Raw genomic sequence first — 576,716 nt, 5'->3', positions numbered from 1 at the left:
GTGATAACGTGGTTTTTCACACTAAATGAAATGTAACTTGTAGCGGTGCTACACAACACGTCTTAACAAGTCGGCGACCAAACATCAAAGGTAATGCAGTACATGTTAACATATCGGCGACCAGAAGTACAACTAACTATAAAGACTCTAGAATTTTCCTAACAAATGATAAATTGTTCTTTCTTCTGTTTCGCAGCTTCTTGCTATCAAGCGCTGCGGCAATGATTTTAAATATCTGCGCCCAGCGAGTCATAGTGTTTAAAAGTACCTTTTAAACGCTGGCCGCGCGTCTTGGTATAGGCGCACATTATAAACAGATTTCGTTTCTTTACTCTCGCGTTGTCATGCTTAGTATCATTACAAACTACAGCTCGATGGCTGTCCTTTTCTCATATGCAAAATGTCTGAAATCCAATAATATCACACTACCGAGACATTCAGACTTATGTACTCCTCTGAAATTACGTAATCATTCTTGGTTGGTTGGTTTGGGGAAGGAGACCAGACAGCGAGGTCATCGGTCTCATCGGATTAGGGAAGGACGGGGAAGGAAGTCGGCCGTGCCCTTTGAAAGGAACCATCCCGGCATTTGCCTGGAGCGATTTAGGGAAATCACGGAAAACCTAAATCAGGATGGCCGGACGCGGGATTGAACCGTCGTCCTCCCGAATGCGAGTCCAGTGTCTAACCACTGCGCCACCTCGCTCGGTAATCATTCTTGTTTTGCCTTGCTGTTAATAAGGAAATAATTGAATACAGAGAAAAGTGGAAACACTACGTGAATAGAATGAAAGAGGAAACTGTACCCAAGGAAATCCTCAATTACATCCTGAAAGGAAGGTGAGACATAGATCGACCAAGGAAAAGGATGGACGCAAGCTTTGTGAATACATAACAGGCACATGTCTAACCCCAGTACTTAAGACAACATTGATGTACCAATGTTAATGTGCAATACTTGTTACATGCAATGATGCAGGGACGAAGAGCTGTTTCATGTATGAATAAATCGAAGAAAAATTGTTAATATTATATTTCGGTTCACAAAAGTTTTTCAAATAAAATAGACCGTTTTTTAAATTTTTCTTATTTATTTCTTTTTTCACTCACATAGGAGAAGAGCAGTCAGGGTAATGGTGTCATCCGGAGCCGGTTTAATGAATTTCAAGGCCTTATCGATGACTTCACATGGTCTTAGACTTCCTAGCAAAAATACATTCTAATTCAGTGAATTTTTATATGGAGTGTAACGTGTTAAGCTTGAGATGCAGTAACTCCAGATAGTGTAGATTTCATAATACCTCTGTTTATATTTTTTTTTTCGGATGTAAACATGACGGTGCTGCTACCCCATCCAAATCTCCAATTCGCTTTATCGTGTTAAATGTATGCATTTATGCATTAAAATATGTACAAAAAAAACGGAAATATACACTGAAACAAGGAAAATATGTACCAAAAATATACGAATATGCACTTAAAATGATATAATGTGTACGTAAAACAAATACAAAATAGAACTGGAAAAATAGGAATCTAAAAATTTATTATCGTTTCAAACACTACAGTGATACTAAACTAACTCTCAGTTGTTACAGTAAATTACCAAATATTTTTCCAGATCTTACAGAAAGGCTTTACTCACATCTATCAACAACAACAAAAAAAAAGAGTTTTCACATTTACAAAAGTCCTCTCTGTGCAAGGGCGCTCATACTCTCGAAAAGGAAAAAATACAGTGCAGTCAGGCATTTTTCATTCAAGAAAATTATTTAAAAGTCGGTATTACGCACATTTTTAGCAGGATCGCAACGGGAATTTTTTATGGCTACTTACACGTCTCCACTCATCTTCCAAAATACACACGTCAAAAAAAGTTTTGCATCACCTCGGTTCCGAGAGTTCCGGAACCTTTATAGAAAAACCACACATTGTATGTTGCACCACCGTACAGCGAGACCTTCTGAGGTGGTGATCCAGATTGCTGTACACACCGGTACGTCTAATACCCAGTAGCACGTCCTCTTGCTTTGATGCATGCCTGTGTTCGTCGTGGCGTACTATCCACAAGTTCATCAAGGCACTGTTGCGATTTGGCGTACATCCCTCAGAGTGGTTGGTGGGTCATGTCGTCCATAAACAGCCCTTTTCAATCCATCCCAGGCATATTCGATAGGGTTCATGTCTGGAGAACATGCTAACCACTCTAGTCGAGCGATGTCGTTATCCTGAAGAAAGTCATTCACAAGATGTTCCCGACTGGGGCGCGAATTGTCGTCGATGAAGACGAATGCCTCGCCGATATGCTGCCGATATGGTTGCACTATCGGTCGGAGGATGACATTCACGTATCGTTCAGCCGTTACGGCGCCTTCCATGACCACCAGCGGCGTACTTCGTACGTCGGCCCCACATAATGCCACCGCAAAACAGCAGGGAACCTCCGCCTTGCGGCACTCGCTGGACAGTGTGTCTAAGGAGTTCAGCCTGACCGGGTTGCCTCCAAACATGTCTCCGACGATTGTCTAGTTGAAAGCATATGTGACACTCACCTATACCGCGCTGCGTGGTTTCGTGGTTGCAAAGATGGACGTCGCCATGGACGTCGGGAGTGTAGTTGCGCATCATGCAGCCTATTGCGCACAGTTTGAGTCGTAACACGACGTCCTGCGGCTGCACGAAAGGCATTATTCAACATGGTGGCGTTGCTGTCAGGGTTCCTCCGAACCTTAATCCGTAGGTAGCGGTCATCCACTAGAGTAATGGCCCTCGGGCGGCCTGAGAGAGGCATGTCATCGACAGTTCCTGTCTCTCTGAAGTCTTCACCATCTTGTGCTCTGGACAAGCTTACGTTTTTCAATAAAGCTGTAAAATACCTTCTTGTCTCGCTATCCACAGGAAATTTTAAATTTTTTCTCTATTGCCTTGCGGAGCTCTTAATTACTCTTATCCTAAAATTATCATTCATAATATCTATCGAGGTTTCCGGCCATTACCTCCCTTGGACGATTTTCTTTCTTCCTGATGATGCTGGCTTGCTCTGGTTTCTTCTGCAGTAACACTATCACAAGCTATTCCCACAAGTGGAGCAGTTTCATCAGCCACAAATTCTTGCTTGCATGTAACGTACGATTCTCCAGCATTATCAGCTGATGAAGCTTTAGTAACACTACATTCTTTCGAAGCTTTAATGACACTACTTTCTATTACACCGCTGTAAATTCACAGAAACACTATCAGTTCAGTCTAAAAATTTATTTAATGAACCTCTTTGCTGTAACTGCTCCTTTAGGATGTCACACCTACGTTTCCTCATTTTAGCACCTGACAATCTACAGTCCTGCATAAATCAAATCACAGGCGCCGATAGCACCAGACACAGACACACCATAGACACACACCACGTTCGTACGTCACCCCTCATTGGGATGCTGAAACAAGATACCGGAAGCATTACGGCCCTTTATTCGAATGCGCCCGGACCGCGGATTAGCAGCGAAAATTTCAAACCGCATGCCAATCGCAAGGTTTGAGATTTGTCACCAAGCGTTTCTGATATAACTACATATGCCGGTGGCCAACAAGGAAGACATTCGAATTTTTCATTGTCTGTTCACATGGAAGACGACTGCCGCAGTATTCATCAAAGCTGTTCGGTTTAAGGGAAAGTAGAATCAACAATGAAGGTGCTCTCGGCAGCAGGACTATAATCGAATGCCTCTTAACATTCTAAATCTGGATTTCTTCTTTTAACAGGAAACCAGACAGATCGTTAAGTAAGGACAAATTTTTACAGGGATCATGGCGTGCCCCATCAAGCTCATCCCCCTTCTTCTCCCCCTCCCCCACACCCGTCAGACTACGGTTCTTGCGGTAACCTTATACGGGCCCTGGTGTAATTTAGTGTGTGTAAAAGGTGATTCAGGGGGAGTGTCACATACTTTGTGTGGTATTTCTACATAAATAAACCAAAAAAGTCCTGTGAACATGTGTCTGATTTTCGATAGTTACGGAACTGTAGTGGGTAGAAGATGACACACATGCATGAATGGATATGTAGACTAGTGTAAATATTACTAACCAAAATGCCGTGTAGGCACTGTGGTGGACAGAATAATGGTGGGACACATGACTGATTCATCCTACAGGAGGTATGGGGGTTCTGCAACAGACGCAGCACTGTGCTGTATGGCTCTGAGCACTATGGGACTTAACATCTATGGTCATCAGTCCCCTAGAACTTAGAACTACTTAAACTTAACTAACCTAAGGACAGCACACAACACCCAGCCATCACGAGGCAGAGAAAATCCCTGACCCCGCCGGGAATCGAACCCGGGAACCCGGGCGTGGGAAGCGAGAACACTACCGCACGACCACGAGATGCGTGCACACTGTGCTGTAGCACCGAGGCTACCGCTGCACGCGTACCCAGTGTGCAATCGTGAATTGGATCAGTGAGCGGTCGTGAGGCCTTGTGCATGTCGGGCTTGAGTGTTGTTTATTTCAGCAAGTGCACTGTGTCCGTGAATACCAACACGTCGCATACGTTCACCCACGCAGGATACGTAAACATGTTGTTTGTGTACGGGTGCTGTAATGGCAGTGCCTGTGGGGCTGTGACAGAATACCAGAGACATTCCTCTGATCGATTAACCTCCTTGCCAGGGTATTTCCCAAGATTTTTCAAACACTGAATCCGGAACACTACCCATTGTCATGTAACATCAGAACATGAGGCAGTCTAGTCAATTGAGGAAAGAGACGACATTATTGCATTAGTACAACAGAGTCCTCCCACCAGTATACACACCATATTAGCCATCAGCTTGGTATTCCACAAACCCTAGTGTGGTGTATGTTACGCTGCAAAGACTTGTACCCATTCTATGTGCAACTTGTGCAACATCTGCATCCACGTGACTCATTAAGCAGAATTCTACGAATGGTTGGCTGTACACAGAAATGTCGTGCAATACGCTTTATTTACAGGTGACACTACATTTACACGCAATGGAACATGAACGCCTGGAGTTCTCACACAGGGGCGATGGAGAAACCACGTAACACAAGGGAAACAAGATTCCAAGTTAGAGTTCTCAGTGAACGTCTGGAGTAGCACGACTGATAACTTAGTGATAGGGCCTGAGTTCCTGCCAAATCGCATGACAGCCGCAGCGTACACACATTTCCTGATTGAAGACCTGCCTGCGTTTTTGGAAGACATGACATTAGAGCAACATGATGGATCACCGTGTCACAGTACCAGATAAGTATACTTGTATCTGAATAACACAATTCCTCAACGGTGGCCTGCCGGATCACCCGACCTAACCCCATTAGAATTCTGTGTATGGTTAAAGAGGGATGCGTATACACGGATACACGTGAAGAATTTGTCGCTCGCATCACCCATGCTGTTGCCCACATTAAAGAAAGCCGAGATGATGTTTGATGTGCAACACAACACTTCATCCAATACGTTGACAAGTTAAACAGCATTTTGGTAAGTAATATTCACACTTGTCTACATAATCATTCATGGATGTGTGTAGTCTTCAACCAGCTCCAGTTCCGTGACGATTGAAAATCGGACACATGCTCATAGGACTTTTTCGATTTGTTTTCACATGTTGAATCACCTCACAAATTATGTGACATTCCTCCTGAATCACCCAGTGTCTGTGGGCAAGGAGGTGGCCTGACCGAAAGACGAAGTGTGGGTAACATTTTGCTGGGTTGGGAATGGGGTGGAGTGAGGATAGGCATTCGGAGAGGGAGAGTGCCCCATCTATGCGCATGCCTTAGAGCACCATGACTGTACTAGCGTCCACCGAACGAAGTGGCGTAGTTGTTAACACATTGGACTCGCATTCGGGAGGACTACGGTTCAAACCCCCATTCGGCCATCCTGACTTAGGTTTTCCGTGATTTCCCTAAATTGCTTCAGGCAAATGCGGGGATGGTTCCTTCGAAAGGGCAAAGCCGATTTCCTTCCCCATCCTTCCGTAATCCGTGCTTGTGCTCCGTCTCTAACGACCTCGTTGTTGACGGGTCGTTAAACACTAATCTCCTCTTCCTTCTCCTTACTAGCGTCCCTGCTAGGGGGCCTACATTTATGATATATCTCTGAAATCTTAAATATCTATTTTTTGTTGGCACATTTTCTATATTTCACCTGAATTTTGACTCATCGGGTTATTCGTAAGCCATTTGTTGCGTATCACACAGCGACAAAGAGTCTTTATTTTATCAGGTTGACCGTGTGACACAGACTCAAACTGAGACAAACGAAGTTCATAGGAACATTGCAATCAGAACTCAAGACCGTTTCTTGATGTATAAATAAATTTAAAAGTAGTCGCCAGAATCTTACTGAGCCAAATGCATGAACTTACTGGGAATATGTTGAGATACTTTTTTTATTTCATCCAAAAAAATTACTATGTTTGTGTCAATCCTATCAATGCACCGACATAAACGTAATGTTGTGTTGCATCGCTGTGGATAAGTTTTGTGGCGCGTGCCCCCGGACTCCAACCGCGTGCTGATGTAGTCGACGTCGTAGAGCTGCTACTGCCACAGTTCTCGCGGCAGAGTAGAGACACGATGCGATATACCATCAGTCCCCGCAGATTAATGGGAGAAAAAAAACCTGAAAAACTTCTGAAAAGGCGTTCCTCGCGTAACCGTTGTATCTCAATTACAAATCCGCAGCGTTTCCACTTTTGCGAACTCGTATAATTGATGCTTTTTATTATTAATATTGTATTGTTAATTGCCCGGATTTGCGGTAGTTATTAATTCTTCTCACGTTCGCATAGCACACACCACTGATTGCGAGGAAATATTTTAGTTAACGGTTTTTTCTTACGCTGTTGTCTCGTTGCTATGGAATTGTTGTGCTGGTATGCAGCGAGATCCAGAGATACTCTTTGATTCAGTCTTTGTAAGGTTGCGTCGTAATAAGAAAATATTTTAAAGTTCACTTCTCAACTAATGACGTGAATATTTGCGCATCAATGAAATAGTCTTTCATGAGTAGTCGTTCATTTAGTCATTTATCAAACTATTTAATGATGTAGTCCACACCGGGTATTTAACTGGTAACGAACAGTTTATTGTTATTCTGTCACTAAATATTTATAACTCCGCGGTTCTAGGCGCTACAGTCTGGAACCGAGCGACCGCTACGGTCGCAGGTTCGAATCCCGCCTCGGGCATGGGTGTGTGTGATGTCCTTAGGTTATTTAGGTTTAATTAGTTCTAAGTTCTAGGCGACTGATGACCTCAGAAGTTAAGTCGCATAGTGCTCAGAGCCATTTGAACCATTTATAACTCCCACACCACACGCACACGGAATAGTTTAGCTAAGTCAGTACGATTGAGTTATAGTTTCGTGGCAATTACCACAACTCAACACTTTAGCGTAATTGTTTTATCTTCATGATGTCGTGTACTTGGGTCCTACTCAAGACTAATTGCGTGTATTCTTTCATAGAATGTTCACTTCTCCTTAAGGTCCAACTAATTTAAAGTCAAGTCCAATGTTCACTAATGCCGTTATTAGTTTTCAATTAACCCGTAGTGCACAGTTAAATGAGTCTATCTGTACCTGTCTCAGTTCATAAAATTAGTTTCTTAAGCCGTGAATCCCGTCACGCAACAAACACTTCTAAACTCGAAAACAATCTCGTCACGATTCTCAATCTCAATAATTCAGATCAGAACTGCTCTCGTATGTCTGCACTGGATGAGTTCTAGCAAGCGACTTCTTCTGTGGAAGAGTATTGTAGGCGCATTGAATTTCTTCGTTGCGCTTACAACTCTCTTCCACCTAAAAGTTATCCCTGATGACATTACTTTGGGCTTAACTTTTGAGATATTAATTTCACATTCGTCACATGGATATTTGTCCATTGCTGAAATTCGATGTTTCTTCTTTCTCTTTCGCTAACAAATATGCTCAGTGATGTACAATGAAGTTGTTGACAAAACTCTTCCGAATCAGCTCATCGGCAAAGATGTCGTAACTGCCAAATAACTTTCCCTACTTCATGTTCTTTCTTAATTGACTTTAAGGTGGTCGTTGGGGCGTTACAGTTTGGAAAACTAGTGTAAATGTGATCCCAGTCATAGTAACAACCACTTGACTTGACCACTTGACTTGCCATTTTCGTCCATTCCAATGACTATCATTACCAGTTTCTCTTGCCGTGACTTCATGGAACTTTGAACAACGGAAGTTGGTCTAATCCAGAGCCATCAGATATCTTCCTGTAACAGCTGTAGTTATTTCTTCTGAAATGATAGGAAATTGCCCATGTTGTTGTTGTTGTTGTTGTGGTCTTCAGTCCTGAGACTGGTTTGATGCAGCTCTCCATGCTACTCTATCCTGTGCAAGCTTCTTCATCTCCCAGTACCTACTGCAACCTACATCCTTCTGAATCTGCTTAGTGTATTCATCTCTTGGTCTCCCCCTACGATTTTTACCCTCCACGCTGCCCTCCAATACTAAATTGGTGATCCCTTGATGCCTCAGAACATGTCCTACCAACCGATCCCTTCTTCTGGTCAAGTTGTGCCACAAGCTCCTCTTCTCCCCAATCCTATTCAGTACCTCCTCATTAGTTATGTGATCTACCCATCTAATCTTCAGCATTCTTCTGTAGCACCACATTTCGAAAGCTTCTATTCTCTTCTTGTCCAAACTATTTACCGTCCATGTTTCACTTCCATACATGGCTACACTCCATACAAATACTTTCAGAAATGACTTCCTGACACTTAAATCTATACTCGATGTTAACAAATTTCTCTTCTTCAGAAACGCTTTCCTTGCCATTACCAGTCTACATTTTATATCCTCTCTACTTCGACCATGATCAGTTATTTTGCTCCCCAAATAGCAAAACTCCTTTACTACTTTAAGTGTCTCATTTCCTAATCTAAGACACTCAACATCACCCGACTTAATTCGACTACATTCCATTATCCTCGTTTTGCTTTTGTTGATGTTCATCTTATATCCTCCCTTCAAGACACCATCCATTCCGTTCAACTGCTCTTCCAAGTCCTTTGCTGTCTCTGACAGAATTACAATGTCATCGGCGAACCTCAAAGTTTTTATTTCTTCTCCATGGATTTTAATACCTACTCCGAATTTTTCTTTTGTTTCCTTTACTGCTTGCTCAATATACAGATTGAATAACATCTTGGAGAGGCTACAACCCTGTCTTACTCCCTTCCCAACCACTGCTTCCCTTTCATGTCCCTCGACTCTTATAACAGCCATCTGGTTTCTGTACAAATTGTAAATAGCCTTTCGCTTTCTGTATTTTATCCCTGCCACCTTTAGAATTTGAAAGAGAGTATTCCAGTCAACATTGTCAAAAGCTTTCTCTAAGTCTACAAATCCTAGAAACGTAGGTTTGCCTTTCCTTAATCTTTCTTCTAAGATAAGTCGTAAGGTCAGTATTGCCTCACGTGTTCCAGTATTTCTACGGAATCCAAACTGATCTTCCCCGAGGTCGGCTTCTACTAGTTTTTCCATTCGTCTGTAAAGAATTCGTGTTAGTATTTTGCAGCTGTGGCTTATTAAACTGATTGTTCGGTAATTCTCACATCTGTCAACACCTGCTTTCTTTGGGATTGGAATTATTATATTCTTCTTGAAGTCTGAGGGTATTTCGCCTGTTTCATACATCTTGCTCACCAGATGGTAGAGTTCTGTCAGGCTCTCCCAAGGCCGTCAGTAGTTCCAATGGAATGTTGTCTACTCCGGGGGCCTTGTTTCGACTAAGGTCTTTCAGTGCTCTGTCAAACTCTTCACGCAGTATCGTATCTCCCATTTCATCTTCATCTACATCCTCTTCCATTTCCATAATATTGTCCTCAAGTACATCGCCATTGTATAGACCTTCTATATACTCCTTCCACCTTTCTGCTTTCCCTTCTTTGCTTAGAACTGGGTTTCCATCTGAGCTCTTGATGTTCGTATAAGTGGTTCTCTTATCTCCAAAGGTCTCTTTAATTTTCCTGTAGGCAGTATCTATCTTACCCCTAGTGAGATAAGCCTCTACATCCTTACATTTATCCTCTAGCCATCCCTGCTTAGCCATTTTGCACTTCCTGTCGATCTCATTTTTGAGACGTTTGTATTCCTTTTTGCCTGCTTCATTTACTGCATTTTTATATTTTCTCCTTTCATCAATTAAATTCAATATTTCTTCTGTTACCCAAGGATTTCTACTAGCCCTCGTCTTTTTACCTACTTGATCCTCTGCTGCCTTCACTACTTCATCCCTCAAAGCTACCCATTCTTCTTCTACTGTATTTCTTTCCCCCATTCCTGTCAATTGTTCCCTTATGCTCTCCCTGAAACTCTGTACAACCTCTGGTTCTTTCAGTTTATCCAGGTCCCATCTCCTTAAATTCCCACCTTTTTGCAGTTTCTTCAGTTTTAATCTACAGTTCATAACCAATAGATCGTGGTCAGAGTCCACATCTGCCCCTGGAAATGTCTTACAATTTAAAACCTGGTTCCTAAATCTCTGTCTTACCATTATATAATCTATCTGATACCTTTTAGTATCTCCAGACTACTTCCATGTATACAACCTTCTATCATGATTCTTAAACCAAGTGTTAGCTATGATTAAGTTGTGCTCTGTGCAAAATTCTACCAGGCGGCTTCCTCTTTCATTTCTTAACCCCAATCCATATTCACCTACTACGTTTCCTTCTCTCCCTTTTCCTACGCTCGAATTCCAGTCACCCATGACTATTAAATTTTCATATCCCTTCACAATCTGAATAATTTCTTTTATTTCATCATACATTTCTTCAATTTCTTCGTCATCTGCAGAGCTAGTTGGCATATAAACTTGTACTACTGTAGTAGGTGTGGGCTTCGTATCTATCTTGGCCACAATAATGCGTTCACTAAGCTGTTTGTAGTAGCTTACCCGCGTTCCTATTTTCCTATTCATTATTAAACCTACTCCTGCATTACCCCTATTTGACTTTGTGTTTATAACCCTGTAGTCACCTGACCAGAAGTCTTGTTCCTCCTGCCACCGAACTTCACTAATTCCCACTATATCTAACTTCAACCTATCCATTTCCCTTTTCAAATTTTCTAACCTACCTGCCCCATTAAGGGACCTGACATTCCACGCTCCGATCCGTAGAACGCCAGTTTTCTTTCTCCTGATAACGACATCCTCTTGAGTAGTCCCCGCCCGGAGATCCGAATGGGGGACTATTTTACCTCCGGAATATTTTACCCAAGAGGACGCCATCATCATTTAATAATACAGTAAAGCTGCATGCCCTCGGGAAAAATTACGGCCGTAGTTTCCCCTTGCTTTCAGCCGTTCGCAGTACCAGCACTGCAAGGCCGTTTTGGTTATTGTTACAAGGCCAGATCAGTCAATCATCCAGACTGTTGCCCTTGCAACTACTGAAAAGGCTGCTGCCCCTCTTCAGGAACCACACGTTTATCTGGCCTCTCAACAGATACCCCTCCGTTGTGGTTGTACCTACGGTACGGCTATCTGTATCGCTGAGGCACGCAAGCCTCCCCACCAACGGCAAGGTCCATGGTTCATTGCCCATAAGCCACCGATTCTTTAAGGAATCGAACTTCCACGTACAAAACTTCTTCAAACTTAAGATTACTTTACAAATGAGATAACGTCTTAAATATTTGACGTTAAGCATGTAAGCGAAAAAATGTTTACAAAATGTTTGAGATTATGAGTATAGATCGTTGGAAGTCGCTAAGTGTCATTGTCAAATACTAGATGAATGAAGTCCGATTATTTACATACCGTCAGTTAAGCTGTCTTAGGACAGACACGAAATTTCTAACTGTAACACTTGCCTTATTGAGTTAAACTTCTGACATAAGATTATACCTCTTAAGGAGTGGGTTATATTAGCGCTTTAAACTTTTAAATTCGATCATTTAATATTGAAAATCAAATTTTTATTGTCCCTGGAAGTCGTTAGATAGACAATCCGTCACTTGGAATGGTTTCTGGGTTCCAAAATAGTCACTTAGCAGTATAGATAGTCTGAGCACTTGCATGACCAAGAACACTGCTGAAACCATAATGCCAGGCTTGAAATATACTTTTTGTGGGAATAGCATTGTTCTCTCCAAATGAGGAGAAGCGTTATCTGATCCATCCCAAACAATTACATTCTAGAAACACTTTCTGCTAAAATACGTTATTCTTAATCAGCTTACTGATCAGCTAAATAAATTTGAACACCTCTCACAAACAACTAACTTTATTAGATTGTAGTAACAGATATTATGAAACAAGCACTATCCTTTAATTCAAATGTGACTACGATACAGAATTCAAGCCCCAAGATAACGTAAAAATTAATAAAATGTCATGATACAGTTATGCAGAGTCTACGTACATATTTTTTTTATTTTATATCTAGGAGAATGTACGTATACAGTGCAATCTGAAGTGAATTGAGCACTTAAAACGTCCGAAGCCAGACTGAGATTCGTTGGAAGGATCCTCAGGAAATCAATGCATCAACAAAGGAAGTAGCCTATAAAACACTCGTTCGACTGAAACTTAAATACTGCTCCTCAGTATGTAATCCGTATCAGATAGGACTGGTAGAAAAAATAAACCACTGAACAGACAGCTGCAGTGGCAGACGTTGCAAGAGAGGATTTGATGGGGGTGGAGGTGGTGGGAGGAGGGGGGGAAATTAATTAAAACAGAGGCGTTTTTCGTTGTGGCGAAATCTTCTCACGAAATTTCAATCACCAGTTTTCTCCTCCAAATGAGAAAATGTTTTGTTGATGCTTATCAACATAAGGAGAAGTGGTCATCATAATAAAATAAGGGAAATCAGAGCTCACGCAGAAAGACAGAGATGTTCGACTTTTTTCTACGCTCTGTTCGAGATTGGAATAATAGAGAACTATTGTAAATGTCGTTCGATGAACCGTCTGCCAAGCACTTAAGTGTGACTTGCAGAATATCCATGTAGATGTAGAAGTAGAGACGTTCTACACTACTGGCCATTAAAATTGCTACACAAAAAGAAATGCAGGTGATCCATGTGTATCCATTGGACAAATGTATTATACTAGAACTGACATGTGATTACATTTTCACGTAATTTGGGTGCATAGATCCTGAGAAATCAGTACCCAGAACAACCACTTCTGGCAGTAATAATGGCCTTGATACGACTGGGCATGGAGTCAAACAGAGCTTGGATGGCGTGTACAGGTACAGCTGCCCATGCAGCTTCAACACGATACCACAGTTCATCAAGAGTAGTGACTGGCGTATTGTGACGAGCCAGTTGATCGGCCACCATTGACCAGACGTTTTCAGTTGGTGAGAGATCTGGAGAATGTGCTGGCCAGGGCAGCAGTCGAACATTTTCTGTATCCAGAAAGGCCTGTACAGGACCTGCAACATGCGGTCGTGCATTATCCTGCTCAAATGTAGGGTTTCACAGGGATCGAATGAAGGGGAAGAGCCACGGGGCGTAACACATCTGAAATGAAACGTCCACTGTTCAAAGTGCCGTCAATGTGAACAAGAGGTGACCGAGACGTGTAATCAATGGCGACCGCATACCATCACGCCGGGTGATACGCCAGTATGGCGATGATGAATACACGCTTTCAATGTGCGTTCACCGTGATGTCGCCAAACACTGATGCGACCATCATGATGCTGTAAACAGAACCTGGATTCATCCGAAAAATGACGTTTTGCCATTCGTGCACCCAGGATCGTCGTTGAGTACACCATCGCAGGCGCTCCTGTCTGTGATGCAGCGTCAAGGGTAACCGCAGCCGTGGTCTCCGAGCTGATAGTCCATGCTGCTGCAAACATCGTCGAACTGTTCGTGCAGATGGTTGTTGTCTTGCAAACGTCCCCATCTGCTGACTCTGGGATCGAGACGTGGCTGCACGAGCCGTTACACCCATCCGGATAAGGTGCCTGTCATCTCGACTGCTAGTGATACGAGGCTGTTGGGATCCAGCACGGCGTTCCATATTTCCCTCCTGAAACCACTGATACCATATTCTGCTAACAGTCATTGGATCTCGACCAACGCTAGCAGCAGTGTCACGATACGATAAACCGCAATCCCGATAGGCTACAATCCGACCTTTATCAAATTAGGAAACGTGATGGTACGCATTTCTCTTCCTTACACGAGGCATCACAACATCGTTTCACCAGGCAACGCCGGTCAACTGCTGTTTGTGTATGAGTAATCGGTTGGATACTTTCCTCATGTCAGCATGTTGTAGGTGTCGCCACCGGCGCCAACTGTGTGTGAATGCTCTGAAAAGCTAATCATTTGCATATCACAGCATCTTCTTCCTGTCGGTTAAATTTCCCGTCTGTAGCACGCCATCTTAGTGGTGTAGCAATTTTAATGGCCAGTAGTGTACATCACAATATGTCCTAATGTTAAGGTTCCAGTAACATACGTAAGACGACAGGCGGAGCATAGATGTAAATGTAGATATATTTCAGTATATGATTTTTAGTTACTAGTGCTATTGTCCTTAATAAATTGCAAATTCATATATTAGACCGTAGGATAGCTTTGTTATGAGAGCTTGTATAAGAATTAAGAATACACTCTCTATAGTGGACAGTCAAGCAAGAGTTTGTAACGGAATTGTGTGGCTGACAGTTGCGTCCGTGTCCCAAGCCGCTGCTAAAGTGCTAAAAGCAACGTGTCAGCTGGATGAAAATGAGCATCAAAAGGACATTAATTAGCGTTGAAAAATCTGTGGACACTGGTGTTCAGCTGGATGGAGAAGAACGGTTTCACAAATTCTATAGATAAAGTTAGCATATTTTCAGTTGAAATAATGTGAGAAAGGAATTAAAAAGTCCATATTGGAAGAATTTCATCGAAGCAGTTACTTCAGTGTCCATTGAGAAAAATTATATTAGTATTTGGCATAAGCTATCAAACAAAAAATAATAACAGTAAAAGAACTGAATAATGATAGTGTAGTAGTAATTACTGGGTCTGCCCAACTTTTATCAAAGACAGCTTGGAATTAATAAGTAATACATTGTGCAATGAGTTCAACTTGGAGAGCATGTGTGGTGAGTCGCTATAGGGCATAAAGGCATTGTAAGTCTGCAATATTACTATATTTAAAGTGTTGGTAATTGTGATACAAGAAAAGGAAACAGTTTATTCATACGATTTCCATCATTTCTAACAAATCATTATCTGAAACAGAGACTTTTCTTAATATTTGTTGAATTATTCGCATGGTCTACTTGTAAAAGACATGTACCGACAGGTGGTGCTCCAGAGGGGAATGGTTGGCCGAAGAGAGAATCATACATCATCATAGTATGTTCCCTGTTCACTGTCTCACAGCATAAACTTCCTACTAACTGATATTTCAGATTTGCTGTGAAATAAGATATTTGCAATAGACTAGTCAACTTAGATAATGTAGAATCAGTATGAAGTAAAGTGTTAAATAGTAAATTTTTATTGCAAAATAGCCCACAATTATTTTGTGGCAACTATACAGTCAAAAATGTATGTCCCTAGATGCTAAAACATGCCTTAAATAAAAGTTAGTTTGAAGTAAATTATTTATGAACAGTGTTAACGTTCATGATGGGACACGTTAAACATTATCCTTTATATGAGCTCCACATCTTATTTAATTTATAAGGATACAGGCATAATTTTTCTGTCAGATAATCAGAAGATCGAATGGGCGATGACGATGGTGTTGCAGCACCACTACAGTCCTAACACCAGATATAAATACATTGATCAGCCAGTACATCATGAGCACCGACCCACTATCAATGTAAACCCATGCGGCGTTAGCAGGGTGACATGGCGATGAGTAACTGCTAGTCAGACACACGTGCTGTGCATGTAGTATCAGTGAGAGTGTTGTCCATGTGTAGAAAGAGCAAGGCGCAGATCTATCTGAATTTTACCGAGGGCAGACTGTGATGGTCTGGACGACGGGCACGAGCACTTCGGAAACTGCACGACTTGTCAGGTGGTTTGAGGAGTACTATGACAAGTATCTTCAACACGTGGCGAAACCGAGGCGAAGCCAAGTTCAGAAGTCGTGAGGTTTAGCGGCCACCCCTCATTACAGATGTCGGACGTTTAGATTACCCAGACTGATAAAATAAGCCAGATGGCAAACTATGGCCAAACTAATATCAGGCTTCAATGTTGAGCACAGTGCAAGTGTGAATGAACAAACAGTGAACCAAACACTCCTGATGATGGGCCTCCGCAGCTGATAACCCATACATGTGCCACTGTTAACACCACGACATTGGCAACTCTGACTGAAGTGGGAAAGTGACCATCGGCACTGGACATTAGAGCGGTGGCAGAGCGTTGCATGATCTGATGTATACCGATACCTTCTCCATCATGCCGATGGGAAGGCGCGAACCCGTCGTCTTCCAGGGGAACAGCTCCTTGACACCTGTACTGCAGCTGGCAGTAGTTCCATTACACTCTGGGAAACATTCACGTTGGCGCACATGCGTCTAGCGGAGTTCATGAAAGGCACCGTGGCGGCCATGGAGTAGTGTACACTGGTTGCGGACCACGTACACCCTTTCATGACGATCGTATTTCCCGACGGCAGTTATATTTTTCAATAAGATAATGCGCGATGTCACAAGGCAAAGAGGGTGACGGAGTGGCTCGAGAACACAGTGGCGAGTTCCAGTTGATGTGCTGGCACCCCAACTCGCTAGATATGAACATCTAGGATGTGACTGAACATGGCGTCAGAGCTCTTCACCACCTCCCCGGAATTTACGGGAGTTAGGTGACTTGTGTGTGTAGATGTTGTGCCAATTCTCTCCAGCGACCTACCAAGGCCTCCTTGCTTCCACGCTATGACATGTCGCTGCTATTATCTGTGCCAAGGGTTGACATACCAGCTATTAGGTGGGTGGTCATAATGTTCTGGCTGATCCGTGTATGCATCTTACAGATTCTGGAGACGGCTATTATATAGTCAAAACTGGTAATTCTGATCAAAAACCGCTGTGATTAAGACGAATAAATAAAAAATTATGTATTTCATTTAAAATATTAAAAATAGTTTACATTTATGTATTTTCGTTTAAGAACCATTCATACCTCTGTCATAATGTACGTTACCAAATTTGGCACCATATGAACGTTTTCTACAGAGTAAATAAGTATAAATACTGCTACCTGCTTGTGGCTTAGCGGTAAAGTGCAAGATTACAAATACACAGGACTCAGGTTTGATCCCCAATCAATCCTAGGCTTTTTGTCTGTCATTTACAATTTCTTCCACTTCTGGCAATGATAGTTCATGTGAGAAAAATGCCAAGATGCACCATGGTTTGAAATCCACATTAAACTCCAACGTTAGGCGGGTTATGGAGCCCCTCAGGAAAATAGCGGGTAGGTCGGGGAAGAATGCCAGTGTGCACTCGGTGTGCTTGCCGGGGGGTCTCGTCCGTAATGTGGAGGAGGCCCTTCCGGCAGCTATTGAACGCACTGGGTGTGACCGGCTGCAGATAGTAGCACATGTCGGAACGAATGACGCCTGCCGCTTGGGTTCTGAGGCCATCCTTGGTTCCTTCCGGCGGCTGGCTGATTTGGTGAAGACAACCAGCATCGCACGCGGAGTGCAAGCTGAGCTTAATATCTGCAGCATAGTGCCCAGAGTCGATCGCGGTCCTCTGGTTTGGAGCCGTGTGGAGGGTCTAAACCAGAGGCTCAGACGACTCTGCGACTATAATGGTTGCAAATTCATCGACCTCCGTTATTGGGTGGAGAACTGTAGGGCCCCCCTAGACAGGTCAGGCGTGCACTACACACCGGAAGCAGCTACTAGGGTAGCAGAGTACGTGTGGCGTGCACACGGGGGTTTTTTAGGTTAGAGGGACCCCCCCTTGGGCGAAACGATAAAATACCTGACGGCTTACCAGAGAGGGCATTATCATCGTTGATAAAGAATGTCCGTCCTCGGAGACCAAAAACAGGAAAAGTTAACGTAATATTGGTAAACTGCAGGAGTATCCAGGGCAAGGTTCCTGAATTAGTATCTCTTATTGAAGGAAATAGTGCGCATATAGTATTAGGAACGGAAAGTTGGTTAAAACCGGAAGTGAACAGTAACGAAATCCTAGACACACAATGGAATATATACCGCAAGGAGAGGATAAACGCCAATGGTGGAGGAGTATTTATAGCAGTAAAGAATTCAATAATATCCAGTGAAGTTATTAGCGAATGCGAATGTGAAATAATCTGGGTTAAGTTAAGTATCAAAGGTGGGTCAGATATGATAGTCGGATGCTTCTATAGACCACCTGCATCAGCAACCGTAGTAGTTGAGCGCCTCAGAGAGAACCTGCAGAACGTCGTGAAGAAGTTTCGTGATCATACTATTGTAATAGGGGGAGACTTCAATCTACCAGGTATAGAATGGGATAGTCACACAATCAGAACTGGAGCCAGGGACAGAGACTCTTGTGACATTATCCTGACTGCCTTGTCCGAGAATTACTTCGAGCAGATAGTTAGAGAACCAACTCGTGAAGCTAACGTTTTAGACCTCATAGCAACAAATAGACCGGAACTTTTCGACTCCGTGAATGTAGAAGAGGGTATCAGTGATCATAAGTCAGTGGTTGCATCAATGACTACAAGTGTAATAAGAAATGCCAAGAAAGGAAGGAAAATATATTTGCTTAACAAGAGTGATAGGGCACAAATCGCAGAATATCTGAGTGACCACCATCAAACGTTCATTTCTGAGGAAGAGGATGTGGAACAAAAATGGAAAAAATTCAGAAACATCGTCCAGTACGCCTTAGATAAGTTCGTACCGACTAAGGTCCAAAGCGAGGGGAAAGATCCACCGTGGTATAACAATCATGTACGAAAGGTACTACGGAAACAAAGAAAGCTTCATCATAGGTTTAAGAGTAGTCGAATCATAGCTGATAAGGAAAAGCTGAACGAAGCGAAAAAGAGCGTAAAGAGAGCAATGAGAGAAGCATTCAACGAATTCGAACATAAAACATTGGCAAACAATCTAAACAAGAACCCTAAAAAGTTTTGGTCATATGTAAAATCGGTAAGCGGATCTAAATCCCCTATTCAGTCACTCGTTGACCACGGTGGCACCGAAACAGAGGACGACCGAAGAAAGGCAGAAATACTGAATTCAGTGTTCCGAAACTGTTTCACTGCGGAAAATCGTAACACGGTCCCTGACTTCAGCCGTCGCACGGACGCCAAAATGGAAAATATTGAAATAAACGATATCGGAATTGAAAAACAACTGCTATCACTTAGTAGCGGAAAAGCATCCGGACCAGACGAGATACCCTTAAGATTCTACAGTGATTATGCTAAAGAACTTGCCCCCTTTCTATCAGCAATTTATCGTAGATCGCTGGAAGAACGTAAAGTACCTAGCGACTGGAAGAAAGCGCAGGTCGTTCCCATTTTCAAGAAGGGTCATAAATCAGATGCGAATAATTATAGGCCTATTTCGCTTACGTCAATCTGTTGTAGAATAATGGAACATGTTTTGTGTTCTCGTATTATGACGTTCTTAGATAATACAAATCTCCTTCATCATAACCAACATGGATTCCGCAAACAGAGATCATGTGAAACTCAGCTCGCCCTATTTGCCCAAGAAATTCACAGTGCCGTAGACACTGGCGAGCAGATTGATGCCGTATTCCTGGACTTCAGGAAGGCATTTGATACGGTTCCGCACTTACGTTTAGTGAAAAAAATACGAGCTTACGGAATATCGGACCAGGTTTGTGATTGGATTCAGGATTTCCTAGAAGAAAGAACACAACATGTCATTCTTAACGGTTCAAAATCTGCAGATGTAGAGGTAATTTCGGGAGTACCGCAGGGAAGCGTGATAGGACCTTTATTGTTTACAATATACATAAATGACTTAGTTGACAACATCGGTAGCTCCGTGAGGCTATTTGCAGATGACACGGTTGTCTACAAGAAAGTAGCAACATCAGAAGACTCGTACGTACTCCAGGAGGACCTGCAGAGGATTAATGCATGGTGCGACAGCTGGCAGCTTTCCCTAAACGTAGATAAATGTAATATAATGCGCATACATAGGGGCAGAAATCCATTCCAGTACGATTATGCCATAGGTGGTAAATCATTGGAAGCGGTAACGACCATAAAATACTTAGGAGTTACTATCCGGAGCGATCTGAAGTGGAATGATCACATAAAACAAATAGTGGGAAAAGCAGGCGCCAGGTTGAGATTCATAGGAAGAATTCTAAGAAAATGTGACTCATCGACGAAAGAAGTAGCTTACAAAACGCTTGTTCGTCCGATTCTTGAGTATTGCTCATCAGTATGGGACCCTTACCAGGTTGGATTAATAGAAGAGATAGACATGATCCAGCGAAAAGCAGCGCGATTCGTCATGGGGACATTTAGTCAGCGCGAGAGCGTTACGGAGATGCTGAACAAGCTCCAGTGGCGGACACTTCAAGAAAGGCGTTACGCAATACGGAGAGGTTTATTATCGAAATTACGAGAGAGCACATTCCGGGAAGAGATGGGCAACGTATTACTACCGCCCACATATATCTCGCGTAATGATCACAACGAAAAGATCCGAGAAATTAGAGCAAATACGGAGACTTACAAGCAGTCGTTCTTTCCACGCACAATTCGTGAATGGAACAGGGAAGGGGGGATCAGATAGTGGTACAATAAGTACCCTCCGCCACACACCGTAAGGTGGCTCGCGGAGTATAGACGTAGATGTAGATGTAGAAACTGTAGGTCCTCCTAAACTGGGTGGATTGATTACTGATTTACTTTAACAATAACTGAAGCATGTGCGGGATTTCTACCTCTCAAATTGGCTATATTTCTTATGGCTTCACATAATCATGTCACAAATGAATAATAGAAAATATATCTTTGTTATATCATAGTCATAGATAAATTCAGTAAGCACAGGAGTAGATATTTTGTAATTGTCTGCAGTAACAAATAGAACTGAAATGATAATTATAAACTGTATAAATCAAGATTTGTCTTAACGGTTTTAAGTCATTAACGGGCTTGTATGGGATGAACATACAATGTACACATACGTACGATGTACAGATATCACACTAATCCACCTCTATGTACTGTTGATATGGACCCATACAAAATTGTGATGACTGCAGAAACTAAGTATGTCAGCAACTAATGTGCTTATTACCCTCTTCAGTAGATAGTATCACAATGCTGTGGCAAAATACCATTCTGGCTTATGGATTATCAACATGCAATACTTTCAAAGATTATACTTTATAGTTGAGAATCTACTGTGTGTGGAAGTATTAGAAAATGAGTTCCTGCGAAATAAATCTAGGACGAACAAAAAATGGAATGAAAAGAATCAGTAAAAATATATGTACGCCTTTGTGTGGTCTTTAAAGATAAAGCACCCAGAATATGAAAATTGGAGGCCTGACGTTGTTAGAACAAGAGGAACAAATAGAACTGAAATGATAATTATAAACTGTATAAATCAAGATTTGTCTTAACGGTTTTAAGTCATTTATGGGCTTGTATGGGATGAACATACAATGTACACATACGTACGATGTACAGATATCACACTAATCCACCTCTATGTACTGTTGATATGGACCCATACAAAATTGTGATGACTGCAGAAACTAAGTATGTCAGCAACTCATGTGCTTATTACTCTGTTCAGTAGATAGTATCACAATGCTGTGGCAAAATACCATTCTGGCTTATGGATTATTAACATGCAATACTTTCAAAGATTATACTTTTTAGTTGAGAATCTACTGTGTGTGGAAGTATTAGAAAATGAGTTCCTGCGAAATAAATCTAGGACGAACAAAAAAGAGAATGAAAAGAATCAGGAAAAATATATGTACGCCTTTGTGTGGTCGTTAAAGATAAAGCCCCCAGAATATGAAAATTGGAGGCCTGACGTTGTTAGAACAAGAGGAACAGATATTGACTATAAATGGTGCATGTAGTGTTTCTCCAAATTAAGCATTGATGAAAACAATATCTACATCTACATCTACATGATTACTCTGCTATTCACAATAAAGTGTCTGGCAGAGGGTTCAATGAACCACCTTGAAGCTGTCTCTCTACCGTTCCACTCTCGAATGGCGCGCTGGAAAAACGAGTACTTTAAAAAAAATCACATCACGGATGGCTCTCAGGACTCAGTCCCATCCGCTGGTGGCCAAACTTCGGACATAGAATAAGTGTTCGGACGTAACGCGTGGTTGGTCCACCCGTGAACCCTATCGCAGATGTGATGCGTGGTGGGTCCGTCTCCGAACATAGCTCCGTATATACAGTCCATGGCAGATCCACACCTGAACGCTAACTCGGATGTCGTATATTGTGGATACGCATTCCAACACCACTTCGTACATTGCGTGTGACGGATCCACCTCCAAACCCTAATCCATGCACGGCATATTGTGGATGCGCATCTCAGCACCGATCCGGATATACACTCCTGGAAATTGAAATAAGAACACCGTGAATTCATTGTCCCAGGAAGGGGAAACTTTATTGACACATTCCTGGGGTCAGATACATCACATGATCACACTGACAGAACCACAGGCACATAGACACAGGCAACAGAGCATGCACAATGTCGGCACTAGTACAGTGTATATCCACCTTTCGCAGCAATGCAGGCTGCTATTCTCCCATGGAGACGATCCTAGAGATGCTGGATGTAGTCCTGTGGAACGGCTTGCCATGCCATTTCCACCTGGCGCCTCAGTTGGACCAGCGTTCGTGCTGGACGTGCAGACCGCGCGAGACGACGCTTCATCCAGTCCCAAACATGCTCAATGGGGGACAGATCCGGAGATCTTGCTGGCCAGGGTAGTTGACTTACACCTTCTAGAGCACGTTGGGTGGCACGGGATACATGCATTGTCCTGTTGGAACAGCAAGTTCCCTTGCCGGTCTAGGAATGGTAGAACGATGGATTCGATGACGGTTTGGATGTACCGTGCACTATTCAGTGTCCCCTCGACGATCACCAGTGGTGTACGGCCAGTGTAGGAGATCGCTCCCCACACCATGATGCCGGGTGTTGGCCCTGTGTGCCTCGGTCGTATGCAGTCCTGATTGTGGCGCTCACCTGCACGGCGCCAAACACGCATACGACCATCATTGGCACCAAGGCAGAAGCGACTCTCATCGCTGAAGACGACACGTCTCCATTCGTCCCTCCATTCACGCCTGTCGCGACACCACTGGAGGCGGGCTGCACGATGTTGGGGCGTCAGCGGAAGACGGCCTAACGGTGTGCGGGACCGTAGCCCGGCTTCATGAAGACGGTTGCGAATGGTCCTCGCCGATAACCCAGGAGCAACAGTGTCCCTAATTTGCTGGGAAGTGGCGGTGCGGTCCCCTACGGCACTGCGTAGGATCCTACGGTCTTGGCGTGCATCCGTGCGTCGCTGCGGTCCGGTCCCAGGTCGACGGGCACGTGCACTTTCCGCCGACCACTGGCGACAACATCGATGTACTGTTGAGACCTCACGCCCCACGTGTTGAGCAATTCGGCGGTACGTCCACCCGGCCTCCCGCATGCCCACTATACGCCCTCGCTCAAAGTCCGTCAACTGCACATACGGTTCACGTCCACGCTGTCGCGGCATGCTACCAGTGTTAAAGACTGCGATAGAGCTCCGTATGCCACGGCAAACTGGCTGACACTGACGGCGGCGGTGCACAAATGCTGCGCAGCTAGCGCCATTCGACGGCCAACACCGCGGTTCCTGGTGTGTCCGCTGTGCCGTGCGTGTGATCATTGCTTGTACAGCCCTCTCGCAGTGTCCGGAGCAAGTATGGTGGGTCTGACACACCGGTGTCAATGTGTTCTTTTTTCCATTTCCAGGAGTGTAACATGCGGCAGATCCACATGCGAATGCTAACTCGGGTGTACTGCGGGTCCTGTGAGCTATCCGTGATGCGTGCATATACACAGACATACACAAAATAGAGCAAACACACTCCGCATGTGGAGGTGACTGGATACATTCGAGTACAGTGCTATATTACAACCCCCCCCCCCCCTCACCGATCAATGCATTTGGGGTAGATGATGGCAGCTGTGCTACATTTACAAGCAATTTTCGAACACAGAACTAGATGTTATGTCATGATCGCATGCGTAGATCGGATCTAACATCGATTGGATTGCGAAAAATGAGGAGCTAATAGGTATAAATTGACCGAATATAGACTCAAATGCGGTGAAATTGAGGAAGTACTTTGCCATCTTCTGGTTCGCGCCGAACAATTTGTATATGGGACCAAGTAAGCAGCAACAGGAGGAATCTGTGAAAAAGTGGACATCGAAATGAAGGGAATAAGGGAGGCAGTCAATTTTTTCCCATTGAGGCAACATTATACAGCATGTCTATTGAGGTACCAGTGATACACGCGAGTTGATGCTTTTTGGGACGACAGAGAACGATTCATTTCTAAACTTAGTTCCATCTGCGTTAAAGGATAACAGAGAGTGGACCGGGTGATAGAGTGAGATGGAGTTGTAACGAGATACGATTTAATGGCTGACAGATTCATTCTAGAGAACGATAAATTGATGGAGGTCAATTTTTTTTCCCAGTGTTCTGTTTGGGTGCATCAGTCACGTGACATAGCCTGCATTCTACTCGTATACAGCTACGTGTTCCGTATGTGCTTTAAAGCACTGTCTACTTGCGATCGTTAACGGTAAACCTGTCGGTCATAAGAGGACTTCTACCTCATGTATGAAGAAACTTGACACACTCCTCTAAACAAGCTTTGATTTATGCGATCGCCCCTGTCGCATCCTGTGGGTAAAATCGAGACTTCAGCGTCATAACTAAGTTAGCGGTATGAGCTTGTGACGCGCTACAATCCCCGTGTACACATTTGCCCGACAGATGTTGTGTTTACAGAGTTAGTGGCGGAATGACGTAATTTTCACATGTCGGAGGCTGCTGTACGCGTTAATCTGTTTCCCTGTAGGATGTATCCTCCGCTACTAACTATCATTTTGTATAGGCCTGATGCAAGCATGGTATAATTTCTGAACTGTGATCGGATGCGACAAGTGGACACTATACGTCTCCGCAAAGCTATATTGTGCTCGTATGATGCAAAGTAAATGTTTTACAGAAGTAGTTTTTTCGTTTTACGATTCGATAAGATAATTCAGCGTAGAGAAACTGTAAAGAAGGATGTATGTCTGATAGGCCGAAAAGGTATTCGATCTAACATTATAACCCGTTTTTAAGTGCAGAACGTTGTAGTCTTAGGAGTGCGTGTCTTTATGTTATCTCTCTTACCCATACCTTCCATGTACACATCCTAGTCTCTAGAACAATAATTTAGAATTGATAGCTTCGTTCATTTAGGTAAAAATGTGTCCAACTCAATTCGTCTCGAACCTCATCGCGTATAAAAATAAGTCTTTTCTTGTTCTTCTTAACTGTATGCTATTACATTACAGCACTTTGAAATCTGTTACTATACATCGATAAGGAGTGCTAAGCTCCTCGACATGGTCACATCTCGAGAAATCTCGTGCACTTGGAAGGGTTAAGACTCGCAAAGCTCTATTCATTCACGAGACATGGAGTGTAGCGGTCTTCTTCTGATCGTTTGGAGATTAATTCTCTAACAGTGATGCAGGGCGGGTTGTCCGATGACTGTGTGAGGATGGTCTTTTACCCTAAGACGGGGGGAATGCTCTGTGACTCCCATACGCATAGAGATGGATAGTTCAAAATGGCTCTGAGCACTATGGGACTTAACTTCTGAGGTCATCAGTCCCCTAGAACTTAGAACTACTTAAACCTAACTAACCCAAGGACGTCACACACATCCATGCCCGAGGCAGGACTCGAACCTGCGACCGTAGCGGTCACGCGGCTCCAGACTGTAGCGCCTAGAACCGCTCGGCCACTCCGGCCGGCTAATGGATAGTAAATTAAGTACAATGCTCGAGGTCTTAGAAATATGTAGAGCGCTGTCTGGTATATTTTGATGATTTAAGTGTTCGAGAATTAACTGTGAATGGGCGTACTGAGTAGTCATTTATCCATGTTCGCAATGGTACTCGCAAAGTAGAGAACGGATGGTTTAGCTATGGTACTGGAATTGAGGAAACATGCTGTCACATGATTGGCCGGTGTTGAAGTTAGTGTAAAATTGTTTGCGCTATCAAATTTCTTGTTTATTATTAGAGTACATCGATGGTGTCTTTTCCATCCCATCCTTGCATTGGTTAGCAGATAGTGATTGACTGGTAAGGCTTGTTTGAGTTGGGGAAAAAGTTTTCGTGGATGAACGGCAACTTCCGGGGGTTGCTAGCAGCGTAACAGTGATCGCGTACATGAGTGCAATATGAGGATTGAGTCGAAAGGGGTCGCATAGTGGTCAGCTATTCCGTCTGTGTGAGAGACGAGTCTAAATGTGTAGGTCGTCATTCACTTTCGGACATCAGTTTGGAGACCTACGCCAACGCTGTAAAAGTCTTCTACATTCGTTATGTTGTAAGTGGGTTTTTATTTAAAATAAGCAGATGTGTGGCGTGTTATGGTAGTTGCAATAACAAAATGATTTATACCGTGCGATGTCTAATTTTCTGTGAGAGGCCGTGAATCAGGGCGTCTTAATGTTAGTTTAGAACATGAGACAGGCATTGAACTCGTGGCAAAAAAATGAAATGTTTGGCGTTGTACAAAAGCGTATTAAAAAACAGTGTTTGGGACAATAAACAGAACCAGAGGGAGCGTGTTATACGATAATTCGCCTAGAGTATAGGTGATCAAACTTTAAAGCGGCCTCGGCGGTGTCTGTATATTTAATAGAATCGTGTCATACATACAGCAGTCGTAGGAGAAGCAGTCTGAGGTGAGAGCCGGTGAAGAAGGGGGTATACGGCTAGGAATGCTTGGATGGCTGCACGCTACGCTATTGTGGGAAATACTATGAAATCTGTTTACCCGCACTGCAGGCTGACCGCAGCTATGCGTCATTGCGCCCGCATCGGTGCCTTGATGTCTTCTAATTCGTATGAGCTTTTATAGTTTGCAATTTTTATCTGTTGAGCTGATTGATTTGAATGGACTTGGATCTGTAGTACTTGTATCTAGCTTGGGGACGCACCACATTGCGTGCATGAAAACACGATCCTGTTGTAGTAATTCAGGTCGTTCTGTTTCTACAGAGGTTGCTGAAGGTGGTGGATATGTCTTTCTGCGACTTCTGCTCAGTTCAGACTTAAATTGGACCGATCACATGCGCGAAGCTGTAGAAATGGGATCAGTTGCATGACGTGTAGGGGGTTACTAAAAACAAGTTGAAATTTTACTGTAGAAGCTAGGTTCGGGAAAAGTGACTCGTTTCGAGATATCAGAGTGCGACAGATATGAAAGAGTAGTGCTTGTAATTTGATGCAGGTATATGTCTGAATGGACAGAGGTGATTCCAAATGATTGACATCATTTCGAACATACAGCGTAACACTAGAGATCTGAGAAGCTAGTGTACATTTTTCTTCTTATGACCTCAGTCAGCTACGTCTACTTCTACTGTTTGCGTTCCTTCTCAATCAGTCATTGCCTATAACTAGGTGGATATATCACGGAACCTCTGATATGATGTCGAGACAGAGTGAGTTATAACTACTAAAGAATTATCTAGTTGGGTGAAGCGGGGGAGGAGGGATTCGCAAATACCGCGTACATACCACGTTCCGTAGCCGAACCACTTTCAAAGATCAGTGATTTTATCACTAGGCTGCATAGTTGGCTGATAATATGTATTCCTACGATCACCGTCGCGGTATTTGTCCAGCAAAAAATTACACCTCATTCAGAGGTAATGTTGTACCTCGATTCGTAAAGCGGGTATAGATTTTAAGGTGGATACTTGTACGCACCTGTAGAGCGATGACTGATTGTGACAGTAACATGCGCTAGTTGCTGGGATCGGTTTTTTCTTTAACATATAGCCGATTATGTGTCTCTTTCTAGGACACAGTGGCAGGACTCGAAAGAAGAACTTAAGAGACATACATGCCCATCGCTGATCTTCTATCAGTATTATTTGGTATGGTAGGCAATCAGTTATTGACGAAGTAATATACTTAGTAATATTGGTGGGTGCGTGATATGTTCGCAATTGAGAATCATGTTTATAAAGTATGTGTGTTCGTGGAAAGGAGATGAGTATGTCCTGTTGTAGGGAAGGTAAGGATTTGACTTGGAGTACTATGATGGCAATGGGAGGAGTATGTATAGTTGTAATGGAGGTACAGCTATTTCGCCTGCCGCGGTGGCCGAGCGGTTCTAGGCGCTCAAGTCCGGAGCTGCGCGACTGCTACGGTAGCAGGTTCGAATCCTGCCTCGGGGATGGCTGTTTGTGATGTCCTTGGGTTAGTTAGGTTTAAGTAGTTCTAAGTTCTAGGGGACTGATGACCTCAGATGTTAAGTCCCATAGTGCTCAGAGCCATTTGAACCATTTTACAGCTATTTCCAGAGCCACTGCCGACACGAGGGTGTATTTCCTATACTTTGCTTATTCTCGAATGCTCTTCAATTGAGAGCGCGATCGTAACATTTAAGTAACATTTAAGTATAATGATAAACATATATGCGACCGGTTTTCCAGAATGAATCCGTGTATGAAAAGTCCGTGGTGGTAATGATTCACATTTCCTGTTAACAGCAGCATCCGTGCGAATGTAGAGGCCTGTTGGATTGTAGGAATGTATATGAGTTAACTTTGCCCTTGTCTGGACGGCCAAATAGCGAACTAATACTTAGTATGCGTTGGGCGGCTTTCGTGATGAAGTGGAACTTTGAGAAGATGGTATGATTGCCATGGAGTGTTAGTCCCGCCCATGTAAATTGTTCGGTTGACTGTTGGTGCACATTTCGCGTCTTTATTTAGTTGAGAGAAGATCGAATGTGGTGTGTGGAAGATACGTTTGCCTGTTCTCTAGACATGGGAAGGACCTTAGTTGGCTTGTAAATTATATGGATGATTTGGAGTATGTTAGATCACCGAGTTTGGTATTCGCAGTTGGAAATATGATTTTTCATATGTTTGTTTCTAGTTACTCAGTGGCCTAGAGGGCGCTCCACGTAGCTAAAGTTTCGTGTTTGTAGAGAAATGATTTCGAGTCTATATGTCGGGAATTATGTTGCGTTAGCTATTGGGAGGCTACTGCTGTGTACTTCATATCGAGAAGTATAGCGAAAATGGTGTAATATTATGGCGAAAATACGTGTGTTCTTGTAATCCCTGAATCTGGAGCTGTGCATAGAAAAGCGAGCAGGCGAGGAACAGAGACAGTAACGCGTTTGTGTCTAGGGTAAACGATCGCGAATTTGTAGAACAGTTCGCTGATGTAAAAGGGGTAATTTTGTATGATGGGGGATATGAACTGTATGTAAACTAGATCGACAAGGTACTCGGTGATATATTGCTAGGATGGTGATTGGTTTCACGCTCCAATATTCTTGCGAGTCTCGTATGTATTTGATGATCCGTAGACAATTTTGCCAGGTTTAGTTGTCAGTGCGAAATGGTGATCAGTGTAAAATAGTTTACTTCGGCTGAATGGCACGTCTGTAGAAACAAAGGAAAGGTGGATGGTGCTTTCCTAGGACTGGGGAGCATCGTGACATATAGCCTGTGTGAGTGTAGGCGTAGGATAATTTTTTCGGGTGCTGTAAAGATATAAATTGCACTGTTTGTGTAAAATGTGTATATATTGTATTGTGAAGTTACTATGGTTTATGTTACGGCATGACTAGAGAGGATGACTGTGTGTCCTATCGTGAGGGACGTATAGATTGAGCAGATTGACAACGATGAGGGTAAGAGAGAGAGTTTTTAAGTAGAAAATTATATGCGCTATGGATGCTGAAACACAGTCGTCAAGAGGAGAGATTGGTGTACATTGATTGGTGCCAGAGTGCAGCTGCAATGGTAATATTTAATTGTAGTTACACTGGTAAATATGTTCCTGGCTCCCAATATTCTTGTGAGTATGGTATGTATTTGATGATCTATAGACAAATTTAGGTGTTTAATTGTAATGTAATTTAGCGATCTGTGTAAAATAACCTCTGGAAGTCGGAGAAAGAAGAGGTGGATGGTGCTTCGATACAGGCGGCATCAGTAATTCGGCGAGTAAATTCGATAAGAACAAATGATAAAGTTGTATTCATTAACATGCTTTGTGCTGTGATATGGGAGCCTCTACATACCTTTGCGAACATTTGCATATGTTGAGAGCAGGATGGGTATCACGTTAGGCCCGCGATGAAGACGGCATTGGACGTTATTGTGAGTTATTTTCGTAAAGAGATTCTGTTAGGACAAGAATTTCCGTGCATAAAATCTGAGAGAAGACGAAAACTAGTACAGAAGCACACATTAAGTATTTCTGGGGGGGGGGGGTATGAAATTTACTAGAGTTAGACTTTATCATTTTAAATAGCAATGTGAATTGAGTATAAGATTGGTAATATTGCTAGATGCGTTTGCGATGGTATGTAGCTACACACGGTGAAGCGTCAGTCAAACGTGACGTATGGTCCGTTATAATCGCTAAGGAGAAAGCAGGTTCTGCTATTGTGGAATGGAGTTCTGCTGCGTCTTCGCCGGACCACCCCGCGCGCGGCCCTGCTTGGAGTGCACACTCTGTAAATAAGCACCCACCCCTGTCCGGTCGCATCATCAAAGGCGCTTACATACAACTTCCACCTGCATTCGGCTGCAGCTCTCGGCTGCGCTCCCGCCCGATCACGTCAGCGCGTCTGTCTAGGTGAACACGTATTTGGGTAGGAATTTCTCAGAAATGAAGTATGAAAGAGATCTCGCCACCTCATGCTTGTGGGACCCGGTCAGGGGGTCTGTGCATGGTTTGACATCTGACGGCTGCGTCACGTCGTTGGGCTGTCTGTGCGCTCTACTGGAGGGGGTATGTAGATTGTGCTTGCATGAGTTGATTGAATTATTTTGCCAGCAGGTCTGTAGACCGTGCTATGCGCTATTTGGACAGTTTACAAGTACTGAGCGTGTCTACACATGAGTGTGAAGCATTATTTAGGAGGAGTCTGAATGTCTGTAATTAAATTATTTGGGCAAATTAGGAGTTGTTTGTGTGTCTGCAGACTGTGTATTGTGAGCGCAAGCATAATATGGGGAGTGTTTTGCCTCAGTGTGACAAATATAATCGATCTCTAAATAAAATGTTCGAAAGTAAATAGAGTGGACTCCTTCCTTACTCTCCCCAGCAGCGTAGCGCAGCCCGAATAATTTTAGTATAATTCTCGCACCTACAGACCACCATTTGGGATTAGGTCATAGGGGGGATGACAGTACGATCTGATGGCAGTAATGAGTGCTATGTCAGTTGGACAGTAAACCTCATGGTGGAGACACAGCCTGCAAAATAAAGACTTGTGTTCAGATCTGTTTTCCTGCCATTTGTTCCCACCATCTTAGATTACATCATGCGCTGTGCACGTTAGTACACGTTAGTACAGGTTAGCGCACATTAGCCTGCCAACATGGGTCGGTAAGGGGGCGTGGTGCTGGGTTGAGGATCGTGATTGAGAATTTAACTATTTGATTCCAAGTCCAGGTGGGCGTGGCATTGGTGAAAATTGATTCCAAGTCCTAGGTTCTATGAAGTCGAATCACGTGACTAATGCAGTAGCCAATAGGAGTGCAGCATTTAGGTGTGGGGGGTGCTAGGTCATGAATCAACACCGCGCTGATAGTGGAAAAATGTGGAACTTCTCATTTGATCATTGAATATTGAACTTGTAAATTGACTTATTGAATATGAATAAAATTGAAATGGAATTAAGTACATAGGTAAATGATAGGTTAGATGCGCGATATGAGTGTTACTTTAGTTAGCATGTTTACAGAAGACTACGTCTGGTGCGAGTATAAAGGTACGGGCTTGAGGCTGTGATGTAAGCGGTCGCTCGCAAGCCACTGACGCGGCGCGTGTCCGGTTATAACGCGCGCACGCGAGAGATGACTCTGAGCACTATGGGACTCAACTTCTGAGGACATTAGTTCCCTAGAACTTAGAACTAGTTAAACCTAACTAACCTAAGGACATCACACATATCCATGTCCGAGGCAGGATTCGAACCTGCGACCGTAGCGGTCTCGCGGTTCCAGACTGCAGCGCCTAGAACCGCACGGCCACTTCGGCCCACGCGAGAGAGCAGACGATCTTGTGTCATCACCTGACTTCACGGTAGTGCCCTCTGGTGGCCACGATATGAACTAAGTCAGTTGGGCTCTGGAGCTCATGGTGAACACGGTGGGTGCCGTCATCTTGAATACCGGTACTTGCGTCATGATCTGATGTCAGGAGAGCGCCCTCTGGTGGCACCGATATGAACTAAGCCAGTTGGGCACTGGAGCTCGTGGTGGATACACTGGGTGCTACCATCTTGAATAACGGTACTTGCGTCATCATCTGACATCAGGAGAGCGCCCTCTCGTGGCACCGATATGAATTAAGCCAGTTGGAGTCCAGACACAGTGGCGAACACAACTGCTTGTAATTGGTTAAATAATAAAGACAAGTCCTTTTTTCCCGCCATTTTCTTTGCTTAGTAGAGATAAGTGTGGTGTGACACATTATCATGTTGGAGTTTGAACTTCCTGCCATTTTGCTTGGGGAGGGGGTAAGGTTAGTGGAGGTAAGCCAAGTGACCTATCTTCCAGTCAAAATTCAAATTTCCCGCCAAAATCCACCATCTTGATTGACGTCACGGCCGCCATCTTGGATGACGTCATCACCATCATCTTAGATAACGGTACTTTGGGCTCGTAGTGGGGTTCTTCCAACACTAATGGGTCAGTGTATCTGGGCATGTTGAAGCAGTTTATGTGCCCTCAGACACAAGACTTGCAAACCAACACAATTTTTCAATGAGATGGAGCTCCACCGCATTGGTCTACAGCTGTTCACAAGTTCCTGGATAGGAAATTTCCCAGTCGCTGCATTGGACGCGGAGGACCCATTGCCTGGCCACCACTTTCACCCAACATTATACCGCTTGATTTCTTCATGTGGGAATTCATGAAGGACCGCGTGCGTGCGACCAAAGTGGACAATATTCCTACATTGCGACATCGTACCACTAATGCGACTGCAACAATAACAGAGGAAAAGTTACAAAGAACTTGGCAAGAAACTGAATTTAGACTCGATATTCTTCGTGCTACAAATGATTCTCATGTAGAGGTATATTGATGATAAATAAATAAATTCTTTGAGATGCTCTACAATGTGGTGCATTTTTCACTATCGTATCTACTGTGGTTTTTATTCGTGGGTCTTTGAAATCAGGGAGGTTTGAGTGGAACACCCTGTATTTGTTCCAAAACCCTACTGCAAATTGACGTTAGTGATATGGACCTGTAATTCAGAGGATTACTACTATTTCCCTTTTTTGGTATTGGTATGACTTCAGCAATTTTCCAGTCTTTAGGTATGGATCTTTCTGTGAGCAAGCGGTTGTATATAATTGCTAAATATGGAGTTATTGTATCAGCATGCTCTGAAAGGAACCTGACTGGTATACAATCCCTGCGGCTTGTAAGTACATGCCAGAATCTCATTGTTGTTATGTTCCGGGGGGTGTCACAGAAATGTTCTGCAATAGCAGATTTCCTTGGCTGTTGTAAGCTTGTGTAACGTTATGCTCAATATGTGGAGCCTGTGCAGTTCTGCTGGTCTGACCACTGGTGATATGCCACAAATGGAAGAGATACGTAAACCAAGATGATCGTTTAATGACCCTAAAACGGTACTAATCTTGTATAGTGGTCCAAAACTATTTACATTTCACTTGTTTATTCGAGACATGTTGCCACGGGAGGATAGATACGCAACTTTCATTACTGAGGAAATAGGATAATTTACTTTTTTTTAATATCGTCTGTCTCAGTTGCATTGATATAAAATTTAGGTGTGGTGCTTGCCCGTTTCAGACTGACACACCCATTTTCAAACCATTCACCTTGCTATTAACCATAATTGTTCGTACAATATGGTGCCAAAAAGCACAGCAAAGTATACAGTGGGCAACAAGCATCCTTGTTGATCTTAGCCTATGTGTCCATTGCTACTGGCTGACAGTCAGTAACAATGGACACATAGGCTAATATCAGATTACCTATCCAGATAGCCAAGGCTGTCACTAAATATAAAGATGTTAAAATGAAAATTCTCAGTATAGGCATGGCTATTAATTTTAGAAAACATTGCCAAGAAATAGGTCTTGTACCTAATTATGCTAAAGCTTATCTAAATTTTAAGCAGTTCAAGAATGAACCACGCACTTTCCAATGCTTAGTGCAAAAAATAATGTCAGACAGAATAAGTATGCTTTATACTAAGAAGGTTGCCCAAAATAAAGAGACTTACTACCCGTATTTGGAACTAACTAAAATTTTTTGTGTTCATTACTATGCTCAAATCGATGATTCTTGGGTTCTTATTAATGACAGCCTAGATAAATGTAAGCAGACTATTGCTAATAGGCATAAAAAGAAATTAAGTAAACTGCCCTGTCTCTTACCCGTAAAAAAGGCTTGTAGTAATACTAATTTAGAAAAAGTGATCAAAAATAGTACGATAGAATTTTAAACATGAGTGACATAAATATTACAAAAGGCGAAGTCTCTTTGCTTGAAAAAGGTTTAAAATATAATTATATGTCACAATTGTCAAACAAAAATGTAATAGAAAATATGGTTGTAGACTTGAAAACTGGCTTTGACAGTGCTAAAACAGACAGCTCTCGTTAGAGCAGATAACACATGATGTGTGCAATATTGTTAGCAAAAGCTTAACTGTTTCCCATAATTCTGTTAGTAATGACACAAAAATAATTAAAGCCATTAATAATAAACTATAAGTAAATGATGGTTTAATAACGACTTCTGATAAAGGGAATGCCATCGTCATTGCTAAAAAGCAAGAATATGTTACAAAAACCTTGGTTATTTTTGAGGAAAACGGTATTCCTGAACTACATGAGGATCTATCTCCTGTTCTGCAAAAAGAAATCAGAGCTGCAGTTGTCGATACTAAATTTTTACTTAAACCTTACCAAAAAAGGCCTTTAATTAACATGAACCCTCAAACTCCAAAGTTGTGTGTACAATTTAAAGTTCATAAATTACGATATCTTGTACATCTCATTTCGAATAGTATAGATACTGCCTACCATGACCTAGCGAGGTTTCTGTGTGACAAACTGAAAAAATCTTTTGTTTTCCAGAATACTTTTTCTATCTCCAACAGTCAAAACTTAGTCAATAAACTTAAAAACGTACATTGTGATCAAGATACTATGTTAATTTCTTTTGACATTGAAAATCTCTACACGAATGAGCTAGTCAAAACAGCACTGGACGTAGTAGAAAAATTTACGGTTCTTTAAAAAAGACATTTCTGACTAAAGAATTACTGATTTAATGAATTTGCCTCAAATCATAGTTAAATATAATTATTTCGAGTTCAATGGACAGTTATGTCAACAAACTGATGGTCTTGTAATGGGAAACCCATTAGCAGGAATCCTAGCAGACATTTTTATAAATTCCCCAGAAGAATTTTTTTTAATTTTTTAACTGCTACCTTCGGCGTTATTTCATACTCTACATAAGTTGACGATATTTTGATAATTTCTAGAGGACCAAATAATGGGATTGATCACCTATCCAAAATTTTCAACGAACTTCACGAAAAATTAATTTCACCTGCGAGCTTGAAAACGAATTCCGGCAGTAACACTACTTAGACCTTATTCTGACAATAGTAGATGACAAAATTTCCTTTAATATCTTCCATAAGGACACTTGCACTGATCAAATTGCACCTTTGGCTCCAACACACTTCCAGTCTCATAAAAAAGTCTTCTTTCATTCAGCTGTCCATAGAGCTATTTCTGTTCGATTATCCAATGAAAGTCTTGAAGCAGAAATAAATTTGATCAAAACTGTTGCAGTTAATAATGGCTATGAATGCAACATAGTAACTAACATTTTCAACAATAAAACAAAGAATAGAATCACCAATCTGGGTGTTGCCAATAATGACTGAAATGATAAGAAAAATTTTATTTCTATGCTATTTCTTGGACCTGTCTCTTACAGAATACAGCGTCTTCTACAAGGTAGCTTTTGCCACCAATAATTCTCTAAAAAAAATAATCTTATTCACAATCTGGATTCAACACAGTCTCATTTACAAAAGTCAGGAGCTTATAAAATCGTCTGTGACTCTTGTCCCGCCTATTATATAGGACAAACAGGATGAGCTATATTTGTGAGATTTAGAGAACATCTATGAAAAAAGAGTACTAATATTCATAATTCATCCTTTGCCGACCACTTCTTAAACCCACAGGTCATAAACCCAAAGAAGTGCAAGATGTCAGTACTCTACACTCCGAATAAAAAAGGTCTCAGACTCGATATCCTTGAAGAATTGTAAATTTTCAAACACCTCTCGCATAAAGACGTTTAACAAACAGTTACAGTTGTGTAGTAAAAACTTGTTTCAGGGTTTAGAGACGTTACTTAGAATTGACTGATTTTCGAATTTTTCCCCACAGTAGCGTCGGGAATGTCGGTTTCCATTATCCAACTGCCATTGCCAGTTGCTTACTTTATTTAAAACTACCTGTAAAAAGACTGATTTACTATTTTTGCAAACTTTCATATTGCCTATCATCTGGGTATTATAGGTCAATAGTGTATGCCTACAGCCATGTAATTTTGCTCTTAATGCAGATGTTTATAAGTTTGCTGTTTTGTTAGTAGATGAAAGTATTAATCCTCGTGTTCATCTTATGGCAGTGTCGCTTTACATGCCATTTAATCTGATGCCTCTTGTGCTGTGTGCATGCCGATCTTAGCCGGCTATGGCAGTTAACTTGTGCTGCCACTTGCAACTATGGTTTTAACATTCTATAATAACCGTGTGTCTTTTTTATTACGATTTTTATTCTCGTGTCATGGAACACAAACGTGTCATTTGATGAGAGCACTGTTGCTGAAATTTAAAAATTGTTATGTGATTTCATGTAAGTATAGTTTTTTGGTTTTAATTGAGAATTTTCGTATATCTATCTATTTTATTTATAATATTTATATCTCGTGTGTTTTTCTAGGTAAATTTTACTATTCTGATGAAGATAGTCTTAGAACTATCGAAACATGGTTAATGTATTTTTCAAAAAAGTTTTGTGCAAGCGGTTGGCTGACTATTACATTTTGTGTAACTGCATACACATTTGCTGAGCTCACAGCCACAAAATGTTTAAGATATCGAGACTAACTCATTATAACTTGTCGTTTACTCAACACATGTATTTTTTTAATTTGAATCTCTGTACATGTGAGAGCTACAGTTTGAGATTTGAAGAATTTTCTTCATTTAAACCAGACCAATTATTTGACTTTGTAGGACTGCATTTGTTTGTAATACCTCACGAGATGTACTGTGGCTGCACTCCTTTCAAAGATACACTTTGACTTTGTTGAAGGCATCGATAGACGTCTGCTGTCAAGGTATCGTCACAGTCTAACATAACAGTCGCGACACTTCACCTCGATTTTATTGCCTGCTGCGCCAGCAGCACGACAAGCGGTCAGTAAGTTAAACTGTTGAAATCGGTGCGATCGTGAAACCGAAGGCGAATAGTAGTTGTTTATTTTGGTTTGTACAATGGTTTTTACAAATGGGAGCGTAGCGTAGCACCACAAATTGTAGCAACAACAACAAGAAGATACCACATCTGTTTTTTTTAGGTTTCCTAAGGACCCTGAGAGGTATATACTATCATGTTACTAATCTGTATCCTCAGGATTCATTGCAAACTACATGTACACTATGTGATCAAAAGTATCTGGACACCTGGCAGAAAATGACTTATAAGTTCGTGCCGCCCTCCGTCGGTAATTCTGAAATTCAATATGGTGTTGGCCCAACCTTGGCCTTGATGACAGCTTCCACTCTCTCAGTCAGCTGCTGGAAGGTTTATTGAGGAATGGCAGCCCATTCTTCACGGAGTACTGCACTGAGAAGAGGTATCGATGTCGGTCGGTGAGATCTGCCACGAAGTCGCCTTTCCAAAACATCGCAAAGGTGTTCTACAGGATTCAGGTCAGGACTATGTGCAGACCAGTCCATTACAGGAATGTTATTGTCGTGTAACCACACCGGCACAGGCCATGCATTATGAACAGGTCTCGATCGTTTTGAAAGATGAAATCGCCATCTCCAAATTGCTCTTCTACAGTGTGAAGCAAGAAGATGCTTAAAACATCAATGTAGGTCTGTGCTGTGATAGTGCCATGTAAAACGACAAGGGGTGCAAGCACTCTCCATAAAAAAAACACCTCCATACCATTAACAACTCCGAATTTTACTGCTGCACTACACATGCTGACAGATGACGTTCACCAGGCATTCGCCATACCCACACACTGCCATCGGATCGCCGAATTGCGTACCATGATTCGTCACTCCACACAACGTTTTACCACTGTTCAATCGTCCAATGTTTATGCTCCTTACACCAAGTGGGGCGTCGTTTGGTATTTACCAGCGTGATGTGTGGCTTATGAGCAGCCGCTCGACCATGAAATCCAAGTTTTCTCATCTCCCGCCTAACTGTCATAGTACCTGCAGTGGATGTTGATGCAGATTGGAATTCCTGTGTGAAGGTCTGGGTAGATGTCTGCCTATTACACTTTACGACCCTCTTCAACTGTCACCGGCCTCTGAAAGTCAACAGATGAGGTCGACCTGTATGCTTTTCTGCTGTACTTGTCCCTTCACGTTTCCACTTCACTATCACGCCGAAAACAGTGGACCTAGAGATGTTTAGGAGTGTGGAAATCTCGCGTACAGACGTATGACACAAGTGACATCCAATCACCTGACCACGTTCGAAGTCCATGAGTTCCGTGGAGCGCCCCATTCTGCTCTTTCACGATGTGTAATGACTACTGCCGTCACTGGTAGGGAGTACCTGGAAGTAGGTGGCAGCACTATGCACCTATAAAAAAAACCTACGTTTTTGGGGGTGTCCGGATACTTTTGATCACATAATGTATATTGATGATTAATGTTTCGTATTAGGAGCAGAAAACGGTTAGTGACTAGCAGAAAAGAAGATCTTATGAAAAACGACCCTGTTTATCTTTATGTTAATGTTTGTCCACTACACGTAGAACAAAACCAGTTTATGAATGCAGACAATAATAAACTCGTGTGGAATGCAGTTAACCACATTATTTGACACTCCAAATAACTCATCTCAACTGAAGATGAAGAGGAAACTGCCAAAAAGTTTCGACAATCCATCTAAAGATGTAACACACTGTAGGGCACAGATGCACTCAGTTCAACTCTCCTTATATCAGTGCCAGATTTATCTGAATCGTCAACACTGACTTGCTTTGACGATGAAGTGTTAAAATTAAGTGCAGTTATTCGTGTCTAGAAAAGCAAATCGCTAGACTTCGTGCAAAACTGTTATGGGAAAAGGAAAGTGCCAGTCACAGACAGCAACAGAAACTGTATCAGAAGGATCAATTGAAGAAGGACAAACCAATTTTTAAGACTATAGAATCCCGATAGTTAAAAAAAGATGTCCTTGACATGTTGTTAAGCCAGATTAGCATGCCACCTGCAAATTGAAAAGATGAAAATAAGTTGTCTGCTCTAAATTTGTTATATTGCAGCATCAGGGATACAGGTTTTGCCAAAATGTTTTATTTTTCCATCAATGCGTACACTACAGAGGTATGTGGAAGGCATACAAATAATATGTGGGTTAAGTGACAATATGTTCCACCTTTTAAAGCATAAGGTACAGCATTTCTCCGATACTGATAAACTAGTGCCTATGTCATTGGATGAAAAGTCTCCAATGGCAAATTTAACTTATGACACCACTTTTGACAGTGTTATTGGCTTTAAGGACTTGGAGATTACACTCACGGCATATTTTTCCTACTATTTGGCAGTTGCTTGTACCAGGTAGAATAATATAAAGATGAAAATCGTACTCGTGGCAACAGGTGACAATGACTAACACACAGTAGGCCTACGGAACGACAAATGTGGCGCCGATCCCTTTTGCATGTAGAGGTACATGTCTGTGCTTCTTATGTGTGAATCTATGTGTTTATATTCCGTTGATATCAACGTGGTAAGCTGCACTTCTGTCCAACGTCACAAGTGTTTCTTCGCGAATGTGTTGTAACTTGCCACTGGATTCACGATTTTTGTCTCTACTTGTGCGTATTTTAGAATCATTTTTAGAAACATCTATGTCATCTGATATTACACAAACTTTGAGGCAAAAAAATAATTCAAATATTTCGCAAATTACGTAGGAAAGGGATGTAAAACAAACATTATGCTTACGACACATCTGAAGTTCTCCTTTCTCGCCGCTTGGAGCGCTAGTGTCCCTCCAGATGTCAAACGGTAACAATTTTTACAGCAGTGAGTGTCGCGACTGTTAGACTGTTTGACTGTAGTGTCGTCGTGACTGTGGTAGATATTCTAGCAGACAAATTAAAGCAGAAACTATTTATATGTCCGGCTGGGTCATTCACTGAAAGTTTGAAAAGTATTACTGTCTTTTCTTTCTTTGAGAGTGTCAACCTGCCCATTTTGTTCTTGTTATTTACATTGCAGTATATAGTACGAAAACTACTTAATAAGCTCCCCTAACGCTACTTAAGTGTGCTGCTTGTATGAAGTTTGTTCTAATTACTGCGAAAAAATAAAACTATTGCGTTATTTTCATTCTTTTAAAGCGAGAACCTGTCAGCTACATATTAGTTATTTACAAGGTGGTATGCATTACAAAAAGTACTTAATGAGAAGCTCCCCCATTGCTAAAAAATGTTCTAGTTGTGTGAAATATGTTCTAGATTGTGCGAAATATTACAATTCATTGCCAGGAAAGTAAATTTCTTCCTTTGCTCTTGAAAGTAACAAACACCAGCAGAAATACGCCTCCACCAGTACCAGAAAATGTTTCGTTTGCATATGTCCTTAATTGGAAGACGTTCTTGTTTGGAAAAGAAGTTCAAATGGCTCTGAGCACTATGGGACTTAACTTCTGCGGTCATCAGTCCCCTAGAACTAAGAACTACTTAAACCTAACTAACCTAAGGACATCACACACATCCATGCCCAAGGCAGTATTCGAAACTGCGACAGTAGCGGTCGCGCGGTTCCAGACTGTAGCGCCTAGAACCACTCGGCCACCTCGGCCTAAAATAATACTCTTCTCATGGCACTACAACCCCATGTGGGATTTAGCCTCATCAACAAGTTTCCTCCATTCTACCCTCTCTAGTGGAGTTCTCTGCCATCCTCAGACTCTGAGAGATTTTATATCTTCTTCCACATCATCTAGCTACCGTTTTCATGGCCTTCCTCTCTGTCTTCTTCCAGCTGGCCTCCATTCAAAAATCTTTTTAGTTGTTGTTCCAGTATCCATCATGAGGACATAGCCAAGTCAGGGTATTTTCTACTTTTTATAATTCTTATGATGTCAGCTTCTTTTATGAGGCTGTCCAGCTCAGCATTAGTCCTAGATCTCCAGAAACCATTGTAATCCTGAACTACCCCACTGATCTTGTGTAGCACTCTACGTTCAAATATCCTGAGCTGCTACTCATCAACACTCATTAGCTTTCATGTTTCGCATCTGTAGGTTACAACTGGCCTGATCATGACCTTATATCGTTGCAGCTTCAGCTGCCTATTTAATAACCTAGAGGCCAACAATTTCTTACATGTCAGGAAACACAGTTTTATTTCCGTTGACATGGAACCTGTGCTGTTAAGGTTAGAGCCCAAATAGTCAAAGTTCTGCACATGTTCAAAACTGAAACCACTTGCTGAAAGTCGGTCCAAGTCATTATTTTCCTTCCTGGTGGAATTCATGTATTTAGGCTTTTTTTCATTTGTACAAAGGCCTCTAGGTTCTGTGGCTACTTTCAGCTCACATATTGTCCTCTCTAATGATACCCTTCTTCTACTAATAATTTGCTACATCACCAGCATATGCGTATATCTGAATCGACTTTGTGCCTATGTAACCAGATATCTGTAGCTTCCACATGGCTGCTTCAATAGTCAGATTGAAAAGCATTGTAGAGGGTCTGTCACCTTGTCTGACTGATTTATTAATGCTAAATGACTCGCTCAGCTCTCCATCCACTCGCACTGCAGCCTTCCAGTGTTGCTTGAATAAGTGAGACATACTTCGATGGTATACCAAGCAGCAGCAAGTCATTTAGCATTTGTGTTCTATTGAGACTATCAAAGGCCTGCTTGAAGTCTATGTAGATTTATGAAGCCCAATCTTATATTCATATGCCTTTTCATGTTTTTGCCTCAACGTAAATATCTGGTCTGTTGTTGACTTATTAGGCTGAAATCCACACTGATACTCCCCCAGAATCTCTTCTACACATTGTGCTAACCTGTTGTAAATAATACTAGAGAAGATGTTATAGGTTACATTCAGCAGGATAATTCCTCAGTAATTTGAGGTCTTGTGTATTGGTTGAATTACACTTAAGGTCCAGTCTTCTGGGATTCTTTCCTGGTACCATATCAGCTTAATAAGTTTGTAGATCCGCTTATGAAGATCAGTTCCCCCATCTTTTAGCAATTCTGCAGTTATTTCATCACTTCATGTTCCTTTGTAATTCTGTAGGCAAAACACTACCTTCCATATTTCCTCTAATGTTGGTTCCCCTCTTTCTGGATCTATGGTATAATAGAGTGGCTGATCATACCTGGTAGGATGGACCTCCAATATTACCTTGAAGTATTCTCTCCACCTCTTGTAGAATTATCTGCTTTCATTCCTTTGGTAGTTCTTTTCCATCTCCTCTATCTTTCTCTTCATGGCTTCACTCCCCCCCCTCTTCATAACCTTGCTGCCACTATTCTCTTTTCGTTGTTTAATACCTGATTTGATCTAGTATTCCACTGCAAGCATTTCAACTTTGCTTCGTTTTTCTGTTCCACACTTAGTCTGCATTCATCATCATACCAATCTTCATTCATAAGTCTCCTTGTTTCCCTGAGTAGTTCATGTGCTGTTGTCCTAATGGCATCTCCACTGTCTTTTGTTTGTAGCTCATGTCTCAATCTGTTCCAGTACTCCTGAACAGTAGCCCTATCCTTCAGCTGTTCTATATTCCATTTCTTTATTCGGATGCTAGGATGCTACTTCCTTTGGCAGCCATGGCAAGTTTCTGTCTCATTACAGCTCCTACTAGGTAATGGCCAGAATGAGGATTAACTCCTCAGAAAGCGTACTTATTTTCTATATCGAATGCCCACTTCTTTGATATCGATATATGGTCTGTTTGGTTTACTTCATTCGTTCCTGGTGTTTTCCATGTCCTTTTTTAGATATTTTTCCTTGGAAAATAGGTACTCAATGCCTTCAGCTTGTTTGCAGAAGCAAACTGGGCAACCCTCATACCATTATTATTAGTTTCATCATGCAGACTTTTCTTGCCAAATACACGTCTGCACACCTCTTTCTTTCCCAGTTTTGCATTATAGCCGCCAAGAACTCTTTTAGAATCATAGCTGGGTATTCTGTCACAAACCTCCCATAGTTGATCATAGAAGATATGCACAGTACCTTCATTTGATTCTTCCGTAGGTGTATATATAGTCACAAAGATCACGTTGTGAAATTTGCCTTTCATTTGCAGAGTACATGTTCTTTCATCATGTGTGGTGAAAGCAATAACAGATCTACGCATATCCTTGGAGACTACAAACCCAACACCATACTCCCCTTGTCTTTCGTCTTTTCCTGAATAGCACAGGGAGAATTTCTGCTTATAAATCTCTCCTCTTCCCTTCTACCTGATTTCCTGCTGTCCACAAAACTACCATTTCATACCTTAGCAGCTCTTCTGCAACACTCTTCATCGCTCCTGTTTGCACACAGCATTTGTACAGTCCATGTTCCAAATTTAAGCATCAATAAATCCATATTCCTGTTTGCTAGCACAGTTTGTCTTTGTAGGGGCAGTATGACATTCCTTGTTGAGTTATTCGCAATAATAGATTTTTTACAAGGCAGGTGTATCAACGCTGCACTGAATCCCCAACCTGGTGGACTGGGCTTTAATTTCAGGGTTAGCTCCCCTAGAGGGGTCGACGACCTAGCCTATAGAGTCTCCCCTACCCTGTGGTGTGAGACACACTTCGTCTGGCTCCTCAGTCGAGACCACTCTGGCTCGGGTGATATTGCCAGTAGCTACACTACCGTCAGCACTCCTCTCGACTTCATCACAGCACACAAATTCTTCCATCTGGCACTGAAGGAGTCCATGATAATGTGGTGTCCCTGAAAGGGCTCTAAAATGATTAGCTTATAAATTTTCTATTACACTTCGTAGGTGATTGGACGTGAGACTAAATCACCTTTTAATTCTTTCTCAGATGTGCCAGTCTTTTTTATATTTTTGTTTTGGTGATGAGAGGTAGTTTCTTTTTACCAGATATCAACGTGTTTTGAATATTCTCTCGCATTTCTGTGTTTCAAGCTTAATTTGTAACTTATTGACAAGTTCCAGAAGCTCTCAGAACCGTTAAGGTGAATAAGAAATTTTTTGGAGATGGCAGGACTAGAACCAAAACAACCCAACTTGCAATTCGACGGCCTTCCCGGCAATTAGCGAGGTTAACCTCTACAACAGAATGATCAACTGCAATTCAGCATTTCGTCGTGTTTCATACAACTCCTAAAACGCCAATAACTCGTTATATGACATTTAATATCAATAAATTGTATTTTTTCGAGAGATTCTCAATGTACTCGTGTTTTGGAACAGCTTTTGTTTATAGAACGTAAGTTATAATGCTGTTATAATATAAAATACACCCATTACAAGCTTGACAAATGCCAATATGGCCGCTCACAGGTGCTTCAGCCAAAGCATATGTCTGAGAGGTGCGCATCCACGGTACCTCTCGTAATGTACATGCATATAAAGGCACATCTTTGTAGACAAAGAAAAGTGCATCTGCGTCTACATGACAACATGCTTTAGTATTGGACTGCATTGGCTTTATTTGCCTGTAGATAATTGTTGTGTTGTATAAGGCATCATCATTTGCTACATAGTTATACAGTTGGTTTTAAAAATTATACAGAAGGTAGATATATAATTCTACAGATGGCTTTACAAATGATTATACAAAATGTTAACATATAGATACTATTACATAAATATTGCATATCTTACACTCTTCCATAATTAGTTTTTTTCACACTGGTTGCACAGACAAATTGTGTTGTATGTCGTAAGTTACAATTTTAGTAGTTCACAATCATGTTTATAATAAAAGAGCATCATTTTTTTCATCTAATAGAGCATCATATTTTTCATTATATAAAAGAGTATTATATTTTTCATTATATAAAAGAGCATCATATTTTCTCATTATGTTGGAATTCACTTGCACTATAGAATGCTTTCTCCTTCAGCCATGTCTCTACTATCATTTTAAATTTATTTTCATTCAATGTCCTTGTGCCATTTGATATAGCGTTAAAAATGTTTTGCCTGCATGTAGAACATTATTTTGTATTTTACTCAAGTGCGTCCAAGGATTGTCTAATAAGTTACTGTTTCTGGTCTCATATGAGTTCACATCTCACCTGGTTTCATACATGTGGGCATTCTGTTTGGCTTGCGTAAGTGGTTTGAGTATGTGTAGACTGGGGACTGTACGTGTTTGTGCTCAATAAAGTACTGTCCGCAAGAAGTTAATTTGCTCACACCAAAAATACATATAATGGCTATCTTCTGCCAGAGGAAGACATCTTTTGTTGCCCCAGCAGAGTTTCCCCAAAGAAGTATTCCACAACACAATTGTGTATGGAAAAAGGCATGCCACAGCCATGTGCTCCTTAGTGACACAATCTTTAAGTTTCCTAAGGAGATATAAAACGCGGTCTAAGGCGCTGCAGTCATGGACTGTGTGGCTGGTCCCAGCAGAGGTTCGAGTCCTCCCTCGGGCATGGGTGTGTGTGTTTGTCCTTAGGATAATTTAGGTTAAGTAGTGTGCAAGCTTAGGGAATGATGACCTTAGCAGTTAAGTCCCATAAGATTTCACACATATTTGAACAGATATAAAAACACTTATCAACTTACTGCACAGCTCTCCTTTTGGGGTATTCCAGCATAATTTGGTACCAAGATGTATGCCTAACAATTTTACTAAATCTCTAAGTTTATTTGATCCATTATTATACTTCTAAGGGAAAAGAGGATGTGTTCAGTTTTGTTTTTATGTAATGATGGTCTATTTTCATGGAACCACTGAGCTGCCTTTTCTGTCATTGAGTTGTTCATTTGTTTGGCAACATTCCCATCACTATATGATGCGATAAAAGTTGTCTTGTCAGCTTACATTACAGAGTTATATGGTAATAAGTTGGGCAGGTCATTCACATACACAATAAATAAGAACGGTCCCAGTACACCTTCTTGTGGGACTCCATATTTCACCTTGAGAAGGTCAGATTTGTTATTTGAATTTAAAACTACCATTTGGTTTCTGTTTGTCACACATGTTTTCAGCAATAATAGTTCTACATCGGTTATTCCATATTTTTCAAGTTTTTTTTTAACTAAAATACTATTTGGGACAGTGTCAGATGCCTTGGTTAAATCTACTTAAGTTGCATAGGTGTGTTCCTTATTTTCAAAACCACATAATATTGATAATACAATTTCCTGAACTGCCTTTGCTGTTGATAGCCCACTGCAGAATCCATATTGGGCCATATTTAGGAGGTTGTAAGACTCAAAAAAACAGTTTAATCGGTCTTTCATTAATGTTTCAATAATTTTATATATTATAGGTACTGTTCCAATGGATCTGTAATTTTGAGGTAAAACCTTATCTAAAGGGACCCTTCAGTACCTCACTTGTGTATTCCACAAGGTGCATGACAACACATGAAATGACGTTTTTGTTTATGAGGTAGTTGCAATGCTATAAATGGGTAGCTTAAAAATATATATTACAAGGAGTTTTTAAGTCCGTCTACTTGGCATATATATCGATTGTGATATAGTATCTGAGATGCATGCTGCGTATCTTTGACATTTGCGTGTGTCGTCTGCTTGCTGTTTACAGTAATTGCGTGTTGCGGAAAATAATATTTACATCAACAGAATTAATTATGGTATTTGTTTCTGGCGTCTTAAATAAATTGGAAATAAACTCTGCTCGTCAACTGTATAAATATCTGATACGGGAATGCAATAAACTGCCGAAAGACGCATCACAATTTTACAAGCATTCCATTAAGCAGGTATGCTAATCCGTTTGACTAATTTTGTCAATTGCACTGTAAAGAATTTTATGAAGGAGCATTGTACTGCGAACTGAACCTTTAGGCTGTCGTTGTGACATGTTGTCACTTGGAATTGTGGTAGATTCCCCTTCGCCCAATGTATGTTGTTACTAGCTACCATCTAACTTCTCTCTGCTACGGTAATGGACACTGACAACATATTTCGTTTTATGTAATTGCATTTATCTTTTGTCCGTACATTTCATACGTATTAATTATCTGATCACTTACGTCTAACTGTGTTCTAGTTTTTTTCTCTGCATTATGTTCAAATGTCCTACAAATTGTAAATTATGTGTTTTCCATGTGGTATTCCAATAATTGCCGTTATGAATCGTTGCATGTCGTTCAAATGAACAGTGTAAGCAAGTAATATGAGTAAATGGGGTTGAAACAGTTAACATGCCTTGCACGCAATAAATTTTTCTGACATTGGTTTTTTAATAACTTTTCTGTTATCAGTCATTTCACTTTTTACATTACTGCGAAAATTTAATACCTTCTGTTATACCACCGTTTGGAAAATGAATATGTCAATTAGTTGCTATGGTTGTTTTCCCATTATGTGGCTGGCAGCACTTTAACTTAGAGCCAAGTGATTAAACGGTACAAAAACGCTGATTGTCTATTTATCTGTTTCTGTCGCTGTGTAATAAGTGTTAAATAATGTCTAAACATTAAAAATGATTTCTATTGTTGGTGTAGTAGCATAGTCTCAACCTACAGTGTTTTAAAAAATGCAATTAGTATGGCTGTTGTTACATTTTTATATATTGTGAGCAATGTGACACAAGTGTTCATCATACAAAAATTACAGCAATATGTAATACTTTGTTCCAGAGCTATAAACAACATGTGTATGAAACAGACCCAGAAAGAATCCAACAAATAATAAGTCGGGCATTAGAAGATGCACAATGGGTTATGAAGAAGGTATTTTGTTTTTTACATGTTGGCAGTAATGACTCTCCTGACAATAAAGTAAAGGCTGCATTACCAATTTCACCATATTTATTTAATTGACTCAATATTTTTCATTTATGGAAGACATATTCTCTTTTATCAGTGTAGACAGTTTTTATGTTGTCCTAGCTGTATGAAATAATGTTTGCTATTAATGTGCATATATAGTCCTTGGTGTTGCCTCAGTACTACAATTATGATAAACTCACTTTCATCAACATTCAAGACCTTGAAGTGCCCAATTGTTTCATTGTAAACTGCTAAACAGCAAAATTAAAAAAGCTGTTTCATTTACTCCATGTAAACACCTTAACTCTCATTATTTTATTTATATGTGTCTAAGGTTAGCTTCTGTAATCTGCTAGTCATTGAAACAGTTAAAGTATAGCTTAATACAAACCCCAAACATGCTAACTGCAGTTCTACTTTCAGCACAGGCTCATGAAATCAGTAATATATTATTACCCCGCCCCTCCCCCTGTTGTCACGCTGATTGAGGAGAATATTGATCCAAAGTTAACTCAATTTTGGCAAGTCGCGCAAAGGTTCAGTTAGAGTTTTGTTAAATGGTTACTGGAACTCATAGAATGACAAAATCCGGCTAAAGTTATGCCACTGCCACCCCCACCCAAAAAAAAAAAATAATAATATCTTTGTGGTGACAGAATTATCTGTAGTGCAGCCTGAGGTAAAGGTTTGGTTGGAAGGTAACAATATGGTTGGGTGTTGGCAAAGCCAACAAATGTGAAAGCAAAAAATCTGGTTGTGGTAACAAATTGACCAGTAGAATAGCCAGGTCACTGGAAGCATCTGATTCCACCCATCTGCTTTGATCTGTGATGTAATGATGTTGTGGTATTTGATGTCACTGGGCATGGTGTTTTTTAGCTGGTTCATGTTAGTAGATGTCATGTGGCTGTATTTGGTGGCCCGACCTAGTGTAGATGTTGGCATGTGCAGTTGTTTGTGTAACCTATGGTATTGTGTTCACTTGATTCTTGGTTATCAATGTGGTAACCTGGATATATTTGAGTCTGGGTAGTCAGTGCTGCAACATTGGATTTGGAAGTGTGTGTCTTGTTTTCAGTGAGATTTTGTGGTTTGGCGTTTTTGTTATGTTTGATTAGCTGATGTTTGTCATGCACAATGAAATTTGATATTTCTATGTTTTTTTTTTTTTTTGGGAGGGGAGGGGGGGGGGGGGATGGATATGACTGATAATTTTACCAGCTTTTCATTATGTTCTTTGAGCAACAATATGTTGTTGACCATAAAGTTTCTGCAATGTTTTAAATTAACAGCAGAGTATGTAAGGTGCCATGTTTGTGGGCAGTGCTTGAAGTCGATGAGAGTTTCAGTGTCTCTGACCAGAGACCTATACAGGTGATGGTGTTGTCACAACATTTGGCAATTAATAGAGCATGGTATGTGGCTCCAAAAGTCTAGGTTAGCCATGAGGGAGATTGTGTTGCTTACATATTACTTTTGTTACAGGTCCTTTTTAAGCTTTTGTGTGTATGAGACAGGTGTGACTGTTACAGCTATTTTAGATTGGTTTTCTTTTTGTCATGAGATTTTTTCAGTGTATGTTACATCTAGGGGGAAATTGGGTGGGCCAGGAGTCATCGTTGAAATTGAAGAGTCAAATTTCAGTAACTAGTAGTGGAGTGGCCCTTGGTTTGTTTGTGAGTTTAGGGGATTGTTATTTGGGGGGGGGGGGGGGGCGTTATGCTGCAGTTTGGGGAGTCATCGTAAGAATGAACTTGTGGAGCTTACTAATAAGGAATATATTAAGGGGGGGGGGGGGGGAAGTTGTCAGACGTTTTTCACATTATGGGCTTTGGGGAAGGCACGTTATGAACACTTAGTTGTTAGCTATAGTACTCAATTTCAAGATTATGGCACTGGGGCTTGCACTGAAACCGAAAGAGGGGTTTGAGGGTCAATTAAATCTCTTATAGGGAGGGAGAAGAGGTGCTTTTCCAATGTTCAGTCCCATTCTAATGAGCATTGCATTTTTTTTGGGGGGGGGGGCGGGGGGCTGATATTGTGGGTATTGTTTGTGAGGTTGGTGGTTGTGGTGGGGAGGGGGGCGGGTTGTTTAGAAGTTATTTCATTATCTTTAGAGAGAATTGGTGTGGTGGTTCTTTTCTGTAAGGTGTGATTGATTTTGGTTTTTGTTTGTTCCTTTCATTGTTGGTTTTGTACTCCAGAGTGGTATTGGGTGGGTTGGGGTTGGTTTATGGCTGAGAGGTTGTGGCAGCTGTGGTGGTTTCAGAGAATTTAGTATTTTCTTTGTTTTATTGTGTGTGAGGTGTTTTTGTGGGGCAGGGGGACAACCAAGATGATTTTGCTCGAAGCTTTTTTGTTGGCAAGTAATTTTTGTTTTGGTTTTGTTTTAAGGTAATTTTTATGTTTTATATTTGTTATATTTCAGTTATATTTTCAGTGACATAGTGAATATTGGGGATCTTGTGTTTTTGGAGTTGTTGGAATTTTAGTATCAGTGGTTGTCTGTGAGCTATGTAGGTGTGTGAAGATTGTGGCTCTAGTTTTTTAATTGTGGTAATTAGCAGGTATCGAGGGCTATGTTTGAGCTATATAGGTCAAAGGATTTTTCTGATTCATCATTATATGGTTGTGTGTGTCATTTATTTGGTATTGAGGGCTTCTTTTGAGCTATATCAGTCAAGGAAAATGTCCGAATACACTTTTCAGAGTTTCGCATGTTGATTTTTTGGTGTCATTCCTGTGGGTTTTGCAGTTATGGCATTATGTTGAGGTTTTTTTTTATTTTGTGGATAATATTTGTTTTGGAATGGTGCAGATTTGTGTATTGTTCTTTATTTAGCGTGTCCCCATCCTAAACCCCCTACTTCCCACAGTTGCCCCATGTATATGTTTGTGCCATGTTGAAAAATGCAAGCAGATTCCAGTACATAACTTTTACCCAAAATCTAATGAGTAATATAAAGTCAACTGAAATAAGTAAAGAATCAGTGATGTAAGATATTTGTAAGACTCACAAACGTCACTGACACACTACAGTGATGACTCTGATGTTTTTATTTTTTACGTCACCTTACATTAGTTATATTGCACGGATCCCACAGAGAGTGGTCTCTGGGATGCTGAAAGAAATCAGAAAAGTGCATTCAGTTTTATTTAAGTGAAATATAATGAAATGAAATTACATTAGCATATTACAGGGCTAGTTCTAATTATGAGTTAACTGAAAACAATAAATTTTTAAGTTTTCATGGAGGTACTCTCCAATGGGGTAGAAGTTGTACAAGAGAGAGTTATTTAATTCACTATTAAACCTCAGTACATTAATCTTCTCTGGTAGACTACTGAATAAATGTGTAGCCATGTTGAACCCTCATCATGTCATCCAGCTTACAATCAGATGCAAACGGTGTGATTTAACAGCATTTCAATGACAAGAAAATCAATTATGCAGCTGAGGAGAACTCCTTCCATAGCTCTCCAATACTGAAAACTGACAGGTAGTTATTCAGAGTTGACCTTGAACCTATTTGCTAATGACGGTAACCAATAGGTTTATAGACAGTTGGTAGCAGATTATTAGATTGTTCATCATTTATGTACAAATTCCACAACTCACAGATTAGCACAGGGCAAAGTATACTTAGCATTGTACCTCATTTTATGATTTCTTTCCATTCCAATTCCACATGGAGTGCTGAAAGAATGACCATGTGAATACCTTTGTGCATGCTGTAATGAGCCCAATCGTGTCCTCAAGAGTTTGCCCTGTCACTCACGTTTTTCAGCATTTCCTTGATACTCTCCTGTGCGTCAAACAAATGTATGACATTTTACACTGCCCTTCTTTGAATACATTCTGTATCCCCTGTTGGACTTACTTGGTATGGCTCTTACACGTTTAAGCAGTATCCTAAAATAAAGTGCACAAATATTTTGTAAGTAGTCTCCTGTGTAAACAGACTGCATTTTTCCAGTATCCTACTAATGAATGAAAGCCTACCACCTGCCTTACCTATGACCGAGACTATATCATCATTCCATTTCACATCCCTACAAATAGTTTCATCTTGATGAATTGACTGATTCTAATTGCTACTCACTGATACTGTAATCAAAAGATACTGATATTCTGTATTTTGTGATGAGCACAGTTTTACATTTCTGGGTGTTTTAAATCTTATCAAGATCTGACTGAATATTTGTTCTGCATTTCCACATATTTTAGTACTTCCTTGTAGATCACTGCAACATCTGCAAAAGCTATGGGGTTACTGTTAATATTGTCTGCCAGGTCATTAACATACAATATATAATGCAGCCTGAAACTGTCTTGGTAAAAATGTGGATCAGGAGCAGTGGCATACTTAGGTGATTTGTGCAACAATGTTGTCAGCACTGGCTGTGAGATATGATTGGAAAGAAATAAGGTGTGTTATCAACTTGTTCTATGCAGCCAATGAGTGACCAGTGAAGAGATGTGCTTCAGATTAAAAGATGATGGAATATTGTCACATTCTTATATCAGTATACCACAACCAGCAAAATTATAAGTTAGTCAATTATGTGTTGCATAGAAAGATCAGTTGAATGATTATTTTATCAGAATGGCATTCAGTTAACAGATACATTTACATGATTGGTATTAATAGTAATGAACCCATTTTATTTTTATTTAATCGTACGGCTAGGGGCCCCCGTCGGGCAGACCGTTCGCCGGGTGCTCGTCTTTCAATTTGACGCCACTTCAGTGACCTGCAGTCGATGAGGATGATAGGATGATGATGAGGACAGCACAACACCCAGTCCCTGAGCAGAGAAAATTCCGCGACCCAGCTGGGAATCGAACCCGGGCCCAGAGGCTGACCTTTCAGCCACCGGGGACGGACAAGTGAACCTATTACAACCAAGATTGTCAATTACTTTAATCTTTAATGTGTGCTGTTAGGTACCGACCTGACACAACCCATTATGACTAAGATTATCGATGTAATTTAATATGTGCTGTTAGATCTCAACCTTACCAGAACCTTGTAATTCATTACATGTTGGGAAAAACCCAATCAGGTATTTGTGACAATCAAGGTTATAAATGCAAGTGTTGCTTGTTTCACTCATAAACAGTTAAGCTGTGCTATTAGGTCCTAACCTAACAACAACCACATAATTTGTGACATACCGTATTTAGAAAAAAGTTGAATATATGTGATAACAAAGATTATAACTTAATTTTTACAAATGTAGTGGTCACATTTCAACCCAAGACTTGGGCTAAACTACAGATCAGTCTGTCACCACAACCAGGCATTTAAGCTTTCACACTCATTGGCTTTGCCAACTCACAACCAAATTGTCGTCACATTCCTACATAACCACAGTCTTGTAACTCATGTCATACCCAAAAAAAAAAAAAAAAGGGGGGGGCAGTGAAATATTTGTGACAACCAAGATTATGAATTTCATTGCTGCTCATTTCACTCACAACTATTTAAGCTATGCTGTTAGGTTCCAATGTAATCACAACATTGTAATTTGTGGCATATTTAGAAAAAACAGTGAAATATTTGTGATACAGGAAAGAAGAGTGTGGTTTCAGTTTTGGTGCTAGAAAGTCACTGCCTCTTTTCTTGCCTCTCATTGGTTTGTTGGTTTGTGAAAGTGTCATTCCAATGGCTACAGGAAACTGACAAATTACTAACTTATTAGGAGTAGAGAAACACCATCATCATGCGGACTTTGCCTAAATGTCTTCAATGTACTTATGGGAATTAAATTAAAGGTGCTACTTGTTAAAGGTATCAATATAAAATATGCTGCTGCTCTAGTAAGAATGAATGGACATAGACAAGAAGTTTACATTTGCAGCAACATGTTTTATTTTGTCAGAGTGGCAAGAGTTGGAACATGTATGTTATCATTCAGTTGCACAGTGTAACACTCTTTCTTTCTTTCATTCCTTCATCCACATATTGTGTTCCATAAGTCCCATCATAAAGGAGAGCCTTGGGATGTGTATGAATAACAGTGTGCATAAACATACAGAAGAAGTTCATGCATGCAAGTGAATTATATTAACGGCAACTTACGACTAATGCTAATCAACTCACACTGGCACTTATGTGCAGCATAGCTTCTAGATTACTTTATAAATGTATATTAGGAGAAAGAAACAGCTACTTAGAAAAAGACCACTGTTCCTTCTCTTTTGTTACTCAGGTGCTAGACTTTTAACTGATTACTGACTACAGAGTTACAGGGGAGCCCAAATATTCCAGTACCATGTAAGAAAAGTGGTTAATGAAGTTTTTGAATATGTGGTGATTTTTAAAGTTTTTCCTTGATGTCTACTGGCAATCTGTTACATTCAGATTCTGTATTAGCCTTTGACCACATGGAGTGGAATTTTCTTTCCATTGATCTGCAATAACAATCATTACATTAATTACTGTTAACATTGCATGTACAAATAATTTATTTTACTTAATCTGTTGCACAGAATTGTAATCATAATCCTAAAATTATTGAAAGTTGTATTCATTGCAGACTGTTGTGGCAATTTATTAAAAAATTTCAAACAGTTCACATTGTATGATTTGCCTGTTTCTGTCAGCTGGTGTCTAAGAATATCAATATTTATGTTATTTCTGGTGTCATGCCAGTATATGTTCTCACTGTTGTTAAACTCTGTTATGTTGCTTTTTCCATAGATATAAAGAATTATCATTATTTTGAAACTTCCTGGCACACAGTTTTAATCTTCCAGGAAGTTTCATGTCAGTGCACACTCTTCTGCAGAGTGGAAATCTCATTCTGGATCATTATTTTGTTCTTAGTGAATAAAGGGTGGCAGTGTTCCCTTGGATTAGCTTTACACATTATTCTTAGCACCTTCTTTTGAATCCGTAATACATCATTGATATGACAAGAGTTATCCCATAACAATAGCCCATAGGATATTTGAAACTGAAAAAGTCCAAAGCAAACTACCTTGAGATCAGTTTTTATTATTATTTTTTTAATATAGGAAAAGGTAAGGTACAATTTATTTATAATAATATACAATATCAGCTACAAATTTTACTTTATAAGCATTTCCAGATCCTTTGGCCCAAACACATCCAGATTCTTTCTCATTTATTTTCTTGATACCTTGTCCTGAGTACAAATGGCATATTTCCACTGAAGTATGACTTTGCAAGATTACAATTATAGTTCTCAAACACTTGAAATGTACGAAAATAAATCACATTTCTGCTATTGAATGTTTCAAGTCCAGCAACACCTTTAACAGTATCACCATTGTACCAAACAATATTGTATATTATTAAAATAAATTGTACCTTCATTTCTCACTATGTCAGATAATTTCTGTATGAGATAGGACACCCTTGATATCTTTCTGCAGACATGATTAATATGGGGTTGCCAGTTTACTTGGGAATCAACCTGGTAGCTACAAATAGGCTGAAGCTTATCAACAATGTCAGTATAGAAACTGGGGTTAGCGATCATGATGTCATTATACCAACTATGATTATGAAAGGTAATAAATCAGTAAAGAAGTTTAGGAGAATGTTTCTGCTAGATAGAACAGATGAGCAGTTATTAACATCTCACTTATACAGTGAATTGGCATCACTTAGTTCTAGTAAGATGGGCCTGGAGAGTTGTGTGCCCAGTAAGTGGATAAAGGATAGAAAAGGCCCACCATGATTTAGTAACGAAATTCGGCAGATGCTGAGGAATCATAGACTGCTGAATTCTGGTTCAGAAGGGAATGCATAAATGATAACAAGCAAAGGTTAGTAGAGATTCATGCGTCTATGAATATATCTAGGCACGGTGCATACAACTGCCATCATCACACCTTAGCAAAAGATCTGGCGGAGAACCCGAGAAAATTCTGGTTGTGTGTAAAATCACTAAGCAGGTTTAAGGCTTCCATTCAGTCCCTTGTTGGCCAGTCTGGTGACGCAGTTGAAGATAGCAAAACAAAAGCCAAACTTTTTAATTTCATGTTCAAGAAATCATTCACACAGGATAATTGTCCAAACATACCATTATTTGTGTTGTGGATTGGCAAGACCGCCAACCCACTAGGAGGGAGCCGAAAGGCACGCGTTTAAACTCACGCAGGCTGGCGTGAGGTCTGGAACAGGACAAGGAATTTATAGTAGCAAAGAACGTACGTATCTTCTGGAATACTTAACTTTGATCCATAATTGGTGAACATCGCTCTTGACGGTACAGGTTTTACAGCATGGTAATGGCGCCTTGCTAGGTCGTAGCAAATGACGTAGCTGAAGGCTATGCTAACTATCGTCTCGGCAAATGAGAGCGTAATTTGTCAGTGAACCATCGCTAGCAAAGTCGGCTGTACAACTGGGGCGAGTGCTAGGAAGTGTCTCTAGACCTGCCGTGTGGCGGCGCTCGGTCTGTAATTACAGATAGTGGCGACACGCGGGTCCGACGTATACTAACGGACCGCGGACGATTTAAAGGCTACCACCTAGCAAGTGTGGTGTCTGGCGGTGACACCACATTTTGACCATCGGACAGACTCCCATATAGTTAACATAATAAGAAGCATACCTGGTATAGAGGAACAGCTGAAAGATTTGAAAGCAAGTAAATCACCAGGTCTTCATGGAATCCCAGTTCGATTTTACAAAGAGTACTCTACGTCATTGGTCCCTTACCTTTTGCATTTTTATTGTGAATCTCTCACCCAGCACAAAGTCCCAAGTGACTGGAAAAAAGCGCTGGTGACTCCAGTATATAAGAAGGGTAAAAGAACTACAGACCAATATCTCTAACTTCTGTTGAGTCCTTGAACATATTCTCAGTTCAGATGTAATAAACTCTCTCGAGACTGAAAAATCAGCATGGTTTTAGAAAGCACCGCTCATGCGAAACTCAGCTTGCCCTTTTCTCACATGATATACAGGGAACTATGGATGAAGGGCAACAGGCAGATTCAGTATCTCTAGATTTCCGGAAAGCATTTGCATGGTGCTTCATTACAGGCTATTAATAAAGGTACAAGCATATAGAATAACTCCACAGATATGTAAGTGGCCCAAAGACTTCTTAAGTAATAGAACCTACTATATTGTCCTCAATTGCTAGTGTTCATCAGAGACAAGGGTATCATCAGGAGTGCCCCAGGGAAGTGCGATAGGTCCGCTGTTGTTCTATATGTACATAAATGACAGGGCAGACGGGGTGAAAAGCAATCTGCGGTTTTTTGCTGATGATGCCGTGGTGCATGGTAAGGTGCCGAAGCTGAGTGACTGTCGGAACACACAAGACAACGTAGAAAAAATTTCCAATTGATGTGACAAGTGGCAGCTAGCCCTAAATGTGAAAAAAATGTAAATTAATGTAGATGAGTAGGAAGATCAAACCTGTAATATTTGGATACAGTATTACTAGCGTCGTCCTTGACACAGTCAAGTTGTTTAAGTATCTGGGCATAACACTGCAAAGCGCTATGAGGTGGAACAAGCTTGTGAAAACTGTGGTAGGGAAGGTGAATGGTCAACTTCAGTTTATGGGGAGAATTTTAGGAAAGAGCGGTTCACCTGTAAATTAGACCACATATAGGATGCTGGTGTGACCTATTCGTGATTACCACTCAAGTGTTTAGGATCCGTACCAGGTCAGATTGAAGGAACACATTGAAGCAATTCAGAGATGGGCTGCTAGATTTGTTAGTGTTAGGTTTGAACAACATGTAGGTGTTATGGAGGTGCTTCAGGAACTCAAATGTGAATCCCTGGAGGGAAAGTGACGTTCTTTTTGAGAGAATTTAGAGAACCAGCATTTGAAGCTAACTGCTGAATTATTCTACTGTCACCAACATACATTGTGTGTAAGATCCATGAAGATATGATACAAGAAATTAGGGCTTATATGGAGGCATATATACAGATTTTTGACCCCCCTCGCTATATTTCCGAGTTGAACAGGAAATCAAATGACCAGTTGTGGTGCAGGGTACTCTGCGCCATGCACTGGATGGTGGCTTGCAGAGTATCTATGTGCATTTAGGGTATGTATTCATGTCCTCGAGGAAGATTTTTCATCAGAATAAAAAAAACTCCATTGCAAACACAACATAGAAATGTGTAACCTACATGGAAACAATTTTTACTTCTAGTATTATGGTTGTGAATTGTGCAGTTCATTCCAAAATTCATTCTTCTTATTAAGCATGAATACCAGTAGGGAATACGTGTATCTCCATACATTATAAAAATGTATATATGTACATATGTATGTTCAATGTATCCTCCTAAAATACTGAATCAGTTTCAATCAAACTCGATACACAAATCTCTTGTTATCCGGAAGGAAGTGCTGTGGTGGCAAGAGTCACCTATCCCTCAGAATGGTGGAGGCTGAAAATAAGATAACACACCGTGTGCAAATATACAAGCTATATTCATCCATATTTGATAATGAGAGCACTTAGTGACTTGCAGCAAACTTCACACGTAATTTCAAACCTTTATAAAGCTTTTTCTTGCTCCACAAAATGATGAAAGGAAAAAAATTATTACTTATTACATTTTCATGCACTAAAACTGCCACCACTAAAACTGCCACATCTGGCATGATCTTCTAATTTATTATTTCTTTACCACTAACTCTATTCACAACACTATCCACATATATTACTGAACCTACCTGCAAAATTATATCATTGTACAACACACAGTCGAGGAGGTATGACATCATCAGTACTGAGTAGCTTCAAAAGCTAGGTTTTCTTAAAACAGAGCACAAATTACACAGAGTATACTCATCCAGTGTATGGTAATGAGAGCACTTAGCGACTTCCAACAAACTTTAAACATAATTTTGAACCTTTTCTAATTTTTTTTCGTGCTTACATACTTAATGTCAGATATTTAATGCATTAACGTATTTGTAAAGTAATCAGAATTTTGAAATTGTTTTATACAAGGGAGTGTTTACTGGGTACTTACTGCCTGGAAAGGAGGACTACAGGGGTGGGAATGAAAAGTGGACAACATTGTAGCATAACTCAGGAACATCTGAAGCAATTTCAAATATATTTATTAGGTACATGACTTATTATTTTTATAAAAATATTATGGGAGTAAGATTCCCCACTACAACTAGGGTGGGGGATATGGATGAAAAGGAGTGACATAATAAGTGGTGTGAGTTCACGAATCTTTTGTCGATCCCTGTTCATGAGTCTGGGTATTTTGACATTGGCTTCTTAATATATATTCCTTACTGTCATTTCTTGCTAATAATATTAGCTTATTCCCAAGAATAAGCAGCTTTCACTCAGTTAATACTTTGCATAAATCAAACCTGCATTTGGATTGGAGTTCCTTAACTCTTGTGCAAAAAGCTCTGTAGCATACTGCTGCATCCATTTTCAGTAAGCTACCACTTGAATTCAAAAATCTTAGCGGTAATCCATGCACTTTCAAATCAAAACTGAAGAGTTTCCTCATGGGTACTCCTTCTATTCTGTTGAGGAGTTCCTTGAAAAATTAAGCTGATTCTTATTGTATTGTTGATTGTGTTTACTTAAACTTATTGACTTTTTTTTGGGTTCAAGAACATTTATATTTATCTGTTATTACTTTTATGGTGTAACTTCATGTACTGACACGTTCCATGGCCTTGGATATTTGCTCCTCAGTTTGGTCCTACGGAACTTGACATGTAAATAAATAAATAAATAACAGGTGTAGAGATCTTCTATTGTGATGGATGTTGAGGGATAACCAAAGCAGGCAGAGTGCATCCTTCCAAGTTTCTATGTTGGCATAAATATTCACAACCTTGCTTGGTTATAGTATATACAGCATCATCACTTGTAAGTCTGATCATTTTATAACTGATTTGCTGTATCATAAGTTATTTCAGGTGAAGGTATTTTGTCAGTGCTCACAATTCATTGTTATGCATGTTGCTGTTGGTTGTTAGTTGCTTTGCTATATAGCAAGTAAATCAAGTAATCAAATCCAAGAAGGAAAAGGGATATCATAAAGAGTGTGCCACCTCCCTCCCTCCCCCCCCCCCCCATCTAACACACACACACACACACACACACACACACATGTATGCAGAAGGTTTAAACATTGAAAAAATGAAACCAAAATTTTATGATAGGGAAATTTGCTTCAGACCAAGTAAGTGACCACATTGCAATGATTTGAATGAAAAAAAAGTTGTCATGTCTAATTTCCGTCTATCATATTAAAGGAAATCACAGCAGTAAAGAATCTAAAATACAAAACAGTGAAACAATAAGAGGATATGGTTAAATAAATAACTCTTCTATTGTGATGGATGTTGAGGGCTAACCAAAGCAGGCAGAGTGCATTTGATCTGAATTGAAGTTTGTGTAGTGGAGGGCAAGGACTTGGGTAGTTTGTGCAGCAATGTTGACCATAGTGCTGTGGTGGTGTAATGGTTAGCATTTCTGTTAATAAGCAAGAAAACCAGGGTTTGAGTCCTAGCTATAGCAAAAATTTTAATTTGCTTCTTCTGCTTCCATCATTATCACACATAAAGATGAGACTTAAATGTCTCAGGGAAAACTTTAATTATAAGATCTATAAAATCTGAAATTCGGAAAGAAATGTTGAAAGATGTAGAAAGAGAAGTGTTTGCTTTCATACAAGTTACGACCTGCTGCATTCTGTCGTACTTGTGGTGGGAGTGTACAAACTGTTACCAAAAAATGCACAGCAGAGGGTACCACTCATTAGAGTTTCTTCCCAGTTAAGTCAGTTATGGAACACCAAAGTAATGACTGTTTACATACCTCTTTGTGTACCATAATTAGTCTGGGTCTTCATGGTCTGTACAGGTGTGATACCTTGAAAGTTGTAGAATATTTCTAGATTCCTTACTTACTATCTGAAATTTTTGTAAGCAACTTTCTGGAGATGATGGACATCCATCTAAAAGTGTCTGACATTTCACATTTATCAGCATTTCCCTGATGCTGTCCCATATGTCAGATTAATCTGTGACTATGTAATATGTGCAACAGGGTACTATTTTGACTGTATTTGTTAAGCTAAGACCCCACACCAGATTAAAATCCAGGTTCAAATCCTGGTCTGACATAATGTTTTAAGCTATCCCTTGTAGTCATTGTAGCAAATACTCAGCAATAAAAGAAAATTTAAGTCTCAGGGTAGTGTTTTATTAATGTATCTCTTGCCTGTATGTCCTTTCCTGTCTGTTGAAATTTTGCCACAATGTTGCATTCAGATATGCATGTTTTTGTAGACCCACTAGAGAGCCATTTGGTATATAAACACATATATTATATTTTATTTATTATTTTTATGCCATATGGCATTCCAGAAGGTATATGAAGGCGCACACATATTCACATGCAACAATGTGTTGCAAAGCATGGGTGAAGAACTGAAACTTCCTGGCAGATTAAAACTGTGTGCACCGACCGAGACTCGAACTCGGGACCTTTGCCTTTCGTGGGCAAGTGCTCTACCATCTGAGCTACTGAAGCACGACTCACGCCCGGCCCTCACAGCTTCGTCAGTCATGCTTCGGTAGCTCAGATGGTAGAGCACTTGCCCGCGAAAGGCAAAGGTCCCGGGTTCAAGTCTCGGTCGGTGCACACAGTTTCAAGCTGCCAGGAAGTTTCATATCAATGCACACTCTACTGCAGAGTGAAAATCTTATTATGGGTGAAGAACTAATATTTTTATTTATATAGGTGTGAAGTGATGAACCCATGTGTCACTCGGAGTAAAAAATTGTATGCAATATCAGAGAATTTAATTTTTCTTAATTGTATTTACACAGCATTCAGTAGATGTGGTGTCCATCTTGTGTGAAACGTACATTTGGTTAATTCTTCATATAAAAATTTATAGTATTCTTTCTTCTGATGTTCTTAAAGGATCTGCAATTTCATACATGTGAATCACTAATTGTCAAGTACAGTATCGTGTACTTTCTTCATGTTTTCACCTATGATAGCAGTTTTGGGATGTCCCTCAGATTAAATATTTGCAAGGGAACATATATTTGACAATGTAAACTTCACATTTTCTTGTAAATTTTAACACTCAGCAGTAAGGCAATTTAAAATGAATTTGTGGTTATATTCATTGAGATAATTCAGTTGTTATATTTTCTTTATTTCAGTACACTGGAGGAGGAAAGCATTAACGCTAATGTATGTTGCTTGATTACTGACAGTGAGGTAGTACAGAATCAATGACATAAGTATATCAGTATTGCTTTTTGTATTAAAACAAGCTAGATAGATTTACAAAGACTGCTGTTGGTGCTGTTTGTAAAGAAAAGAATGAAGATGGAAACATCATCTGCCAATAACCTTACGCAAGAAATTGAAGACAATTCAGAAGAGAATAATCAGAAGTGGACAGTCATAGAGACTGCAGAGCTTGAGAGTGTTGATCAGTTCTGGTCTTCCATTGAAATTTTGAACAAAAACTTACATATTGTGCTGCCCCGTGTTTGTGGTTCAGTTCTTGCATTTTCTGGCAAGTTACTAAGTCCCTTAAATAAAAAAGCTATTAATTTCAAAAGTTTTGCATCATTTAATCTTGGAGAAAATGGAGATGCTGTTGATATTCTGGAACAGTTGAAGGTCTGTGGAATGGATATTGAAATGATAGAAGATACTGAAATTTATGTCGCAGAAGTTTGTTATGTTACAGTGCAGAAGTTAATTCTTAATCTTCAAGGTGTTTCTACAAATCTTTGGGTATTAGCTGTTATAGGTGAGTATAAACAACAAATAATATTGTCTCTATATTAAATGAGTCAAAAGTAACAAATTAATAGAAAAACTAATAGTTTGAAAAGTACTGTCAATAATGCGACATAGTTTCTACCCTCTCCCTCCCCTCCTTCCCCCATTTCTCTCATGCACTGCTGACAATTATTTTAACAGTTTTGTTGGATTGTACATGTAGCAAGTCCACCTCTGTAGTACACGTAGCAAGTCCACCTCTGTAGCTGAATGGCCTGTGTAAGCGACTGTCCTGCAAAACACCTGCATTCAATCCCTGGTAGTGCCACAGATTTTTCCTTTGTCTGAGGTCCAGAACAGAGTGCACTCAGCCTCATGAGGTCAGCTGAAAAGCAACTTGAATGAGTAGTAGCAACTCTAAGTTCTGAAAAGCTGACCATAGCTGGGAGACTGGGAGAGCAGTCTGCTGATTGCATCCTCCCCCCATTTTACCTCATTTGGCAGATGATTACAAGATATCTGGCCAGCATCGCGTGGTCCTATGGGCCTGATCGTGGAGTTACTTTTTTATACGCATTGTAAATAAAACAAAATATATTAGAAAACAATGATCATGCATTTCAGTGAAACCTCCACTCACTAGTAACAGCACTTCTTGAATGATTAATTTTCACTTTTTCTGTTTACTTTAGGGATCCCAGTAGATTATTGTAACAGATTTGTTGTTTCAAAAAGCCAGTGTATGCAGGGCACTTATGTGTTCATTCAAAATAATGTCATTTGTATTATCATATGACAAATTCCACACTTTTATTAAATAGCTTTTTCTACAATCACTAGTCTATATTTTGAAGCACACCTTGATTGTCATCAGCTTACTAATGAAGAAACTTCATTGTAATACTAAAACAAAGTGCATGTAAGTGGAACGATATTTTCTGCCAGATGGTATCACAGTGAACTGTCTCTTAGTAGGTAACAACAACAATGATCTCCTTGCTAATGTACATTGGTTGTTAATTAAATGGTATTTTAAACACAGTTGTCTGAATTTGTTCTACAATATTACATTTATTTCTCATAGTTGCAGTTCCAAAGGAAACTGAATGGAATATAATACATATGTATGTAGTGTAGATGCTACCCACCAAAATGGAGAAGGCGCTGCACTGCACTGCACGCCTATCTGCTGCTCTGTAGTTCATGTATTTGGGGAGCAGCAGTCTTGTGTTTTACATGTACTAAATGCCTGACCTAAGGATCTTGGGACATATTGTCTGCATTTTCAGAATATATTTGCAATTTAATTTCTTCAGTGTTTAGATGGGGAATAGGCCAAACAAATACTGCTTGACACATTTCATGTGATGCTCATTCTCAACAGAAAATGTTGATTTGTTTCTCACTAAAAAAAAAAATAAATAAATAAAAAAAAGTTTTTTTTTCCAGTCGAATTTTATGTCCCAAATTAGTTTAATATGATAATTGACTTAAGAATTCGTCCTAAGAGGTGCAGAAAAAATGTAAAGAATGACCAACAGCAACTGAGTAGTGTTGCTACATGGTGAATAACTGCAGTGCTTCCTGTTTTTGGTGGGTTATCACCTATGTTCACATACTTATTGTATTCCATTCATGTTCCAGACAGGTACTACGCAAACTCATTTGCTTTATCAGCATATATTTTCCTTTATTTCATTTATCTGTCTACTTTTTATTTTGTTTCTAATTGTTTTTGTAATAGTCTTCAAATTTATTGAAAGATTATAGATATATTGCAATATCTAGTATTATAGTTGTGCTGGATCCTATCTAGAGTATTCAAATAAACAGCTGATTGGCTAAAGGTACATAGTTGTGTAAACAGTCAATAAAGAAATGATGTGTTATTTCAAAGTATAGCCATCCTATTATGCATAAATGAGAACCTAGCATGGAAGACACCTATGTGTTTGGTCTTCATTTACTCTTGCTGATGGTAGGCTTTTGATTATATAATACACATGGAGAAATACAATATTTGACAAAATTTGGAAATTTCAAGTGAAATATGACACAACTCCTGTCAGCCAATTGTTTTGTTACGATGGCATTCATACATTTATCATTAAAATTAATGACTTTATTTCTCGGATGTTCTATAAATAGTTTCTTCTTTCCAGATCATAAAGATAATGAAGCCATGTATGTGCTTCTTGAAAGCCCAACTCAAGAGACCACTACTGCAAAATTAAAAGTGCAGTCTGTTTTCCCATTCAAAATTTGCTATGAAGATTGCAGTATAAGACTGATGAAAGTGGAAAATGATAAAGAATGTGATAGCTATTGGCTTAAGAACACACTGCTCACAAAACTGTTAAAGTGGGCCCATTCATTGCCACCTTCAAAGACACCAGTTAAATCTCTTTCATTGATTGGAATTGAAGAGTATGTTAAGCTTTATCACACTCTCAAGGAGAAATATGGATCTCATATGGTTAAGGTAATATTCCCCTCTCTTGATCCATGCATTAACAATTTGAAATGTCAGATTTTCAAAGAGATCGGGAATTTAATTTTGCTTAAAATACTTCTGTGCCTGCTATTTGACAGTCTTTCTCATTAAAGAATTTCCTTAATGAACATGGTTTTCGAGAAACCAATAAAAACAAAATTTAATATTGCATTATTTTTAGATTGTTAACCAGATAGTTGTAATATTGCTGCCTTTTTTTTAGTGCAACAGCATGACTTCTATTTAATGTAAAATGATAAAGTAAATCATAAACGCTCTTCCTAAGAAATTGTGTTCAACGAGAAAATACTTTAGTTGAGAATAGTATGGAAGTGAATTTTAACTTTTATTTTTTAATACTTACTGGAGGACACCTTTAAATGAGTCAAAATTTAATCTGTATCCCTTTATTTTTTAAATCTTCTGAAACATAATTGAATTTTACAACATAAATGTAATCTAAAAATAATGAAACACCAGACTATAAGGTGTCTGTAAACTGTAACTTGCACACAGATAACAATACTTGTTGCTAAGTACTGTTACACATGCAGGATTCCTTGCCTGGTACACTTTTATAGCTAGTGCAGAAATTAAATGAAATAAGAACGTAGGTGATGATACTTTACTCAGCCCAGAGATATCAACTGATAAAAATAAATTTTACAAAATACAAGTAACAGTTCGTCAAAATATACTATTTGAAGAATCATTCTTTTGTAATGCTGACATGCTGAGTATCCTAAAAATAATCACCACATTGGAGTTGAGAGGAAAAACTTAAATTTTTATAATTTAATTTTAGTTACAAGAGCATATTTTTTCACGATTGAAGTTTGTTTCAGAAATTGTTTGGGTCTGTGACTCTATCATAGCATTTCAGTTACCATTGCAGGGAGCTTTCATTAGGGCAGCTTCTTATGGTTACTCTTTTAAATAGATTATTTTGGCATATTATGTTTTGATTGTGTGATAATATCAAGGAGGTTACACTAAGTATGCCGTACATCAGGAATATATAACTTGTTCTTTATGGGTGAAAAGGTTGTCCGATCAACATAAATGTTGTGGAGCACAAGTGATACATGTTGTTGAATGTCTGCTTCTTCCTCAGCAACATAGTTTTTATTGAACACCGATTAAATACAAATCAGTCAAAGAAAATAATAGATCTTAACTCATCTTGAACTAAACAAAGACAGAGACTTCTAGAGGTGGATATGCCTGGCATTTACTGTGGAGTTTTACTGAATAACTTAACTGTTAATGATGTGTAACACTAACTTCGTCAGGCATTCCAATACAGACCACTCCCTTTTTGCATGCACATGCCATCAATGTACTCAAAGTAGTCGCAACATGCAGCCAGACAGAGAACAGAGACTACACTGCATTAGGAAAATAGACATGTCCACTTACAAGCCAAACTTCAACAGCCAGAAAACAGAATGGAGGAATAACAGAACAATATCTAAAAAATAGCCAAATATTGCAAGTTCATCATAAATAAGCCCATCAGAGAGTAAGCAGTACACATCAGCCATCTCATACAAGTAGGATCAATCTGCCGGTGTTCACCCCTATGGCTTGGTGCTGGCAGGTGTATCCCTCTATGCTAGACCTCATTGGATGTGTGTGTAATTATGTTGATAGATCCATTGATACCTCTGGCATGATGACAAGGCCTATGGCATGGTCAACATACTACGTTAGTGATGATGAACATCAAGAAAAGTGTGGCAGATTCTTGCAGTCAAATCAAGCCCTTGTTTTAGCTATTCAACCATTTACCTCTAAGCAAAACAAAAAAAACAAAGTCAGAGGGGCCATCAAGATAGCAAAGCAATGTTAAATGTGAACTGCGGAAAGGGGTACATTGGTTGCCAGTTATTGCAGCATAGCGGGCCCGTCATTCTTGCAGAGCTGCCCCACTGCCCATCGTAAACACCACCCTGTGGGCACCAGGGGCCACCAGCTAATTTGTAAGCACACTGTGTCATGATGGCAGCTTTCCACCAGATTTACTAATGATAACCAAATAAAAATTAACATAAATTAGCCTCAGCAATAAGGATGTGATGTCCTTCTTCCTTCAGCATGTAACCCAACCGAAATGTTATATGCCAAGGGCCTGCATCTACATCCACATCTGTACTCTGCAAACTGCTGTGAGGTTCATAGCAGAGGGTACATCCCAATGTACCAGTTATTAGGGTTTCTTCCCATTTCATTCATGTATGGAATGCAGGAAGAATGATTGTTTGAATGCCTCTATGCATGCAGTAATTATCTTATCCTCAGGATCCCTATGTGAGTGATATGTAGGTGGTTGTAGTATATTCATAGAGTAATCATTTAAAGCTGGACCTTGAAACTCTGTTAACAAACTTTTTCGGTATAGATGTAAACTATCTTCAAGAGTCTTCCAGTTCAGTTCCTTCAGTATTTCTGTGACACTCTCTCATGAACTAAACAAACCTGTGACTATTTGTGCTGCCCTCCTCTATGTTTAGTATCCCCTTTTAGTCATTTCTGGTATGATTCCAATACACATGAACAATATTCTAGATTTTTAAGCAATCTGCTTTGTAGACTGATTACACTTCCCCAGAGTTCTACCAATAAACCAAAGTCCATCCCACCTGCTTTACCCATGACTGAATCTATGTGATTATTCCATTTAATATCCTTACAAAGTGCTATACCCTGGTATTTGTATGTGATGACTCTCAGACATATTCAGATAATATATATGAAGCAGTAACTGCACAAACAACAAGTAGGCATCTTGACGAAAGCTGCCTCCAACAGTAGTTGAAACACCAGTAGTCTCAACACATAATGTGGGCAATACCTAGAAAAAAATTACTTTAGATACATTTGATAAAAACTTCTTATTAAACTTGAAGAACTCTTTTTTTTCTGCTCCTTTTTAAGTACCACGGTGTATGCCCATTCTCTAATTTAATACTTGGTTTCTATTGTTTTCAGATTTGGCCAGAAAGAACAGATCCACAGAAATTTGTTTATGAAGATGTGGCTATAGCAACTTATTTATTGCTGTTGTGGCAAAAACAACGGGAGGAAGCCGGGAGACCACAATGGATGCAGAGTTTTGTTGATCTTGGCTGTGGAAATGGATTGCTTGTGTATATATTAAGTAGTGAAGGCCACGTGGGTAAAGGCCTAGACATTAGAAAAAGATCCATATGGGATGTTTATCCTGAGTCCACACAGCTCCAGGTGAATTAAAATTTGTACAGGAAGAGAGTCTGTTTAAATGTTACTGTGGCTTTATGAACAAAATGTAAAATTTTGAAAAAAGTTCAGCCTGGTGAAAAGCTGCTAATTTAAATAAGCTTTCTTTTCTCTTAACCACATGAGCTGTCAGTTCATTCCAAGGGTAATTTCTTCCCTGTAAGTGTAATTCATGGGGGCAATCACTAGATTGCAGTGTAATACATTTCCTTAGCTAGGTGTTTACAGTAAATAAAACACTTACCTACTGTGTTTCATAGGCATCAGTGAGTTCACTGTCCAGCCACCAGATCCATTCTTGTTTCAACATTGGTGGTTGTTTTATTTAGCAATGGTCCATGGGAGTAAGCAGTGAGAATCCTTGTGTAATAGATACATATCATACTTAGCATTAATTTACTGAAGTTTGTAAGTTTCAAGTTTTAGTTTATATTGTACATCTATCTGTTAAAATTTTGTTGTTCAGAGTTATATGAGTGCCAATAATTTCAATAATTTGTGTGCTATCACAGCTGAGGCACTTGAACACAGGTGTATGAAGTTAAGACGGATATCGCCACAACTGCTCTGACATTGGTGACCCCAACATTAGCAGTCTACAGATACTAGAAGAAGTAGTACAATGTATCATGACTGACCAACGAATTTTCGAAACACTGAAATGCAACACTCCAAGGGCACTGAGTGCCTGACAGTGTCATGACTTGCTAAGCAATTGTCGTCATTCTGGTCTCACAGTCTGACAACACTCTGGTTTGTACATATTAAAGCTAGTTTTCATTATGCAGCATATGCTGCAGGTAGCCATCTTCCAGATAAAGTTACAGCTGTTGTAATATCTCAGAGAGAAATTCCCTGGGATGCCATCACAGATCTGGCTGACAGGATTCAGGATTCATCAATGTCACTTTCAGTCAGTAAAGTAACATCAACACTGACTCATCATCACCAGTGAGGTGGGTGGATTATGGTTACCTGTCAGATGACGTGGACACTATGGCTAGTCAAAGGAGTGAACTGCTGGCTTGATACAATTACAACAAGGATAGAGGTCATTACCACAGAAGATCATGCAGTCATTCCAGAACAAACTCACTGGTTCTAAGTGACACAGAGCAGTCACTTACAACATGTTGGTATCACTTGAAATTTGGGGGTCAGGTGTGCAACTGCACCTAACTGCACTTCTACCCAAACTTAGTGGCAGCCAGACTTACATACATTTGATTGCTGGACAGTCTCTCAGCATCTCTATATTAGTGACCAAAAAATAGGACAGAAATTCCTTTGGAAACAGGCTCAGATTTGTGCAGTTTCCACAGATTTTCTGTATAATTGCTGGCTGCCAACTATGTTCTGCCTTTCTGCCAATAACCATTCATCAGTAGTCACATACAGAACAGAACATGTTGAGGTGGACTTGGGGCTGTGTCACACCGCCATCTGGAATTTAGTGTCACAGATATCCTATAGCCTCTAATTGGAGCTCATTTCCTGGCATACTACCATCTGTTACCTGATGTAGCAACTGTACAGCTCATCAAGAGTGTCACCAGAATTTCTATGGCTGCTTTCTGACGTAGTACCATGATTCGTAGTGCAGGTGGCTGAAAACAGATATGCTGAGTTGCTTGACCAGCTTCCAACCATAACTCAATGACCTGGCATGCTGAGGGAGGTACATCATAACACTATGTGTTTTATCCAAATTACCAGTGGCCTACCAGTTCCATGCCATCTTAAATGTTTAGCTTCCCATCACAAAGGTGAAGCTTAACTCAATGCTCAGGGAAGATGTTATTCACCCTTCTCTAATCCTTTGTCTTCATTCCTCCATCTGGTAACCAAAACGGGTGGCACATGGTGCCCATGTTGTGACTTCCATGCATTGAATGCAAGGACAATTCCAGGCAAATATTTAGTGCCTCTATTAAGGAAATGCAATTGTACTCTCACTGGTGCAGCTGTGTTTAGTATACCAGACAGTGCAAGGACCTTTACGCAAATTCCTGTGGCAGACGGAGACATTCCAGAGACTACTATAATCACACCATTCGGCTTATTTGAAAGTCTTTACATGAAATTTGGTTTGCCCAATGCTGCTCAACCATGACAGAGGGTCACTGATTCTGTGCTGCAGGGGCTGTCATTCTGCTTTGCAAACTTGGATGATATCCTCATATTTTCAGTCACAGCAGAATGACATCAGCAGCACCTAGTAAGATTTTCAAATGCCTAGAATAGCATGGTGTGGGGTTGAACACTGCTAAGTGTGTTTTCAGTAAACCTTCGATCACCTCTTCTGATTATTTAATTTTGCATGCAGGGTCATTACTGCTTCCAGAAAAAGTGGAAGCTGTCATGAAGAGCCCACAGCCTGAAACCATCAAAGAGCTACATTGTTTGTCAGGGATGCTAAATTTTTATTGGTGACACCTACCACCACCCCCCTCCCCCCTCAACCAACTTGAAAGAACACTAAACGCAGATTTACTGGACCCAAGACTAAGGGAAATTCACCCATCCACTGGACAATTGAGATGAACTCTGCTTTTAAAGCAGCAAAGCAAAGTCTAGAAAATGCTGCACTTCTGCAACATTCCACACTGGATGCACCTCTTGCGTTAGCATTTGATACCAATTAGACGACTAGTGTGCAGTGTTGCAGCAGCAAGTCAATGGTGCTTGGCAACCACTTGCCTTTTCCTCACAAATTCTCCATGTCTCAACAGGAATGGGGTGCATATGATTGTTGGCTTCTGTCTTTATACAAAGTAACCTGGTACTTTCTACCACAGTTGGAAGTAAGAGAATTTACAATAATTACTGGTCAGAAACTGCTTATCTATGTCTTCGAATGGAACAACAACAACTGTTCACCATGGTACTACAACCACCTGGCATTTATTTCTCTACTCAGCACTGATATTTGCCACATTTCTGATGTAAACAACATGGCCACCTACTGCCTGTCGCAGATTAATAGTGTGACAAATTTTATTGATTTTGTACAGCTCACAAAGGCACAGGAATCTGATGATGGACTCCAGAAGCTACTGCATATTGTCCAGCCTTCAATTACAACTTATCACTGTTCCTGGTTTTGACGTCAAACTGTATCGTGACATTTCCAATGGAATGTCTCACTCGTTTCTGCCATCTGCTTTCCGCAAAACATCCTTTCAACAGCCTCAACAACCTATGCTACCATGGTGTTACAGTATTGACTCATCTGGTGTCGAAATGTTTTACTGCCTGGTTTGCAGCAGAACTGTCACGAGTACACTAGTGCATGCCTTCAATGGCAGTGCAGTAAAATAGTCCATCATGTGCATGCACCCATTGGTGAATTTCCAAATGTGACACTGCACTTTCAAGCATGAGCACATTGATATTGTAGGTCCACTTCATCTATTAACTGCCATTGATCATTTCATCCATTGGCTGCAGGCTATATCAGTTGAAAACATATTGGCAGAGATGCTAGCCTTTATTTTAATTTCAAACTCGGTTTTTCTTTTCAGTAGTCTGCTGCACATTACTAAGTGCTGTGCCGACAATTCAAGTCAGAGTTATTGAACCAGTTCAGTACCTGTGATCTTACTTGGCCGTACCCTACTTTCAAACCAGATACTCGTATATGGTGAAACACTTTGACTGCCCAGAAAATTCATCAATCCAAGATCTGCACAGCTACCAGGTCATGATCCATTAGATTTCATTTGTTGCCTGAGGAACCATATTGCACACATTGAGCCTAAAGACTAGAACAACTACCTTCATGCTTCATGATCTGCAGACATGTGCATGTTATTTGCTTACAGACAGTTTCAAACCATCTCTGCAAACTTCTTATACTGGCCTCAGGTAATCAAAACAGGAGAACAAACTCTGAATACTGTACTAAATGGTAAAACTGCTACTGTCTCAACTGACAGGGTAAGACTGGCATACTTATGTCGGGAAATGCTGCCTAAACTTGTGCCTCAAAACCAGCCTCAGCCTCAAATGCAGTACTACAGTTTCAGTACTACCATCCAAAACATTTCATGAGAACTTCCCTTACCTTGTTTAAGACTTTCAGTATGTCAGAGATTTGCATATAGTGATATGGCTCTGAAAAAAATTGAGGTAAGGGTGGATGGTGAAAAAAATTACAAAAATTAACAAGTAAATGACAGGCAGGTATCATATAAAAACAATATACCAGTAAAAGTAAAATAAATCCTATCATAATATTAAGAAGAGGATAGTTGCAACTCAACATATAGTGGAGATGCTGAGTCATAGAAAAGCATAACAAAAATACTGTCAGAAAGTTAGCTATCGGCCAACGAGGCCTTTGTCAAAAATAGACAACATACAAACACAGAGGAGCATTCCCCTCATGACTCAGTACCATCCAGGACTGCAGCAACTGAATTACATTCTCTGCCAAGGATGTGACTACCTCTCGTTGTGCCCTAAAATGAGAAATGTCCTACTCATTATCCTTCCCACCCCTCCCACAGTGGTGCTCCACCACCCACCAAACCTACACAATATCCTCGTCCATCCCTGCACAATCCGTGCTCCCAACCTCTTGCCTCATGGATCATGTCTCTGAAATAGATCTAGAGGCAAGACCTGTCCCACTCATCCTCCCACCACTATCTACTTCAGTCTGCTCACAAACATCACCTCCTCCATCAAAGGCAGGGTTACCTGCGAAATCAGCCATGTGATCTACGAGCTAAGCTGCAACCACTGTGCTGCATTTTACATGGGCCTGACAACCAACAGACTCTCTTTCCACTTGAATGGCCATTAACAAACTGTGACCAAGAAACAACTGAACCACTCTGTTGTTGAACATGCCACCCAACATGACATTCTTCATTTCAGTGACTGCTTCACAGCCTGTCCCACTGATGTCAGCTTTTCTGAATTTCATAGGTGGGAACTCTCCCTGCAATATATCCTGCATTTCTGTAACTCCCCTGGCCTCAACCTTCATTAATCATAGTCCTGACCCATCTAACGCCTTCCCTGTTCCCATTCCAGCACTACATAACCCTCTATTCCACCAACACACACAGCATTTATACTTCTCTCCTTTTCCACTAACGCCCCCCCCCCCCCCCCACTCCATCCAACTGCCCCACTGCACATAGCTGCTCTACTCTCTACTTCATCCCTGCATGCTTCCAGCAGCACTTTAGTGCCCTCACGCCTACCTTGCTATCCCTCCCCTCCCTGCCCAAGCCTCCTCCTTACTCCCACCCAATTGCCCCTCCCATAATGTGCTGTTGCTCACAGTCTGGTTCCAGCTGCCAGAGATGGTGGTCTCGTGTGTGGGGAAAGGGGGGGAGGGGGGGAGATCTATTTTTGACAAAGCCCTTGTTGGTCGAATGCTGACTTTCGAACAGTCTTTTTGTTGTGCCTTTCTGCAACTCAACATCTCCGCTATATAGAGAGAAGCAACTACCCTTTTCAGAAATCCATTCATCTCATATGCATTTCAATGTGGTACCCATTATTCTCCCATTTTCTGCTCTCTCTCTCTCTCTCTCTCTCTCTCTCTCTCTCTCTCTCTCTCTCTCTCTCTCTATCTCTCTATATCTCTATCTCTATCTATCTGTCTCTCTATCTCCCCATCCCATCACCCCCTCTCCCTCCCCCTCCCCCTCCACCAAAAAAACCCTTGAACTTCTTTGCTAGTCTTTGTTTACCTCCCATCGTATATTTTAGTTTCTTTTCCTAGCTGTATTGTCATTATACCACCTTTTACATGTGATGTCATTCTTTTAACTTTTAATACTGCTATTCCCTACCCCTTCCATCACTAATTTCCTCTTTTTGTCATGCAGCATTCAACCAATTCATCACACTGCACCTTCTTTCTATTTCCTTGAGTTCATATCACCTTTGCACTATATGCATACTATTATCATTCTTTTCTTACATATCCTCATGTTTCACACTTTATCAACATTATTTCTGCTACTGAATCGTACTCACTACTTTTGTCCTTTGGTGAGTGTGCCATATGATTTTTATTTGCCATTCTGTAGTGAGTATTTTGTTAACATGCCTGCCCTTCAGTCTTACTACAATTGTTGCTTTGTCTGGTGAGCATTGTCATTTAATGTAATACTTTTCATTTTATACTTTCATAATGGACCCTATAGTATCAAATAACTTGCAGTTAGTTAGCAAGCCTAATAATGTGTGTGTATTTGCAGGTTGACACTATCACACCTTCAGATAACTTCTTGTTTCCTGACACTGACTGGATTATTGGCAATCATTCTGATGAACTAACACCCTGGATTCCTGTAATAGCTGCCAGAAGTTCTTACAAATGCTGCTTCTTTTTACTACCATGTTGTTTTTATGACTTCACTGGCAACAAATACCAGAGACAGAACACTGAACTTAGCCAGTATGAAGATTACTTGGAATATCTAAAATATATTTGTGAAGTTTGTGGTTTTAAAATTCAGATAGATCGGCTGAAAATACCATCCACGAAAAGGATTTGCCTTATTGGGGCCAAACGAACTCACATTGAAACAGAAAGTGACATGATTCACACAAATATTCTTCAGCTTCTAGAAAGTAAAAACGATAAAGGAAAAAATGTAGGTGAAAATAGTAGTTCTGAGTGGATGTCAGGATTTAAAGCACGTGAATCTGTTGAGAGAGTTCGTAACTGTACTCAGCTAGACAGCGGACTGCGAATCCAAATTGTCAATATGGTAACACAGCATCTGCTTGCCAAACGCCGCTTACTTAAAGTCATGACAGATAATGGTGAAAAAAAGATGTGGAATGCTGGTGGTGTTATGAGCATTGGTGAAATAGCTGCAGCTATACCCACCAGTCTATTGCAACAATTGAAGAATGAATGTGGAGGACTGCAAACATTACTAAAAAACAGTCATCATATATTCTTTGTGCACAATGGAAATGTACAATTTAGAACACCAGAAAATGTGCACAACAAAACTGCAAAAAATAAACACAGAAAAAGAAAAAAGGAACCTTCTGTGTTAAAGCATAAAATTAAGCCATGTTGGTTTCATGAGAACCACCCTGATGGATGCTTCCTCCCAGATGAAATATGTACTTTTAAACACTAATTTTGTTTCCATAATAACATGGACTTTAAATTCATACTGAATAATGAAGTATGGTAAGTGAATTCAGGATCTGCATTTTTGGTAATAAATGGGAGGCAAAGCTCTATGAATCTAAATGAAGAGAAAAGATATGTGTAAAGACTGTAATAGAAGAGTTTTGAAGTAACTCTGTAGAGAATATGCATTAGGGTGACAAAGTTTAACTTCACTGAAAATTTAAATCCTGAGAAAACTGCTAAAGGGGACTCCATGTGATCATAAATAATTATTTTAAAGGGCAGATTACTAGGAGTCATTTCACTCCAAAACAAATGTGTTAATTCCAGAAGTCACTTGAAAATACATGTTCTATAATTATAGCATGTATTATGCAAATCTGAATGTAGCAAAAACATATCTGTTCACACACTATCTATCATTTTGCTTCATAATATATGTGATATTCTGAAGAATGTAACCCAAGAATAGAATTCTAAAATTAAGGGTGCAGGCTGGTTTCTTGATCAGTCAGCTAGTTTCGTTACATTTTGTCAAAATTTTTATTTTTATTTCCTACTTTTTTCCATACATTTCTTGACTCACACTGAATGATTACTAGAATCTTCTCTTTTTTGTATTTTCCTATCTAACGACTATGTAAGTTAAGAAACCTTTATTATATGTTGTATGTCACTCTTGTTTATGCCAGCTTTCTGTCATGTGAGGTTTGTAAAAGTATGCTAGGCTGTGAAGATAATGATTATTAAAAGAATGTATTGTCTGTGCCAGATGTATTTTCAGGTAAATACAGATTATTTTCACTGTATTTACGAATGTTATTTTCATAAATTTTTTTGTGGTCCAGATGATAACCCCGTTTGCTTATCCAGTGAGTAGTTTTGAATGTTTAGCCCACACACGTTATTGCACAATATTGAGTATTACTGCTACTTCTGATTCCAGTAATTATTTGAATGAAAGTTAACTGTAAATTTAATTTGATTTATCTTATTGTACTTATTTCTTTCACTTGTGGCTTTCTCACAAGGTTTGGTGAAAGGGCGGGACCCTGGTGATGGTTAATGACTGGGATCAATTAGCTTCTCACTAAGTTATGATTTGATTAAACAACACTATAACATTTAAAAAAATTAACTACTGTGCTGGCAAGCCTTGTACATAACTAAAAAATAATTGGCTTGGCCTTACTTTGTGGCGAGTTGCCTTCATTACAGTGTAATTCTTTTTATGGTATTATTGGCAGCAGGCTCTTCTTGGTTAGCAGACATCTTGAATAACTTTGTGCCATACAGTAATCTTCCTCATTTACCAAATCTGCTAACAACCATGTACTGTGTCCATACATTTGTATATTTTGCCTGGCCACATGGACTCTAAAACAAAAAAATGACACACCATGAAGAAGTTATGCAAATTGATCAGAAATTGATATTCTTACAGGTATCAACAGAAAATGCAAAATTGTATACTTTGGTGGCTGATAAATGGATGTGTGATGCTACAGTGCAATTTCACTGGGCAGCTGGCAAGGACTGTAAGCAGCATATGTTGATTCCATGGCATAAAGTCTTTGCAAATTTTGTGGTCATTTGGACAGTAACTATGCCACACAGATATGTATGAACAATATATGCATATGTCTAAGAGAGGACATGTAACTGGACTCAAAGAAACTGGTTGGAGTAATTGAAGAATCACCCCATATTTGAATACGAGCAATGGCAGCATTTGACAATGTTGGCACATATGGGTGAACCAGGGCTGAATACAGCATCAAGAAGGAAGTGTTCGACCTTGTTCAGTGACAGAAGGTGAGGACCGAGCAATCATCAGAGGAGGTACTCGCAGCACTGGATTCATCATTATCATCAATCTGACATGCAACTGATGCCTCAATGACTACAAGGACCATTAATAGGCAGCCCACAGAATGGAGACTGCAGGCTCCACAGTGTCCCCTGTGCTGACTACTATTGACCTGTGTTCACCAACAGTCCCATTTTCAGTGGTGTTGGGCACATTCAGTCTGAAATCTCATTGACTGGAGGAGTACTGTCTTCAGTGTGAGTTCTGCGTTGAACTGAACCCCAATGACCAGCAAAGATGTATCTGGAGAAACCCCAGACAGTGGTGAGATACCTACATTACTGTCACCAGCCATACAGCCCAGCAACCAGGAATGATGGTCTGCGGTGCCACTTCATTTCATGGCAGGATCCCTTGCAATTCCCTTACAGTACAGAGGTATGTCGATGATATTCCATACCCTTTTTGTTGCCCTTCATGGCAAGCCATCCTGATCACCAGATCTCTCCCAGATTGAGAACATTTAGAGCATTAAGGGCAGGTCCCTCCAACAAGCTTGAGATTTTGATGATCTAATATGCCAATTGGACAGAATTTTGCAACTTGAGGAGGGTATCCAACAACTGTGTTGATCATTGCCAACCTGAATAACTGCTTGCACAAGTGCCAGAGGTGGACCAGTGCGTTACTCACTTGTTCAATATGAAGATCTTTCTCTTCAACAAATCATCCATATTTTCTGAAATTGTAATCATTTGAGTGTCTGCACTTGTGCATCACATCTACAAATTCCGCCCCATTCGTCCCCCCCCCCCCCCCCCCCCCCCCCTAGATTGTATTACAAAACCAACTCCAGAACAATCTCCATTTGTCATTTGTGTGCCAACACTTCACTTCACTTCACATCTGTATCCAACCAGAGATGATTTGTAGCTCTCTACTTTGCCTCGACTACTGTGGTTGTGTGCACTCACTCAATGATGTTATTTTTAAGGAAGGTATTCTTTGGGCTCCATTCACATAAGAATTTCCCTGACATTGCCAGCATGTTTACTACAAAGCTTTTGCATAATTAGTTCTTAGTTGTTGTTCTAGCATCATAATACAGTTTTTATAAACACTAATTACTGACAAAACTCATAAATACATATAACTACAAAAAATGATTTTAAAATTGTAGGCCCAAGTGACTGTAAAATAGTGAGGCACTGTGTTGTAGTCTAATAGCCACAGCTTTGCACAACACAGGCTTTTTACATTGTAGCCTCACACAGCCTCCACAGTGTTGGACGACACCAACATCACTGACAGGCAATCAGTGTGCCTTTGTATAACAATCAATGTGCCTATCACAATAAACGGCACTGCAGTGATCACCACTTTCCTATGAAAGATCAAACACCCACTCAATGCCACATTAAAATCCCTCCCCTGGAGCATATTTAGACTGCCACCTGGCTGTACTGTGGCAGTGCACACTGTAGGCTTCACATCAGCCATGTATGCAGCCCACCAATTGGAATTGTTTTCGCACTCACCATGAGCATCTACCATTGACACTGCTCTGGACGTATATCAGCCATTCTGAAGTGCCACGTTTTACCGGACCATCTCATGTTGTCCAACCAGCAGCAACCATCGTAAAGCCACACCCCCGACAAACACAAACGCTTGACGTTATGGAGAAACTGTATTCCTACCCAGCAGCTATCTTTGAATGACCTACACTCATGTCGACATCCTGGAAGTCTTTGAGGACAGTTATCTTGCCTGTGGTATCCCGTTGCCTATCATCTGCTACACCCTTCTACTCTGCTGTGTACTACATCTTTACAGACTTCGCCATTTCAGGTACATACCGGGTAACATCAGGGATTGACTTCTCTGTTTGTAATTAAGTAGTATCGATATTTATCCCCAGAAACAGTATTTTTAATACTGTTTCTTAGTTCAGTAATAAACAATTGTTACTGCTTTGTTATCAATTTTGATGCACATTGGTTTTGTAGTTGCTCCTGTTGCAGTCGATGCAGTGCAGCATCCACTTTCTCTTGCAGCAGCCACTTTCTCTTGCAGCAGCTCATCTGCCCAGCCACTATACCGTTGCGGACATAGCCACTCCATTGCCTGCCTTTATAAGCCTTTGATGACATTGTGGAGTCACAGTCAGCTTTTGTCATGTGGCTGGTACAGTATTTAATGATATCTGCAATCAATGTGGACTTTCATCACTGAGCATTTCTCCTCTTCTGGTCTGGTGCTTTGGCATATAGTATCCTTCAGACTTTTAACACTGGGGTCAACCTTTCTCTTGTTTTGTATGTGCACCTGCAGGACCAGCTCGCAACCTACTATGCTGCCCTTTGCAGGTCTTCTCTCCAGGATCCTCCACTTCCTCTGTCACCCCCAGATTCAATGATACAGGTACCGCTGCCTGTCAATACACTGGCATCAGTCCAGGCACCTGCGGGGGGCAAATTCCCCTCCGACATCCTCAACACTGCTCACCACCGGTTTCTAAGCAGCCACCCTGTTGCTGCGCCATTTTCATCCCAGACATCTACAGAGATGCCTTCATCTCTGACACATCCTACGCCACTCACTGCCAGCTCTTTTGCACCTGTGCATGTCACTGCATGGATGTCAGGCTGAACTGACATCAGCTACAGGTATCAACGAGTCTCCCCCTGCTACCACCACCATCACTGTGGTCGGCCCACAGCTGCCAGCATGACTCTCTCGCCCATTGACTGTCATTGGCCCTTTTGGCGCCATATATGCCACCGCCTGTAGCAGCCACTTTCTCTTGCAGCAGCTCATCTGCTGTTCCAGTTGATCAGGCATCTGAGGTGATATTTTTCCCTTGACCATCCCCTGCCCACCATTCGCAGGTTGTATCCCTCCACTTTCTGCTCTGATGGCCATCTCTTGTGCCCCCAGTGCAGCCTCCTGTGCTGCTAGCCATTTTGTCATTGGCCCAGTTGACACAAGCCCAGTCATGGCAATCCCTGTCAATGCAGATGCCAGTCCTTTTGATGCCGGCCCTCTCGTCATCGGCCCAGTTGACAGTGACCCTGTTGCCACCGACACCAGCCCTCTCTTCATCAGCCCTCCTGTCCTGCTTCTGGCCTGGCCTGCCAATGCCACCAGCACTGTTGCGGCCGACAGTGGCTATGCTGCAACTGTCCCCTCCACCACCACCACCACCACCACCACCACCACCCCTTTTGGTAGCCCACCTCTACAGATGTCTCTGCAGATGGTCTCATTTTCCCTGTCAAATTGTCAGTTCCTTGGGTTTCCTTGGCTCCTTGCCACTTCTTGTCTCCTACATCTCCTGCGGCCGCCGTTCATACGTATTCTGGATACTCCTTCCTTCTGTTCAGAGGTGACAGTGCTCCTCCTTCTGCTGGCTGTGCTAATTGTGCATTGCTCCACTATGGTCCCATGCTTCAGGGTCTTCGTTCCTGAAACATTTGCCACAATTGCTAATTGGTGCCAGGCCCTGCCCTGTCGCTAGCACCTGGTGACAAGGTGGTCTTTCTCCAGGCTGACCCTTTCTGCTTATGGTATTTCAAGTACCAGTTAAGGTGGCCTTTTTTGTGGTCACATCGGAGATCTCACTGGCCCGTCAGCATTGTCACATCTTACTCGGCCACCATTGATCAAGCGTTGATCTTGTTGGCCATCAATGCTGGCTGATGCCGCTGCCAGCTCTCTGTTCCCAGGGCTACTCTTCCTGGTGGCTGCTGCTTTGCTTTTGAGCTGGCTGTGCCACCTTTTTTAAGAGGGAAGGGATATTGTATCTGCCTGAGCTATATTGCCACTTACAACATACATGTACTGCAGGCTGCCACTTCTCCTGGAGATCAGACGTCAACAGCTCTCTTTTCCAGGAGATCACACATCAACAGCTCACATAAACATGATTCAACAATCTGTTTACACCCTACCCACACATGACTTGGGCTGTTTACATTGTAGCTTCACAGAGCCCCCTACAGCATCAGGCCAATCTCGCTAATTGGTGGCATGTCCATCATTGTAAACAGCACTGCAGTCGTGTACATAACTTTCCTATTCAAGGTCTCATGCCCGCTCAGTGCCACGCTAGTACTCCTGCACTGGAGGGTATGTAGGCTGCCACCCAACCACTTCTGTACATTCTGGGCTTCATGCCAGCCGCATCTGGAGCCCACCCATTGAGTTGTCTTTGCCCTTACCAGGAGCACATGTCATCAACGCTACATTGGCCTTCAATCAGTTGCTCCCAGGTGCCACTGTTCGTTGGACTGCCTCATGCCATCCCAACTGTGGGTGCCATCATCGAGCCATGCCTCTGACATCCACCAATGCACCACATCCCACAGACACTGTTGTTACACTGGAAGGTACCATTAATGGTCCATACTTTCATTGGCTACCAAGGCCCAATATTCTGGAAGTGCCATAGTTTTGAGTGCACACACCTCACCTTACAGGGTCTTAATGCTGAACATCCACAGCGTCCTTCTGTACCACCACCTTCTACAGCTTTCTGGACTTCATCATTGTAGGCACATTCCAGCTAATGTCAAGGACTTACTGTTCTGTTTGGAATTAAGTACATTGGACATTCATCCCAGGAAACTATGTTTTAAGTTCTGTTACTGCTACTTGCACATTTCAATTGTTGTCCGTCGCACCCATCAGTCATTGACACAAAAGCTGCAAAGACAGAGTTCAAACTGATGCCACCTGGCATAAATATTGTGTCATTCTTGACTTCGCACAGTATATTGACACAGTATTATTGCACAATAAATACTGATCACGGGAAGGCCCCTTTACACCACTCTCTCTTGTTTATAAAACTGTTAGTAATTTTCTGTTGAAACTGCAGTGGGGAATTGTATATACAACAATGGCAACATAGTGAAAATAGTATTTCTGTGGCTGCTGATTTTGCAACATGTATTCCTCAGTAGGAATCAGATCCAAGTGTGACAATCTTTGGTAAGCACTTGGTTGCTGGAGGGATACATGAGTGCCATACAACTGTTGGCTGAATTAATAACCAGTGGTCAAATATGCTCACCAGAATGGTGTGATTTATTAGCAGTATACTGGACAAATTTCCGTGATGTAAAATGGAAAACTGACCTTCTGTGGTTTTTTGTCCATGCCTTTGGGCACTATTTTTTTGTCATTGCTATCCATACAATTTCTCTACACATTCAGTGGCAAAGATCGTTACTGAGCTCCACAAGACCTTTGTTGCACTGTCATATTGTAAGTCACGTTTCGAGCATAATTTTTCATGCATTACTTAAGATTATACTGAAGTGGTAATTCAGCTCATCAGTCTGCAGTGAGAATGAATGTGAACAGAAATTATGTCAACCTTGAAGTACAACTGTCTTAATGAAAATGTATTAGAGAAACTTCCTGTTAGCTGTGAAGTAGGCATTCTTAATTATGAATTTAATTACAGTGATAATGGTAATAGTAATTCATGTAAGATTGTGATCTGAGTGAGGAAAGTAGTGAAATAAGTGGTTATGAACAACAGACTGATTGTTGGAGGAATTGCAGAAGACAATGAGAATGCATCCAGTAAAGAGGGACTTTCACTAAAATCATCCAGCACTAAAACACCATGGTATTGTATTGTATGGAAGATCCCCAACCCCTCCAGGGGAATGTCTCACACCAAACGAGTGTAACCCCAATGTTTGCATGGTAGAGTAATTATGGTGTAAGCGTACGTGGAGAAAGTGTTTGCGCAGCAATCGGCGACATAGTGTAACTGAGGCGGAATAAGGGGAACCAGCTGGCATTCTCCAAGGCATGTGGAAAACTGCCTTAAAAGCCATCCACTGACTGGCCAGCATACCGGACCTCGACACTAATCTACCAGGTGGGTTCGTGCCGAGGCTGTACCGTCCAGAAAGTAGTGCGTTAGACCGCATGGCTAATCGAGCGTGCAAAACACCATGATTGTGTTGTAATGGTTTTTTTTCTCCTCACCACATAGGATTACATACTAAACAAACTGATATGCTGCACCAAAACTAACTTTTTCACTACAAATGTATTCTGTGTGACGTTAGTTGGAGAATCGAAAATGTTTATTGGGGTGAGGAAAGATACCACTAACTAGATATACATACCAGATTGGCTCATAAGCAAGGCACACAAGCATATGTGTGCTTGTAGTGTGCTACACTGTCACAGAGAGTCTCAAAATTGGGTGCCATGTCAGTTGGCTATATGTTTGAAAGCCTTGGTTAGATGCGTGTGACGAACTACTGTGCCATTTTCAGATTAAAGGTAATGGATTCCTAGGAAGCATAGGACTTCCAATCTGATGAAGAGATGAAAGTCGCAGTGCACACAGATGCAAGTGAAAGACACTTAAAAAGGAATTTGCATATACAGGGTGGTCACAAAATCTCGATACAATTTCTAAAGAATTGTGAATGCATCTGTGTAATGCATAGTTAAAATCCATTTATGTGATGATAGAGCTCTTTTTCTGCTTTCAACAGGAGACCATGTGGCTGTTGTTAGTGCACAATTTTGCACTCTGTGTTATCTGGAGGTGCAACAGGAGTTCACTTGGGGATTTCACAAGCCAGCACTAACAAGAGGAAACATCTGGCTACTTGTCAGTAAGTTCCAAGGAGCTAGAAACAGGGCCAATGAATGATGCTGCAGAAGACCTCTGTTACCACAAGAAACCATTCAGCTAATCAGAGGAACACTTAGATACAGGTCCGACTGCATCAACACATCGTGTAAGAAATGAGTTAGACATACCAATATCAATGATTTTTAAAGTTTTACACTTTACACTGAAGAAAGTGTACAATGTTTAGGTGCTTCACAAATTAGACCACATAAATTACACTGCTTGTCAAACTGTGTTTTACAATTTGATGGAAGGTGCATGCAAGAAAACACTCTGTGGATCACATTTTGTGTATTAATGAGGCCACAATCCACATCTGCAGAACGGCCACATATGGGGTAACAAACCAATTCAGGCTACCAATGAATGCAAAGAGACACATGTAAAGAGAATGGGTGGACCGATTCACAAAGATTAAGGTTTATGGACCCTTCATATTTGCAGAAAACACCATTACGGGTAACCTGTGTCTTGAGAATTTGGAGCAATTCCTGGAACTGGAGCACCCCCTCATTTTGATCACATGCTAAAGGAGCACATAAGTCCAAGATTCACCTACAGATGGATAGGCAGAGTTTCAGTAAGACTGTGGCCATCATGTTCTCCTGATTTGACAACCTCAGATTTGTTTGCCTGGTGGTACATGAAATCAGTAGTTTACAACACGAGGGTAAGGGACCCCCACGATCTAAGAGACTGAGTTCAGGATGCAGCATCAGATATTTACAAGATAAGCTTCAGAATGTATTAGAATCTGTTGACGAGCAGGCCCGAATGGGAGCAATGCTTCAAAATAGGAGGCGGCTATGTCGAAATTCGATCAAAATAAATACATAGATTGACAATAAACATACATGAGTATTATGTATCTGCATCAGAAATGGACTGATACTTTATGACTATCAAGTACTTTTAAACATTGCAGCTACATGTCGTGGACATGATACTGAGAATTAATGCAACTGCATTTTTTCTATCCGTAATAAACTGTCAGATGAATTTGATTGATTTAACTGACATTCATAAATAGTAAATGTGTCCAATAAGTAAATATACCAGGCTGCAGTTTTCGCAAAGTTGGTGTGACAATGTGGCGAATTTCTGACATATACAAGTAATTGTTATAGTTTATAGCTGCTGAATTACCATAGCATATTTGCAACTTGATGAAACAGTAAACACTGCTGCAAATCACTGCCAAGTCGTAAGGAGGTCCCACAAGCAAACATTGGTATGGTTCATGTGTTAATCATTATGACAGTCATATCAAGTACTCTAAGTGTTTACCTTAAACAATGATACATACTGCACATTGAGTTTCATACAGACTCACCACACCGCAGGCCCATGTATTGCATTTCATGTCTTTGTGCATTGTCAGTGTTTCCATGCAGACATCGTGTCTTAATTTTTCTCATAGATAAATATTCAGAGGTATCTAGACTATTTCATGTTTGCTGAATGACCAATCCAGTGATCTCCAAATGTTCTATTGAGAAGGTCTGTAATTATCTGTGTAGAGTCAACAGGACACCATTTGGGTTGCTATCATCTTGGTCACCTTAGCTCAAGTAGAATGCCTTCGAGTAAATGCGGCATCAATTATGTTATGAACTGTAGATATTTGTGGCTACTTAAGATTCCATCGATAAAACAGGGACCATGGACCGCGTTGACAGACCATGATTGTTGTTTATGATTTTCCCACAGTTTGCAGACAATGTTTCATCCATAAACAAAATCATGCATAGAAATGTTGCATTCCCTTGCAGTTTTTGGAAATATCATTTGGATATTGTAACCTATTTTGAAACTCATGGCCATGAAGCTGTTGACGGCATGAAAAAAGGAAAGAATGAAATGTATTGGAATATACTCTTCACAGAACATTCCTTTGGCTGGTGACACACTTTCAAGCTGTCTCATAGTGACACTGTAGTGCTTGAGAATTTCCGCATAAATTCTAGAACCACTCGTCCTTCTATCGCCTCAAACATATGATATTTTAAATATATGTGGGAGAGTGGAAACACATCTACTGCGCCACCTCGCCACCTGTTTCTGGATACAGGTTGGAAGTTTGTTATGAGAAGATTGTAAGTGAGGCAGTCGAATGACGCCAACAAGTGTTTGCCGCTAGTGCCACAGAAGCCATGATGAAAGAACAAGGAGTAATAATGTAGTATTCTTTGATGTTTTAGTGACTGTGATTATTGTTAAAGAAAAATAAACAATTTAATATAGGCTTTTAAGTACTTCACGTATTGGACTCGTTAGAGGCAAGACGGGTTCATAAATTATGTAGTTGTTAAACCAATTTTATTGCAGACATATTTTATCAAGTCTAACGTGAGACAAATCAGTTGACTTGTAAACATTCAATTATTAATGTGAGAAATGGTGAATATGTGATTGGTGGATGTTGAAATATACCAAGACTGAACTAAAAGTATCCTTCAAGTACTAAATTATTTCAAAAGTAGAGAGAGAGTCTTATAAATTCCTGTAACCAGCATTATTCTTCAGAGATGAAGGTTTTGGAGGTTGACGGACTTGGCAATCCAGAGAAGAAGATCGTCTGTGCAGATCAAGTACGTCAACTGATGTGGGAGAGGTGTGAATTTTGCAATCCAACTTCACATCGCTTCAGGTCGTCTAAAGCATTATAACGTAGTGACCAGTAGAAAGGACTCGAAAAAATGGGAATTTTGAGAGGAAATTGAAGCAACCAGATATAACAAGACGAGGACTGTTTTGCATAATTGGATTAAATCCAAAAACCAAATGAACAAATTTGTGAATGCAACATAGTGAAAGATGTACAAAAGGAATAACATTAAAAGAACAGAAAGAAGACCTCAACGTATTAGACTAAGAAGAGATACAATGAGAATAATTCAACTAAGAAGATCTGGTGTGGGAAGTGTACAGCTCTGACACACATCCAACACCATCAGCACCAGTTGCTGCTAACTGGTGCTAATTCTACAACAGCTCACCAACAGCGACGTGAAAACCAGCAATCGACGCCACTGGCACCAGGAACTGTTCACCAGTGCTGATTCCACACCTGCTCACCAATGCAGCCTAAAACTCTACACTGGGTGAGCAAAAAACAATAATTGTACAAGTATAAAGTTGAAGAAACCATTCACTAGACTGTTTTAGTGTAGTTATTATGCTCAGTTTTTTTAAGTGATTACTAGAACTTAAGTTGGTAAAACCATGGAAAATGTACAGCCAACTGAAGAGACTTCCGAACCAGCAGTGGCTTTGAGTATTAGTAAAGAGGGACCTGATTGGTCTGAGTTGGCGAACCTCATCAGAGCTCAGAGTTTATAATTAAATTCTAGGTTAGAAGCACAAAGTAAAGAATTAAGCTTAATGAATGCCTAAAATGCTTCTTTAAGAAAGGAACTAAGTCTTAAATTAGACTCAGTAAATACTCAAATGATCAAATAGATAACCAGGTTGCTTCTTTGAGAAATGAAATAAGTGCAACTTTAGGTGAAAAACTCGGTGCACAGAGAGCTAATTTAAGTAGAGAATTAGATACAGTGAATACTCAATTAAATAATAAATTGGATGTTCAGAATAAACCTTTAGGATTGTTAAGTGCTAAGGTAGATTCACAAAGTAAAGACTTTAGTAATTTATGTGAAGGTATGGGAAATTTGAAAACTGAATTTGACACTATAACTACTTAAGAAGAAAATCTTAAAATAGATTTGAAAAGTGAATTAACTAGTTCTTCAAGCAGTCACGTAAATCAACTGTTCACTGACTTTAATCTGAGACAGGATGATCAATTCCAGAATTTGAAAAAAAAAGTGAGAATTTAATATTGAAGATAAATGTAATAGTGTAGAAACTGAACTGAGTGAAAAATTAGGATCATTTCAAAATGTATGTAATATTACATTTGATGCTGTAAAGCAGAGTTTGCATACCTTAAAAGAAAATGTTGAAAAGCAGGATAAGTTAATACCAATAGTTCAATTGCAGATTGCAGGCATTAACACTCGAGTAGATAACGTGGAAAAAATTTTAAAGAGTAACTAGCAACCTCAGACATAATAAATATAAGCAGTCTGGAGGAACAGATAGAAGAGATGATAGACCAAAAAGTTGCCGTGAGAGTAATCTCTGAGAACATAGCTCCTATTTTATCTTCTGAGCTTAGTAATGCCAAGAGAGGTATGGATGAACTATGGAAAGAATTCAAACTTATCCAAGACAAAATAGACAGTATGGTGACTTCACCTAATGTGGTATTGACTAGTGAGGTAATGACGGATTTACAATGGGAAGCAAATTCTGGATTATCCAGGCAATTCCCTAAGTTTAAGCCAGAAGGGGAAGTACATCCTACCTAGCCTTGCCCAAGAACTGGGAGGATTCGAAAAAGATTGAGTTTGCGGTGGGGTATCTATTAGGGGAAGCCTCAGAGTGGGGTACAGTAAACACTGAGAGCTTTTCCTCTTGGAGAGATTTTCAAAAGAAGTTTAAAGAGAAGTATTGGTCAGCAAGTGCCCAGGAAAAATTAATATTGGGCTTGTGGGACCCGAAGTATTACAATAATATGTGGGGTACAATGAGAAAGTATTTCGACTGGCATTTAACATGGATAAAGCACTTAGATAAGCCAATGGAGGAAAAGGGGTAGTTCAAATTTTAATAAGACGATTACCCATTTACGCAAGGAAAGATATATTATGTAGGGGGTGGAAAACAGAAGAGTTGTTGACCTTCGTGGACACACTGAATACCTTAAATGAAAACCACAATGAGAACATACACCAAAGTGAGAATAAGAATTACAAAAGCAATAGTAATAATAATTTTAAAAAACGTGAGGCCAACTTAGCTAAAGTACACCAGTGCAATAGAAATAATGGTAACAATAATTATCAGAAGAAGCATCCACCTTCGAATTTAGGTCCAGTAACTTCACAGGAACTTGTGCAAAGTAATAATAGAGCACAAAGTGGTAATGTAGTACCCCAATTTGGTAACCAACCAGTGATTACTAATAATGAGGAAAACGTAGTGTGATCTGGATCCAGGACAAGGGCCCAGGTCGTAGAGATACACTAGGAGGCCTGGTTCGTAATAAGTATGGCAATTTCACGCACAAAATACCTACAAAAGAATGGTTGTTATTGGAAGAACAAATCTTGACTACCAGTAATCCACAACCAACAATAGCAGGAACCGTGGAGACTTCTGAAGTTAACATATTTACAGATTCAGGGAGTGAGGTGTCAACTCATTTCTAGCGCATTCTTTAGCACAGTACAGACTAGACATCTGTTACCAGTAACGGGAGTTTACGTAGTTGGTATAACAGGACTGAAGAGCAACGTGAAATGCAAAACCCAGGTGAACTGCCACATTGGAAATAATTTGTTTTGTTAGACATTGTTAATAGTAGAAAATATCAATAGAGATGTATTATTTGGGTTAGATTGGCTATTAAAATCTAAAGTCATTTTAAACTTTGAGGAAAATCTTCTATGTTTTGGGAAAGGGGAAAGCAGATATTGGGTACTCTTTGTGACAGATAGCTACATTGGTAAACAAATAACTGAGTGTCAATGATGATGATTAACTGCTACAGCACGATTGTCACCAGAGATTGATCATGTAAATTACATATCACATTGAGCTGATGTACAAAACAAAGTAAATGAATCTCCAATATTAATCAACAAACAAAAGCCAGATTTATATGTAATTCTAATGGAATATGAAGAAGTATTTTCCAATCGTCCCGGTAATATCAGCGATTACATATGTAAGTTTTAAATAAAAAATGACACTCCATTTTTCTGTAAACCATATCCAATACCGGTAAGTTTGAAAGAAGCAGTTAAGGAGGAAACTGACAAAATGATTGACAACAATATAATAGAACGTAGTTCTAGTGTCATGAATAACCCTTTAGTAGTGGTAAAAAAGGTTAGAAAAGGTGTGTGTTTAGTGCTAGAAGCGCGTACGTTGAATAAGCATATAGAGACAGAACGAGACAGACCCATTAACGTCAATGAATCGTTATCCAAATTTGAGAAAGCAAGGTTTTTTGGCACAATGGTCCTGACTGCGGGATATTGGCAAATTATGTTACATCCTGAATCAAAAAAGCATATCGTGTTTCTGTTTGATGGTAAATCTTATCATTTCATTGTTTTACCATTTGGACTTAATATGTCAGTCTCAGTATTTATAGGTGCGTTCGATGAGACATTAGAGAGAGATTTGTTAAAGGATTTAATAGAAGGAAACATTCCACGTGGAAAAATATACCTGTCCTTTTTTCCTCCTAAGGTAAGTCTTTCTGCTCCCGGGACTGGAATGACTCCTTACCTTCTACCTTAAAACCCACATCATTTCGTCTTTCCCTCTCCTTCCCTCTTTCCTGATGAAGCAACCATGGGTTGTGAAAGCTTGAATTTTGTGTGTGTGTTTGTGTTTATTTGTGTGTCTATCAACATACCAACGCTTTCGTTTGGTAAGTTACATCATCTTTGTTTTTAGATAGATTTAATAACATATGTAGATGATATCCCCATAATTTCAGCTACCTGGGAAGAACATTGTCTAACCTTGAGTAAGACTGAAAAGATTTAAAGAAGAAGGTATTACAGTGAAATTATCTAAATCGCATTTTGTGCAGCAAGAGCTTTGGTTTTTGGGGCATATTGTAGGGGTGCAGGGGATTAGACTGAATCCTGAATGCATAAAAGCTATTAAAGAATGTCCACTGCCTGGAAACATACGACAATTGAAGGGATGTGTAGGAATGGCTAGATACTATAGACAAGTCAAGAACTGAACGACCCAAGAATTTTACTTTTGTTAAGAAATGGAATACCGTGGGTTTGGGATCAAGAGGCAAATGATGTGTTTGGAAACATCAAGAGAGCACTAGTAGAATCACCCATACTACATTATCCGATTATAGGCAAGCCATTTAAAATTTCAACCGATGCATCTGATTGTGGTATCGCTGCAGAACTATTTCAAGGAGAGTGGGATCTAGATCATGGAGAACATCGAACCGTAGGCTTTGCTAGCTGTAGTCTGAATAAACATGAATTAAATTACACAGCTACTGAAAAGGAACTGTTAGCATTTGTGTGGAGTCTCCAGAAATTTCAAACACTATTATGGGGGTCAGAAATCCATATCTATACAGATCATCAAGCTTTATCTTTTCTAATGAGTAGTCGATTGTTACATGGTAGATTAATGCGATGGATGTTGTTCCTACAGGAATACAACATTAGGATACAGTATGTAATAGGTTCTGAGAATATAGTACCAGATGCTTTGTCTAGGTTACCTATAGGTATGGAAGAGTTTAAACGTACAGGAGGACCTAGCATAATTTTTGCAATTAACTTTATGGCTGTAGAATATCTGCACACCAGGGTACAAGAAATGGCTCGAAGAATAACAGAAAACATCCATTATGTTCCCTATCTTACAGAAATGTTTGCTACGTGTATCAGAAATTCCTTACCTCCCAATCAAGGAGGAAAGTGGAAAATTATGGGGCATAATTTGTTTTGGAGAGACAGTGTAACATTGCAATGTTGGCACATATGCATTCCGAAGTTAATGGAAGACAAAATTGTGTGGCATGTTCATACAGGATATGGACACTTCGAGATAAAAAAGTGTATAGCTCATATGAATAAGTTCTATTATTTTAAGAAGCTAGGACATAAAGTAGCATCTTTAATTAGGACCTGTGAAACCTGTCAGAAGGTGAAGGAGAGTAACACTCAAGTACAAAATGTATCCAATTATTCCTAAGTCGTTACACAATCTTACAGCAGCAGATTTTTTTGGACTGATTCCTAAAGGAAAGGGAGGAGTGACATACATTTTGGTCATCATAGAGTACTGGTCAAAGTATGTTAAGTTATATCCTATCACAAGAGCAAGTATACAGACAGTTATACACTGTTTGCAACAGTACTTTCTGGAGGTAGGAAAACCAAAATGATATCTCACAGATAATGGACCATAATTTGTCAGTAATGAATTTAAAGAAATTCTAGTTTGGGAATCTATTCATCAGGTATTAATATCCAACTATGACCCATCCTCGAATCCATGTGAAAGAGTTATGAAAGAAATAGGGAAATTATGCCACACCTACTGCCATGAAAAGCATACTTTATGGGCGACGAAAATTAAAGACTTTAAGCTTACTTTAAATGAATTACCACATTTATCAACTGGATTAACACCTTTAGAAGTAATAGGCAAATCTTTTGTAGGAGAACCTCTGGTTAAATGTTTTAATTGGCCTGAACACCCTACTGTTGATTACGATCTTAATCAGGAAATAGTTTCCAGAAATTTAGTTGAAAAGACACAACAAAGAGTGAGTAAACATAATGAGACTGTGGTTGAACTTCAGTTCAAGGTCGATGACCTAGTTTTGGTAAAAAACATCTTCAGAATTCTGCACTGAAGAAAGAGTCCCACAAATATTTTTCAGAAATATGAAGGACCTTACTGAATACAAACGGTAATACATCCCAAATCCTTATTCTTGGTAGATCCTACAACTGGATCAGAGAAGGGACATAAAGTTGTATATCTCCCAGAGACGTTAACGTTTGGTGTTAACGGGCGGAGTGACAACCGTCGGACCCGAGTTGTTTTTGGTGTTTCTTCTGTAATAAAATTTTCCTGCACTGAATTCCTCCAACTTCTTACACTACCCCCCCCCCCCTACTTCTTACACTATTCCATCATCCCCCACTAACAATTTGTTAGAGAAACATACCAGTGAGGAATTGTTATTACATCACCCAAAACTGCTCCTGGTGGGTGACTGTGTCATCCTCAGTTGTTAGAGAGTTGTGCCTGCTAGGAGTTTGACTGTATCACTTCAGTTGTTAGAGAGTTGTGCCCACTAAGAATTTTGATTGTGTTGTCCTCGGTTATTCCAGGCATGCCCCTACCTGTCCTCACTCGTCCCGTCTTATCCCAACTTATTCTGACTTGCTAGGCAGCGACATGAGATGAGAATTGGTGCGTACATTACCCCTGAAGTAAGATAGACTAAGTCTGCCTAACCAGTCAGTCTCTCCCACTCTCCACGTATAGTTAGGTTTTATTTTTGCCTGAATTAGTCTTTGAAAGTAATCGCTTCACCAGTCTCTGTGCAAATCTGTGGACAGAAGTCTGGGTGAAGTCAACTTCATTAAATCTATTAATATGAATGATTCCAAAAAAATGGTTTTCTTGAAAGCTGCTGGGAAATCCTAGTCCTAAGTAAATAGGGAGAACCATACTTTTGAAACAATTTCCAAATTCGTGAGAATACCATTCTCACACTGAATGTAAGATAATCGAGTTTTCCTAGTAAACTGAATAGAATATTATATTTGTGGAAAACAAAATATTGTGTGACTAGTTAAATGACTGTGATAATGGAATATATAATTTTATACTTGGTTCAGAATATTTTATACCTTTTATGAGGTGTGACGTAGAGGGGAGGGTTTGTATCAATTTTGAAAGGGCGTGGGTGTTGTAGGTAAAAGCATGATTTACACTAACACACAAATCATGACTAACACAAAACACATGTCACACCTTTCAAACGACACTCACAAACAAGTGTGCCTGATTCTTCACCATTTGCTGCTTTCGTAGGGTTGCCAAGATTTTCTTCGGGGACCTCAAAGGTGAAGGTGGGAATGTTCATTCTGTAGGAGACTATTTAACACCATACCTCCTCCAGCTTCTCACTCAAGTACCGGTGCGGTAGGGGTCCTGGGGAAGGGGAGTGGGAAGGGTTTCCTGTCTTTGGGACTGTCTTCTTTCTCTTATTCAATCTTAGCAACCACATCTATTTTTCTCCCTTCTTACTTCTCGTTTGTGGATCTATCTATTTCTCCCTCTTTCCATATTCATCTACTTCTATCGCAGAAGTCCTTCCTGGTTTCTGTGGTTTGCAATAACCTACTACTTATCTTCAGATAAGAAGGCCGGAGAATCAGGCCGCACACACTCTCACACACATCAGCATACACACAAAGATACACGGGTAAACAAACAATGAAACTACTGACTAGAAACGTGTCAAAAGGTGAGAACTGTCAAGTGTTGTAGGGGGAAGGTATGTGTACATCAGGAAATATGCCCACATTGTTGTTATGATTCTACATTGCACATATATAAAGATGTTGATGGTATGAAAAAAGGAAAGAATGAAATGTATTGGAATATACTATTCACAGAACATTCCTTTGGCTGGTGACACTCACACTTTCAAGCTGGCTGAGACTGCTCAGGGTGTCTCTACAGATAAGAAATGACTCGCCAGAGCATGAATGGATATGCTCAACAGCACGAGATATGGACACCAGCTCTGCAGTGAAAACACTGCAGTCATCCAGCAAGGAGTGCTGTTCAGTATGTTCTCTGTGAATAAAGGTGAAGCCAAGGTGATCATCAGCCATCGCGCCATCAATGTAAACCACTTCAGAGCCCAGGGACATGTCAAGAATGAAGAGGAAGTGACAGAGGAGAGCCTCAGGAGGAACTGAGTCCTTAAAGTCATGCAAAGCTGCGGCCTAGGCATACACCATGGAGGTGTACATGAATGGACCTGGAGTAGGGGTGGTAAAGGGAAGGACTCCAGTTCAGACAGAAGGGATTGGACGCGAAACGCAATCATAATCCCTGACCTGGGCCGCCGATGCAGGAGATGAACCACCATGGTTAGGAGAAGGAGGCATTAATTTGGATGCTCAGGACAGCTACAAATGTGTGCAACATGACCGGTGAGGAGTTGTGCACGCCTGATTTGCAATGGAGGGACTCCAGCCTCCTCCAGTAAGCTGGATATCAGACATGTCATAAAAGCTCCCATCACTAGTCGAACTCCGCAGTGGTGCACTGGGTCTAGTAACTGCAATCCTGAGGGCACCGCTGAACAATAAACCAGACTCCCACAGTAAGGGTGGGATTGAACAAGGGCTCTGTAGAGCTGCAGCAGTGTAGAAAGATCTGCACCCCAGTTGGTGTTGCTCAGGCAGCAGAAGGCATTGAGGTGCTGCCAGCATTTCTGCTTAAGCTGATGAAAATGAGGAAGCCAAGGCAGTCAGGTGTCGAAAACCAGTCCTAAGAATTGATATGTCTCCACTACAGTGAGTGGATTGTCATTAAGGTAAAGTTCTGGTTCTGGATGAAGGGTACAATGCCAACAGAAGTATGGGACACACAACATCACAGCTGAAAACTGGAAGCAATTTGCTAGAGCCTGTGACTGTGTCTTGTGGATGGCTCCTTGTAGGCGCTGCCCAGCAACACCAGTACTGGAGGAGCAGTAGGAAATGCAAAAGTCATCTGCATGCAGAGAAGGTGAGACAGGCAGCCCCACAGCTGCTGCTAGACCTTCAGTGGCCACTAAAAATAGACACACACTCAATACAGAGCCTTTTGGGACTCCATTTTCCTGGTAATGGGAGGCACAAACTTGGGCACAGAAAGGACAGAGTGAAAGGAAGTTTGAATAAAAACTGGGAGCCAGCCATGGAGACTCCACTCATATAATGTAGCAAGAATATGATGTCGCCAGGTCATGTCATAAGCTTTTCTTAAATCAAAAAAGATGACAACCAGGTGTTGGCATCTGGAAAAAGCCGTTCAGACAGGAGACTCAAGGGGTGCTAGATTATCAGCGCATGGAGCCAGTGGGCTACGTGACTAGGAGCCAACACAATCACCGACTCACCATATGTTCTAGCAGCTTACAAGAACATTGGCGAGGCTGATGGACCAATTTCACCAGGTTTGAGCACTGGAACGCTGGTGCTCTCCCACCATTGTGACGGGAATACGCCATCGCTCCAGATGCTGTTCAAGATGACTAGGATATGTCGCTGGTAGTGCGACGAGAGATGTTTAATTATCTGAGTGTGGATCCAATCTGGCGCAGGAGCTGTCTCAAGGCAATGTGCAAGGGTGCTGAAGAGGTCCCAACAGTAAATTGAGCATTATATGGTTCACTGTGGCATGTAGTGAACATACAAAAGGCCGAGGGGTAATTCTCCGATGCTGAGGCTCAAGCATAGTGCTCAGCAAAGTGCTCGGTAATTGCGTTAGCATCAGTAGATGACACTCCATTTATATGAATGCCAAGGATACCTGTCGGGGTCTGTTACCCAGAGACATGTCTGACCTTCATCCAGACTTGTGAAGGCGACGTATGGTACCCAATGGTCGAGACGTACCTCATCCAACATTCCTGTTTCCGTCTTTTTATGAGCTGGTGAAGACAGTCACAGAGGTGCGCCAGGGAAGGGTGCTGCTTATGTCATTGTAGGGCCCACCTATGCTCTTTAATGGCATCAGCGATTGCCAGTGACCACCAAGGTACTGTGTTTCACTGAGGGCGCCCTAAGGAATGAGGGATCGCATTTTCCACTGCAGAAACGATAGTTCTGGTGACCTGCCCAACCACCACAGCGATGTTACTGTGTGAGGAAGATTCAACGGTGACAGCAGAGGTGAAAGCTGGCTTGATTAAAGCCCATCTGGGTAGGCGTCCGGGGCAATGATGCTGGAGGAGTGACAGGAAGATGGGGAAGTGGTCACTACCACACAAGTCATCATGGGCTTTCCAGTAGACAGATAGGAAAAGTCCTGGGCTGCAGAGTGATAAATCAGTGGCCAAGAAAGTATCATGAGCCACACTGAAATGTGTGGTTGCCCCAGTATTTAAGAGGCAGAGGTCCAGTTGAGACAGTAAAGTTTTGACATCTCTACCTCAGCCAGCAAGCATGGTGCCACCCCACAAGGGGTTATGGATTTTAAAATCTCCAAAAAGTAGGAAAGGTTTAGGGAGTTGATGAATCAGTGCAGCCAATATGTTCATGGGTACTATACTATCTGAAGGAAGATATACATTGCAGTCACTTATTTCCTGCATTGTCCTTATCTTGACAGCCACAGATTCAAGAGGAGTTTGAAGGGGCAAAGGTTTGCTGCATACCAACTGCAGGACATACACGCCAACTCCACCTGACCCTCTATTACATTTGCTACGGTTTTGTAATATCCCGTATAGTTGCGAAGGGCAGTGGTTTACATTGCCAGGATACAGGTTTCTTGGAGGGCAATGCACAAAGCAGGTGTAAAGCTTAACAGTTGTTGTAGGTCAACCAGGTGGTGGAAGAAACTGCCACAATTCCACTGGAGGATGACATCATCGTGAGGCTGGGAAGGCATCAAGCGATAAAGGAGGCAGTTTACTCCTCAGGGGCATCTGCTGCCACTGACTGAGTACCTGTGCATTCGACATTCATTTTGTCTGGAGGATCCAGTGAGATCTAGGCCCTCAGCAGATGCCAGAACCTCCACCTCCACCTCACATGCAGAGCTTGTAGGTAGTGGTGGTGTGGGTGCCACCGCAATTGATTTGTTCTAGGGAGGTCATCTTTTTTTTTTTTTTTAGATTTCTCTCACTGCTCCTTGTGTTTCCTTAGCTTGGAGGGCTTCACTGATCCAGTCTCAGGAACTGAGAAGGATCATGAAGCCCTACAACCAGCTACCTGTGGGTGCTTCAGCCAATGGCGGGTGTCCTCTTTCCGACTTGTAGGAACTTGGGAAGGAAGTGATCCAAGGGACCCCTTCCAAGCAAAAGGAGCCAAATAAGACTGTAGAAGTAACTTCAGATATACCCCAGGGAAGTGTGTTGGGAACCTTGCTGTTCTTACTGTATATTAATAATGTGGCACATGATGCAGTTATCCATGATGTACTGTATGAAACAAACTGCATAAATGTTCAGTCAGATCTTGATTAGATGTGTAAGTGGTGCAAAGACTGGCAATTTACTTTAAATTTTCAGAACTGTAAAACTGTAAACCTGACAAAACAAAAATATGTAGTATCCTATGATTACAATACCAATTAATCACAACTGGAATCAGGTGTTGAGTATAATAATTTGTAATGATATGAAATGGAATGATCAGACAGCTTCATTAGTCACAAAGCAGATGTCAGACTTTGTAGAATACTCGGAAAATGCAATCAGCCTACAAAAAAAGAGTGCTTAGAAAAAACTCAGTCACCCACCCTAGAATATGGCCCAAATGTGTGGAATTCCTACCAGATAAAACTGTCAGGGAACATTGAATTTATGCAAAGGAGACCAGCATTTACGGTCACAAGTTTGCTTGACCCGAAGGAGAGCATCACAGAGATACTGAAAAACTAGAACTGGCAGACACTTGAAGACAGACACCATCAGATGAAAGCCTGCTTAAAAAGTTTCAGGAACCAATTTTGAAAGAGGGTTCTAGGAATATGCTATTTCCCCTTAAGCATTGTTCTTGTAGGACTGTAGTTCTCCTCTGTTCAGTTTTCCTCTTAAAAACACAAAAAGTTGTAGGTTATGGCTTTCCACACAATGATATTCATGATGGTTGTGCATGTCACTGTGTGACACACCTTGGAAGTGTCCACTCTCCTCGTCAATGTTGCATTCACAGATGACTATCATTGATCACTAGGCAGAATCTGCTATCATCACCAAATACAATACTGGGTTATTAATCACACAAGATGCATCTCTCACTTCTTTGGTGGAAGTTGGCTACAATAGTGATGAGATGTTACGGGAAGTATGGGGAGCAGCATCCTTGCCTCTAGCATTACTTTCAACTATGGTCCTACTTAGTGTGGTAAATTGATATGGGACCAAACTGCTAAGGTCATCAGTCCTTAATCTTACACACTACTTAATCTAACTAAAACTAACTTATGCTAAGGACAACACACACACATCCATGCCCGAGGGAGGGGGCTTGAACCTCGACGGGTGGGGGGGGGGGAACCGCACAAACTGTGGCAAGGTGCCTCTGACCGTGTGGCTACCCCTGCATGACTCATCTTTAAAGGAGACCACATATAGGACACTAGTGTAACCTATTCTTGAATACTGCTCGAGAGTTTGCGATCCATACCAGGTCGGATTAAAGGAAGACATTGAAGCAATTCGCAGGGGGGCTTGTAGGTATGTTATTGGTAAGTTTGAACAACACGCAAATGTTATGGACTTGCTTCGGGAACTGAAATGGGAATCCCTGAAGGGAAGGCGACGTTCTTTTCGAGAAACACTATTGAGAAAATTTAGAGAACTGGCATTTGAAACTGACTGCAGAACGATTCTGTTGCACATAAGGACCACGAAGATAAGATACAAGAAATTCTCATAAGGGAGCTTATAGATAGACATTTTTCCCTCATTCTGTATGCAAGTGGAATAGTAAAGGAACTGACTAGTAGTGATACAGGGTACCCTCCATCACACACCGTAAGGAGGATTGAGGTGTATCAATGTAGATATTGATGTAGGTGTAGATGTACTGCAGATGTAGTTACAGGACAAGAATCTGTACATCACAGTCATATGGGGTCAGTATGTGTGTGTTCCTTGAACCACTGGCACAAAAACTGGTGCACAGAGGATACCTCTCACCCAAAATGTAACAAAGTTCTTTGGCAGGCTCATGCAGTCCCTGCAGACTCAACATACAACCATACTGAAAAGTCATGCATCATAGCATCTTATTCAGACTACGACTGTCTAAACAAAACTTGGAACAGTGACAATATGTGTGTTAGATGCTATGAAAATAATAATGAGCTATATATAGCATGCTGTAGAAATCTTAACACTGCATCTAATGGAAGCTATATATACAGAGAGTGAAAATAATGTGGGCCATGAGTGTGTAGTTATCTAACCTCTCTACTTTGGCTATGCTTCCTAATTATATTGTAACTGCCATAGATTCATGAAAAGGAGAGGGGGAGGGGTGTTGTCTGCAGTATACTAGTAAGTACTGCAAGTGCCATAAGTGACCACTTTAATTGGTAACTGTAAGAAAATGAGACACATTCAGTCTCTCAACCATGTGTTGGTAAAATGTAGTGTTTTACTCTCATATAAAAGATATGACTAGTATTGGTATCCTTAAAGTAGATGGTTATATTGGAAATTTGATAGCTTTGTATCAAACAACACATTATACAACTGTTAAACACAGCTTTGTTCACTTTACAGATAAAGAGGAATATTCTATACTAGTCACCATCTTTGACCTGTGACACAGGAAACACTACACATTTTTTGTAAAAAGTGACAACTTTAAAGTGATATGAGTGGTGATTTTTGCAGGTGGGCTAAACTACAGACGAACCTTTCACCACAGCCAGGGTTTTTGCTTTCACATTCATTGGCTTCACCAACTAACAGCCAGACCATGAAAGTGCACCTGAAAAAGTGAAGTCCCAGCAGCCACTGGTGAAAGCCGTCACCTAGTATCAAATATTTGTCTTTACCCCACTTTGCTTATTTTTATATCACACAACACTAAATGACTTATTCCTATATAGTTTCTTACTGCCGAGAAAGAGAGCCATCAAAACGGGTTCATTTTTTTTATTTTATTATTTTTAATAATGTAACTGTGCCAATAATAGAACATATGTTCATTGTGGAACATTCAAACAATGAAGTAAATTCTCTGTTAAACAACAGTATTTTGAAAATATAAACTTTGCATTTTGAAAATTAAAAACTTACCAAGTTATTTTGAAATAATTGGGTTATTTTAAATAGATGGAACTAGCTTTTGGGAGAGAGTATCTGCTTTGGAAGCTAATATCTGCCATTAGCCATCCAACATCCACTGCTGCATGTAATTCCTTTAGACTTATCCATGCATTATAGTCTTCAGTTGTAAATCTTCATGTTGTTCCTGCATATTTTCTAATGCCATCCTCTCATCTTCCTTTACATCATTTCCATAGTCTGGTCATATCTCCTGGAGTCCAGCAATGAAATTTCTTGGTCCATTTATCACCCACTTGTCCAACTACATAGTGACCTATGGGAAACACAGTTTTTACATTGGCCAGTACAGCACTGTAAGTGATGGGAGGTAGGCAGACCATGTGCCATCCATTTCAGGACTGTTTTCAAATTTGTATAACAATGGAACAGTGGATGAAGAACATTGTGTGTTCATGTACAACACCTTTGTCCGAAGTGCTGAGTCTTTCGTTGCAACACGGTGGATCCTACAGTTGGGTTACAGTTCTCAAAACAACAGGATACATTCTTAAGAAGGAGCCACCAGTTACTTATAAAAAAGTGAGGACAGTCCTTCCAGAACAACAGGATGCATTCTTAAGAAGTAGCCCCCAGTCCCTTATAAAAAAGCACCTGAAAACATCATCATTGCAAGAGAGACTACTATCAGGGGTCTGAAACAATCTGCATGCACACAGTCTGTGGATGAGCAATGAGTCTGTGGCAAAAATGTTATGTTTTGAGTTAAAACTACATCTGTACAAAATGTTGGTGGTTTAACATATCAAAGATAGGGATTTCGAGTAGCAAGAAGACTGTTCATTTGCAGGTAATTTTTGAAGCAGATACAGATGGTATAGTGCTTATGTGCGATGAGGTACATTTTCAATTAAATGGGTTTGTTAACAAACAGAACTATTGGTTTTGGGCCCCTGAATAGCCTTGTGTAATCCACGAAACATTTCTTCACTCTCCAGATGTGAGTGTGTGGTGTGGCGGAGTTGCTGTGGGTGTAATCAGGTCTTACTTTTTTGAGGAGGACAGCAAACAGTGGCAGTGAACACAGGATGTTACACATACATACTGAACTCATTCTTCCATCCAGAACTGAGGAGATGACAGATAAATGCTGGGAGTGCTTATTTGCAACAGGAAAGTACAACCTCATACGCTGCTAATGATTCAATGTCAGTTGTGAGGAACGTTTTGTCTGCATGCTTCATTTCTCATTTCAGTGAAATGATCTGGCCACCACAGCCAGTGGACTTGTCCACTTACAACTTTTTCTTGAGGTATTTGAAAGAATATTTCAATGTTAATGAACCCCAAAGTTTAATGAAGTGGTGGATTTGACTGACTGAAGCATTTTGACCCAACTATTTCCAGACAGATAGCTGAAAAGAGTTTGAGTGAATGGCTGTCATCTGGATGACATGATTTTTCATAAGTGACTATGTAAATCAAACAGAAGATGTCAATCTTTGATTTTCTATTAAAATGTTTTGTTTTTCTTAAAAATCAACATACTAATTTTCATTTGGAAAACCTGTTTCCCATAGGTCACCCTGTACGTGTGATGTCCAACACAATTTCCTTCTAATTGCAGTCATTATTGTACCTTCAACTGCAGACTCTTCCCTGACCCATTTGTTTGTTTTCCTGTCTCTCCTAGTCATTCCCCACACGCATTTCTATTGTTCCCAGAGCAACCCTCAGCTATGGATTGGTTTTTGCATCAAAAGTTTCACTACCATAAGTCAAAATTCATAATACACATTAGATCTTTGTTTTCCATTGGTTTGCCGCATCAACATCCTTAAATACAAAAACTCAAGAACTGGTTCTATTATACTACATTTGTCATTGTTTTTATTATAATTTCTAAGTCCTATTGTGATTGATTTTCGTGTCTCTCTTCAAACCTGATATATTAAGTTCTTCCGTTAGCTGTTGAAGTTTATCTGCACTAGAGGCAAATGATATAACATAAAAAAAATTGCTGTTCCAACGTTTTCAACTGAGATCTATTACTCCTCCTTTGTCCTTGACATACAACTTCCTCCAGAAATCCTGAGATTGGTTTTTATGCCACATTATCTATTTGGCCACTCTCCTGATGAAGTCTATCTTCAGTATATTAACAGACCCTGAAGAAGTCTCATGTACCGAGAGGGAGGAGACCAACATTCTTTGGATAACATGAGACGTACCTCGATCAGTGCAATCAATGAAGGATGACAGTGTGGGCAGCTTGTAAAACTCCAACTGTGACTCACCTACAAGACTCTGTAATTCTCAAGAAAGCCCACGGCAAATGAAAGTTGCAATAACCTTATAACTGGAGAACTCTGTTCCTGACACTAATGCCTATCTCCTGTGTGATGGTAGTATGCGGATATCTCTAACTATTCTAAGTGCACAGCATGGTGATGACTGGCACAGTGGTAGCGAGTAGATGAATACACAGTACCTCCGCTGCTTTCTGAACACAGCTTTTACTATAACTTGGAATTAATGCCTGTTTGATACAGTTTCATCTCTCGATGCTGTCTTTCACACCACCACCTCCCTGCTACTCACATATAGATCAAATTAAAATTGGGTCCAAAGCTTCCTCAATGGCACTTCCTACTCGTTGCCCATTTCCATAATGTCATTCATGATTTGCAAATGGTACATAATGCTATATCTACTTATAAAGCCTGCTTTTATTAAAATCCATTGCTGTAATTATATGGAGGAAATTATAATTTTTAAAACTTTCTTGTAAGTATGTTGTTCTTGTGGTCCTTTGTCTGAAGAGAGTTTTGATGCAGCTTTCCACGCTAGTTTATCCTGTACAAGCCTCTTCAACTCTGCATAATTACTGCAACCTGCATCCATCTGAAGCTGCTGCTTGATATAGTCAAGTCTTGGTTTCCCCCTACAATTTTCACCCTCACACTTCTCTCCATTACTACGTTGACAATTACTTGATCCGCCAGATGTATTCTATCAACGAATATTTAGTCAAGTTGTACCTTAAATTTATTTCTTGCCAGTTCTGTTCAGTCCTTTCTCATTAGCTATACAATTCAATCTTGAGCATTATTCTGTAGCACCATGTTTCAGAAACTTCTGTTCTCTTCTTGCTGGAACTGGCTATAAACCATGTTTAACTTCCTTACAAGGCTACACTCCTGAAAAATACTTCCTAACATACAAATTTTAATTTGAAATAACAAATTTCTCTTTTTCCAATTTTAACCCTTGCTATTACCTTTCTGCAATTAAAAAAAAAAACACATGTACTTCTTAATCTAATGTGACAGGTTGATGATTTAAATTAACTACACTCCATTACTCTTGTTTTACTTTCGTTGATGTTTATTTTATAATATCTTTTCATGATCCTATCTATTCTAGTCAACTGCTCTTGAGGATCCAATATAGAATCACATTAGATCAAGCTATAAAAATACCACACAGCACAGTGAAAATTAAAGGCTGTAGAACTGGTGCTTTCTTTGCATTGCTGGTCCACAGTGTTTGATGTATACATATTATTTCTGATACCCTAAAATGCCAAATTAGGGATAAACGTATACGTAAAAGTTATTGTATTACAGCTTTGTGTAGCTTACAAGTGACTAACACTCTAGTCCTCAAACATTAATGAAGAATGTGAAGGCACACACCCAATGAATTTCTATTAGTGCAAATGAAAGGGGAGGGGCTTTTATACACGTTTAGCAAACCTTCCTTCCTGTCTAAATCGCTTACAACGCCCGTATCAACACATTGAAATTTATTTCATTTGCACTTTCCTATGTATAAAATCCTTGGGCGCGCCTTTATAAAGAATGAATATTTTGTTGAATGACACCGTCATCTGAAGCTTAATATATGTTGTAATGAAACTTCGTGATGAAGGCAGTTTGCCAAGTCGCAAATATAACCCTGTAATAAATTCAAGCAAGAAAACTTCTGACTTATAAATAATGTACAGGGAATAATTTTATTATGTTACCGATTACGATTCACATTTTATCAAACATGGCTAAGATTCAAAATGTATTGCTTTAAATGCGTGGCGAAATTGTGGGCAAATGTAAATAATTACACGAAGTAAGTTGTTTTATTTCAATGAAATTCACACTGACTACGAGCTCTCTAACTTGACCTGCAACAACTCAGTAGCTAGTTGTCATACAGTTTATTCAAAACGCCGCTAGATGTCCGTCACAATCCACGGCTACCAACGTGATGACAGGCTGGGCCGTTCATTCTACAGCAGTTACGGCAAGAAAGCGACGAGCAACAGGTGTCGAATTCATGTGGTGGAGCCCTGGCGTCCCATGTGTAGAGATCGTGCTTCAGGTAAATCTGCGACTGCTTGAATATAGCTATGAATAACATTATTAGCTGCCTGCCAGATATCATTTGTCTGAATCATCTTTTTCTCGAGAAAATTACTATTGTGTTCGGAAGATGTGTAATGACAACTCTTGGCTGTCATCAAAAGTCTGATTTTCTGCTTCCTCGTTTTATTTTCGAATAGTAACCTGTGAGAGCCCGTTGATTCATTCATTTACTCCAAAGCTATTCCAAATATTTCGTGTTCCACACCCATTTTCGCCGATGTGCATAATAGTGTCTTTAGCTAGCAGTATTGAATAATTCTGTTTTAAATTAGGAAAGAAATAGTGAATTAATGAACAAAGAACGATAGCGAAAGGATTTATCCATTTCTTCTGATCCAATTTTAAAATTCTCTTGCACATATTTCTATATGAATAATTTGACGTCTTGCATAAATGTTCGTTTTGAAAGCCGACGAACCGCATAATTTACAAAAAAAATAATAATTACCATAGCGGAACTTGTCCCAGAAGTATCTTGTCATTTTTCAATAAAAGCAAAACTGCGTTCCTCCAAAAAGTTTGTAAAAGCTAAACAAGTACGTTTTTCTTGTGCTGTGGCATTTATTCGTGATGTTTTTGATTTGCGGATAAGTGAATAAATCAAATAGCGTACGAAAAAAGCACTTTAAAATAGGAATCACTTCCCGAAAAGCATAGTGCAAAATATAAACATAATTGTGATTGGTAGCGTAGCAGGAAGTTATTTCGTAAACAAACCCATTGTTTTGAGAGTAGCAGTCTTCCACCAACCATTTCCAGTGAATGAAATCAATATACACGTGTCAAACTCACAGAAAAAAACCACGGTAAGAACCCGTTGTTTGGCAAAATGTTTATATCTCAAGGTGATTTTTTTTCTAATTTTTATACTTGGATAACAATTATTAACCTGGTGGATTCTACTGTGGTGAATTTAAGTTTCGAGCAGGCAACTCTACACATTTTCGCATTTTTCTTCTGAAAGCAGTAATTTTCGTTAAAATCCTAATATTTTATGAATTTACACGTTTTTGTCAGCAGCCCTTTAATCTTCGAAAGCTTACTTGCCCCTTCTATCTCAAGAACAGAATGCCTTTTTACTACCAACTTTGCGTCGCCCTTTTTTAGCTCTCATTTTGTTTGTTCTTAGTGCATTAGCTAGAAATTAATGCACAGGTTATTTTCAGGTTCGAATCTCCGCGTGAATGTCAAGTTTGTGGTTCTCGTGTAATTAATGTCCCATGAACATTGATTGCTAAATTGCCAAAGGCTTCTTTTACACAAGCCATATTTTGTATCAACATTCAAATGCTTGCATGGATTCGCCGGTAACTACACAAGAATATCTGGTTGGCAGCAGTTGCGGTTGCAACCAGCTGTTTGCGGACATCCGTTAGAATATACTTTCCCAGGTTACTTTAATCGAGCCGTCACGTAATATTTCCAAGGTATTAGCAATTATTTTAGCTTGCTGATAACGTCTTTCTTCTAGTGAATTAATTACAGCACCAATTTTAACGAAGCAATCAGCTACGGAGTACTATATCTTTACAGTGGACAATAAATATTTGCTCTATAACAAATGCCCGTGCTTGATAGCAAAGCACAGACTGCCGACGAAGCAAGATGTCGAAATGTTAAAGGTATTTAAATCTTAGGAACTTGCAATGAAATGAAACTCTAGAATCCGACAGCATATCACATGCAGTTTCGAAGTGCGATGAATACTTCCAGCATCCAGCATCATTTTAACGAAATGTGAACGCTTACATTGCGTTTTTGAGACTGCCTCGCGTCATACCTGTAACCAGACCGCAGGAGTTTGTGAAATAACGAATGGAAATGGAGTTCTCTTAAAATGTCAAAGGCAGAAAAAAGCTGTAAAGCGAATTTTCGCCCCAGCTCTTAGGCGTCATTCTCACATAATGAACTGTTGTCCATCAGCAATGTGTTCGCTGAACGTGCGGAGATGTGGTTCTGCTAACAATGCGGCTGTTTGAGAATGCTGGACTGGATCTAATAGTGAACGAGTAATTACACCGTCAGAGGTCGTATTTCGTTGGAAAGAGATTACCGTGATTTCCCGTTATAAATGAACTCTCGAGAAGACGAATAGATGACTTACTTCCAAAATAACACAAATACTTGATCGTTTTTAGTTCCTACAGCGGTGTTAAAATGTACTATTGAGAGGTCGTCCTCCAAGCGGCTCAGTTCAACAGTAGCTTCCTGTTGTCTAAACTAAGCTTAGCACAATAGAGCAATATATTGCTGGAAGGGATTTTATGACCGGAACCCGCAGACACGGTGTCTTATCAGCACCTAGTCAAAGGCCATTCAGACGAGTGGTCATTATTATCGCACGGTGTCATCTGTAACAACCACTTTTTCAGCCACTGTCGGATAAAGGCATTTTCCTGACATAACATACCATGGTCATTAATGCCGTGTTTCCATTCTTATGTCGCCGTCACTATAGTTTTTGATCACGAAGAATTAAGTAAAGAATTTCCCCACTTCCTCATCTGCCATTCCATGTGGCTACCCCTCGTCTCAGTTTCGGTGTTGTAAATCACTGACACTTTAAAGGCCTTGACAGTTTAATACTGGAATGAACACTTTAGTAGCCAATTTCCGCGTCTGTCAGTTTCATCCTTCTGCCAAGGCAGTAGTGTTATTGAATAGGAAATAAAAGTGAAAGTACTCACCCGTATGAGTCCTAGTTATTAGGCTGCTTTCGTAGCAATGTCCGCATTTAGTAAATAGCGACTGATACAGAAATTGACGTAGAGGGTCTATACAGGAGCGATGTTCTTGAGGACAATATTATGGAAATGGAAGACGATGAAGATGAAATGGGAGATATGATACTGCGTGAAGAGTTTGACACAGCACTGAAAGACCTGAGTCGAAACAAGGCCCCGGGAGTAGACAACATTCTATTAGAACTACTGACAGCCTTGGGAGAGCCAGTCCTGACAAAACTCTACCATCTGGTGAGCAAGATGTATGAGACAGGCGGAATTCTATCAGACTTCAAGAAGAATATAATAATTCCAATCCCAAAGAAAGCAGGTGTTGACAGATGTGAAAATTACCGAACTATCAGTTTAATAAGGCACAGCTGCAAAGTACTAACGCGAATTCTTTACAGACGAATGGAAAAACTCGTAGAAGCCAACCTCGGGGAAGATCATTTTGGATTCCGTAGAAATGTTGGAACACATGAGGCGATACTGACTCTACGACTTATCGTAGCAGAAAGATTAAGGAAAGGCAAACCTACGTTTCTAGCATTTGTAGACTTAGAGAAAGCTTTTGACAATGTTGACTGGAATACTCTTTCAAATTCTGAAGGTGGCAGGGGTAAAATATAGGGAGCAAAAGGCTGTTTACAATTTGTACAGAAAGCAGATGGCAGTTATAAGAGTCGAGGGGCATGAAAGGGAAGAGTGGTTGGGAAGGGAGTGAGACAGGGTTGTAGCCTATCCCCGATGTTATTCAATCAAAAGAAAAACTCGGAGTGGGAATTAAAATACATGGAGAAGAAATAAAAATTTTGAGGTTCGCCAATGACATTGTAATTCTGTCAGAGACAGCAAAGGACCTGGAAGAGCAGCTGAACGGAATGGACAGGTTCTTGAAACGAGGATATAAGATGAACATCAACAAAAGCAAAACGAGGATAATGGAATGTAGTCGAATTAAGTCGGGTGATGCTGAGGGTATTACACTACTGGGCATTAAAATTGCTACACCAAGAAGAAATGCAATTGATAAACGGGTATTCATTGGACAAATACATTATATTAGAACTGACATGCGGTCGTGCATTATCCTGCTGGAATGTAGGGTTTCGCAGGGATCGAATGAAGGGTAGAGCCACCGGTCGTAACACATCTGGAATGTAACGTCCACTGTTCAAAGTGCCGTCAATGCGAACAAGAGGTGACCGGACGTGTATCCAATGGCACCCCATACCATCATGCCGGATGATACGCCAATATGGCGATGACGAATACACGCTTCCAATGTGCGTGCAACGCGATGTCGCCAAACACTGATGCGATCATCATGATGCTGTAAACAGAACCTGGATTCATCCGAAAAAATGACATTTTGCCATTCGTGCACCCAGGTTCGTCGTTGAGTACACCATCGCAGGGGCTCCGGTCTGTGATGCAGCATCAAGGGTAACCATAGCCATGGTCTCAGAGCTGATAGTCCATGCTGCTACAAATGTCGTCGAACTGTTCGTGCAGATGGTTGTTGTCTTGCAAACGTTCCCATCTGTTGACTCTGGGATCGCGATGTGGCTGCACAATCCGTTACAGCCATGCGAATAAGATGCGTGTCATCTCGCCGTTAGGACCCAGCATGGCGTTCCGTATTACCCTCCTGAACCGACCGATTCCATATCCTTCTAACAGTCATTGGATCTCGACCAACGCGACCAGCAATGTTGCGATACGATAAACCGCAATCGCAATAGGCTACAATCCGACCTTTACCAGAGTCGGAAACGTGATTGTCCGCATTTCTCCTCCTTACACGAGGCATCAGAACAACGTTTCACCAGGCAACGCCGGTCAACTGCTGTTTGTGTATAAGAAATCTTTTGGAAACTTTCCTCACGTCAGCACGTTGTAGGTGTCGCCACCAGCGCCAACCTTGTGTGAATGCTGTGAAAAGCTAATCATTTGCATATCACAGCATCTTCTTCCTGTTGGTTAAATTTCGCGTCTGTAGCACGTCATCTTCATGGTGTAGTAATTTTAATGGCCAGTAGTGTACATCACCGTATCCTTGTTTCAATAGAGAACGGGTTTCTGTGGCGGTCTTTCTAAGTTTCTCTTGAATATTCATATTACTCTGCTGCTCTTTCAGAATTTGTTCGACAGGCAGCGGATACAAGGTGTGGCACAAACGAAATGCCACGGTCCGACTGATTGGTCTGCAGGTGATTGGGTAGCTGTAATGTACAGAGGAGATTTAATTTCATTCAGCGATGTGGAGTTTAGACTTTATGGCCTGCGCTATTTGTCTGTTAAAAAATCGGTCCAACTAGGTTTTTAGCCAGACCCCGTAACAGAGGAAACACCACCACTCGCTTTAACCGTTTAGGGAGACCATAATCGTATTCGTGCGAATATCAGGCTAATAACTGTTTTCGTAGACTGGTTCAGCTTGGATTTTAGCAAATTTAACTCCAAGCATTTGCCACGTGTGAGCAGATAAAATGTTCGTGAATGAAATGGTGTGTTGATAGTCTTTGTTATCTGATTGTATGCAGATGGCTGGAGATTTCGTATATGAGCTAATGTAATACATATATGAATTGGTAATTATGAGAACTGGTTACCAAAATTGGTATTTTATCACCCTCATTTTCAACTAAAAATGTAAAGCTGAGCACAAAGCAACTGGCCACTTTTACTGCAGTTCTCTCATGATAAATGTTCAGCCACAAACTGCGTTTTAGTGTCGAGTCCTGTGAGAGAAAAACACAGCATGTAATACAACACATGTACTGCGTTGGTAGGACACGCGCGCATCACTTTTTTTTTCTTTTTTTTCCTATGGTGCCAGTTTTCAGTTTCACGTTGGTCTGATAAAAATCGGTGCGCAGCTCCGTGAATATTTGTTGCAGAACATTTCAAAGCTGCCGTTCAGTCCGCCGACTTGACTCTCTTATATACATACAAAAAATATTTTCAGAGACTGTTAAATCGACGAATTGCCGCAAACGCCCAGTCCAGTATTAAAAGGATTACTGCATGTCGTAGTAATAGGCGAGAGGATTTCATTGCACTGAAACAAAAGTTTATATATATACACACAGGGTTATTACAAATGATTGAAGCGATTTCACAGCTCTACAATAACTTTATTATTTGAGATATTTTCACAATGCTTTGCACACACATACAAAAACTCAAAGTTTTTTTTAGGCATTCACAAATGTTCGATATGTGCTCCTTTAGTGATTCGGCAGACATCAAGCCGATAATCAAGTTCCTCCCACACTCGGCGCAGCATGTCCCCATCAATGAGTTCGAAAGCATTGTTGATGCGAGCTCGCAGTTCTGGCACGTTTCTTGGTAGAGGAGGTTTAAACACTGAATCTTTCACATCACTATGCGTGAAACTTGCCCGCACGTGTTCAACCGTTTCTTCGCTCACTGCAGGCCGACCCGTTGATTTCCCCTTACAGAGGCATCCAGAAGCTTTAAACTGCGCATACCATCGCCGAATGGAGTTAGCAGTTGGTGGATCTTTGTTGAACTTCGTCCTGAAGTGTCGTTGCACTGTTATGACTGACTGATGTGAATGCATTTCAAGCACGACATACGCTTTCTCGGCTCCTGTCGCCATTTTGTCTCACTGCGCTCTCGAGCGCTGTGGCGGTAGAAACCTGAAGTGCGGCTTCAGCCGAACAAAACTTTATGAGTTTTTCTACGTATCAGTAGTGTGTCGTGACAATATGTGAATGAATGGAGCTACAGTGAATTTATGAAATCGCTTCAATCATTTGTAATAGTCCTATATATATATATATATATATATATATATATATATATATATATATATATATATATATATATATAGTCAAACAATACACATTGACTAGGATAGTGCACTATCAATCACTAGTGAATGTATAACTTCACTGCCAAGAGGTAAGGATTGTGTTAGGAATAACAAAACAGTCGTACTTCGGAAGATGCATTTGATCAACTGTAATTTGAAAACATAGTTATTACGTACAATTCATTTACTGCAGCAAGAACGTGCACCGCTTCACTTCGACCTGCACAAGACATTTTTGTTTTTGCAAAAGCATCTCGGAAACTCACATTTTTGCTGGCAGTTGCGTTTGAAGAATCCGTGGCCGCTTCCCATCGACTGAGATGTCGCATCTGCCCTCAGGGCAACAGTTTTCTCTGCTGTAACTTCCTCCTCTCAGATTATTCTTAGAGGGCAAGTACCGAACTGGGACCTGAAACAAAACGTTCTAGTTCTAGCCGCAGTGGCATATCGTATCGCCCATTCCATAAATATTTAAAAACAATAAATTCATTATCGTGCGTATAGTTGACTCAGCATACCATTTCTCGTCCCGATTCGGTAGAAGCCATCGGCCGTTGTCCCGAGGACGACACCCAAGATCGACCTAGCGCCTCCTGTTCCTCTATCGAAGTTGGGAACTGGAACTCTCACAATACAGCCCTTTTCCACCGCTGGAAAGCAGCGATCTGAACCCTGCCGCATTCTTTGCGCTTGCTCTTCTAAGAATCTGTGCGTTTCAGTTCTGTGTTTTATAATAGCACGAGTCGACTCTTCTAAGTCAGTTAGGCAGTAGTCATTATTGTTAGGAATACTTTTTCTCTCTGTTCTCGACCTCTGTTCTGTTGGTATGTTACGCTCTTGCAATGGAGAGTTACTGTGATCATTATCCTGCTACGTTTCAGTCCCTGTCTCACTGTTAACACTCACTTGATTAATTATATTTTCGAGGTCATCCTCAGGGTGAACGTTCCTCAATGCTTCAGAAGGTAAACTTGTTGAAGACAAACCATGTTTAGGAGGGCAGCCAAACATCGCTTTGTACGGAGATCTTTTAATTCCAAAATGTACAGCGCTATTCTTCATTAGCTGCACAAATCTGCGGTGTTGTGCTCCTGCATCCATGTAGTTAGCGTATTTTCTATATCTATTTTGCTCGCTCTACGCTGTCTTGGCTCTGGCTGTGTCTAGGTTTACCGTTGGCAATATTAAAACTGGGCCATAGTTCAGTTAAGCTGCTCATTATTTTGCTAACGAACTCTCTACCATTGTCAGACTGTAATACTGAGGGAGCGCCTAACAACGTAAAAATATCAATAATGTTATCGCATACCCCTTCAGCTGCTTTGGACTTCAGTGGCCTGGGAACAACAAATTTAGTGAGGTGGTCCTGATAAACTCCATTTGGTTGCGATTGGAAGTCGATGAGATCAACTTCACCTCTGGAATGTAGCTTCTTGTTCAGCGTTAGCTTCATTACTATCCCGTTTCTCTGACCTTTTTACTTTTTTAAACAAGGCTGACACAAACTAAGACAAATTTCGACATCTCTGTATGTTATATTACAGAACTTTGAAGTCAAGCATTTCATCATTCGATCGCGTCTATCGTGACCAGTCATTACATGAGCATCACGCAGAATATCATACAGTTATTAATCATAAATCTAGTATTTAATCTTACCTTCTTCAGTTACAGGTTGTCTTAATTTGGTTACTCAATTAACTTCCAGCACTTCGTATCTCTTCAAAAACTTTTAGTCGTTGCTGTCCCTCTTTCGTCCAGATTTTAGTGATTTAGCCTTGCTGATAAGTGGCTTGTACTTTTCTGTCCATGAACGGAGAATTATAACGGAGATTTCCCCGATCCTCTCTAAGATGTTCGTAGAACTTCACTGATCCGACCATAGCTGCACTGATGTGTACTGTAACTGCACTACTGTCAACCACAGCTGTGTCCGCAGCTCGTTGTCTAGGGGCTAGCGCTACTGCCACTGGATCACGTGGTTCCAGGTTCGATTCCCGTCTGGGTTGGGGATTTTCTCTGCCCAAGAACTGGGTATTTGTGTTGTACTCAACATTTCATCATGATCATTTGTGGGAGTAATGGAAGTGAGCGTTTGGCGTCATTGGACGGGAGGCTCCTTGTGGGGCAGGTGTCATTACATTCGACGCCACATTGGGCGACCTGCGCATCGGATGGGGATGAAATGATGAAGAAGACAACACCTAGTCCCTGAGCGGAGAAAATCTCCGACCCAGCCGGGAATCGAACCCGGGCCCGTAGGACGGCAATCCGTCACGCTGACCACTCAGCTATCGGGGCGGACTTTTGTGGAAGTGACTAGACCGGATTGTGAAAAGAAAATGGACTGTGTAAAAACTGAGACTTTGTACGGGCGCTGATGACCGCGCAGTTGAGCGCCCCACAAAACCAAACCGTAAGCAATCACAGCTGTACCACTGTAAACCGCAACTGCACTGCTATCGACCATAACTGCACTGCTGTATAACATAACAACGACAACGACGAGCTGCCGATAATTACATTCATGCTGATGCGTGGTAGCAATGTTGGAAGCACCGTTAATAACCCGGGAGCAGCGATGGTACACCTTCGCTAGCACATGATACTGTACACTTTCCCTAGCCAAGTACAGTGATAGTTCACCTTCACTAGTGGATGTGTTTTTTTTTCAGTTTATGGTAAACTCTCACTTATCATTTTAGTGATGGTGTTCAACCACCAGGGAAGGTTTACCTTCCCTAATCTTCCATTTCCACTGTAACATAAACACGGAACTGAAGTAGTGAGACATTATTTAGGACCACAAAAATGCTAGCCGGCCGGAGTGCCCGAGCGGTTCTAGGCGCTACAGTCTGGAACCGCGCGACCGCTACGGTCGCAGGTTCGAATCCAGCCTCGGGCGTGGATGTGTGTGATGTCCTTAGGTTAGTTAGGTTCAAGTAGTTCTAAGTTCTAGGGGACTGATGACCTCAGAAGTTAAGTACCATAGTGCTCAGAACCATTTAAGCCATTTTTACAAATGCTAAAACCTAGGTTTGCTTTTTTTAATCTATTTTGTAAGGTAAGTCATATGGTCATTATTGTTACTCATGTTCCTGCATTTCTCCTGAACACAAACTGGTCTTCCCCTAGGTCGGCTCTTATATGTATTTTCATTCTTCTGTAAATAATTAGTGGTATTAATTGTAGTTAATGTAATTGACATAGACAGATTCACTGTCAGAAGACTTAGAAATTGGAAGTTAATCTACAAAGGAACTTCCTTATATAGATTTTTAATATCAGGGTTAGAACTTTAGTAAAATGGTTCAAATGGCTCTGAGCACTATGGGACTCAACTGCTGAGGTCATTAGTCCCCTAGAACTTAGAACTAGTTAAACCTAACTAACCTAAGGACATCACAAACATCCATGCCCGAGGCAGGATTCGAACCTGCGACCGTAGCGGTCTTGCGGTTCCACACTGCAGCGCCTTTAACCGCACGGCCGCTTCGGCCGGCCAGAACTTTAGTAGTGGCAACTATTTACTTATAGCTCGTACAAAATAGATACCTGTTTCAAAGTGTTACTGGCCTTCAAAGTAGTCACTAGCATTGTGTATAACCCGTTGTCAGCGATGTGGAAGTCGTAGGATACTCTTAGCAGTGCCAGTTGTGTTGACAGTTCGAGCGGCGCGGTCTATTCCCGACGAATTTGTAGCAGTTCTAAAGCGAATGCCGTGAAGTGTTTCCTTCAGTTTAGAAATAGAGTTGAACTTAAGCCCTCGTAATTTCAACTCTATTTCGAAACTGAAGGAAACACTTCATGGCATTCGCTTCAGAACTACTACAAATTCGTCGGGCAATAGACCGCGCTGCTCGAACTGTCAACACAACTGGCACTGCTAAGAGTATCCTACGACTTCCACATCGCTGGCAACTGGTTATACACAATGCTGGTGACTACTTTCAAGGTCAGTAAAACATTGAAAAACGTATCTAAGTTTCAACCCTAGTATGACGTGCTGTTCGGGGACGGTGAAAAACAAACCAGTATATTTTGACGGTTTTCAAAACAAAATGGGAGCGTAAATATGGATACTCGTCCCCCAGAGCTCAATCCGCGAGTACCTAAGTAAGACAATATGATTTTTAAATCTTGCGTTTGTGAAGTGTGATTCACTAAGGATTGCTTGTCGTCTGAGTAGTCCGTCAGTTTTATAATCCTTTCCACAAGATGTTTGATTAAAGTAAAAATTACCTCATGTATTTCTCTGTTTCTGTTCGGTGGAATTTAAGCTCTCCTGGAATTTCTGTTCTGGTAACTAGCCAGTAAACATAATCGTCTCAGACTGACATTTTCATCTCCAGTCTCGTCAGGGTGAGAAAGATGACCCCGTTGCTGACAGGTCTTAATGTTCTAAACTTCTTTCTTTTCCTTTGCCATATGAACATTACCTCCTCATCTATATAAAAGGCGAGGGGAGGGGAAGCATACTTATTATTACAACTGCCATCTAATGACCACATTGAACTCAGACTTTCTGTCGTCACAACTACCAGTATTCACGTCACAGAAGCCTACTGCAGTGTAAATTCTGTAAAAATTACTGTAGGTTGACTTCATTCGAAAGAATCACCAAAAAACGGAACAACTCAATGTCTCGATCCTGTGATATTGTGACAGCTGACGTAAAGCAGCCGGCCGATGTGGCCGAGCGGTTCTAGGCGCTTCAGTCTGGCACCGTGCGACGCTACGGTCGCAGGTTCGAATCCTGCCTCGGGCATGTATGTGTGTGATGTCCTTAGGGTAGGTAGGTTTAAGTAGTTGTAAGTTCTAGGGACTGATGGCCTCAGATGTTAAGTCCCATAGTGCTCAGAGCCATTTGAACCATTTGACGGAAAGGCTCAAATGGAATTTTCGTGGCCTTAGATCCAACAAGGTGGAATTACGGCTGGTCGTGGCATCAAAGTGTCCATTTGTTCTCTGCCTCCAGGAAACAAAATTGTGTCCTCACAACCACTTGCATTTCTCTCTGATCCGCTTTGACCTCCCCGCCCCTCCCCCAAGGATGGAACTCCATGTCATGGGGAAGTCAACCTCCTCTTCTAGGATTACATTCGTCGTCATACTATCTCCTCAAACCATCTCCCTGACTACCTGCCTTCAAGCTGTTGCAGTCTGCATTTTCCTTCCTCACTTCACCTTTTCCCTCTATGTTGGTTTATGTCCGTCCATCATTTGGTGTCATCAGGGCAGACTTCCTACAGCTTATTGGGCAACTCCCACACCCCTTTCTGCTGCCTGGTGACTTTAATTTGCACCATCCCCTTGGAGGCTCTCCAGGGACCTGTCTGAGTGGTGCTCTCTTGGCTGACCTTCTCAATCAGTTTAACCTCCTTTGTCTTGACACAGGAACACTCACATTCCTTTCAGACTCCACGCACACCTATTCCCATTTGGACCGCACCATCTGCACTGCCCAGCTTGCCAGTTGTTTCGAGTTGTTCGTTTTCTCTGGCATGTACTCAAGCGACCATTTCCAGTTTGCTGTCCGTTTGCTGACTCCTACCCCACCTACTGCACACCCAAATGGCAACTTTCTAAGGTCAGCTGGAGGCTTACTCCTCCATGGCGACCTTTGATGAACAACATTTCCCCGGTTGTGATGACCAGGTAGAATATCTTACGAACGTTATCCTTACTGCTGCAGAACGTTTCATTCCTCACATTGCTCGCCGTGTCCTCGTCCCTTGGCGGACTGACGCAATTCGCGTTCCCCAATTTCCCTCCTGACAGTAGCAGATGATGTCATAGTCGACCCTATTGCAATGTCCAACATCTAGGGCCACTATTTTGTGGAGATTTCGAGCTCCATCAACTATCACCCTGCCTTCATCCATCGGAAACGAGTGGAGCAGGCTCGGGTGATACCCTTCTCTTCTCAGAACCTTGAGTGCTGCAATTACCCATTAACTATGAGGGAGCTCATCATGCTCTCACTCCGTTCCACTCTTCCAACCCAGGGCTGGACGATGTTCACATTCATATGGTGCAGCACCTTTCTCTCGTGGGCAAGTACTTCCTCCTTCATACTTACAATCACATCTGGGCAGGGCCACATTTCCCAGACACTGGCGTGAAGCCACTGTCATACCAATACCCAAACCAGATAAGGGCAAATACTTCCCTTCTAGCTGGCAATTTGCTTACCACTGCGCAATGTGGATTTCGAGCACGCCATTCTGCAGTTGACCATCTCGTCACTTTGTCAACCCATGTGACGACCGGTTTTCTGCGGAAGTACTAAATTGTCGCCGTGTTTTTTGATTTGGAGAAAGCCTATGACACCTACAGGAGGACTGGTATCCTCCGTACTATCTACAAGTGGGGCTTCCCAGGCCACCTGCCCCGTTTCCTTCAGGAGTTTTTAAAAGACAGTTTTCAAGATACGTGTGGGTTTTGCCTTGTCAGATACGTTTATCAAGGTAAGTGGTGTGCCTCAGGATTCCATCCGGAGTGTCGTCCTCTTTGCTATCGCCATTAACCCGGGTGTGGCCTCTCTCGTGCAGAGCATCTCTATCTCCCTTTTCGTTGCCGATTTTGCCATCTATTGCAGTTCTCCACGGACTAGTCTCCTTGAGCGGCGTCTTCAGCGTTGTCTCGATCGTCTTTACTCGTGGAGCATCGACAGTGGCTTTTGCTTTTCCACTGAAAAAACCGTTTGTATGAATTTCTGGTGGTGCAATTGCTTTTTTCCACCGTCTTTACATCTTGGGCCTGCTGCTCTTCCTTTCGTTGAAACTACGAGATTCCTGGGGTTCATGCTCGATAGGAGCCGCTGTACACAGTCCTTCAATGTTCTACATGTCATCAGCAGTACTGTCTGGGGAGCGGATCGAATCACTCTCCTCCGTTTGTACTGGTCCTTGTCGTTCGAAACTAGACTATGGGGGTTTCGTTTATGCATTTGCACGTCCGTCCATCTTTCACTGTCTCAATACAATCCATCATAGTGGCATCCATTTGGCCGCTGGCGCCTTTTACACTAGCCCAGTTGAGTCAGCATACAGAAGCTGACGAACTACTCCTGTGATTTTCTCTTCAGCAGTTACGCATGCCGTTTGTCTACCATTCCTGGCCATCCATCCTATGCCTCCTTCTTCGATGACTCCTTTGATCGTCAGTACGAGACGCGTTCCTCTTCTTTTACCTCCTGGAGTGGGTTTTCGGCTGTTGCTCCAGCAGATTAACTTCACGCTACCTGCCACTTTCTCAATGGGTGTGAAACATTCATCACATTGATTTCCTGCGAATGTCCGTGTTCACCTTGGACTTCATTCGCTCCCTGCCGGGGGTGCCTTTGTCATTGGCACCGACGATTTTCAGTATAGGCTTCCGGAACATTGCTCAGTATCTACAGCAGTGCTCTGCGCCCTGCATCAGGCCACACAGTACATCCAGCGACACAGGCTTTTCAATTGTCATCTACTTCGACTCTCTCTGTGCCCTTCAGAACCTCTGTGTGCTGTACTCCGTCCATCCCTTAGTGCAATGGGTCCAAGATAGCTTGCATTTGCTCATTGTTAATGGAGCCACTGTGATGTTTATGTGGGTCCCTGGTCACGTCGGTCTCACGGGAAACGATGCCGCCGAAGCTGCTGCCAAGGCTGTAGTCCTCGTACCTCGGCCCGCTAGTTTTTTTCTATTCCCTCCAATGATCTGTGTTGCCATCTGTCAGCAGATGGTGTGACTTTGGCATCACCACTGGTCTTCCCTTCATGGGAACAAACTCCGGGGAATTAAACCCCTCCCAGCGGCCTGGCCGACCTCCTCTCGGCCGTCTTGCGGCGGGGACTGTCTTTTTCGCCATCGTCATTTGTTAAATGGTGATCAAATGGCTCTGAGCACTATGGGACTTAACATCTGAGGTCATCAGTCCCCTAGAACGCAGAAGTACTTAAACCTAACTAACCTAAGGACATCACACACATCCATGCCCGAAGCAGGATTCGAACCTGCGACCGTAGCGGTCGCACGGTGCCACACTGAAGCGCCTAGAACCGCTCGGCCACACCGGCCGGCCAAATGGTGATCCCCCACCACTTTGGGCTCATTGTCCTCAACCTTTGAAGCAACGCCCTTCTTTTAACCACTTACGTTCTAATTTATGTTTGCCGTCTGAGTTATCGGCCGTTTTATCGAACGACGCGCGAGCTGTCGACCGCATATCACATTTTATCCTTCGTAGCGACATGCCGAAAGATATTTAATCTTCAGGACGTCCGTTTCTCTATGGCGTATTTTATGGACCTTTCTGCAAGCCCCTGTTTTTAGCCATCTCTCCTTCCGTCGATTGAGCATAACGTGTAGTCGCTTTTAATTACTTTCTCGCCGTCATGTTCTACGGTTCTGACATGGGCGCGTATGACCCTAGTTATTTTTTCGCCCTGAAGGAAAACAGCATTGTACCACTAATATCATCTCTTCCTGTGATACGCGACTTCGGAGCGCTACGGTATGGTGACAGAGAGGCAGAAGCAGCGTAGGACGTGTGGCAGCGGCAGTGTTGTTACCTGACGTTACTGGAATCGCCTGCTAAGTTTCCTCCTGAGTGACTTCAACTCTTATTACTTTCCAACGAATAGATTTACTAGTTCAGAACGACTACTTGACTGTACATGAACCTGTCATTTTCAAACGTCTCTGAAACGTATCCTTCACTGGTTGCTATTTCTGGTGTTCCTATTTCTGCCTGTAACTGAAAAAATACTGTTCATATGAGCTTAACGGAAATTAGAGTTTGAGAATTATGTGTAGTCCGGTAACCTAAATGCAGATACAATTTTGTGTGTTTCTTTCAGAGTTGTGAACATAGCACACTGTTGTCTGAAATTATGTCTCAGTGCACAGATAAGTCAGGCTTCCACGTCCTCTCAAACACTGACATTGTCACACATGCTCAAAAAAGACGCTAAAGCGTATGAACTTTAGAAAGTCAGTTACACGTGTGAAATTCTGACTTTATATGGATAAAATGTAATGTCACGTCCAGCCATAGAGGTACCAATTTCACCATAGGTTGTACAGACGTCGTTAATACTGGCGGGAAGTGCAGATTTTGCACCACGTGATTTGATTTCAGTCTTTCTGGCAAGCTGAAGGAACACTGGGGGGGGGGGGGGGGGGAGATTTTTCAGCGTAGAGGACGTTCAGTGGTAGTTTTTGAATGTGTCTGTAACCAAGAGCAGACTTCTGTCGACGAGAAATTGAATGCTTGGTAGAACCTCGCGGCAATTTTGACAGACTTGGTGAGTATGATGAAAAATAGTATCTGTATCTGTGCCATTTCGATGTATAGTGCAGCATCCAATAAAAGTTACTTGCTCTACAGCAATAACAGACATCAGCCTCAAACAACATCTGAGTATGCGTGTGGAACGATTTAAAGTGGAACAGCCACTTAAAACTAATCATAGGAAAGGAAAAATTCAGAGATTCACTGGGAGAGCGCAAGTCATGTCGACCGAGTCTAGAATTACATGAATTGTGGTGTCTTCTTTTGGACATGTCCGAAAGAACAGACTCCACGCGGAATCCGCAGCTGTGAAACATACGAGGTGTGGCTAGAAAAAAACCGGACTAGTACTGGTGAAACAATAAAACGAATGCAATAAGGCTGAAAGTCGTGTGGCCTGTCACGTGACTCTCGCTCCGCCTACTGCTCGAGTTTCATCTGCCTCCTGCACTCAGTCTGCCCGTGGCGTCTGTTTTAGGTAGTTGACGTTTTGTCTGTGCGTCGGAAAATGTTGAGTGTACAGAAAGAACAGCGTGTTAACATCAAATTTTGTTTCAAACTAGGAAAATCTGTAAGTGAAACGTTTGTAATGTTACAACAAGTGTACGGCGATGATTGTTTATCGCGAACACAAGTGTTTGAGTGGTTTAAACGATTTAAAGATGGCCGCGAAGACACCAGTGATGACACTCGCACTGGCAGACCATTGTCAGCAAAAACTGATGCAAACATTGAAAAAATCGGTAAACTTGTTCGACAAGATCGCCGTTTAACAATCAGAGCAGTGTCTGAGTTAACAGGAGTTGACAAGGAAAGTGTTAGGCAGATTCTTCATGAAAGTTTCAACATGAACAAAGTGTGTTCAAAAATGGTTCCAAAGTGTCTCACAATTGAACAGAAGGAACGCCGAAGAATGATTTGTTCTGACATCCTGGAAAACATTGAAAGTGATCCCACCTTCTTACAAAATGTTATTACTTGCGATGAATCGTGGTTTTTTACTTACGATCCCGAAACTAAACGCCAATCGATGCATTGGAAAACTCCTGGTTCTCCACGACAAAAAAAAGCACGAATGTCAAAATCGAAATTCAAGGCAATGATGATTGTTTTTTTTTTTTTTTTTGACATCAAAGGGATTGTGCACATTGATTGGGTACCAGAGGGACAAACAGTGAATCAGCATTACTACATTAGCGTCCTGGCTACCCTACGTGAGCGAGTACGGAGAAAACGGAACGATTTGTGGAGAAAAAAGTCATGGATCCTTCACCAAGACAATGCCCCAGCTCACAGTGCGTTGTCAGTGAAGACGTTTTTGGCAAAACACAACATTCCCATCTTAGATCATCCACCTGTTTTGGCCCCCTGTGACTTTTTTCTTTTCCCTAAAGTCAAGTCAGCTTTGAAAGGAACTAGATTTGAGACTGTTGAAGCAGTAAAAGAAAAGACGACGGAAGTAATGTATGGACTTACCGAAAATGATCTGCAGCATTGCTATGAACAGTGGAAAATTCGTATGGAGCGGTGTAGAGACCGAGGAGGAGAGTACATTGAAGGAGATAACATGAAATTGTAAATAATTGTAAATAAATGTTTTTTCCAGCATCAGTCCGGTTTTTTTCTAGCCGCACCTCGTATTATGTAAATTGGAAGGGAAGGGAAGGGAAGGGAAGGGAAGGGAAGGAATTATCCACACGGATTGTGGTGGATCTATTGCCCGTCGATGCGATTTATATGAATCCATGGTGTCTGTTCTTTCCGACATGTCCAAAAGAACAGACACCACACATTAATATCATTGATTCGCCTCGATGGGCAATGGATCTCCTACATTTAGCTCGGATGCACACTTACGTCCGACCCCTGCGGGAATCTCAAGGTAGCGAACATGGAGGACATAGACAGGGACAGCAGATAGGTGGCGCTAGTTGGGAATGTGGGTCGGCCAAAAGGCGTGCCGAGATAGTCCGCGCAGTCGTGATAAACATTGTGTCTGGGTGGCACAGTGGTTAATATAACTGGCCTAATAAGCAGGAGATTCTGGGCTCGAATCCTGGTCCAGTTCTGGCTTATATTTTCTCTCGTCGCCGCTGATTACGCATTAAGTCCCGATGCAGCTGATATCAAAATTCCTTTACCTTTGCTTTCCATCCCTTCCCTTCTCTTTCCTTTCCCCCCTGCAGGTGCGGGATTTGGAATAGGTCCAAGGTATTCCTGCCTGTCGTAAGAGGTTTATAAAAGGAATCTGATACATTTCGCCCTTTATTTGATGGTCCCCTATAAGGTTTGACATTTTGCAAAATTTTCCCGAAAAGTGAGCCAGTTGGGGAAGGGCACCTTACATGTTACATAGTGTCCATCATGCACTGAGACCACTCGCATCCTTCGTTGACATGGATCTGCACTTCCTCTCATTATCCAGCTATTGGGCGAGGTCACTCTCCTGGGTGCGTTTTCCTCCATGCTTGGTACAGTATCGCTTTCTGCACTCTCGACGATAATGGATTTCTTAGCTCGTTTGCGCCCGATACCCAGCACAGTAGCCAGTCCGCTGTGGAGGGGCCACCATGTACCCTGTTGGTTGTAGCCTCCAGACCACACACGGATCGCTCTGCTGATGCTTGCGCTGTTAACTCCCCACATATGCCAATGAGTAGATGCCCATCGCCCAGGGCATTGGGACTCCTCGTAATGGGCATCCTGCCAGGTGGCCTGTGCTGTGGCTGAGTGGCGCCCAACGGGAAGGCCCCTTGGTCGAGTGGGTGGCATCAGGGTGGATGACATGCCATGAAGTGTAGTACGTCATATCTTCCTGGTGGTCAAACACCAGCAGACTCTAAGCGGTCAAGGTCCAACTTCAGTGCTAAGAAATAAGACTGCAAATCATCGTCCTCCCCCACACCACACCATTGGAGGAACGCCAGGCTAAAGATGGCAGCAAAGCTTATTCACCCCGGTACCTCGAATGTACGAGAGTTGATGGGGAATCTTTCTTGTCAGTGAAACCTCAGTTTTTTGTGGAGCATTTAGAGGACAAGTTTGGGGAGGTGAAGGGCTTGTCCAAAATGCAGTCTTCATCAAAACAGCATCCTCTGCCCAGTCACAGGCACTACCCGCCTGTGACAAGCTGGGGGATGTTTCTATCTCGCCACAAAAGAGCTTAAATATGGTTCAGGTTATCATATTTCACAGTCTGACGATGAGCTACGCGCCAGTTTAGAGCGGTGAGGTGAGGTGTCCATTTCGTCTGGTACATCCATCAGGGTCTGAGGGATAATCAGGTTGCCACTGGTGCCTTCATCTTGGCCTTCGAGGGTGACACATTACCCAAATAGGTCAAGGTGATGGTCTACCGCTGTGACATACAGCCATCTATCCCTCCCCCGATGCGGTGATTTAAGTGCTGGAAGTTCAGCCATGTCTCCCCTCTGTACTTCCAGAGTGACCTATCGGGATTGTGGACGTCCTTCACATCCCAATACTCCCTGTGCCCCACCTCCCATCTGTGTCATCTGCAGAGAGCACCATTCGCCTTGCTCGCCAGACTGCGGGATTCTCCAGAAAAAAAGAACAATAATGGAATACAAGCCCTTGGACTGGCTGATCTACATTGAGGCTAAGAGAAAATATGAGAGGCTACACCACCAAGTACAGTTGGCTCGCAGAGCTATCAGACTCCACCTGCCCCCTTGATGGTGTTGCTGCTGCACAACCTACTTCAGGAGCGACACCCCCCCCCCCCCCCAACCATCGGGGATGTCAGTCCCCACTCCTCAGCTGGAGAAGCGTAAGTCTTCTTTGTCTCCTCTCACCAGGAAGTGATCCCTTGGGTCACTTCCTTCCCAGGTTCCTACCAGTGCAAAGCTGACATCGGCCAGTGGCTGAAGCAACCACAGGTAGTTGGAAGTAGGGCTTCTCGGTCCCCCTCAGTCCCTGAGACTGAATCAGTGAAGCCCTCACAGCCGGAAAAACCTAAGGAATACCGACAGAAACCTAAAAAGAAAAATACCCCCACGAACCAAGGCACTGCGGTGGCACCCACACCTCCACTACCTAAAAGCTCTGTGTCTGTGTGTCCGTGGTGGAGGTGGAGTGTCTGGTGTCCGCTGAGGACATAGATCTCTCTGGGCCCTCAGACACAATGGATGTCAATCGCACAGGTACTCATATGGTGGCAGCAGGTGACCCTGAGGCGTTGACTGCCTCATTGAATGTTTCATGTCTTCCCAGTCTCACAATCACGTAATCCTCAAGTGCAATTGCGGCGGTTTTTTCCACCACCTGGCTGAGCTACGGCAACTGTTAAACTTCACACCTGCTTTCTCCATTGCCCTCCAGGAAACCTGGGGAATGGCAATGCACACCCCTGCTATCTGCGGCTATAAGGGATATTACAGGAACCATAGCGGCTATAATAGTGTGTTTGCATCTAAGCTCTGAACACAGTATGTAGTGAATCTGTGCCCCTTGAAACCTCTCTTGAACCTGCGGCTGTCAGGTTAAGGTTGACGGAGGAAGTAACTGTCTGCAATGTATATCTTCCTCCAGATGGTGCCGTACCCCTGAACGTATTGGCTGCACTGATTGATCAAGTCCCTAAACCTTTGCTACTTTTGGGAAATTTTAATGCACATAACCCCTTATGGGGTTGGCGCCATGCTTACTGGTCGAGGTAGGGAGGTCGAAAATTTACTGTCACAACTCGACCTCTGCCTCTTAAATACTGGTGCCCCCAGACATTTCAGTGTGGCATATGGCACATATTCGGCCATTGGTTTGCAGTCCTGGCCTCCCCCTGTCCATCCACTGGAGAGCACATGCCGACTTGCATGGTAATGACCACTTCCCCATCTTCCTGTCACTCCCCCAGCGTCATGTCCACGGACGTCTACCCAGATGGGCTTTAAACAAGGCAGACTGGGAAGCCTTCACATCTGCTGTCACCGCTGAATTTCCCCCACATGGTGCCATAGATGTTGTCGTCGAGCAGGTCACTTTTTTTTTTTGTCATCATTCTACTGACTGGTTTGATGCGGCCCTCCACGAATTCCTTTCCTGTGCTAACCTCTTCATCTCAGAGTAGCACTTGCAACCTACGTCCTCAATTATTTGCTTGACGTATTCCAATCTCTGTCCTCCTCTACAGTTTTTGCCCTTTACAGCTCCCTCTAGTACCATGGAAGTCATTCCCTCATTTCTTAGCAGATGTCCTATCATCCTGTCCCTTCTCCTTATCAGTGTTTTCCACATATTCCTTTCCTCTCCGATTCTGCGTAGAACCTCCTCATTCCTTACCTTATCAGTCCACCTAATTTTCAACATTCGTCTATAGCACCACATCTCAAATGCTTCGATTCTCTTCTGTTCCGGTTTTCCCACAGTCCATGTTTCACTACCATACAATGCTGTACTCCAGACGTACATCCTCAGAAATTTCTTCCTCAAATTAAGGCCGGTATTTGATATTAGTAGACTTCTCTTGGCCAGAAATGCCTTTTTTTGCCATAGCGAGTATGCTTTTGATGTCCTCCTTGCTCCGTCGGTCATTGGTTATTTTACTGCCTAGGTATCAGAATTCCTTAACTTCATTGACTTCGTGATCATCAATCCTGATGTTAAGTTTCTCGCTGTTCTCATTTCTACTACTTCTCACTACCTTCGTCTTTCTCCGAGTTACTCTCAAACCATACTGTGTACTCGTTAGTCTGTTCATTCCGTTCAGCAGATCATTTAATTCTTCTTCACTTTCACTCAGGATAGCAATGTCATCAGTGAATCGTATCATTGATATCCTTTCACCTTGTATTTTAATTCCACTCCTTAACCTTTCTTTTATTTCCATCATTGCTTCCTCGATGTACAGATTGAAGAGTAGGGGCGAAAGGCTACAGCCTTGTCTTACACCCTTCTTACTACGAACACTTTGTGCTTGATCGTCCACTCTTATTATTCCATCTTGGTTGTTGTACATATTGTATATGACCCGTCTCTCCCTATAGCTTACCCCTACTTTTTTCAGAATCTCGAACAGCTTGCACCATTTTATATTGTCGAACGCTTTTTCCTGGTCGACAAATCCTATGAAAGTGTCTTGATTTTTCTTTAGCCTTGCTTCCATTATTAGCCGTAACGTCAGAATTGCCTCTCTCGTCCCTTTTCCTAAACCCAAACTGATCGTCACCTAGCGCATTCTCAATTTTCTTTTCCATTCTTCTGTATATTATTCTTGTAAGCAGCTTCGATGCATGAGCTGTTAAGCTGATTGTGCGATAATTCTCGCACTTGTCAGCTCTTGCCGTCTTCGGAATTGTGTGGATGATGCTTTTCCGAAAGTAAAATGGTATGTCGCCAGACTCATATATTCTACACACCAACGTGAACAGTCATTTTGTTGCCACTTCCCCAACGATTTTAGAAATTCTGATGGAATGTTATCTATCCCTTCTGCCTTATTTGACCGTAAGTCCTCCAAAGCTCTTTTAAATTCCGATTCTAATACTGGATCCCCTATCTCTTTTAAATCGACTGCTGTTTCTTCTTCTATCACATCAGACAAATCTTCACCCTCATAGAGGCTTTCAATGTGTTCTTTCCACCTATCTGCTCTCTCCTCTGCATTTAACAGTGGATTTCCCGTTGCACTCTTAATGTTAACACCGTTGCTTTTAATGTTACCAAAGGTTGTTTTGACTTTCCTGTATGCTGAGTCTGTCCTTCCAACAGTCACATCTTTTTCGATGTCTTCACATTTTTTCTGCAGCCATTTCGTCTTAGCTTCCCTGCACTTCCTATTTATTTCATTCCTCAGCGACTTGTATTTCTGTATTCCTGATTTTCCCGGAACATGTTTGTACTTCCTCCTTTCATCAATCAACTGAAGTATTTCTTCTGTTACCCATGGTTTCTTCGCAGCTACCTTCTTTGTACCTATGTTTTCCATCCCAACTTCTGTGATGGCCCTTTTTAGAGATGTCCATTCCTCTTCAACTGTACTGCCTACTGCGCTATTCCTTATTGCTGTATCTATAGCGTTAGAGAGCTTCAAACGTATCTCGTCATTCCTTAGTACTTCCGTGTCCCACTTCTTTGCGTATTGATTCTTCCTGACTAATGTCTTGAACTTCAGCCTACTCTTCATCACTACTATATTGTGATCTGAGTCTATATCTGCTCCTGGGTACGCCTTACAATCCAGTATCTGATTTCGGAATCTCTGTCTGACCATGATGTAATCTAATTGAAATCTTCCCGTATCTCCCGGTCTTTTCCAAGTATACCTCCTCCTCTTGTGATTCTTGAACAGGGTATTCGCTATTACTAGCTGAAACTTGTTACAGAACTCAATTAGTCTTTCTCCTCTTTCATTCCTTGTCCCAAGCCCATATTCTCCTGTAACCTTTTCTTCTACTCCTTCCCCTACAACTGCATTCCAGTCTCCCATGACTATTAGATTTTCGTCCCCCTTTACATACTGCATTACCCTTTCAATATCCTCATACACTTTCTCTATCTGTTCATCTTCAGCTTGCGACGTCGGCACGTATACCTGAACTATCGTTGTAGGTGTTGGTCTGCTGTCGATTCTGATTAGAACATCCCGGTCACTGAACTGTTCACAGTAACACACCCTCTGCCCTACCTTCCTAATCATAACGAATCCTACACCTGTTATACCATTTTCTGCTGCTGTCGATATTATCCGATACTCATCTGACCTGAAATCCTTGTCTTCTTTCCACTTCACTTCACTGACCCCTACTATATCTAGATTGAGCCTTTGCATTTCCCTTTTCAGATTTTCTAGTTTCCCTACCACGTTCAAGCTTCTGACATTCCACGCCCCGACTCGTAGAACGTTATCCTTTCGTTGATTATTCAATCTTTTTCTCATGGTAACCTCCCCCTTGGCAGTCCCCTCCCGGAGATCCGAATGGGGGACTATTCCGGAATCTTTTGCCAATGGAGAGATCATCATGACACTTCTTCAATTACAGGCCACATGTCCTGTGGATACACTTTACGTGTCTTTAATGCAGTGGTTTCCATTGCCTTCTGCATTCTCATGTCGTTGATCATTCCTGATTCTTCCGCCTTTAGGGGCAATTTCCCACCCCTAGGACAAGAGAGTGCCCTGGACCTCTATCCGCTCCTCCGCCCTCTTTGACAAGGCCGTTGGCAGAATGAGGGTGACTTCTTATGCCGGAAGTCTTCGGCCGCCAATGCTGATTATTTATCAAAATTTAGGCAGTGGCGGGGATCGAACCCGGAACCGAAGACGTTTTTGATTATAAATCAAAGACGCCACTGTCACTACAACGATCTTTTCTGCGGCGGAAAACGCGATCCCTTGTTCTTTAGGGTGCCCCCAGCGAAAGACATTCCCTTGGTGGTCGCCAGAAGTCGCTGAGGCAATTAGAGAGCGTCAGAGAGCTCTACAGCGCCATAAGGGGCACTCTTGCCTGGAACACCTAATAGCCTTTAAGCGGCTCGTGTAAGCAATCGCCAGCTTATAAAAAAACGGAAACAGGAGTGTTGGGAGAAGTATGTGTCGACCATTGGGTGCCATACGTCACCTTCCCATGTCTGGACGAAGATCAGACGTCCTTTTCGGTACCAGACCGAAACAGGTGTCCCTGGCATTAACATCAATGGCGTGTTATCTACTGATGCAAACGCGATTGCCGAGCACTTTGCTGAGCACTATGCTTAAGCCTCTGTGTTAGAACCCTCCCCCCCCGCCCCAGCCTTTTGCACTCTCAAACGCCACAGTGAACCCTATAACGCCCCATTTACAGAGTGGGAGCTTCTCAGCGCCCTTGCACATTGCCCCGACACAGCTCCGGGCTATACCGGCTCCATAGTCAGATGATTAAACATCTCTCGTGTGACTACAAGCAACATTTTCTAGTCATCTTCAACCAGATCTGGTGCGATGGCGTCTTTTCATCGCAGTGGCGGGAGAGCACCATCATTCCAGTGCTCAAACCCAGTCAAAACCCGCTTGATGTGGATAGCTACCGGCCCATCAGCCTCACCAACTTTCTTTCTAAGTTGCTGTAATGTATGGTGTGTCGGCTGTTGGGTTGGGTCCTGGAGTCACGTGGCCTACTGGCTCCGTGCCAGGGCGGCTTCCACCTGAGTTGCTCTACCACTGATAATCTTGTGTCCCTCACGTCTACCATCTGAATAGCCTTTTATAGATGCCAATACTTTGTTGCCATCTTTTTTGTTTTACGTAAAGCATACGACACGACGTGGCGATATCATATCTTTGTCACACTGTGTGAGTAGGGTATCTGGGGCCCGCTCCCGATTTTTATCCAAAAATTCCTGGCGCTCCGTACTTTCCATGTCCAAGTTAGTGCCTCGCATAGTCCCCCCCCCCCCATATTCAGGAGAATGGCGTTCCACAGAGCTTCGTATTTTAGTGGCTATTAACGGTCTAGTAGCAGTTGTGTAGATGTAGGGCCGTCGGTCTCACCTTCTCCGTATGCAGATGACTTCTGCATTTCATATTGCTCTTCCAATACTGGTGTTGCTGAGCGGCGCATACATGGAGCCATTCACAAGGAGCAGTCATGGGCTCCAGCCCACAGCTTCCTTCAGCGGCGAAGTCGTGTGTCATGCATTTCTGTCGGTGTCGCACCATTCATCCAGAACCAGAACTTTACCTTAATGATGATCCACTCGCTTTAGTGGAAATATATCGATTCTTAGGACTGGTTTTCGATGTCAGATTGATTTGTCTATCTCACCTTAGTCAGCCTAAGCGGAAGTGCTGGCAGAACCTCAATGCCCTCCGCTGTCTGAGTAACACCAACTGGGGTGCAGATCGCTCTACGCTGTTGCAGCTCTAGAGAGCCCTTGTTCGATCCCGCCTTAATTATGAGAGTCTCGTTTACGGTTCGGCGGCACCCTCAGCGTTGCGTTTACTCGACCCAGTGCACCACTGTGGCGTTCGCCTAGCGATGGGAGCTTTTAGAACGAATCCAGTGACCAGTGTCCTGGTGGAGGCCAGAGGGCCTCCATTGAAGGCTAGGCGTGCACAAGTGCTAGACAGTTATGTTGCACACATTCGTAGTTCCGCGCATCTGAATTACTGTCTCCTTTTCCCAACCACGGCAGTTCATCTCCCGCATCGGTGGCCCAGGTCAGGGCTTTCGATCGCGGTTCGCTTCCGGTCCCTTCTGTCTGAACTGGAGTCCTTCCCGTTACCATCTCTCCTCGAGGTCCATTCACATACACCTCCATGGTGTACACCTAGGCCGCAGATTTTTGTGGACCTTTCGCATGGCCCTAAGGACTCCATTAACCCTGCAGCTCTCCGCTATCACTTCCTCTCGATACTCCACTTGTACTGGGGCCATGAAGTGGTTTACACTGACGGCTCGATGGTTGATGTTCACTTAGCCTTTGCGTATGTTCATGGAGGACATATTGAAAAGCACTCCTTGCCAGATTGCTGAACAACACTCCTTGCCAGATGGCTTCAGTGTTTACACTGCAGAGCTGGTGGCCATATCTCATGCTCTTGAGCACATCCACTCATGCCCTGGCGAGTCATTTCTCCTGTGTACTTACTCCTTGAGCAGCCTACAATCTATCTATCAGGGCTACCCTCGCCATGCTCTAGTAGCGTCCATTTAGGAGTCCATCTATGCCCTGGAACGGTCACGTCGTTCAGTGGTGTTTGTGTGGACCCCAGGACACGCCGGAATCCCAGGCAGCGAACTTGCTGACAGGCTACGCGGAAACCGCTTATGGAGATCGGCTTCTCCGCAAATGACCTGCGTTATGTCTTACGCCGCAGGTTTTTTCGGCTTTGAGAGACGGAATGGCATAACAGTACCCACAACAAGCTGCGTGTCATTAAGGAGACTACGAATGTGTGGAAGTCTTCCATACGATCCTCTGGCATGGAGTCAGTTGTCCTCTGCCGGCTCCGCATTGGCCATACGTGGCTAACGCTTGGTTACCTCCTCCGTCGCGAGGACCCACCTCGGTGTCGCTGTGGCTCACAAATGACTGTCGTCCACCACTTGCCGCTCTGCAGCGGACTTTTAACTTTCCCAGCACCCTACCTTCGGTGTTGGGCACAATGCCTCAACAGCAGCTTTAGTTTTACGTTTTATTCGTGCAGGTGGTTTCTTCATTTGATCTAATTTTTAGTGCATGTCCTTTGTCCCCATATGTTTTCCACCCTAGTGCTTTTAGGGTGGAGGTTTCAATGTGTTGCAGAGCGGCTGGCTTCTCTTTTTTATTCTCATGGTCAGCTAGCCATGGTAATCTGCTCTCTTGTTTTGATCTCTTCTACATGTTTCTTGCGTCTCTCTGTGGTTTTCTTGCCCGATTTTGTCCGTTTTAGTGTTCGTTGCCCTTCTGTTATTCTTGTGGTTTTCTGCTTTCTTCCAGCTGTCTTTTGAATGTCTCGAATATTTTACTCCCAGCCTTATGGAATTATTTTAATCAGAACGAGGGACCGATGACGTAGCAGTTTGGTCCCCCCCCCCCTTTCTCTTTTAAACCAACCAACCAGCCAGCCAGCCAACCAACCTTTCCTTTCCTTTCCTTTCTCTCCTCCTCGCCCCTCTCCTCCTCCACCGTCAGGTTGCATACTAGAATACTGCTTGTCAGTCTGGAACCCATACCTCGAGGAATTGGAGAGGATCCAAACAGCAGCAACACGTTTGGTCAAGAGTTCGTGTGATAAGCGCGAAAGCGTCACGCAGATGTTCAATTGCAGCGGCAGACGTTACAAGAGGAATGGTGTGCGTCCCTGTGTGGTTTATTTTTGAAATTTCATCAGCGTTGTTTCCTAGAAGAGTGGACCAATGTACCGTTTCCACCTACCGTAAGTGTATCTCGCGAAATTGTCACGAAGGTGATACGAGTGATTCGATCTCACACGAAGTTGTTTCCGCCAGCCATTCGCAACTGAAATAGAAAAGTGGAACTTACAGTGGTACTCAAAGTGCCTTCCGCCTCACACATTGTGAGGTGGCTTTTGGAGTGCAGGCATAGATGTCGTTTTCCTTAGGCAGTTGGTAGGAATAAATATTGGTAGTACTGTATGACCAACCGGGCAGTTCCTACAATTAGGCAAGAATAGGCGGTCGTCTAGGGCAGCAAAATTTTTGGAACGGTAAGGAGCGGAAAAAATTGTTTTCATATCAAACGGCGAAAAAATTGATCAAATCAGGAGAAAAATGAAAAATAGGAGAAATTAAAATAACGAATTGTTTTCAAAAGCATACGGAAAACTTACTTGAGAAATTTCATTTTGGCGAATGTGAACACATTGCCTCTCCCTATCTAAAAATCTAAAGCTGGCGCTACTGAGTACGAAAATAATACAAACATGACCTTGATTCGTCTCCTTCGAGCGCTGTAGCGGAGTGAGTGAGTGCGCAGGTTTGCGATCATGTTGCGTCTTGAAACCGTACTTCCCTCAGTCCCTCTTTTTGCTTTTCTCTCCGCCGATCATTTGTCAAGTGTCAGTTACATTGGGTGTTTCTGTTGATGTTTTTAGTTCTATTATTATTTACTGTCGATTATTTATCACGTATTCACAAGCTAGGTTTTGTAATTTTCTTTCAACATATCTAAACGGTAAGTGGAGCTAATCATACACTTGCATAATAATGAGTTGGTGTCGGTATGTAAGTCTGCCTCTAATAGTCTGAGACTCGCATCACGAGATATAAACTATGTTTTCTCTTCTCTAACAAATTAACTGTCGTTGCCTTAAAATTTGACGTGTACGCAAATAGCAACCAGGAAGAGAGTGTCATGTCTTGTTTATCGATGGGACACAATTGTACAAAGTGTGTACCTTTTGGTAGTAAGTTGTTGTCTCAGTATAATTTGCACATTAGTGCATATTGCAATCTCTATGTCGCATATTGGAAAGTACTTACAGTTGCATTTATACGAGTTTAAGGCGTATATAGACTAGACTTGGTGCACTTTCAGGGCAAGAAATCTTAGGAGAATTAGTAATCCTGAATATTGGAAAAGATATTAATAACAACACTGATGATGTGTTTCATGGTAAAATTAGAAACGAATTTGATGCGTCGTCCAAAACTTTGATGAAGTTGTTGATTGATTTGGCAAATTTCAATAAAATTCAACAGGTGGGATAACATCGTAGAAACGAGTTCAGTATTTTTTATAATTTTGTCATTAAACTACAATTTACAGAATAGTTTTAATTTAAGTACTACCTGTTTCAAAACAAGAATATCACAATTTGTGGAGTTCGTTGTTTCAGGTGCCTCGAACTATTATTGTACACAGTTTCCAACTAAAAATTAGAATTTTAAAATGCAAGAAAATCGTATTGAAATATTAAAAGCTTGTCGCCTTCAGTTGCCCGGAGTGCCAACAGCCGCTCCCACCCCCTTGCTCGATTCGTACTTTCCGCGGACCCCCTTGCATCAGTAAACAACCCGGGTCCTTTGTACCCACTCATACCAATAGGTTATCCAGATGATCTAGTTTGATACTATGGCATGTCTACCATCTGTATAGCACAACTTCCAAATTGAAGGAAAAATTAATTCGCACCGGAATATAGTTCCACAACTCTATTAGTCCAGTTTCTTGCAGTTACGTTCAGTAAATAACTGATGCCAAGTTCGGTTGCACTGGTCTGTTGTAGTTCAAAACTTCAAAACATTCTTCGTATTTCAAATATTTTGGGACATTTCGGAAACGGAGGGCAAAAAATGAGAAACTGAGGAAATCTGTTGTCCTCAGCCAGTTTTAAAGGAATTGGGGACAAAACATAAAAATTGAGGGCTCTCCCCAGAAAATGAGGACGTGTAGTCATCTTAGTTTAATCATTAGTGTGTATAACGGGAGATTTGCATTGTTGTGCCGTTGGATGTTGATGATGGGGGAGGGCTTGGGGGTACCAGGGAGGCCGATGATAGTAAAAAAAATAGCCGGCTTCACCTAGCAACGGCCCTGATGACGGACCCAAGTGTTTCACTATGGTGCTCAGGAAGTTAGGTGGAAGAGGCTGTAAGGACACATCACCCGGTTCTACTGCCACAAAGCCTTCTCGCCTCTTCCCTTTAATGAGAATACTGAGAAACGGCCTGCTACGCGTTAAGCTCACGCACGCACGGGCCAACACAATGGACCTGGCAGCGTTAGGGTACATATAGAGGCAGACTTTCATTCCCTTATTTTCTTCCACCATCTTTCCGGAGCGCTCCTAGGACATTTGTGATCGTCTCTTTCGCTGTATCGTTCACGAACCATATAGCCATTGGGAAGGAGTGGCACTGACTTCTGAATGCCACGCTGTTCCTCTTTATTCCCTTAGACGCTAGCGAGATTAAACAAAGAAATTAGTTAGCATGCACTAAACGACGTTCAAAACACACGCATGATTGAAGGAATTACAAACTCGTGCTGGTTCTGCTATGTAGTTGGTCTTTAAAACTGTCAGGCTGTGCAGACACAGGATAGAAATTCTATGACAGCGTGTAAGAGAGATGATTCCATGCGTTATTTAAATTCAGACCTCCGTCCCAGTTGACCAGACTTCCGGCTTGTTGTATTGATGCCAGTTGTTTAACAACAGTGTCAAAAAAAACTTTCTGTGCTCTCTGTACTTTGTTGTAATTGATGGGGTACCAGTGGGGATACAGTGTTCTGCCACTGCAGATTTTTTTGACTGAAGGAGATGGGTTTGTCGCTGGTATCGGATGCTCCAGTCTTGTACAAGAGTACTGTAAAGGGTGAGTCAAAAACAAAGAAGAGATTTCAATTGTTTATTACAGACAAATTATGAAAGATAGAAACATATTCCGCATGTGACTGGGTAGAGGAAGGTTCAAAATTGTCACTCAGCTCTGTTGTTGATCGTATCAATATGGCACCTACACCGCAAGGGAAATCATTTTGTGTATTGGAATTTGCGCGAAGTCAATCTATTGTTAAAGTGGAACGAGCATTGCTCAGGAAGCCGCCTCTGCACAAGAAGTGTTATGACCGTCATAAAAAATTCTTGGCAGTCGGTTGCATATGCAAAGGAAAGAGCACTGTCGGCCACGCAAGTCTAATGAAAATGTGGGGTGTACTCGTGATTGTTCACACGGACCCCCCGGAAATCCACAAGGTGGGCAGGCCAGAATTTCAGGTTCCTAAAATAACGGTGTACTTCAGTATTTCAACTGTGACTGATTTGTTGATCTATTCTACTCAGTCGTTTAAGTAATATTACTATATGGGCTGTTTTATTGGAATTGGTTTATCCTTCCATTTTGTATAATACGTACTATTCCTCCTGAAAGTCCCTGAATAATCAGGTGAGATCGCAATTTACAGGACTGAAGACTCAGAACTAAATTGTCTCAGAGATCGTGTAAGAGATATGACCTGATGATTTGCGTTGTTAAATTGACCCCATGTTGATTAGGTTGTCCGTTTTATTTCGAATACCGTCACGACTGAATGCCAAAAAGATTTATCGGTAACATTTATCTGCTAGTTGTCAAAATTCACTGAGTGGCCAGTAGTTATACAGGGTGATTCAAAAAGGAAGGAACAATTTAAATTATTTATTATAGACAAAATGTGGAGGACAGAAACAAATTGCGCATGACACTGGATACAGGAAGGTTCAAAGTTTTAAGTTTGCAAAGGCACTACACCACGCACTCAGCGGGAGCGCCATGCGTTGATAGAGAAACAACGAAACGGCAGTCCATTTCATTCCACACACGAATCAACAGGTCCCTGTTCACTGAATCGACAACTTTAACTGTTCGATTTCACAGAACTCTAAGAGTAACTGCCATAGGTGGGAAAAAGACTGTCTTCTATGCACCCCCAGAGAGAAAAAAGAATCACAAGGTGTGATGCCTGGGAACCTGGGAGGCAAAAAACAGTAAACAAGGTCTTGTTGTCCACCTCTTCCAAACCAACTTTGCGGGATGGTATTGATAAGATAATCCGCACGTCAAGGTGAAAGTGAGGTGGGGCGCCGTCATGCATAAAATGAAGTCACTGGAGTCGTCGTGAAGTTGAAACAACCAATTCTGCTGCACGGCCAGCTACAATATTCCTATCACAATTTCCTCCGTAAAAAAGTAAGGTCCATAAATTCTGTGAACAGAAAAGGCACAAATATATTCTTTCGGTGAGTCTCTTTCATGTTCGACGACGCCAGGATTTTGTGACACTCAAATTCTTACATTATCGTGGTTTACTTTACCCCATATACGAAACATCTATTCGCCGAACTGCATAACTGAAATGCAAAATTCATACCTTCTATTATGGTCGCGGGGACGCAATTATTGCAGTAACTGCAACTTTTAAGGCTTCATATGCAGACGTTTCAGAACATTCAACCAGTGTACTGGTAAAGCATCACCTCTTGTAACTTTTTGCCAACATTGTATGTAAGTACGGTCCATTCTTTGTAGGTACCACGTGAAATAATAGCCGAAACTAGCGAATAGTGGTGGAGATGTTGCTACTTCCGAAAACATTTCCACCTGCCAGCCCCCTCAACCCTTTCCCAAACTACATTTCAGATTCTGAGTGTCTATTTGTCCTCTGCCATGTACACTTTAATCCACATTATGTGCAGGGTGTCAAAAAAAAAGACAAATCTTAGAGAGATTCCTTACGCCAAAACAAGAAAAAAAGTCTAGTAAACAAGGGCCCTAAGGCGCACGCCTTAAGAGCTACGAGCACTTGTTCGTCTTCGATACTACGAAACACATCTCTTCTACTGCAAGCTCTTTGCTTTTCATATTTTGGGAGGAGGTAGTATGGATCAAACCAATAAAAAAAAAGTATGTAGTAAAAATGGGTTCTAAAACGTACACCTTAAGGGCTATGAGCACTTGTTCAGTAGAAGAGACATGTTTCACACTAGCGGAGGTGAACAAGTGTTAATAACTCTTGAAGTATGCATTTTAGACCAATGTTTACTTGACATTTCTTATTTTTGTCAATACTTCCTCCTTGCAATATATGGAAAGCCAATGTTTACTAGATATTTTTATTTTTTATGTCTAAGGAACCTTTTCCTAAAATTTGTCGGGGTTTTCGTGGGACACTCTGGATGTGTAGATATGCACTGGCCACTGTGAGATGGTACGCCGCCCGTTGGGGTTGTGGGAACGTGGCACTGTGAGGAAAGTGTAGAAAGCGGATCAGAGACTAATGGGGAATCATTCTAGCGACGATTCGGGCCCCAAATGGAGATATCCACGTATGCGACTCTGAGAAAGGGGAGATTATGACCCGGAAACTGGGAACGGACATCTCCGAAACTGCGAAGTAGTTGACTGTAGGTATGCCTCTGCTGCGAGCACCTACGGACAGTGCATGAAGGACAATGAAACAACAATTTGGTGTTGGACATCCACGCCTCGTCGTAGAATGTTGTCGTCCGAGGCTTGCCCGTTCAGTAAAGCAGGATTAGCGGCTATCTATGGCAGATGTAATGACAGGGTACAGCGTTGGTGCAGATTTTCGGAGCACACCGTTCAGCGAACTTATTTGAACGTGCGCCTCGGCAGCAGCGATCGCTACGTGTTCTCATGTTCACCCAACGACGTAGTCAATTATGATTGCAGTGGCCTTGCTATCATCGACATTGGACATTGGATCAGTGGAAACGTGTCGCCTGGTCGGATGAATCACCTTTCGTGTTATACGAGGGCGACGGTCGTGTCCAGATAAGTCAGCATCCACGGACGCAGGCCGGGGGCCCCTAGTATTACGATATGGGGGACATAAACCTGGGTAACTATGGGACCACGATAGCTCTGGATCACGTCAACATAATTTTTGATTATCTGCATCCCTGTATCGCCTTCCCTGGCGGCGATGGGACCGTCAAGGGGATAATCTCATAAGGCCAGAATCATGCTACATTGGTTTAAAGGGCATGGCAGAGAATTCAGTTTGATGTCTTGACCACCATATTCGAAGCTGTTGGAACACACCTGGAACGCCGTCATGCGCCAGTTTCGCGTCCACAAACCAGGGGCGCGTCATTTGCGGAAATTGCATGTCTTGCGCGTAGCATCTGGCGGCACCTACCTCCGGAAACCTGCGAAGGACTCGGGTATACATGTCACGCACAGTCGCTGCTGTGTTACTAGAGCTGCACTCTACCAGAATTACGGTTGTGTACTTTTCGTACAGCACATAAATGACGTAGTAAGTGCATCGAGCGAAGTGGCGCAGTGGTTAGAACACTGGTCTCGCATTTGGGAGGACGACGGTTCAAACCTGCGTTCGCCCATCCTGATTTAGGCTTTCCATGATTTTCCCTAAATCGCAAACCTTTCCCTGATCCGAGATTGTGCTCCGTCTCTAATGTCGACCGGACATTAAACACTGATCTCCTCCTTACGTAGTAAGTGATAGGATTACCGGTAGTATCGGTAGAAAACAAACTAAATTGAATATGAGAGAAAGAAACTAGGAGCTGACGATTTTTTTGTTTCTTTGCCCACCGTGTATTTTATATCCTCACAAAATGTAAACTGTAATAAAAATTAGTTGATCGCTTAACTCTTTTTTTTTGTACCCAAAGAACTGCTTTTGATGCAAGTACAGATTACATGCTCAAATGTAAAAAAAAAAAAAAAAAAAAAATTATTTTGTACTCAATAGAAAGTTCGTAATCATCATTAAAGATAAGGGTTTCCTGTTATTATTGATAAGTGAAAGCTGTTTGACTGACAGACTCGACGAAATGCTGAAGCAATGTTTGATATGTTTTTGTTCTCGGTTTTTACTTTACTTGTTTTGTTTTTTACTTTTACTACAACGTTCCTCTCTAAATACCGTTTATTTTTTAGCAAAAGACAACACGATAAAAATTTAGAACAAAAATGCTACGTAAGTTACACAGCGCTTTATATATCCTTACTCAGTGTAGACGGTTCACCACTTCCAGTTTCTACAAGAACCCATGAAGTCCGATCCACGAACAATGGCGGTTCGCGCAACTCGAGAGACGGACGGACATGCACTGTTGCCGGTTCCAAGTAACGGTTGTGGTAAGCGCATGCCTGTGCTCTGTGCCTGAACAAAACATGAATACTGCAAACAGTCTCTCTCTAGCTTTTGCAGAAGCTGCCGCTTACCAACACCATCAAACTCGCTTCGATCACGTTTAATGCTCACAATTCAAAGCAGTGCGCTAAGAATACTACTGAACCCTCACTGGTTGTCTGAGAATGCGTGGCGTGGATGCGCAGAACAAGCCTAATCTCGACCGCCATCGTTCGTGACTCCTAGTAAGATGCTGATAGCATACGGAAACAAAGCGATCGAAATAATGGAACAGTCGATAGGTATACAACACGCGTAACGTACGGGTAAACCGATGGTTAACTCATGAATGCTGCTAGGACAACAACCGTAGTCTACGCCTACTTACGATGGTCTACTGTAGCCTCCGGTAGTTTAACATCTCTCGTATTGCATACCAAAAGTGAACCAACAAGCAAGTCGTCATAATATTTTTGGCGCATCTGTGTAGGTGCCTAGTATGGTAACAAGCAGTTCATCATTGGCTACGTGGAGCGTCTATTCCGTTCTCGATTATGTCGAATATCTTTGTAATAAAGAATGCCGGTCCCTCTCTGACACTTGCAGAGTAAGAACACAAAGCCGGTAAATTGCGTACCGGCGCGTCACAATGCCTAGCGCAGTTATGCGCGCCTACAGGTGCGCACACAGCAGAATGGTTGTTAGACTTCTAGTCCAATTGCAGCAATGCCCTTACGAGTAAGGAGCCTCACACGTGCTTTGTTAGCTCTGCATTCTTCCTCCATGATTTTACAGAAACTATACTTTACAAAAAAAAAGTTCTTTTCGGTATTTGCAGCTTTACATGTCAGCTTCATGGCAAAGTGCTTGTCATTTCGTTAATGGTCATAGTTGTTGTCATATTTCGCATTTAATGAAGATACTGCGTGCCATTCAAAAAGGTTACAATCAAAAACAGGGCTGGCTATGATTTTTACGTTTGGTGCGCATTACACCATATGTTGTTGCTTATGAAATTTAGCTACCATATTTAATTTGTCTTTAGAATTGGGAGGTGGTCTGTACCTATCTGCACTCTTGAGAAAATGTTTCTTTTGTACGCAGTTAGTTCCGAATCGCGTGCATCAGCGATAAAGCCAGAATGAAATATTCATAACATCTGTCGTTTCTCGTAAACTGTTGGAGATATAGAAAAGAGATTTTGGAAAATGACGATACGCAAAGTGAGTATTTTCCCATATGGATAATGTGCGAAACTTCACTACCTACTGCGTTATAGAAGGAACTACAGATTTTTCTGTAAAACAATAAAATTTGATAGCTTGTGAAACTAGAATTAGTGAGAGTTTTGCAACAATCTAAGTAAAGAAATTACACGTTTATTTCTATTCAGAGGATGCGCTTTTTTCGCAGGCCATTGAACTGACATGTTCTTAGTTCGTCATTCAATAAACGGGTTTCATGATTCTTTCGCAGTTGTATCTGCACAACTGCACTGCCTTTCGGCAAACGAGGCAAATTTTAAAATATGAAAAACGTACGTTTTTTAGTAAAAATTTGCTACTGATTGTTTCTCTGAAGAAGGAAAAGCGGAAAGGGATGTCCATTAATTATGTTTATGTGAGCTCAAATTGGGTCGGGGAGGGTCCGGCAAAATCTCATTTATAGAGGGGGGGGGGGGGGGGGGAAGAGGAGGCAACGAAAGTGTCACGTCAACTTTTTAATTCAGAGAATAAGCGTTATTGTAAAGGACAAGGTTAAAGTGTCCTCTACTGAAGCGCTTGTGCATGCCTGGTATTCCCAGACCTGAAACAAGTGCCACAGAAGCGTCAGATATCATTCGGGGAGTTATCTGCCGCGCTGGTTTGAACCACTGCGTGTCAGTCATTGAATCATTAGTGATATTCTGTGACGCATATAAATCCGATGTCGTTTTGTTCATTATGAATTTGTATCAAAACTTTCACGGTGCACACATTAAGGGACAAATCGAAACTTGTGTGTGAACAAGAACTTAATCGTTTGTCGAAGAAAGCTAAGCCGAATTTCGCCGAAAAGAAGTCTCTTGGTCACAAATCAAGATGTTGGAAAGCTGCATAATCATACTGTTCAAAGAAAGAGACAAACGATGCTGTCTTTATAAAGTAAGTAAAGATTTAGTGACATTTAATGTACGTAATATTTCAATAAAGGGTCAGTTTTTTATGGATCCGTCAAAACAGTTAATACTATTTTCGTGGAGTCTTTTTGTGTGTCCGCCCGTTACTCATGAGGAGAAAACGGCTAGTATCATAACCCGAATGCCAAGAAAATTCGCTCAGTGAAAGAGGGGTCAAAATAAGTGAACACGAATCGCGGCTTATTCGTAGTTATTTAAAACGACGGTCAAAATTTTCGAGGTAATTTATGTGTCTTTTACCGAGTAAACAGTCCAACCGTAGCGAAGGCACAGTGGCTAGCGTCGCGGCTTAGCACATTTGCGCCCCGTGTTCGAAACCCGATTATTATTTATATTTTTGCTTTTCATTTATCTGCTCATGTCTGTGAAAGATTACTACAGAATGTTTTCCAATGTGCATTGAAATAAAATAACATTGTGCTTGTTGGCGTACTCCGGGTCGGACTGGCCGTAAAGTCGAAGCGGCGTTTGCCAGCCAGGCCCTAATCTGCGCACGCCCCCTATCCTACATACCCCTGGCTTACGACCGACATGTAAAATAGTTCATACGTACTTAGAGAGGGAAAAAAAACAGAAAAGTCTGAAACATGGTTGATCGTGAGGCCGTCTCTGAAACTTCGCGTTATTTTCGAGCTCAAAGAGCTCAAACATCTGGTCGTAATTATTAAGCTCTTCGAGCTCAAAACTAGGACTTTTTTTGTTCATTTTCGTGCTTCTTGAGCTCGGAAAATAATAATGGCGCTTTTTTAAAACTCTATTTACCGAACGATTAGTGGAATTGTGGAATTCGGTTCTATTTTCAGTACAAGAAATAATGCCTATTCAAAAATATTGCTTCTTCAAGGTATTTGAAAGTTACTTCGAAAAGGCACTTCTTTGAAAACTTTTCGTAGCAATCCCCGATTTTCGAACATCAGACTGAAATCAATAACTTCTCCATTTTTGAAAATTTTCAATTTTCATAGCGGAAATTTGAAAATTATACATTAATTATAATGAAACTCTTATTGGGTTGCCATTCTTTTTATTAAAATGTCATTTTAGGAAATTGTCAACAACATTTATAAATTAAGATATGGAACATAATGTATTTATTGACTTTCATATTGCGCGCGCGCTCCCGGCATCGTATGCCATTGTTTACTTCTGCCGATACGCCAGTTCGCGAAACTTTATAATATTGCTTGTTTTTGTGATTTACTAATGTTGTTCAAAGTTGTGGGCCGTGTAGTTGGTCGTTACATACGTTAAATACATAGAAAACCTAAATCGTCCATTACAATGGAAAAGGCAAGTTACATTTTAATTTAAAAGACTTCCGAAGAAATATTGGTTAATTTGAACATTTTGTGTGTAAGTTACTCGAATTAATATGTTTTTAGTCAGTTTCAGCCTCATTTAAACACAAATATGGTTCCGAAAACGAAAAATAAGAGATCGAATAACAAACAGTGGCTTCGAATCCGAAACAGTCCAGCTTTTCTTCCACTCAACACCTCAAGAGCTTGAAGATCCTGAAAATAGGAACGAAACTCAACCAGGATATTAAATTAGATTTTTAATAGTCATTTTTTCTCGTTTAACAAGTCCAACTTATAGTTTAGTGGCAAGATGCTTTACCCATGTTTTCACTTTTTTATTCCTTTTTATCTTCAAAATTGAAGCTATTGGAATTTGTTAAAGTTACGTCTATCTAGAAATAAACTACTCAAGAACTGTAATTTGATATATTATCTACCATAAATTGTACATAAACAACAAATATAGAAAATGACGATTTATATTGTTTTTTGTAAGCTGGCAGAATTAATAGGACAATAATTTGTTTCATATTAATTCTACCAGTATACAGAAAACAAGATAAATCGGCATTTTCGGTATTGTTGTTTATCTACAGTTTATGGGACATAATATAACAAAATCCAATTCTTGAACAACATTGTTCTAACAATAGGATTATTTTTTTGACTTTGTAAAATATATAATGTTTATAGGACCATCAATATTGCAGTCAAACAAAAAATTATACTGTTTCGCATGGATGTACTTGAGAACAGAGTATTGTCAGCGGCGTCGTGACACAAGAATAAGAAACAAATGTATGCATTTCTTATCCTAAAGAAACAATTCTCTCATTTTTTTGCAATACCGGAATTAGTGCAACTCTCGACAGTGTCACGCCACCGCCAGTTGCACTGACACACGACGGTTACAGTGAAGTTTTCTGATTTTGCAACACCAAGAAAAAATTCCACCACTGCAGAGAAATTGTTTGTCCGTCCACCTTACCGAGCCCTCGGGTGATAAAAACAGCTTCCCCTGTGATGGAAATAAAGTTCACTACCGAAAGGTACTAACCGAGAATCTGTGTATTATTTTCGAGAATTAAATAAGGTACTTTGTATTGCCTGCTTGTATTTTGCGTTCGACGATACGAAGAGAGTAGGAGGAGGAGGAGAAGAAGAAGAAGTAGAAGTAGGAGGAGGAAGTAGTCCATTTATTGATGGTGTTACTCCGTCAAAAAGACATTTATGAAGAACTCGTTAAACACGAAGAAACAGTCATCAATTAGCTGTAGTCGCCTTGCTAACGGCAAAAAAGAGGAAATATCGATCATCATCCAGGGCGAAAAAATGTGCAAGAGGTTTCCAATATGCGTCTTGTTCTGAAAAGAATCATTGATGTTACAATATTTATATCTAAACAAGGAAAAAAGTGAGGCCTTGTCCTCACTGACGTTTATCACCGACGGCCAAAACCAGAATTCACGAAAACTTTCTAAATTTATTTGTCCTATTATCGAAGTATTATCCATTTCTTAACCCACGTATCCGAGACAATTATTGAAAGTAAAAAGAACTCAGGAAAAGGTGAGGCTAGAACTAGTCTTATTACCATTTTGTCAAAAACCATTTTAGAACTAGTCTTATTACCATTTTGTCAAAAACCATTACAAATAAATTAATAAATATATGTACATGTTAAGTTAAAGGAGAGGTCGTCAAAGAAATCCAGGCTGTGGAATCTTTTAGCCTCAATGTGGATTCTTGTCAAGATGCAGGTGTTGCTGATCAGGCTGTAGTTTACGTACGGTATGTTAAGAATGGAATCCCACAAGAACGGGCGATCAATATTGTTCCTGTTCGGAAATTAACAGGAAAGGCTTAGCGAGCTCTTTTAACTCATGAATTGGCCCATTTAGGCTTAAATTGGCAAGATCTTATTAGCATATTTAGATAACGCAGGAAATATGGCAGGCAGGTATATTGATCTTAAAGAGACACTGAAGGAAGGAGTACGAAAATTAACTTTCACGCATTGTTACATACACCTTTTACACTGAAGTGCCAAAGAAACTGGTATAGGCATGCGTATTCAAAAGAAGAGATATGTAAGCAGGCAGAATACGGCGCTGCGATCGGCAACGCCTATATAAGGCAACAAGTGGCTGGCGCAGTTCTTAGATAGCTTACTGCTGCTACAATGGCAGGTTATTAAGATTTAACTGAGCCTGAACGTGGTGCTACAGTTGGCGCACGAGCGATGGGACACAGCATCTCCGAGGTAGCGATGAAGTGGGGATTTTCCCGTACCATCATTTCACGAGTGTACCGTGAATCTCAGGAATCCGGTAAAACATCAAATCTAACATCGCTGTGGCCGAAAAAACGATCCTGCAAGAACTGGACCAACAACGACTGAAGAGAATCGTTCAACCTGATAGAAGTGCAGTCCTTCCACAAACTGCTGCAGATCTAATGCTGGGCCATCAACAAGTATCAGCGTGCGAAACCATTCAACGAAACATCATCGATATGGGCTTTCGGAGCCGAAGGTCCATTCGTGTACCCTTGATAACTGCACGACCCAAAGCTTCACGCCTCGCCTGGGCCCATCAACACCGACATTGGACTGTTCCTGACTGGAAACTTGTTGGCTAGTAGGACGAGTCTCGTTTCAAATTGTGCAGAGCGGATGGACATGTACTGGTATGGAGACAAACTCATGAATCCATGGACCCTGCATGTCAGCAGGCAACTGTTCAAGCTGGTGGGGGCTCTGTAATGGTGTGGGAGGTGTGCAGGAGGGACCGAGACCCCTGAGACGTACGTCTAGCTGGGACTCTGACAGGTGACACGTAGATAAGCATCCTGTCTGATCACCTACATCCATTCATATCCATTGTGCATTCCGACCGACTTGGGCAATTCCAGCAGGACAATGGGACACCCCACACGTCAAGAATTACTACAGAGTGGCTCTAGGAACACTCTTCTGAGTTTAAACACTTCCGCTGGTCACCGAACTCCCCAGACATGAATATTAGTGAGAATACCTGGGATGACTTGCTATGTGCTGTTCACTCCCTCGTACTCTTACGGATTTATGAATAGTCCTGCAGGATTCATGGTGTCATTTCCCTCCAGCATTACTTTAGACATTAGTTGAGTCTATGGCACGTCATGTTGTGGCACTTCTGCGTGCTCACGGGGGCCCTTCACGATATTAGGCAGGTGTACCACTTTCATTGGCTCTTCAGTGTAGATTTAGTGGTGGGAGGCGCGACCTCAAGCTGTACAAAAGCAAAGAATTTGTTTGGGCTCTTGGAATCTATCCGTGTATTCATTCACGAATCATTCAAGCGCAACTCTTTATGAGTGGACAAAATTTCGGAAATAACAACTGGTCAAGACAAACTGAGACGATTACAGAAAATCAGTAAATGAGATGGTGGGCCAAAGTTGGAGCCTTGACCACTATTATGGAGTTCGAGCCAAAGGTTTCGTTTCAAGAAAAGGCGTTGATGTATTCCTTTTTGATATTCGAAACCATCCTGACAGCCTTCTCATTCAAGAAAATGTTTGACCTATCAACCCTGGTAAGCCAAAATCTTCAAACCCTTACATTAGACTTCCTTAAAGCTTGGGGGTTTATCAAAAGTTTGGAGACGAATTTGCGAAAACAATTACATAATTTTGACGATGTTTTCAGAGCTGCAACTTTGTTTGCATCGCAGGTTCAAGGATTAATGCAAGCTTGACATAGACATACAGGCCACGCTGCCATTACGAAGAACTTATGAATAAAAAAATAAAAAAACTATGAGTTACGCCTTGATGAAGTGGCATTACTGTCTGTGGACCCGAAGAGATTCTATTGTTTCTATTTACAAAGTCATCATTTAACGTAGCTTTAGTTAAAATGGATACAAAATTCAATTGCAACGAACATTTAATGAAAGATGCCGCTTATATGGAGCCGAAACTTCAATGAAATTAACAAAAATCGGATTCCTAATGACACATTAGTCTCTCGCATTGATTGCAAATGCCAATCGAGAAATGCTATCAAAAAAATTATAATCTTTTGCAAAAAGTTTTAATGAACTGTCCAGATTCTCAGAGTGGAAAAGAAGACGTACATAACGAAGATGTCTTAGAACAAATTGCAAAGGAGCCATTTGTTTTACCCGAAGCGGATCGGACGCGTGCAAAATTTGCATACCGTGTGAGTGTAAAGTTTTGTCACAGCGTAACGTACGTATCAGTACGTACTCCATATTAAATGTTCCTTATTATGTAATCCTCTCAGTTTCGTTCACGCAGGTGACTTGTGAGAGACGAGACTTGCGTCTTACTGGGGCAAGAACTACTGGATTCGTTGATTATCATAAACATAGAATGGGATCTAATCAAGGTGGACGGGAATAGCAGGTTTTACGACCGAGTTATTCAAAGCTTAACTGAAGCTGTTCCTCTTTTTTAAAAAATATTGATTGGCTACCTTCAGATTTGTTGTAAGTAATTGAAACTATATGTACCTAATAATATATGTCATAGAAAATTAATAATAAATGAAAAGCACTAGTTTGCTTTTGTTCTACAGTACTACTTTTATTGTGTTAACCGGTTTTCGGCTTACAAGGCCATCTTCAGACATTTACTGAGTATTGAACAAAGAAGTTACAATGTTCGTAAACACCATTGGAAGAGAAGTTACACATATGAAACTGAAGCAGAAACATACAGTAACATCTTTGACACCGTGGAGGTAATGCAATGCAAAAAGTAAAAAAGTTTGAACAGTAAATAAATAAAAACGGAATAGATATAAATAAACTTTTAACACAAAGTAGGAACAGCACGCCTACGTAAGTTCGTATTAATAAGCAAAACTAATAAAATAAAAAAATAATACTTGACAAAGCTACTTCAGGAGGAATAAAACATGGATAGAGAAACCAATTAAAACAAGAAAGAATTATCAATGTCACTACAGTATATATAAGGAACTTAAGCAATATGTAAGATAAACAGAAATGAATAAATGCAGGAAAATGGAGGAGTGTGGGGGAACATACTGTAAATGCAATCTTTGAGTGTGTGGTGGTACTGAATTTTAAAACGTAAAAAAGAAGGCTGAACAATATACAAATACGAAAGTAGCAAACAGGGAAAAACATTAACATTATACTCAAAACTGTGACAACATCCAAGAGAATGTACCAAATCTTCCTCAAGGATAAACAAAAAATAGAATATAAGAACTAAGAATTGATGTAAGAATGAAATGTAACAATATAAGAAATTAAGGAGGTCGTAACCCCTGAAAATACCACACACACACACATATATTATAAATGCATGGCACTTATTGTGAAATCCAGTTGTAATGTTACAATTCAGATAACGCCCTTGTATCCCCTAATTTGATAAGAAACATTGGTGAAGTAACCTTTTACGGACGTGAGAAGATAAAGGAAAAAATAAAGTAAATGAAAACCGTAATCAGTTTCGAACATGGGACGCAATACGCAGAGGCCACGACACTAACCACTATGCCAACAGTGGGGCTGAGCTTATCGCGCCCTAAAAGGCATCTAAATGTGGGAAGCGTCCTCAGAATTGACCTCAGCGTGAGGCAGTGTGCGGATCGTGCATTATGCTAACTCGGAATTCTACAAAGAATCCCCCTGACATGACGCCTAACGCAATATCGGCTTTAATCACTTGCCCCTGTTGAAGAATCATGCCAGGTGAGAACGCACACCGCACATATAATAAGAATCAGTTTAATAAAAAGACAAAAATAATCCCCAAATGAATGACTGGGTTGAGGGACTGGCGAGTAATTTTTAACTGAAGACAGAAATGCTGTGTACAATGAAACGTTTTTATTACTATTAGGTTTTTACATTAACATCAATATGCATGATTAATTATGGCATAGTGAGCGTAGATAAAAATGACAACACAAAAATCCTGACTTTTTTCAGTTTTCAGTACGGATTGGCATCTCTCCTGTCACTGACAGAGCGCACTGGATTCTGGTTGATTTACCTAACAACATGAAGGTTATTGAGATATAGAAGAAAACTACACCTTGTGTACTCACATACGGCCCACAACTAGCTCTTTATACCTCTCTTGGCAAGAGAGATTTGAATACGACCGGAGCTGCGGATATTTACCCTGTGACGTTCTCTGCAACGTCGAAACTTCAGCAGGCGGGCCCCCGTGGTGTCGAGATGTAGATCGGCGTCTTGTTGCAGCTGTGACTGTCCCATGCGATCGCGTATGTGCAAGACTAGTGTCCGGGCTGCCGGACGTAATACAAAATTTCGCTATCGCTCCGTTGTAAGGACCGGAGCAAAAGTGACCGCTTCCCTTCGAAGACAAAACGCAAGTCCTTAATTTCTGTACCTATCAGACGGACTTGGCGTTCCGCGCCAGGGGCCGTCCAATAGCAACAATGTTCCTATGAACGAACCAATCACCGTCACTCCCGCTCGCTGTCTGGATGCCCAGCTGTTGTCTTGCTTTTGGGAGGCGCCCGTTGTCTGAGGTCACTGGCCCGACCACCACACCAGCGCCGTTTTCAGAATTGGAGGACAGTCCCTCTGCTGCCCGGTGACGCCACCTTGCAAATTACGGTCATTACCGCAGAAACCGTAGCGTATGTACGCATAAGTCAAAACAGGTGTTCGCTTATTTTGACGGCGCCGCCACTGTCTGGTACGGGCGTCCGGTCTAGAGTAAGATCAAAGGGACGCTTCTGCACAGGATGCCGACTTGGGCGGCCCTCCCTGTGGGTGGTATAAAATCTCCCCACCTCACCCCCCCCCCCCCCCACCACCACCACACTCCTCAGTACCGGGCCCACCTGCAATGGTTTCCGGAAGACAACTCTGCACGGAAGAGTTCTTCATAGTACGTGAGTTTTACTGCAATGCAGCTTGTGCTCATAGTGCGTTTTAATAGACCTATGATAGTTATAATTACGCGTGCGGAACCCTTAACTTGATCTCCGCACTTTGCTGGTTGCCAGGGCAACCCTCAATTCAATAATAAAAATGTAAACTGACGGATAATGTGGCCCTTGCACTTGCTGTGCATGTGTGCAGATAGGACGCCACCTTGCAAATTACGGTCATTACCGCAGAAACCGTAGCGTATGTACGCATAAGTCAAAACAGGTGTTCGTTTATTTTGGCTCCTCTTGTACTGAGCGAAGTCTCTGGGAAATAGGGTTGTGGCACTTGCCGTGTTCTCCTCGCCATGGTCAGTATTTTTAATACACTTTATAAACAAAAGACTTAAGAACGAATAAAAAAAATTCTTTTTATGTACCGGATGATCAAAAAGTCAGTATAAATCTGAAAACTGAATAAATCACGGAATAATGTAGATAGAGAGGTACAAATCGACGCACATGCTTGGAATGACATGGGGTTTTATTAGAACAAAAAAAAAGTTCAAAAAATGTCCGACAGATGGCGGTTCATCTGATCAGAATAGCAATAATTAGCATAACAAAGTAAGACAAAGCAAAGATGATGTTGTTTACAGGAAATGCTCAATATGTCCACCATAATTCCTCAACAATAGCTGTAGTCGAGGAATAATGTTGTGAACAGCACTGTAAAGCATATCCGGAGTTATGGTGAGGCAATGGCGTCGGGTGTTGTCTTTCAGCATCCCTAGAGATGTCAGTCGATCACGATACACTTGCGACTTCAGGTAACCCCAAAGCCAATAATCGCACGGGCTGAGGTCTGGGGACCTAGGAGGCCAAGCATGACGAAAGTGGCGGCTGAGCACACGATCATCACCAAACGACCCGCGCAAGAGATCTTTCACACGTCTGGCAATATGGGGTAGTTCTAATAAAACCGCATGTCATTCCAAGCATGTGTGTCAAGTTATAGCCCTCTATCTACATTATTCCGTGGTTTATTAAGTTTTCAAATTTATACTGACTTTTTGATCACCCGGTAAATTTATCCGATTACATGGTAAACCTCACTTTGGGGGGGGGGGGGGGGGGATAGGAAGGATCCCACGAGATCCCACCAAGGGGGGAGGGGGTAAATTTTAGAACCCCTCGTACAGGGTGTTACAAAAAGGTACGGCCAAACTTTCAGGAAACATTCCTCACACACAAATAAAGAAAAGATGTTATGTGGACATGTGGCCAGAAACGCTTAATTTCCATGTTAGAGCTCATTTTAGTTTCGTCAGTATGCACTGTACTTCCTAGATTCACCGCCAGTTGGCCCAATTGAAGGAAGGTAATGTTGACTTCGGTGCTTGTGTTGACATGTGACTCATTGCTCTACAGTACTAGCATCAAGCACATCAGTACGTAGCATCAACAGATTAGTGTTCATCACGAACGTGGTTTTGCAGTCAGTACAATGTTTACAAATGCGGAGTTGGCAGATGCCCATTTGATGTATGAATTAGCACGGGGCAATAGCCGTGGCGCAGTAAGTTTGTATCGAGACAATTTCCAGAACGAAGGTGTCCCGAAAGGAAGACGTTCGAAGCAATTGATCGGCGTTTTAGGGTTCACGGAACATTCCAGCCTATGACTCGCGACTGGTGAAGACCTAGAACGCCGAGGACACCTGCAATGGATGAGGCAATTCTTCGTGCAGTTGACGATAACCCTAATGTCAGCGTCAGAGAAGTTGCTGCTGTATAAGGTAACGTTGACGACGTCACTGTATGGAGAGTGCTACGGGAGAACCAGTTGTTTCCGTACCATGTACAGCGTGTGCAGGCACTATCAGCAGCTGATTGGCCTCCACGGGTACACTTCTGCGAATGGTTCATCCAACAATGTGTCAATCCTCATTTCAGTGCAAATGTTCTCTTTACGGATGACGCTTCATTCTAACGTGATCAAATTGTAAATTTTCACAATCAACATGTGTGGGCTGACGAGAATCCGCAGGCAATTGTGCAATCACGTCATCAACACAGATTTTCTGTGAACGTTTGGGCAGGCATTGTTGGTGACGTCTTGATTGGGCCCCATGTTCTTCCACCTACGCTCAATGGAGCACGTTATCATGATTTCATACGGGATACTCTACCTGTGCTGCTAGAACATGTGCCTTTACAAGTACGACACAACATGTGGTTCATGCACGATGGAGCTCCTGCACATTTCAGTCGAAGTATTCGTACGCTTCTCAACAACAGATTCGGTGACCGATGGATTGGTAGAGGCGGACCAATTCCATGGCCTCCACACTCTCCTGACCTCAACCCTCTTGACTTACATTTATGGGGGCATTTGAAAGCTCTTGTCTGCGTAACCCCGGTACCAAATGTAGAGACTCTTCGTGCTCGTATTGTGGACGGCTGTGATACAATACGCCATTCTCCAGGGCTCCATCAGCGCATCAGGGATTCCATGCGACGGAGGGTGGATGCATGTATCCTCGCTAACGGAGGACATTTTGAACATTTCCTGTAACAAAATGTTTGAAGTCACGCTGGTACGTTCTGTTGCTGTGTGTTTCCATTCCATGATTAATGTGATTTGAAGAGAAGTAATAAAATGAGCTCTAACATGGGAAGTAAGCGTTTCCGGACACATGTCCACATAACATATTTTCTTTCTTTGTGTGTGAGGAATGTTTCCTGAAAGTTTGGCCGTACCTTTTTGTAACACCCTGTATAATTGATGGGACGCTCCCGAAGTAGTGTGAGGCTTTTAAATCGCTCCTTTTGTTGCAGTTTCGATAGAGTTCTATAGTCCTATAACCCATTGTGTCTTTTATAATCTAATGTCACGTCGGCGTTACTGAGAGACGGTAACGTTGTGCAGGTGCATGGAGGTGATAAATAGCAACAGCCTTCCGCGGTTAGCGACTATGCACAGCGGGGCGCTGTCGTCGGAGGAGGGCCAGCGTCTGCTGGGGGCGCCGGCCGCGAAGCCGGTGGTGGCGCCGGCGGGCAGCCTGGCGCCCAACGGGTCGGTGACGACGACGGCGGCGGCGGCGCCGCGCGACCGCGCCGACACCCTGAGCCAGGGCCAGGGCCGGCGGCCGGACCTGCTGACGCTGCGCGCCATGCGCTCCGTGCCCGCGCTCGACTGCCTGCCCGCGCAGGCCGGCGGGGCCGCGTCCGCCGTGGTGCCCGGCACGCCGCCGTCGGCGCCCGTCACCTGGCGCAGCTCCTACTGCTTCTCCGACGACGCGGCCAGCCGCGCCTCGCTCGCCACCATCAGCATGGGCTCCACCGACGGCCGCCGCGTCGTCGTGCGCCGCGTGCCCACCTCGCCTTCCGATCTGCTCAACATCGTGCAGCCGCGAACGTGAGTACTCGGCTCCTCTCCACTACTTCTAGTTGCAGAAGGTTGGAAGAACTGGCAGAAGTCCTCCTCGTGGACCATCAGTTCAGATTCCGAAGAGATGTAGGAGCACATGAGACGGCGCTGATCCTATAACTTATCTTTGGAGATCCTATAACTTATCTTTGGAGATAGGTGAAAGAACGGCAATCTTACTTTTACAGCGTTTGTAAATTTAGAAAACGCATTTGACGATGTTGGCTGGCCTACACTGGTTGATAGGTAGGGAGCGAAACAGAAAGCAGGCTGCAGTTTTGAGTCGACGGACGTGTGGGGGAAGCAGTGGTTGCGAAGGGAGTGAGACAAGTTTGTAGTCTAGACACGATATTGTCAAATCTGTACGTAGAGTAAGCAATAAACGAAACTAAGGAGAAATTTTGAAAGGGGATTAAAGTTCAGTGAGAAGGAATAAAAAAAAATGTAGTACAGGAAAAAAATGGGTCAAATGGCTCTGAGCACTATGGGACTTAACAGCTATGGTCATTAGTCCCCTAGAACTTAGAACTAATTAAACCTAACTAACCTAAGGACAGCACACAACACCCAGTCATCACGAGGCAGAGAAAATCCCCGTATAGGAAACAGCCGACGGGTGTGAGCTCTGCAAGATCCATGAGCTATTTTATGTTAACGTGACAAACCCTAATTCTAGGGCTGTATTTTATTTTTGACATATGGATCTATGCCGACAATTGTAAAAACAGCGATGATACATTAGTACTTACTAATGTAGAATTGTTACCTTCTGAAGAAGACAAATTTATATTTGTCGAAACCTAGGTAAAGAATTTCTTTATCCATTGCAACTGGTCGGCTGTTTATAATTTTATTACGTGAAACCGTTGCTGTTGTGTAGCTATGTTTAAACTATTGTAGTACAGGTAATGTATTGACAGTGGCAAAAATGAACCACCATCGGCTGTATATTGGAATGATAATGAAAATTTGTCGGACTGGGACCCGAATCCGAATTTTTTCACTTTACGCGAGCGGTCATTTTAATGCTTCGGCTATCCGTGCACGAATCACGGCCAGACACACACTTTCTGCAGTCATCGTCCACTTGTCACAACCTGCCCTCCTATGTTACGTATATTCCCGTCCAGGAAGTACATTTATTAAAACTAGACGGCCTGATATTTTCGAATAAATACGAAATAGTATCGCCTGTATTATTACGAGTAAGTAGTACGATGCAATCCTTCGGGCATGCATGTCTGTCCGAAGAAACATTGTATCGTACTTGTCAACAACACAGCAACGCTGTTTGGTAAACATTTTTAGGGTTTTCTGACAACTTTGATTTCTTCTGTCAGAGACGGCAAGGAACCTGAAAGAGCCGTTGAACGGAGTGGAGATATTATCTAATGAACACCGACAAAATTCAGAGCAGCGTAATGGAATGTGGTCGAATTAAATCGGGCGACGCTTTGAGGTAATTAGAGTAGGAAACGACACACTAAAAACAATTGATGAGTTTCGCTATTTGGGCAGAAAAATAACTGATTATGGCGCAAGTAGAGAGGATATAATATACAGACAGCGAGAAAAGCATTTCTGAAAAAGAGAAATTTTGGCTGAACTTTACAATGGTTCGTCCACGCGCTGCTCTTCGCGATATGGCGCAAATACTGGCAACGCCTGTGCTTGTATTGTTGACGGCAGCCAATTGGAGGCAGGTTTTTGTAGAGCCAATCACGAGCTACTGGCCTGAAAATACGATAGGGCTGTTAATATATAATAAAACATCAAATGGGAGAACTTAAATGTAATCCTTGAAGAATTGTTTGAATTTGCATTAATGACCGCAGATGAATGCAGAGTGAGCCTGTAATCTTTTTCTCTACCTTTCGCTTGGAATCTTCTACTTTAGGGCTGTCAGAGAACAAGTCATGGAAGAAATTAAACTTGATTTTAACGCCCCTCGTCCGTCTTGTAGACTCTCATTTACCCATTTTAGCATTTTAACCGCCGAGCGATTTGGCGCAATGGTTAGCACACTGGACTCACATGCGGGAGGACGACGGTTGAAATCCTCGCCCGGACATCCTGATTAGAGTTTTCTGTGTTTTCCCAAAATCGCTCAAGGCAAGTTTCGGGATGGTTCCTTTAAAAGGGCACGGCCGATTTCCTTCCCCGTCCTTTGAACAATCCGAGCTTGTGCTCCATCTCTAATGACCTCGATGTCGACAGGACGTTAAACCCTAATCTTCCCGCCTTCCTTTTAGCTTTCTAGCTCACTATATCTACCCATCCTTTCTGTTGACACTTTCACCCAACCAATCCTTGTTTCCTTTTCTTTTCTGTCCATCATTTTTTTTCCATCTGCCATGATATCTGCCCATTTATTCTACATGCCCTTTCTTTCTCCTCCCCTTTCCCCCTCACCACTCCATGTTTCACCCATCTGTCATAGTCACCCCATCCATCTTGGCACATTAATCTCATGTCTTAATAGCTCAGCATAAATTGTTGTTTGAAATATTGTAAAATAAAGATTTTTATCGTTTTAACAGATATGTCTGAATATGAACGTCAAAAGTTTGCACCCGCACCACAAGACCTGATATATATTCGTATATTGTTACTACACTATCAGATGAAATGAGAGCAACTCCGATAAGTGGCATTGATATGTTTGTAAAGTGTTAATTCCAGTCGAATATGCCCACATTTTCTAGGCGACAACTTTAGGTAAACATCAGTAAAGTAGTGGTATTTTTTTTAGTGCGAATTCAGTTTACGACCAAAAAAATAGGGACTGAAGAGTGATAGAAATCAGTGCAGAAAAATTGCGTTACGTGTTCAGTACCACATAAATAGTAGTATTTATGTGCTGACAATAACTTTAATGTTCATCATATACTTTCGACAGAACAAAAAGCTGAAACCGTATTTAAGAAAGTTGCCAACATTAGTAACATACTCTCTGCGTTAGAAAAGTTTCAGGGTAGGTTTTTTATTCTGCGTTTGCAGTACTAAAAAAGAACTTACGTTGTTTTCATGTTACTTGTTATGTGTGCGTCCTTGAAATGACCTTGGCCATGTTTCCGCGCAAACTCACCAAATGGCAGGACTGTGCTTACTTAGCATTACACTGTTGGGGTTCTTGGCGCATTAGTTACGGTGGTCGGTGAAACAATAGATGCTGATGGTGAGCAAAGAGTGAATATTAAGTTCTGCGCCAAACTCGGAAAAACATCTAGTGAAACGCAGATAATGATTAAACAAGCATGTGCAGGCGAGACATTTTCAGGAAGTCTTGTTTTGGAGTGGCACAAAAGGTTTCATGAAGGCTTAGATTCAGTGCAAGACGATCCTAGAGCTGGTCATCCGTCTACAGCACATGCTGATGCAAACGCGGATCGTGTAAGACAGTTATTGCAAGAAGTGTGGCATGTGCCTGTGCATGCGATATTAGAACAACTACTTGAATCGTGATGTGTGTCATAAAATTTTGTGCGACAATTTAGGGAAACTGATACTTAATGCAAAACTCGTCCCTCACATACTGGCAGACGAACAGAAAGAGAAAAGACGAAGAATTTCTGCTGAACTACTGGATACAGCCAGATATTATCACACATTTGTCAAAGATTACTGCTGGGGGTGAAAGTGTGACCCTAACACGAAGTATCGAAGTGCTGAACAGCGGAGTCCTGGATCACAAACCTCGAAAAAAGTCAGACTACTGCCTCCGAGAACACCAATGTTCATTGCATTCTTTGATAGTAAGGGATTAGTTCACCATCAGTGTGTTCCTCCAGGTCAAACAGCGAACCAAACTCTTTACATCCTGAAATGTTTGCGACAGTCAATTCGACGTCGCAGACCTGATTTGTGGCATTCTCAGGACTGATTCTTGTTGCATGGCAATGTAAGACTTCAAACTGCTTTATCTGTTACCAAGTATCTGGCCAGACATTCTAATATTGCCATCCCACATCCGCCGTATTCGCCAGACCTCTCGCCTCGCGATTTTTTCTTGTTTACGCGAGCGTAAAGGTGACTGAAGGGAAGCTTCATCAAGATATTGCAGACATCCAACGGGCTGTAACAAATGAGTTTACAAGCATCGCAATTGAAAATTTCCCTGCCTCCTTCCAAGACCTCCAGAAACGTGGGCAACTGTGTGTAGATAACCAAGGTGACTACTTCGATAGGAGCTAGGATCATTACTTGGTAATGCAATTTTCTGTTTTTACAGGAGACTTGTCCTGGAACTTTTGTCAGTGGGAGTACACATTTGAGGAATCTTACGTAGGCTACCAACATACGCGATACGTTTGCAGCATTGACAGCTCAAAGGGGCCAGGATTAATATATTTCGAGAAATGACTTGAGTCTCATCAACGTCTAGAGAATTGCTTATGCAAACTAAAAGATGGCTAATGAATCTGTCATTCCTGTTACCATAGAAGACGACAGAACCACAGTAGAAGGCTACGGTGTCTTCTTTTGCTACGAACGGTGCCTTATTGTCATAACAGGTCTAGGTTTGTCATAACAGGTCTAGGTTTGTCACGTCATTAATGGAGAACGAGAATTAGATCTGTGCGTAGCAATCAGTATAAGGAATCACTCTACTTGCCCGCTCATAGTCGACAGCAAGCATTATCAGCGCCTTGTTAACGGTGCTTTCTTGTAATGCGACTGCATAAGCGTTCGAAAATAATTTACAGACTCTGTCAACGTTCTTGAAAATTGATTATCGTTTAGATTGTGCATTCCATCGTCTGTCAAGACTTTGATATGGTATCAGTCAATTTTATGCTCATTTACGAGAAATAAATTTCAGGTTTGAGTACTGTTACAAGCACGTAGTTGGCAAGTCATCCATGATAAGTTTCCCTTCCAGCGGCAGCGACATATAGCTTGCCATTGGTTTCGGTGTGTTCCACACACAAATTAAAAAAATAACGTGGCAGTCAAGACTGGCGACTACGGACCATGTACAGTAAAAAAACAAGAGTTTTGTAACTTAAATTCAACAATCAGTCATGCAGGAAAAATGCAGGGTGAACCCGAACTCCATTGACAAAATTTCGGGGGTGGTTCAGAAATAATTTCGACCCGTCATCTCCGGTGTCTCGTTACAGAGTGACAATGTAAGTACGATTTGTTCTGTTTCACACCCCATGAAAAAGGCCGTAATATGCAATTACCAAAACGTAATATCCTCAAACAAGAACTACTGCTTCCCTACTTCAGATAAAATGGAACAAGTTTCTACTTTGTGTGAGAATCTAGAGGAGACACTTCACCATAGATTAAACGCTGTGATATTAGCAGGAGGAGATATACGCTACTAGCTGCAAAGTACCAGCTTCGCTTGGTTCTTTTTCTTACTCTGAAATGAAAAAAATACAGTTAATCATCTCATTTTTTCAGCGCCAGACTTACTACAGCATGTATACTGTTGTAAGCTAAATTTGGAGTTTGGATTTGGGGAGCAAAGAAGAATACGTTTTGTGATTATCTGAAATGAAGACACGCTTCGTATGGTTGTACTTTCAAGAAACATCGTTCTTTTACAATCAGTCTGTAAAATTGGAATGTTTTTCCTTGTGTTATTAATTATACAGTACGCTAATCTCACCGGAAATGGAGTCCTCCAAAGTTGAATGGTAAGTCAGTTGAAATGAGTGGAATTCGTGGTATGAATATTGACCTGCCTCTCTCTTTCCCGGTTAATTTTTTCATTTTTGAAGTGTTTAGTAGGTCTGCTGCGAGGGCATACCGGAAACACTGAGTGAATTTAAATTTTCTTTTGGGAAGTTTACGCTTTTGTCTTGGTTCATTATTATATCAGTGGATTTAAATATTTATTCTTTTCCTGGTATTATATTCTGTATCGCTGATTTGTCTGTGGAACTATGTCGTCTTGAGGGTGCAGCTCCTCAATGTGTAAAATCGGAACCGTCTTGTCTGTCTGTCTGTCAGACTGTAAAACCCGTTTTGTCAGAAACTGGTAGAGGTATCAACTCGCTATTTGTCGCATATTAAGGTCTACGGTCACTTGGTGAAGTAAAAACGTGAAGCACCTAAGTCAGTGCAATCAAAAGAAAAGGCCATTTGTGTCACATATTTTGAGTCTCGACAACTAACTCATCAAAACCTGTAGCATTCTTTCTCTTGACGTAGAATCGTGAAATATGGCAAGAGAAAAGGTTTCACAGTACAAATAAAATATAAAATTTTAAACTTATTAAAGTGCAAATATATCACACACAAATTTTGTGCCATTTGAAGAAACAAGGCATTAATCATCCGTCAAAAGCGCAATAAATGAACAGTATTGCATGCAAACACAAAATTTAAGTTGTCATGTTTCAGTGAGTAAATAAAAACATTTTATTACATCTTCTCTTTCTCCATATATATAAGCTGAAATCCCCTGCTGGCTTCTCTCTGTGTCCGGGCTAGTCTGAGAAACTACTGTAGAGATGTTGATACGATCTCGGAATTCACGGAACTGATAACTTGTCAGTATCGATATCGATAACAGGCAAAAACCGTTGATATTTTCGATTCTCAGGATGGCTGAACGATCCAGATACGTACTTAAGTTTGTACGGAACTGTCAGGGCGCGAGCCCTACTTACATGTGGGCAACTGTTTTGTTTCTAAAATTGTTCACTTGCACAACTATTTTTTGTTTACGTAGCTCGTCTCTGTAAGCGGACCTACTTTGTCGATGATTTGTTCCTGTGTCTTAACTGCATTACACAACTCATCTGTGCACACCAATGCGATATGTGCCGTTTCCAGCTTGTTTTCTAGAATATTTTACAGCATTCGAGATTATTCTTAAAATCTTGAGGACGTTACAGAACTCTCTCGAATTTTTAGCCGTTGAAAATGACATTGATGTGAAAGACGCAGATGTTTCAATGATCACCACGATGTGGTGGCGGCCTCTTCACTCATATCTCCACAACCACAACAGATACCACCGCACGTGCACGAAGTGAAAACCGAAGGTAGCACCAGATATAAAGCAGTGATTGGTGGTCTGGATTTTGGAGGTGTCTTCAACTTCACTAACAATTTTACAACTCGTTGCATAATTCTTCATAAGAACATTTATGGCACACAGCAGCTGTTTGCTGCTGTATGTTATAATCATTCTGTATTGCGTAACAGTTACGACAAAAATTTCATTCTTTGACAAACTAGCGTTTTGTATTTTTTTAAAGGAATTTCCTTTGTAATACCCCATAATGATACCTTCTACGATATAAGATGTTAATAACTGAAATGTGAATGGCTGAAACAAGTTTTCGAAGTGGTCCCACGATTTAATGTTAAACCAATAAGGTTATAAGTATCAACAGTCTTACCTAATTGTTATGACAGTTAATGTATTGTAGTAATAAATTAACTATGCGGGCAAGGCTGATGCTGTGCTTAATCTATGTTAAACTGTTTAGTTTCATTGACAAGACTGACTGTTACATTGAAGTTCATTAAGAAAAGTACTTGTCCACTAGTTGTTATGGACCTGCTTCCTTTCTCCTTACGTCGCCTATTTGCGAAATAATTTTGTTCGACATGGCCGGCAACAACTGTGCAGACGTGTTCAATCACTGCAAAGCAATAGCTCGTCGAAATAACCATAAGTGCTTCTGCGGATGAAAACAAGTGGCGCAATACTGATAGTCATCTGTCGACTGTCATTATATTTTTGTTATCGCGTCGCCTCACTGCTCAGTTAGTAATTCCCGTGATTGTGCTTATAGTACTGGTACGATGCAGATAAAACCGGTCGTGAACAGTTGCCGAATCGTTCAGGAAAGCCTCGCGGACTGATCGAGAACGCATGGTGTATCTAAACCCTAATAGAAGTGACAGCAATAGTATTGCGAGAAATGTCTAGAGTGAGGGTCGAGGGATCGAACGGCATACGCTGAAGTTTATAAATAGAACGGGAATTCAAATTTTGACCCACAGTTGTGGAAAATCACTGTGCTCCTTGAAGAAATATCGTCTGATTTTGTTTCGCCCTCAACAGCGTCGTCTATTGGAAATTGGCCAGGTTGTAAAAGCAGTCAGGCCATCGTATAAAGAGACAGTAACGACAGTAGAGTCGTTACAGACTGAGGATGAGTTCAATCGGAGAAGGATGGGGACCATGGTCACATGAGTAAACTGGCTGAATGGCAAATTCATTATACCAGTATATGCTCAGTTCAAAGTTGTTTCTGGAATGAGACTATGCAGGTATGGGAAATCAAGAGCGTAATTTGTTCTGTATTATTGTAAACTAGCTTATAAACCCGGCATTTCCTGGGTATTCATTTTGCCAGTTTTGTGTTAGAAACGAAAGCAAAAAAATGAACTGTGTGTTAGTGAAATATCGAAAAAATTTCATTTACATGTACTCGTGGAAACACCCTTGAAATTATGAAACAATCCTGCAAAGAAATATGCATGATGTACGAACGTATAAGTATAGTATCCACATTAAGAAACATGATCTCTGAGAGTTTCGGTACGCAGGGTGCGCCTGTTTCACGTGTCTACAACGCGAGTTTCTAAACGTTTCTATGGCAAGACTTCTTCGTAGCTCTATAGAAGGCTATTTTCGCCAACGGTCATTTGCGCTTCGCAGCTGAAAACTGTCAAAGGCGCTGTCAGATGTCAGGGATTTCCTTAAGTTGACTATACTGTAAGTGTATCTTATTACACCATGCATGAGGCGCTGTTTTTTTCACGCACCTAATTGTTTACGAGGTATGTTCAGTAAATTCCAGAACTTTTTTCATTAAATTTTTCTACGCTTACCTTTTACTTATTGCGCAATTGATATACCGCTCCCAACGCCATTTCAACTTCGGAAGCAGTCGTGCTGCGCCTCCTGCTGGATCGCACGAAGCGCCGTCAGCGAATTTTCTTTTATCTCGTCTGTCGTTGCAAATCTTCGTCCTTGCAAAGGTGTTTTCAACTCTGAACATAAAAAAAAAAAAAAAATCAGCAGGGGCCGGGTGTGTAGAGTACGGAGGATGAGGCAGCACAGTGATTTCATTTTTTTGTTTTTGAAACAGTCGCGCACCAACAGGGATGAATGAACAGCTGCATTATCGTGATGCAAGAGCCATGAATTTCCTCTCCACATTTCAGGCCATTTCCTTCTCTCATTTTCTATCAGGCGTCACAATAACTCCCGACAGTACTATCGATTAACAATTTGTCCCTGTGGCACGAATTCATGATAACCAAACGTTCAAAGTCAAAGAGAACTATCAGCAAGGCTTTGATATTTGACCTGGCCTTAGGAGCTTATTTTTGGCTTGGAGAACCGTTCCCGACCCATTGTGAAGATTGAACGTTGGTCTCAACATCATAACCATCACCAGTTGTGATTCTCGTTCTCATTTGCGCGATCCAAACGCTCTTCACAGATGGCGGGGCGAAGGTCTTTCTGGTCTTGACTCACGAGCCGTGGGGCGAAAACTTGGCGGCAACACGATGCATTCCAAGATGCTGTGTCAGGATTTTGACATGATCCAACTGAAATGTTACATTCCTCTGCAATCTCTCGGAGAGGCTTGTCTTCGATTGGCACGCACAATTTTGTTGACGTTCCTGACATGAGCGTCGTCGGTAGACCTCGAAGGGCGTCCTGAACGAGGGTCATCTACAACTTCGGTCCGGCCATTTTTAAACAGTGTGAAGCTTTCGTAACACAGAGTACAGCTTAACCCTCGACTCAAGAGGTGTGGTCTCTCAGACCGCGCCAGAATTTTCCAAGTCTCTCTCGTAGATCAATTACGGTGGAACGTTTTTATACACCATCTAAATCACCAACCCTACAAATTGTTATTGTCAGTTGAGTTATCGCCTTATTTGATTGTTGTTGACATTGTTGCTGACATGTGATGGGGTCTACTAGACCGCGCCTCGTAAACTACGCACCTGCTTTCGTCAGTTTAGTACAAAATGTGTTAGCAGGAATGTGACAATTTTACATAATTTAAGTTCGATGAAATTTTTAGTCAGTTGATGGAGAATGACGTCAATGATACAGAGCACGAAGTAGACGAAGAAAACGATTTTTCAATAGCCAGTGATGACAATTCTGCTAGCGAACATGAGGACCATTCAGAGAAAGAGCTTCAGGACAATGGTGATGAGGACCTTTCTGTTTCTCCAACAAAATACTTAGTGTTAGTTAAAATTAAATGTGTTCCGAGTGGTGGTAAATAAAGATGTAGATCTCAGTACTGAATATTAACTTGGCAGCCTTTCTTTTTTCTGGCTATCGAGTTGTTATTATATGCAAGTTTAAGCCCCGGAAATTAGTTTTATTCGAAAATTTGGTTTCTACAGAGATACCATAATTTTTCAGGATGTAAAATTCAGTTCTCTAACAATTCGTTTTGTGTACTTCTGAAAAATCTTCACAAAAGTATGTGATTTTTGCTTGATACAAAAATAAAAAACTGTTGGCTTTATTTAGTGCAATAAAATCAACAAGTATTTACAGCTTATATCTTTGTTTAAAGATAGGAGTCTCAGAGACCACATCTCGTAGTATACGTTACAGAAAAGTCACCTCGTGAGTTAAGCCCTAAGCACTCATTACCACAGGCTTCCTGCATCATTTGGTGTGTCTTTGTAAAGGTTGTCTTGGGTTCCACGCAAAATTTAATGCAGACGCGTCGCTCTTCTAACTCTGCCATCTGGAAATTCGCAAACTGAGTGACACAACGATCTTCTCAATACAGCACTGAACAATAACAGGCATACAACAATGAAACTTCCTGAAGTTACGCATTAAACACAGGCGTGTGCAGAGATGCCAACCGCATTTCGCTCCAGCACGCCATTGGTGCGTAGTTAACGAAAGTTCTGGAATTTTTTGAAGTCTTCGTATCTCCTTAACTATGATAAGCAGGCTGTTTTTAAAACCACAGCGATTGTTGCCTGACGCTAAGGGATATGTATGCCATATTTTTATAGTATATATGGAATTTGCTTGCGCCTATCAACAGGAGTTGTAACAATAAAACACAGCTTGTCAGGATCTCCCAATTTACCTTCACCTGCACTGTTCCTACACCTGGCGCTTTCGGTAAATGGGAATTGAATTCAGTTTCCGTGGTGTTTTCCATACAATATGGGCAATTCTGTCGCAGATTAACATATGTCAATTTTCTCTTGGTATACTTTGTATTAGTAGTAGTAGTAGCAGTTTATTCATCCAGAGACAATTTACATTGCATGGATTTCGTCAAAAAAAAAAAAAAAAAAAATATATATATATATATATATATATATATATATATATACACACACATATAGGGTGAACAATACTATACAAAATACAGATGTGCATAGTAGACTACGTAACATGAGACCACATTGAAATAGCATGTACAACTTTGATTATTTACATTGATGTATGAGAAAGACTTTTTACATGGAATACATAGTTGATATTTAGATATAACACATACAATTCTAGCACTGTTGTACATATTATTTATTTAGATCATAGCAAGAGTCAGATAAAAATTACTATTGGCACATAGTACATAAATATAATTGTTTAGTATGGAGCTATTCCAGGTATTCTTTTACACTATAATAGCAGTTGGTCATTAAAAATTTGAATACTGCTTCTTTAAATGAAGACAATTTTTTTATTTCTTTTATCTTTACTGGTAGTTTGTTATACAATCTACTTCCTTGTATGTTTGTTTGTTTCTGCGCCAAAGCCTTGTTAACTCTTTTTATATGAATGTCATTGCACTTTCTTGTGTTGTAAGTATGTAGATCCGAGTTGGATTGGAAATTGTTAATATTTCGTATTACATTAATTACGCTTTTCTGTATATAGAGGCACGGTAGGGGTAGAATATTCAGCTGTTTAAATAATTGCTTTGAAGGAGTTAGCCTTGAATTGTTGGTAATTATTCTAACAGCTCGTTTTTGTAGAGTGAAGATGGTTTTGAGATTTTTCTTACTATGACCCCAGAAGATGAGGCCATAGGTAATAGCAGAATGTATATAAGCAAAGTAAACAGCTCTGCTACATTCCCTACTACATACAAAGCTAATAACGCGTAAAGCAAAGCAAGCAGAGCTTAACTTATGTGACAGATACAGGATATGGGATTTCCAGTCTAAATTTTCATCTATATGTACACCTAAGAATTTTGTGGTAGCAACTCTCACAATTTCTTTATTTTGTATTCTGAGATCTAGATCAGAGTGTGACTTTGCTTTCCTGTAATGGATATAATTAGTTTTAGAGATATTTATGGTTAATTTGTTCACTTCAAACCAATTTTGCAAATATTCTATAACTCTGGTTGCAGATGTTGGCAATACCCGGTTTATGTCAGTTACTACAATGTTTGTGTCATCCGCAAACAGGGTTATATGAGTACCATTTACTGGAATCTTGATATCATTTATGTAAAGAAGAAATAGGAGAGGTCCTAGAACACTCCCCTGCGGTACCCCTATTGGCACAGTCTGAATATCCGATCTGTAAACAATACTTTGGTTTTTACTGTTTGTTGTTGCAATTTATACTACCTGTGTCCTATTATGGAGATATGACTGAAACCACTTTTTAGCTACTCCTCGTATACCGACATATTCTAATTTGTCTAGCAGGATATCATGTTGGACAGTATCGAATGCCTTTGAGAGGTCCAAATTTATTCCTATTGTACTGTTGTTCTTATCTAGCCCCGTTACAATATTTTCAATGAATTGGGTGATGGCTGACTCTGTACTCATTCCTTTGCGGAAGCCGTGTTGGTTTACAGACAATAGATTGAATTTCTCGAGGTAATTTGTAATTCTGTTTTTCATGACTGTCTCTATTACTTTTGAAAATACCAATAATAAAGCTATTGGTCTATAGTTTCCCACTTCATGTATATTGCCCTTTTTATACAATGGTTTTACTTTTGCAATTTTTAATCGTTGTGGAAAGACACCTTCTGAAAATGATATGTTTATGATGTGTGAGAGTGGGTCTGATATGACACTAGCACATCTCATCATGACTGCGCAAGGTATCTCGTCAATCCCTGAGGACATTTTATTCTTCATTGTTTTTATTATTTGATTAACTTCCAATTTGTTTGTGGGAGGTAGCAATAATGAATTCACACTTTGTTCTTCTGGGATTGATGTTCTACTAATCTTAGGACAATTTTTATGCAGATTGATTGGACTATTTATGAAGTAGTCATTAACGTAATTCGCTAAAGTACGATTTCTGACTAGCACACCTTGATCATCTTTTAAAACAAAGTCATCTGGATTTCTAGCATTTTTGCTTGGGCCTATTTCTTTTTTTACTACATTCCATATAGCTTTTGATTTGTTTGCTGACCCAGCAATTACACTGTCATTGTGCATTGTCTTGGCTTTTTTGATCACCTTCCTGTAAATTTTCTTGTATGTCTTAAGATAATCTGTGAAGTGTTCATCTTTGTTATCTTTTTTGAGATGGCTGATAAGTTTTAGTGTTTGACTAGATACTCTAATAGCAGGTGTTATCCACTGGCTTGTGTTCCTAGGCATGACATTGATCTTTGTGAGCTTTTTTGGGAAACACATCTCAAATAGGGACATGAATGTACTAGAAAAAGCATTGAAAGATTCCTCGGTTGTAGTTTGTGCAAAGACATCTTCCCAGGTTTCATTAGCTAACAACTGGATGAAAGTATTTACTTTTTCTGTATAGAAGTGCCTTTTGTATCCCCACTTATATTTTACTGCCTTGGAGATAGAGTAATTTATGTATGTTAATAGTGTATTGTGATCTGAAAGAACTAAGTTTACATTTAGTGGCTCAGTGATACCATTCTCCATATTTGAGAAAATATTGTCTAAAAGAGAAGATGACAGTTCTGTTATTCTGGTGGCATCTGTAAAGAGTGGTTTCATGTGGAAGCTGCTGAGTATACTCAAAAGCTGTCTTTCTTCATCACTTTCAATTAACAGGTTAATATTAAAATCTCCACATAAAAATAATTTCACTTCATTACTATAAAAAGTGTTTAATGCTGCTTCTATTTTTTTGAAGAATATGTTTTTGTCACCCAGTGGAGATCTATATACTGTAATGACAACTAGTTTTTCACTCTTCTCCTCAGTTTTTAACTCTATGGCACATGATTCAAAATGTTTTTCTATATTTAGATGGTCCAATTCTGTTTTCACTTTGAACTGCAGTCCTACTCTAGAGTAAATGCATACCCCACCACTTTTAAAAACACTTCGGCAATAATGTGTTGCTAAATTAAACTTGCTTATATTTATGAGACTTAATTCACTAGCCTTGCACCAGTGTTCAGATAAACAAATACAAGAGACATCAGCAAGATTATTTAAAGCTACTTCTAGATCTAGTACTTTGTTTCTGAGGCACTGAATATTCTGACACATTATCCTGACTGTTTTACAAGTATTTTTTCTTTTGTCATTACCTGGTAATGTGCTGCTTTTTCCATAGTGGTTGTGACTTATCTGCAAATTTTCTTGCTGATTTGTCACAATCTTTTCCATTTCTTTGTCTGAATCCATAAAAAATCCTTATTTAATGATGTAGATGTACCTTGTCTTTGACTCCTCCTTAGGCAGTGTTGTGTTGCTGCAACTGTCGTTGATGGTTTTGTTGCTGCTGCTACTGTTGTTGTTGGTTCAGTTGCTGCTGCTGTTGTTGCTGCTGGTGCTTCTGTGGCCGGAGGTGGTGGTGGTGGTGGTGGTGGTGGTGGTGGTGGTGGTAATGGTAGTGGATGTGGTGGTGGTGCTGACAGGATTCTTCGTGCTGTTGGTTCAGTACTAGGTTCCTCTGTTGCTACTGTTTTTTGGATGGTCCATTTGCGTGCTGCTCCTGTTTTTGCTGGTGTTTCTGCTATTGGAGATTTATACCATCCCAGTTCAGTGGCTGTCACTTTTTAATTGCATTTAATTGCTTCCCTTATTAAGTTTCCTAACCTGGCCTTTCCATTTCTGTTAAGGTGAAGCCCATGTTTCGTAAAACATTCTCTGTCAAGTGTGCTTGAGTCAATTAATTTCACATTGCTGAATAGCCTACAACTACTTTTAAGTTTCGCATTAGTACTGTGAATTTCCTTATTCACACATGACCATTCAGGTAAATCATGCCTGTGGGTAAAGTTCACCAGTAAAATGTTTGTATTTGACAGTACTAGCAAAAGACTCAAGAGCTGTTTATACATTTTCATAGCATTGTTTTCGTAAATGTCTTTAGCTCCTGCGCAGATTACAACACTGTCCTGCTTGTCATAGTTATATTTTACGATGTTTTCCGTCACTTCTTTGAAACCAGCACCTGGTTTAACCATGCCTGTGACTGTCGTTGACTTACTATTTTCTTGCAGTTCTTGAGAAATTCCTTTGTCGTGACTGTCTCCAAAGACGTCGACTTTTGATTCTTTCTTCTTTGTCACACACGTCGGTTTTTGTTTATTTGTATTTTCACTTTGTTGCAAAACGTCGTATTTGTTTTTATCGCAAAATGTGACAGATTTTACGGAGTTCGTTATTCTTTTAGTGGACAAGGGATTACCTTTTAGCGACACTTTTATCCACTCGGACGTTGTTTTACTGTCTTGCATCACTTCACTAGCGTTTTGCATATCCTTATTGCAGGCATCACTACTATTCGACAGAACACTGTACCTGTTTTTATCTGTAATTATAATTTCATTTGCTGCCTTTGATGCCTGTCTATCGCTTCCTTTCCGCTTCTCATAACTCACCAGGTTCCCGTTTTGTGGCTTTATTGTTTTATCATTTAGAATATGGCGCAACTTCTTCAGCTCACAGTTTTCATTAGTTATATACGAAATCTCTCGTCTTAAAACATCTACAACTTTTTGTAAACTTGAAATGCGTTCGTTTAGTTTTTCGATTTCACTTTTACAGTTTACACAGGATTCCTTTTTTACGACAGAACAGTAACTTTTATTCACTCGTTCACTATGCATCACTACACTCGTCGCCATCTATTTTCACTGAGCGTCGGAAGTGATACATTTGTACTGTCAGCGTCTATATTTTCCAACGCTTTCCTTCTTTCGCCGGTTTAATCTCACTGTCTATGTCTATATCTGCAAATATATAAAATTGCCTACATCCGGCGTAAGTAAGGAGACACCACGACAATAATACAAACACAGCTACAAGCATGGCCTCATTTCTTCTCAGCCCCTTCGTGGACGTCACTCCACATTATTTTCGTGTTGTTATCCGAAATGTAAAACACACAGCGTAAATTCGATTGCGACACAACTGGGTGTCTCATAATTCCTAGTTTTAATTTTTGACATTTGGTGTAGAGATGTAGGAAATGTTGTGCCCCATACAGGATTTTTTATCTGAAACATGATCAACCTGAGAATTTCGGTGGGCTTAGATCAGTTATCCTCTTCTGACATTGTTTCAGGCATAGTCCGTGTCAAAAAAAAATGGCTCTGAGCACTATGGGACTCAACTGCTGTGGTCATAAGTCCCCTAGAACTTAGAACTACTTAAACCTAACTAACCTAAGGACAGCACACAACACCCAGCCATCACGAGGCAGAGAAAATCCCTGAGCCCGCCGGGAATCGAACCCGGGAACCCGGGCGTGGGAAGCGAGAACGCTACCGCACGACCACGAGATGCGGGCATAGTCCGTGTCACTTCAGGCAGGGTGGTTACCTTCATAGTCTCGGATGTTATTGAATTCAGCGTATGTTAAAATTTAGGAGTAAGTAAGAAATATGTATTTTTTGTTTTCTCCAAAAAAAAAAATATTCCAGCCCCGAGATACACGCCTCCAAAGGTCACACTGAGAACACCATTTTGAAGATGCTACTTTGGGAAAAAAATTTAAAATACTGTATCTCCGTAACAGTTCTAGACATTTTGTTAGTTTTTTTTTTCATTTGAAAGATAATTGCTTTGTGATTAGAATGGTATCCTACTTTTGAACATATGTCGAAGTTCGTTTACTGTCACCTTTTGAATTTTTTATAATTTACAGAAAAAATCTTTTTCAAAAATGCGATCCAGTAAAGTTAGATTTTTTATGTTGATTAGTGATTGGCTTTATTACCAGCTGAGGTGTTTGTGATTGTTCACGAAGTTTTTGCGAATATTAACAGTTTGGAACACTCTTTTAACAAAGAAGAAAATAAATGCAGGAAAATAAGGAAAAGTACTACCTGTGGAGACAAAGTAAACAACATTCAGTGTCTGAATTTTACTTGAGTTATTAAAGAAAATAAATATCTTAAAATATCAAAAAATTGCATGTCTTCTGGAGATAAAAAATTCGGTTTTAAGTTTGAAGAATTTTACTGCTGTTAATTGAATAAAAATTGTGATTATTTTCTTTGTGTATTAGGACCGTCTCTCTGATTAAACACACAGAGTCGTGTATGCCACACATTTGCCTACCTTCGTTTATGAAGTATCATCAGTGCAGACTCAGGCTTCTTGCCATCTCTTTTTCAGACTTGGGACGTGGTGAAGCTGTGGTGGCCCTATATAATTCAAGTCTTAGCATAGACATATGCACGCACATTTAAAAATTTATAAATTGTGTAAAACAGAAACATAATTATGTCACAACAGAAGCACAACAGGAAACCTCACGTTAAAAAGACAGAGAAATTAAGAGAAAGAAATACATTCCGTTTTAGTGATCAGAGACTATTTAGGGGGTACGACGGTTCTCAGAAAGAATAGTATATCTCAAAAAGAAAACAAAAAATCCTCTCCACTGCAGCTATTCAGATCCATACATTAAAAGAAATGTGAAATGCAGATTTTCGAGAAGTCCATGTGCAGAACATACTGAACTCTGCAGTTCCACAGAAGCACAGATTAAGCTTCATAAATAAAGGAATAGCAATGCTTATTACCGACAGGTAAATGCCTTTGTTTAGTTATAAAACGTTCATCATATACAAAGATAATAAGTGACTTACCATCTAAGTAAAAACAGCAGACATACAAAGTGATGAGAAAACAAATGTTTCTGGAACCACTACGCCTGCCGTAGTTATAGATTGGTTTCAAATTTAGGGTATTAGTGTGGAACTGAATCTTGTTAAGAGGCAAATCGAAATCGGAACTGTCAGCAATTAAAGTTTATTAATGAACAAGTGGAATCATTGTCATCTTAATACAGAATAAGACTGTCGATCTCAGAACACAAAAGGCAAAATCAAATTAAAATTATGCTTTGGCGACCATCGACGAAACACATCCCCTATGAGGGTCCACGAGTGCCTCCATTTATGGGTCGTTCTGAGATAAGAATTAAGGACTGTCTGGCCCCAAGCCTCGTTTATCTCTAGGGACAGCATACCTCGCTGCCCTTTGTCTGCTCCTGCCCTCTCCCTCCGTACATTTCCGTCGCTCTGCAGGCCTCTGTCGTGCTGACCTAATTCCTGGAATGTGGCTGGCCTCTGCTCCCAATCGCGATAAGTATCTGTGAATAAAGAACCAAACAGGCTGGCTTTTCTCTCTGTCCCATCTCATACGAGATATTAAAATGAAAACCTTGAAAGCTGTATTAAGCAATGCACTTCGCACTTTAAACTGAACTTTCTACCATACGCAGTTTCCTACCCTACGCGCTCCATCATCGAAATTAAATTCCCTTCAGTTCTTCAATATTTCTCCCTATCTGAGTACGTATTCATCCGGCCGGATAGCTGCTGTTTCTCAAATCCTATTTGGTGAATAGCGCACTGTTACGTTTATATGAACTGTGTAGCACCCTACACCCTCTACCCCATACATTGCCAATTCCAGTTATTAACATGTCGATCTTGTCTGCCTCGGTAGATGCGTGGTCAGCGCGGCGGATTACCAAGTGAAGGGGTCCGTGTTCAGTTCCCGGCCGGGTGGGAGACTTTCTCCGCTCGGCGACCGGGTGTTGGGTTGTCCTTCGTATCGTCATAACTGACATTCCACTGCTGATCTGGCTGAAAGGGCAGCCAATAAATTGAAAAAAAAGTCGACCTCAAGATACATGACAGAGGCCCGGAAACAGAAGAAGAAATGAGTGAACGATTCTTTGTCATACGAAGTTCGAGAGCGGGATTACAGAGTGAAGGGATATCAGTAATAAGATCCGCCGATGACATTGCTATTTTCAGTGAAAGTGAGGAAGAATTATAGGACTTATCGAATGGAATGTGGAGTAGCACGAATGGTTTTAGCGATAAACTTGACATAGACTAGAATGGGGACAACGGAATGAAGGAATTCTGCTACCTTCGAAGCAAAATGGCGCGTCATGGACGAAGCAAGGAAGGCATAAAATGTAGACCAGAGCAGACAGAGTGGTCATCCGTGCCCAAAAGAAGTGTACTAGCATCGAGAACTGGTCTGAAATTTTAGGAAGAAAGTATATGTTAAGAGCACAGCATTGTATGAAAGTAGATCAATACGTAAAGATAAAGAATCTAAGCGTTTGAGATGCGGTGCTATGGAAGGATGCTAAAAATTGGGTGGACTTTCAGAAGTTGTGAACGCTCTCCGCAGAATTGGCAATGGAAGGAAATGTGTAAACACAAGAGAAGAGGACTGTATGGTAGGGCAGATTAAAACATCACGGAAAAATTCCCACGCTACTAGTGGGAGCTGTGGAGAGTAAAAACTACAGGAGAAGAGAGATTGGAGTATATCCAACAAATACACTACTGGCCATTAAAATTGCTACACCAACAAGGAATGCAGATGATAAACGGGTATTGATTGGACAAATATACTAGAACTGACATGTGATTACATTTTCATGCAATTTGGGTGCATATATCCTGAGAAATCAGTAGCCAGAACAACCACCTCTGGCCGTGATAACGGCCTTGATACGCCTGAGCATTGAGTCAAACGGAGCTTGGATGGCGTGTACAGGTCCATGCAGCTTCAACACGATACCACAGTTCAAGAGTAGTGACTGGCGTATTGTGACGAGCCAGTTGCTTGGCCACCATTGACCAGACGTTTTCAATTGGTGAGAAATCTAGAGAATGTGCTGGCTAGCACAGCAGTCGAACATTTTCTGTATCCAGAAAGGCCCGTACAGGACCTGCAACATGTGGTCGTGCATTATCCTGCTGAAATGTAGGGTTTCGCAGGGATCGAATGAAGGATAGAGCCACGGGTCGTAACACACCTGAAATGTAACGTCCACTGTTCAAAGTGCCGTCAATGCGAACAAGAGGTGAGCCAGACGTGTAACCAATGGCACCCCATACCATCACTCCGGGTGTTAAGCTAGTATGGCTATGACGAATACAAGCTTCCAATGTACGTTCACTATGATGTCGCCAAACACGGATGCGATCATCATGATGCTGTAAACAGAACCTGGATTCATCCGAAAAAATGAGGTTTTCTATTCGTGCACCCAGGTTCGTCGTTGAATACACCATCGCAGGCGCTCCTGTCTGTGAGATGCAGCGTCAAGGGTAACCGCAGCCATAGTCTCCGAGCTGATAGTCCATGCTGCTGCAAACGTCGTCGAACTGTTCGTGCAGATGCCGCGCGGGATTAGCCGAGCGGTCTAAGGCGCTGCAGTCATGGACTGCGCGGCTGGTGCCGGCGGAGGTTCGAGTCCTCCCTCGGGCATGGGTGTGTGTGTTTGTCCTTAGGACAATTTAGGTTAAATAGTGTGTAAGCTTAGGGACTGATGACCTTAGCAGTTAAGTCCCATAAGATTTCACACACATTTGATTTTTGTTCGTGCAGATAGTTGTTGTCTTGCAAACGTCCCCATCTGTTGACTCTGGGATCGAGACGTGGCTGCACGATCCGTTACAGCCATGCGGCTAAGATGCCTGTCATCTCGACTGCTAGTGATACGAGGCCGTTGGGATCCAGCACGGCGTTCCGTATCACCCTCCTGAACCCACCGATTCCATATTCTGCTGACAGTCATTGGATCTCGACCAAAGCGAGCAGCAATGTCGCGATACGATAAACCGCAATCGCGATTGGCTACAATCCGACCTTCATCAAAGTCGGAAACGTGATGATACGCATTTCTCCTCCTTACACGAGGCATCAGAACAACGTTTTACCAGGCAACGCCGGTTAACTGCTGTTTGTGTATGAGAAATCGGTTGGAAACTTTCCTCACGTCAGCACGTTGTAGGTGTCGTCACCGGCGCCAACCATGTGTGAATGCTCTGAAAAGTTAATCATTTGCATATCACAGCATCTTCTTGCTGTCGGTTAACTTTCGCGTCTGTAGCACGTCTTCTACGTGGTGTACCAATTTTAATGGCCAGTATTGCAATTGAGGAAGCAGGGTGCAAGTGCTGCTGTGAAATGAGGCGGTTGGCACAGGAGAGAATGTCGCGGAGGGCCGCATCAAACAGTTCAGAAGATTGATGCCCCAAGAAGTCATTCTGTTCTCCATTGACTAATAACTCATTCCATATCCACTTCTTGCCGTTCAGACTGCACTCCAACATGGCATAGACAATTTGCTTCCAAGCCCATATTTAATACATTTAATAAAAAAGACTTATCTGGAAACTTGCACATCGATGTCAGCCTATTAGAACGTGCCAGTCACCTACTTGGATACGCTCCCCAATATTTCTGCAGCGTACTATCAGAATGCGTAAACCAGTGCGCGTAACAAGACCTCCCAAATTCTCGTAATGTTCCTTCTCTTCTTGCCGCGGAAGGACTTCGCCGCGTCCACGTGTTTCAGACACCGGCGTGATAAAATTTCGCGACGTAATCTTACCACGGTCGATGAAGGCAACATTAATCGAACCCTGCGCATCTGTTGTATCTTATCAAAAACAGATTTACGAAAGATAATGTAAGATTTTTTTAACTTACATATTTCAGTCTCAGGTCAAATTAATTACCGGTTTCAATCATCAGACAATCTGTTTGGACAGGAATAAAAAGAGGAATAGTAAAATAGTGAGAAACTAAACCACAAATCAAAACAACTTTTATCCTGATTGTTAGAACAGAAGACTAGAGGTAACTGTTTAATAGTATAAATTATATACGGAAATTGGTAAATCTTCAGTCGGAAATATAATATCGAAACTACTCACAAGACAAAATATATTCCGAGAGAAAGCCTTCTCGAAACGAAAATTAGTAAGAGATTACGTAAGTACTACTGTAGATACTTAACACATGCGGCAGAAGCAGTAAGGGTGATATCCGAATGCGGGTGCAATAGGAGGCAGATGCGATCACGCTGCGAGCACCTGTTCAGGTCTTTGCAGCTGCTGAGTTACTATGTGACGCATTCAAGATACCTGCTTGCAGTTAGTAGTCAGTAAATTTGTGATTTAGTTTCCCAGTATTATTTTACTTACTCCATTTTTCTTTCTTTTTAAATCAGATCAAATGCTGATGTCTTACTAATAAATCGAAACGGTGATTATAACATTCGTGTCATCTGACTGAACAGTGCATTAAAAGAATTACGAGACGGCCACTGTGTTTTCCTATGGCAGTGTGCCCAGTCTGTCTACGGAATGTAACGTGTGCTAGCACGTATTGAGGCCACAATTACACAGAGATGGCATCAAATCACTTAACATTCGAACTGGCGCACGTTGCATAGTAATGCAATTAAAATGTCAATTTTATCTGCGAAATAGTAAAGCTTCATATGTTAAAAAAAAGTCCCGCGCGCGTGTGCCTGTCGTCAACATGGATAAACAGGAAAATTACTGATTCTGATCTGTTTATGGCAGTTGAAAATTCATCAATATTGGTGAAGATTCATAAGCAATTTGCTGCAGTTTCAACAATTAAGAAGTGGGCTGCTCATTTCAAGCGTATCTCACCTCCTACCTTCCAAACTCCACAGATGTTCTGCGAAACTTGCAGGAATAGCACTCTTGGTTGGTTGATTTATTTGTGGCAGGGGTCCAAACAGCGAGGTCATCGGCCCCATCAGATTAGGAAATGATGGGGAAGGAAGTCGGCCATGCCCTTGCAAAAGAACCATCCCGGCTTTTGCCTGAAACGATGTAAGAAAAAAAAGGAAAATCTAAATCAGGACGGCCGGGCGCGGATTTGAACCGTCGTCCTCTCGAATGCGAGTTCAGTGTGCTAACCATTGCGCCACCTCGCTCGGTTGTACTTCTGGAAGAAAGGATATTGCACAGACATGGCTTAGCTACAGTCAAGAGATTGTTTCCAGAGCGAATTTTCACTCCGCATGGGTGTTCACGCCAGTATGAAACTTCCTTACAGATTAAAACTGTGTGCCGTACTAGGACTCGAACCTGAGACCTTTGGTTTTTGCGGGTAAGTGCTCTACCGAATGCGGTACTCACGGAGGCAGTCACAGAACCCATCCTCACAGCTTGGGTAGCTCAGTCGGTAGAGCACTTGCCTGCAAAAGCCAAAGGTCTCAGGTTCGAGTCCCAGTCCGGCGCACTTTAAATGCACCGGAAATTTCAGAGTGCGGATATATTAATATTGTTAGCAGTTCTTCAGGCCTCCTCAGTTGACGAGTTATTACGTGGCATGTTCAAGTACGCATAGTTGTGGATAAAAGTTAGACTTACAGATTCCTGGCATTTTACTATGCTCCCTTTTTTTTTTTTTTTTTTTAAACAGTCATGTTGACGTGGTAGTTAGCTGAAACCGGCAGTGATACCACCATTCATGTAAACTATATATTCTTATGGTTTCGTGGCCCAGTCGGTAAGAATGGAACCCTTATGCGATCGCCTTGTTGTTCGTCTGTCTATCCGATGGTTGAATCCTTTTTCTCAGGAACGGGCGCACGTATCAAGTTGAAAATTGTCACGTGCTGTAGTCTTTGTGACGTTGGTGTAAAACGTTAAAGCTTTTAAGTCAGCACACTCAAAAGATACCGCCATTTATGTCACACATTTTAACACTCGCAAACCTACTCACCAAAATCTCTCTGGTACTTCCCCTTGATCTACAGGGTGTCTTAAAAGCAAGCTTATATTTGACGTGTCAAAATAAAATAACACGCAGTTCTCTCCCGAGAAGCGCTACATATCCATGCCAGCCAGCGTGGATTTCGAAAACATCTATCATCCGAAACCCAACTCGCACTTTCCTCACAAGACATACTGAAAGCTTTGCATCAAGGCAACCAGGTAGATACAGTGTTTCTCGATTTCCGAAAAGCATTTGACTCGGTACTGCACGTACGCTTATTGTCAGAAGCACGATCATATGGGGGTTGCAAGTCACTCGTATGTGCCCCATGGAACTGTGTTGGTATCCTTGCTGTTTATGTTGTAAATTAATGACCTTCCAGGCAATATTAATAGTAACATCAGGCTTCTTGCAAATGATGCAGTTGTCTATAATGAAATACTATCTGAGAGAAGCAGCACAAATATTCAGTCACCTCTTGATAAGATTTCAACGTGGTGCAGAGATTGGCAACTCGCTCTAAATGTTCAGAAATGTAAAATTTTGCACTTCTCAAAACGAAAAAACGTAGTATCCTACGAGTAAAATACCAGTGGAATCGGCCACCTCAAAACACTTCGTAGGGACATGAAATATAATCGTCACATAGGTTCAGTCGTGGTTAACGCAAGTGGTAGACTTCGGTAGAATACTGGGGAAGTGCAATCAGTGTACTAAGAGATTCCTTAAACATCCTAAAATATTGCTCAAGTGTGTGGGACACGTACCAAGTAGAACGAACAGGGAATATTGAACATACACAGAGGAGGACAGCACGAATGGTCATAGGTTTGTTTAATCCGTGGGAGAGTGTCACAGAGATACGGAAGGAACGTAAGTGGAACACTCTTGAAGACAACCGTAAACTATCCCGAGAAAGTGTATTGACAAAGATTCAAGAACTGGCTAAAAATGATTTCTCTACAAATATACTTCAGTCCTCTATGTATTGCTCACATAGGTACCGGTATTGTGTGTATAAGATTAGAATAGTTACTGAATGCACAGACACATTCAAACAAAAATTCTTCCTGCGCTCCATATGTGAATGGCACAGGAAGGAACTCTAATAACTGGGGGCCAACGGCCATACCATGTTGAATACACCGGTTCTCGTCCGATCACCGAAGTTAAGCAACATTGGGCGTGGTTAGTACTTGGATGGGTGACCGCCTGGGAACACCGCGTGCTGTTGGCTCCCCTTGATGCCGGCCGCGGTGCTCTTGCGGTTCTAGGCGCTGCAATCCGGAACCGTGGGAATGCTACGGTCGCAGGTTCGAATCCTGCCTCGGGCATGGATGTGTGTGATGTCCTTAGGTTAGTTAGGTTTAAGTAGTTCTAAGTTCTAGGGGACTGATGACCACAGATGTTAAGTCCCATAGTGCTCAGAGCCATTTGAAGTTCTGCGTTCAGGATGACTGGATCACAATGGTAGAAGTCAAACATGAGGCATGGAATGACTTTATTCCTTGCCTGCTGATTGACTTGCCATTGCGACCCGGTACTACTGACTACTGACGTATGATAATGGTCTCCTGTCTCCTGCATGACTTTGTCACATTTATATTATTGAAATTAAAACATCCACGAAAGTACTGTAAGCCCTTGGGTCGATATCTTTGCCAGTATAAGTGTCGATAACAGGCAAAAATGGTAGAGATTCTAAATTCTCGGAATGGATGAACTGTCTTCATACGTAATTAAGCTCGTACGGAGGGTGGCACGCGAACAGCGGGTCAGCTTCGCCGTTTCAAAGATGCTCCTTCCCAGGTGGCGGCATTTAACGGGCCGTCCTTTGTCAAAGTCGCTGATGTCACTGGATTTACCCATTTGCGGTTCATATCGTTGCTAGAGTGATTCCCCATTTGTCTCCGCTCTGCCTGTATATTTTCCTCGTCGCGTCACCTGAGCGCAGCTGCTCCATGTGACATCTAACACGCCGTGGGCAGTGCTCGTAATGTTTTGGCTCATCAATGTAAATCGTTGTCAGAGATGAAATTAGCAACAACTAATAGAAAAAAAAAATTCTAAGACCGACTAACGACTGAGCCACAGACATTTCGAAACGGGAGGAGATGGAATATGTACAACACTCAAGCAATGTGGGACCTGTAGATCTGCTTGGAGGAGGGGGAGGTGGATGAAGAGAAAATGTATTTGTTGCTCGTACATCTTTCTCTCATCGAAACACAGACAGGCATTTGAAGCAACTGCCACAGGAATGCACCTATTCTTCTGCCGATCTCTTTAAAACTGTCAACAAACATATCAAAATCAAGCGAACAAGCTACAATCGTGACAGAGAAAGAAACAACCCTTCAAACTACGCCCTCATACCATTTAGCACCGATCAGTTACTTAGATAGAGCTAAATGTAGTTCCACATCCGCATCACATCAAAATGTTCAGTTATTAACGCACAGTAGCCTAACTGTCAATCAAAAGTTCAGCTTAGTCGTATTACAAAGCTTACACAGGAATGGAAGCACTCAAAACAGCTGCAGCTGAAATATGATACGCAGTTCATTTTGTAGCGCGTTTGACAACTGATACGGAAGACAGTAGTGAGAGATAGGGTATCGCGTAATTGATTGTTGCTCCATTTTAATTACACACAAGATTATCACTCTTACTACTATTTCGTTTTCTTCTTACGCAATTACCGGTTACACGATGTGTTTAAATTACTTATCTTCCGCTGTAATCAGCTGCTTGCCCTGAATTGCATTCGTATTCGTTTCGTGAAATGGGGTCTTACCACTGAGTATCAAAGAATGTGTTGTTACGAGCAACTCAGCACCTGCCGCGTTAGCTACTGTGTATGCTAAATAAATTACAAGACGCTTATGAGCTTTCGTATGAGCATAAGCATTACAGTTTCGTGGGTTGTGCCACAGAGTTAGCGGTATTACTGGAAGAATTTCGGCGTCAGCAAATATTAAAAAAAATTTAAACTGGTTCTACATTTCAAGCAAAAAAATTGTCAGTCAGGTCGAGCTGACCAAAACAACCGGCAATAAGACACTTCCGTTGACGCACCCTCTCCCGCACTGATCAGTATGCTGGCCTCAAATCAGTGACGGAAACAATGAACAAAGCAACATTTTTTGTAACAGTGTTTTATCGATGCTGAAAATGCTCTCCTTTAAATTTTGTACACTTTTGCTTGTGTTCGAACCAGTTCTGAATCATCTTTTCGCTCTGATGTTGGTACCTCCCAAGTATGGATTTGGAAAAATCCAGCAGCCTCGTAAGGTCATGAAAAACGCCGAACAAAAAAGTCGCAGTGCGATAAGTGAGGTAAAAATGAGCAATGAGACATTAATTCCATGTCTCTCTCTCTCCATGTAATAATTGTTTGACGTGCTGAAAGGCAGCAGCCACTGTTACGATGAAGAATGATGCGAAATTTTCAGTTTTGTAGTCGATGACCTGTGGCAAACTGATTGTTCTATATCATTCGTCATTAACTGTTCTTACATCCTCTCAAACAGGAGATCACTTCGTGTAAAGTGTTTCAGGAACGAACCATTTCAGCTGGTTTCCGCTCATCTTGACACATCCAACGGTTGCTTAGTTTTGGGCTACACTATCTGATCAATACTCTGGCCCCTATTACAGGACATTCACATGAGATATGTTCACCCTTTGCCTCTATGATGGTTTCAACTCTGCTTGGACACTTTCAATGAAGTATCTAAACGTCTGTGGAAGAGTGGCAGCCCAGTCTTCCTCAAGAGCCGGTACCGAAGAAGTAGGAGTATGGAGTGAAGTCCACGTTCTAACCCATCCCCCACAAGTATTCCTTTGGTTTCAGGTCGGGACTCTAGACAGGTCACTCCCTTTCAGAATGTTACTGTCCGCAAACCACTGCCTCGTAGACGCTGTTGTATGACAGGGTGCACTGTCACGCTGATAGTATCAATGAGCGTCGCTCAGCTGTTAAATGGTTCAAATGGCTCTGAGCATATGCGGCTTAAGATCTGAGGTCATCAGTCGCCTAGAACTTAGAACTAATTAAACCTAACTAACCTAAGGACATCACACACATCCATACGCGAGGCAGGATTCGAACCTGCGACCGTAGCGGTCGCTCGGTTCCAGACTGAAGCGCCTAGAACCGCACGGCCACTCCGGCCGGCGGTCAGCTGTTACTTTGCTGTAAACAGCACACGGTGCTATGAAATGTGTTCGTGTGGCCGTCTCTCGTGACATCTAGTGGAAGATTTTGCATTACACAGTGTTTCTGGGCACTTTTGATCGGATGGTTGTGTATCCAAGTTTCGTCTCCTGTTACACATTTTGCATTTTTTCAGTCGTATGTTTTTGAGCTTTTCACCTCCACCAATTTACACTAGCGTGTTTTTGAGTTCCATTTGGAAGCGATGCTTTCCACAGGTAAATGTTCATGCCTGTGGATACCTCTCTTAAAGAAACCACGTGCCGATCCTCTGAAATGTTGGGCACAGCATGGATGTCGTGTGGAAAAACCACTGATTGTTGTCAGCGTACACGGAATTCATCTTTGATGACATTCTGATAACCAGTTAACTTTTCTTTTTTTTGTAAAGGCGATTGATTATCAAACTGAACGAAGCGATTCATGGCCATGTTGTTGAGTTAGACTTTCACGAAAATGATAAAAAATCACCCAAAGTGAAAATTCCATTTTCTTTAATCGATTACTGTAAACAATCGACCCGTTTCTGAGTTGTCACTATTTTAACAATAACAAATGACTGGTTTTAACACAATAACACTGCACATCTCGTTAACGTCAGTACGTACTTCGTTAGTGAAGCGCACACGGTGGCAGACTGGTAAAAGCCGTGGAATGCTCGTCGAGAGAGCACATCAAAGAAATCTCACGAAAGTAACTTATTCCGACAGAAAGACCTGAGTTTCGGCACTGTCTCGCAATAAGAAATACCTTCTTTCTCCCTTAAGAAGAGTATTTTCGTGGGCGTTTGCTGATACTACGTGTGCACTTGTCATACATAAATATAGGCGATGATAATAATAATAATAATAATAATTATTATTATTATTATTATATTATATATTTTATATAATATTATATAATAATAATAATAATAATTATTATTATTATTATATAGACACATTTTAACATAAACTACACGCTTAGTGCATAATGGAGCAGTCATAAGATTCATAACAAGAAGAATTCTCCTCCGCTTCCCCCCGCACAACTATTGTTATAACGAACAAACAAAAAGTCCTTTTTGATCCTGGTTGAGAAAATGTTTCTAATTGACTAGATGCGTAAGGAGCACAGATATACAGGAAGTTCTTTTCAGCTGGGAAAATTAACTCACTGGAGCAGTGGTCGGGAAAAGAATTGGAATCCCGTCATGGCACACCGTTCGAATGTTTCGCGAACTATTGTTGTAACATAAGTGATGGTGTGTCATACTTCAGTGTCCTCCATGAAAATACCAGCAAAATTATTGAAACATAATTGTAGCTCTGTAATGTTGAGGGACGAAAACAGCCTAATTTTACGATAAATATGGGTGAAACATCCATGGCCTACTGAAATTATTTTCCATTAAATTTTGATGTATCGTGATCTAAGATATTGATAACGAAAGAGTATCATAGCAAAATGATGCTGAACGAGCGCGGCGGATTCCATGGCTGTCTCAAAGAAAATGTTTCGCTCACTCAAGTGTTTTTATTTGAATTTATCAACTCTGAAGTAATATTTGGTGCCAAATGACTTGGCACTTGGTATTAATTAACACTTCTTGCCTACTTGCGTGTATACATGCGGGACAGATACGTCTTCGGTTCTTTTTTTGGAGTAGCGACTAGCAACAGCTGTTTGTGGCATAGCTGGTCAAGAGTTATCACCGCGACGAGCTTGGAACGTAAACACTCGAGATACGGCGGGCATCGTGCCTGTCGTGACGTCACGCTGTCTTCTGATGCATCTAGCAGGTGTGTCAGCTTGTTTGTCACTTCTGCTGTTCTCTGATTGAATCCATTTCGGTCTAAAGCTCGCAGCATTCATCTGCATTACTGACACACACAAATGGTCCCGGCTGCAGTTTGCCTGTCCAGGGCAAAAAAAAGTATATTTTCAACATTTCATATAACTACTGTCCAAATTTAACCCTATAACACTAAAGGGAGGAAAACGTTACATTGCAGCTGTAATCTTACCTTCCCACTCATCACTATTAATTTTACGTGTCTCTTCAAATGTTCCGAAAGCTTCGAGAGCCATAAGATATAAAAAAGAAAAACTTTTTACTTATCTTCATTTCCTCTTATTGTTGGCTCCAGTTCTTGCGTTTAGGGATACATTCTTGCGGCTGAATAACAGATGAAGCACTATGGGTTCCTATGATTTTCTTCTATTTTATCCCATTTTTCTATAACATACTGACTTCACATCTCCATTTTCATAAAACCATCAATTACATTGTTGTAGACAAAATTAAAAAAAAAACACGTGCGCTTCCATCAGAGGCATGCCCACTACTACCTACATTCTCCGGTACTCACAATATTCCAAAGAGTATACAAATTTTCTTGACAAAAGAAAAAACTTCGCTAAAATATGTCATTATTTTACAAATGAACCCAGAAATAAATTTTACAATTATAGTCAGATTGTGCAATAAAAAATAGGAATTTTAAGTATGCCAGATATTTCGTAATTTCAAATATTGCTAAAAGAAGAAAATTTTAACCGTACATACAGAGTGTAACAAATTAATTTTTTATACGTTTTAACCTGAGATGTAATACATTGTAGACAGAATCATATGAAATTCTTTAAATGAAACAGCCGAGAATGTGTACCTATACAAGAATCGATAGTATACATGGTATCGGTTATTTCTGTAAAAAAGAAAAGAAAATGCTAGAGGAGGTTGTCCCATTATACAGCTAAACCATTGTTAACTATTCCGAATTTATTGAAAGGAAGTCATATTAGTAGGTTATGCATTACATAATCAATTACAATTATTGGATTTCCAGTGGTATGTTGCATACCAAATTAAGTACAGAATGGTATTACAGTGTCTGTTATTCCGATTACGATGGCCCTGCCGCGACCACAGCCGTTACGAAACACATCAAATGAATTCGCTATTGCGAATAAGGACTACCATCAGCTGTAGAATGGTTGCCGACATATGAATGTTTGCACAAATTTCATTGTCACTTCATTCTACAGCTGATGGTAGTCCTTATTCGCAATTGTGATTTCATTTAATGTGTTAAGTATAAAATGCACTGTATTATACCCTAGTGCAATCGTAAAATTTACGTGAGTTAAGTAATCTAGGCTTAAAAACTGAAAATGCTGTCGTACTCTTCTTCTTAAGAGGCGAAGAGGCTGAAAAATCAACCAACCAGTTGCAAAACAAAGGTTTATTAGCCCTTGACCTAGGTTTCGATAGTTTCAAAAATATGTTCTTCAAAAGGAGTGGACCTTGTTACATCACATGATGGTGCATAAGATTATCTGAAGCCGAGCGTCTCTTGTCATATATAAAATTGACAAAAGAAGAATTGTCCCAAGCCGTGGCTTTAGATAGCAGCCAGATTACATATATCGTACTTCAGAGTGCTCACTAGTAAATGCCTACAGGTAGAGGATTTCGTCGACATAAAATTGCTACAGGCGTCACGGATAACTTATATGCATAAGTTACGTATACATCATGCCAGAGCCTAAGACCAGATTAAGAGGTTCGTTAAAGATTTAACGCATTAAGTATTACAGTTAGAAACTGTGTATATTTCTTGTGGCAGCGCAACTGACCGCGTGCGGATACGCAGGCTATGTCTATCCAACATTTGAGAATCAGAGCACTTACGACTTGCAACAAATTTCACATACAATTTCAAACTTTCACGGAACTACTACTCGCTGACAGACCCCCACGAAATGACGAAAGGAAACAAGGTCATCGCTTTCTACATTTTCGCTGTTAGTGCAGTAAACCTTCTGCGTCAGGCATGCTGTGTTAATTTATTACTTCTTTACAACTAACTCCATTCTCAACACGTTTTGCGTACACTGTGTACTTATAGCACTGATGTACCTGTAAAATTGTACCATTCTACGACACACAGTTCAGGAAATGTGAGATCATAAACATCGAGAAACGTAAAAAATTACTTTAGCTTAAAAGGTAACGCAAATTATCCAGACTATTTTCACCCCTGTTCAATAATAAGACCACTTAGCGGCTTCCAGCAAACTTTCAACATTACTGACCTTTTTTAAACTACTTGTTGCTTACATGCCTAACGCCAAGTATTTGGCACATTAACTCATTTGTAAAGTAATCAGAATTCTGAAGCTGTTTCATGCGTGGGAGTTTCGAAGCTCGGGGGTGTACTGGTACGTTAGATTGATTGTTGTTGGCAGCAGTTCGCTGGAAACAATAACTGCTGTTAAATATCTAGGAGTAATCGTACAGATTGTCTCCACGTACGTGTTCACTTTAATTGCTCTACCACGCAAACATTTGGGGTTACACTCGTCTGGTGTGAGATGTGCGCAGGGGTCCACTAAGGGCCGAACCGTACAATAACCCTGGGTTCGATGTGGGGCGATTGTGGGGTGGGTGGACTGCTGTGGCCTGTTGGGGGTTGTGTACCGCCGCGGGCTACGGCGGGACGAAACCTCTCCGTCGTTTCTAGGTCCCCGGTTCAATACATAATACACAGTCGTACAGAGCGACCGTTAGTGGAATGGCCACGTAAATGATGGAAAAAGCATATGCGTTGCTGAGATTCGTTTGAAGAATCTTAAGGAAATTTAACACATCCACGAAAGAAGTGGTTGAAAAAACACTTGTTCCACCGATTCTTGACTATTGTTCACCGGTATGGGACCCTTGACAGGTCAGATTATTGGAGAAGGTACAGAAGATACGACGAAGAGCGACAAGTTTCATCATGAAGCCGACGAACTCCACTGGCAGACCCTACAAGAGAGGCTTTATCCATCACGGGTAGGTTCATTACTGAAATTGTGGGAGAGTATATTCCGGGAAGAGTAGGGCAAAGCATTGCTTCCTTCCTTCCTTCCTCATACGCCTCGCAAAATGATTACAATGAGACAATCAGAGAAACTGTAGCTAATAAGGAGATAAATCGACAATCATTCTTCCCATGTGTTATTCGCGAATGAAACGAAGAAGGAGGAATAAAATACTGCTACAGAAAAAATCACCCACCATACACTGTGAAGTAACTTTCGGAGTGTGTATTGAAATGTTACCTACATTAACCCCAGACCAAGTGGCCGTACGGCAAAGATAAGGCTAGACTTCACAGTTCAGGTTACAGTTCAGCTCTCTGCAAAAGAATTAGAGACAAAGTGTTCCCACGACGATTACTTCAAATTGTGTTCATACAGTTTTAGCTTTTGCAACAGACCATGTTATCTAATTATTTGTTACCGCCCTTATTATTTAAATCGCGCAATCAAATATCAAGCGCATTTGGACACAGATACTTCCCTTCCGCCGGATGACCAGAAAATGTTTCCGGTAGACTGTCTTCACAGCATTTGACAAATCGTTGTTCTGCACCCTGGTCTTCTTAGGGAGAAGCCTGATTGTCATAATGTTGGCGTATCACCTTTCGAAGTCGCGTAAGATTTCATTTTTCGCTCTGGATTGGACGGTATGCTGTTATGAAGCCTCCAGATGGAATATATCTGTGTGCAGTGCAGGGGCTCGGCCGTTTTCATACGCGGGCAATGCTCTTATCGGCTGATCTAACCATCACGTCTCACGAACCATCTCACAGCTTAAATTGATTATGAAAGCAACCCATAGGCTTTGACTATACTATTCTCCTCCTACAATGGTGTCCAAAATTAAATCAACAAACCGCTATTTACCCGTCCCCTATCTAATTCACGATATAATCATACAAACTGTCAACAAATGTCATGTTATACACGGAAGGTGGCGTTCCGGTCAACGGAAAACCACGCCAGTGATGTCAGGGCACCTATCAAACAGGGTAGCGTTTGCCGGATTGTCCCACATCCACAATCGATGTGTACTCCGTCAGAGAGTGCAGTATGGTATAGAGAAGACGCCTAGCAAACTCTCTGCAGTGGAGGACCATAGATAGAATGGAGGTAGGACAATCGCACACTGATGTTGTTTGATGGCTCAATGTGAATCGTTTTGTTCTTTCTCGGATGCGGCGACAGTATAGATACCGAAACTGTATCCCTAAGACCTGGCCAGGGCTGACCACGTGTGACATCGGAGAGAGAGGACCTTTATTTGGCTCTAAGGGAACGATGGTACCGCCCTAGTACTGTACGGCAACTGGCATCTGACGTCGCAGCATTCACTAGACGCGTTATAATGAGACAAATGGTGGTTACAAGGCTTCGGCAGAGTGGCCTTTGTTGTCAGAAATAAGCTGTATGTGTACCTCTGACGGGTCTTCACAGAAGGGAACGTCTACAAAGGAGCCCTCAACATGCCACCTGACGGTGAAATAGTAGGCCAATGTTACTTTCAAAGATGAGACCCGATTTAGTCTGGAAAGTAATTCTCGACGGCTTCGCATTTGGAGGGAACAGGGAACACAATTTCGAAACCCAAACATCGTGGAAAGAGACCGATATCGAGGAGGATCCTAATGGTGTCGGCAGGGTTTAGGTTGACCACTCGAACACGCACTCATAAAATTGTACTGGTGAATCGGCAACGATTGACTGCTGTCAGATATCGTGACGAGATCCTGGTATCCCATGCACAGTTGTTGCAAGGCACAACTTCACATTGATGGACGACAATATTCGATGACATAGGGCACGGGTGGTTGATGTTTTCTTGGAAACGGAAGATGCTGCATGAATTGTGTGGCTTGCTCGCACTCCCGATTTGAATCCCATAGAGCATGTCTGGGATGCACTAGGGAGACAGGTTGCATCGCCGGCCGGAGTGGCCGAGCGGTTCTAGGCGCTACAGTCTGGAACCGCGAGACCGCTGCGGTCGCAGGTTCGAATCCTGCCTCGGGCATGGATGTGTGTGATGTCCCTAGGTTAGTTAGGTTTAAGTAGTTCTAAGTTCTAGGGGACTGATGACCTCAGAAGTTGAGTCCCATAGTGCTCAGAGCCATTTGAACAGGTTGCATCACATCAGCATCCACCACCTACTCTCCAAGGCTTGTGAGCAGCGATGCTGGAAGAATGGGCGTTATTGCCGCAAATGAGACTGATGACATGAATCACAGAAGGCCCAGTTGTTGTCAGGCCTGTATTCCTGCCACAGTAGGTCACACCCCATACTGAGCGCATTAACCAGTTGTCGAAAAATGTTCAAATGTGTGTGAAATCTTATGGGACTTAACTTCTAAGGTCATCAGTCCCCAAGCTTACACATTACTTAACCTAAATTATCCTAAGGACACACACACACACACACACACACACACACACACACACACACACACACACACACACCCATGCCCATGCCCGATGGGGGACTCGAACCTTCGCCGGGACCAGCCGCACAGTCCATGACTGCAGCGCCTTAGACCGCTCGGCCCAGTTGTCGAAATTGTGAGCAAATCCGTTAAGTTGGATAAAAGGAAGAACACTTTTGTCTACCGTTATGCATGTTGCAGTTGTTTATGCTCTGTATTCTTTACATTGTTTCTACTTTACCATCACCTGTTTATGTTTTGTGCCTATTCGAGCCAGGGTACAGAGAGGATGAGATAGGTTCAAAAAGCTTGAAGCTGGAGGATGGGTTGTGACGCGTACAACTCAACTGATAATATGCTACACGAAACGAAACGCTGCAGTTTTGAATCCCGGTATGATACCCAACTTTAATCTAACAAGAACTTTTCAAAGTTTTATTTGTTGTATTTAATCAGAAGGCTGAGATACTGTGTATCACAAACCGTTCTTGATAATATGGAATTACATGCTTCCGTGCGTTAATCACATTTAACTTGCTATCAGCCAACATGTCGGCGGTTATTTGAGGAAAGCGATGGAAAGTGCACACACTTTTCAGAGAGGTAGACGAACATCTTGGATTGCTTCTATGAATTTCGATACGGGAACGGTTTTTGTCACAGGAACGAAGATGATGATGTGTCGAAGTATTGACACTCTGAAACAAAATTAAGCTGTTGTTGCTATAGGCACATTTCCTTGATTGTGCTGTTATTACCTATCTTATCTATTGCGTGCTCGAGCATGCGACAACAGCGATCGTAGTGCTTCGATGGGTATTTAGACGGTAATTTCACTTCGTTCTGCTCGTCGAAGTCAATCCGAGGATGATTTGAGCAATGCCTGGTGCAAGAAAACAGTGCGTTTATGTTTCCTATAGCGTATGCAGAAATCAGTATGAAAAGTAAGCCAACAATTGTACTTTCCTGCAGTATCACTGACAATTTGTTTCAAGTTGTAACTGGTACACACATAGCAGTCTAATGATTCCATAAAAACAGACGTCCTGTGAGAATGTGGCCACTACCGAATATGTTACGGGTTGACCGGATGAATCGCTAAGAATGATGAAGCGGATGCAGGAAGCGGAGAAACCCTGTGCGATAACGAAGATCAAAACTGAAGCAAAAAAAAATAGTCATATGTTGTGACATTACAGCGTGACATGAATTTGGCGTCTCGGCGAAGAAAGATGGGAAAGCTCGCGAAACGTGTATTGCGTCATGTTGAAACATTAGTTAAATTCGTAACTAGCGGGAAAGGAGAAGCCGTGGTTGGTTTCCAACCAAAAAACACCCCATCATATATCCAGACATTTCTTAACTGACATGTCAAGTTAGGGTGTACACTCGGAAAACAGCTTTTACATTGACGTTAACTCAGTGTGATTTCTTCATGAGGTGATTTGCCGGTAACGAAGCATACATCCCTTCACTTCTTGTGACGTTAATGGACCGAGAAGGTGCTTTATTCTAATCATAGAGAACATAGTACGCCACACTAATTGCGGCTAGGTGACTAGAACTGAACTACCGCCTCGATATCTCTTGCGTTATGCAAGGAACTTACGCCGGATGTATAAATATGTGTAAATATTTAAACTTCTCTCTTTGAGATGGATTTTCACGTTCAGAGTTGATGAAAATGTAGCCTTACGAAAATGTCGAATAACTGTCGATCACTCTTTTTTAGACTGCTTTGCACAGAAAGCTGCGTTCCCATAAAACATCCATTTTTTTCGCCTATTAGCAGTAAAAACGGCTTCTTCTTTGTGGTATTTGGTTGCAACCCATCTTAGGGCCAGTCTTTCCAAAGAGCTAACGAGCTTGTCAACGCAGTGATTAATAATTGACGTCGCTATTTTCAGGTGTTTTGTTTGGAAAAAAAAGCTCCAATCTTACAGTCTGAAGCTATGTTATGACCCTGCGAATTCTTGGTAGTTCCTAAAATCATTGAAGTCGGCGTACTTTCACCTTCTCAGTGTATTTAATAGAATGAGAGCCTAAGACACTGTAGTAATCACTCCGTCAGATCGGGACGTACATCTCGACGTGCCCCTCAGTATTACTCTAGAGGAATTAAGCTACATGCCTGCCTGAGTTTGCCTCTCGTCCTTCATAATAACGTTAATACATCTACGTCTATACTAAACAAGCCGCCTTACGTTGTGTAGCATAGGGTACTCTGCGTAGCAGTCATCCCCCACCCCCTTTTCTTCACCAGACACGAATGATTCTTAAGAAGAAAGAAGCTCCTGTGGGAGATCGAATCTCTTAGTTTTATCTTCATGGTCTCTTCGCGAGATATACAGGGTGTTTATAAATGAATATCGGGGTGTTAACGCTTTATAGTATTTATTATATTAAACTTATAGTTATAAATGATATATCAAATGAAATAGCAACTCAGTTTTACCAAGAACCTTATAAATGTTCAATGTGAGCACCATTTGTCACACGGCACACACAGTCTATATCTGAGTTCTTCCCAAACGTTGATAAGTGTGTCTTCAGTGATTGTAGCAACAGCTGCTTCAATACGGTTTCTTAATTCAGGGAGGTCTGCTGGTAGCGGAGGCACGTACACACGATCCTTAATGAAGCCCCAAAGGAAAAAAATCGCATGGCGTTAGGTCGGGTGAACGTGGAGGCCATGCAAAACAAGCCTTGTCATTGGGCTCCTTGCAGCCTATGCAGCGCTTGGGTACAGTGAAGTTCAACCAATCATGTACTTCGCTATGCCAGTGAGGTGGCGCACCATCTTGCTGGAAAATGAAGTTCTCTGGCTCATCTTCTTCCAACTGAGGGAAGAGCCGTTGCTCTAGTGCATCAAGGTAAGAAATGCCTGTTACAGCAGGTTCACCAAAAACGAAAGGCCCATAAACTTTCCGCTGGGATACGACACAAAAAAGTCACTTTAGGAGAATCTCGTTGCATTTTTACCAATTCGTGAGGATTTTCTGAGCTCCAGATGCGAACATTGTGAGTGTTAACATGTGCACTAAGGTGAAAGGACGATTCATCATGGAAGACAACATAATCCAGAAAATTTTCATCGTCATGAAATAACATTTCGTTTGCGAAGTTGGCACGTATTCCATGGTCTGCCGGCTTTAGAGCCTGTAATAACTGTAAATGGTAAGGACGTAGTTGTACGTGTTTTCTTAAAACTTTCCAAACAGTCGACTTGGGAACTTGTAATTCACGACTAGCCTTCCGGACTGATTTCTTTGGGCTACCAGTGAACGACTCTGTCACTCGCTCAACAGTCTCTTCACTAACTCTTGGTCGTCCTGTGCTCTTCCCTGTACAAAGGCAGCCGGTATCTTCAAATTGATGATGCCATCTATGAATGTTATCATCACTTGGAGGATCACAACCGAACTTCAGCAGGAACACACGTTGCACAGTAACTACAGATTTGGTCTTTGCAAACTGCAAAACACACAACGCTTTCTGTTCACTAGTCGCCATCTTCGCTACTACCGCTGTCGAGCGCATTGCGGCGGAATCACTGCGCGCTGCGCATGCGCACTGGTGCCAAATACAACTGTTCGAGTTGCTTTTCCATTTGACATGTCATTTATAATTGTAAGTTTAATGTAATAAATATTATAAAGCGTTAAAACCCCGATATTCATTTATAAACACCCTGTACATGGGAGGAACCAATATATTGGTTGACTGTTCTGGAAACATATGCGATTGGAATTTCAACAGTAAACCACACCGTGATGCGGAACGCCTCTCTTTTAGCGTCTGATACTGGATCTGGCTGAGCGTCTTGGTGACGCTTTCGCACTCTCTACAGGGTGGGGCAAATACGAGGGCTATGCCGAAAGTTTTTAGCAGCCCGTAAACCGTAAGGCGGAGGACAATGGGGCTGTTTTCATTCGAAAGAGCGATGTTTTTCGACCTTGATACTTGAGCGCGCAGCCCCTGGCTAGCGGTGATCCCCCCACAGCACAGTAAGAAAGCACAAGCAGTACTGAGTCAGAGACGGTGCAGGATGGAGCTGTCGCGCCGCGACTTTCGCGCCACGATTTTTTTACGATTATAAAAAGGGTTTAAGCGCCGAACAATGCCATTCTTCTTCGATGCATGTTTTTGGTGAAGCTTCCCCTTCTAGGGCCATAGTTGGAACTTGATTTCGCGAGTTTTCGAGGGGCCGGCAGTCAATTGAAGATGAACCTCGTCCCGGTCGGCCAGCAACAGCTGTGACTCCTGAAAACATTGATGCTGTGAGGAAAATGATCAAAGATGATCCACATCTTACATTTTGCGACATTGAAGGGACCGTAAATATTGGATCAACAGCAGCACAGACCATCGTTCATAGTCACTTAGGCCTTACTAAGAGATGTGCCCTTTGGGTGCCACATTCCCTGACAGAAAGCAAAAAGGAGACGAGAGTGGACTGGTGTCGTTTCATGCTCGAAAAATTCAATGGAGGGAAGTCCCAAGGCACCTACAATATCGTCACAGGTGATGAAACGTGGGTCTACCATTACGACCCTGAAACGAAGACACAGTATTCTGTGTGGTGCTTTCCAGGGGAGGAACTACCCACAAAAGTTCGACGAAGTCGGAGCTCTAGAAAAAAGATGGTGGCAACTTTTTTCACAAAGATCGGGCCTCTCACCTCTGTGACATTGGACAAGCATCGTACAGTCAATGCTGAATGGTACGTGAACGATTGTCTTCCAAAAGTCATCGCCACATGGAAGTCACAGCATCCAAAGTCCAAGAGTGGGCACCTTCTGCTGAATCACGACAATGCATCTGCGCACAGGGCTGCCAGAACGATGGACTTTCTGGAGAAGGAAAAAGTGCGAGTGTTACCCCATCCCCCCTATTCACCTGACCTGGTCCCCTGTGATTTCTTTCTGTTCCCTAAGACTACGGAAAAAATTCGAGGGCAGCGGTTTTCATCAGATGAAGAGGCCATTGCAGCGTACGAGAGTGCTCTAAGTTACATCCCAAAAGAAGCTTGGACTGACACATTTTCTAAGTGGTTTCAGAGAATGGAAAAATGTATACGTGCTAATGGAGAGTATTTTGAAAAGTTGTAAACGTTTTTTGCAAATAAATTTTTTTTCACACATTCTGCTAAAAACTTTCGGCATAGCCCTCGTAAAAGCGGCCCGGAGAACTTAGTTCTAGGATACAAAGAAACACAACATAGGAAGGGAAATACAGTACTAACCTGACTATGGCAGATGTTGAAAGTGCCCATCATTCATCTTTTGGCACTTTTGGACCCTGGTCAGTAAGTTGCTGAAGGTAGAGCGAAGCTGGCTGCTGGAGTTGCTGCAATGTCATCCGAAATGTTTTGTGGCAGTTCTTAAAGACTATGAGGGTTGTTGCGATACACCTTAGGCTTGAGAGTTCCCCGCACAAAGTAATCGCAAACTGAAAGGTCAGGTGACCTGTGTGGCCAACTGGGCCCGCGACTAGCGTGACCTCTGCAAAATTGTGTAAGTGTGCGCCAAGGTTTTCCCGGTTGTACGGGCAGTTGCTCAATCCTGTTGGAAGTAACTGTAGGTCTTTTCCTCTTCCGTTAATGCTGCCACAAACGCAGTGTGCAGACACTGCACACGAAACCCCAACCTTCTGATCATGCATGATGTTTCGTGGAAGTTATGCTGATTCTCCACTGTCCATAACTTGTGGTTCTGTGAACTGACATAACCACTCAAGTGAAACCGGCTTCATCAGACATAAAGAAAGATACATGTCTAAGCCGTTCATTGTTATCTCAGTGAACAGCCACCCATAAAACTGGAGGCGCTGAAGAGCATCTGCTGCTTTTAATGCATTAACTACAGACACTCGGTAAGGATGCATGTGCAGGTCCAGATGGAGCATTCTTCAATATGATCGACGTGATATGCCGGTCTCTTGTGACAGGCGTCGGGCTGATTTGGTAGAACTCTGATGCATTTTCTGGTGAACTGCACCCACATTTCCTGACGTGCGGGCACTTTTCGGAATGTTTTTTGACTTGTTCACAACCGATCCTGACTGGCGCCATTTTCAGATTAAGCGTTGCACGACACTCTCCTTGTTGACACTTTGACACCATTAAACTTCTCAGCAAACAACTGACCACACCGTTTCCACGACTTCGTTGTCAAGTAACTCTCCGCAACGAACACCCGCCGCTCCGCTGTGAGTACCATCGTCCCCTTTGCACTGCTCCACCCCGACAGTCCGCACCATGCTCTGAAACGGTGTGGATTACGTAGCGGGTGTACACGTGGCGTGCGCATCACGGGGTGTGGTTACATGCATACATTCACGTCCAGTCGTATCCACTCGATCTGGCCACTTTTATTTGCCCCAACCTGTACATCCCTAACTTGGCCATTGGATTACTTAACGTACGGAATAATTTTTCAGATCGTTTTATAATTATAACCTAGAACCTTTTCGAACGAGGGATTTGCAAGTCACCTAGTTTGTGGCAGGAACATACTTCGCGATTAGACTTCCAATGGAGCTGTCTAGCACCTGCTTCAACTGGCATTAGTTTTATCTGGCACCTACACATGCGAAAAACAGAATACAGTTCCACAGTTTCTAACAATACTTGCGTTAACAACGTAAGAGAAAGTTTACGTAATGAAACTGGAGATTCTGTATACAGACCAATATGTATATTTTAATAATAACAAATTTCCGTTTCAAACTGCTGTCTAATTACTAAAAAAAATCCTTGTATTTAGAAGTGCTGTCTGTATAGTTATGCTTAGGCATGCAACAAAAACCTGTTTCGAACCTCGGGTCCTGTTCCTCTCACGTGCTATAATAACCGTAGTTCACTCAGCGTATAGTGGACAGTTAGTGGCGTGTTCTGCGGGGATAAATTGCAACTATAATAGAGCAGTCGTGAAAATTTACAATTACAGAATGTTCCTGTACTGTAGCAGTCCATTCCGCGCTTTCAGTTGGTCTCTCCAAATCAGATACCGCACCGGTATCGCTGAATGTCACAGCGGAGCACGAGAGCATTATTTTCGTCTTATACAAGAGTCCCACAGTAAACACGTTAATGCAGCAGCAAACGCGTGTAGCTGGCAGAACGTGTGCGCTGCTCTTCAACCACGCTCCCAGCGTGTCATTCCAGTTTTCCACATAACAGGATTATCGGATGTGAAATCCGCGTGCTTAAAAGCCTTCGAAAATTAGCAGTTGATGTTACAACTCCCGTAGATTGCCCGTCACGTGCAGAACACCTGCATTCCGTTCCAGGTCAAATGGTATCTTAAATGACTGTGAGGACTGCGTGAGAATCTGGAATCCGCCGGAATCACCCAGCTACAGCTAGAGGTACGTCGTAATATGCAAATGTGAAGTTCAGTAGCGAGATACGTTTGCAAAGGGACGTGCGTTTATCAGTCTTCCAGTGGTAACGTGGGAAGTTTCTTACTGTGGTGCTGAGGCCTGTGGGGTGATGGGGATTGATAGCAGAGGATCTGAGTTTTTGGAATGTGAAGAGTTACTATCTTGTACGCCAGTGATCAGTGCTATGGAGTAATTTGGTCGGCGAGTGACTAAAACATCGATATGGTGCCACTGGCGTCGGGGAACTAAGACACAAGAAGAATGGTGAGTCCTGTTCCGTGTCGTCTCTAGCAGAAATGATGATGATGGCGATCTTTCCATTGCTACAGTTGTCTGTAGATCCATGGCGTTAGCGTTAAGCTTAAGCAGCTGGGAGGACCGGCATCGCGTGTGTCCAAAAGGACGTTCTCGAGACAGCGGTACCGATCTTTCAGACGGAGCCTTTGCGTAATAACCTGTCACTGCTTACCCAGTATATGTAACGTGAAAGCAAAACCACCCCAATTACTATACTTCTTAGCATTATTTCCACTACTTAATCCATCTTTTCATCCCTCAAAGCCGTAGGCTAAATCATTTTTCGTAGTGACTTGGGCTTGTTCAATGTGCGACGCCTACGGTAGCGTATTTGTTGAAAATTCGTGTCCAAGAATACTTACGTGTGGAAACAAGATCGGGTTTCGAGAGAATTGTCAAGAAATGTGTACCCATTTGATTACTGATATTCTGGAAAGAGTCGTGGTGATAGAGGTACCAAAATTGTTCAAAAAGTGGTTCAAATGGCTCTGAGCACTATGGGACTTAACATCTGAGGTCATCAGTCCCCTAGAACTTAGACCTACTTAAACCTAACTAAGCTAAGGACATCACACACATCCATTCCCGAGGCAGGATTCGAACCTGCGACCGTAGCAGTCGCGCGGTTCCAGACTGAAGCGCCTAGAACCGCCCGGCCGGCGATGGAAGTATATACTGATTATAATTATACTTGTTTTGTAAATAAAACCGCCTTTTTGCTGCTGCCACTTAATTTATTTTTCCTAATCGCGTTTCGCCTTTTTCTTGTTCTATGGCATCATCAGTGCGATATATAGCTATACAGTTTTGTTATTTTTAGATTATCAAACAATTCACGTCGCGATTTTTTTATGTAGAAAAGTAATTACTTACGATGTGCTGTGATTTGCGTTTCCTCTCATCCGGTCTGGAGGTTGCACTACCACCTTGTTAGCGACATGTAGCACAATTTTGAGTTCCGACAGCAGGAAAAGGCGGTTTTATTTACAAAACAAGTAGTCCTGTACTTGCTGTGGAAGATGGCCACGCGAACAAACTGGTTATAGTTCTTTGATGGTTTAACGCCAGTATGATTAGAAGCAAATAATAGTCTGCGCTTCATGTTTAAATATTATTTTTCGAGAAGGGGTCAAGCACCATTCTTTTGCGGACATTTTTTGAGATAGTTGTACCACATCTTCAAACATCCTTTGCCTTTTGCGATTTCGTTGTAACGTTCTACTAAGAAAACCATGTTTTGTCGCCTCTAACGATGTAACACAAGCTGCTCTTTCGAATTTTTTTGAGTATTTACAAGCCCTGTGAGAAATCAGCTGTTATATGCGAAGGAATGTGGAACTCATTCACTGTAGTGTCGTTTTTCATACTCGTACGAACCGCAGATAGGGACAGTCCTAAGGCTACACATGTGGTGTGTGTTCCTTGGGTCACGCACACCAAGGTCGAACTCTTACGGGAATCGACGAGATGCCGCGTGTAATGAGGTTCAAATGGTTCAAATGGCTCTGAGCACTATGGGACTTAACATCTTAGGTCATCAGTCCCCTAGAACTTAGAACTAGTTAAACCTAACTAACCTAAGGACATCACACACATCCACGCCCGAGGCGGGATTCGAACCTGCGACCGTAGCAGTCGCGCGGTCCCGGACTGACGCGCCCAGAACCGCATGGCCAGCGCGGCCGGCCGCGTGTAATGAGGCTAACGAGAAGAGGGGGCACTGCATCAGCAGTGTGATATAAGTTGAGAATTTGGATCTGACGGGAGGCATGCTAGGGTAGTCTGTGCAGTTGCGGTGACGACTGTGTCCGGATGCCTAGTAAGCAGGAGACCCGGGTTCGAATACTGGTCTGGCCCAAATTTTCAACATGCCCCATAGATACAAACCAATGCCCTTTGGCAGACAATGCGTTTACTTCCTTTGTGTTTTTAGTCTTGGGACTTTTCTACGTCCGGCGGTGTTAATACCCGTTCAAAATGGTTCAAATGGCTCTGAGCACTATGAGACTCAACATCTGAGGTCATCAGTCCCCTAGACTTAGAACTACTTCTATCTAAGGACATCACCCACATCCATGCCCGACTCAGGATTCGAACCTGCGACCCTAGCAGCAGCACGGTTCCGGACTGGAGCGCCTAGAACCGCTTAGCCACCACGGCCGGCGTTAATACCCGTCATCATTACTTTCCATACTGCTAAAAAAATCCAACTTTCGGTGAAATTTGCCCTGACTGGGGTGTGTTTTTTGTAGCTGGTGTTTCTTCCCCGTTTATCTACCCTTGGAGTAAGGTAAAAAAATCGTGACACTGCTAATAGATGGGATCGCTTGATAGCACATAAGGAATCGGTATTTGCTCATAGAGGAGAATGTGGGGGTAAAGTTGTAAGCAGATTCTAATTGACGCAGTTGAAGTAGTTAACAGAGGTGAGAAGGCTTACATGGGGGAGACTCACTCTGAGAGCTGCATCGACCCGTTTTCGCAGTGAAAACAACAACAACAACAACAACAACAACAACAACAGTGCCCTGAAACAGTGGCACATTGGCGGCGGGCGAGAAAAATTATGCTATAGAACTGCTTACCCTCTCCTCTCTCTTATCTCCAGTGTCTCTTGACTATAACCCAATTATTGCTACCAGAAGTGATAAGAGAAATTCCACCTAACGATTGCAGTTGTCTCCAAGATGTCCGTAGCTTTACAAAATTATTATAGTTTAATGTAAAATAATACAAACTTTGCGCTCAGTATTCTATGAAACAACAGAAACCATTGCAAATTCTCACGTTTTGTGAATCCACAATAACCTTTATATATAAGATGAAATATGAAATATAGAAGTTGAACTGGTAGGGAGCTTGGATCTGGGAGCGGTAAGATGCTAAATCAAAATTGAAATAATAATAATAATAATAATAATAATAATAATAATAATAATAATAATAATAAGATGAAATGCCTGAAGTGATAATTTTGCAACATGAAGTCACCCAAGCAATTAATTCTACTCACAATTGGAAAGCCCCTGGAAATGACAAAATAGCAAATTTCTGGTTAAAGAAGTTCACCTCAACACATTCACATCTAACTAAATTATTTAACAGTTACATTGCAGACCCATACACATTCCCTGATACACTTACACACGGAGTAACATATCTGAAACCTAAAGATCAAGCAGACACAGCAAACCCAGCTAAATATCACCCCATAACATGCCTACCAACAATATACAAAATATTAACTTCAGTCATTAAACAGAAATTAATGACACATACAACACAGAACAAAATTATAAATGAAGAACAAAAAGGCTGTTGCAAAGGAGCATGAGGATGTAAAGAGCAACTGATAATAGATGCAGAGGTGACATATCAAGCTAAAACTAAACAAAGGTCGCTACACTACGCATACATTGATTACCAAAAGGCTTTTGATAGTGTACCCCACTCATGGTTACTACAAATATTGGAAATATACAAAGTAGATCCTAAATTGATACAGTTTCTAAACATAGTAATGAAAAATTGGAAAACCACACTTAATATCCAAACAAATTCAAATAATATCACATCACAGCCAATACAGATTAAGCGTGGAATATACCAAGGAGACTCATTAAGTCCTTTCTGGTTCTGCCTTGCTCTGAACCCACTATCCAACATGCTAAATAATACAAATTATGGATACAATATTACTGGAACATACCCACACAAAGTCACACATTTGCTATACATGGATGATCTAAAACTACTGGCAGCAACAAATCAACAACTCAACCAATTACTAAAGATAACAGAAGGATTCAGCAATGATATAAGTATGGCTTTTGGAACAGACAAATGTAAGAAAAATAGCATAGTCAAGGGAAAACATACTAAACAAGAACATTACATATTGGATAACCACAGCGACTGCATAGAAGCGATGGAAAAAACGGATGCCTATAAATATCTAGGATACAGACAAAAAATAGGAATTGACAACACAAATATCAAAGAAGAACTAAAAGAAAAATATAGACAAAGACTAACAAAAATACTGAAAACAGAATTGACAGCAAGAAACAAGACAAAAGCTATAAATACCTATGCCATACCAATATTGACCTACTCATTTGCAGTAGTGAAATGGAGTAACACAGACCTAGAAGCACTCAATACACTAACACGATCACAATGCCACAAATATAGAATACATCACATACATTCAGCAACAGAAAGATTCACATTAAGCAGAAAGGAAGGAGGAAGGGGATTTATCGACATAAAAAAACCTACATTAAGGACAGGTAGACAATTTAAGAAAATTCTTTCTAGAACGAGCAGAAACTAGCAAAATACATAAGGCAATCAGTCATATAAATACATCGGCTACACCACTGCAATTTCATAACCACTTCTACAACCCTGTAGATCACATAACATCAACAGACATGAAGAAAGTAAATTGGAAAATGAAAACACTACATGGCAAGCACCCGTATCATCTAACACAGCCACACATCGATCAAGACGCATCCAACACATGGCTAAGAAAAGGCAATATATACAGTGAGACAGAAGGATTCATGATTGCAATACAGGATCAAACAATAAACACCAGGTATTACAGCAAGCATATTATTAAAGATCCCAATACCACAATGGATAAATGCAGACTTTGTAAACAACAAATAGAAACAGTAGATCACATCACAAGCGGATGTACAATACTAGCAAATACAGATTACCCCAGAAGACATGACAATGTCGCAAAAATAATACATCAACAGCTTGCCTTACAACATAAACTTTTAAAACAACACATTCCTACATACAAGTATACACCACAAAATGTACTGGAGAATGGTGAATACAAATTATACTGGAACAGAACCATTATAACAGATAAAACAACGCCACATAACAAACCTGACATCATACTCACCAATAAAAAGAAGAAATTAACACAACTAATCGAAATATCCATTCCCAATACAACAAATATACAAAAGAAAACAGGAGAAAAAATTTAAAAATACATCCAACTGGCTGAGGAAGTCAAAGACATGTGGCATCAGGATAAAGTTGACATCATACCAATTATACTATCAACTACAGGAGTCATACCACACAATATCCACCAGTACATCAATGCAATACAGCTACATCCAAACATATATATACAGCTACAGAAATCCGTAAATTATTGATACATGTTCAATTACCCGAAAGTTCCTAAATGCAATATAACACATACCGTACAGTTAAAAGTAAGTGACGCTTGATCAAGGTCCGCGTCACTCCATTTTTAACCGGACTTAACGTCTGAGAAAGTGAAGATAATAATAAAGATAACAGAAGTATTCAGCAATGATATAAATATGGCTTTTGGAACAGACAAATGTAAGAAAAATAGCATAGTGAAGGGAAAACACACTAAACAAGAAGATTACATATTGAATAACCACAGTGACTCCATAGAAGCGATGGAAAAAACAGATGCCTATAAATATCTAGGATACAGACAAAAAATAGGAATAGATAATACAAATATTAAAGAAGAACTAAAAGAAAAATATAGACAAAGGCTAACAAAAATACTGAAAACAGAATTGACAGCAAGAAACAAGACAAAAGCTATAAATACTTACGCTATACCAATATTGACCTACTCATTTGGAGTAGTGAAATGGAGTAACACAGACCTAGAAGCACTCAATACACTTACACGTTCACAATGCCACAAATATAGAATACATCACATACATTCAGCAACAGAAAGATTCACATTAAGCAGAAAGGAAGGAGGAAGGGGATTCATCGACATAAAAAACCTACATTATGGACAGGTAGACAATTTAAGAAAATTCTTTCTAGAACGAGCAGAAACTAGCAAAATACACAAAGCAATCACTCATATAAATACATCGGCTACACCACTGCAATTTCATAACCACCTTTACAATCCTTTAGATCATGTAACATCAGCAGATACGAAGAAAGTAAATTGGAAAAAGAAAACACTGCATGGCAAGCACCCGTATCATCTAACACAGCCACACATCGATCAAGATGCATCCAACACATGGCTAAGAAAAGGCAATATATACAGTGAGACGGAAGGATTCATGATTGCAATACAGGATCAAACAATAAACACCAGATATTACAGCAAGCATATTATTAAAGATCCCAATACCACAACAGATAAATGCAGACTTTGCAAATCAAGTGGATGTACAATACTAGCAAATACAGAATACCCCAGAAGACATGACAATGTAGCAAAAATAATACATCAACAGCTTGCCTTACAACATAAACTTATAAAACAACACGTTCCCACATACAAGTATGCACCACAAAATGTACTGGAGAATGATGAATACAAATTATACTGGAACAGAACCATTACAACAGATAAAACAACACCACATAACAAACCTGACATCATACTCACCAATAAAAAGAAGAAATTAACACAACTAATCGAAATATCCATACCCAATACAACAAATATACAAAAGAAAACAGGAGAAAAAATTGAAAAATACATCCAACTGGCTGAGGAAGTCAAGGACATGTGGCATCAGAATAAAGTTGACATCATACCAATTATACTATCAACTACAGGAGTCATACCACACAATATCCACCATTACATCAATACAATACAGCTACATCCAAACTTATATATACAATTACAGAAATCCGTAATTATTGATACATGTTCAATTACCCGAAAGTTCCTAAATGCAATATAATATATACCGTACAGTTAAAAGGAAGTGACGCTTGATCAAGGTCCGCGTCACGTCCCATTTTTAACCAGACTTAACGTCTGAGAAAGTAAAGAAATAATAATAATAATATTTATTTGTCTAAACTTCATTTTAGCATTGAGAAAATAAACCAGTCAAAAGAGAAGTTCGAACAGCCACTATAAAATCGTTAATAATTAAGACAATGAAAATTACACAACTTTTACCTAAATTCTTTAAAGTTCGTACACATGACTTTCAGATCAGATAAACAGTAAGAGAATAAATGTTAACTAGCTTACAAGTTTCAAACAAAGTTCACAAAACTGTAATAAATGGTGGGTTTACATAACTTTCCAGCTTGAACTAACTCAGACATCACTCGGGTCTTTCAAATATTAAACAGACACAGAGTAACATTAAAATTATAAAGGAAAACAAACAGTGCAAACGGTTAGTGGTTATAACACATAGGCCGTTAATGAAAGCACAGAAGTAAAAAAAAAATAACTGATTGTAAATGGATGGATAAGAAATGAGACTTCCACAAAACAATCAACATTAAAATATAAAATTCTGTTTTCCCTTTACAAAGAGGCTGAAAATGCTCGGGCTTGAACTGTTGACACGGAGTGCTGGGCCACACAAAAATCTACGGCTAATGTAACTGTCGGTAAAGAAAGGTAAGCTGCGTTACATTACCCAAACTGAATTTTGCTCAACGAATGTGGGATTTCGCGAATGCCAACAGACTTTTAGATGAATCCCCCACAGCACAGCATACAAAGCAAGGCAGCAGAAATAAAAATTGTGGTGACCGCGAAAACGGAATCCCGCAACCATACAAGGCGAGGAAAGCAATAATTTTTCAACTGCGGTATGCACATAGTTTCCACAGCACCGACAGCGCGAAGAATCGTACTTACGTCCTCAGTGAGCCACCAGTTACTAAACCGAACGCCAGACAAACAAGGAGAGCAGAAACGAGTGCGAATGTTGTCAAGTGAACTCAGAGAGACTCTACACGCCATTTCGTGAGACGCCGACCAACCAGACGCTTGGAAAAGACGAGCAAAGAAGTTTCATGAGCAGCACGAATCCATTCTAATGCGCGCATGGCTCAGAATTTATAGTGGCACACTCGGCATCAAACAGCGGCTAGCGCTTCCAGCGTTTGATAACTTTTAACGCCTGGTATTACTGACCTCAAGCCATGTCGAAATACCCCTATGAAATAGTTCTGTAGTACTTTCCGTAACATTCAGTTGTGGGGCGGCGGGTAGAAAATTTACTGTTGTATAAATGTTTGAATGTAGAAACACTTCACGGCCGATTAACCATTTGTGGGGCGGCGGTGGATCTTGTTATTTATATAAAATTTTGTAGAATGTTATTTATGCTGTCTTTCGCCGTTCTCAACATTGGCTCTCTAACTACAATATTGGCAACCAGAAAGTGATTAGCAAAACGTGAAGCCTGTAATTAGAATTCCTAGTGCCCACTTCATCTGAGAAACACACTTATAGCTGCAGCTTATAGCTCTGAGGAATTAGGAGATTGTCTGGGATTCATAATCAAAAACGATTTTCTAAAATAGTTGAGTATATTCTGAAAGTCACAGATGAAAAAAAAAAAAGAATCCACACAATCTGACTAACAGAGCAGTTCTGAGTCTAATGCGCTGATGCAACTATAACTGTCCAAATTAAATATTTAAATGAATGCTCGCCATAATTTGATGATAATGTTCATCAAACGCCACGCTAAATAATGGTAGAATGTCTGTCCCGCGGCGGCACGTGAAAATACGACATACGCAAACTGAAGATCGATAATTAAAATCATCCCAGAATTAACACTTCACTCGAAAATGATTTCATGGTTACGCATATCTCGAGTAACTTAATACGGCATCCGAGGCTGTTTATAGCAATGATACCGACGCGACGCGACTCCCGACACAGATAGTGTGCTATTCAGCTTCTGGAGAGAACTGGGGCCTTGCTTCCTCGCGCAGCGTTCTTATATATAAAGCCGCGGTGCGGACGGCTAAGGGAACGCCCGATCAAATCGGCTCTCCCGACTAGCCGCTGGGCTAGTAATGCACCACATTAAGTTATTGAATAAATCACAGCTTCTTTCGCTGATAGCCGATGAAGCTCTCAATTGAAATGTGCATTCAACACACAGGTAAGTAATCATAATAAAAGTTTGACGTGGCTAAGTTAAATATTTTGGGCGAGAGAATTAATTTAATTACACTACACGCAGTAGACCAGCTCTGAACTTGCCCTTTGGAGATACGCTATCGCTATAGTTTTATAGTTATTCAAATGAAACTTATCACATCTTTATGGTTATAGCGGATCTCCATTCTGCTTAAATATAAACATCCTAGCCTTATTTATTAACCTACTTAATCTATCTTGCTTCCTTAATTTTTAAGACAAAAACCAGAAAATTATGAATATCAACTAAAATCTTAATTTGTGAAATACAAAGTACTGTTTCTATTAAGTTATTATGAAAAAGGAATCTAAATATAAATTTTTAAGTCTCTAGCTCTTTTCTGTTGCGCCAATGATTTTTACAGAAAAACGTCCAAATTTCGAAAATGGTTAAAGTTATCGAACTGATATTCAAAACATATTAATTTAGTATTACTCCTGACATGCTAGAAACATTTTAGGTTATTTACTTGATTTTTAAAGTATTGCGCAACATTTATGACGTCAGAGCTAGTTACAGCGGACTGGCTAGCACACAATGGAAAGACTGATGTGAATTTATTACGGCGTGAGTAGGCTGCTCCCCTGCACAGTGTTTAACGTCAAATAGTTCGAAATGTTTTTGTAAAATCACCAAAGGCCGAAACTCTTCTTGTTCGCGTGATCATAGCTCCTCGTGATACTGATAACAAGCAGCCTTAAACTAAAAACTTAATTGAACGTTTTCAGTATAGAACTAGCGGTGTTACAAGCTTTGCTCTGGTGAGTTGCAGCTGACTGATACGTTAAACTAAGACAATAGATTCCCCTGTAGCAGACACAAGCCACACAAACGACAGAGTTTCTTGAACTTTTAACATATTACTCCCTTTTGACATAACTTGGCGTCGTTAAGTATGTTATATCAAGCGGGTGCTCATGACAGGATGATCATACTTGCAGATCCACCGTCCGCCCCTTGATTTCAGTAAGGCATTTGACACCGTCCCGCATTGCCTTTTAATGAAAAAAAATACGAGCTTACGGAGTATCGGTGCAGACCTGCGACTGGATTCAAGACTTCCTTGCATATAGAACTCAACACGTCGCTCTTAACGGAATTAAATCGACAGATGTAAAGGTAATATCCGCAGTACCACAGGAAAGTGTGATAAGACCGTTGCTGTTTACAATATATACACAAAATGTTCTAGTAGGAAGCGTCGGGTGCTCTTTAAGGCTATTCACAGATGATGCATTTGTCTATACCAAAGAAGCAACGCCAGAAAATAGTAAGAATTTGCAGAACGACCTGCAGAGAATTGATGAATGGTGCAGGCTCTGGCAGTTGACCCTGAATGTAAATAAACGTAACATATTGCGCATACATAGGAAAAGAAATCCACTACTGTTACACTATTGATGACAAACAGCTGGAGACAGCGTCCGCCGCAAAATATCTAGGCCTAATTATCCAGAGCGACCTTAAGTGGAATGACCATATAAAACAGATAGTGGGAAAAACAGACACCAGACTCAGTCATCGGAAGAATCTTAAGGAAATGTAACTCATCCACGAACGAAGTGGCTTATAAGGTGCTTGTTCGCCCGATTCTAGAGTATTTTTCATCTGTCTGGGATCCCTGTCAGGTAGGACTGATAGAGGAGATAGAGAAGATCCAACGAAGAGCGGCGCGTTTCGTCACGGGATCGTTTAGCTGGCGAGAAAGCGTTACAGAGATGCTAAACAAACTCCACTGGTAGACGTTACAAGAGAGGCGTTATGCATCACAGAGAGATTTACTATTGAAATTTCGGGACAGCACTGACCACGAGGAGAAAATTCGAGAAATTGGAGCCAATACAGAGGCTTACCGACAATCATTCTTCCCACGCACTATCCGCGAGTGGAACAGGGTTGTAGGGATCCGGTAGTGGTACCGAAAGTACCCTCCGTCACACACCATTCGGTGGTTTTCGGAGTATGATATAGATGAATCATTCCCTTTTCCACACTTCCCTTCCATGCCGCAATTGTTTTGTTCGTACAGTGGAATTTTTTTAGCCTATCTCTACTTTACTATTCCAAAAATACGTTTTAATTATGACATTTTTAGACAAACCTCACAGATAAGTCCTCTGATTTAGTTGGCATCATTTTCTCATTGTCTTGAGGACAAATAAGAGAAAAAACAACATTGACTAAGAGTTCAAGCTGAAATTTAAAAAAAGATCTGTTCGTTATCTGTTACCACTCGTTCTCGCTTCTGGCATAGTTTTTCCTAGTGAGGGATCCTATTTGCAAGAAACGGTTTCGGGGTTGCAGTTTTTGCAATATACGTTACCACATGAAATGATAAAGGTTATTTGTTTCATTTTTCTACATTTTATTTATAACCCTCCGCTAATTACTTCCAATCCACGTTACACAATTTATAATTCGAACAAGCTCGACATAAAAACAACAAGAGTTCCTCCAGAAATTTACATCAAAGGTATCTATTAAAACACAATTATTCCAGGTCTTCCAAAGACAATATTTTGTGACAGACACAAAAGAATTTAGTTTCCTATGTATTTTAATAATAATAATAATAATAATAATAATAATAATAATAATAAATTTTTTTGGTCCAACACCGCTCTTTGTAGGTACAATCGACATGTGTATTTTCACACTGACAACTTTAAATATCATGTAAGTCAGAAATACAGATATAAAAAAATTATTGTTCGTGAAGTTTTATTGGAACGTTTTGCCGCGCGGAGGTGCAGGGAGAGAATCAGTGACGATCTGGAAGGTACCGACCGGGATATGGGGCCATACCGACTCCCGGTTTCGCAGTGGAGCATCCGTAGCACGACCAACACGATCGAGTTAATCCCACATATTTTTAATTGGGTTTAAATCGGAGGGGATTTGGTGGCCAGGGGAGTACGGTAAATTCATACTGGTGCTCTTCGAACCACACACGTACACTGCGAGCTGTTTGTCACATTGCATTGTCCTGTTGGTAGATAGCACGTAGGAGTGAACATGGTCCCCAAGGATAGATGCATACTTGCGTTGATGCACTGTGCCTTCCAGAATGAGGCGGCCAGGGAATGCCATGAAAACATTCGCCAGGCCATAACGCTCCTTCCTCTGGTCTGTGCCGTTCCGACGATTGCTGCTACCAGCGATCTGTCCGATGGAGCACAAAGCATGATTTATCTGAGAAAGCCACCTGTCCCACTCAGTGGACGCCCAGTGCGGTACTGGCGTGCAAATTCCAGCCTTCGCCGCTGATGAACAGCTTTCAGCTTGGGTGCATGAACCATGCGCCTACTGCAGAGGCCAGTACGCACGAACGTCCTCTAAACGGTCCTTGAGGAGACTATTGGTAGCACCTCGGTTCATCTGGGTGGTAAGTTGCCCAACAATTGCACGTCTATTCGCTCGTACACATCTGCGCAGCCGTCGTTCACCTCAGCCATCCATGGCCCGTGGTGCACCATAGTTACCTCGGTGCCTGTTTTGGATGGTGCCTTTTTGCCATGCACGGTGTACTTTATGACGGCGGCACGCGAATAGTTTACAGACTTAGCCGTTTCGGAAATGCTCCCACCCATGGCCCGAAAGCCAATGATCATGCCCTTCTGGACGTCAGATGAATCGACCCGTTTCCGCATTATCTCAACGACTACACTGTTTTCCGCGTCCTCACGAAATATTCATACACACTTCAATGATGGTGCTGCCTTTGCACGTTGACGTCGAACAGAGGTGGTGGTCACGTTAATATGACTGCACCGTGTATGAGAGATTGTTGATTTTCGTGCCGTATGTTGCTGATGAAAACTTTCAATGTTTCCAGGGTGGCAAAGAAGATAATGACAGCGGTCGAAACACAAACTGACTTCCTGCTGGAAACCCAAGAATTGCCCTAGTCGTCTTTGCGAGCTTCCTGAGCTACAGCTAAATATTTGATAAATTTTATTTTGCATCCTGAAATCCAACATACTCACCACTATCACCACTACTAAATTTAAGAGTTTAAATTTACACATTGATATATAAACCATTGGGAATTACACAATCTTTTCTGACCATCGTGTTTGTTTTGACGTCTTTCTATATCCTATTTTCCAAAGTATAACATTTTTATGGAAGTTTCCACGAATATTTTTCCTAGACTTATTTCCAGTATTTTGTAAACTCAGGAAAGAATGGAATTAGTATAAATCCTAATATCATACTGGCTCTTCTTTTTCATCTTCATTTTTGAAAAGGGGGAAACACCATGAAATTAACTAGTCGGTGTCTCCAATCAAATGGTTCAAATGACTCTGAGCAATATCTGAGGTCATCAGTCCCCTAGAATTTAGAACTACTTAAACCTAACTAACCTAAGGACAACACACACATCCATGCCCGAGGCAGGATTCGAACCTGCGATCGTAGCGGTCGTGCGGTTCCAGACTGAAGCGCCTAGAACCGCTCGTCCACAACGGCCGGCCGTCTCCAATCGTTAGGTCGTATCACTGGTTTCCGTTGTCTTATTGTTACCACATTTTTATTTTTATTTTTATTCTTTCCCCTTTTGGGAAGAGTCTCCTGACTCAAAGTGAAAAGAGCCCTAACATACCTTTCCTTTTATTTTTAAACGGCCGGTATGTCAGCAGGAGCACCCCGTCTCAAAAACATTCAGTTACCAAGTTACAGATGTTTCTAAATGGTATCGATAAAATGAGCGAAGGATCAACAGAAGCCAACTATGAAACTTCCTGGCAGATTAAAACTGTGTGCCCGACCGAGACTCGAACTCGGGACCTTTGCCTTTCGCGGGCAAGTGCTCTACCAACTGAGCTACCGAAGCACGACTCACGCCCGGTACTCACAGCCTTACTTCTGCCAGTACTTCGTCTCCTACCTTCCAAACTTTACAGAAGCTCTCCTGCGAACCTTGCAGAACTAGCACTCCTGAAAGAAAGGATATTGCGGAGACATGGCTTAGCCACAGCCTGGGGGATGTTTCCAGAATGAGATTTTCACTCTGCAGCGGAGTGTGCGCTGATATGAAACCTCCTGGCAGATTAAAACTGTGTGCCCGACCGAGAGTAAGGCTGTGAGTACCGGGCGTGAGTCGTGCTTCGGTAGCTCAGTTGGTAGAGCACTTGCCCGCGAAAGGCAATGGTCCCGAGTTCGAGTCTCGGTCGGGCACACAGTTTTAATCTGCCAGGAAGTTTCATTTCAGCGCACACTCCGCTGCAGAGTGAAAATCTCATTCTAGAAGCTAACTGATTGACTGTAACTTAGATAAAATACAAGAAATGATTATGTAAAAATTAGTATGTTCTTTGGTAAACACACATTCTGAACGCATTTGAAGTGGAACTAAATAATGTACACCATCAGAACTGGTAACAAATTTGAATGGTGGACAGCACCATGACTCAAATCTGCAGCGTATCACAAGCTCCGGTTCATATATTTGAAACTACTCACAACCATCGATGCCGCGTGTACGGCCCTTTAAGAAGGGGCGGCGGGGAGAGTGCAGCGGAGACAGACATCTTGGAGTTGTCGTTGCGAATATGCCTCTAAAAGCAAGGCAGTTCCTATCAGTAATTGTATTTTAATTCGATATTTGCTGTTTATTCGAGGAATTATGGGTGTCCTTCGCGTCGTGTATTTTGACCTAACTGCAACTGACCTGGAACGAGAGATTGTGTCCTTAAGAGACCTTTTTCTTTCTTCCTGACTGTCGTGAGCGGACATAACAGGCGGCACACGACCGACGGCCCAGACTTTGCGAAAACAGAAATTTACATTTGTGTGCACAACTCTGGTCTCTCTCTTCGCGGTAGACTTAAGTGATAAACGCCAGCCTGCGAACTCGTGCTCCAGTGAAACGAGACAAAACAGGGCCCCTGCCTCCCGCGTCGGGACAAATATTTGTCGTCCACTGAAACAAGCGACCATGGCCCGTCCACGGCAGCAGAAGACCACTATTTGCCCGTTATTAGTATGCCGTTTAGAGCACTCGCCGCACGTGTGTGTTTGCCTGTTTTCTATGCTCTGCCGCCGGTAACTGGTTCTTCCGGATAGTGACCAACCTGACAACAGAATGGCAGCTTGGGATCCGTGCCATGGGTGACGTCTGTAACTAACGAAAATACAGAGATGTCATGCATATCGTAAAACTAAGACTTCTTGTTTATTTTGTTATTAGTGATGACTAAGAGCAAATATTAGGAACTAAATTGGTAATATCTCCACTGGCTCTTCAATTTTTGCTACAGTGCTGATAATTAAAACTGCAACGCCACGATGACGTTATGCAACAAACGTCCATTTGACATGGAGTATACTACACGTTTGGATATGCTAATGATTAGCAATTTAGTTCAACTTAAAGCAGAGAGGAGTAACGCCATCTCCATGTGCATGACTCCTCGCAATTCACACTTCAGTGCCTGGCAGAGGGTTCAGCGAACCATTTTCACTCTATTCCTCTACCGTTCCAGTCTTAAACAGCACGCGGGAAAAACGAACACTTCAATTTTTCCTTGCCACACCAACCTGCGTGTCATATCAGTGTCACAATCCTTCCTATTTCGCGACATCATAAAACGAGCTCCCTTCTTTGAACTTTCTCGATGTCCTCAGTCAATCTTATCCGGTAAGAGTCCCATACCACACAGTAATACTCTAGCAGGGGTCGGACACGCGTGGTGTAGGCAGTCTCTTAGTACACCTGTTTCATCTTCTAACAGTGAACCCCTTGAGTGCAAAAGGCCATGATGTTTACGGTATTTAACGTCCCACGTATTGTGTACCGTACAATCACAATATTGGCTGTTAATGACAACATGGAGCAGGATTGGAGGTATCCAATGGCGAGCACAGCATGAGGCTACGGAGCGTAGTTGAACTGCTTTGTCGACGAGTAACCCACAGTAGTGCTACAGTATTAGCGTTGTTGATACAAAGCAGAGCAATGGCAACGATAAACAAAGCTAATATTGCATTATTTCTAGAGAACCAGTTGCAGAACTTGACATTTCGTCAGAAAGGAACCCAAGGAATTTTGTAGATTGAGAAAGAAGTGACAGATAAAATAGCGTTTCTGCAAGATGAGTCAGTGGAATGTGTGCTGTCGTATACGCTCAAAAGCGCGGACAATGTTCATGAGGAGTACAGCGATGACAATACGTGTGCATGGTTCAGGGAATGGCAATTGAATCTCAATGTGGACAAGTGTAATGTGCTGCGAATACACAGAAAGAAAGATCCCTTATCATTTAGCTACAATATAGCAGGTCAGCAACTGGAAGCAGTTAATTCCATAAATTATCTGGGAGTACGCATTAGGAGTGATTTAAAATGGAATGATCGTATAAAGTTGATCGTCGGTAAAGCAGATGCCAGACTGAGATTCATTGGAAGAATCCTAAGGAAATGCAATCCGAAAACAAAGGAAGTAGGTTACAGTACGCTTGGTTGCCCACTGCTTGAATACTGCTCAGCAGTGTAGGATCCGTACCAGATAAGGTTGATAGAACAGATAGAAAAGATCCAACGGAGAGCAGCGCGCTTCGTTACAGGATCATTTAGTAATCGCGAAAGCGTTACGGAGATGATAGATAAACTCCAGTGGAAGACTCTGCAGGAGAGACGCTCAGTAGCTCGGTACGGGCTTTTGTTGAAGTTTCGAGAACATCCCTTCACCGAGGAGTCAAGCAGTATATTGCTCTCTCCTACGTATATCTCGTGAAGAGACCATGAGGATAAAATCAGAGAGATTAGGGCCCACACAGAGGCATACCGAAATCTTTCTTTCCACGAACAATACGAGACTGGCATAGAAGGGCGAACCGACAGAGATACTCAAAGTACCCTCCGCCACACACCGTCAGGTGGCTTGCGGAGTATGGATGTAGATGTAGATGTTTAACAAGTGACAGTGATATTGAAAAAGGTGTCGAACCATGTAGTTCATCAACCATCAACCTTGTCGGGCAGGGAGTCAATAATCCCGTCTCCTGTGAAACGTGGTAAAGGATAATCGTTGTCCGGAGCAGTATTACCATGCTGTGCTAAGAAAAACTAAGGATATTAAAGGGAGGACAAGACGCACTTGTTACAAAAACTGGTGTCTGCGCGTTTCAAAGGTGCTAGATTCAATTTACAGGAATTTTTTTAGATGGACACACCGCCATTTGACTGAATTGTTGTTTGTTTAATTACGACCCAGGTTTCGGTCGGCCTTTTATGCCATTTTCAAGTAATTGGGTTTTGTCATTGACATATATTGTAATAGGTCGAAACTAAATAAACGACAGTGTAGTCAAATGGCGGTGTTTTCATTTACAGCATGTGCATGATAGCGACCTACTACGTCGTGCGCATCAAACTGCGCGCGACGTAAATAAAGTGACTTCAAGGGAAGCAGTGGCTGACTGCATAACTTCAAACAGTGCTGCAGTATTGGAAGAAGTAAGGCAACGAAATTTCAAACAAAGCGTCAACTTGACCACGTGCAGCAAACTGTGAAATCCGTCCGAAAATTTGTAGATGAGATAATCAAACTTATCCCATTGTTCAGTAAGGAATTTGTTTTCAACTCCGGCCAGTCGGAATTGAAATGCCTATGAAATGAACCCTCGAAATTAGAGGTACCAAATGAACTAACATAAATATCTTAACGCATTCGTATTCCGTTAGGCTGACTGTTAATCTGGATGATAAATTGGCTGGAAAGTTACTTATTGCGCTGCGCGAAGTTGGAGGTGCTCTGTCCCCTAAGGTTCTTTCTCGTGTACGTGATCTTGCAACGACAATAGGGAATATCACGTCCCAGCAAGGAAGAGTGGGAAAATATGCATAAGAAAACAACTACTTTGGTATGGGCACAGCTTTTGGCCAACAACTGGTCAAAATAACCCGTTTGTGTTTGATTCATGGTCTGCGTATAAAAATTGCTCACTTAGAGCAAACTATCCCTCCAGAAAAGTGTGTGACATCGCAGTTCATACCACCTGGAACCAGAGGACAAATTCACCCCGGACAAATTCATCCTCAGGATGTTTGTTCTTTCCTTGCCTATAAAACATATCGCAGTTAGGCCTTAAAGGATACCTAGCTAGTTTCGCGATAAGCTCAACGATAGACCGTCACATTCCATTAGTTATCATTATCCGATTACACCAATATTATTCCATATCCATCCTTCGTGTGAATACGTAGGTGAACGTCTTGCTCGGTTTATAATTCCCAAGGAGTTCGTCTTCTGTTTTGATGAACCTTTGTGTTCACTGTGGGGCTCCGTTTTTCATTCGGTGGTCGCGGTCCAAGTTACTGGTTTGTTCTGAACATTTCCTGACTGTCCATTTTATGAAGTGTAACAGATACATCCCATAGAAGGTCGATCTCTGCACCTCCTGGACACTTTCGCCCTCCTGATGCACATGGCGACTCATTAGCAGTTAACATTTTTCGTGTCATAATGGTTAACACAACCCTTTTAATTGAGCCTTACTAAAGATTAAACTTGCGACCTCGCACCCGAGGGGTTCCTTGTACATGTTCTGACAATAAAACGCAATCTTTGGATTGCCTTCGCGATAACATTACCTGCGTGATCCTTCGAGTTTAAGTTCGTAATTTTAATTCCTAGGGACTTAGCTGAATCGACAGCGTTTAGATTTGTGCGATTTATCCTGTAATGGAAAATTAGCGGACTCCTTTTAGTAGTCGTGTGGATAACTTTACACTTTTCATTATTTGAGGCCAATTGCCACTTTTCGCAACATACAAATATTTTGTCTAAATCATTGATTTTGATCTTCTGATGACCTTATTAAACGGTAAAGACAGCATCATCTGCAAACAACGTGTAAACGATCGATAATTGCTTAATACGTCCACTGTGGTGACAATGGTGTAGGGGAAGTGGAGATGGGCAATTTTTTATGGGACATTTGTCGTCTGTCAGTCCGGGAAATAATTTAAAGTTGTCCTACAAAAGCCACTTTAGCCACGGTGCGTTTGCCGCACGGGATTTTAAATATCCTCTCGCCCTCTCACGCCACGGGCATAGCTTGTGTTGTCCTTTCGAAGCTCATTTCTTTTTCTCGCCAAGATCGTCCTTGAATATTAAACGCACCGTCTTCTCGTACTTACAAACTGCAAAACTGAATTTCGTGCAAGTTTCATCTTAAAATTGTCCCAATTTTAACCATGTAAAATTAGTTAAATCCTTTTTTTTCTCTGTCCTTTTTATGTAAAGTTAATTTTTGCAAAACGTTTACGAGTCTCTTTCCTGCGATTATCCCCCAAGGAAAATTTTGGATTATTAATGTTAAAAAAAGAACTGAAGTCTGACTAAGCCATGGTGTAAGGGGCTGAGAAGATACTAAAAATCTCGCGCAGCGCTATAGCTTATGTGACTGTAGCAGACCAGTTTGAGGCTGTTTCCCAGCTTGATGGACCCCAGGTGTCCTGTATAAGACGGTTATTTTCGACTTCCTTACATAACTGTGGTACGTGTAAAGCAGTTGCCGTTTACACCACGTAGAAGGACGATTGTGCGAATGTCTCTAATTTGCAAGTTGTTCGTTTGTGAGAAGATAGTATTATGCCTCATGGAAGAAGAAGAAGAAGAAGAAGAAGAAGAAGAAGAGCGGCCACCAGCATCTATAGGAATTAGACAGCTGCAAGATCGTTACTTATCAAAAATGTACATTCTCGTTCTACGATGTTGTTGGTAGTACTGGTTAAATACTAGAGACTGCCCTGCAAATACTATGTATAATCAATGTATTCAGGAGAGTGACACTCACAGCCATGCAGGATCTCAACGGCTCCACAGCGACTAAGAGTATTAGCGCCGCCTGTTTGCAGTTAAGTTCATTGTTCTACTATAAAACCAAGTGCACTTAGAGTATGTTCACAATCGTAGAGCTAACAACCCATGATCTTGTATGAATTTAAAGAGAGGTGTTACCATCTAATATATCTCGATTTACAGTATTTGGCAGCTGTAGTGTCTTTGGACAGTGTATATGGGGAGTCATACTAGCAACACTTCGTTTCCTTTGCCCATTGTGAAAACTGGTTGTGCTCCACAGATCACAAACCCTTTGTGAAGCGCGTCGGGATATCAGTGTTCCTACATATAATGGACCTAGTCTGGAGACGTACACGCTGATTAGTATCAGTATAGTATTTCTTTGCGAAGCAAACGCATTAGGGTTTACAGTGGAAAAGTTATTGATCTGCTAATTTCAAAGATTCCTGCAATTCTCAACTGCTCTAAGAAGAGCTTCTTATAGCTGAATATAATGGCTGTAACGCCAGAAATATTACATTTGCTAATATTTGTTACTGGGCACCGGTCTTTCGATATTTTTCTCGCGTGTTTCAAATGTCGTCGTCCCCATGCCTCATTTCGCCTATTTCATGGCTATAAGCGGCGGTTCTTTCGTTCCAGGTGTTTATTCATTTTGTTCTATAATCCTTCTTGTTTGTAATTTTGCCCTTATTTCTGCATGTCTTTTCCCGTATTTTATTACGTAACCTGCTGGTTTCAAAACTTAAATTTTGGTCCATCATTAATTTGTAATGAATACAGAAAAATTAAACATGCGTCACTGAAAGAATTTTTGAAGTTCATTTTTAACGACTGGTGCTACTCCGGCTAAAACACTGCTATAACTTTTTTAATTTTACTATTAAATACATTGTGTGAAAATTTGGGAATAGCTTTCTTTAGGTGGATGGTGCTCTTCTATCATTCTTCATTCATTACCTAAACATGCGCCTCATGCTATGTAGATTGCTGTAAAGTCATGGCAAAAAGGATACATGTTTTCAGCCCGTTCTGTTAGCAGTTCGAGCGTGGAAAGGTTGATTGAAAATGTATCAGTCTAATTTTTTCCTCTTCGTGGGGCGATAAGTAGAATGCTTGAGGATATTCTTACAACCCCTGCATTACCCTTATTCTCTCTCTCTCTCTCTTTTGTGTGTGTGTGTGTGTGTGTGTGTGTGTGTGTGTGTGTGTGTGTGTGTGTGTGTTTTGGTTGTTTGGTAGATACTAGCTTATTGAGAGTGTGTTGAACATTTTCGCCTACAAATATAATCACCGTATTTCCGGTGTTGCAAGGGAAACTATGTATTGGTATTTTCAAACCCGTTAGTGGCTAGTTTATTGAGAAGAATACACTAGAAGTTTAGTGGGTACAGACATTTCATTCTCAAGCAAGTCTTGCTAAGAACTCATTTTAAAGCTTGTAGACTATTGGCACCTAAAGCAGCTGCCTTTTGCAAACACGGGTAACGCAATCAAGAGATAATTGAAAAAGAAAAAACTGAGATGCTGAGAGTGATTCCCTGGGTTAACCCACTTGAGATATTGATTATTCCACGCAACTTTTTCCTTTGCTCGCTGTATAAAATTCTTAAATCGTCTCCTAATTATTACGTCACAAAATTATATTTAGCTGTAGTTCTGTAAATCAAATCTTCATCATACTAACGTTTTATTTTCATTTATATTTACTCTTTAAGCCTCTTAAGTGACGTTTAGTAGCCACATTACTGTGCCATGCACAAATAGAACGAGTAAATTTGTAATCCTAAGACGTTTCAGTATGTGTACGAAAATATTGTACATGCTCTCGTCGCCCGTGCAAGAAGTGTTTTGGAGGCGGTAAATCATTTTATATCAGCTTTAAATAAACATTGAATAACTGCTTGTTCACAAGAAAAGTTTAGTTTTCTTTCGAATATTTCCATGTAAATTCCCTTAATGGCATCATAACATTTCCTTACTGACTTAACTGACTGGTATATCCAGCAATAAACGTAAGATTTCCTTTGTTTCCACTTTCAGCACAACTTCATAAATGTTAATGTCAAATAGCATGTGGCATCCTCTGGTGGTTCAGCCGCGTAAATTGAGAAGACTTCTGTGCTTCGCACCCTTTAGGTATCTATTGCAAAGCTGTTATCTTAAGTGTGACTTTGATTCGAGGACGTATTTGAAGTAGGTGAGTCAACATGGACTTTGTACTGCAGATCAGTGGAACACCATTCTTTTCACGGATGATTCACGGTTTAGTTTGAAGAGTGACAACAGGCGCGCTTTGATTTAGCGAGTGTCAGAAATCGTTATCATCCATTCAATATTTGTCACAGGGTTGCCTTCGAAGGAAGCACTGTTTGGGTTGGTTGTTTTCTGGATGGGTATACACATCTCCTTGTCACTTATGGAGTTCCAAGCATTGTTCAGAAAAAAAAAACCTTGAACGACTAGCGATAGGACGTTCAAATTCACCGGACGTGTACATTAGTACGTTCTGCAGAAATGATTAGCATTTCAGTCAGCTCGGTTCAGCCACGCCATGGGCCCTGATAACTTGTCCCATGCGTGATGGCATCGATGCGGATAAGGCCGAAAGGTGTCCTGTGGTGTAGCCATCCATGCTGCATTCACCTGGTTCCATCTATAGTTCATCTATAGTGGTAGGCATTGGGTCACAGCGCTGCAGCCTTCGTTTCGCCATATCCCACACATTTTCGATTGGCAACAACCCTGATGATCTGGCCGGGCCAGGGCAAAAGGCTGACATACTCTGACACCAAGAAGGCACGTGTTCGTGCAGCAACATGTGGGCGTGCATACTCTTGCTGAAAAATGATGTGTGGGCTGTTATGCAGAATGGGTTTGGCTACAGGTCACAGGATGTGGTTCATGTAAGTCACACTGGTCAAAGTTCCCTGGACACTCTCCATCTGTGATTTGTGGCTGTACCCAACAGCACTCACATGATAAGGCGTCGAGTTGGCGCTGTGTGTATTGTGCGAATGCAGTCACTGTGATGCCGCTCCCCCTGTCTGCGACGAACCTAACATGTGGCCATCATTTTCAAACAACCAGAACCTGGATTCGTCCGAAAATACTATCTGATGCCATTCATGTCCCCAGTGACCTCGTTCCATACACCATTGCCACCTAGCATGTTTCTGCACATTCGTCGAAGGTAGGCACGAAAGTAGGCGACGCGCACGTAATCCATGCTGTAATAAACGGCAATGGACTGCCACACCTGATAGTGTACGATGTGTTACACTCTTCCACTGTTGCGCCAGAACCGAGGAGGACGCAGCTCTGTCGTGTAATGCCATTCGGATGAGGTGTTGACCTCCTGGGGCGGGGGGCTCTGGGTGGTACCACCTGACCTATCTCGTCGTGTTCTACGGCCTTCCGTGAACCATTTTTCACACAACCTTTGTACTGCAGAAACACTTCGTCCTACACGAACAGTAATTTCACAGGTGAATTCTATAAATAACGCGCCTTGTTAAAAACTCACTGATTTGACGGTAAGATTCGCCTATACGTCTGCGAGGCGTCCTGCACGCCTGGTCAAGTCACACTGATCCAGTACCTTCGGTTTGCAGCGACAACGAGAGCCGCACGCACATTTTACCGGTAGGTGGGTTGCTCCGCGATTTCGATATAGATCTTGAACCCGCGAGCCGACTTGGTTCAAATGCTTATCATTTCTGCAGGACATACTAATGTACATATCTTGTGCATATGAACGTCCTTTCTCTAGTTGTTCAAAGTGTTCTGTACACACACACACACACACACTATATATATATATATATATATATATATATATATATATATATATATATATAATAATCCATGTAACACTATAGGTCTCTCCATAACTGGCTGGGTAATTTCCGTTCAAAGATTGGAGGAAAGCAAGGTCACACCACCTCTAATGGTACCATATATGAAAAAGCACTGTGATGTTCAAACCAACCTTCGGTTTCATGATTGCTCTACTTTCACTTGCCTGCATTTCACGTTTCATTTATGTCATGTCATGTCGTGTATTCAAACACTGGGTGTGTTTAATCACATTCAACAAAAACATTTGTAGTTAAATGAGTTTCAAGATAATTTGCATTGATTAATGCGTACTCTATACGGAAAACATAAACCACCTAGCACTTCTAATTAGACCGCTTCTCTAGTGTTATCGTTACACGTGATAAACATTGTCGTCCAGGATGATGTATCAGATTCTGTCAAACAAAGACGATACGTTAAAATTCAGATATTCGTCAATGAACAGATTAATGTATAACTGCAGCAAAAGATCAGAGTTGGAATATTAACCTTGGTAAATGAAAGATTTTATGTGGTGATGTAGATAGATTGCATGAAATTCCGGTACGTAATGATACAGACAGATTTGAACCTCCATTTACTCGAGTATAGTCTGTCACCACCTCACCTAACCCACTCGCAATCTCTTGTTTGTTGGGGAGACTTTACATCTGTGACAGTCATTTTCTTATACGTTCTCATCTTCAGCGATGTCAAGTCTCCAAGTTTAGTGGAGAACATTTTTTTGGACTTCTGTACCAGTGACATGAATCAAGATGTATATGTACAAATTGTTTCCAACTATCGTCATTAAGTACTCCAGGTCATAGACATACACACAGGATCTTATTACACACTATGAAACGTGGGAGCTTTTCTTGACTGATACGTACGTGAAGAATATTAATTGTGTACAGAGTCTTAATTGACTTCACGTCGCATTCGACAATTAACTTAAGTTCGTTATATATATGTCAGTAGCTATGACGAGGTTTATTCTTTCTATGAAGAAAGAGTTGCGGTGAAATTTTTCTCATATTAGTAATAAACGAAGAGAAAGTAGATAAGATTTTTCAAATCGTGTATAGAATATTGATGGTTCCGACTTATTCGTTTACTAGTAATTTTCCAAAACACCGTAAATTTTGGTTATTTAGTGCAATAACAGGAAAACGTTTTTCTTCCTAATCCCATTTTGTTCATGGGTATCAACCTATCACAAAGTTTGACGCTGCCCTACATCTTTCCCAATCGTAGGCAAATCATCATATGCTTTCTTTACGTATATTACGCTGTGTGTCATAAGTACTATGCTGCTGGCACCATTGCTAAAATTCTGAGCTCAAACTAAGGTGCCTCGCCAACCTGTCTCTTCTAGCAAAGATTTTCTGATATTAATTCATTTAGAACTCCTCGCCAAGTAAGACAATAGTGAAATTTGACAGTATGGAGGTAAACATCTCTAATTCTACGGGTTAATTCAGCACACGCAGTGAAACACCCCGTAATGAGCTTGTTACTAACAGGTTAATCTGAGTGTGGTGCGTTCCCAGACGTTCTTTTCTGATGAGATAAGGCAGTGACTAGAGTGTCATACTTCAGGAACGTGACTGTTTACAGCGTGAGAAATGTGGGCGAAGTACGGGGGGGAACCCTCGAGAGCCAATACGTTATCGTTAGTCAGTTTTAAAATCCTGGACTTTTCCTCAGGTGATATAATATCCTGCCTTGTATGTTGGGCGTTACGTGTAAACTATATTTACACTGACAAAGTGTCTGGATGAGATGATACGTGTCGTATATCTGTCACACATGAGAAAGGTCTGGCGACTGACAGATTTTCTCACTTAATCGTGCAGGTTTCAAAGCCTGATGGGGAAAACTTAAGGTCAGTGGAGTGCCATGTACAGCAGTGTATCAGATAATAATATTATTTCCTTTTGTGAAGCATATATTTGAATCTTCGTGATAGCTCAAAAGTGAAATAGATTCTTTACCCTCATGCATACAAGTAATTTTAGTGCGGTGAAGTTTGAAATGACAGTAGAAACGCACTCGTTTTGTGCTTTATTTTAGCAGCTCAAGATGGGGGACAAAGAAACACAAGTAATCCGGGAATAGGAAGGCTGACAAAATTATTGGACATATTCTGCCATCTGCAGCACCATATAGTCCGTCCCCGGTAGCAGAGTGGTCAGCGCGACGGAATGTATATCCTAAGAGCCCGTGTTCGATTCCTCCTGGGTCGGAGATTTTCTCCACTCAGGGACTGGGTGTTGTGTTGCCCTAATCGTCATTTCATCCCCATCGACGCGCAAGTAGCCGAAGTGGCGTCAAATCGAAAGACACACTCGGCGAACGGTCTACCCGGCGGGAGGCCCTAGTCACACGACATCACCATATAAACTCCGCAAGCGTCTTTGAATTCGTTCGATGTCTATTGCCATGCCTACTTAAAAGAATTCCAAACTCTGGAGTAGTACGCTAGAGTTGATAGCACTAACGTCTTGTACGCAATTTCCTTTACAGGTGCGTAGCATATTCCCAGAATTTTTCCAACAAATAATAGTCTTCCATTTACGTTCGCTATTACTGACTTTTCGTGGTCGTCCCATTTCGTATCGCATCTTAGTATTGCCCTTAAACTCTTATGCGCTTTAACGACTCAAGATGTTCACAACTAATTTTGTGGTCAGGTACCATTGGGTTCTTTCCCCTTGTTACAGGCATCATCTTACATTTATCCTCATTTAAAGATAGCCGCTATTCATTAGTGGAATTGCTGTTAAATTCTTTCACAAATTCCTTAAGATGGTCAAACAAGGATATTTTTCTGTACACAAAAGCATCGTTAGCGAACAATCTATTTACATATATAACAGCAGTATAGGCAGGTACCTGTCTAACAGAAGTCTGTTTCCTTACGATAGAGTAATACAAAGCAGAGTTAGTTACCTATACTTTAGTTAGAGTGAAGAAAACGCTGTCCATCTAGCTTTATTACACGAGCGTTCAGCTACAAGTTAATACATCAAACATTAAACTGGTGGTTTATGTAAGTATGATACGCAACGAGTCGCTTTATGAATTTGGCAAGATTTATTGCACTATTAACTAGTTTTTGAGCCTACATAAACCTCCAATTTAAATCATAATTGGAGTTTGTCATTACAGTTGTTATGGGGAAAAATTAAACGGTTATTTCCTTGGTTTTGAGGCAAATGATAGACCTTAAAATCCCCTCCCAGATCTTCCAAACTGGAAGAACGTTTTGTCCATCTCAGTTCCCTTTCAGCAGGGTGTAAAGAAATAATTTCAGAACGACTTGGATACACTTTGCACATAAGGCATGAAATCTTGAAAGAAAAAAAGAGAGAAATTGTGCACAGATAAAGAGAGGAATTCTCTCTTCGCGATAGCTAATCAGTTAGTTGAAATCAGTTGCTGTACGGATATATATTCAAAGTGTTGACTTCATAAAAGGAGTGTGGATTTTAGGAAAATAATCTTTCAGTTTCTCCCCACAGTACTAGATGCACAACACACTTGAGTTTTCTGAATTGCAGCGGAATAAACTCAAAACAGTGGTTGTCGTGATTAAAAACCATCTAAGTCATCCTCCTTTGTTTTACATGGAAAGTGGTACTACTTCAGGCTGGTCTCGCATATTTTTTTTCAGATCACTACCGAAATATATATTTTTGCGAAATGATCCCTCGTATTTATTTACTGAAACAGTTGTTGGTCTCATGCTGCTCATTGTCTTTTATTTCGTCTCCAGTCGATATTTCTGACCACGACACAGTGGACTGTAACCTGAAATGACGGCGATATGTGTAAGATTTCAGCTGCCTCTATGTTCGCATTGGTGATAACCAGTGATGGAAAATAGTTCAAAGAAGTTCTCGAGAAATGTAATTTTATTCCAACGCCTTAATAGATGATTTACTTGGTCCGGCAGTGTCCAGTTACCAGTACTGTTATTAGGAATACAGTACCATTTTAAATACTGTGAACTGCAGAAAGAAGGAAGTCAAGCTAAACGAAAATTCTTTCTGCAACATTAAGTATGTGTCCTTAGAATAGTTCGCTAGCTTAGTGGGAAAAAAAGAAAAATTAATCAATGATGTTATCTTATGTAAAGCACCCGTTGATAAATGAAATACTCAAGTTTATTGGAAAAGAAAGTAGTAAGAGTGTAAAACATGCAACGAGAAACAAAATTCAAATGGGTGAGAGAGGAGGGGGGAGGGGGGGGGGTCTGTAAGGAAATCGAACAAGATGGTCGTTGCATAACAGAAGGAAAAGCAGTTTCAAGGAAGTAAGAAGTAAAGGCGTAAACGAAGTAGTGCAGTGAGAGACTTCTGTCAAGTGCAGAAGACAAGCTAAATTGATAGCAGGACGTCATCGAGGTTTTTACGATGCAGGATTGTATAGAAATAAAATACAGACAGTAGGAAATGCGAGAAGAAAAACGTGATAGCATCTTAAGTGTAGTGGTACACAATAATTTTAAATTAAGAGATAAGATACGAAATTAAGGAGTAGTAGAATAACTAATGAAGTCTGTGGGGAAATTCTGGCCATGGGAAGATATTAAGAATTAGTTAACTAGATGCTAAAAATTTCTACAAATGGAGGAGAAGAAATAGTAATGTTTTTGGTCTCTGCTTACCTACTACATTGACGATGCATAGTCAGTCAGTTTCTTGCCCTACTAAGAGAGAAGGTTGACATCATACCGATGAAAGACAAAGGATTAAAAAAGTTATTTAAAACTCAGGAGTAAACGTGATACTTCGTTCTGTGTATAAAGAGGCAAAATATGTAAAAACAAAAAGGAACGAATACTGGGATATAACGTTCTGTTGGCGACGGAACAGAAGCTCGGACTGGTGGGAAGATAGGGAAGGGACTCGACTGTTCCTTTTCGAGGGAACCATCCAGGCATTTGTCGTACTCGACTAACGGCAACCACGGGAAACCGAAATGTGAATAACCGAGCGATGATTAAAACTGTCTTCTCGAATGCAAGTCCAGTGCGCTAACCACCGCGGTGTCTCGTTCGATAGGCAAACTCAGCGTTTACGAAGGACATGAAATGTATTCGCAATTGTGAGTGTAGACCATCATCAGCCGTATAGTGGAATGACTACAGTGAAAATTTATGCCGGACGGGGACTCGAACCCGGATCCCCCGCTTATCGCGAGCGGGCGCCGTACCACTTGGCAATTCGAGGACGCCTCATGGCCAGACCTAAATTTCCATATGTCGTCAACAATGTGTCTGCAACCTTTACTCGTATATACCCGCACAGGGGAGCCATTTTATTTGAAAACTAGCTGACCCGGCGAACTCTGTTCCGCCTTAAAGCCAATAAATAATCAGATTTTGGATGTTAAGTTCAATTTTTTATTAGGACAAATAAAAATTAAGTATTTTAATGATTCTTTATGTTTTTTGGTGCATAGCTTCCATTCTTCAATTCAGTACCTTGTGATACACGACATTTTTTGTTTTATTATCAGGCGCAAGAACAAACAACGCATATGGTCTTCCGACCCGTGAACATGCCACATATAATTGACCATTTGAAAAATATGGATATTCCAGATTTAAACCAGAAACTTTCAAGGATTGGCCTTGTGATTTGTTAATGGTCATGGCGAATGCAAGACGGATCGGAAATTGAAGTCTTTTAAACTCAAACGGCACATCGGTTGGGACCATCGGGATCCTCTGAATGAGAACTTCCTCACCCTCGAATTTTCCTTTGAGTATCGTCGCGTAAATAACATTGGTCATCAATTTACTTACCTCAAAACGTTTACCGTTGCACAGTTTTGGTTGGTTTATGTTTCGAAGCATGATTACTACGGAGCCAACTTTTAGGCGTAAATTGTGCGGTGGTATGTCAGGCACATCCTAAGAGTTTAAAAATTCAATTGGATAGTTGGTGGCTTCATCTTCATTTGTTACACAGTCAATAGATTTGAATGAATGCATTTTACCAATGATCTCATTCTGAATTATGTAGTTTAGGTCATCTACATCTTTATTCTTAGCCGCTAAAATTGCTCACTCACTCAACCATTCATTACTTTTGTAGTTAGTAATGATGTTTGGGAATACTTTGTTGATAAGTTCGTCTTTCGATGAGACAAAGTTACAGAAATTATGAGGAAATGAAATCAATCCGCTCGATTCTTCGACAGGTACTCGACCATTACCGATAATCAGCAATTGCTCAAAGAAATCTTCAGCAGATGTATCATTAAGCAATGCAACTCTCATGTTTGTTGTCAGTTAGTTTCTTCACAGAGCGCCATAGATTCGATGATTTGAGGCAAGCATTTATTTCATCTGCAGCCAATGATCTTGGAACTACTGGCAGTGTTTGGCGGAATTCGCCAGACAGTAAAATCATTGCTCCTCCAAAACATCTCGAGTCATTGCGTAGATCTTTCAATGTTCGGTTAAGTGCCTCTAATGCACGTTTATGAGCCATTGTGCATTCGTCCCAGATCTTGGATGCTGATAAAACTTCGGCCACTGCTGAGTTTTTTGTAATATTACATGTTGGTTATTCAATAGCTTGAAGATTTAACGGTAATTTTAATGGTGACTGAGCCGTACGGCATCTTTCTAACAATGTGTCTGCTATTCCGGAAGAACCAACTGCAACCGCAATGTTGGATCTCGCACGAACAGTGGCTAAAACTACTGACATGAGGAATGTCTTGCCAGTTCCACCAGGGGCATCCAGGAAATATAAACCACTATTTCCATCATCAATTGCCTTCATTAATGTATCATAAACTTCCTTTTGTTGGGGGTTCAACAGGGGTACATTCGTTTGAACTACTAAATCTAACTTGCGTTTTGTTATTCCACGCCAGATGCGTTTCTGTTATGCTACGTTTTATAGCGGTCGAACGGGATAAAAAGTATCCTATGCCCGTCTCCTGGTTCTAAGCTACCTCTCCACCAATTTTCAGCCAAATCGGTCCAGCCGTTCTTCAGTTATAAATAGTGTAACTAACACGACTTTCTTTTATATATATATAGATTAAGTATTCATTATACATTTCTGAACGCACGCGTAATATTTTTCAATCTTTTTTTTAAAAAAATACACATAATAGTTTATTCATCCATTTTAAATAGTTTATGAACGCATGCATAAATGTCAATCATTACTTACAGATTTTGACAAAAAAATTTGACAGCTCCGAAAATAAAGAACTTTTAGGGAAAATAACGCATTTTTCAAGTATTCGTCAATTTTTCATTATTTTTAAGATGTATTCTACTATTCGGGGCGGAGACAAATCCAACAAATCAAAAACCACGAAAATTTTTATTCGTCAATTTTTCATTATTTTTAAGATGTATTCTGCTATTCGGGGCGGAGACAAATCCAACAAATCAAAAACCATGAAAATTGGTACAGCAGATCTCGAGTTATAAGTGTTGTAACAAACCCGACTTTGTTTTATATATATATATATATATAATAGAAGAAACAAACCCGACTTTGTTTTATATATATAGATAAAACACGCCCGGTATCGGCGGAAAAATCAGTGCCTTTGTTGCTCCGAATTACGATCCAATGTGCATACATGCATGTTCTAAGAAACACTGCATCGTAATTCGGAATAACACAGGCACTGCAGTATCGTATTTTTACGGAAGAAGTCGCACACTGTATAATCGTATTTATTTGTAAATCGATAATGATACTGATGCTGAAATGTGAATCGCGTACTAACGTCACGGTTGGCATGAATTTTTAACGGTTCTTTTAAGTGAGAGACCTGTTACAGCAATACGCCAGTAGCGAGAGAAGTGGTCTCTGACGTGAAACGACGCCAGTTACTGTTCTGTCGGCAAGTGCATGTTAATTGGTCATCTGTTGGGTGATAATTCATTGCTTCACAGTGTACTAAGCGGCCAGTGGCACTGCCACGTCATGGGAGCTACTTAGCGAGACATTTTGTCACCTAGCGCGCAGGCGCCACTCTTCGCCTTCTGTACAAACGATTCTCGCGTGGATCGGCCCGTCACCTCGCCGGAACAAGACAAGATTTATGGTAGCCCCACCTGTTTCAGGCGGGACGCAAACAGCATGAAGTTAAGAGTGGCTGAATTCAAAATGAGTGACAAATCCAAAACATCACTTACAGTAGCTGCAGAAACTTATTGGATGACTACTTTGGCCATCCCCGGATCTACGATATTTCCGAACCGGAGCAAAAACTTGATAGTGGCACATCTTCCCCTCCCCCGTCCAGCTTTTGAGATAGGACGTCAAAAACTTTTAAAAAATCTGTTTTCCAAAGATATGTTAATTTTGCAGCTCACACCTTTCTGAAGAGTTTCAGGAAATGTAAGACATGTTATTAGGTCTTAAGTGTGCCAAGTGCAGTGCCACGCCTTTTCACACAGCATTCCTCTATCGCACGTCACTGTATTTCGCTCAGTGGAATTAAAGCGTGTATATTTTCTAATGGAAGTTATCAAACCTATATTCAGGACAATGGGAATTAAAATGTCCTCTGGTGCCTCTCCTCCCAGTCGGCCGGTTTGACATGTACCTCCTAAAAAAGAACTCGCAATTAATACTGGATGGGATTATTTGTAACCGGGAGAATAAGAACTCTTCAAAAATTTGCATTCTTTATTGCCTATTAGCTAATAGTTTTCTTTCTCTTTTGACATGAAATATAGGAAACATCAAACCAGTAAAGACAAGAGACAACCACGACAGTACATATTCCTTCAATCCTTAGGTTCAAGCATTTTTTCCTCTCTAACCTTGCTACGGCTTTAAACGGCGTGCTTTCCTTTCTGCAAAAGAATCTATTACCTCATCGGAGTTCCTCAAACGTTTTGGTACATGATAAATCAAAATGCCATCGTCTAATACTGAGAAAGCTGTTGATAAGAATAGTACTCAAGACTAGTGTGGTTTCTCGATTTGATTACGTGGATTTTCGCAGTGTCCTCTGAGAACACTAAATGGGCCTTTCTAATACTGCACCAGCTGTATAAAAAAAAAAATAATAAAATAAAAAAACAGATAAGCGAGACTGTTATCGCACAATTTATCAATTTTATCTACTTTGTTTACATAAATGACACGACAGAATCTAATCCACGAAGTACCAATATCAAATGTCTATGAGGTCTACTACTAGCAAAAAGTTTTTATGTTAGGAAATAGTTTCACATTTCATTCATACGCTCTAGTTTCTGAAGCATGAGATCGAAAAGTAGTAGTACGAAATTTTTATATAAATTTGGAACCGTCATATTGTTCCATATAATTTGTGTGTTGTCCCCGTTTCTTGTCCTTCCTCGTTCTAATAGTCAATCTCGTCATCACTAATTCTGTAACTATTCCTGCCATTGTCAAAAACGTACTTTCCGGTTAACTTCACAAACCCTGCCAAAATCACCAGTTCAGTTATCCTGCGTTTATTCTCCGAGTTAGGCGTTATTACGTGTTCATACAAAACATTTGCGCGCTGTTCCGAGAATAGAACTTAAACGTCTGCTAACCGGGGACTGTACAATTGGCCCTTAGTAGTATAGCGACCTGGTAAAATATTTTTTGTCAAAATTTCATTTTCTTGGAAACATAGATCAGTATGTAATTTTTCTTACCTGATACTTCTGTTAGCTGTTTATTTTCACTCTGGTAGTCTGAATCTATGGATTTCGCTAGTAATTATAACAACAATGATCATTTGCACACCCAGTCAACGACATAAGCAAGCAGCGATTCGCATTCACCCATTCGGGTTTATTCGGCTCAGCTCGTATAGCCCTGTCCCCTTACGTCTGCGGGAAAGTTAATTTCTAGATGCGGGTGGGGATTCCCCTGGCAGAGACATCACGTACAGTAAGCACGCTTTGAAAAATAAACTTACGATTCGTTCACAAATAACCTTAGAATGTGTTCAAAAACCAACTGGAAATCGTTTCAATATCTTATGAATAATCGATAGAGCAATGTGCGCTGGAAGCTAGGCGGTCTGTGAAACAAGGTTTTTTCTTCAAGGAAGTGAATTTGCCCCCCCCCCCCCCTGAAATTGCCTCCTGGGGCACATACCCCGGTTTGCCTCCCCATCCCCACTAGATGCTGGCCTGAGTCTTTGGCTTACAAAAAAGTTTTTCGCACCTCTCTTCTGTAACTGTATCAAATATTAATTATTCAGAGTGCCACTCATAACTGACGGAAAAAAATTGCAACACCTAAATACAATGCAATGAAATTTCGGGAATACATTTGTCTAGGCACATATTTAATTAATTAACATTGGAAGGTTACACGATTATGTAAACACGAGATAAGCCATTACCAATGTGAAATGTTGGTACTGTAATTACCAGTGTGACCGCAAGACTTGAACTCAAACATGCAAATATGTATGTATTGTGTTGTACAGGTGCCGGTTGTCAGTTTCTGGGATGGCGTTCCGTGCCTCTTGATCGATCAATACGGGGACATTTAATGCTGTTTGTGGAGTTGTCGTCCGATGATGTCCCACCTGTGCTCGATTGGACACAGATCAGGTGATCGAGCAGGCTAAGGCAATACGTCGACACTCTATAGACATATTGGGTTACGACAGCGATATCTGGGCAAGCGTTATCCTGTTAGAAAACACCCCCTGGAATGCTTTCATGACTGGCATTACGACAGGCCGAATCACCAGCTTGAAGTACAATTTTGCAGTCAGGGTACGTGGGATAAGTACGAGAGTGATCCTGCTGTCGTACGAATTCGCACCCCCAGACTGTACCTCCGAGTGTAGGTCCAGTGTTTCTAGCACGCAGACGGACTGGCCTCCTCCTAAGACATGGCCATGACTGGCACCGAGTCAGAACCCGTTATCATCAGAAAACACAGCAGGACTCCACCCTACCCTCCAATGAGCTCTCACTTGGCACCACTGAAGTAGTAAATGACGGTGGTCTGGTGTCGTTGGAATGCAACTCTACAGGGCGTCTGCTCGGAGCTGTCCTTGAAGTAACCTGTTTGTAACAGTTCGTTGTGTCACTGTGGTGCCAATTTCTCCTCAAATTGCTGCTGCAGCTGCAGTACGATGCGCCAGAGCCCTACACCGGAAACGATGGTCTTCCCACTCGTAGTGCCACGTGACTGTCCGGACCCTGTCCTCTTGCGGCTGTACATTCTCGTGATCAGCGCTGCCAACAGTAATGTACAGTGGCTACATTCCTGTCAAGTCTTTCTGCAGTATCACAGAAGGAACACACAGCTTCGTGGCCCTGTTACACGAACTCGTTCACTCAATGAGATGTTGATACGGTAATGGCATCTTTGTCGCCTGGACTAACATAAACTCACTGCGTCCAGTTTCAGATATAACTGACGCTCACGACCGTTGCAGCGTGTATTTAAAGCAAACCTAATTTGCATCCTCTTAGTGACGCTACAGGCATCGTATTTCAGATGTAGACATATGGCTACCGACTTTCATTTACGTCGCACGACTCCTCATTGGTGATGCGATTTTTTCCGTCATTGTATTTTCATTGAATGCGTGGAAAACCATAGTGCCTGTAACACATTTGTCGTGTAATTAGTTTTACATTTACGTGTGTTAACGTGTCCTTGCGTTCTCTACCTATCTACCTGTCTCTGCAAAAGTGAGTACTTCTTCATAAGGCTCATCAGATGATTCTATATACATTAACAACAGGACGCATGCAGTGTTGTTTATTACTGGAAATTTCACGTTGCTAGCTATGCATAATAGCACATTTTCGTATAGCGTAAGATAACGCATTGTGTGTTACATTGGGAGATGAACAAGTGAGATAGATCCATATCGACTTTTGAGGGAACAAATTAACATAGAAGCACATGTGAAACGGACAATAAGCGGATAGTGGTTGTGTGTGGATCTGGCAGTGAAAAAGATTGCAGTTATTCTTTGATTCAAATAATGGTAAGCTATATTGTCTCGTATAAGAAGAAATAAGGGAAGAGAATGTGTCGTGAGGTTAACATCTTAAAACTTCATAATGATATTTTCACTCATCAGCGTAGTGTGCGCTGATATGAAAGTTCCCGGCAGATTAAAACTGTGAGCCGGACCGAGATTCGAACTCAGGTCGTTTGCCTTTGGCGGGCAAGTGCTTTATGGACTGAGCTACCCAAGCACGACTCAGGATCCGTTCTCACAGCTTCTGGAAGGTAGGAGACGAGGTACTTCAGTAAGATCTTAATTACGTACCTAGTGGTGATCTGTGCAGTGAATAGCAACTTGCTTGTGAACCACTCCAGACATAAGGCAATATACGCTGAAATTCAGACAGCTACAGTGAAGGCAGAAGGGAGTGCAGCCCAAGAAGACGTCTAAGACTTGCTAAGAAAAAGTTCCATAGTAAACGTAAAAAATGAAGCCATAGAGGAATCAGTGTATATCGGGGATAAATTATTTTGTATTGTCATTTTTGTCTGACACTGAGATTTACGTCTTAAGACATGTTACAGAAATGAAATTTAAGCAAGATAATACAAATTGTGACTGACTGTGACGACTGTCACACGTATTTACGAGTATTAATTTTGGCAAACGGCCACAGTTGGAAAAACAGCCAATATGGCGATATTATTTCATGAACAGCACCAGAGTGGTCGCCTATTTAACGTCTCCATTCTGATGGTTCGCTTATCTTTACTATGCAGTACCAACAAGGAAAGTATAAAACCGTCGTGTCTGTCAGTTTGAACAGGCTAATCAACTGCTAGAAAAGTTTTCTTGTGGTTTTTCACAGGTAACTTGAGCGTATTCAGAAGAATGTAGGTTGCAGTAAGTACTGGGCGATGAAGAAGCTTGCACAGGATAGAGTAGCATGGAGAGCTGCATCAAACCAGTCTCAGGACTGAAGACAACAACAACAACAACAACAACTTGAGCGTAGCTTGTACAACCTATATGTTTTATTTCATCAAAGTCGGAAAACGGAAGAAATAATAACGTAACTTAGTTTTATCTAAAATCGTCTGCTCACTTAGTACTCACTTAGTAGTTAATCGTCACAGCGTAGCACACCAAAGAACCTCAGTGACAGACGTATTTTCGAAAGTTTACGTCAGTGATAGAATTTAAGCGCTGCAGTCTTATCTTTACGAATATAAGCCAACACTGCATTTACTTGGCTAAGATACACCGATTTAGTGATTTCATTTTGCGTATTAAAAACTTACCGACATTGCTTTAAATCTTTAGATAGGTTTTTTTTGTATTCTTTCCTACGAAAAACGAAATTATTAAGTTTTCTTTGTGATTTTGGTGCCAACTCGTAACATTTCTGTTTTGTTTAACTTAAGAACAAAAAGCCTAGTAAACGGTAGTCTATCTGAATACACGATAACGGCTGAAAGACTGGGGACTACGCGGTCTCACGACTCCAGTGAAGATTGTGAGGAGAGCTTTGCTGCTGCTGGAAAACATCGCACTTTAACTCGCTCTTTGGAAACTCCTTCCCCAAGCGAGGCGTGACGTAACTCTGATCGAGAGCGTCACGCATAATTTCGCTCTTCAGCAGTCTTCACTCACAGAGTATGAAAGTTACTTCTCTCCAACGTAGCATCATAGAGACGGAAAATTTGATGGAAAGTGATGTAGCCGAGCTAGTTTTTGTAAATCGAATCCTGCCAACTCCTAACAGTTCACCATTTCACTTTCAACATGTACGATTTTCGATGAGCTTGTGTTATGCTATGACCGTAAACAAAGTGCGAGACAAGACGCTGTCTGGCCAGCTGTGCGCGGGTCCCTCCCGTGTTAGTGAAGCAACCAAGCTCTTCATTCATGTCCCCCGTCACACTCTTCAAACGTTGTATACAAAGAAGCGTTATAAGTCAAAAATACATTCCATATGTACAGAATATCAGGCACAGCTATAAATAAATACCCACCCAATGCTGGGTTTTTCATCTAGTCAACAATAAAGGAGCCGGCCACGGTGGTCTCGCGGTTCTAGGCGCGCAGTCCGGAACCGCGCGACTGCTACGGTCGCAGGTTCGAATCCTGCCTCGGGCATGGGTGTGTGTGATGTCCTTAGGTTAGTTAGGTTTAAGTAGTTCTAAGTTTTAGGGGACTGATGACCAAAGATGTTAAGTCCCATAGTGCTCAGAGCCATTTGAACCATTTTTGAACAATAAAGGATTGTGCCCTGCTAGTATAAAACTCTCCAAAGTAGCTTGTAATTTAATCCACATCGGTCCAGAAACCAGAAAATGCCTGTAAACACAGTCCTTGGGATAGAAGTTTTTTCTACAACCAGGACTTGAACCAACTACCTTCTGGCAGAGCGCAACACAGTTTCATTTGTTAAGGATCTCGGCTATTAGACTACACTAACACGGCGAAGCGTGAAAAAATTGTGTAGTAAAATAGTGGAACACTTCGATGATGGAGTAAACGCTGGAAGTTTTTTTTTTTCTCTCTCAAGGAACATGTTTTCGTTGTGAAAGCAAAGTGTGAAGTGTTTGGTAAGGTATATTCCTAATAATGTGATAATAATTTGTTCCTCAAAAGCTAGTTTTAGGTCTATAACACGTGTTAAGACAAGAGAGCAATTTTAATTAGAGAACTTTTTGTGCGAGAACTCATCTGCTTCGAAGAAGTACCACAATTTGAACGGATAAAACCATATAAAAATTATTTTAAAATATGGCTATCCCTATTTTATCAGCTAACAAGTTCCCTTAACTGTAGATTTTTCTGCAATCGATGTTTATGGGTTAACCAATCTAAAATCCATGAAGCACACGACACTGAAGAAACAGAACCCTATTTCAGACAGTTACGGCGAACAGATTCACAAGAACCGTGCATGAATTAGCATGTGCCAAAAAAGCTAAACATTTCCGTGAAACAATAAATGTTAACCCATGCAGTACAGGCGGTCATATTTCCCACCGGCTCGTGTATCTTAGGTCACAGCGTGCTGTCGTGCGAGACAGGGAGGAGAACCACATCCCGATCGAATCAGTTACCGACTGTTGGTCTGATATGCCGGCCACCTCGAGCGTGGTATTTAGACTGTTTTCCACCCTCGTTGAAACAAATGCTGTGCTGGTCCTCGTCTCCGCCACAGACAGTAAGATACACTATACACAAATGATCAAAAATATCCAGACACTCCTAAGTAATTCTGAACTGGCTTCTAGATGTCAGGGAGAGGCGTATCCGCCAGTATAAAAGGAAGCGAGGAGCACTGCGTTGTCAGTCGAGAAGTGGTAAACGGCAGAATGTGTCGGTCGGGAGAGAGTGACTTCGAACGTGGACTAGGCACTGGATGTCACCAGAGTAATAAATCAGTCAGTGTCATCTCAACCTTTCTAAAGTTGTCTGTCCAGTGCTGGTGATGTGACTGTGAAGTGGAAACGTAAAGGAACAACCATAGCTTAAAAAAGGCCATACCGACCTCATGTATTGACTGACAGGGACACTCAAGCATTACAGAAGGTGTCTGCGAAAAATCTCATGAAATCAGCGGAACGAATCACTCTCGAGTTCCGAAGTGCTAGCAAAAGTCCAGCCAGCACAACGACCGTGCGTGGAGAGTTATAAAGAATGGAATACAGTGCTGGAACAGATCCTCATAAACCACACATTTCTGTACTCAATGGGAGGCGGATGATTGGAGTGATTCTGAGTGATTAATCACTCTAAACCTAGTGACCATCCGACGGAAAGGATTGAGTTTGGCTAATTCGTGCCACTTTGTGCAGTGCCAACGATGAAATTCGGTGGAGGTGGTACTACGGTACGGGGGTGTTTTTTGTGATTAAGGTGATGTCCCGTTATTGCGCTTAAGAAAACGCTAAGTGCGGAAGGATATGAACGTATTTTATAGGACTGTGTACTGTGTACAGCTAAAGAACAGTCTCGAGACGATTATTGATAGTGTCAGCAGTGACTGTGAGGCAATGGTTTGTGGACAGTAGCATTCCTGAAATGGACTGACTTTCCCAGAGCCCCGACTTGAACATAACTGAACATACATGGAACAAGTTCGAACTTCAACTTTGTCCCAGACCCTAGTGTCCAGCATCATTACCTTCTTTGGTTTCGGCTCTTGAAGAAGAATGGGCTGCCGTTCATCAACCAACCTTCACGCACCTCGTTGAAAGTGTCTCCAGCAGAACTAAAGCCTTCATAAATGCGAAGTAAGGTCACACATAATACAAAAATCTACTAATACATGCCCCAGTACTTTTAATAGACAGTGTAAGTTCAATACGGTAACTCACGCCACAAAGTATACACCATTCATAAACAGATGGCGCATACGAATTGTGTCCTCCGGTTAGCTGACGGCAGTGGCCATAGGAAAGGCATTCGGCCAAAAAGTTAAAATAAAAAGTTAAATCTGCCAAGTAATGTAAACAGTGAACCACGTATGACTGGATAAATACATGGGAAGAGAGAAGTTCTTCCCTTATTTGCCATCGAAGTACAACTATGAAGTAATAACAAAGCGGAATGGAACGGCTCAAGGCAAAGACTTGCATAATGTGATCATTGTGGCTTTTTATGTTGGACTACTGCAGTGCGAAAACACCAGAAATGATTTTGCAGAGGAGGAGGTGGACAAAAATGTGGAAACATCAGAAAACAACACATTGACATGGCTAATAAGGTATAGGAAAACAGAGTTCAAAATAACTTCCAGTCATCTCGGAATGCATAAATACAGGTCCTACATCTACATCGATACTCCGCAAGCCCCCGCGCGGTGCGTGGCGGAGGGTACCCTGTTTCTTTCTCAAACAGAGCGAGGGAAAAAACGACTGTCTATATGCCTCCGTATGAGCCCTAATTTCTCGTGTCTTATCTTCGTGGTCCTTAAGCGCACTCTGTATTGGCGGCAGTAGAATCGTTCGGCAGTCAACTTCAAATGCCAGTTCTCTAAATTTTCTTAATAGAGTTTCTCGAAAAGAACATCGCCTTCCCTCCGGCGATTCCCACTTGAGTTCCTGAAGCATCTTCGTAACACTTACGTGTTGTTCGAACCAACCGGTAACACATCTAGTAGCCTGCCTCTGAATTGCCTCGACGTCTTCATTCGATCCGACATGGTACGGATCTCAAACACTGGAGTAGTATTCAAGAATAGGTCGCACTAGCGTCCTATAAACGTTCTTTATAGATGAATCACTCTTTCCTAAAATTATCCCACCAAACCGAAGTTGACCATTCACCTTCCTTACCATCTCAGATGCTCGTTCCATCTCATATTGCTTCGCAACGTTACGCCCAGATATTTAAACGACTTGACTGTCTCAAGCAGGACACTAGTAATTCTGTATCCGAACATTACAGGTTTGCTCTTCCTACTCAGCCGCATTAACTTACATTTTCCGCATTTAGGGCTAGGTGCCATTCATCAAACCAATTGGAAATCTTCGACACCTTACCGTACACTACGGCATCATCAGCGAACCACCGCAGATTGCTGCCCACCCTGTACGGCAAATCATTTATGTACACAGAACAACGGCTGTCCTGTCGCACCTCCCAGGGGGACTCCTGACGGTACGCTTGCAACGTCCCCTTAGAAAACTTAATGAATTACTATGCAGATAAACCTCATACATTATTTGTTTTTTAGGCAGCTGAGCAAAACTGAACGTACTCAGACATTTCGCTCTTTACCTATTCTGGTCAACACTAAACTGACACACAATATTTCTAGCGCAACGCAATCTGACTTTCAATAATTCCTACAAAAAAATGGCCCTGACTAACATTAACCTATACCTTTCACAAATCACTTACCTCACAAAAATCTTCGTTACTGGAACTACTGCAATACAGCGAGCGCCACTACTGCCAGCTAAATAAAAGATTCAAACTACTGAAGGCACTAACTACTGATAGGCATAGTTAGCAAATGAAAGATTTTGATAGAGAAAAAACAATGTATTTACCTTAATAGTGTACAAAAGTCATAACATATATAGCAGTTCATGACATCCAGTCTTACAAATTTACTGTTTCTGATGAACACACGTCCAGATCATCCGCTCTCAAAACTCCGCCATTCCTCTCCCCACATCCACCACTGCTGGCGGCTCATCTCCAACTGCGCAACGCTACGCGCAGTTAACAGCCAACTGCCCAATACTACAATGGCGAATATTACTCCAACAACGCAAACCAACCACAGCCTTCACACAGCACAGTTAGTGATTTTCATATGGAGCTCTACATGGCGTTACCAACATAAAAACCTAAACAGCCTACTTACACCCTTGTCTCTGATGAACTTTTGCCGCCGAGGACAAAATACCTGGTTCTATTATTTAACTGTGCGGCTGGTCCCGGCGGAGGTTAGAGTCCTCCCTCGGGCATGGGTGTGTGTGTGTGTTTGTCCTTAGGATAATTTAGTTTCAGTGGTGTGTAAGCTTAGGGACTGATTACCTTAGCAGTTAAGCCCCATAAGATTTCACACACATTTGAACATTCTTTCTATTACTTAAGAAATCTTCGAGCCATTCTCTTATCTGTGAACTTATTCCAAATGCTAGTTCGTTCGTTAACAACCTGCAGTGGCGCACCGTGTGAAATGGTTTTCGGAAATCTAGAGATATGGAATCTGCCTGTTGCCCGTCATCCATAGTTCTCAGTATATAATATAAGAAAAGGGCAAGCCGAGTTTCGCACGAGCGATGCTTTCTAAAACCATGCTGATTCGTGAACATCAGCGTCTCAGTCTTAGGAAAGTTTGCTACTGAAATTTTTCCTATATGGTTTTCAAAGGAATCTCATACCATTTTTCCTGCAAAATAGTAGCCAGTTCAGGTAAAGATCATGGAGGCGGATAGCGTCCACGCACCCTTCTCTCCAAAGTAGACCACGAAGGTTCAATAATATTGAGAGCTTGTGACAGTGGTGAGCAGGCGAGATGCGACAATGCATCCACATGCTCACAAAGCCAGTCCTGGATGATGAAAGCCGTGTGAAAGCAACTCAGTCCTATTTAAATAAAGCAGCGCCTTAGAGGAACATACAGTGTACAATTGGATGGATCAGATCAGCCAAAATGTACACAATCCTTCACAGTAATTCGACCTTGCAGAGTAACCATGGAGCCCACGGAGTACTACGATATGGCTGTCCAATTCATCACCGAAAGCCCAGTACGTTTTACTCTTGGTAAACTAGTCTTGCGTGGGCTTGGGACAGCGTACGATAAACTCGTTCAGAAGTTGGGACACTATGGAACAATTTATCCGACCAAATAACTTCATACTGTCGCCCTGTAGTCCAGTTTCCATAGATTCGGAACCATGTTTTCGTGTTACGGGCATTTGCATCACTGATGTGTAGTTTTGGAATTCCAGCTTGTACTGGAATTCCCAACTTATAGACTTCCGATCCTGTTGTTTTGGTGCTCGCAGTGTCCCTGAGTGCGACATTCAGTTCTGCAGTGATTTTTGCAGCTGTCGTCCTCTTATTTTTCGTCACAATCGACTTCAGCGATCGTCTGCCACGATCACTCAGCACATACATTCGCCCGCGTTGCGATTTAGCGGGTATATTTCTGCTATCCTTGTTCTCTGCATGCAGTACGAATCTTCGATGCGGTGCTCTTGAAAGATGAAACACTTCGGCTGCTTTGGCTACAGAAGCACCCACCATACGAGCTTGACGATTTGACCACATAATGCACTCACAACTGCACATAACACTGTTCTGACCATGACAGACACCTGCAACATATTGAGGGCATTGTGTAGGTGCCGATCGTGGTCAAATAGAACAGTGTCACCTGCAGGCTTGACTGGCATCTGCAGTTATTCTCAAGCAAAAATTTCTCACGGTGTTTCCATATTCCTGTCAAAACCCTGTATTGCCTTTGTTAAATGCGCATACTGCTTCGCGTAACTGTGTTTTAGGCATTTCACGGAAATTCCACATATACATTTCGTTCACGAATAATAACACAGCAAATTCTGTTTGGGAAAATATGACTCTTTACGTAGCGCATGTGTCAACATATATTGTTTAAATCAAATGTTTAACTTAGTGTCAAATAATATTCATTCAATGGTTGTGAAGTAGGTAATCATTTTGTAAAGAATAAGATGGATCGTAGAAGGATATAATTGCAGGGTACTGTGGACCAGGTTTTCCTTCACAAAATGTTTAGAGGCTAAGGCCCCACGCAAAGGCAAAACTATTGGTCATAAATGTCTATTACTCGGTATTAAGAGTCCGGCGACTTGCGCTTCTGCAGGCTGCAGATTCACCAACCCTCAAACGTCCAATGTACGCAGACGTAGAGTTTTACAAATGAATGACCTCGATAGATCCCAGGACAGATTCAGCTCGGTATTTCAAATTTGTTTGCACTCATATTTAGCTGTTAGAACAGGGCTACTCTCCTTCTCAATGTGGTTTGCAGCGGTAATCACTGAATTTGTATTACATTGCAAGAAAGCTGAATTTGGTGAGGAGGCAGGGGGCCGACTGTGCCGCGTGGGTTCTCAGCATCGTGAGATCCAGAGCTCGAGGTCAGAGCTGCTATTCGCCACACTTAAGAAATTGCGACAGTGCCAAATGAAAGTGAGACCTGTGGTTTCCGCAAATGACGGGTGAGGAATGCCGGCCCCGTTGCGTGCGCTCTTCGGGCAGGTTGCCGGCCTCTCTGCCAGAAGACAGCTGGTGGCGCGGCGAGTGGGCCCGCCCCGCGGCCCTACAATTGGATAATCGCGATCCTCTGCCAGCGAATAGGCCTCTTTCTTTCTTCTGCCTTCCTCCACGAGCTCTGCAAATAATAATTGCCGCGTCCGTTTGTGAGGGCGCACGCGCGCGCGCGCGCGCCTCTGTGCCAGATGCAGCCTCCCACGTATCGGCTGACTCAGCCCTGTCTCAGGATTCCCCTCTTCTGCTTGGGCAACCAAGAGCTGTGCGCTTCTTTTCTTAATATGCGACTGAACCTCAGCTTGTTTTACTGATGTTCGTTTCTCAGGAAGTCCAAACTCATGATAATTGATAGAAGAGCACAGGTCCAACTAGCCGGTCGATTAAAGAAACTGCAAGCCGCGCATTCTTTCAACTATCTCTGGTCAACCACCTGCAACACAGAAAGCTGTGAAGATGTCACGAGAAGGCGGATGACGCTAGGGCGAGTGGCTGCGAAGAAGATCCCAAGGATATGGCGGAACAAAGCGATAACGAACAACACAAAGATGCGGCTTGTTGAAACACTTGTATTCTTTGCCTTCAGTCATGGTTGCGAAACATGGTCCCTTAAGGCCAGAGATAAGCAGCGTCCTCATGGATTTGAGCTTTGGTGCTGGCACAAGTTGCTATCCACTATTCACAAACTGTGTCTCCAGACCCATTACTTCACGGATCAGCCAAAACTATCTCCATTTCTTTGTCCGTATTGTGAAAAGACATGGACACGTGGTGGGGTTTCGATGATGATTTGGACAGACAATCCATGGGCTCCTTGGTTACTCTGCTAGATCGAATTACTGCCAAAGATTATGTGACCATTTTGGCTGATCAGATCCACCTCATGGAAGGAAAGATAGAGGACACGAGAGTGAGGGGTAGTGCAACGAAGACTTAAATTTTTATTTTATTTATTTATTTATTTATTTTTGAGTCGACAATCTTCTGACTGGTTTGATGCGGCCCGCTATGAATTTCTCTCCTGTGCCAAACTCTTTATCTCAGACTAGCACTTGGAACCTACGTCCTCCATTATCTGCTGGATGGATTCCTCTCTGTCTTTCTCTACAGTTTTTACCCTCTACAGCTCCAGCTAGTACCATCGAAATTATTCCTTTGTCTTAACTGGTGTCCTATCATCCTGTCCCTTCTCCTTATCGGTGTTTTCCACATATTCCTTTCCTCGCCGATTCTGTGGAGAACCTACTCATTCCTTACCTTACCAGTCCACCTAATTCTCAACATTCATCTGTAGCACCACATCTCAAATGCTTCGATTCTCTTGTGTTCAGGTTTTCCTACAGTCCATGTTTCACTACCATAAAATGCTGTGCTCCAAACGTATATTCTCAGAAATTTCTTCCTAAAATCAAGGCCTATTTGTGATATTAGTAGGCTTCCCTAGGCCAGGAATACCCTTCTTGCCATTGTTAGTCTGCTTTTGATGTCCTCGTTGCTCCGTCCGTCATTGGTTATTTTGCTGCCAACGTAGCAGAATTCCTTAACTTCATCTACTTCGTGACCATCAATCCTGATGTTAAGTTTCTCGCTGTCCTCATTTCTGCTACTTCTCATTAATTGCGTCTTTCTTTGATTTACTCTGAATCCATATTCTGTACTTATTAGACTGTTCATGGAGGGGGATGGATCAAATCAAAATCATCTCTAGCCTACCTCTTCTAAGAGACGCTGCTAACCGTCCGGGACGAAGACGTTTGGTTAAGGGGGTCGGTCATAAGCTCAGCAACGACCACAGAGACTTGTGATGAGACTCACTAATTAAGTCTGGTTTTCTCATTATTATCTTTCCGAATTTTCATCCTGGCACTATTGGTCTATCGTCGTTCTAGTGTAAATGAGCTTTTTTCTGTTGGCATTTTGAGCGTAAACGTGAAGAGTCGGTTTGCCTGTGCATGTCGTGCGCCTAGTTGCCTGTGGATCAACAGCGAATTCCTAAGATCCTTCTCGATATCGGATAGCTTTCGCACTTCGGTCCTTCTGACTCCATTTATGATTATCAAAATTTTCTTGGTTAATCGTGAATCGTTAATAAAATTTTTGACGGTTTTTTCTTGCAATGAAACTGTATCACTGACTGTGAAAATTGCAGCACTCCAAAATCGGAGGGTTTGCGGAGCAGAAGCCTGGTCGTAGAACACCAATATTCACAACTCAGAATGAAGTTAAATTCGCCAATAAATGTTAAAAAATTGAGGGTCAAAACTAGGCAGAGTACTGGAAACAAATATTGCGAAGTCTTGCACGGGACACAAGGTTGCACATAAGACACTGCAGCAACTGGGAGAAGGTCTGTCCATCTCGACACTTTAGAGTACAAAGTTGCAGGAAATGTAGCCACTGTACATCATCGCCGGCACGGCGGCAACGAGAATGTAGGGTCGCAAGATTGCTAATAACACACCCCACGATGACGTTCCGTCTAGTGATAATAGAACGGAATCTGGTGTGTGGCATTCGAGTCGTCCATTCTTCTTTGTGATCTCGAGGAAGTACTTCGCCAGATATCAATCACTCAGTAGGTCGAACCATGGCACGCCATTTCCATAGTATTGCTGTGATGGGTTGAATCCAGTGAGAGCCTCATTTCTTTCCTTAAAATTCTTTCTCGACTCCGATTGTGACCATGTTCCCCGTATCCGTATAGATGCTGAAATATAGACATCGGTGCCTTTATGGTGTCGTTTATTTTCTGACTGATGCTTTTCGTCGAAGATCACGGTGAACAATTCCAGCAAGGGAGTGTAAATTCCCCAGAGAAGTGGGCCATTGGAAATTGGGTAAAGATAGCGATTTTACTCGTACCACTGGTGACCACAACGTATTGCGAGATCTGTGCTGCACCTAGAATGTGTACTCAACTGTAGGCTACTGCCATCAAAGAAAGACGAAATAATTCGAATGTGCTCTGTTCCAGAGAAAACGCATTTACACATTATGACGACAGCTCAGCTATCCCCCCTTTAGAAAATATCTGCTTGATGAACTCGATTCCAGCGAAAATGGTATCTTGAAAATCAATGTTGCAGAGCCTTCGCAGTGTCTTACAGCATGAGGGTATAAGGCAATGTTGATGATGGTCCGTCCGTGGAATGGATATATATCGTCTTTAGCTTGGGCCTTCTAAGGAGGGTTTGGTTCTTTCGGTACCGCATGGACCCCCTTATTCTTTCATTGTGAATAGTAGAACATTCATATCAGGAGATTGGAAGCCGAGTTTGTAAGACGTGGCATAGCGCACGAGTTTATAAATATAAAATACGTCCTTGTAATATGACATTAGTACAGCAGTGAAGCTACCTGACGCGATTCAGAGGTATCGTCAAGAACTGAAGTGACTAGAGCACATCATTTCAGAAATTTTGTAGTCAAGATCGATTAATCGAACATCACTTTGGGAAACTTGCAAGCACAAAAGCAGCGCATCTTCGCTTCACAACAAGCTCCCATAAAACCAACTTAGCCAGCTCAGAATAAATTCATTTCGGCAAAGTATTAAGATTTCGTTAGGGAAGAAAGAGCAGTTTTAATGAAATAGGATATCAACGAAGAGTGGTGGAGCGTTTCATAGAATTTTACATCGGGAAGCAGTACATTTGACAAAAACCATTCAAAGCGCACATATGGTGTGACGCATAGCAGTAGTTGCACTTGCAAGGGAGACCGAAGTGGGCCGCCTCACAGACATGAGGTGAGGTGAGATGGAGGTGAGTCAGTAGTGTGGCCTCGCGCCTCGATTGTCCGCGGAGGCACCGCACTTCGGGACCTCGCACTTGTTTGAGCATGATGTCAGTGTCCGGAACCGGTTTTTCTTCATCACTGTGGTGCCCGCGGCAGGTAACGCAAAGTTGCAGTTACATAACAAAATTACTTGCGAATAGTCGTTCAGTGACAGAGCCACTGCAAGATACTGCTGAATGATTTCTCCTCTAACACTACTTGTTACGTGATGCATCTTTTGATTTTGCATGTTTCAAATTGAGTCACGTTAGATTAAGGATAAGGAAATGGCTCTCAGATCCCTAATATTATCAGTGAAACGAGGCAAGAGAGAATAGTAAACGCATGTATGACAAGTTGGTGCTTTAGAAAAAAGGCTGTAACGTCCTGTTGACGGTGTGGTCATTAGAGCCGAGATAATTTGTAAGTGCTTGCGACTACTACTGATTATCAGTTTGCAGATCAGTTTATATTACGTTAAATTCACAAGCAGTCGGTCATTCTTCACGCCTTGTAGGGCCAATTTAATCTTCATTCATTTGCATAATTCGATACCAGTCTCCCTCTCTTCTTGTCCTTGTCATAAACTTTTCATACCAACTGACCTACTGCACTCAAATCTTGTAGCATGTTTCTTTCATATCCAAGTCTTCGAAAGCTCCCAAAATTTTACCACTCTGTTGCTTCCTTCACTGCCGATCGAGTATCTGCCCAGATGCCTTAGTTCTCCTACAAAATTGACCATTCTTCTACCCATCTACATGAGTACTCTGCAAGCCAGTGCATGGCGGAGGGTATATCGTACCAGTACAGGATGGCAGGAACAAATGGTTCAAATGGCTCTGAGCACTATGGGACTTAACACGTGAGGTCATCAGTCCCCTAGAACTTAGAACTACTTAAACCTAACTAACCTAAGGACATCACACACATCCATTCCCGAGGCAGGATTCGAACCTGCGCCCGTAGCGGTCGCGCGGTTCCGGACTGACGCGCCTAGAACCTCTCGGCCACCGTGGCCGGCAGTGGCTGGAACAATGTGAAAAGCTTTTAAGGATGTTGCACAGCAGATTGTGCTGAGAGATAATTGTTAAGAAAGAATTAGATACATTGCAACGTTTCCGAGGTAATTAGCTTTGAAATAAGCCAATCAGGCCGTTGCGCTCGCGCAAATTCAAGTGATCCGCCAACTAGAATTAGCCCACGAGACTCTTCAGCCTTTGGCTCGAGTTCTAGCATTACTGTATGTACAGTTTTGTCTGGCTCTCTTGTTTGGTTTTAGGAAACCAAACAAAGTACACCTTTGCCGACACCGTCTCTGGCGGGCCGCTTGAAATTGCGCGCGCAACGGTCTGATTTTCTAACTCCAGTGCTAATTAATTCAGAAACAGCGAAACGTATCGATTTTTTTCTTAACAGTTATTTATCAGGACAATCTGCTCTGCAACACCCATACAAGGTTTTTGTACTGTTCGTGACCACCCTTTCCTATAGACTAAAAATGTCTAAATGCCTCTGTACACATACGAGTACATTTCTCAATCTTTCTCATGACCGCTGCTCTAGAAATCGTTGGTGGCAGCACAGTGTCCACACAGTCACCTTCAAAAACAGGGCTTTGTAAATTTATCCAAAGCACTCTCGGGAGAAATACGTAGTCTTTCTACCAAGGATTCCCACTGAAGTTCTCCGACCATTTCTATTAGACTTTCGAATGTGTTACGCCGACCTGTTGCTATACTAGCAGCGCGTTCCTAAATTCGTTCGTCTGACACAGGACCTACGCACATCACTGTCCGTTGTTTAGTGTACTTCTACATTGCCTACTTTCTGTTCGCTCAGTTTTTAACGTATTCTTATAATTACATCATTAGGGCGCTCCCCTCCACCCCGACCCCTCTCTGCTGCTTTTTCCAATGTCTGCATTTCCCTCTCGTGCATTGAAGAGTTGCAGTCACAAACAGACGAACCAAAACATTATGACCACCTGTTTAACAGGCTGTTTGTCATCCTTAGAAGGCAAGACAGCATCGATAATGAGTGACATGTATTCGATTAGTCAGTGACAAGTTTCCGGAAGTATGTGGCACCAGATGTCTATGTACAGATCACAGATTTGCCGTGCATTTCGGACCAGTGGCTTGTGGGCGCGAAGCTGGCTTCCGATAACGTCCCAGATGTGTTCTGTCGGTTTCAACCCAGGTGAACTTGGTGGCCAAAGCACCAACTTGGGTTCACTATCATATTCCCAAACCACTGTAGCATGAAGGGATGTAGGTGGTCTGCAATAACGTTGAAGTTGTCAACAGCAACCGTGGTGCCTTCGATTACTACCTCACGTCCTGTGGAACCTTAGGTGAGCGTTCCTAATAGCATAATCTACGTCTACATCTACATCTACATACTCCGCAAGCCAACTGACGATGTGTGGCGGAGGGTACCTTGAGTACCTCTATCGGTTCTCCCTTCTATTCCTGTCTCGTATTGTTCGTGGAAAGAAAGATTGTCGGTATGCCTCTGTGTGGGCTCTAATCTCTGATTTTATCCTCGTGGTCTCTTCGTGAGATATACGTAGGAGGGAGCAATATACTGCTCGACTCCTCTGTGAAGCTATATTCTCGAAACTTCAACAAAAGCCCGTACCGAACTACTGAGCGTCTCTCGTGCAGAGTCTTCGACTGGAGTTTTTCTATCATCTCCGTAACGCTTTCCGCAGCTACTAAATGATCCTGTAACGAAGCGCGATGCTCTCCGTTGGATCTTCTCTATCTCTTCTATCAACCCTATCTGGTACGGATTCCAAGCTGGTGAGCAGTATTCAAGCAGTGGGCGAACAAGTGTACTGTAACCTACTTCCTTTGTTTTCTGATTGCATTTCCTTAGGATTCTTCCAATGAATCTCAGTCTGGCATCTGCTTTACCGACGATCAACTTTATATGATCATTCCCTCCTAATTAGTACTCCCAGATAATTTATGGAATTAACTGCTTCCAGTTGCTGACCTGCTATTTTGTAGCTAAATGATAAGGGATCTTTATTTCTGTGTATTCGCAGCACATTACACTTGTCTACATTGAGATTCAGTTGCCATTCCCTTGCACCATGCGTCAATTCGCTGCAGATCTTCCTGTATTTCAGTACAATTTTCCATTGTTACAACGTCTCGGTATACCACAGCATCATACACAGAAAGCCTCAGTGAACTTCCGATGTTATCCACAAGGTCATTTATGTATATTGTGAATAGCAACGGTCCTACGACACTCCCCTGCGGCACGCTTGAAATCACTGTTACCTGTACATCGGAAGAGTGACATTGACAAGGAACTCTTCAATCCAATCTCACAATTGGTCTGATAGCCCATATGCTCTTACTTTGTTCATTAAACGACTGTCGTGGAACTGTATCGAACGCCTTGCGGAAGTCAAGAAACACGGCATCTACCTGGGAACCCTAGTCTATGGCCCTCTGACGTGGACGAATAGCGCGAGCTGGGCTTCACACGATCGTCTTTTTCTAAACCCATGCTGATTCCTACAGAGTAGATTTCTAGTCTCCAGAAAAGAAATACTGGCGTTCACGGTGCGCTGCATGTTTTGAGCTCTCGTTCGCTTGCATGACGGCGTATCCGGACACAACCATCGACCTAATGTAACAAGTCCTCCGAGCAACCGACGACTGTTTCCCTTGATTCACGGTCGAATATCGTTCATCCTGTGTCCACTTTAGTCGACGATTACTGGTATCCTGTCGGACTTAGGGTAGTGCAGCATCGCGACGTGGCATAGATTAAAAATTCGTTGGAAGTACACTGTAGAAATATAGAACCATGCTACCTCTATGCCATCCATAATTGCGAAATTCTTGCCGGTGCAGGATCTTGTGCTCGAACCAACCTCTCGATTAAGGCCTATAGATGTTCGATAATATTCATGTCGGGCGGTCTCAGTGCCAAATCATTCGCTCGAATTGTCCAGAATATATTCCAGACCAATAGCGAGCAACTGTGGGCCGGTGACACGGCACATCGTAATCCATTAAAATTCCATAGTTGTTTGAGAATATGAAGTCCATGAATGGCTGTAAATCGTCTCCCAGTAGCCAAACGTAACCATTTCCAATCAATGAACGATTCAGTTGCACCAGAGGACCCGGTCCATTCAATGCAAACACAGCCCACACCATTACGGAGCACCAACAGCTTGCACAGTGCCATGTTGACAACCTGGACCCGTGGCTCCGTAGGGGTCTGCGCCACACTCGAACTTCATCATCAACTCTTACCAATTTGAACTGGGACTCGTCCAACCAGGCCACTGTTATCCAGTCGTCTAATAGAATCCAACCGATATGGTCACGAGCCCAGGAGAGGGGGCTGCAGGCGATGTCATGCTGTTAGCAAAGGTACTCGTGTCGATCGTCTGCTGCCATAGCCCATTAACGCAAATGTCGTCTCTCTGTCCTAACGGATATGTTCGCCGTAAGTCCCATGTTGATTTCCTTGGTTATTTCACACAGTGTTCTTTGTCCGTTAACAATGACAATTCAACGAAAACGGCGCTGATATCGGTCGTTAAGTGAAGGCCGTCTATCACTTTTGTCCGTGGTGCGAGATAATGCCTGAAATTTGGTGTTCTCAGCACACTCTTGACACTGTGGATCCCGGAATAATGAATGCCCTAACAATTTCCGAAATGGAATGTACCATGCCTCTAGCTCCGCGTTCAAGATCTGTTAATCCCCGTCGTGCGGTGATAATCCCGTCTAAAACCTTTTCACATGTATCACGTGAGTACAAATGACAGCTCCGTCAATGCACTACCCTTTCATATGTTGTGTACGCGATACTACTGTCATCTGTGTATGTGCATATCACTATCCCATGAATTTTTGTCACATCAGTGTAGTCACTGTAGGGATAACGTCACGTTTTTGTTGGAACAGAGTTTGCCATCGCCACTTTTCAATGCGTTGTAAGTTTGTGTGGATGTTATGAGCAACTGTAGCTAGAGAATGAAAGAATTAAGAACAAAACGTAACTTTAATTTATATTTACTCATTCCGATACTGATTTCGAACTGGAAACCCTATTTTCAAATATCGTGCATGTGATGACTCATTCAAGGCGTAGGCAGTATTACAAAGAACGATACAACCGCAGTAGAGTGCTCTTTGCAGGTTGTTTAATATGTACGTGTTTCTTTGGAGAACGAAGTGGTATTCGCTTCGAAATTTTTCCGACGAATATTTAATTTAAATTCTTCTCGGGTGCTCAGCCGGGTATAATCGTTCACATTGTTTGACTTCTTATCAGCGTGGTCTTCAGATGATATCTGAGGAATAATTATTGTTCAGTAGTTTCCTGGATTTGGTTGTAAGTCTCGTTGCGAAAATTCGTGCAATATGAGCGACTATACCCTGTTAAATAACAGACAGTAATTTAAATTACCAACTACTATTGTTCGAGGATATAGAACATTCTTATGCAGCCTTTCTTAGAAATATATCCCTTCTCGTGGTACGTTTAGAACACTATTCTGCTGAGGGTTTGGGCGCAATTACGTTTCATCTTAACGTTCGTGGCGTGCTCATTGAAAGTTGTGCATTGTAATTCCCTATATGTTATTAAGTTTGAAGTGTTTTCGGCTTAATATTAAATCGGGATATTTAAGCTTGTTCGTCAGTCTCGAAAGTAACTAGGAAATTTTAAATACAGTAGTCTCTATTTGAAGTAATTTGTGTTTTCATTTCGGAATAGCCTCTGCAAAAAGGTTTGTCAAATTTATGTGAAATGTTATGGGACTTAACTGCTAAGGTCATCAGTCCCTAAGCTTACACACTACTTAACCTAAATTATCCTAAGGACAAACACACACACACACACACACACACACACACACACACACACACACACACACACACACACTCGAGGAAGGACTCGAACCTCCGCCGGGACCAGCCGCACAGTCCATGACTGCAGCGCCTTAGACCGCTTGACTAATCCCGCGCGGCCAACCTCTGCATGCACGCATCTTTTCCCAATGGCAGAGTTTTTAATCTCGGTCACCAAAACTTTAAACATACTTGTTATGACAAAGAAAATCGTCACTATTGTCTAATGAACTGTCGGGGATTTTTGGATTTTTAGACTGCTACACTCTCAACTCAAAACATTTTTATTTTATTGTATCTGGCTGCAACTGCGTAGTAATTAATCTAATAGCCGTTAGTAGTGCTACTCAAAACATTTTTATTTTCTTGTATCTGGCTGCAACTGCGTAGTAATTAATCTAAGAGCCGTTAGTAGTGCTAACCTATACGAGGTCCACCGTTTCAGAATTAGTACTGGCATCCACTTGAAGTACGAGTCACAATAGTAGTACGGAAAAATATGGGATGAATTAGGCGCTTCAGTCTGGAACCGCGCGACCGCTACGGTCGCGCGCTACGGTCGCAGGTTCGAATCCTGCCTCGGGCATGGATGTGTGTGATGCCCTTAGGTTAGTTAGTGGGAATCCTGCCTCGGGCATGGATGTGTGTGATGCCCTTAGGTTAGTTAGGGGGCTGAATTAAAAGCAATATAAAATTAATACCAGAATTGATCAGGTGAAACAGTTTTGTTATCTCTCGGTAGTATAATCATAGAGGGCAAGAGACGGATAATGAAAATGAAGAAGAGTGCATTGACAAAACAGACATTTATGACTCAGAAAAACATCTTAATCACCCAACATATGTATATAGATGTCACAAAATCCTTTACAGAATCACTAGTATGATAGGTACAAAGCTCTATGAAAATGAAAGTTGGGCCCTGGGTGGATTTGAAAGAACAGATTTGAAGCCGCTGCAATGTGGATATGGTGGAAAATAATAAGAATGAGTTAGACAGAAAGAAAACGAACCTGAAATTGTTAAGGGAAAAGTTAACAAACAGAGAAGTTCAGTAAAAGAAACGGAAAAAAGAAATTGGAAGTTTCATCAGACACACAACTTTCATCAAAAACATTATTGAAGGGAAAGTGCTGGGAAGAAAGTGAACGGCCTAGGATTAAGTATTTAGAAGCGATAGGGAAGGATTCCTCTACCGCTCGTATGAAATATAATTATCCGCGTCTACTAGACGACCTCTGAAATAATGTGAAGTTGTGTATATGGCAGAGCGCTGTAAGTATTCGCCAACAACCACTTGAGATATTCCACGGAGCATTGATGCACAACCATCCTCGAGACAAATTTTTCGTCTCAACTTGCCTCTTTGATTTTCGGTATGACATCCATATATCCTAACATTAGCTGAAACACTAATGGTAAGGGCTCAACATTTTCGTTACAGTGCACATATGTTTAAGCTGCATATCCTATGTATCGACAGCCCTTGTTAGCGCCACATTTGTTCGTTGGCGCGCGGTCGGTGGCGGTTGCACGAGCAGCAAAAGCGAGTACGGTACAGCTGGCGTTCGCCTGAAATGTGTCGATTAATTACGTCGCTAACGCAAACATTAGGAAACGTTACAGTTCAGTCCGTTATCACAGCCTCTGTTTGGCATTCACATTCGTTCCCTTATCCATCTCACAACTAAATTATTACCTTTAAATCTAACCTAGAAATCGGTCGATGCTACATGTCAGTCTATCAGCACAACCAAATCGATCAGTTACAGCCGAACGCCAGTTGTACCGTACTCATTTTAGCGAAAAGAGAGTTAGTATCCACCGAGATACTATATGGAAGCCTGGCTCCGTTTTCGGAGCACGGATCGGGACGTGAAGTTAAGAAGTTTGTGGTAAAAGGCACTATTTGGCGGTGGGTGTACGCATTTGCCGCGTAGTACTGCAGACGCTACATAAGATCTGCAGCTTAAGCCAGTTCGTGCATGTTATAAATAGATATTCGTATATATCTGTGACTGTACCAGGAAGATCGTGAAAGGTGCAGAAGATAACAATCAGGAAGCTTATGTGGTTTGAATGTGAAAGTAAATTAGGCTTGTAAATGAGCATAACGTGTGGACAGAGGGGGCCTGAGGACCAACAAATTTCAGAACAGAGTTTATTTTACCAGAAATATGTTGCATTAATCTGTATAATGGCACCCATCCCATATGTGTCAAATTTTATATTGTGTTGAAACATATGTGCTTATCTACTGACGGCAGTAGCACAGAGGAAGCAGCAGCCTGTGCTGAAGCTGCCGGTAGATGATATAGGCCAGTGTCGTAAAACAAATTTCACAGCACCAGCCGAAGTGCAGGAAAAAAAAAGAGAAAACGCGGAGTATCATTCACTTTGGAGTCTCTTATCGATAAAAGCTTCCAGGCATCTTTTGTATGATAACCTTTTTTTCGGCAGGTTTTCAAAAGTAACAAGAAAGCTGTGTTGGTGGGCTCTTGCCTTGCTTCGCAAGTTGTTTGGACACTTTCGTGCACAGCTTTCACTGTACTAAGGCTTGTTTTGTAATGAGAAGAGAGCATGTACCCGTGTCAAACAATCGGAAAGTAAATGGTAAAGCACTTCTGGTTCGATCGACACTGTTTACTATTCCGGTGCAGCTAGTGTGACTTGAGTCGCCAGTGCTGCGCCGTGCGCAAGCGCTGTTTGCTCGCCTTATCTGGCGTCTATCTGCTGTGACAGTGAATCTTTCCTTGGAACGCGTGTAATTTCCCTCCATCTCAAGGCTCCTGATGTACCGTGCCGCGGTAGTACCTTGCACGCATGACAAAAGATTACTGCATCGTGTCGTCCGTATGTTGTAAACCATCGAACGAGGTGACGCAGTAGTTAGCACACGGGACTCGCGTTCGAGAGGGCGACGGTTCAAATCCCTTCCCGGCTATCAAGCTTTAAGATTTCCGTGATTCCCTAAATCCCTCCACGCAAATGCTGAGTGGTTCCTATGTAAAGCGCACGGCCCATTTTCTTCTCCACCCTACCCTATCCAAGTTTATGCTCCGCCTCTAGACGACACGGTTGTCGTTGGGACGTTAAGCTGTAAATCATCCTTCCTTCCTACTTTGTAAAACAGTCATTTCAACGGACGCGAAGTTTAAATTCTGATTTCCGCTGATGTCTGTACGACTATAATCACCGAAAGTTGGTGCAAGGACTAGTGGCAAACTAACTGGCCATTGGCAGTACCTTTCGTTACTCTAGCGACTGGATTAGATGATTCCTTAAAAATAAAGCTGATTCTCATCACTAACCGAGCAGGATGGCGCAGTGTCTGAAGCAGTCGACTCGCATTCTGGAGGTTCGGTTTCCAAAACGCCATCTAGCGATCCAGATTTATGACTCCAATGGTTTCGCTTAAGGTGACAGGTGGCTTGGTTCATTCGAAAGGACACCGTCAATCAGGGCAAATGCTCCGGGTCTGATGACCTCGTCGACGATAAACGTAGAAACCCTAACCGTCGTTCTCATCTTCCTGTCTCGACTTTTATTTGCCGTACTGGATTTCGAAGCTGTAGAATTCCTCACTTATTAAACAACAACTGGCTTGACTCGTTTGTGGACAACGTTCTGTCTAGTGTAGTTTAGTATCTCTGACATATAAAATACCTGACATCGACAACTTTACCATTTTATTATGCTGATTGTTACATTCGTTGGTATTTTGATACTCGAAATATATGGCGTCCTTTCAAATAGTTCTCGTAGTCCATTTATAGTGTACTAGACACTGTGACTACCTGATCGAGCATGACGTTAATCGATATTGGCCACTAGGGTATCTTTCAGTGAATAGCTACTAGCGGAAAAACATTATCCCGTGTAGCAGACATAACGCATTCGACTCCAATGGCGACGCCACTAACTCTCTCTAGTCTCCTGACGCTCGACACAGAGGCAGCCAGTGTGAATGCCTGTGGTGGAACGGGAGGAGGTCACTACGCCTTAGGTTAAATTCAGAACATCCTTGCAATATATAGTGGAGTGCGAGCACGAGAGACAGTAGACTGTGATGCAACAACGGAATGAAGATATCAAAACAATGTGATATCCACCGTACTGGCACAAAAATAAGTTGCATCAAATGGTTCAAATGGCTCTGAGCACTATGGGACTCAACTGCTGAGGTCATTAGTCCCCTAGAACTTAGAACTAGTTAAACCTAACTAACCTAAGGACATCACAAACATCCATGCCCGAGGCAGGATTCGAACCTGCGACCGTAGCGGTCTTGTGGTTCCAGACTGCAGCGCCTTTAACCGCACGGCCACTTCGGCCGGCAGTTACGTCAACTTCTTTGTCTCCATTGGAAGAAGCTTGATCAACATGCTTACATTTGTCAAGTGCAAAATACGAGGACGCGGACGACAAAGGAACTATCGGAAATGTGAATCTTCGAGTCATAGAGATACTTAAGGATAATGTGATTGGTTGGACACTGCCTGCGGCTTTCGGCCTAGTCTTAGTTCTATTCTGTCGCTTGCGCCTTGTCCCGCAGTTACGCAGGGTCGGCCATTGTTAACCGTATTTGGCATGTTAAGTGTAAGGGATGGCCGGATGCCCTTCCTGCCGCCACCCCGTATCCCCCAGGACGGAATTAGTGTACCCCAGCTGTCTAGTGTAAATCGTGAAATAGTGTGAATGTGTTTCAAATGTCTGTGAGTCGTGTAACTGAGGCGGGATGTGGGGACCAGCCCGGTATTCATCTAGTAGCATGTGGAAAACCGCCTAAAAACCACATCCAGGCTGGCCGGCACACCGGCCGTCGTCGTTAATGCGCCGGGCGGATTCGATCTGGAGCCAGAGCGCCCACCCGAGTTCAGGAAGCTGCGCGTTAGCGCTCTCGGCTCTCTCTCTCTCTCTCTCTCTCTCTCTCTCTCTCTCTCTCTCTCTCTATCTCCAGTCGGGAATCGAACCCGGGCCCCTTGGCGTGACAGACTACCGCGCTGCCCACTTTTTTTTTACGCGTATTTTTCCCATTATATCAATTGTAATATAAATAGTAAAGAAAATGACTGTGTTGAAAATAAAAGAAAGAAACTGACGAAAGGGACTCTATCCATCAATACAGCGATTACGGTGCTTGAACGCTAACCACTTTTTTTTCTAAAAAAACGTTTCTCAAAGCCAAAATCAAATTTCTTTTTCCTTTAAGAACAAATTATGAGGAATAAATAAGGAAAAGTTTTTTCTTTAATGTCGTCGTGCGACTTGTAGTTAAAGACCAGTTCTTACAGGAACTCCTGAAGTGTCTCCCCCCACAGCATGCCAGCTCGTCCAAACGTGTCTTCTTATGTCGTAGGCGTGGGTTCTGGGTAGCAGATCTATTCAGTTCGGTTCGGTTAATACAGTTTTCAGCATCTCAGGGCTTGGACGTTCCAGCTACGAGGTGGGTCATCGAAGGTTCTCCGTAAGAAATTGGAAAAATATTGCTTATAGCGTGGGTTGCTATCAGGACGCAGTGTCGTTCGTTGAGATAAGTCCAATATCCTAGCGTAGACTTGTCGCCAGAAGTAAAAAGATAGCGGATCGTGTGGTAAGGACCGGTAGATATAACTGAACTCCAGGAAAAATCGTTGGATGTGATAAAAGGGGGTTGGAATGGTCGATACCAGTACTGGGGCGGACAAGGAGGCCGGCGCAAAGTTGTGAAGCAGGAGGCTAGTAAGGCTCTGCGGGCAACGATGCCAAAGTTTTAGGTGGGAGCTGACGTATAGTGCCTTGACACGAGTCGGCACGTGGATGAGTCCCACCCCGCCACGATCTCGTGGCAGTGCAAGGGATTCATATTGCACCTTGAATAACATCCCCGAGCTGACGAAGGCGCCGAAAGCCATCAACAGTCGTCGCGCCAGGAGATTTGGGACTGGTGGTACTTGAGCCACGTGTGGTATACGGGAAGCATGATACATGTTCACGTATTGCGCGCGTTGGATAACGTCGAGAGCTCGTAGCCGGTGATCTGCGAGACTTGCTCTGATTGTCTGTAGCAAGCGTCTACCATTGATAGTCGCTGAGCGGCGCAGATCTGCTGTGAAATCAAGTCCAAGACATCCTGTGTTGGCGGCGACACTAAGGGGGCAGCGAATCTCCGGCAAGCCCTCACCAGTGAGCAGGACCTTGGATTTTGACTCGTTGAGGGAGCTCCCCGACGCTTCGTCGTAAGTCGCCACCCATGTCAGTGCTGCTCGTACTTCATCTTCACTGCGCAGATATAGTACTATGTCGTCTGCATAGGCTGTACAACAAAAACGGTGGCCGTGCACAGCCATACCTTCCAAACGTTGGCGCATGCCCTGGAGCAGGGGTTCCAAGGCGAAAGCATACAAAATCGTGTAAAGTGGGCAGCCTTGCCGCACAGATCGTGCGATGACCAGGGGCGGTGTTAGGCGACCATTGTACATGATTTTAGAGGTTGCACTACTCAACAGGCGCATTCGAAAGCCTGGCTAAAGTCCAGTGAAGCCAAGGCGCCAGGGAGACGCTGATAATGCGCTAATGCTATCATGTCTCTGTAACGGCAAAGGGCCATACGGATGTTGTTGTCGCCTCCTAGGGAAGTCTGGTCACGGAATGTGACGTAACGTGCGACCTTCTTGAGGCTCGATGCCAGTAGCCGTGTGAATATTTTCATGTCGCTGTTGAGCTAAGTAATTGGTCGATAGTCCTGGACCCTCTATAACCCGCGCTATTTATGTACGGCGATAATAATGCCTTCTAGAATGGCGCTCGGGACCACTGTCATCGGTGACATCAGTTCTTGTGCGATTGTCGTCCACGTGGAAGCCAACAAATAGTGGAAACTTTTATAAAATTCGATGAGTATACCGTCAGGTCCAGGAGATCTGTTATCGGGACCCGCTTTGATAGCATCTACCACTTCATCCGTGGTTACGTCGTCTTGGAGGTCATGCACTGCGTCCTCCGGAAGAGTGTTCGTAGTAAGCCGAGCGACTTCTGTGATCAGTGCTGCAGAATGCGGTACGGCTGCGTATAGCCCGGCAAAATGAGCATGGAGAGTACGACCGATGCTTTATTGGGTGTCGTGCCGGCGCCCTTCCACATCAGTGAGGACTTGGATCAGAGCTCGTCGTCGTCGTTGTCTTTCCTGAAGGAGGTGATTCATCGACGGACGTTCTTGAGGAATTCGATTAGAAGCTCGAGAACGGACTACAGTGCCTTCCAAGTGACGCCGCATGATCACGGAGATCTGCGCCTTCGTGCGATGGACCATCGACTGCCGGACTGGCGAGAAAGGCATCGTCGTACAGTCACGTAGTATGGTGTAGTAGAAGCGCAGGGTATTAGTTTGCCACGTCTTTAATTCCTTCCCATAGCTCATCAGTCTTCCTGAGGGTCGGCTTTGCACAGGAGAGCCACCATGATAAGGTGGAGTCATAGGCTTCTCGACGATGGTGGCAGCGTGCCCACGCTTCTTCGACCATACGGCGACAGTCTGAGGAGGTCAGGTGAGCGACATTGAGTTTCCACAGACCACGACTATGCCACACTTGCTGTCGGGCGAGAGTGACGTCACAGAGGTACGCATCATGGTCTGAAAAGGCCAAGGGCCAGACTTCCGCATGACGTGTCCCATCAGCAAGGGAGCGGGTAACGTAGATGCGATCTATGCGGCTTGACAAGTGAGAGGTGTAGAATGTATAGCCCGGATGAATTCCGTGGAGCTTCTTCCATGTGTCAACAAGTCGTGGACGGTCGGTGACCACTGAGAGAGATGCACAAGGGGAATGTCGCGGGAGTTGGTCCGCGGACTCTTGTTTCGAGTTAAAATCCCCACCGAGTACCAAATCGTCCTGCGGACCGGTGAAGAGGGGTGTGACGCTTTCGGCAAAAAAATTTTGTCGGTCATGACGGCGGCCAGTGCGGACGGAGCATAGATATTAATAATACGCACGCCGAACAGTATGAGGGCCATACCTCGCGCAGTGGGGAGGTGGATGACGTCCTCTGCAGGGAGTCCGTCGCGTAGCAGGATGGCGACGCCGCTACCGCTGTCGGATGCGGGGGAAACATGGGCGTTGTATCCGGTGGGAACTAGGAAGTCAGCCACAAACACCTCTTGTAAGAGTGCTATATCCACATCCGCAGAGTAAATAGTGTCTCGGAACATGGCCAGGTTTTGGGGGGCACGAATGGTGGCAAGATTCATCGTGGCGATACGATATTGCTGTGTACGGCCATCCTCAGTATTTGCAGAATGTGCGGTAGAAGTAGCCGGCAGGTGGAGACCCGCCGGTGGTCCCGCAGTGGTGATTATTACTGGCGGGGCGCCAGCCCTAGTGTCGCCGTGGTGGACTCCTGTGCAGACACGCTGGCAGTCTGTTCCACTTCGTCTTCAACGTCATCGGCCCAGGAAGCTGACGACGTGGACATGTGACGGTCACGTACTTCCGGAACGGGTGTTGTGGATTCCGCAACATGAGTGGCAGGGGGACCGCCGTCATCATTCGTTGACAACGGCGAGGACACGTCCCAGGCTGGGAGAGGAGGCGTCACAGGAGGGGCGCCTAATGCTGCCACATCGCGTGACTGGACGCAATGTGGGAGATCACCGTCAGACATCAGGTCGACATCTCGCGGGGCCGTCTGAGAAAGGGCGTCATCGGAAGGCGTTCGTCGTCGTTTCCTGTGTTTGCGAGGCGACCGCTGTTTTCTGATGTGGCCTTCTGAATCAGAATGTGGTCGCCCGTCATCTGACGCCGAACACGTCTGGACAAAGGCAGACGTCGGCACGACACCGAGGTCGACGTCCATGGTTCCAACAGGAACATCGGTTTCGGTCTGCAACCCGGACGGTCCTGAAGCGATCACTGTAGGCGACGCCGTGCTAGTGTCGTCGGCGCGTTGTGCTGCGGCGGGTGGCGTTGACGATGCTGCTGGCGCAATCGGGATTGGTACGACGGGGTCTTGTGCAACCTTGGCGTAGGTGATGGGTAAGGACGTGACCATCGAAGCCTGGGTCTCTTCACGTAACGGCGTCCGTATTAAACGGCAGTGTAAGCATTCGGAACGTCCATGTCCCTCCTGGCCACATCCTGCGCACGTTCGTGGCTGCCCATCGTACATGACGATGGCCCTCACACCGCCAATCAGCAGGTACGATGGGACATGTTTCGTCAGCTCAATTTTTATTTGCCGGACGCCATTTAATACGCCGGGGTAGGTCGTAAATGTGTGCCACTTCTCCGCGACGTGACCCAAGACGGTGCCATATGGTTGGAAAGCGGCAATGACCACATCCTGAGGTACCTCAAACGGGAGCTCAAACACCCGCAATGTCCGGAGGCCGAATCCAGCATGGGCGACTGTCACAGCACCCATATGTCCATCAGAGTGTTTAAATTTTAGTCCGGTAGCATGACGGTGAATTATGTCATTGCAAATTTCCTCCGGCGACATCTTGATGTAGACAACACTTCCAGTGATGGAAAAATGTATGCCGATTACGTCCTGGGGGTTCAAACGTAGATCCTCACGTATGAACTGTTCGACTTCGAAAGCTCTGGGTCGTGGATGTTCGGTCTGAAACGTTACTTTGATCGTTGCACGGCGGTACGAGTGCGCCATGGAGTACGTTAGTACTGGACTCCATAGACACAAACACCGCGACGCGGAAGTAAACACCGCCGAGAGCGGAGCGTCGGACGGCGCGCGGAGCAGCTCCGCACGCTAGCACGGCTGCGAGCCGACTGACTGGCTATATGGCGCGTTTCAGCCTAGTCTAGTCTTAGTACACTACATAATTTTAAATTCTTCGCCGCAGCATGTAAATAATAATGAATTATCAATAATATAAGATAGTGTTATCAAGCTTTATATCAAACGATAGTATGCATTCTCATTTAAAATAATTTGCCACAGAGAGTAGAGTTTAATCGTGTTTGGTATTGAATGAAGCAAAATCTACTCTCATGCTGCAGTGAAAATGGAGAAAAATGAAAACAAAGATCATAGTGACTGCCAGAAAAACTGAAAGTAGCAAGTGAAAATAATGTGCGATGTCTGACCGACAATTAATTGACGCAAAGGCGAACTTTTAAGACTGATCCATTTAATAGTTTGACTTTTTATCGTCATAAAAGACGTCAGCGTTTTTTTTAGAAAAAACTTATCAACTGCAAGTGATATTAGATAGAAGTGGTATTTCTGGTCTTCGTGAGAAGGAAAACGGCTTTTGACGAAAACCGCAGAACAGACTTCCTTGTACGAAATAGTTATCTGACTAAGCAAAGTTGAGAGATGCGTAGTTTGATGCATTTAGCGACATAGCCAGACAACGAACGTATCGACGTTGAATGGAATTATCAATCATCTCTGTAAATCAGTTAATGGTAATGGGATTATTAGGGAGTCACGACATAACTAGTGATTTTAAAAAGTCTTACAACGCGTTGATTTTGCTACTGATTCCATTAGCACGGGTATCAAAGTTAAAAATTAACAACATTGTTCGAATAATGTGCACATCAACTGTAAGCATGTGTACTGATGTGTGTGTTTCTTGACATGATAGGCAGCCTAAGAACTGATATTCGAAATATTAACTGCTGTATAGAGTGCGATATCCAAAAAAAAAAAAAAAAAAAAAAAAACCACAGAGACACGAAAAGCAGATATATTATGATTCAACGGGAGATGCAAGCATAAAGTATTTTCATTACTAATAGAATGTAAGTTCGGCTTGCCGTGTTGCGACTTCCTAGCAAAACAAATGAATGTTTCATGAAATTTCGTGTAGTTTATATCTCTCTTACTAATTAAATGTTTCTTCTTTGTGGGCGTTGTAAGTATTCTCTCTGTTTAATTAACATTCGTTCTTCAATCACTCAAATTTTGTATTTCTTTTATTAAAAAAATTGGAAATTGCAGCTTTATTCAAGGAGGTTGTGAATTCATTCTGTTTGTTCGCCGGTTTGATTTTTCACTTTACAGTTACTGAAGCAGCTACTCGGTACAGAACAGAATTTGATCCAAATTTTAATTATCTTTTTTAATAATTAAGAAATATTACCCTTGTCGCCCTACATATTAGTCCTCTAAGTTGGTGGAGCTGTCTGCAGAAGTCTACATATTTTTCGTCTCAAAATTGAGTGTTACTAGCCATGGTCCTATTGGAGATGGTTTGCCGTAGCCTTCGACCGATCTATGAACTGACTTACCCACCCGATTGTAGGGGGGGTTACAGTTTAACGTGGATTCCGAACCACTGTGCAACTCGGCATGTTTCACATTAGTAAACATTGGCAGACGTGATAAGTGAGAAAGTCGGGTCAATAAGTGAAGGATTGACCAGGTATGGGACTCGATACCTTGGGATTTATCTTTACTAGTGAGACACCAAGCCTAGCCTCTAATCTAACTCTCTCGTCTCCCGTCCATCGTACAACCAACGATGCCAACAAGCTTCATGATTGTTCTACTCATGAAAGACTGCGCTTAAACAACTGTCAAATCTGTCCCTCTGTTATTTTTCTAGTGTGCTAAAAAATCGTTTTGCACCTCATGCGAGGCCAAAATTGTTTCTATGCGATCAGTGACCTAACTATTAAAATTAGAAAGTGTGTATACGTCTTGAGGCAATGCAACTCACGGCGCGCAATTTACCCAGTCTGTAGTCGTCCTGCGGGCAACGGCCTTGCCGCAGTGGATTCACTGGTTCCCGTCAGATCACCGAAGTTAAGCGCTGTCGGGCGTGGCCGGCACTTGGATGGGTGACCATCCGGGCCGCCATGTGCTGTTGCCATTTTTCGCGGTGCACTCAGCCTCGTGATGCCAATTGAGGAGCTACTCGATCGAATAGTAACGGCTCCGGTCAAAGAAAACCATCGTAACGACCGGGAGAGCGGTGTGCTGACCACACGTCCCTCCTATCCGCATCCTCATCTGAGGATGACACGGCGGTCGGATGATCCCGATGGGCCACTTGTGGCCTGATGACGGAGTGTTTATTCGTCCTGTATTTGAGAATGAGAGCACTTACCGACCTCTAACAAACTTAACTCATAGTTTCAAACCTCGTAGAATCTTTTTCTCGTCGACACCCCCTGCAAAATAATGAAAGGTTAAAAATTTATCTCTTACTCAAACTTCAGTATACACGTATACTACTGACAGTACCTACAGAATTAGTGTACGACCCACGGTTGAGGAGACGTGACGTTATAAACACTGAGATGCGTGAAAAACTAGCTTTTCTTAAATCGTAGGCAAATTACCCAGATTATAACTAACTAGGGCGGAGAGGGGGGGGGCAGCGCAAGGGGTATTGATCTGTAACAAATCGTGACAATTTTGATAGAAAAGAAAAGGTAAGCACATTAAATAAAATATGGATACCAACTTTGGTCAGAACAGTAATGGTCGATTATTTTTTAATCTACGAAGATGTCACCGGCGAGAGATAATCACGCATTCGGCTCGCGTGACGTATTGTGATGGCTTTCATATAATTGTATTAATTCAGAATCAGTTTAAGCTTTCGATATAGTTGCTGATTTATCTCCGAAGATGTCTCCTGTTGATGGGCGCAAAAAGTGATTAAATAGTTTGTATATAGACCACGGCCTCCCAACACGGAAATTTTAATTGAAGTAAACACAGGACGTGAAAGCCTACATTATGTTACAATGGTACAAAATTTCCCCTGTACTGTATCTTTTAACTGCTGAACAATTGCTACCTTCTTTAGTAAACTATTATATCTCCAAAGATAAACTGATTCTTACTATTCTTCACAAAGTTTAATGTCGACGAACTTCTAGTACGCTTGTACAGACAATAAGATGACTACATCATACGTATAAGGTAACCAACTCTGTTAAAACATTGCCTCTGTTTTCAACATAGAGACTTTATGCGCTCGTACATACCTTCATTCATTTAAACAGACCACAAACGCATTACTTGAAGTAGATGTAGGGAGAAAAATTAATCAGTGGTGAAGTTTAACTATACAGTATGACAGACAGTGAATTTATATATAAATAGAAATTGAAACGGTTGTCTGAATTTTATGATACATGAAGAATTCTGATAATTTAACCTGCTAATTGTTCTGACTGACATATTAAACAAATTCTCATTTACCAGGATGAACTGAGCACAACAAAATAAAACTTACCGGTACTATATACTTTCTGACATCGCTCGGTAAACACACACTTTTAGGAATGGTTATGAGTAACAAGAATTTCACTGTGATTATGTAAGGGTGTTGTATATACTTTTCGGATGTCAAGAAATTTCTGTTCGTCTGTATGGCAACAAACTAGTTAACTTCCTACGTCGACAACGTCAAACGGCTGCGGCACATTGCTGCATCTCTGTTCCTCTTCTTTAGTCCTATGAGGTAAAGAAAAAAAAAAAAAAAAAAAACCAAAAGAGAGATGGCGCTATAGACTTACGCTGTATGCTGTTTTGAAGCCAGTTGGCGGGGCCTGCCGCCATCTTAAACAGCCCAAAAATTCAGCAGACTACTGTTTACGATAGCTTGTTCATTATTTCTGTCGGTTGCACGCAACAGCTGTTTTAAATACTAAAAATTACAATGCTTACGTTCATAACATGGTGTCAGGAAGACAGTTTCGAACGTTTTTCTGTTCTCGAATGTATGTTTGCTCTACTAATACGACACATGCGACCTCGTTAACGCAACTGGTTTGTTGTTAATATACTTTGACAAAACAAGAAGAGAAGGATGCGATTTGAAAAGGATACTTTCGTAATCCATTTAATTCCACTTTTATTGTATTTATATCGATAGCAAATGAAGCTGGAACTCCAAAACCAATGTTTGTTTGCTTAATGGTACTACTTCTTCTTAGTTACATTTTGAGCTTTCAACTCGTGTGCATAACATTTTTAATGTTCACGTTTGCAAAAAACTTAGCTACCTGTTCTTTGTTAGTCCATAAACGTATGCAATGACGAAAGAAGCAAGGAACGCTATATATCTTGTGCATTTCAACAAAGTGAATGGTTATTGAAATGTGAAAGATATGGAAGGGGCATTCGAAAAGTTTTCGTTTGATGGCATTGGTGCAGGGTATATTCAACATAGAGCGACTCCGGCGCCGGTATATAAACACCGACATGTAGGTCAGAGCATTCTTGTCTTTCCTATGTGCGTGCGGTAAATGCCTCCAAACAGGACCAACGTGCTGTTATTCTTTTCTTAGCTGCCGAAGGACAAACACCGGTAGACATCTGTAGAGAATGAAGAATGAGTATGGAATCCCACGATTGTCGAAACACGCCGTTCTGGAATGGTGCGCCAAGTTCCGTGCTGCTTTATAACAACACACGTCCCCCATACTATGTATTACAAAATACTCGTACTCTCATAAAGAATTCACATACACTATGTGACCAAAAGTATGCGGACACCCCCAAAAACATATGTTTTCCGTATTAGGTGCATTGTGCTGCCACCTTACTGCCAGGTACTCCATATCAGCGACTTCGTGAGAGTGGGGCGCTCCGCGGAACTCGCGGACTTCTAACGTGGTCAGGCGATTGGGTGTCACTTGTGTCAGACGCCTGTACGCGAGATTTCAACACTCTTAATCATCCCTAGGTCCACTGTTTCCGTTGTGGTAGTGAAGTGGAAACATGAAGGGACACGTACAGCACAAAAGCGTACAGGCCGACCTCGTGTGTTGACTGGCAGACCGTGGACAGTTGAAGAGGGTTGTAATGTGTAATGGGCAGACATCTATCCAGACCATCACACAGGAATTCCAAACTACATCAGGATCCACTGCAAGTACTGTGACAATTAGACGAAAGGTGAGAAAACTTGGATTTCATGGTCGAGTGGCTGCTCATAAGCCGCACATCACGCCAAACGACGCCTCGGATGATTAAACGGTGGGAAAACGCTGTGTGGAGTGACGTCATCTGCCAGCTTGTGTAGTGCCAATAGTAAAATTCGGAGGCGGTGCTGTTATGGTGTGAGCGTGTTTTTCATGGAGGGGGCTTGGACCCCTTGTTGTTTTGCGTGGCACTATCACAGCACAGGCCTACATTGACGTTTTAAGCACCTTCTTGCTTCCCACTGTTGAAGAGCAATTAGAGGATGGCGATTGCACTTTCAACGCGATCGAGCACCTCATAATGCATACCCTGTGGTGGAGTGGTTACACGACAATAACATCTCTGTAATGGATTGGCCTACACAGAGTCCTGACCTGAAGCTATAGAACAAATTTGGGATGTTTTGGAACGCCGAATTCCTCCCAGGCTTCACCAACCGACATAGGTACCTCTCCTCAGCGCAGCACTCCGTGAAGAATGGCCTGCCATTCCGCAAGAAACCTTCCAGCACCGGTCTGAACGTATGCCTGCGATAGTGGGAGCTGTCATCATGGCTAAGGGTGGGCCAACACTGTATTGATTTCCAGCATTACCGATGGAGTGCGCCCCGAACTTGTAAGTCATTTGCAGCCAGGTGTCCGGATACTTTTGATCACATAGTGTGTGCATGGACAGAAATATGCCAACCAATACAAAATGGACTTGCACTCGAAACAAAGGACGACGACTGAATCAGAGAATAATGGTAATTAAAAAAAAGGTATTAAGAGTGAAATATTCCAGACAGATCCTTCCAAATTTTTGGTAACATAGGAGGGCGGGACCACCGCCATACTCGTAGATCAACGTCTTCCAGTAAAAGCACATCATTTTACTGAAGGGGACTGATAGTGTCTGACGGAGTGAAAATTTATGACAGAAGGGGGTTGAACACGAACGCTTGCCTTTGTGTGCCGTGATCTTAGCACTGAGTCATTCATAAGATGCCTCCTGGTCCAAATTAAAGAATACAATCTGACACTACCCCTCTATTTCCGAAATATATCTTCTTAATTGTGTTTTGACGCGAAACAATGACACATCATCTCAGTTCATGCCAAGTGTTTAAAATAGAGCTTAGTTTCATCCTAGGAGGACATTTTGTTGCTTTCGTATTAGTGTGTCTTCTGAAGTGGCAGAAAATGCATACAGAGCTTCTGGCAGAGGGACAGACGGTCGGTGCGAGGTCAGGAACGTGTTGCTGCAATGGCCGGCCCAGATCCACCAGTCGATTAACCTACATTAGGGCCAGCTTAACTAACTGCCCACATTCGCAGTTACTAAAGCGGTAGCCTGTGGTGTTTTTCCGGACGGCCATTTTCTGCGAACATAGCAAACAATGTCACAATGCTTTCCGAAATCACACATTACAGTACAGGTAAGGTATTCTTGAATTTTATGTAAACATTACGGGAGCATTTGAAATACATAGGTTTCCCAGGAGGAATGGTCAACATTCAGGAATACTACAGCGACGATCATTCGGAGAGAGGGAAAAAAAAACATTGAAAATGGGCTTTAAAATTCATATCTTACGAGCTGCGAGCACTTGTTCACTAGAGTAGATGTTTCTCACAGTAAGCCGGCCGCGGTGGTCTCGCGCTTCTAGGCGCGCAGTCCGGAACCGTCCGACTGCTACGGTCGCAGGTTCGAATCCTGCCTCGGGCATGGATGTGTGTGATGTCCTTAGGTTAGTTAGGTTTAAGTAGTTCTAAGTTCTAGGGGACTGATAACCACAGCAGTTGAGTCCTATAGTGCTCAGAGCCATTTGAACCATTTCTCACAGTAGCGAAGATAAGTGTTCATAGCTTTCAGGGAATACACTTTTGCTTCGAGTAATTGCCCCTGTCGTATCCTGAATAGAGACTGTCCCTCCTGGAACAGCATGTGTATATATGGGTTATATTTTAATTCTTACACCGCAATTTGTCTTCAGGTGCATTGCAATGTACTTGTTTCTAGTAAAATAGGTGTTCTGTTATTCCTGTGTGTGTATCTCAGCATATGAAGACGAAGGAAGATTAGATTTTATCGTTCTGTCGACTTTTGATGTTTTCACAGACGGAGCAAAGGCTCGAATTAGACGGGGATGGAAAAGGGTACCTGTCGCGTCTGTTGCAAAAGACCGGCCCAACATCCGTCCTACGTGATATAGGAAAACGTAACTTGGAATGGCCCATAGAGGATTTGATCCAGCGTAAACAATGTGCGTTTTTATCGGGTATAAAGGAGTGAACACATTCAACTACGTGTCCGCATTCTCCTAGATGATGTGCATAGCATTTGGTTTTGATAGCCAATTGGGGTGATTTCTTGCTTCCAAATTAAGGAGACGATTTCAGCAGAGAGAGAGAGAGAGAGAGAGAGAGAGAGAGAGAGAGAGAGAGAGAGAGCGACCTTCTGGATTATAGCAATGTATGGTGTGGTAAGTCATATGGTAAAAGACTAAGCCTGATGAAACACTTTAGACTGTTGTTAGCTTCCTAAGAAGCGCAACATTCTGCTATGTGCTCGAAAACTATCCACGCTGATACCAAATACCTCGAAGGTAATAAATTGTTAGTTACTGTACCGCAGAAGTTGTTGTTAAAGAAAGCACTGTTTAAAAAATGTGCAGTCGCCTGCAAACAGAAATGAGACAAGTAAGGTAGCTACTGAATATAGAATAGGCACGAAAATAGTCCTGTAGTTTACATCGTGAAAGCCAGTTTAGTTACACTTATTGGGTTCCGGTAAATTAGGACAAATCAGTTTAGAGTTTATATTAGCTACTGAATTAACGGCATTCACTGTAACATTTTCGTGCGAATATATTCTCGGTAAGTTTTGTGGATCACAGCTCATAAAGTGTCAGCGAAAGAACTAAAGATACTTAGAGACAGCCGCTGCTGAAGTAAAAACAAAATAAAGAAATCAATGCGCAAAGTAGTGGGTTACGGAAATACTAAGGAATGAAGAGATACGCTAAAAGTTCATACTGCGGTAACGAATAGCTCAGCAGGAAGTTCCCTGGAAGAGGAATGGACATATCTAAAAAGGGCACTCACAGAAGTTGAAAAGAAAAACGCAGGTACAAAAAGTAGCTGCGAATAAACCATGGCTAACAGAAGAAATACTCCAGTTGATCGACGAAAGAAGGAAGTGCTTAGCTGTTCAGGGAAATTTAGGAATACAGAAGTACAAGTCACTTAGAAATGAAATAAATGGGAATTACACAGCAACTAAGGCGGAAGACTACATGAAAAATGTCAATAAATGAAAAAAAAACAACCTTCGGTGTAGTTAAAAGCAAAGGCGGTAACATTAACAGTGCAATGGGAATTCTACTGTTAAATGGAGAGAAGGGAGCGGATAGGTAGAAAGAGTACACTGAAGTCCTCTGTGAGGGGGACTTGTCTGATGACGTGACAGAAGAAGAAACAGGAAAGAATCAGAATTTAGAAGAACTTTTGAAGACTTAAAATAATTGGGGGAAGTGGCAACAGAACGACTATTCACTTCGGTGTGTATAATGTATGACACTGGCGATGTACTACTAAAATTCCGGAAAAACATCGTCCACACGATTACGAAGATAGTGATTGTCGCACAATCAGCTTAGCAACTCACTCATCCAAGTTTCTGATGATAAAGATGGAAAAGAAAATGGAGGCTCTGTTAGATAATGATCAGTTTGGCTTTAGGAAAGGTAAAGGCATCAGAGAGGCAGTTCTGACGTTGCGGTTGATAATGGAGGCATAGGATATGTTGATATGGAAAAAGCGTTCGAAAACCTATAATAAATGATACAAAATGTTCGAAATTCTGAGAAAAACAGCGGTAAACTATAGGTAAACACAGGTAATATCCAAAATGTACAAGAACCAAGATGGAATAATAAGACTGGAAGACCAAGAAGGAAGTACTCGTATTAAGAAGGGTGTAAGACAGGGCCCTACTTTCAATCTATACGTCGAAGCAGCAATGACGGAAATAAGAGGGTTCAAAAGTGGGATTAAAATTCATGGTGAAAGGATTCAATAAGAAGGTTCAGTGATGACATTGTTATCGTCAGTGAATGTCAAGAAGAATTACAGGAATGGAACGAACAGTCTAATGGGTGCAGAATATGGATTGAGAGTAAATCGAAGAAAGACGAAAGTAATGAGAAGCTGCAGAAATGAGAATAACAAACTTAACATCATGATTGATGGTCACAATGTAAATGACGTTAAGGAATTCTACTACCTAGACGGAAAAATAACCAATGGCGGACGGAGCAAGGAGAACATCAAAAGCAGACTAGCAATGGCAAAAAGGGCATTCCTGGCCAAGAGAAGTCTACTAATATCAAAGATAACCCTTAATTTGAGGAAGAAATTTCTGAATAAGTACGTCGGGAGCACATTATTGTATGGTAGTGAAACGCGGACTGTAGGAAAACCGGAACAGAAGAGAATCGAAGCATTTGAGATATGGTGCTACCGAAGAATGTTGAAAATTAGGTGGATTGATAAGGTTAGGAATGAGGTGGTCCTCCGCAGAATAGGCGAGGAAAGGAATATGTGGAAAACCACTGACAAGAAGGGACAGGTTGATAGAGCATGTGTTGAGACGTCAGGCCGTAATGTCCGTGGTACTAGAAGGACCTGTAGAGGGTCAGAACTGTAGAGGAAGACAGATATTGGAATACATGCAGCAAATAATTTAGGACGTAGGCTGCACGTGGTACTCTGAAGTGAAGAGGTTGGCACAGAAGAGTAATTCGTGGCAGACCGCATCAGTCCAGTCAGAAGACTGATGATTCAGAAAAAAAGGAAGTACGAAAGCCTGGAAGTTAAGAGGCAAAGAAGAAATATTAAATACAGGGACAAACAAACAATGGGAAAAAGAATACTGATAATTTTCAGACACTTGTACGCGATGAATAATAGGTTGACGAAAGAGATCTCAGTGTGTTCAAATAACTTACTGTAATGCAGCCGAGCGAAGTCGTCGACAACGGCCGAAACTTAGACAGGAGCACACTGTGCCATTTTCGAGGCAAAACGGCAGCAATAAGCGCTGTGCAAGCGAATTCAAAGCCTTGGTTGTCAGAGAAAAAAAAAAAACACACACACACACACACACACACACACACACACACACACACACACACACAGTAAACACCAGTGCCATCACAAATCAAAGATGACCGACATCAGAACTTACCGATAGTCAAATTATTAATCAAGGAATGGGGTAGCATAAACTCTGTCCCTCTGTTTTTTGACAAATGAGACTGCAGGATTCAATGCAGAATTTAAACAGAAACCACCATCTCTATTCATAAAGTTACTTGCTAATTTAATTTCAACAGCTTCCTTAGATGGAAGTGCATGCCAGAAAAGCCGTGTTATATTCCATAGGATGACTGGTGCCAAGGAAATGTTCTGCAGATGCGGATTTGCTCGTCTGCTGTAAGCGTGTGTGCCGCTTATGCTCTATACACCGATTCTCCACAGTCCTGGTAACCTGTCTATTATATGGCGTGCCACAACTGCAAGGAATACGGTACTCTCTTCCCTTACGAAAACAAAGATCATCCTTTACGGAATCTAAAAGGACAGTGATCTTAGATAGTGGTCGAAAAACACCGAAATGGTCCCTTCGTAACCCTCGGCACTATCATCATTCACCCTGTGCGCAGTTGGTCGTTACCACAACGCACGTATAATCTTTCTTTATAACCATTCTGGCGAAAGGTGACTTCGACATGGGCTAACTCAACTGACAAACTCTCAGGGTCTGATACAACATTGGACCTGTGAACCAAGGTACGAAGTACCCCTTCACGTTGAGCCAATGGAGGAAGGCTTCTACTAGTGAAAGCATTTCTAAACAGATTTTATAATATTGTTTGTATCATTGTATGAAAAGTACCTGTTGTGTGAGATTTCTTTTTTTTATAGTTTACATTACTGTTTTATAGTGCACAAAAATTCCCTCACTTGTAAATCACAAGTTATGCGAAAGTTCTACTTTCCTCAGTTTGTAGATACAAGTCAATGTCAGTACACTTCCTACAAACGTAAAGTCCCATTGTGCCATCCACTTTCCTCCTGACACACACGCCAACGAAAGAGAGACAGCCATTCTTTTCCATTTCCCGCTTGAAACGAATATTCCGGGGATTGAATTCAGGTTTTCTAAAAAGTCGTTCAAATTCTCACTGACATGAGGCCAAACAACAGAAGTATCGTCTACATATCTGAAAAACACGCAGGTTTCAAAGCCGCCGACTCCAAGGCACGTTCCTCGAAATCGTCCATAAACAAATTGGCAGTAACAGGTGACAACGGCCTTCCCATCTCAACTATATCTAATCGACCTAAAATCCGGCGAGTTCTTAATGTAGAGTCCACACTGACCTACTATAGAGCTCAACAGAGTAGCAAAGTATATGCCAGAGAACGATCTCGAAGTCACCTTTCGTCAGAATGGTTACGATGAAAGACTAGACGTGCGTTGCGTTATCGACCAACTGTGCACAGGGTGAATGATGATACTACGGAGGTGACACCAAAGTCTACGGCCTTTTTGCCTTACGAAGGGAGCACTTCGAATAGGATTGGTCGTATTTTCTGGAAATATGATGCGAAGTCTGTTTTTCGACCAGGATCTAAGATCAGGGTCATTTTAGGTTCCGTAAAAGATGATCATGGTTTGCGTAAGTAGGTTGTCTACCGTATTCAAAAAATGGTTCAAATGGTTCTGAGCACTATGGGACTTAACTTCTAAGGTCATCAGTCCCCTAGAACTTAGAACTACTCAAACCTAATTAACCTAAGGACATCACAAACATCCATGCCCGAGGCAGGATTCGAACCTGCGACCGTAGCGGCCACGCGGTTCCAGACTGTAGCGCCTTTAACCGCTTGGCCACACCGGCCGGCTGTCGACCGTATTCTTTGCAGCTGTGGAACGTCATATGTTGGGCAGACCTTCAGGACTGTGGAGGACCAGTGTACAGAGCATAAGCAGCACACACGCTTACAACAGTCGAGCAAACCTGCCATCAGAGAACACTGTCTTGGCAACGATCATCATACGGGATATAACAACGAGGACGTTCCGGAAGGCGCTTCCAGCTATTGGAATAGTGTTATTAAGGAATCTATTTAAATTAAAGTAGCAATTAACCTTATGAACAGAGATTTTTTTAACAAATTTTTCTTGAAATCCTGCTGCCTCATTTGCCAAAAAACAGAGGAACAGAGTTTGTTTTACCTCACCCGTTGATCATTAATTTCACTATCGATAATTTCTGACGTCGGTCGTCTTTAGTTTGTGATGGCGCTAGTGTTTGCTCTGTGTGTGTCATATATTGTGTGTGTGTTTACGGAATTTCTCTGAAAACGAAGGTTTTAAATTCGCTTGCACTGCGCTTTCGTACAGCAGTTTTGCCTTGACAACGGCAGGGTGTTCTCTTGTTGACATATCGGCGGTTGTCGACGACGTCAATCGGCTGCATTCCCGAGAGTTATTGACGTATGTTTATCCTGGGAGAAACTAAGGTCTCAGATGTTAGATTATCTCTGGGAAAATAAACGAGCTATCTGGATCCGAGAAATTAAATATTTACGAATACACGGCATAAAGAGGAAGAAGAGGTAATATGTTGTAGTAGTAGTAGTAGTTGTTGTTGTTGTAGTAGTTGTAGTTGTAGTTGTCTCCAGTCCAGACACTGGTTTGATGCAGCTCTCCATGCTACTCTATCCTGTGCAAGCTTGAACATCTCCCAGTACCTACTGTTTAGTGTACTCATCCCTTGGTCTCCCTCTACGATTTTTACCCTCCACGCTGCCCTCCAATACTAAATGGGCGATCCCTTGATGCCTCAGAATATGTCCTACCAACTGATCCCTTCTTCTAGTCAAGTTGTGCCACAAACTTCTCTTCTCCCCAATCCTATTCAATACCTCCTCATTAGTTATGTGATCTACCCATTTAATCTTTAGCGTTCTTCTGTAGCATCACATTTCTAAAGCTTCTATTCTCTTCTTGTTCAAACTATTTATCGTCCACGTTTCGCTTCCATACATGGCTACACTCCACACAAATTCTTTCAGAAACGACTTCCTGACATTTAAATCTAAACTCGATGTTAACAAATTTCTCTTCTTCAGAAACGCTTTCCTTACCATTGCTAGTGTACATTTTATATCCTCTCTACTTCGACCATTATCAGTTATTTTGCTCCCCAAATAGCAAAACTCCTTTACTACTTTAAGTGTCTCATTTCCTAATCTAATTCCGGCAGCATCACTCGATTTAATTCGACTACATTCCATTATTCTCGTTTTGCTTTTGTTGATGTTTATCTTATATCCTCCTTTCAAGACATTGCCCATTCCGTTCAACTGCTCTTCCAGGTCCTTTGCTGTCTCTGACAGAATTACAATGTCATCGGTGAACTTCAAAGTTTTTATTTCTTCTCCATGGATATGTAGTAGAAAGTGATATTTTCAGAAGGAAATTGTTAAATTCAGGATTCCATGGCAGAAGCAGAAAAATTTGAAGTGGTCTGAAGAAGCGACACGTTGAAAAATTGAACGAATATTAAAGGAAAGGAAGAGAGCAAATATACGAGTAGAAGGAATTGAAATTGTCATTAGTTGATCAAAATTGAAGGGGGAAAAATAAGAAATAAAAAGAACAGCAGCGCAAACTAGATTACTGTAACATGCGTGAGCGCAACGAGAGCAGATTAAATAGCAGTGCTGGCAGACAACGTCGTAAGCGTTCCCGTGTCAACGTAGAAACTGAAACTATTCCAGAGAGTCTTTGACGGAATCTTCCCATCGAGTTTCGCTCTCGCCAGCTGAAGAGCACTGAGGAATGTTTTGACGTTCATGTGAGTGACATCCGGCGTGAATCGACATAAACAGTAACGAAAGACCAGCGTCACGTGACAGACTGAGCGTCTAACTCCTGTCTCTAAGCGCAGTGGATTCGCAGAGCTGTGGACGCGCACAAATCATCGTCAGCGCTGCGGGAGGCAAATGGCTAAGTGTCGTTGGCAGCAGTACCAGCAGCAGCCGTATCGGATAACGAGGCCCACGGGTTGTGCGGCCAGGAGGGCAATGAAGCAGTCCGCGGAGTGGAAGCGGAGACGGCGTCTAGAGTTGAGGACGGCCAGGATGTGGGCGATCCAGCGGCGCGGCAGGAAGCGGGGGACCTGCGCTGGCCCGGCGCTCTTCTGGCGTTCACAGGGAAGCGGGTCAAGTTGACGCCCTGCGCAACGCCCCCCGGCCCGTGCACACGCCGCGGCAGCGCGTCCCTGTCCTCCCCTCCACCCTCCGCCTGCGCGCGGGGGGGAAATTGCTGGCACTCCCGGCGGCCGCCTGATACCTAGCGACACGGCCATCTGCTATTTCGAAAGCTCGTTCAAAAGGCCAATTCCCGTGACATGTCAACGGAACGGAAAGGCAGGCGATGTCACCGTCAAATGGAGTGTTCACACGAGACGGAACGTCAATGCTATGTCACTCCGCTTAGCTTAGCTCAGCACCAAACAGTGATAGCGACGTTATGAGATACCTTCCGTGATACTATACCCCGTCCGAAAAGGCCTCGGAAGGCCTAACAGCACCGACCGACCGCCGTGTCATACTCAACCGAAGGCGTCACTGGTTGCGAATATGGAGGGGCTTGTGGTCAACACACCGCTGTCTCCGTCGTTATGACATTTTGTGATCGGAGTCGCTACTTCTCAATTGGCCTCACAAGCGCTGAGTGCACCACGCTTGCCAACAGCGCACAGCGGACCTGAACGGTCACCCAACCAAGCGTTAGCCACGGATTTCTCAAGCAAGGCCGTGCACGTATCAACAAAGTTTGTCGATTTAATCCCACTTTTGTAGCGTATGCTGTATTTAGACACTAGTGGTAATGACTATAAATACATATAAAACATTTCTAACATCGAATTTGGCATTGCGTTTCAAGAAGAAGAAGAAGAAGAAGAAGAAGCAGCTGGTTCCGGGAATGATTTAAAATGAGAGAGGAAAATAAGCATCAAAACCTGATAAAGGAAATGTTACTCTCGGGATTTGAATATTACAGTAATTTCCAGGGAAGAGACAGTGAATCTTTTAATTACTTTATAGTTAATTCGGCCACACACTGAAAAGAAAAACATACAAGTGTGCGAGAATTTATTCTCTCTTACTTTTTTCTCTAATGACAGTTCATTAAAATACCACATCGTCGGAACGTATGACCTACATCGCCCATGGAAGAACCGGAGAACATCAATTTTTATTTTTCCTGTTTTATTGCACTCTCGCTTGTATATTATGCGGAGAATACTGATTTTCTTCTTAACCTCTTCCTTCCTAATATATGGCGCAGAAGTATGGACACCTCTACTATTCTGGTAATTGCCATTGTGCTACTATGATTTTATCCTAGATACTTCCACAGTTTTGCAAACTCAAGATACATTGGAATAAATTGTATTAAAATTGTTTTTCACTGAACGCATGCTGCGAGACAACAACATCAAACAACGTCCATCATTTTGTCAAATTTTCCGTCGATCAAAATTATCACGAAGACATAAGTTATGTTAGAGAAACACGACAAACAGCAACGTACACGGTTAAATATGCGACTAAAATTGTAAAATTTGACAGATTGTTTGATCGTGCACGGTTGCCTTAAGTCGGAACAGAGCATCAGGATTAAGGAACTACCAATAACAAAGATTATTAATAGCCAAAGCAAACTTCAGAACGCACTTTCTCGAGAAGTTTATCATACAAATTTCTGAGAAGCAAGAAGGAGAAGCAGTGGCCGACAGCCTTCACTTAACTACTGAAAGCAGCCTCGTTTTGATAGAGTTGTCAGTGCTAATAGACAATTAATAATACGTGAAATAACTGCAGAAATCAATGTGGGACGTACGACGAACGTATCTGTCACGACAGTGTAGCGAAATTTGGCGTTAATGGGATATGGCGGCAGACAAGCTACACGAATGCCTATGCTAACCGCACGCCATCGCCTGCAGCGCCTCACCTGGGTTCGTGATCATATCGATTAGACCTCAGACGACTACAGAACCGTTGTGTAGTCAGGTGAGTACCTATTTCGGTTGGTAAGAGGTGATGGTAGGGTTTGAGTATGATGTAGATCCCACGAAGCCATGAGCCCAAGTTGTCAACAAGGCACTGAGCAAGCTGATGTTGGCTCCGTAATGGAGTGGTTTGTGTTTAAATGGAATGGAATGGATTCTCTGGTCCAGCCGAACCGATCATTGTCTGGAAATGGTTATGTTCGGCTATTTGGCCGCCATTTACAGTCATTCATGGACTTAATGCATCCAAACAACAATGGGCTGTTACCAGAACACAATTCACGATTGGTTTGAAGAACGTTCTGGACAGTTAGAGCGAATGACATAGCTATCCAGATACACATATATGAATCCCTTCGAACATTTGAGAGACATAATCGGAAGATCAGTCCGTGCGCAAAAATCGTGCACCGGCAACACTTTCGCAATTATGGACGGTTGTAGAGGCAGTATGGCTCAATATTTCTGTAGGGGTCTTCCTACTACTTGCTGAGTGCACGCTACGTTGAGCTGCAGCACTACTCCTGGCCAAAGGAGGTCCGACACGATATTAGGTGGTGTCCCAGGACTTTCGTCCCATCATTGTACATACTTACATGCATTTTTATAACACATAGAGATATTTATACCCAGCGTTGGTGTTTTCTCTGTCCAGTTATTCTGATACAGTCACTTTTCGCTTTCAGATATTTCGCCCTCATTGTGTAAAAACAATTTAAGCAATTTCCAGGCAGTTGTGTAAAAGTTGCAGCCTATCACGAAAACGAAGAAAAATAATAAAATAAATATAAATGAGAAGTACAATATTCACAACATTAGGTGTGATCTACAGAATTTATCATCAAATTGTAACTGACTAGAAGGTGGTAGAGTATTCGAGAACAACACTGAAAAAGATGTTAGTCATCAAAAGTGGGGCAAGGGCAATGTCATCTTTGACAGTACAGTAGTAATGTAATTAAAAAATTAAAAGTTAAACACTAAATAAATGTAAAAGCAAGAAAGCAAGAAAAAGACATAAACAGTAAACCCGAAAAAGAATGCCTAATAACAGTGTAAATTAAATTAACAATACGAGTAAAATAATGGCAGTACTTTCCGAGAGTACTAAAGACTAGCTTGAAAATGTGTTAGGAAACTGATACAGAAACAGAGTAAAATATAGAATTAACAGTTGTAACAACAGAATGTATGGAGTACACAGATAATTACTACAAAATAAATAAATACAAGAAAAAAGGAGAAATAAATATTCTATACATGTATTAGTTTTCTTAACTGTCCATGGTGTGTTTACGAAGATGGTTAATGTTCGGAAACTATGGAACAAATAAATGAAGGCGGTTTTGTGGGAAACAAATCGATCATAGGCACCTTTTCGTGTTGCTCACTGTTAGTAAAATATATCGTGATCATTACTGGGCTTCGTTCTTCGCTCTTGTTTTTGTAGGAAGCAGTAAACTGCATCTAGAGTATTTAATCGATCGTCTATGAGGAGACTCCGAGCAAAGCAGGTTATCCGTGCCGGTGCAGGACGACCACGCATCGCGGCGTTCTCTTGGAGACGTTCCAACGCTCTGATGGAGGCCAGAATCCTACTCAGTGTGCAGACAAACATTCATAAATTACAGAAGAAACGCGGAAGTTTTGTCACACGTTACGCGCAGCAAACGTCCGACATGTCTTCGCAGGCGTACAACTCTCTGGGAAGCAAATATTGTAGTCTCACGCCCAACGATGAACAAAGCTAACGCTCTTCTCTCTCTCTCTCTCTCTCTCTCTCTGTGTGTGTGTGTGTGTGTGTGTGTGTGTGTGTGTGTGTGTGTGTGTGTGTGGGAGAGGGGGGGGGGGGGGGAGAGCAGCTTCATTTTTCTTTTTTCCTGCACTGCTGCCAAGTACTCAGTACCAGACTGTCGTTCGATCTGGACTGTACCTCGGTCATTTCTCATTTAGAATGACCTGGCAACATCGAAACAGTTAACGGATCAATTTCTTCCGCGACTTGGGCAAAATGACTTTGAAACACTTTTTACTGCAAGTGAAATGTGCTGTAGTATCAATATTCTTACCAAAACATTCTTTATGATATTATGAAACACGATTCTCAATGCGTTTACAGTTATCTTATTTAAGACTTCATAATTACAGATTACTTTGCTTTAGTAAAGTGACGAATCCTGTTATAACCGACAATTTGAAAATGAGTATGCTGTTCACTTAAGATGTTGCATTCGCAGTGCTACAGTTCCAATTATTTCCACACGAGACCCAGTTCTTTCGTTCTACTATCGTGGTTACTCTACAGCTTTCTAATAGATGCGCTCGAGTTATTTATGCTTACACGTATGTAAGAATATTCTTTCCGCGGAACTTCGAAGTATATGATACACTGTGTAAAAATCGTGTTCGCCTACTTCAACTGCACTATGAACTTAAATTTCAAACAAAGCAGGAATTCTTACTTGTAGTATCACGTATAGAAATTTTATGATTTCAAAAACAAAATTATATAAAATGAGTTCTCGATATACCTATGTTAGAGCGACCCCATTGCTCCAACCAAAGTTCGACAATCTTCCGCCGTTTAAAATCCGAGTGATTTCCGACAGCACTGATGAATACCGTAGCTAAACTTCCAACACTACAGAAACTAACAGCTGACGTGATACGTGGTTGCGGCTATACTCTAACTGCATTCGGCGTTTTTTGTATTTCAAAATATGCAGTGAAAGCCAGGAATCCAGAAATCCGCCTAGTGTGTGTGTGTGTGTGTGTGTGTGTGTGTGTGTGTGTGTGTGTGTAAATTCCCTGGTTTATACATCAAGGGTAATTACTTAAGTGGAAGCACATTTAAACTGTTCACTATCTTTTTACTTGATCGAGACGGCGCTGATGGTTAAACTGCTATACGTTGTTTTCATGCCCATAAGATTTGGAAGTTAGGTTGGTGTTCAAAGGAGCAGTCTGAAGGTGACAGTAAACCATATTCCTTTCTGTGGAAAAACAAATGTGGATGGAGTGAGTATGAGAAAGTTGTTGATGTTAATTTCTGTGGCAGAGTATATGAACTACGACTCGACGTACGATCTAGAGAAGCGATAAGTAAAAACGGTTAAAAAAATCCTCCGAGAAGCATTTCAGCACTCCCACTGAATATCTAATTAGTCTGTCAAGTCAGTTACTAAAGACCATTTTGCCAAAAACAGTCATAACAGTCCTCAACATTGTAGATAATATGTACTGCAAGAGCTACTATAAAAACAATCACGGGAAGATAAAATCAGTTACTTAAAATTTCATACTTGCTAGCAATCGAAGAAACAAAGAATCTCGTCTGTACAGCTTATTTGTCGAGGCATCTTTTACATTTATTTGGTGTCAGTAGTTTCGATCACACAGAATATGAAAGCACTGAGCACAAAACATGAATCCGAGGAATAGTTCATTCCTTCAGGATAAAACAGCTGTTTTCGGTACGATTATTGATCCGTTACCCCACAATCTCGCACTTCAGCTGCTCTGAGTAGTAAGGTTAAAGATACCATAATCATGAGATGGTTTAGCGAAAGTCTGTATTGTTCTATCAGAGATTTTTGTAGCTTTTGTTAATGGCAATGCAATAGATAAGCTTCTAGAACGGTGTCACCTATACTTATAATGGAGATCGCCTCAGGAGGTAAAATGCAAAAATTTTTGGACTTACACTGATTTTAAATTTACTGCCTTGAAGGCTAACGCTCTGCTGGGTTGTATAATACATATGTTTTACTAGTATTTTTGAAACTTCTTAGCAAATTCAAACTGTGTGCCGGACCGGCACTCGTCTCCGTCTGTAATGCCATTAAAATTTCGTTAAGTCTTGGAGAATACATACGGCTGCGTTCATTACTTTTCCATCATCATCATCATCATCTTTATCGCGTGAGGGCGTTTGTGTATGAGTTGCCTTATCAGATATTGCAGTTTAAAATAGGATACGTCGACACTGAAGAAGCGGAAAATTCTTTTAAAAAAACTGTTTTGAGTGTGAAACGTGTGCAAGGTACTGGCACAGCGCATAGGCCGCATTGGCTTGCGAATGCTGCCGCGTGTCTTGAGGCAACTTTGCCAGTCCTTGCCTGCGGCCAGAGTGTGTCCGACATTGATTCTCTTTGAAACTGATTTTAGCGCGTTTCATTACTGGCGTCCTTCGGTGTCGCTCGCCTCTCAGCAGCAAGTTCCTTTGCGCTGCTCTGGCAGTTCCCCACCGCTTCTTGTGTAACGCCGCACCTGGGCGACTCGCAACAAGAGCGAAGTTTGGCATCTTTGAAGTACGAGAGGTGATGTAAACGTCGTAAAATACTCGTATGTTTCCGTACATTGTCAAACGCCACAACTATCGTAATTCTCTAGTCTTCATGCGGTCATAACTTGTAAAGAACAAAAGGAATGACAAGTGATCTGCCATGGAAGACTGTTCTGCTGTCACTTCAACCTGTCATTTCTCCAAGTACGCGAATGATCACTGTAGCTTTAGGTCTTCGTGGAATTAACTTCTAGGAGCATCATTCTTAGTTGTTTAATGGTATAATATTTGTAGCTAGCTGAAATTTGAGATTTAACTCTGAATCGTTAAATGCTGTTTGCATCTCTCTATAGTCTATACGGTTTGCATTCTGGAAGCTTTGAGGAAGTATTCCTTTCCCGTAAACTTCACATAAACTTCACATAAATTCTTGTTAAAGATACGTGCTCCAGATTCATATTCTCATGTCAGTCAGCAAGCGCTCTCCCCCCACCCCAAGGGAAGCATCATGAAAGGTTCAGCAATAGCAACTTTACAACAAACGGTTTGTTCATGTAGCTAGGTTTCAAAGAGAGCATACGAAGTCCAGCAGTAACTTTCGTAGCATTGTTTTTGTTAGCAGTAACATTGTTCTTTAGGCCTTTCTTATCCCCATCACTATGTTGAGTGTTCTTATACAGATGTGTTTAGCAGACAATGTGCCTCCATGAGCTCTGTATGTGTAATTCTACAAACTCTGGATAGATTGAAGGCTAATGTATGCATCGACTGAAAGGCCATCAAAATATTTTCCGTTGTTGGAAGCCTCTTTAGTTACATACGACCGTGATCGGCCCAGCATGGTTCTCAGGCTGATGCCTTAGAAGGCTCTCAAAGATTTTTTGGGTCAGTTGGAGTAATTGGCGTAACAGCATGAACATCACCACTAACGAATAATGGAAGTGGGACGGAAATTGTTAGATGTGATGTACGTGTACAGACAAACAGTTCCAGAAACGTGTACAGACAAACCGTACATTCACGAGAAAAAGCTTCACAAATTGAACGACTCAATAAGGCGATGGTCCTTATGCAAGCGGTTATTCGGCTTGGCACTGATTGAATGACTTGTTGGATGTCCTCCTGAGGGATTCCGTGCCAAATTCCGTCAATGGCGCGTTAGATCGTCAAAATCCCGAGGCGGTTACAGGGCCCTGCACATAATGCTCCAATAGTTATCAGTTGGAGGGAGATCCGGCGAACTTACTGGCCAAGGTAGGGTTTGGCAAGCAGAAAGACAAGCAATAGAAACCCTAGCCGTGTGTGGGCGGGCATTATCTTGTTGCAAAGTAAGCCACGGATGGGTTCCCATGAAGGGCAACAAAACGGGGCATAGAATATTGTCGAAGTAGCTCTGTGCTGTAAGTTTGCCGCGGATGACAACCAAAGGAAACCTGTTATCAAAAGAAAAGGCACCATAGACCATCACCCCTGGCTGTCGGGGCGTATGGCGGGAGACAGGTTGGTATCCCACCGCTATCTGGAGCGTCTCCAGACACCTCTTCGGAATGGAATCTCATTGACTGGAGTAGAATTGTCGTCAGTGAAGAGTCCCACGTCGAACTGAATCCCGATGACCAGTAAAGAGGTGCCTGAAAAGCCCGTCATACGGCTCGACAAGCGGGAGTGATGGTTTGGGGTGCCATTTTATTTCCTAGAAGGACCCCTTTCGTTGTCATACGCGGCACTGAAACAGCAGAGCGGTATCTCGACGATATTCTACGCCCTGTTTCGTTGGCCTTCATGGCAAGCCAACTTGTGCTAACATTTCAGCAGCATAATGACTGTTTATGCTTCTTGTCTTCAAAATGGCTCTGAGGACTATGGGACTTAAAATCTAAGGTCATCACTCCCCTAGAACTTAGAACTACTTAAACCGAACTAACTTAAGGACACCACACACGTCCATGCCCTCTCCCCAGGGGGTCCACAACTCTTTTGTGGACACGTGCGTAGCGAGCACGGGACCCCGAGCTAATGTGGCCCTCCTTCCTTTCCGGGCTGCATACCTTCCCTTCCCTTTCCGCATCCCTCCCCGTCCCCCATCTTCGCCCCCCCCCCCCCTCACCTCTGGCTCTTTCCTTCCCTTTCTCCCCCTCTGGGAGTATGGTTTGTGCCTACGTCCAGAGACGGACGCTCGAATCTGTTCCAAATTCCTTGCTTTCTACACTTGCAAGTCCTCGTCCTTCCTCTGTCCTTCTCTTTTCCTTCCCTCTTCTCCTTACCCTTTTCTCCGCTGCGGCGTTTGAGACCCCCTCTTCTTTCCTTTCCCTTTCTCTTTTTTCCTCCCTGTGCGTGTCTGAAGGCCGACCCACGCACTTCCATGCGTAGCCGGTGACGGTGTAACGCGTAATTCCCCGCCCCGGGTAGACAGGTAGGACACGTACGTACCCCCTGGTAACGGCCAGGCCCAGGGAGGGGTGATTACCCGAGCTGATACCTTCCGAAAGTGCCGATTGGTCCCTCCGTCCGTTTGTCGGGAGGTGTGACCTGAGGTGTGAACAATCACCTAAGGCGGGTGTGCCCTCGGTGAGGGCCCCCACAAGGGAGGAGCGCGCCATCGGAGACGCCGGTAATCATGGGGGATTCTTCCGCAATGGTTTCCTCACCTTCCACTATGTCTGCTCACAAACGTAAGTTCACTGAGTCTCAGCCACAGACGGTTCTTCCATCGTTGCCACAGTTCCTTGTTTCTCGGTCTGACGAACGTCACGACTTTTCCACGGTCAACCCTTTCATTATTCAGAAAGGTGTCGACGCAATTGCGGGTCCTGTAAAGTCTTGTTCCGGGTTACGGAATGGCACCCTGTTGTTAGAAACACACAGTGCCCTCCAGGCTCAAAAATTGCTGCGTACTTCTCTGCTCCACACCTTCCCTGTCCGGGTGGAACCGCACCGTACCTTAAATTCCTCGCGTGGAGTCGTTTATACACGCTCCCTCGATGGATTGTCTGACGAAGAAATTCAGCACTACCTGTCTGACCAGGGCGTCACGGCTGTTCATCGGGTTATGAAAAGGGTTGACTCGAACATCATTCCAACCCGCACTGTCTTCTTGACATTTGACAAAGTTCAACTCCCATCAAAAATCAAAGCAGGCTATGAGATAATTTCCGTTCGCCCTTATGTCCCAAACCCTACGCGTTGCTATCGATGTCAGCGGTTCAATCACACCAGCCAGTCCTGTTCCAATCCGGCCAAATGTGTTACGTGTGGCAAGGATGCCCATGAGGGTGCTTGTCCACCTCCATCCCCTCGCTGCATCAACTGTATGGGTGACCACGCTGCTTCCTCTCGAGATTGCCCCGTTTTTAAGGACGAAAAGCTCATCCAGGAAATAAGAGTGAAGGAAAAGGTGTCGACCTTTGCTGCTCGAAAGTTACTCGCCAGTCGACAGCCCACTGTGCCTCAGAAAGGAAAATACAGCACTGTCCTTGCTTCTCCTCGGCCAACAAAGGAGGCGGCCTCGCAGACTTGCGACCTCACCTTTAGTACCACGGTCGTCAGATCGGCCAGCGCAAAGATCGCCCGTTCAACCTCACCACTTTCGCCTGCCCACTCTATGGCTCACCCTTCGTCGGGTTCTGCTAAATCTCGAGCCCAAAAGTCAGACGCCAAGTCTTCGAAAAAAGAGCATTCTCGTGAAGAGTTTTTACGTACCGCAACTTCACAACCATCGGTTCCTCCTTCATCTAAACATCATACTTCCAAGAAGGCTACGAAGAAACACAGTTCCTCTCCTTCTCCGCCAAGGAGTGTCCCATCTACAGCACCACCTGGCGGAAATCGCCCTCGGCCGTCTTCTGTGTCGCCGAGGCGCACTGCTGGTGGCCGGTCAACTGGCCGATCGTTGGTGGCAGGAGCTGCTCCTGACCAACCTATGGCCTTCGACTGAATGCCATTCCATGCTGTCGGTCGCAAGCTCTGAGCAGTCGTTGAGTTGACAGCACCCTTGGTCACGTTCCTCCATTTTCTGTTCACCCTATGTCCATTATCCACTGGAATATCCGCGGCATTCGAGCCAATCGGGATGAATTGTCGATCCTCTTACGATCCTACTCGCCGGTCATCTTCTGTCTTCAGGAAATAAAGCTGCGTCCCCATGACCGCTTTGTTCTCCCTCATTTTCAGTCCGCCCAATATGACCTCCCCTCTGTTGAAGGCACTCCAGCCCATGGAGGACTCATGATTCTGCTCCATGATACTCTCCATTATCACCCAATCCCCTTAAACAGTTCCTTCCAAGCTGTCGCCGTCCGTCTTTCCCTTTCTGGATACACGTTCTCTCTTTGTACGGTATACATTCCATCGTCCACACCACTGGCACGAGCTGATCTCCTTCATCTTCTTGATCAGCTTCCACCCCCCTGTTTGCTGGTTGGGGACTTCAATGCCCACCACCCGCTTTGGGGATCTCCACATCCTTGTCCACGTGGCTCACTATTGCTAGACGTCTTCCACCAAGCGGATCTAGTCTGCCTCAACACTGGGGTCCCCACATTTTTGTCTGCCTCCACGACCAATTTATCTCATTTGGACCCTGCGGTCGGTACTGTTCCGCTAGCTCGGCGCTTCGAATGGTTCGCCCTTGATGATACACACTCGAGTGACCACTTTCCATGTGTTCTTAGACTGCAGCCTCAACTGCCATATATGCGCTCGCGACGCTGGAAGTTTGCCCAAGCCGATTGGACACTTTTTTCGTCTCTAGCGACATTCGATGACCGTCGCTTTCCCAGCGTCGACGATGAGGTCACACATGTTACCGACGTTATTCTCACAGCTGCGGAACGTTCAATACCACGCACCTCCGAATTGCCCCGGCGCCCCCCAGTTCCTTGGTGGAACGAGGCATGCCGTGACGCAATACGTGAGCGGCGACGTGCTCTTCGCATTTTCCGTCACCATCCAACTTTGGCCAACTGTATCCGATATAAGCAGCTCCGTGCGCGATGCCGTCGCGTCATCCGCGATAGCAAGAAGGCAAGCTGGAAATTCTTTATTAGCTCATTTAACACCTTCACTCCCTCCTCGGAAGTTTGGAGTCGGCTTCGACGGTTCTCAGGCGCGCCTAGTTTCTCCCCGGTCTCTGGGCTCACTGTCGCGCATGATACCTTAGTGGACCCCGTCGCAATTTCTAACTCATTACGTTTAGTGTCTGGAGCTTTTTACACCAGCCCTGTGGAAAGCCTTTATGCTGAGACTGCTGAACCTCCGCTGTCCAATCGGCGGGCAGTCCTTCTGAGTCGTTATGCTAGCCATCTGTCTTCCATGCCTGCTAAACCAGCCCATGACCTTTTTTTCGACGCCTCCTTTGATGTCGGGTATGCAGGCCGCTCCTCCTCCCTACTACCCCCGGGAGTCCGCTTCCGTCAACTGCTCCTTTCTCTTTCCTTCCGCTTTCCTAAAACCTTCTTGACAACTTGGGGTACAGCACCGCCTTGGCTCCGTCCCCGGATCGACTTGCTCAGAGACCTATGTCAATTTCCCAAGGATGGTACCCCTACACTTGTTTACCGTCGGGCATTTGCTGTTCTATGTGCACAAATGACGGAAGCCACATTTATTTACACCGACGGCTCGAAAACATCGTTAGGTGTAGGGAGTGCCTATATTGTTGGCGACACCCCAAATCACTTTCGGCTTCCCGACCAGTGTTCGGTTTATACTGCGGAGCTTTACGCTGTTCTCCAGGCTGTCCACTACATCCGCCGCCATCAGCGGATACAGTACGTAATCTGCTCAGATTCTCTCAGCTCTCTCCTAAGTCTCCAAGCTCTTTACCCTGTGCACCCTCTGGTCCACCGGATTCAGGACTGTCTGCGCTTGCTCCACCTGGGGGGCGTCTCAGTGGCGTTCCTCTGGCTCCCGGGACACGCTGGTATCTGTGGGAATGAGGCGGCCGATATAGCGGCCAAGGCTGCAGTCTCTCTTCCTCGGCCAGCTATTCAGTCTCTTCCGTTTACCGATCTACGGAGCGGTTTATGTCGCCAAGTTGCTCATTTATGGCATGCGCATTGGTCAACACTTCCCCATAATAAATTGCGGGAAGTGAAAACCCTTCCTTGCGCTTGGACCTCTTCCTCCCGAAAGCGTCGTCGGGAGGAGGTAATTTTAGCTAGACTCCGGATAGGGCACTGTCTTTTTAGCCATCGACATCTTTTAAGCGGTGATCCTCCCCCACTCTGTCCCCACTGCTCTCAGCTGTGGACGGTCAGACACCTTTTAATTGAATGCCCCTATTTTAATCCGTTACGCTCCCGTCTACAGCTATCGCCTGATCTATCGTCGATTTTAGCAGATGACACGCGCTCAGCTGATCGCGTTCTACAGTTTATTAGTGACAGTGAAATGACGTCAGTCATTTGAAGCTCAAATTTTATGACTTTGTTCCCATTGCTGCTGATTTTAAATTTCGTTTTTTTCCTGTTTCCTACGTCACGGGCTGGGCGCTAATGACCATAGAAGTTTTGCGCCCTAAAACCACAAAAAAAAAAAAAGTCCATGCCCGAGGCAGGATTCGAACCTGCGACCGTAGTGGTCGCGCGGTTCCAGACTGAAGCGCCTAGAACCGCTCGGCCACAACGGCCGGCCTTCTTGTCTTCGTGCTTGCCAAAACTGCACCTTGGCCAGCAAGGCCGGGGAACCCTCCAACGAGTTCTGAATTTTGAGGATCTAAGGCGTCGATTGGGCAGAATTAGGCACGATATTCCTCAGGAGGACATCCAACAACTGTCAGTCAACGTCAAGCCGAATAACTGCTTGCATAAGGGCTCGAGGTAGACCAACGCGTTATCGATATGCTCAACTTCTGAAACTCTCTTTCTCGAATAAATCATGCAATTTTCTGAAATTGTAATCCTTTTTTGTGTACACACGTGGACCACACCTACCTCCGTCCCACTGGAATAGTTCCTTCGTGTACCATAGTCTTTTTTATCTTACAATGTATAATGAGAAAATAAGCTTTGGGAATAAGATTTCTATTCCGAGTTTTCATGTTATCTTGTCCTGTGTCTATAGTAAAACAGCAGAAGTAGTTGCGTTTTTTCATTTTCACGTTGGTAATCTGTCCTAATTCTTGCGAGTTACGTAATTAAATCAGGATTCATCTTCGGTGCATATTTTTTCGCTTCGATTCTGAGGTGTGGCTACCATAAGATCTACGAACTGTACGCGCTGACACGTAATATGGAAAAGAAACGCTCAGATACATCTTTCCATTTAATTTTGCTTTTTCTCATTTCTAGTTGTAATAAAAAGCTTTTGCTTTTCTACCTGGAGATTACGTACCTCCAGTTAAAGAAACAAAAAAAAAACCTCTCTCTCTCTCTCTCTCTCTCTCTCTCTCTCTCTCTCTCTCTCTCTCTCTCTCTCTCTCTCCCCCCCTCTCCCTCCCCCCATCGCGTGGGGGGGGGGGGCGGGCGGGCAGGCAGGCAGGTATGCGGCGGTCACAATCCGCGGCGTGCATGTTTCTCACGGAGCTGCAAATAAACCAGCTCAAACATGGGATGTCCGAAAGATGGTAGCAAGACTCGAGCCGGCTGCGATTACGTGACCCGAGGCCGGCTGGCGCGGCACGCTATTGGCGGCGCGGCGGGTCCATTCAGATGCGTGCCGGCGCGGCTCAACAGGTCTGACCCGTAAGCCGTTCACATGTGCCGCGCGTCCCCTCGGCTCCGCGGCAGCCTCGTCAGTCGGTATGCCCCACACGCGCTCCAGCCGAGCGGCAAGCGATCCATCAAGTTTATCGAAGCGCGGTGTGATACCCGTTGAACCATCTGACCAGTTACCGATGTTTCTCTAATTTTTATTGGGCTTAAAAGTCCATTATTCACAGTGATGCAGGGCTTAGATTGAACATTATCAAGTGACAGAATAAGCGCCTGGAAAATCGTAGACTTGGCACCCATTCACGCGGTTTTTGCTGCGAAAGCTGTCGCCGGCTAACAAATACAGCGTAAATGTTCAGTCCACTTCTAGAATCCGTTCTTTACTTATTATTCTCCCTAGGGAAAGCTCTGCTCTTAACGTGCGCTGTGAAATACTATTTGTTTATATCTGTTAACAACTGACATGTTGTCTTTGACTCGGTGGTAGTTTCTATCGTGCACTAATCTCAAAAGTGTGAAATAGAGACGTGGTTCGCGGGATGGAACTGTTTTGAATACAGATTTTCTCAGGTGTACTTTATTTTTGTACACGTAATGATAATCAGTACTTCGTGAAGGGAAGTGGTATTGCCGAGGGTGCTCCACAACTGTCTGTCAGCTCTGTGCATATAGCCTGAAAGAATGTGTTTGCAATGCGTAATGTAAGTGTGTGTTGAGGTCCACAATAACCCTTTCTGTGCATATGTGCACATACTTACGCTCGAATTCATACGGTAATCAGCGAATGCTGCGAGTATAGAGGCTTAATAGGCGGGGACACTACGTCAGTAGTGTGAGGATAGGTTAGAAATTTGCGCCGACCAGGGACCGTCTCGGGATGGCCGAAGCGGGTTCGAGTCCAGGTCCGGCACAAATTTTCAACTTTCCACGTCGATTTATTCAATGACCACTAGGAGCCAGTCTGCCATTCCTTAGAGTTATATAAGGCTGAAGGATTAAATAAATGGCGTCTGCTGTTTCGAACAGATCCGAAAGAACACACTATATACGTAATTTGTATAGTGCATCGGGGCTTAATTATTATGCAATAATTTTAGTAGCTGTGTGTCCGGTCTCGCAACCGGTTGGCCCTGACTAGTATTAGTACGCAATCTGACTGCATAAAATAACAATAAAGAATGAAAGGAAATTTCCGTTAACACAAGTGATTAATTAAGTCCCTTGCAACTATAAAAGCTACGAAACTACAAAGCACAAGTGTAACTGTTCTGTGTGTGGAAGTGTGATTCAACGTACGTGTATTTGTCACGGTTCTTCCTCAATACGACAAGATATTTTAAACATCATTTACAATGAACTACTTGAAAAACCAGAAATACTATAATTGCACATAGAAACCAGAATTATAAGTCTAATACATGAACACGAGCCAGATGCTTTGTTGACTGAACCTGTGACCGAGAGGAAGGAAATGTGAAATTAATTTTTTTTTTTACCTCCATATATATTGACGAAAAATACACTGTGATCATTGCAACATCTTCCATCTATACATTACACCAACCGAACAGCGTCTACCGTCTCGCCCAACAGAACAACAACTGCACCCGGCAACCTCTGAACTACTACTGCCCCAGTGGAGGCAGCGGAATAATAATCTTCGGCGCAATCTCTGCGCTGTGACTCATTGTAGCCACCTTTCAATAGCACATAACTAATTCACTGATACGATAACATAGAAACGTTTAAAACAACCCTGGCTTATGTGCGTTATCGGTACAATTTTAATGTTCGCTACACATTTTTTAATAACTGATTTGATCTAATAGTTACTCTAACAACTGTACTGCTATATATGTGTTCCCTGCTATAACTATAGCTACGAACAATGATGTAATCACACTTCATCTGGCTCCAAGACCACTCACAGTCTATACAGCCATTAGACGGCGCATTCTTTAAGCCACTTGAAGTTTATTAGAGCCAAGCAGCTGACAAATGACTCCATACCAACTCTGCTAGCATTATTACTCAGACAAAGATTGCTTAGCTGTTGAGTCATATGGCAGGGCTGCGACCACACACAAGCTGGAATCAGGCCGCTGGATCCATATATTTTTCTGAATCCGGACTTCGTGGTGACGACTCCAATTCGTAATCAAAAGATAGAAGTGAGGAAGAATAAATGTGTGAATAGACAAGTAAATAATTCCCAGGAAAATAAATACAAACTAAAGGCAATGATGAACTCCTTCACCTCCCACAAAACAAACCTGCACTAGGAGGGCTTTAGTAGGCTCACAAGGTATCTTTTTTACTCTAACTCCATAACAAAGAAAAAGAAGCAGAGCACAGTCGTACGCTGTTGATATCACCGTTACTCATTACAAGAGGGAGCTTCTTGACAAAGAACCTGAGAGAAAAAAAAAAGATGGGCGTAACAGAACGAAAACTGGAAACCTAGCTCTGCAAGATCGACGAATAGGAAGAAGAATTGATTAAGTTCCCCAAATGTTGTGTATGATTCCACATGTAATGTGTACAGTAAGTGCGATTAAAAAAGAATTTTGCTGTGATAGCTGCAAATCTCAATGAGCGGTTAATGTAGAAACTGTTCAGTGTAACTCCAAAAGCAGCTTCATATTTTAGATAATACTATGTGTTTGGGAATTCAAATTCGTTTGTTACTGTCTTGACAATAAAAATGAATATTGGTCCTACTAATAAAATGCCTGTATTTCTTAGTATAGTTGATAAAATATTTTGTACTGCAGTTTATAAATCCAGTGGCAAAATTTAGAAGACATGCTTCTAAATTGTACCACTCTGGACCTCACCAACTATTTTGTTATGTCTTTTAAATAGTAGAAAACTTATTTTCGAAATTTTCACCATATGTGTCTGAGAGAATTGGCTACACATTAGTACCGGTACTAAATTCCTAAGGCACGATCAAATGATAATGAGACAGACGGAAAAAGTAAGTAGTCTATCATTTCAAAGGAAACCGCCGTAACTAATAAATACATTTATCTTGCTCTGAGACATGACGGTCAGTATTTTCATCAAAATGTTTGCGGTTGCTTATGGAACCATTATCGTATTCAGACTTGTACCTCTTCTTTTTTTGTTTCTTTGTTTTTTGTTTTTATCAAATAGTTCAAATGGCTCTGGGCACTATGGGACTTAACATCTGAAGTCATCAGTCCCCTAGAACTTAGAACTACTTAAACCCAACTAACCTAAGTACATCACACACATCCATGCCCGAGGCAGGATTCGAACCTGCGACCGTAGCGGTCGCGCGGTTCCAGACTGTAGCGCCTAGAACCGCTCGGCCACCTATGCCGGCTTTGTTTTTATCGTCCGTAGCAAATCTACGGCTACGAATGTCTTACTTCAGAGTCCAAAAGTATTGAAATCGCATGGGGTGAGGTCGGCACTTGTATGGAGGACTTCCTAGAGCTACTTCCACAGTGTAAAAGTCAGTTTACTTACATCTCTCTTGTTGTCAACTGACTGCTCCTTATCAGAAAAATCAGAAAAATGCTGAAAGCGGTCCAATTTGAGATTTTATCGTACTTTATGTCCACCTGATTTTTTTATAGCTGTCTGTTGCAACATATTTTAAATACTATATACGAGGTATGTCCAATAAATAGTGCAACTACGTTTCTTATCGATCAGTTTCGACTGAAAAAATGAGGAGTTTGTTGCTAGACATCACGGAATATCCCGGCTTCAGTCCCTGTAGTTTCACGAAGTTCCGGCAGATGGTGGCGCTATAATAGCCTTCTAAATGACATCTGCAACAAAGGCGCGTTCCAAGCAGATAGCTGCCATTGAGTTTCCTTCGGCGGGAAACCAGAGCATCGCAGATACTCATAGGCGCTTGCAGAATGTCTACGGCGAGGCGTCTGTCATCATCGCAACAAGGTCGCGCAAACCTGTCCGATCTGCCGCTTGCCGGTCGGCCGAACACAGCTGTGAATCCTGCAGTGTTGCAACGTGCAGACTCTTCCATTCGAGGTGAGAGCACACACACTTTGTTGCACTGCTGGACGTCTCTGTTGGTAGTGCTGATACACACGTCCACCAGTCGGGGTACTCGAAGGAGTGTGACCACCAGATTTCTCGCTGCCTAATAGAAGACCATAAAGAACAACGAAGAACCGTCTGTGCGGAATTGCTCGCGCGTTACGAGACTGATGTGACTTTTTTTGTCGGACATCGTCACATGCGGTGAAACATGGGCTCATCACTTCGAACGGGACACAAAACGGCAATCCATAGAGGGGCACCACACCAACTTTCCTCCGAAGAAAAAGTTCAAAGCTGCATCCTCAGCTGGTAAAGTAATGTTGACGGTCCTCTGGGGCTCTGAGGGATTCTTTCTGTTCGATATCCTACCTCATGGTACAACGATCGACTCTGCAGTGTATTGTGCTATCATAAGGAAATTGAAGAAATTACTTCAGCGTGTTCGTCACCACAGAAATTCAAACAAATTACTGCTTCTCAATGACAACGCAAGACCTCAGAGAAGTCTGCGCATCCGTGGGTTAGCCGAGCGGTCTAAGGCGCTGCAGTCATGGACTGTGCGGCTGGTCCCGGCGGAGGTTCGAGTCCTCCCTCGGGCGTGTGTGTGTGTGTGTGTGTGTGTGTGTGTGTGTGTGTGTGTGTGTGTGTGTGTGTGTGTGTCTGTCTGTCTGTCTGTCTTTAGGGTAATTTAGGTTAAGTAGTGTGTAAGCTTAGGGACTGATGACCTTAGCAGTTAAGTCCCATACGATTTCACACACATTTGAACATTTTTTTTTTTTTCTTCATCCGTGGGGAGCTCAGAAAATTACACTGGACTTTTCTTTCTCATCCACCATACAGCCCGGATCTCTCACCTTCCGACTTCCAGCTGTCTGGCTCAATTAAGGATGCTCTCCGCGGGAACCAGTAGGTTGTTGATGGGGAGGTTATCGACACAGCGAAGCGTTGGCTCCGACGTCGACGCTGTAGTGGTGGTATGCAGGCATTAGGCTTTCTCAGTAAGGTGGCGTCAGGCCTTCGCGCTCAACGGAGATAACGTTGAAAAATTCAGTTTTGTAGCCAAAAGCGTGAGGAAAAATATGGTGTATTGGAATCCTGGATAAAACCAACCAGCTCTCAGGAAAAAAGTATTTCTTTCTTAGTGAACGTCTCTCCTACATGCTTACCGAGCTAGGCGGTGGAATTTTAAGAGACTGGACTCTCATTCGGAAGAACCGCGGTGCAAAACTTCATTAGTCTATCGAGATCAAGGTTTTCCGTCGTTTCGCCAGGAGGCATTCCCCTGCCCGATCTTCTGCTCTGTATCTAATGATTTCATCGCCGAAGAAACGGTAAAACATTCTTTTTTCCTTAATTTTCACGTGTTTTTATTATTAGCTGTATCGTATATGTACGTGCCCTGATATGTTGTTCTAAGAGGAACATGTCCACGCTACAAATGAGTCACTGAATACAGTTACTTCTAGATTTACTACGATACTGAATCCTCCGTAATTTTCCTGCTTTAGCCGTCTGCCTCGCAGACTTCACTTTATCCGCAGGTCATCTATGAATTGCATCACTAAGCTTGCCACGTATTTTTTCGCACAATTACCCATATTTTAAAAAAAATGGTTCAAATGGCTCTGAGCACTATGGGACTTAACATCTGAGGTCATCAGTCCCCTAGAACTTAGAACTACTTAAACCTAACTAACCTAAGGACATCACAGACATCCATGCCTGAGGCAGGATTCGAACCAGCGACCGTAGCGGTCACGCGGTTCCAGACTGAAGCGCCTAGAACCGCACGGCTACACCGGCCGGCTGCCCATATTTTAAACCGATGACATGGATTCTAAGATGGTTTCAGTCGTGCTCCTTTGCCCTGTGGTATTGGAATTGCCTGGCAAACTGAGATTGGTAACGTATATACACTCCTGGAAATTGAAATAAGAACACCGTGAATTCATTGTCCCAGGAAGGGGAAACTTTATTGACACATTCCTGGGGTCAGACACATCACACGATCACACTGACAGAACCACAGGCACATAGACACAGGCAACAGAGCATGCACAGTGTCGGCACTAGTACAGTGTATATCCACCTTTCGCAGCAATGCAGGCTGCTATTCTCCCATGGAGACGATCGTAGAGATGCTGGATGTAGTCCTGTGGAACGGCGTGCCATGCCATTTCCACCTGGCGCCTCAGCTGGACCAGCGTTCGTGCTGGACGTGCAGACCGCGTGAGACGACGCTTCATCCAGTCCAAAACATGATCAATGGGGGACAGATCCGGAGATCTTGCTGGCCAGGGTAGTTGACTTACACCTTCTAGAGCACGTTGGATGGCACGGGATACATGCGGACGTGCATTGTCCTGTTGGAACAGCAAGTTCCCTTGCCGGTCTAGGAATGGTAAAACGATGGGTTCGATGACGGTTTGGATGTACCGTGCACTATTCAGTGTCCCCTCGACGATCACCAGTGGTGTACGGCCAGTGTAGGAGATCCCTCCCCACACCATGATGCCGGGTATTGGCCCTGTGTGCCTCGGTCGTATGCAGTCCTGATTGTGGCGCTCACCTGCACGGCGCCAAACACGCATACGACCATCATTGGCACCAAGGCAGAAGCGACTCTCATCGCTGAAGACGACACGTCTCCATTCGTCCCTCCATTCACGCCTGTCGCGACACCACTGGAGGCGGGCTGCACGATGTTAGGGCGTGAGCGGAAGACGGCCTAACGGTGTGCGGGACCGTAGCCCAGCTTCATGGAGACGGTTGCGAATGGTCCTCGCCGATACCCCAGGAGCAACAGTGTCCCTAATTTGCTGGGAAGTGGCGGTGCGGTCCCCTACGGCACTGCGTAGGATCCTACGGTCTTGGCGTGCATCTGTGCGTCGCTGCGGTCCGGTCCCAGGTCGACGGGCACGTGCACCTTCCGCCGACCACTGGCGACAACATCGATGTACTGTGGAGACCTCACGCCCCGCGTGTTGAGCAATTCGGCGGTACGTCCACCCGGCCTCCCGCATGCCCACTATACGCCCTCGCTCAAAGTCCGTCAACTGCACATACGGTTCACGTCCACGCTGTCGCGGCATGCTACCAGTGGTAAAGACTGCGATGGAGCTCCGTATGCCACGGCAAACTGGCTGACACTGACGGCGGCGGTGCACAAATGCTGCGCAGCTAGCGCCATTCGACGGCCAACACCGCGGTTCCTGGTGTGTCCGCTGTGCCGTGCGTGTGGTCATTGCTTGTACAGCCCTCTCGCAGTGTCCGGAGCAAGTATGGTGGGTCTGACACACCGGTGTCAACGTGTTCTTTTTTCCATTTCCAGGAGTGTAGTTGCCATATCACTGGGATTTTCTCTTCGTACTTACCTGAATTGTCTAGCCTCCGTTTGAATTAGCCTGTGCAGATTCTCCCATTTCTTTTTATTTCACCAAGTAGTAGTACAAATTCGTCCCAAACAGGCTAAACTAATTGCTAGCTATTAACTCTTCTGACGGAATACAACGTAATGATAAAACGACGTAGCAAATAAGAAATGAAAACTAACACTCAACTCAGGAATTAGGATATGTGAGCGATGAGCGCTGTGGTTATCAGGAGCTCTGAAGTACCTACAATAATCGAAAATTTCGTTAGTAAGAAAGCCCTATTGTGTTCTCAAACTCATAAAAAATTACGTTTATGGACGAGACGGTGGAAATATAACGAGAGACACGTGTCTTGCTAGACATGCAATCTAAATGCTGGTGACATTGTACACTGTTGTACCGACTGCTCTTTTAATGTACGTAATGATTCTTTCCTCATCCTTGCGAGATACACAGATCGCGGTGGATAGACTGATGAAATAGAAGAGTGTGCAGTTAGCAATCTTGTGTACCATAGTAGACTAAGTTAGTTAAGAAATGACTTCATACGCTTAGACAAAACATATCGCTTGAAAATTTGAGCTCACACTATTAAATGAGCACACTGGTCCCTTTGAAGCACTGAGAACGGCGTAGCGACGGTACCGGTCACTGCAGTCATGGCAGTGAAGTGAAGTGCAATGTATGTGGCAGTCGCTTGAATGGAATCATGCTCAGTAAAATGGGTCAAGTATGGCACAAGCGAGCTATCGTGTTTTTGTTGCTATGACCTCCCGTGAACGAAGTTGCCCGATTTGTTGGAATATCGACGCAGACTGTCCAACTTGTCTACAGTGAATTGTGTACCAATGATAGTCGTGAAAAGATCCTAACTGGCAGGGATCGCACTGTCAGTGGCAGTCGATTTCAAACCTCGATAGAAACTGCTGCTGTGAATCAATACATCTCAGGCGGATACTGAGCGAATATTGCAAAAGGAATTGCTTCCAATCGACATTTAGAGTCTAGTACACCGTAAAATACTATTGCTCACAGCAACCGACAAAGCTGCAAGTCTACAGTGGGACAGTAGCTGACTGGAGGTGTGTGTGGGTTCCGACGAGATGCGATTTTTGCCTCTTTTCAAGCGATGCGAGGCGCTGAGTGCACCGACGGCCGAGTGAGGTGTTTGATCCGCAGTGTGTGGAATGTTTAATCCAGGTCGGAAGGAGTTCTGAGATATTTTGGGGTTGTTTTTCGTACCACGACTTTAGTCCATTAATTTAGGTTACCAGGATTTTATGGTAGCCACAGTGGCTTTTAATGACAAACCGAAACAGCGAAACAAATGGAAGACTTAATAAATTCCGTGTACTGTGTTTCGAAGTCATAGCTGCATTATCAGGACCTGTGCGCCTGGGCGTAGTAAAAATACTGTAAAGACAGTAGATGGAATTCATTACGTTTTCCATGAAGCAAAATATTCTATTATTTATTGGAGTCAGAAACACACATGATTATCACCATTAAAATCAAATTAAAGGAAGAATAACGAAATTACGCTACTGTTGACCAAAATCTTGCAACCTTATTTGCGCTCATGGTTGCAAACAGACAGTCCAGTACGTGTTCCATGGTCCGTGGTTCTCTGCAGTCACAGTCCACGGGGAAGTGTCATTTCTGGAGATTATTCTGGGATCTTCCAACTCCATAATAGAGAAGGTTGACTGACATCCACACGTACATGGTGGTCGGAAACAAAACTGAAAACATTGTAAGAATGTTGTGCTGAGAAATATTTCTTAAGAAAAAAAATTTGGTACGTTGAGCTGTTTCAGAGTTTATTAGCATTAAAGTCAGCAAGTCAGCGAGTCAGGCCGTTTGGCACTCAAATTTAAGCGGCAGTCGTTTTCATAACGCAGATGATAGCGCACGAGACGCCTCACCCTTTGGTCGTGTTCGATCCTTACTACCGTCCCGTTCGAATTCCTGTATCGCTGTCTTGTTCGGATGTATTTATGTTTATACTCGAATGAACTTACATGCATTTCGACAAATAAATTAAACGTTACAGCAAATATTGAAAACTTAAAGGACCAGGTATCTAGTTTCTCCATTGCCCATTTTTTTTTTTTTTTAATCACTAAGGTAGATCGCTGGGGACCAGCCATTCCAGTGCTTCGGTAGTGACATCGCGGATCTCTTGCAACGCATCATTGAAGGATGTATCGGAACGAACCAGGGACAGATGAACGATCGTTTGCTCTTCAGCTCCACATCAGTCTCTTCAGGGACATTCTGAAGCTCCCCATTGAGCTAGGCCCTTGTTGCAGATACCATGGTTTGCGTGAATCCTGTTGTCACATCACTGTCCTCTGGCAAGAGAAAATCCTAGTACCGGTACCTTCAAAGTTGGTCTCTAAAGAGATGAGTGCTCGAGACATTCTGATCTTGCTATGTGATGTCTAGTGATCACTGACGTTGAAGTTTTTGAGCCGCTTGGCGACTGTTACAGGTGGCTGTCTTGACTTCAGTCTCATTTGCTGCCGTTTAAGGAAATCTGCATCGACATGAATGAGAGGGGATGGGCTGGCATCACATTTTTCCAACTTTGATTTGAGGGCTGCCAGTCCAGTTGGGGATGTGCGATGCTACTCAGTAATGGTAGTCACGGGATCGGAGTTTTTCTGATAGTTTCAGTTACAGTTCGCATTGCCTGGTTTAGTTGTGTGTCGACAAGGTCTATATGGCAGACATTGATCCAGACAGTAGCACAATATTATGCATCTGAGTGTACGAGGGCTATTGTGCTGATAAAGTTTCTGCGGTAGTACCTCACGACTTATCGGCCAACTTCTGAGTGAGGTTGGTTTAGTTTTGACTCTCACTGATAATTTTTCCAGGTGTTTTTGAAGGTAAGTGTTCTGTGGTGTGGGACACTGAAGTTCGTAGGGTGTGGGTTATGCTTTAATGTGACTTCACACATAGTAAACGTCATAGTTATTTGCGCTGTTCTGTTGTTAAGAAGAAACGATGTGGCTTTAGTTTTATTGGGATTCGGTTGGGGCACTCATTTTTTTAAAAAAATGTCCACTTTTATGCCATGGAATTCTGTCAGTATATTCTCAGTTCGGGCAAAGCGCGAACTTAGGGTACCGATGGCAGTATCAACCGAATACATGAATTTTGGTGGTATGCCGGAGATATATATGTTGTTGTTGTAGTCTTCAGTCCAGAGACTGGTTTGATGCAGCTCGCCATGCTATTCTATCCTGTGCAAAGTTCTTAATCTCCCAGTACCTACTGCAACCTACATCCTTCTGAATCTATTTAGTGTATTCATCTCTTGGTCTCCCTCTACAATTTTTACCCTCCTTACTGCCCTCCAATACAAAATTGGTGATGCCTCAGAGTATGCCCTATAATAAGCAATGGAAAAGTTATTACACATAATTGTGGTTGGCCATTTTGTAGACTTTCAAAAATACTTGACATCGCACTGTGTTGTACTTGAAGGCTGCCATTGAGCATTTGGTTTACTGTCGTCCTTCTTCCCAAACTGTATCATAGGCTGAGTATTGTTTATCAGTCTGGGATCCTTACCAGGTAGGACTGATAGAAGAGATAAAGATCCAACGGCGAGTGGCGCGTTTCGTCACGGAATCATTTAGTCGGCGCAAGAGCGTAACAGAGACGCTCAACAAACTTCGGTAGCAAACGCTACAAGAGAGGCGTTGTGTATCAAGGAGAGGTTTACTACTGAAATTTAGAGAGAGAAATTTCTGGGAAAAGTCTGAGAACAATTACTTCCTCCAACATACATATCGCGCAATGATCTCAACGAGAAAACTCGAGCAATTAGAGCTAATACAGAGCATTACCGACAATCATTCCTTCACTCGCGCCCTTCGCAAATGGAACGAAGAGGGGATCAATTAGTGCTACCAGAAGTACCCTGCACCACACACTTTCAGCTGGCTAGTGGAGTACTTATGTAGACGGAGATGAAAAATCAGTAAGCGCAGCAGATGTTGGCATTCTCTCTCTGTAGGCTGTGAGCGAAAGGACCTGATCGCAACAGCTTCTTCTCAGCTTAAGGCCAGCTTGGTCTATTGGTATGCTGTTGTTCAAAGGATGTTAGACGCGCACCTTCATGCAGACGCTTAAAAGTGAAATTTGTCTGTAGCTTTCTGGTGAAGCGGTGTTTTTTTCTCAGGCTTAGGGATAGCTATAACTTCGCTTCTCTTGAAAGGTTTTGGTAACTTGCCTCTTCGCAGGTTATCATTGCAAAGATATAAAAGTGATTGTCGCTTGTTTGGACACATACGTTAGTCCCATGCCCAGGTGGAAGGCTAGGCAATTTTAAAGTTGAAAAATCCTACTGTTTTCTTGCTGTTGCTGCTGTTTCTTGCAAGACTGAAGAGGCCTTGAGGAAACTTCTTACGGGCCTCAAATTTGGGTCTGCCGCAACGTCTCCAAGTACTGAATGTGTTTCCTTACGAGCCTGATCTGTACTCTTCACGTCGGCAGCTGCTTCATGGGGGGTATCTGGTGTTGCTAAGCCTGCGAGCAGTTTAGATGAGCAAGTGTTCTCTCTTCTACAACTTCTTTGTGAGTATACTATGGACACTACAGTCTAACAAGACGATAACATCCGTTTCCGTTGTGCCGAACGCACGTGTTCCCGGTGTGACGAACACTGAGGCATCCTACCGCACCTCCACCGGTCGTCTTGATCGTCCGATCTTAATCCCGTCGACAACGTGCGGGACTATTTGGAACAGCGAGTGAAACGTACCAAGCTACATCTTCCCAGTTTGGTAGCTCTAGTAATCTGGTTATCAGTGTGTGTCTATAGCTGCATATGACGTATTTATGTATCCTCTTCCTCGCCGAAGTGAGGTGTATATCAAGGTTGCTCGGCATTCGCTTGATGTCGCCTGTGGGGATTTGCTTGTCCCACGCGCTTAAGTACGACTGACAGGTGGACGATGTCCTCTTGAGCCTCTATTACACGATGCGCCTAAGGTGTACACCTACGCAGCAGTGCTCCAAGCCTATATGTTCGGAACTGCACGCAAACAGGTTCACTTCGCCCGACCACACGGTACACGCCGGATAGTCCTACCCCGAATCGACGCATGAGCAGTAGACGTCAGTATCGCGTGATTATCGAAGGGAACTGCCTGATTTCTTGTAAAAGTCGTTCATTCAAATTGAAAATTTCTGAGCTCAAGCTTCTTTTTTTATTGATTCTCTATAATTTTGTTATCAATATTTATTAATGAATTGTAGTTCTCTTATATAACTACCACAGAATTATCGTATTAGTGTTCTGAATTAAGAACTGAACTGTTCGTTTTATGTTATGACACTTGGAACATGTTTACACAAATTTACGTTTGTAAAAAAAATGGTTCAAATGGCTCTGAGCACTATGGGACTCAACTGCTGAGGTCATTAGTCCCCTAGAACTTAGAACTAGTTAAACCTAACTAACCTAAGGACATCACAAACATCCATGCCCGAGGCAGGATTCGAACCTGCGACCGTAGCGGTCTTGCGGTTCCAGACTGCAGCGCCTTTAACCGCACGGCCACTTCGGCCGGTATTACGTTTGTAAAGCAATTTACACAAGGAATACGCAGTTGCTTTTGGAGCTATTGCCCTGCCAGCGTCTGTGACCCTTAGGATTAGGCATGATAACGACGACGAAAAACCAGACGTTGATGAGTTCAAACCTGGCTGGGGAGAAGGGGCGAAGGCAGTGGCATATATTCCCTGTTCAATGAAGGAATTGAGACCCAAAGACCCGCAAGAACTTCGGAAGTTTATGAGAATGGACGTGACTTATTTCGACAAGCTGGTGTCGTGATATAGAAAGTAATTCGCTCAAGTGACAAAATGTAGTTTCATCTAGTCGAAAGTGAGAGCCAAACCATTCGTTTATTGATTTTGTGATGCGACTTTCTCGCCGACTGTTGCCAGTTTGTCCTTCATAGCATGCTGAAATAAAGCAAAATATGCAATCAAATCACACGTAATCTTCTGTCAGTTACAGCACTACATTGTTGTGGTCTTCAGTACTGAGACTGGTTTGATGCAGCTCTCCATGCTGCTCTATCCTGTGCAAACTTCACATCATCTCCCAGTACCTACTGCAACCTACACCCCTCTGAATCTGCTTAGTGTATTCATTTCTTGGTCTCCCTCTACGATTTTTACCCTCCACGCTGCCCTCCAGTACTAAAATGCTGATCCCTTGATGCCTCAGAATATGTCCTTCCAACCAGTCCCCTCTTCTAGTCAAGTTGTGCCACAAACTCCTCTTCTCCCCAGTTCTATTCAATACCTCCTCATTAGTTAAGTGATCTACCCATCTAATCTTCAGCATTCTTCTGTAGCACCACATTTCTAAAGCTTCTATTCTCTTCTTGTCCAAACTATTTATCGTCCATGTTTCACTTCCATACGTGGCTACACTCCATACAAATACTTTCAAAAACGACTTCCTGACATTTAAATCTATACTCGAAGTTAACAAATTTCTCTTCTTCAGAAACGCTGACCTTGCCATTGCCAGTCTACATTTTATATCCTCTCTCCTTCGACCATCATCAGTTATTTTGCTCCCCAAATAGCAAAACTCCTATACCACTTTAAGTGTCTCATTTCCAGCACTACATATACAAATCGAAAACCACAATATAAAGTTGTATGCATATTTACTCAGAAATAAATGATTGCCGAAGTACCTTTTGATATAGCGGACGTGGTGGTGATGATGATGATGATGATGATGATGATGATGATGATGGCACACCTTTTCTCACCATACGCCCGAATTGGGACGCTTATTGCTTGTTTGGTACATTCCATTTCTAGAATACGAAGCAATCAGTACAAAGGATGCTACTTGTAAACGGCTTGTGTAAAAGATAGTTTGACGGCAAAAAGTATTGCTTTCTTTTAATTACTGCATTCATAAAAAATGTAATCGCTGAAAAACGCTCAGGATCTACAACATGAAAAACTGAAGTTAGCTGCTGGTCAAGGATGTCAGTAACATTAAAAAAAGTAAACAGAAGCAATAACATGAAGAAAGCACACTGTGATTACTCCCTTCTGCGAATGCGCGAGTTATCGCAACCTAGTGCGTATGCGCGGATTCGAGGAAGTTAAAAACTGCTCTCTTTATCCGAGCGTGCAATGGTGGATAATGTCTGCTAATTCTTTTAGTTCCACCCGGTCTACCGCCAGATGGCTGTCGCGTTAAACCTGTACCGTTCGTGGCGGATCGACGTCTAATACCCCCAGTAACAGCAGCAGATAAGGACTGATCCAGGTACCCATAAGGTTGACTACAGAAGCGACGTGCACGTCCGTCAGCCCAGAGCCACTGTAACGTCCTTGGCGTGGCTTTGTCCGCGGCGCCGACAGTTGAGCTCGTTAGCGGGCGCCCAGGCACCAGAACGGGCGCCACGCGAGCCTGGCTGCCCTGCGGCGCCGCTTCCGGGCGCAGGCGTAGGCTGCGGCGTTGCATCGCGCCCCGCTACTAGAAACGTGCTGTACACAAAGTGATACGCTACGGGGTTCGGAATTACACCGCGATAAAATAAAGCTTGAAATTCATAACTAGTCACAGTTTGGTTTGTTAGTTTAAATTTCCACAGAAGACACAAGGTGTCCAGTGAAAGAGTCTCTGGATTCAGACTTGAACATCTCGAAAACTAAGATCAATAGACGAGGGCAACAAAAGACATATTTAGTGTGAAACCTGTAAGACTTTTCTACAGAAGTTTCTAAGTAGTTTGAAAAGCTGCTAACAGGTGGTGTTGTACGCTGTGCAGTTCGTACTGTATCAGCGTGCGTAGTTAAATTAGTTCTTGGCAAGTATCTTTGCAGTCAAACCACAATCTTTCCGAAATGTTCACTACTCGCAGCACTCGGTCTGAACAGGCCTCGGAAGGCCCAACGGTACCGACGGCCGTCGTCTCATCGTCAGCCATTGGCGTCACTGGATGATGAGATGGAGGGCCATGTGGTCAGCACGCCGGTCTCCCGGTCGTTGTCAGTTTTCGTGACCGGAGCCGCTACTTCTCAATCAAGTAGCTCCTCAGTTTGCCTCACAAGGGCTCAGTGCACCTCACTTGCCAACAGTGCTCAGAAGATTCGGACATTGACCATCCACCATCCAAGTCTAGACAAGCCCGGTAGTGCTTAACTTCGGTGTTCTGATGGGAAACCAGTGGTACCACTGCGGCAAGGCCGTTGGCAGTCGCAATACGGTGGTGGCGGAAATGAACAACGAAATCTGCCATCACATCCTGAAGTGTCTCAACGGAAATGGATTCAGATCCCACGCATACTCGTCGAGCAGGGTGCGATGGTTATGATAGTATTTCTCAATGTGTCCCGTAGAAACTAGTCACAAGGAGACACATCGGGCAACTATGAAGGCCAATCAATCGGTTGTTGTTGTGGTTTTCAGTCCTGAGACTGGTTTGATACAGCTCTCCATGCTACTCTGTCCTGTGCAAGCTTCTGCATCTCCCAGTACCTACTGCAGCCTACATCCTTCTGAATCTGCTAGGTGTATTCATCTCTTGGTCTCCCTCTACGATTTTTACGCTCCACGCTGCCCTCCAGTACTAAATTGGTGATCCCTTGGTGCCTCAGAACACTTCCTATCAACCGATCCCTTCTTATAGTCAAGTTGTGCCACAAACTCCTCTTCTCCCCAATTATATTCAATACCTCCTCATTAGTTATGTGATCTACCCATCTAATCTTCAGCATTCTTCTCTAGCACCACATTTCTAAAGCTTCTATTCTCTTCTTGTCCAAACTATTTATCGTCATGTTTCACTTCCATACATGGCTATACTCCACCAGTCTCTGCACCAGAAAATGTGCAATAATCCAACACATTTACTGTCCAAAGTATTCATCAAAAAGCGAAACACCTATTCAGTGTGATGTGGTCTGAACCCAACTTGCATGAACCACTCGGTGCCTGGTCGATCCTCCAATGCTCTGTGGCGACAAATCGTTCCAAAATTGCAATGTAACGTTCACGATTGATCCTTTCTGACATGAAAAAGAGAGCCAATAATGCCTCTGCTGCCTTCTGTAGCCCAGACATTAACTTTAGGAGACTACAGTGGTTTCGCTTCACTAAAACTGGGATTTTAGGAATTCCAAAATCATGAGCTTTGTTTATTCACGACTCCATTCAGGTGGAATTGTGCTTCATCTCGATAACTGTGAGAATCTGGTTTGCACAGTCAGTCCTCACAAAGCTGGTATATGTGTGGCCTGGTGACTTTGGATTTTGAATGGAAAGCTGCATAGCCTCCGTCTCAGTGTTTCCTGCAAGCTGAGTTTGCGTGCGACCCACTAGATTGTCAGCCACACTGCTTTTTCGTTGGAATTTGGCGAAGAGCTTGCAAATGGATTTTGCATCGGTTCTTTCAGAACATCAAATTGTCTGGAAACTGTGTCTTGTTACCGTAGTACATGTTCTAACCTATAGTGTTCCAGTACCTTTATCATTCCAACGGCGGAACTGGTAGCTCTGAGCTGCGACACATTTTATAGGCACTACACATTGCGATAGTGCATTTTGAACTGTTGTGTAACTTCGGTTTAGCATTCTTAGCAGCTTGCACCGTTTGTTGCACTCGTATAATGATCTTAGTTGTCGACATATTTAATTTTGATGTTAGGGACTTCTCGGTGGACATCCTGTAGATCCTTACCCAATCATATTTAAAAAAATCAAGCTGTTTTGGCTGGTTTCCTTTCGTTCAGTTTGATTGGCAGATTCGATTTAACAGGAGTAAACTATCGCAGATCGTGCAAACACATTTCTTTGTGTTGGATAACAATTATTACTAGGGGCAATTACATTTTCTTTAAGTTAAACGAAACTAAACTCTGTCCGAACAGGTCTTGGAACTGACCGACCGCCGTGCCATCCTCACCCTATAGGCGTCACTGGACGCAGATATGGAATAGCGTGTGGTCAGCACACCGCTCTCCCGGCTGCTGTTAGTTTTCGTGACCAGAGCCGCAACATCTCAATCAAGTAGCTCCTCAATTTGCCTCACAAGGGCTGAATGCACCCCATTTGCCAAGAGCTCTCGGCAGACCTGGACGGTCACCCATCCAAGTATTGGCCAAGCCCGACAGCGCTTAACTTCGGTCATCTGACGGGAACTGCTGTTACCAGTGCGACGAACCGTTGGCCTTCCTTTTCCTTTTCTTTACGGTCTTATAATTAACCTGATGCATGCTATTGTGATGATTTCTTTGAGAGAACTTTCAAGCTGTGGCATGATGGAGATAGGACATGCACGGAGAACTGCAAGTGAACGGAACCCTGAAATAAGGGCAAGGTGTTCTGAGAAATGACAAAGGGCCGCTAAGATAAAAGCAGATGGAGGCCGTTTGCATTGTTGGTAGGAATGGTCACCGGGACAGTAGCGCCTACTGGCCAGAGCCAAGGTGGAAAAATACAGTAGAAAGGCAAGGTCCATCTAGGTAACGGTGCTTTATGGCCTGTGTCCTGTTAGAGAAAGGAGCACTGAAATCCTTAGGTCTGCAGCAAAGAATTTTGCATTCTAGGCCTATGAGAAAAGAACATTTTGTGAGAAACATACCTTAGCCGTCCAAAAAATACACCAAAACAATATTCTAATAAGTTGTAGCTTCACATGGCCAGCATTCTGTCGCGACGTAATGAAAGTTATTTTTTCATTAATTCTTTTTCCAAAGCCAGAGGCCCCCACATGAACAGCAAAAATGACCATTGATTGGTAGCTGTAGTATGACGTCGGAATGACGTAGTGCTTGAGATGATTTTTTGAGAGCAGAGGGGGGGCGAAAAACGAGCTGATTGGATCTGACGTCTAATTGGCGTCTGAAGGAAAATTTTGAAGAATAAAACAGTTACGCCATTGATAGAGAGAATGTAACTTTTTAAGGCTTGCTGGACGAAATTCTGTTGGAGCAAAACGCATAGAGACGTCACTCTAACTTCTAAAGATGGACACTTTGCTTCTGAATCTCAGAAATTTCACTTCTGGCTATTTTTAACTGAACACTGTGACTTGGCTTTGGAGACATGGGACAGCAAACTTCGAAGGCAGCCCTCCTTGGCAGCGGAGACTGACGGAGTCCAGTGTACGAGTCCACAGCAGCACACTACTAGGTGCGCATTTGATGGCATTGGGTGACGCCATCAACAGTCTGCTTCCATTACATTGGCCGGTATGGTGACAGTAATTTGATGCCCTGGCACGTTAGGACAAATGGACCTTAGGGATTCATCATTTGTGGTTAAGCCTTCCCTTGTTACACAGCTCAGACTCAGTAGATAACTTTAGCTTTTCTTTCTAGCAATGCAATGACTATTATTGATGCATATAAAGGTTGCGGCAAATTCATTCGGAAAACGATATGATTATCAGAACAGCCCCTTTCCTCACCAATTAACTTTGTCCGCCATTAATCATAGAATCTCAGTTTCCTTTTTATCAATATTTAATTGTGCATCAAGTAATTTCATGTCATGTCTTTTTCATATTTTGGGCGAATAAACTTCTGGATTACATGCAGAGTCTCATGATTTTTATTGAAACAGTTAGCCAACCCTATCACGAGCAGTCTTTTAGAATGAAAGTATTGTGAACGCCCCATATTAAGTTGCACTACTTGGCCTGAAAACTTCTCAAGAGTTAATTCAGTCCATTGTAGACATTGAGTCCAGCACATATTCTTAAGGGCGACTATGTCTCTCAGTTAATTCCAACACAGATTGTATCACAGACGTGGGTTCACAATGTTTCATTTGTCATACTGGCACATGCTCATACAAACTGTTTACAGAAGGATGGAAAGACTGGTAGTAGCTAACCTTGAAGAAGATCATTCAGCTTCTAGAGAAACTTAAGAATATGCGAAGCAATCCTGACACTACTACTTATCTGAGAAGAGATATTAAAGAGAGTCAAACTTGCAGTTATCGCATCCATAGGCTTACAGAAAGTTTTTGAGTGCGTTGACTGGACTGCACTATTTAGTAGCAGGGATAAAACAGAGGGAGCGAAAGGTCATCTGCAACTTGCACACAGGCCACACCACAGTTGTAAGAGTCGAAGGGCATAAAAGAGCAGCAGCAGCAGTAGTAGTAGTAGTAGTAGTAGAAAAAAAGTGAGACAGGGTTGTAGCCTCACGTGGTGTTATTCAGTTTGCACATTGACCAAGCTGTGAAAGTAAGCAACAAGAAATTTGGAAAGGGGATGACAGTTCAGGGAGAAGAAATAAAAACTGAGTCTGGTAATTACGCGTAAGTTGGCGCCAGAAAATGTTGAGTGGAATGACTGGACCTCGGGTAACTTAAATCATCATTCAGCATTGAAAGGAACAACACCTTTATTTAACACTCGTGATTTAAAAGGACTGACAATCATTTCGGACTTCAGAAAAGTAAAAAAAAAAATATTCCTTTTACTTCACTGTCCAAGAAAACAGTGTGGGTACTTAAATTTTAGCAGATTCAAATTATGTGAACAACCTTTTAACTGTCAAGGTGAACAATAGGCGGCCTGAGATTTATAACTCGAAATTACGTGAAACAGTAACGCTGCAGTAATATAAATGAGCAGTAGTAAATAACCAGAATACTAACCCAAGGAGAAAAACACCCCTTAAGATTCAAACAATTGAAAGAACCACAGAAACAGATGTAAAAATTCAAGGGTTTTAAAATCAGAAAAACACGTAACTCCTCCTGTGGTCGTGACAACAGGCAGCCAAAACTACTAATTTGCAGGATACATGCAGCCCAAGCTGCCTGATAGCTGACTTTACTGTCTGTGCCCAAACATCAAGGTGCTGGTCTGAACTGACAGACAGGACTGAACGTCGGCCGTGATTGCAAAACAAAATCCAGTGCTGAGATAGGTCAAAACACAGCAACAGTATAATCTTTATTAATCCTCTAAATGACAGATGTATGCCCAGATGCACCTGCAGTAGAGATAAGACTATTTGTTAAAATACAATAATTATTCAGTCCCAGATTTCACAGGGAATAGTGTATAGATTAGGTAAGTTTTTAACACAATTAAAGCAAGCTGCAAATAATTAAAATTTACTCCCTAACTTTGATCATGACTGTGACAGTAGTTCATTAACAACCATTGTGGCCAAATTAAGAAAAATGTATCAATTAGTGTTGGCCATAGCACAAACTGCACCTTGAATCAGCTATTAATGACACTTATCAGCAGATAATACGTATACCTAACTGTAGTGCACTTTAAAAATTTGTTGACTTAGCAACACAATAAACGAGAGCGATTTCATATAATAATTATGTACCCTAAGAGGGCTTGCTGATAAGAGGTAGGTATTCGTCACGCTAATAACTCTAATAATATTAGCGCAACAAAATATCATCAGCTTTCAGATGAGCTCAGACATCGAAACTGAAAGCGGCGTTTAAATAGTCAAAGACACAAAGAGGCGTGCAATTTTTAATACCAAAATTGCTTACAGTTTTTCAAAGGATTATTGTAGCACACAGTTTACCCTCAATATCAGAGAAAGATCTCCTTTCTCGTCAAAATCAAGTTAACGCCAGCTCAACGGGCAGCTTAAATAACACACGGAAATCAGGTGTATTTTTTCCTTTTTTTAAAAAGAAATGGAGTATACAATGTATCGAGACTCGGTGAAAGCAAAATTATGTTCGGCTACAATTTCAAAAGAACAATTTCAAATATTTATCGAAATTGCAAAAAATTGTAATATAAAACAAAAATATCGGCACTCGACATTGCCATTTCGATGCAGATATATCTATAAAAAAACGCCGATACGTATCGATGTTTTTTGAAAAAAAATCGATATTTTATCAATAGCCCTAGTCAGTACACAAGACGTACACTACCATAACACATTTTATCGGCGTCAACGCCATCTCTTTGCCAGCCCAAAATCCTTATTTTTGTCTTGTATTATGACGTTTTGAGAGGACACCAAAATTATAATTATAAACGAAACCGTGACTGTTACGTCTTGCAAAAACTCGAAGTACTGTCGTTTGGATGGACACCAGCTCAGATATTTTAAATGAAATGTACCTTAAGGTGTATTACACCTCCAAATGTGTAACACAGAATTAATAAAATCTGTTGTGACCAGCTTCTGTTCATTTTCTCTTTTTATACCATTGTTTTACGCAATCACGGTTGGTCTGATCTCTCAATGCCTGCTTCCAAAATCAGAGGATAGTTTTCAGCTCCTTATTTCGTCGATGTTGTATTATTTATTGGGAAGCATTTTTTTAAATTTAATCCAGCGTCCACAGTTTGTTTCGGGGATTAGATTTCCGTCTTCAGGAGGGTGAAGTTGATTATGAGGCATGTGTAGCTTTATGTTTCTTTCTGTTATAAAATAGTTACGCATCTCACGTTACTAAGAAATGGGATTGAAATCAAATACAGTAACTGGCAATAAAGATACAAACAATCCCACTCAACTACAGTTATCACGTACAAACGTTTGTGTTACAAATGTAAACATGGGATAAAGCTGTACTATATAGAGACTAGGTACATCTTGGAGTCTGATGGTGGAGACCTCCGGTGACCCGTGTGATACGGAATTACCTGTGAAAGAGGAAGATCCGGGGTCAGTTCGCGATCATACATACTGTTTTATTCGACCATAAAGGATTATTATTGCTATATAAAGATGGAAATACAATTAACAAGTTCTTGCAAATTCCGTAGCCTTATTTGTACAGTTGTTTTGAGAGTATGTTAGTAGACGTTTGCATAAGACCTGGTCAGTACACGTGCTGCAACGGTTCCGTCCACTCAATATACTCGTTGTCACCAGTTGTTCTTTCTGGGAGAGCAGCTCGTGCAGCTAATTTACCAACACCCCTGGACAAGCAGTGCTATTAGACGATGTCATGGTAATATAGGCCTGAGCTGCTTGTAAGATCAGTGTCGCAGAGTGTATCCAGTTATCGTTTAAACAACTCAGCCTGCAGTTGTAATAACCCCCAATGAAAATGAACAAAAATGCATTTACGTTTGCGCATCATATGACATAATCGTTCCCAAAACCGATAAAAAAGATAGATAAGCTACTGAGTTGCTGCTCAGTGATTTTTCACTGAACTTCCATAAATCATTCAACTTTCTGCGATGTTATCTGGCGCACTTTACTTATAATGCAGATTACTGTCTTACCTGATAGTTATTATTTAAGAATAACAAGTCTATTCATAATTCTCTTTTTCCTGGAAGCTTCAAAGAGCGTAAGTGTCATAAAGCGTATTGATTCATTACTCAGACTTGACGTGATGTGAGATTATCTTTCGCACTCTACTTCCAAGAACTCCTTTGACCAACTGACCTTTTGCTGATAAAGAGAGAGAGTCGGAGAAATAAGGGCAACACATTTATGTTTAACTTTGTTAAAGAAGCATAGCAAATTACAAAGAACGTGATGTAGCACTTTGGTACAAAACGTCCCCAACGTTATATCAAGAAAATTAGAGCGTGCGTCAAGTTGTAACTTCAGTGTTGTTTCAGAGCGAAGGAAACATTATTAGATGCATTTATGAGTCGGTATACTGCTACATTTTAGTTTCAGCGTGTTTGAGGTTGCATGCTTAAAAATTTACCGCTTGCTGCAGAAATAGCCAAACGACGGGGTGCAACATCAGGAGATACCGAATTTTTGTCCATAAATAGCATCCGACTTATTATTTACACACAACCAAATTATCATTGTCAGTTACACTTCTGTGCACGTATATTTTATTATTTTAAAGAGCAAGTTTATAAATAGAAATTGTCGGATCTACTGTCACAAGACTCACGTCGGTATGAACTCTATATAAAATGTTAGAATAGGAAGTCTTCTCCGACCAAGATCACTTGGTATTTTTATTTCATTTCGCAATGATCAGTTTCGACAAAAATTTCCTGTCATCGTCAGATCTTAAAAAAAAAAAAAAAAAATAGTTCAAATGGCTCTGAGCACTATGGGACTTAACTTCTGAGGTCATCCGTCCCCTAGAACTTAGAACTACTTAAACCTAACTAATCTAAGGACATCACACACATCCATGCCCGAGGCAGGATTCGAACCTGCGACCGTAGCAGTCGCGCGGTTCCGGACTGAAGCGCCTAGAACCGCTCGGCCACCGCTGGCGGCCGTCAGATCTTCAGTGTACCAAAAATAATGCCACTGCAAACAGAATTTATAATTGTGTATGAACCCGAATCTCGGTGATGTAAATAAGTATTAGTTTACGTACGACTAGAATTTCTCATTAACATGTGTACATGCTACCAGTATAATGAGAGCAATTTCCACTCATAGAAAACATCACGTTGGTTCGTCACATACACCAAAAAGAATATTTCAGATAAACATTGCAACAACTGTGTGCCCCGGCGTTGGGTAACCAAATAGAAAATGAGACTGTAGGCCAAGCACATCAATAAACAGTATTCTATCGCAGCGCTAAACAACCAACTGTTAAGCGCCGACAGTCTCTAACAGAGCCATTCGTCAGGTATCCTTGACAACTGTTGGCAGTGAACTTAATGTTCCAGTGTAGTGGTGGGACGACACGTACAGAGGTGGAATATTGATTTACAGATGGATGAGTTTTCGTTCATGATCTGCCTCACAGATCGGCGTATGCGGGTCAGGCGAATACCAGGAGAACGGTATTTGCCTGACTGTTCCAGCGATCGTGTAGTTCGATGGAGGTGATGTGCTGTCGGCCCATTGTTGTTTTTTCCTTTCATTGATATACGGAGTTTTTGAAAACAATAACACGCTTTCCACACTGTGGCGACCGTTGGTCACTTGCTCCCCTCCTTCCCCTCCCCCTACCCCATCGTAGGCGAAAAATGATCTTTGCAAAATGAATTCGCGCACAGTCCGGCCACTTAGACAGTATAAATTTAGTATCAGCCTGAAGAAAGCTAAACTATATAATGCATATTGACTAGTAGCAAGTTTACACTGAGCCGTTTGTCGTGAAGTCACACAACCTTTGAAGTAAATACACTCGAAAATTAAATCCATGTAGGAAGCCGTACTGCGTAATTTCGGCACTTATGTTGGTCTTCCACACGTTCATGCAGTAACAAAAAATATAAACAGTATTGCCGGAATAATAATGTCATAAATAAGCTGTACATAAGAGTTGTCCAACCATAGAGTCTATCTCGTCACAAAATATGTTTGATTCTACATTTATTGGTTGTAAATGGTGAAGACCTATACTGAAAAAAATACATATTTCTTTCAAACGCTAGTGAATTTTTTAATACTTGTTTCATAGACATACAAATTTTTATTTCATATTTGGAGTGGATTTGGTTTAAAGCTTTGGAGAGCAAAATCCATGGGCATTTAGATTGTTAAGGCAAGTCTCAAAGGTTATAGCATAGACAACGCTACTTCGTAGGTTTTATTGTTAACTTGTTGCTGGGCCTTCTCTAATAAATTATGCTGCGACAGCATTGCGAAATGTCTTAATAATATGCCAAATGCCTTAAGTGTCACTCCCCCCTTCCCCCCCCCCCCCCCCAAAAAAAATGGTGCTCTAACATGTAGAGAATTAGGGATTCAGATTATACATCAATTTCTCCCGATTTTTCTTTTTTATGGGTAAACATAATGCTAACATCTTAAAGAATTTATTTGGCACAGTGCTGAAGAAAATTAGAACATTTTTGATAATTAAGTGTTGATATATGAATATCTTACAGTAATTTTCCTCCATTGCTGAAACAATCGTTACAAAATGCAGTTGGTACTTATATACTCTCATCGTAGAGATCTACCGCAAGTGATAACAAGATGTTTATGATTATTTTGACTTTCGTCATCGTCTTTCGTACCTACTTCTGTGGACAAAACGTCTAGTTCCTGTCGCATAAAGTGTGGGCAAAGCAGATGCGTGCTCATTACGAGAACTAGGGCCTAGTTGCTTGCGCTTTTTTAAGACAAATTGATCACTCGTGGGTAGTGGCGTAGCGAACATAAATAGCGCCCGTGGCACGAATCTACGAGTATATTGGCGGTCCCCTCCATCCATCCTCGGTGCCCTAAGTTGGACACAACATTTCATTGGCGCTTCCCACTGTCCCGCCAAATGCACATACAGTAATATAAAATGCAGATTTTAATTATGGCATGTTTTCCAGAATATCTTGTTTGTCTTGGAGACCATTTAGCGCCTCTCTGCAAGTGGCGCCCGGGGTATGATAGACCCCCCCCCCCCCTGACCGCCCTCTCGCTCGGCACTGCTGTTGGCGATGATTAGAAATTATCAAACTGGACGTAGTGAGAAAACAAACATTTTACGCATATCCCTGTTCACCGCATCGACCATATCCACGACTGTTTTCTGATAATTGACCTCATCACTCTTCATCGTGACCTTGGTCGTATAATAATCGAAACATTCCACAACCTATAGGCAACTGATTCTCTCATCCATGTCCCTGTGAATACATGACACTTCCATCGTCTCTCACCTGTCACCGCCTTTTTTCTAAACGAAAATGTGTATTACATGTTATAACTTCCTCGTTTACGCACATTACGCATAATGGCAGCCGAAGTGCTATGTTACTGTGATTCATGAGGGAACTGGCCTTCTAGTTGACAAATCGAGCCGGCCAGTGTGACCGAGAGGTTCTAGACGCTTCAGTCTGGAACCGCGCGACCGCTGCGGTCGCAGGTTCGAATCCTGCCTCGGGCATGGATGTGTGTGATGTCCTTAGGTTAGTTAGGTTTAAGTAGTTCTAAGTTCTAGGGGACTGATGACCTCAGATGTTAAGTCCCATAGTGGTCAGAGCCATTTGAACCATTTTTTGACAAATCGTGAAACAGACTGCGACCGATAGTATACAAGATGTCTATCAGATTATACGGCCATCATATAACTCATTTTATTTCATGGATGGAGCGTCCATTCAACAAAGACGACGTTTATTACCTCTATTGTGTATTAGGTCGTACAGTATTTAATATGTTCAGAGTGGCGGACCTTGTTAGGTATAAAGTGATTATTTCGGAATTTAAAAAAAAATCCGTTGTAACTGCCAGTGCAGTGGGCAGCAGCATTTAGTCTATGAATGTTTGCAATCGATATTTAAGTGTTTTGTAAACCACAACTGCACGCTGCTTACAGTGTCCCGTAGCAAAACGACATTCTCTCTCTTTTTAGAGAGCTAAACTCATGGAGTCAATGCTTTGCAACAAACTACACCAGAAGTCGAGCGGTGTTGTTATCACAGTTCAGAAGTACGCGTGGATGTTTCAAGCGAGACACAACGCTTGTTAATATTCCAGATATTCGTTGAATTATCAGTTCATGTTTCTGGACACTTTCATCATATCCTTGCCGTTTTCTTAGATTTGGCATTGGTCCTTTCCTAAACTCGAGCTGCTCTATGAAACAACTAATTCGTGGTAACGTGGTGTAGTAAATCTGCCGGTATGTAGTGTTGTACATTGTGACACAGTGCCTCTGCAAGGTCACAGGGCGACCCTGAAATCGGCGAGTGTACCGCGCTTCCCGTCACCCACAGTAGTTCAGACCAGAACTTGATGATCGAATATCATGGACGCGACTTTGTCTGTCATAAAACTGAATAGAGCAGTTCATACAGACAGCATTCAGTACGCTATATAAAGTAACTATGTTTAGTCGTCAGATTTTTTAGTGCGTGTCGTTCTCCATTTATTTTTTCTGCTCCTATCTCTCCATCTCTGTAGCCCTTATTCCACAACCTGTGCTGATGCAGTCCTCGTATTGCCCTGTGGCTTTCCTTTTCCAGTGCCTTCTTTTTGATCTTGCAAAGCAGTAGTTCTGCGCTGACGTCTTAGGTACTGAAGATCCAAAATATAATGACCATTGTACAGTTGAATGGCACCTGGTGGCGTTGCGGTCAAGTCACGTCACGTGACGCTGTAAGGAATTTGTGGGTGCGGTGTCAATAGCCCGTGACCGGCATGCGCCACATGCTTTACCATTTTAACAAATGTTTTGGCTTATCAGGGTGTTTAGTCGACTGTAACCGTTATGTTTAAAATTTCCCTTCACTTTAGTCATTCATTCATACTTAACCAGAAACCTGTATTTAATAGCGTGTTGTAGTTCAAAGTAAGGGGGACAAACGGAAAATTTTTAGGTTAAAGTAAGGGACACAAACCGAGAATGTTAAGTCATACACGCTAAGATAACAAAAAGACGCACCACGAAGGTATTATCGGAAGAGGACTGAAATCGGTAATTGTGATGTACAAACAAATGATTACCAGCCGGCCGGGGTGGCCGAGAGGTTCTAGGCGCTTCAGTCCGGAACCGATCGACTGCTACTGTCGCAGGATAGAACTCCGCCTCGGGCATGTATGTGTGTGATGTCTTTAGGTTAGTTAGGTTTAAGGAGTTATAAGTTCTAGGGGACTGATGACCTCAGATGTTAAGTCCTATAGTGCTCAGAGCCATTTGAACAATTTGATTACAATTTTTTTTTTAATGGACGATTTATTCAAGACAGAGACATTCATAAACTGAGCAAGTCAATAACGCGTTGGTCCATCTATGGCCCTAATACAAGCAGTTATTCTGTTAGGCCTTAATTGATAGAGTTGTTAGAGGTCCTCCTGAGGAATATCGTCCGAAATTCTGTCCAATGGTTGCGTTATATAGTCAAAATCCCGAGCTGTTTGGAGAGCCCTGCCCTTAATGCTCCAAATGTACTCAGAGAGATCCGACGGCCTTGCTGGCCAAAGTACGGTTTGGCAAGCACGAAGACAAGCAGGAGAAACTCTCGCCGTGTACGGGCGGGCATTATCTTGCTGAAATGTAAGCCCAGGATGGCTTATCACGAAGGACAACGAAAGGGGTGTGGACGTGTCGCTGTGCTGTAAGGGCGCTGCGGATGGCAACCAAAGGGCTCCTGGTATGAACAGAAATAGCACCTCAGACCATAACTGCTGGTTATCGGGCCGTAGGTTGGTATACCACCGCAGTCCGGGAGTCTCCAGACACGTCTTAGCTGGTCATCGGGGCTCAGTTTTAAGCGGAACTCATCACTGAAGACAATTCTACTTCAGCCAATGACATTCCAGGCCGAAGACGTGTCTGAAGACGCCCCGGGCAGCGGTGGGTTACCAACCTGGCTGCCGCCCGCCATCCGGCCCGATAACCAGGAGTGATGGTGCATCCATGTCCGAAGGAACATTGCATCGTAATTCGGAATAACTCAAGTATTTCTGCATCACATTTATCCACCGACATGGGGCAAGCGACTTTAAAGTAAAATGTCTCCCCTGTACAGGAACATACGTAATGGATGTACGAGTACAGGTTGTAGACACATGGTTGCCGACGTATGGAGGTCTGGGTCTGGCCGTGAAGTGTACTTGGGTAGCCTAATTGTAAGGTGACCACTCGCGATAAGAGGGAAATCCGGACTCGAGTCCAGGTGCGACCCAAATTTTCATCGTCATTCCATTATACAGCTGATGGTTGCCCGTACTCGCAACTGCGAATACTTTTCATGTACCTGGAGTGATGGTTTGGGGTGCCATTCCTTTTAATAGCAGGATTATTTTGTCAGTTATCCGCTGCACGTGTACAACACGGCGATACGTCGATTATACTTTGTTGTCCCTAACGGCAAACCCATACTTTGCTTATATTTCAGCAAGATAATGCCCACCCGCACACGGCGAGAACTTATTTGCTTATCTTGGTGCTTGCCAAACCCGACCTTGGCCAGCAAGGTCCCCAACTCGGAACGTTTGGAGCGTTTCGGCCAGGCCCCTCAAACCACCAGTTGTACAGAATTCGACAAGATATCCCTCAGAAGGGTATCAAACAACTCATAAATGCCAAGCCGAATAACTGCTTGCAAAAGTCCTAGAGGTGCCGACGCGTTATTGACTTGCTCAATCTGTGAAGTTCTTTCTTTTGAACACAGTTTCTCTGAAATTGTAATCATGTACCGATTTCAGTCTCATTCGGATAATTCCTCGTGGTGTGTCTTTTGTTTTTGTATTAAAGAGTGTGTTCCGAAGCTCCGTATACAGAGCTTGAATATCTGCGCCAGAGCAATGTCCGATGTTTTCCAAACGCTTTTATTACAGTTCTGCACTCTTCCATGACTATTTCCACATCTGCATCTTTCCGTAATCTTTTTTTTGTTTAGTTTTATAACTTTTTCGACTTCCCATTTTTAGTGTGCCAATTTTTTTTTTTTTTTTTTTTTGTAAATATTCTAAATTACTGGTTTATCGATGTTTTTCGTGATTGTTCTCCTCAGACAGCGCCATGTGCCGCAATAGCCAGGACACTACTCACATTTGGCGGGCGCGGCACTCAAATCCTCGTTCGACAACCCATATTTAGGTCTTCCGTACTAACCTCAAATCAATTAATGCACATCGTGGGATGATTCCTTTCACAAGAGGAGAAGTATTGTTTGCTGCCCCATTTTTGCCCAATCCGAGCTTGGACGTTAAACTCTCACGTTCGCAAAACTGTACTCCCCGCCAAGTCATACTACTTGCTCCGTGTTAATCTTTCCGTATAGATATTGTAGATTTGAGCTCTATTCATGTGCTTGTCAAGAAATAATTGGATACGCTTTCTTGAAGGAACACAGGTTTTTTGTTTTTGTTTTTTATGTCAATCATCTTACAGCACTTTCTTGGCATAGTCAGGAACGTTTCTGCACAAATTCTGAAAAAAAAAGATGTACAGAGTGATCACAGACCCATTACCCCTATCACGTGAGTGATCACAGACCCATTAGCCCTATCACGTGTCTATGTATTCATAGATGGACGCATTACATTAATATGGGACGATGGTAGAGGACAACTTTGAGGCAGTTATTCCAGAATGTGTTCTCCATGGCATTCATAATGGAGTATGGTTCTCCTACTGTGGCGCGCCATCTTGCTGGCAAATAAATACTGTACCCATATCCCGTTGTAATTTAGGCTTTAGGTAATGTTCCAGCATGTCGAGGTACGCTGTGCCATTTCCAATAGACTTGGCCAAAGACAAAGAATCATAAATCATATTAAACCTCACAGAGCAAAAAACATTTACGTTATCCAACTCCTGAACGTTTTCGATTATGTGAACATCATGCCGATTCATTTTACTGAACTGGAGTAGAGGGTATGAGTTCATGAAAAAAAAAGCAATGCGCAGGCTTCCACCGTTATACGACTCCATGATAACTGTGGGAATAACTCGTTCGCCCATGCCACCTAGAAGCAACGTCAGGAGCAGTGTTAGGCCGGAAAAAAACTTGAAGATATACTGCATTCACTAGTGTATCAACATTTCTGTAAGTTATTTACCCTTTTCACAATTAAAGGTCACTTTGGTGTAATTAATTTACAAACACCCTATACGATAACACACAGAGCAAAGTTTACACACAACACTTGCATCCGTTAGGTAAACCGACGACTGTGGCGACAGGAAGGGCATCCAATCAAAATGTTAAAATATATTTTCCGAAATCATGAAAAACAGCAGAGTAAAAACAGAGAGAGAGAGACAACACACAGAAATACGATCTCCCCGATGCTTTGCTTTCCCTTATAGCTCGTAAAGGTGTTGCAGGGTAGATTATGCTGAGAAATAATTAAGAAAAAAATCAGCAAACAGTTAATTAGCATTGAAGTTAGCAATGAGGCCGTTGCGCCCCCAAATTCAAGCGGCCTGCCAAATACAGTAGCGCAGAATCGTAGGTGATAGCGCACGAGAGTGATCAGCCTTTGACTCGGTTTAGATTCTTACAGAAGTACCAACCCATGTCCAATTTTTGTATCGCTCTCTTGTTTGTTTTTGGGAAACGAAACGAAGTACACGTCTGGCGACGCGGTCTCTGCAGGGCCGTTTGAATCTGCGCATGCAACGGTCTGGTTGACTAACTCAAATGCTGATTATCTTTGAAATGGCGCAGCGTATCAAAAATTTTTTCTTAACAATTATTTCTTAACAATTATTTCTCAGTGCAACCTACCCTGCAACACACACTCTTACAACCTTCTCAGGCTGTTTGTGACTACCCTGTATAATGCAAATAGCAGTGAATTCGCACATTGACTTCATCTATGTATCCAGAAATAAAAAAGTACGCCCACTACTAATGCGACGACTGCGGTTAACCCTTCCATTGCCGAGTGTGCCATAATAGTGCGAACATCCGTGTGCGTTCGAGACTCTCAACAGGGCAGTGTTCGCCGTGCTGGGCGCGATGTGGTGCTGAGTCGTTATCATCGCAAGCTGTTATGTATTTATGCTCACCGAGAGGTCTTAAGATAAATATCCCTCCTTCTTGAAGTCTCTATAACTAGTAAACGTTAAAAATAAGGACATTTCAGAAAGTTTCTTTGCGTCTGATATATTTCGAAACAGGGCACAACACGCAGATCCACATCACATTGTTTACAAGAGTAACGCGGTCCCTTTCGTTTTTTGTTGTTACTGCATATAATGGCGTCTCCTTGCAGGTCCGTGTTGTTTTGCTGATGATTCAACGGTGCCGCAATGGATTTTCCTCACCTGAACGACGACCTCCGGATGCTTTGTTTTCCTATAGTATGTCTCTCAAATATAGCAAATGAGGCTGGGACGAAACTCGCTAAAAGTTTTCTTTCCGGTATGAACCTTGTTAATAACTTGGAAATAGAGCAGTCTCAGGTCTAACTTGTACCATTCCGCTGTTTTGCAAACACATTCCGTTGAGCTAACTAGCTCACCGTATTTTTTCATTGCACCGTAGACTCACTGTAAGCAACACATATTTTGGTTTAAATTTTTAGGTATTAATTTGGCGGTCAGTTATGGCAGCTGATTTCATTGGTGCTATATGGCATGGTTCAAATGGCTCTATGCACTATGGGACTCAACTGCTGAGGTCATAAATCCCCTAGAACTTAGAACTACTTAAACCTAACTAACCTAAGGACAACACACACATCCATGCCCGAGGCAGGATTCGAACCTGCGACCGTAGCGGTCGCGCGGTTCCAGACTGTAGCGCCTAGAAACGCTCGGCCACTATATGGCATGTCGTTAACATACATACATCTCTTTTGTCACGCCACTTCAAAGGCATCGTACTGTCTATTTACCTAAATTCTAACTCATGTCTTTGCAGTTAGGCTTCAAGTTCTGGGTACTTTTCTTGTTCATGCGAACTGCACCTGCTGTATTTCTTGTTGTTTGATCCAAACAACGGTGCAAATTGAGAAGTTACATTTTATTTTCGCTACGAGTTTCGGCAATTCAGTATGCCATCGTCAAGCTACATATGCATCTCTCAAAAATTATCGGTATTGTCATACTGGGGCCATCTGTTTCTGTATGACGTGAATTCTCAAGTGCTTCCTTCGAAGGCTTGACTGCAGTGAGATTGAAAATGGAAAAACAGTGTTTCGCGCTGTTATTAAACATCGTAATATGAAAGGTTGGACTACCACATAAATCAAAACGGATTGGATGAAGGTAACGCAGACTCTGCAACCTCGTTGAAGACGATTTACTTTTGTATTAATGAACTTAAATATGGTCGAAAAGCCGGTGTGGCCGAGCGGTTCTAGGCGCTTCAGACTGGAACTGCGCGACCGCTACGGTCGCAGGTTCGAATCCTGCCTTGGGCATGGATGTGTGTGATGTCCTTAGGTTAGTTAGGTTTAAGTAGTTCTAAGTCTAGGGGACTGATGACCTCAGCAGTTGAGTCCCATAGTGCTCAGAGCCATTTGAACCATTTTTTTGAAACTTTCGTTGGCTGAAAAAAGACAGATTGGTGCGCAAAAAAGTGCTCTTTCACCAGGATGATGCACAATCCCACACATCAGCGATAACAAGGCGAAAGTGGCTGAACTGGGCTTTGTTTTTGTTCGGCATTAATCCTGTTCACCAGCCTTAGGCCGAAGTGACATCATCTTATTCCATAACTTGAAACTTTTTCTTGGCGGGAAGAAATTTTCATGAAATGAAGGTTATTTGCAGTCGAGTATTTTGCAGACTTTGACAGCGCCCAGTTTTTCGATGGGATGAAAACGGAGGAGGAGCTATTGACCAAGTTTTTATCTCTCAAGGGAGACTGTTTCGTAAACAGCTCATCTTACTTATTGATATAAACATTTTTTCTAGCATTTTTAAGAGACACATCATACATCTACATCACACTCCGCAAGCCACCTAATGGTGTGTGGCGGAGGGTACTTTCGGTACCACTCTCTGATCCCTCCAACCCTGTTCCACTCGCGAATAGTGCGTGGGAAGAATGATCCTCGGTAAGCCTCCATATTGGCTCTAATTTCTCGAATTTTCTCCTCGTGGTCAGTACGCGAGATGCATGTGTGTGTGTGTGGGGGGGGGGGGGGGGAGGGAGGAAGTAAGTAATATGTTGTCTAACTTCTCCTGAAAAGTGCTGTCCCGAAATTTCAGTGGTTAATCTTTCCGTGATGCACAACGTCTCTCTTGTAATGTTTGCCAGTGTAGTTTGTTTTGCATGTTCTCAACGCTCTCTCGCCAGCTACAGCTACATCTACATTTATACTCCGCAAGCCACCCAACGGTGGGTGGCGGAGGGTACTTTACGTGCCACTGTCATTACCTCCCTTTCCTGTTCCAGTCGCGTATGGTTCGCGGGAAGAGCGACTGTCTGAAAGCCTCCGTGCGCGTTCTAAACTCTCTAATTTTACATTCGTGATCTCCTCGGGCGGTATAAGTAGGGGGAAGCAATATATTCGATACCTCATCCAGAAACTCACCCTCTCGAAACCTGGCGAACAAGCTACACCGCGATGCAGAGCGCCTCTCTTGCAGAGTCTGCCACTTGAGTTTGTTAAACATCTCCGTAACGCTATCACGGTTACCAAATAACCCTGTGACGAAACGCGCCGCTCTTCTTTGGATCTTCTCTAACTCCTCCGTCAACCCGATCTGGTACGGATCCCACACTGATGAGCAATACTCAAGTATAGGTCGAACGAGTGTTTTGTAAGCCACCTCCTTTGTTGATGGACTACATTTTCTAAGGACTCTCCCAATGAATCTCAACCTGGTACCCGCCTTACCAACAATTAATTTTATATGATCATTCCACTTCAAACGAACCCGTGACGAAACCCGCCGCTCTTCGTTGGATCTTCTCTATTTCCTCTATCAGTCCTCTATCAGTACTCAAGAATCGGGCGAACAAGCGCGTTATAAGCCACTTCTTTCGTGGATGAGTTACATTTCCTTAAGATTCTTCCGATGAATCTGAGTCTTGTCTGCTTTTCCCACTATCTGTTTTATATGGTCATTCCACTTAAGGTCGCTCCGTTAGCACTGGAGGCGCGACGACTGTGCACGGGTATATACTGTAGTTCGTTTGCAGTGAAACGATTAAACACGTAAAATTGCAGAAAAATTGCGTGGCTGAATTTGCTGTTATGCACGAAAACGTCAGAATTGCTTTATGAATACCATTTCTCTCTTGAAACTGGAACGGTAAGCACGCGGTTGCCCTCGGAGGTCACTTCTGTATAACATTCCAGGCACAAATCGAGGCCGTCCCAGACGCAGCTCCATTATAATAGCGGGCGCAAACTGAGCTCTTCCTCCGCGGAGCGGCGCGGCCTCGGACTTGGACCTTGAGCGCCGCCCACGGGCCGGAGCCTTCATTATGGAGACGTCGGTCCACTTCCACCTCAACCTCCACTCGCGTGAGAATGGCGCCGCACGTCTGCAGGACGCGCGTGTCTGCCAGGCAAGCTGATGGCGTCCGCTAGGTCGTCTGGCTAGGCGTGATACGGCCAACTGTTTCTGGTAGGAGCTTCCAAGTAGCATGCCGTATGACCGATTTGTCCGTCGTCGGCAGGCTTAAGATTTCATTTTTTTTTTTTTTTACTGCGAATGCCATTCATTCGTTCTCATCGTTTTCCGTAGAGCTCATCGTGAGGGGAAGCTACAGGGATTTGAAACGAGGCAGATATTCATAAACGTAAGACAAAGACACAACAGAAATTTAATCTGTGTACCGTATGAACAATACACGTCACTATACTTCTTAGTGCTATTCACGTATCTGCCATGTTCGGTTCCACCCTTGGATGCGCAACAATATGAAAAAAATAAAATTTTCAAACTTTTTGCAAAAGTGGTCTTTATCATCATAGCAAGCAGCAAATAAAAAAATAAACTGGCCAAAAAATAAACCTTCAGTTGTTTTAAGGAGGTGGTTTCACTTTGGAATATAATTTAAAAAATTTTACAAAAATGAATCTTTGTCGTAGTATGCAAAAAGAAGAAGAAGAAATTGGCTAAAAGTAACCACTAAATTGTTTTAAGGGGGCTGTTTCACTCTGGAACCTGTACGACATAGAATTTTCAATCACCTGTCATTACATGTGATATATTTAAAACAAATTCACATTTTTCCTAGACAGAATCCCACGTCTCGAAATTTCGATAATGTCTAAAACAACTTATAGTTCTAAATAAGCCGGCTGAAGTGGCCGTGCGGTTAAAGGTGCTGCAGTCTGGAACCGCAAGACCGCTACGGTCGCAGGTTCGAATCCTGCCTCGGGCATGGATGTTTGTGATGTCCTTAGGTTAGTTAGGTTTAACTAGTTCTAAGTTCTAGGGGACTAATTACCTCAGCAGTTGAGTCCCATAGTGCTCAGAGCCATTTGAACCATTTAGTTCTAAATAACAAACAAAAATGGGCGTAACATTTACTAACTTTGTATCAAAACTACATACTCCCCCAATGGTTTCATTTCGAACTTCACATAAAAGTAGAATAAAATCAGATTTACGTTACAGTAGCTTTAGACATACTTGTCTTGTACTGTATGTTAACCGGTGGCCTAGAAACGACGGAGAGGCTCCGTCCCCGCCGCAGCCGCAGTGGTCCACAACTCCACGACAGCTACCGCAGTCCACGTCACCCCTCCGCCGCCCCACGCCGAACCCAGGGTTATTGTGCGGTTCGGCCCCCAGTGGACCCCCCCAGGGAATGTCTCACACCAGACGAGTGTAACCCCTGTGTTTGCGTGGTAGAGTAATGGTGGTGTACGCGTACGTGGAAAACTTGTTTGCGCAGCAATCGCCGACATAGTGTAGCTGAGGCGGAATAAGGGGAACCAGCCCGCAGTCGCCGTGGCAAACCGCCTAAAAACTATCCACAGACTGGCCGGCTCACCAGACCTCGACACAAATGCGCCGTAAGGATTCGTGCCGGGGACCAGGCGCTCCTTCCCATTCCGGAAAGCCGTGCGTTAGACCGCACGGCCAACCGGGTTGGCCTTAGACATACTTACTTCCACAGTGAATGATCTCCATATGGCAACGGAAAAACACGCACGTCACAATCTCTCACAATCACGTAGCCGACTACTGCTTTGAACGCTGTACGTGACTGCTACAATGCACCACATTCGTAGAAATACCTCAGTCTTCCACTAGATGTGTGTGTTGCTAACCCTCTTTGGTTTCATGCTAAAGGGGCTGGTACTTCAAATAAAGCCGCGAGGTCTGGGGCGCCTTTTCATGGTTCATGCGGCTGCCCTCGTCGGAGGTTCGAGTCGTCCCTCGGGAATGGGTGTGTGTGTTGTCCTTAGCGTAAGTTAGATTAAGTAGTGTGTAAGCTTAGGGACCATTGACCTCCACAGTGCCCGCATCTCGTGGTCGTGCGGTAGCGTTCTCGCTTCCCACGCCCGGGTTCCCGGGTTCGATTCCCGGCGGGGTCAGGGATTTTCTCTGCCTCGTGATGGCTGGGTGTTGTGTGCTGCCCTTAGGTTAGTTAGGTTTAAGTAGTTCTAAGTTCTAGGGGACTTATGACCACAGCAGTTGAGTCCCATAGTGCTCAGAGCCATTTGAACCATTTTGACCTCCTCAGTTTGGTCCCATAGAACTTACCACAAATTTACAAATTTTCAATTAAAAATTCTCAAAATGGTGGTTTCAGGCAGAAACCACTGGTACTCAAAGGGTTAATCGAGTAAATTAGTAAAGATCTGCTACTTTTGAACAAACCGTTTCCCCTCAGTTTTAATATGGGTGATGGTTAAATGCTATGCGTAGTTAGAGACAAGGTCCGGTCACATTAATGTGACCACCTATGTTCGACACCAATGCGCAGTAACCACTCAAAGGCGGCAGGCGGCAGCACTAGCAATGCAGGATATATAAAGCGTGTCTGGGCGGACGCGAAAAACAGTCATTGTGGTAATGCGGTAACGGAGCGATTTATCTGACGTCCAGAAGGGCATGATTATCGACTCTCGGGCCAACGGTGGTACTATTTCCGAAAGGGCTCTGTTTGTTAACTGTTAATGTGCCGCCTTGGTCCAAGTATACCGTGCGTGACAAAATGGCACCATCCAAAACCGACACCGAGACAACTGTGGAGCACCGCGGGCCATAGATGACGGGGGTGAACGACTCCTGCGGAGATGTGTACGGGCGAATATACGTGCAACTATGAAGCAGCCGACTGCCCAGATGAACCAAAGGACTACCAACGACCATTCAGCGATCGTTGTTGCAGATGGGCCTCCGCAGCAGGCGCTTGGTTTATGCACCAATGCTCACTACTTTTCATTGGCGACGAAAACTGGAATGTGCACGCCAGTACCGCTACTGGACTTTTACTGAGTGCCGACAAGTAGCCTTTTAACAATATAGTTACCACAAAGATGAAGAATTTGCCGTGATTACTCTGGAATTACCAGTATACTGAAAAGATAATATATTTATGTCACACAATATTGACGCAATTGCTTTAACAATAATAATGTTCTTTTGAGCGACGCATAGCAGTCTACCGTAGTCGACATCGCAGTGCACATCTGAGTGGCTTCTGCATTCCTGTCGTGCACATTCTTCCGCTGTTGATCACTATTGTTTGGCAACCACCTTCAATAATTTTATGCATGAATACAGCGCACGGTGTTGTCCTTTAGACATTTCCTCCAAGCCTACCGGATTGCTGCGTTGTGGGTTCCTATGTATTAGGTTTCTCAGGGCAGACTTTAAAACCTCGCGTGCCTTTCTTAAAAATACATTTCTTATCTGTAGCCAGTGATTACTATCTTTGATGTTTTAGTTCTAAACTGATTAGGATCACACTGTCCTAATCTATCGATCCGTTCGTTGAGTGTATGGTTTATTTGGATATGGAACGCTTTTGTTTTCACTCTTTGTTTTTTTTTTCATTTTCTCAGCGCCCAAAGCAACGTGTAGGTCCGCTGTCGGCAGTCAGTCATCTACGTGGCACGCTCTGTGTAGAGCCATATTTTACACTGTTTACAGTCTTTCTACGTGAGTTTTTGCAGCGTATCCCTAAACAGCAGACATATCGGTCGCATGAGACAGCACTATATGCTAACCCACTATTCATATTTGGTATGGGATAGAGTACGTTCACTCTCACACTATATTTTTTTCTGATGTTTTCGAAGTGCGTCTGCCACACAACTCATCGATCCATCTCAGTAAATGCGAGTGGTTACAATTAAAATGCAACTACTCACAGAGTTCCAGTGTGGACTGTAATTACCATATGGCAGCGACACTTGGTAGATGTTCTAAAGTACTACTTCAGAACCGATTTACGCTGGGGAAAATTAGTTCCATTTTTGGCCGCCAGGTCCAAACATGGCACTGTGAATGCAAGAATGACATACAGAGATGTTTCCATATGTAATGGATTAGTAAGGGGACGTAGGCAGAAAAGGTCAGACAAGTGAGAAAGACGTAATGTTGATTTTGTTATTTACCGTCGCATAGACAGTTTGTTCAGTGTGAGCATTGCAGACGTCGACGAGATGCTACATCCGTAAAACGAGGTGATCAGATGCTCGCAGCAGTACCCGTGTAAAGTGTATACTGGCCTTCAGATCAGGTAGAGACTGAACGTGACCCTGGAAACGCGTTCTTTTAGGTATCCCTAGAGTCGAAAGTCACATGGATTCAGATCATGTGATCTTGCAGTCCATGCATCTGGAAAACGCCTGGTTGTAACACGATCGTGGCGTTAAACAGATCTTTCACTGGGCGAGCGACATCAGCTGCTGTCCCATCTTGATGAAAACAATTGTGTCCACGCAGGTGCGCTCTTCCAAAACTGGAATCACATAATGTAAAAGGTCTCGATAACGTGCAGACTTCACGGTACACCTGACAGGCCCTCTGTGTGTTCTCTCTTCAAAGAACAACGAACCGACGGGAAAGGTGCCTGTGAATGTACGCCATAGAGTTACTAACGGAGAGTGCAATGGCCCTGTGTGTTTACTGCACCCTGTAGTGTAAAATGTGCCTCGTTACTCCGTAGAAGAATTGCCTGGCCACATGTCATCAACTTCGATCCGTGACAGAAACCGAAGAGCAAATTCAGAACGTTGCTGCGGTTCGTGAGGGTCCAGTTGCTGCACCGTGTGGATCTTGTACGGGTACCAGTGTAAAGTAGACAGCAAAACCCGTACTGTTGACCGTGGGATGGGCGATTCTCGTGACACGGAACGAACACTAGCAATACCCGGGTACGTGTGCATGGTCAGTTACAGCTACAGCAACCTCGTCAGTAACTTCCACTGGGTTAGACGCCTTCCACTTCCAGGTGCTACATCAAGCTCACTCGTGTTTCCGAATGTCATTATCATTTGTTAAAAACTATTCAACGATATCTCCTCAGACCTTTTAGTCATTGATACTCTCTCAGTTCAACACTGTAATTGAGATATTGTTCGGAAGAAAGGTCCATAGGTCTATGTGCCTATTTTGAGAAAGTGTTTAAAGTTAATCAGCTGCTTATGTAGAATATTATACCAATCGAGTGCTTATATACAGGTCAATTTACTTGGAGCATAAATAGTAGTAATGGGTAGAAAACGACAACAGTCTTCTGGCAGTTGCACAATATATACCTTTGAGGGTTCCCTAGGTGTGTTATTAGGAATAATATCACTGTCATACTTTAATGTAGAGTAAATGTCTTTGATTTCCTTGTATGACCACATACTAGGCCAAAGCGTTGGCGGAAATCTTGTTAAAAGTGCTATTGCTAATGACAAAATGCGTATCATATTTTAAATATGTGCGAGATGCTAAGCTGATTTTGTGTGTTTCTTTTGACGATGCCACTACGGCTTCATTATATTAGGACATATTTTAAAACTGATCCTTAGACTGCCAGTTTCGGTCAGTGATGATTATCTTCAGACCTAATAGTTTTGTGATCATAGACGGAAATAAAAGAAATTTCTTCTACACTTCTCGATCACTGTTCTATTCACGATCATGTCGCAGCTTGCCATGTTTTAATGTGTTCGAATGGTTAAAATAACACTTGATGAAAGAAATGTTTGCTGATTATAACCTGCTGACACTGATTTACAGGGAATGGGCCTATAAATGAGTCTCAGATACATTATTTTTCACCTTAAAAACAGAGGTTAAAGTACCTAGAATTATGTAAAGATTTATGTAATAGTAGTACACGTCCTATCAAAATATACTTCTATATTCTAATCAGTTTATTATTCAGATATATTGACAGTAAGCATTTAAACTGCTCTGTCTCAACCAACCATTTTGTCCCATGAGTCTTTCTTCCGGAAAACGCCTCAGTCGCTGCCACTGATATAAACCGGTTTCACTAAAAGCGCACAGTCACTTTTTCTCGATAGCCATACTGTTCACTCACGTTACGGCATGTCAAATGCCAGCCTGAATGTCATACCGTCATAAACACATTGTACAGCGCCAGATTAGCACCTGGTGTCACAACTGGAACTAAGTTTGTTTTTCCAGAGTAAATCGGTTCTGCATTAACACATTAGCATATGTAACGTAACCGGTTAATTATTTTTCAGGGGATGAACTCAAAATACTGAGATTTCATTGTCGATGTTTGTAGGTGTGGTGTCTCTCTTCGCTGCAGCTTGCTCCACCCGAAAATTATATCCTCAATTTAATGTATGGTCTGGCGATTTATGTCGTAGTTAATCTACTTCTATAAAATGATGTAGCAGAAACAAAATCTACTTTATAACATCTTTATTGCATCACAAGATTGTCACACACACAACTGAGTCTTACAGAATCTCTAATAAAACTGACTACTTCAAAACCTGTCACTAAACTGATTGCCTCCAGATGTTAGCACCGAGGTTAATATAGATTCGAACAATCGGGACATAAATATAACATAGTAATTTTTAAGATTTCAGTTAAAACTTGAATAGTTTTAGAGGGTGAGTTACAGAATTTGGATTATTAAATCATTACAAACACTCCAGAACAACCAACAGGTCAAAGTATATCGTTCGTTCCCAAAACGTACAAAATGTAGTAGTACAATAATATATAATTTACAAAACTAAAAAACTTTTTAACTACAGAATGGATTTTATTACTAACATGTTTCTTGGGTCTTGTGGTGTATTTCTTTTTTAAAAAAGATATTTATATTTTGATCAAATTATTATCCTCTTGTGAAGATTCAGAAATCTGTTTTGAGTTTTGCCCCACTTCTTGGCGGGAAGATCAAAGACTTCTCAAAAAACTTAAGTACTGTAAGTGTTGCTCATGTTTCACCTGCAATCGTTTGCAGAAGGCGTAGCGTTCTCAAGATTAAGAACAGAGTCGCATGCCACTTAATTTATTTGTGTAGTGATCATGTTCGATCACGGCCGGATATGAGACATAGCAACTACGAACAGAGAAACCTAAGGGGCCAGACAGAGCTGGAAATTTTCTTTGCCATACTACACCACACTTTAAAAGAAGTTAGATTTAAATCACTATCAAGGTAAAGTAGCAATGCGCCTTCTGCCTTAACTACGACATTTGCCGACATGCAGTCAGTCCCTGGTAGCTGTATGAAAACTAGAAAAACACCGTTATTTCTGTGGCTATTAATAGATGGATAGCATGGAAATACTTTAAGTAATAAGCAGGCACTACAGCATTTCAGAGCACAATAACCAATTCAATTACCTTAGTCAGTATTGCTAACAATACGCTCCGGAACATTTCAATTTTCTATCTTGCTGGCTGTTTCTTTAAATAAAGTCTTTTAACATTTTCGACATTTTTATCTTAGCTGCACGCAGAACAAAAGTAATATTTTATAATAAATAATTAGTGATTGTGGACCACGCCGGACCGTCGTCTTTCAAAAATATATCAAGACTGTGGTAACAGAAGAGGATTACAATTCTTCAGCTGTCAAAAAATAAGAAACACAAAATATCTCTATCGATACAACTTATGAACAATTCGTATTCCGCGCCGTGGCGCGTAAGGTATTCTTTGAAATATCAGGTGGTCGCTGCTCAGCGACGATCTAAGAAATTTTTACACAAATTGTACGGCTTTTATGAGCCTGCATGGTTAGATTATCGAATGTAAGTTTGTTTAAGCTATCGAAACAGATACAATATTACAGTCTTTTCATTAAATTGAACGATAGTAACAAATAGGCTTTATTGCACGAATTTTATAAACGTATGTCTTAGTATTCGTTCGCATTCATTGTGTACATCCTGGAATAAAAATTATATTTTACAATAATTTAATTATATTTCGTCATTACTGTGTTCAAAATACCTTAATTTAGTCAGTTTAGCCTATTAACAACATTACAAGATATATATGCTCATTAAGATCCGCGTCATCGCGTATACATCGCGAAGTCGTATCGAACGGTTCAGTTGACCGGTAATTGCCGTTTTCATCAAGAGTTAGCCTATTCTGTTCCAGTTTCGCTGCCGTACGTAAATTACAGCGCACACTGGACCTCTGTGGATAGCTACACTTCAATTATAACCATTCGGTATAACCGTCTGGTTTTTTTTGCCCCCGTTTAACGTTATCTTCCCTTTATTGACCCGTGCCTGTTTCTGGTTCAGAATGCTTTGGAGGCGCCTAGTGGCCAAGCCGCCTGTCGCGCACATTCTTCTCGGCAGCGAACAGTGGCTATTCGTCGCGTCGCAGGCCGGTGAGCTCGGTGCAGCGCAAGGCACTCTCGGTGAGCGCCGCCCGCCGCCTGTGGAGGTGGCGGCCGTTCTCACGAGACAACGCAGCGCGGCGGCCCAATTGGCAGTGGGCGGCGGCTGAGCTGAGCTGAGCTTGTCGCCGGCTGGCAGGGGCCGGCTGGGGGCGGGCAGGGCTCGCATGTCAGGTAATTGTGCGCAGTTCACGCGCCGCGCCCCCCCGTGTGTGCTGCGCGTGCCACTCGGGCCGCGCTCATTATTCAATCAGCCGCCAAGACGTCCCGACCGTCGCAACGAGCATTGCGCGGACCACCCGCGCCGCTGACGCCTGTCAACGCAGAGTGCGCTCTGCCCCACACCCAAACACTCTGTCCTCGCCTTGCGTAACTTGCACACAACCCTGAAACTCACGATTACGTACCAGAAGTGATGTCAACCGGATTTTTTTTTTCTTTTTTACTGATGGTGGGTACCACAGCTGTAAATCTGTTAAATGAAGTGCACGTTTTACCACTAAGGGTGTAAAATACCGGGTGATCAAAAAGTCAGTATAAATTTGAAATCTGAATAAATCACGGAATAATGAGTTAGAGAGGTACAAATTGACACACATGCTTGGAATGACGTGGGGTTTCATTAGAACCAAAAAATACAAATGTTCAAAAAAGGTCCGACAGATGGCGCTTCACCTGATCAGAATAGCAATAATTAGCATAACAAAGTAAGATAAGGCAAAGATCATGTTCTTTACAGGAAATGCTCAATAGGTCCACCATCATTCCTCAACAATAGCTGTAGTCGAGGAATAATGTTGTGAACAGCATTGTAAAGCATGTCCGGAGGTATGGTGAGGCATTGGCGTCGGATGTTGTCTTTCAGCATCCCTAGAGATGTCGGTCGATCACGAATACACTTGCGCTGGCTGGAGTGGCCGTGCGGTTTTAGGCGCTACAGTCTGGAACCGAGCGACCGCTACGGTCGCAGGTTCGAATCCTGCCTCGGGCATGGATGTGTGTGATGTCCTTAGGTTAGTTAGGTTTAATTAGTCCTAAGTTCTAGGGGACTGATGACCTCAGAGTTTAAGTCGCATAGTGCTCAGAGCCATTTTTGAACACTTGCAACTTCATGTAACCCCAAAGCCAATAATCGCACGGTCTGAGGTCTGGGGACCTTGGAGGCCAAGCATGACGAAAGTGGCGGCTGAGCACACGATCATCACCAAACGACGCGCGCAAAAGATCTTTCAAGCGTCTAGCAATATGCGGTGGTTTTTTAGGTTCTAATAAAACCCCATGTCATTTCAAGCATGTGTGTCAATTTTTACCTCTCTATCTACATTATTCCGTGGTTTATTAAGCTTTCAAATTTATACTGACTTTTTGATCACCCGGTATATTGAGACATCATCATCATCACGTCACATACATAACTACCGTCCAAATGTTTATCAGACTAATGTGTAAAAATTTGAAGTGATACATACAGGGTGGTCCATTGATAGTGACCGGGCCAAATATCTCACGAAATGAGCATCAAACGAAAAAACTACAAAGAACGAAACTTGCTAGCTTGAAGGGGGAAACCACATTGCGCTATGGTTGGCTCGCTAGATGCCGCTGCCATGGGTCAAACGGATATCAGCTGCGTTTTTTAAATAGGAACCCCCATTTTTTTATTACATATTCGTGTAGTACGTAAAGAAATATTGTTTTAGTTGGACCACTTTTTTCGCTTTGTGATAGATGGCGCTTCAGTGTATATTAAACTCCATATTTATTGAAAAACATGTAGCTGTGTTATTCCGAGATTATCATGTAAAAATTTGAAATGCATTATCTAGAAACTTTGTAGATTCTTGCTAACGTTCCCCAGGAGTAATGATCAATACACAAGGTTACGACTGGAACGATTATTCCAAGCAAAACAGTCTAGTAATTATGGGCTTTAAAATCTATACCTTAAAGGCCATCAGCACTTGTTCAGTACGACAAATGTGTTTCACAGCAGCCAGCCGTTGTGGCCGAGCGGTTCTACGCGCTTCAGTCTGGAACCGCGCGACCGCTACTGTCGCAGGTTCGAATCCTGCCTCGAGCATGGACTTTGTGTGATGTCCTTAGGTTAGTGAGGTTTAAGTAGTTCTAGGGGACTGATGACCTCAAATGTTAAGTCCCATAGTGCACAGAGCCATTTTTTGTTTCACAGCAGCGCAGATTAACGACTGCTTGTACCTCTTAAGGTATGCGATTCACAACTCAAGTTTATTTGACTGTATTTTTATTTTTTTTTATTACTGTTTTGGTCCATGGTAACACTTCTCACAATGTGGAAAGCAAAGAGCTTGCACTACAAGACATTTGTTTCACAGATCGAACATGCAGTCCTCGTAGCTCGTATCATTTTAAAGCCCATGTTTACGAGACAGACTCTTTTGCTTCGAATGATCGTCTCAAGTCCCTGAATATTCGCCATTCCTCCTCAAACACCCGCCCGCCACGGGTTCCTTTTCTGTGCCAGCTTCTCCATTTCAGAGTAACACTTCCAAACTACGCCCTCAATTATTTGCTGGATGTATTCCAATCTCTGTCTTCCTCTACAGTTTTTACCCTCTACAACTCCCTCTAGTACCACGGAACTTATTCCCTTGATGCCTTAACAGATGTCGCATCATCCTGTCCATTCTTCTTTTCAGTGTTTTCCGTGTATGCCTCTCCTCGCCGATTCTGCAGAGAACCTCCTCATTCCATATCTTATCAGTCCACCTAATACTCAACATTCGTATGTAGCACCACATCTCAAATGCTTCGATTCTGTTCTGTTCTTTTCTGCTTTTTCCATAGACCATGTTTCACGACCGTACAATGCTATGATTCAGACGTACATTCTCAGAAATTCTGCCTCAAATTAGGACCTATGTTTGATACTAGCAGACTTCTTTCAGCCAGGAAACCCCTTCTTCCAGTGCTAGTCCGCTTTCTGTGTCTTCGTTGTTCCGTCTGTCATGGGTCATTGTACAGCCTATTCCTTAATTTCATCTACTTCGTGCTCACCAATCCTGAGGTAAAGCTTCTCTCTTACTTTTCATTGCTTTCGTGTTTCTTCGATTCACTCTCAATCTATATTCTGTACCCATGGGACTGTTCATTCCATTCAACAGATCCTGTAATTCCTATTCACTATCCACTCAGGATAGCAAAGTCATCAGCGAATCTTATCACTGATACCCTTTCACCTTGAATTTTAATCCCAGTTTTGAACCTTTCTTTTATTTCCATCATTGCTTTTTCGATGTACAGATTGAACAGTAGGAGTTAGACACCATCGTTGTCTTACACCCTTTATAACCCGAGCACTTCGTTCTTGGTCTTCCACTCTTATTGTTCCCTACTGGTTGGTAATACACAAATTGTATATTATCCTATTTTCTGACTACATGATCGTAAATAACAAATAACAAATTCACTTCATCTGGCAAGGAGGAGGAATAGGATAATAGGATGTGTGTTAGAAAATCAAGGAATATCTTCCATGCTGTTAAACAGAGATGTAGATCGTAAGACAGATCTTATTACCTCCAAGAAATAATTGAGGACATAGGTTGCAAGTGCTACTCTGAGATGAAAAGGTTGGTACAAGAGAGCTGTTCGTGGCGGACTGCGTCGAAACAGTCAAAAGACCTATGACTTAAAATCCCGCACACTGAACAAAAATTTTGTGGTCCCCGTAGACATGATGCTAATACCGTATAACGCGCACTCTTGCCTTCACAGTGACCTCAATTCGTCGAGTAAAACTCTCTGCAATTTAAAGTATACAATATCCAATAGCTGAGGCCACTAATTGATGATTACATCCTCTAGACATACATTACGGAGATGCTGACTTCTATGTGTCACCTACTATTACAAAATGTCCCACATATTTTCTGTGAGACCGTGTGATATGGCGCGTGTGTGTTCCTCGTACCAGGAACGTACGAGTTCAGCCCTGTGGACTGTCGTCGTCTGAGAAGACTGGATGTCCACAGTATACTTATCAGTAAGACGTGAAAGGAAGTGAAACACTTGGTCACCGAGATTGTTGAAAGAAACATGCTGGTTCATGTTGACGGTAACCTGATTGAGTTGTTCAAAGCCACGGTGCAAATAACACCCCTAAAACAATAGGAAACGCCTCCGACCTGCATTACACTCTCCGCACACTGCGCGTTATACGCTTCATCGCGCCGTCGGCGCACTCGACGCTTGGATCATTTGAAGAGACAAAATCGCTACTCGTCGGACCACCCCACAAGCCCCCAGTCCGCTAGTGTATAGTTCCTGTGTTGTTTGGACCACAGTACACACATGCATAACCCATTATCCAACTGTTATTCAAGCAGTATCGAAGACATCCAGCCCAGTTGTCAATCGTGTGATTATTGCCATATCATGTTTCGGGACAACGTTATCCCATTTTCTAGTGCTAAAAACAAGGAATTCCGATAAAACATTCCTCCTTATATTGACAGATATGAAGGATTACAGACGTCCATAGTTGTAGCCTATCTTAAATTTTTTATGCCTTTAGGTCTCCTCATAACTTAAAAACAACCTGCAAACGTGCATTGTCAACTCAGATCATAAAACATGAAACATCACAAGCCGGTGCATTCGCCGTTGCTGAGGTCCAGTTGCAAGCTTGAAAGCAGCTGCCGTCACCTACCAACGATGGTATCTAATTGCAATTTAATTAAAGTCTAATGTTCAGCATAAACGATATTATTCTGTCATAAAATCTTTGAGAAATGCTGTCTGGTCCTAGCCCATTCTAACTTAAAGCTACCTCTACGTTGCAGTTTGAACGGAAATAGCATGCGGAAATACTGTCATTAGGTAAGCTGCTTCTCAAGGAGGATATCGCTAAAGTGTGCTCAGAAATGCCTTTTAGAAACTTGCGTCCTGACATTTAAAAAGCCAATGCACTCCTCTTTCAAGGCACAATAAATTTCCACCTCTAAATTTTGTAGCAACCGCACTTTTTCTTCAACGTGCAACATCCTCATCCTTTCTGTCATAGCCCCGAAAGAATGCTGTTCATTCTTGAGATGCATTGCTACAGCTGACAAGCCATTTACTCTCTTATGACCTTTAAATCTAACTTTAAAATACCGTCCCATCTGCCCCACGTATCTCGCTTCAAAATCCTGATATTTTGCTTCATATGTTCCCGATTTCTTCGTCTAGTTCTCGTATGTGTCGATCTCATGCCGTAGCCTCTGTCCTAATTTGTTATCCGTCTTGAAAGCAATTCTAACCCGTTTCTTGTTGAACCTCGCTAATTTATGTGAGATGGTCCCCCAATGCGGCATGACTCTATATTTGGCTGGATTTTTATCTTTTTGGTGATTAGCATGCCTAACTGCGAAATCCAACCGATTATCAAACCCGCTTCAAAGCAATTTTCTACCGCTATTCGTCTAAGGGTTTTCATTTCCTCATTCTTGTTTTCCTGATTTAGAGCCGCGGAATTAGCTCTGTACACCGAATTTTTGAAAAATGCTAATTTATGTTTTTGGGGGTGGCATGACGACTTATCAATCAAGGTGGATTATAATTATGGGCGTCTGTCACTGTTATGTGTCTGTTGGTATAAGGAAGATTGTTTCATCTGGTTTTCTTGTTTTAATCACTTGAATATGAGATAATGTTGTCCCGAAACATGTTGTGCCAATAATCACACGATGGACAACTGGGCTGAATATTCTCAATATTGCTGAGGACTTATAGTTTTATGTGCCACAATGATCAATGGCCTTTCGCGAAGTATCCCCCTCCAAATGTCCGTTGCATGCAGTTCCATTCGGAATATGAGTTTGTAAACTGGCTGAGATGGACCTGCACGCACTAATGTCAGTCATCCCTGTCGAGTTCGATTGTCATTGACAAGACATCAGCCCGTATCAATTAGGACCTTTTTACGAGCACTGGTTCGTCAGTCCGCATTGTTGTACCAACAAATCTGGCAATACCGTTCACGGCGTGGTCATGGGCACGTCCAATCACGATAGCTAACCTTCGCGTCGACTCATCTCACTGCGCTGATCCTATACAACCGACTTTCCCTTACAGATCACTTCTCTGTTATAACTCAAGTCAGCGATGGGGCGTCACATGACCCTCTGGTTCAAAAATGGCTCTGAGCACTATGGGACTCAACTGCTGTGGTCATCAGTCCCCTAGAACTTAGAACTACTTAAACCTAACTAACCGAAGGACATCACACACATCCATGCCCGAGGCAGGATTCGAACCTGCGACCGTAGCAGTCGCACGGTTCCGGACTGCGGGCCTAGAACCGCGAGACCACCGCGGCCGGCATGACCCTCTGGCACCAGTTCTACGTCAAAGCGACCAACGTGCTCTTCAAGTGGGTACCTATTAACTCTTAGACTACCAGTGGGACATATGTCTCCAACGAAGGTTATTAGCGTCCAGTTTGAATTTGCTATCTGTGTCCCGCTGGTAGAGGGAAACCTGCTAATGATTACCAGAATTCTTATAATTACAGATTTTTACCTGTATGTTGTGCTAACCTTGAGTTCGTTGTTAACCCACATTTCAGAATTGTCGCATCCAGTTAGTTCGCACCTGCAGATAGGCATCCCAGTTACCACATGCGCAAATCAGGCTGCCTTCTCGCCTTCCTGGACCATTGTGTCAACGAATTGCACCCACAAATTGATGTTTGCCTCATCACAAACGAAGGCCATATCGTACACACATGTAGTGTTAGTTACAAACGTGGGAAGATGCTCTGTCCATTGAGGTATGTCTGGGGTCTGTACGTCTTGCGGTTTCTACACAGTCGTCTTCTGAAACCCAGAGATACTGGTGAGTAATACTGCATGTATCATCCCCCTTCCCCACCCCTATGCAAAAGAACACGGCGGGAAATACTCATTTCATATTGTTACTTCTGACTATGACATTAATTAAAAAACCACAGCCGGCCGCGGTGGCCGTGCGGTTCTAGGCGCTGCAGTCCGGATCAGCGGGACTGCTACGGTCGCAGGTTCGAATCCTGCCTCGGGCATGGATGTGTGTGATGTCCTTAGGTTAGTTAGGTTTAAGTAGTTCTAAGTTCTAGGGGACTGGTGACCTAAGATGTTAAGTCCCATAGTGCTCAGAGCCATTTGAACCATTTTTTTTTAAAAAACCACACAATAATGTTACTGAAATGAAATTGGTAGTCAAAGGGTTAAGGCACAAGATGTGGAAAAGTCCTCGTCTACTGCACTACAGCAGCCCATAAGAAACGTCGACTCTACAGATTGATGCCAGGACTAGTTTGACATTTCGAAGCCAGACCCAATTAACGCAACGGCAATGGAACTCGTCTCACTATCATGATGCGTGCGTGGCGTATACAGATGGATCTGTGTCTATTGAACGTGCTAGTAGTACTTACTGGGTACCCCGAATTATACAAGCCGGATCCACACTCCTCTACTATGACAGCCGAGCTGATTGCCATTTTGGAGGCCTTACTATTCACACAGTGCACAGTGCACACAATAGCCATCAACTCCTGGAATTTGTCAATCATACAACTGATTAAAAACCGTCATAGTTGCACCAATCCCACTGTTGCAGCAATTGTCTACGTTGTGTTCGACTGCAGAGGAACTGTCATAACATCGTGATGGTGTGGATGAAAGGCCACTCTGGGATACGTGAAAATGAACAAGTAGATGCTTAGCGAAGTAGGCGTCTCTTCATGGAGCTATTAAATATATTAAACTTCTGCTCATCGATGTGGTACCCACGTTCAAAAAACGGGTGTCCTCGGACTGGCAAGAGGGATGGTCGCGGACAGTAAAATCAAAGTCAGTCACTACTCACGGATTCATTCACGATTCCATGAGTACCTTTGTATAGTAGTACGGCACAAACATCAAAGAGCTTCACGACAGTTATAGCACGGCTGAATCTTAAAAAATTCGTAGTTCAGCAAACTGTCGGCTCAACCTAACGCCATCCCATTCGAACCACATATTTCTACAATGCCCTCGGAATACGTATCACATAAACGTACTTGCAAGTAATCTTCGGGCTCTTGGTTATCAGTTTCCAAGCATCCTCGAAACCTTGTTAACATCCAACGATACTGCCAGGGGAAGAGCAAAGCTCAGTTAATTGTCTATATTCTCACGTGCTACTCAGCAGAATATGGAACGCTCAACCATTAAATATATGTAACCACGTACTTCCTACATATGTATGTCTGAATAATGGTGCAACTATACCTACGACTGCAACACCCAAATCTGGTTCTTTTAAGCTGTTCGCTGTTCTGTCTAGACGGTACGTACAGAACGCAACGACTGTGGTTATATTGGGTTAGATAGAGCAGCAATCAGAAGTAAAATTCAGTTGATTTAATATGACATTTATAGTCACAACGCAGATCAGATTTCGACCTGTGTCAGGTCATTATCAATGCAGTGCGGAATTGTAGCAGTTGTTCGTGCTAAAGTGAATGCTTACACAGTTCAACCATGGTTGCACTGCATTGATAATGACCTGACACAGGTCGAAATCTGATCTGCGTTGTGACTATAAATGTCATATTAAATCAACTGAATGTCATATTAAATCAACTGAATTTGCTGCTCTATCTAACCCAAGTAAACTGTTGTTCCACTGAATCAGTAGAAGAAAAACGATTCACTTGTCGTTAATTTAGATACCTAGTCATTAATACGAACTGAAATTGGAATATCCCAAACGTGAACCAAAGGCGATTTATCATTTGTTACTGTGTTATCAGTAGGAGCTTCGTAGCATTCGATCCCTGTGTATCCTGTGTTACATTTTCGTCTTGTTTACTCGTTTCAGTGTACTGTATTTGTAAAAGCTGTTTCATCTCTGAATCAGTACTTTAAGCCAACGTAACTTCGTAGCAGAGTACTATGTAAACTAATGTCTACTTTGAATTGTCACAACAAACTGTAATTCTTAACATAACATTTCCAACGTTGAGATAGTTGCATGGGCACGAACCGAAAGCCAATAAATTTAAGAATAAGTGCATGTTCAATATTTTGTCTGTTGAGCTAAATTACCAAACAGTGAGTTGCCACAGACATTAAGATTGCAGCGAACGCCCGCCATACGCTACAGTTAGTGAGGGCTACCTTTCGTCTTAAGTGCTCTAAGCGTTTGCAAAATAGTGTACATGACATGACGAAGAGGTGGTCTTCATGAACACTACAGCGTAAGTGGGGGCCGTAACGCCTTAATTTTTTTAATTGAAATTATGGTGCCGTCCAAACGTAACAATAAATAACAGTATATTGTTAAGCATTCAACCAAGAACGCACTTTATCTGACTACACTCAAAACATGCTCCTTCTATCGATTTAAAGGGGTACAAAGGAGTGTTCTCAGGCAAGGCAAAAAACTGCTTTGTGGAGCATGCGGTATAATCTGAGAAGATAGTTCCTGAATCGTTGCAGCGAAGTCCAGAATCTGGAAGATGAGCGTAGTGATAAATAAGAGAAATCTGTCATCTGTAGCGACTTCATAAGACAGATCGGCTGTTTCTCCAAATATATGCTGTATATTCACTGATTCATCCCTCTCCAGATAATGCTCTGAATTCGCACTGAGGGTTGAGGCTTGAGCTTCTCCTTGGCTGGAGAAGACATATGCCGCCGTTCTGTAGACGGATTGTTGGTAGATACGACGGTTATCGCTGAAACAACCTATTTTCGGATTCATCGTTTTTCTCCCCGCCAGTTTAACCTGATCGTTAAAAACGCTCAGTATAACCGGTTTCTGAAATAATCAATTTTCGGCTTTTATTTCTGTTATTTCAAGTAATAAACTTAGAAATCGAGCGAAGATTGAAAAATCTTGACCCCGCTGAGTTTCAAGAGACAAAGAATCAAAACATTAAATTAAATGGCGAATAAAAGAAATCTTAGTCCGTCCATCGTTCTCTGCATTTCCCGAAAATCTCAAGTATTCTCCTAACGATTCTAATTTTTCGAAACTTTACTCAGAAATGATGATCCGATCGAGGAACATGCCACTATTTCAGCGTTACGTACAGTGAGAGCTAAAGGCTGAAAGCTGATGTTGAAGAACTTTGTTTTTAATGTTAATTTGCCCATTTTAAAGGGCTACAAGAGGATAAAGGCCTATTGTACAGACACAGGCAGCAGATGAGCTACCAGGTGGGGAAAAGCCTTGCACAGTGCACTTACACACCTACCTTAAGCCATAACGCACGGCAAAAGGAACATTATTAATAAAGGTGTACTACAGAGACACCCAGAAGGGAGGCGATTGTGGTGAATAACGTCCATAGGCAGCAATTTGATAAACTGGTTGCAGATGAAGGAACTATAATGGAGAGAAAACTAGAAACCAGTATTCCTTCATTTCTAATCCTTTACGCATTTCGGCGCTGGCCATCATCAGAATCCTGCTTTTTATCTGAACCAGGATTTTGATGACGGTTAACGCCGAAACGCGTAAAAACTGATTAATAACTGAACGAATTCTGGTTTCTAGTTTATCTTTTTTACAATTTCTTCGTCTACGACCAATTCAGGAAAGTGCAAACAAAGCAAGCTGATTAGGAACAATATTATCTCAGAAATGTTGTACCAGTTCTTATGCCATGTGTTCGTTGCTCTTTTCTGCCGGCATTGTCATTAAAATAGCACTAATTGCTTTTTCCCACTTTCTATAATAGTGCAATATTTCAAACCAATGCAGATTTTACGAATAAAAATTATTCTGTTTTTAAAAAGATTTATTTAAAAATGAAACATTTTAGCACCTGTCGGTTTTTTCCATCCCTAAGTCTGTTGCTCTCTGCTTCATAGTGATGCAGTCTAACTCCATTATCTGTTAAAATATCTGTAATTAAGACGAGGCTTTCGGCATCATATCCTGCCAAAAGGATGTCCAAGTCTTTCGGCGCCTCATATTCTTCATTGACCAGTATTTGTGGAATCTCCGTAACAATACGTGTGCGGATCCGATACTGACATTAGATGCTCTGACTGAAACTTGTAAAGAAATACATCTTCTGTCGCGAATTAAGGTGTCTGCGGGTCCTCAATATTCATCGGAAACGGCTGTGACGGGATGACCATTGCAAGGACCATCAACGACTAAAAACATTTTTTTATTTCATATAAAGTCAACTGGATCGCTTAATACAGTGTTTTTTAATATTATGGCGTTTCGGGTACCGCCATCGTCGGATCAAAACTTGTAACCATTTCATATTTTAATATGAAATGCGATTGTTTTTTAAAGCATCTACTTCCTCTTAAATTCTTCCTTAGCTAGCTGCTTTCCTAGCTACAACATTCGGCGGTCGGGATCCTCTTTTGATACTACGCACCAGTTGCTCACGCCTCGGGAACATCAGGTGAGGGAAACAGTGGCTTGCTTAGCTTCTTTGGCGTTGAAGCGACGCCTGCGGTGCTGGGGGGAGACGGCACAGAGAAGCCCGAAGAGCCGTATTACGAAAGACAGTGCACGCCTCGCGAAACCTTGTCACCGTGCTCGTCTGCAGGTTACGAGGGTCGAGGTCGCGAGACATAAATTACGGGACGAGTTCCTATATACAGAGCGTAGTCGCAGGTTACATGTATTACCACGCTTTGTGCGCGAAGCCAAAGTCCCCTCGCTCCTATTTCAGCAGCAATTCGTTTAGTCGAAGCTGGTAATCATTTTCCACGTAAAAGCAAGCTGCTGTCTGGTCACTCTTTCATTAATCTCACCTTGCACTCTGCACGAAGCGTTATGTGAACCAATCTGAATCCTGTGCTAGGCGTGTAACGGTTCAACAGTACTAAATTTCTCCCCATGGGTTAACATTGGCTGTTCAATAGAGCGTCTGCCGAATCGAATCCGGCGGTGAATCGAGCCAGTTCTGCAAGTATCCTCCCGATTATCACATACGAAGTGGGAAATGATTGACATATATACGTGACTTTTGGAATTCGGTGTTTAAGTCAGAAAGTATGTTTATTACTGCGTAAAAATTTGTGGAGGATTGTGCTGTTTGTCGGGAAACGTTTTATTTTGTAAAATAGTTTTGGAATCAAATCCATATATCTCTGATAATTCGTTTAGCACTTTATTAACTATCCATTGCACACTAAGTTCATACACTGAAGCGCCAAAGAAACTGCTATAGGCATGTGTATTCAAACACAGAGATATGTAAACAGGCAGAATGCGGCACTGCACTCGGCAACGACAAAAAGTGTCTAACGCAGTTGTTAGATCGGTTACTGCTGCTACAATGGCAGGTTCTTAAGATTTACGTGGGTTTGAACGTGGTGTTATAGTTCAAATGGCTCTGAGCACTAAGGGACTTAACTTCTGAGGTCATCAGTCCCCTAGAACTTAGAATTACTTAAACCCAAATAACCTAAGGACATTACACACATCCATGCCCGAGGCAGGATTCGAACCTGCGACCGTAGCGGTCGCGCGGTTCCAGACTGTAGCGCCGTGGTGTTATAGTCGGCGCACGAGCGATGGGACACAGAATCTCCGAGGTAGAGATGAAGTGGGGGTTTTCCCATACGACCATTTCACGAGTGTACCGTGAATATCAGGAAACCGGTAAAACATCAAATGTCTGACAGCGCTGCGGCCGGAGAAAGATCCTGCAAGAACGGGGCCCACTCGTGTAACCTCGATGACAGCACGACGCAAAGCTTTTCGCCTGGCTCCGTCAACACAGACATTGGACTGCTGATGACTGGAAACATGTTGCCTGGTCGGATGAGTCTCGTTTCAAATTGTATCGAGCGGATGGACGTGTACGGATATGGAGACAACCACGTGAATCCATGGGCCCCGCATGTTAGCATGGGACTGTTCAAGCTGGAGGAGGCTCTGTAATGGTCCGGGGCGTGTGCAGTTGGAGTGATTCGGGATCCCTGATACGTCTAGATACGACTCTGACAGGTGACACATAAGTAAGAATCCTGTCTGATCACCTGCATCCATTCATGTCCATTGTACATCCCGACGGATTTGTGCAATTCCAGCAGGACAAAGCGACACCCCACACGTCCAGGATTGCTACTGAGTGGTTCCAGGAATACTCTTCTGAGTTTAAACACTTCCGCTGGCGACCAGACTTCCCAGACACGAGCATTATTGCGCATATCTGGGATGCCTTGCAACGTGCTGTTAGAATAGATATACACCCGCTCGTACTCTTACGGATTCACGGACAGCCCTGCAGGATTCATGGTGCCAATTCCCTCCAGAACTCCTTCAGAAATACGTAGAGTCCATGCCACGTCGTGTTGCACCACTTATGAGTAATCGTGGGGGCCCTACACAATATAAGGCAGGGGTACCAGTTTCTTTAACTCTTCATGTATAACTGTGAAGCGGTTATGATATTACCGGCACGTTAATACACTTGCGTGGGACTAACAACTTAAGAAACGAATGGTATTGCGTTTCCGGCAAGTCTGGTCAACACAATGCAGGTGAATACGGTCAATATACCTTACATCAATTCATTGCAGTTGCTATTTCGTTTTCGTTTTGAATTGTTTTGTTTCGTTCGACACTGCAGATAGGAACACACAAAAGGACAATTGCTTAGCGGACCGAGAATGTCACGCAAAATACAATTACAGCTTCATGTGAAGGTGAAAGTCCGTGTCACGCAACAGAATTATTTTGAGTGTCACATTCTTTTCTGTAAAGACGACTGCAAAGTGGAAACATTCCCCAACAAAGGTACAAGATGGCGAAACAGTATTTAGTAAGGAACAAGAAAGATCAAGGGACAAGGAAAAGCTATAAACTAATATTTGGAAACATTTTCGGTGCTAAATGGATGACACAAGCGGATGCTTGGATTTCGTCCAGCAGACGTTCTTTCATTGAATGAAAACGCAGTGACTGGTCAAGAGTTCTTTCTAGCCAGTTCATCGTAGAGCCAAGAAGACATACTAAAGCAAATTGAACTTCGGCGTTTATCACCTCCCGCAAGTCCAGTTCATTGTTATCATGATATGGCAAAATCTTCAGCCAAGAAACAGAAGGCATTGCTTCTTAGATCTCCATAAATTATGATAAAAGACTGGAAAGATAAAGAAATAATTCTTCTCAGCCAGACAGGTCGAAGAAACATCAGATTAAGCAGAGCCTACATCTGAAAGTTGAATCGTCGGAGTTCAGATTCATCAGAATCCTCCGAAGCAACAGATGAAGATAATAACACATCTTGTAAACCCTGCAAGGTTACACACGGCGATCAAGTATCGGCAAAAGTTGATGATTGGATTCAGTTTCAATAACATGGTAGGGAATGGTACCGTGAGAAATATGTTGTTGCAGTGGGTAAAAAGTGATTCGTTCGTGCAAAATGCATTGTTTATTAATCTGATATATACATTTTTGTACTGAACCTATTCGCCAGACTTATGGCTCTATTCACTTTACTTGAAGGCGAATATATCCACGCAGCTCATTCTTCAGATTGATTTTGTGGACCTGTGAAAAACATTTACGTAGTATTATATATTAAAATTCATGAGCAAAATGGCGTAGTTCTTATGTATTTACAATAAAAATTCGTTTGTGCGAAAATGTGGGTGCTTTTCACTTAAATTTTGACCCGATTCAACCGATCTTATCCTATGTCGGACAGAGTCAGCAGTTCGAATTGTTTCCGGTCGAAGCTGTAGTTGCTAGTAAACGTTATCATCGTTGTTGTTGTTGTTGTTGTTGTGGTCTTCAGTCCTGAGACTGGTTTGATGCAGCTCTCCATGCTACTCTATCCTGTGCAAGCTTTTTCATCTCCCAGTACCTACTGCAACCTACATCCTTCTGAATCTGCTTAGTGTATTCATCTCTTGGTCTCCCTCTACGATTTTTACCCTCCACGCTGCCCTCCAATACTAAATTGGTGATCCCTTGATGCCTCAGAACATGTCCTACCAACCGATCCCTTCTTCTGGTCAAGTTGTGCCGCAAACTTCTCTTCTCCCCAATCCTATTCAATACTTCCTCATTAGTTATGTGATCTACCCATCTAATCTTCAGCATTCTTCTGTAGCACCACATTTCGAAAGCTTCTATTCTCTTCTTGTCCAAACTATTTATCGTCCATGTTTCACTTCCATACATGGCTACACTCCATACGAATACTTTCAGAAATGACTTCCTGACACTTAAATCAATACTGGATGTTAACAAAATTCTCTTCTTCAGAAACGCTTTCCTTGCCATTGTCATCCTACATTTTATATCCTCTCTACTTCGACCATCATCAGTTATTTTGCTCCCCAAATAGCAAAACTCCTTTACTACTTTAAGTGCCTCATTTCCTAATCTAATTCCGTCAGCATCACCCGACTTAATTAGACTACATTCCGTTATCCTTGTTTTGCTTTTGTTGATGTTCATCTTATATCCTCCTTTCAAGACACTGTCCATTCCATTCAACTGCTCTTCCAAGTCCTTTGCTGTCTCTGACAAAATTACAATGTCATCGGTGAACCTCAAAGTTTTTATTTCTTCTCCATGAATTTTAATACCTACTCCGAATTTTTCTTTTGTTTCCTTTACAGCTTGCTCAATATACAGATTGAACAACATCGGGGAGAGGCTACAACCCTGTCTTACTCCCTTCCCAACCACTGCTTCCCTTTCATGTCCCTCGACTCTTATAACTGCCGTCTGGTTTCTGTACAAATTGTAAATAGCCTTTCGCTCCCTGTATTTTACCCCTGCCACCTTTAGAATTTGAAAGAGAGTATTCCAGTCAACATTGTCAAAAGCTTTCTCTAAGTCTACAAATGCTAGAAACGTAGGTTTGCCTTTCCTTAATCTTTCTTCTAAGATAAGTCGTAAGGTCAGTATTGCCTCACGTGTTCCAGTGTTTCTACGGAATCCAAACTGATCTTCCCCGAGGTTGGCTTCTACTAGTTTTTCCATTCGTCTGTAAAGAATTCGTGTTAGTATTTTGCAGCTGTGACTTATTTAGCTGATAGTTCGGTAATTTTCACATCTGTCAACACCTGCTTTCTTTGGGATTGGAATTATTATATTCTTCTTGAAGTCTGAGGGTATTTCGCCTGTTTCATACATCTTGCTCACCAGATGGTAGAGTTTTGTCAGGACTGGCTCTCCCAAGGCCGTCAGTAGTTCCAATGGAATATTGTCTACTCCGGGGGCCTTGTTTCGACTCAGGTCTTTCAGTGCTCTGTCAAACTCTTCACGCAGTATCATATCTCCCATTTCATCTTCATCTACATCCTCTTCCATTTCCATAATATTGTCCTCAAGTACATCGCCCTTGTATAGACCCTCTATATACTCCTTCCACCTTTCTGCTTTCCCTTCTTTGCTTAGAACTGGGTTTCCATCTGAGCTCTTGATATTCATACAAGTCGTTCTCTTATCTCCAAAGGTCTCTTTAATTTTCCTGTAGGCGGTATCTATCTTACCCCTAGTGAGATAGGCCTCTACATCCTTACATTTGTCCTCTAGCCATCTCTGCTTAGCCATTTTGCACTTCCTGTCGATCTCATTTTTGAGGCGTTTGTATTCCTTTTTGCCTGTTTCACTTACTGCATTTTTATATTTTCTCCTTTCATCAATTAAATTCAATATTTCTTCTGTTACCTAAGGATTTCTACTAGCCCTCGTCTTTTTACGTACTTGATCCTCTGCTGCCTTCACTACTTCATCCCTCAAAGCTACCCATTCTTCTTCTACTGTATTTCTTTCCCCCATTCCTGTCAATTGCTCCCTTATGCTCTCCCTGAATCTCTGTACAACCTCTGGTTCTTTTAGTTTATCCAGGTCCCATCTCCTTAAATTCCCACCTTTTTGCAGTTTCTTCAGTTTTAATCTACAGGTCATAACCAATAGATTGTGGTCTGAGTCCACATCTGCCCCTGGAAATGTCTTACAATTTAAAACCTGGTTCCTAAATCTCTGTCTTACCATTATATAATCTATCTGATACCTTTTAGTATCTCCAGGGTTCTTCCATGTATACAACCTTCTTTCATGATTCTTAAACCAAGTGTTAGTTATGATTATGTTGTGCTCTGTGCAAAATTCGACCAGGCGGCTTCCTCTTTCATTTCTGTCCCCCAATCCATATTCACCTACTATGTTTCCTTCTCTCCCTTTTCCTACACTCGAATTCCAGTCACCCATGACTATTAAATTTTCGTCTCCCTTCACAATCTGAATAATTTCTTTTATTTCATCATACATTTCTTCAATTTCTTCGTCATCTGCAGAGCTAGTTGGCATATAAACTTGTACTACTGTTGTAGGCGTGGGCTTCGTATCTATCTTGGCCACAATAATGCGTTCACTATGCTGTTTGTAGTAGCTTACCGCATTCCTATTTTCCTATTCATTATTAAACCTACTCCTGCATTACCCCTATTTGATTTTGTGTTTATAACCCTGTAGTCACCTGACCAGAAGTCTTGTTCCTCCTGCCACCGAACTTCACTAATTCCCACTATATCTAACTTCAACCTATCCATTTCCCTTTTTAAATTTTCTAACCTACCTGCCCGATTAAGGGATCTGACATTCCACGCTCCGATCCGTAGAACGCCAGTTTTCTTTCTCCTTATAACGACATCCTCTTGAGTAGTCCCCGCCCGGAGATCCGAATGGGGGACTATTTTACCTCCGGAATATTTTACCCAAGAGGACGCCATCATCATGTAATCATACAGTAAAGCTGCATGCCCTCGGGAAAAATTATGGCTGTAGTTTCCCCTTGCTTTCAGCCGTTCGCAGTACCAGCACAGCAAGGCCGTTTTGGTTATTGTTACAAGGCCAGATCAGTCAATCATCCAGACTGTTGCCCTTGCAACTACTGAAAAGGCTGCTGCCCCTCTTCAGGAACCACACGTTTGTCTGGCCTCTCAACAGATACCCCTCCGTTGTGGTTGCACCTACGGTACGGCTATCTGTATCGCTGAGGCACGCAAGCCTCCCCACCAACGGCAAGGTCCATGGTTCATCATCTTCCTTTTTTTGTGAGTAAAATACAGTCGAAACTTGTTACCTGCAATTTGTCTCCACTTGCTGACATCTCAACTTCTGTACTCAAAAGCAGCTATTTTTTCCGTTACTCCGAGTGGAATCTGGTTGAAACTGGCTTCAGTGTAACAAAAATATCAATTTAAAATATAAAGTAAGTCCTTCAGGAATAAACTCTATGGCGATTCAAAATCTGTCCGTGCACTAACAGGTTATTTACAAAGTTCGCGTAACAGGTTCTACGCAACATCGTGGACGCTTGGAATTGAAAAGGCTATGATGGCTCCCTAGCACAGCACAACCATTTGAAAGTTATTTGCTGGTAAACTCAGAAGGTATTTGATCACCATAAAGTGGATACTTGGTCAAATGAAGTTACACTTGGCACGCAATATGTAACGCAGGCGACACACAGTAAAAGCGTGAAAGTTCATATTGCCTGAAGAGTATTTGCTTGTTATTAGACCACAATTCCATAACGTAGCTACTAACATGAAACTTCTGTTAACAAGTCCTTCGTGACCCAAGGAAAAAGTTCTTCACGAGATACTGAACAGTGATATTACTCCGTAAATTATCAAAAGTTCAATCGCGACACGAAAATGTCGCATGACTGTATATGGGGGACTATGTGGCGGAATACCGCAGAGCGGACGTCATAGGGGTAGGCCTAGCTATTAGGTCATTGACAATCAGCGTAGAGGCTATGAAATGCCTCTAGTTCTTCACTTAATAGCTTGTAGCTTCACTTACTGAGATCCCGCTGAAGCGACATATTTTATTTGCTAGAGCGGTATTTCCTACTGAAGCTGGAGAAATACCACCCGTCTCCTACAATAAACCTCAATAATATAATCTGAAATATTTTCTGATTCATAACTGTGCGCCTCCAAGACAATATGATAAAATTCACTCCACTCCACATTACTTTGACTTGCGATAATTTCCGGAATATCACTGAGTAGTCTCTCGGGAAGAACTACGTTCTTGGGTCACGAAGGGCTTGTTAACAAAAGTTTCGTGTGAGTAGCTTTACTTCCGGAAGGCGATCGATTCCGATCCGCACTACCCGCCTAATGAGTAAAATAAGAACGTATGCAATACCAGACCAACTGTGGGACTCGACTGCAGAGTTTCTAACAAACAGAACACAGCATGTCACTGTAAACGGAGAGAAGTCTTAAGACGTAAAACTAACTTGGGGCGTCTCCCAGGGGAGTATTAAAAGACAGATATGGCCTAGCAGATAACATCGTAAGTCCCACGAGGCTTTCGCGCATGATGGCGTTGTATACAGATAAATTAAGACGCTAGAAAATAGTAGCAAATTGTGGGAAGACCTGCAGAGTATAGACGCTTGGTGCAGTGTGTGGCAATTGACCCTAAATATAAACAAATGTAACGTATTCCGAATACGTAGAAAAAGGAAGATTCTTTATTGTATGAATACAAATTGCAGAATAATGACTTTAAGCAGTTATTTCCATAAAAATCTAGGACTATGCGTACGGATCGAACAGAAGTCGAATGACCACATAAAAGTAATCGCAAGTAAGGCAGATGCCAGACTGAGATTCGTTGGAAGAATCTTCAGGAAATGTTATCCAGGAACAAAGTAAGTGGCTTAGGAAACACTCGTTCGAAAAATGCTTGAACATTCCTTCTTAGCATGGGATCCGTACCACTTAATAGGACTGATAGAGAGAACAGAGAAGATACAAAGAAGAGCAGCACATCTCGTTACAGGTTCGTTTAGTAAGCCCGAAAGCGTCACGGAGATGCTTAGCCAACTCCAGTGACTGCAAGAGAGGCGTTTTGCATCACCGTGTGATTACTGTCAAAGTTTCGAGAGCGTACATTCCTATAAAATCAAAGATTCGAGCTCCCCCCTCGTAGGCTTACCAGCAATCTTCTTTCCCGCGAACCGTACTCGCCTGGAAAAGGGGGAAGTGATACTGCTACACAAAGTACCCTCCGCCACACGCCGTAAGGTGGATTGCGGAATATAGATGTAAATGTAGCTATAAAATTATAAAAGACGGTACATTTTTATGAATTTCTCAAAATACTGCTGAAATATCTACGCGAAAGAGTAATCAATCTAGCGTGCTTTTAGTTTTTCAGTAGAAAATTACATTTTCTCTACAACTCGGAAGATAATGAAAATATTAATATATGATCATTAAGATCATTTTTCATGTTAATACAAATTTAAATTTTATAGCAATTGTGTGCAACGACACTGAAATATACAAAAGAAGTAAAATTCTTCTTTCAGATGCATTGTCAACTCAGATTTATATTTTCCCGATAAGATACTTACGATGGTTTATCTTTAAATCACCCATCTACAGAAGTGCGCAGTTCCTGCGTATGCGAAAGTTAGTTTTGCCTCTGGCCAAACATGTGTAACGTTTACTGTAGTTTTCCGGTGCTTGTTAACGTTGGCATATTTAGTCCGAGATTATAAACTCTAACATCGCTAAACTTCAATTTTCTTTCATGAGACATGAGTAACTTGGCTCTGATAAAAGCGAGCAGCCTTTTCGCTCTTTGATTTTGTGTGATTTTAAATCGCTTGACTTTCAGAGAAGACATTTCCCACTCTTTGGAACGCTGGAAACACGCCAAGACTTTGCTGGCATTTGTCAGCTTCCCGAACCGTGATACTGTACATCCGTTGCCTTTGAACAGAGTTCTCAATGGAAACGGAAAACATTTCAGTGAGATTGTACTCTTCAAGTATGAAAGAATTCAGTGACTAAGATACGTGCGGACTTCTGTTAAACTGTTAGATTCAAATATGAGAGAATCGTGGCTGCAAATGGTGAATTCTTCTACAATGCAACAAAAGTGCCCTATTAGGCATCTAACTCAATTTGAGAGCTGAACGCTTTTACTGTACCTACAGTTGTGTTCCGTGGATGAAGAGGCTACAAGAAACAATCAGCAATTGTAGACAACAAAACAAGTGCTACATTTCTAATTTCCGTGCAGAGATACTCACATTGGAGCTTATTGGGGATGGGAAAATGAACAGTAAAAGATCAAACAATTTTCCGAAAGCGATCCTTTTTAAGGATATGATAATTTTGCCTGATTTGGATTCAGAATAGACTATCTAATTATTCGTAACTGCCTAGCTTGGAGAAGGAGAAGATGAGGGGAAAATGTACATAAACATATACATGACTAAAACAAGTGATCCATGTGCGATACAACAACATTGGAGAGAAAGAGAGCGGGGGGGGGGGGGGGGGGGGGGAGGAGAAGATAGTTGTGATACTGCGAGTTTCTTTCTAGTTGGTAACCAGTTTATTTAAGATTTGAACTAGTGTAATAATAAGGTGGGAAGGGGTCTAGAAAAAAAGTTAGTCAACAACAAATAGTAACAGCTGAAGGAATCCACGATTAACAAGTTACTTTCATTAGTTTCTTCACCAGTTATCAGAAATTAAGGGCGATATTTTTCTCTTTCAAGACTGTGTATTTGCTGAGAATAGTGTTCCGCTATACATACACAATCTTGGTGAAAATAATGTGGTACTTCAAAAAAAACTTAATTTCCGATAGATATTTGCGGCTTAGAGATATACACAGATTTTTGAAATTGGAATTCACTATGTGACGCGCAGTCGAAGTCTGTGAAACACCAAATGTAATCATCTCATCGTGGTTTCTTTTGAAATTTCCAGTTTGTAATCTAATGGAGCGTTGTCTGGTAGCAACGTAATCTGCCTTGACTACAACCACTGAGAATAGTTTGCGCTACATTCAGTCCTGCATTACCGAAAATGAGTAATTCCTCTACTGGTAATTACTGACACAATTGCAACCGATAAAGTTGCTTTCTATGAAAAGATTGTGATACGCACGGTGAAGGGATTTAAGTTTCCTACACGATTGCCCTAGTTCTGTTCCTGAGGCGGACTCCATTCCGTTATCTTGACATTGTACGCGTCTAGTGATTCAGTTCAGTTCGATAACTTCCCCATGGTACAGCCGATAACTGTGCATGTGGCAGATAACGATATGACACAGTGAGTTGATAAAGATATGACACAGTGACTTGCGGTACAGGATTTATAGAGGATTTGAAAGTGCAGCGTTAAAGGGCTTAATTTGTAAACTGAAGGAGCAGAGTTAGTAGGACAAGTGGTTCAAATGTCTCTGATCACTATGGGACTCAACATCTGTGGTCATCAGTCCCCTAGAACTTAGAAGTACTTAAACCTAACGAACCTAAGAACATCACACACATCCATGCCTGAGGCAGGATTCGAACCTGCGACCGTAGCGGTCACGCGGTTCCAGACTGACGCGCCTAGAACCGCACGACGGCCACACCGGCCGGCTAGTAGGACATGTTGAAGTAGTCCCGCCAGAGTGAAATGGCACAGTGGCAAGAATGTGAACTTCTATTCGGGAGGACGACTTCAAAGCCCCGCCCAGATTTAGGATTTCCACGATTTCCCGAAATAGCTTAAGCTAAATGCTGGTATAGTTAATTTGGAACGACACGGCCGAATTCCTTCAAATGTTCAAATGTGTGTGAAATCTTACGGGACTTAACTGCTGAGGTCATCAGTCCCTAAGCTTACACACTAATTAATCTAAATTATCCTAAGAACAAATACACACACACACACACACACACACACACACACATACACACACACACACGAGGGAGGACTCGAACCTCCGCCGGCACCAGCCGCACAGTCTGACTGCGGCGCCTTGACCGCTCGGCTAATCCCGCGCGGCCGAGTCCCTTCCACAAACAGATCTTTTGCTCAATCACTCATTACTTCGCTGTCGACGAAATGTTCAACCCTAATCCCCCTCCGTTTTTTGACACAGTTCCACCTTGGTTATCCCAAATTTTCCCTTCAGTATGCCCACGTCTTGTTTGATGGAGCTCCTGCGTCTTTCAGTGTCGAATTATTTGGCGGTATTTCGCATTAGCAAGGTAACTCTTATGGCCTCAACGGCAACTAAAGGCACAGACATATGACTTTTTGAAAGATTCTGGAATAGGATTTCCAGCTATTGTATCCACTCTTTCGTGCAAAAACACCAGACAGTTATGTCCAGTGCTGCAACCAATAAATACACCTGTACTTCTTCACGCGTATGGCATTCGGTAGTTCCTCGGACAAATCAGTCAGTGGCAGCCACATGGAGAATGGAAAACACTCGTTGATATCCTGATGTAATTTACGAGGTAGATTCAAAGAAAGAAACGAGTCTGAGACTGTAAAACGAAAATCGCCGAAGGGATCGTAATACCAATTCTTACGGAAGGTGGTGTGATCCCTGTAAGAGCGCCGAAGCTTCAAACTCGCCGTAAAGGGCATAGGGGCGCGCGCACGCGCGCGCACACAGACATAATGAAAGAGCGAGCACGTGACCGCGTCGACCGTCTAAGCCACCCAGTCGTGATGAAAACGGTGAAATAGAGGCTTCAAAAGAAGAGCGAGGGGCGAAATGCATTTCGTGACAGAGGGAGGGTTGCGGGCGGAAATTCATCAAGAAGTGTCCGCAGCTCCTGGTCCAGTGGGTAGCGTTGCTGCCTCTGGATCACGGGGTCCCGGGTCCGATTCCCGGCCGGATCGGGGTTTTTCCCCGTCCAGGCGCTGGATATATGTGTCTTGTCCTCATCACTTCATCATTCTGGAAAGTGGAGAGATAGGACAGTGCAAAGATTGTGAATTTGTAGGGCGCTGATAACCACGCAGTTGAGCGCCCCACAAACCGAATTTCATCATCATGATCAAGTAGTCTCAAAAGCATACGAGTAGCACTGCATGTCCGTTGCAAGAGTCAAGCCGTGGTACATGCGACTGAAGATGAGCAACAGAATTCCAACGGACATGCGGTGCTCTCCGTACACTTAGGCCATTCTTCGAAGGATTTCCGCTCTCCGCACTCTTTCTCCTGTAAGAAAGCACGCTACATCTCTTGGTCTTTCTTTGAAGTCCGATTTCTTTTTTCAGCACTACTAACAAGGGGAGGCCAAGACGTTGGGTTCACAGATTTACTTCAAACTTCGTACACCTTTCGTAGAAAGTTAAAACGACTTATGTGAAAGTAGTAAGGTGCACTACTCCAAGAAAATCGTAAGAGACGTTTAACGCGTCTATTTATGTAGCTGATGTATCTGCGCGTAGGTTCGCGCGTTAGAGTTAACGGTGGTGAAATGCTTAGCGATCGAGCGACGTAAGACGAACGTGTATGAGGCGACTGTTCGACTCCCGCACCAACATAATTTTTGATCTATATTTGTTTCATCACTGGTCACATTATTCAGTTTGTATGATATTTGAGAGGCAATATAAATTAAAAATAACCACCTGTATTTCCATGAATTTTTAGTGAATTTCATGTTATTTGACTAGTTACTATTATTTAATTAAATTTATTAGAACAAACATATAACTATCAACGAGTAAATGAAGAAGCGAATAGAGTTTTCCTGAAAATGTATACCTGCCGTGATTAGCGAAATCCCTTATACGAGTGTCACTCCAAAAGAAATGCACACTATTTTTTTAATCCATCTTTTATTCCACATGTTTGAAAGTTTTACAGTGTGTAGATACATCCTTTAGGAACAATAGAACCAGCGCCTGTATACCCGCACGGTAAAATTCTGGACCAACCTGTTGGAGCCACTGTTAGGCGGCGTGCACAAGGGAGTCATCATCTTCAAACCTTGTTCCACGAAGAGAGTCTTTCAATTTCCCAAAGAGATGATAGTCACATGGAGCCACGTCAGGTCTGTAAGGCGGGTGTTTCAGAGTTGTCCATCCGAGTTGTGATCGCTTCCACGGTTTTTTGACTGACATGTGGCCGTGCATTGTCGTGCAACAGCAAAGCATCTTGCTTTTGCCGATGTGGTCGAACACGACTCAGTCAATCTTGAAGATTCTTCAGTGTTGTCACATATGCCTCAGAATTTATGGTGGTTCCACTTGGCATGATGTCCACAAGCAATAGTCCTTCGGAACCGAAAAACACTGTAGCCATAACTTTTCCAACAGAAGGTGTGGTTTTGAATTTTTTTTTCCTTGGGTGAATTTGCTTGATGCCACTCCATCGATTTCCTCTTCGTCTCTGGTGAAAAATGATGGAGCCATGTTTCATCAGCTGTCACAACTCTTCCAAGAAATTCATCTCCACCATTCTCGTACTGTTCCGAAAGTTCGCTGCATATTGTTTTTCTTGTTTCTTTGTGAGCCACTGTCAACATCCTGGGAAACTACCTGGCACAAACCTTTTTTAACGCCAACACTTTCAGTATTCTGCAAACACTTTCTTCCCCTATCCCAAAGTAGCGTGAAGATTCGTTCACTGTGACGCGTCTGTCAGCAGTCAATTGTCTGGAGTGTGTGCAGTACGAGACCTGCCGCTGCGAGGACAATCCTCAATATTGCCGTGCGCGCTTTTATCACGTAACCTGCTTGCCCACCGACTGACTGTACTGCGATCGACAGCAGCATCTCCACACACCTTTTTCAATCTCTTGTGGATGTTTCCCACTGTCTCGTTTTCACAGCACAGGAATTCTATGACAGCACGTTGCTGCTGACGAAAGTAAAGTGTAGCAGCCATCTTGAAGACATGCTGTGACGGCGCCACTCACGGGAACAGGTTGAACTAAGTTTGAAAACAAGCGGGAAGGATGTATCTACACATTGTAAAACTTTCACACATGCGGAATGAAAACTGTATTTTTACAAAAATAGTGTGCATTTCCTTTGGAGTGACCCTCGTATATGTGATCTGGTACGGTACCCGGAACTGCTTTGCACCTCGACGTTTCGAGCTGCAGACACAGAGGCAATCTCCATTTGGCAGTTAGCGATGAGGCGTTGCCAATGTAGCAAGAACGAATAGTGTAGGTGCAAATGTTTTGAATATCACATAATTTACACTTTTACTACGAAAATGAAGGTTTGAGTGGGAGTCGAACCGCCACTTCATACACGTTCGTCTCAAGTAGCTCGGACGCTAACTACTTGATCACCATGAAGAATAACATCCGACACCTGCGCAAAAATACGTCAGTTACATAATAGACGCGTAAAACTTCTCTCGCGATTTTCTCGGAACTGCCAGAGTGGAGCACCTTACTGCTTGCTAGAAAAGCTGCACGGTAATCAATACTACCTCTTCTTTCAAGAACAGTTACTATCTTCATATATGTAACTAAGAATATTTGTTTTAATGGCATAATAAAGGTGTACGAAGTCTGAAGTAAATCCATGATGCCAATGCAGTGGCCTCCTCTTGTAAATACCGTGGAGGACCGACGCGTGCAGATGCTCGCCCTGTCGTCACGTGCGTGTGCGCCCATGGCCCTCTCGCGGCGAGTTTGGAGCCTATATCGTACAAGCAGGAGTGTTTGTCTTCGGAAAATTAATGTTAACGGAAATTATGCTGACTGGGCATAATGAGTAAGCGAAACACAGTGACCGTCTTAGAGCGAAATTCTTTCATTGTATTTCTCAGCCTCTGGTCAAACAAAGTATTAAAAGGTTTGTAATTGAAAATTATTTGGATCAAACTATGACCGGTTTCGCATCTTTTACAAATCCGTCTTCAGATGGCTGTTTTCTCACTGGGGCCTCGTTTTGTATCCCTTATTGTTTGCTGCACTAGGATAGAAAATTTTCTGTTCACTATTTGGGAAAGTTTACAATATATTTATTTCTTATGATTTCTATCAAGGCATTTATGAAGAGGTTTTAAAATGTATTAAAAAGTGATTTCTGGTGAAAACTTACGTGCTGTATGCGTCTGTGAGACAAAATCGCCCTTTTGTTGTGACTTTTGAAATTAACACATTTGTGGACGTGCACTATCGAGTGCTGTTCAATTTACTGAAAAGCATCTTGCACCACACTAATCTCTCTTTAATGGCGGCACACGTGATAGCCATTTATAAAACGTGGCCTAGTTTCTGTTCCAAACAGTTAGGAACATTACGTATGTAGATTGTGGACAGTTGGGAATGTGGGTCTCACGGGAGGCGTGCAAGGGATAAGTCCCTGCAGTCGCGCTATTCATCTGTGTCCTCAGTGGCTCAGATGGATAGAGCGTCTGCGATGTAAGCAGGAGATACCGGGTTCGAGTCCCGGTTGGAGCACACATTTTCAGTTGCCCCATCGAGGAATATCAACAACACCTGCCGGCAGCTGAGGGTTTCAATTAATTATCATTCAGTCTAGAAAAGCTGCACGGTAATCAATACTACCTGTTCTATCAAGAACAGTTACTATCTTCATATATGTAACTAAGAATATTTGCGTTACCGTGAGACTACCTTTAGCAGAAACGGCGTTTTTTAAATGGGTACATCATACAAAAAAATTTGTCACCACTAGGAGACATCACGCTAATACCCTGTAATACCGCCTCTAGCAGCGATAATCACTTAATTTTGGCAAGGAAGTGTGTCCATAAACTTCTTCATGCAAATACTACATGTGCACTGGCGCGCGAAGCAAATTCTCGATATCTGCGATTTCACTCTCAATAGTTGCCCGATTCACTTTCTTTTGTAACAAATTTACTCGCAGCCAACATTACATTTCATTACATGCATGCTACAGAGACGATTAACTTTCGGCCTGCATTCTGCAACTACTACGACGAAGTAGTTTTGCGTTAATATAAGGGTTCAGTCCAGGGTGGTGCACGAAAAACCGGCCCCGAGTACAGACAGTTAGCAAGTTAGGCACGAGCACGAGCACGTACAACAACAAATAGATAAAAATGTAATATTTAGATAGCCGGCCGTTGTGGCCGAGCGGTTCTAGGCGCTTCAGTCCGGAACCGCGCGACTATTACGGTCGCAGGTTCGAATCCTGCCTCGGGAATGGATGTGTGTGATGTCCTTAGGTTAGTTAGGTTTAAGTAGTTCTAAGTTCTAGGGGACTGATGACCTCAGGTGTTAAGTCCCATAGTGCTCAGAGCCATTTGAACCATTTTTGTAATATTTAGATAATAAAAAAAATAATCTAATGAAACAGCCTTTATTTACTGAATTGATCTTGTCTTTTACATTACGTTAGGTGCTGAAAATGACCTCCTTGTGCTTCAGTGCACGTGCACGTGCACGTGCCCTAACATGTTAATATACACTTCACGCAACTCTGCCGCATCAGTTGTGAAAACTTCATTACGGGCATTGTCCTTCAAGTCTTGTAACGTTATTGAGTTATTTGCGTACACTTTTCGCTTTAGACTGCTCCACTGGTACACTGAGGTCACTAGTCATGGGATAGAGATACGCAAGTACACGGATTGCGGTTGTGTCGCGTACACAACCTATAAAGAGGCAGAGCAACGGCGGAGCTGTCGTTTGTGCTCAGGTGATTCATGTGAAAACGCTTTAGAAGTGATCATGGCCGCACCTTGGAATCAACAAACTTTGAATGCGAAATGGTATCTGTGGCTAGACAAATGGGACATTCTGTTTCGCAAATCGTTAGAGAATTCAATATTCCAAGATCCACAGTGTGTCGCTAATACCGAATCTCAGGCATTACCTGTCACGACGGACAACGCAGTGGCCGACGGCGTTCACTTAACGACCGAGAGCAGCGGCATATGCGTAGAGTTGTCAGTGCTAACAGACAAGCGACACTGCGTCATATAAGCGCAGAAATAAATATGGGACGTACGACGAACATATTAGTTATGACAGTGCGGCGGAATGTGGCGTTAATGGGCGATGGCGGCAGACGACCGACGTAAGTGCCTTTGCTAACAGCACAACATCGCCTGCAACGCCTCCCCTGTGCTCCTGACTACATCGATTGGAACCTTAGACGACTGGAAAACCGCGGCCTGATCAGATGAGTCTCGATTTCAGTCGGTAAGAGCTGATGGCAGGGTTAGAGTGTGGCGCAGATTACGAAGCCCTGGACCTAAGTTGTCAACAAGGCATTGCGTAAGCTGGTGGTGGCTTCAGATTGGTGTGGACTGTGTTTATATAGAATGGTCTGGGTCATCTGATCCAGCTGAACCGACCATTGACTGAAAATGGTTGTGGAGACCATTTTCAGCCATTCATGGACTTCATGTTTCCAAACAACAGTGTCATCTCACCAGACCACAACTGTTCGCGATTGGTTTGAAGAAAATTCTCAAGAATTAGAGTGAATGATTTGGCCACCCCTTGAACATTCATGGGGGCATAATTGAAAAGTCAGCTCGTGCCAAAATCCTGCACCGGCAACACTTTCGCAATTATGGCTGGCTATAGAGGCAGCAATACCATACAGAACTTATAAGGACTTTATTGATCACATTATTGAAAATGAACATGAAACATCATGAGTATGTGCGGTCATTTGATACGACTCTTGAAAAGTCTTTTAGTATGGTTACACCAGTCACGATATTCATGAGTATAAATGAAAGAGTGCAGAAAATGTAAACGAAAGTAATAATAAACTCGGAGAATATTTTCACAGTCGATGCACCTCTTCCTATTATATTACAGGCAAGTTGGCTGACCGCATTGCGTGCCACATTCTGTCAGTTGATATTCCGCTAACATATTCATCGAATAAATTCTCCTGTATTTGAGAATTAGTGGGTATTTACGCAAAAATTCGGATCTTTCAGCCCAAGCACTCCTTCTTTCAAAGTGTTGTTCTGAGGGGTTTTTCTTGCTCTAACAGACATTGAACGTTCCTACTTGAAATTATCTTTGTCGTAGTTGTGTTGTGTTTGCTGTGAGTAGTAATCTGTGGTACAGGATCTCCTTTCAATGAAGTATTTTCTTCGCCAGTAACACTCTGTTTCATCAGCTACCACAAAATCAGAATCAACATCAAAATAATCGAAAATGTCGTCGTCGCTCCCATTTTCCTCTTCATCTACGTCACATAGTTCCTCTTGCTCCAAGCTTCAAAATTTTGATCAACTACAGGTATATTACTCCTCTTAGAAATTCGCTGCGTGCTATTGCTGAAAATATAATAAATTTAGTCATATAATAAGATCCTGTAAAATAAGAAAATCAGAAACAGCAATTTAATGCAAAATATGCAACTAGGTACATGTCACGTATTGGACTTACGACACACAATGCGAAGCATGCGGTCAGGCAGGGACCCAATATCGCGATGGTTTCTAAATATACTTTATCGCTAGACTGACACAGTCAAGCTGATTGTTGAATGTTGCTTTACATGCGGAAAGTATTAGAACGAAGATACTGAAAAACAGAGACCGTGGTTTTTCGCAGTGCTACCGCACTCTACGTTTAAAATGAGCAATGCGTCTGAGAGACCGATGTTTTGTGTTAAGGGTTAAAAAGAACTGCATGACTGTGGCTCGACGTCATCGAAAATTCCTTTATGAGCTGTCTAGAACACGGGGCCGGTTTCTCGTGCGCCGCCCTGTATTTTGATGTATGAAGCTATAGAAAATTTTCATCATTTTCCATTGTATGAAGCTTTATAAAATCTTTGACAAAGATATTCAACACTTTAATGCGCTCGTAAGACGTTGAACTCATATTAGGCAGGATTGTCATTTATATCCCGATTCAGTAATTCAGATTTAGGTTTTCCTTGTTTTCTGTCATTGTTCCAGACTGGTTCCTTTAAAAATGAGACAGCTCATTCGCTTTTACATCTTTTTTCACTCTGAGCGTGTGTTCGTCTCAAATGATGGCGACTGGACGTTAAACGCTGAGGTTAGTTTTTGTTTCCATTGTAAAACAGACACCAGCTGAGATTCACGCAGTTCCAAGGGACTGCTTAACTGAGTCAGGTGCCTAGTGTGCTGATTATTGTATGGCTACTAGTAAAGTGGTTGCTAATACAATCATTCTGACAAAGCTGCTCGCATACATTATTAGTCTAGTGAAATTGCGGTAATTCTGTGGCGCGAAAAAACTGCAGAAACCCTGTCGTCGACCTCGGTCCACGCAATTGCAACTTTCCCTGCGGAAATACGTGAGAGACCTTGGGGAGGGGACGATTTCTAGCAATTCTGCAGTGACGCAGTTCACTGGAACAGCTGCTGTCACTGATTGCGGGGTTACCTGATTCACCGCCGTGCGTAACTGAGGTCGTTGCCCTACTGGCCCACGTTTATTGGCAGCTCGTGCTTCCAGTACATGTATCAAAAGCTCGAACCGTTTTAACGCACAGTGAAATGAAGTCCGGCTGCTAGCATTCTTCACGAAACAGCTGGCTGTTGGGCAGCCGATGCAGGCGGTCAGCGGACGTCCGCATTAGCACTGCTCGATGCCATTACTGGGAGGCTACAAACGTGCTCATGCACCCAAAACTACTCGAGAGCGAGACAAAATTACTAGGAAGTTACATCGAAGCAAACGCCTCTCAGTTCTTTGCACTTATTATACTGCAAATCAATGTCGGAGGGTTTTTTCGCGTTCCTTATTTTTTAAGGGAAATAGTGTGGTAGTATACTCAATTCAATTCAGTAACATTCTTCTACGCGCATCACAGCGTCAGGATATGGTAAAACTACCGACGTTCCGGCTAGCCTTATCAGAGTGGCTACTCGTTAATTTGTTGTTGCTGCTACAGCGTCTCTATCCTTCCAGTTGGAAGGGAATGTACATCCTGGAATGTCCTGTTTTGCAGTATAAGCAGCTGTTCAATATCGTAGTCTAGTACAACAAAATTAGTAACAGCATGCATCTCCTCATTTTCAAGAAAGCAACGACTTATATAGAGCACTAAAACATAATAAACAGCTGTTCAGTGACAAGTATACTCCGCTCAATGATTTTGTATAGTGTCTGGTTTCCATCACCTCCTTCTCCCTTCTTGTATTTAATGTCATTTCAGGGCAGTCCACTTTCTCCCCCTACTGTTCACTCTCTCTTGCACTCACCTTCAGTCTGTCCCTCACCCACCTCCATTTAGAAATCTCCCACACTTAAATATTTAAACAAATATAAATATACTTGTACGTAAGTAAAACGACATAATACAAATACAGTGAACTACAGAGAAACTTTGTTTTGGATAGATAAAATGAAGATCAGAAATCTATTAACTGGTAACACCAAACACACACACAAAGCGGACATACGCTTAGCCAGCAAAACGTAAATATACACTGCTGGTGCAGTGTTTTGTTGTAATCAAAATGAGTAGTGTTCCAAGCTAACTTGAAGTTAGCCTAAAAATATCAGTACCAGACCGTGGAAATTTGAGAAAGCAGACGACACTTTCAGAGGTAACGAGAAATCCGACAAAATGCTATCAGTATAACTCCTACTCAAATCATACTCCTGTCTCCTCCGTGACGAAGTGTTTTTAGCTCTAGAAGCAAACCGAAGCAGAAATATGTTTCATTCCAGGTAACTGGCGATGTTCTAAATTAATAAATCGATGCGTGTTTGGTGAAATAACTACATATTTTTAGCAGTAATTGCATATACGAAATTCAATAATATTTAAGCTGATTGTATGAGATCATAATGTATGAGAGGGTTTGAAGTGATATTTATGTAAATTTTTCGGAGCTGTCATCGGATAATCTGATGGATGCTGCTATCGTGACGGGGTTCTGCTCGGGTGTTAACCGGTGGCGCCGGAGGCCTATCATTGCTCCTCGTTACTTCCATCGCAGTGTTTACACAGGAGGCAAACCAAACACTGACCAAGCCTACGACAGCCATTAAAAATTAACATAAAGCGGTTAAACACCCAGAAGAATTTCTCTGAAATTGATTCTGCTCTCGAAAGCGTACCTCCGTATACGATCAAATTAATTACAATTGTAGCACATGCGTGACTCTAAATATTTCGAAACTCCAAGCCCATTGACAGCTGAAGATGGACTGTAAATTTAAAACGGATGATGAAAAGATATTGTTGTGCCAACTGCTGCTACATAAGCAGGACGCCGCGCGAGAGTCGTACTCTGAACACGATGGTCTTCCCTCTCGGTAGTGCCACGTGGCCGTCCGGAGCCGTATCTTCAAGCGATCGTACATTCTCGTGACCACCGCTGCCATCAATAATGTACAGTGGCTACATTCCTGCCAAGTGCCAAGTGTTTCTGCAGTATCGCACAAGGAACTTACAGGTTCTCGTAGCCCTATTACACGACATCGTTCCAACTCAGTGAGGTGCTGATAGTGGCGTTTTTGTTGCCTTAAAGGCATTTTGACTTTCATCAATTCATCACGTCCAGTCTCAAAGGTAACTAACGTTCACGACCGTTACATCATGTATTTAAAGTAAATCTACTTTGCATTCTGATAATTGCGCTACTAGCCCCACTCGTATGCGACTGGTGCGAAATCTGGATAGACGTCGTCTTTCAGATGTAGAAACAAAATGGCTCTGAGTACTATGGTACTGAACATCTGAGGTTATCAGTCCCCTAGAACTTAGAACTACTTAAGCCTAACTAACCGAAGGACATCACACACATCCATGCTCGAGGCAGGATTCGAACCTGCGAGCGTAGCGGTAGCGCGGTTCCAGACTGAAGCGCCTAGAACCACTCGGCCACACCAACCGGCTGTAGAAACACTCCCACCAACTTTTATTTACACTACTGGCCATTAAAATTGCTACACCACGAAGATGACTTGCTACAGACGCGAAATTTAACCGAGAGGAAGAAGATGCTGTGATATGCAAATGATTAGCTTTTCAGAGCATTCACACAAGGGTGGTGCCGGTGGCGAAACCTACAACGTGCTGACGCGAGGAAAATTTCCAACCGATTTCTCATACACAAGCAGCAGTTGACCGGCGTTGTCTGGTAAAACGTTGTTGTGATACCTCGTGTAAGGAGGAGAAATGCGTACCATCACGTTTCCGACCTTGATAAATGTCGGATTGTAGCGTATCGCGATTGCGGTTTATCGTATCGCGACATTGCTGCTCGTGTTGGTCGAGATCCAATGACTGTTAACAGAATATGGAATCGGTGGGTTCAGGAGGGTAATACGAAACGCCGTGCTGTATTCCAATAGCCTCGTATCACTAGCAGTCGAGATGGCAGGCATCTTATCCGCATGGCTGTAACGGATCGTGCAGCCACGTCTCTATCTCTGAGTCAACAGATGGAGACGTTTGCAAGACAACAACCATCTGCACGAACAGTTCGACGACGTTTGCAGCAGCATGGACTATCAGCTGGAGACCATGGCTGCGGTTACCCTTGACGCTGCGTCACAGACAGGAGCGCCTGCGATGGTGTACTCAACGACGAACCTGGGTGCACGAATGGCAAAACGTCATTTTTTCGGATGAATCCAGGTTCTGTTTACAGCATCATGATGGTCGCATCCGTGTTTGGCGACATCGCGGTGAACGCACACTGGAAGCGTGTATTCGTCATCGCCATACTGAGGTATCACCCGGCGTGATGGTATGGGGTGCCATTGGTTACACGTCTCTGTCACCTCTTGTTCGCATTGACGGCACTTTGAACTGTGGACGTTACATTTCAGATGTGTTACGACCCGTGGCTCTACCCTTCATTCGATCCCTGTGAAACCCTACATTTCAGCAGGATAATGCACGACCGCATGTTGCAGGTCCTGTACGGGCCTTTCTGGATACAGAAAATGTTCGACTGCTGCCCTGGCCAGCACATTATCCAGATCTCTCACCAACTGAAAAGTCTGGTAAATGTTGGCCCTGCAACTGGCTCGTCACAATACGCCAGTCACTACTCTTGATGAACTGTGGTATCGTGTTGAACTGCGTGGGCAGCTGTACCTGTACACGCCATCCAAGCTCTGTTTGACTCAATGCCCAGGCGTATCAAGGCCGTTATTACGGCCAAAGGTGGTTGTTCTGGGTATTGATTTCTCAGGATCTATGCACCCAAAGTGCGTGAAAATGTAATCACATGTCAGTTCTAGTATAAAATATTTGTCCAATTACCCGTTTATCATCTGCATTTCTTGTTGGTGTTGCAGTTTTAATGGCCAGTAGTGTATGTCGCACAACTCGTTCTTGGTGTTGCAATTTTATATCAGTCAGTGCATATTGAGAAAGGTCATTAAAATACAACATGCACACACGTACATCATTTGGTATCTGATGGCCCTGGCAACCAATTAGGTGTTGTTGATTTGTTAACGAGTTGGGCGGAGCCACAATAAACCGTGTGGATGTGAACTGCGAGTCGCAGCCCCTCGGGAACCAGCTGTTTAGTGGCACTGCGGAAATCTGGTGAATACGTCATCCGGCGAAATGACGACATTGCCGTGGTGGGGACCCTGCGCTAATTAGACGGCTGGCGCCGGCGGCCGAGGCGCCCTGCTTACCAGGTGCGAACTGCGCGGCGAAGGGGCTCACTGCCTGCCGAGTGCAGAGTTCGCGCCATGGCGTTCGAGAGGCTCGAGATCCAGGAGCCCGGCTTCATCGCGCGGCGCAGGCTCGCCAGTCAGGGGTTCATCCGCATCGAGAGGCGGTGAGTGCGCACTCCATCTGGTAGGGATGGGGGAGAAACCGATCGGATAAGACCGATACCAGTATTTTTGTTCTGAGTAACCGATTATTTTTCGATGTTTGTTTGTTAGAACGCAGCATGTCATTCTCAATGGAGAGAAGTTTTCCATATATATATATATATATATATATATATATATATATATATATATGACCTTGCGGATAACATCGGAAGTTCACTGAGGTTTTTTGCGGATGATGCTGTAGTATATCGAGAGGTTGTAACAATGGAAAATTGTACTGAAATGCAGGAGGATCTGCAACGAATTGACGCATGGTGCAGGGAATGGAAATTGAATTCAATATAGACAAGTGTAATGTGCTGCGAATACATAGAAAGAAAACATTAGGAACAGGCCTGGAACAAAAGTTTGTCTCGTCATGTGTGTTCGTTTAGTGTCCAAACAGTTCGTTCAAACTCCCAGGTCTTCCCTGTTACAAAATCCATGGCTTTAAGTTAATAATACAGAATCTTACTACTTGAATATGACGTCATTTAAGTGCTGACCTTTTGCGCTACGCATCCTTAGTCTGCTACCGAAGCTGTCAAACACGCTCCACACTTGAGTCTTCATTTGGTATGATGGAAATGTCCTGCTAACGGCATATTTTATTTCGTCCAGTAAACCCTGTTTTATTTACGTGCATCCAGTTGAACGTATCCTCACCAAATTTCCCACAACGTATATGGAACATGTACGTCGAGCTGTATCACCATTTCGAGAAATTAGACGACTAGACAATTGAACCCTCATGAATTCTTCACATTATCGATGTAAGCAGCTTGTTTGGGCCATATTAGGCTTCTCCTTAGTTCGGATACCAGGAAATTATGGAACATCAACGAGCAACGCTCCACAGTCATCATAACTGTTCGTTTCCTCTCAAACAAGTATGGTTCAATTACAGTTTTCTTCATAATAGTACACCACACTACACTCATATTGTCACTCTGAACGGGACGTTCTTAAGAGTTCCACAGCGGTATTCAGATTACGAACAAAGCCAGTTAAATGGAATTACGCATCGTCACTCGTCTTGAGTACCAAGTCACCAGTCATAACCTCAAGCATTTGTTCTGAAACTGTTGCGAGTTTTACGTGATATTGGCCGTCAGATGAACCACAGCCTAGTTGTAAGGCTGAAAACGTAAATTATAACGAAGTATTCGCCTAGCGCTGCGATTGCAGATGCATCTTGGCAAGCGCCAGATCGCTAAGCAGATCCTCATTAAAGTCAAAGGCAGACGCCTCAAGATAGATGTTGCGCATCACGGAGAGGTTTATAGTTAAAATGCCCAAAACCTTCATTCAGAGAGGAGCCATGCAACATTATTTCCTACGTCCCACGAACTGGTCATTATCGGAAAGCCAGTGAAATAAGAACTCGTACGGAGTCCGACCGAAAGTTGATTTTCCTACGGGCAGTACCGTCTGCCATGCGCAGGAAGGTGGCTTGAGCAGTACAAAAGTGGTTCTGGACAGTATAGAAGGTGGAGCATTCTATGAGCAGTGATATTGTCAAACTAAAAAACTAAAGCTCCGCGTACTGGCCCTGATGGGCTATTCAGACCGTCCGTCAGCCGTGTCATCCTATGCCAGTGGCGTCATTCGGATGCGGTGTGGAAGGGTATGGGGTCAGCACACCACTCTCTTGCCCATTCATCAGTTTCCCAGACCTTGACGTCGCATCTTCTCACTCAAGTAGCTCGTCGGTTGGCATCACAAGGCTGACTGCACCTCGTTCCAGTCCTCCCAACAAGGAAAACTCATTGGTGGTATCCCGAGTCGAACATTGGTCCTCTTCACAGTAACCAGACAAGCCGACTACTCTATTTTTTAGGTATGCCTGCTCCCTGAAAAATATTCTCACTATTCAAAAGATATATACGTACGATACACCAGACGAAATGGGAACTCTGCTTAGATGTGGAAAGGGGAAGTAAAACATTACTAGACACAAACTAGACACGGCAGTTACTTGAGCGCCAATGGTGGGGCGGAAAGTTACTGTATTTGTTTCCTTGAGGTTCGAGCGCGCTACCAGTCGCAACGCATCCACGCAACGATACCAGAACTATCAAGCATTCGCTGTCTCGCGTAAGGCCACCGTCAAGCCGCGACCCTGCTCTGATATTTATTGTTAATGTGACAACACGTCCTCACTGGCGCACGAGACAGAGGCTTCCAAACTCCGCTTCCTGTCACGCTCTTGACATTTGGGCACAATGTCGCTAGTGTAGTATTGGCGCTACGTTCTCCGGTTTGGAGTGATTATTTCACCCGGTTTGGAGTGATTATTTCACGACAGCCTCCAACCTGGCCTTACGCGTGAGGGATCTGCAACTATCATTCCACCCAACCATGCAGTGTAGCTGTTTCCTAATATGCGCCTACAGATTTGTCATGAAAGGATAGTGATGTCGTGATTAAATTAACAACCGATTACAGTATGATACTTAAAGTTCCGTGCCGAACTGAATATTCAATAAACCTTACAAACTGTTACGTTGTTGTACATGTCACAGAAGTAGACAACAAATTATTAGAATTTGAAAATGTCCTTCACTACACTGCCACGTTATTTCGCAGAAGCCCACATGAGTTTTGTTAGGTTCTAGACCTGTTGAATTCTCTGCAGTTTTTGCCGTCCGTGCCAAGAGTCGAAACCTGTTCCTCTTTGATTAAGATCCGATCGTGTGGCGGTGAAATGTCAGTGTTCTAACATGAAGCGCGCATACAAATTATATTTCAACAAAAGTTGCCTTATAAGGTAGCACTTCTAATTGATACAGTGTAAACCTTGCGCTTTCAACTCAACTTACTTCTTTATGTTTGATGTTAGAAAGAATTAAATTCGGCAGGGGGGGGGGGGGGCGAGAATTTGACAAGTAGGTTTATTATTCCAATACTGCGTGCAATCAGACACTTTTCTATCACTACAATCATAGACTCTCATTGAAAATTGGCGTATAAAATACGATTTACAATTTCAGTACATAGTGGGATAGTTTCGTGCTCTTGCTTTTCTTCTTCAGCTCAGCTCTATTCGCAGTGATCAGCAGCTCCCATAAAAATATCTCGAATGTACAACAATTACCTTTGACTCGACTGATTAATATACTGTAGTTTATTCCTTTGATTATTCACTCCCCTCCCCTCCCAAAATCAAATAACTGATTCGACTTTGTGTTAAGCTGTTGTGTATATTATCTCGGATGCATGCGCTATTAAACTGATTGTGTAATAGTTCTCGCTGCCCTTGCTGCCTTCGAGATATTGCGTATAATATTTTTGGGAAAAGTCCGACGTATACCTCCAGTCTCATAGATTCTACCCACCAATTTAAATAGTTTTTTGGTTGGCACTCCCCCCCCCCCTCCCCCAACGATTCTAGAAATTTCGAAAGAGTGTTATCTACGCCTTTCGCTTTATTTGATCGTGTCTCCCAAAGCTCTACTGGATCCCCTATCTCTTCCATATCGACTACCATTTCTTGTTCTACCACATCATCATACAAGTCCTCCCCCTTACACAGCCCTTCAATGTAATCTTTCCATCTATCCGCGCTCTCTTCTCTACATTTAGGGATGGAGTTCTCTCGCACTCTTAATGTTGTCGACCTTGCTACGTGCTGTATCAGTCCTTCCGACGACCATTTCTTTTTTATTTCTTCATATTTTTCTTACAGTCATTTCGACTTGGCTGTCCTGCGCTTTCTAATTATTTCATTCCCAAGCGACTTGTATTTTTCTATTACTTAATGTCCCTAATCATTTTTGTATCTCTTCCTTTCGTCGAACAGTTGAAGTATTTATGTTACCCAAGGTTTCTTCCTTGTGCCTCAGTTTTTCATTCCAGCTTCGGTGATTTGCCTTTTTAGTCCTGTCCATGCCTCTTTGACTGACCTGCCTGTTGTGGTACTCCTTATCGTAGTATCTACATCCTTCGAGGACTTCAAAAGCATCTCCTCATTCTCAGTACTTCAGTGTCTCACTTCCTTTCGCACTGGTTCTTCCACACTATTCTCTTCAGTCTACACTTAATCTTTACTGAATTACGATCCGGGTCTACATGTGCTCCTTTACGGTCCAGTATCTAATATGAAATGTCTGTCTGGCCGTGACGCAATCCAGTTGGAATCTTGCTTTGTCTCCAGGCTTTATCCAAGTATAACTTCTTGTGATTCTTTAACAGGGTATTCGTTATTACCATCTGAAATTTAGTGCGATACTCAATTAGTCTTCGTACTCTCTCATTCCTAATGCCTAGCTCATATTTTTCCAGCACACTTTCTTCTATTATTTCCCAAAAAAACCCCTTCCAATGGTCCATAATTATTACTTATAATGTTTTAAATACTGAATTACCCGTTCATTATCATCGTACAATTTCTCTCTCTCTCTCTCTCTCTCTCTCTCTCTCTCTCTTCCCTTTTCAAGTTCTGCTTACGACGTTGACATGTATATCCGAATTACTCTTGTCGTTGTTGTTTTCCTGTCGATTCTGGAAACAGCCGTGTCACTGAACTGTTCCCAGTAACTTACTCTTCGTCCTACCTTCCTATTCATGACGAACCCCATTTCCGGTACACAACTTCATATTGCTGTTCAAATGGCTCTGAGCACTATGGGACTTAACATCTATGGTCATCAGTCCCCTAGAACACAGAACTACTTAAACCTAACTAACCTAAGGACAGCACACAACACCCAGCCATCACGAGGCAGAGAAAATCCCTGACCCCGCCGGGAATCGAACCCGGGAACCCGGGCGTGGGAAGCGAGAACGCTACCGCACGACCACGAGATGCGGGCATATTGCTGTTCATATTACCTTACACTCGTCTGTTCAGAAATGCGTATCTCTTATCCTTTTCACTTCACCGACCTCCCACTGTATTTAGATTGAGGTGTTGCAGTTCCATTTTCAGATTCTCTAGCTTCCCAGCACGTTGAAAATCCTGGCGTTTGAGGCCACAGCTCGTAGTATATTAACCTTTCGTTGGTTATTTCATGTTCTTCTCGTGGTTACATCCCCCTTGGCGGCGATCCGAAGAGAGAGGCTAGGCCGGAATCTTCCGCCAATGGAGAGATCATCATGACACTTTGTAAATTAAAGGTCACACGTCCTGTGAATACACTTTGTGCGTCATTAACCCGGCGTGAATAAGGTGAGAAAGTAACACCAGCTAAGAGGTGGGTATGAGATACGCGAAATCCTGATATCGAATTTTTATACTATAATCATGTATTAAATATTTTTTTACTTGGGATATTAATAATGGTGTCTATTAAACGAGTAAGTAAAATACTATGTTTGAGACATAAAACCTTTTTTGGGTGAAATAATGAAGTGTCAATATTTCCTCAGAAGTAGTTAAACTTCCAGAAGTTTAACATTTTTTCTAACAAAATTCGAACAAAATTAGTTTCTTTGATGAATTAACATAATGATATTGTCTTCTAATTATAAAACAGTAAAAGAAAATAGGTCGTCTTATGAGATCAATTAGTTCAGCACCAACATTACACCTACAGATTAGCACATTTACCGATTTACCGCACATAAAAATCGCATGCTCCATACATATTGGCTACTCACACTTCGAACAACAATGTTTTGTTTTCCCGTCCCTTTTTTTTTCCAGAAGGTCACCACGCCAGACATATCTACCAATCCTTTTTTTAAATATATATAGTATATATATACACGAGATGAAGTTTTTCCCAGTTGATCAGCAATTCTCTTTCGAATTTCCCTTGGAAGACGTACGTATTCTTATCTAATGCGAAGACTGTCATTTATCAAATTCAAACCCAAATTACGAATGAAATCACGGCGCTTCATGCGTGTTTTGTCAGCTTAGTTATTTTCTCTGTAAACTGTGATGGCATTTATGGCAGCCATATTGAGTATACCATAAAAAATTGTCATAGGCAAACGTTTGCAGTTGCGGGCAACATCGTAAGTGCCACTCAGTTCATCTGCGACATTGACACCGGCTTTAGTTTCATTGTAATAAGTAATCATTTCCGGTTTTCTTTTATCGCCTGTGATTGGTCTATGTTTTTATCATGGTGTAAAGTTGACATAACCAGCACAACTTTATTTTTTTAGGTGCGTAAGACATCAATGTAACGCCATTTTGGAACCCAAATCGAGAAATATATACTTCTGTCCTTTTTTTTTTTTTTTTTTTTACTCTCAGGTACACTTGGTTTGTTTTTACGGACAGTGCCGACAGAAGTCAATGAATGTCCTTTCAAGAGATGGCTCGTAAAGGGATAACTAGTAAACCAATTACCGAACATCAAATTCCTATTTGTTTTCGTTATTGGCTCCACTAAACCGTTCACGATATCATATGCTATATTATTAAGCTGGTAAGTTCCTCGTAGTTGTTTTCCCGAGTATACTTCCAGTTTGAGGATATAGAATGTCTTCGCATCTACAAGAGCATATATTTTTATGCCGTATTTGGCTGGTGTGTTTGGCATGTATACACGGAAAGGACATCTCCCTCGGAAAGATAACAGCATCTCAACGATAGTAAGGTTCTCAGACGGTATATACTGTTTCTGAATATTTTCAACAAAATTATTAAAAATTTCTCTTATAGTAGCCAGGTTGTCAGTCTATTTCCTTTCGCCTCGGGCGTTCTTATCATCGAATCTCAAACATTTTTGGAGAAAGTAAAACCTCTGCAGTGACATTGTAGTCACAATTCCAGTGTACGCAACAAATCGTTCAAGTTTTGTCTGTTTGAGCGGTTTATGCGCGCTACATACAAAAGTCCCATTTTGGCTCTTCCGAATCATACAAAACACGCTCTTGCTCCGAATCACTTTCTTCACTTCTTTGAGAAATTTTGTCAATCTCTTTTTCGCTCTCGGAGTCACAGGAACTAGCATCTGAATAATTTTTAAAACTGCTTCTAGTAGTTATTGTAGCCGACGTTCGTTTTCTTCGTAACACATCTGGAGAAACATAGAATCTAAAGATAAATCAAAGAATACTATAAATAACTATATGTCTCATAAAATTGCTGACACTCAAAAATGTAACACCGAATACGAGGTCGGGTGTGACGTACCCTAGCCACTTTTCCACACGTCTCTCTCCCGTACCCCCAGCTTCTGTGACAGCAAGATTTATGTGGCAACAATGACATTCAATAATAAGTTCGTGAAAACACCTCGAGTATGACATACCCGACATTACTTAGGCCGGGTTAATGCAGTGGCTTCCATTGTCTTCTGTACCCTCGTACCGTTGAGCATTGCTGATTCTACCACCTTTTACAGACAGTTTCTCAGCCAGGTGAGAGACCATGCACTGAACCACAGTTCACTCCTCCGTCCTCTTTGACAAGTCTGTAGGGTAGAGTGGGCCACCAGTGCTGATGATTATTATTCCAAAATTTCTTCAGTAGTGGCTGGGATCGAACCTGGACGCAAAACGCTTTCGTTACTAGTCAAAGACACTACACCTAGACCCTTAAATCAGTTAAGGCAGATCCCGAGATGCTTCATATGTAAACGAAATAGTCGATCTCCTTCCACAATCACGCTATCCGAGTGTGTCTTCCGTGCTGGCAAATTCGTACATTCTTCAGTTCGGGTAAGAGTTGGTCATAGGTAGAAAAAAAGTCGGTTCATCTGAATTACAGTTAAAAAAAAGCTGAGGCAGGGAGACAGATCAGTTCCATGGGAAGGGCTTGAAATCTACTACTGATGGAATAAATTATTACCATCACACTATTTGAACGACAGTGACAAAAGAGACGATAAATTTTTGCCGTTCCATTTTAACTGGCAGACATCTTAGTATTGTCTCAAAACTGACAACATGTGGAATGTCTAGGACATATCCCTCAGATGGCCGTGTTAATCTCGATGGCCTTCGCACCTCCTCCCCCCCCCCCCCCCCCGCGCCCCTCTTCCCCGTCAGCACTGACGTCAATAAGAAATAAGCAATACAAACAAAAAAGTAATCACCCCTTGGAGACATCACACTAATATCGTGTACCTCCGTCTCTAGCCTTGTTTAACTGACTCAGTTCGACAAGGAAGTGTGTCCACAAATTTCTTAAACTGTGCAGTATCCAGCAGTTGAAGCCACTCATCGATAACTAGATTCTGTAGATATAATAAACTACGGCCATCATGTTTCCTACTTTGCACCTGCTGTTCCAAACAGTCCCCTCATTTTCTACGGGGTTAGAATCCGGCGGTTTAGCGTGCCAGTGAGGTGTGGTAGTGTTCGTCAAACCAGGAACGTAAGTGTGCAGCCCTATGAACAAAGGTTTGTCATCGGGAAGATGGTAGTGTCCACTATATGTAGAAGGAAGGGAAGCAGTTGGTCATCGAGAATGTTGAAATAAATATCCTGGTTCATGCTCATTTGAATGAGTGGGCCCAAATCGTGGTGCGAAAAACACACCCAGAGAATTACAGTACTACTTCCAATTGAATTACGCCCTTCACGCACTACGTGTTACACGCATCGTTGGCCTTTCGGTGTTCTCAACGCTTTGAATCATTCTGAAAGAGTCAAAACCGCGAATCGTCGGAGCACACTACACGAGCCCAGCCAGCGATTTTCCAGTTTTTGTGTTTTTTTTTTTTTTTTTTTTTTTCTCACGGAAGACTTGCAGTTGATGGTGCCGTTGTAGGCGGTGACCTTTTTTCGTGGTATCCCAATTCAAATACCCGTTGCATGCATTGTCCTTTGTAATCATCGCTCGAAAATTGGTTGAGATAGACCTGCATTGACTGACAGCTATTCCTGTAGTCTTGGAACCGATTTTTATTGATAGTGCGTGACGCTTCTCTCAGTCAATTAGGATCATTTCACGATTACTGCTCTTGCAGCAAGTTAGCAAGCTGCAAGTGTAACACGGTTCCTTGTAGATACGTTGGCGTTGATGCACCAACAAATCTCGTAGAGGGTATGGGCACGTTCAGACATGGTAGATTTCTGTCATTCTGTCACGTCTCCAGATGACTCTCTCTCTCCTTCCTTAAATCGGCAGTCTGGCTGCTGAGCATGTAAGCTAAGTCAGAGTTACAACAAATGACTAGGCACAATCAACGATTAACTACAAGCAGTACCACATAAAGCTGGCGATGGTGGGTGCAGATATTGACGCAGTAGAAATCTATATGCAAAGCACGCCGAGCTTTGCAAGACCCTGTCCCCTCCCCATCTCCCCCGGTACGAACTGCACCACCACCAGCTATGTGCCTCATTAGGATGCTGGAGGCGTAACGCGTAGGTCTGTCTGTTCTGCTAATGCAGACCATTATGCGAGCAGCTCCTGAGCGGAACATGCGCCAAGAAACACGGCGCGGTCTGTTCTTCGTGTTTGAGGGTTTCAAGAGCAAGCGCAGCCTCATACTCAGCAATCTCAGCCGCGTATTATAGTCATTATTGTCGTTGTTACATATAAGCAGTGTAAAAACAGTATTGGTAGAATACAACTGAAATACCTGAATGTCAGAAAAACCGAACCGGTAGCTGATTCAGTTCCCTGTAAAAACGCGACGGTTTGCTGTATTCTGATAGTAGGACGACTCGTTTCCGGGCGAGAATACTCAGTATTTCATAAATTTTCCTCGATGTCATTCAGAGCTACCCTACCCCACCCCTCCTCTCTCTCTCTCTCTCTCTCTCTCTCTCTCTCTCTCTCTCTCTCTCTCTCTCTCTCTTCCTATATTAGCATGCGAAAGATTTTGCAACGCTGTAGATGCTGTGCGGAGGTGTAGCTCAGTGGCTTGATCCACGCTGTGTGTGTGCGTCAACTGTCCTACTGCAGCTCACGCGTGTATCGAGTCGCTAAATCGTACAACTTGTGAACCTACCTCTGACTGTTTCTGCTCACCTATTGTGATAAAACCACAGATAACGCTGTCAAACATCTGTAGTACTTGAGCATGACATTGTCTGATAATTTCACTACTGTTCGATTGCACTATTGGGCGATTTATCCCTGGAAACAGTAACAACCGTGAAATGTGTAGGTGTTGCCTACTGGAGCATCTTAAAGTATGGAATGACCGCACAAAACAAATAATGGAAAACGCAGATGCCAGGCTGAGATTCACAGAAAGAATATTAAGGAAATGTAATGGTTCAAATGGCTCTGAGCACTATGGGACTTAACTTCTGAGGTCATCAGTCCCCTAGAACTTAGAACTACTTAAACCTAACTAACCTAAGGACATCACACACGTCCATGCCCGAGGCAGGATTCGAACCTGCGACCGTAGCGGTCACGCGGTTCCAGACTCTAGCGCCTAGAACCGCTCGGCCACTCCGGACGGCCAAGGAAATGTAATAAATCCACGAAAGAAGTGACACACACACAACTCTTATTCTACCGAATATTCAGTATTGTTCCTGATTCTGGGGTCCTTGATAAGAAAGACTAACAGAAGAAACAGAGAAAACCGAAGGACGAGTGACTCGTTTCGTCACAGAGTTGTTTACTAGACACGAGAGCATTACTGAGACCTTAAACTACAGTAGCAGATGTTACAAGAGAGGAGTTTTGTATCACAGAGAGAAATTTGTACAGTGGACGTTCCAAGAGGAGTCCGGTAACGTATTATACACTCCTGGAAATGGCAAAAAGAACACATTGACACCGGTGTGTCAGACCCACCATACTTGCTCCGGACACTGCGAGAGGGCTGTACAAGCAATGATCACACGCACGGCACAGCGGACACACCAGGAACCGCGGTGTTGGCCGTCGAATGGCGCTAGCTGCGCAGCATTTGTGCACCGCCGCCGTCAGTGTCAGCCAGTTTGCCGTGGCATACGGAGCTCCATCGCAGTCTTTAACACTGGTAGCATGCCGCGACAGCGTGGACGTGAACCGTATGTGCAGTTGACGGACTTTGAGCGAGGGCGTATAGTGGGCATGCGGGAGGCCGGGTGGACGTACCGCCGAATTGCTCAACACGTGAGGCGTGAGGTCTCCACAGTAAATCGATGTTGTCGCCAGTGGTCGGCGGAAGGTGCACGTGCCCGTCGACCTGGGACCGGACCGCGGCGACGCACGGATGCACGCCAAGACCGTAGGATCCTACGCAGTGCCGTAGGGGACCGCACCGCCACTTCTCAGCAAATTAGGGACACTGTTGCTCCTGGGGTATCGGCGAGGACCATTCGCAACCGTCTCCATGAAGCTGGGCTACGGTCCCGCACACCGTTAGGCCGTCTTCCGCTCACGCCCCAACATCGTGCAGCCCGCCTCCAGTGGTGTCGCGACAGGCGTGAATGGAGGGACGAATGGAGACGTGTCGTCTTCAGCGATGAGAGTCGCTTCTGCCTTGGTGCCAATGATGGTCGTATGCGTGTTTGGCGCCGTGCAGGTGAGCGCCACAATCAGGACTGCATACGACCGAGGCACACAGGGCCAACACCCGGCATCATGGTGTGGGGAGCGATCTCCTACACTGGCCGAACACCACTGGTGATCGTCGAGGGGACACTGAATAGTGCACGGTACATCCAAACCGTCATCGAACCCATCGTTCTACCATTCCTAGACCGGCAAGGGAACTTGCTGTTCCAACAGGACAATGCACGTCCGCATGTATCCCGTGCCACCCAACGTGCTCTAGAAGGTGTAAGTCAACTACCCTGACCAGCAAGATCTCCGGATCTGTCCCCCATTGAGCATGTTTGGGACTGGATGAAGCGTCGTCTCACGCGGTCTGCACGTCCAGCACGAACGCTGGTCCAACTGAGGCGCCAGGTGGAAATGGCATGGCAAGCCGTTCCACAGGACTACATCCAGCATCTCTACGATCGTCTCCATGGGAGAATAGCAGCCTGCATTGCTGCGAAAGGTGGATATACACTGTACTAGTGCCGACATTGTGCATGCTCTGTTGCCTGTGTCTATGTGCCTGTGGTTCTGTCAGTGTGATCATGTGATGTATCTGACCCCAGGAATGTGTCAATAAAGTTTCCCCTTCCTGGGACAATGAATTCACGGTGTTCTTATTTCAATTTCCAGGAGTGTACGTCTCGGACATGCCCGACTGAACAGACACCATAGACGTATATACGCACACTGGGGTGACCTGCCTCTGTAGCCGTCCGTTATTGCGGAAGTGTTGCCGGTGCAGGATATTGTGCACGAACTGACCTCTCTATTATGCCACATAAATGTTCGACGGACGATCTGGGTGGTCAAATCAATTCGCTCGAATTCTTCAGTATGTTCTTCACACCACTCGCGAACAGTTGTGGCCTAGTGACATGAGATGACATTGTTGTTTGGGAACATGAAGACCACTTGCAGCATTCATGGGCTTAAAGTAGCCGAACCTAACCATTTTCAGCCCTGATGGGTTCAATCGGACCAGAGCATACAGCCCATTCAATGTAAACACAACCTGCACCATTATGGAGCTACCACCAGCTTGCACAGTACCTTGTTGACAACTTGGGTCCATGGTTTCGTGGGGTCTGCGTCTCACTCGAACCCTACCATCAGCCCTTACGAACTGAAATCTGGACTCAGATGACCTGGCCACGGTTTTCCAGTCGTCTAGGGTCCAATCGAAGTAGTCAGGAGCCCAGGAAAGGCGCTACAGGCGATATCGTGTTGTTAGCAAAGGCACTCACGTCGGTCGTCTGCCGCCACAGCCCATTGACGCCAAATTTCGCCGCACTATGCTAACGGATACGTTTGTCATGCGTCCTACATTGATTTCTGCGATTATTTCACGCAGTGTTGCTTGTCTGTTAGCTCTGACAACTATACGCGAAGCCACTGCTCGCGGTCGATAAGTGAAGATCGTCGGTCGCTTCGTTGTCTGTGGTGAGAGGTAATGCCCGAAATTTAATATTCTCGGATTTCTGAATATTGAATTCCCTAACGATTTTGGAAATGAAATATACCATGTGCCTAGCTCCTACTACTATTTCGCGTTCAAAGTCTGTTAATTTCCCGTAGTGCGGCCATAACCACTTCGGAAATCCTTTCACATGGATAACCTGAGTACAAATGACAGCCCCGTCAGTGCACTGCCCTTTTATACCATGTGAACGCGATACTACTGCCATTTGTATGTGTGCATAGCGCTATCCTATGACTTGTCACCTCAGAGTATATCTGGCAAAGCCCGAGGCATATAATTCGCAACCTCTTGTCTTTCAAGGCCTTATCCGAAGTTTGTGATCCGCATGTTGGCAGCGCCAAGGCAGCACATCAATGTGCAGCTACTTACGTTGACATGTTTTCTTTCTTAATCGCTACCTGGTACTGGTAAATGCCTTGTAACAATATCGGCTCACACGATCTCCGCAACTTTTACCTGAGCAACACGCGGGTTCTGTAACTGTCCAGTGCTGTGCAAGTTTAATGCGCCGTAAAGCTGTTGCCCAGCATTATCGCTCAGTCTATGTGCATGTACACGGCAAAAAAAGCATCCTTGGCTATATTGGACACAGTTTGGCTTCCACTCCACGTGAAACAAAATCCAATGAGATTCCATCAAACGCGGAAGAATACATGCCGTAATGTTTACATCAGGTTTATTCTTATGATGAACATAATACAGTAGCAGACTTGTGATATTGGCTTGACCGCTCTCCTTAGCACACTGAGCGATATTTTAACTTTGCAGCAATTTTGAGGTGAAGAATTCTATTACATTTTCATTACAAAATTTACATAAAGGTAAGTTATCGTCTTAAATATGCTAATTAACATGTGGCTGACGGGAAAGTGTTTAAAGGAAACAATTCATATATCAACGAGCCTAATTGCCAGTACTTTCATTCGGACTAAATTTTTAAGCAAAGGATAACATTTACGTCTTGTACAAGACACATGTCAGAAAACGCAGTCTGTCACCATTTTGCCATTGCACAATTACTACTGACTGGTTTGTTTTCCTCGTCAGTTTCTGGCCCGGAATCAGAATAAGAAGTCTGCAAGAGTCTGTTTTTGCTTTCTGAAGTTACTCAAAAATATCAGCAGTAGATTTCAGTTTCCTATAATGTCGAAATCTGTGCCTGGCCTCCGTTTCCCTAAACATTACCTTTTCAGTATTCTTCATCATCACTATCCTACATGTCCACCAGCGTTTCTCAGTAACTTAATTTCTCGGCACCAAATTCAGCGGTACTGTGCTCGTCTCTCTGCCGACTGCTACAAATTAGCTAATTCTAGGGTGACGATACTGAACGCAGATGTTTGTCGAAAATGAACTCTCCTAACTGACAGGAAATTTGCGGAATTCGAGAAGAGTGATTAGTAGACCTTTCCTGCTCCTTTTCTGAGGTGTAGAGTTGGCGATAATGTCGACAGTGTGTGTAGTACTGCTGACACTGATGTCCCGTTCTTGATTCCAGGTCCTCTCCCTCCTATTTCGCAGCTGGGTTTCGACCGCAATGTAATTTTGTTTATTTAACCTGAATAAAATCATCGGTTTTACTTTTGAAATTAAAACCTTCATCTGTGATGTACAGCCTCCTTGAGCACTGTGTTTGCAGCATAAGAAGCATCGTGATACTGATCTGCAGATGACTGTGGTGGTGGTGGTTAGTGTTTAACGTCCCGTCGACAACGAGGTCATTAGAGACGGAGCGCAAGCTCGGGTTAGGGAAGGAAATCGGCCGTGCCCTTTCAAAGGAACCATCCCGGCATTTGCCTGAAACGATTTAGGGAAATCACGGAAAACCTAAGCCAGGATGGCCGGAGACGGGATTGAACCGTCGTCCTCCCGAATGCAGATGATTGTAAATCGCAGCTGAAGCGTATAACTATAAAAGTAAAATAAATGTTTGTCTTCCGGTTAAATAAAAGAAGAGACGATATTGTTTCAGCACGGCGTTTTCCAAAAAGGGCAGCTCTATTTCAGAAAAGTTGTCATTGGTTCCGTAATCCAGCCGAGTGAAATGTCGTCCCGTTGCTGTCATATATTTGTTATGTGACAAAACATAGCGGCGTTAGGTTAAAAAAGTGCACGATATTATGTAGCGGAGATAATAACAGAAAACAGGTAAGGTTGTCTGATCCACTGACGGGTAAAAGACAATGCCGAAGAAAAGGGTGGATAGACGATCTGTGGATATTACACAGCTATTGTCACAGAGATGTATTTCAAAAGTAGCAAAGGGGTGTGATCCGGAAAAAAGGGGGAAAGAAACCAGGGTTAAACAACTGTGTGCGATGATGAAAAATAACAAAATTTTTTTCGTGAGCGCTTTTATTGTTTCGACGACGGACGTGTGCTTTCATGGACAGTGACTCAGAACACTGCAATATCGAACTTTAGTAAACGAATATCGTTGCCAGCTGTATCGACAGAAGGTAGTTCCACTGTCACAAGTATTTGAGAAAGTGACATTGGCGTAGAAAGTAGTTGCATGTACGCTACCAGCGAAATAACGTATCAGGAGGAAAATATTTACGTCCTAATATTAATCTCGCAGTATTTCGGTGTGATAAGTGATGATTTGAAACTTGCTGGCAGTTTGAAACTGTGTGCCGGACTGGGATTCGAACCCAGGAGCTTTGCCTTCCGCAGGCAAGTGCTCTACCGACTGAGCGAACCAAGCGTGACTCAAGCTTTACGCCCTCCAGTACCTTATCTCCTACATTCGAAACTTCACAGAAGCTCTCCTGCGAAACTAGTACTCCTCGAAGAAATGATATTGCGGAGAATTTATGTGAAGTTTGGAAGGAGGGAGACGAGGTTCTGGCGGAAGTATAGCTTTGAGGACGGGTATGAGTAGTGCTTGTGTCGCTTAGTCGGTAGAGCACTTGCTCGCGAAAGGCAAAGGTTCTGGGCCCAAGTCCCGGTTTCATATGCTCTCTCTCTCTCTCTCTCTCTCTCTCTCTCTCTCTCTCTCTCTCTCTCTCTCTGCTTCCCTGTCCCCCTCCCTCTCCCTCCCATCTTCCGTGTATGACGAAACCACGAGGGTGCTGACACACTGGCGGACTAAATCCAAACAGTTCTGAGCCGTAACGCTACACTTTTCAATTGTGTGTTGTCTCTTCTTCTGTGCCCTGGCATTACCTTTGGTCTTCGGAAGATCGGCAGGTTTATTTGGATTTGGCAGTGTTAGTAGTAGACGGCGGCCGAATGCACTTCCTGCCGCCACCCTTCCACCGCCTGCCCTGGGGGAAGGTATTTGCGTACCCCCTCTTTATGGATCTAACGTTACCCCGTGTGATAGTATAAGAACGTTTCCTAAATGTTTTCGAATCGTACAACTCAAGCGGGACTTAGGTACTAGCCCGGAATTCCCCTGTCGTATGTGGGGAAACAGTCTAAAAATCACATCCAGGCTGAAACTTCCTGGCAGATTAAAACTGTGTGCCGGACCGAGACTCGAACTCGGGACCTTTGCCTTTCGCGGGCAACTGAGCTACCCAAGCACGACTCACGCCCCGTCCTCACAGCTTTACTTCCGCCAGCTGTATGCCACTCGTCGCTTAGCATTACTTTAATCCGCCGGGCGGATTCGATCCGTTGCCTGCACTTCTCCCCGAATCCCGGAAGCGGCGTCTTAATGCGTGCGGCAATCCAGGAGCGTCGATTTTGTGAAGTGGGTTTTGCCCTTCAGAGTTTCCAAAACAGATATGTGTACGCTAGACTGAAAAGCTCGAGAACCGTTATTGTTTCTTTTCCTCTGTTTCGGTCCTCTCTGCTACCAGCTTCCTCAACAATCGTCAGTTGTTAATTAAGTCTACAAAACCATTGGGAACACCCTCGTTTTCAACGGCACGAAGGGTCCATCGTTGCGTCAGGACAGGTATCCCCTAATTTGCGAAGCCGGCCGCTGCCTGTTACAGCACCGTTTAGCGCCCGCCGCGCCTTCAGATTGTCACGCGCGTCCTCGTCCCGTGTCACTCCCACTTGTGACGCATCATCGCCTCGAGCACAGTGATTAGTTGTGATTTACTGCTCGCGATAATCTGATAATCCTCTCGAGAGATCACCTCTAGTGTAACTTGCCCGCTTATCAGATAAATCGTTTGCTCCCATTTCAGAAGAGATTGCGCTGTTCAGATAAAGAATCCTGTTGCTGACCGTCCAAGATCACACAAACATTTGGTTTTTGTCTGGGATAACTAGTAACATTGTCCCACAAAAAATTAAAAACATTTCCTATCCTCCGGTTCTGACACAGATTTTTCAGAAAGCTTTCCGTGATCATAAGGAAAACACCGGAACTGGTAATAACCTCCTAATTTATTCCCAACTGCAAACCCATCTGCACCACTACCAGCTCGCCAAGTATTTGGTTAAAATAACCGGCGCTCTGTAACGAGTCGGATCTTCAGTCTGCTTCATACCCTAGGAGGAGAATAAAAAGTACGGCAAAATGGCCTAAAACGGAAAATTTCTTCGTGTAAACTACTTTCTCTGAAATTACTGCAACCAGTCGCCTTTTATGTAGATGTATTTTATTTAACCATGACCGGTTTCGAGCTGCCTAGCAACTCATCATCAGATGGTATATACATTTAGTGCTTTTTTGTACCCATTGTGTGGGTGGTTGAGTATCTGTGGAGATAAATCTTTCTGCAGGTATATATATATCTCTTTTAGGACGTATTTTTGAAACCATTGTGTCTTGTTTTTCACAATTTCACAAGTTAAAACTTACACTAGATGTATATTACTTTTATGAGGCACTGTTGGAAACATATATCTTGTTTTTCGTAAACATCGCTGAACACACTTAGCCACAGCTAAGCTGTGCCACGGCGTCCGATCGGAAGTAGTGTCCACACTACTCGTCGGATGAAGTGGCCAAAGTGGTCATCCCAGTAAGACCTAGTTACGTCAAAAAGAGAGGAAAAAATACATCTGATAAAACTGACTTCCAAACCCTTTTATATAAAGCTATCGTGCGCCATTCTGTCACTTTGTGACAATTTTGAATTAATTAATTACACGTAAAACCGTCTCTGATCTGTTGTACAAACGTTCGTTTGTAAACGTTCTGCCGCAGCCGCTTGGTATTCTTCCAGATAGTACAGTATGAAGATGCCTAGAAAATGTGCCTGGAAATCAGAAAAATAAACATAGGATCTGTTGCGATGGCACTGGCCACAGTAGCGTACGGAAAATTGGTAATTATGTAAACCCTCAGAAAAATGCATGTAATTACAATGTTTTTTTTTTCACTTAAGAATATTTGGTGTGAGCCGTATAATATGTAGATCCAAATGTGTAACAGGTAAACTTCTACCAATAATCTTGGTTTGGTGAAACTTGAATTTCTCTTTGAGTGGTCATTTTACCCTCCCTCCTCCCCACCTGTGCGGCCCGATGTGTCGCACTACAGGCCTGCAGTGTCAGTATTGGCTCTTCAGCATGAAAGTTTGACGACTACTGGTTTACAGGGAGTATGTAGTGGGAAGTGGGGAGAACAGTGCGCACGTGACCAAAGCTGTTATTTTGATACATTCGTAATAAGTGACGAAAGACAAACTTTGTGTAAGATCGCTGTAGTTTCTCTAGTTTTACTACGTTAAGTCAGTTTAAATGTGAGAAACAGAACAACGAAGTTTAACTGTAAATATCACAAAATGATATTGCGTACGATTCTCCACCGCACTGGGTAACACTCTGCAGTAGTTGGGGAGTTGTGCGGTTGAGAAGCGAAGCTTACATTAAATACACGTGAAGTCTTTGCCTTCTAACGGGACATCCTCCTCTAGCATTGCTTTTCCGCAAAAGTAGTTGTCGACACCAGTATTATTTTTCGAATTTTGGACAGGTCAATATTATATCAGCTGCTTTTCTGAAAACCTTTATGTAATTTTATACTTCATATGCTATATTTCTAGCTAAAATTTATGGAAAGGAATTACTTTATTTTTGATGTTACAATCGATAAGTACAAGCTCTCATATATAGTTGAAAATTTTTATAGAAACATTTGAAATTACCAATTATTTGGCACAATTATTAATCACGCAATCTAATTCTGTTTATTATGTTCATTTCTAGTGTCAGTGATGAAATAATAATCGAAACTAATAGAAATTCATTTGCCAAGAAAAATTATAAAGCCTTTCGAATATGGTTATTACCGCAGAGTGGGTAGTAGTAAGCATGCCTCTAAACGGACGTATTTTTCTATTTTGGGCGAACAACGTAATTTCGGCTTTGTTAATGTGAAAATACAAAAGACTGTGTCATATACTAAAATGTGACAAAATACATATTACGTAGCAACAAAAATTCTGAAACGACCACCTTCAAATTTATTTAGTTCAATTCAACCATGAGGACCTAAAATGTGAGAATTTCAGCTTCAGGAATCAGACCCCTAGACAAGAAGAACTGGAGCCAACTCTACGCGAAAAGCTAAGGTAAACTAGAAAGTTTATTGTAATCTTCGCTCCTCTCATATCTTTCAGAAAAGACTTCGTTTATCGTGGATTATAGCTGGAATTAAGGAGGAGGGGGAGCTTACAACCCACTTCTCCACAAATACAAATACTCATTAGTTCTTTGCTACGTGTAGGTAGCGATTTCAAGGCACTTGTAATCTTGTTATCATTATCATCGTCGTCACCACCACCTCATAAGCTGGAAACACTCGATTATTTCGTATGACTCTGGTTTTTCTCCCTTACTTTTAGTTTTCTTTTTTCTTCTTTTCTGACTTCTGGCTGCTCGGTAAAGCACCGACGTGCACTATTCCCACTCTTGATCTTCAATCCAGTCTTTCGTTTTTCATTCCTTACTTTGTTCTTCGTTTCAGCTTCTTCCAGATTCTTTTTTTACGAGGTGTGCAACACTACCCCGCTCTGCCATTGCATAACAACGCGATCAGGTTCTGTACGTTAAACTGTCATATTTAGAACGTAAGCCAGTACTATGATGCAATAAATTAAAAGTTTTAATAGCATACTCAGATAAAAGTTTATTAGTAATAACTGTAAGGGTACCTTCTTATTTTCTGCCTGCTGAAAATAACAAGAAACTGGTCTGTTTAATTTGCCTCGCACTTAAGCTCTCTGCAGCTCAAAATGCGCCTGTCTTATTATTCATTTCTGTCATATAAAGGACTCTGACAAAGGAGCAGACACGGAAACCGTCATATTTACCGCGAACTTCAGAAACTGAATACGTACCAGTACCCGCTGCGCTCAAATTACTCAGGTCCCCCCCTTACATGATTTTGTCCTCTTAGCCGTTTATAACACTGTGACATAAATTTGATAGAAATGAGTATATTAGCTCTTATGCTCGTCATGTAGCGATTGAAGCCCATAAATTTGGCATTTATTTACTTATAGCTATATCTGTTACCAGTTTTTAACCGAAAATTGGTAAAGAATCGCCTCATCATTACTACGCTACATTCGTGGAATCTTTTGTGCAAGTTCGGCGGGAACACTTTTACAGCACCATAAGTGGTCACCGACCTCAGATACATTACCTCCTCCTTCTGACCTGCAAGCAGTAACTAGTTTTTCCCTGCCTTCCTGGTGGCTGCAGTGTCATAAAAGGCGACGAAGAGCGACTTGCTTCTCTATTGCTTTGGGATTTAACACTATCAGTCCTCAGCATGGAGTGAGACTTGATTCATGTGCATGGAGATCCGTGCTCTAACTGCGCGCCTTCGAGTGTTCACGATGGCGCAAACAGTACTGATTATGTGTTTAGAAACCTCCATCTCTTGTTACGGTCAGCATCTGTGGCTTAGTGGTCTGTGGGTCTGACTGTCGTGCGGAGGACGCAAGTTTGACTCACGGTACTGCTGGGAGTTTGCCTTCGTGGGAGGATTGGAAGGTGCACTGGTGATGCCAACTGAAGAACTACTTGAGCGAGTAGTAGCGGCTCCAGGTCACGGCCTGGAGAGCTGTGTGTTGACCCGACGCTTCTCCATCCCGCATCCATTGACATCGTTGGCGGAGGATGACACGGCGGTCGGTCAGTACCGATGGGCCCGCCAGGGTCTGCGGACTTATTTTACGTTTATCTTTCATTATAAAGTAAACATCCCCATAACCATGAGTTCTAGTAGCGCATAACGATTAAAAATAAACGTCATTTATAGACTGCCAAAATGACACAACTAATCATGTATGATGTGTACCTGATATTTATCAGTTTGTCGACAGTTTTTTTTCCAAAATTTCATATAAAAATGAAAGATATTGTTACCAAACCAGTTATGTGAGTAGATATTTCATTAACAAGGCTGCAGAGAATTATTCCAAAATATTGTAATAAAATTTTATTCTGCTCAGTTCCTTTGTATACGGCCCATACCCAGTAGTGGTGATAAATCAGCTAGTACAGCTTTGAACTGTTCCCTACATTTGGAAAAAAAAAATCTGCATTATTCTCCCGTTGTCTAGAAAATCTTTTTGTCCGTTACATAAATTTGCCGAGGTCTGAGAGTGGTGTAGACAAACGTTTGTTTCCTAATATATACCCTCAATTCTTGAAGTGGGATCGAAGAACTGTAGTTAAAGTTCACAGAGTATGTGTAAATTTTCTTAACGTACTTGGACGTTAGGGACTTTCAGTTTGACAAGATAGTTATGTCGTATTTTCTGCTAGCTTCCTTGAGTAGCACTTCATTACTTCTATTTAAATGGTGAAGCAAAGGAGTCGTATGACAACTAGAAGGCGTTCTGTTAACAGAAACGATTAATATTAGTTCATTCAGTTACGAGAACCGTTCCAGACTATTTAGGGTGTATTGTCTTTTCTGGAATTAAAGTTCATCAGTAAGATTGACTGGTCGCCTTGCTTCGCTCTCTTCACCCACACAAACACACTCTCTCTCTCTCTCTCTCTCTCTCTCTCTCTCTCCCTCTCTCTCTACGGCACAGAGTAAATGCCGTTTTCCTCTCTTCACGGATACAGTTTTATGAGAGGAAGAGTTCCATTGCATGTAATTGGCGGTCAAGACCAATTTTCACACGGAGCGGTGCTAATCTGAAACTCGTGTCGGAGGTCGAGGTTTCTGACAATGAATGAGCGTCTGTCTTGCGCTGTACTTCCACAACTATTTAGTATGAATCGTTTCTTGAATTAACCTCTCTTGTTTTCGATAGAATACAGTCTCGTGATAATAAGTTGCGTCTTGATCAATACATAATGACGGCAGCAACACTGTCCTTCCTTTAACTACTTGCGGTGTTAAACGTAAATATTGTTTTGATTCCTGACAAAAGTTGCTAGAAATTCTCTGACATACTTATCAGGATCTCATTACTGATAACTACGATTTTCTGCTGCTGTGAAATTCAGTGTCACTCAGCCACCACATTTGCATGCAATACAATTTCGAAAGACAAAATCTGGATTTCGGAAACCGTTTTTCGGAAACCGTTTTTCGGAAACCGTTTTTCGGAAACCGTTTTTCGGAAACCGTTTTTCGGAAACCGTTTTTCGGAAACCGTTTTTCGGAAACCGTTTTTATGTCACGCATGATTAGATTCTGCTACCTCGAACAAATGTTCATTTTCCGAAGTCACTTGTTTTATTCGTAGAGAGTTTGTAAATCAGCTGTCCGATTTCATGTGTCCGATGAAGCGAGATTAACGGTACTTTAATATTATTTTTAATAAAGAGAATGTATTTTTCTTATTATTGGCTGTGAAGTCTTGAGTAGGAGGAGGATGACATTGTTAACGAAGAGACATTTAAAAATCTTTCCCATGCCAATAGATTCGTTCGAAATTGTTCTAGTTACCCGACTGAATTATGTGCGTTGTAGAAAAAAATGTTTGCTGGTGGAAGGGTGTTAGTCTTCGACGTTTATGCGGCTATAAGACTTCCGAAAGAGTAAAGACACTTTCATTATCCTGCGTACAGTATCTGCGAATGTTTTGGCATTCGCCATTTATTGCGTACAAAAGCCCTTTGCATCACAAGAAAGAGCGGATATAACAGTTTATAAATTAACCAGTTGAGCGGAACGTAGCTTTATTGCCAAACAAGTCGATTTTTATAATTCAGCAAATAGACTGATTAGCCAAACCGTTATGACCACCTGGATAATAGTGTGCTGGTCCACCTTTGGAACGCAAATACAGCAGCGATTCTGCTTTGCGTGAATCCGACGAGTCCTCAGTAGGTTTCGAGAAAAGTGGCGCCAGATTTCTACGCACAGGTTGTGCAACTCACTTAAAATATGGGTCTGTGATTTTTTTGTCCAGAGCCGGCGACCGATAGGGTCACAGATGCAGGGTGGCGCACGATATGTGTTACCATTTTTGTTTTTGAATATAAACATTATTGTCAATACAGTCTGAAAGGAACATGTACTACAATGAAGAGCCGTCCATGGAGATTTGTTCTAACTCAGTACATGCTCAATATGTCCACCATTTCATTTCCTAACTTCCTTCAAACGAACACTGAAGTTAGTGATCACCCTACGGCACATGTCTTCCGTAATTTCGCTGCAAGCTTGGAGAATAAGTCTTCTGAGCTCCATTAAATCACGTGGACGTTTCGGGAAAATTTTTTCCTTTAGGTATCCCCAAAGAAAAAAGTCACATGGATTGAGGTCTGGACTATTGGGGGGCCAATTTTGTCCGTCACTGAAGCGACCTGGAAACCTGAGTGAAATGATCCGCATGTCGAAATGCTCGTGTAAAATCTCCAACACAGTGTTTGCAGTATGTGGCCTTGCTCCATCTTGCATGAACCACTGCGTGTTGAAGGGCAAGGCAGTAGCAAGAAGCTGTGGAATGAAGCTATTGCGAAGCATGCTCAAATAACGCTCGCTGTTCAGTTTCTTCAAAGAAAAAGGGTCCAATAAGTCCGTGACTGGAAATTGCTGCCCACGTTGTAATCCTCGGAGCATAATGTTGTCGTTCATGAAGCACTTTTGGGTTTTCAGTGGCCCAAAAGCGTACATTTTGTTTGTCGTCTAAAATAAAATGCGCCTCGTCTGAAAACCAAACGTTGTCGAGAGTTTCTTCCCGATCCCCCGCCCACTGAGCAAATAGTAGTCTCTGCTGCTTGTGTTCTTCAGTGAGCTTCTGTGCACAGGTCATCTTGTATGGGTACATATGGAGATCACTTTAAAGAATGCGTTGAACGGAGCGTCTGGATATTCCCAGTTGCACTGCTGCCTTTCTACACCATTTCCCGGATCTCCTCTGTACAGCAACTCGTACCGCTTCAATGTTCTCCGGTGAACAAACAGGCTTAGGCCGCGGTCGCTTCACTTCCAATACTGTTCATTCCTGTACAAATTTATCGTACAACCTGTAGATGGTCTTCTTGCAAGGGACCCATCGTGTGTCAAACTGTTGTCGAAAATGCCTCTGAGTCACAACAAGGCTTTTCGTTTCATGAAAAAGTAACACAATTGCCGATCGTTGCTGTGTCGTCAGTCTTCCATTGTCAGCCATTGCTGCTTACTAGTCTCCTAGCGGCAGTATCGTGAATTATACGTCATTTCGTAACTCATTTGCTTTTCCAAGCTTTGCTGGTACTGCTGTAGAGATCCCAGTGGGATATCTAATGTGCATCGTAAATTGTGAAGGAAACAATTGGTAACACATTTCGTGCGCCACCCTGTACTTTCCATTGGGTTCGGATCAAGATTATTTGGGAGGCGAGAGATCAACGTGAGTTTCAAATCAGTGAAGCACGAGTCTGGCCTTTGGTACGGATAGTTATCCTGCTGGATGCCATCATCGGAGAAGACATCAGTCATGAAGGGATGCAGGTGCTCCGCAGTCGTCTCTAGCTGTCACGTTGCCTTCAGCCAAAGGTCCCATCGAAGCCAAAACGAGTATTCCACTTAGTACGAGGGGCGTTCAATAAATAACGCACCACATTTTTTTCTGAAGGCAGGTTAGTTTCATTCAGGATTCCAGTACACCATATTATCCCCAACTCGTCTGGCTACAAAACTCCGTTTTTCAGCATATTTCCGTTCAATGCGATGGCCTTACGCCACCTTACCAGGAGACCCTATATGACCATATGGTACCACTCTACTCGTCAATGTCGGACCCAACGTCCTGCTGCATCAATAACCTCCCTCGTAACGCGCAAAATGTCCCGCACAGGTGGTCTTTCGTTGCTCTTTATGGTCTTCTGTTAGGCAGCGAGGAACCCAGCGCGCACACGCCTTTGAGTACACGAACTGGTGGACGAGTGTGTCAACACCACCAAAGAGACGTCCAGTTGAGCAGCGATGTGTTTGTGATCCATCGAGCACCTGGAATGTGTGTGTCTGCAAGTTCTAACAACAAATTCAGCATTTTTTCAATGGAAATTGGCATAAAAATTTATTGCATTACTTATTGAACGCCCGCCACCCTTGGTAAAATATTGCTCCCAGTAGCCAGTTTCCGCGGTGCGATCCAAGTTTCAAGCTGCTGTTCGAATGGATGACGGCGACCATCGACCTGTTGTAACAAGAATCGTGACTCGTCGGATCAAGCGACAAAAGTTTCCACTGATCTACGGTCCAACATCGATGGAACCGTAACTGACATTGTTGTTAGGTGAAGATGAGGATACGTGAGGGTCGTCACCTGCGTGGTCCCATATGTTCAACGGTGTGCGCTGATCTGTGTTCCAAAATACTCGTGCCAGCACTAGTACTGTACTCTACCATCAGGTCTGTCACAGATCGTCGCCTGTACTGCACTATAGAGCGGGCAAGTCTCCGACCTCCACATTCTGTGACGAGGCGTGGACGTCCAACACCTTGTCGCCTACTCGCGGTTTCGCCGTCCTTAAACCACTTTCCCTAAACAGTCACGATAGTAGCACGCGAATAGCCAGCCAGCTGCGCCGTTTCCGAGATATTCATTCCCGGACGCTGGGCCAAAACATTTTTCTCTTTGGAAAAATCTCTTTTGCTAATGGATTTCCCCAACTGGGACCCGGTTCGTCGCTAGAACGACCCCACATTCGTCCTTGCCCCGCTTACACGTCATGTATGTAACTTTCGTGAATATAAATAAATACAGTATAATATAGTGAGCTCACTGTTGTGAACTACATATACCTGTACTGTACCTGTGGTGTCTTATAGTTAACTTCGTGTTTGTCTGTGTTGTAATGCTGAACAACGCAAGCGGTGTAATTACGAAACGCTATTTGATAAAATTAGTCCCCAAATTAGCTGAAACAGTATAGCTGTGTTATATGCGATTGCAGTCTTTCTCGGCGTATGCCACAGATGAATTCTTCTCGGGTTATCAGCCGAGTGGTGACTTCGCCAGAAGACGGTGGGTACGAAACTCGTTGAAACGTTGCGATAAGACGACACCACCACTCGGCTGATAACCCGAGAAGAATTCATCAGTATAACTGTGTTGCAATTAACTTGAACCAAATTATTTAGAAAACCTAAAGCCGTAAACTAACGAAACTTCCCTGTGAAATTCTATATTGTGCTGTGAAATTAACAAGTGCTTGACATCACAATACGTGACTTGCAATTTCAACACACAAAACTAACAGAATAAAAAATGCTACATAAAATTACAGGTTGAATTTTGAAAGAAGCAAATAACCAAAATGTTTCTGTGAAAATTCGCTATGGCTCTACATACGCAAGCTGACTAAATAATATTCTGAACACTAAATGATGCACATGCGAATGTAACACTGCACTGCAAGAATGAGACTGAATGCGTATGAAAAGAAATCTGCTTAACGTAAGCTGAATCTGATGATAATTTTGAAATGCAAAGCTAACTGTGAATGATCTTGCTATATTCTGACCGAGATTTTAAACGGGTCCTAACTAATTTTTATGGCCTACCCGTGACAACTGAAACTCGGTACTGCTCGAAAGTGATGAACATTAGTACAGCGCAACAGTAAACCAGCTAAATGAGAGTGAGTCTTGTCCAGTGCTGGGCAAGGACGCGCAACTATGCTAAGCCGATGGTGCTTCACTTTAAAGCAGCTGTATTCCGCTCAGTGCAATGAAGCGACACAGTAATCAAAAAATAAAATTCGTGAGGAGACGGTGGAAGACACTGCATTTACTGACTGATTAAAGAGAGACTAGCATTTAAAAACTACATTTTGAATAATGAAACTAAGTCTTTAACTATTACAATAATCTTTACAAAGTTACTTCTTGTTAAAAATATGACTCTGCCTTGAAATGAATTAGTAGAAGGATAAAAGAGCGGTAAATCTATAACTTCTCAGTGCATGCCATGTGAACAAATACATTTCCTTTTTCACACCTGAACAATGAAAATTAATTAACCCGAACCAATAAAGAAAAATGCCAATAAAATTTCATGTGTTCCAAATACATCACAAATTAACGTGGGAAACCAATGCAGCAACAAAATTACCTGAAAATGTTCACGCTCCTCAAATTAAACCTTGTCAAATCATATTTCCAAAATTCAAAATCCTCTGCCTCTTTATCAGTGTTCTCTGTTAGCAACTTCCACACAGTTCAGTAGAGTGACCAAAACCCGACTGTCAGTTCTCACAGAATGCTACAGCATGGACAATGCTGCTGGCAGCCAAAGATCGCAGTGCTTGTATTCGGAACCTCGGTGGCGACTAGTGAATAATAGTTCGAAAAATGTCCAGCGTACGAATATCTACATCTACATGGATACTCTGCAAATCACATTCAAGTGCCTGTCAGAGGGTTCATCGAACCACCTTCACAATTCTCTATTATTCCAATCTCGCATAGCGCGCGGAAAGAACGAACACCTATATCTTTCCTTACGAGCTCTGATTTCCCTTATTTTATCGTGGTGATCGTTTCTCCCTATCTAGGTCGGTGTCAAGAAAATATTTTCGCATTCGGAGGAGAAAGTTGGTGATTGGAATTTCGTAAGAAGATTCGGTCGCAATGAAAAACGCCTTTCTTTTAATGATGTCCAGCCCAAATCTTGTATCATTTCTGTGACTCTCTCTGCCATATTTCGCGATAATACAAATCGTGCTGCCCTTCTATGAACTTTTTCGATGTACTCCGTCAGTCCTACCTGGTAAGGATCCGACACCGCGAAGCAGTATTTTAAGAGGACGCGGGCAAGCGTAGTGTAGTAGATTTGTCACATTTTCTAAGTGTCCTGCCAATGAAACGCTGTCCTTGGTTAGCCTTCCCCACATTTTCTGTGTGTTCCTTCCAATTTAAGTTGTTCGTTATTGTAATTCCTAGGTATTTATTTGAATTTGTGGCCTTTAGATTTGACTGATTTATAGTGTAATTGTAGTTTAACGAATTCCTTTTAGCACTCATGTGGATGACCTCACACTTTTCCTTATTTAGGGTCAACTACCAATTTGCGCACCATTCAGATATCTTTTCTAAATCATTTTGCAGTTTGTTTTGATCTTCTGATGACTTTTAGTCGGTAAACGACCGCGTCATCTGCAAACAACCTAAGACGGCTGCTTAGATTGTCTCCCAAATCGTTAATATAGATAAGGAATAGCAAAGGGCCTATAACATTACCTTGGGGAACGCCAAAAATCACTTCATTTTACTCGATGACTTTGTGTCAATCACTACGAACTGTGACCTTTCTGACAGGAAGTCACAAATCCAGTGACATATCTGAGACGATATTCCATAAGCACGTAATTTCACTACAAGCCGCTTGTGTGGTACCGTGTGAAAAGCCTTCCGGAAATACAGAAATACGGAATCGATCTGAAATCCCTTGTCAATAGCACTCAACACTTAATGCGAATAAAGAGCTAGTTGTGTTTCACAACAACGATGTTTTCTGAGCCCATGTTGACTATTTGTCCCGGGTTCGATTCCCGGCGGGGTCAGGGATTTTCTCTGCCTCTTGATGACTGGGTGTTGTGTGATGTCCTTATGTTAGTTAGGTTTAAGTAGTTCTAAGTTCTAGGGGACTGATGACCATAGATGTTAAGTCCCATAGTGCTCAGAGCCATTTGAACCATTTTTGACTATGTGTCAACAGACCGTTTTCTTAGAGATAATTCATAATGTTCGAACACAGTATATGTTCCAGAATCCTGCTGCATATCTACGTTAATGATATGGGCCTTTAATTTAGTGGATTATTCCTTCGACCTTTCTTGAATGTTGGTGTGACCTGTGCACCTTTGCAGTCTTTGGGTATGGATCTTTCGTCGAGCGAACGGTTGTATATGATTGTTAAGTATGGAGCTAATGCATGAACATACTCCGAAAGGAACTTGATTGGTATGAAGTCTGTACCAGAAGACTTGCTTTTATTAAGTGATTTAAGTTGCTTCACTACTCCGAGGATCTATACTTCTACGTTCCTCATGTTGGCAGCTTCCTTCGTGAAGGCATTTCGGAAGACTGTGTTTAATAACTCTGCTTTGGCAGCACCGTTTTCGATAATATCTCCATTACTATCGCGCAGAGAAGGCATTGATTGTTTATTGCCGCTAACATACTTCACTTACGACCAGAATTTCTTTGGATTTTCTGCCAGGTTTCGAGACAAAGTTTCGTTGTGGAAATTGTTGTAAGCATCTCGCATTGAAGTTCGCTCTAAATTTCGACCTTCTGTGAAAGATCGCCAATCTTGGGATGTTGCGTCTGATTAAATTTGGCATGTTTGCTTCGTTGTTTGTGCATCAGTGTTCTGACCCCTTTTGTGTACCAAGGAGGATCAGCTCCGTCGTTTGTTAATTTATTTGGTATAAATGTCTGAATTGCTGCCGATACTATTTCTTGGAATTCAAGCCACATCTGGTCTACACTAATATTGTTGATTTGGAAGGATTGGAGGTTGTGTCTCAGGAAGGCACTAAGTAAATTTTTATCTGATTTTTTTGAATAGATATATTTTTCGTTTATTTTTGGAGGATTTGGGGGTTACAACATTCAGTCTCGCTGCGACAATCCTGTGTTCACTAATCATTATATCCGTTTTGATGCTCGTTATTAACTCAGGGTTATTTGTTGCTAAGAGGTCAAGTGTGTTTTCACAACCGTTTACTATTCACGTGGGATCATGAACTATGACACATTCCTTGAATACCAAAAATAAGCTAGAAACCTTAAAAGTGCTCACAACGCCACAAGAAGACATTAAATCTCGCAGTGAGTAGTGGTCATAATATTTTGCCTCATCAAGTTAATTCCGTTGAAAATGTCTGTAACACTATTCAGCAGCTATGAAAGTTAAAAATTACTTTCGTACGTCATAAAATTCAGTACACTGTCCGCTATAACTTAACAGAAACCACATTCGTTCTGGAAATACTTCAGGTGACCTGTCTTGACTGCCTCACCTTGCAAAACATAGCCAATAAAGCGTAATTGCCTGTATTTTTACGGGAATATTTATTTTTCCTACAGTTGGTAGACTACCTAGCTATTTGCATTTTGTTGTATTTTCTTCTTCCTAGCAAATCTATTCATCAAGAATCAACAACTTTAATGGCCATGGGTCCCTTTGTTGTATTTTCGCTCACACGAAATACTCGCATAAGTCACCTAGCGAATAGGCACATTGGAAATACACTGGGCTCGTATTCGAGATGACGGCGGCTCAATTTGCTCGCTGGCCGTCCTGATTCAGGTTTTCCGTGATTTCATTTAAATAGTTACGGATTCCAGGGTGGAGCATTTGAATTGAACGTGCACGAATTCTTTCGTCGTTCCCCGTCGTCGACGGGACGCTAAACCCCAGTCTTCCGTTCTTCACGTTGCTCAGGTGATAGCTGCTAAACTACATATTGAAATACCGTATCAGTACCCAGAAAATAATTGTATGTAAATTGGTCTGAACGCGCGAGTGACGTGATCTACGTCACCAAAATTTACTGGGTCAGTTTAGGTAAGATCAGCAACTGCTAATTGGTTTATTCAATTTCTGTGCGTTTCGAAAATTAGGATCTATTTAAACTCCCACATTAAGCAGGGTAAAAAAATGGAAACAAGGTCTTGAATAGCTTCCTAAGTGATTCCAAGAACCGGTTCTTCCGCAACGTTATCTTGTTGCCACCTACATGTCGTTTGCGCCGTGTAGGATCAGATTAACTGCAGCACATAACAACTCTTCTGAGCAATTACTGTTGCTGCTTTCCAACAGCTAATGGCTAATAATGCGATAAACATCGTAGTCAGTTCAACTACGCAAAATGTGCTGTCTAAGCAGTGTAATAGTAAGTAGAGGTAGCTGCCCTTGTGCACTATCGTGCATGGAATGCCTTGGTGAACGCTTTCGTTTTTTGTTTTACTTTAAATAGCAGTTCTTGACACTGTACAGTACACAAAAATTCAAGCTTTATGTAGTCAGTTTTTTATGACTCTTCAATTAATGGGCCTTTAGTGAATATTTCACCTTGTACACCTACGTCCTATATCCGCAAGTCTATACAGTATGTGCCCTACAGCACATAATGAACAAGTACCATTTGATCTCTCCCTACTTTAATAAATAGAAGTTCAGACGGCAGTAAACTTTTATTTTTACTTCTGTTTACCGTCTTCATTAGATCATCCGCACCATCAAGACTCTGAAATATGTAACGTTTATAATGGGTCAATCACAGGGGTTGCACACCGCGAGAAATGCATGCTCCAAAAATGCAGACGATAGTCAAGCCAGCAGGTTGTGCGGTTGTATTTGACCACGAACGGCACCCGTGCAACGTCCTCATTACCTCGCAGATGTCAGTCGTGGTTAGTGCAGTGTTCTATGTAGCTGTCAGTGAATTATGACGGAAATAAATTAATTCGAATGTGGTCAAATTATTGGTGCTCATATGGTGGCTACTTCTGTAACCAAGGTAGTCGAAGTATTTGCTGTTTCAAGAGGCACCATAGTGAAGGTTTATACTGCACACAGGGAAACCAGAAAAACATCATCCACTAAGTCACAACGTATTTGAAAGCGTGTATTGAGCGACTGTGACGTATGGTCGTTGAAGAGGAATGTGACGAAAAATAAGAAAACGGCAGCTGTAAAAGTCGCTGCAGGACTAAATGTCGCACTCGCGAACCCTGTCAGCCCCAAAACAGCACAAGGAACCCCCATAAGTTGAATTCCAAAACACTCGTCAGTGATGGAAATGTCCGTAACAGGAAAACGTGGTGCCGATGCCACAAAATCTGGGCACTGAAGCAATAGGAGAAGGTCATTTGGTCGTCCGTATCAGTCTTGTTTCACACTGTTTCCAATTTCTAGCCAAGTTTACATCTGAAGCGTGAAATATGGCTAGCGTTCGGCGATGATCTGCGCAGCCATATAGTGGTATTCCGTAGGGTACTGTGCAAGGTCGCATTACTACTAAGGATTGTGTAATCATTCTGGCTGATCAGGTCTACCTCAAGTGCAATGTTCGTTCCTCAGTGGTTATGATGTGTTCAAAAACAACAGGGCCATGCTCGCACAGCGTACAGAACTGGGTATTATGAGCGCGAGAATAAATTACTACATCTCCCGTGGCCACCACATTGACCAGATCTCTGTGTTATCGAGCCTTTGTGGTCTACTTCGCAGAGAAGCGTGCGTGGCCATTATCCACCACCGTCGTGCTACCTGACCTTGCCACTATTTTGCAGGAAAAATGGTGTAAGAGTCCCTTGAAAACAGTACAGGACCCGTATTTAACAATTCCGAGACGACTGGATGCTGCTTCGAAAGTGAGCAGGTTTCCTACACCGTATTAGGTGTGATCATGTGTTGTGTCTCAGGTGTTTCCATATTTTTGACCGCCTGCTGTATACAGGGTGATCCATTGATCGTGACCGGGCCAAATATCTCACGAAATAAGCGTCAAACGAAAAAACTACAATGAACGAGACTTGTCTAGCTTGAAGGGGGAAACCAGATGGCGCTATGGCTGGCGCGCTAGATGGCGCTGCCATAGGTTAAACGGATATCAATTGCGTTTTTTTTAATAGGAACTCCCATTTTTTATTACGTATTCGTGTACGTAAAGAAATATGAATGTTTTAGTTGGACCACTTTTTTCGTTTTGTGATAGATGGCGCTGTAATAGTCACAAACGTATAAGTACGTGGTATCACGTAACATTCCGCCGTGTTAAAATGGACCGTTTACCAACTACGGAAAAGGTCGATATCGTATTGATGTATGGCTATTGTGATCAAAATGCCCAATGGGCATGCATGTATGCTGCTCGGTATCCTGGACGACATTATCCAAGTGTCCGGACCGTTCGCCGGATAGTTACGTTATTTAAGAAAACAGGAAGTGTTCAGCCACATGTGAAACGTCGGCCACGACCTGCAACAAATGATGATGCCGAAGTAGGTGTTTTAGCTGCTGTCGCGGCTAATCCGCACATCAGTAGCAGACAAATTGCGCGAGAATCGGGAATCTCAAAAACGTCGGTGTTGAGAATGCTACATCAACATCGAATGCACCCGTACCATATTTCTGTGCACCAGGAATTGCATGGCACGACTTTGAACGTCGTGTACAGTTCTGCCACTGGGCACAAGAGAAATTACGGGACGATGGCAGATTTTTTGCACCGCAGTTGAGAGGAATGTCGTTACACGTATTGCCAAATTCACTGAGGTTGACGGACATCATTTTGAGTATTTATTGCATTAATGTGGTATTTACAGGTATTCAAGCTGCAAGAGCATGCGTTCTCAGAAATGACAAGTTCACATAGGTATATGTATCACATTGGAACAACCGAAATAAAATATTCAAACGTACCTACGTTCTGTATTTTAATTTAAAAACCTACCTGTTACCAACTGTTCGTCTAAAATTGTGAGTCACATGTTTATGACTATTACAGCGCCACCTATCACAAAGCGAAAAAAGTGGTCCAACTAAAACATTCGTATTTCTTTGCATACTACACGAATATGTAATAAAAAATGAGGATTCCAATTTTAAGAAACGCAGTTGATATCCGTTTGACCTATGGCAGCACCATCTAGCGAGCCAACCATAGCGCCGTCTGGTTTCCCCCTTCAAGCAAGACAAGTTTCGTTCTTTGTAGTTTTTTTCGTTTGCCGCTTATTTCGTGAGACATTTGGCCCGGCCACGATCAATGGACCACCCGGTATAACATTTACAATGTCCCATGTATAATAAGGACTTATCCATCTTAAATACTAAGACGAAAGCAACATTAGTTAAGATATGAAATTATGTTACGTAGATGACGTGAGGAGCCCGTGCACAGAGCACTGGTACCTTTCACGAACTGTTGCTGACTAGGGTAGGCATTATAAAAAGTGGAAACTCCGTACTGTACACGAAAACGTAATATAATATTCCTGGAATCTACTGATACATTTAAATAAGTTAGGCCGACAGCAACGGCCAGAATATTAGAAACTGTCCTCCGTCGTGTATTTATCGAGCTGTTAGGTCGCGTATACGTTTCCGTAGTAACTAGCACAGAAGGTCCATTAAGCCAAGTAAAGATCATGTTAATTTCATTCATCACAGCCGATGTGTTTGGGAAGCTTGCAACTGTATCATTCACGAATTAAATAATGAAAGACTGCAGCAGTTACGTATGGGAAGCTTTCATACGTAATTGATGCAGTGTTCTGTTATTTAAATCATGAGAGATCATGTTGCACAGCACACAAATGGTCGCCACGGATACGCAAGTCAGTTTTGTACTGCGTCCATGGGCGTTTGCAGACAAGGGACGGCAAAATTCTTAAATTGCCAGTTTTTTAATGTAAATCTTTCGTTACTTTAGTGTTGAGCTCCGGAATTAAATTTGCAAAGAAATACACACAACTTATTGTACCTCAAACGACTGATAGTTATAAAATTAGCATTTTTAATATGGATTACTTTGATATCTTAGGGGTAAGCATATTCAGCTGATATGTATCCTGATCAGATCAGGGCTCTCAGGCCCTTTCTTGCATCGGACAACATCTTCGAACCGTCGACGAGCTGTGTCACGACAACTGGACATTACATGGTCCACCATTGTGTCGGGCAGCAATAGAGCTATCTCTGGTGCGGTTCCAGGCTACTGTAGATGCAGATGGTCGTCACGTTGAGTAACATTTGTAACCTGGAACGTCTCATGTGGATATAAAAATGTGCTTCATTCTACGGTTATTCGTTATTTCGCTCCTGTATGTCCTTGCAAAAGTTTCCACAAATTTTGATTGTCATACGATTACTCGTTCCTCAGGGGGCTCTCTCTAGTGGTGAAAGTTTAATTATACCCATACCGTGTTTATAGCCTATACAGTCACGGTCTTATGACATCCCAATTGGTTACTCCAGAAATTGCTTTTATATCTGTCGACGTCATCTCGTTCAGAAAAACGTATTGAGTTCTACTTCAAACGACGTTTTGAATCTAGTCGCCAATGTGGTTGTTTGATTGATTTGGGGGAGGGGACCAAACAACGAGGTCATCGGTCCCATCGGATTAGCGAAGGATGAGAAAGGAAGACGGCCGTGCCCTTTCAAAGGAACCATCCCGGCATTTGCCTAAAGGGATTTAGGGAAATCATGGAAAACCTAAACCAGGATGGCAAGACGCGGGTTTCAACCGTCGTTTTGCCGAATGCGAGTGCAGTGTGCGAAACACTGCGCCTCTTCGCTCGGTCATAAATCTGGTCCGATGCTTTTTCACTACAAGACAATGGGGAACTGTATCGAATACCTTCTACAAGTAAAGGGACACGTATCAGGTATCAACCTGGGCGCCTTTATCTATGGCGCTCTGGATTTTACGGGCGAACTGCAGACACGCAGCACTAGACTAGCAAAGGCGCATGTTTTACTGAAGCCTAACGTTTAGTGAGGTAAAGATGGCGGCAAGTTTGTGTATGGTTCTACTACGATTTTCTGAAATAAAAATTCGTAACAACACTCAAATGAAATTACAGGATATACAGTACATACAGCCACATCGGATGCACAAATTTTTTTTCAATTGACCATGGTTTCGATTGCACTGGGGCAGTCTTCATCAGAATAAAAAGTTACATGGAACACATGTAATCACACCATGGCTAAAAACGTCTGTGCAAAGGTGCTCTCGTCAAACAGAAATGTCATAGGAATAAAGACTAAAATGTAAAATTATAACATGATTATTGAAATTGTAAGACATTTCCAGGGGCAGATGTGGACTCTGACCACAATCTATTGGTTATGACCTGTAGATTAAAACTGAAGAAACTGCAAAAAGGTGGGAATTTAAGGAGATGGGACCTGGATAAACTAAAAGAACCAGAGGTTGTACAGAGATTCAGGGAGAGCATAAGGGAGCAATTGACAGGAATGGGGGAAATAAATACAGTAGAAGAAGAATGGGTAGCTTTGAGGGATGAAGTAGTGACAGCAGCAGAGGATCAAGTAGGTAAAAAGACGAGGGCTAGTAGAAATCCTTGGGTAACAGAAGAAATATTGAATTTAATTGATGAAAGGAGAAAATATAAAAATGCAATAAGTGAAACAGGCAAAAAGGAATACAAACGTCTCAAAAATGAGATCGACAGGAAGTGCAAAATGGCTAAGCAGGGATGGCTAGAGGGCAAATGTAAGGATGTAGAGGCCTATCTCACTAGGGGTAAGATAGATACCGCCTACAGGAAAATTAAAGAGACCTTTGGAGATAAGAGAACGACTTGTATGAATATCAAGAGCTCAGATGGAAACCCAGTGCTAAGCAAAGAAGGGAAAGCAGAAAGGTGGAAGGAGTATATAGAGGGTCTATACAAGGGCGATGTATTTGAGGACAATATTATGGAAATGGAAGAGGATGTAGATGAAGATGAAATGGGAGATACGATACTGCGTGAAGAGTTTGACAGAGCACTGAAAGACCTGAGTCGAAACAAGGCCCCCGGAGTAGACAATATTCCATTGGAACTACTGACGGCCATGGGAGAGCCAGTCCTGACAAAACTCTACCATCTGGTGAGCAAGATGTATGAAACAGGCGAAATACCCTCAGACTTCAAGAAGAATATAATAATTCCAACCCCAAAGAAAGCAGGTGTTGACAGATGTGAAAATTACCGAACTATCAGTTTAATAAGTCACAGCTGCAAAATACTAACACGAATTCTTTACAGACGAATGGAAAAACTAGTAGAAGCCAACCTCGGGGAAGATCAGTTTGGATTCCGTAGAAACACTGGAACACGTGAGGCAATACTGACCTTACGACTTATCTTAGAAGAAAGATTAAGGAAAGGCAAACCTACGTTTCTAGCATTTGTAGACTTACAGAAAGCTTTTGACAATGTTGACTGGAATACTCTCTTTCAAATTCTAAAGGTGGCAGGGGTAAAATACAGGGAGCGAAAGGCTATTTACAATTTGTACAGAAACCAGATGGCAGTTATAAGAGTCGAGGGACATGAAAGGGAAGCAGTGGTTGGGAAGGGAGTAAGACAGGGTTGTAGCCTCTCCCCGATGTTGTTCAATCTGTATATTGAGCAAGCAGTAAAGGAAACAAAAGAAAAATTCGGAGTAGGTATTAAAATTCATGGAGAAGAAATAAAAACCTTGAGGTTCGCCGATGACATTGTAATTCTGTCAGAGACAGCAAAGGACTTGGAAGAGCAGTTGAATGGAATGGACAGTGTCTTGAAAGGAGGATATAAGATGAACATCAACAAAAGCAAAACAAGGATAATGGAATGTAGTCTAATTAAGTCGGGTGATGCTGAGGGAATTAGATTAGGAAATGAGGCACTTAAAGTAGTAAAGGAGTTTTGCTATTTGGGGAGCAAAATAACTGATGATGGTCGAAGTAGAGAGGATATAAAATGTAGGCTGGCAATGGCAAGGAAAGCGTTTCTGAAGAAGAGAAATTTGTTAACATCTAGTATTGATTTAAGTGTCAGGAAGTCATTTCTGAAAGTATTCGTATGGAGTGTAGCCATGTATGGAAGTGAAACATGGACGATAAATAGTTTGGACAAGAAGAGAATAGAAGCTTTCGAAATGTGGTGCTACAGAAGAATGCTGAAGATTAGATGGGTAGATCACGTAACTAATGAGGAAGTATTGAATAGGATTGGGGAGAAGAGAAGTTTGTGGCACAACTTGACCAGAAGAAGGGATCGGTTGGTAGGACATGTTCTGAGGCATCAAGGGATCACCAATTTAGTATTGGAGGGCAGCGTGGAGGGTAAAAATCGTAGAGGGAGACCAAGAGATGAATACACTAAGCAGATTCAGAAGGATGTAGGTTGCAGTAGGTACTGGGAGATGAAAAAGCTTGCACAGGATAGAGTAGCATGGAGAGCTGCATCAAACCAGTCTCAGGACTGAAGACCACAACAACAACAACATGATTATCAACTAGATAAAATATTCCATGGAGCCTTGCTGATGTCATATTCCCTGGAGTATTTTATCTAGTTGACGATCATGTTATACTTTTACATTTTAGTTTTATTCCTGTGACATTTCTGTTTGACGAGGGCACTTTAGCACGTTTTTAACCATGATGTGTTTACATGTATTCCACAAACCTTTTGTGCTGGTGAAGACACGCAGCACTAGACTAGCAAAGGCGCATGTTTTACTGAAGCCTAACGTTTAGTGAGGTAAAGATGGCGGCAAGTTTGTGTATGGTTCTACTACGATTTTCTGAAATAAAAATTCGCAACAACACTCAAATGAAATTACAGGATATACAGTACATACAGCCACATCGGATGCACAAATTTTTTTTCAATTGACCATGGTTTCGATTGCACTGGGGCAGTCTTCATCAGAATAAAAAGTTACATGGAACACATGTAATCACACCATGGCTAAAAACGTCTGTGCAAAGGTGCTCTCGTCAAACAGAAATGTCATAGGAATAAAGACTAAAATGTAAAATTATAACATGATTATCAACTAGATAAAATATTCCATGGAGCCTTGCTGATGTCATATTCCCTGGAGTATTTTATCTAGTTGACGATCATGTTATACTTTTACATTTTAGTTTTATTCCTGTGACATTTCTGTTTGACGAGGGCACTTTAGCACGTTTTTAACCATGATGTGTTTACATGTATTCCATAAACCTTTTGTGCTGGTGAAGATTGCCCTAATGCAATTGAAACCATGGTCAATTGACAAATATTTTGTGCAACCGAAGTGGTTGTATATACATTCTGTAATTAAATGGCGCACTGTTGCTGGATCACAGCCAGCAAAAATGCTTAAAATTTCAGCGGCACTGAACAGCAGCTACGTTGGATGTTGGAAGACGGACTGTCATCATATTCAAGGCTCTACAAGGAAGTCAAAGAAGAGAATGTTTAAAAATTTGTGGGACACTATTGACTTCTTGTTTTTATACAAGGTAGTCATGAAACAAATTTGGGGCATTCTGAGAAGTATTTTTTAAATGTATTTTATTTTTAAATGTGTTTTGATTAAAAACTCACCTAGTGTGAAATGGTGTTAGAATATATTTGCGGGCTCAGAAATGAAAATCGTCGAAATATTACTACTTATTTTGTGTAAAAACCTGACGCGATAGACAAAAACGGTAGTTATCTCTAGAATCAGCATAGAAACTGATTCAAGAAAACCTACTTTCAACAAATCATCTGACAAAAAGTTTTAAAATGCAGACTAGTGTTAATCGTTTGGATGGTTGTCGTGCGTCCAATGGAAGACAAATTGAACGTGAAAGGCAAATGACAACTTTGCTTCTGAACGTAATTGTAAAAGGAATTGCAAGGTTGCATGAGCATGCATGTAAGAGACATACTCGTACTATTGCAGAATAAGATGGTTTTTAGTCCTCTACATGAGGTAAAATTCACCCTCAGTTTCTGCCTTCAATCATCTACACCAGGGATGCAGAGGCCGCTGTCCTCCACTGATCTGATGCCAGCCCGCTACTCACCGTGCGTTCCTGTAAATTTATTTTACTCATCTTTCATTCCCACCTGGAAAGTAAAGGGAACTTCGTTGTTTTGATCCACGCCAGTCTAGCTGGAGTTGGGGCAGGGCATCCCAATTCGCAATGACAACTTGTCTCACGGCGCCCTAAGGTTTAACTTTCAGAACAATAGTGGCACGTGGGCCTGCAGAGAATGACACTGTTTAGTCAAATGGTTCTAACCACTATGGGACACTTTTGACTAGCGCCCCATTGAAGGCAGTGACAATGAGACGCTACAGGAAAAGATAGCAAAATATATAAAGCAAAATTACGTAAGTCAAATTGTAATGACGAAGGCAAAGACTGTATATTCCTGAAATGCATGAAACGTTGGTCACGGTCAACAAGCGTTGAACAGTGGGTGCAGCGTATGCACAGCAAGAGATGGACTCGTCATTGTGCCAAGAACGACTGATTTGCTGTTTATACCTCGTAATTTAAGAATTTAGTGATTAACGTAGTTGGTTAATGAGTTATTAGTATGTTCCGTGGCGAAAATCTCTCACGTTCATCACAGTCTGACGATTTCGTGGCTCCTTGCCGAACCATATCGAAACCTACCCATCAATCATGTCATATTTTCGTTGTCATGCTTCCGTTCATGGATACACACACTTGCAACCAAGCGTTCTTCCTAAGTCGCTGGTACAGGGTGTTTCAAAAACGACCGGTATATTTGAAACGGCAATAAAAACTAAACAAGCAGCGATAGAAATACTCCGTTTGTTGCAATATGCTTGGGACAACAGTACATTTTCAGGCAGACAAACGTTCGAAATTACAGTAGTTACAATTTTCAACAACAGATGGCGCTGCGGTCTGGGAAACTCTATAGTACGATATTTTCCACATATCCACCATGCGTAGCAATAATATGGCGTAGTCTCTGAATGAAATTACCCGAAACCTTTGACAACGTGTCCGGCGGAATGGCTTCACATGCAGATGAGATGTACTGCTTCAGCTGTTCAATTGTTTCTGGATTCTGGCGGTACACCTGGTCTTTCAAGTGTCCCCACAGAAAGAAGTCACAGGGGTTCATGTCTGGCGAATAGGGAGGCCAATCCACGCCGCCTCCTGTATGTTTCGGATAGCCCAAAGCAATCACACGATCATCGAAATATTCATTCAGGAAATTAAAGACGTCGGCCGTGCGATGTGGCCGGGCACCATCTTGCATAAACCACGAGGTGTTCGCAGTGTCGTCTAAGGCAGTTTGTACCGCCACAAATTCACGAAGAATGTCGAGATAGCGTTATGCAGTAATCGTTTCGGATTTGAAAAATGGGCCAATGATTCCTTTGGAAGAAATGGCGGCCCAGACCAGTACTTCTTGAGGATGCACGGACGATGGGACTGCAACATGGGGCTTTTCGGTTCCCCATATGCGCCAGTTCTGTTTATTGACGAAGCCGTCCAGGTAAAAATAAGCTTCGTCAGTAAACCAAATGCTGCCCACATGCATATTGCCGTCATCAATCCTGTCCACTATATCGTTAGCGAATGTCTCTCGTGCAGCAATGGTAGCGGCGCTGAGGGGTTGCCGCGTTTGAATTTTGTATGGATAGAGGTGTAAACTCTGGCGCAAGAGACGATACGCGGACGTTGGCGTCATTTGGACCGCAGCTGCAACACGGCGAACGGAAACCCGAGGCCGCTGTTGGATCACGTGCTGCACTAGCTGCGCGTTGCCCTCTGTGGTTGCCGTACGCGGTCGCCCTACCTTTCCAGCACGTTCATCCGTCACGTTCCCAGTCTGTTGAAATTTTTCAAACAGATCCTTTATTGTATCGCTTTTCGCTCCTTTGGTTACATTAAACTTCCGTTGAAAACTTCGTCTTGTTGCAACAACACTGTGTTCTAGGCGGTGGAATTCCAACACCAGAAAAATCCTCTGTTCTAAGGAATAAACCATGTTGTCTACAGCACACTTGCACGTTGTGAACAGCACACGCTTACAGCAGAAAGACGACGTACAGAATGGCGCACCCACAGACTGCGTTGTCTTCTATATCTTTCACATCACTTGCAGCGCCATCTGTTGTTGAAAATTGTAACTACTGTAATTTCAAAAAGTTTGTCCGCCTGAAAATGTACTGTTGTCCCAAGCATATGGCAACAAACGGTGTATTTCTATCGCTGCTCGTTTAGTTTTTATTGCCATTTCAAATATACCGGTCATTTTTGAAACACCCTGTATATGCCATTGTTCTTCCCAAACACCGTAAGGCGGCGAGTGAACTAGTCCCCGGACAGTCACGTGGCAATCACGTTCCAGTTCACGTGAGGAGCACTGCTACCATTATCAATGATAAGGAAGGGAGTTGAAATATTAACACTGTTACAAGCATTTAGTTCAGGTGTCAGGAGACTTTCTGGTCACGTTCGGCTTTTTGAACACGATGCCCTCTGCTGCTCCGTACATTAAATGCATGTCTGCATGATGGCAAATGATAATGAACTTTAAAGAGTGGTGAACACTATGTACACCATCACAGACTATTGCGTATTGTTTTTTGAGGTAACTCCATCAGCATCGGAGCGGCAGGTGGTGGTATGTTACAAAACACAAGCACTTTACACAGGCAGCATTTGTGTTCTTATTCACGACCTCGTACCGCCTGAAATACTCATTTCTGACCATCGGTTAATCATCTCAGAACTATGGATCCTCTAAGGTGTGTATGATTTTTACCCTAAGGGTTATGGCTGTGACTACAATTAGAGCCGACTATTTCGTGCATTAGAAATGCATTTACTTACGAGTGTTACCTGTGCATGCTGTCTTTCAGTTGCCGCCCGAAGTGGCAGAGCGGTTCTAGGCGCTACAGTCTGGAACCGCGGGACCGCTACGGTCGCAGGTTCGAATCCTGCCTCGGGAATGGCTATGTGTGATGTCCTTTGGTTAGTTAGGTTTAAGTAGTTCTAAGTTATAGGGGACTGATGACCTCAGCAGTTGAGTCCCATAGTACTCAGAGAATTTTTTTTGTCTTTCAGTTACGCATGTATTAGTAAACGTAAGAAATTATGCAATATTGACACGTAGCTGAAGCCAAGTGCGCATCACCGTGCCTAATAAGCAAAGAGACAACGCCGACGGAGATCACTTTAAAAGCACCTACCATTATTGTAAGAAACGACAATTCCACTTCAACACGCTAGCGGTCACTAACTATCCATTCACCAAAACAAACAAAAGCGCTTTCGTAAAACTCAACGAAAAACCTTTACCAAGTCGAGATGGCAACTGATATAAGAAAGAAAAAAAAAAAGGATAGAATGTAACGACCCGTCGACATCCAAATGATAAGAGACCGAAATCACACAAACGTGTGCCTTTCACGTTCAATTTGTCTTCCATTGGACGCACGACAACCATCCAAACGATTAACACTAGTCTGCATTTTAAAACTTTTTGTCAGATGATTTGCTGAAAGTAGGTTTTCTTGAATCAGTTTCTATGCTGATTCTAGAGATAACTACCGTTTTTGTCTATCGCGTCAGGTTTTTACACAAAATAAGAAGTAATATTTCGACGATTTTCATTTCTGAGCCCGCAAATATATTCTGACACCATTTCACACTAGGTGAATTTTTAATCAAAACACATTTAAAAATAAAATACATTTAAAAAATACTTCTCAGAATGCCCCAAATTTGTTTCATGACTACCTTGTATAAAAACAAGAAGTCAACAGTGTTCCACAAATTTTTAAACTTTCTCTTCTTTGACTTCCTTGTAGAGCCTTGTATATGATGACAGTCCGTCTTCCAACATCCAACGTAGCTGCTGTTCAGTGCCGCTGGTACGTGAAAGGCATCTTAATATCTCAGTAAAAACGTTCACTCTGTTCTTCAATGTAATGTCCCAAATTTCCGGAAAGTAGTCAATATGTGAGTGTATAAGGTGGACTTTCACCCTCATTTAACAACCCATCTTCTTGAAATTTTGCAACTTTTTTTCAACAATGGCCTTCTAATTACGATATTTGTTATTCCATAGAAAGTTCTCAGTAACTGATCGGAAGGCGGTCATGCACCTTTTTCTCTTTTCTTCATCATCTTCTCAGAATCCTCATCCTTCGTCAATTTCTTTATTTGGGGACCAAAAAAAAAAAGTTCCAGCTTTCAGTTTGTCTCGTGTGGTGAAGGGAAATTTCTTGGAAAGTTAGTTGATGCAGGATCCATCCTGTGGTAGATCCTTCACAAATTACTTCATCAAGACCAATTTTATTTGTAGAGGTGGAAGCAAGACTTTTTTTTTTTTTGGTTCTACGAACAGTTCGTGCAGGATACTTTTAGTTAAAAGCACAAAATTTGTCCATTCTAACCAAAATGTTACACTCCAATGACTTCTCTTACCCAGCTGGCCCATTCGCGTAGAAAGCGAGGCAGTTTTGTGAACCCAGCCTGTTGTCCTAAGAGTATGCCGGTAACTCTGAAATCACCACAGATAAGCTAAGTGTGTTCCTCATACTGGATACTTGTTAGAGTATCTTCATGTTCTCATACGTTCATGAACTGAATGGGCGACGAGAATGGACCCATACACGTTTCCATTATGCAGTAATATGCCTTTCAGATTACTCATTGTCGAGTCTCGGAAAGTCTCCGCTGTTTAGGATCATGTTCAATGCCATAGAAGTGCATTAACTCGTTCTGTGAGAATAAATGAACTAAATCTTTCTCTCTCTCTGTCTATACAATGAGCAATGATTCCTTATTCCAGAAGAGTCTTACTTTTAACCGGGAGACAAGTAGTTCCGCAGATTACTTAGACAAATTCAAATATCGTAAGAGAGCATTAAGTTCACTCTGAGAGAACAGTTATGGTGTAAAGACGCATTCAGGCTGGTGGACATCACTGTCGTCTTTGGTATTTGCATGAACTTCATTTTCATCATCATCTTGTGCCACATTTTCTACAACAGCTGGAGGAAGAGGAGCAATCAGATCATGTGCAAACTAGGCTAATGGCTGAATCAGTGCTTGGATACACAATTTACCTTATTTTTCGAACTACACCCCTCAACATTAACTAAGCAGAAGTAACAGTCATCAAGGTAATTTTTAAGCTCCTTCCACACCATGACAGATGGTATGTATGCATGTTTTTTTTCCACAATCTTAACCTTTCTGCACAATAGCTGCAAACTGTTTCTGGCGCCCATCCCTTGTGCTGGTCTTCAAGTTTCATTTTAAAATAAGCTTGGTAAGCTTTTTACACAAAATATGTTTAGCCACCGAATAATTCCCAAAATGTAACAGAAAATATTAAGGTTCTGTACACACGTTCGTGTTGACTTAGTAGTAACAATCAACAGTAGGTAAAGTGTTTTATTAATACTGGCTTAAATATACAGAATAATTACAATATAGCACTGGTAACCAAAGCCTGTGAGACAAGCAACACTTTCAGGGTCACACAACTAGCATCAACAGGTGTAACAACCGAAAGGTATACAGGGCCGTACTGAGAAATTTCCCTCTAACAATATGCATAACTTTCTGACACAACAATATATCTTTGAAGTCAAATTGCTTCGAAACTGAAGTCATAGGAAAAAGCTAAAAACAGATGTGGAATCAGCGTAAAATGTTGAGATAGTATCGCACAATAGTTCCCAGTCACCTGATACCATGCAGATTCGTGCCATACTTTCGCGTGTACTTCTGCAGCTGCTGAATTCACTGTTTTTGCTGTGCGGCGTCGCAGATCGCACAAAACTGTTGGATATGAGTCACATAGACTGAGTCTTTCACAAACCTCGCAAAAAAATCACATATGGCGAGATTAGGTGACCTTGGAGGCCAATGTTGAAATACGAGATCCTTATACAGTTAATCAAGCGTTAAGACGCACTCTTCACAACAATCAGACCACATAGTTGCGCCTGTTGAAACTGAGAACGCAAAACGCCTTTCATTGCTCTGTTACCACGATATCCTCTCGATACGCTTTGTGTAATAATTCAGCCAGTGATCTAGCTGCCGCATCACGGAGATCATACAGACAGCTACGCGACCAGCAAATTACAACTGGCGCCAACGTTAATTTTTTGTTTCGATACCTAAGTTAAAATTCATTCGAAGTTTACGTCTTCGCTCGTGTAGATTATGCAGGGTATTTGGAAGTTTCCGTTACAAACTTCTAGGATTTGTAGAGGGGAGTGAGTACATAACATACTGAATAGAAATCCACGTACCATTTGCGCTCTACGACGGTTTCAATTCAGATGTGTAACACGTACATGTCTGCTGAGGGAAAGAGAAAGGAACTTCTCTGCTGGGCCCGCAATAGCTTCAAATGCCGCAGCAATTTTATAGAAGGATAAATAAGGAATAGGTTTGTTTATAAATAAATAAATCTTCTGCTACCAGTCACGATTTTTCTTTATTTTACAATTCGCACGACGCGTTTCGACAAATAATTCCCATTTTCAAGTGCGTTTTTTTTTTTTTTTTTTAATGTGTGTTAAGCCATTTCTTTTGATGTTGTCAGTGTGTGTGAGTCTGCTTCGTTTTGTTGACTTTTACTGTAATACATAAGAAACGCGATTTTTAGTTGGGTATCAATTCTTTCTGTGAGGTTAGTGGCTAAAGTTTGAGAACAATTTGTACTTACAGTTTTCTAATGGTCCATTTGTGTAGAGTCTCACACACACTTAACATCACACACAACTTGTACAGTTTACACATCGAAAATATCTTATATAAACAAAACAGTTACAAAGATCTTCTTACAGGTAGTTCACAGAGATAACATTATAGGTCTTCCACAGATTATGATATGCTTTTGTACAGAGGTTAATTTATCTTTACAATTTGGCTCATGAATTACTTATATTGATTTTACAATTGTGCTTATTTCTATGTTTTACTATTTTTATTTAAGTATATTATCGAAACATCTGAAGAAATTCACTGATTCACTTTCAAGTTTTTCATTTAATATTTTATCTTCATATTTTCTGTAATGTGAATATATCTCCAGTTCTTCAAGCAAATCCATTTTATGTCCTTTATTTAGTCGGTGGAGTACTTTGACATTTTGCCCTATTTTTCCAAATGGGTGTCCTGTATTATGTATGTGTGTTGCTATTGCTGATGTAGTGTGTTTGCTGTGTGTGTATGCCCTAATGTGCTCTGTGTACCTGGTGTTGATATTTCGGCCTGTTTGTCCTACGTAGAACTTGAAGCATTCCTGGCATGTTACTTTGTATGTTCCAGAGTCTGAATATGGATCATGATTACACTTTATATTATGTATTAGTTTTTGGTGTAGTTTATTGGATGTAGAAAACCTAATTTTTACTCTGTGATTTTTGAAAATATTTGCAATCTTCTGTGATACATTGCCTATGTTTGGAATGCTAGATATATATTTGTTTTTCTCTTTTTCTTCTGTGGTGCAGTTTGTACCTGGGTTTCTCTTCACTTTGTCTAAGATTGTGTCAACCATGGAAGCATTTTAACCATTGGCAACTGCAATCTTCTTCACTGTGTTTATTTCTTGTTGCACATTTTCTTGGTTCAATGGTATTTTTGTTGCCCTATGCAGCATTGACCTGTATGCTGCCTGTTTATGAATATTTGGGTGACATGAGGTTGCAGGGATTGTGGTGTCAGTCATTGTGTTTTTTCTATAAATTTTGAATGTGCATGTGTTGTTGTGTCTTGTAATATTTAGGTCCAGAAAGTTGATACTTTTATTTTGCTCATGTTCCACCATAAATTTGATTTTCTCATTTAGATTATTGAAATGATTAAGAATGTCTGTGATGTCTTTGGTATCTCCTTTCACCAACAGTAGTGTGTCATCTACATATCTCCTATAAAATTCTATTTTCCTTAGGCAAGGTTCTTGGCTGTCAAATAATTTTTGTTCTAAGTGATTTATGTATATGTCAGCTATGGTACCGGATATACATGATCCCATTGCTAGGCCATCTGGTTGCTTATAAATGTTGTCATTAAAGGTAAAGTAGTTGTAACTTAGGGTTAGCTGAAGGAGTTCCATAAATTCGACAATCTCTGTGTATGAAAGTTTCTTGTGTTGCATAAGGTTCTTTTGTATTACTGTAAGAGCTCTTGAATAAAGGTTGGTGATGTCAAGTGATATAAACTGTGCATCTTGGGGGAGCTTTCTGGTTCTTAGTTCTTTGGCTAGAATCATGCTGTTTTTTATGGAATATGTTGTTTCATATGTATAATTTTTCACCAGTATGTTTTTCAGTTTTTGGACAGTTTGTATGCTGGGCTGTTTATAGAGTTGACCACGGGACGTATCGGGTATCCATTTTTGTGTATTTTTGGCTGTGCTCTTAGGCATGGTGCTTTTGGATTCATACATGTAAGGTATTTCTTTTCAGTTTCTGTCAACAGGAAATGTGTGTTCTTTAATTGTTCCTTAATTTTACGTTGGAATTGTTTTGTTGGGTCTTTTTCAATGTGCTGAATGTTATTAGCAGCAAAAAATTCATTTGTTTTATCTATGTATTCTTTTTCTTTCATCACAACTAATGTATTACTTTTGTCTGACTTTACAACTATGGATTGGTTGTTTTTCAGTTTATTATTTATAGATTTTAAAGTTTTTGTATCATTTATTGTATATTTAGATCTAAACTTATCTTTATTCATTTCTTTCTCAAGAAGCTTGCTTACTTTGTGACCTATTGCTGCTTTTGTATTTGAATTTAATTTTGCAGCATCTGCTGCACTTTTAGTTGCAGCTATAACCTGTTTCAGTGTATGGTTGTTGAGGTTAGATTTTATGTTGTGTTTTAGTCCTTTTTGTAGTAGATCGTTTTCTCTTTGGTTGAACTTTATGTCAGTGTTGTTTACCACTCTACTGTAAAATGTGTGTTTGCTTTTGTCAGTTATCTCAAGGTTGGATCTCTTGTCTTGTTTGGATGTCAAGGTCTGTAGTTTCTTGTTATGTGTGTTGCAAATCGTCAAGTACTCCTTGTTGACTATGTCCTGGATATGCCTGCAAATGCTGTCATAAACTATAGGTTCCATGTTGTTTGCTGCTTCTATCTGTATGTTGAGTAGCTTTCTGTTTAGTAAGTCCTTTTTCTTATGTAACTGCCTTATTTTGGTTTTCAGCCAGAGTTTTTCTGCTTTGTGTTTTGTAAGTTTTGCTATGTTGCTGCTAGATAATATTTTCACTTTTATATATTTCGGAATTATACCTATTTGTTGACAGTGCTTGTTGAATCTTATGTGTGCAACTGTTTTTAGTACTTTCATTTTGAGGTTTTTGTATTTATATATAGCTTTCATTGCCTGGCTTGGCACTAATAATCTGATTTGATCCATTATAAATGGTTTTTGAAAGCCTGCGACTGTAGATACAATAGGTTTGTTTATAAATAAATAAATCTTCTGCTACCAGTCACGATTTATTTATTTATAAACAAACCTATTGTATCTACAGTCGCAGGCTTTCAAAAACCATTTATAATGGATCAAATCAGATTATTAGTGCCAAGCCAGGCAATGAAAGCTATATATAAATACAAAAACCTCAAAATGAAAGTACTAAAAACAGTTGCACACATAAGATTCAACAAGCACTGTCAACAAATATGTATAATTCCGAAATATATAAAAGTGAAAATATTATCTAGCAGCAACATAGCAAAACTTACAAAACACAAAGCAGAAAAACTCTGGCTGAAAACCGAAATAAGGCAGTTACATAAGAAAAAGGACTTACTAAACAGAAAGCTACTCAACATACAGATAGAAGCAGCAAACAACATGGAACCTACAGTTTATGACAGCATTTGCAGGCATATCCAGGACATAGTCAACAAGGAGTACTTGACGATTTGCAACACACATAACAAGAAACTACAGACCTTGACATCCAAACAAGACAAGAGATCCAACCTTGAGATAACTGACAAAAGCAAACACACATTTTACAGTAGAGTGGTAAACAACACTGACATAAAGTTCAACCAAAGAGAAAACGATCTACTACAAAAAGGATTAAAACACAACATAAAATCTAACCTCAACAACCATACACTGAAACAGGTTATAGCTGCAACTAAAAGTGCAGCAGATGCTGCAAAATTAAATTCAAATACAAAAGCAGCAATAGGTCACAAAGTAAGCAAGCTTCTTGAGAAAGAAATGAATAAAGATAAGTTTAGATCTAAATATACAATAAATGATACAAAAACTTTAAAATCTATAAATAATAAACTGAAAAACAACCAATCCATAGTTGTAAAGTCAGACAAAAGTAATACATTAGTTGTGATGAAAGAAAAAGAATACATAGATAAAACAAATGAATTTTTTGCTGCTAATAACATTCAGCACATTGAAAAAGACCCAACAAAACAATTCCAACGTAAAATTAAGGAACAATTAAAGAACACACATTTCCTGTTGACAGAAACTGAAAAGAAATACCTTACATGTATGAATCCAAAAGCACCATGCCTAAGAGCACAGCCAAAAATACACAAAAATGGATACCCGATACGTCCCGTGGTCAACTCTATAAACAGCCCAGCATACAAACTGTCCAAAAACTGAAAAACATACTGGTGAAAAATTATACATATGAAACAACATATTCCATAAAAAACAGCATGATTCTAGCCAAAGAACTAAGAACCAGAAAGCTCCCCCAAGATGCACAGTTTATATCACTTGACATCACCAACCTTTATTCAAGAGCTCTTACAGTAATACAAAAGAACCTTATGCAACACAAGAAACTTTCATACACAGAGATTGTCGAATTTATGGAACTCCTTCAGCTAACCCTAAGTTACAACTACTTTACCTTTAATGACAACATTTATAAGCAACCAGATGGCCTAGCAATGGGATCATGTATATCCGGTACCATAGCTGACATATACATAAATCACTTAGAACAAAAATTATTTGACAGCCAAGAACCTTGCCTAAGGAAAATAGAATTTTATAGGAGATATGTAGATGACACACTACTGTTGGTGAAAGGAGATACCAAAGACATCACAGACATTCTTAATCATTTCAATAATCTAAATGAGAAAATCAAATTTATGGTGGAACATGAGCAAAATAAAAGTATCAACTTTCTGGACCTAAATATTACAAGACACAACAACACATGCACATTCAAAATTTATAGAAAAAACACAATGACTGACACCACAATCCCTGCAACCTCATGTCACCCAAATATTCATAAACAGGCAGCATACAGGTCAATGCTGCATAGGGCAACAAAAATACCATTGAACCAAGAAAATGTGCAACAAGAAATAAACACAGTGAAGAAGATTGCAGTTGCCAATGGTTAAAATGCTTCCATGGTTGACACAATCTTAGACAAAGTGAAGAGAAACCCAGGTACAAACTGCACCACAGAAGAAAAAGAGAAAAACAAATATATATCTAGCATTCCAAACATAGGCAATGTATCACAGAAGATTGCAAATATTTTCAAAAATCACAGAGTAAAAATTAGGTTTTCTACATCCAATAAACTACACCAAAAACTAATACATAATATAAAGTGTAATCATGATCCGTATTCAGACTCTGGAATATACAAAGTAACATGCCAGGAATGCTTCAAGTTCTACGTAGGACAAACAGGCCGAAATATCAACACCAGGTACACAGAGCACATTAGGGCATACACACACAGCAAACACACTACATCAGCAATAGCAACACACATACATAATACAGGACACCCATTTGGAAAAATAGAGCAAAATGTCAAAGTACTCCACCGACTAAATAAAGGACATAAAATGGATTTGCTTGAAGAACTGGAGATATATTCACATTACAGAAAATATGAAGATAAAATATTAAATGAAAAACTTGAAAGTGAATCAGTGAATTTCTTCAGATGTTTCGATAATATACTTAAATAAAAATAGTAAAACATAGAAATAAGCACAATTGTAAAATCAGTATAAGTAATTCATGAGCCAAATTGTAAAGATAAATTAACCTCTGTACAAAAGCATATCATAATCTGTGGAAGACCTATAATGTTATCTCTGTGAACTACCTGTAAGAAGATCTTTGTAACTGTTTTGTTTATATAAGATATTTTCGATGTGTAAACTGTACAAGTTGTGTGTGATGTTAAGTGTGTGTGAGACTCTACACAAATGGACCATTAGAAAACTGTAAGTACAAATTGTTCTCAAACTTTAGCCACTAACCTCACAGAAAGAATTGATACCCAACTAAAAATCGCGTTTCTTATGTATTACAGTAAAAGTCAACAAAACGAAGCAGTCTCACACACACTGACAACATCAAAAGAAATGGCTTAACACACATTAAAAAAAAAAAAAAAAAAACGCACTTGAAAATGGGAATTATTTGTCGAAACGCGTCGTGCGAATAGTAAAATAAAGAAAAATCGTGACTGGTAGCAGAAGATTTATTTATTTATAAACAAACCTATTGTATCTACAGTCGCAGGCTTTCAAAAACCATTTATAATGGATCAAATCAGATAAATAAGGAAAGATGAAAGAAAAGTCATAAAGTTACTTGTCCTTGTATGCAGTAGGGTGCCACTGTGCCACTGAATGTCCCACAGGAAATTAGGTTGCATCATGATGGCACTTTTCACATGCGGTTCTGAAATATCCCAATAGACGATATGGGGAAAGATGGATAATAGGCCGACGTGGTCCAACCGCGTGGCGGCCGCGATCGCCGGATTTAACTTCTGTGGTTTACATCTTGTAGAGTCTTATGCAAAGCTTAATTTACGAGACTCCTGTAGAGACAGAGAAAGATCTGCTGGCCCCAATTCTTGCCGTTGCACTAGAAACTGAAGAGACACCAGGTGGGATGGAGTCATGGACAGTTTTACCAGAACATGCTTCGTAGTAACAATGTCTGTAACAGTGTTGGTGGCGGCCACATCGAGCCGCTTTTATAATACATCGGTATTGTTGTGTACGTACAGTACGCTGGGTTCTTTTTTGTTCTGGCGTAAACAAGTTATGTTTAAGTGTTAATACAAACAAATGTGCGTAAGCGATAAATGGATATTTCATTACGTTTCCTTTTGAATTGTTACCTAATAATTATACTGCATCACACCTGATTCAATTCGTCAAGCAGAAGTGGATGGGTTAAATACCTGAAGTGAGAGCGTCGTAGAACAGAAACGGTACGATTCCTGTTCAGAATATTATGTACTCGTTCTCCTCTACAAGTCCTAGAAGTCTGTAACAGGAACTTCCGAACACCGTGTGTAGTAGTTGATAACACTCTTTATAATGTAATAACATCTGAGGATGTCCATCGTACGTATTTCCGTTAACTACCTAATAGGGAAATTATGGGACGCATTTGTATTTTCGAGCTATACAGCGTCTGTCAGCCGCGCCATCGTAGCGGTTATCTGGCTATACGTCAGTTGAAACTTCTGGCGTGTTGCCCATCGTGTCGCGCGACTCCATACGTGCGGTCCTTCCGGAACGAACATCTGAGGACTTAAGCGCCTCGTATGGTTTATAGTATATTCAAATCGCTACGTTCTGTATGTGCCTAGAATTAATCTGTTCACTCTACTGTCCCCGGGCCTACAAATTAGTAGAGACAGCGGCCTAGGGCCAGTAGCTTACCGTGTCAAGGCGACAGAAGTGCGTGGAATTGCTTGCTGCGAAGGCTGACGACGGCCGGCGTGCCTCACGTTTTAAGTCGGGAGCCGACACTTGGTTGCGCAGCCGCTGCTGTGGGCCCGTATACGTCCTGTCAATACAAAACCTTCCGGAAATCTCCTGCTTGACATTACGTGTTCTCCCCTGAACGAAATGAAAGTCCATTGTTTTAAGGGCAGTAATCGTAAACATTTCTCACGTTTAATCGTAAAGCATTTACCATGAAGAAAATATTTAGACTTAACTGCGCTTCCACATTGCTGCAAGGAAGTTAGTGAACAATTTTATTTTGCCCAAGGCACATTTGTTATAGTTTTCAAAATGAAGCAATACTCGCAGGTCCTGAGCCAAAGACGGTTTTTCCAGTTAGGGGAAGGTGGATATTGCGTACTTTTCGCCCTGAATACGGCTGCCGCTGCCGAAAAATGCCTGAACAGTGTTGTAATATGCACTATCGTTGATTCTGACAGAGGTATCCTCTTCCTTAGACTTTTACTAAAAACTTTTGATTTACGGTCGTCCGATGTAATTCATTTGTATTATTCTTGTTACCTCTCGTATGTGTTCTTTTTACAATACCAAAGTTTAAACAACTTCCTTTGGCCTCCAGATGCAGTTTCTTATGGTTTCTTCCAGTTTTATACTTCGATCTGAGAACCACTAATGCCAATTTCTCGTCCGATCGGAAAAAGTGGGCGAAATATTTACCGTAATAAGAATTAGAATATCGCGCATAATACTAAAGATCAGATGGATTACGTAAAAAGCTATCAGTCGTCATTCTACCCCTTTAACAATCATGCATGCACACAATCATTGAGATACATAAACAACCGCCGTTTTCATTAATCATTGTCATGGCATGGCCCTAAGGTGATTCCATGAAAGAAAATAGTCACAGAGACGCAAACAATCAGTCTATCCCTTTGTGACGATTTAGAAATAATTGATTTACATTATTTTAAAAAATTCTCTGTTCTGATATGTTTTGCCTAATACAAATATCCGATTAAGCATGGTCTGCTGCTGCCTCTAGTATTGTTTCGAATACTATAAATGACGAGGGTAATTTCCAAGAATCCTTTGGTATCGAAGCGGCACCACAATGCGAGCGATATATATCGAACGTTCGACTGTCGAGACGGGAAATTTGTATACTGTTGACAACTCGTACGTCAAATGACGAACGTGGCAATGAAAACTTTGGCGATAAATGACGAACGTGGTTTAAATGGTTCAAATGGCTCTGAGCACTATGGGACTTAACATCTGCGGTCATCAGTCCCCTAGAACTTAGAACTACTTAAACCTAACTAACCTAAGGACATCACACACGTCGATGCCCGAGGCAGGATTCGAACCTGCGACCATAGCAGTCGCGCGGTTCCGGAATGAAGCACCTAGAACCGTTCGGCCACCGCGGCCGGCTAACGTGGTTTAAAATGAATCTAATAAAAAATGAAACCGTAATACTACTACTGTCACTTTCAACAATGTAATGAAATAATTGCTGGCTGCCGTCAGTAACATCATCAGCATTCCTTTCTCCCCTTTCCGGAGTAAAAACATGAAATATCTTCGAAAAATATTGGCAGATAGTCACACGGATGAGATTTTCCTGATAGTCTTAAAGTGTGGAGACACAGGTATTGAAAAATATGTAGTTCATCTCTCTCTCTCTCTCTCTCTCTCTCTCTCTCTCTCTCTCTCTCTCTCTCTCTCTCTCTTCCCCCCCCCCCCCCCCCCCCAACACCCCCGATCGGTTCTTTCTCTTAATGGATGATTTTAATGACTTCCAAAATCGCCCAGTGTTTTGGGTGTACACGGATGGATCGTTTAAAGATGCAGACTTTACTGAGTGAGTCAAAACTCGTGATCGAAACACTATTTCTTCAATTTTTGATACAATATGAAGCCATCAGTTCTCACTTTCGTACCAGGAAGAGCGGATGCTTTATAAGCGGCACTCAAGTTGTCTTACCCCTAGAGTAAACACGAAGAATATAACACTTTCTGGAGTCTCTTTCGATTCCATCGAACACCCAATGTGTTCTCTCTCTTTTTAAGGCGACGTCGCGTCCCCTATTTATGAATAGCTATGTGCGGCTCGTCAACCCCAAAAAAATTTGGTTGACGCCACCTATGGGAGCCCTGTACTTAGTTACAATTACATAACACACTTCGACAAAATCCATTATAGCCAGAGGCGGTATTCAGACAGCTCACTTTTTGAATCAGTCGCTTGCAATGCATAATCTCTTTCCAGCACGAAACGATAATTACCCTTCTCTCAATGCTGATCTTGCAGTTTTCCAACCAAATATTCTGCATTTTGTACAGTACAGCTCAAACGGGAAGTCAGTCAGCGGTCTTTTTTGTAGTTTCACACACACATGGTTCGCTGTGACGATCCACGCAGTTTCTCTGTTTTATTACATATTCGCGTAGTACGTAAATAAATATGAATGTTTTAGTTCGAAGGGACAGAATTAATGGAATGGAAAGATAAGATTTGCTAACGACATAGCCATCACTGAAGAAAACGAAGAGAAAGTGCTAAAACGTTAGCACGAATAAACAAGATTTGAGATTTTATGAAATCTACGTCTGTATAGATATTCCGCAAACCAACGTAAGTGCGCGGCAGAGGGAACTCTGTATCACTACTACTCATTTCCTTTCCTGTTCCATTCGCAAACTGAGCGAGGGGAAAAACGATTGTCTATATGCCTCCGTATGAGCCCTAATTTCCCGTATCTTATCATCTCTGAAGATGATGATGAAATTGATGAAATGTATGGTGAGATAAAATAAATTATTCAGGTAGTGAAGGGACACGAAAATTTAAGTCATGGGTGACTGGAATTCGAGAGTAGGGAAAGGGAGAGAAGGAAACATAGTAGGTGAATATGGACTGGGGGTAAGGAATGAAAGAGGAAGCCATCTGGTAGAATTTTGCACAGAGCATAATTTAATCATAGCCAAAACTTGGTTCTAGAATCATAAAAGAAGGTTGTATACATGGAAGAATCCTGGAGATACTAGAAGGTATCAAATAGATTATATAATGGTAAGACAGATTTAGGAACCAGGTTTTAAACTGTAAGACGTTTCCTGGGGCAGAAGTAGACTCTGACCACAATCTATTGGTTATGAACTGTAGATTAAAACTGAAGAAACTGCAAAAAGGTGGGAATTTGAGAAGATGGGACCTGGATAAACTGAGAGAACCAGAGGTTGTAGAGTGTTTCAGGGAGAGCATAAGGGAACGATTGACAGGAATGGGGGAAAGAAATACAATAGAAGAAGAATGGGTAGCTCTGAGGGATGAAGTAGTGAAGGCAGCAGAGGATCAAATAGGTAAAAACACGAGGGCTAGCAGAAATCTTTGCGTAACAGAAGACATATTGAATTTAATTGATGAAAGAAGAAAATATAAAAATGCAGTAAATGAAGCAGGCAAAAAGGAATACAAACGTCTCAAAAATGAGATCGACAGGAAGTACAAAATGGCTAAGCAGGGATGGCTAGAGGACAAACGTAAGGATGTAGAGGCTTATCTCACTAGGAGTAAGATAGATACTGCCTACAGGAAAATTAAAGAGACCTTTGGAGAAAAGAGAACCACTTGCATGAATATCAAGAGCTCAGATGGAAACCCAGTTCTAAGCAAAGAAGGGAAAGCAGAAAGGTGGAAGGAGTATATAGAGGGACTATACAAGGGCGATGTACTTGAGAGCAATGTTATAGAAACGGAAGAGAATGTAGTGAAGATGAAATGGGAGATACGATACTGCGTGAAGAGTTTGACAGAGCACTGAAAGATCTGAGTCGAAACAAGGCCCCCGGAGTAGACAACATTCCATTAGAACTACTGACGGCCTTGGGAGAGCCAGTCCTGACAAAACTCTACCATCCGGTGAGCAAAATTTATGAGACAGGCGAAATACCCTCAGACTTCAAGAAGAATATAATAATTCCAATCGCAAAGAAAGCAGGCGGTGACAGATGTGAAAATTACCGAACTATCAGTTTAATAAGTCACGGCTGCAAAATACTAACGCGAATTCTCTACAGACGAATGGAAAAACTGGTAGAAGCCGACCTCGGGGAATATCAGTTTGGATTCCGTAGAAATATTGGAACACATGAGGCAATACTGACCCTACGACTTACCTTAGAAGAAAGATTAAGGAAAGGCAAACCTACGTTTCTAGCATTTGTTGGCTTAGAGAAAGCTTTTGACAATCTTGACTGAAATACTCTCTTTCAAATTCTGAAGGTGGCAGAGGTAAAATACAGGGAGCGAATGGCTATTTACAATTTGTACAGAAACCAGATGGCAGTTATAAGAGTCGAGGGACATGAAAGGGAAGCAGTGGTTGGGAAGGGAGTAAGACAGGCTTGTAGCCTCTCCCCGATATTATTCAATGTGTACATTGAGAAAGCAGTAAAGGAAACAAAAGAAAAGTTCGGAGTAGGTATTAAAATCCATGGAGAAGAAATAAAAACTTTAAGGTTCGCCGATGACATTGTAATTATGTCAGAGACAGCAAAGGACTTGGAAGAGCAGTTGAACGGAATGGACAGTGTCTTGAAGGGAGGATATAAGATGAACATGAACAAAAGCCAAACGAGGATAGTGGAATGTAGTCGAATTAAATCGGGGGATGCTGAGGGAATTAGATTGGGAAATGAGACACTTAAATTAGTAAAGGAGTTTTGCTATTTGGGGAGCTACATAGCCAATGATGGTCGAAGTAGAGAAGATATAAAATGTAGACTGGCAATAGCAAGGAAAGCGTTTCTGAAGAAGAGAAATTTGTTAACATCGAGTATAGATTTGTCAGGAAGTCGTTTCTGAAAGTATTTGTATGGAGTGTAGCCATGTATGGAAGTGAAACATGGATGATAAATAGTTTCGACAAGAAGAGAATAGAAGCTTTCGAAATGTGGTGCTACAGAAGAATGCTGATGATTAGATGGGTGGATCACATAACTAATGAGGAGGTATTGAATAGAATTGGGGAGAGGAGGAGTTTGTGGCACAACTTGGCAAGAAGAAGGGACCGGTTGGTAGGACATATTCTGAAGCATCAAAGGATCACAAATTTAGTATTGGAGGGCAGCGTGGAGGGTAAAAATCGTAGAGGGAGACCAAGAGATGAATACACTAAGCAGATTCAGAAGGATATAGGTTGCAGTAAATACAGGGAGATGAAGAAGCTTGCGCAGGATAGTTTAGCATGGAGGACTGCATCAAACCAGTCTCAGGACTGAAGACGACATCATCAGTTTCGTGGTCCTTACGCGCAGTATATGTTGGCGGCAGCAGAATGATTTGGCAGTCAGCTTCAAATGCCGGTTCTCTAAATTTTCTCAATAGATCATCGCCTTTCTTCCAGGGATTCCTATTTGAATTCGCCAAGCTTCGCCGTAACATTTGACACGTTTTTTCGAACCTGCCGGTAACAAATCTAGCAGCCTGTGTCTGAATTGCCTAGATATCCTCCTTCAATAACTCGAGCAGTATTCGCGAATAGGTCGCGCCAGCGTCCTATAAGTGGTCTCCTTTGCAGACGAACCACACTTTCCCCAAAATTCTCCAATAAACCGAAGTCGACCATTCGCCCTCCCTTCCACAGCCCTCGCGTGCTCGTTCCATTTCATATCGCTTTGTAGCGCTACGGCCAGATATTTAAACGAAGTTAATGTGTCTAGCAATACACTATTAATGCTGTATCCTGGCATTACAGATCTGTTTTTCCTACTTATCTGCAGTAGCTTAACGTTTTCCCCTCATTTAGAGCCAGCTGCCACTCACCAAACCACCTTACGCAAAACATTTCTTTTTTGTCCATCCAGACGTGTTTCGACAATTATGTGTCATCTTCTGTGGCTCAATTTTATTTCTGTGGAGTATATACTATATTTATAATCGATAGATAAACGATTGTAAGGATTGTAATATTATAAATTTGTATTTTACTTTGAAGGATTGTGTTGTTATAAATTTTTAGTTTACTTTGAAGAAATAAATTTGACTCACAGATGGCGAAACGTGTCTGGGCGAATAAAAAAGAAAGTGTTTTGCATAAGGTGGATTTTAATAAAAATCAAATTGAAAAGCGCAAACGCGATAAAACAAGAGGAGCTTCCAATCTGAGCAAGATAATAAACAAGATCTTGAAAGAGAAAACTTAACATGGAAACTATACACAGAAGACCCAAGTCACGGTATGCTGCCGCCAACATACCGCAGTAGACAGATTTAAACAATTAAATACCTTTAACCACTAAAGAAGTAAACTCTTCTGAGATTGCAAAAGTTCATCCGACGTAAAGGGCAGCATTGCACAGGCATAGGCAATGTATTACTAGAAAACGGTGCTGCTTACATCACAGGATTTAAATGAGGAGACCGTAACGCTGTTTATTAAGAGCTCTATTTTGTGTGAGACGTCTGGAGACATTTGATGAAACAGGGAGTTGGAAGAGACTGAAAGAGATATCGTGGGCAGCCACAGGGTTGTCTAGCTGAGTGTCACAAACATTTTAAATAAAATACTTTTTTTCAATAGTGTGGAGCGGGCTCTTTTATAATGGTAAAAGTCATACAAGTAATTATTTCGTACAGGTGTATTCGGCTGGATGTTTCAGTGGACAGCTGATACGAATTAGTCAGCATTCGCCTTTCAAACCACGCGCTACTTCGCGCCAATTTTTCAGTGGCACCCGGTCAAAATGGTAATAATGGAAGTACTAAAATTATAAAGATGAAATAAAAAAGTGATTAATGGAACTTTGGCAGTTTGATGTGATTTAGAATTCGTGGAAAGCTCATTTCGTCAATAAATTATTTAATCCAAACAGAATCCGGAAAAATAAGTCCGGTAGCCAGAAGCGGATTGTTGAGATATTTGTAGCTGGGGAAAGCGTTTTCAGTTAACTTTGCACATTAACGAGGTATTGTGGGAAATGCAAAAGATGTCATAAGAGCCACAGCGTCGAACAGATGGCGTACTGACTTGTGACATCATAGCAAGACTAAATGACCCACATGTGCGTATTGGCGGGAAACAGATAAACAGAATTTTAAATACGAATATATTATATAAGATATTATTTTGGTCGTACCAATTATACTGCTACCAATTCGAAATTATTTATGTTAAAACAATAATTGCGGTGACGTTACCCTTCATTGTAGGCAAAGAACAACCAATATAACAGCAGAGTATATCTATCACTGTCATGCAACAACGATAATAATCAATTTTTTGACAATATAATGTATTTGGATGGATAAAAAATCTACTCACCAAGCGGCGGCAGGACAACATATAAAAGAAAGGTTTCATGTATGCAACATTTTGGAGCCAGTGGCTCCTTCTTCTGGCGAAGTTTGCTTATGTAATTTTTTTTTCGCGTATGTGTGTGTGTGTGTGTGTGTGTGTGTGTGTGTGTGTGTGTGTGTGTGTGTCCTTTGGATAATTTCGGTTAAGTAGTGTGTAAGCTTAGGGACTGATGACCTTTGCAGTTACGTCACACAAGATTTCACACACATTTGAACATTTTTGAAGAGCTCGACTGCATTGTCTAGATAGACCAGAGGTGATGCAGGAGCAGGTTCGTGTAAGGAAATGAAGAGACTTAACAGATGACATAAAGGAATGGAGAGGAGGAGTTGCTACCAATCACCGTTTAGACGGAATTGTAAACCTTTTCTATCTTTTTAAATCATTCTGAGTCACCTTATTTCGAACTGATGGTGTAGTGTATTGAAGGTAGTAGGTACCGTACTGGGTGCTGCAGGCCAAGGTTATTCTTTGTAGGCGACCGGAAGGTTCCACTTGATCATACAGTAGGCTCCTCGTTCCCTGAGAGACGATGGCAGCCGCAGCAGGATCCCGTTTCATCCATATAAAGTCGAAGAAAATGCCAGTACTGCTCGATACTGGACATTTTCCTGTTGATAAGCACGATGGGTCCTCTAATGCGGTTACCACACATATCAGTACAGGTTACCTCTTTCGTGCTTAAAAGCTTAGAAAGGAAGCCATTCTAATTTCTGTACTATGCGTTATGCGGTAAGAATAAGACGGTGGCTTGTGTGGCCAAGGACGAAGCAGTTATGTATGTTCACCGGTTTTTATTAGCCGCCATTAAACTTCAGAGTGAATATGTGATCCGTGTATTCACTGTTGCAATCTGCCACTGAGGACGGAGCCCCTGTCATTAACATACTGTATCCCACGGCTTTTGGCTCTGGCGGCGGTTCACTTCCCCCAATCGAGGGTCCCATCGTACACCCTTGACACACCGGCAGGCAGCATGCACAGTGCCTTCACTGCCTCGTACACGGTGTGTCCCCTTTGGGCCGCGAACCAGTGATCGCGTCACTGTAAAATTGGCGATATTTCGCGTCGTGCCACTTGCGGTATGCACACACTAACAACAGTGCAAGATCTGTTGATATTTTCGTCTTGCGAACAGTCGAAAAAATTCCATATACCGTGGCGACAGACACTCTCGTCTCTCTCTCTCTCTCTCTCTCTCTCTCTCTCTCTCCCCCTCCCCCCTCTCTCCCCCTCCCCCCTCTCTCACCCTCCCCTCTCTCCCCTTCCTCTCCCTCCCCTCCCCCTCTCACCCCTCCCCCTCTCACCCCTCCCCCTCTCTCCCTCCCCTCTCTCCCTCTCCCCCTCTCTCCCCTCCCCCTCTCTCCCCTCCCCCTCTCTCTCCCCTCCCCTCTCTCCCCTCCCCCTCTCTCCCCCTCCCCCTCTATCCCCTGCCCCCTCTATCCCCTCCCCTCTCTCCCCTCCCCCCTCTCCCCACCCCCTCTCTCTCCCCTCCCCCTCTCACCGCTCCCCACTCTTTCCTCCCCCCTCTCTCCCCCTCCCCCCTCTCTCCCCCCTCCCCCTCTCTCCCCCTCACCTCTCTCTCCCCTCACCCTCTCTCTCCCCTCCACCCTCTCTCTCCCCTCCACCCTCTCTCTCCCCTCCACCCTCTCTCTCTCCTCCTCCACTCCCTCTCTCTCCCCTCCACCCTCGTCTCTCCCCTCCACCCTCTCTCTCCCCTCCACCCTCTCTCTCCCCTCCACCCTCTCTCTCCTCCTCTTCTCCCTCTCTCTTCTCCCTCCCTCTGCCCTACCTCTCTCTCCCCTCCCCCTGTCACTCTCCCCTCCCGCCCCTCTCCCCTCCCCCACCTCTCTTCTTCTCCCCCTCTCTCCCTCCCCTTCTCTCTCCCCCTCCCTTCTCTCTCCCCCTCCCCTTCTCTCTCCCTCTCCCCTTCTCTCTCCCCCTCCCTCCCTCTCTCTCTCCCCCTCCCTCTCTCTCTCCCCCTCCCTCTTTCTCTCCCCCTCCTCTCTCTCTCTCTCCCCTCCCTCTCTCTCTCCCCCTCCCTCTCTCTCTCTCCCCCTCCCTCTCTCTCTCCCCCTCCCTCTCTCTCTCTCCTCCCTCTCTCACTCTCCCCCTCCTCTCTCTCTCCCCCTCCCTCTCTCGTCTCTCCCCCTCCCTCTCTCTCTCCCCCTCCCTCTCTCTCTTTCCTCTCCTTTCTCTCTTTCCCCCTCTCCCCCTCCCCATTCTCCCCCCTCCCTCTCTTTCCTCCCCTCCCCCTCTCTCTCCCCCTCCCTCTCTCTCCACACTCCCTCTCTCTCTTCCACACTCCCTCTCTCTCTTCCACACTCCCTCTCTCTCTTCCACACTCCCTCTCTCTCTTCCACACTCCCTCCCTCTCTTCCACACTCCCTCCCTCTCTTCCACACTCCCTCTCTCCCACCCTCCTCCCTCCCTCTCTCCCACCCTCCCGTCCCTCCCTCTCTCCACCCTCCCTCCTCGCCCTCCTCTCTCCCACCCTCCCTCCCTCTCTTCCCCTACCTCCCTCCCTCTCTCCCTCTCCTTCTCCCTCCCCCTCTCCTTCTCTCCCCCTCTCCTTCTCCCTCCCCTCTCCTTCTCCTCCCCCTCCCTCTTTCTCTCTTCCCCCTCCGCCCTCTCTGTGCCCCTACCCCTTCTCTGTGCCCCTCCCTTCCATGCAGAAGATATCACTAATTCATATGTTTCTTATCGGTATGAGACGAGTGTAACAGAACAATACCTACAACATTGTAGAAGATGTTTCGAGAGACAATCTGATGATAGTAAATCCTCTCTGGAAAGGTTAACAAACGACGCTACAGAGCTTAGTCATTATAAAAGGCCAACGCCCGCTGTGAGGCATTTCACCATTGAACATACTGGTGATTGTGCCGTGCTATAGTCGCACTGCGTGGTTCAGTATTGACACGTTGCTGCGTACCGACTCTCTTGCATCCATTTCGTTTCATACAATCATTGCTGGGGTAGCAGCAAGTCTTGCATAATCCTAATGCATCAGTATAACAACTAATTTCCTCTTAGAGTGGTTATTCTGTGCTGTTCAAACCTAAGCGCCCTTGCATTCACATTTCGGCGGGCATCAAACTCTAATCTTGGGTTACTCCACTGTTAAAGCTTCGCATAATCACTGCCCTGAGAACGTTGCAGAACAACCGGTTGCCATATCACGTGAGGTACTCCAAAGTGTCCCCATTAGCACCGAGGTATGCGTTGCAGCGCCTAGTGTGGACTTGTGAAGCTGCTGTGATACATGGTACACTGTTCCATGCCACTGATGTAACAAACAAGAGAAACGTACATCGCGCATCTTATGACACCGCACAACAAAAAGTTCAGTGGCTTAATATCAGGAGACCAGACAGACCATTGCATAGGACCTCGACTTTCGGTCTGACTCTTTTCGAACGTTATATATGTCATTACAGACCCAGTACTACTTGTACAACTCGAAGAACATAAAATTTAACTAATATGTGCGAAAAAGGCTTACATCGTTAAGATTTCATGGAGCTTCTCTGTCTAAACGAAACATCTGATAATTTTGAGCAGTGACCCTACTGAAAGAGAGCCGTACTTTGGCAGACATCCTTCTTCCTCTGGATTTCGCTGTGCACGGCTACGTGGAGAGTGTCTTTCGAGCGAAAAAGCATGCTTTTCCCCTTGTACATATCCGCCACATATTGGAAAACACCAACTAGAAGGTTATCCTGTGTCTCTGTTTAGATTTCTGCGCTTGGCTGTGTGTTCAGCCACAGATGCTGTCCGAAGTTCGTCCCTACAAACAAAAAAGTTAATATAGATTTTTGAGTAATCCGTTGCCAAAACAAAAAATTAAGAGGAACTGTCGTCTGCAAATCATCCGTACTTTCTGCAGATGACATCTTCCGTGCACACATCGAAATGTCACCGTGTGTGTGTGGGGGGGGGGGGGGGGGGGGGGGGCACGCGCGCGTGTGAGGGGGGGGGGGGGGGTTGCGACAAATGAGATAATTGTTACGAAAAGCAAGATGATTTGAGGATGATCAGCGTTTGGTGCAAAAACTGACAACTGTAATGTGGTGCACAAAATAGACGAAAATATCGGATATTGCTTGACTCTACGACAGTGATCAGCTATGTTGTTCGTTTGGCAGAAAAACGGAGACAAATATCGAAGAGAATGGTTATGGTGTGTTTGTTAGTCATCAAGGAAAGCCACCGAAATGATCAGTGAATTCAAATGGGAAGAAGTTTCAAGAAATGTAGTGGGGCAACTTTACTCCTCAAAATTCGAACAGCTACGTTCCACTGCGTCAGAAAACATGTTATTTCGTTCTGCATACATTTTGCGCGATGGCCGTGAGGCCAAGACGAGAGAAATTTTCGCGTTTACAAGTTGTTCCGATAATCTTTCTCGCTCACAGTCCACGAGTGCCACAGGGAAGGAGTGCTCGAGACGGAGGGAAATCGTTGTAGTACACACATGGCTCTTCGCTGCACGCCATGCAAGGCTTGTGGAGCGCAGATGTAGATATAGAAAACAACCGTAAAGGGAGCTCAGCGGCGGTGGTTTGATCCGGGTATTAAACAACCGCATCTTTAATTAGAAAGTGCATTTTAAAACGAAAATAATAGCAAGTTGGTCTTATCCTCCATCCCATCCCTTATCTAGAAACTGTATTATCAACGATCTTTAGAAAGAATTTAGTCTTTACTATTGAGCATTAGCACAGTTTTAAGTGTTGATATTCAGATTTCCTTTCATTCTAGGGGAAAGCTGTGTGCAAGTTCTTATTTTTTCCTCTCCCTCTATCTCAAGCAGCAGCCACAATCTGATCCCCGTCTTAAGCAGCATTCAAGCAACACAACGGTCGGAGCCTTCAGAAGAATGGATTGCCGTCAACCTTGAAACTTTCTCTCTTCGCGCAGCATGTCACGATTCGCTACGTTTGGTAATTTCCTTGGTACAGCGGTTATGTGCTTCTAAAAGAAGCATTGATGCTTGTACATAAAGCAGCTAAAAGGACGAGCGTTTCTCTAGAATTTTTAATCTCGACACTTTCGTATCCACCTCACGGCCGAGATATCTGGTTCAGTGTGATTTTCGTTTTTGGGAAGAGAGAGAAATAAGCACTCCAGACCCATTAACAACCGAGGTTGATAAAAACAGTCAAGAAGAAGTTCCTTTCAATTGGACTTTCGTTTCTGCAGCATGTACAAGGAAAGGAAACCATCAGACCTTCCAGTAAAGCTTTCCGTGTCAGAGTGCATTGATTCTTAGTTTGTAGGCTATACAATTATATGACTTACCATTTTGTCTGACACGTGGAAACACTTAACAGACACTAATGAAAACAAAAGAGGAAATAATTGTACTTGTCAATGAATCGTTATGCACGCAATGTGACCAAACTGAACACCAACTGCTGTTCATTCTTTATGTGCCATCCTTACAATTAACATTTGGGGGCACCTTTTTGCTGCTTTACACTTTTCAATCTTCTCTATAGGCGTTCCAAAAGTTCTGATATACTTCTTACCGCGAGGCCTCAAATTAGAGAAATGATGGTGTATTCACAGTGGTTTCCACCATCTTCCACATGCCGCAGTCTATGAGTGCTCATAGGGAAGGAATGAAGTTCAGGTCGGATTTTTGTGCAGATGAGGTCAAGAAATGCACTTCATTTTCTTGGCATTACTATGAAAATTCCTTGCTTTCTGGACGCAATACTTACCCAACACAGATTGAAAGATCCAATTTCACCGTGTTGCCGTAGTGTGGAAACCACACTAGTTTTGCCGTTTTATGAATGACTATGTTAATTTGTCTGAACTAAGTTGAGTCTGAGCTCAGACATAAAAAGAAAAGAAAAAATCAATAGATCATCATACTACATCAAATGGTTCAAATGGCTCTGAGCATACTATGGGACTCAACATCTGAGGTCATCAGTCCCCTAGAACTTAGAACTACTCAAACCAACTAACCTAAGAGGACATCACACACATCCATGCCCGAGCAGGATTTGAACCTGCGACCATAGCAGTCACGCGGTTCCGGACTGAAGTGCCTAGAACGGCACAGCCACCGCAGCCGGCATTATACCACATCCATCGTTCACTAACATCACAAGATGCTCGGTTAGCACATTGGACTCGCATTTGGGAGGACATTGGTTCAAACCTGTGTCCAGCCATCCAGATTTAGGTTTTCCATGGTTTCTCTAAATCGCTCCAGGCAAATGCTGGGATGGTTCCTTTCAAAGGACATGGCTGATTTCTTTCCCCATCCTTGAACACAATCCGAGCTTGAGCTCCATCTCTAATGACTTCAATTTTGACGTCACGTTAAACCCAGTCTTCCTTTAAAAGATACTCTCACTCTGGCATTGTTATTTTTGCCAGTCTAGGTAAGTTCTATGCACAGTTCTTATGATCGGTGGCTTTTGGGCAGTATCAAGACTAGAAAAACCAACTCCTTTTGCCTAATGGTGGATTGTCACTGGCTTATGTAGCCAAGTTGCAATGTTAGTTTTCTATAATAATTAATGATTTCTGAGACTAAGTTCTATATTATCTACAGAGTATTGCTAATCTGCCTTACCTAGTGTTTTAGCTCTAACAAAGTGATTCACAGTCCACACCAGCTTTCTGAAGGGACACAACAGAACCAAACTTTCTATGTAACATCTCCGCTAACAAACAGCTCCTCAAGGAAGTGTCTTGTCAACTGTGTTCTATACTATCTATATACAGGGTGTTACAAAAGGTATGACCAAACTTTCAGGAAACATTCCCCACACACGAAGAAAGAAAATATGTTATGTGGACATGTGTCCGGAAACGCTTACTTCCCATGTTAGAGCTCATTTTATTACTTCTCTTCAAATCACATTAATCATGGAATGGAAACACACAGCAACAGAACGTACCAGCGTGACTTCAAACACTTTGTTACACGAAATGTTCAAAATGTCCTCCATTAGCGAGGATATGTGCATCCACCCTCCGTCACATGGAATCCCTGATGCGCTGATGCAGCCCTGGAGAATGGCGTATTGTATCACAGCCGTCCGCAATACGAGCACGAAGAATCTCTACATTTGGTACCAGGGTTGCGTAGACAAGAGCTTTCAAATGCCCCCATAAATGAAAGTCAAGAGGGTTGAGGTCAGGAGAGCGTGGAGGCAATGGAATTGGTCTGCCTCTACCAATCCATCGGTCACCGAATCTGTTGTTGAGAAGCATACGAACACTTCGACTTAAATGTGTAGGAGCTACATCGCGCATGAACCACATATTGTGTCGTACTTGTAAAGATACATGTTCTAGCAGCACAGGTAGAGTATCCAGTATGAAATCATGATAACGTGCTCCATTGAGTGTAGGTGGACGAAACTAAAATGAGCTCTAACATGGAAATTAAGCATTTCCGGACACATGTCCACATAACATCTTTTCTTTATTTGTGTGTGAGGAATGTTTCCTGAAAGTTTGGCCGTGCCTTTTTGTAACACCCTGTATAATGTAGATTCACCTTTACTGATGGTGCAATGGTAGCTGGATGAAGTAAAACCTTTGTAGCAGCTGTGCTTCTTGGGACAGTCATATTGATTAAATATCTAGGAATAATGTTGCAAAGTGAAATGAAATGGAATGAGCATCTAAGTAATTTGAATGGTCTGATTCATGCTTGATCAACACACAGATATTGTGGAGATGCTTTGGAAACTCAAATGGGGAAAATCTGGAGGGTAATCAACATTCTGTTTGAGGAACACTATTGAGAAAATTTACAGAACTGGCATTTAAGGCTGACTGCAAAACCGTTCTACTACCACCAATGTACATTTCATGTAAGGACAAGTACCACGAAGGTAAGAGAAACTAGGGCTCGTGTGGAGGCACACAGATTGTCTTTCCTGTTTCATTAGCCAGTAGAGAAAGGACTATCATTAGCTGTGTTACAAGATACCCTCCACCATGCACAATACAATGGCTCACAGTGTATGTATTTATGTATGTATGTATGTATGTATGTAGACATAGATGCAGATGTAAAGTGCTGTTGATGTGTGCATTGAAACAGTTCTGTCTGCTTGAATAGAAACTACTTCAAGGCAAACCCCAACAAGAACCAAATCTGCTGTTTACACCTGAAAGACAATCCAGATCTGAAGTACCTTGGTGTATGAGTAACTAAAAACTACAATTACTCAAGGGAGGGAATATTCAGAAACTTAATAGGGACTCTGTGGTGTCACCGCCAGACACCACACTTGCTAGGTGGTAGCCTTTAAATCGGCCGCGGCCCATTAGTATACATCGGACCCGCGTGTCGCCACTATCAGTGATTGCAGACCGAGCGCTGCCACACGGCAGGTCTAGAGAGACGTCCTAGCACTCGCCCCAGTTGTACAGCCGACTTTGCTAGCGATGGCTCTCATTTGCCGAGATGATAGTTAGCATAGCTTTCAGTTACGTCATTTGCTACGACCTAGCAAGGCGCCATTATCAATTGCTATTTATCTTGTGATGCATATACCGTCAGACCGATGTTCACCAATTATGGATTAAAGTTAAGTATTCCAGAAGCTACGTACTATTTTTGCTACTATAAAGACCTTGTCCTGTTCCAGACCTCACGCCATCCTGCGTGAGCTTAAACGCGTGCCTTTCGGCTTCCTCTCATTGTGGGTTGGCGCTCTGGCCAATCCACAACAGACTCATTGGAGAGGCAGTCTGTATTTTCTACAGATGGCTGCTGTGTGTCCAAACTTTGTGAAAGTGAATGTATTGCACCAATCTGAGAAGCATCAGCCTACACAAAGCATGTCAATATCACATTCAATGAAACTGCAAGAATTGCGAGAAGCTGTTACAAATGTATCTCAGTAACCAGGCTCCATTATCTAGCTGGTAATGCTCCTGGAGATGTAAGAAGAGTTGTTATTGGAGAGCATGAAAAGAAGAAGCTGGTGTCTGTGCAAGCATCCCATGTAGAACCATCCCTCATCACAAATACAATGTGAAATCAGAAAATCGGATCCAGAGAACCAGATCCCTGGATGTCACTGGGCCAGAAGTCTTCAACTGTGGACGTAGTTATCCTCACAGGACAATTCATCATACAAGAAATAATGGCAGCTGGACACCACTTACCATATGCCAATTGAAAAATGCTCAATAGGTTGACAACTGAGATTTCTAGATGTTGAAGCAATGTAATCTAACCCTGTTTTACAAAGGGTGACAAATTTTACTCTGGAGAAATGATTCAGACTGTGGAACACCCACACTAAAATGTAAATGAACCTGTCAGTCAACAGAATTTGATTTTATCACACAACATTGTCATAAAAGCTGCAAAATATTGAGAAACATAAATGTAGTTCCTTCTAGTCTCGGAAAGTATCAGAGGGATTCTGTATAGTGCCTCTCTAATCTTTCCAGTTAAGAATAAAATTGCCAACATTGACTCTAGGCATTTGTTATCCCCTTTGAAATATCTTTGACAGAAAGTGTGAACTGCTGGGGAACTATGATCACGTTCACTTAAAACTCAGTTCTCTCTATTCTCTCATTTTGGAAGAAAACATACCTATAATGATGACACTGTTTTTCGACATTATACACCTGTAGATACTTAGCTCGACATTGAACAGAGTATGTTCAGTGGTCAGTACAGAGACTTTTAGTCAAATAATCTACTTTGTTCAGCTGATTGCTTGCTAGAGCTCTAGAAGGAAGATCACATGGGGGAACACTACAGTTTGAGAATAATACTGGCAATCACTCCTTTATATGCAATTTGATGATAAAGTCATTTGCCCCGACAACCCAGATGGTGTTCTGAGACATTTACAAAACTGAATAATGGACCATACTCCGGTACTTGTCAGTCATCTGATATTCTACTTCAAATATGCAGTGGATTAAGCAATGGATTAAAAAGAATAGTGAAGCTATTTCAATATAGGGTATGAGTAAATAAATAAATACTCAAGTTTTAAGCTGAATTCCACTTCAATGCTGGAAACTAGAAATATTATTTTCCTAAGAATGGATAAAAATGTATCTCGCAGACATTTGGTTTTCAGCTGACAAGATAACTGCAGGCTGTAAACATATCAGCCACTGTCTATTTAGATATCTCTGAAGTTACTGAGGAAATAAAAGCTTCCCATCGAAAGTCTTCTCATTAATACTTCAGAATTCCATGCAAAATTCTTGAAATTGTGTTAAGTTGCTGAAAAAGAATGCTCGGTTGTAAATTGATATTAAGAGTGTGAAGCAAAATAAAAAGACTGAGTTAGGAAATCCATATGTAAAACTCCTTTAAAATAACAAATGTAAGAAAATTAGTAAATTGTTGGTGTGGGGATATACTTAGTGATTGAAAAGGGGTTCTATCCAGTACTTGGATGGTAGTTGAAGTTTGGGACTAATGTACTGCTAAGAAACTTAAGTTGTGCATCAGATTTCACAAATCAATGATTCTAAAACTGTTTTCAGCAGGTTTTTCTAGACACGTAACAAAAGAGATATTTTCATTCAGGGAGAGGAGAAAGTCTTTTGTTTATTATCCTACACAACCTATTTTATTATCCTACACAACCTATTTTATTATCCTACACAACCTATTTCAGTGCCTCCACTCATTTCTTCCAACCAACTCTGGGATATTTCCCAATCTCAAACTGTTTCACTCTATATCCCACAAGTGTGGTTATTTTGGCATGTTCATATGCTGTAGAGAAGGTACGGTACCGTACACATCATTTGATTACACGCACTCTTGCTTTCTTCCCAATTTTTAAATATTTATTTATTTATCTTATGACACACATAAGAGGCTTTTAATCACAAGAATAGTGATGCATATACAAGGATTACTAAACTGTTACATATCAGCACTTCTCCAGAATAATACAAATGACAATAGTTGTAGATGAATATCAAGGTATTTTATACATTTTATCAGTTGAGTTTTATATAGTTTGTCAGTCCACTTGTGACTGTCAGGAAATCTTTGAAAGAACCTCTGTAGGCACTTGCAGGACACATTGCTAGTCTGTGAGGAGGATTCCTTCAACAATACACTGCAAGTTTTGACTGGTCACAAGTGTGCTTGATTTAGTTCATGTCAGTAGATACCAGATACTGTACCATTTGGTTGATTTCTGTCTCCTGTAGAAAATATTCATGAGATGAATGCAGCATATTCCTGCACTACTGTCTTGAAGGATGAACCCATTGCCAATGTGTTAACTGTAGGGCCTGGGAGGATGATCCTGCCCTGATGCTGCACAATTCTCGAGCAGTGAGAAGCATCGATATCCTTATACATAATACTGACAAAAAAATTACTACTCGGTTCCCTGCTGAAGCTATGAACCGCGTACCTGAGGAAGCATTAGTACCTGGCAACCTGTACACATTTAAGTGACAGTCATCATGCATCAGACAAAGTCTACACGTGTTGGTGAAGAAAACGTCGTAAAATTGATTCTCGTTCCATTACAGATATTCCATTGCACACCTTCTTTGTAACTGTTGGATACTACTGTCTAGGTTGATACAGCCCTCCCAGTTACCATAAGAAAAGCTAGTGTGCAATTGTGTAGCATTCTGCTCATAGTACTTGCAAGCTGTAATTTGAAAGTAGCAGTCTTCAGCTGGTATTAATGACTATGGGTTAATACTTTATAGATTACTATTTTGTGTCACATGATTATAGGTGACTGAATGACATTGCTATAGTGTACGCAAATTTGACAGGAAACTTCCTGTACTGACTACCCTTTGAGGCATATTTATTAAACTGAACAATGTACATAAGCCACATTGCCCTGTATTTGATTTGAGTACACTACTGAACTACCTCGAGAATGTAGTTTTACATTTACCTTGTAATGTTTCTGTTTCAAAATTAAATTAGTTCTAAATTTTAGTTGTTCATTTTCCTCGGCAACTTAATGATTCATTTTGCAAATCAGAAGTTCTAAACCAAAAAATGAAACTTTCATGATGAATAGCTATTTTGAAGAATTCAAGGCTGACATTACTTGCTGTTCATGTTTATTCACTACAGATAGACTAGTTTCATTACTTTTTGCAATAAGCTGCATTCATTAACAAATCTTGGGTGTTTACTTTTTTAAATAAAAGTCCAACAACATATCCTGATAATTTTCTTCATTTACTAATACCAGACAGACTGCAACTTCTACAACTCGCAAGCAACTAACTGCCAGTTTGTACTAACAACAATCGACTACTACTCCACAGCAAATAGTAGCTTTGACCTTACAACAGTCCTTATGCAGTAAAGTAACAATCCATGACAACTAGTTCATTATTATAAGGGGCAGTCAAATGAAAGGAAGTTTTTTTTTTTTTTGGGGGGGGGGGGGAGGGGAGGGAGTAATCTGTTTATTATTTCAATAGTAATCACCATAATTGTGACTACGTTTATCCCACTGTGAGATGAGATGGTCAATGCCTTCATGAAAGAAGGTTTACGGTTGCCTACAGAACTGTGATCATATCCAGACATGCACCTCTTCATCCAAAGCAAATCTCTTTCTTCAGGGTTCCAAATATATGGAAATAGCATATGGGAAGATTGGGACTATATGCAGAATATCTAGGGATTCCCAGACAAACTTCTGCAGCTTAGCTGAAATAATCTTGGCAACATGTGGGCAGGCATTATCCTGCAACAGAATGATGCTGTCCATCAACATTCCTAGGTGTTTGGACTTGAGGATGCTCTTCAATTTTTGCAAAGTGTCCTTGTACCACTGTGTGTTAACTGTGGCACAGTGTTCCAGAAAATCAATGAGCAGCATGCCCTTGCAGTCAAAAATAAAGGGCATCATGACTTTGCCAGAAATTGAATGACTGTCTTTTAACTACATAGCAGAAGTTATGCTGGGATGCTCTTACACATCCTCCATACAGTACTGATCTCTCCCCATGCTGTTTCTGTATTTTAGGAGCACACGAGAAAGACATCCATGGCCATTGATTTGCTTTGGAAGAGGTGAATGCCTGGGTACACTCATGGTTTCATAGGCAGTTGCAAATATTTTTCTGTGAGGGTAGTGACTGTCTTGTCTCACAGTGAGGTAAATGCATTAAAAGTTGTGGTTGTTACTTTTGAAATAATAAGTGTAAATGGTTCACTGAATTTGTTTCCCCTTCTTTCTAATTTTCATTGACTGTCCTCCAGTATTGTTAATACTTCTGTAAAGTTATAATGAAACATTATATTTTAACAGAAACTTAAATGTGATAGAAAGTTTTACAGTTTGCTGCCTCAAAAAAAAGTGAAGCACTCGGAAGACACCATTGGATGTTGTTGCGACTTCACACACATGCACAACATTGTCTGGTAGTAAGTGACTAGGGTTGCAATTCTTCATAACAGATAGAATGGCCACCATTGTGCATTACTGTTCTTTCCGTTTTAGTATTGTTACCAGCCCCGGTTGGGTACATAAGGCATGAACAGCATGATCACTCTGAAGGAAATTGAGATTTTACATACTCATATGAGACAGTGTTGTCAGTACCTCATTGTGGGTTTGGGTGGTTGGTTGAATCATGCAATGTCCAGATTTTTGTGGCGTTCAGATGTAACAGCGGTCCGATGTTGGACATCTTGGGAACATGAGAGCAGGCTTACTCATTGTAATGGTCCCAGTGGACCCTGTCTCACCACCACAAGAGAGGATTGCCATATTGTGCACCAAGGACTTTGTAACCCCATCACATCAGTGCCTGAAACCACGAACAAATAATGGACTCCCTGCAACACTGCATCATCCTGTACCATTGTTCGAGTACTAGCAGCTGCTCTAGGGAGTTACCATCCCATACATACATTGCCATTAACATCATAACACAGATGGATGCAATTGGAATGGTGCCTGATTGGGAAACATGGACTGCTGATGAATGACACCACATGCTATTCATCTATGAATCATGGTTCTGATGGCCATTGTTGATGAGTATGTCAGCGACCTGAGTGAGGTTCCATTCTTCCAGGCATAGAGATATTACTCCTGGCATCATGATTTTTTTTGGGGGGGGGGGGGGGGGTGGTGGTGGCATTAGGTATGACTCCATATCACGACTGGGGAATTCCAGTGGTGAAATGGTTCATCACGGACATGCTGCGTGTTACCTCTCAGGTGACAGTATCATGATGCTTTTTAGCAACAGAACAGTGTTCGGCCACACATGGCATATACTGGTGGCAGACAAAAATGTGCTAATAACACAGACACACTGTGTGACCATGCCTAATATGGTGTAAGAAAACTGTTGGCACTCAGAACAGCTTCCCGTCATCTCAGAATGGATAAAAACAGGTTCTGTGTGGGTTTCAATGCTTTTATACTATTGTTCCTTTAAAATAGCAACGAGGTGTGTGGCCAGGGGTCCTGTAACCTTGGAACACAGCATTGCCATTGGGAAACAAACATTGTACTGTGAGATGTCACATAACCCTTGTTAGTAATGCGATCTTCTAGAGTAACCATACCTTGATATGGGTGCCCAAATTGTCACGAAACTCCCACCTTGTTTCACTCTAGGAAATTAAACTTGGTGAGAAGTTGTGAATTGTGTCAAACAAGACTCATCTGACCAAATGACTTTCTCCATTGCTCCATACTGTAGGTTTAATGGCTTTAGTATCACATTTTCCTTTTACAGGCATTAGCATCACTGATGAGTGGGTTTGGAATTCCAGCTCCCCCTGAAATTTCCCAACTATGTAGCTTCCTTCATGTTTTCCAGATGCTGATACGGTTCATGAATATGACATTCAGCTCTACAATGACTTTTACAACTGTAGTCTTCTTATTTTTTTGTCACATTCCTGTTCAACCATTATCTGTCACTGTTACTTAACTGACATTTTCATCCGGATTATGACTTAGCGGTTTTCTGGTTTCCCTGTACACAGTATAAATCTTCAATACAGTGCCTCTTGAAACATTGAACACTTTCACTACCTTGGCTACAGAAGCACCCACCTTATGATCATGAACAGTTTGCCCACATTCGAATTCACTTATCTCTGTCATAATGCATTCACAACTACAAGGAACACTTTTCCTGACCACAGCTAACACTCGCATCATATTGACAATACCACATAGGTGTTGTTCGTGGTCAAATATGACAGTGCAAGCTGCAGGCTTGTCTAGCATCTGTATCTAAGTTCCAACATATATTTTTCCTCCTGTACCCAAATTTTTGTCCAGTCCTTGTATCTTTATGAACTGTCTGTGTGATATTGTTATTCCCATAGCCAGCAAGACCCCTAGAGTCTGTCCCACTTTGAAAAAGTGTGGGCCAGCTCAGATTTTGACTCCATGCTGGCACCAGTATTCAGGATATTAAGGACCAGCTACAAAGTTGTGAGTCAGATTGCCTCAGGAGAGGATGCAGTGGCAATGACACCCTTCCCAACTCAATCAATGCATGCATCTAGGTCAGAGCTTGTGCAATATTGTACTGATAAGTGGGCTCATACCAACAAGTTCTTTGCAAATTTGAGTCAATTTTGTATTCATTTCAATAACATCACATACCCTCTCAACCCATGAAGTTGCATTTCATTTCTTCCTTCCGTTCTGGTTACCTCATGTTTTTGTCAGATATTGTCTTTAACACTGTTTTCTTACAGTTTTTTTTATACAAAATTTTCTAAAATATTAAATATTAAATATCAGATATCTGCTAAATTTCTTAGTTATTTTGATTACTACCATTTCACAGGCTTCAGTTATTACCTACTTAAATATTTACAATTCTGATAATAGATCTCGATATTGTGCATTGTTTTCCTGTTCTATAATCTTGTTCATTTCATACAAAAACTGTATTCCATTAGTGAATTATCATTTTCCTGCATTAGAAATTATTGTTTTAACATAATGGAAATCTGTATGTACAAAATTACAAATTAACATAATTTTGCAAATGAAACCGTATAATCTGTTATTTTCAGGACATTGTTATTCCAAATAGTGTTACATAATGAATAACAAATGCAAAGGAATAAACATAAATATACTTTAGTAAAAGACACAATCTTTTGTGAATTACTCAGTACATTCTATCATCTACTCCTATACAAAATCTAAAGCTGTTAAATTACAATCTTGATTACACAGGTGTAGGTGGGTTGATTACCCATAATCAGAATGATATTGACAGGGACATGTATGATTAAAAACCAATTCATGATTAAAAAAACAATTATCTACACAAGTAGAGTATATTTTTCTTTTATTTGATATAACACATCTCCCAGTACTGATTAACATAACAAATAAAAACCTTCAACCTGAGCATGAATAACAAACATATTCTAAAAATTTAGAACTTCACTACAGAATATTTGTAGTTACTTCATTTAATAGCAAAATTTCTAATTCATTTACATGGTGCTCTTTTTTTCTAGGCCTTCTGATGATGAGGCATCAGTTTCGACTACAAGCAGTAGCAGCTATTTTGACCCTAGTAGAGAATACCTTCACATTCCAAGAAGGCAGCATTGGTCTAATAAGGCACAGTTTGTGTTGGCCTGCATTGGGTACTCTGTGGGGCTTGGAAATGTCTGGAGGTTTCCATATCTCTGCTACAAGAGTGGAGGAGGTAGGTGAACATTACATTGTGTTTTTAGAGTATATGTACCCAGTACAATGTCCAGCATAAGATGTATTTTCCATTTGATGTCAATCACGAATCTGCTCTGGAAGGAATAGTACACTTGTAAATGTCACATAAAGATAGATCATAGGATTAACACAACTTTTTTTGGAGTGAATACCAATTTCTCAGTATTTTGTCAATGCATACTAGCAGTTGTACATACATAATTGTCCTATTTCCACATCACCTATACTACTATATAAAGACATGTCATTGTTTAAGATAGTTACCAAAAATCTCAAAAAGTACTTGACCGATTTACCTCAAATTTTTACCAGATACTCTAGTAAACATTTGGGCAAACATAGGATAAACACATTTGGCCATATGTGGGCTATATATATTTAATGTACATAATATACAAATAAATATACTAGGGAATTTCTTGATCGATTTACTTCACATTTTTACACAATGCTCTAATAACATGCAGTTTCATTTTCTTTCTCTTAGTCAATTTTTACTATGATAGCAGTGCATGTAAACCATTAGACAAACTGTTTCACTAGTATACATTGTTTCTCCTTATATGTGATTTTGAACAAAAATTATATACACAACAATGTGCTGTTTTGTGTTCTTCCTCACATTCAGTTTTATTGGCTTCTGATTAGAACACTACTGTGGAATCTGAATCATCCAAAACTTTACTATCTTACCCATTTGCAGATTAAAAATGATGAAATACTGTCATTTAAGCTACTACCTTCACAGATGCAGCAGCTGGAGAGGTCTCCATAGATAGTATACCATTGATCGCAAACAATAAACCTATTCATTTTAAGGAAGTTTAATTCCCAGTCAAGGTTCCATTTGCAATAACAAGGTCAAGGAGGGAAGGGGTTTGGAGGCTGAGGAAATGGATAGAAAGATGGGGAGGGAATTGACATGGGGGGCGGGGGAGATGATGGACAGAAAGGGAGGAGAGGGGGAGTAGTAGGAGATGGACAGATAGGGGGGTGGAGGAGGTTATGAAGTATAAGCAATTTCCATATGTATTTAGCAATTGAAAAGGATTGCTGGGTTCACTAGTCATACTATAAAAACAAGGTGTTTCCAGTCATGACTGGCTAAATTGAAACATAATACACTATCTTATGAAAAGCTTCTAAGCTTCCAAAGTGACTTGGGTATAGTATCTTAAATCTCTCTTTTAGTTAGTTGCTAATTCTCTAGTACACCAATGTACGTCATCTTCAAAATCATGTATCATATTGGAAGCATTTCTTCATGTTAACACTGCTAGGAGGTAAATTCATGACGACAACATGAAGCTGATCATTGGCATGCCTTATGTTAGACTAGTGAAGAAGTGTTAATAAACTCAAAACAAGCTTAACAAAATGAATGAATGTAGTGTATATTATAGTGCACAAAAAACAGCAGTCTTAAATAACAGTAAGGGAAACAAGACTAGGATTACTGAGCAAGGCGTTGCAGTGATTAGCACACTGGACTCGCATTCAGGTGGCAGACGGTTCAAACTTGCATCCTGCCATCCTGATCAAGGTGTTCTGTGATTTCTCTAAATTGCTTCAGGCAAATGCCTGGATGGTTCCTTTGAACGGGCAAGGCTGACTTCCTTTCCATTCTTCCCTAATTTGATGTGATGGATGACATTGCTGTTTGGTCCCCTCCCCCAAATCAGTCAAGCAAGAAAAGAATTACTCCAGGAATAAAAACCTCGTCCTAAAACGGGAGAATATTCCATTAGTTGTAAAAACAAAATAATTACTCCCCTCAATTACTCAAATAATATAAAAGTTACCCATGAATCCAAAGGACAATGGAAAGACAAGCTAAAAGGATGTACAGTGGTGAGTGCATTGACAGATCCAACAGCAAAGTGAAATCAGTGTGGTGTATTGTAAAATGGGAAAGAGGGGGGGAAAGCAACACACACAAATATAGAAATAAACACAACAATGATATGACTAATCCTGATGCTTTGGTGACCACGTTCAAGAAATTATTTGCAAGCTTAGCTGAAGAAGAGGTAAAAAATATTCCAAAAATAAAATATTAACCAGTAAATCAGAAAATACAAGCATGCACAATCACTGTTCATTAGCACAACTACCAAAGATTAGGATGTGAGAAATTTTTAAAAAATTGTATGCAGTTGTCATGGATGGGCAGGAACTGCCATGAAGAAATGTGTGCATACTATTGCTTAAACCACTAATTCATCTCTGTGACGGGTCCTTCCAGGCAGGAACTTTGCATAAGTACTGAAAATTTCAAAAGTTATTCCCATTTTCAAAAAAGATGAAAAAAAAGACATGAACAATTATCATGCTATGACAATTTCAGCCTGCTTCTGTAAAGTATTTGAAAAAATTGCACACAAAAAGCTGATGGATTTCATTGACAAAATAGACATTACTGAGTATATCTCAATATGGGTTTATGTCCTCACAAATGGCAGTATATGGCTACTTAATACAATACTAGATCTTTCAGATGCAAAACAGCCCATAAAGGCATATTTCTAAAACTGTCAAAGGCTTTTGACACAGTGGAGCATAAAATACTGCTGATAAAAACTGAACAGTGTGGTCTTAGAGAATTGGCAAACAAATGAATTACATCATTCCTAAGCAATCACTTGCAGGAACTCAGTATGATGCACATGGATAAGCAACTCAGTTTGGTAACTGAAATTCCATTTGAAAGTAAAACAGTCAAGAAAGGTGTTTTTCAGGGTTCAGTACTGGAACCTTCACTACTCCTGTACGTCAATGAACTAAGAATGAATGTAGATGTTCAGACAACTGTCATAATTGGAGATAACTGTACTCTTCAAAGAGGACAACACAACAGCAGTGGTACAGAAAGCTGTGAATATGGCTACTGAACAAATCAACAACTGAGCTATAAACAACTGACTACCAACATTAAACAGACTGTTTCTGTGAGCTTCCATACCACACAAAACTCAAACCCTGTCAATCACTTGTTACAGTTAATAAGCAGCCAACAGAACCAAACACTTAATTTGAATTCCTTGGTCTGTGGTTTAATGGAATAAACATATTTATCAGATAAATGCTAAAATAAGTACTGGCTACAATGCCCTGAGTGAGCTGCAAGCATGTACAAAGGGGGTTCAGAAAGGAAGTTACACATGTCCTCCCTCACTAAGATCATTGTACAGTAACAGTGGGGCATTCTTAGAAGTTCAGAGTTTTCTGCAGTAGATATAAAAGGCTATCGCAGTGTGGAAGTGAAATTGAATGACAACTATAAACATACTACAAAGTTGAACGACAATTCTTATGTGCAAAATGTGTAAATTGTATGCAAATTCTGCTTGTTTGTGGACTATATGCAATTTCGCATCCATCCTTAATAAACTGTGTCAACAATTTGACCAAGGTTGCACAGATGTGGGCAATGCTAATCAGGACATCTAGATTGTGGACCATGCTATTTCCATCTGTTTGGCAAGCTAAAAGAGCCTTGGGGAGGGGGAAGAGATTTTTGCAATGATTGAGACATTCACACAGCAGTTCTTGAATGGCTACATCGCCAGGGGGTGGTAGAAGACCCTTTTATCAGCCAGAAAACAGTAAAAAATGCATACATACTGGCTCACCTATGGTATGGTGTGGTATTCTGGAGTAATTTTCCAGCTGTCCTTATCAATTTTCAAATCCAGAAAGAGACATGAAGATTGTTAATGGAAACAAATCTAGAAAATCATCCAACCCATTTTTAGAAAGCTAGAGATACTAACACTGCCTCAAGAGTGTAAAATTCAGGCCGAATGCAAGACAAAGAAGGAGAATGAAATACAAACATTACACTAGAGTAAACTGAAACCCGCATGTGTTACATGCTAATACACAACTTTGTCAAAATGGAGCGTTACACATGGTACTTAAACTTCCCACAAATATAAGGTCTGTTGAAAATAATTTACAATTTTGTAAAGCCAGGAAGTCTTACTTGATGTGTCACTGTTTTCCCCCCATGAAAGAACCTGGTTTTGACTAAGTGCAACGCATGAACTTGCAATGCACTCCAAACAACATTCTACCGAATATAAATACCAACACATTTTGTCCTACATCTGCAACATGTTGTGTAATATCAGATTACATGAGCCACACAAATAAATAAATAAATAAAGAAGACAGTTGAACCTGACAAGCAGCCTATCTCTCAGATGCTGATGAACTGTAGCTGCATAACTCACTGCAGTATGATTAAATATTATTTGGTGCAAAATGTTCTCATAAATATATCATAAGAATGAAGCACTTTATCGTGGCTGTATATTAGAAAAATGTTGATGTTTTATGGAACTTGTTCCACATTATATGTGTGATGAAATTCTCAAAAATAGTCAGTCGTGTAACCATTTTGTGACTAATATTAATAGCTGAATACGTAATGCTGAATTTACACTGCCACAGTGCGATGTGATGCCAAGCAGAATGATGATGCAGGAATAAAAGCTGACATCACCTGACAATGGGAGAACAAGTTTTAACAACGAAAGAGCTTGATGCCTGTTTTGACAGCAGGCTGAGCTGAGTGATATCAAGTAGTGCTGTGCAATGACAGTGATGTGATTGCAAGTGAGTTTGTTTTTCATGTGTTAGTTTCAAGCAATATCTTGCAATGGATGTCAGTAATACATGAATGCCTTGTGTTGTGGGCACTGACCAACAAACACTTCCACAACAAGGATGTGATACCTCAAGCTAGATTTGCTGTAGTTGAAGACTGTGGAGCAGATGGTAACTACAAAAAAATAAAATAAACAAGTGCAAAAATACTATGGATAACTAACACACGAAGTTTAGTATATTACCGCATCTGAATTATCTACAAATTTTATCCTTTTGCTAATGAAATGATGACCACAACAGGTACAGTATTAATAAATTGGCCACGAGATAAATTTGCATTAATGACTGTTGATCCAGTTTTTGAATGGATTCCTGACACTCATCACACTTATGAAAGCACTATTGGTTTGCTGTATCATTTTTGAAAGCATGCCACCAAAGTATTGTTTTCAAATGTGTCCTGGTTAACACTCCACTGAAGAGATGTTGGGAACATCTGTATTGATTGTCACATTGTACAACATGCATGTGCTCTGAATAATAATGTCTGTGTGTTCATGGAAGTTTCTACTTCCTTTTGGAGAAAACTCAAATTGCTGGCCACAACAGTGAATGTCCATTCCATCACTGTTCCAGCCCTTGATAACCTCTGTTTAAATGACCTTCCTTTCTGCCTCCCTCCAGAAACAGCAACATTAAATTACCCGAGAGGGGAAAGGCTTCATCCCCAATCAACACGAATGGGGGCTTCTATTGAAATACCAGGTATTCCTTCTGGGGTGGATAGTTTTGAGGCATGTTCAAAATATTATTGTACAAATCATTTGCCCTAAATGTCCCACCATCTGATTGCTTTCCAACCACTGTACAAGTATTGCGCAGCAGTTTGAAAATATGGTATAGTAGGTGTAGGTATTTGCAAATTTCCCATATTGTGCCACTCACTCATCCAAAGATTGTGTGACTGTAGTTAGATGCATCTAAAATGACTATGAAAGAGCACAGAAAAATATCCCAACTGACAAATATCTGAAAAAGAATTAAATGAACAGTATTGTACAATGTGAAGGATGTTTGAAGGAGTTGCAATTAATGTGCAAAAGGAAAAAAATATTCATGTATAATGGTGTCCTAAGAAAAATGGTCAATATTCAGGGATATGGCAGGAAGGATCATTTGAAGCAAAATGCTTTGTATGAACATACATCCTATTTCAAATGATTTCAGTGATAAAACACATTTAATGTATGTTTTATTTCATGCTGGTAGTGCAGACGTGTGTGTTGCCCACCCAACCTCTTTGATGTTTTATTCTAGTCCAGCCTACCACATTGCTTTCAATTGCTTTTCTCAGGATGTCTTTCTGCCATTAAACTAGACCATTGAAAATGCAGTTGCCCATGGTGTGTTGTGACTGAGGTGTTGCAAGGAATTAATAGCATATCAGAGAGAAGCATCAGTTTACTGTGTTTGTGTATGCACTGGCCAAAATGCCACACATCTATACTAATGAAGAATATGCAGATTTTGTGTATGTTTATGGTAGCACTCCTGCTGCCCTCCTCCTGGTAGTTGTATCGTGGACACTGCTACTCTGATAGGGAACCTGCAGAGGCACTCAGATAACAAAAACATCTTCTCCCAAGAGTGCACAAATGCACTGAATTTCATGGTGGGATATTTGAACATTTGATGTGCACTATACAACAGCTGTAATGTGATGCATGTGATAATGCCTAGAGGTGAATGTATTAAAAAATATGAATTTTTCATTTGATACTTTGTAAAACACGTGTTGTAACATTTACTGACTGTTGCACATTTGTGAATCTGACAATATATCAACTAAAACAGAAAATAAATAACAATGTACATTAAATTGTTATATCTTGGAAACCATTTGGAATAGTGCATATGCCCATATGAAGCTTTTTGCTTCAAACGATCATTCCTGCCATATCTCTGTATATTGACGATTCCTCAAGGGACACTCTGTGTATTCACGCCTGAATTTCTTAATGAGGTGGTGAAGACTAAGTGGAAACACATATGCACTATTATGTTCCACCCTATAACTTTCCAGAGTTGCAATCAAATTGGCTGTGGTATGAAGTACTGACATTTTTGAAAGCCTTAATGACTCCATGGCAGACAAACAGTAACATTTCTCTCAGAAACACAACCCCATTTCAGCACAAAGATGTCCTATTGTCAACGGCTCTTGTTACAGATACACAGTGTGTTTCAGATGACAAGACTACCAATGTTCATTAGAAGCCAGCTCTTCAAGGCTGTCCAGAAAATTCAGAGGACAACATTTCAGTGTCTCCATTCTCCCTCTTGTCCCGCCCAGACTACCTTAAGAGACAACGAAAAAGTACAAATACAGAGTTTCTGAAAACAGAAAAACAAAATCTGAATTATTGACCAACAAGTGTGAAAACCAGACACAAGATGGCAGTTAACACTTATCGCTGAGTTTGCAGCCCATCATGTGGACACTTATCATCCAAAACTCAGTTAAGAGCTAGAAATAAAATGCAGCAGATTCTATTGGAAGAATTGCAGCCATCTTCAACCTCTTCCAATTTACATTCCTTTGCGTCTTGTTACGGATCTGAAAATCATCAAGCTGAAAGCATTATCTCAAACTTCCAATACAGACACATTTCAATAAACTATCATGAACTACGTTCTAAATTGTAAATTTTGGTGAACATGTCACAAATTGTAAATTGCTGATAGTAAAAAATGTTTTGTTAAATTCATAATATGTACTTCACTGACGGTGACAATAAGTTTCTCTGAAGCAGTAATAGCCTCTCTGAAATTTGTTTTGCTTCTGTAATCTACTTGAAACAGATGGCACTGTATGATGAAATATCTGTGTACTAATTCTGAAGTAATTCCAAAATGTATCTCCATCTTTTCTCAAGTCCTTATACAAATAATAGAATTATTCTACAGTCATTCTCTCCTTGTTGATTTTATGCCTCCGCTTATGGCTGCCTTGAATTAATTAAGAGAGCCCTGCCTTCTATTAAAAACAAAGTTGCTTGACCAAGCAAAAATAACATTGACGAGATACATTACACTGTTTGCTGTGTGAATGCTCAATCACATTCTCTCTCTTTGGAGAATCTGCTTCACATCACATCGTGGGCAGTATAAATTCTGCTAAGTGAATATATGTGGAGTGCACTACCTAGTGAATTCTATAAATATAATCTAGCAATAATTATTGTAGTATGTACTTTGTATTCCACAACACAAATTCCACATAATAATGTGCAAAGATGAGCAAAGAGTGAGCAGTTGTTGACTGGTACCTTTCTGTACAGCCAGCAGGATTTTGTACTGGCTCCATGTCACCAAGGAGTTGGTGGTGTGAAGATGGTCATGCTTGACTGAAACCAATAACAAAATAAATAAACATTAGTTGCAATCCAGAGTGACTATTTTTTGTGTACTGTTTAGAAGAGTGCTGCTTCCAATTAAATTTTAAAAAAATCTGTCTTATAATAATGTGTGTTTCATGTAAACTAGGAAATGAGTACTTGAAAATGGAATGTAATTTGAGTATTTTTATAACTACCATATTTCAATAACAACTTCTTTTTTACACACAGGGGTCTTCTTGGTGCCATATTTTATTATACTAATAATATGTGGTATCCCAATGCTGTACATGGAACTAGCTGTTGGGCAGTTCACCAGGAGAGGGCCCATCGGTGCACTAGGAAAACTCTGTCCACTTTTTAAAGGTGTGTGGTGCTCACGGGATGCTACCAAAGTTCCTGCTGTAAGTTAGGATTGTAGAAGCCATTATTCATAAGATCGGTGTCACATATCACAGAATATTCTCTCTGTCTGTCTGTCTGTCTGTCTGTGTGTGTGTGTGTGTGTGTGTGTGTGTGTGTGTGTGTGTGTGTGTGTGTGTGAGTGAAACTTCCTTTGTTACGAATTACAAAGTGAAAGCAACTTGGCATCAGGAGGTAACAACATATACTTTATAAACACATAGGAGACAGTAGCTGCAGCTTTTAATATTTCTGCTTACATTTATCTTAATTGGAAGAGGATGTAAAAAAGCAAGCAACTGAAAATAAGACAACATTGTGAGTGCACAGAAATCTAGGATGGAAATGTATTAGGAAGGAAATAGTTCCTTACTTGTGCATTTTGCTTGTACTGTCATAGTGTAGTGGTGCAACTCTCAAATGAAAAATGAGACATTCATAGAGAGAGAGAGTGAGTGTGTGTGTGTGTGTGTGTGTGTGTGTGTGTGTGTGAATTTTGTGGTATTGTTGAATAAAACTCCCTTAGGCAGAAATATAAAACAAAAATGTTGTACTCTGTTGAAGTATTGGTCTAACCAGAGGAAGGCCTTAGACACAGGTAACTGATTCAGCTCATACTTTTTGCAGGTTGCTTGTGTACAATCTAAAATGAAAGATATTTTTGCTCAACACTCCCCATTTTTGAGGAAAGTTCCCCTTAAGTTCATGATGCGCAATCAACTCACAGTTGATTGGATTGATAGATAATTGAAAAATGAGAATTTTTCATCAACATACACTCCTGGAAATGGAAAAAAGAACACATTGACACTGGTGTGTCAGACCCACCATACTTGCTCCGGACACTGCGAGAGGGCTGTACAAGCAATGATCACATGCACGGCACAGCGGACACACCAGGAACCGCGGTGTTGGCCGTCGAATGGCGCTAGCTGCGCAGCATTTGTGCACCGCCGCCGTCGGTGTCAGCCAGTTTGCCGTGGCATACGGAGCTCCATCGCAGTCTTTAACACTGGTAGCATGCCGCGACAGCGTGGACGTGAACCGTATGTGCAGTTGACGGACTTTGAGCAAGGGCGTATAGTGGGCATGCGGGAGGCCGGGTGGACGTACCGCCGAATTGCTCAACACGTGGGGCGTGAGGTCTCCACAGTACATCGATGTTGTCACCAGTGGTCGGCGGAAGGTGCACGTGCCCGTCGACCTGGGACCGGACCACAGCGACGCATGGATGCACGCCAAGACCGTAGGATCCTACGCAGTGCCGTAGGGGACCGCACCGCCACTTCCCAGCAAATTAGGGACACTGTTGCTCCTGGGGTATCGGTGAGGACCATTCGCAACCGTCTCCATGAAGCTGGGCTACGGTCCCGCACACCGTTAGGCCGTCTTCCGCTCACGCCCCAACATCGTGCAGCCCGCCTCCAGTGGTGTCGCGACAGGCGTGAATGGAGGGACGAATGGAGACATGTCGTCTTCAGCGATGAGAGTCGCTTCTGCCTTGGTGCCAATGATGGTCGTATGTGTGTTTGGCGCCATGCAGGTGAGCGCCACAATCAGGACTGCATGCGACCGAGGCACACAGGGCCAACACCCGGCATCATGGTGTGGGGAGCGATCTCCTACACTGGCCGTACACCACTGGTGATCCTCGAGGGGACACTGAATAGTGCACGGTACATCCAAACCGTCATCAAACCCATCGTTCTACCATTCCTAGACCGGCAAGGGAACTTGCTGTTCCAACAGGACAATGCACGTCCGCATGTATCCCGTGCCACCCAACGTGTTCTAGAAGGTGTAAGTCAACTACCCTGGCCAGCAAGATCTCCAGATCTGTCCCCCATTGAGCATGTTTGGGACTGGATGAAGCGTCGTCTCACGCGGTCTGCACGTCCAGCACGAACGCTGGTCCAACTGAGGCGCCAGGTGGAAATGGCATGGCAAGCCGTTCCACAGGACTACATCCAGCATCTCTACGATCGTCTCCATGGGAGAATAGCAGCCTGCATTGCTGCGAAAGGTGGATATACACTGTACTAGTGCTGACATTGTGCATGCTCTGTTGCCTGTGTCTATGTGCCTGTGGTTCTGTCAGTGTGATCATGTGATGTATCTGACCCCAGGAATGTGTCAATAAAGTTTCCCCTTCCTGGGACAATGAATTCACGGTGTTCTTATTTCAATTTCCAGGAGTGTATATGGGATCTATAAGCACATATTCCTGTCAAATCAACAAAAGAAACTTTTTTGATTGCCGTGGGTTGTTAAATGAAAGTGCTGCTGCCGTAACAACCAAGACATCTGGCTGGGAAGCAGTAAACCTGTGTTAGATTCTTAGTTGCATTATGCAGTTCTCTCTCTCCTTGTCGCCACTTCGCTCCCCCTCCCCCCTCCCTCCACCACCACCACCCCCACCCTCACCCCTGCCCCTGCCCCTGCCCCCACCCCCACTCCCACCCCTACCCCTACCCCTGCATTAAAACTGGTAGGAATAGGTGGGTTAATAAGGTAAATAAATCAATAAAGAATAGTAACAAATTGGGCAAATAAATTTATCAAATGACCTGGATTAGAAAAGAATTGAAATTTAAAGCACCATTGTATGCACAAACTTCCAAGTAAGACTGCTGCAAAGATGTGTATTCAACAAACATTTTTGCATGAGGGAGAAAAACTAACCCTCGGCACAGTTTGTTGTGTATGTGGACAATATTCCAACACAGAATCTGGAAAATTGTTGCCTAAATTTTTCTCATGCTTATAAGAAACTAATGGCTTATTTGGTCTTTGGGATATAGAAGAGGTCAGTCACTTAACTGACTCACTAAAAGTGTTTGGTTCACTTGCCCTAGATCTGGGAAATAGGATAATTCAATTTACAAAACATACCTTGAGAACATTTCAAAACCATACATTTATGATAAAAAGTTTTGTGTGATATTGGATTCCTAGGGTGTACAAGCTAATGCCATCAAGTATGATAGCAGGTTCATAGGCGACGAAGGTCAACTGACTTGCATGGCAGAAGTAGTACACCAAACTGCACCCCTGTGTGCCATACATGTGATGTTTATTTTTGTTAAAACATTATTTCAAGGCTTCAAAAATACAATCTGCTTCTGGAAACCCAGCAGGAATTGCACAACTGTGTGGATACAGTAACAAGTCACAGCATAATTCATGATCAATGATGTAATTGCTCAAAGATTGCACTTGACAGATGTTCTTGTGCTGCAAGGGAATTTGCTTCAAATGTTCATACACAAAGTACCATTCATACAATAATTTGAAGGAAATTGAGGACATGGAACAGAGTAAATGAAAGAAACATTGTAAATTGATCAGAATTAAATTCTTATTTCTTTACTATCCCAAATAATTTGAGAAATTTTTTGCCTATCTTGTTATTATTTCCTTTTGATTAGTTACTTATTAACCCTCTCATGCCTACTAATTTTGAAACATAAAAAAATACAAATAAAAAAAATTGCAGAATGCAACTGGAAATTGAACACAGGTTCTCCAATCTGCAGCCAGATGCCATGGTTATTACACCAGCAGCACCTTTGTTAAACAGTGTTTACGTTATGGATACATAAGTTGCAGTCAAAAACATTTTTTCCTCAATTTCTAGGAAAATATGTGATTGCAGAACTCATGTATGTTGATGAAAAACACCCAGTTTTCAGTTACCTATCAATCCAATCAGTTCTGAGTCAACTGTGCATCAAAAACTCTTGGGGTAGTTTTCTCAAAGATAGGGGGTGGGGGGACACATTGTTGAGCCAAAATATCTTAATCTTTCAATTTGGGTTGTGCAAAAGAGCAAACTGCCAAATGCAAGCCAAATCAGGTGGCCGTGTCTGTGGCCTTCTCCTTGTGAGTGATTTACAATTCCTTGCCTGTAAAGAGACTACTTAATTTGAGAATGGAAAATCCAGGTTGGAATGTAAAATATAATGAAAAGGGTAGTTTCTACTCACTATAAAGTGGAGATGCTGAATCACAGAAAGACACAACAAAACTGTCGGAAAGTTAGCGTTCAGCCAACAAGGCATTTGTCAAAAATAGAAAACATACAGACATGCACAAACTTGTGCAGATGCAGCTCACAAACATATGACCACAGTCTCAGATAGCTGGAGCCAGACTCACTTTATGCAACTCAGCATCTCTGCTTTATGTTGATTATTCAGTTTTTGCATATAATGTTGATGACTGATGGAATGATCTTTATACGTACTCATATGCTGGAGTCCACATAGCAAGCACATATATGACCCCACCTCTCCTCCTCCTCCCTTTATTTTGTTTTTTCATCATCAGTCATCTGACAGGTTTGATGTGGCCTGTGTTGATCTTTTCATCTCAGAGTAGCAATGGCAATGTATGACCTCAATTATTTGCTAGACGTAGTCCAATATCTGACATGCTCTACAGTTTTTACTCTCTACAGCTCCCTGTAGTATATGGAAATTATCCTCTGATGCCTTAGCAGCTGTCCTATCATCCTGCCCGATCTTAATGCAGTGTTTTCCATATATTCCTTTTCTTGCTTATTCTGCAGAGAACCTCCTCATTCCTTACCTTATCAGAATATGATCATAAGAACTGATAAACAGTCAGGTCAGTCAATGAAACATTCTGTTAAAAATTGAATTCACAAATTGACTGGTCATCCCAAAAAATTCTGCCAATTATGCTGAGAAACCATCAGAAATAACTCCATCTATTTCGTTTAAGGTACCATTTTAACAGAACTTTTGTCATGCAGACAGTGTCACAGTCAATAGCTCACACTCTGATGTGCTAAAGGTAATTTTTTTGTATGCAGTATTTTTAAATCTATTTCAAAATGTAAGAAAAAAAATGATCTTTCTCTTTACTAGGCGCTGGACTGGCAAGTGTTGTAATATCGTTCATTATGTCCACATACTACAATGTCATTATTGCGTATGCAGTTTACTACTTTTTTACTGCATTTAAGACTGAAGTTCCATGGCATGAATGTGGTCATCGATGGAATACTCGAAACTGTTGGACTTCATCAAATCTGAAATTTAACTTCACAAAATCAAACAATTCCAAATCACCTACTGAAGAATTTTATGAGTGAGTAATAATTAAAGGATAAAGTGTATGCTATTAATGAAATTTTATAAACAGTCAGTATTTTCAGAAATTTAGATTAATCATTTGTTGCTCAGAAATTAAAAATTGAGAATGATAATTCAAATAGTGATCATTTCGTTTGCTATATGTTACATAAGTCTTACGGTTTCTGAGATGGCAGATGTATTGACAGAATCATTTGTGGTGGACAGGGTGTTCTATAATTACTCTAGAAGAACTAAAATGAGTATGAAATAAGTCAATCTCTTTTTTTTCTCTATTGAATGGATCTCATACTTTTTCAAAATTTCTAGTTCAGATTTTACTTTAGGTGACCAGTATGTGTGAACCTCTCACAGGTCATTGTGTTCATGTAGCCATCCATTATTATTTTTATCCATAGTGTGTATGATTGTTCTTTGTTAGTGTAAACCTAGTCCACTCATAAATTTGTATACAATTCTGTTTAGTTGTAATTTGATGGTATTTCAAGATATAAAAGTGTGAAGTGTTTTTTTGTTCCCTCAGGAATAAGGTCCTAAAAATGAGTGGTGGCATAGATGAGCTGGGAGACATAAGATGGGAGCTAGCAGCTTGTCTTCTAGTTGCCTGGATTCTTGTTTACTTCTCCATATGGAAGAGTGTTAAATCCTCTGGGAAAGTGATGTATTTTACTGCCACTTTCCCTTATATATTAATTATAGCTTTCTTAGCACGTGCACTCTCCCTGGATGGTGCAGATCGAGGTCTTAGATACTTTTTTCAACCACAGTGGCACCTTTTGGCAGATTCAAAGGTAAGAGTACTACTACTACTACTACTACTACTACTACTAACAGCACTGCCAACACTACCACCACCACCACCACCACAACAACAACAACTATTACTACCGCCAAACCTACATCCCCCATCACAATTGTTGCCAGTAGCAAAAATGTTTGAAAAAAGTCCGTAACTTGCTAATCCTAGGGCTAGCTTGTTTTCACTGTTCTATGTGTTTTGTCATCTCCTTAATGTATTGCTTATGATGCTAAACATAGGTCCAAATGACAATCAGAATTAACTTCCCCCAAACATAAGGGAGAATGGGTGGGGTGGCTTGCATGCCTCAGCAACACAGATAACCATACCATAGGTGTGACCACAACAGAGAGGTTTTTGTTGAGAGGCCAGCCAAATACATAGGTTCTAAAGAGGGGTAGTGGCCTTTTCAGTAGCTGCAGGAGCAACAGTCTGGATGGTTGACTGATTTGGCCTTGTAACATCAAACATAATGACCTTGTTGTGCTGGTACTGTGAACGGCTGAAAGCAAGGGAAAAACACAGCAATTTTTCCTGAGGATGTGCAACTCTACTGTATTGGTCAATGCTGAGTATGTCCTATTTGGTAAAATATTCCAGATGTAAAATAGTCCACCATTTCATCATCAGGAGAAGCAAAACTGGCATTCTACAGATCAGAGTGTGGAGTGTCAGCTCCCTTAATCGGGTATGTAAGTTAGAAAATTTAAAAATATAGATGGATAGGTTGAAGCTAGAAGTGATGGGAATTAGTTGTGTTCATTGGCAAGAGGAACAGGACTTCTGGTCAGACAAATAAAGGTTTAAAAATGCAAAATCAAATAGAGGTAACGCAGGAGTAGGTTTAATAATGAATAAGAAAATAGGAATGTGGGTAAGCTACTATGAACAGCATAGTGAACAGATTACCGTAGCCAAGACAGATATGACGCAAACACTTACCACTGTAGTACAAATTTATATGCCAACTAGCTCCGCAGATGATGAAGCGATTAAAGAAGTGTATGATGAGAGAAAAGAAGTTATTTAGATGGTTAAGGGAGATAAAAATTTAATTGTTAGGGGGACTGGAATTAGATAGTAGGAGAAGGAAGAAATGGAAAAAATATGAGTAGTATGTGAATATGGACTGGGTGAAGGAATGAAAGAGGAAGCCGCCAGGTAGAATTTTGCACAGCACATAATTTAATCATCAGTAACACTTAGTTTAAGAATAATGAAAGAGTTTGTATACATGGAAGAGACCTGGAGACATTGTTATGAACTGTGGATTAAAACTGAAGAAACTGCAAAAAGGTTGGAAATTAAGAAGATGGGACCTGGATAAGTTGAAAGAACCAGAGTTTCAGAGGGAGCACTAGGCAGTAGTTGATTGAACAGGGGAAAGGTGTACAGTAGAAGATGCATGAATAGCTTTAAGAGATGAAATAGAGAAGGTAGCAGAGGATCAAATAGTTAGAAAGATAAAGCCTATTAGAAGTCCTTGGATAACGTAGGAGATACTAACTTTAATTGATGAAAGGAGAAAATATAAAAATGCAGCAAATCAAGCAAGTGAAAGGGAATACAAATGTCTAAAAAACGAGATGAACAGGAAATGCAAAATGGCTAAGCAGGAATGGCTAGAGGACAAATGTAAGGACTTAGAAACATATTTCTCTAGGGGAAAGATAGATACTGCCTACTGTAAAATTGAAGAGCCTTTGGGAGAAGAGAGAAGTAGATGTTGAATATCAAGAGCTCAGATGGAAAACCAGTCCTAGGCAAAGAAGGAAAGGAGTATACAGAGCATCTTTGAAGGGAGATGAACGTGAAGGTAATATAATAAGGATAGAAGAGGACTTAGATCAAGGTGAGATGGGAGATATGATACTGTGAGAAGAATTTGTAGAGAGCACTGAAAGATGTAAGTCGAAACAAGGCCCCAGGAGCAGACAACATCCTGTCAGAAGTACTGATAGCTTTGGGTGAACTAGCCATGACAAAACATTTCCATCTTGTGTGAAAGATGTACGTGATGGGCAAAATACCCTCAGACTTCAAGAAGACTGTAACATTTCCAGTTCCACAGAAAGCATTTGCTGACAGGTGTGAAAATTGCCAAACTGTCAGCTTAGTAATTGTGTTTGCAAAATACTAAAACAAAATTCCTTACAGAAGAAAGGAAAAACTGGTAGAAACTAGCCTCAGGGATCATGAGTTTGGGTTTTGGAGAAATGTAGGAACACACAAGGCAATATTGACACTATGATTTACTTTAGAAGATAGGCTAAGGAAAGGCAAAGCCATGTTTGTAGCATTTGTAGACTGAGAGAAATTTTTTGACAGTGTTGACTGGAATACCCTCTCTGAAATTCTAAAGGTTGCAGGGGTAAAATACAGGGTGCAAAAAGTTATATACATCTTTTACAGAAACCAGATGGCAGTTATAAGCATCAAGGGTCATGAAAGTGAGGCAGTAGTTGAGAAGGGAGTGAGATAGGGTTGTAGCCTATCCCCAATGTTGTTCGATCTGTACGTAGAGCAAGCAGTAAAGGAAACCAAAGAAAAATTTGGAATAGGAATTAAAGTTCAGGGAGAAGAAATAAAAACTTTGAGGTTTGCTGGTGACATTGTAATTATGTCAAAAGACACCAAAGGTCTAGGAGTAGTAGTTGAACAGAAAGGACATTGGGAGGAGAATTAAAACAAGGATAATGCAATGAAGTTGAATTAAACAAGTGATGCTGAGGGAATTAGATTAGGAAACAAGAAACTTAAAGTAGTAGATGAGTTTTCCTATTTGGGTGGCAAAATAGATGATGACGATGGTCAAAGTAAAGGGGATAAGTGTAGACTGGCAATCCCTAGAAAAGCATTTCTGAAGAAGAGAAATTTGTTAACATACAATATAGATTTAAGTGTTAGGAAGTCTTAGCTGAAGGTATTTGTCTGGAATGTAGCCATGTATGGAAGTGAAATGCAGATGTTAAACAGTGTAGACAAGAAGAGAACAGAAGTTTTTGAAATTTGATACTGCCAAACAATGCTGAGGATTAGTTGGGTAGATCATTTAACTAATGACATGGTACTGAATAAAATTCTGGGGACAAGGAATTTGTGGTACGACTTGACAATATAGTATTGGAAGTGAAGAGTGTGTGTGTGTGTGTGTGTGTGTGTGTGTGTGTGTGTGTGTGTGTGTGTGTGTGTGTGTGTGTGTGTGTGTGTGGGAGGAGGGGGGGGGGGGTAAAAAACTATAGAGAGAGACCAAGGGACGAATACAGTAAGCAGATTCAGAAGGATTAAATAGCAGTAAATATTTGGAGATGAAGAGGATTTCACAGGATAGAGTAGCACTGAGAGCTGCATCTAACCAGTCTTTGGACTGAAGACCACAACAGCATCCATCCAGTGACTTCTACAGATCATATTGTGACAAATCATCAGTTTTATAATGGAAGGAAGTTCAGCAAACACCTAATAATGTCTGATCACTTCTTACTTTCCTGATGGTTAATAGTATTGTGCAAGGCCTCAACTAGAGGCCTGTTTTCCATCTTATGCATCCAACCTGTTGTGTTAACTGTATAATATGGATGAGTGCTTGTGTAATACAGTGTGTTGTATTTTCATGTGAGTATGGAATGAAAGGAAAGAGCTAATAGTACCAGTGGAGCTGTTAAGCTTAACATCCTCATAAGACAGATGGATCAAAGTCAGTAGTATCGCATGTCCTCATTCTGTGAGAAATTGTGAAAAAGTACAGAATTTGACCTAAAACATTGGAGTAGTTTCGTCATTTGGAACCTTACACCACTACGTCTCCTATAACTACTACCTAAATAGAAATGACAAAATATCTTACACTAAAACATAAGTGTGTACATATGTGATCAGAGACTGGTTTCTGATTACTAAAAACTGTTTATACTCTTTCTTTTCTGGCCTCCATCCTGTCATATAGGGTGAATGTTTTCATGATTTGTCAAATTTTGTTGTATTTTAAAATTGTGACCAGTAGCTCTTTCTGTCACCATTGTTATATCTAAACCTAAGGGTGCAAAGTTGTGTGTGTCATCAGTCTATGAATTGTGTAAATTATGTTCTGTGTGTTGTTGTACTTTGACTGTTTGTGTATCATATTTTCTGAAGTGTCGATTGAGGCTCAGCCTATTTACCTGACTGCCCATTGTACCTGCCCAATGGTCATGTATCTACCACATGGATACAATCGAGGTCTGCTTCACCTCCTCAATTGCAAATCAAGCCATATGAGCAGGACTACTGAGAACTATTTCTGCAACTTCAAAAGAAACTGAGAAAATAACATAAGATTTAGTAAAAAAATTCTGAACTAAGCATTACAAAGCGAATATTGAATTACTGCACTTAAAGCACCAAAAGTTTCTACAAAGTCTTCAGTTGTTGTGATTAAAATTCTTCTGGGTATTATGCCATGTCATTGCTAAAAACTAACAACAATAATAAATGGCCTTCCTCAGGGCATGATGAGCCATGCCCTGAGGAAGGCTGTTGCAATTTGGCCAAAACATCGGAAGACAAGACAAGAGTTGTGTGTGCAGTCGATGAATGCAATGACACTTTTGTGTACAATAATACCAGTGATAAATATCAGTGGTTTATGTTTCTGTGGCTTTATATCTGCCTTCAGGAACCTCAGGGAAATTAGGGCACCAAACTTTTAAAAAAAAGGACTATTTAGTTGCAAAAATCTTGTAATCGATCCAGCAAAATCCGGAATACTACATCTAAAATGTCTTCCTACAAGTTGCAGAAAATCATTGATTGCTTCTGTTGGACTCTTGGCCTGGACATAACATTATGTCTGTCTTTAGGAGGAGGATGAAAAGACTGAATTTAATTTGGATTCCACATGGAACCAATTGTGTGATTCAAACCCTCAATAAAGAAATTTTTTAACAGTGTAAAGCATTTTTCAGAATATTGCTGGGCAATATGATTTCTGGTAGCTCTTTGTCATTTCAGGTTTACTATCATAAAAGTATTGTTAAACTTCAGTCATTTGAGCATTGTCAGTTTACATCATCATATTTTACAAATTCGATCAATTATGCAGCTCAACATGCAGAACAACAGCCACAACCATTTTATATTCTGTCCAAATAAAGCAAGTAATTATTGTGAAGTGTCTGAATGCATAAATTTGTATTTTATCAGGTGAGTCTTGTGAAATGAAAATATTATTTTTCGTCATGGAGCACAAATTTCACATTTTTGTGACGATTACAGGGAATAAACAAGGAACTGTTTCATTGTTAATAAGATACACATTATTCAAAAAGTATCACAAGAACTGTGTACAGGAATTGCTATAATTTCATGCTGATAAGCCCCAAATGGTGGAAGTAATCTGTGATGTAACACTGCCTTGATTTTGCTTCCTTTGCCAGTCATTTGTGCAACAATTACATCTGCAACAGTTTATCTGTCAATATTAACTACAAATTATCCAAAATATTAATGATTTGAGACATTTTTTGTGTGGTTTAAGTGCTTAGAAATCATGTTGTGCAATTTGGACTTTGCACTGCATTCCTTTATCACAGCTATGTGTCCTTATTTGTCAGATCATGCACTAGTCAGACAGGGTTGCACAAACCACTGTTAAAAACTGTTATTCATGCAGCAAAACTGGATAATTTCAATTCTTTTTTTAACACTTGCATTTCACCTTAGCAGCTAAAATTTTGAGTGTGTTTCTGTTGGCGTATTCCTCCTGTGTGAAAAATTTCTGGGTAGGTTTTGGCAGATCATATTGTATCATTCCCTTGTGAGTCAGTGCCTCTGCCCATGCCACGCTTTGTGTGCACCCTCCATGACAGTGTTCTGTACTATTCCAGTTCATCTGCATCCATCTTGATGTACTCTAGGAGGCATGCCAAATCCCTCCCCCCATGAAAAGGCCATGTATGGCCGAAAATCCCGTAGTTTCTCCCTTGACATCCATCGGAAAACCAGCAAGAGGGTGAGATTCCCCAGCAGCGAATCAGCTGCTGAAGGTAACAACACTGATGCAGCTAGCTCCACCAGAAAGGCTGAAGATTACAGAGGATGCAGTGGCAGTTGGTCGATCGGTATTGACAGAGGCCAGGACTCAACCCTTGGTGAATGGCAGGAGGAGGGCCCTCAGCCAAACTTCATGGGCTCCGCATGGCCAGTCACGGGAGCTATTCTCATTAACACCCCAGTTCGCCATCGAAGGTAGGGCAGCAGGGATGCTTACTGCCACAGATGTGAGCCCCTCACCAGACCAGTGTTGTGACTGACCCCATAGCGCAACCAGCTTGGAGACACCAGTGGTGCGAGTCCCACAGTTCATGGGCGCAGCTGCTCCCAATCAGCATCCACCACAAACAAATGCTGAGCTTTGGGGCTACTACATCTGCAGCCATCCTTGCTGTCAACTAGACGCTGAGGTCCAAAGGGCAGCTCTTTGAGGAAAATGGGACAGATCGCAATGGTCTGGGACATGTGACTTAGGTTGCAACAAGTCCAAGAGACTCCATGACTGGTACCCATGCAAACTCTCCATCAGACACCACCAGTTAATTGGTGTCACCCAGGATATGCAGCTAGAAAACTAGACAGTGCATGATCATGGAACTCAACAAACGTGGACTTCAGGCTTGAACATTCACATGACTTGCTCTACTTCAGAGTTAGAAGCTGGACGAAACAGAGTGGTAGTTAGATGCTAAGAAGCTGGATGAAACAGAGTGGTAGTTAGATGCTAGATACCACTGCAGATGGAAAAATCCACAAACCCCTGCACCACAAATTTCTGACTGTAATCAGAGTCAAGGAGAGCCCTTGATAACAAAAATGACCCAAACTGTGCAAATAGTGGCTGTTGACACATAGGACAATTTGGCAATATACAAAAAATTCAATAATGCACAAACCACCAACCACCTCATGCTGCCCAGAAAGGGCCTGCAAAGTTGACGTTCACCCTGTCCCAAGAGTGCTCCAGGGCAGACAAAGGGGAAAACTGACATGTCAGCACAGCCTTAGTCTGTGCACAGGCTGCACAAGCCCACATAAGGTGTTCAGCACTGTAATCAATGACCGGCCAGCAAGGGTGACACCGTGCCAAAGCCTTCAAGCGAGAGATAGCTCTGTGCAACACATGCAGCAACTGGAATATGTGAGAACTCATTACTGGAGGGATGGCCATTTGACAGCTTTGGTCCTCCATGGTAGGCACGAGAATCCCCTGGACAATGTTGAGCTGATCCTACACCAGAAAAAATGTACACCACACTGAATCTGCTTCCAAAGGGGTGCACTGGAGGCATCCCATCTGGACTGTTGAAACAGTTTTCCAAGGAAGTGGGTCAGTGGTCATCCCATTCCATCAAAGGAAAATCCAGTAATATCTGCTGCAAGGAAGGCAGCATCCAAATCAAAACCTTAGGCCACCTTTCGATTGAACTCTGGATCAGGGCTCACCACTCTTTGTTGAGTACATGCTTGGCTACCATGGGGTCGTAGCCTTTGCAGTGCTAATTCTCTTTCTGTGCCACATGTCTATCCTCCTGCTGTTCTTTTCCCTTCCCTTGGAGACTAAGTCGTATGTCTTCAGGAAACCGAAGTTCTTGGTAAAACTATGTATGACTTCGTCCTGTCCACCCATCTTTCTTTCCCTGTCCTTCCTTTTCTTACCCTTCCTCCACTTTTTCATTTGAGGTCTCTCTTTTTCTGTGTCTTCTTCTTCCTCCCCCCTGTGTGTTCCTGAAGGCCAGCCCATGCATACAACATGTAACTGGGCAATGCATAATTCCCAGCACTAGGTTGACAAGTAGGGCTTGTACATGCCTCCTCGTGAAGGACAAGCCCAAGGAGGGGTGATTGTCTGAGCTGATACCTTCCTCTATGCTGATTGGTCCCTCTATCTGGAGTCTAGGAGGTGTGACCTGAGGTGTGGACAATCGCCTAAGGTGGATGAGCCCCCCCTGAGTGCCACCCCCTCCCCTCCCCCCCCCCCCCCCCTTGAATGTAGGAGCTTGCCATTGGAGATGCTGGCAATCATGGGGGATTTCTCTGCAATGAGTTTCTCATCTTAAAAACATAAATGGGTTGGTAAGAAAGAATCGATGCCTCTTCTGACCACACAATGATACCTTGTGGTGTCACACTCTGAAGATGGTCATAATTTCATGACAATTAATTCATTTGTTATTCAGAAGAGTGTAGATGCCATTACTGTTCCTGTGAAGTCCTGCTCTCAGATGTGTTGTGAGACATTGCTTTGGGGACAGATAACACTTTTCAAGTACAGAAACTGCTTAACGCAACACTTCTCCACAGTTATCCTGTTGAAGCAGAGGCCCACCCCACTCTGAATTCCTCCCATGGTGTCATATACACTCAGCTGCTTGATGGCCAGACTGAGGCTGAAATAACAGCCTGTCTCACTGACCAGGGAATGGCTGCAGTTCACTGTGTCATGAAAAGGGTTGATAAAGGAACAGGGCCAAGCCACACTTCATTCCCCACATTTGCCCGTGTGGTACATCTGCCAAAAATTAAGGCTGGTTACAAAGCTATTACTGTCAGACCATATATCCTGTATCCCACACATTTCTATAAATGTCAGTGTTACAATAACACTTGTAAATCTGGTGAAAAGCAGCCAAATGTGTAACCTGTGGCAGAAGCACTAATGAGAGGGTGTGTCCACCTCTTTCCCCTCACTGTATCAACTGCAAGGGTGATCATGCTGCTTCCTCCTGTGACTGTCCAGTGTATCTCAATGAGAGAGCCTTCAGGAGATCTAGGTGTAGGAAAAGGTTCCTACTAACATTGCTCAAAAAATGTTAGCTAGTCACAAACCTTGTATGCCACCCTCTGGAAACTGTAAGTACAGTTCTTTCCACACCCCGACCTACAAAGTACATGGCTGCGCAGACTTGAGACTTTCAGTTTAGTGCCACGGTTGTGAAATCGTCCAGCTCCAGTGTCACACCCTCACCTTCACTTGCTATGGGCACACACCATACCAACAAAGCTTCACCTGCACCAGCCAAATCGCATGCCTCACAAAGAGAATCACAGAAGTCCAAAGAGGAGTACTCCTGTGTTGACTTTCTGCACACATCTAGCCAATCGACATTTGGGTACGTACCTGAAAAACGCCAAGGTTTTGAACAGTCCAACAAGACAAACGATCCTCCCCTCCCCTCCTCCTCCTCAGCGTTCTTGTTCAACTGTGTTACCACATGATAACCTAACCTGACTGACCTCCATTTCACTGGGACGCACTGCCAACAACTGCTGAGCGAATGGACCAGGATCTTCCAGCCTCTGAACCTAGGCATTGTGCACATTTGACTTCTGGCACTTGGCAGCCTACATGGTGACTGCCCCCTTATTTGACCCATCTCCTGTCTATCATTGGATATGGTTATTCTCCAATGGAACATTTGCAGCATCAGATCCAATATGGTTGAATTACAGCTCCACTTGCACTCATACTGTCCAACTGTTTCCTGCTTCCAGGAAACATAATTACATCCTCATTATGACCCCCCCCCCCCCCCCCCACACACACACACTTCTCTTCAGTCTGTTTTGACCTTCCCCCAGAGGTGGGGACTCTGTCTCGTGGGGGAATCATGTTGCTCATGTAAGACAATGTCTATAGTCACATAGTTTCCTAGCACACCCAGCTAAAAGCTGTTGCTGTCCATCTTTCCCTTCAAGGTTTCACCTCTCTTTGCAACATCTACTCACCTCCATCTTCTGCTGTCATCTGGGCAGGCATTTTGCAACTTATTTCTCAATTTCCTCCTCCCTTTTTGCTGCTTAGCAACTTCAATGCTCACCACTCCATTTGGGGCTCTCCACGACCCTGTATGAGAGGCTGTCTCCTTGTAGATATTTCCAACCAGCTCAATCCAATCTGTGTGAACATGGGCACACCCACTTTTTTTCCAATTCCATGCACTCCTTTTCCCACTTGGACCTTCTGATCTGTACTGCTCAGCTTGCTTGTCATCTCAAGTGGTCTTTTCTCTCCAACATACACTTGAGTGACCATTTCCCCAGTGTCATTCGTTTGCTAATGCCTATCCCATCTGTGCATCCAACTAACTGGCAGCTCCACTCCTCACTGGCCACTTTCAATGAACACCATTTCCCCTGCATTGATGACCAGGTGGAATACCTTACAAACACTATTCTTTCTGCTGTGGAATGTTCCATACCTCTTACTTCTCCCTTGCCATGACATGCCCCATCTCCCAGTGGACTGAGGCATGCTGCAATGCAGTCTGCATGCGGAGATGAGCTCTCCGCCTTGTCACCACATTTTCAGGGATAGCAATAGAGCTAGTTGGTTTTCTTTTCAAAGCTTTTTTTAACAGTTTTACTCCCTCTTCAGTTGTTTAGGGTAATCTCTGTTAGATTTCATTCCTAGTTCCTGGTCTGATGATAGCAAATAATATCACTGTAGATGCTCTTGATATCTCATACACCATTGGCTGATATTTTGCAGACAGTTTGAGATTCACCCACTACCATCCTGCCTTCCTTTCTCTGAAATGGGTGGTGGAGGCAAGGACCACATCTTTCTCCTCTCAGAATCAGGAATGTTACTATACTGATTTTACTATGAGGGCGTTTACATGTGCACTCGCTTTGCCCCTGTCATCCATTCCATGACCAGACAGCGTTCACATTCTCATGTTGCAACACCTATCTCCTGAGGACCTACATTTCCTCCTCCATACATACAGCCGCATTTGGAAAGATGGTGCATATCCCAGTCACTGGCATGAGACTGTTGTCATTCCCATATCTAAACCTGGTAAGGACAAACACCTTTCGTCCAGCTACCACCCAATTTCCCTCACCAGTAGCATCTGCAAGGTGCTGGAACATACATTTAATGGTCGGCTGGAGTGGTGGCTTGAGTCTGGGAACTTCCTCACTAACACCCAATGTGGATTCTGTTGGCACCACTCTGCAGTTGATCATCTCATCACCTTGTCAACTCATATAATGAATAAGTTTCTGCAGAAGTGGCAAACTGTGGTCATGTTTTTTGTTTTGGTTTATACCAGTTCCTTGTCTGTCCAAAACTGGATGGATGTATCATAAGTTTGTCTGCATGTCCATGTATCTTATGTCATCTTAGCACCATACACCATACATCTGCTGGGGGATGAGTATCCTCCGTATTCTGTACAAGTGGGGCTTTTGGTGTTGCCTACCCCTTTTTATCTAGAAATTTTTAAAAGATCATGTTTTAAGGTACATGTGGGCTTGGCTGTATGGGACACTTTTATTCAAGAGAATGAGGTACCTTAGGGTTCTGTGCTCAACGTCATCTTATTTGCCATGGCCATTAACCCTGTTTTGGGTTGTCCTGATAGGTATCTAAAGCTCTCTTTTCATTGATGACTGTACAATCTATTGCAGCTCTCAGCAAACCTATCTACTTGAGTGGCATCTTCACCGATGTCTTGATCATCTTTACTCATGGAATGTCAACAATGGCTTCCATTTTTCTGCTGACAAGACTGTCTGTATGAAATTCTGGCGGTGCCAGGAATTTCTTCCCTCATCCCTATATCTTAGCCCATTCGTTCTTCCATTTGTTGACACAACAAAATTCTTGGGACTCACATTTGATAGGAAGCTCTGTTGCTCTTCCCAAGCCTCTTACCAGGTAGCTTGTTGTACTTGTTCCCTCAGTGTTCTACATGTTTTTCACGGTACCTCATGGGGATCAGATCGGACTGTCGTCCTCTGTTTATACCAGTTCCTTGTCTGTCCAAAACTGGATGGATGTATCATAAGTTTGTCTGCATGTCCATCTTTCTTATGTCATCTTAGCACCATACACCATTGTGAAATGTGTTTAACCACTGGTGCCTTCTGTGCTAGTCCTATTGAAAGTACTTATGCTTGGGCTGCTGACTTAATGTTATCCTGCCAGTGGGATGTTCTCCTCAGTTGTTACATGAGCCATCAGTCTTCTAGGCCCAGTCACCCATCCTATGCTGGCGTTTTTGATGATTCCCTTGATTGCCAGTATTAGCGCCCCCATCTCCTCTGTTGCCTCCTGAAGTTCGCTTTCATTTTCTGCTTTGATAGCTTTGGTTTACACTCCCTGCCATGTTTCCAAGCTCTTTGTCTCCCTACGTATGTGCTGATGTATATGTTCATTTCAAACTCCATTCACTTCCTAAGGGCACTACTCCTGACCTGGTGTATTGCAAGAGTTTCTCACACTTCGCACATGGCTTAGGGGCTGTGTCTTTGTCTGCAGTGACAGTTCCAAGATCAACCATGGTGTCAGATGTGGCTTTGTACCTGGCAATGATCCTTTTCAATATTGGCTTCTTGACCAGAGCTTGATTTTTACTGCTGAGCTCTATGCCCTTTATCAGGCCACCCAGCAGAGCTGGCATCATGGTCTCCCAAATTGTGTCATCTACTCAGATTCCCTCAGTGCCCTTCACACTTTGTATTCAGTCCATCCTTTAGTACAATGGATTCTACATTGCCTCCACTCACTCACTCACTCATTCACTCACTCACTCACTGGGGAAGCCAATGTGGTATTCCTATGGGTTCCTGGTTACATTGGCATACCATGAAACGAGGTTGTTGGTGCTGCAGCAAAGGCTGTAGCTCTCCTCCCTTGGCCTGCTAGTTATTCTGTTCCCTTGGATGATCTTCGTGTCGCTGTCTGTCAGCATGTAGTATCACTCTGGAGTGAAACAAACTCCGGGACATTAAACCTTTTCCATTAGCACAGTGACTTCCTCTCAGCCATCACATCCTGAGGAGGTCATTTTAGCCTGGCTGAGTATAGGATACTGTCATTTCAGTCACTGCCATTTACTAAGTGGTGATCTTGCCCCACTCTGTGCCTACTGCTCTCAACCCTTGACAGTGCACCACTTTCTGATCCGGTGCCCATTTTTGAACTATTTACATTTATATCTACATTGGTCATGTGCTTTATCAGATGTTTTAGTGGATGACACACATTCTGTTGTTCTTGTCTTACTTTTTATTCACCGCAGCAGCATGGTATAAAGCATGTCAACGATGTTTTGAGAAATTTTCCCTAGGGACATCCTTGGCCTTGCTGCTTTTCTTTTAAAGTGGCTTGATTGGATTTTTGTGTCTTTACCTCGGATTTTTATTTAGTACTTTTTTTTTCTTATGTTATGATATGGGTACTTGTGACCTTAGAAGTTTTGTGGCATAAAGCACCAACCTAAAAAAATTGGATCAGGACCATGATAGTGCATCAATGTTTGCATGCTGGGCAGTGGTCCAGTAACAAATATCGTAACTGTAATTACCGAGATACCTGTGGGCAGTCTCATGTGGTAGCTTAGAATGAGGGCTGAATAAGGAAACCAGGGAACTGTGATCAGTGATAAGTAAGAACTTTGCTCCATACAAGAAATACCAAAAATGATAGCCAGTGCCTCCTTTTCCATCTGCAAGTAGTTATGTTGTGCCACAGAAATTTCCTTCGAAGCCTGGATGATGGGCTGCTCAGTGCTAACTGAGTTCCATTGCAACAAAACCACACCAGTCCACACTAATAACATACTGGGATGCGTCAGCTACTAGGATTAATGGTATACCCAGCATAAATGAAGCCAAACATAGAGCAGAGTGCAAACACTGCTTGAGGTATTCAAAAGCCTGTTGACAGTCCACAGATCACACAAACCTGATGTCCTTTTTATGAAGCCATTTAAAGAAATGGCAAGTGTCCACAACCTGAGGGATGAACTTGGCTGTCAGTTGGATGGGGGCTTCGACGTGCTCATCCATAGGATTGAGGCCATCATTGCTAAGCACGTCTCAAAAAATGCACTTTCGGGTAGAAAAAACTGCATTTTTTCCAGGTTTCATCCACGGCAGTTCTCCAGGAGACATTGGAAGACCTCCTTCAGCACTCATCTTGTGTAAAGTCTACTACCCAGATGTCATCAAGATAGTTTACACAACATGGAATATCCTGAATCCACTGCTTCAAATAGCGTTGACATATTCCTGGCACAGACAAAATTCCAAAAGGCAAGCAATTAAACTGGAAAAACCCAAAGTAGGTGTTGAGCACCAAGAAATTCTGAGAAGCTACATCCAATGGCAGCTGCAGGTATGCATGACACAAATCAAGGCTTGAAAAATACTGCCCCTGCACAACTTCGCCACAGCTCCTCTGGCCATGGAATTGAATACATATCCATGACACATTGCGGGATGTCTGTCTGTTTAAAATTACTGCAAAGGTGCAGGGCACCATCTGGCTTTCGAATCACTACCAAAGGGGTGGCCCATTGACTCACCAGATAGGAGAAATGATGCCATGACCATACCAATTCTGCACCTCCATCTTGACCTTTTTGTGTATGGAAAAGGGAATGGGGTGGGTGCAATAACATTTAGATATCATCAATGGCTTATGGGAGACATGTGCCTTGAAATGTTCTGCCCAAACCAAGATATTCTTAAACAGCTGGTCATATGATTGTCATTGTTGTTGTTGTGGTCTTCAGTCCTGAGACTGGTTTGATGCAGCTCTCCATGCTACTCTATCCTGTGCAAGCTTCATGACTGTCATAAGAAGTCTAAATCTTGAAAGGGATTCAGTTGAGTCAGTAAATGTACACATCCTTGTCAACTATCTGGAAGTCAAAAACAGAAAAGACTTCTTCTTCTCCTCCTTCTTCTTCTTCCTCTTCTTCTTCTTCTTCTTCTTCTTCTTCTTCTTCTTCTTTATCGTTGCCTTGTCCCACGTCACGTGGGGTTGGCGTTGCTCTTCTGGATCCTTCTCCTTCATAGTATTCTAGCCATTGCCTCTTCCTTCTTCCATCCTTTCTCCCTTAGGTCCCCAGATATATTATCCTTCCACCTCATCTTCGGTCTTCCTCTTCTTCTCGCTCCTGCAATTTTTGTATCTTCAACTCTGTTTCCGGTATACTCTTCCCCTTTTCTCTGTAAGTGTCCGTACCATCTTAGTCTGCTCTCTTGTATCTTTTCCCCCATGGGTCCCACTTTCACAGCTCCTCTAACAAATTCATTTCTAATCCTGTCCGTCCTTGTTACCCCACACATCCACCTCAGCATCCTCCTTTCCGCCACTTCCATCTTCCTTTCCTGGGCTACTGTGATTGGCCATGTCTCTGCCCCGTATATCATAGCAGGTCTTACCACCACCTTGTACACTTCCCCTTTCAACCAAATGCTCACCTTCTTGTCACATAACACTCCACTCATTTTCCTCCAGTTGTCCCAACCACAATTTATTCAGTGTTGTATCTCGCTTTCCAGTTCTCTGTCCCTCTGTATGTATGACCACAAGTATTTAAATTTGCAGACTGATTTCAGCTCATCATCCTGGATCTTGCAAGACCTCATCTGCACATCCTTCAGTGCTAAATATTCTGACTTTGTCCTGCTAATTTTCATCCCTCTTTCTTGTAGTGCCTTCCTCCAGTCCTCCAGCTTTTCCTCAAGTGTGTTTATGCTCTGCTCACAAAGAACCACATCATCCGCAAACATCATATTCCAAGGCGCATTCTTCTTCACATCTTTCACCAGCACATCCATAATCAGGTCAAAGAGGTAGGGACTAAGTGCAGGCCCTTGATGTAACCCTACTTTTATTGGAAACTCCTTTGTCATGCCCACCCTACTTCTCACTTGTGTCATTGCTCCTCTGTACATTTCCTTCACTAACCTCACATACTTCTCTGGTACGCACTGCTCTCTCATGCTTCTCCATATTTCGTCCCTTGGGACTCTGTCATATGCTTTCTCCAAATCAATGAAAGCCATATGTAGATCGGGTTGTAGCTCCCCGTGGCTCTCCAGTATCTGCCTTAAAGCATGTATTGCATCAGTCGTTCCTCTTCCAGGCATGAACCCAAACTGTTCTTCACACACCACAGTCTCCTTGCATAATCTTGCTTCTATAACTCTTTCCCATATTTTCATTGGTTGTGCCATCAGTTTAATACTTCTATAGTTACTGCAGTCCTGCACATCACCTTTCCCCTTAAATATTGGGATCAGTACTCTAGTTCTCCACTTGTCTAGCATCTCCTCCTGTTGCCAAATCTTCTCCATTAAATCCCAAAGGAGCTCAATTCCCTTTTTACTGAGACACTGGTCTAGGCAAATTGCCTTTCCATTTTTCATCTTTTCAACTGCCCATTCGACTTCATCTCTACTTATATCCATCGTTAATCCTTTGTTTGCCCCTCCTTCCTCAGTTTTCACTATTACATTTTCTTCATTCAGCACTTTCTCAAAATAATTCAACCACCTTTTGATTATTTTTCCATGGCCATGCAGAATTATTCCTGTTTCATCTTTCTTTGTTTTATTGCTGTTAGATCCTTAGAAGCTTTATCTCTTGATTTGCCTATCCGTATAAGTTGTCTCATATCCTCATTTTTCTGTAGTTGTTCGTATGCCTCCCTTACTGATTCAGCTTTAGCTTTAGCCACAGCTCATTTTGCCTCCTTCTTTGCACTTTTGTATGCTTGCCCATCCTCAGCACTTCCGGACATATCCCACTTCCTCTTAGCGTCTTTCTTTTCCTTCACAGCCTTCTGCACCTCTTCATTCCACCACCATGCTTCCTTATATTTTGGCACCCCTCTCTCAGATGTTAACCCAAACACTTCCTCCCCGGTCTTCATTATAACAGCACTATTTATTTTCCACCACTCCTGCACACTCTTTGCCAATTTTACCTTTCCCAGTACTTTTTCACTAAACTCCTCTCTCAAATTTTTATCCTTCAATCTCCACCACTTAATTTTCCTTTCACATTGATTTATGTGCCTCTGTCTTTTACATATTTTCATCTCACAATCTGCTACAATTAACTTATGTTGTTGCTATTCCTTCACCGTATATGACCTTAGTATTTCGCACCTCCCCACTGTTTTTCCTTCTACGTAATATGTAATCAATTTGGCTTTTATTTTCGCCACTCCCGTATGTTATTAGTTTTTCTCTTTTTCTTTGGAAGTAGGTATTTGTAATCACTAGATCAAAAGCCACTGCAAACTCCACTATCTTTTTTACTTCCTCATTTCTCTCGCCATACCCCCATCCTCCATGCCACCTCTCTTCCCCACCTTTCCTTCCGCCAACATGACCATTTAGATCCCCTCCGACTATCACTCTTTCATTCTCTGGTATTACGACCATTACTCCATCCAAATCTCTCCAAAATTTTTCCTTCTCATCCTCCGAACATCCCGCTTGGTGTGCATAGGCTGTCAGCACTGTTACCATTTCTCCACCAAACATCATCTTAACATACATGATCCAACCATTTACTCTGCTGACTTCACATACCTCTTCTTGAAGCTCTCTGTGCAAAATAACTCCAACTCCATTTCTTGATTCCGGGCTTGCACTACTATAAAGTAGCTTATAGCCTTCAGCTAAGATCTTTGCCTTATTGCCCTTCCACCTTGTCTCTTGCACACACAAAGCCTTTATCTTCCTCCTCTGCATCATGTCTACTACCTCTCTTCCCTTTCCCGTCATCATTCCCACATTTAGAGTTCCCACTCTGATCTTGAACACCTTTAGATCCTTCGCAAAACGCCTCCCCCCGGAGATCTGAATGGGAGGCTATTACCCCGGAACATTTTCTTGAGAAGCATCCAATATTCCTCTTGTTTTGGCAATGTTTTTTTACAGCCGGATGCCCTTCCTGCCGTCAACCCCCTTCCCTTGTTAGAGGGGTGGAGGCTTGCTAGTTTTGGTCCACCCTGGGTATTTTATTTCCCCAGTACCCACCATATCTGGTGAGCGTTCCCCTATCCGCCACCCGGGGAGGTGTCCAATGGGAAACTTCTTGAAGCTCTCTGTGCAAAATAACTCCAACTCCATTTCTTGATTCCGGGCTTGCACTACTATAAAGTAGCTTATAGCCTTCAGCTAAGATCTTTGCCTTATTGCCCTTCCACCTTGTCTCTTGCACACACAAAGCCTTTATCTTCCTCCTCTGCATCATGTCTACTACCTCTCTTCCCTTTCCCGTCATCTGCTGGGGTATTTTATTTCCCCAGTACCCACCATATCTGGTGAGCGTTCCCCTATCCGCCACCCGGGGAGGTGTCCAATGGGAAACTAGCAACTCCACATGGGGGGAAAAAAAGACATCTAACCCAAAAATCTTTTGTGCCAACAGTGAATATACCACCAATAGTACAAGTTGCTATTCCAAATTCTTATAATACACAGCGATGGAGAATTGTCACCTCAAAGGAGTGCACTTTGTACTATAAGACACAACTTACCAAGTAAGGTAGCACAGGAGTTGGCACACTGGATTCGCATTCAGGAGGATGACAGTTCAAGATTGCTTCCAGCCATCCTGATTTAGGTTTTCTGTGATTTCTCTAAATTGCCTAAGGCAAATGCCAGGAGGGTCGCTTTGAAAGGACATGGTCACTTTCCTTCTCCGTCCTTCGTTAATTCGAGCTTCTGTTCCATCTCTAATGACCTCATTGTTCACGAGATGTGAAACACTAATCTCCTTCCTCCTCCTCCTCCTCCTCTCCCCCCCCCCCCCCTCCCACACACACACACACACACACACACACACACTTGAAATGATAAAGAGCAGTTTGAACACAGTTCTTGCACAAAACCTGATCAATTGGCTTTATACACATTGTTTTAGGAAATAACAAGAAGCTATAAATTAGTCTATGGTACTATCTGTTAATGACATCTCCTCTACATTTTTAATTGAAGTAAACTTCGTAATTTTGCAACTTGCTGCACTGCCTTTTTTCCTGAATCTGTTTAACCAGTTCAAAGCGTCATGAAAATCAGTAATGTTCATCTCACTTGCAATTCAGAGGACATAGTCTCTTAGATTTCCCACAATAATGGTGCATTGACTCTCACTAGCAGTTCTAAATCTTCTGAATGGTTTTTCTTCCATATTTTTGCAAGTTCCATTTTGACACTTTGTGTAATGCTTCCTTCCATTTATACAATTCACATTCAGATTCTACAAAATGAAACTGGCTTTGCAAACTTAATGTGTTTTTCCTTCCTTTGTTTAACGAAAAATATTACAGCTGAAACCTATTACTCTCCAGGTTTTCTTCAGTCTAGGAAGGTACTGTATTTTTGTTCTGGAATTTAATTAGCAGAACCATCATTGTTCGAATCAAAATTCATGGAATTTTTAGAGTTGCTTCCTATTTCTTCTAATGTTTTCCAAAATGTCTAGTCAAATGTCATCACTTGAATGAATTCCAGAAATTAACTATAGGTAGCACATATGTAGGTCTTCAGGAGAAGTAGCTGATTTTGACTGCATTCCAGTAGTAACTGAAAAACTGTGTCAGCAAAATAATTAATGGAAATGGGAATTTACTTTCCAAATTGTGATCATATTGTGCAATGTTACCTGTCTCCCAACTGCCATCAGTAAAGGATGTGTATCTGTTTCAATGCACATGCACTTTCTGCTACAGTTATGGTGAGGGAGTACTTCTCTAAAGCTGCCTGGTGAGCTAAAACTTTAGCATTTTCTTAAACATATTTGCAATGGGTCTTAGCAGCTAAAATTCTGACATTGTGTTTCTTATAGTGCTTTCTTCCTGCACAAACATTTTTGGGGCAGTTTCAACATGTTAGATTGGACTATTCCCTTGTCAGATGGTTTACCTTTCAGTTAGGCCTGGATCATCAGTTCTAACAAAGATTTAGACTATCTCGGACCTGGCCTTCACCTTGTGCCAAGCTCTGCTTTCATATGCTAGTATCAGTTGACCCCCCCCCCCCCCCCCATAAGACACAAGTTGTCCTAGTGGCCATTTTATTGTAGGGCCTACACTTATCTAAGTTAATTTGACTGATCGTCACTCCCATGTCTACCTGAAACTTTATCGTTGTCCATCTACATCCAGCATAAACAGAATATGCTGTGGTGGTGCTCGAAGGGTGTCGAAGACAGCCTCCAATGATCACCTCACAGTTCGCTGATTGTAACAAACTTTTGCCAAATGGCCTATTTTGCAGCATACTGCACACATGGCCTCCACATCTGGGGAGTCCTGTTGAACGTGCACCAAATGACAATCAGGGCAGGACTGCCAACTTGCCAGTTGAGCAGAAACAGGTGTCAAAGGAGATCAACACATGAGAATCCAAAAAATGTCTTGAGCAGTGGTTACGACACTTAGATTGACTTCTACCCAACATACCCAACACAGGCGAAGATGGGCAGCATACTGCACACATGGCAGCATGCACAGATGTCACCACACTTGAATCATCAGTGGTGTCAACATATGGCAGCTCAGTGGAAGGCAAGGCTATCTGGCTCGGCCCATGGGGTACCAGGGGCCATTTACCATAAGCACTAATTTCACCACCTGCCAATTGTCACAAAGTACATCCCTTACTGCTGCCACAATTGATGCAATTCCACACTCTGAGCAATGTCAGTGAAAGAAATGTTGAACAAGGCCAATGCCCTAATTTGGACCTCCACATTGATCACTTCTCTAATTAAAGTGTCTGCATACGAGGTAGCACATTAAGGACATTCAAACTGACACTTGCATGAGAGACATTGCAGGTCAGTGATAAAAGCCCAGGGCTCTTGTTGTGCTGGATGAACTGTAACTTTCCCACTACAAAATAGGTTGGATGGCCAAAATACTGTGTGTGCAACTGACAAATTCCATCAAAGACAAGTTTCTCAGGCTTCAGATTCTGCATAATCTCATACAATACCACACTGCTGGATGATAACAGGGCAGCCTTATCAGTGGATTGACAATATGACTTAACTGGCAGAGCAGCAAGAATTGGTGCAGATAATTCTCCCACTTTTTGCAGATTCATCAAAGCTGGTGAACAGTGTTGAGGAGGCTGGGGGAAAGAGTCTCTGCCAGTGCCTGGTGTTATCAGTGTGGCTTGAGTACAGTGTTATTCTGTATTCTGTGTGAGCAGTTCCTGCATCTGCTCCTACAGCAGCTTTTGTTGCTGCTGCTGGAGGTGCAGCTGCTCCTGCCAGCATTGCAAAAATTACAGGTGCACAGTGACTACAATGTAACACTACAAAGAAAAAAAGAATGGTGTTGCATGCATAAGAATGTCCTATACCACCACTTTTGTATAACACTTTTATATTCACACAAGGCGTGACAATGCTACGAGCTATCACTGCCAGCACAAATGTTATTATATGAGCTAATGGTGCCTCGATAACAAAGCCTGAGAGCTGAACCCCAGAAGAGGGAACGAAGTTCAAGAGTCTGAACACCATAGAGAGACTGGCACAGGGATAAACACAAAAGTGACCAGTGCAACTGACTGACCCTACCATGCAGTAACAGAGCACAGCATAAGGTGAAGACCAAGTTTGAGGTATTAGAAATCTACATAAGAACTGCCAGGCCAAGCTTAACACCACTGAAAGGTAAACCTCTGAGTTAGTGGCTCTGTCCATGTTTCGCTTTACGTGTGCCCTTCATGACAATTGTTCTATATAATATCCATGCCAACTCATTTGCACCCATCTCAGTGTCTGCTGATGGGAATATAAAGGGGGAGAGAGAGAGAGAGAGAGAGAGAGAGAGAGAGAGAGAGAGAGAGAGAGAGACTATAATCAGTCCTCCTCAATAATTTTCAGAAGAAAATAATAGGTATGAGATAAGCCGTTAGCTGACTGTTTCATGTCTATCTCAACTTCTGTGGACTGCAGTCACACAATGTATTTCTAACTACCAAAAACACATGGTTTATTGTTATCCTACAGAAAGAGCAATTCACAAAAGTCTAAGTCTTTATGTTCCAAGGCAGACTCAGTCCAAATTAATGTAGAATCCAGTTTTTGATCATCTTCACACATGTGGCAGAAGTAAAGCACCAGTGAATCTGATCTCAAGTTTAAGAATGGTTCACTAAGCATGGAGCAGTTGGCAATACGCTCTGGCCTTTCTCTGACCTGTGAATTGATTTACTTACCCTGTTACAGTGGGATCTACAGTGCAACATCCAAACTGAACCACAACCTAGTGAGGTATTTCTCATGTGCACAAAGCAATGGCAACAGAAAAATAAGGAATAAAAGCAGAAAAAAATTCTAAAAGTTGCTGATGATCAAAACCTGAACATTTAATTTGGCAGTAACTTTCTCTCTCGGCTACCTTTATAGGGCTGCAAATTACACTAATTGTGATGAACCATATTTTAAAAATATATTTGATGTACCAGATGTTAGAAGTAGCTTACGACTGAAATCTTCACTTGTTGTTAATTATTCACAAATAATCTTCACTTTATAATGGCAGGCTATAGATGTTATTATCTTATATGTAACCTTAAAAAATATTTAAAATTAAACTCATCTGGTTCAGAAGAGATGTGTTACAATTATAGGTGATAGGGAGAAAATGCAATTTGGCTCTCTAAGTGGGGGAAAGAACTGATCATTTCAGTGTTGTTAAAAGTTGTTTATTTTGGTTGTGTAGACTAGGAAAATGTAATACAGCTAGGAAGGGAGTTTTGCAGAAAGAAACTGTCACTGTATGTTTTAAGCTAGTACTGAAACTGTATATTCACTCCTCATATAATCATATAAGATATAGTGACATCATCTGATCTTATTAAGGGAAACTGAAAGAATTTTCTGGTTATGAAAGGAGACATTAAGTCTACTATGCAGTTTAATATACAAAGCATACGGCAGCCCTTAAAATCTTGAAAGTAGTATCCCCTTATAATTTGTTTTCTCTGTGTAACATAATTTTTGGGAATTGGTAACAGCTACAAGTGGTATATGAGGACCCAGTTTTAGAAGGAGACAAATTTGTGAAATTTTATATTATCATTATCTATTTAAATTATGCTTCAGGTCACACTTCCTAATTAATATTACTGACATTTGATCTGTTAGTTTAGCCTGTAATATGATAATTGCAGGGGAATTCATCTGAGATCGTTACCTGTAATTAATCCTGTGCACTTTTATTTGCAGGTTTGGGTACATGCTCTTGCACAGAATTTCAATTCTCTTGGAGTAGCATTTGGATCTATGATATCATTTGCTAGCTATAATCATTACAACAATCAATTCCTAATTGACACTTTAGCTGTATCAACAATAAATGCCGTTACAAGCATTCTCGTTGGTCTCTTTGCTTTTGCAACTATTGGGAATATTTCTGTAGAGTTGGATAAGCCAGTAGAAGCTGTTATTTCAGATGGTAAGTTATACTTCTTACTTACAGAGATTACAGTAAGACCTTATATAAATCTCGGTGTGTAACTTTGTTGGAATTTGTGGAAGTAAATTGAGTTACCAGAAGATAAACTGTCTGTAGAATTCGTCCTTTAGTATTTAGTCAAAATTTTCCTGAACCCATCTGCTCTCAAACTATAGCTCCAAGACCAAAAAATGAGTTAACTGCTTTATATTAAAGACATACATGGAAAAGTGCAGAGAGCCAACATTGGTCAACTAGAACTGCAGTGAGTTTTGGGTACTAAAAAAATACTGTAATTATTATTATTATTATTATTATTTTCATTTTTGTCGTCATCATCTTCAGTTTGCTCAGTAAAGTTGTAGGTGGTCAGCTAAGTTTTTTGTCTAATGTCCAATTGGACATCATATGGCCACATGTTATCTTAAATATTTGCAGGCTGGGTGTACAGCATGGCAAGGAACATCATTTCTGCAATTTGTTCTACAGATAATTGTGTAAATGAGCATATTCATTAGGAACTAAGGTTGTTATCAACTGGTTGGTCAGTACCTTTGCCTTCATACTGAAACATCTGCAGGTAACATTGTAGGGAATAAATTGATACTTGGATTCAGTGTTCTGAAAATCTTTTAAGGTTTATGGTGGCTTTTAAAGTATTGATTTTTATCACAGAGGTAGAGCAGTAGTGGGATGAAACTTCTAATTGGTTTTCATTTTACTTCCTCTAATACAATTCAGTAAAAGCATTATGAGACTAACATCTCAGTAATAATTTGCACCAGTTTGAGCATTGTATTTGGCAGAGAGACAAGATAGATCGTTATGCAAAACTGATGTTTTGAGGATATTGACAATACCCAAATAACACTCTGTAACAAATGCTTCTGTCTATAGTGAAATACATTTTTAAAAACATCTCTTCTAATAACCAGAAGCTGAGTCGAAACAAGGCCCCGGGAGTAGACAACATTCCATTAGAACTACTGACAGCCTTGGGAGAGCCAGTCCTGACACAACTCTACCGTCTGGTGAGCAAGATGTATGAGACAGGCAAAATACCCTCAGACTTCAAGAAGAATATAATAATTCCAATCCCAAAGAAAGCAGGTGTTGCCAGATGTGAAAATTACCGAACAATCATTTTAATAAGCCACAGCTGCAAAATACTGATGTGAATTCTTTACAGACGAATGGAAAAACTAGTAGAAGCCAACCCTGGGGAAGATCAGTTTGGATTCAGTAGAAATATTGGAACACTTGAGGCAATACTGACCTTACGACTTATCTTAGAAGAAAGATTAAGGAATGGCAAACCTGTGTTTCTAGCATTTGTAGACAATGTTGATTGGAATACTCTCTTTCAAATTCTGAAGGTGGCAGGGGTAAAATACAGGGAGCAAAAGGCTATTTACTATTTGTACAGAAACCAGATGGTAGTTATATGAGTCGAGGGGCATGAAAGGGAAGAGTGGTTGGGAAGGGAGTGAGACAGGGTTGTAGCCTATCCCCGATATTATTCAATCTGTATATTGAGCAAGCAGTAAAGGAAACAAAAGAAAATTTTGGAGTAGGTATTAAAATCCATGGAGAAGAATTAAAAACTTTGAGGTTCGCAAATGACATTGTAATTCTGTCAGAGACAGCAAAGGACTTGGAAGAGCAGTTGAACGGAATGGACAGTGTCTTGAAAAGAGGGTATAAGATGAACATCAACAAAAGAAAAACGAGGATAATGGAATGTAGTCGAATTAAGATGGGTGATGCTGAGGGAATTAGATTAGGAAATGAGACACTTCAAGTAGTAAAACAGTTTTGCTTTTTGGGGATCAAAATAACTGATGATGGTCGAAGTAGAGAGGATATAAAATGTAGAGTGGCAATGGCAAGGAAAGTGTTTTTGAAAAAGAGAAATTTGTTAACATCGAGTATGGATTTAAGTGTCAGGAAGTCATTTCTGAAAGTATTTGTATGGAAGTGAAACATGGACGATAAATAGTTTGGACAAGAAGAGAGTAGAAGCTTTCGAAATGTGGTGCTACAGAAGAATGCTGAAGATTAGATGGGTAGATCACATAACTAATGAGGAGGTATTGAATAGTATTGGGGAGAAGAGGAGTTTGTGGCACAACTTGACAAGAAGAAGGGATTGGTTGGTAGGACATGTTCTGAGGCATCAAGGGATCACAAATTTAGCGTTGGAGGGCAGTGTGGAGGGTAAAAATCATAGAGGGAGACCAAGAGATGAATACATTAAGCAGATTCAGAAGGATGTAGGTTGCAGTAAGTACTGGGAGATGAAGCAGCTTGCACAGGATAGAGTAGCATGGAGAGCTGCATCAAACCAGTCTCAGGACTGAAGACCACAACAACAACAACAACAACATGGCATCCAGCCTACAAAAGATAGGAGAAGTTGTGTAATGTATCTTAAACAAATACGCCAATTACATCCCTGCTTTTTAAAGCAAATGGGCACATATTGCCATGTGAGATTGGATGCTATTCATCATGATTACAGGAGCTTTAGAACATAATGCACATCTTGGTTAGTGTAGTATTTCTTTATAACACTGTGTGTTATTTTTTCTCTGTAACACTGAATGTAATCATTGTATAATTGTTGCCAAGAACCATATTTTATTGTAAGGAGCTGGCAAAAGTTACTGCTCCATGTACTGATCTGTACAGATCATTCATTACTGAAGAACTGCCATTTTATACTCTGCCAGTGGTGTCATTGGGGTGTGGTATGGAGGGGGACATGACATCAGCACACTGTTCCCAGAGCTTGGAGCCATTGCTTTCAGCTTAAGTAGCTTGTCAGTTGGCATCATGAAGGTGAATCCATCCCACTTCAGTCCTCCCATCAAGGAAAAATTCTTTTCAGTACCAGGAATTGAGTCCAGATCCTCCACGTGACAGACATGCTGACCACTTACCCATTGAGCTATTAAATTTTAGGAAAAATTTTTTCTCTGTGATAAAATTGTTTGAATCAGTTTTAAATAGAGTTGTTATTAATGGAAGTGTATTAAAATTGTTAATGCGAGACTACAGAAATGACAAAGCTTTGGAAGAGATTTTAACACACAAAAAACACAATAAAAATCAACTGTATCAGTTCATTGAACTGTGGATGAAGCCCAACCAACAGGCATTACACGCATTGATCAAAAATGATAGTTCATTGAGTATGGCTAGTTTCTAGCTGAAATCTAGATCTGCCTATAAAAATTCCAAAGGACGACTGATAGTTGAAATATATTAAATACAAGTCAAAATAAACTATGTTTATTGTGCTGTGACTTCTTGCTCATAACTGTTTGATGAACATTTTTTCAGGCCCAGGTCTTGTGTTCATTGTATATCCACAGGCAATGGCTAAAATGCCAGCATCTCAGCTGTGGGCTGTTCTCTTTTTCTTCATGTTGCTGTGTCTCAGCTTGAATAGCCAGGTATGAGCTATAACAGTAATGAAGCCAGTTACATATAATGTTAGTAAGATATTTATAAATAAATTATTCAAAATGAGATCTTCTTCAAACTTTACTGACATTTACAGTGCTGACATTAAAATAGTTGACCCATTTATGAAAAAAAAACTGCTTTATCAAAAATTATAACAGGTTGTGCACCATGATCATTTTATGTTTCAGTTTGCTATAGTCGAAGTTGTTGTTACATCCATACAGGATGGTTTCCCAAACTGGGTCAGGAAAAGACTTATGTGTCATGAGATGCTGGTACTGATAGTGTGTGCTATATCATTCCTTTTTGGTCTTCCACATGTTACACAGGTAAGATATTAATACCACAAAATATTCACTTTCATTAAATGGTTACTAGTAGCCCAGAAAATATTGTTTGAACATAATAATGCAGTAATGTCAGTTTAGTGCCGAGCAACCAAAATAGTATTTTCAGTCATTTCTGTATGTGACAGATGTTCAGTCTCATGGTCAGTTGGTAGCAAGATCCCAATACTCCAGCCAGCCATTTTTTCACTGAATGAGTATCAGTTTCATTCAGAACATATTAAAAATAAACACACAATATTTTCCCATTTCTTTTTTTAAAACTATATTTAACTAGTTGTATATCATTCTCATTCTCTTCTTATCTGGCATTAACATTTTTATATCTACTTCAATACCGTACTCAGTCTTTGGCACCTTCTGTTTCATACATTCTAGTTGTTGTCTCCCGTTAGAACCATTGCCTTTGCAAAGTTAACTGTTTATGGAGGCCTCGACATATTTCCTACCCCCATGTCTGTTACAGAAATTTCCAGACATTTCTTTTCTTGAATGTTCTTCAAAGTTCCTCCACAATTCATATGTTTTCTTTTAACTTGGTTTTAAACATTTTATGAAACTCCAACTCAAATATCCACATGTTGGATGTTTTTGTTACTAGTACATGGGATTGTCTGTCATGATTCTGTAAAGCTGTTAAACTTTGTTTTTATTTTATATGTTTTATAGCATTTAAAAGTCCCATATAAGCAAGTAAGTACTCTTTCTGCTCAGTAATGATGAATGTTAACAGTTTAAAGTACTTTCCACTTCTATGTTACATTTTCATTCAGACGAAATCCATGAACATATGAGAGGAAAATAAGTACACAGTCACACATCACACATCAGACCTCAGTTATTTTTTGTTTTAAGTGTCAATTGTGTTTAATAGCAGTCAAAGAGGTTTTCACCTTGCCTTCTTATAACAGAAATGTTGCATAACAAAAAATATGCATACTTGGAATATAGTGTGAATATTACAGAACTACAATGACAGTTCTAAGAAAGTGACACTCCTTGCAATATAGGTGAAAGCAGCATAAGAACATGAAGGGAAGATTGTGTTTATTACAATTACTACACCCAATTCAAAGGAATTTCACACTTTACATACAAATGAAACTGAAGGAACATCAGGAAATACATACACATTAAGTGAGATGTTACAGAGGATCGGACTCCAAACCTTTTTGATTTTATTCATAGAAATTTTATTTGTGGTGTCTGCAAGAGCAGGAAGGGGGAGAAGAGGGGGTGGGGGAGGGGGAGGGAGGGAATACTTAAAGATGTGCCGGTTTGCTCAGTAGCTCTTCTGTTTGGTGTGAAGTGGTTTGTCATCTTGTACACATTGTATTCCAGCCCAGATTTTCTTGAGTGAATGTTGTTATTTTTTTGTTTTCATTATGATTAATGACTTGGTAGAATTTTTTGAAAGTGTTTCCTTCTTTTCATAAATCATAAGCTAGTTTTATTAAGAGTATGCTATATTCTATAGTTTCTTTACTGCATAGGAAATACAACTCGTGCTTTTCATACTAATTGTTCCATCATATCTGACATTGTCAAAAGGCTCAGTAACTCAAGTAAACTATTGGAAATGTATGTTGTGGAATGCATTTATCATATAACAGTTGCTTTTTTTCAAAAATACGTCTTGTTGACAATAATTCATATTAAGATGTTGGAAGTTGCCTTCTGTCAGCAGGCAGTTTTATTTAATATATTTCAGATAAAAGACTTTCATGCTACCTGCTTTTTTCCAAATTTTAGATATGATTGTGTTTCATGTTACCTTCTAAATTAGTTCACTCCATTTGAGATGTCATTATGCACATTCTTTCAAACCCCCTTCCCTACTCATGTGCAGTGGTGGTGTAATTTTTGTATTATTATGTACTACTAATTAGTGATGTGATATTATAAACAAATTATTTTTCCAGGGTGGTATCTACTTCTTCCAGTTAGTAGATCAATATGCTGCTTCAATATCAATAATGTTCTTGGCATTCTTTGAAGTGATTGGAATTTCTTGGCTGTATGGTGCCCACAGACTTGCAAGAAATGTAAATGATATGACTGGCAGGTTTCCTTCACTTTATATAAGATTTTGCTGGTGGGTAGCAGCACCCGTTCTTTTGATGGTATGCCTGATATTTTTCAGACTTATTCTTAGTTATTAGTAATGCGAGATTATTTTCCTAGTGATAGAATATGAACAAAAGTTTGTTGGTTACTATTTGTGTCACTGTGTTTCTTCCACAGGCATTACATAAAACATTACTAATAAAATAATAATTAGTTCCAAATAAAAATTGTAGATATAAATGGAAAAATGCAGAAACCAAAAAAGTACAGATCCAGGAGAAATATTTTTCCATCTAGTGTATTATGAATTAATGAATGTAATTGTGGTAGACAAGCATTGTGTTAGACAGTATGTCTGCTACTGATCTAGAGCCTGATGTTAATGACATGCTCCAAGAAGCTGCAGCTTGGTTTCTCTTTCAGTTAATATTAAAAAACTAATTTTATTCAGTTCCACACTAAAAATAAAAATCTAGAGAACATAGTCATTGCACATGACAAACAGGTACTAGAGCAGGTACACTCCACTAAATTCCGAGGGGTTCTTATTGACAGAAGGCTCAACTGGGAACATCATGTGTCCCTCCTGACTCTAAAAAGGGTGACATCAGCAACTTTTGCTTTAAGAATCATCACTTATTTTGGGGACATCACCATTCAGAAATTGGCTTATTTTGGGCACTTTCACTCATTAATGAGTTGTGGCATAATCTTCTGGGGTAATTGACCAGTCCCCAAAAAAAAGTCCTAACAGCTCAGAAGAGAGCAGTCAGAATTATGTGTGGGGTTTCTCCATCAACCTCATATAGAAAACTCGTCCCTCAGTTAGGAACACTGACAACAATAAGTCAGTATATATACTCTCTGATGAATTGTGTCATTAAAAACTACGCTCATTATGAAAATAATTGTTCGCACCACAACTATAACACTAGAGGGAAAGATGATATCTATTTTAAACTAAAAAACTTCACTTCTACAGAAGGGAGTAAAGTATGCTGCTATTATGACTTTTAATGCACTTCCTAATTAAATTATGAGAGAAAATGAAATGCTATTCAGATGTATGTTAAAGAAATACCTACTTGACTGTCCACTGTACTCCTTAGATGAATTCTTTTCCAGAAGTAATTAAAAGTTCCCACATACACTTCTTGAATAAAAAGATCTATCTTGTTATTGAGTTATTAGATGAAAGATACAATACTATTTTAATGTTAGACAGTGAATTACAGTACTAGATCAATGTAACAGTATTATGAAAAGGAGAGTGACTACTCACCATATAGCGGAGATGCTGAAGTTGCAGATAGGCACAACAAAAAGACTGTCTCAAATAAAACTTTTGGCCATCACAAACATGTGCACGCAAACGCAACTCACACACACGACTGCAGTCTCAGGCAATTGAAACCACACTGCAAGCAGCAGCACCAGTGCATGATGGGAGTGACAACTGGGTGGGGTAAAGAGGAGACTGGTGTGGGTAGGGGGAGGGATAGTATGGTGAGGGTGGCGGACAGTGAAGTGCTCCTGCAGGTTAGACAGAAAGCGGGAGGGAGTAGCAGAAAAGGAGAAAGACTTGAGTGTGATGGTGGAATGACGGGTGTGTAGTGCTGGAATTGGAACAGGGAAGGGCTGGATGGATGAGGACAGTGACTAACAAAGGTTGAGTCCAAGAGGGTTATGGGAATGTAGGATGTATTGCAGGGAAAGTTCCCACCTGCGCAGTTCACAAAAGCTGCTGTTGGTGGGTAGGACCCATAAGGCACAATCTGTGAAGCAGTCATTGAAATGAAGGATATGATGTTTGGCAGTGTGTTCAGCAACATGGAAGTCCATTTATCTCTTGACCGTGGTTTATTGGTGACCATTCATGCGGACAGACAGCTTTTGGTTTTCTGCCCACATACAATGCAGCATGCTGGTTGCAGCCCAGCTCGTAGATCACATGACTGGTTCCACAAGTAGCCCTGCCTATGATGGGGTAGGTGATGTTTGTGACTGAATTGGAGTAGGTGGTGGTGGGAAGATGTATGGGACAGGTCTTGCATCTAAGTCTATTACAGGGGTATGAGCCGTGAGGTAACCCCTTCTCCCAACTCCTTACCTCATGGCTCATACCCCTGTAATAGACCTAGATGTCAAGACCTGTCCCATACATCCTCCCACCACCACCTACTCCAGTCTGGTCACGAAAATCACCTATCCCATCACAGGCAGGGCTGCCTATGAAACCAGTCATATGAGCTACAAACTAAGTTGCAACCTCTGTGCTACATTCTATGTGGGAATGGCAACCAACAAGCTGTCTGTCTGCATGAATGGCCACCGATAATCTGTAGCCAAGAAACTAGTGGAACACCCTGTTGCTGAGCATGCTGCCAAGCATTACATCCTTCATTTCAATGACTGCTTCAACCTGTGCCATATGGATCCTTCCCACCAACACCAGGTTTTCTGAGTTCCACAGGTGGGAACTTTCCCTGCAATACAGCCTATGTTCCCGTAACCCTCCTGGGCTCAACCTTAGTTAGTCATTGTCCTCACCCATCCAGCCCCTTCCCTGTTACCATTCCAGAACTACACAGCCATCATTCCACCATCGCACTCAGACTTTCTCCTTTCTCACTACTTCCCCACCCCCTCCCCTGCCCTCTGTCTAACCAGCAGCACTTAACTGTCTGCCACCCGCATCATATTATCCATACTATCCCTCCCCCCCATGAACCATAGACCTTGCCGTTGATGGGGAGGCTCGTGTGCCTCAACGATACAGATAGCCGTACCGTAGGAGTTACTATCCGGAGCGATCTGAAGTGGAATGATCACATAAAACAAATAGTGGGAAAAGCAGGCGCCAGGTTGAGATTCATAGGAAGAATTCTAAGAAAATGTGACTCATCGACGAAAGAAGTAGCTTACAAAACGCTTGTTCGTCCAATTCTTGAGTATTTCTCATCAGTATGGGACCCTTACCAGGTTGGATTAATAGAAGAGATAGACATGATCCAGCGAAAAGCAGCGCGATTCGTCATGGGGACATTTAGTCAGCGCGAGAGAGTTACGGAGATGCTGAACAAGCTCCAGTGGCGGACACTTCAAGAAAGGCGTTACGCAATACGGAGAGGTTTATTATCGAAATTACGAGAGAGCACATTCCGGGAAGAGATGGGCAACATATTACTACCGCCCACATATATCTCGCGTAATGATCACAACGAAAAGATCCGAGAAATTAGAGCAAATACGGAGACTTACAAGCAGTCGTTCTTCCCACGCACAATTCGTGAATGGAACAGGGAAGGGGGGATCAGATAGTGGTACAATAAGTACCCTCCGCCACACACCGTAAGGTGGCTCGCGGAGTATAGATGTAGATGTAGATGTAGATGTAGGTGCAACGACAATGTTGAGAGGCCAGACAAACATGTGGTTCCTGAAGAGATGGCAGCAGCCTTTTCAGTAGTTGGAGGCACAACAGTCTGGATGATTGACTTATCTGGCCTTGTAATGCTAACCAAAATGGCCTTGCTGCTCTGGTACTGCGAACGGCTGAAAGCAAGGGGAAACTACAGCCGTAATTTTTCCCGAGGGCATGCAGCTTTGCTGTATGATTAAATGGTGATGGTGTCCTCTTGGGTAAAATATTCCGGAGGTAAAATAGTCCCCCATTCGGATCTCCGGGCAGGGACTACTCAAGAGGATGTCGTTATCAGGAGAAAGAAAACTGGCATTCTACGGATCGGAGCGTGGAATGTCAGATCCCTTAATCGGGCAGGTAGGTTAGAAAATTTAAAAAGAGATATGGATAGGTTAAAGTTAGATATAGTGGGAGTTAGTGAAGTTCGGTGGCAGGAGGAACAAGACTTTTGGTCAGGTGAATACAGGGTTACAAATACAAAATCAAATAGGGGTAATGCAGAAGTAGGTTTAATAATGAATAAAAATATAGGAGTACGGGTAAGCTACTACAAACAGCATAGTGAACGCATCATTGTGGCCAAGATAGACACGAAGCCCACACCTAGTACAGTAGTGCAAGTTTATATGCCAACTAGCTCTGCAGATGATGAAGAAATTGATGAAATGTATGATGAGATAAAAGAAATTATTCATGTAGTGAAGGGAGACAAAAATTTAATAGTCATGGGTGACTGGAATTCGAGAGTAGGAAAAGGGAGAGAAGGAAACATAGTGGTGAATATGGATTGGGGCTAAGAAATGAAAGAAGAAGCCGCCTGGTGGAATTTTGCGCAGAGCATAACTTAATCATAGCTAACACTTGGTTCAAGAATCATGAAAGAAGGTTGTTACATGGAAGAACCCTGGAGATACTAAAAGGTATCAGATTATATAATGATAAGACAGAGATTCAGGAACCAGGTTTTAAATTGTAAGACATTTCCAGGGGCAGATGTGGACTCTGACCACAATCAATTGCTTATGAACTGTAGATTAAAACTGAAGAAACTGCAAAAAGGTGGGAATTTAAGGAGATGGGACCTGGATAAACTGAAAGAACCAGAGGTTGTACAGAGTTTCAGGGAGAGCAAAAGGGAACAATTGACAGGAATGGGGGAAAGAAATACAGTAGAAGAAGAATGGGTACCTTTGAGGGATGAAATAGTGAAGGCAGCACAGGATAAAATAGGTAAAACGATGAGGGCTAGTAGAAACTCTTGGGTGACAGTGAAATATTGAATTTAATTGATGAAAGGAGAAAATATAAAAATGCAGTAAATGAAGCAGGCAAAAAGTACAAACGTCTCAAAAATGATATCGACAGGAAGTGCAAAGTGGCTAAGCAGGGATGGCTAGAGGACAAATGTAAGGATGTAGAGGCTTATCTCACTAGGGGTAAGATAGAAACTGCCTACAGGAAAATTAAAGAGATCTTTGGAAAAAGGAGAACCACTTGCATGAATATCAAGAGCTCAGATGGAAACCCAGTTCTAAGCAAAGGAGGGAAAGCAGAAAGGTGGAAGGAGTATATAGAGGGTCTATACAAGGGTAATGTACTTGAGGAGAATATTACGGAATTGGAAGAGGATGTAGATGAAGATGAAATGGGAGATATGATACTGCGTGAAGAGTTTGACAGAGCACTGAAAGACCTGAGTCGAAACAAGGCCCCCGGAGTAGACTACATTCCATTAGAACTACTGACAGCCTTGGGAGAGCCAGTCCTGACAAAACTCTACCATCTGGTGAGCAAGATGTATGAGACAGGTGAAATACCCTCAGACTTCAAGAAGAATATAATAATTCCAATCCCAAAGAAAGCAGTTGTTGACAGATGTGAAAATTACCAAACTATCAGTTTAATAAGTCACAGCTGCAAAATACTAACGCGAATTCTTTACAGACGAATGGAAAAACTGATAGTAGCCGACCTCAGGTAAGATCAGTTTGGATTCCGTAGAAATGTTGCAACACGTGAGTCAATACTGATCCTACGACTTATCTTAGAAAAAAGATTAAGGAAAGGCAAACCTACGTTTCTAGCATTTGTAGACTTAGAGAAAGCTTTTGACAATGTTGATTAGAATACTCTCTTTCAAATTCTGAAGGTGGCAGGGGTAAAATACAGAGAGTGAAAGGCTATTTACAATTTGTACAGAAACCAGATGGCGGTCATAAGAGTTGAGGGACATGAAAGGGAAGCAGTGGTTGGGAAGGGAGTGAGACAGGGTTGTAGCCTCTCCCCAATCTTATTCAATCTGTATATTGAGCAAGCAGTAAAGGAAACAAAAGAAAAATTCGAAGTAGGTATTAAAATCCATGGAGAAGAAATAAAAACTTTGAGGATCCCCGATGACATTGTAATTCTGTCAGAGACAGCAAAGGACATGGAAGAGCAGTTGAACGGAATGGACATTGTCCTGAAAGGAGGGTGTAAGATGAACATCAACAAAAGAAAAACGTGGATAATGGAATGTAGTTGAATTAAGTCAGGTGATGCTGAGGGAATTGGATTAGGAAATGAGACATTTAAAGTAGTAAAGGAGTTTTGCTATTTCGGGAGCAAAATAACTGATAATGGTCGAAGTAGAGAGGATATAAAATGTTGACTGGCAATGGAAAGGTAAGCGTTTCTGAAGAAGAGAAATTTGTTAACATCGAGTATAGATTTCATTGTCAGGAAGTCGTTTCTGAAAGTATTTGTATGGAGTGTAGCCATGTATGGAAGTGAAACATGGACGATAAATAGTTTGAACAAGAAGAGAATAGAAGCTTTCGAAATGTGGTGCTACATAAGAGTACTGAAGATTAGATGGGTAGATCACATAACTAATGAGGAGGTACTGAATAGAATTGGGGAGAAGAGGAGTTTGTAGCACAACTTGACTAGAAGAAGGGATCGGTTGGTAGGACATGTTCTGAGACATCGAGGGATCACCATTTAGTATTGGAGGGCAGCTGGAGGGTAAAAATCATAGAGGGAGACCAAGAGATGAATACACTAAGCATATTCAGAAGGATGTAGGCTGCAGTGGGTACTGGGAGATGAACAAGCTTGCACAGGATAGAGTAGCATGGAGAGCTGCATCAAACCAGTCTCAGGACTGAAGACCACAACAATAACAACAACCCTCCCTCAGCCTCCTCTTTATCCCCACCCAGTCCCCACTCCCATCATAAACTGGTGCTGCTGCTCACAGTATGGTTTTAATCGCCTGAGACTGCGGTCGTGTGTGTGTGTGTGTGTGTGTGTGTGTGTGTGTGTCTATAGTTGACATGACAAAGGCCTTAATGGCTGAAAGCTTTACTTGTGGCAGTCTTTTTGTGGTGCATATCTGCGACTCAGCATCTCCATTATATGGTGAGTAGCAACTTTTCTTTTCATAATAGTTACATTCCATCCTGAATTTTCCATTGTTTAATGCTAGATAAATGTTAGCTAGTAAATAAGAAAATTTGATACTTGCAATTATTTATATTACTGTACTATGTTGTTATTATTTTGTAGTATTAATTGTATTTGTACAATTATATTGACACGTTCCACATCCAAGCGAATTACTGGCATGTATGGATCTATGAAATACGAATACCAAATTAAAAAAATAGTAATAAACAAAGAAAATATAAAAACAAAAGTAAATAGAAAGCTACTAATCCATTATGCCATGCAAACATTAATTTAATACAAAAAGAAAAAGAAATTTTTAATAATAATGGAAATTCCTGGATGGAACAATATGTAAAATAAGAGCAATGCAACCACTCACCCATAGCAAATTGATGTGTGGTGCATACACACACAGAATACAGTGGTCACTAGCTTTAGAGCAGTGGCTCTGCTTGTAGCAGAAAGTACACACACACACACACACACACACACACACACACACACACACAGTGGCAGCACCAACAGCACTGATTAAAGAATATGGATTACTGAGAGCAGTTACCTTGGCTGACAGATGTGGGGAGAGTGTAGGAAAGAACACGGAAGGCAAAGGGGCTTGAGGAATAGTGCAAGGCGGGAGCGAGAAAGATAGATGTCTCGGCAGCTGCACAAATGTTGTCAGAGAAGGTGATGGGGAGATGGAGTGGGAGATCTATTTATGGTCTGGTTGAAATAGAGTATTGGCTGCCAATAAAGGCTCTGGTGAGGTTATTGGTATAGAGAATTATCTTATCAAGGTCTGAATCTCCTCTTGACATTTGTCCATGCTTGTGATTTATAATTTTTGTCGCCATAACATCCGCAAATTAGTTGTGAAGAAATGTCTTGCTTCATGACAACTTTGCAGATGCCATGCTGTCAAAAATGAGAGAAAGGGTACAGGAACCCCTCTATAACAACACAATTACATTAGCAATGTAATTTTCAGGTGAGCTGTCAAAACAAACCAAACAAAATGCACAAGTTCAAACAATAGAAAATTTAGGCTGGAATAATAACAATACTACAAAAAGGATCATTGCTACTCACTATATAGTGGACGGCTGAGTCACAGACCAGCACAATAAAAAGACTGCCAAACTTTTGTTTGATGGTCTTTTTTGTCGTGCCTGTCTGTGACTCAGCATTTGCGCTATATGGTGAGTAGCAACTATCCTTCTCATAATATTGATCAACTGCACATGTTAAAATTTTTAGGCCTACAATAGATGAATTATTATAAACTTTATATTATACTTCATAGAAATAAAATTCGATGCACAGAAGGTAACACATAGGTGCCAAAACAGGTTGGGGTGAATAAAAAGTTAGTGTTCACACAAGGTGGAATTTCAAAACAACCCAAAAGTTATCAGCATATTTTGACAACTCCAGCTTTTCGCTTCAGATGCAGCACCCATAGGTAGCAAGGCTGTAAGAAAGAGACTTTTTGACATGAAACAGGCGACAGTTGTCGAAATGTAGTTATTGTTGATGATTGGTGCACTTGATATGAACAGACGTATTTATGGAGCCACTGGAGAGGTGGAGATTGACATCTAGGAAGACGGCTTGCACATTGGATAATTCGAGAGTTCACATAGAATTGTTGTATAATTAATTGCTTTCCACACAGAGATTTTGGCAGCTCAATAAGTTTGCTTAAAGGTCTGCCCACAGGTAACATTACAATATTGCTCTTGATAATATCAGTAGATATACAATACTGCTTTGAATTCTGGTACCAGTCACAAAACTGAAGAAGCAGACCATATATTTTTAGGAAAGAGGAGATGCAAACAGTGAGGCAAGGATGTTGGAGGGAGGGACACGACAGCTCGTGATTGGAGACTAGTGGAGATTTCAGAGCTGGGAGGGGTGGGCAGATTTTGGAAATGATTATATACTGTACAGACAGTTGCTGTCTGTGCAGATAAGAAAAGCTTAAAAGCTTATGCTAGAGTAGGAGGGGAATAAGAGCCAAGTGGCAGGGCATTTGAAGCAGTACTTGATGTCATAGATGCTGTGCTGTGTGCTGCATTCTGCAACCTGGTTGAATTTAGTCACAACAGGTTGTTTTGTGGTGGCCTTCCATGTGAGCAGGCAATGTAATAGTCATATCTACATTGAATACTCCACAGCAATTCCAGCACAGCTGGCATACGACAATGCTGTTTTCTTCGTTGCTTAAATGCTCCATCTTTGGATGCCAACCTCCCTTCTTCCCCCACCCCCCACCCCCATACACTCACTCACTAAATTCCCCATTATCATATTGACACAAAACTTAGTACCTCCTCCACAATCTGCTTGTCAAGCTACATTCTTATCCATAATTACTTCTCCTTTGATGGCAAGATCTACAAATGAATCCCTGTACCTGTCAGGGGTATGCAAAAACATCTTAGTCGGTCACCTAATGGAATCCTTCCCATCCATTCAACATTACAAACCATTGGTCTAGTTCAAATTCATTAACAAATTCTACATTATCTGAACCCACAACAAGGACTGCATCTGCTCTTTCCTCTGGAATCTCAACAGTTAGTCGCCACAAATGAGGCTCCTGTGTATGTGTGTGGTGTGTGTGTGTGTGTGTGTGTGTGTGTGTGTGGAGGGGGGGGGGGGGGACCTCGTATTGGGAAGTAGGAGTGATAAAAATATCCTGATAATATTTCCAGAGTCCTTCAAAATATACAGACAACATCTGTCTAGCTAGCCCAAATTTTCCATCATTTCTTCTCATGGTTAAGGATCCAAGAGTCACCTGTGAAAGCATCCAGACACGTTGTATGCTGCAGTTACTATGTCTGTTACACTCCTCACTCCACTTTGCTGCACCTCACACCTTTCTCTCTCTCTCTCTCTCTCTCTATCTATCTATCTATCTACCTATCTCCTTAGATTGGTTGTTTCACTGCACTGGTTGCAGCACACTGTATTCCATACTTTAGTACATTCATTCTGAACAACTGTAATGTAAAGGTCAACTCAGAGCTACTGACAGCAAAATATAACACAACTACGAAAATTACAGCACCTGCCTTCATTTCCCTTCCCTCTTTTTTCTGACCAATCCCATAGTCTCATTTTAATTTGTAACTTTCAATTTTTTGCTGTAATAAAAAAGTGACTCTATCATTTCTGATTTTGTCAATTGTCTTCTTTACAGTGTGTGTGGGTATTCTGCCTCATAGATTATGAATCTCCCACATACAACAACGGAGAGTATAGGTACCCAGTTTGGGCAGAAGTGCTTGGTTGGTGCATAGCGTCAGCATCACTCCTGTGCATACCAGCATTTGCTGTTGTTGTTGTAATTAAGGCTGAGGGATCAACACTTAAAGAAGTAAGTAGTGAAGAACAACTAATAAAAATATGATAATGATTTTACATTTAGTTTCCATATTTACCTTATTTGCAATTGATCCTGACATTATTTTCTGGACTATTTGTCAATACATAGGCCATTATATTGTAACGCTTCAAATGAAGACATTGGAGAAGGGTATAGAAGAGGGAATTAAAGTTCCCAAAATATATTAACTAAAAGTATTATAATATGTTTGTTTGTATGGCCATCTCCTGCAGCAGCTGTTAAAATCAATCTTAAGCTTACTTAAATTAACTACAGTGAGCTTAAGATGGAGAAACCAATGATAACTGCTAAAATTATGTTCCAACTAGATCTTACTCTGTACTTGCATCTTCAGATTTGGTCCCTTGGGGACAAATTCTGTCATCTTGTTTGTGTTCAAAAATTCATGAATAATCTAAGCCACTTGTAGTCATAAAGAAAGCTGGAGAATTCAAATGGACTCATAACAATTCTATGTAGACTTAGGAACATTTTGGTACAACTTTGTCTTTATTGGCAGCAAATGAAAAGCTTATCCATGCAAAAAATGGTCACTGATTTCCCAGCAAGCATTATAGAATTATATGATATCTCATTTTCTACAACAGTATGTAGCGCAAATTAACAGGGGGGAAATAGAGAAAATAAGAAAGAAAATACAGTTAGATAACAGATATGAAAAGCCATATTCTTGTATGAAACGAGGAGGGCAGAAGAGGATATTAAAGGAAAAACTTGAATCCTGCATGTTTGAGGGAGGGACAAAGAAGTATGAAGGGAAGGTAGAAGGGAACAGAGAGACGATGGACAAATCATGACAATTGTAAGTAACGCTCCAGTATCACTGCTTAAAACATTTATTGATTATTATTTTAAGCAGTGATACTGAAACCATACTTACGATGTCATTTCAAGACATATATGTATTTCACTGCAGGCCCAATCATAAAGAAGCTAAATCATAACAAGTTAGGAAAAACTTGACAGCATAGTTTTGGCCAATGTAGAGCATTGCAGCTCCACTGAAAGTGTTGTCCTTGCACATGAAAAAATGGGTTAATTGCAATTTGTAAACAGATGAAAACCACCTCTATGGATTATAAACTAGTGCAATCAGTTGTGTTAAACAGTCTACCAGTAGGTATCAAAGGTACCTCAAGTACTTACTTTGTCGGTGGATACTGTCTCCTTCAAAATAAATACTGGATGGGGACATACCACCAATCATTGTCTTTATTGTAAGTGGCACACCAGTGAGATATAGGGGCACTGTACACAGGGGGAGGGAAAAGGGGTGAGGGCAAGGAAGAATTTGAGCTATTACACCCCAACCAATACATTTGAGGTGCTTCCTCATTATCTGTAATGAATCAGACAGTGAAATAATATGAAAACTGACATTTAAATTGGGAGCCATTAACATTCAGATTATAATCAAGATTGACAAAGTAAAGCAAGTCCTGGGTAGTATGAAAGGATATAGAATACCCATCCTGGCACTGCAAGAAATAAGATTCATCAATGAGAACACATCGAAGTCAGAATGTTGTGGTAGACATGCACTACCTGACTAATGTTTCTGAATGGAAGGGTGTCAACAAGATGCTCTTGTACCTGGGGATGAATACATGAAACAAAATCTATATCCTGATAAATGTACATGCACCTGCGAATTAAAAAACAAAAAAGACAATGCAGGAACAGAGCAGTTCTGGAACATAATATATAAGGTAATGACAGAAGCAAATAAGAGGGGAGTAACAGTCCTGTTGGGTATTTCCAATGCACAGTTTGGTACAGAGAAGAGATTCAAAGGCCTTGTAATAGAATATTTGGCACGCAAGAGAATCAATGAGAATGGAGAGATGCTAGCAAATCTGTTCAGGAGGCGCAAGCTGAGAATTGTGACCACTCACTATAAAGTCAATGCATCTAAGAAGATGAAATGACTCCAGGTAATAGGGTTAGCGAGAGACAATTAGACCATGTAATGACCTAAGACAAGAACCACAGAGATTTTGAACACTAGTGTCATGAAAACTGTAGAATGGAATCTGACTATTGCCTCACTGAAATGAAATGCAAATGGCTACAAAATAGAAATCAAAGATAGAAAACCATGAACACTAACAGAGTTAACAAATAACTTTTGAACAGATACAAGAATGAATTTGCAAGGTTGGTTGGCTGGTTGGTTTGTGGGGGTTGAAGGGTTCCAATTTTCAGGGGATTTTACAGTTAAAACATGTGGGAGAAAGTGAAGAACATCATAAAAGTGGAACGAGAATGACTGCTCCCAAGTAACAAGAGAAGGGCAACACAAATGGTCACAGATATGTTTGACCCATGGGACTGTGTCACAGAGATGCTGAAGAAACTGAACTGGCAGATGCTTGAAGATACTTGTAAACTATCCCAAGAAAGCTTGCTTACAAAGTTCCAAGAACTGGCTTTAAATGATGATTCTAGGAATGTACTACAACCTCCTCCTTGCCACTCGCATAGGGATTGTGAGGGCAAGATTAGGTTAATTACAGCACCATAGAGGCATTTAAACAATCATTCTTCCCACACTAAATACATGAATGGAACAGGAAGAAATCCTAATAACTTATACAATGGGAAGAAATACCCTCTTCCATGCACTTCACAGTGGTTTGCAGAGTATCAGTGTAGATGCAGACATAAAAGAAAATAAGAGTGGTAGTTGGATGAGTGTAAAGAAGCTATTGAGTCTGCAAGAAGTGTATGGAGGCTCTGGCAGAAAACTAAGAAAGAAAACAACTCAAAAATTTGTGAAACTGAGAATAACTGCTAAAATAATAATAAATTCCAGGAAAAACAAGTGGAATGAAAGTTGGAAAAGTTGATCATGCAGTCAAGGAAAACCAGACAAGAGCCTTCTGTAAGGAGATAAAGAACAAGATAAAAGGGCCATGAAGCAATGTGAAATGACATGATGTTGAACTGAAAATAGAGAGAAAGATGCAATTTGTGGAAATGGCAAGGTACTTAAACAATCTGCAGACCCTGGAACACCTACAGGAAGGTTAATGCTACAATACAACAAGGTAAACTGCAGAGCTCATACACGCACCTTCATGGAAGTGTTAAAAATAATTAAGATTCTCAAGAGCAATAAGGATGAAGGTTATGATGGCATTTACACTGAGGGAATTAAATGGGGCTGTCTGGTGACAGAGCAAAGTATATAAAAGAATAATAAAGGACATCTGGATGAACAGAAAGGTATCAAAAGCCTGGGAAAAAACCATCATGCCAATTCATGAGAAGAGTGACAAAATGGTACTGGATAACTGCAACAACCTCTTAAGTCTACATCCACACTCTGCAGACCACCACAAAGTGCATAGCAGAGGGTATGTTCCTTCATACCAGTTATTAATGTTTCTTTCCATTCCATTCCATTCACATATGAAGCAGGGGAAGAATGATTGAGTGCCTCTGTGCATGCTGTAATTATTCTAATCTTGTCCTCATCATCCCTATGTGAGTGATGAGTGATACATAGAGCGGGTGGGGTGTAGTATATTCTAGAGTCATCATTTAAAGCCTATTCTCAAAACTTGGTTGATAGACTTTGTCAGGATAGTTTACGTTTATCTTAAAGAGTCATTTCAGTTTCCTCACTGTCACTCTAACACTCTGATTGCACTTTCCCAGTATTCTACCAATAAACTGTAGTCTACCACCTGCTTTACCTACAACTGAGCCTATGTGCTCATCCCGTTTCATATCCCTGCAAAGTGTTACACCCAGGTATACGTATGAGTAACTCATGTATATGTAGGAGCTGGCGAATTCCAACAGTGATTTATTGATATTGTAGTCTTGGGATAATACATTTTTAATTTTTGTGAAGTGCAGAATTTTACATTTCTGAACATTTAAAGCAAGTTGCCAATCTTAGCACCACTTGGAAATCTTATTGAGATCTGTTTGAATATTAATGCAGCTTCTTCAGATAATACTTCATTATAGATGACTGCATCATGTGCAAAAAGCCTGATTTTACTATTAATATTGTTTACAAGGTCATTAATGTACAACATGAATAGCAAGGGTCCCAACATCCTTCCCTGGGGTGCACCCGAAGCTCTCTCTACATCTGATGATGCCTCTCCATCCAAGATAACATGCTGTGTCTTCCCTACCAAAAAAGTCCTCAATCCAGTCACAAATTGTACTTCACACCCCATATGATCCTACAATAAGTGTAGGTGTGGTACTACGTCAAATGCTTTTCAGAAATCAGTAATATAATCTCTAGATAATTGGTGAGTAGGATAGAAGAGCAGCTCAAGTCAGGCACTGGAGACTATCAGGTTGTTTTCTGAAAAATGAGGAACTTCACTGAACAGACTTTTGGACTGAAAAGGATATTAGAACATCAGGTATTAGAAGAATGTCACAGGAAAGATAAAAACACTTTATAGTGACCTTAATGGGCTTTCTCAGAGCTTATGAATCTGTAGACAGGAATGTGTTGTTATAATTTTTTCTGTAAAGTTAGTATTCTTGTCAAACTGCCAGTATTTCCCCCAAAGACAATGCCGTATCTCACTATTGCCTCAAGTAGCTATGGTACACTACTTTTTTCATGTCTTTGGCAGAGACGTTGGCTATGATTGACATTATCTTTTAAATAGTCTATATGTGAGAACCATGACAGATTTCTGTCCAACTGCATTCCTGAGAATTCAACACATTCTGCTTTGTTTAGTTCCAGACTTCCATGCATAATTTGAATATAATTTATTTTAGACTGTTTTGTCTTAAACTGCATAAGCTGTGTTTTTGAAATATTTAGTTACAGGCCATTTAGATGAAACCACACATTTAGATTTTCTAGAGTTTTCATGATATTTTTGGGAATTTCTTCTGCATTTTTATTTTCTATCAGTAGTGATCTGTCATCAGCAAATAAAACTGAATGATGATTTATATTTGTGTAAGACATTTATGTAAAAAAGAAAAAGGATTGGGCCTCGTGATTTTGAGAAATATTTTCTTTTGTCTGGTGTTATGACAACCCTTTTCTGTCACTTTGTCAAATATAACTTACACCACTGTAAGCCACTGCATGTAATTCCATATTTTTGCATTTTGTATAATAATAGTGATTGGTTTGCACAGCCTAACACCTTGGATAAGTCACAGAAGATTTCTGCAGCTTTTTTTATTTATCTAAGGTGAAACTAACTTTATTTGTGAATTCATTAATTTCATAAATCATACTTTTGCCTTTTTGGAAGCCAAATTGATTTTATGATATAACATTAAATTTGTGACAGAAATTTTGAATTTTGGTTGCAACAGTCATTTCAAATATCTCAGAAAACACAGGAAAAATGGAAATTGGATGATAATTTCCCATGTCTTCTTCAGAGCCTTTTTTAAATGACGATGAGACGATGAGACTAGTGAATCAAAATTTTATGGCACAGTATATATACATTCATGTATCCATTGGGATTTCCAGACATCACTCACTGTGTGCAACATTTTATTAAGGAGTTGAAAGCTAAAAGTACATGGAGGTCAGACACAAGTACACCGTGACAAAGCAGCCCTGGCATTTCTTGTGTACTTAGAGACACATAAACAAACATTACTCACTATTATCCTGGTCTGAAATGTGTTTATCAGCAGGGCCATGACTTCCCAAAATCATGTCTTGAAATGAGATCCATTCTGTCTGAAATTTTACCCACCACACCTAGAACAACTTTTCATTGGCCTCCCAATCTCTGCAATATTCTTGTCAGACCCTATGCTCTTTCTACATCCATCTCCCTACCCTACAGCTCCTACCCCTGTGACCCTTCCCACTGCAAGACTTGCCCTTTGCACCCTCCTACCACCACCTATAGCAGTATTGTAATTGGAAAACCCGTACTATCAAAGGGAGAGCCACCAGTGAAACAACACGTCATATACCAGCCTTTATGTAAACACTGTTTGGCGTTTTTGCATCAGCATGACTAACACCAAATTGTCAGTTAGGATGAATGAGCATACGCAGAGGGTGTTTACTGGCAACACACAATGTATTGTTGCAGAGCATGCTCTACAGTATGACGATCATGACCTCGGTGCCTGTTTCACCACATGTGCCATCTGGATTCTTCACCCAGAACCAGTTTCTCAGAACTCTGCAGGTGGGAGCTAGTGTTACAACATGTCCTTGGTTCCTGCCACCCACCTGACCTTAATTTAAGTTAATTTCTTCCATCTCAACATTTCTTCAGAGTAACTATTCTTTAGTTTTCTACATCTTTTACTGTCTTACCCATCTATTTTTCACTGCTCCTTCCCACATCTGTTATGTACCACCAACTTAGCTTTTCACTCTTATTAACTCATAAATGATGTTTAAGCAATAATCTCTGTATTGCATATTATACTGTCTTCCATCTTTAAGCTCTCAGGTTTTCAAATCTCATCTGATGCAGTCCCCAACAATCAGTCTTTCCTTCTCATCTTGTGTGGTAAGTCTCCCCTGACTTGCAGTTCTGAGTGACTTTCCTGAAATCTACCCCTTTTCATAGACCTCTCCAGTCCTTTCCCTTCACCACTCTTCCTTCCACTTCTACTCTTCTGCCTGAAGAAGGAGCCACTGGCTCTGAAAGCTTGCCTGAGTATAACCTCCTTTTATGTGTGTGTTCTGCTGCCACTTTGTGAGTAGATTTTTTATTTATCTGTCCAATTAAATTATTTTGTTATAAATAAACATTCAAATAGACATATAAATAAGGACCAAAAGCCAATGCTAGATTAGTGAATGAGGGTGATTTCTGAGGAGGTAGAATGTGCTGGAGAGTGAGTACCTTCACATATGAGAGACGTGTCTGCTTAGAAAACTATAATGTGTAGAATTTTATGTTTAGTATATGAAGTATGTTATCCTTACAGTTTGAAAATGGTAATTTGCATTTCTAATGTAGTTTTATTTTTATTTCAGAAGCTAAAGAACTCCATCAGGTCTCACATAATAGAATGTGAACAATGTGGTAGTGATAGATGTGAACATTTAAAGCAAAACAAGGAGCAGCCACGGGAACTGTTAACATTACTTGATAATAAAACTGAATCTCAGCTAAACCAAATTATAACTGTAACCACACCTTAAAAACATTAGAGAGTTTCCTAAGTGCTGGGCTTGCTCTTTTGAAAAACAGGTGTCCAGCAGTATTAAAAAGACATGCTTCAAAATAGAAGTATTTCCTCTATAAAGGATATTATATAAAGGAGATTAACTGTTGTGAACATTGACTTAGTGGAATTTAAATTATTGTTGTTTCTGCACTGCAGTTTGTGTGTTTACAACAGGTTATTTTGTAAATGACAGTTGTACCAGATACAAAACCATTTTAGAAAAACTTTGTCCCTCATGCATTCCCTGTGCCATCAAACTTGCATTTTACCTCATTGTAGATGGTTCAAAAGTTACATCATTATCATGTGTAGTTAAAAACCATACTTCATGAAGCTTATAAATATAAAGATTGTAAGTGTATCATATTTTTTTAAGTTCTCTTGATTAGATAAGATGATCTGTCCAAATATTGTACTGTAGTAATCATGCTGTTAATTGAGCACTGTAAGATTATCATCCCATTGTAGGAAATATTATATGTATGTACTGTGTTCAAAGCATTGTGGTATTTATCACATTTGTAAATATGTAGTTTTTTGATCTTTAGATATTGGATACATGCAATTGTATGTTGCTATATTTACTTATATAAGACTTCATTGTGCAGAAAGAGGCTGATAACTTATTTCACTTAAGTAGTTCTAACTTCCCTCAAATTTGTCATTCATTGATTGCCAATCAGAAACAGAGTCCAAATTTCGGAGTCCTGAGCCAAATGTGACCTGACATTATGTACAAACTCCTAAAACTGAACTGCAAAATGTTATTCCTAAAAGTTTGCCACTTCAGTCATTTTACTATGAACTAGTCACAGTCATTTCCTGTCATGTACTACGGTTGATTGTTTCCTCTCCAATCTCTTGTAAGTTAATTGATTTATCTTTCTCCATTATTTCTGTGAAATAAAATGTGACATGAGTGTGGTATCATTTGTCTTTACTTATTTTTAACTGTTCACTAATAGAGGCAAGTTAAAATACTGTAGGTATGAAGGGGTTGGTGAATGTTTCAGTAGGGAAGCAAAGGATAAAGAAAGAAAGAAAGTGAGTGAGTGAGTGAGTAAGTAAGTAAGGAATCTATTAATTGCCCATTTATTAGGAGCATGCTGACCACTGGAAATATACTGTGTGAAAAATACATATATGCATACATACATACATACATTAATACTAGTCCCATAGATCCTGCATATGACATTTTGCAATGATGTGGAATGTGTCACTTTAACATAAGTTGTTGTTGTTGTTGGTGGTGGTGGTGGTGGTGGTGGTGGTGGTGGTGGTGGTGTGTCTTTTTACTGCTTCATATCTAAAAATTCATCTATTGAGTAGGTGTAGTTGTCATTCATAAATTCTTTTAGTTTGTTTTTAAATGCTGGTTGGCTATCTGTCAGACTTTTAATGTTATTTGGCAAATGACCAACGATTTTTGTGGCAGCGTAATTCACCCCTTTCTGTGACAAAGTCAGATTTAACCCAGAATAGTGAAGATCATTCTTTTTTCTAGTGTTGTAGCTATGTACTTTGCTGTTACTTTTGGAATTGGGGTGGATTATTAATAAAAAATTTCATAAGTGAATATATGCATTGCGAAGGTACTGTGAATATCCTGAGTTCCTTAAATAAATGTCTGCAAGGTGATCTTGGGTGGGTTGCAGCTATTATTCTGATTACACACTTTTGTGCAATGAATACTTTTTCTCGTAATGATGAATTACCCAAAATATGAAGCCATATGAAAGCAGTGAATGAAAATAGGCATAGTAGGCTAATTTACTGATATGTTTATCACCAGGGTTTGCAGTAACCACAACAACATCAGTAGCTGAACCTAACTGTTTCAGCAAGTCATCAATGTGTTTCTTCCAATTCAATTTCTCATCAATGCACATCCCCAGAAAGTTTGAATACTCTGCCTTAGCAACAGACTTCTGTTCATAGTCTATATTTCTCAATGGTGTTATGCCATTTCTTGTACGAAATTGTATATAATGTGTTTTCTCAAAATTTAGTGTGAGTCCGTTTGTAGAGAACTACTTGATAATTTTCTGAAAGACGTTATTTACAATTTCCTCAGCTGATTCTTGTTTGTTGGGTGTGATTACTATAAATGTATCATCAGCAACAAGAACTAGCTTTGCATCTTTATGAATACAGAGTGGCAAGTCATTCATAGATATTAAGAACAATAAAGGACCCAAGACTGAACACTATGGGGCACCATTCTTCATACCTCTCCAGTTAGCCAACACTGCAGATCATTACGTACTGTTAATTTCAGCCTTGTGCATTCTTCCAATTAAATACGAATTAAACCATATGGTGCACTGTCCCACTCATACCACAATACTTAAGGTTATCTAGTACAATTTCATGATTCACACAATCAAAAGCTTACTCTTGGCTACTTTTGAATACATTACTTTTTCAAGAATTTTTGGATGAAGCTGTCAGAAGTGAGACCGAGCAGGAGTCGTTAGCGTCAGACATATCCTCTTTTTTATGCAATGGTTTAACAATAGTGTATTTCAGTCTATCTGAAAAAATGCCCTGTTTCAGTGAGCTACTACATATGTGGCTGAGAATTCTGCTTATCTGTTGGAACAAGATTTTAGTACTCTGTTGAAAATGCCATCAGTTACACGTGAGCTTTTACTTTTGAGTGAATTTATTATTTCCCTAATTTCAGTAGAAGAGGTGGATTGAATTTCAATTTTATCAAATTGTGTAGGTATTGCCTCTTCCATACACTCCCTTGCATTTTCTAATGAATAGCTGGATCCTGTGTTCTCTACAACACTTAAAGAATGATTATTAAAAATGTTTTCTATTTCTGACGTTTTTTTAACAGATTTTTCATTGAGTTTGATAGAAATACATTCTTTCTGTGCTCTTGGTTGCCATGTTCCCCTTTTAACAATATTCCAAATTGTTTTAATTTTGCTATCAGATGTGCTAATCTGAGACATAATGCACATACTTCTGGACTTTTAAATAACTTCTCTTAATACAATGCAGTAGCTTTTATAATGTTGCACTGTTTCTGGATCATTACTCCTCCTAGCTATAAGATACATTTCTCTTTTCTGTTTACAAGATATTTTTATCTCTTTGGTAAGCCACAGCTTGTTAGATGGTTTCTTTCGATTATATTTTACTGTTTTCTTAGTGAAACTGTTTCCAAATGTATGAATATAATAGAGGGAAACATTCCCCGTGGGAAAAATATATCTAAAAACAAAGATGATGAGACTTACCAAAAAAAAGTGCTGGCAGGTCGATAGACACCCAAAATTCTAGCTTTCGCAACCAACGGTTGCTTCGTCAGGAAAGAGGGAAGGAGAGGGAAAGACGAAAGGATGTGGGTTTTAAGGGAGAGGGTAAGGAGTCATTCCAATCCCGGGAGCGGAAAGACTTACCTTAGAGGGAAAAAAGGACGGGTATACACTCGCGCGCGCACACACACACACACACACACACACACACACACACACACACACACACACATATATATCCATCCGCACATACACAGACACAAGCAGACATTTGTAAAGGCAAAGAGTTTAGGCAGAGATGTCAGTCGAGGCAGAAGTAAAGAGGCAAAGATGTTGTTGAAGGACAGGTGAGGTATGAGCGGCGGCAACTTGAAATTAGCAGAGGTTGAGGCCTGGCGGATAACGAGAAGAGAGGATATACTGAAGGGCAAGTTCCCATCTCCGGAGCTCTGACAGGTTGGTGTTAGTGGGAAGTATCCAGATAACCCGGATGGTGTAACACTGTGCCAAGATGTGCTGGCCGTGCACCAAGGCATGTTTAGCCACAGGGTGATCCTCATTACTGACAAACACTGTCTGCCTGTGTCCATTCATGCGAATGGACAGTTTGTTGCTGGTCATTCCCACATAGAAAGCTTCACGGTGTAGGCAGGTTAGTTGGTAAATCACGTGGGTGCTTTCACACGTGGCTCTGCCTTTATCGGGTACACCTTCCGGGTTACAGGACTGGAGTAGATGGTGGTGGGAGGGTGCATGGGACAGGTTTTACACCAGGTGCGGTTACAAGGGTAGGAGCCAGAGGGTAGGGAAGGTGGTTTGGGGATTTCATAGCGATGAACTAAGAGGTTACGATGGTTAGGTGGATGGCGGAAAGACACTCTTGGTGGAGTGGGGAGGATTTCATGAAGGATGGATCTCATTTCAGGGCAGGATTTGAGGAAGTCGTATCCCTGCTGGAGAGCCACATTCAGAGTCTGATCCAGTCCCGGAAAGTATCCTGTCACAAGTGGGGCACTTTTGTGGTTCTTCTGTGAGAGGTTCTGGGTTTGAGGGGATGAGGAAGTGGCTCTGGTTATTGGGCTTCAGCAGTGGTGATGTTGGGAGTAGGATTAAGGTTTTTTAAGAAGGATTGAGAGGCAAGGCTGGACGTCAGAAATTCCTGGAAGGTTTGGAGAGGGTGATTTTGAGGAAGAGGAGGTGGGTCCCGCTGTGACAGTGGACGGATCTGTTCCAGGCAGGGTTCAATTTGGATAGTGTCTTGGGGAGTTGGATCATTAGGAGTATTATTAGGATCATTTTTCTTCGTGGCAAAGTGATATTTCCATTTCATTTCCATTTTCATTTCAGCCTCGTGTTAGACTTTCCAACTTCTAATACCATGTCATCCTCACAACACCTCCACAACGACCCCATTAAGTTTTATTTACATTCCCTCTGCAAACATGCCTTCACCCTAGCCAGATTACACTCCCATATTTTATTTTCTCAGGCTTGTCTGACATTTGGAATTACCCCCAAAGGCCTCACACTTAAAGTTCCCATCTCTGGCTGCAACCCTTCTTTCCATCAGTCCCTATACCAGTTCCAAACTGAACAATCCATTGCCCTCACCCACCTAATCCTTCACCTACACATCAACTCAGCCAATGAACGCACCTGTCAACTCCTATCCTTAATAAAAGTCCTCAATCTTTCCTCTCCCACATCCACACCGGCTGTTCAGAGCATCCTCCTACAGGCCAACCGCAAATTAGAGCAGCATGCCACCCTCCACCTTAAAAAACGAACCAATCTCCTGGTTTCCCACCTCCGGAAAGACAACTCACTCCCCCTTCACAACCTTTCCAGCAAACCTCAACCTCCTCTCATTGCACACAGACCCAGTCTCTCCCATCTACTCAATCTCCCACTTCCAGCTCCACTCCCTCCAAAACCTCAAAATTCCAATCAACACAATCTGGAACCACAACACCCTAATTCAGTAGTTAACCTTTCTTCCAAACCTCTCTCCCAATCCAAAACCTCTGTCCTATCCAAAGGCCTCACCTTCAGCCCCACTCCCAGATTCAACCAAACAGCCCTCGTCAAAGATTTACTGTCCTACACTCATACTCTCTGCTGGAAATATCACTTTGCCACGAAGAAAAATGATCCAACTCCCCAAGACACTATCCAAATTGAACCCTGCCTGGAACAGTTCCGTCCTCCGTCACAGCGGGACCCACCTCCTCTTCCTCAAAATCACCCTCTCCAAACCTTCCAGGAATTTCTGACTTCCAGCCTTGTCTCTCAATCCTTCTTAAAAAACCTTAATCCTACTCCCAACATCACCACTGCTGAAGCCCAAGCTATCCGTGATCTGAAGGCTGACCATTCCATCGTCATTCTTCCGGCAGACAAGGGTTCCACGACTGTGGTATTTGATCGTCGGGAGTATGTGGCTGAGGGACTGCATCAGCTTTCAAACAACACCACATACAAAGTTTGCCAAGGTAATCCCATTCCTGACGTCCAGGCGGAGCTTCAAGGAATCCTCAGAACCTTAGGGCCCCTACAAAACCTTTCACCTGACTCCATCAACTTCCTGACCCCACTGATACCCCGCACTCCTACCTTCTACCTTCTTCCTAAAATTCACAAACCCAATCATCCCGGCCGCCCCATTATAGCTGGTTACCAAGCCCCCACAGAACGTATTTCTGCCTACGTAGATCAACACCTTCAACCCATTACATGCAGTCTCCCATCCTTCATCAAAGACACCAACCACTTTCTCGAACGCCTGGAATCCTTACCCGGTCTGTTACCCCCGGAAACCATCCTTGTAACCATTGATGCCAGTTCTTTATACACAAATATTCCGCATGTACAGGGCCTCGCTGCGATGGAGCACTTCCTTTCACGCCGATCACCTGCCACCCTACCTAAAACCTCTTTCCTCATTACCTGACACACAACTTCTTCACTTTTGAAGGCCAGACATACCAATAATTAAAGGGAACAGCTATGGGTACCAGGATGGCCCCCTCATACGCCAACCTATTCATGGGTCGCTTAGAGGAAGCCTTCTTGGTCACCCAGGCCTGCCAACCCAAAGTTTGGTACAGATTTATCGATGACATCTTCATGATCTGGACTCACAGTGAAGAAGAACTCCAGAATTTCCTCTCCAACCTCAACTCCTTTGGTTCCATCAGATTCACCTGGTCCTACTCCAAATCCCATGCCACTTTCCTTGATGTTGATCTCCATCTGTCCAATGGCCAGCTTCACACGTCCATCCACATCAGACCCACCAACAAGCAACAGTACCTCCATTATGACAGCTGCCACCCATTCCACATCAAACGGTCCGTTCCCTACAGCCTAGGTCTTCGTGGCAAACGAATCTGCTCCAGTCCGGAATCCCTGAACCATTACACCAACAACCTGAAAACAGCTTTCGCATCCCGCAACTACCCTCCCGACCTGGTACAGAAGCAAATAACCAGAGCCACTTCCTCATCCCCTCAAACCCAGAACCTCCCATAGAAGAACCACAAAAGTGCCCCACTTGTGACAGGATACTTTCCGGGACTGGATCAGACTCTGAATGTGGCTCTCCAGCAGGGATACGACTTCCTCAAATCCTGCCCTGAAATGAGATCCATCCTTCATGAAATCCTCCCCACTCCACCAAGAGTGTCTTTCCGCCGTCCACCTAACCATCGTAACCTCTTAGTTCATCGCTATGAAATCCCCAAACCACCTTCCCTACCCTCTGGCTCCTACCCTTGTAACCGCACCCGGTGTAAAACCTGTCCCATGCACCCCCTACCACCACCTACTCCAGTCCTGTAACCCGGAAGGTGTACATGATCAAAGGCAGAGCCATGTGTGAAAGCACCCACGTGATTTACCAACTAACCTGCCTACACCGTGAAGCTTTCTATGTGGGAATGACCAGCAACAAACTGTCCATTCGCATGAATGGACACAGGCAGACAGTGTTTGTTGGTAATGAGGATCACCCTGTGGCTAAACATGCCTTGGTGCACGGCCAGCACATCTTGGCACAGTGTTACTACTACCGTCCGGGTTATCTGGACACTTCCCACAAATACCAACCTGTCAGAACTCCGGAGATGGGAACTTGCCCTTCAGTATATCCTGTCTTCCCATTATCCGCCAGGCCTCAACCTCCGCTAAAATCAAGTTGCCGCCGCTCATACCTCACCTGTCCTTCAACAACATCTTTGCCTCTTTACTTCTGCCTTGACTGACATCTCTGCCTAAACTCTTTGTCTTTACAAATGTCTGCTTGTGTCTGTGTATGTGCGGATGGGTGTGTGTGTGTGTGTGTGTGTGTGTGTGTGTGTGTGTGTGTGTGTGTGTGTGTGTGCGAGTGTATACCCGTCCTTTTTTCCCCCTAAGGTAAATCTTTCCGCTCCCAGGATTGGAATGACTCCTTACCCTCTCCCTTAAAACCCACATCCTTTCGTCGTTCCCTCTCCTTCCCTCTTTCCTTACGAAGCAACCATTGGTTGCGAAAGCTAGAATTTTGTGTATATGTTTGTGTTGAAACAAATAGCTGAACAAGTTGCCCCTATAAATCCAAGGAAAAAACACCAGTGGTGGAACGATGAATGTGATGAAGCAGTGTAGGTTCGACACCAAGCCTGGTTAAGGCATCAAAATGAAAAAACAGAGAAATCATAAGGAGAGTTAAACGTCAGTACCAAAAAGATATACTTCTAATGATAGAAACAAATAGTGAAAAAACAAACTCAAGAGACTATTACAAAATATTTGGCAGACAATTACAAAGATATGATCCTCCAACATTAATGTTAAAAGATAAAGATAATAACCTAGCCCATAGCAATAGTAAAAATACAGAAATTCTAGCAGAAACATTTAACAAGTTACTAAATTGTGAAGATCCCCCAGAACTTCTTCAGATAAACACAGAAACCCCAATTAAAACACCAGCAGAAAATATAAATCCACCTACAATTAATGTGGTCCACAGAGCTTTGAAAGAACTCAAAAACTACAAAGCAAGTGGAGAAGATCAAACGTTTGCTGAACTTTGGAAATATGCAGCAGAACCAGTAAAGATAGCATTACACCAATGCATAGTAAAAATCTGGAATGAAGAGAAATTACCAGAAAATTGGACTACTGCTATAATACATCCATTACATAAGAAAGGAGGAAAATCAAATCCAGACAACTATAGAGGAATGTCCCTTTTGGACTGCACGTATAAGATCATGTCAAGAATACTATACAACTGCTGTAAAGATCAATTACAACTGGAACTGGGAGAATATCAAGGAGGATTTAGATCCTGGAGAAGCTGCCCAGAACAGATAATCACCTTGAAGTTAGTTATGGATGTCTACAAAAGAAGGCAAAAACAACTAGTCATAACCTTTGTAGATTTCAAAAAGGCGTATGATTGCATCCATAGATCTTCAATGATGAAAATATTAAGGAATTTTGGACTTCATCCTAAATTAATAAAAATGATACAGTTAACCTTAACAAACACCAAATCCAAAGTAAAATTTAGAGGAGAAATATCTGAACCATTTACGATTAAAACAGGGTTGAGACAGGGAGATTGTTTATCACCATTGCTATTCAATTGTGCTCTTGAATATGTAATGAGAGAATGGTACAAGGAAAATCCTATGAATATTAAAATTGGAACTAAGAAAGATAAAATAAACCTAAATTGCTTGGGATTTGCTGATGACCTAGCATTACTAGCTAATAATATTCAGGAAGCCACGAAACAAATAACAAGCTTACAAAATATAGCACAAAAATTAGGACTCCAGATATCATTTGAAAAGACTGAAATAATGGTAACGGATCCACTTGTAATAGATCACATCACAGTGAACAATAGGGAAATTAAAATAGTGAAACAATTGAAATACCTGGGTGAAATTATAACACATAAATTGGACGAGAAACCTGCATGGTGAGCAAGAACTAATAAAATGATAAAAGCTCAAAAACTAACATGGTCTACGTACAATAAAAAATGTCTATCAATTAAAACAAAATTAAAACATTACAAGACGGTGGTTCAACCAGAGGTTACATACGGAAGTGAAATTCTTTTTAAAGTCACCCAGAAAAACAGAATTGACAAAATTTTAAAAGTAGAGAGAAGAATTGCTAGAACATGCATAAATAAGAAATATCAAAAAGCTGGGCAATGGCGGATAGTTCCAAATGAAGTGGTATACAGAGAACTGGAGCCCATCACTGATACTATACGAAAGAAAAGGATCTCTTTTTGTGGTCACATTCTGAGGACACCAGAAACCAGATTATCAAGGAAAATTATTGAGAAACTCTGGAATTTGAAACAACAAGGAGGATGGCTTAAGGAAATAAGAGAGGATATGGAAGAACTGGAAATAACTCTGGATGATTTGCAGAACAAAACGCCAAATTTAAAGAAGTTGAGGGACACAGAAATAAGATTTAAACCAAAAATTGACAAACGACATACAATGAAAAGGGTATTTACAGATAAGGAACGACGAAAAGCATCGGAACGAATGAAGAGATACTGGGCCACTCGGAAGGGGAAAATACCAAAGAAGAGGACCAGAAATGATTGACTGAAGTGGTCTAATGAGGCCGTAAAAGCAGAAGAAGAAGAAGAAGAAGAAGAAGAAGAAGAAGTTTGTGTTTGCTTGTGTGTCTATCGACCTGCCAGCGCTTTTGTTTGGTAAGTCTCATCATCTTTGTTTTTAGATATATGTTTCCAAATATACTTAGAGATATCATGAAATAGGTTAAAATTTAAATTAGCATCAAATACCCTGTATACCTCAACCCAGTCTAACTGTTGCAAGCTTTCTCTAAAATATTCAATTGAATGCACTATTTTGGAGGACTGTTTTGCATTACGGTATGGAGCTATGACATATGCTGTAACTAGCTGTGCATCATGATCAGACAGACCATTCTTAACAGGAAAAGTTTTTATTTGATTAAATTTATCTTGGTCTGTAAAATCATTATCTATCGATGTGCTGCTTTCCTGGACCACCTGAGTAGGAAAATCAATAACTGACATCAAGAAAGAAAGAACCAAGTAATAATTCAAGGTCAAGCTTTCTACTGGACTCTTTCAGAAAAGCTACATTGAAATCCCCACAAACTATAATTTGCTTCCCTCTGGCTGACAGATAGCACAACAAAGAATCTGTTTTTCAAAAATAGCTGAAAATTTCCCAATGGGGACCTATACACAGCTACAGTTATAAAAGTACCATTATTTAGTTTAAGCTCACTTGTACATGCTTCTATATTTTGCTCTAAACAAAAGTTTTTAGTTTTCTAATTTCTCACACTGCCAGATATGGCAACTCCTCCTCTCTCCATAGTGTCTATATTTACATGTGCTGAATGCTTATATCCACCTACATTTACCATTTCCATACCTGTGACTATGTGATGGTTAGACAGGCATAGCACATCTATTCCACCCACAGTTTCTAAATATTCTAAACAAACAAGAAGCTCATCTACTTTGTTTTTCAATCCCTTGATACTCTGATGCAATGTATTAACATTATTTTTCACTGTACTGTTATGAGAATCTTGAGATATTTTAACATCTCTAGTACCTGCCTGTCTGAGCTTCTCATTTAGCTTAATTTCAATCAATGTTGGGTGATTGGACACTGATCTTAGCCCAAAAAAGAAGTACTCCCATGAGTTTCAGTGCCCCCCCCCCCTCCCTGTAAAGACTTTCTTTTCCTTTTTAATTAATTTTCCTAGCTCTGTCACTTCATCTTAGAATGACAACTCTAAAAGTCAGTACATGGGAAGTACAAAGTCTTTTGTGAGCTGTTTATCAAAGGTACTGTCACATCTAGGCAAGCATTGCTACAAAATTATGAATAGAAGCTTCTTTAAATCACATGATCACATGCATCACCTTAGGAACATAATCTTTATAATTGGGAAAAAGTCACCCTGAGCATAAAGAGGATCTCCTCATCTGTACATTTTCTTTTGTAACTCAATTGTCACTCTCTATTTTCTGTTATGCTTCAAAACACCTTCTACAAAAAAACAAGTAGTGAACTGGCTGTAGTAATTTAACACAAAAAGTGATTCCACTCTCAATAATATAACTGCATACTGTCAGGATACTTGGTAAGTATAATAGTTAGACAGTATTCACACTTTTGTGAGAATTAGTGGAAGACAGAGAATATTACATTTGTGCAAATTAGTGAAATGTCTGGCCCTATGAAATAACATATTAGGGGAACTGGGAAGGCTAAGTGAAATGACTCTGATGCCAAGACAAAAGCAGCAAGAAAAGCCAGGGCAAGCTATTTCATACAGCAGAACATGATGAACAGTTCAGAGGGAAATCACAGCATGCAAGATGCCATAACAGCAGCAGAGAGTAATGATGGTTAAATCTAAATTGTTAAGAGCAATCACTACTTTTTTCATAGTAAGATTGTAAACTCTCTCCCCCTCTCCTTGCAACCCTCTATATAAAGTTGAAGACTGTCTGAAGTTGTAAATGCACTAAAGGACCATGAAGGTTGTTTATTCTAGTCCACAGGGCTAAAGCTCATGACATGCATATCCATTTCATTGCAATTCACTTAATGATAATAGTAAATGTAGCATAAATAAGCATTTGTACCATATAATTGGTTTATTCTTCTTAATTATTCATGAAACTACACTGCTAGTGGTTTTCAATACTAATCAATTCATCACCAAATAAGCCCGAATCATTGCTGTTTAAAGCAACTAATCATTCATTTGGAAAACGGTTCAAATCATTAGTATGGATAATACCTATGAATGAACAATGGTTGCTAGTTGCTTGTTGCAAGTCACAAATTTGCAATGAATTTCAACATTAATATTTTAACATCATAGGTCTTTTTATAGATTTTCTTCTCCTAACAATACTCTAAATGATAAGCAAACTAAATTCTTATTTATAGTCATTTGTAGGCTTCGATGCCAACTTTATTGGGGAGTAAGAGTACTGTAACGCTGTTGTCAGTGCACCCAATTGTTTGGAATTGTCAACAAAGAGCTTCTGGAGTGAACACCACATATTATCCTTATTACATGTTTCTGTGCAGGAAACGTTCTTTTCTTCAGTGAGGTATCACCACAGAATACAATGCCGCAAGACATTAGTGAATTAAAATAGGAAAATAAAGTCCACTTTTTACATTTTCATCTCCAAAATCTGATTCTATCCAAAAGTTACAGACCTTAAAGGTTGATATTATAAGATTGCAATGCAGAGTTGATCATACTGGCTAGCAGTATTGTGCATTTCAGAAGAAAGGATCTGATCTATAAAAAAACAGAAGACTGAAATTTTTTTTAGAATATTTGAAGGGGGTAAAGTGAACAATAATCTCCACACAAACATAAAATCAAAACTTTTCTTCATAAATTTGTATACATTCTTGGAAACAGATTCCAGAATTAAATTAGATATATGCAATAAGTGAAACCTTTGTGCTAGACTGGGATACAGACCAGTTTCAACATACATCTCATTTTCAATCGACCATATTACCACTCAGCTGATTGCTGTACCAGAATGTAGAGGGAGTGAGCATCTCCTAAGATTCCTACTAGACACCATCATTTGTGCTTGTATCATATCTACAAACAAAACAGATTTAAAGTTATCTGCTTCAGTTGAAATTAAGCAATTTTTTTTTTACTAGGGCCTCCTGTCTAGTAGACCATTTGCTGGTTGCAAGTCTTTCGATTTGACGCCATTTCGGTTACTTGCGCGGCGATGGGGATTAAATGCTGATGATGACAACAACTCAACACCCAGTCCCTGAGTGGAGAAAATCTCTGACCCAGTCGGGAATCGAACTCGGGGCCCTTAGGATTGACAGTCTGTTGCACTGACCACGCAGCTACCGGGGGCGGACATTAATTAGTTAATTTACTATACATCACACGCTATAACTTGGCACTTGCAAATATAGCAGTGGGGAGAAGAATTGGCTGCAGTGATTGGATGTAAGTAACTCTTGCCTCTCTTATTGGTTACTCTTGCAAGGCAGATGACTTTGAAAAAAAGAAGTTTATGCGTTCCACATTTCCATGAAAGCAGAGGTGACACTTGGAGGTCATAATCACTTAAATGGTACTGTGTAGTCAAAACTGAAACTTTATAAGTACAAAATGCTAGTATAAAAGCTGCCGTGAACAATATTTTTAGCCATGGTTGGAACTGATTGGAAAGAAGTCAACATTGACTGACTTCTGTGTCCTGCTTCTCCGGTATCCATCACAGTACATGTGCCAAGTTACATTCTATACCAGGAAAATAAGTGGCCTTTGTACTGAACAATGAGGAATGATTATTTTATTGTACCCCTATTGGCTGGTAACCATGATGTATAGGGTGCCGGGCATGCTATGGGATGAGTAGTGGCGATGACAGGCCAGTGGACTTAGGCGAAATGCTGTAGATGGTTACAAATTATTTTTATTGACTTCAATACATGATGTAGTGAGGCAGACACACCACTCCCCATTGTCCCTGGTTCATGCTGAGGAATGAGGAACAGGCAATGGCTTCTGTGTGTAGCTTCAGAGCTGACACCGTTTGTTGCTGAGGCCGGCACACTATGGAGGCCACAGCTGTTGACGTCAGTGGTTCTGTGTGTTGTACTGTGAAGCATTCCATTCCTGGAATGGCTCTGCTACAGCCCTTCAACAGGAGATGAATGGCAACTGGCACCTGGATGTCATCTCTCTCTAGGAACTCAGCGTCGGTGGTGGCAGGCATGGATGGCAGGTCAGTGGGGCTGTGGCACTAAGTCCCATGAAGGACTTGGTGCTGGTGGCAAGCATAGCTTGGTCTTGAACCCATAGCTGCTGCTGGCAGAGCCCAGTCATCTCACTGCCCAGTGAAGCTCCTGTCTGGAGTTGCTGCTGACTTCTGTCAGTGAGAAGTGATCCCTTCCTTAAAATCCAGTCTTATTTGTGTGTCTCCAGTGCCCATTTGTTTCACTAACATCCATTGCCTTGACACATCACCCATAAAAAGAAACTTGCCCTACTCTGATGACATCAATCCGCATGCTACACAGTTACTGGTGTGTGGTGCTGTTTACTGCTGTGTTCGGTTATACTTGCTCTACAATCACTGGTGCGTCTGTTACTGTGACCCACACTGGTGCCTACCAACCTAACTGTTAACAAAATGCTCTTTGGTGGCTTCCATGCTAGACCAGTTGTTCCCATTAACTAGGCCATTATTACACTCACAATGAACTTAACAAACTACTCTCAATCTCTTGCTCAGGGAATCCAGTCCAGGGGAACTCAAATAGTCCCTGGATCAGGGCTCTGAATGCCTCCCATCAGATATGTAAACTCTAAGCCAAGCAAAATTAGTGTCACTATGGCACGAGAAATTGTGACACTTTAGGTCATGGTTACCTGGTGTCTGCCATCTCAATAACTTACATGCTGCCACAATAGTTATGTTACAATTCACCCCTCCTGTCATCTGACTGTGACTGTGAATGTGATTTATTAGTATCATTACATACATTGTGCAGATCATATGATCTGTTGTAAAGGAGACATGTCATGTTTAGCAAAAATATAATGTATAATGATTTACAGAAATTCTTTTTACACTATTTTAAGAATTTTAAGAATAATTCCAATAAATACAACACTACAATATTTACTATAAATTAACAGTTTTAATCCATGGAGAAGAAATAAAAACTTTGAGGTTCGCCGATGACATTGTAATTCTGTCAGAGACAGCAAAGGACTTGGAAGAGCAGTTGAACAGAATGGACAGTGTCTTGAAAGGAGGGTATAAGATGAAAATCAACAAAAGCAAAACAAGGCTAATGGAATGTAGTTGAATTAAGTTGGGTGATGCTGAGGGAATTAGATTAGGAAATGAAACATTTAAAGTAGTAAAGGAGTTTTGCTATTTGGGGACCAAAATAACTGATGATGGTCGAAGTAGAGAGGATATAAAATGCAGACTGGCAATGGCAAGGAAAGCGTTTCTGAAGAAGAGAAATTTGTTGGCATCGAGTATAGATTTAAATGTCAGGAAGTCGTTCCTGAAAGTATTTGTATGGAGTGTAGCCATGTATGGAAGTGAAACATGGACGATAAATAGGTTCGACAAGAAGAGAATAGAAGCTTTCAAAATGTGGTGCTACAGAAGAATGCTGAAGATTAGATGGGTAGATCACATAACTAATGAGGAGGTATTGAATAGAATTGGAGAGAAGAGGAGTTTGTGGCACAACTTGACCAGAAGAAGGGATCGTTTGGTAGGACATGTTCTGAGGCATCAAGGGATCACCAATTTAGTCCTGGAGGGCAGTGTGGAGGGTAAAAATCATAGAGGGAGAGCAAGAGATGAATACAGTTAGCAGGTTCAGAAGGATGTAGGCTGCAGTGCATACTGGGAGATGCACAGGATAGAGTAGCATGGAGAGCTGCATCAAACCAGTGTCAGGACTGAAGACCACAACAACAACAGTTTACCAATTTCCTTTGTTGTACACAGACAACACTGCAGTATTAGCTATAGATTTTTATTGTTCAGAGTGTTAGACTGTCTTCCATGTGGCTGGTCCCGGTGGAGGTTCGAGTCCTCCCTCGGGCATTGGTGTGTGTGTGTGTGTGTGTGTGTGTGTGTGTGTGTGTGTGTGTGTGTGTGTGTGTGTGTGTGTTTGTACTTAGGATAATTTAGGTTAAGTAGTGTGTAAGCTTAGGGACTGATGGCCTTAGCAGTTAAGTTCCGTAAGATTTCACACTTTTTTTCCCTATTAAAATATTTTGGAGTAAACTTTTCAGAAAACTAAGGTCCATTGTTTATATGTTTCTTCCTTTTAATTTTTTATTTGTTTTTAGTGGTGTCTGAGCATAAAGCTTTAAGAGATGTGAAGGAAATTTGAAGTTTTCCTTGTGATGAATACCATAGCTATGCTTAAAACAGAACTTTTCAAGATTATGTTGATTATTACAAACAAAAATCAAAATTTCAAAAATGAACAATGAAGAAATTGTTAGTATTTTTAATTTCTTGAACATTGGGTGACGTAACTCATTTTTGTGTGCAGCACACGTTTCTAATGAATTTCTTCTGAAGAATTAGTAGCCTTGTACTGCTTCTAGAGTTTCCCCAGAAACTTATCCCATACCGAATAATAGATTCAAAATAACTGTGGTAGACTGTCTTTCTTGTGCCCATATGAGTGACACCAGATGAAATAAACATTGCAAAAACTATAAAATTTAATTTATTTGCCAGGAAGTCTATATGTGTCTTCCAGTTTAAACTTTTATCAAGGTTTAGGCCCAAGAATTTCACATGGCTCACTTCTGTCATCAGTTGATTATAATGGGCTATTTGTACAGAACATGTTGCTGACAATTTAGAGACAAATTGCATTACCTGGGTCTTAGTGACATTGAGCTTTAGTCCATTTTTATGGAACCAGGATTCCAGTTTCCCCAGAACATTTTTTATGCTATCTGAAATATTTTCTACTGTATCATTGTCTATCAGGACTGAGGTGTCATTTGCAAACAAGACTGGATGAGCATCAATATTTAATGGTAAATCATTTATAGACAACAAGAACAGGTAAGGATCCAGTATTGAACCCTGTGGAACTCCTTGGGAAATTGTTTTCCATTTGGAGTGGCAGTTAACTGAAATTGATGGTAAAATAACTCTTTCTTTCCTTTCTGTCAAATAAGAGTTGAACCACTGTAATGCAGTATCTTCAATCCCATAGCTCTTCAGTTTGTGAAGTTCACCGAGTCAAAGGCTTTCGTTAGATCACAGAATATTTCTGAGACTTTTGTACCCCGGTCTAGTGATGAGCTTATTTTTTCTGTAAATTTTCTGATGACATTTATGGTGCTTTTTCCTATATGAAAACCAAATTGATTTTCACAAATAATGTCATTTACTGTAAGGAAATTTTCTAGTTGTTTTGCAACAAGTTTTTCAAATATTTTGGAAAATACAGGAAGGAGAGAGAGAGAGAGAGGCTGGTAGTTTCCCATATCTTCTGGTGATCCCTTTTTAAATAATGGCTTAATCTCTGCATATTGTAGGACATCTGGGAAAGACCCATGTCCAAAGAACTGGTTTACAATAATAGTCAGTGGATATGAAATAATATAGTGTACTGCCTTGATTGCCATGGAAGGTATTCCAACCCATCCAGATGAATTTTGGTTTTTTAATGATAATATTGTGTTTTCCACATCTTTCTGAGTAATTTTTCAGAATTTTTTGAAACAAATGTTTTGTATGTCATCTCTATGCCTGAAAATCGTGTTGTCCTGATGGGCAGTGATGTCTAAGTCAGATTTTGCTATATTGACAAAGAAATCATTGAAGCACTTTGACATTTGAACATGAACATGAACATCACCCTGAAACCTAATTTGAGAAATTTCTTGACTTGTAACATTGACCCCCAACTTTGATCTAACAACAGACCAGACTGCCTTTGTTTTATTTCTTTGTTTGTTTATGAATATATTATTTGCTAAATCATTGGTCCAAGCTGGTTTCTCAGGTGACATTAAGGAATGTAATGTTCTACTAGGACAAAACTCTAGTGGTTCAGATGGCCAATACAGCTATAGTTGTGTTATGTTTAACACAGTAATTCCTATCATGGTAGTTGGCAAATGGAATGTAGGTTCCATATTATCACATATTGCACCAATATAAGAAAGTGGTCTGCAGTAATGGTTTTTGATACAATTGTAGCCTACCATCAATGTGTATAAACAAAAAGATAAACCAGTGCGAAAAGGAGGTGGTTTATTTGTAGCAGTAGACAAGAAACTCAAACACATAGAGATAGAAACTGCAGCTGCACATGAGATTATTTGGGTTGGACTCAGTATCAGGGGTGTGTATAAAGTAACTGGATCCATGTATCATCCACCAGACTTGTCTCCTGATGTAGAAGCAAAATTTAGAGAAAACCATAGTTCACTTGTATGCATGTTCCCCAATCATATTATAATTACCAGTGGAGACTATAATCAGCCAATAATTAATTGGGAAAATTACTGCTTTGTTAGTAGGCATGATAATACATCCTGTGAAACTTTAGCCGGCCGAAGTGGCCGTGCGGTTAAAGGCGCTGCAGTCTGGAACCGCAAGACCGCTACGGTCGCAGGTTCGAATCCTGCCTCGGGCATGGATGTTTGTGATGTCCTTAGGTTAGTTAGGTTTAACTAGTTCTAAGTTCTAGGGGACTAATGACCTCAGCAGTTGAGTCCCATAGTGCTCAGAGCCATTTGAACCATTTGAACCTGTGAAACTTTACTAAATGCCTTCTCTGAAAACTACTGAGAACAAATAGTTAGAAACCCCACTCATGATGGAAATATATTGAATCTAATGGCAACAAATAGACCTGACCTGACCTGATCTGATCTGACCTGACCTGACCTGACCTGACCTGACCTCTCTGAGGATGTCCACATTGAAACCAGTATCAGTAAACATGACAAAGGTGTGGCAACAGTGATTATAAAAGTACAAAGGACAGCTGAAACCAGCAGAAAGATTTATATGTTCAGTAAACTAGATAAAAAAAATGGTAGTGTCATATCTCAATGAGGAAGTTGAAACTTTCAGCACAGGGCAATAGCATGTAGAGGAACTATGGCTCAAGTTTAAAAGATTAGTTGGCCATGCAGTGGACAGATATGTACCCAGCAGAACAATTCATAATGGGAGGGAACCTTCATGGTATACAGTTACTGTGAAGAATCTTATAAACAAACTGAGGTTATTGCACAACTGGAGTAAAACAAAGTGCATAGCTACAGATAGAGAGATGCTGAATGAAAAGCATTTGGTTGTCAAGAGAGTGATGTGTGATGCTTACAGTGACCATGATGGCAGAATAGTCTTAAGTGATATTTCACAGAACCCAAATAAATTCTTGTTGTATGTAAAGGCTGTTGTTGGCATCAAAGCTAGTATCCAGTCTCTGGTGAATGAGACAGGAATTAAAACTGAGAGTAGCAAATCGAAACTTAACTCTGCTTTCAAATGTTCCTTTACAAAGAAAAACCCCGGAGAATTGCCTCACTTTAATCTTTGTACCACTGGAAAGGTGAATGATGTGTAAGTATTAGTGTCAGTGGTGTTGAGAAACAGCTGAAATTGTTAAAATTGAACAACACTCCAGGGCCTGATGGAGTCCTAGGCAGATTCAATATTGAATTTGTGGCTGAGTTAGCCCCTCTCTTGACTATAATTTATCATACATCCTTTGAACAAAAAACCATGCCTAGTTGTTGGAAAAAAGCACAGGTCACACCTGTCTACAAGAAGGTTAGTAGAAGTGATCCACAAAACTTATGTCCAACGTCCTTGATATCGATTTGTTGTAGAATCTTAGAACATATTCTGACTCGAACATAATGAAGTATCTTGAACAGAATGCTCTCCTCAATGCCAACCATCATGGATTCCGAAAACATCAATCATCTGAAACACAACGTGCACTTTTCCCACATGACATACTGAAAACTTTGTATCAAGACAGTCAAGTAGATGCAGTATTTCTTGATTTCCTAAAAGCATTTGACTCAGTACCACACCTAAGCTTATTGTCAAAAAAAAATTATATGGGGTATCAAGTTAAATTTTTAACTGGATTGAGAACGTTTTGGTAGGGAGGACACAACATGTCATCCTGGATGGAGAGTCATCGTCAGATGTAGAAGTACTTTAGGTGTGCCCCAAGGAAGTGTGTTGGGACCCATGCTGTTCATGTTGTATACTAATGACCCGGCAGACAATATTAACATTAACTGCAGACTTTTTGTAGATGATGCAGTTGCTGTTGTTGTTGTTGTTGTGGTCTTCAGTCCTGAGACTGGTTTGATGCAGCTCTCCATGCTACTCTATCCTGTGCAAGCTTCTTCATCTCCCAGTACCTACTGCAACCTACATCCTTCTGAATCTGCTTAGTGTATTCATCTCTTGGTCTCCCTCTATGATTTTTACCCTCCACGCTGCCCTCCAATGCTAAATTTGTGATCCCTTGATGCCTCAAAACATGACCTACCAACCGATCCCTTCTTCTAGTCAAGTTGTGCCACAAACTTCTCTTCTCCCCAATCCTATTCAATACCTCCTCATTAGTTACGTGATCTACCCACCTTATATTCAGTATTCTTCTGTAGCACCACATTTCGAAAGCTTCTATTCTCTTCTTGTCCAAACTGGTTATCTATAATGAAACACTATCTAAAAGAAGCTGCTCAAATATTCAGTTAGATCTTGACAAGATTTCAAAGTGGTGCAAAGATTGGCAACTTGCTTTAAATGTTCAGAAATTTAAAATTCTGCACTTCACAAAACGAAAAATTCATAGTATTCTATGACTACAATATCATTGAGTCACAGCTGGAATTAGTCAACTCATAAAAATATGTGGGCGTAACACTTTGTAGGGATATGAAATGGAATAATCACATAGGCTCAGTTGTGGGTAAAGCAGGTGGTAGACTTCAGTTTACCTGTAGAATACTGGGGAAGTACAGTCAATCTTTTCCTTACAAATCACTAGTGTGACATTCTAGAATATTGCTTTAGTGTGTGGAACCCATACCAGATAGGACTAACAGGGGATATTGAATGTACACAGAGACGGGCAGCACAAATGGTCATACATTTGTTCAATCAGTGTGAGAGTGTCACAGAGATAATGAAGGAAGTTAATTGGAAGACTCTTGTCTTAGAATAATTACTGCACACACGGAAGCATTCAAATGGTCATTTTTCTTGCATTCCATATGTAAATGAGTGGGAAGAAACCCTAGTAACTGGTACAATGGGATGCAATCTCTGCTATGCACCACAGAGTGGTTTGCAGAGTATAGATGTAGATACAGGTGTATCATGACTGATCACTGCAGGTAACCTTTTCCATGCTTTAAGCATCCAATAGTAGGCTTCCCAGGCCCTTGTCAGTCTCTACTTCTGATGACATGTAATAAGCAGAGGTATGCATACAGGGTTCTGTTCATGACAGTGAGGTGGCAGTTGAATGTTATTGTCCAGCTTTCAATTGAAGAGTCATTTACTACACTGTATCTCATCTATGTTGTTGCCTCTGCAGTTTAATTTGATGGTTGAATTTTCCATCTACTCTAAATATCCAACATAGACTCTTGACACAGTAGCATGTGAAAAGCCTGTTGCTTGCTCAATGTCAGAGTTAGTGTGCCCCCTCTGTTAGGCATCCACAATCTAGGGTGATAAAATGGCTTTATACTGCATGTATTCCTCATCTTGTCATCGTGGTGGTAACCAATACCAGATCTGACACGAATTCGACATGACACATTGAACTGTCCCCGTTGCCTAGGTGACAGGAAACATACTTTCTCCAACAAATCAATCATTCATAAAGCTATTTCTGAAGTTTTTAGACATACAATGTCACACTGTACCTCTTGTAAAGAAAAAGCACATTGTCATTAAAGTTTATTACCACCCAATGTCAGATTATAAAAAACTCTTTATTAGAATGTGATATACTGAAATGTGTATGTGACAGACCACAAACAGGTGAGTTCTCTCACCAGAGGAAATTGGCAGTGGTCAGGGGACAATGTCCTATGCAGAGGTGATTTGCTGCCATTTTTGTCGCATTTCTGTGATCAGGGGGAGGAACAACACAGTTAGACTGCAGAATTTATCACTCAATGATTGCTATCACTTTCAGCTATGGGTCCTCTCAGTAGGAGACAGCTTTTTTGGTTCAACAGCAAGGCAGCACCTTGCTGGATAATATCACAATTATTCAAAGTGCTTTCCTGACATCTGCATTGGCTTCAAGTCAACTTCCTTGATTCCCTGGATTTTGGTATTGCTCTGTACCCAGCAGAGTGCATATTCCTTTCTCTGCTGTTGCAGCATGGAATGATAGTCGTGGATCACCTGGCTCAAATTCTCTGCTTACTATATCAGCTTAACTGCTTAGAAGGCCCTGAGTTACATCAAAGTAACTCAATAACTTCTTCTCTCAGTCAAGCCTCATTTGCTTGTATACATTCAGGATCAGCACATTTCTGCACTGTAAGGTATGAATTCATGTGGTTGGTAAGCCCAAATACATTTATAGGGAAAACATCTGACCCCAAAGAAAGTTCCCTCCTTAGACCCATCCATGGTAAAAAATAAAATCTTAGGGCTTCCCAAAAATACAGTAAGGGATTGTTTAAAAACTACAATGGGTGTGATTTCTTTTCAAAAGTGCAACTAACTTTTAGTCTCATAAGAACCCAAAGTAGCTATATGCTCAATATTGGCATAATATATATCTCTCTCCTATGCCAACCTTTTTATGGACCACCTAGAGGAGACACCCCTAGCCTCCCAAAGCACCCCCAGTTTGGTTCAGATTCATTGATGATATCTTCTTGATCTGAACCCAGAGCCAAGACACCCTTTCTTTGTTCCATCACAACCTCAAAGCAAAGTAGACCACCTGTGGCTCAACATGCAGCTGAACATAACACACTAGATTTCAATGACTGCTTCACTGCTCGAGCCATCTCGATCCTTCCCTCCACCACCAGCTTTTCTGAACTGCATAGATGTGAGTTATCCTTACAATAGTTGCTATATAATGTCCCCACACCCTCCACCCAGCTGTTTCCACCCCCTCTGTCCTAACATCTCCTCCCCATTCTCGTCTCCCACCTTGTTTACTTGCAGCCCTCTTCCAATGCATCCGCCCATCTTTTCCAGCTCCTCTTCTTTTTTATTCCTTTTTTCCTCACCTCCTTGTCCACAGCCTCCTGACGCTGTGCCTGTTGGGAGTCTAGCCCTGCACACACCTTCAGACAGCGTTCATCTCTCTCCCCACCTGTACACTACTATCCCTTCCCCTTCCCCTCCCTGTCTCCTCCGGATTGCTGCTTGCATACCACGAAGTGTTGGATTCTGGCTTGTGTGTGTGTGTGTGTGTGTGTGTGTGTGTGTGTGTTTGTGTGTGTGTGTGTGTGTGTGTGTGTGTTTACTGACAAAGGCAGTGGCTGAAAGCTGTATGTGAGTGTCTTTTAATCGTGCCTGTCTGCAACTTGACGTGTCTTCTTTATGGTAAGTAGCAATCTGTCTTTTCCTACTTTGTTGGCATAAAACATAGATATTCAACCTACCCATTTCTAAGTGATAATGTTAAATATACATCTGAAAGGTCCTTGGTGTTCGCAAATGATTTTTACATATGCCATAGGTGTGTGAGCAACAATAATGGTGTGCTTACCATCAGAGTGCCACACTGAATTAATTTCGTGTGCGTATTGGACCATGAAGAGATTCTGCCAGACAGATAGTGGCAGCTCCCCAGCCTCAGCACAGAGACTTAAGAGAAGGCTGTCCCTGAATATCCTTGTGATCAGCCCGGTTTCCACATGGTGTACTGCATCAAAGGTCTTCAGGTAAAACAACCAAGCAGACTTGTACACTATGCAACCATAATCATTTCAGCAGTATTTCAGACATCAAACCCCTGTGATGGTTTCATGGTTGCTGCTTAATCATTACCACCAGCACCCTATGCAGACATATGTGGCTTAGATTGCTTATTTGTTGGAGCTCTTCCATAAGTGTTGGTTTGACTGTCCCAAATGTGTCACCTTACATGCAGACTCACTAATTTGTGACACGATTGCCCAGTTAGCACCTGATCTTGAGATCCAAACAAGGGCATTGACCTTGTCTGACACTTCTTTAGCCAGTGTTGCCCAGATTACAGAATCGCATGAACATAAGGCAGCCGCAAGGGATGGCCTTTCTGACAATTGGCAGGTGGTGCAATTAGGTGTTCACATTAAGCAGTCCCCAATGGCCTGTGTGATTCTCCAGATGGCCATTGGTGATTCCAGAGTGGTGACATCACAGTGCTACCGATCACCTGCATTGAGCTCTATGTGTTTGTATCGATTGTGGCATTGTAATTACCATCTGAGACATTTTTCAGATCCTTGGCATCATTTGCCTTTCGCTCTCTGGGTGACCCCGCAATCCTGACACAACTGTCTTTTGATATATGTTGGACAAGATTTCCTGCACATGGAGACATGTCTGGGATATGCTGTCAGGTGTGTAATTTAGTGATGGATTGTGACAGTCAGTGAGCCAGTGGTCAGTCATCAGGTACCTCTGTGTTTTCACTGGGCTCTGGGTCTGTCTCCAACACCTTATGCATTTTACATCAGCGTATTTTGCTGATGTTGGTAGTGGATGGGCAACTGGTTGAATTTCAAGTACACACAGGAACAGTGGTCAGTCTCATTAACATAAATATATACAGGCTCTTGAGCTGCTCAGTGTTGCAACAGTTCCTGTGTCAAGTTGTGTCTTATAGTAAACAATATATTCCTTTGATGGGGCAATTATCCGACTCAGCACATTATAAGAACATAGAATGGTAACTTACATTGTTAGTGGTGAATTCATTGTTGGTGCAAAATATTTTTGGGTTAGATGTTCTGTTTTTGGCTTCCAGACAGTTGACAAAGTCCATTTAGTGTTTCAGTCGGTCCCATTTTAAGAATTTGGACTCCTTACTATAGTCATACAGCTAGCTGCTTTCGAATACCATGGGCAGGGCAGAAAATTTTGAGGCACATGTTTCTCTTAAACTGCTGGTGGTGCCTAAATTTTGTCACGCCCATCCCATCCCATCCTATCCCATTCCATTCACTTCTCTACACATGATGAGGTGTAGGTCAAGTTGTAGCACTGGCAGGTTCAGGGTATCATTTCTTATATATAATTGAGTCAGTGGATCACCCATCTGGTGGTGATTCAGAAGCCCGACACCACCGTGTGCCTTTGTAACAGTTTTAAACAGAAGGTCAATGTGCAATGTGTCACTGAATCATATCCAATTCCACAGCCAGAGGTTTTGTTGGGAAAGTTGTCAGGGAGCCAATATTTTTCACACGTTGACTTGTACAATGTGTACCTGCAGTTACTGTTGAATGCAGTTTCTTGGACTTTCTCGATGCTCAGCACCCCCTTGGGCTCTACCAGTGTAATTGCTTGTGATTTGAAATCTCTCCTGTCCCAGGAATTCCTCAACAATATTTGGAATAGTTGATTCAAGACATTTCTTGTTGCCTGAACTACCTTGAAGACATCTGGAAAAGCGCAATTTTTTTCTCCCAAAACATGCATTTTTGGGACATATCCCTGTGAACAAACACATCTAAGCCATCAAAAAACTGCTGGTGCCTAAGAAACTGAAGGAGCTCCAGTCTTTTTTGGGCAAGATTTCATATTATGCTAAATTCATTTTCTGGGCTACGCACATCTACCATCCTCTTTAACTGGCTTTACTAAAAGGGCACAGTTTGTATGATCTGCGGATTGTCAATGAACTACTCTTTCCTTCAAGCAGTGTTTGTGTTCTGCTCCTTGTTTGGCTTCTTTAATGTGGGTAAACCTTTAACCCTGGCCTGTGATGGTCCCTGTATGACACTGGTGGGGTCCTGCCACATCAGAACCCAAATGGCACTGACCAGCCCACTGCCTAAGCATCAAAGATGCTTTCCACTACACAGCAGAATTATTCAAGAGTGGAAAAGAAGATGCTGGTGATTGTTTTTGGATCCCAGGTTCGATTCCTGGCCGGGTTGAGGATTTTCTTTGCCTGGGGACTGGGTGTTTGTGTTGTCGTCATCATTTCATCATCATTTGTGGGAGTGACTAGATTGGATTGTGAAAAGAAAATGGACTGTGTAAAAATTGAGACTTTGTACAGGCACAGATGACCACGCAGTTGAGCACACCAGAAACCAAACATCATCGTCATCATCATCGTCATCATCGTCGTCATCATCATCATCATTGTTTTTGGAATTAAAAAGTTTTGTGTTTTCATGTATGAGCAAGACACTGGTTTCCTTATTTGACCCTCATTCCAAGCTACCACATAGGACTGCCCACCGATTACAGGGGTGGGCGCTCTTTCTAAGTAATTATTGCTATTACATTTGTTACTGTTTTATTGCTCAGCTTACAAATGTTGATGTGCTGTCACAACTACCAGTGGGGCCTGCTCTATAGTTCAATCAGCAGGAGGATGCCTTGTTTGCATTGGATGAAACCATGCAACAAACTCTTGACATATTTTCCCCTGGTAGTACAGGAGGCCACACAGCAACGGATCTGTTTTTATGGAAAATCATGTTGGCTGTCCAAACTGGTTAGCCAAAGCATGATCCCTTCCCTCTTAGTCCCCCTTCACACTCTGTGCCACCTTCTCTTCACCCGTTGTCTCACGCCCCAGTGAGGCTCACTACAGCGTCTCCCATGTAGAGCTCATGGGCTTTGGTCCACCCTCCTCCTCCTCCTCCTCCTCCTCCTCCTCCACATACTCTCCTTCCTCACCAGTGGATGTACCCTTGTCTCACTGCTGCTGGTGGAGCATCTGTTGTTTCCACCTCTGCACCTCTAGCAGAGCCAGTGGCATTGGCATTGTCTCCTCCAGTGGTCACTGGCACTCTCTGGTTCTGCCGCAGAGGTTATGACCCAAGCCTGGCCTTTTCAGGGGGGAGGGATATAGTATCCTTTCCAACAGACATCATGATGGAAGCAGATAAGCTGGTGTGGTTATCATGGCAGAATAATGCAGACAACTGCTTTGGGGGGCAAATGAGATGTGTTCACCTGCTGGCAGCAGCAAGCTGAGCAGGGCAATTCTAACACTGAGTTCATCCATCACAGACCTATCTTTGTGCCTTCTGCTGTTTCCATGTGCTTAGTCATCAGCCTCCTGCACCTGCTGTGTGTTGTGTTCATGCCCGTGCATGTCTCTATGCAGTTTTCGATGTTCTGTTGCCTCGCAGATTAATTCATATGGCAAGTTCTCATTTCCTATTGCAAGATTCTTTTCTCCAGCGCACAGTCGAGCCACCATTGGCTTGTATAGTACCATGTGCTGACAGTGTTTTTTAGAGGCACTGTAATGCTTGTGTAGATACTAGAGCTTCCAAATAGTATTTTAGGATTTCTGATGGTCAAAGCTGAGACCTACCAGGTGATGCAAGTTGTGTAACCCCTTCCAACAGCACCAGGTGGAGTGGCATCTCCTAAAATGATTGTGAAGTCACCTGGAATTTGAGACCCAGACAATTTGGTAGTTGATTAGCTCCCTGGTTTAGATCCTGCAACTAGTGAGGTCAACAATATGAAGGTTATTCAGTCATGTATGATCTTTCCTTGATTTCAGAGGAGAAATCAAAACACCCTTATTTCCTGAGTCAAAAAACTTTCCTGTTCTACGGGTGTCATTCAGTAATTAAAGAGACAATTTGGTCTGGGGAAAAAGCTATTAGCAGGGCAAGTTTGGCAATTTTATTGCTTTAAGTTGGCATCACTGGGATGAGCCCTGATCAGCTGATGTATCAACATTGTTACGTTTATAACCTGAAAAATACATTTCAAGATGGTGAGTCCACTTGAAACATCCATGTTAGTTGAACAATGTTCTGTTATTTGTGTTTTACTTGCTGAAGGCGAGAAACCAGTGAATATTACTGTAGAAATGGTGAAGGTTGTAGAAATTGTGCAAATTTTTACAAATGGGTAGAGCAGTTCAAAAATGGTCATGACTCAGTGAATGACAAACACTGTTCTGGCCAACCAGTTGCAGTTTCAACTCCCTTACTTGAAAGTCAAATTGATGACATTATTCATGTTGACTGCCATGTGACTGTGGAAATGATAGTTGATAAGGTTCATGTTATTACTGGTACAGTTCATAACATTATCTGTAACAAACTAAAGTACCGCAAAACATGTGAAAGATGGGTCCCAAGGGAGTTGATGCAGCTACACAAGGAAACAAGGTTGAGAGTGTGCACAGAGCTAAAGGAATGTTACGAAAGAGAAGGTGAGAACTTCCTCAATAAAATTTTAACTTGTGATGACACTTGGGTTCACTATTATGAGCCATAATCAAAAAGACAAAGCATGGAGTGGAAGCAAACCAACTTACCTGTCAAGAAAAAGTTCAAAACCCAAGTATCAGCAGGAAAAGTCTTGTTGATAGTGTCTTGGGATGCTGAAGGTCCAGTTTTTTTGTGATTATATCGAAGAGCGGGATACAATGAACAGCCAACACTACTCGGACTTGATTTTACACAAGGTGAAGACAGCCATGAGAGAGAGATGTCGTGGACCTTGATTAGAGGTGTGATTCTCCAAGCAAGACAACACATGTCCTTATATTCCTCAACTAATCAATGAAACCATTGACAAAAGGGCTGGGAAGTACTGCCTCATCCTCCTTACAGTCTTGATTTAGTACCTAGTGATTTCCATTTGTTTGGTGCACTGAAGGAGGCATTAGCTGGGGAGAGGTTCCAGGACAATGAGGATGTGAAAAAGTTTGTGTTAAATTGGTTCTAACATCAAGATAAAGAGTTCTTTGCAGCCGGCATAAAAAAGTTTGTAGCCTGTTGGAACAAGTGCCTAAATCTACAAGCAGATTATGTTAAAAAGTAGAAAAAGTATTATTTTGTAAAAAAAATGCTTTTTTTCTCCATACCAATTTGTCTCTTTAATTATTGAATGACCCTCGTATATATGAAATAAAAAATTCAGGGAAGATTTTTTCAGCATTTCCAATGGGATGTCACAGTATGCCATAGTGGTCTTATTGTGAGCTGGTGATGTGTCATGTGCCACATACATTGACATGTCTAGCTCCAACATTGATAATGAACAACTGTATGTAACTCTTCAGGCTATCCCGGCGAGATCTTGACATGTGAAATAATCAGGTCTACTGCCGGATGTTTGTGTCTCTCTGGCACAATATTTCGGCCACGTAACTCGTTGCCTTCTTCTACCTGAGACTGCCGTGTTGGAGGATCTTGCCCAATATTTATGCCCAGAGGGCGCTGGGTGCTCTCTTTTCCATTCGCGCCCGCCTGGTGCTGCTTGTAATGTGTTGTCTCTTCCCCAGTGCTCCCTCAGACGTCCGCACCGGACTTCTGCGCCATCTGTGGCAGCTCTCTGAGGCCTGTCCTGTGTCAGGCGTTCCGTTAACGGTCCGCGCCCGCCAGGTGCTGCTCCTGAGGTTTTGGCCCCTCCCTGGTGCTCCCACAGACATCCGTACCCCGCTCGTCCACCATCTGTGGTCGTGGCATCTGCCTGGGGCCGGACCCGCATTTGGCATTCTGTTCGTGATCCGCGCCCGCTTGGCGCTGCTCCTGAGGTGTTGGCACTTCCCTGGTGCTCCAACGATCGTCCGTGCTCGACTTATCCATCATCTGCGGTCGTGGCGGCTGTCAGGGGCCCATCCTGTGTCGGGAGTTGCGCTCACGGTCCGCGCCCACCTGGCGCTGCTCCTTCAGTGTTACTACTTCTTGAACAGTTTCTTGGTTCTATTCGTTGGGCCCTGATAAGCTCCAGAGCCAGACTCCACGACGAGCTGAGCTGGTAACTGCTGTCTCGGTTTATTAGGTTGTCTGTCACCTTGACCTCAATGGCCTCCTTTATGACACTGTCCCAAAATCTTGGCGTCTGTGTCACAATTTTGGTGTTGTTGTAGTCCATTAAGTGGCCAAGCTCCAATCAGTACTCCGCTATGGCAGATTTTGTTGTCTGTCCAAGTCTGGTGTGCCTCTGGTGTTCTTTGCACCTAACGTCCACCATCCTGGTTGTCTGGCCAATGTATGACTTTCCACATTGGCACGGGATGTTGTAAATGACTGGTTTACGTAGCCCAAGGTCGTCCTTCACACTCCCTAGCATTGTCCCAATTTTGGAGGGTGGACAGAAGATACGATTTATATCATATTTTGCTGATCTTTGCAGAAATAGGTCCAGCATATGGCAGGTATGCCACCTTCTTCGCCTCCTCTGGCTCCTCTTGTACCCTGTGGTTGGCTGGTAGTACGAAGTACCCTTTGGATGTCTGTGGAGGAGCATCCATTTCTGCTAAACACCAGCTGTAGATGTTCTATCTCTGTGGCCAGACTTTCCGTATCCGACAGAGCTCAAGTCCTGTGAACTGATGTTTTCAAGACTCCATTCTTCTGTGCCGGGTGGTGGCAGCTACTGGCTTGAAGGTATAAGTCAGTGTGGGTGGGCTTACGATACACACTGTGCCCCAGAGTGCCATCTGTCTTCCTCTTGGCCAGGACATCCAAGAATGGGAGCTGTCCATCCTTCTCTAGCTCCATAGTAAATTTAGATGTTCCAAAAAGTCATCTAGCTTCTCCCTACCATGGGGCCAAATGACAAAAGTGTCATCAACATACCTAAGAAAACACTTGGGTTGGTAAGTGGCTGATGCAAGTGCCTCCTCTTCGTACCTTTCCATGAAAAGGTTGGCTACCAGTGGTGATAAAGGGCTGCCCATTGCCACTCCTTCCATTTGCTCATAAAATTGACCTCCATAAAGAAAATATGTTGAGGTCAGTACATGCTTGAACAGGTCGAGCAGGGCACCATCGAACTTCTCTCCAATGATATTGAGTGAATCGGTGAGTGGCAGTTGTGTGAAGAGCAACATCACATCGAAACTGACCATGACGTCAGAGTCCACGATGTGTAGCTGCCTTAGCTGTTGCAAGAAGTCCTCAGAGTTCCGAATGTGGTGTGCACATTTGCCCACATATGGTGCCAATATCTCCTTCAGGTATTGTGGAGTGAGGTATGTCGCTGCACCGATGTTACTGACAATAGGTCGAAGAGGGACCCCTTCCTTTTGGACCTTGGGGAGTCCATAGAGTCTGGGTGGTACAGGTGCTTTTGGATAAAGCTTCTTGATGACCTGTTCAGGTAGACCTGCCTCTTTCAGCAACTTCCGGGTCTTCTTGTCCACCTTGTCAGTGGGGTCACCATCTAGTGGTTTGTAAGCAGTGTCTTCCAGAAGTTGTTGCACCTTCCTATCATACTCCAACTTGTTTAAGATGACCGTGGAGTTACCCTTATCAGCTGGCAGAACTACAATGCTGTCATCCTCCCGTAGCTTCCTGAGTGCCACCCTCTCCTCACTCGAGATGTTGGATTTGGGGGGCTTCGTCCTGGTGAGTGCCCTGTGGGTCTCCCTGCGGATCTCTTCAGACACGTTGGAAGGTAGTGTGTTGATGACTTGCTCAACCGAACTGATGAAGGCTGCAACAGGTACGCTTCTGGAAGTCACTGCAAAGTTGAGGCCCTTGCTGAGTGCTTTTGAGGTGGCCTCATTGAGCTGCTTGTCGCTCAGGCTGACCACTGTCCGTGTGTCCCCATCATGTTGTACATTCTTGTTAAGGTGCTCAAACTTGGCCTGTTGACATGCTGTTGATTTCCTCATGGTGCATTCAGCCAAGGACCAGGAGGCACCATCAGCCTGGTCCCAGTCTTCACGGGTCAGGGTGGCTGCTATGGAAAGGTGGAGATACAGCAAATCCCTGGACGTGACATCTAGGTGGTGGCGCATGTCATGCACTCTTTCTCTTACCAGTGCGAGGCTGGCTCGGTGTTTGATTCTGTTTGCCATTCTGGTGTTAACATGATGCTTGAACCTGGCGAAGACAGGAACTACATCCCCCTCTCGGAATCTCAGAAGGAAACTGAGAGAACTCAGCATCCTCCTTTAACATTTTTTAAATGATAAGGATAATAAGTTGCCGTCTCTTCATCAAAGAATAGATGATGAATGCAGCTAGCCGCTAACTTTGTGTAATGTGTTGTCTGTATAGACGTGTATCTGTTGCCTTTAAGATCAAAAAATGGTTCAAATGGCTCTGAGCACTATGGGACTCAACTGCTAAGGTCATTAGTCCCGTAGAACTTAGAACTAGTTAAACCTAACTAACCTAAGGACATCACAAACATCCATGCCCGAGGCAGGATTCGAACCTGCGACCGTAGCGGTCTTGCAGTTCCAGACTGCAGCGCCTTTAACCGCATGGCCACTTCGGCCAGCGCCTTTAAGATCCCTTCACCTTTACACATAAATCTATAGTAAAGTAAGGACCTCCCATTTGTTGGCTGACTTGCTGTAAGAGATCTTTACATTTATTATTACTGTTAAACACTGTATTCAGTCAGGAGAATCAATCGTGTGGACAATTTGTTCCTTTTACGAAAGATTGCGAATTCCAGATGTGTACGAAGCCTTTTTGGAAGATTTAACACAGACTCAGTGATCGCAGGCTCTCTTCGACACAGCTGAAACTTCCCCACTAATTACAGGGCCAACGTGATCATCAAATGATTCAGAAAAAACTCATTCGTTCATTCACTCCAGAACAAAAAAAGTCACAAACCTTATTTATGAAGGAAATTGTGTATTCAATCCATCTCCATTACATGTCCAGATCTCCGGTGATTCCACGTCTTAATTATTTTCCGTTTACAATCTCTTTCTCTTCAAACAAACCGCTAGCGGCACAAATGTTAATTGGCTCGCTTTAGCGAGAAGAAAAGCAGAATATGTATCTCTCAGAAACACGTAAATCCCTCTACAGATACTCCAGAAGCTCTCCTCGTTACCACTCTGACAACCATGGAGAATGCATATATGCATCTCTGTTATTTCAAAGAATAAACGTAGTAGAAAATACTTTGGCGTTGACGAGCTGTTGCCGCATATATTACGAGAAAATCAAATCAGATACTTTTCCAAAGTGAATGAATGTGGATGGTTTGATTGACAATGATTAATTGGTGCGTGGTAGAGGGTATTTTCTGTGGGCACATTACAATGCCCCTCGCAGCGAGCAAAGTTTGTGAGCCTAATTTTGATTTACTGAACACACTTCGCGAGCTATCTACACTCCTGGAAATGGAAAAAAGAACACATTGACACCGGTGTGTCAGACCCACCATACTTGCTCCGGACACTGCGAGAGGGCTGTACAAGCAATGATCACACGCACGGCACAGCGGACACACCAGGAACCGCGGTGTTGGCCGTCGAATGGCACTAGCTGCGCAGCATTTGTGCACCGCCGCCGTCAGTGTCAGCCAGTTTGCCGTGGCATACGGAGCTCCATCGCAGTCTTTAACACTGGTAGCATGCCGCGACAGCGTGGGCGTGAACCGTATGTGCAGTTGACGGACTTTGAGCGAGGGCGTATAGTGGGCATGCGGGAGGCCGGGTGGACGTACCGCCGCATTGCTCAACACGTGGGGCGTGAGGTCTCCACAGTACATCGATGTTGTCGCCAGTGGTCGGCGGAAGGTGCACTTGCCCGTCGACCTGGGACCAGACCGCAGCGACGCACGGATGCACGCCAAGACCGTAGGATCCTACGCAGTGCCGTAGGGGACCGCACCGCCACTTCCCAGCAAATTAGGGACACTGTTGCTCCTGGGGTACCGGCGAGGACCATTCACAACCGTCTCCATGAAGCTGGGCTACGGTCCCGCACACCGTTAGGCCGTCTTCCGCTCACGCCCCAACATCGTGCAGCCCGCCTCCAGTGGTGTCGCGACAGGCGTGAATGGAGGGACGAATGGAGACGTGTCGTCTTCAACGATGAGAGTCGCTTCTGCCTTGGTGCCAATGATGGTCGTATGCGTGTTTGGCGCCGTGCAGGTGAGCGCCACAATCAGGACTGCATACGACCGAGGCACACAGGGCCAACACCCAGCATCATGGTGTGGGGAGCGATCTCCTACACTGGCCGTACACCACTGGTGATCGTCGAGGGGACACTGAATAGTGCACGGTACATCCAAACCGTCATCGAACCCATCGTTCTACCATTCCTAGACCGGCAAGGGAACTTGCTGTTCCAACAGGACAATGCACGTCCGCATGTATCCCGCGCCACCCAACGTGCTCTAAAAGGTGTAAGTCAACTGCCCTGGCCAGCAAGATCTCCGGATCTGTCCCCCATTGAGCATGTTTGGGACTGGATGAAGCGTCGTCTCACGCGGTCTGCACGTCCAGCACGAACGCTGGTCCAACTGAGGCGCCAGGTGGAAATGGCATGGCAAGCCGTTCCACAGGACTACATCCAGCATCTCTACGATCGTCTCCATGGGAGAATAGCAGCCTGCATTGCTGCGAAAGGTGGATATACACTGTACTAGTGCCGCCATTGTGCATGCTCTGTTGCCTGTGTCTATGTGCCTGTGGTTCTGTCAGTGTGATCATGTAATGTATCTGACCCCAGGAATGTGTCAATAAAGTTTCCCCTTCCTGGGACAATGAATTCACGGTGTTCTTATTTCAATTTCCAGGAGTGTATTAGTGTGGATAACCCGGAAGTGATGAGTGTCAGTCCTCCGACTGAAAAAAAAAATTATTATGTTTACGACAGATGAAGAAAAGAAACATTTAAAACAGAAGAAATGAAGAGACAGGTACCGCGGCTGTATTGCTTTTACGTGCATCAAGGTGTTATGTTTGCTGTGCACAATGAAGGAAGATGATCTTTCATGAAACTGTTATCAGGGTCTACCCATTCGGGAACTTTCTTAAGCAGGGAAACCTTGGAAAACCTCTTAAACCTAGACCCCCAGCGCACGGTACATAGAAGATAGGAAAGCCTACAGAGGAGAAAGAATAATTTTGAAATTGATCTCTAAAGGAAAGATAGGGATCGATTTATATAACGATTTGGAGAAGAGTGATTTGTGCCTCTAGCTAAAAAAAAATTTTACAATAAATAACTCGAGTTTTTTTTTTACAATCTTGTTCCCAGGACAATATCTTGCGGTGCTGAAACTCCCCCGGATCTTGCATGTCCCCGACGTCCACATTTGTAGTCGGTCTTCTATGTGGCCCACAATGGGAAGAGTAGAAGGGACAGGGATACCAGATTTCACATGCAACATTCTTCCTGTAAAAGAACTGGTTAGGTTGCACCGTCCAAGATTCTCCTTTTTGAAAACAAAATCCCTATGGCTTCATGCATCCTTTTTCTTACGACGAACTGCAAGGAATTTAGCCATTGACTTAAAGTTTCCATTTATCCATTGACTAATGCTGTTGCCGAAAACATCATAATCTTTACTCTAGTTTGAATTTTCTTTTTGACTTCGCATCACCACTTGTGCTTGTAAGTCCAAAAATTCTGACAAATTTTCTGTCAACGATTTATTCTTCCAATTTAAAGGATTCATGCAACTTGCAGTAGATTTTGGATTCAAATCATCAAATAATGGAAAGTGTGTTTCATTTTACACAAAGACATAATCCATCATTTCCTTGAAAAGTCATATCATTTATCTATACTCATAAAATTTTTATCCTAAATACATACATTTCTCCGCTTGATTGCTGTAATGTAAAAGTTATTAGTAGTGAGGAATGTGGATTCACTTCTTTCATTTATTCTCTGATTCATCCGGCATTCATACATGCACATATATGGAAATGGATTTTCAAACAAAATTCCAAAGTGAACAGGACCCATTAAATAACTACTAATGCTATGAATCTTAGTTTCTTTTGACATTCAACAATAAATCAAGAACTCTTAACGTCTAATTATGACACTTTTTTGAAGTTCAACATCAATCAGTTTCCCCTCGCGTTTGATGCGAGTCTCTTACAAAGCATATCTGTGTCGTCTATATCGATTCTAACTCTCGCGCCGACGTCAATTGTTTTGCGTGGGAAATTATCTTGGCGGCGTTAACCATCACTCATGATTCACTGCCTAAACGCATCACTTCACACCTTTACACATCTAAGCGTGCACTTGAAATTATATATGAACATTCTCTGGGAACCTCTTTTGATTATGCAGCGTCATTTTCGGGAAACATTTCTTTCTTCTTGAAGGGCATTCAGATCCTTTATAATTCTTGATGACATTAGCAATGCTAAAGTTCCATGTTTACCCAAACACTATCTTCTTTGCAGCACTCGATAGTAATAGTTAGTCACTATTTCTACAATCTGTGTCACTGATTAATTATTTCAGTTTAAAGTTTTCTAACACTAAACACACACAGTTTATTGTAATGTTTTTACGAGCATTCATCTCTGTCACTCGCAACACCATTCCTCCCTGTCTTCTAATCTTCATTAAATTTTTTCAAGTTGTTATGGGAAAATAACCCTTTAATTTTGTTAGATCCTGGGTATGCTAACAGATAAGCCCCAGGGTTCGGAATTTGTAGAATGATGTATGGGCCAGTATATAATAACTCCCAATTCTTTATACTCTTCTTTATTAAGGATGATTTGGTATGTCTTTTGACTAGTACCTTCTCTCCGACGTGGTACGCATGTACCCTCTTGATTAATTTGTCATATTGTTGTTTTCTCTGATCAGCCTTTTGCGTCATATTTATGATGGCTTGTCTTATGTTTTCTTCCCAAGGCATCTCAGTTTCCTGAGTTTTGGGCATATGTTCAGTCCAGAAGTTTTCTTCTTTTGCCTCGAACATCAATTCATGAGGTGTATATCCAGTGGAGGAGTGGGGCATATTGTTGTATATCTGCTCAAATTCTTCCACATAATTTGCCGACGCAGTCTGCTTATTATGGCAATAGGTCCTCATAAATCGATTGAACTCTCTAAAAATTCTCTCAACCAAATTACCTTGTGGGTGGTAAAATGATGTTAGTATGTGTTTCACACCGACTTGAGACAAAGCCTGTTTCCATCGGAGTCCCGTGAATATCTTAGCATTGTCTGTTATTATCGCCTTAGGTATACCAACATGTGGAAGAGAATCCCTTGTCAATCTTAATACAATTACTTTGGCGTAGCCACCTTTATCGGGTATAGCTTTACGTATTTCGTACACACATTGAGAAATGCCAACACATATCTAACACCACCTCTTGAAGTAGGTAACGGTCCACACAGATCGCACGAAATTAATTCTTTTGGTTCTCGGACTAATATAGAACATAAAGGGTGCTTACTCCCTTTTGAATCCGGCTTTGCTTTTTGACAGATTATGCATTTCTTCAAGACCTCATGCACTCTGCGCTTTATGCTGGGAAAATAACAGTGCACACTTATCTTGTCTGCACATTTTGTCGCACCGAAATGTCCCCAGGTTAAATGGGTGAACCATACGAGTTTCTCTATTCGCGCCTCAGGTATACAAACACACCAACGGACTTTGTTTGGCCTTCCACAGCGGAAAAATAATATGCCATTTACCAGCTTGTAATAATTTGCCACCTGATCTGAAGGATGCTGTTGTAACCTTTGAATGACACTTCCCCATTGAGCATCTCTTTTCTGTAACTGTGCCATATGCGCACACAAATTGACGTAGTACATCTTATATGGATTTTCCTGCAGCAGCAATACAGGGAATTCTGAGTTATTATTTACTTCAATCTCTTTGGTCAAACCCTGTGGTGACCTTGATAGAGCTTCAGCAATAATGTTTTGCTGTCCTGAGACATGCACGATCTTAAATTGGTATTGTTGCAGAGCGAGAGTCCATCTAGCTATAGTCTGGGGTGTAACAGTTTACATGTTTGTAAAAACGTTAATGATTGATGATCGCAATATACGATAGTCTTTGACCCATATAGATAATAATGAATTTTTTTTAAATCCCCAGATGACCGCAAGAGCCTCTAATTCTGTCGTCATGTAAGTTCGTTCACAGTTGGACAAAACACAACTAGCAAACGCAATAGGACAGAAGGTGAGTTGTCCCTTTATCTTGCGTACTTGGAGAAGGCATGCTCCAATACCCACATTCGAAGAATCTGTTGACAAGTAAAATTCTTCTTGCATGTCCGGATGGTACAAAAGCGGTGCATTTACTAATTGCTTCTTTATCTCTTCGAATGCTTCTTGACACTCTAATGTCCAGAGCCAGGGCACATCCTTCTTCAACAGACTATTTAGAGTTGCTGCGTTCATCGCCTGATTTGTTATGAATCTTCTAAAAATGAGGCAAGGCCCATAAACCCTTTTAATTGCCTCCTATTCCTGGGTGTTGGAAACTTACTAATCGCAATTAGCTTCTCCTCAGTTGGTAAAATTCCCTTTTCATCAGTTATATGCCCCAGGAACTTGATTCTGTTTACTGCAAAATGGGATTTCTGTAGGTTAGCAGTTATTCCCATGGTTTTGAACACGTCCAACACTCGGTTCAGTAAGGTAATATGCTCCTCCCAAGTTTTCGATGCAATAAGCAAATCATCAACAAACACTGTTATCCTGCTTCTGAGTTCTGGGCCTAGTGCATAATCTAGAGCTGCTATAAAGATTCCAGCACTAATGTTGTGTCCGAAAGGAACTACAGTTAATTGGTAACTTCTTCCGGAATAAATGAAAGCCATATACTTCCTTGATGACTCATCCAGCTTGACTTGCCAATAAGAGCTCCGCAAATCAATGCTTGTCAAATATTGGACATCCTGGAACTGTTGTATAAGTTAGTCTATGTTTTCCGGATGTGTTCTCACTGGAATTATGATTTTATTTATTTCTCTGGCGTTGAGTACCAGCCTAACAGCCCCATTTGCTTTTGGCACGACTAACAATGGGGAGCAGTATGGGCTTGTAGAGGGTTCGATCAAACCCCATTTCAACATGCGATCTATTTCCTTTTGAACTTGAGCCTTTAACCTCCAGGGAACACGATAGATAGTTCTACAATATGTTTTGTGCGGCTTAACGTAGAGATGGCATATGTATCCCTTAATAACTCCTGGCCTTTCATCAAAAACGTTTTCATACGTTAATAATAATTCATTGAGCTGCTTCTTCTGATCTTTGATAATGCAGTCGGATTCATTTAACTTTTCAAACACTAATTGACCGAAATCTTCTTTGACTTGGAACTCATTAATTACATGCTCTTTTGAATTTTGGGCCATCCTGATTACTTGCACACTGATCCCACAATTATATTTTCTCGTAAGGCTTTTTTTTTCTCGACAACGCCAACTCAATTTCTTGTTTATTAACATTCAACCAAATTTTTCCTGTTTTAAAATCTATTCTGCATCCGTATTGACATAGGCTGTCGACTCCGATAATGCAATCTACCACCAAATTTTTCACAACAAGGAATGTGCTTAATATTGCTACATTTCCGAATTCCACACCTTTACATTAGCCGATCGAGCCCCAACGTCGCCTATTATTCTGCAATTTTGAACTGGAAATACTGGTACTCGTCTTATATTTCTGATCCTGTTGAATAGTGCCTCCGAAATAACATTTGTGGTTGCAGCTGTGTCTAAAACCGCTACTATAGATATGGTCTCCATAATGACTCGCACTTCGGCTACTGCCACCTGTTCCTTATCCTCATCTTGTGGTTCTAAGTCTTCGGTCAGTTCATCTGCCAGTAATCGTCCATCATTATACGTTAGCATGGGTACACATATCCTGTTGCCCCTCAACCAATTGTTGACCGCTCCTCCAGGGCACGAGTAGATCCTTACAAGTTTGTTGGATTTTGATTTGTCTGCTGATTGACATCATCCGTCACTTCGGTAATTACCGGTTGATTCGGAGATGTCCATCCCCACTGATGTTGGCTATTTGAATTCATTCCTCCCGGTTGATTCCACTTTCTATTATCGTTATTATTCCAGGCTTGGGGTCTGAAATTTCTTTCGTTCCCCCATACGGGATTGTATCTTTTCCCGTTCCTGTTGTTCCTTGAATAGCCCCTCGCAAGACCATTGCCAGGATTACTATTGAGATTTTGAGGGGTTTCTCCATTATTTAACGATCTCTGTTCATTCCCTTTAAGTGTCGATTGATCGCCATTGGTATAACACATACTTCCACCTTGCCTACCGTTTGGTGGAGGTTCTATCTCCCTATATTGGAATCTGTTATTACGGGCTTTCTGGTTGTTCTCTTCGATAATATCTATATGGTATAACGTCGTGAGGAACGACTCCAAGTCTTTGTCGTTGCCGTAAATCAATTGATTCTGGATGCTAGTTGGTAGTCTTGCCTTAAGTATTTTTATTATGTCTGGCAAGGGCATAGGTCTGTCCCAGTATCTCGTTTTATTTATATATTTTTCGAAATACTTTCTAAGGCTTCCTTTCAAAAAGGAGAAAGGCTCTGGGTAGAGCACCTCCAGCCTTAGGCGTTCCTGTACCCCTTCTGACCAGAACTTTGCTAAAAACGCCTTCTGAAAATCGTAATATGTCGGGCAAACAGAAGTCATGTCCGAGGCCCAGATCGCCCCCGAACCTTGTATATATCCTGTAACAAAACTGATCTTCTGCCACTCCGACCAATTTCTGGGTAGCACTCCTCTGAAACTTCGAATATAAACAATTGGATGGACCCCCCTTTTGTCAGGGTTAAAAATCTGGAATTGCCGATGCTTTATCATTTTTTCTTCGGCATGGCAAAGGCTTTCGTAATCTCCGTTAGATAAGAATTCACGTGAACAACCAGCTTGTGGCAATTTAATTTTTGAATTACTTGCACAAGTCGGTATTGTGTGCGAATGGGCAGTAACTGGCTCTATAGTCGCTGCCAACTTCTGCTGCTGCCCTGTATTTATTTGTTCTGAGCTTTGTTGTGAAGCGCGCATCGACTCTTCTATCGTTTGTTTCCAATTCTCCAAATCAGCACTTAACTGCTGTCTCACCTCCTCAAGTCCTTTCGCAAACAAATTCTCTTCCTGTTTGCCAGATAAACTCTGGAATGCTGCCTTAACATTTTGCTCAACGTTTTCACACATTAGCCTTTTGTTTTCTAATGTGATTTCGGATAATTTACCCGTTAATACGTTAATTTGGTGGTCTATAACGTCTTGACGCTCTGTCAGATGTTCAACGCTTTCCTTTAGGTTAGTCTGTGTACGTGCCAATTCAGGAAGTTGCGCAATTGCACATGACATGGTGTCTTGCTTTTGTACTAATTGCGGAACCATTTCCACTTGTTCCCGTACAGTATCTATCTTAATAGCCACATACTCCTACATTTCGACACGTACGCGGTGAGTAGATTCCTCACATTGTGCTTTCACCAATTCTATCTGTGCAGTTAATTTTCGTTCCGTCTCTTCGGCCTGATCTTTGAGTTCCTTGGTCTTCGCCTCTATCCGCTGCTCTAATTCGGAAAAACTATCTTGTAACTGCTGCTTAATCTCAGTCTGGACTAATTTCATTTCTTCTTGAGTTTGAGTGACTGTCACTAATTGTGCTTTAATATCGGTTTTCAGATTTTCCTGCCCTTCAGTAACTGAGGCTAATTTCGCATTAATGTCGGTTTTCAAAGTATTCATGCTCTCGGTTATCATCTGCATCTGTCTCATGATAATTACCAATGGATCTAATCCCTGCTGCGTACTTGCTGTTACACCTCCAGCCGCGTCTACAGGGCGTTCTATTGCGCTATCTGTAGCCATCGGTCCTACAACACTTCTCACTGCATCATTATTATCAGTGCTAACAGCTGAAGGCTGTTGCGTGCTGCTTTGCTCTGCTTGACTCATCCTAAACAGTGCCCTAGTTAAAACCATATAAATGTTCTACTGTCACTATATATAACTCCCTTCTACTGTCACTATATGTAGCTCCGTTCACATAAGAGTACTTCTGTGGCTACTTTCTTAATGTACACATACAGATAAATGCAACAGGGACAGGTCAATCAAAACACATCTAACATGAACACAATTAACCAATGTTCAAATATCTCATACCACTAAACAGAAAAGCGTATACTTCAACTATACTAGCAAGCTTTCATAATAAAAAATGTAGATCTGGCCTTAACTCGTGCTGTCTTTCGGCTTTATTTGTAGATCCAATTATACCACCTGCGAGTCTTTCCTCTCTTTTCCAAGCGTCAGTTAGGTTAGCTCGTCGTAGTTGACATGACCAGATAACAAATTTATTTTAGCAACGTCAAAAACGTGTCCTGTCACGGATTGGCCATTTTAACATTTTTTAAATGATAAGGATAATAAGTTGCCGTCTCTTCATCAAAGAATAGATGATGAATGCAGCTAGCCGCTAACTTTGTGTAATGTGTTGTCTGTATAGACGTGTATCTCTTGCCTTTAAGATCCCTTCACCTTTACACATAAATCTATAGTAAAGTAACGACCTCCCATTTGTTGGCTGACTTGCTGTAAGAGATCTTTACATTTATTATTACTGTTAAACACTGTATTCAGTCGGGAGAATCAATCGTGTGGACAATTTGTTCCTCTTACGAAAGATTGCGAATTCCAGAGGGGGACGAAGCCTTTTTGGACGATTTAACACAGACTCAGTGATTGCAGGCTCTCTTCGACACAGCTGAAACTTCCCCACTAATTACAGGGCCAACGTGATCATCAAATGATTCAGAAAAAACTCATTTGTTCATTCACTCCAGGACAAAAAAGTCACAAACCTTATTTATGAAGGAAATTGAGTATTCAATCCCTCTCCATTACATGTCCAGATCTCCGGTGATTCCACGTCTTAATTATTTTCCGTTTACAGTCTCTTTCTCTTCAAGCAAACCGCTAGTGGCACAAATGTTAATTGGCTCGCTTTAGCGAGAAGAAAAGCAGAATATGTATCTCTCAGAAACACGTAAATCCCTCTACAGATACTCCAGAAGCTCTCCTCGTTACCACTCTGACAACCATGGAGAATGCATATATGCTTCTCTGTTATTTCAAAGAATAAACGTACTAGAAAATACTTTGGCGTTGACGAGCTGTCGCCGCATATATTAAGAGAAAATCAAATCAGATACTTTTCCAAAGTGAATGAATGTGGATGGTTTGATTGACAACGATTAATTGGTGCGTGGTAGAGGGTATTTTCTGTGGGGACATTACACTCCCCTTTCTCTGTTGAAGCTTATCCAGCTTCTTGATATTAAGGTACATCCCCTCCCCGTAGAGTCTTCTGATGTAACTCTTCCGGCTTTCCCGGCGAGATCATGACATGTGGAATAATCGGGTCTACTGCCGGATGTTTGTGTCGCTCTGGCACAATATTTCGGCCACGTAACCCGTTGCCTTCTGCAGGTGCTACCTGAGACTGCAGTGTTGGAGGATCTTGTCCAGTATTTATGCCCAGAGGGCGCTGGGTGCTCTCTTTGCCGTTTGCGACCGCCTGGCGCTGCTTGTAATGTGTTGTCTCTTCCCCGGTGCTCATTCAGACGTCCACGCCAGACTTCTGCGCCATCTCTCTGAGGCCCGTCCTGTGTCGGGCGTTCCGTTCGCGGTCCGCACTCACCAGGTGCTGCTCCTCAGGTTTTGGCCCCTCCCTGGTGCTCCCACAGACGTACGCGCCCGGCACGCACACCATCTCTGGTCGTGGCAGCTGTCTGGTTCCGGACCCGCGTTTGGCGTTCTGTTCGTGATCCGCAACCGCCAGATGCTGCTCCTGAGGGTTTGGCCCCTCCCTGGTGCTCCCACGGACGTCCGCGCCCGGCTTGACTACCATCTGTGGTCGAGGCAGCTGTCTGGTTCCGGACCCGCATTTGGCGTTCCGTTCATGGTCTGCGCCCGTTTGACGCTGTTCCTGAGGTGTTGGCACTTCCCTGGTGCTCTGACGGTCATCCGTGCTCAGCTCGTCCATCATCTGCGGTCATGGCGGCTGCCCGAGGCCCGTCCTGTGACGGGAGTTGCATTCGCAGTCTGCGCCCGCCTGGCGCTGTTCCTGTGGTGTTACTACTTCTTGAGGAGTTTCTTGGTTCATTTCGTTGAAGGTCACTTTTATGAGCAAACGGAAGGAGTGGCAATGGGCAGCCCTTTATCACCACTGGTAGCCAACCTTTTCATGGAAAGGTACGAAGAGGAGGCACTTGCATCAGCCACTTACCAACCCAAGTGTTTTCTTAGGTATGTTGATGACACTTTTGTCATTTGGCCCCATGGTAGGGAGAAGCTAGATGACTTTTTGGAACATCTAAATTCACGCCACCCAAGTATAAAATTTACAATGGAGCTAGAGAAGGATGGACAGCTCCCATTCTTGGATGTCCTGGTCAAGAGGAAGGCAGATGGCACTCTGGGGCACAGTGTGTATCGAAAGCCCACCCACACTGACTTATACCTTCAAGCCAGTAGCTGCCACCACTCGGCACAGAAGAATGGAGTCTTGAAAACATCAGTTCACAGGGCTTGAGCTCTGTCGGATACGGAAAGTCTGGCCACAGAGATAGAACCTCTACAGCTGGTGTTCAGCAGAAATGGAGACTCCTCCACAGACATCCAAAGGGCACTTCGTACTACGAGCCAACCACAGGGTACACAAGAGGAGCCAGAGGAGGCAAAGAAGGTGGCATACCTGCCATATGCTGGACCTATATCTGCAAAGATCAGCAGAATTCTTTCAAAATATGATATAAATAGTATCTACTGTCCACCTTCCAAAATTGGGACAATGCTAGGGAATGTGAAGGGCGACCTTCAGCTACGTAAACCAGGCATTTACAACATCCCGTGCCAATGTGGAAAGTCATACATTGGCCAGACAACCAGGACGGTGGACGTTAGGTTCGAAGGACACCAGATGCACACCAGACTTGGACAGACAACAAAATCTGCCATAGCAGAGCACTGTCTGGAGCTCGGCCACTCAATGGACTACAACAACACCAAAATTGTGACACAGACACCAAGATTTTGGGACAGTGTCATAAAGGAGGCCATCGAGATTTAGGGTCACAGACAACCTAATAAACCGAGACAGCGGATTCCGGCTCTGGAGCTTGTCAGGGCCAACAAAATGAACCAAGAAACTCCTCAAGAAGTATTAACACCGCAGGAGCAGCGCCAGGCGGGTGCAGACCGCAAACGCAACTCCCGATGCAGGACGGGCCTCTGACAGCTGCCACGACCACAGATGATGGACGAGCCGAGCACGGACGACCGTCGGAGCACCAGGGAAATGCCAACACCTCAGGAGCAACACCAAGCGGGTGCGGACCACGAACGGAACTCCAAACGCGAGTCCGGCCCCAGACAGCTGCCACGACCACAGATGGTGGACGAGCTGGGCGCGGAAGTCTGTGGGAGCACCAGGGAGGGGCCAAAACCAGAGGAGCAGCACCTGGCGGGTGCGGACTGCGAACGGAACGCCCAACACAGGACAGGCCTCAGAGAGCTGCCACAGATGGTGCAGAAGTCGGGCACGGACGTCTGAGGGAGCACCGGGGAAGAGACAACACATTACAAGCAGCGCCAGGCGGGTGCGGACGGCTAAGAGAACACCCGGCGCCCTCTGGGCATAAATACTGGACACGATCCTCCAACACAGCAGTCTCAGGTAGCACCTGAAGAAGGCAACGAGTTACATGTCCGAAATATTGTGCCAGAGCGACACAAACATCCGGCAGTAGACCCGATTATTCCACATGTCAACAACTGTATGTTTTGTCACTGGTAGTAACAAAATACCAACTAATTCTCCCAGTAATTGCTTTCTGGCAGTGGAATGTTGTGAATAGCAATGGTTTGAGTAAGGTGACCTGACATGGTCTGAAGAATGTATCTTTTTTTCTGTTGTGCAGAATCCCACGCCTCACCTCACTATTAATACATCATCTTTTGGGTTTCCTTTAAATCCTGCCAATTGCCTTCTGATATATTGTGGTGGTGTCAGATGCCAGGAGGTGCCCGACACCAAATGTATCAGGATGACCAAATGTAGCGGGAAGAGGTAGAAGGCACCGTATTCAGTCTCATCCGATCTTTCCAAATGATTTATTTGTTTCCACTACAGTTCCCTGTTGACCTTGGTCCACGTCACAGGGTCTCGCAATGCTGAGGCCACCACCCCAGCGACCCAGTGCAATGCGCTGCTGTGTGTCGGCCTTGTAGGACCGCGCCATCAGAGCTTTACCAGCAGCCAGTTCAGTGGTCTTCTTCCCCATTGACTCAGCACTGCGCCGCTGGGAACTGCTGAGCGGCCCACTGCTTCCTTCCTTGCTGGTGTAGCAGAGATCACGGCAACCTCAAGCGCCCGCGATCCAGCATCCGAATCCGCGACCCTCGCCTCAGGATGTCTCCGGCAAGTGTTGGAAGCCAGGACGACTGCCCGCAGTAGAGTGCCGTGGAGTGGCCGGCTGCTTACTGGCTGGCTACGGACACTGCGTCGGCCTCAGAGGGTTGAACTAGCGATCCACCGTGGACTGAATGCTGGCGCCCCTTTTGCTACTGCGTGTAGCTGGTGGTGTAACATGCCCCACCATCTGGGAGAGCTGCCACACTTGAATGACTCTCGTTAGAAAACGGCACCTATTTATACTCGGCTGTGCACCCCTGTTTTGCTAACGCATGGCTCCGAGTCACATACTCGGTTACGCCAGTGGGCCCCTTCTGCCTGTAGCCTGCGCCATGCAAACTGCTGCATTTATGCTTTTCAGTGGTTTGACGGCCCTATGGCCTCCATTCTACTTCGCAACCGCTGGTATGCGTAACTCACTGCAATCCAGCCTGCACCTGGCTGTAACTTGTGCCCAGAATATTGCACAAAAACTAACTTTTCCTTTCCTATATGGTGGTGCTGCTACATTATTCCCCTCTTCGGAAAGACCTGGTTCCCGGGTCGACCCTAAACTAGCTCTTAACTTGTTTGGGTCAGCACCTATGGCATATTTCCTTACTATTAGAAAACTTAAATGTGCTCTAGTGCCCCTTAAAACCATTACCTGAAACAAAACTTAAAAATTCCTTACTGGACGACCACCGCTTGATCAACCCCTTACCTACTTATCTCATGTCCTCGGTATACAATCCAATGGGACTTGACTATCCTTGGTTCCCTCTTGGAATTAGCTCTCTGCCTGATCAGAAAGAAAACAACACATAGACCAAGCGAGGTGGCGCAGTGGTTAGACACTGGACTCGCATTCGGGAGGACGACGGTTCAATCCCGCGTCCGGCCATCCTGATTTAGGTTTTCCGTGATTTCCCTAAATCGCTCCAGGCAAATGCCGGGATGGTTCCTTTCAAAGGGCACGGCCGACTTCCTTCCCCGTCCTTCCCTAATCCGATGAGACCGATGACCTCACTGTCTGGTCTCCTCCCCCAAAAACCAACCAACCAACCAAAACAACACATAACAAAGTTAAGGCTGTGATGACACTTGGCAGAGAGGTGCTCAAAATTATCATTATTTGCCGTTGCCTTTCCCAATCCTGAGGGACATTTTGCATGAGCTGTTCGGCTGATATGTGCCCCTCTTGCACTATAATGAACTGGTTTACGGATCTCAACAGACCTGACTCCAGAGTTTGATTTAACAAGGATAGATTCTGTCTTGGCAAAAACTCTAAAGTGGCTTCTGGCCTCTACAGCTGTGGCTGTGTAACATTCAGTTGCTTGACTTCTGAAATTGACACTGGCAGATCGAAGGTTGGTCCTATTATGTTATACTTAGTTCCAGTGATTAAAATTCCGCTCCCCTCGAGCTCTATACGTTTTGCTTCTGCAAATACTCCCCGCTCAAAACAACTTGCTACTACAACCAAATTCTCATAGGTGGAGAAAATCCAATGCATCCCAACCCATTGCAAGCTCAATTTTGGCTCCATGATGTCCCTTGGACAGTCTATTCCTTCACCCAAGCTAAAAATAACTGCACCGTGCATGTGGCCCATATGTGTAGCTTCACAGATTTTTCTCCAACATTTACTATTTTTGATCCAAACTCAACATTGATTGTATGACTACTTTCATCCTTAATTTTACATTATATGAACTGGTGCAATAAACACGACTTACCTGATCCAGCACAGTCGATAACTAAACATTTAAACAGGAAATCCTATGACTCTGACATCGTTCAACACAATTTATTACGGCTTTGCCGCAAAATTTACTCCAAAGCATTTATTTCTCCAGAAATGCATTTGATTTCTCCTCCAACAACACTCCACATACCCTTCTTCAGAAGGACTGCTGCCCCAGCAGGTTCACAATACTCGAAAACACATATAAAATACAATGCCTAATTAATCTATACAAACCCAATGACACATCACCAGAAAAACTACAAATACTCTACTACTTTCTGGATCACAAAGCTTAAGGTACTTCATGCTGTATTCTATCTTCCTGGTTTTCTCTGCACTGAACACCTCTCTTCACTCTCTCTTTCTTCCTCTTTCCTTCCTGTGACACGCCTGGAATCACATCTGGGCTACCCTTAAATGGCCATAACTGCCCAATGTGTACTATCGTCATTCTAGTTGGCAGCTGAAGCTTAACATTAACGAGAAATGTGGTTTCAACAACTGTGTATGGCCCTTGATACTTCGTGAGGAACTTCTTCGTTTTCCCTTTTTGCGTGCAGGGGCTGGACAGCATTACCCATTGCCTCACTCTATACCGCAGTAAACTTCCTTTCCACTTCCCTGCATCTTCCTGCCTTTCCAAAGCCTTCATATTTGCCTTTTATACCCGTATCCAAACATCTCAAATTGTCCTTGCAAATTGACATACAGATTCACCAGTCCTTCCTTTCTGCAGTTTCACTAAATCAAACGGTGATGGCATTTTTCACCTGTACACTACCTCATATGGAGACAAACTGGTATCTGTATAGACTTTTGCATTGTCTGCACATACAATATGCTTCAAATATTCGTTCCATTGATGGTGATGAGAATCCACTTAAAAACTCAGCATCTTCCCGATTGTTCTGTGTACTTGTTCTGTCCTTCCGTACGCCTGTGGATGCAACGCGCTCATCCTCAACTTCTTTACATTCAACAATTTACACAGTTTCTTCATTAAATCCAACATTAAGTTGGTTCCTTGGTCAGTAATTATTGTCTCTGGTACACCAAACTTCAAAACCCAGTTGTTTACTAACGCTTGCACAACAATTGCTGCTTGTTGATTAGCATAGCCACCATCTCCACATACCTCGAAAAATGGTCTATTATTGTGAGAATGAATCTGTTCCCCAATGGTGTTTGCCTAAAAGGTCCTAAGACATTGATCCCCAGCAAAGAGAATGGACTTGTTGCTTCCTGTAATCATTGTAGCTGTATATGTTTCCGACTTGAATCTGCTCTCTGCGAACATGGTATACAATTCTTGACATACTGATCCACATCTACTTTCCTACCTCTCCACCAATACTTCTCCACCACTCTCCTATTTGTCGCTCTACACCCTTCATGACCAGATAACAGGTGATCATGTGCTTCCTTTAAAACCTCATCCCTCAACTTCTCTGGCACTACTACCCATGGCCCTAACTTCATTTCCCTGCACAGAAGACCATCGTACATATTAAATTGTGGCTGTGTCTGATACAATTTACAATCATTGTCTGCGGCCTGTAATTCTTGCCATACAGCTAGATCATAAACTACGTCTTCTACTTTTGCCACCTTCCTACTTAGTGCATCCACATTACTGTGCTTCTTCCCAGTCTTGTGCACCACATCGTAGTCGAATTCACTAAGCCCAATAGCCCATCGAGCGAGTCTAGTGGATGGATCCTTCAAACCCAACAACCACTTCAATGCAGCATGATCTGTCACTACCCAAAATCTTCTCCCATATAAATAACATTTAAAATATGTGATTCCATAGATTATGCTAAGCATCTCCCTGTCTGTTGTTGAGTAATTCCTCTCTGCTGCATTCAACTGCCTAGATGCCTAGGTTACAGGATGTTCTTTCCCGTCAAATTCCTGACTAAGAACACACCCCACTGCTTGATTTGATGCATCACATGCTAGTATAAACTCCTTTTCAAAATCCAGAAACACAAGAACTGAAATTGATGTTAACACTTCTTTCAGTTTGTCAAATGCTTTCTGACACTCTTCTGTCCACTCAAATTTCACACCCTTCCGTAACAATTGCGTCAATGGCTGTGCTAAATCTGCAATACCCTTCACGAACTTTCGATAGAAATTACAAATTCCAATGAACAACTGCACTTCCTTAACTGTTTTTGGTTCCCAAAAAACCCTTACAGCCTGTACCAACCTCAGATCTGTTCGCACTCCGACCTTACTGATAATATGACCCACATATTTTACTTCTTCTAATGCAAAATGACATGAGCTGCTCTTAACATTGTAAAGACCTCCCTTAACTGCTGTCTATGTTGCCCCATGCTACTCAAAAACACTATAATGTCATCCAAATAGACCAGACACTGCTGTGGTTTCAGACCCCTCAAGACACTGTCTAACAACCTCTGAAGTGTTGCCGGAGCGTTTTTCAAACTGAATGGCATTCTAATGTACTGGTAATGGCCTGCAGGAGTAGAGAAAGCAGTTTTTGGATGATCCTCTGGAGCCACCTCTAACTGATGATAACCACTTGCCAAATCCATCATAGAAAAGTACTGGCCCTGTCCTAAGTGATCCAAAGTCTCCGATACATTTGGAATGGGGTGTGTGTCCATTACTGTCTTATTATTGAGGTATCGGTAGTCACAATAGAACCCGTATTTCTTAGTTCCATCCATAGATTTTTTAGGCACAACGACAATGCCCGCTCCCCAGCAACTATTACTATGCTCTACAATACCGTCTGCAAGCTGTTGATCAATGAAATCCTCCGCAATCGGCTGCAAATACCTCGGTATTCTGTATGGTTTATGGTAAACAGGTGCTACATTTCCTGTTGGTATCCTATGTTGAACTAATTGAGTTGCTGGTAACAGCCCTTGTGGAAAAAACAAATCCTTAAATTCCCAAAATAATTTTTCCATATGCTCTCTTTCTCCTCCTTTCAAATGCTTAAATTTTATCACACAATGTAGTTTTACTGGCAGTTAGTGGTTGATCGCTTCACCTACCTTTCGAACACCAGTCTTTATCATCTGGCACATCCAAATTTGCTACTAAAACTCCTTTCCACAAATTCATATCTACAGCACTAAAATTATCCATGTTCACAGGAACTACTCGCCTGTCATTCCCCTCCTGTACGCATACAACACTATGTTTCACAAAACAACCCACTGAATCCAAAACTTCATTAGCCTCCAATGGTTCAATAACACATACTGTACCACATACAGGTAGATTCGATTCCACACTTACCCATAGCGACTTCCTGGTGCCACTAGACACACACTCATTTGAATTAAGCATTAATGCTAATGCATGTGGTTCAATTGGTTTGTTCATTACGTTGAACGCCCCTCGCAACAGCTCTGCATTGACAGAAGTTTCCCCTAGAGGAAATAACATTCCATCAAGTTCCACAGTTCATTGTCCAAGGTCAATTTTGGCATGATGTTGATGCAAGAAATCTACTCCTAGGATCATGTCATTGCTCTCGCTTACCCATGGTACCATCTCCATGCATGCATGCATGCATTACATCGGACTTTCTGTATTTGAAAGTCAACTGTCGCACGACCCCAAAGGCGTGACCTCCTCATCCCCCACTCCACACAACCTATAACGTGGTGGGTCTAACTTCCTTCGTCCCACTATATCCCTAGTAGCCACTGACACTTGCACCCCTGTGTCCAATTAAATCTTAAATGTTTTAGTTCTTATGGATCCTACCACTGAACATTCTACCTCTGCATACATATTTGTAGCACTGAAATTAAACGGGAGCTCTCTTAGGTGGGTCTTGGACCCCCACTGCAGTTTAATGCTTGTCCACCTCCCCTATCTCCACTTCTCCGTCCTCCCCACTGCTGATTTCCACCCGTTCCTCTATTCTTTGGTGACTGGGTACGTAGCCTCTGCACACATCCCGTACAACCACACTTAAAACATTTCACACCCACTGAAACACTGTTTGCCTCTTGTATATCCCTGTTGCCACGTCTATCTCCTCACATTGAATTGCCAGCTGAATGGCGAAATACAAATCTTTCGGAATCCCTTCATGCACTTTCCGTGACATATGCACCGGTAACCCTCTCAAAAATACATAAAGTGCCCTTTGCTCAGCCTCCTGCAACAGAACACTATTAGCTTCATTGCTCTGACCCAGCTCGTAAGTATACTCATTAAATTACCTTATCCTGCCCGCAAATTTCTCCATCGTCTCCCCCCTGTCTCTATGTCATTGTACTTAACCTCTCTCCGAAGTACCGAGCACTATTTTGTTTCTTGTACCTTTATAAAAGCCCCTCCTTCAACTGCTTAAACAGTCCTGCCTTCCTTAAGGCCTCAGAACACCTTGCATATGTCCCCGCCTCACCCCTTAATCTAATCTTGGCTACATGTAACAACTGTTCATCGGACCAACCATTCATCACCACTGAAGTCTCCAAGTCCTCCACAAACGAACACAAATCCTCAGATGCCTTGACAGAAAATGGAATAATCAAACTCGCAGCAGCTAGATCAGTCTCCTGCTGCAGCATCCTAGGCAACGATGACTGATCCGATGCAGTTTCCCACTCACTTCTAGATGTTAATTCACTTCTTAACTGTATATTGTCTGCTATTTTTTTCAGCAAAATCCGCACCACTTCTGGTTCTGACACACCTTGCATCCCTGACCCTGCCTTTGTGTTGCTTTCATTCCCAGTTAGTCCCAAAAGAAAACATTTAAGTACAAGGATAACCCGACTCCCTACACCTCAGTATCATCCCAATCAGTAACATCATATACAAACCAATACAAAAGTAATTAAATGCCACAAAAAAAATAATAAACCTTACTGCCCCAAATACACTAACACTTATACAGGAAAAAAAATTCATGCCTACGCAAAAAACAAAAGAAAAGGCAAGAAAATGTCTAATACTCATAAGAAAATGGTCAAAACTCACCACATCTAGTGGATGTAATGCGGGCGGTGGGCTTAAACGTCGTACTGGACAGACAATGTCTGCTATTCTGACACCAAATGTAGTGGAATGAGGTAGAAGGCACCGTATTAAGACTCATCCGAGTTTTCCAAATGATTAATTTGTTTCCACTACAGTGCCCCTTTCACCTCGGTCCACATCACAGGGTCCTGCAATGCTGAGGCAACCCCCCAGCGACCCATTGCAACGCGCTGCTGTGTGTTGACCTTGTAGGACTTCGGCATCAGGGCTGCGCCAGCAGCCAGCTCAGCGGTCTTTTTCCCTGTTGACTCAGCGCTACTCCGCTGGGAGCCACTGAGCGGCCCGCTGCTTCCTTTCTCACTGGCGAAGCTGAGATTGCAGCGACCTCAAGCACACGCGATCCGGTGTCCGAATCTGCGGCCCTCGCCTCGGGATGCCTCCAGCGTGTGTTGGAAGCCAGGACATCTGTCCACAGTAGTGAGCCATAGAGTGGCCCACCGCTCTGGCTGGCTATGGACCCCGCATCAGCCTCAGAAGGTCCAACCAGCGACCCGCCGTGGCTTGGAACGCTGGTGCCCCATCTGCTGCTGTGTGTAGCTGTGACATGCCCCACCATCCAGGAGAGCTGCCACACTTGAATGACTCTCGTTAGAAAACGGCACCTATTTATACTCGTCTGTGTGCCTCTGTTTTGCTAATGCGCCACTCCAAGTCACGTACTCAGTTGCGCCAGTGGGCACCTCCTGCCTGTAGCTTGCACCATGCAAACTGCTGCATTTATGCTTTTCAGTGGTTCGATGGCCCTGTGGCCTCCATTCTACTTCACAACTGTTTGTATGCGTAACTCACTGCAATCCGGCCTGCACCTGGCTGTTACTTGTGCTTAGAATATTGCACAAAACTAACCTTCCCTATCCTAAATGGTGGTGCCACTACAATATAAATTGGTTTGATGGAACTACTAAGTTTAGAAGCTGTTACCACCCAAAAAGACTACAAAGTACTAAAAAAATGCTGCTAGTATTTTCCTTGATCTAAGCAAAGCATTTGACATCTTGGACCTCAAAATCCTATTGGAAAGCTCCAAAAGTACAGCAGTAGAGGCACTGCATTAAAATGGTTCTCTTCATACTTAATAAATCAGAAACAGAAAGTAATAACAATACATGAACAGAATGATAGCACTAGAACATATTTTTCAGATCCAGGAAGAATAAGAAATCGAGCTCTCAAGGATCAATTCTTGGGCCTATCCTTTTCCTTCTGTACATAAATGATCTAGATCTAAGCACATAATATCAAATAAATACCTTGTTTGCAGATGACACTAGCATCCTTACAGGGAAAACCCCAAGACCACTCCAAGAAAACATAAATAAAGCTACAGACCAGCTAAATGACTGGTTCGAAAGAAATGAACTAATAATAAATACATTAAAAACAACTTTTCTAAACTTCTGTTCAAAAGAGAAGGCCTCCAAACAACTCTGTGTCAATAAGCTCCAGTGGAATTATACCAACTCTGGAAACAAAATTTTTAAGCATATGCCTTCAACATTAATTTAAATGGTGCATGCACGCGACCCACCGCGCGCCCACACACACACACACACACACACACACACACACACACACACACACACAACAAAAACGGAGCATTCTACAGTATGGGATTGTATTCTGGGGTAGCCCAAACTGCAGTGTGAGTCATTTTCTTAACTAAAAAAAAAGGGCTATAAGAACATTGCACCATACATGACAAAGAGGTACCTGTGGGCCCCTCTTTCGAAGGATTTCAGTTCTCCTGTTTCCCTGCATTTCTATTCTAGAAACACACAAATGTGAGAGAGAGAATTTAAGAGAGATAAATAAAAACTAATGTACATGAACATGATAGCAGGCAAGAATGCAAACTCCATGTCCAGGCAGCAAGGATACCAGCCTTTAAAACTACTACTACAATAACGCTACACAAATGTAAAATGGTCTACCACATAAAATAAAAGTTGTTTCCTCATTTTCATTGTTTTATAAATCTGGGCGTTCTTATTAGATCACTCACTGCTTCTGCTCTGTGGCAGAATTTTTAGACATTGTGAAAAATCAACAGACTTGAAGCAGGACTATGTAAAAACTGCTATTCCTCTTAAAGCAGGACTAACAGTGTTAATTTATTGCACTATTGCAATATACTTTGATGTTATATGTAACTTGTGTGTGTGTGTGGGGGGGGGGGGGTAGCCATGCATGTGTGTGGGTGCAAGCATGTGTGTACACTCATGTGCAAATGGCTTCCTACAATCTGCAGAGATTTACTGGGTGAACAAAGAATATGAACACACATTATGCATTTCCCCCCTGCGGGTCCGGAGGTTAGAATAGGCCCGAGGTCTTCCTGCCTGTTGTAAGAGGCGACTAAAAGGAGTCCATCCCCCTCAAGGGGGTAGTTAGCGCCTGCGTCCGGAGACGGACGGTCCCACGACCTATATTTGTGGCCTTTTTGGTTTTTCACTTCTCGTTTCTTCCTTCTTTGGTTGGTTCCTTTCTTTGTTCTTCTCCATCTCACTGTCTTCCTTACTCTTTCCCTTGCCTTCTTCTCCTTGCCTTCTTCTCCTTGCCTTCTCTGGTCTCCCTCCGCCTCAGCGTTTGAGACAGTCTGTCCTCTCTGTCCCTCTCTCTCTTCTTTTTCTTCTTCTTCCTTCCTCCCTGTGAGCGCCTGAAGGCCGACCCACGCATTCGCACGCGTAGCCGGTGACGGGGTAACGCGTAATTCCCCGCCCTGGGTAGACAAGTAAGGCACACACGTACCCCCTGGTAAAGGCCAGGCCCAGGGAGGGGTGATTGCCTGAGCTGATACCTTCTGACCATGCCGATTGGTCCCTCCGTCTGTTTCTCGGGAGGTGTGACCTGAGGTGTAAACATTCACCTAAGGCGGGAGTGCCCTCTGAGAGGGTCCCCTTAAGGAAGGAGCGCGCCATCGGAGATGCTGGCAATCATGGGGGATTCCTCCGCAAAGGATTTCTCTTCTCTCTCGACTTCTGCCCACAAACGGAAACATGACCAGCCCCCAGCGACGAAAGTACTACCGCCTACCCCACAGTTCCTCGTCGTTTCTCGATCTGAGGATGGAAAGGATTTTTCCTCTGTCAACCCTTTCGTTATCCAGAAGGGCGTAGATGCCATAGCCGGATCTGTCAAATCTTGTACCAGGTTGCGTAATGGTACCTTGTTACTAGAAACTGAGAGCGCCTTTCAGGCACAAAAATTGCTTCGGGCCACACTCCTGTACACATTCCCTGTCTGGGTGGAGGCTCACCGAACTCTGAATTCGTCTCGTGGTGTGGTCTATACTAGATCCCTCGACGGATTGACTGACGAGGAGATTCAATCTTTCCTCGCTGAGCAGGGCGTGATGGCTGTCCACAGGGTCATGAAAAAGGTCAACAATGACCTTGTACCGACCCGGACACTTTTCTTGACCTTTGATAGTGTTAAGCTGCCATCGCGCATCAAGGCGGGCTACGAGGTTATTTCTGTTCGCCCCTATGTCCCGACACCTACGCACTGCTACCAGTGTCAGCGTTTCAATCACACTCAACAGTCTTGTTCCAATGCGGCTAAATGTGTCACTTGTGGCAGGGGTGCCCATGAGGGTGACTGTCCACCTCCGTCTCCTCGTTGTGTGAACTGTCAGGGTGACCATGCCGCATCCTCCCGCAACTGTCCTGTCTATAAGGAAGAACGCTGTATTCAAGAAAATTCGGGTCAAAGAGAAAGTGTCCACCTCGGCTGCTCGCAAGCTGTTGGCTAGTAGGAAGCCCATGCTGCTCCCAGTGGGGAAATACAGTACTGTCCTCGCCTCTCCTCGGACTACCAGGGAGGTGGCAACCCAGACATGCGATCTGACCTTCAGCACCACGGTCGTCCGTTCGGCCAGTGCTAAGATCGCGCGGTCGACGTCTCCTCTTCCTCCCATCACCCCACAGACACCAGCCCCTTCATCAGCTTCTGCTAAGACGAAGACCCAGAAGTCAGATGCACGGGCCTTCAAGAGGGAACCGTCCCGTGCAGACTTCCTACGTACCTCAACCTCCCAGCCATTGACCGGTACTTCCACCAAACGACCTTCCAAGAAGGCTCATAGGAAGCACAGTTCTCCTTCTCCGCCATGGCGCATTTCTTCTCCTGCACCACCCAGCGGTTGCCGCCCCAGGCCGTCATCCGTTTCGCCTGGCTGCACCGCTGGTAGCCGAACATCTGGCCGTTCACCGGCGGAGGAAGCTCCCCCTCCCGGCCATCTTACCAAGATGGCCAATGAACCTATAGAACCAATGGACGATGACTGTCCGCCTACTGATAGCGGCAGCAGTGCTCGCTCGAAGCCAGGCCCTCAGCGGCCTTCGAGGTGACCCCATCTTTCCTCTTCCTTTTCTTCTTACGATGGCACTTATTCACTGGAATATTCGCAGCATTCACTCCAACCGAGAGGACTTGAAGTTGCTGCTCTGCTTGCACCGTCCGCTCGTCGTAGCCCTCCAGGAAACGAAGCTACGCCCATGCGATCAAATTGCCTTGGCACACTACACCTCTGTGCGTTTTGACCTACCCCCAGTGGTAGGTATCCCGGCTCATGGAGGGGTTATGTTGATGGTCCGGTATGATATTTACTACGATCCCATCACGTTGCACACCGGCCTGCAGGCAGTTGCCATCCACATTACTCTCCCCACTTTTACATTTTACATTTGTACCGTTTACACTCCATCGTCGTCTGCCGTTACCAGGGCAGACATGATGCAACTTATTGCTCAGCTACCTGCAACATTTTTGTTAACTGGAGACTTCAATGCCCACCATCCCCTTTGGGGCTCTCCAGCATCCTGCCCGAGGGGCTCCCTCTTAGCAGACCTTTTCAACCAGCTCAATCTTGTCTGCCTCAATACTGGCGCCCCTATTTTTCTTTCGGACACATCTCACACCTATTCCCATTTAGACCTCTCTATATGTACTCCCCAACTTGCACGCCGGTTTGAGTGGTATGCATTTTCTGATACATATTCGAGCGACCACTTCCCGTGTGTTATCCATCTCCTGCAGCATACCCCCTCTCCGTGCTCATCTAGTTGGACCATCTCCAAAGCAGACTGGGGGCTCTTCTCTTCCAGGGCGACCTTTCAGGATCAAACCTTCACAAGCTGCGATCGTCAGGTCGCACACCTCACGGAAGTCATTCTCACTGCTGCTGAATATTCCATCCCTCACCCTACTTCTTCTCCACGTCGCGTACCGGTCCCTTGGTGGACCGCAGCATGTAGAGACGCTTTACGTGCTCGTCAACGTGCTTTACGCACCTTTAAACGCCACCCTACAGTGGCAAATTGTATCAATTATAAATGATTATGTGCACAGTGTCGTCGTATTATTAAAGAAAGCAAGAAAGCCAGCTGGGCTGCTTTCACAAGCACCTTCAACAGTTTTACTCCTTCTTCTGTTGTCTGGGGTAGCCTGCGCCAGCTATCTGGCACTAAGGTCCACTCACGAGTTTCTGGCTTGACGGTCGCGAATGACGTCCTTGTGGCCCCTGAGGCTGTCTCCAATGCCTTCGGCTGCTTTTTCGCAGAGGTTCGAAGTTCATTAATATGACCTTCATTTATACAGATGGCTCTAAGACCAATGACGGGGTCGGGTGTTCTTTTATTGTCGGGGCACAAAGTTTCAAATACCGGCTCCATGGCCATTGTTCGGTCTTCACAGCTGAACTCTTTGCCCTCTACCAGGCTGTTGTTTACATCTGCCGCCACCGACATTCTACATATGTCATCTGCTACGATTCCCTGAGTGCCATCCAGAGCCTCAGTGATCCGTACCCGTTTCACCCTTTCGTGCACCGGATCCAACGCTCTCTTCAGCAGCTGGTGGACGTCGGTTCTCCGGTTAGCTTTATGTGGGTTCCTGGCCATGTCGGTATCCCTGGGAATGAAGCTGCAGATGCCGCGGCTAAAGCTGCGGTCCTCCAGCCTCGGACAGCTTCTTGTTGTGTCCCTTCGTCAGATTGTAGCAGGGTCATTTGTCGGCGCATTTTATCGCTGTGGCATGCCGATTGGGCTGCACTTACAGACAACAAGCTTCGGGCCTTGAAACCTCTTCCCACGGCTTGGACGTCGTCCTCATGCCCTTCTCGGCGGGAGGAGGTAGTTTTGGCCCGGTTACGAATTGGACACTGCCGGTTCAGCCATCGCCATCTGCTGACGGCTGCGCCGGCGCCGTTCTGCCCATGTGGGCAATTGCTGACGGTCTGCCACGTTTTAACGTCCTGTCCGGATTTTAACACACTGCGTCTTGATCTTGGCCTGCCATGTACTCTAGATGCCATTTTAGCAGATGACCCGCGAGCAGCTGCTCGCGTTCTTCATTTTATCAACTTGACAACCCTCTCTAAGGACATTTGATTATGCTTTTTTTTTATCCTATGCCTGTCAGTCTGTCTTCTATCGTGTTTTCCGTTTCATTGCTGTTTTAAACTTGTGACTTGCGGTGCATTCCTAACGTAGTCTGGGCACTAATGACCGTTGAAGTTGTGCGCCCTAAAACCAACCACACACACACACACACACACACACACACACACACAAACACACACACACACACACACAAAAATTATGCACACACACACACACACACACACACACACACACACACACACACACACACACACACAAAATTATGCATTTAGGCCTCCTCCTCACTGAAGTGCAAATTATGTACCCTTCCACACTTCCCCCAGAGTTGATCATGGCCCTTTAGTTCTGTGTCGAGTGGAAGGGCTGAACCAGAGACTTTAAAGGTTCTGTGACTAGCTAGGCTGAGACTTCCTGAACATGTGCCATAGGGTTGAGATCCCTTAATGGGTCAGGTGTGTACTACACATCAGAGGCTGTTACTCAAGTAGCTGCTGACTGTGTGTGGCGTGCAAACAACTGTTTTTTAGATTAGGCAACTCTCCACCCAATCCAGATAATGATAGCTGTCAGAAACCCAGAAGTATCAGTGCAAGATCGAAACAAATGCCTCCCACAGGTGATAGTATTCAAATCCTAATGATAAACTGCTGAAGCATTCACAACAAAGTGCCAGAGTTTGAAGTGCTCATCAAGAGCAATGAAGCTCATATAATATTAGATAGAGAAAACTGGCTGCTGAAATTGATAGCAGTGAGGTTTTTGGGGAAAATTTAAGAGCATATTGAAAAGATAGGCAATTGGGAAATGGGAGGTGGTGTATTTGTTACAGCAGACTAGAGCTCAGATCCACTGAGATAGAAACTGAAGCTGCATGTGAGATTGTTTGGTTAGACTTGGTATCAGGGGTGGGCATAAAATAACTGGATTATTCAATTGCCCACGAGACTCATCTTTTGATGTAAGCAAAAACTTTAGAGAAAACCTCAGTTCCTTAGTACTAAGTTCCACAATCATACTGTAATCATTGGTGAAGACTTAAATCATACAACAATTAATTGAGAAAATTGCTGTTTTGTTAGTGGCAGGCATGTAAGTCATTCTGAGAAGCTTTACTAAATGCCTTATATCAAAACTACCTATAAAAAATAGTTAGGAACACCACTCGTGATGGAAATATATTGAATCTAATGGCAACAAATAGACCTGACCTCTCTAAAGATGACCACATTGAAACTGGTGTTGGTGACCATGACACAGTTGTGGCAACAGTGATTACCAAACTAGAAAGGACAACTGAAATAAGCAGAAATACATTTGTATATGTTCAATAAACTAGATAAAAGAACCATTATTGTCATATCTCAGTGAGGAAGTTGAAACTTTCAGCACAGGGCAGGAGCATGTACAGGAACTATGCCTCAAGTTAAAAGAATAGTTGCCCATGCAATGAACAGATATGTGCTCAGTAGAACAGTTAATAATAAGAGGGGACCTCTTTGGTATACAATCACTGTAAAGAAACTTTTAAAGAAATGGACACTATTACATATTAGGTATAAAATAAAGCATAGGACTGTAGACAGGGAGATGCTGAATGTAACAAATTTGGCTATCAAGAGAGCAATGCATGATGCCTTCAATGACTACCATAGCAGAATATTGTTGCGTGAACTTTCAGAGAAGCCAAAGAAATTCTGGTTGTATGTAAAGGCTGTTATTGGCAACAAAGTTAGTATCCAGTCCCTGGTGATTGAGAGAGGAATTGAAATTGAGGGTAGCAAAGCAAAAGCTGAAGTGCATACTCCATTTTTAAATGTTCCTTTTCAAAAACAAACTCCAGAGAATTGCCTCAATTTAATCCCTGTACCACTGACAAGATGAATGAAGTGAGTATTAGTATCAGTGGTGTTGAGGAAGAGCTGAAATTGTTAGAACTGAATGAAGCTCCAGGTAAGCTGATGGAATCCCTATACTGAATCTGCAACTGAGTTAGATCCTCTCTTAACTAGATTCTATTGTAGAGTGCTTGAAAAACTTTTCTAACTGTAATCGATCATAGACCCAAAATTGAAGAAATTATCACCAAGAGGCATCAAACACTCAAAAGTAAAATCATCCTGGATTGGCCCCCCAAATATTCGAAGGAAACAACGCCAGCAAGACCTCACTCACCAACATCAACAACAAAAGAAGGAACTAGGTGCCTCCAATATTCAGGCACAATGAATGCAGTAACAGCTTTACCAATTGTAGACCCAGCTCAAACACCAGCAGCAATATTATCAACAGCAGGTGCAGCAGCTGAACAACTACCAGGGGAACCAGACACAGAAGAAAATGCTGCTGCAGATGATAATAGAAGAATAGGTGCAGTCGGGAAAAGAAAAGCAGTACTTCCAGCACACCTGAATGATTTTTTATTGACAGGGTAAAGGTAAGTGATCAATTAAATATGCCAAAGTCTAACAATATGCCAAAGCCTAACAAACCCTTTAATTTCATGCTGATTCATCAAAATGTCCAATCATTGCTAAACAAATTAAGTGAAGTTGAAATTTTATGTACTGATGAGCTAAAAAACGTTTCTGTAGTGTGTATAACTGAACACTGGCTGCCTAAAGATGCAATGTCACTCACAAAACTTGCAGACTTCAATCTTTCTTCATCATTTTCTAGAATTACATCCAGTCATGGAGGGTCATGTATATTTGTTAAAAGTGGCATTGATTATTGTAACATAAAATGCATTGAACTGTTAGCTGAAGAGAAAATTTTTGAAGTATCCGCAGTTGAACTCTCTGCATTAAAATTAATAATCATCTGTGTATATAGGAGCCCTGATGGGAACTTAAATGATTTCTGTCACCAACTAGAAGCAGCTTTAAATACTATAAAAAACTTCAACAAAACAGTGATCATATGTGGAGATTTTAATATTGATTTTCAAGAAATCTCAAAAGACCAGCAAAGCTTGATGACCCTACTGGAAACATATAACATAAAAGCCACCATAGACTCTCCTACAAGAGTTACACCAACAACTAGCTCAACAATTGATCAGATATTAATAAACACAAATGTAAATCACAATTTATGTGCCGGAAATCTTAATACTGGCTTCAGTGATCACTATGCACAGTTTATTGCTTTGCACACCCCAAGTGAAACAACTGAGAAAGAGGAACTTGTAAAAGAAGCAAGGAAATTCACTAACAAACAAATAAACCTTTTTGTACAGAGACTAAGTGAAGAAACTTGGTATGAAGTGTATACCTGTGAAAATACTAACAAAAAGTTTGAAAAATTCATGGAAATCTTCATGTCATACTTTGAAGCTGCATTTCCATTAAAAAAGCAAAAATGTCAACCTAACTTCAAGAAGAACAAATGGATTACAATAGGTATTAGAATATCTTGTGCAGAGAAAAGAAGATTACACGATATAGCAAAGACACAGAACATGCCTCATGAATTTCATTTGTACCTGAAGAATTACAAGAGGATCCTCAAAAATGTTGTAAGGAAAGCTAAAACAATGGCAAATGACAAATACATTGAAAACTCAAAAAACAAGTCTAAAGCTATATGGGAAGTTATAAAAAATCAAACAAGTGAAACTAAACAATATAAAAATGTGAACTTATGTTATGAAGGACAAATGATTTCTTGCCCAACAGAAATTGCAGGGACCTTCAACAAATATTTTGCAAACGTAAGTGAAGAGTTGGTGAGTGGACTGGAAGAACACAACAAAATATCACCTCCAACATGCAATAGTGTGAGAAATGTGTCTACATCTTTGTTCCTTTCACCCACAAATTCTGAAGAAATTTTATCAGTTATAAAAACCTTGAAAACAGGCTACTCATGTGGAATTGATGGAATACCAGATGCAATTATTAAAAAATGCTGTCTTGCCTTAGCTGAACCCTTGACACATTTGTGCAACAGCTCACTGGCATCAGGAACCTTCCCTTCATGCTTAAAAACAGCAAAGCTGAAACCACTGTTCAAAAAAGGAAATCCAGAATGTGTTTCAAATTATAGACCAATAGCCCTACTGCCTGTATTTTCTAAAATTTTAGAAAAAGTTTTTTATAAGAGATTGTCTGATTTCCTAAATAAAAATAAGATTCTCTCTCCTTCACAGCATGGCTTCAGGAAAGGTTATTCAACTGAAAGTGCAATATTTGAATTTCTTAATGAAATCTATACTAAACTGGATGCAGGTGAGTTTGTGACAGGCATATGTCTTGATTTATCTAAAGCTTTTGACGTCATTGACCATAGTGCCCTACTGCAGAAGCTTGACCAGTTAGGAATTAGAGGTATATCCAATGAGTGGCTCAAGACATACCTATGTGGTCGCAAACAGTTGGTTGAAGTGCAATATACTGACCATAACAAAATCAGCTACTACTATTCAGGATATGAAAATGTGAAATATGGTGTCCCTCAAGGATCAGTATTAGGACCCATTCTGTTTCTCCTCTATGTCAATGATCTTATGTACAACAAGTATTGCCAAACTACCCTCCAATTTGCAGATGATACAAGCTTCCTTATTAGTGGTAAAACAGAAGAAAAACTTAAAGACTCCGCTATCCAAACAATGAACAGTGTAGAACAGTGGTTCAGCTACAACAAGCTAATTATAAACAAAGAAAAGACAGTAGCACTGAATTTCTATAATGTAAAAGGAAGACACCACCCAAACATAGAAATAGAACTTAGGGACAGAGTTCTTGAAAGTGTTGACAGCACTAAATTTCTGGGACTCTGGCTCCAGAACAACACAAAATGGGCAGTACATATTGAATATTTGCAAAGAAAACTAAGCAAAACCTGTTACGTGATACGGATCTTAAAAACTTGTTGCAGCAAAGCCAGCCTGTTAAATGTATACTACTCCTATGTGCATTCTGTAATTAAATATGGCATAATCTTCTGGGGCAATACAACAACAAATATTAAACTTTTCAGGATGCAAAAGAGAATACTAAGAATTATTGAAGGGGTAAACAATACGAAATCGTGCAGACCCATATTCAAAAAACTGTCAGTTCTTCCTCTTCCTTGCATTTTTATCTATGAAACATCAGTTTTCATCAAACAATATATCAATAGACACCCAGATATCTTATTAAAAAAATGAAGATATACATGCACACAATACAAGGCAAAAATCTGACCTTCATGTGAAACGGGTGAGAACAACATTGTGCCAAAAAGGCACACTACATACTGGGATAAAGATTTTCAATAATCTACCTAAACATATTAAATAAATAGGTAAACTCTGTGGTTTTAAGGCTGAAGTAAAGGCATATTTAATTGATCATTGCTTTTACAGTCTGACAGAATATATAAAAGCCAAACAACAAAAATAAAGATGCATTATTAATATTCTAATCTGTATGTTGCCTGTAATGTTTGTTGTATTTATGAATCTGTGCTAAATTACTTCAATATCTAGTCCTTAGGATTGCAATACAAACTGTATTTTATCTTGTAAATACCTAACCATGTCCAATATCCTTGTATATATTCTATACATATAGGATTTGAAGGACTAAATAAATAAATAAATAAATAAATACCCTTCGATCCAAAAATTGTGCCCAGTTCTTGGAAACAGGCTTAAGTCACATCATCTACAAGAAGGGTAGTAGAAGTGATCCACAAAACTTCGGTCCCATATCTCTGACATTGATTTGTTGTACGATCTAAAAACATATTCTGAGATCAAATATAATGAGGTATCTCAAACATAATGACCACCTCAATGCCAACCGGCGTGGATTTTGAAAACTCTCACTTTTCTCACATGACATACTGAAAGGTTTTGATCAAGGCAAACAGGAAATGCCATATTTCTTGATTTCTGAAAAGGATTTGTCTCAATACCACACCTATGCTTATTGTAAAAAGTAGTATCATATAGGGTGTCAAGTGAAATTTGTGATTGGATTGGGGACTTTTGGTAGGGAGGACACAGCATGTTATCTTGGGTGGAGAGTCATTGTCAGATGTAGAAGTAACTTCGACTGTGGCCAAGGAAGCGTATTGGGTCTGTTGCTTTTCATGTTGTGTATTAATGACCTTGCATACAATATTAACAGAAAAATGCAGATTGTGCTTTTATCTATAATGAGGTACTGTCTGGCAGAAGCTCCATACATGTTCCTCAGAACTTGACAAGATTTCAATGTGGTACAGAGATTGAAAACTTGCTCTAAATGTTCAGAAATGTAAAATTTTGCACTTCACAAAACAAAAAAGGGTAGTGTCCTATGACTACAATATCAGTGAGTCACTGTTGAAATCATCCAAATGATAGAAATACGTGGGTGTAACACTTTTTAGGGATATGAAATGGAATGATCACATAGGTTCAGTCTTGGGTAAAGTAGGTGGTAGACTTGAAGTTATTGGCAGAACACTGGGGAAGTGCAACCAGTCTACAAAGGAAATTGCTAACAAAACACTCGTGACATCACTTCTAGAATACTGCTCAAGTGTGTGGTACCCGTACCAGATAGCATTAACAGAGAGTATTGAACATATACAGAAACAGGTAGCACATATGCTCACAGGCTTGTTTAATCTGTAGGAGAGCGTCACAGAGATACTGAGGGAACAGAAATGGAAGACTCTTGAAGATAGATGTAAACTACTCTGAGACAGTTTATTAACAAAGTGTCAAGAGCTGGCTTTAAATGATTACTCTAGGAATATACTTCAATCCCCTATGTATTGCTCACACAGGGATCATGAGGATAAGATTAGAATAATTACTGCATGCACAGAGGCATTCAAACACTCATTCTACCCGTGATCCATAGGTGAATGGAACAGGAAGAAACCCTCTGCCATGCACCTCACAATGGTTTGCAGAGTACAGATGTACATGTAGAGGAGAGAGTACTAGAGTAGGAGAACATAAAAAAATATTCATGCCATAAAACAATACCACAGCATACTTAAAAAGGATGCTCTACTTTATGTTTAGAAGACATAAACCTGTCAACAATTTTGTTATTATCCACTTGTTCTTTGATGGATTAGAGATTAGATTAGATTAGATTAATACTAGTTCCATGGATCATGAATACAATATTTCGTAATGATGTGGAACGAGTCAAATTTTCCAATACATGACATAATTAAGTTAATTTAACAACATACTTAAGTTAATATAACAACTTTTTATTTTTTGTTTTTGTTTTATTTTATTTAAAAAAAAAAATTTTTTTTCTTAATTTATATCTAAAAATTCCTCTATGGAGTAGAAGGAGTTGTCATTCAGAAATTCTTTTAATTTCTTCTTAAATACTTGTTGGTTATCTGCCAGACTTTTGATACTATTTGGTAAGTGACCAAAGACTTTAGTAGCAGTATAATTCACCCCTTTCTGTGCCAAAGTTAGATTTAATCTTGAATAGTGAAGATCATCCTTTCTCCTGGTATTGTAGTTATGAACACTGCTATTACTTTTGAATTGGGTTTGGTTGTTAATAACAAATTTCATAAGAGAGTATACATACTGAGAAGCTACTGTAAATACCCCTAGATCCTTAAATAAATGTCTGCAGGATGATCTTGGGTGGACTCCAGCTATTATTCTGATTACACGCTTTTGTGCAATAAACACTTTATTCCTCAGTGATGAATTACACCAAAATATGATACCATTTGAAAGCAATGAATGAAAATAGGCATAGTAAGCTAATTTACTAAGATGTTTATCACCAAAATTTGCAATGACCCTTATTGCATAAGTAGCTGAACTCAAACGTATCAGCAGATCATCAATGTGTTTCTTCCAATTTAATCTCTCATCAGTGGACACACCTAAGAATTTGGAATATTCTACCTTAGCTATATGCTTCTGATTAAGGTCTATATTTATTAATGGTGTCATACCATTTACTGTACGGAACTGCATGTACTGTGTCTTATCAAAATTCAGTGAGAGTCCGTTTACAAGGAACCACTTAGTAATTTTCTGAAAGACATTATTGACAATTTCATCACTTAATTCTTGTTTGTCAGGTGTGATTACTATACTTGTATCATCAGCAAAGAGAACTAACTTTGCCTCTTCATGAATATAGAATGGCAAGTCATTAATATACACTCCTGGAAATGGAAAAAAGAACACATTGACACCGGTGTGTCAGACCCACCATACTTGCTCCGGACACTGTGAGAGGGCTGTACAAGCAATGATCACACACACGGCACAGCGGACACACCAGGAACCGCGGTGTTGGCCGTCGAATGGCGCTAGCTGCGCAGCATTTGTGCACCGCCGCCGTCAGTGTCAGCCAGTTTGCCGTGGCATACAGAGCTCCATCGCAGTCTTTAACACTGGTAGCATGCCGCGACAGCGTGGACGTGAACCGTATGTGCAGTTGACGGACTTTGAGTGAGGGCGTATAGTGGGCATGCGGTAGGCCGGGTGGACATACCGCCGAATTGCTCAACACGTGGGGCGTGAGGTCTCCACAGTACATCGATGTTGTCGCCAGTGGTCGGCGGAAGGTGCACGTGCCCGTCGACCTGGGACCGGACCGCAGTGACGCACGGATGCACGCCAAGACCGTAGGATCCTACGCAGTGCCGTAGGGGACTGCACCGCCACTTCCCAGCAAATTAGGGACACTGTTGCTCCTGGGGTATCGGCGAGGACCATTCGCAACCGTCTCCATGAAGCTGGGCTACGGTCCCGCACACCGTTAGGCCATCTTCCGCTCATGCCCCAACATCGTGCAGCCCGCCTCCAATGGTGTCGCGACAGGTGTGAATGGAGGGACGAATGGAGACGTGTCGTCTTCAGCGATGAGAGTCGCTTCTGCCTTGGTGCCAATGATGGTCGTATGCATGTTTGGCGCCGTGCAGGTGAGCGCCACAATCAGGACTGCATACGACCGAGGCACACAGGGCCAACACCCGGCATCATGGTGTGGGGAGTGATCTCCTACACTGGCCGTACACCACTGGTGATCGTCGAGGGGACACTGAATAGTGCACGGTACATCCAAACCGTCATCGAACCCATCGTTCTACCAATCCTAGACCGGCAAGGGAACTTGCTGTTCCAACAGGACAATGCACGTCCGCATGTATCCCATGCCACCCAACGTGCTCTAGAAGGTGTAAGTCAACTACCCTGGCCAGCAAGATCTCCGGATCTGTCCCCCATTGAGCATGTTTGGGACTGGATGAAGCGTCGTCTCACACGGTCTGCACGTCCAGCACGAACGCTGGTACAACTGAGGCGCCAGGTGGAAATGGCATGGCAAGCCGTTACACAGGACTACATCCAGCATCTCTACGATCGTCTCCATGGGAGAATAGCAGCCTGCATTGCTGCGAAAGGTGGATATACGCTGTACTAGTGCCGACATTGTGCATGCTCTGTTGCCTGTGTCTATGTGCCTGTGGTTCTGTCAGTGTGATCATGTGATGTATCTGACCCCAGGAATGTGTCAATAAAGTTTCCCCTTCCTGGGACAATGAATTCACGGTGTTCTTATTTCAATTTCCAGGAGTGTACATTAAGAACAACAAAGGACCCAAGACTGACCCTTGTGGAACCCCATTCTTGATAGTTCCCCAGTTTGAGGAATGTGCTGATCTTTGCATATTATGAGAACTGCTTATTTCAACTTTCTGCACTCGTCCGGTTAGGTACAAATTGAACCATTTGTGCACTGTCCCACTCATGCCACAATATTTGAGCTTGTCTAGCAGAATTTCATGATTTACACAATCAAAAGCCTTTGAGAGATCACAAAAAATCCCAATGGGTGGTGTTCGGTTATTCAGATCATTCAAAATTTTATTGGTGAAAGCATATATGGCATTTTCTGTTGAAAAACCTTTCTGGAAACCAAACTGACATTTTGTTAGTACTTCATTTTTACAGATATGTGAAGCTACTCTTGAATACATTACTTTCTCAAAAATTTTGGATAAAGCTGTTAGAAGGGAGATTGGACGGTAATTGTTGACATCAGATCTATCCCCCTTTTTATGCAAAGGTATAACAATAGCATATTTCAGTCTATCAGGGAAAATGCCCTGTTCCAGAGAGCTATTACCCAGGTGGCTGAGAATCTTACTTATCTGTTGAGAACAAGCTTTTAGTATTTTGCTGGAAATGCCATCAATTCCATGTGAGTTTTTGCTTTTAAGCAAGTTTATTATTTTCCTAATTTCAGAGGGAGAAGTGGGTGAGATTTCAATTGTATCAAATTGCATAGGTATGGCCTGTTCCATTAAC

The 576,716-nt window shown here is 42.0% G+C and overlaps 2 protein-coding genes, 1 non-coding gene and 1 pseudogene across 4 annotated transcripts; all 4 read left to right on the top strand.

Moving 5' to 3' along the window:
• The first annotated feature begins 47,366 nt into the window (after window positions 1–47,366).
• LOC126473354 (probable tRNA (uracil-O(2)-)-methyltransferase) lies at window positions 47,367–77,014 on the top strand. The gene is made up of 6 exons (XM_050100357.1): window positions 47,367–47,564; window positions 48,447–48,539; window positions 62,760–63,361; window positions 65,496–65,815; window positions 68,819–69,070; window positions 75,310–77,014. Exons 3-6 carry the CDS (start codon window positions 62,923–62,925, stop codon window positions 76,207–76,209), a joined length of 1,911 nt encoding a protein of 636 aa, XP_049956314.1. The 5' UTR covers window positions 47,367–47,564; window positions 48,447–48,539; window positions 62,760–62,922; the 3' UTR covers window positions 76,210–77,014.
• Window positions 77,015–154,240: 77,226 nt separating this feature from the next.
• LOC126473331 (sodium- and chloride-dependent GABA transporter ine-like) lies at window positions 154,241–507,920 on the top strand. Of its 2 annotated transcripts, XM_050100321.1 has the most exons (11): window positions 154,241–154,413; window positions 445,864–446,057; window positions 454,324–454,458; window positions 459,387–459,609; window positions 460,138–460,405; window positions 483,455–483,683; window positions 487,029–487,141; window positions 487,343–487,483; window positions 489,424–489,624; window positions 499,636–499,812; window positions 506,807–507,920. In XM_050100321.1, the coding sequence occupies exons 1-11, from the start codon at window positions 154,328–154,330 to the stop codon at window positions 506,972–506,974; spliced, it is 1,935 nt and encodes a 644-aa protein (XP_049956278.1). In that variant the 5' UTR covers window positions 154,241–154,327; the 3' UTR covers window positions 506,975–507,920. The 2 variants fall into 2 exon arrangements, with proteins under 2 accessions (XP_049956278.1, XP_049956288.1); XM_050100331.1 differs by lacking the exons at window positions 154,241–154,413; window positions 445,864–446,057 and adding an exon at window positions 505,905–506,003 and having other exon boundaries at window positions 454,365–454,496.
• LOC126419698 (5S ribosomal RNA) lies at window positions 179,478–179,596 on the top strand. The gene has a single exon (XR_007575995.1). It is a non-coding gene; the product is annotated as a 5S ribosomal RNA (ribosomal RNA).
• On the top strand, window positions 263,238–263,355 carry LOC126426651 (5S ribosomal RNA; annotated as a pseudogene).
• Window positions 507,921–576,716: the final 68,796 nt, after the last annotated feature.

The sequence above is a fragment of the Schistocerca serialis genome, chromosome 1 (assembly GCF_023864345.2).
Source record: "Schistocerca serialis cubense isolate TAMUIC-IGC-003099 chromosome 1, iqSchSeri2.2, whole genome shotgun sequence".
Classification (NCBI taxonomy): Eukaryota; Metazoa; Arthropoda; class Insecta; order Orthoptera; family Acrididae; genus Schistocerca; species Schistocerca serialis.
Note: the sequence above shows the minus strand (reverse complement) of the source record. Positions and strands in the feature narration are given on the sequence as shown.

Bases quoted from the DNA above. Each gene is read 5' to 3' on its own strand.
- LOC126473354 (XM_050100357.1), top strand. From the start codon at position 62,923: ATGAAGATGGAAACATCATCTGCCAATAACCTTACGCAAGAAATTGAA. The intron at 65,816-68,818 runs GTAATATTCCCC...TATTGTTTTCAG, and splicing joins ATGGATCTCATATGGTTAAG to ATTTGGCCAGAAAGAACAGA. The intron at 69,071-75,309 runs GTGAATTAAAAT...GTGTATTTGCAG, and splicing joins CTGAGTCCACACAGCTCCAG to GTTGACACTATCACACCTTC.
- LOC126473331 (XM_050100321.1), top strand. From the start codon at position 154,328: ATGGGCTCCACCGACGGCCGCCGCGTCGTCGTGCGCCGCGTGCCCACC. The intron at 483,684-487,028 runs GTAAGTTATACT...ACATTTTTTCAG, and splicing joins AGAAGCTGTTATTTCAGATG to GCCCAGGTCTTGTGTTCATT. The intron at 487,484-489,423 runs GTAAGATATTAA...TTATTTTTCCAG, and splicing joins GTCTTCCACATGTTACACAG to GGTGGTATCTACTTCTTCCA.